Genomic DNA, 576,716 nt, shown 5'->3' on the forward strand with positions numbered 1-576,716 from the left:
TCATTGAGGTCTGTGGCAAACACATTGCTCTGCAGCTGACTGCAAAATTCTGCACACTTGAAAACGTGGCTGGATAAAATCAAGTTGTATTGTGTAGCACTGTTGCGCCAGTCAATGAAGATTTCTCCAAAATGAGTTAAGGATTGTTTTTTGTAAGAAAAAAGCCCAACTATTTAACTGGGATAGTATTTACCCACAGAGATACAAAGGGAGGAGAAATCCCTGCCTTCTGTCCAAATCAGACAATCTCCTTTGTTGACACTTCCTTTGTTCCTACATTAAACAGATATTTGGCCAGGTACATGAATAGGAAAGGTTTAGAGGGCTTTGGGCCAAATGCAGGCAAATGGGACTAAGTTTGGAAAAGTTGCTGGCATGATTAGGTTGGACCAAAGGGTCTATTTTCATTCTATACGACTCTATGTCTCTGCCTCTTCGCCTGCTCATAATGTTTTATGTCTCTAACATTTTCCAGTTCTGATGGAAGCTCATCAACCTGCAAGTTAATGGTGTTTCTCTCTCCTTAGATGGTGCCAGTATCTCTGGCACTTTATGTTTTACTGAGTATCTCTGGCACTTTATGTTTTAATGGCAAGCCTCTCAGTTATATTAAGTCACAACAAAGAGTAGTTCAAGAAGGTTATAGAGGAAAATAATGAATGGAAATATATCTAGTGCTTGTCACTGACATTCACATTTCATAAATTAATTTTAAAATGTAATTTTCTCAAGAAGAAACCAAAAGCTGGTGATCTACATGTTCTGTTTTTATTTACATAGTGGTATATAACCAGTTAAAACTTTCTGCTTCTCTGTCTCACCAACTTGTGTATTGCTAACATAAATTGACAAAAGATTGATCTGCTGACATTTTCAGCATGACAGGATGAAGCTTCATACCACTTGAATTATGAAAATCCAGAAAGCTTTTCTTCATTCCCAGTACAGTTCAAATGAAGCAAAAAACTATTCTATCTTACATTCTTTTCCAGAATTCCGACTTAACCTCAAAACTTCCCTTGATGCACGTCATCCAAGCAAGAGACATCTTTCTAAAACTGAAAGAACCACGGCTGCTGTAAATCGGAGACAAGCATGGAAATTGCTGGAAAAGCTCAGCAAGTCTGGCAGCATCCAAGGAGAGAAATCAGAGTTAACGTTTTGGGTCTAGTGACCCTTCCTCAGAAACTACCAGAGTAGTTGACAACAACAAAAAGCCAAAATGTAGAATTAGAATTCTTTAAAATTGAATGGACATCTTTTTATTAAATAGTATTGTTATGAGAAATTAGTGATAATTAAGAAACAAGGAGAGTACTGAAAATTGCTGACTGAGTGACTGTTCAAAGAAAAGTTTCATTATTGAGAATCACCCGTGAGTTAGTGACATCCATAAAACAGCATAAAGAGAATAAAACACATTTGACCATATGTTTACTTTTTCATTGTTTCCTTAAAACATATCCATAAACTCATACATGGGAACAGGAGGAGACCATTCAGCCTCTCACACCTGTTCTAGCATTCGCTTAGAGATTAGCTGATATTTATTGCGATTTCATTCACCACCTCACATATCTTGGTGTAACTAATAGCCCTACTCAATTTTACCAATATTTATTCTTTATGAGTACCTTGTAAACTGTTTTGAGACTCAGTTGGGAATAATGAGAACCTCTAGGGATTTAGGCAAGGGCAGTGGGGAGTTGAAGGGGAAGGATGTTTTAGCATTACAGTTGAAGTTAATCCTTCTTGTCCCTTATCCTTCTCCACGAGCATATACATTCCAGATGCCCATCAATGGATAGTCAAGTCACTATATCTACAGGGCAGAGACAGAGCAAGCCTGAGTGCCATATGAAACTAAAGTGATATTAGAAGTATATCATTTAAGGATACATGAAACAAAACATGTGTTAGGATGCAACCAAGTAACAATGGTCAAAGAAGTCATGCCTAGGTCATCTCAATCAAGTAGGAGAAAATGAGGACTGCAGATGCCGGAAATCTCAGAGTTGAGAGTGTGGTGCTGGGAAAGCACAGCAAGTCAGGCAGCATCCAAGGAGCAGGAGAATCGATGTTTTGGGCAAAAGCCCTTCATCAGGAATAGCTTGAGGCAGAGAGATCAGAAAATGGATCAAGGATCTTGAAATTGAATAGCTATCACTCACTGCAGGAACAACACAAGAATGGGAATCATGGATATGTGGTGTGCAGTTTGAGAGAACTTGGGCATAATGAACTGAATATACAGAGCTTGTGTTGGCTATATTCATTGGAAGGAACTTGAAAGAAATAAATGATCAAAATACTGAAAGCATGGTAGTTTCATTAGCAACAAGAGGGAATCAAGGAATTTAACGCTGCTCAGGTGGAAGGATGCAGAGTCTGACATGGACTGGTTTAAGTTAAAAATCACACAATACCAGGTTACAGTCCAACAGGTTTATTTGGAAGTACTAGCTTTCGAAGTGCTGATCCTTGCTGATTTTTAATTTTTTCCACCCCAGTCCAACACCGGCACCTACACATCATGGACTGGTTTCGGTAGACATCTGAATTTATGGTTACGGAGAAGGTCAAACTGTACAATATGAGCTTCAGATAATGAGGCTAGAATAAAACACACATTGAATGTGGTGAAAGATGTACTGAAACTTTGTTTCAGATCCTTAAAATCTAGTGGGTAAACAATCAAGAAGGACAACTCTGGAATCAGAGCTGGCAACAATTCTAGGCATTATTCACAAACATGAAATCTGATCATGTTCATGAGAATGGCGAGTGATAGAATGTAAATACAATACTGAATAGGGTATGTACAATAATGTAGGCAAGGACACATATTGGAGGTGAAATTACTACATTCAGACATATGAAACATAAATCATGAGAGAACAGTAGTCCCATTAGAGGACAATGGAAAATCAACAGTGGACCAATTGAAAATGAAAGTACATAATACTCATAAAATGAAAGAACGCACGTAAAAAGTTTTAGGAATTTTTTTTAAGTAAACAGGGTTTTTCACACAGATAAAAACTCAGAATACTTACAGATCGTCATCCCATCCTGAGGGCTCCCCACCACCCACGTGTGGCTGCCACACTCTGAGCCCACCCTCCAGTTTGTTCCAAACTGTCAACAGCTTTCCTGTGGACCTCAGTTTCGGACCTACTGAATGAAAAAGTGGAAATGGGGCCAGTGACCTGGGATCAAGTGAATGTAGAGGAGCACTGAAAACTCACAACACAGAAGGAAAGCATCCCTGTCTGTACTGGCTGATTAAAAGTTACAGAATACACACCTTTCCAGCTGTTGGTCATTAGTTCCAAAGGTTACAGGACCTCAAGGCCATATCAAGTTGTTTTAAATGGGATGAAGGCTTCTGACTCCACCACCCATTCAGACAAGTTCAGACTTCCACCACACTCTGCAGGAAAAAAAATTCTCACCTTCACTTTAATCCTTTTGCCAAGAATTTCAAATCTGTGTCCCATCGTTATTGACCCCTCTCTTATAAGAAATAACTCTATTCCATCCATTTTAACTAGGCCCCTCATAATTTTATATCTTCCAATCAACCTGTTCAATTGTGTTATTGCACACACAAAAAACAGAAGTTGCTGGAAAAGCTCAGCAGGTCTGGCAGCATCTGTGGAGAGAAATTAGAGTTAACGTTTCGGGTCCCTCTTCTGAGGAAGTGTCACTGGACCTGAAACGTGAACTCTGATTTCTCTTCATAGATGCTGCCAGACCTGCTGAGCTTTTCCAGCAGCTTCTATGTTTGTTTCTGATTTACAACATCCGCAGTTCGTTCATTTTTGTGGACCAGGTGGTCTTGCACTCAGGCCTCCTGGCTCAGACATAGGGACATTACCACGGTATCATGAACTCTCATTCATAATTGTACATACATCATTTAAAACTGCTCATAGCTGCCTCTGTTCCTAAAACAACAATCTTGGACAATCCTTCACTAAAATCCTTCATTCCAGTAAATTTCTGCTGTACCCTTTCTAGTGCAACAACAGAATAGCATTGCTACCTATCACCAGGATTTCTCGAATTACAGAAGTGGTTAGCAGATCATTTGGAGCAATTCACATATGAAGAGATTAAAGGTAACATGTAGTTGTTTGACACTTTCTTATTTAAGAATCTTAAAAAATATTAATTTGAGCCAGGAAATAGAGAAGGCAGTCCAGGGAATTGAAAGGGGTAATTTATAAGGGGTTTGGAAACAAGCCTCGATATAGATTAATCACATCAGTAATAAAAACAAATAAACTGCAGATGCTGTACACCTGAAACAAACACAGATGATGTTGGAGGAACTCAATAGGCCTGGCAGCATCTGTGGGGAGAGAGAAACAGTTATGATCTTATTGGAGGAAGGTTCATAGAACAGGCGTAAACAAGAGTAAATCGGAATCGAAATGTTGTCTTGCATATCTCTCCACTGATAGACCTGCTGAGTTTCTCCAATTCTTTCTGCTTTTATTACAGATCTCTTTGTTATTTTGCCTTGATATACTTGAGGAGATGATGGTGACCAGGACCCAAGACAGAGGGGTATATTAAGTACCTATAACTATGGCCCCAGGGTCTTACTAAGCTCCAGTTAGGGCTGGGGTCGCTGTGCTGGGGTAGAATAGGTCAGGGGTAGCATTGGGGCCCTTCACCTCTGTCCCAGGTGGTGAACCACCTTCTGGAACCCCTGCTGTCCACAGGTACAAGGACCAGGGAAACCAGGCAGCATTTTCTGGATTTTGACCGCACCACAGCGAAGGGAACCGAGATACAGTTCCAGGTCAGGATGGTGTGTGTCTGTGTGGCAATAAGAGGTGTGTGCATTTGGTGGTACCACCTTGGGACGCTTCTACTGCTAGAAGTGTCAGTTCTCGAAATGCCCGCTGTTGTGGCCAGATTGGTTGCAACAGGGTTTGGATTAGAGTAGTGCTGGAAAAGCACCGCAGTTCAGGCAGCATCCCAGGAGCAGGAAAGTCGACGTTTAGAGCAAAAGGCCTTATTCCTGATGAAGGACTTTTGCCCGAAACGTCGATTTTCCTGCTCCTCGGATGCTGCCTGGCCTCCTGCGCTTTTCCAGCACTACTCTAATCTTGACTCTAATCTGCAGTACCCACTTTCGCCTGCTACAGGATTTGCATTACTGGACTATCCCCTCCTTCAGTTGGACTGGCTGGGGATACTATTCACATGTCTGACTGACAACAGTTTTGACTCCACGTGCGCAGGTTTCACTGCTCAGTTCCAAGTTGCTCTAAAACCAATGACACCTTTGCCTGCCTCAGTCCATCCCAGGCCCCTGGCTGCCTGCAGATGGCAGCTGTGCCCTTGTCCTTCCACGGCAGTGTGTCGGCCTCCCACGGTTTGAGGTTATCCACTCAATGTCCATCCGGACTGTCACAGCAGCTCAGAGCACCGCTGGCATCTGATTTCGGAGCCCGTTTCCCAGGCGGTGCTGCCGTTGTGTCTATGTGTTTGGTTTTCGAAATAAGACGGAGGTTCTGCGCCCCTGTTACAGCTTAGACAGAGAGCGCCAAATCGTAGAAAAATGAGTGAGAGGCAGCCAAGAGGCGGGGTCTGCAGCAGACTTTCGGTTTGACAGTAGAGAGAGAGAGAGAGAGAGATCAGGACAAACAGATACCAGAGGTTGGAAGAGTTGACGGCAGGGTTGGGGTGTTTTGGGGGGGAGGGATGGGGGGGGGTTTACAAAAAGGAGGTTCTAAGTTTTGACATTACAGCGCGGCAGTAAGTGGCCCTGCACTCGGAAACCCACCGCGTCCCTGGAAGGCCAACGGCAATACCGCGGGTAAGTACAGAAACATCTAGTGGAGCTTTTGCTTGGCCCAGGGAAATGATACAACCTCGAAGTGAGGAGATTGAGTTTGCCAGGCGCGAGGTGCGGTCTGTCCTCCCTCCCTGCCCCCCTTGGAGATTTCTGTTTCTTGTTGGTGACAACGGAACTTGCTACAGTTTTCCAATCTTGTTACATTGCCCAATTTCCTGAATTGATACTTTGTGTCTCTCTCTCGTGTGTGTGTGTTTTCCTAACTTTCTGTTTGAGTGATAGACACACTAACAAGTGTCACTCGCACTTGTTCGCTGGTTATCGGAAACCGAATGACTTTTTTTTTGTTGTAACCCTCCCAACTTTGTGTTTTTTTTTAAAAGTTGGGAATGATATAGTCCACGCAAAGCTTAAACCCTCCCTCCCGCCGCTCGCATTGGCCCTTGACAGAGGTACACAGGGAGACTCGCTGTGTTGAATTTCTGCCGAGGGCTGCATGTTGACAGTTTTGTGGGAGATTGATGTCAGTGTCTGCTGCTCGTAAAGGTGACAGAAATAAAGCCCCAACATTGTGGGAGGTGGGGGAGAGAGTTCAGAGGAGTGCCTCACCTCTCGATAAAAAGAGCCATTAAAGACTTCTTTCCAGATGCTAGCACAACTGGTGTCTTATTTCAGATTTGCAGCCCTTCATCTATTTTTCCTCTCCCCGCCCCCCCCTCCCCCTCGCTAGCCCATAATGCCAACCATTTGCTTCTTTCTATCTGTTGTGGTTCTGTTCATTTGCCGGAGCAAAGATCACAGAAGCGCTTCACAGGAGGCTCCCAAGCACTGAGGATGCCACCTAGACAGGGGACGAAACGTCTGCAACACAAATTCCCAGCTCGGCGAACAGAACCACAACAACGAGCACCTGAGCTACAAATCTTCGCACAAACTTTCTTTCTGTCTGTTGCCATGGTTAGTTTTAGTTTTATTTCCCCCTGCCCCGGGTCTGTCAGGGATGCCACACTGCCTAAGGCCGGGTTAAACAGCAGTTTATCCAGCTCTTGCTACCTGTCAGACGCAGATTGGTACATTGTCACAGGCTGACCATCGAACTGTTTGGCCAAGTCATGAAGGCACCTTGAGCTGTCACTAAATCCTGGCTCGGGGGCACGAACCTGTAGCTCCCAGCTCAAAGCAGGGCCGCTAGACAAGATGATGTTGGCACTGACTGGTCCATCATTTTATAAACCAGATAATGTGTGATTCTGCTGCTAAAGGGTGAGGATGTATACAGTTGTGATGCCAGTTTGAGGCTGCTGGGGAAAAGAATTGCTCTCAACATCGGTTCTCAACATTATTTAACCCTATTGCAGAGAAATTCTGATCCTTCTTGAGAAAAGAGATTTCTGATGCCAAACGTGTAAATATTAGATTGATTGATGCGTCAACAGTTTTGGATGTATATTACATTGATATAGCACCTTATTCTGCTGAAGTTCTACATGCCAGGATTGTAGATATTGGATGCAGCTCTGCTGGGAGAACACACGCCCTTGGGTTGGGAGGTTTCTGGGTTTGCAGCCCACTCCAGAGATCTGAGTCTGAAAGCAAAAGGCTGACAGTCCTGTGCAGTACTGTCGGGTGCTGCGTTGTTGTAATTGCTGTCTTTCAGGCAATGTGTTAAACTGAGGCCTTGCCTGCTCTCGCAGATGGACACGAAAAGATCTATTGGTGTTAGTTTGAAGAACAGGAGGGGTGTTGTCAGAAATAGGACACAGGACAAAGAATATTCTGCTCAGTGGCAGCAACACAAAAATAAATTAGGAAACTGTTGGATTCTGATGGATGAACAGTAGCTATTTCTTGGATTGATGATTCAAATTGCCTTTGTAATTTGCAAATACTCTCTGAATAACACTAGAAGTTGATTACAAATGTTAAATTTGTCTGATCTCAATAAAAAAAGGTACTGACACCAATGGAAGGCTCCTAGGGTAATATAATCAGGTATCATATAACTAACACTTCATTCAAATCAGAACTAAAACCATAACCCCTTACTAATAGTAAATCATAAATTCATTAAAACTGTTTCATAACTTGGCGGCCTGATGATTGAATTCTTGCATTTATGTTCTCATGCTGATACATCCACGGACTGCTGCATGGAAAAGCACAGCGATTAGTGTTATAGAGGGAAATGGTCGCTGCTGAGTAGTAGTTACTACTTCTTTTCAGCTTAACTGTTACCTGTTGTAGTATCTGTTCAGCTGTTTGGTACTTAATCTCAGTGGGGTCATGCAGTCACCAATTTTGACACAAAATTAAGTTGGTTTTCCAAAATTAAAAAATGGCTCAATTTTCTGCTCATTGACATAAGCACAAATGTAGCGTCTTCCATGAACCAGCATGATGGGACAATAGAATAGAATAGTTTATTTCCTTTTCTTGCAAGCTGAGGTATTGATTGTATTAAAAAGTGATATGTTGGTGTGGTTTTACTGATAATGCTAAAAATGGGTTTATCATTAAATGTAAGCATTTTTAATAAGTGGGCTGGCCTCTACTTGAGAGTAAGCTGATATTAAATTGCTGAAAATTACTTTAAAAACTATACTGAATCATTTAACAGCTTCATTAGTGCATGCCAGTTTCCTAATACATCAATTACTTTAATATTTAAAAACCTGTAAAAGTTGTTTTTGCATTTAAAAGTGCAAGATTAATTTGAAGTTTACTCAAATATTCAGAACTTGAAGCATTAGGTGGAAATTTACCATTGTGCATTATTTATGGTTATACGAATTAGATGCTGAAGTTGGCCATTCCATCCTTTAATCCTGTTGTGCCATTCAATAAGATCATGGTTCATCTGTTAAAATTAAAATTTCCACATTCCCACCTATTCCCATTGCCATTAATTCCATTAATTCCCTTGCCTACCAAGAAAAATCTACCTCTGTATTGAAAATAATTAATGGCTCTGCAGTGATTGTAACAAGGTCAGCCAGGTGGACCTCATAGAATATGAGTTCCCTGGTTGTAGCTGCCAATCTGGTCCTATCAGGGAGCCCTGGCTGATAGATATAAACAGGAACATCATGACATGGGTACGTTGGAGCTGTTAGGCGATAGTCTGGGAGAAAATCAAAAAAAAAAGAAAAAATAAGCAGGAGTTTCCATTGACTCTGAGGGAGCTGGATCAGTGGTGATGGACTCTCCATTTTGAGTTAGGGAGGGGACTGACCTCTGTGCTGTCTTGACTACAGTCAGTGCTTTATTATTACTGTTGTGTTTCCTACTGAGGAGGACAGTTTTCTTTATTCTCTTCCCCCTTGCTTCAGACAGACTTTTTTGATTTTTTGTTCTCCTTATTGTTTATTGTGATTGTTTTTTTCTGGGTTTTCTTTCTGTTTATTAAATAAAACAAAAGAAAAAGATTTTAAAAAAAGAACAGGTATGTCAGATATCCTCTACATTCTGAGAGCTGGCTCTGAGGGAGCTGGATCGGTGTCAAGGACTCTCCTTGTATAAATAAAGGTGACAAGGCACCGGTGTCTGTGGAGTTATTCGAGATTCCATCCCCACCTTCTTCTGAGGCAGAGAGTTCATGAGCTGCTTGACAACAAGAGAGAAAAAAATTTCTGAATGTCTGTTCTAGCAGGGTGTCCCCTAATTTTTAAACAGTGCCCCTTAGTTCTGGACTCACCAACAGGAGGAAACATCCTAACCACATGCACCTTATCATCAACCAAGGAGCCCCTCACACTTCTAAACCTCAATGGAAACAAGCGCAGTCTGTGTAACCGTTCCTCATAAGACAACATATTTCAACTGGGATATAGGTGAGGTCAGCTCCTCGTGCCTTGTTTTTAAAACCAGTGTTCGAGATCACGGGAACTCAATTTAATCTTGACATAACATGTGCTTATGATTCCTCTATTGCTTACCCTGGTTTGGATCATTTCAAACTAATTATCAGACACTCCAGGTGTAACTACAGAGAACAGAACTATTGATCATTTGAGGATGCAAACCACTGTGAGAATGTGTTAATACTTTGTTAAAGCAAGAGGGTTTGGAGGTTGATGTGGTAATAGAAAGGACCTGCATGTAAAACTTAATTTTCTTCAATTTTTCTTGGGATGTGGGCTATGCGGGTAAGGCTGCATGAAGTTCCCGCCCTTAGCTGTGTTGGGAGTTAGTAGTGTGCTTTATTGAATTAGACAGTCCCTGTTGTGATGGCGCTCCCACATTATATTACGCAAGGAAGAAACTTTTATCTAGGAGAATACTTCAAAAATACATGTGCCATAGGTTTCTGAGGGTTGTTTGGTAAGTACATTGCCAGGTTGCTGAAGACCAGGTGGACAGTTATTTGGCAAGCCAGCTGTTTGTGGGTTGAAATATCTGGTAGCAGGCATGCTCAGCTGGGAGAATTCCCACATCTGAAAGTTATAGGTTCAGGCCCCGCTCTCAGACTTGAACACACAACCCAGGCCAGTACTCCAATGCAGCACTGAAAGAATTGTGCACTATCAGTGGTGCAATTTTTTGAATAACCAATGGTGTTTCAGGTATCTTGTAAAAAAAAATGCTGATTTCAAAAAGCAGCACGCTGTAATCCAAATGTTGAGGCTACTATTTATCCCTTATGCAACATCCACAAAGCAGACTGGTCACTAGCTGTTGTGGAATCTTGCCATGTTAAAATAAAATTCCCATCTTACAGCAATGGCTACACTTAAAGTATTTTAATGGCTGTTAAATGCATCAAGGCATTCTGAGGCTGTGAATTTTTTGGTTTACTTTTCCTTTCTGTCCATTATTTGGATAATAAGGAACACAGTTTTTGGCCTTTAGGTTCCTTTAGGTCAAGAAAGAGAATAACCAACTGAATTCCCGCTGACTGCTGCACAGTGATCCTGGTGAAAAGAATGTATGCGGCTGAAAAAAAAATTCAGGTTCAGATGAGAAACCCATGATGAGTAGATAGCCCGCAGCACTCATTATGCAGGTTCACACACCTGCTGAACTACCTTGTGGGCAAAATATAGAATGACTGAACTGTGATTCAATATAAAAATCAATACCTTAAGATAAGACGAGTAAACTGGAAACCTCTTGTTAAATAGGACAGATTCTGTGACTTAGCAACAAAAGCTATACTATGATTAAATTCAAAAGTAAAATAAATATGAGAAAATAAGAATAATTTTGATTAATGACATGTGTGTGTTTATTGCTTGAGTTTTGAAAGGAGTGTCAATCTTTAATGCTTCACCAGAACATTTTAGCATCTGTGACACCCAGGGAAGTGTTCATCATATACATATACACTGAAGTTAAAAATACATTATATTAGCTATGTTACCCTTGCTAAACCAGATCTCAGAAAGCACAAAACCAAATAGGATCTTCGATAGTATATTCATGCCTTTTTTTGCAAACCACACAATATCTGATGCATGTCAATTATCTCACTATATCCTGGCTTCTCCTTTGATGTGGAGTTTGTAATAACAAGTGTTTCGGAGCAGGGATATCTCGAGCTTGAGTGCTCATTCTGTCTGTGTGATGTTGTCCTAAGTTATGACTGAGCAAAAAACAAAAGAAGTTCCTGCTCCCTTCTGCCAATAACTAACCCCATGTTTGGCACAATAGTAATGCAACCCATGCTGAAGTAGCCTGACTTACAAATATAAAGGAAAACACCACAGATGTTGGAGGTCTTAAATAAAACAACAGAAAGTGCTAAAGAACCTCAGCAGGTCTGACAGCATCTGTGGAGGAAAAACAGAGTTAACATTTCGAATCAAATGTGACTTTTCTTGGATAGTCGCCTGACTCACGACCTTGGTTTGACCATGAAAAATATCATTGGATTAGGTTAGGTAAAGGAATGCATCTGTGACCAATGGAATTATATCCCATCAGGAGAAGAGAGCAAAAGGTTGGAATGAAGTAAAACTCTTTCCAGCCACAAACCCACCTGTATTATGAAAATGACACTTACTGATAGCACAGTGATGCTTAAAATAATGTTGATAAAATGCATAAGTTGAATTCAGTGTGACAGTGTACAGCATCTTCTGAAGCCTTCAGTAGGTTGCTGCATTGAAACAAACCCTGGACATGTTTTGTTTGGGAACTCAAACAAAAACATTCTATTTATTTCTTACACAATACACCTAGAAATTAACATTGATATTTAGTCAAATGCTTAGTGCATTTCTAGCATTTTCTTTGTTATTTCAATGGTGTTACAGACATCTTTGTTGAGAGTGAATAACACATGAACACCTTAAGCCGTCAGCCATCATTACTGGCACAATGATCTCCAAGTTGCTTTTTCTAAGTGACGTCTGTAACTTCGATAAGCAGAGTGACCACACCATCTTGAACAATAACGAAAGGGAAGACTTGAGAATAATTTTGCCCAGAAAATGATCCACCTCTCACTTACTTTTCTTTTGCATTCCTTAAAATATTGACAAATCTGGGGTACAATTTGTCAGGCACCTGGCTTCCTGTGGTGCCTGGCTAAAATAGTCATTGTTCTTGTGTAAGTCTTGATAATGACTGTTTCCAAAGTTGGCATTAGAGCCAAGCTAGCTCCTGTCCTGTTCGACATCAATAGACGCATGCTCGCCAGTAACAGCTGCTGTATAAACATGGGTTACTGTCACCTCCTCATAGTTAGTCGAGGCAAGGAATATCAAGACCAATTGCAGTACCTTTTATTGCCACAATCCCCTGGCACACTTTGCTGAACTGGCACAAGCTGGACATCAAACATGGGACATTCCTAATGTGCATCTGCTCCAAACTGAACAGTGCATTTACAAAAAAAGCCATATTGTGTTCCCACTGTTGTCTTATAAGAAGAGTCTATTATAACCAAATCTGAAAACTTACACTTGCCAAAGCCGTTGGTTTAACACTGTTTAATCTGAATAGTTTAATTCATTTAGCAGAATAGTGCATTTCTCGTTCCTTCTTGATTATTATATGCATTTGCAGTTGATTTCTTCCAAATTGTCACATCTTCTTTCTACACAAATGCCTATAAACATTTGTCATAGTATATTTATACTTTCACATTTCATTCCTCTAGTTCCAAATTCAAAAAATATATTATTTTGGATACATTTTTAAAGATAAAGATAAGGGTTTGGAAAAACCAAATAAGAACTGGCTGCATTTTAATTTATTTACAAACTCTCCTCTGATATTATGGTACAGAATTTTAAAAAAAGGTTGGCAATTCACAAATCATGTTACAGACAAATCACATTTAATAAACACATGTTATAGGAGAACTACCTGCATTGTCAATTAAACTAGTCCCACTTGCCTGCATTTGGCCTACATCCCTCTAAACCATTCCTATTCAGATACCCATCCAGATACCTTTTAATTGTCGTAATTGTACCAGTCTCCACCACTTCCTCTGGCAGGTCATTCCATACACGCATCACCCTCTGCATGAAGAAGTTGCCCCTCTCACCTTAAACCTATGCCCTCTAGTTATGGACTCCCCAACCCTGGGAAAAAGACCTTGAATATTCACCCTATCTGTGCCTCTCATGATTTTATAGACTTCTTTAAGATCACCCTTCGGCCTCTGACACTCCAGGGATAACAGCCTCAGCCTATTGGTGTTTTTAAGAAGTAATATTTTTGAGCGAATATCATGATCCTGAATGGGGTAGCACTGTGACTCAGTGGTTAGCACTGCTGCCTCACAGCTCCAGGGACCCAGGTTCGATCCCTGCCTTGGGTAACTGACTGTGTGGAGTTTGCACATTCTCCCCATGTCTGTGTGGTTTCCCTCGGGTGCTCTGGTTTCCTCCCACAATCCAAAGATGTGCAGGTTAGGTGAATTGGTCATGCTAAATTGCCCATAGTCAGGTGTGAATATGGGGAATTGGTCTGGGCAGGCTACTCTTCGAAGGTCGGTATGGGCTTTGGGCCGAAGGGCCTGATTCTATACTGTAGGGAATCTAATCTATTCAGCCTCTTCCTATAGGTCAAACCATCCAACCTCGGCAATGTCCTTGTAAATCTTTTCTGAACCCTTTCGAGTTTCACAACATCTTCCCTGCAGCAGGGAGAGATGAGGGTAATTTTTTTCTCCGAATGTTGTGCAACAATGGAACTCCCTTCCTCAAAAGGTGGTCAAAGCAAGGTCATTGATTATTTTTTGAGATGAAACTAGATAGATTCTTGGTAGGATATATAATGAAAAGTTATCACCAAATAGGGATTTGAAATACAAACAGATCAGCCATGATCTTAATGAAAGTTAAGAAGGATTGAATGGCTAAGTGGCTTACTTTCTGCTCCTATTTCATATACCCATATGGGTAGGAGAGATTATGGACCATTTTAGACAAAGAATGTTTAGTCAAAGGAAATGGGAGAAGAGAAAGACTTGTATTTTTGTAGCTTTGTTTTGTGACCACAGGAAATTCCCAAGTGCTTTACAGTCAATTATATATATTTTAAAAAATGCAGTTACTAATATAATGTAGAAAACACAGCCAATTATTCTTAGGGAGAAAATCCCCACAAATAGCAAGGTGTGTTTTGCGTTGTTGGTTCATTAATTGGCAGGGGCAGTGTGGGTAATACCTCATCTTCAAGGTGGCATCAGGGACTCTTATTTGTATCCACTCAAGATGGCAGATGGAATCTTAGACAAATATTTCATCTGAAAAATAGCACCTCCACCAATGCAGTACCCCCTTGGTGTAGCATCAGAGTGTCAGCCAGATTTGTTGCAGTCAGGCCCTGGAGTAGGATTAGAACTGAAGACCTGCTGATTTTGAGGCAACACATGCCACTAAGTGAGCCACGGCTGACATTTGATTCCACTTGGCTGTGTTAAGTAGGATAGTGGGAGAAGCTTGCAACGTGGTGGATCATTTCTACTCACATTACTTTTACAAACCTGCTGAAGCATTTTGCAAGACATTTAAGCACATATGTCATTCTATCCAGAAGATACTCAGGCACTTAGACTATGCTATTTGTGTTCAAGTAATTTCAGCACTTGGCGTTCCACCGGACAGTCTCGAAGTTAAAACTCCAGTGCTGCTTGCATTTCAAATTCATCAGATTCTTGTTGTATCAATCCTTCAAATTAGGTTAGTTTTACTGGATGAATAACAACGCCATTGCCTGTCTTAACTGTTCTGTTCCCTTTCAGTTTTGCATAGCTACCTTTCAATTGCCTTGGATTGAGTACTTGACATCGATTGCAATCTTACCTTTTGATTTGATCAAGGTAAGACTAACTTCCAGGATGTTTGAAATAGAAATTATAAAGATAGATTAAATAGTAGTTTAACAGAAAAAATACAGAGACCTTAAATGAATTCAAGACTGGCGCAGAGTTCACCCCAAGTACCCATTGAGAGTGAACATTACATAATTAAGCAATGTATGTAAGAATCTCTCAGAAGGCAATAAATCTTGGTTCACTGATAATGTACCATACCATAGAGTCACAGAGCTGTACAGCATGGAAACAGACCTTTCGGTCCAACTCATCCATGGTGCCCAGATACCCTGAATTAATCTAGTCCCATTTGCCAGCATTCAGCCCATTGCCCTCTAAATTCTTCCTACTCTTCCAGATGCCTTTTGAATGTTGTAATTGTACCAGCCTCCACCAATTTCTCTGGTAGCTCATTCCATAAATGGACCACTGCATGAAAAGGTTGGTCTTTAATGCCTGTATTAAATTGTTTCCCTCTCAACCTATGCCCTCTAGTCTTGGATGCCACTTCCCTATCCATGCCCCTCATGATTTTATAAACTTCTATAAGGTCACCCCTCAGCCTCCGATGATCCAGGGAAAACAGCCCTAGCCTGTTCAGCCTCTCACCATAGCTCAAACCCTCTAACCCTAGCAACATCCTTGTAAATCTTTTCTGAACCCTTTCAAGTTTCACAACATCCTTCCTTTAGCAGGGAGACCTGAATTGCACGCAGTATTCCAAAAGTGGCCTATTCAATGTCCTGTAGAGGCCTCAACATGACCTCCCAATGCACTCTCTTCACTCAATGCACCCGATCCTGGTGATTGAGAGAAATTGGCAGGAGGAATAGCTTGATCTTGGACAGCAACATTTGAATAGGAAAATCGAAGGCATCAGTTAAGAAGTTAAGAGGGGCAGATAAGGAATAAAACTGTGTTCAAGGATGCAATCCACCTTTGGTGGTGTGCATGACTAATTTAAGTCCAACATGTCATAATGGTTTATGACACCAGCTGTATCCCAAGCAAGTTTTAAAGTCTTGTAACACGCACTCTGCCACTTGTTGTTTTCTATCATGCAGTTGATGTGTGGACCAGTGACCCTTTCTCAGAACGTTAACTCTGATTTCTCTGCACAGATGCTGCCAGACCTGCTGAGCTTTTCCAGCAACTTCCATTTTTTTGTTTCTGATTTACAGCAGCCGCAGTTCTTTCTGTTTTTATTTAGCAAAAACAAATTTAGTCTTGTTTCTCCCCATATTATTGGAAGGTGCTGCATCAAAGCTCAATCCAGTGTTTATGGCACCATCTTCTGTTTGGATCTCTCTCTTGGGCTTAACGATGAGGACACACAGGCCGTCGGTTAATGTGAACTTTAGCTTGATAGAATGAAATTGTGAATAAGTAACAGTACATAAACAGTCAAGTGAGGTGCAAGTCAAGAGTACCTCCTGTTTCATGGAGTAAGCTGCAGGACCAGATTGGTCAAATAGGTTGGAAGCTCAGGAATAAAACAGTGAGGTCTCCAAAAAAAGTAACATCAACAGATAGCTTTAGGTTCTGTAATGAAATTCTCCCACAGGAGATCACAAGATTACCTTAAAATAAATCTTCAGTAAACAACATTTAAAGTAAACAGGAATTTGGATTTTATGAGCAGCAATCTTTGCTTTTGCCAGCAATGTTTTCATAATTGTAGCCTACTAAACATGTGTTCGGCCAGTCTTGGAGTATGCAAGTTGTGTTTGGGATCCTTACATGGCAAGAGATATAAATGGGATGAAGTGATCCAAAGGTCTACCATATGCCTCTGAACCACATGATGTGGGATACACATCAATGTCAACCTTTATCAAATTGAAATTAGAATCAAGAGTATGGTGCTGGAAAAGCACAGCAGGTCAGGCAGCATCTGAGGAGCAGGATTTCTGATGAAGGGCTTTTGCCCAAAATGTCGAGTCTCCTGCTCCTCGGATGCTGCCTGACCTGCTGTGCTTTCCCAGTGCCACATTCTTGACTCTAATCTCCAGCATCTGCAGTACTCACTTTCGTCAGAAATTGGAATCATTACAGCAAAGATGGGAGAAAGTAGACAGTTCATGTTCTGTAAGATATAAGCTGGGTTCATGGGAAGTAACTGAAAAGAAATAACTGGTGCCGTCCAGCAATGACAAACCATGAGGTATTCATCCACCCAACTGTAAAGACCGTTTATTTCCAAGAGAGTACATCACCAATCTTGCCCATGAAGGAAATAACAAGAAGGAAATTTGCTGCCTGAAATCTTCACTAGTCATCTTTAGATTATTCCTGTCTGGAGGCTTTCATTTTCAGGACTGCTTTCTCAGCTAGTTAGCCAGCTAGCGTGAACCATGTAATTGTTGGCAGGATACAGATATGAGGCTGCAATGCTGGAACAACCAAAACAGAAGAAGCAAAAGCAATGGTAACAAATGCAGTGGACGTCTCACTGAAAATCAGTCAGATATTCTGCTTAAACACCCAAGTTTGGAACAGGCAAAAAATAAAATGAGGAATTGTATTTTGGTAATCGGTGGGGGAGGATGTGAATGGCTACCTTTCTGCTATCCTAAAGACCTCCAGAATCCAACTAATGCTGTTCATCTTTTTGCAATGTGTCCTGTCTCCTGCTTCCAGTGATTATTGGAGTGAGTGATGAGCTAACATACTCTGCTTTCCAAGTCTGAGTGAGAAAATGACTTGTTTTTCACTCTTCTATCCTCTGTTCTTGGGACCCACAACACTTCCCACTGGGGCCATGATGGTCAGTCCATGCCAGCATGGAATAAGTAACTTTGGAATGATGATATCTGGAAGTGAATGCGATGTAAGTTACTCTGTCTCAGCAATATTCAACCCTGAGAACTGAAATCAAGTGGATTACAACAGAGTTTGGATCTTTCAGATTGTCGAAAGAATATGTTGATCTACAGGGAGATATAGCTGTTTGCCAAATCTTTCAGGCAAGTTTCACAATTCAAAGCAAACGTAACATCATTTAAAAAAAAACTTCTCAAAGCATAGAGATAAGAGGTTAGTGGCATTATAAATAAAACAAAATAGACCACAATTTATATAATTGTCCAGATATCAGCTTGACAGAAAATATTACATGCTCAAATGCAGACTAGTTTATTTTAAATCAAACATTTCATGACTGGATGTGCAAGCAGTTAACATTTCAATTGGTGTTGTAAATACTGGAGACCCTGTGCGCAAGGCTGACTCCAATTGTTTACAGATGTTTTGTCCATTGATATATTCTAAGTTGACTCCGGCATACAGGTGAGCCAGTGTAACACATACGTTTGGTCAGATATTGAGATGAATTGTAAAGGTTGAAAAAGTCAGGCTTAAGATAGAACCTTTTCATAAATCCTTTTTGGACTATATGTTGAACTTGGAGGATAGCTAATGGATTATATGGTATCATGTTGTAAAGCTTTGCTCATCGGTTGGCTGGGAATGAAACGATAGCATAAATGGTGATTGATAGAGATTTACTGTGAAAGGACAGATTGAGCATTTGGACTGGGATAAAGAAAGGAAATGAATGGAAAGATGAACCTGCAGAAGAGTGGAAAGCAAGTGCTAGGAAGGTCAAATATACATGAAGAAAGAACAACAAATGATGTCACATGTTTTATCCAAAGAACATCAGGTGATATTATTCTCAACTGTCCTCTGTAAAAATTCTGTTTAAATACTGTACTGTTTGTAACTTCATAACTACTTATTTGACATGATGTAGAGGTGCTGGTGTTGGACTGGGGTGGACAAAGTTAAAAATCACACAACACCAGGTTATAGTCTGATGGGTTTATTTGGAAGTATAAGCTTTCAAAGCACTCTGAAAGCTGATACTTATTTGACATCAGTATTGAAGAATTGAACAATGTAGAACTTTTATTACTTAGAGTATTTAGATCTACTGAAGCAAATTGCATGGAAAGAGTTAAGGTACAGAGAAGCCATTATTGAATGGTGGAGAAAGCTTGAGGCTGAATGGTCCCCTCCTGCCCTATGTTCATTTATAGGGTTTGCCCATTCTGGTACACCCTCACGCAGTTACTAAGCTCTGCAGGAGATTGGTTTTTCCCTTGCACCAGATTGCAATATTTCAATTTGACTAACTTTTATGATATTATTGATTTCTAACTTTTTGGAGGAGGTGGGGTCTAACTGCAACTTGGGAAGTGTCCAGAACACTAAAACACTAATCCGAGCATAGGGATCAGATTCAACAATTGCTTACCCAGGGAAGATTGAATCACCACTGCTGAAAGAATTACTCCAGTCATGGACCCAAGAAAGAAACGTAACATTCTAAAATTAAAAATGGAATTTAAAAAGGATTGAGAAGAATTTAAGAGAATGGATGAATCAACAGCCTGGGTGAACACATTCGTAACTGGAGACAAAAGGATTTGCACTTTGTATGTTTTTGAAGTTCGAAGACCTTATGTTATTTGCGGAAGTTAAAGCATAGTTTTCATGAATTAATGTGTAATGGAGTTACGTGCAACTGAAATGGAATGAGATATTTTCCAAGTTATTCATATTTGATGTGCCTTACAAGAAAATGCAGGTGTTTATTGTTGCTGGTTGGCAATGGCATTAGCTCCAAGGAAGAACTAAATAACATCTGACGGCTAAGTGTACTGTACACTATCTCTGTACACAAATGGCATAGGTTTCATTAGAAGAGGGGCAATGACTTCATACTTTTGAAAGTAGAAGAGTTAGCCTGAACTTTAAAAAAACATGTTTTTCAATGTTGGTTGCGGCATTTAGTATCTGCTGGTGATTATTACCATACGAACTTGTGAAAAATTAGCAGAGATAGACCATTTTGCCCTTTGAGGCTGTTCCTCCATTCTACAAGAGCATGGCTACTCTGTTTGTTGCAAATTCCACATTCCCATAGAATCATAGAATGCCTACCATGCTAAGAGAGGACATTCAGCTCATCAAGCCTACACCAACCCTCCAAAGAGCATCCCACCCACACTCAGCCCCCTACCCTATAACCCCACAGTTACCATACCTAGCCCACCTAGCCTGCACATCTCTGGTGGACACTACAGGACAATTTAGCATTGTCAATCCATCTAACCTACACATCTTTGGACTGTGAGAGGAAACCGGAGCACCCAGAGGAAACTCGAAAGTGTTTGTTTCTCCAGTAATATTTGTAGTTTGTGATAAAGGCGCAACAATAATCATGAGTGAGTTTCATCTCCATTTAAACTAGAAAAAAAGAGATTGGCAGTTGAAGCTTGGATGAACATTCATTGAATGCTCTTGAAATAGTTTCTTATCGCAGCATGCTCTGGGAACTCATTGTTTCAGATTTGGTATTGTGTAATGTGATAGGATTAATTATTGACCTCAGAGTAAAGGTACCCCTCAACAGCATCCTGAATTTTTTAGAATACTTAGAATACGTTTATTCCTAAATTCTAAAAGGAGGACCCATCATCCATCGTAAAAGCAGTCAGGGAAAGCATCAAATTGAGGGAAAATGTAACTTCACAAGGATGAGAAACAGACGATTGGTCAGAATTTGAAGAATGACACAGAATGACGAAAAGCTTAATCTGGATGAAGAAATTAGAGTATGAGGAGAAACAAGCTATGCATGTAAAAATGGATAGCAATATTTTCTATAGGTATTTTTAGAGGTAGCAGGTAAGTAAGTTGAGTGTTAGTCCTCCAGAGAATTACTGATAGATAACAAGGAAATTATAGATTGAATGAATGAATATTTCAGTCTTCCCTTTGCAGGATTTTTTTAAAAATCAGGAGGTGGAGGGGAGAAATTAGAAAAATTATTATCACAAGGAAAGTGGTACCAAACAAACTGATGGAATTGTGAGCTGACAAAGTGCCTGGTTCAGATGGATTTCATCCTAAAATCTTAAAAAAAGGCAGCTAATAAGGTAATAGATGTGTTCCATTAATCTTCCAGAACACTCGCATTTTGGAAAAGGTTCTACCAGATTGAAAAGTAGTAGATAAAATGCCTCTATTCAAGATGAGAGGCATGCAGAAAACAGGAATTTATATGTTGGTTATCTTGACATCTGAAGTGGAGTGGGTGTTAGAATGAATCATTAAAGAGGTTATTGCTGGACACTTTGAAAAACTCAAGATAATCAGTAAGAGTCATCATGGTTTTGTGAAAGGGAAATTAAGTATAACCAATTTATTGGAGTTCTTTTGAGGAATAGCATGCGCTGTGGACAAAGGCAGCCTGTAGGTGTACTGTACTTAGCTTTCCAGGAGGCATTTATTAAGGTGCCACATCAAAGTTTTGGGGAAGATAGATGTAATAACAAGGGGGGGAATCATTTTAAAAGATTAGCTGTCTGGCAGAAAACAGTATGCATGAATGGGTCTGTCTGATTGGCAGGTTGAAATGAATGGACTTCTGTAGGGATTTACTGCTGGGGCCTCAACGTTTACAAATTACATCAATGATTAGACAAGGGAAGTGAAGACATGTGAAATAACTACACAGAGGCTGGTATCCCATCACCAAGTCACCTTTTATTTACATGTGCAGAGTACATAGGCTCTGATCAGCCAGCTCAGAGCCAGTCCCTAGAATCAGGAGACTCTCTGAATCTCCTGTTTATATCTGTCAGCTAGGGTTCCCTAACTGGTCCAGGGTAACAGCCCGAATCATTGATCTCATTGTCAGTGAGATCCACCTGCCCTCATTCCAATCAATGCACCTCATAGCTAAATTCACAGATGACAGCAAGATAGGTCAGAAGACATGAGGTTGCAGACAGATATGGATAGATTGAGTGAGTGAGCAAGAATCTGACTTTTAGAGGAATGTGGGAAAATATGAAGTTGTTCACTTCGGTAGGAAGAATGAAAAAGCAGGTGAAGGAGAATGAGGAAACTAGGTGTGCAAGTGCACGAGTCACACAAAGTTAGTATGCGGGTGCTGCAGGTAATTAAGAGAGCCATGCTCCTCTTCATTACAAGTGGAGTGCCTTGTGAGGCAAACTGAAGTTGGACTTCTCCTCTGGGAGAAATAGTTTCCTCATCATCTCTATCCTAAAAAGGTAACTCCTAATTTTAAAACAGTCCTTCTAGTTCTGGATGGACCCTCAAGAAGAAATTTCCTTTCCAGGTCCGCCTTGTCAAGACCGTACAAAAACTAATATAGTTAAATCATGTCACCCTTTAGTCCAGAAAACCCCAGAGGAACCAAGCCCATCCTGTCCAACCTATCCTCAAAAGACCATCCACTCATTCCAGGTGTCAATCTATTAAACCTTCTCTGAACCACCTTCAATACATTTATATCTTTCTTTAAGTAATGAGAACAAAACTGCAGACAATATTCCAGGATGTGGTACCACCAGTTGTCTGTATAATTGAAGCATAATTTTGTTACTTTCATGTTCAACTCCACATTGTTCTGCAAATGGTGATGGAGGCAAAATCTTTAAATAAACTTAAAGGCAGAAGTCAGTAGATTCTTGCTAGACAAAGTAATCAACGTTTATAGTGGCCCAGTGGCTACCATTGCTGCCTCATAGCATCAGCCCAAGTTCGATTCCAGCCTTGGGTGATTGTCTGTATGGAGTTTGCACATTGTCTATGTGTCAGTGTGGGTTTCCTCCCACAGTCCAAAGATGTGCACACAAATGTCAGCCGTGGTTACCAGAACTACCCTTCCATCTTCACCCAGATTCCTATTCATCTTGCATGTTGTGTATACCTCAATAGTCCATACATCTAATTCTGCAGCCGCATCCCTGTAAAGACCATCAGATCATATTTATTTACTTTAATGTATGTTATCAAATAGTTTGCGTTGTTATGAATGCTGCTCATATTAGATACACAGCCTTTAGTCGGTTCTGTTGTTACCTTTGTAACATCTAGTCTTGATTATTGGTGCATTCCTATGTTTTCTTCCTGTGTCCCTTCCTGCCATTCTCTAATTCTCATCTCACATAATACTATTTTCTTCTCTTACTTTACCCTAATCATTGACATGCTATATCTTTCCATATTTGATCCCTTGCCCCCATTGTTCTGTGTAAAACCCTCTCTACTTTGCTGGTTATGTGGTTCATGGGTACACTGGCCCCAGCATGGTTCAGGTATAGACCATCACAATTGTGCAGCCCCACTATATCCATTACTGATGCCAATGGCTTATGAACTGGAAACCACTTCTTCAACATGGTATTTGAGGCATGTATTCATTGCTTTAATTTTATGAAGCTTATGCCAATTTGAATTGTCAGGCTGAAGGGTATATTTCCTAACCTTCTGAAACATTCGGACATTGAGCATTTCTTATATTCAAACTAGCAGAAATGTGGCCAGAGATTTTTGACTACCTAGATAGAGTCATAACAGCCTTTCCAGGAAAAATTATGATTTAGTAGAAAATCCTTAACGAAGGCTGCTGGATTCAAGAATGGAAAAAATATGGCAGCTGTTAGACACTGGTTATACCTAGTGACATTTATGTGTTCCCAAAACACCAAACAGGAGTTCCATCTAGTGTATTAGACACAGGATAAGCTGTACTGTTACATTAGTGTGCTGAAACAATCTGTATATTTTATTGTCACAGTTTTGAAGAAGTGCCAACAGTTCTCCCTTGTGCCCAGACCAATATCTTTCCTTCGGCCTGCATAACTTAAAAATATTCAGATTATCTGATCATTGGCACATTGTTATTTATGAGAGTTTCTGACGTGTAAAGTGATTGGGGTGTGCCCCGCATTATAACTGTAAGTAAAAACAAAAGTGGTCTCAGTAGCTACAAAGCATTTTGGGATGTCATATGGTCAAGTGAAAGGTACTACATAAATGCAAATCTTCTGTTTATTTTCTTTCATGTTCATTGACATAATAGACATAGGTAAGTCAGTAACTAAACTTGGAAAATAGAAACAACTCATAATGGAGTCATACTGGACTCAAAACGTTAACTCTGTTTTTCTGTCCACAGATGCTGCCAGACCTGCTGAGTTTTTTCAGAATTTTAAGTTTTTCTTTCAGGTTTCCAGTGTCTCCAGTATTTTGCTTTTAATAGAGATAGGCCAGGAGAATTTTGTGAAAAGCTAATGCCTGTGGTCATACCATCAATATCCAAACAGACCACAAGTTGATAACTTTATATGGTTGCTAAGTAATTGAATTGTTGTCCTTTTATAAAACCACAGAATTATTATATGTTAGACCAGTGATCTGAAGAAATCAGATTGTGAACACTGATGTAAAGGCCTAACAATTCAGTTATCATTTTCTTAACCGTCACCTGATATAGTTGTACGTAGGACGGTCCATTTAGCCATTAAAATAGAAATGACACACAATAACACTACACAGTAATACACAATAATACATGAGCAGGGGGGAGATGATGGCATAGTGGTATGATCATGGGATTGTTAATCCAGAGACCCAGATAATGGGGACCCAGGCTCGAATACTACCACGGCAGATTGTGAAATTGAATTCAATTAAAAAAATCTGGAATTAAGAGTCTGATGATAACTATAAATCCATTGGCAATTGTCAAGAAAAACCCATCTGGTTCACTAATGTCCTTTAGGGAAGGAAATTGCCATCCTTACCTGATCTGGCGTATATGTGACTCCAGACCCACAACAATGCAGTTGACTCTTAAATGCAGTTAGGGATGGGTAATAAATTCTGCCTAGCCAGTGACACCCTCATCCTGTAAATGAATTTTAAAAATCTGTATTTTAATAAGCTTCTTTCTTGTATATCCATCTTTCCTTCCCTCCCCCTTCTCCTCGGCCAAGAGCTGGAGCAGTCACAACATATTAGCTATTCCCTCAGGAACATTACTGCCTATATTTTGCATAGTACGTTTAAGCTAATTATCACTGAGCTTGAGCAGGAAGAGGCCTTTGGGATTGTCGAAATTCATAACATAGGAATGGCCATATTTAAAACAACATTGCTCTCTATGGATTCAAAAGTATTCAAATAGCAATAAATAGTTTACAGCAATAAGTGGAATACAGAAGGAAGGGAGAAAAACAAACTGCTGCAAAAAATGCATCAGAGTATACAGAATGGAAACATGAAAGAAAATCATGAGGTGTGAGATCATACATGTAATGTAATTAATTTAGACAATTGTTTATGTTGAAATGGCCGAAAATGTAAACCAACCCAATAAGCAGAACCACTGACAGCTCACTCTGTGCCATACTGCTCTACCGAAGCGTAGGGAAAAGACAGTTTCTGCTGATGCAATATTTGAGGAATTGTCAGTTGCATCCAGTTAAGTTTGAATTGTACAAAAGTGATCTTCTCCAGCTTGAAACTATTGCAGAATCTTTAGTGAGAATCACCTGTGAAGCGCAAGTTTAAACTGAGGCAGCATGGTGGCTCAGTGGTTAGCACTGCTGCCTCACAGCGCCAGGGACCCCAGTTCAATTCTAGCCTTCGGCAACTGTCTGTGTGGAGTTTGCACGTTTTCCCCGTGTCTGCATGGGTTTCCTCCCACTGTCCAAAAGATGTGCAGGTTAGGTGAACTGGCCAAGCTAAAATTGCCCATAGTGTTCAGGGATGTGTAGGTTAGATGCTTTAGTCAGGGTAAACGTCAAATAATAGGGTAGGGGAATGGGTCTGGGTGGGTTACTCTTTAGAGGGTCAGTATAGACTTTGTAGACAAAAGAATAAAGAAATGCAGACTGATTATTTTCAGAAGCCAGGATCAATAGGATTGCAGAGTCTTTGGCATGACTACCTGACATTTGATTTAACTGATTAGCTGCGACTTTGCCCACTGTTGATTTAAGCCCAGTGGGTGGATTCTTGAGGTTGAAGTTCTGATCTGAGTTCTCGCAGCCTTAGAGGCCTGGCAATGCTACCTACTGGGAGAATTGGGGGCTTGAGATGGTGTGGGGTGGGGGGTGGGGGTGCTCCTGAGACAGTCTGGGATCTGTGTGGGAACCTAAAAATGGTAGTTCTCAAAATAAAAAGGATGCAGGCTGGTATGGGCACCAGAAAGAAGATAAAGCCCTCTGAAGAATTGGCTTCAGCCGCAGGCGTGGCCATTCATGCTCGCTGTCTGTTCACTGAGGCATAGAAACTCTGATTCCCTCGCCCCAATTCCCATCCCTCCTAGTGTACCACTCCATGAGCTACTGTTCTTGGCACTCAACACAAGTCCTCTCCCATGGAGTCCTCTGTGTTCCTCCAGTTGGAGATTAGATTCCCTACAGTGTGGAAACAGGCCCTTCAGCTCAACAAGTCCACACCGACCCTCCGTAGAGTAACCCACCCAGACCCATTTCCCAACATTTTCCTCTGACAAATGCACCGAACATTATGGGCAATTTAGCATGGCCAATTCACTCAGCCTGCACATCTTTGGATTGTGGGAGGAAGCTGGAGCACCCGGAGTAAACCCAGAGAATTTGCAAACACTATACTGACAGTCAGCTGAAGCTGGAATCGAACCTGGGTCCCTGGCGCTGTGAGGCAGCAGTGCTAACCACTGGACCAATTGGCCACCAAACACTGGATAAATAACTGGTACGAAACTAACCCTGGCATGATCTTCTGGAGGTACAAATACATCATGCCGCCAATCTCACCCCTTATTTTCAATTTCTCACCCAGACCCACCTTCAGAGCCTCCTCTGTGGTGCTGGTAAGATTCAATCCATTAATGTTGTTTCATTTTTTACAGATACTGCTTGACCCGTTAAATATTTCCAGCATTTCTGTTTTGGTTTGGAACAGACAATCCGCCCACCTTCACTACAAACATATTGTATTACAGAATTCCGATTAATGTCTGAAAGGATAGCTGTGAATCATTTAGTTATAAATAAATGTACTCCTCTGTTTTGTAGGGAGGAAGATGTAAATGACAAGAATTTTTGAATTTTGAAGTATTCCCTTAACAATGTTGTTGCTGTTGAGCAGCAAACAGTTCGTTCAAATTGTCAATATCGAAAAGCTGAAAAACAATGTTGCTCTGGATCTGAAAGAAAAGATAGGATGTTATTTATGCAAATTCTGAGACAGGTGGCAGAATTGTAACATTGCCAGCTACATAATCTTGCACATTAGATGAAATTAAATGTATTATAGTACAATATTTAATTTGTATCTAAGAAAAGGAGCCGGGAGAAATGGAAGCCGAGATCAAACAATGTGTGAAGCAAATAATTAAAGGGAAGGTAACTGAGTCGCAAATGCTATTATCATTATTATGTAATTTTTTTTATATATATATATATATACACAATAGAAAATACAAGAAAGTGAGAATCAAATTAGTCATGAGTTTCTTCCAGTATCCAATTTGAAACATCCTTTATCCAGATCTTTTCTCCCATGCTTGGCAAATCTTATCTCTAGCACGACAAAAATAATTTTCAGCTTGATCCTATCACAGCAAATAGTGCGATTTAAATTCCATTGAATTGTATTGTGATGATAGTTTTATCATCATTTATTGCAAAAATACATCTCATTCATTTGCAACCTTTAGGGAAGGATATTTGTCAGCCTTACAGGTGACTCCAGAACCACAGCACTGTGGCTGACTCTTCGCTACTTTCTGAAATGGCCAGGCAAGCCACTCGGTTCAGTTATAATGAGTAACAAGTGTTGGCCTTGCCAGAGATGCTAACATCCCATGAAAGAATAAAGGAAACAAATAGCAACATATCTATTTCAAAACTCTTGTCCTTCTTTCCAATATGCCATCCCTTGCATCTCCCTATCGTTGTAATCTCCTCCAGCACCACACCTCTCTGAGATATCTGCACTTCTTCAGGCATGACATAATTCTAATCACTCTGCTATTGGCAGCTGTCCCTCTGTCTCAGTGCCTTTCTTTTCTCTTCTAAGATGCTCTTCAGAGTGGAATGCTTTGACCAAGCTTTTTGTTATGTGCCTTAATATTGTCTTGATGTGAGGTTCATTTGATAATGCACCTGTGACACATACTGGGGTGTTCTACCACATTTAAGAGCACTATATAAGTGCAAGTTATTGTTGAAGTTACTGACCGCACAAAAGAATCCCCCACATTTTATTACGTTCTCTTGAGCTGTTAGCATAGCTGTTCACCACATGGTAAAATGAATATAATATGCACTACTCTCACTGTCTTACTGTCAGAATAGAGCCCTGATTGATATGAAAACAAAAGGGAAGAATAATGTTGATAAAAATGGAAGAATATGTTAAGAATTATATTGAGTAATAATGATCCATAGAGGATAGAGCTTGTCACTTAGTCTGTTGCTGATGGGGTTGTTATATGTGCAACTATTAAGTGAAGGTTTTGAGCTGAGATCATATTCCTGGTGTAGCTAAAGACAAGCTAAGAATCTCTGTATGTTTCAACTCTTCTTATCAGCAATAATTGTCTCTTCTATTTAGGAAAGTGAATTGTTCGAACAATTTATTTTCAAAACTCTCGATGTTGTACTGTCTGGTGAATATTGTGACTTGCCTTTCTCTCTCTGTAATTTGATGTTTTGCACAATAGAATCAGTGATCTTTGGTTCAACCACAATTCTGCTTTTTGTAGTTGTCTGCGAAGACATGACATCATCCAGAGGCACTGAAAAGGGAGAGCAACGGAATTCTGTAGATTTGGCTGAATGTCAACTTTGTGAACTTTTTTATATAATGGCTTTCAGCTTCTTTAAGTTACTATTGATTTTTCTTACCTTTTTCACTGTTCTCTTGTATTGATCTATGATTTTGCCTTACAAGACCTCCTTTGGAAATTCACTTGGAAACCAAACAATGCAGCATAGGGACTTTCTACTGTTTTCAATCATCCTGTCATCACCAGCTATTAGTTCTTTGACAGCATTTCCCAAACTTGAAAACTCTGTCACTTTGTTGTAAAAGGTCATACCATGACTGCTTTAGCAAGTCACACACCACCCCGACTCGGATGTATTCTACCCTTGCTTCACCGTTGTTGGGTCAAAACCTTGGAACCCCTTACCATATAATAGCACTTTATGAGTACTTTAGTGCAAGGACTGCAGAAGGTCGAGACGCCAGCTCAACTCCACCTTCTCAGGGATAACAGCCTTACGGACAATGCCCATATCCCAAGAATGGATTAAAACAATTGTACATGCCAATGTTTGGAAAGAAGGAATCATCAGTGACCTAAGATTTGCAGATTTTCCCTCAACTTAGTGGTGACATCGCACTTAGCTTCACTTTGAAACTAAGTGCAGTGTCTCCACTGATAAGCAAACTGAGCATGGATGAGAGGTTGGATCTGAGCCTTTTCTGGTTACCAACAGAAAAGAATTGCATTTCTGTAATAATTATGACACAGTAAAATATCTGAGTGCATTTTAGAGGAACATTAACAGACAGAATTTATTGTTAGATCACACAATGTGCTATTCGGAGAGTGAGCAAAACAGTTTTTAAGGCGCAACGAGAAATGAAACATTTCAGGAAGGAAGTTACACAGCTTAGCTCCTTAGGAAATGAAGGCATGACCACCCATGATAGAGTCATAGAGATGTACAGCATGGAAACAGACCCTTCAATCCAACCTGTCCATGCCGACCAGATATTCCAACCCAATCTAGTCCCACCTGCCAGCACCCAGCCCATATCCCTCCAAACACTTCCTATTCATATACCCCTCCAAATGCCTCTTAAATGTTGTAATTGTACCAGCCTCCACCATATCCTCTGGCAGCTCATTCCATACACGTACCATCCTTTGCGTGAAAAAGTTGCCCTTTAGATCTCTTTTATATCTTTCCACTCTCACCCTAAACCTATGCCCTCTAGTTCTGGTCTTCCCAACCCCAGGGAAAAGACTTTGTCTATTTATCCTATCCATGCCCCTGATAATTTTGTAAACCTCTATAAGGTCACCCCTCAGCCTCCAACACTCCTTTTTGTCATTTACATAAATGCTTTGGATGCGAGCATAAGAGGTACAGTTAGTAAGCTTGCAGATGACACCAAAATTGGAGGTGTAGTGGATAGCGAAGAGGGTTACCTCACATTACAACAGGACCAGATGGGCCAATGGGCTGAGAAGTGGCAGATGGAGTTTAATTCAGATAAATGCGAGGTGCTGCATTTTGGGAAAGCAAATCTTGGCAGGACTTATACACTTAGTGGTAAAGTCCTGGGGAGTGTTGCTGAATAAAGAGAGCTTGGAGTGCAGGTTCATAGCTCCTTGAGAGTGGAGTCGCGGGTAGATAGGATAGTGAAGAAGGCGTTTGGTATGCTTTCCTTTATTGGTCAGAGTATTGAGTACAGAAATTGGGAGGTCATGTTGCGGCTGTACACGACATTGGTTAGGCCACTGTTGGAATATTGCATGCAATTCTGGTCTCCTTCCTATCGGAAAGATGTTGTGAAACTTGAAAGGGTTCAGAAAAGATTTACAAGGATATTGCCAGGGTTAGAGGATTTGAGCTACAAGGATTGGGGGGCTACGGAGCACTGCTGTCCTGTAGATGCATATGCCTGGAGGAGATTGCAAAGATAGGAAGAGAGAAGGCCATGGAGTGATTGGAAAAGAAGAAATTCTTCCATTCAGCAACAAACCCAAACAAACAGACAAAATGCGCCCAGAAACCCATGCCATTCTCCCCTACATCAAAGACATCTCGGAAATGACTGCCAGACAACTCAGATCTCTTGGATCATGATAGTCCACAAACCTACCAACACACTTAAACAGCATCTAATGAACTTAAAAGACCTTGTACAGACAACAAGCAAAACGAATGTCATTTACAAAATACCGTGAAAGAACTGTAACAAACAATATATTGGACAAACAGGCAGAAAACTAACCACCAGGATACATGAACATCAACTAGCCACAAAAAGACATGACCCGCTGTCACTAGTATCCTTACATACAAATGAGGAAGGACACCACTTCGACTAGAACAACACAACCATCCTAGGACAAGCCAGACTGAGACACGCATGAGAATTCCTAGGAGCATGGCATTCCAACCAGAACTCTATCTACAAACACATCGATTTGGACCCCAAGTACCAATCTCTCAGAATAAGAACCAGAAATGACATCACCAAACACCAAAGAAACCTAAACACATAAATAGAAAACGGGACATAACACCAGTGCTTCACTGGAGGCTTACTAATGATGTTACCGAGGATGGTGACGAAAAGACTGAAACCAAACCTTCCAGCTCAGCGAGCAAACCTACATCCAAAACCTCAACCTGAGCTACAAATCTTCTCAAAACTCACTAATTCTTCCTTCAAACTCTGTTCCCTGCCCACCAGCTCCATCCCTCCCTCAGTAAATGTTCGAGGCTGAATCAGATTCTTCATAATCCTTGTGTCATATGATGAAGTTTCAACCACATATCTGCATATTTCCAACCAACTCCTGCATTGTAACATTGATTTCACCCTCGACTCATTTCATCTGATACTGTAACCTCCTTATCAGCGATACCAGGCTGTACATTTTGAAAGATTTGACAAATTAGTTTCACTAATAGGCTGACTGCCTGATTTTGAAATGTTCACTATTTGATTTATTTCTAACCAATCTTCTAGTGGCATGCCAGAGATTTCTGGCAAGCGTGTTTTGCATTCTCTTTATTAACTTGGCTCATAACAGGCCCAATTAATTGATTGGAGGTGCTTTATTTACATTGGCTTGGGTGAATGTTCACAGTAATACAGCACGTTGATGGACATATTAACTTAGAGACTCGAGTTTACTCTGGCTCAATTTGAAGGGAGCAAGTTAATGGATTCAACTGTGCTGACAGATGCAAGATCTGGAAAGGGTGTTCATGTCCTTGAGAAAAATGAACAGAAATCAAAAATAAATGTTGCAGTTAATCATAATTATTTATTGTTTTTCTTCCTAAAGAGCGGACTCTTGAAGGTTGGAATAGAAAAAGCTTAAAACTGTAATTTCACATTTTCATCTGTGGCTGACCTACGCCAATGGAGGGTCGTTTATCACACTGTGAGCTTATGCTATGTAAATACTTGACAAGGGTATGGAAACTTGCAGAATTTGGCTTTGGCGGTTCACTCTGCTGGCCTCTGCACTCCACAGTGCTGTCACTGGGCTCACGCTGCAGAGGGCCAATGGTATTGTTATATAATACGGTTATGCAAGAGCTCGAGCATTTAATGCTCCAGCTCATTCAAATGTTCAAGGTCACCAGTGGCTACAAAGTAAGCACCGTGCTGAATGAAGCAGTTCATTGGACGATGTGGGGAAACACGTTTGGAGTGGTGCTTTTACAACCAGCGCTGGGATTCAGAGCAAGCAGCGATTTCTGCAATGTTTGTACACCATCTGACCACTTTCTTATCTTCTGCAGCTGGCGACGTGAGGATATGGGTCAGAAATGCATCCAGGTTTAAAAGCCTCCTGTTATCACGTTAGTTTTTACAACAACAGCTTGTGGAAAATGATGTTCTACATAGTCTCAGACCGCAGCTTCCTTCTGCCCGTGAAAAACTCATTAGTCTGGCAGTGTTTCACCTCAGAGATTTGTGGAAAATCTGCAGGTTATCAAGGCATTCAGTTCAATCTTACCGCACAGTAACTGGTTCCCCTATTTGGTTCAATAGGGATGTGCAGAGGGCGAGTTCTTAGTTAATTTAGTGAAAAATGTCGAAACAAGCTTTAGACCGCTGCTAACCTTTGTTTCCCTCAAATAAGAAATCCAATCTGTTTTTTCCTTGTCTCAAACAGGGGCCTCGCGTTCTGCTCCAATTCCAGATACTTGGCAAAAGTATTCTCTCCCCTTGCCCAGTGTTGCATTTCCATTCAACTGCTGTACGTCTCCGCCAGTATCCTGGACCACACATAAACCGGACTGTGGACGAGCTTGTTTTTACCTGTTAAAATACTATAAATGATTTTACAAGCAGAGGTGCTCAGTAACTCCACACATCATCGCCACTCGCTGTCAGAAAGTGGGGACAGTGTGCATTGCTGGTGTTGAGGTACTCCAAAGGACCCTGTTGGTTTTCTCTTCTGGGAATATTTTCCAGCCAATTCTACCCCCATGTCCTTACATAGCCCCCTCCCCTTTTCTTCTGAAGGTTAACAGCTAGATCGTGAATTGGCAGTATGTGTGGTTTAACTTTTCATTTAAAAAAAATTATTAAACAATACAGTTGACAAAACAATTAACATTAACAGCTGTAGACAGAGAAACAGCAAGTTATAAGGGAGAGGAGTGGCAAAGCCAGGCCCCAAACTCTACCGTTCAACCAATTTTCAGGGAAATGAGGACAGGCCCGGAATCCCACTTTCCGTCATCACAAAACAGTAACTATAACAATTACATATAAGACAGTCTAATTACATTTTAAAAACAGTGCATCGATTCCTGACCCCACCCCACCCCCCCCCGCCCCCAGCAACCCAACAAGCCATCTGTCCCTCCCACCTTCCAGCCACTCTAAGGCAGCCCACCCTGACACACCTTCCAGCTCTCGGACCACCCTCACACACCTTCCGCCTCTCAGTCCACCCTGACACACCTTCCAGCTCTCAGTCCACCCTGACACACCTTCCGGCTCTCTCCATCCTGACACACCTTCCGGCTCTCAGACCACCCTGACACACCTTCCGGCTCTCGGACCACCCTGACACACCTTCCGGCTCTCGGACCACCCTGACACACCTTTCGGCCATCTCTAGGACAGCTTGTCCTGTTTCCCCAAACCCGCCAGGATGACAGCGATCAGGAAGGCCAATGGGTTTCATTGGAAGTTTCACCTTCGTTAATCTACTTTATTGAATTTCTGACTCATAGGCATGGATTACACGACCACTTAAGCATCCAATAGGGAAGGCAGTAGCCTAATGGTATAATCACTAGATTATTAATCCAGAGACTCAGATAATGTTTTGGAGATGCAGCTTTGAATCCTGCCATGTCAGATGGTGGCATTTGAACTTAAGGAAAGAATATCTGGATTTAAGAGTTTAATGATGACCAGCAAACCATTGTCAATTGTCACAGCATTCAGTTCAATATTACACCACAGAACAGTAACTGGTTTCCCCATTTGGCTCCAACCCATGTTTGGTAGGGAAAGAAATTACTGTCCTTACCCAGTCTAGTCTACACATGACTCCAGATCCACAGCATTGTGGCTGACTTTGGGTCATTTGGGCTGGGCATTAAATGCAGGTCCACATCTGAGAATGAATAAAAAAAAATTGCAGAAGTTGTCAAAGGCTCCTCGTGGATCTCTGACTTCTATTACCTGGAAGGACAAGCAGCAGATGCACAGGACCACCATCACCTAAAAGTTCCCCTCCACCCATTCACATCCTGATTGGCTGCAGTCCTGTTGCTCCATTATCACTGGGTCAAAAGCTTGGAACCTCTCACATGATTGTGGGTATATGCACAACACCTGGATTGCAGCAGTTCAAGAAGACAACACCCTACCACCTTCTCCAGGGGAATTTGGGATGGGCCCACATTATGTAAAAAACTAAAACTTCTCTCCCTTCAGACTGCAAACTTCCAATCATGTCGTTTTACATGTCCACTTAACTCTTGCCCTCACATTTCTGTCCTCAGTCTCCTACACTACTCCAGTGAAACTCAACATAAACTGGAGTATCTCTTCTCCTCTGCAGATGCTTCCAGATTTGACCACTTTCAGATTCTAACTTCCAAACCCCCTCACCTTACCCTTCTTTTACATTTGTGTATCTTTCTTCAGTTTTGCTTTAGGACGGAAACTGTTGGTGATAATTCTGCTTTTCCAATACACACCATCTCTAGATCCATCCCCTGTATTTTATCCCATTACCATTTCCTTTAGCCTTGCACCATCATCCTTTTTAATCAATTAATTTTGAGAACTCACCCGCAGTGTTTATAAGGACCAGGTATTAGGGACGGAACTTAATTATGGCATTGGGGGCTGTGATAATGAAGCTAAAATGTCAGGCAACTTTGGACCCTTCACCGCCTGCCCCCAAACCAAGCTATATTGGAATGTCATCTGGGGCAGGATGTTGTGATGTTTCTGCCCATTGGCACTGGATGGCAACTCCATGAGGTACAGAGTGCCAGATCAGGAAGGTCTTTCCAAGTCTGCAGGAACCCTGTCCAGCAGAGAGCCAATCTGCCGATGGTAAATTGTCTGCAGTAGAAATAGATTCTTAACTGACCTCTTGCATGGTTCAGTCAGCCTCTGGGGGTGAGAGGTGTAGTTCCATCTCCATCTTCATAACTTGTGGAAAGCCATTGAAGCAAAAAGGCATCTTGCCACAGCATTTTATCACCCCCCTCCCCCCCCCCCCCGCCCACTGCTTCCACTACCACCACAGTACTTTGAATCTATTCCCCGAGGGAGCAAAACCCAGCCCTAGGAGACAGTACCAACATTCCCTGCAAGTACAATCAACCTTCCAAGCTTGAACAGCCTGTTTTGTCAGTGAAAAAAAATTAATTAGGATGTCATGAAATACAATGATCCCCAGTTCCAGAAGCTCTCTACCTGTACATTTTCACCTTAGATTTAAAGTGAAAAACTCAAGGAGTTGCTTATCAGAAACAGCACTTTGGGTGGAACACGAGTTTCATGTTTATTTTCATATGTTCTGGCTCAAAGAAGTTGATTTTCAAAAAATACCTTTCTAACTTCTCGTTTTAAATTGCTGACCTATAGCGTAGTGTAGACTCATGATAACCTGAATTTCAGGGTGAGTTTCAAAACCCATTCACAAGGCAAAATTTTGAAAGTCTATGTTTAATGTATATTTTAAAGATTTAAAATTTTGCACAGCTTAACCAGTTGAACACTAAAGATTAATTCAGGTCTTGGTTTAGGCAGCCCAGTTGTTACTGCATTGTGGCAAATTACTTACATTTAAATTTAATTTCTCACAGTAAATAATTAAATGTGATCAAATATCAGTCCAAGATAAGAGGACACGTCCACTATTCTCTGATCTGTTCTTCCATACCTTTTTGAGAAAATGCCAGTGGGAAAGAAAAAAATAGAAGTTGAAGTGAAATGCTAAGAATATGGAAGACATTTAGCAGAAGGGCAAAGAAATCCATATTTACTTTGGAGAAGGACATGGAAGCTCGGGAACTTGGAAAAATAAATAGTGATTTCTAGAAAAGTGTCCACATTACAGAAGAGGTGCTGGATGTCTTAAAATGCAAAAAGGTAGATAAATCCCTGGGACCTGATCAGGTGTATCCAAGAACTTTGTGGAAAGCGAGGAAAGAGATTGCTGGGCCCCTTACTGAGATATTTGTATCATTGATAGCCACCAGTGACGTACTGTAAGACTGGAGGGTGGCTCACGTGATGCCATTATTTAAGAGAGATGGTAAGGAAAAGCCAGGGAACTATAAAACAGTAAGCCTGACATCAGTGATGGTAAATTGTTGGAGGAGATCCTGAGAGATAGGATTTACACAAATTTGGAAATGCAAGGAATGATTAGGGATAGTCAATGTGGTTTTGTGTGTGGGAAGTTGTGTCTCACTAACTTGAGATTTTTGACAAAGTGACAAAGAAAATTGATGAAGGCAGATTGGTAGATTTGTCTATATGGACCTCAGTGAAACGTTCAGCAAAGTCCCACATGGTAGACTGGTTAGCAAGGTAAGATCACATGGAATCCAGGGCGAGCTTTCCAATTGGATACAAAATTGGCTCGAAGGTGGAAGATAAAGGGTGGTGCTGGAGGGTTTCTTTTCCAGACTGGAAGTCTGTAACCAGTGGTGTCTACAGGATTGGTGCTGGATCTGCTGCTTTTCATCATTTATATAAATATTCTGAAAGTGAATATAGGAGGTATTGTTAGTAAGTCTGCAGATGACACTGAAATTGGTGTTATAATGGATAGTGGTCAGATGGACCAATGAGCTGAGAAGTGGCAGATGAAGTTTCATTTCGGTAAATGTGAGGTGCTGCATTGTGGTAAAGTAAATCAGGGCAGGACTTACCCAGTTAATAGAAGGGCCCTAATTTGAATAGCCAAGGTCTTTTTCCCAGGGTAGAGGAGTCCAAAACAAGAGGGGATGGGTTTATGGTCAGAGGGGAAAAATTTAAGAGGGACCAACTTTTTGACACACAGGGTGGTGCATGTATGGACTGAGCTGTCAGAGAAAGTGTGGAGGCTGGTACAATTACAACATTTAAAAGGCACCTAGATGTGTACATGGATAAGAAAGGTATAGCAGGATATGGACCAAACACAGGCAAATGTGATCAGTTCAGATTAGGAAACGTGGTTGGCATGGATGAGTTGGGCTGAAAGGCTTTTTTCCATGGTATATGACTCTATGACTTGTGCCGGTCATGTTGGCCAGATTCTAAGTTATTGCAGTCAAAATAAGACTTGAAGGCAGAGGTGTAACTACTAAAGAGATGTGAAGGACAAATAGAAGGGGTTGCATCTCCTCTCTTGCCCTTGGGTGCTCTGTAAAGGACTGAGGCATTGATGCTACAACCTTCTTGTTTAATTTTTCTCAAATATACTAATTGTTTTTGAATAATAACTCATTCTGTCAAGGTATCGCAAGCTGAGAGTTTAAAGGGTATATGAGAGTGTTACTCGCTCAGATAACTTCGATAGGTAAAGTGTCCATGTGCAAGTTGACCTTTCAGTTCTCAAAGCCAGAAGCATTGAACTTAGGAGCACTAAATTCCAACCGTTGATATTCTCTCCAGGCATAGAGTTTTGCAAAGGGTATGAACAGTTTCACAGGGTGTGGGTGCTGCTGGCAACGCCAGTGTTTGTCGCCCAAATTGAATTACCTTTTGAATGGAGTGGCTCCCTTGGCCATTTCAGAGGACAGGCGAAAGTGGGTACTGCAGATGCTGGAGATTTGAGTCAAGATTAGAGTGGTGCTGGAAAAGCACAGCAGGTCAGGCAGCATTCGAGGAGCAGGAAAATCGACATTTCGGGCAAAAACCCTTCATCAGGAATGAGGGGTTGAAGAGCTTGAGGGCAGAAGAGATGACCTGGGGGTTGCAGTGAGAGAGAGACTCACTGAGATCCTTGAGAGAGAGGAGAACTTCTTCAAGGTAGGCATCCTTGGAAGATGATTTGCAGTAAGGTTAAAATCAACTAGGAGAAAGTGGGTACTGCAGATGCTGGAGATTTGAGTCAAGATTAGAGTGGTGCTGGAAAAGCACAGCAGGTCAGGCAGCATCCAAGGAAAATTGACATTTCGGGCAAAAGCCCTTCATCAGGAATGAGCCAGTTAAGAGTTAACCACATTGCTGTGAGTCTGGAGTCACAATTCGACCAGTCAGCTAAGGACACCAGACTTATTTCCTGAACAGGCATTGCAGGAGAGAATTATATATTTTTGTCTGGTTTTAGTGTCAGCCTCACTAAGTGATAGCACACTGAGATCTGAATCAGAATGCTGTTTGTTCAAGCCTTAGTCCAGAAACCTGAACACTTCACAATTCAGTGCAGTGATGAGGGGGAGTGCTGCGCAGTTGGAGATGCTGTGGAGGAGACATTAAACCAAGGTTCTGCCTGCCCTCTTATATGGATATAAAAGATCACAAGAACTGTTTGGAGAACAGCAATGCAGATCTTTCCAGACTCTAGACCAATGTCTAGAAGAATATAAAACAGACCCCACCACCAAGGATATATTTCCCTCCCCTCCCCTATCAGCATTCCGGAAAGACCACTCCCTCCGCGACTCCCTCGTCAGGTCCACACCCCCCACCAACCCAATCTCCACTCCCGGCACCTTCCCCTGCAACTGCAAGAAATGCAAAACTTGCGCCCACACCTCCCCCCCATTTCCCTCCAAGGCCCCAAGGGATCCTTCCATATCTGTCACAAATTCACCTGCAACCTCACACATATCGTTTACTGCATCTGCTGCACCCGATGTGGCCTCGTCTACATTGGGGAGACAGGCCGCCTACTTGCGGAACGTTTCAGAGAACACCTCTGGGACACCCGCACCAACCAAACCAACTGCCCCGTGGCTGAACACTTTAACTCCCCCTCCCACTCCGCCAAGGACATGCAGGTCCTTGGCCTCCTCCATCGCCAGACCAGGGCAACACAATACCTGGAGGAAGAGCGCCTCATCTTCCGCCTAGGAACCCTCCAACCACAAGGGATGAATGCAGATTTCTCCAGCTTCCTCATTTCCCCTCCCCCCACCTTATCTCAGTCCCAACCCTCGGACTCAGCACCGCCTTCTTGACCTGCAATCTTCTTCCTGACCTCTCCGCCCCCACCCCCACCCCTTCTCCGGCCTATCACCCTCACCTTAACCTCCTTCCACCTATCGCATTCCCAACGCCCCTCCCCCAACTCCCTCCTCCCTACCTTTTATCTTAGCCTGCTTGGCACACCCTCCTCATTCCTGAAGAAGGGCTAATGCCCGAAACATCGATTCTCCTGCACCTTGATGCTGCCTGACCTGCTGCGCTTTTCCAGCAACACATTTTTCAGCTCTGATCTCCAGCATCTGCAGTCCTCACTTTCTCCTAGTGTGGAAATAGATAATTTGGTCCATCACAATACAAAAATTGAACTCCTGCTCTTGGTGTTCCTCAGCATTGCAAACCAATGCATTGCTGGCGCTTTGAGGGCAGCGTGCGGTCCGGCTGAGAGTCCGGGCGTGCATAAAGGATCTCACAGGCAGAGCCATTCTCACCACCAGCCAAGCCATGTCTTGATGCTTGTTGGAAAGTTCTGGCGATGAGGCATTCTGCCAAATGGCTCGATAGGATCCGCCCTCTCCTTTTACCGAAGGGTCTCAAGGACACTACGTGCTGACCACTTTCTGATGGACTTGTGGTCAAAGGTGTTTTTCTTTATAAACTTCTCCACGAAGGACAGGTGATATAGAATGGTCCAACTACTCGGCATCCTTCGCAACACCGGGGACAGGTAGAACCTCAGTACATAGTGACACTTGGTGTTTGCGTACCGGGGATCCACGCACAGCTTGATGCAGCCACACACAAAGGTGACCATCAGGGTGAGGGTGGCATTGGATGTATTTTTTTCCCCGTTGCCCAGATCTTTGTACAGCGAGTCCCTTCGGACCCGGTCCATCTTTGACCTCCATATAAACTGGAAGATGGCCTGGGTGACTGCAGCGGCACAGGTTCTGGGAATAGGCCAGACTTGTGCCATGTATAATAGCAATGACAGTGCCTCACACTTGATGACCAGGTTTTTTCCCACGATGGAGAGCGACCGTAGCTTCCATCTGCCCAGTTTCTGCCTCACTTTGCTGATACGCTCCTCCCAAGACTTGGTGCACACCCCAGCCCCCCCAAACCAAATACCCAGCACCTTCAGGATTGGTTGGCCCAGTTCCCGAAGAGCATGGCCTCACTTTTGCCTCGGTTTACCTTGGCCCCCGAGGCCGGTTCGAACTGGTCACATATGCACATGAGTCTGTGCACGGACAGCGAATCCAAGCAGAAAACGGCAATGTCATCCATGTACAGGGAGGCCTTAGCCTCCAGGCCCCTGCTGCCAGGAATAGTCACCCCTCTCAGGCTCGCATCCTTCCTGATGGACTCGGTAAATGGCTCTATGCAGCACACAAACAAGGCAGGAGAGAGAGGGCAGCCCTGCCTGACTCCAGATCTGACTGGGAAGCTATCTGATTCCCATCCATTAATTGAGACTGCACTGACAATGTTGATGTAGAGCAATCTGATCCAATTGCAGATTCCCTCCCCAAAGTCCATTCTGGAGAGAACATCTCTCATATACCTGTGTGATATCCTGTCAAAGGCTTTCTCCTGGTCCAGGCTGATCAGGCTAGTGTCCAACCCTCTGTCCTACACGTAGGCGATCATATCCCTGAGGAGTGCGAGACTCTCAGCGATCTTCCTGCCTGCAACAGCACAGGTTTGGTCAGGGTGAATCACCGACCCCAGAGCAGACCTGACCCGGTTGGCGATTACCTTTGACAGAATTTTTAATCCGCATTCACCAGTGAGATTGGTCTCCAATTTTTGAGTTCCTCCCTCTCCCCCTTCTGCTTGTAGATGAGGGTGATGATGCCTTTCCTCATGGATTCACTCATGGTACCTGCCCGAAGCATAGATCTGTCCAATAGGTTAGAATTAAGCATACAGTCCAGGAAGGTCAGAGGTCAGTTCACACAATGGAGAGAAGTCACTGTCACTTGTTTTCCCTTTGTTACTTAGAATTAAATGCAAAACTTGGTGATTCTGGAGAGATATTTAATTTAAATTTTAATAGACCGAACAAATTGTCAAGGGTTGGCAGATTTCAGGCAATGAATTTGTAACTACTGGATAATTTGCAAATATCGGAGGTCACCAATGATTTTTTTTTCCCATTTGTGGTAAACTGTTCCCGATGATGTGGCTAATTCTGCTTCATGGCTCACCCACTCTGGCACCATACTTTATTCTGCCATTAAAAACTGACACATTTCTGCACTGTGCCATTAGAGAAAGCTGTAGCAAGAGAAATCCCCTTCAGTGCAATGGACAAGTGCCAGAAAAAAAATATTTTGAAGAATTTGTACGGCTGGGAGTCTTAATAGCATCTTGAAGAAAATGCAGAGATAGATACCAATTTCTATTTCTAGGAGATGTGGAGGTGCCGGTGGACTGGGGTGGACAAGGTCAGAAGGGAAAAAGTGAGGACTGCAGATCCTAGAGATCAGAGCTGAATATGTGTTGCTGGAAAAGCGCAGCAGGTCAGGCAGCATCCAAGGAGCAGGAGAATCGACGTTTTGGGCATGAGCCCTTCTTCAGGGCATGCCTGAAGAAGGGCTCATGCCCGAAACGTCGATTCTCCTGCTATTCCTGAAGAAGGGCTCATGCCCGAAACGTCGATTCTCCTGTTCCTTGGATGTTTCCAGACCTGCTGCGCTTTTCCAGCAACACATTTTCAGCTCTGATCTCCAACATCTGCAGTCCTCACTTTCTCCTAGAAGATTTTAACCTACTGCGAATCCTCTTCCAAGGAAGCCTTCCTTGAAGAAGCTCTCTTCCTCCCTCTACAAAGGATTCCTGAAGAAGGGCTCATGCCCGAAACGTCGATTCTCCTACTCCTTGGATGCTGCCTGACCTGCTGCACTTTTCCAGCAACACATTTTCAGCTGTGGACAAGGTCAGAAGCCATACGACGTCAGGTTATAGTCCAACAGGCTTATTTGAAATCGCAAGCTTTTGGAGCGCTGCTCCCTCATCAGGTGAACTGAAGAAAAGCATACTGGCAGAGAATTTCTGGGCAGAAAGATCAGTGGGCAGACCCGGCCCCCAACGCCTCATCTTCACCATGGATATCCAACCCCTCTACACCTCCATCCACCATGACCATGGCCTCCAAGCCCTCCGTTTTTTCCTCTCCCGACGTTCCCAACAGTACCCTTCCACCGACACTCTCATTTGTCTGGCCGAACTGATCCTCACCCTTAACAATTTCTCCTTCGAAACCTCCCACTTCCTCCAGACCAAAGGGGTAGCCATGGGCACCCGTATGGGCCCCAGCTATGCCTGTCTCTTTGTTGGCTACGTAGAACAGTCGATCTTCCGTAATTACACCGGCACCACTCCCCACCTCTTCCTCCGCTACATTGATGACTGCATTGGCACCACCTCGTGCTCCCGCGAGGAGGTTGAGCAATTCATCAACCTCACCAACACATTCCACCCTGACCTTAAATTTACCTGGACCATCTCTGACACCTCCCTCCTCTTCGTGGACCTCTCCATCTCCATTAATGATGACTGACTTGACACCGACATCTTTTACAAACCCACCGACTCCCACAGCTACCTGAATTACACCTCTTCCCACCCTACCTCCTGCAAAAATGCCATCCTGTATTCCCAATTCGTCCACCTCTGCCATATCTGCTCCCAGGAGGAGCGGTTCCACCATAGAACACACCAGATGGCCTCCTTCTTTAGAGATCGCAATTTCTCTTCCCACGTGGTTAAAGATTCCCTCCAACGCATCTCGTCTACATCCCGCACCTCCGCCCTCAGACCACTCCAACCGTAACAAGGACAGGACGCCCCTGGTGCTCACCTTCCACCCTACCAACCTTCGCATTAACCAAATCATCCGCCGACATTTCTGCCACCTCCAAACGGACCCCACCACCAGGGATATATTTCCCTCCCCACCCCTTTCCGCCTTCCGCAAAGACCGTTCCCTCTGTGACTACCTGGTCAGGTCCACGCCCCCTTACAACCCACCCTCCCATCCTGCACTTCCCCTGCCACCGCAGGAATTGCAAAACCTGCGCCCACACCTCCTCCCTCACCTCCATCCAAGGCCCTAAAGGAGCCTTCCACATCCATCAAAGTTTTACCTGCACATCCACCAATATCATTTATTGTATCCGTTGCTCCTGATGTGGTCTCCTCTACATTGGGGAGACTGGATGCCTCCTAGCAGAGCGCTTTAGGGAACATCTCCGGGACACCCGCACCAATCAACCACACCGCCCTGTGGCCCAACATTTCAACTCCCCCTCCCACTCTGCCGAGGACATGGAGGTCCTGGGCCTCCTTCACCGCCGCTCCCTCACCACCAGACGCCTGGAGGAAGAACGCCTCATCTTCCGCCTTGGAACACTTCAACCCCAGGGCATCAATGCGGACTTCAACAGCTTCCTCATTTCCCCTTCGCCCCACCTCACCCCAGTTCCAAACTTCCAGCTCAGCACTGTCCCCATGACCTGTCCTACCTACCTATCTTTTTTTCCACCTATCCACTCCACCCTCCCCCCCCAACCTATCACCTTCATCCCCCCCCCCACTCACCTATTGTACTTTATTCTACTTTCTCCCCACCCCCACCCTCCTCTCACTTATCTCTCCACCCTTCAGGCTCTCTGCCTGTATTCCTGATGAAGAGCTTTTGCCCGAAATGTCGATTTTACTCCTCCTCGGATGCTGCCTGAACTGCTGTGCTTTTCCAGCACCTCTCTAATCTAGACTCTGGTTTCCAGCATCTGCAGTCATTGTTTTTACCCAGATAGATCAAAAGTTCATACAAATGGTGTGAGTGGAGTCGATAGGCTGGATAATACGTCTCTGCAGGTGATCAAAATTGTCAGATGGTGTGAGTAAAGTGTCAATAGCTGAACAGTAAGTGAAGGGGATGACCTATAATCCAATTCATTGAGGCAAAGAGTTAATTACAACAAAATAAAAAATAAGATGCTGCCAGAGGCGAACCAAACGGCTGGAATAAGGTAGAACAGTCACATGCCAAGGTAACAAGTAATCCGAACTAGTACAATCTAATTAAGATAGAGTGATCATTATAAGTTATCAAGATGACAGTGTTAAAACATGATAATAAGGAAGATTTTATAAATACAGAACAGCATGATGGGGTTACACGTAGCACGACATGAACCCAAGATCACGGTTGTGGCTGTGCTCATGAGTATGGAACATGGCTATTAGTTTCTGCTCAGCCATCCTGCATTGTTGTGCATCTCAAGAACCACCTTGGCGGATGCTTACCTGAAAATCAGAGGTTGAATGTCCTTGACCACTGCAGTGTTTCCAACTGGGAGGGAAGATTCATGTCTGGTGATTGTTGGTTGGTGCTATAGTGTCTGCATGGTCTTGCCAATGTACCATGCCTCAGGGCATTCTTGCCTGTAGCCTACGAGGTAGACAACATTGGCTGAGTGGCATGAGTATCTGCTATGTACGTACTGGGTGGTGTTCCCCTGTGTGATGGTGGTATCCATGTCGATGATTTGACATGTCTTCCAGAGGTTGCTGTGGGAGGGTAATGTGGTGTTGTAGTCGATGTTGTCTTGAAGGCTGGATAGTTTGCTGTGAACAATGATCTCTTGAGGGTTTGGTCATTGTTTGACAGTGAGAAGTGGGGACATAGGGATGATCTGGGATGAGATGTTCATTGTCATCAGTGACATGTCGAAGGTTGTGAAGAACATGGCATTGGTTCTCCACTCCGGGGAAATACTGGGCGACAAAGGGTACTGTATTGGCCGTGTCCTGTGTCTGTCTTCTGAGGAGGTCCTTGCAGTTTTTTGCTATGGCTCTTCGGAATTGGTGATTGATGAGTTGAGCATTGTATTCGTTTCTTATGAGGACGTCTTTCAGCAACTTTCGGTGTTTGTCGCATTTCTCCTCATCTGAGCAGATCCTGTGTATACGCCAGGCTTGTCCATAAGGATGCTTTAACATGTTTAGGGTGGAAGCTAGACAAATGCAGCATCATGAGATTATCCGTGGGCTTGCAGTAGAGTGAGGTATTGATGTGTCCGTTCTTGATGGAGTTGCGTGTGTCCAAGAATAAGACTGATTCTGAAGAGTAGTCCATGGTAAGTCCATGGTGCGACGATACGTGTTGCTATCGTTGCATCGTTGTTTCAGTGATTCCTTGCCAGGAGTCCAAAGGAAGAAAATGTCATCGATGTATCTGGTATATAATGTTGGTTAGAGGTTCTGTACAGCAAAGAAATCTTGGTCAAACGTGTGCATGAAAAGTTTGGTATATTGGGGTGCAGATTTGGTCCCCATGGCTGTTCTGTGTATCCCCATGAAGAATTGGTTGTCAAAGGTGAAAACATTATGGCTGAGGATGAAGCAGATGAGTTGGAGGATGATGCCTGGAGATTGGCGGTTGTTAGTATTCAGTACTGAGGCTGTTGCAGTGATGCCGTCATTGTGGAGGATGCTGGTGCAGAGTGCCAAAACATCCATTGTGACGAGGAATGTTCTCGGTTCGACTGGTCCGTGGGGGCTGAGTTTCTGTAAGAAATCTGTAGTGTCACAACAAAAGCTGGGGTTCCTTGTACAATTGGTTTCAAGATGCCCTCGGTATAGAGAGAGGTCCTCACACACTGTCCCATTGCCTGATATAGTGGGACATCCTGGTGTGTTGGCTTTATGTATCTTTGGAAGGCAGTAGAAGTCTCCTAGGCGAGAAGTACGCAGGATGAGAATGCATGGGATACTCTGAAGGACTGCTCAGTCTATTGAGTTGACAGGTGTGTTATTTGGTCAGATCGGCAGGTATCTGTCTGGTGTGTCCCTGGTTGTTCAGTTGTCGGTATGCCTCTTTGCAGCAGTCCATTCTATTCTGTGTGACAGTGGCGGTGGCGACGAGAGAAAAGCATGCCACCAAAGAAATTCACTCACAACTGTCATCTTTGACATGGGGTAAACATTTCTGGCATCATTCTGTGATTTAGGAAGCTTGACCCATCCATCCCACTCCTCTCAGGTCTGAAGAAGAGTCATAGCGGACTTGAAACATCTGTTTCTCTCTTCACTGCCAGACCTGCTGAGTTTCTCTAGTGTTCTCGGTATTCTTCCTCTTCCTCACCTTCTTTCGCCATTGTCCTGCAATGTTTTTCTCTCCATATCCCTTTTCATTGACTTTTTTGGCAGTGCATTCCAGCTTCTAAACTGCCTGCAGAAGAATAGCTTCCCTCATGTCATCTTTGCTCCTTTTGCCAATCACCTTATATTGGTGTTCTCTGGTTCTTGGCCCTTCTGCCAAATGAAACAATTTCTAGAGCTCTCTCAATTTTTATCACATCTATTAAATTTCCACTCAACCTTTTCTAATCCAGGGAGAACAATCCTAGCTTCTCCAATCCACCTAAAGTTACTGAGGTCCTTCATCCCTGGAAGCATTCCAGTAAATTTCTTTTGCACTCGTCCGAAAGCTTCCACATCCTTCCTGAAATGTGATGTCCAGAATGGGACATGTCAGAAATAGCACCACGGACATGAGGGATAATTTTGCAAAGTTCAAGTGCTAGTGTGAAGCAAGTACAAATTGGGAAAACAGGAAACAGTGTTGTTGCTCTGTCCCACCTGGCCCTACAATTGTAACTGAAGCCTCACAAAGTAACAATACTTCAACACTCTATTCTTATTGCCTCTCTTATTGCTGTTACACCAACTGAATGTCCTTGTCTCAATGAGATCCTCATAACATTACTAAATCTGGATTGAAGGATATCGCAAAATGGTCATCTGATTAGATTACCAACAGAATGGAACCAGGCCCTTTGGCCCAACAAGTCCACACCGACCCATTTCCCTCTGACTAATGCATCTAACACAAGGGGCAATTTAGCACGGCCAATTCACTTGACCTGCACATCTTTGGACTGTGGGAGGAAACCCACACAGACACTGGGAGAATGTGCAAACTCCACACAGACAGTCACACGAGGCTGGAATTGAATCCAGATCCCTGGCACTGTGAGGCAGCAGTGCTAACCACTGAGCCACTGTGTCTTCTGGGTGATGTACAAAAAATCTAGAATATTTTACAAATAGAATATCTACTGCAAAGAAATTCACAACCACTGTCCCACCCGTTAGTCCTGAAAGCCCTTCTTTTGAAGCATAGGTCAAAATGTGGGAAGCTGGCACACGTCTTACTCATTAGCCAATCCAGTTGGCATGAACAATTGGTGCAATTAAGATAGTAACATCAGCCAACATACTTGGCATGATCCTAAGAGCTACATGGTTAGCGTTCAGAATTAGGAGCAGGTGGGTATTAACAGATTTGTAATATGTATGCAAATATGAAGATGCTTCTCAAGCACCTAAGTGCATTGATCTAATTCTATTCAGGATACCTTAACCTGAGTGGCTTCTGTTGGTTATGATTAATCCATTCTGTTGTGTGGTTGAGATCTTAAGCTGCTTCCATGTTTATTAATTAGACAGTAATTGTTTATTTTCCTTCCTTTTGCTGACTCATAAAACAATCCATATTTTCCTTTGAATAATGAAGATTAACATACTCAAAAACAATTCTGCTATTTGATTTTCTTAATGTATTTGTGGTGAACATTAAGAAATATTTGAGCTGGGTCTGCCTGCACATCTTCAGACATTCAGGACACACTTTGTAATTATCGCAATTTGCCTATAATATGAAGAAGGGCTTATGCCCGAAACGTCGATTCTCCTGTTCCTTGGATGCTGCCTGACCTGCTGCGCTTTTCCAGCAACACATTTTCAGCTCTGATCTCCAGCATCTGCAGACCTCACTTTCTCCTATAATATGACCAGTGTTTTATTTGCAAGGGTATTTAGGATATGTACACTTTAATGGCACTATCAAGTGTTGGCTTGTTTCCTGTTTAAGTCCCAAATATCCAGTTTACACTGCCAGCTGATGACAATTGGCAAACCCACACAGGTGATATGTTGTCTATTGTTGTTTTATATTTGTTTGACTGTGAACTCCAGCGTCCACAGCCAGATAACATTCCACTCTTCCCAAATCAAGCCAAATTCCTCAATCACAGATTCATACAGTGCAGAAAAGACCCTTCAGCCCATCAGGTCTGCACTGACATACTTACCACGAAGGGTGCACTAATCCCAATTTGCTGCAATTGTCCCAATCATTCCTCTGTTTTAAAACATCAAAAAAAAACACACAAAATCTCATTGACACAGGAGACTAGAGGAAGTAAGTTTGAATTGTCACTCCAAAGTTAAATAAACATTATCTTTTATAGAAGCTGTTTAATTTTACCCCTCACTATGTTACCCACAATGACAGTGCTGGTGTTTACCCTTCAGTGGTAGGTTGATTGTTACTTGCTGAATGTCGGTAATTTTTGAATGATCTTGGGGAGAGAGCTAAATTAGTAATTGTAAGGGCTATTAATGTATTCAGGCAGTGGATATTCAACAGATACTCCCCTATGCTATATATATATTGGAGCAGACTGGAACTGTGCCTTGCATTAAGTTGTTCATGTTTCTCTGCAAATAAAAAAGTGTGTAAAGGGTAGGCTCCAGTTCTCTCCTTCACTGCTTGGTTCCCTGAAATAGAACAAAATGGGCCCTATAAATGACTGAGTAATGTCAAGAATATCACACTTTAAAGGTAGCCATGACTTGCAGGTGCCGGTGTTGGACTGGGGTGGGCAAAGTTAAAAATCACACAACACCAGGTTATAGCCCAGCAGGTTTATTTGGAAGCCCTAGTTTTTGGAGCGCTGCTCCTTCATTAGGTGGTTGTCCGAAAGCTAGTGCTTCCAATAAACCTGTTGGATTATAACCTGGTGTTGTGTGATTTTTAACACTTTAAAGGGACCTACACGTGTTCCCACAGCAGAAGTAAACTCCATTGTTTATTACAATCTGCACCTCACTGGCTCAATGCTAAATCAGGCCAAGCCTCAATATTGGATACACTTTGGGCTCACCATTCTCCCAGTGCATGGGGTCATAATTTCTTGGCTGTAGCGTGTTACAGTGCTGCTGATGTAATGCAATGCATTTTGTAACTTACTACAAGCAATGGCACTGGAGATCTGCCAGTTGGGTGAAAATCTTGAACAGCAATCTCTTATGGATCATCGTTTCTATTAAATGCATTTCTAGTTATATTTATAATACTTATTTGAGTATGATCAGATAGCACCACAATTAAGTTGCAACATTTTGGTAACTCATTTTTTTGAGTTTAGCTCCAGCTGGTTATTTCAGTAGGTAGTACATTTCAAAGGTAGGTGTAGTGAGTGTAATGAGGTCAGCTAGGTGGACCTCATAGTTCCAACAGAGCTGCTAGTGGGGAACAAACTTAAATGTGATCTTCCTGGACCTGAGGGTGAGGGTAAAGTGGTATCAGGAACACCAATGCCAACAGAAGACTTCTGTAAGCGCTTTACCTCAGGGGATGATGATTAATGTAAGAACAACAGGAATGGTCCTCCATGGATAAGAGATATGGTCGTTGCAAGGTCAAGTCCAATGATGTATAAAATTTGGTTCGGTGCATTGGTCCTGAAGAAGCACGTGGACCGTATGAAAGCTGCAAACTTCCATGGTGTGGGAGCAAAACATGTCCAGCACCTTGACTGCCTTCCAGAATTCCGGAACTGTGGGCTCTCCCTCTCTGTCAAGCGTTGAAGATACCTCGGAATCTGAGATGGACACATCTGAGTGTCACCACCTTGATGCCTTTGCTGCCTGAAGAAGAGAATGAATTTCTTCTGTGTCGCTCCAGGCGCAAGAGATGAGATACTGTGCATTACACACCGCCCGTATCAGAAGCAGTGTTGGAGGAGCCTGACCCGATGCTAAAACATCCCGGGAGAAGCTACAAAAAAAAAGAACTGGCCTATGTCCTTGGATTCAGAGAGAGAGGGATGTTGTGATTGCAACAAGATCAGTCAGGGAGACTTCATAGAATATGAGTTCCCTGATTGGGGTTGTTAATCTAGTCCAATCAGGGAGCCCTGGCTGATAGGTATAAACAGGAGTGTCAGAGGTTCTGTTCACTCTGACAGCTGGCTCTGAGGGAGATGTATTAGTGTCAAGGACTCTCCGTGTGGAAATAAAGGGTGACTTGGTGACAGGATACTGGCCCCTGTGGAATTCCTTCTGTCAGATGTGGCTCTCTGCACACACTTAGGAAATAACCTGCTTCATATCAAATCTCCAAAGACTTTTGAAGGTTGTACTAGTCTGTCTTAATACTGATTGAAAACAATGCTTTCTGATTAAATGAAAAGTCTGAGCTCTGAAAGGCAGAGCTAAGTTTTTTTTTATAGAGGCTGCACACCATGGCTCGAGAGAATGGGGGAGTTCCTCATACTGAGGGACTTGCATTTTGGTGCAGGTATATTTAATCAGCCTATTCAGACATGCCATGACACAACTCTAGAGCAGGTGGCACTTGAATTCATATCCTTTTCTTTAAAGGTAGGGACTCTACTACTGCACCATAAAAACTTCTCCATTTTGGTGCATGCACTGTCTGATTGCTTATCTGACAAATTTTAGATCTGAGAATTCTAAATTTTATTGCGTAAACTTTTAATTGAAATCTCTGGTGGCAATGCATTATCTGCCAATAGTTTCCTTTGGACAAAGGATGTGTTTGTTTCTTTACAGAGAAAAAGCACTGAGATTACTGCCATCTTTCTTTCTTTAATCTTCTTCTGCAAGGCTGTGTCTCCCTTACATCAGCCTTTAGTTTCACCCATGCATGGAACAAACTCTTTGACAGTTCATGAACAATATGAAGTTGTTGCATCAACAAATTTTTATTTTGCTAAACACTAAAATTGCATTAGACTTTTTCAGATATTTCTATCCACTTGACTTATCCCTTTTGCAATCTGTGTGAGAATTGAGACTGCTTGAATATAAGAATATTTTGGAATATTGTGTGCATTTCTGGTCTCCTTCCTATCAGAAGGATGTTATGAAACTTGAAAGGGTTCAGAAAAGATTTACAAGGATGTTGCCAGGGTTGGAAGATTTGAGCCAAAGGGAGAGGTTGAACAGGCTGGGGCTGTTTTCCCTGGAGTGGCAGAGGCTGAGGGGTGACCTTATAGAGGTTTATAAAATCATGAGGGGCATGGATAGGATAAAAAGAAGTCTCTTCCCTGGGGTGGGGGAGTCTAGAACTAGAGGGCATAGGTTTAGGGTGAGAGGGGAAATTTATAAAAGAGACCTAAGGGGCAACTTTTTCACGCAGAGGGTGGTACATGTATGGAATGAGCTGCCAGAGGAAGTGGCGGAGGCTGGTATAATTGCAACATTTAAAAGGCATCTGGATGGGTATATGAATAGGAAGGGTTTAGAGGGATCTGGGCCGGGTGCTGGCAGGTGGGACTAGATTGGGTTGGGATATCTGGTTGGCATGGACACGTTGGATGGAAGGGTCTGTTTATGTGTTGTACATCTCTATGACTCTATAAATGTTCCTGAATTGAAAAGCAACTTTACTATAGGGGTAGCTTTTCTAATTATGCAACAGTGAAGAGAAATTTGTGCAGGAATTAAAATTTAGAGCTGAATAATTTTGTATTGAAAATCGGAGTGTAATCCTTCAGGCAAACTTTTACGGAATAATTATTGAAAACCTCAATGCATCTTTAAAAGCTGTCTTGTCACCCGTGGTCAGGAAATCTCACAATTGTCAGCTGGCATTCAGGCGGGAACACACAAAGTAGATTTATGATCAGCAGGAGAGTTTGAGATTGGGGAGCGAGAGCAAATTATGTTGCTTTATGCTACGCTGCTTTGTGAATGATGCTCTGTAACTAGAAATACAGCAGCAAAAACAGAAATTGCTAGAGAAGACTACTATATCAGAGCTTTGTCACCAGACCCAGAACGTTAACTCTGATATCTCTCCACGGATGTTGCCAGCCCTCCTGAGCTTTTCCAGCAATTCCAGATTTTTTTTCTGATTTAAGGCAACTGTAGTTCCTTTAGTTTTAGAAATACAGCAGGTTCCCCTGTGCTGGAGGCTCCTAATGTCAGCACACTGCTCTTGGAGAAGGCTGAGTTTGACCACTGCCAGGTAGCACCTTTTGTAGAGTCTGGTGGAGGAGGGCTGTAGCTCCTCACTGTTTCTCTATTGAGCCATGTCCATGTCTTCTCTCTCTGGAACCACATTCAGGGAAATACTTTGTTTCTTTTTACTCACTTTTGTGACAGCTTCCACCGATCCCTTCATCTCATCTAAACAGAGGTCCACTTCAGAACATCCTTACAAACTGCAGTCTGTGAGGTGGGCGATAGTGACAGAGTATTTGAAGGGGCTTTGGACTTGCGCAGGCAATGGGTCCACATGTATCAGGAGGCATACAACTGCGGTCACTGGCCCTCACAATATGACATATTGCCCATGCTGCCTGCCATATTGGACCATATTTCACCTGCTTTGTCTCACCCAGAAAGTTGGTGCTGAACACTCCCATTTCTATGCTACTGAGCTGTCAGAAACTGTGGATGTTATTTGAACTCATTCAGGACCTTGCCACATGCACATGTAAGATCTGGTTCATCTTCTTTGAACCGACCTCAGTTCATAGTTTCAGACATTTGGTACCCAGTACCTTTTCTCAAAGGAAGGAGCCCGAATGTGAATAAGACAAAATGGTATAATCTGCCTGGAAAGCACGTAAGACAACACTTTTCACTGTTCATCAGGACATATGACAACAATAATTCAAATCGACCAGTGATCCTCCACTGACCTCAGACATAGATTACAAGCTGCAATACCCCACCCCCATATCGAAATATAAAATGTACGTGTTTCCATTGGTGGATGTAGTCAGTTTTGTTAACAACAAAACTTGATCCCTTGCACAATAACCCGTTCTCAACAAAGATCTCTCTGTTTTTGTTTCTACTCTAATTATTGTGCTGTTACACAAAGCCACTCGCTTAAAAGAACAAAGGAGTACATGTTTTCTTTTTGTGCTGTCTTATAGCATTCCTGTCACTGTGTCACACCAACATCTGCTTAAGCTGCTGTCTGCAATGTTGGAATCTTGCAATTACTTCTGAAGGGTCACGGAGGAGTACAAGTTGCAAAGACTTGACAGATTCCTTGAGGACAGGATTTGAACCCAGGTCCCCTGAACGCTACGAGGATCTCTGGATTAATAGTCTAACAATAATACTCCTAGACATTTGCATGCACATGAAGAATGATGCTGAATTTCTGCAGACAACCAAAATTGAGAAGGGCACTCTGAAGTTCCTCCTGTTTGACAGAGTTGAAGGCCTTTGTGAGGTCAAAGAAGACCATGTATCGAGGTTGCCGTTGCACCCTGCACTTTCCCTGAAGTTATCTTGCTGTGAAGATCATGCCCACTGAGTGAATTGTGTGGAATCTGCATTGTGACCCTGGTATGAGCTCTTTCATCACTGAAAGGAAGTGACATGAAGAGGAATTTTCACAATGAGCGTTCCTGTAGCAGACAGCCAGGATACCCCTGTAGTTATTGGTTTTCCCTCTATCCTTGAAGATGGCAACAATTACAGGAGTTGGAAGATCCCTTAGCACACTCTCCTCTTTCCAGATGAGAAGGGAGAGGCTGTTGATGCCATGTTTGCAAGAGTGCTTCTCCAGCTTATTTTAGTGTCTCAGAGGAGATTCCATCAGTGCTTACAGGGTCTCATGTGTTCTCAGCTTTCAGCTGACCTTTTCAGCCTCATGTTGGACTGTGGCTGTGCTGAGATGGTGACGGGTTGCAGGCTGTGCGATATGGTTGAGGGCACTCACAATGAGGGCAGAGTCTCAGTTGAGAAAGTGGTCCTGCCAATGAGCACTCACCATCTCTCTGTCCTTGATGAGCTCCACTTCATTCTTAGCTCTCAGTGGGGTTGATTCCTGTGGTACTTTGTTGTAGATGATCTTGACTCAGCTGAAGAATTTGCATGTGTCATGGCAGTTGGCTATTTTATGTATTTCCGGCACTCACTATCTGTTCTCGTACACAATTAACACAGTTTAATTAAAACATCATTAATTAGAACAAAATGAAACAATCAAATTAATTGCAAGGAATCCTAGAGTTAAAGAAAAAGGAATCTTACTATTTACCATCCCAAAGACAAAATAGAAATACAATTTCAACATACACAAATAGAGTGAATTAATTTACAGGGAAGGGCTGAGGTGAACATCTATACAGATAGGAGGGCACAGCAGTTCCATGTTAAAATTGTTAGTGTCCTTGAGTTGTGAGAATGGTCTGAATTCTAACTATTTAGGTGTTGTCTTGTTTCTTCAGCAGTGGCAAGTTTTGCAGATCTTGAGTTCCCAGTGAATGCTAGTTCTTCCAAGTTGCTTTTCCACCAGGTGCTAACCTTTAAGGGTAAAGAGAAGAACTTTTGGTACCCTCACCCATTTCAGCCCATGTTATTTTCCTTTCTTCATTTCGCTCCTGAAAAATGGTATGTGTTCCAGTTCTTGCTCCATTGTTGTTTTCAAACCCAATACTCCAGAGTAATCTTTCCTCTCTCAATAAGTGAAGTTTTCATGCAATATGAACAAAATAAGAAAGTTGAATATTTGTAACCAAGACTGATTACCATCATACTCCAGATGTGGCTTAACCACCACTCTGTATAACAATTGCAAAATCTTCTGTTTCTATATTGCATTCCCTTGTAATACTGTAAATGCCATTTATTTTCCGAAGAAATTGCTTTACCTGAATGTCAACCTTCTGTGAACTGCAACGAGGAGGCATCATGGTTAGACTGTAGATTAGAGTGGTGTTGGAAAAGCACAGCAGGTCAGACAGCATCCAAGGAGAGATCTCTCCACCCCGGAGGCTCCCTGCCTCATTCCTGATGAAGGGCCTTTGCCCAAAACGTCAATTTTCCTGCTCCTTGGATGCTGCCTGACCTGCTGTGCTTTTCCAACACCACTCTAATCCAGATTCTGATCTCCAGTGTCTGCAGTCCTCACTTTCACTTATTATGGTTAGACTGTCAACCTAGAGACCCAGATAATGCCTAGGGACCCAAGTTTGAATCCCACCACAGCAATGGTGAAATTTCAATTCAGTGAAAATATCTGGAATTAGGAATCTAATGATGACCATGAGTCGATTGTTGGGAAAAAAATTCTGGTTCATTCATGTCCTTTAGGGAAGGAAGCTGCTGTCCTTACCTGGTCTGGCCGACATGTGACTCCAGACCCACAGCAATGTGGTTGACTTTTAACTGCCCGATGGGCAATACATGCTGACTGGTCAGTAACATGCTCATCCTGTGAATGAATAAACAAAAATACCCAGACACCTGAACCCTCTGTACCTCAGAGTTACGTAATTTCTCTGTAATTAAATAATATGTTGCTTTTGTATAATTTCTAGCAAAACTGAGAAGTCCACATTTTCCCACATCATACTTCATTGCCAAACTTTCACCTGCTCACTTATCCTATCTATGTTCCTCTGCAAGCTCTCCATTTCCTCTTCATAATTTACTTACCTAGCTAGCTTTCTGTCATCAGCAAATTTAGCACCATACGTTCAGTCACTCATCCAAGTTGTTGATGTAACTTGTGAGTAATATAAATAAACAAAAGTCCAAGCTGATCCCTTGGGACTTAATCATCGTGTTTTACAAACCTGAAAATTGCCCACTTATGTCTACTTTTGTTTCCTGTCAGCTAACAATTCACCTCGCCATGCCAATATGTTAGCTCCAATGTCACGAGCTCTTAATTTGCATAGTAACCACAATGTGGCAACTAATCAAACGCCTTGTGAAAATCTGGTTTTCCATTGTCTTTGCTGGTGGTTACTTACTCGAAGAATTCAAATAAATTAGACAAACATGATTTCCTTATCACAAGAACACACTGATGTTACATGACTATGTTGAGATGTTCTAAGTGTCTCACAATAATTTTTGTGAAAATAGATTCCAGCAATTTCTTGATAGATAGAGTCATGGAGATGTACAGCATGGAAGCTGACCCTTTCGTCCAACTCGTCCATGCTGACCAGATATCCTAAATTAATCTAGTCCCGTTTGCCAGCATTTGGCCCATATCCCTCCAAATCTTGCTTATTCATGTACCCATCCAGATGCGTTTTAAATGTTGTAATTGTACCAGCCTCCCCCACTTCCTTTGGTAGCTCATTCCTAGCATGCATCATCCTCTACGTGAAATAGTTGCCCCTTAAGTCCCTTTTATATCTTTCCCCTTTCACCTTAAATGTATGCCCTCTAGTTTTGGACTACCCCACCTCAGGGAAAAAAACCTTGCCTATTTAGCCTATCCATGCCCTTCATGATTTTGTAAACCACTATAAGGTCATCCCTCAGCCTTTGACGCTCCAAGGGAAAATAGCCCCTATTCAGCCACTCTCTGTAGCTCAAACCCTCTAACCCTGGCAACATCCTTGTAAATCTTTGTTAAGATAACTGACCTGTGGGTTTCCTGCTTTCTGCCTCCTTCCTTTTTTGAGTTATATTTGCTATCTTCCAAGTTAACGGGATCTTTCCAGAATCAAGGAAATTTTGTAAGATTAAAATCAATGCATCTGCTATTTCTTCTTTGGAAACTGTACAATGAAGATGTGAGTGAATTCCTAGGTGAATAGGCTAATGACAAGCCTTATAATTCCAATGGTGACCAGTTGAAATTGGTTACTGATGTCTCCAAAGAGATAAAAAGGCATTGGAGGATACGCTGAGAAGAGGGAAAGTGAATGAATGGACAGAGTGGATGTTTTGGAGTGAGCTACTGTGTTGGTGAATGAAGCTGCAGCCATCTGCAATTTGACAAGATGTCAAGCATGGCATCTGGGGAAAGGATGAATTTGACCATGCTGGTGAGCCATGCATTTTGTTTCTGATTGTAAGGGTCAATTGGATTGGACAAAATGGCTTTTCGTCCAGATTGACAAAATTGGTTTCTTGAAAAATCATGATGCCAGGTGCTGAATTGTGATGACATAAATAAAATTTATAATCCCAACTGTCATCATAAAATACACAATAATTAAAATAAAGTACATATTATTATAAGGAGTGAACAATATATAAATAATCAATCTCAATTTTAAAACAGAGTAGAAATGAAATTTCAGCTTCAATCTGCATTTTGTTTTAATGTCCATAAATCAAATGTTGTCAGGTTAAGTTTGTTAAATTCTCAATCATTTGCTTACTATTTATGACTTTTATCCACTAGGGGATTGGGTTGTCTCTTAGATTAAGTAGATACTTGTAGAATTTAAAATTTGTATTTTTTTTAAAACTTGCATTTTATAGCCTTCATACCCACAATGCCCCAAAGCTCCATGAAGTACTGGCGAAGCACAGCCTCTCTTGTAATGCAAAAACTGCAACAACGAATTTAATCAGAACAAGTTTCCATAAACATGAAACATAACAAAGAGCTGATAATGTATTCTCTATTCATGTTGTTAGACATAACTAATGCAAATGCGACTAGATTAATTTAGAATACGTGGCATGGATGAGTTGGACTGTAGGGCCTGTTTCCGTGCTGTACATCTCTATGACTCTAAGACATGAGGCATAACACTGCTTACCACCGACCTACCCCCATCCCAATTTCTGCGTTTTAGATTCTAAAACTATCTAAAACTTCACAGTTCATTTGGTAATCTACCTCTTACTAAAGTTCAGTTAAATCTATTAAGGTTACATCTAATAGTGCAAACTATTAATTGTCAACTTTAGCATGTTCGAAGTCTCATCTCTCGAAGACGGCTGTTGATGCATTGCAGTACCTTCTGCACTTTGATGCAGGTCCCACTGACAGTGAAGCATTAACGCGCACTTTCAGTGAATATTTTGCTATTATCCAGACTCACAGTTCCATTTGTTCAATTGTATGTAACTTCTGCTTTGGAGGTGAACAGCCTGCAGTTCCATTAACTCGGTACGAGCATTATCAAGACTGACCAAAGGGTCACTGCCTGTCACGCAGAACTGCTGGTATCAGCAGCACTCCATGCCGGCAGTGAAATGGCATTGAGTGCTTTTTCAAATCTGTCCTGTGTAACTCTTTTGTGAGATTAGTGCACTGCCTTCACGCAGTGCAGTGAGTGAATCATGTATGGTGTGCAGAAATTGGAGGTGTCTGTGGTGTACCACGAAGGAAGGGGTGGGGTCATATCACTGGCAGAACCTGTGGCACTAGCTCAGAATTGCTTCATGTTCAATGAACATTCTCTTCTCTGACATGTTCAGGAGTATCGACATTCTCTGACAACAATTCACCTTAAGGCAAGTTTTGAACTGAGTGGCAATTGATTATCTGATTATTTGATGCTGGTGAGGACACTGTTGTTGCCATGATCCACACAGATAGCAGCATAGCCGCGGTGATCCAGCTGATTTGCCTGGTGAGGTGTCAGCATAATTTTAAATCCAGTTTGCGGGAAACTCCGGCGACCTTTTCCCCTTTGCCACACGTTACACTAGCCTGAGCAAAATGATCATTGTTCTTAAGAAGCACTCCAGTTTTGATTCTTCTAAAAAACCGTATTGAGTAAAAAAAGAGAGCTAAAGAACTTTGAATTTTAATATAATCTGTCACGATCTCAGAATATCCGACAGCACCTTGCACCATTTAAGTAGTTTTCGTTGTAGTAATTTTGGTAATATAGTGAACAATTTACACCGAGTATAATCCGTCTAAAATGTGGACACATAACAGGAATTTGTTTCTTTTTTTTTCCTGAGTCACGACTTTTTCATGAAAAGTCAATAATTAAAATACATGAGCCAGCTAGATCCCTGATCGGTGACGGAAAAGGTAAATAGTTGTTTAAGAAATCGCTTGTACTTTTACATATCGATATGACGCTTGGAAAATGTAACTCTTGAGGTGTCAGCACCTAGCAAATGTACAACATTATGGCAATATGTTTAGGTTCAAGATTCCTGATAAAGACTTTGCAGAAGTAAAAATACCTGGAACAGAATTGGTGACTTAGCTTCAAGACCATAGGGCCAAAACATTTCAAAGTCTCCCAGTTGCATTCTTGATTTGCAGTCACCTCATTGAGGAAGACAGTCAGGAAACTTTGTGCTGATTTCTCTTTTCAGTGCTCATAACATTCAGTCAAGTGTTAGCCACACTGCTGTTTACCTGCTCTTTATCAGTCTAATATTCTTAGTATTGTTGTACTGCTAAAGAACTTTCACAGAGTCTGTTCTGTGGGCAGGAAATGCATTAACTTTATTAAATAATATGTGTTTGAGCCTTTTGCCGCTAGGCTACAGGAGAAAGCAAGATCACATGACATTGCTTCATTTCTTGTGATGACCGATATCATGTCTCATTAGCATGGATCATAGCATTGACCTATAATGCTGGGAGAGTCAGATGGTACTAAAATAGAGAATAATAAGTTAATAGGGGGCATCGAGTATGGGAGAAAATAATGAAGTCTAAATCAGGCTTACATTTCATGTATGTGAATGCACGGAGAACAGTTAAAAAGACCAGGGAGCTACAGGCGCAGATTTCCTTGCAGGATCATGATGTTGTGACAATAGTGGAAACCTGGTTTAAGGAAGGGGAGGTCTGGTATTCGTTGTTATGAGGTGTACAGAAAGCAATAGGAAAGAGTCAAAAAAAGGAGTGATGGCTTTTTTGGTTAAGCAGTAAAAGAATGTTTCAGAGGATTCAAGGACTGAAACAATTTAGCTATAGCTAAGGAAAAAGAAGGATGGAATTACATTGCCCAGTGTAATCTGTAGACCACAGACTAGTGGGAAGGACGTCAAAGAACATATCTGCACGAAAATTACAAAGAGGTGTAAAGATCATAGAATAGTTAAAATGGGGCTCTTCAATAATTCACATATAGACTGAGCTAAATGGTGGTGTGTGGGAGAGGAAGGGATTCTTAGACTGTGTTCAGAACAACTTCCTGCAGCAGGATGTGTCCATTTCAACAAGAAAGGGAGTACTGTAGAACTGGTTTCTGGGAATGAGGTGGGTCAATTAGATCAATGACAATGGAAAAACAGCAACCATTTTACATTAAAAATTATGGTGGTGGGAGAACATCGCATTGGCCAGTCTAGAATAAAATGTACAATCAACTAGTAGCAAGAGGAGACTTCAATGGAGCAAGAACAACGCTGGACCGGAGACACTGGAACCAAAGATTGTAAAATGGAACAGTCGCTGAGCAATCGACTCCCTTCAAGGAGGAGATCTTTTGGGCTCAGTCATGGTAGATTCCCTCAAAAGGCAAAGGTGGGATGAACAAATGCTTGCAAGCTTGTTGGGTTGTATATACAATTGGGAACCAAGCTAAATACAAATGTTTCAGAGGAAAGTGATAAAGGCAAATGCGAGAAACAAAGGGGCTTTATACAAAAAAAAGGTTGGTAGCCAACATTATTAGAAGTCCCAAAGCTCATTGACAGTAAAAGATGGTAATGGAGGTAATTAGGGGTCAAAGAGGTAAGGAAAGAGGCATGACTAATTGGCCACACTATAGGAAGGATGTGTACACACTGGAGAGAATGCAGAAGAGTTTTACAACACTGGTTTCAGGGAACTAACTTCAGTTTGAGTTACAAAGATAGGTTGGAATTGGGACTGTTCGTTAGGGAGGTGAAGGCTAAGACGAGATTTTATACAAGTTTTCAAAATCGTGAGGGTACTGCACAGAGCAAACAGGGAGAAACACTCATTAGAAGAATGAGAGCCCGAGAGCATAGTTTTAAAGTGTTTTTCAAAAGAAGCAAATCAGAATAAACTTCTTCACACAATGAGAAGTTAGGGTATGGGATGCACTGCCTGGGATATATTGAGGGGGTCAGTTTCAAATGGGACATTCAAGAGCAAACCAAGTGATTATTTAAACAGAAACATGTGTGAGGTAATGGGGAAAAGACATGATATTGGCACCAAGTTAAAATGTTAAGAGAGCTGGTACAGACAGAATGGGCCAATTCTTCTACATTGTAACAATTCTGTGATTTTGCGATTGTGTAAACCTCTTATAATACAAAACAAGGGCTCTGGTAATGTTCTTGGCAAACTACAGTTTGCCTGCACCTCTGAAAGGAGAGCTGCACTGATCATAAGGAAGCTGCTGCTGACTCTGTGGGAATTAACAGGAAAAGTAAACACACTACTTCCGAGAAAGGAGAGGTCTTCTACGTTGCTGGATACAAGATTGGAGACAATATTCCAGGAAGTTGAAAGTAGAAGATCAGTTGTGCTTTGGAGGTCCAGGAGGACTTAAAGGGATTCCCTGAGAAAGGAATATGGGAAAGATGGCAGTTCACGGCAGTGTTGAAAGATAGATAAGGGTAGTCAAGGTCAATGGATGCATTTTCAGATGGCATCCCCTACCCTTTGTGCCACCAATGTCTCACTTACATAAATTATTTGAATGTGAATATAGAGAAAATGGTTAGTATGTTTGCAAACAACACCGAAATTGGAGGTCTAGTTGACAGTGAAGAAAATTACCTCAAAGTACACCAAGACCTTGATCAGATAGGCCAATGGGCCGAGGAGTGGCAAATGAAGTTTAATTTAGATAAATATGAGGTGCTACATTTGGAAAGGCAAATTAGGGCAGGACTTTTACACTTAGTGGTAAGGTATTGGGACTGTTGCGGAACAAAGAGACCTTGGAGTGCAGGTTCATAGTTGCTTAAAAGTGGAGTCCCAGGTAGATAGGATAGCGAAGAAGGCGTTTAGTTTGCCTGCCTTTATTGGTCAGTGCATTGAGTATAGGAGTTGAGAGGTCATGTTGTGGCTGTATAGGACATTGGTTAGGCCACTTTTGGAATACTGCATTCAGGTCTGGTCTCCCTGTTTTAGGAAAGATGTTGTGAAACTTGAAAGGTTTTGAGCTATAGGGTAAGGCTGAATAGGCTGGGGCTATTTTCCCTGGAGCGTCGGACGCTGACGGGTGACCTTATAGAGGTTTATAAAATGATGAGGGGCATGGGTGGAGTGAATAGCAAGGTCTTTTCCCTGGGATAGGGGAGTCCAAAACTAGAGGGCAGACGTTGAAGATTAGAGGGAAAAGATTTAAAAGGAACCTTTTCACTTTTTCATGTAGAGAGTGGGGCATATGATTAGATTAGATTCCCTACAGTGTGGAAACGCCCTTCGGCCCAACAAGTCCACACCGACCCATTTCCCTCTGACTAATGCACCTAACATGATGGGCAATTTGGCATTGCCAATTACCCTGACTGAGCTTCCAGAGGAAGTGGTGGAGGCTGGTACAATTACAAAATTTAAAAGACATCTGGATTGGTATATGAATAGGAAGGGTTTAAAGAGATATGGGCCAAATGCTGGCAAATGAGACTAGATTAATTTCGGGTATCTGGTCAGCTTGGAAAAGTTGGATCGAAGGGTCTGTTTTTGTGCTGTATATCTCTATGACTCTAAAATCTTGTTGAGTGTATCACCGCTAAACTGTCAGCTAGTAACAGCATCTAACAGTCAGGGCTTAGGCTCAACACTCAAAGAGTCAGAGCCTATTCCATGCATGCACCACCCTCTGCATGAAAAAGTTACTCCTTAGGTCCTTTTTAAATCTTTACCCTCTCACTGTAAACCTGTACCCTCTAGTTCTGGACTCCCCTAACCCAAGGAAAAGACCTTGTCTGTTTACCCTATCCATGCCCCTCATGATTTTATAAACCTCTATAAGGTCACCCCTCAGTCTCTGACGGTCCATGGAAAACAGCCCCTGCCTACTCAACCTCTCTCTATACTTCAAACCCTCCAACCCTGGCAACATTCTATCTCACCCTTACATCTGACAGAGGAAACATTGAAAGCTATCTTAACATATGATCCAATTATTAGATACTAACTGTGTTTCAACTGAGGGACTGTTGCACTGTCTGAAGTGCCACCTCTTGGAAACAATGTTAAACTGAGGCTCCACCAGTTTAGATTTACATTATTACATGGTTCTGCTTCAAAGAAGTAGAGAGGAGTTGAGTGTGGTGTTCCAAGGGGACATTTAACCTTCAGTTACCAAAGAGACCTTGGAGTGCAGGTCCATAGCTCCTTGAAAGTGGAGTCGCAGGTAGATAGGATAGTGAAGGAGGTGTTTGGTATGCTTTCCTTTATTGGTCAGAGTATTGAGTACAGGAGTTGGGAGGTCATGTTGCGGCTGTACGGGACATTGGTTATGCCACTGTTGGAATATTGCGTGCAATTCTGGTCTCCTTCCTATCGGAAAGATGTTGTGAAACTTGAAAGGGTTCAGAAAAGATTTACAAGGATGTTGCCAGGGTTGGAGGATTTGAGCTATCGGGAGAGGCTGATCAGGCTGAGGCTGTTTTCCCTGGAGTGTCGGAGACTGAGGGGTGACCTTATAGAGGTTTACAAAATTATGAGGGGCATGGATAGGGTAAATACACAAAGTCTTTTCCCTGGGGCCGGGGAGTCCAGAACTGGAGGGCATAGGTTTAGGGTGAGAGTGGAAAGATATAAAAGATATGGGGCAACTTTTTCACACAGAGGGTGGTACGGGTATGGAATGAGCTGCCAGAGGAAGTGGTGGAGGCTGGTACAATTGCAACATTTACGAGGCATTTGGATGGGTATATGAATAGGAAGGGTTTGGAGAGATATGGGCTGGGTGCTGGCAGGTGGGACTAGATTGGGTTGGGATATCTGGTCGGCATGGACAGGTTGGACCAAAGGGTCTGTTTCTGTGCTGTACATCTCGATGACTCTATGGTAATCGTCACATTGCTGTTTTTGGAAGCTTGCTGTGTTTGAATTTGCTGCTGCGTTGCTAGTATGATAATAGTGTCTACACTGCAAAAGAACATCATTGGGAGTGAAATATTTTTGGTACACCTCAGTGGCACAAAGAGCACCTTGTAAGTGTCTTGTCCCTTTCAGATGAAGAACGATGGGAGTCATTCAGATTCAAGCCAGCTGGTGAGGCAGAAATGAGAACTTCGTTCTTTTTCGATGAAGTTTATTAACTACTCAGTCTAACAGCTCCTTCCACACCCTGTGCCATCTGTGTACCTCTTTATATAAACACTATAAGTAAATAAATTAATACATTAATCAACTGATTAATTTATAGTCTGTATATAAAGGGGTTTTATATAAAATTAATTAACCCCAATCACTTAACTACTTACTTTAGTAGCAATGGAATGCTCCGACTATCTTGTGACATGTAGAGATATGTTATGTGGTAAGTTGTGTTGATTCTGTCAACCAGCAGCAATCATATTAAATTTGCAAAAAATGCAGGGTGCTGTTAGCTGCTGATTGATGGCATTCTTTGTTCTACAATTCAAGCCAGCTAGTTCCATTGAAAACCCCTGTAAGCTCGGTTTTGCAAATGGTAATTGCTTATTTGCTTACATGTTCTGGTCCAAGAAAGCAATGAATGACTTTGCATTTAATAACATTTATTACAAGGGCATTCTATTTGTCTCACTGTAAATAGTCCAGCCATTGCAACAGCAACCCTTTACCAAGGAAAAATAATTGACTGACTGCAAATTAATACACTTTTAGTGAAAGTAATTCCTTTTCCAATTTACCATTGTGCATTTTCATGCCCTCCCCACTCTACCTCCATGTCACCCACCTCTATCTCTAAACAGGAAACCATCCTCCCTTTGCCCTCGAGAATACACTATCAAATTCCTCTGCCGTGCTATATTTTTAAACAACTTAAACTAACTCAGCCATTTGGTTACTTTGTAACTTAGGTAATAGAATCCATGCAGGCATGATGGGCTGAATGGCATCCTTCTACACCATAACAATTCAGTGAATTCTGTGAACGTATTGCGTATTCGCTGCTCAATATCTGATTCCTCTGTTCCTAGGTGTAGTATCTTGGGCCGCTGATGAATGTACAAAGATAATTGTTAGGAAACAAATCCACCGAGCCCACCCCAACCTACAGCATTGTGGCTGAAAGTTTCCTGCTTCCACAGACAAACTGCCTGGAAACTTGACCAGTGCTGGTAGGTTCCAAATTACCCTGCATCCTTTCTTGAGCCTCCCTTTCTTTGGAAACGAACCAACACATGTCTACCTGATTAATTGTTCAGTCACTAATATCCTCAACGGAATTTCTAATCCTATGATTCTGTGAGATAAATTGCTTCAGGTCTTTGCAGAAACAGGCCGCAGCTTCTCTGGTTCTGCTTCCGATCCCAATAACACACACACCGATGAAGAGATTGTACATTTAAAATATCCTTTCACCGTTTTAGCCAGATTCTGTAGATGGAATCCAGAATTGTTCGTCACAGGCAAACTCAGCATCAGTGCTTCGGGATCGCCCCATTATTAAAGAAATAATTGTATTTGTTTGGGGGCTTAGATTATCGCAAAGAACTTTTACACCAAACTGAGCACTTTCAGAGTGTAAACTGTTGCAGGCATATCAGCCTCTTAGTGTACAGCAAAATCCCACAACCAGTGATGGAATAATGATGGTACAGTTTAGGGAATGTAGATTGAGGCATAAAAGGTGGCCAGGGCTCTGATCGAAACAGTGACTTGGGATCTTTCATATTCTCCTAAAGGGATCCCCAGTTGAAAGTTCCATGTTAAAGATTGCACCTCTGGCTTTGCAGCACTCCTACAGTACAACACAGATGTGTTGCCCAATGTTTACACTTCAGCTCTGGAAGTGAGACTTGAACCCACAACTTTCCGACTCAGAGACTGAACTTCTATCGTGTAGTGATTGGAATGAGGTCAGCCAGGTGGATATCAGAATATGAGTTCCCTGATGAGGGCTGTTAGTCTTGTCCAATCAGGGAGTCCCGGCTAACAGATATGGGCAGCACGGTGGTTAGCACTGCTGCCTCACAGAGCCAGGGACCCAGGTTCAATTCCAACCTCGGGTGACTGTCTGTGTGGAGTTTGCACATCCTCCCCGGGTGCTCCGGTTTCCTCCCACAATCTAAAGTTGTGCAGGTCAAGTGAATTGGTCATGCTACACTGTCCGTAGTGTTAGATGCATTAGTCAGAGGGAAATGGGTCTGGGGTGGGTTACTCTCCAGAAGGTCGGTGTGGACTTGGTGGGCCAGAGGGCCTATTTCTACACTGTAGGGAATCTAATCTAATATAAACAGGAGTGTCAAGGGTTCTGCTCACTCGAGGAACCAGCTCTAAGCTAGCTGGGTCCATGTCATGTAAATAAAGGGTGACTTAGTGACGGGCTACCAGCCGTAATGCAATTATTTCAGCCACTAGCTGATAATGTGGCATCTATTGTCTGAATTCATTCAGTCTCAACACTGGTATTAAAATATTGGGCTTGCATTGCAACAGAGCATTTGTCAAATGCTCAGCCTCTCCTTTAAAGTTGAAAGACACCAAGAAGACAAGACCTAATGCAAAAATCATCTTTGCTATCTTATGCACTGAAACATTTCACATTCTATGCAAACATGTTTCTTTTTTCCACCGTTGGCCGTGAACTAAATGCCTTACAATTTTTCTCAAAGAAGATTTGGAATGGATTTCAGAGTGGGGTATTGGATTCAGTTCAGGAATCTTTTGGGAGAAAGAACATTGATTTTTGTGGGGAGGCTGGTGAGCTAAATGGCCCACATTGCCTCTCTGACCCGAAATTTATTACTTTGAGATAAAGCATAGCACTTGAGTCTGATCAGTCTTTTATCCCGGTTCATGACACACACTGGCCCAGAGTTTCAGGATCATCCATGAATGGGTTTTTGGGGCAAAGTGCAAGGGCCAAATCTTATTATTTTGGCTAAGTATCTGTTTTGTCAAGTATATTGTAGGTTTTATTTTGTCATGCAGCGTAGCAAGATCTCATGCCATATCTTACCCAAGCTCACCTTGTTAACTACTAATGTTGCCCCTTGGCTTCCTTCTCATCCAATTCTAGCCCCACCTTACCAAGTGTCATTTCTGCAACAACTCACCACTGCCAATATATCCTGGGATTGATCAACATCCCTGGCTTGGCTGCCATCTTTAAAACACTGTCAGTCCAGTCCCTGACATGGAAGACCAGTTTTGTGGGCACAGACGTGAAAACCCTCATGGACTGGGTGATACCAAGTGGGATGTTACATAGGAGATGCAGCGAAGTTGCTCCTGACATCAAGACAGGGCCCGCCCGATTTACGCCCAAGTTTGCCACAAAATGCGCCGTTACCTTTGTCACTCAGACCCTTATAAGATTATGTCATAAGCATCTTGTGCAGGGTGAGTGACGTCCAAGGTGCTCTTGGTATTAGAACTTGGGCATTGTTGTCAAAATCTAGGCTGGCATGGGGCTGTAGGAGTGACCTAAAGAGTTGGACAGTTTGAGGCCAGTAGACTGTGAAGGAGCAGGCTAGGTCAAAAGAGTCCTTTAATGTTAAGGTGGGATGAAGCCTACTGCTCCTTGTGGCTCTTCATTTTGCTACACCACTTATATTCGTCAGCAGGCTGGTTTCCCTCAGTGTAATCCATAACAGCACTGATATTCTAAGATAAATTGCTCTTGGAGCGGGTCTTTCCAAGTAAGGATTCGGCCCTTTATTTGCAGTCTTGGAGAGTGTAAACACGCGTCAAGTATGAGTAGAAGTCATCTGTTGTTGTCTTTATTCACGCTTCCCATCCGCTATTTTGGTGTCACGAGAAATGAGTACCCTGGAATGAAGTTTCTGCATTGCTGTTATTCCAAGGGAAGTGCTTGAAACAGAATCTATATCCACATTGGTCTGACTTCAACTTGTTCAAAGAACACTAAGAACAAAGAAAATTACAGCAGACCCTCCAAGCTTGCACTGATCCAGATGCTCTATCTAAACCTGTCTGTATCCCTCTGCTCCCTGCCCATTCTTTTGTCTGTCTAGATAAGTCTTAAACGACGCTATCGTGCCTGCCTCTACCACCTCCGCTGGCAACGCGTTCCAGGCACCCCATCAGTAGGTAACTTATTTTTGAAGGAACCAGGGCCCACTGGACAACCATTATCTGTTTTTCTGTCCTGGTCCTGTAGAATCAAAACAGGTCAGATCTCATTTATTTATGACTTCTCATGAAGATTCTTAAAAACATATGGCTGTGCAAAGTATTCAAATTTGACTTTTTAACAAAAAAAATGTTATGGGATCTGAGCATTGTTGATGAGGCCAGCATTTATTGTCTATTACCAGTTGCCCTTCAGAAAGTGGGAGGTGACCTGCCTTCTTGAACCACCGTAGTCCACGTAGTGTACATACACCCATTATACCATGAGAGAGAGTTTCAGCATTTTAACCCAGTGATACTGAAGAAATGATGACATGTTTCCAAGTCAGAATGGTTTGCAAGAGGACTTGCAAGTGGTGCCATGCATGTGCTTCTAATGTTCTTTTAGGAGGTAGAGGTCTTAGATTTGGACGATGATGTAGATGGTATCTAAGTGAGTTGCCACAGTCTGGCTTGCGCTAGTAGATATTGCGACCACTGTAAAGGTAAAGTAACCATAGTCCTTCAGGACCATAATGTGCCCTCTCATTACATATACATATATTAGAGAGAGAGAGAGAGAGAGAGAGAGAGACATTTTGTGGTGGTTTAACCTGAGGGTCATCACACCTCAGGTGAGGGGAGTGATTGAGAGGGAGCATCCTTCACAGCAACACTAACAGTGTGAAAATTGAACCCACACTGTTGGCTTCACTCTGCATCACAAACTGACCATTCAGCCAACTGAGTTAACCAACCCCCATCTATCCTGGATGGTGTCAAGCTCCTTGAGTGTTATAGGAGCTGCTGTCATCCAGGCAAGTGGAGAGTAATATTCCATCACACTCCTAATTTGTTTTTTGGATGGTGGCCAGGCTTCAAAGATTCCAGAGTGACATACCTACTACCAGAGTGAATTCCCAGCCTTTGACCTACTCTTGAAGACACAGAATTTAAATGGCTCGACCAGTTAATTTTCTGCCCACAGTAACACCCAAAATGTTGATGGTCAGGGATTCAACAAATGGTAATGCCAAAACATATTTGTGTTCCTGGTTTATTGATGTCGGCACTACAGACAAATTTTACCAATGTTCATATGATTAGTGCTAGTTAAAGCAGACAATTCAAGCAGAAATGTTTCTGTATACCTGGAGATGGTCATTGCCTGGCACTTGCATGATGTGAATGTTATTTGTTGCTTATCAACCAAAGCTCGAATGTTGTCTCGGTCTTGGATGTGGACAAGGACTACCCTATTATCTGAGGGGTTGCAAGTGGTTAACACTGGGCGGTCATCAATGAAGATCCTTACTTGTGACCTTACAAAGGAGGCAAACTCGCTGAAGAAGCACTGGGCCTTGGACACTACCCTGAGGAACTCCTGCAGGGACACCTTGTGCTTGGTCTGATTCCAACCAGTGGAGAGCTCCCTCCCCACCCCACTATCCCCCTGATTTTCATCTGTCACCTGTACATGCTAGATTGTACGGATTCAACCAGGAACGGCAAATTCTGTTGGTCTGGCTGTCTACAAAACCAATAGAAGATGTGGTTTCATTTTCCCTCACATTCCAGCCAGCAGCTTATTTACGGAATGTTTTGGTTTTGAGGTTTCGGTTGAATGACCTGAAACTTCTCGAATGTTTGCTGCAGCCTTTTGTAGGACTGGAGAGATTTACCACAGATATGAAGGCTTAGGCTTTCATTAGTTGTATAGGAAGTCAAAATCAGAATTTGGGATCGGGAGATCCTAGTCATCCCTGAGGCAGAAATGGTGCATTGACAGCAGTGTTTACACATACTCCTCTGGGCTTCCAGCACAGTTTGACTTTGTACAGTTTGTGAGTGTACCCCATTATCCACCTGTGTGTGAGATCATTATGAAGAAATGGTTTTCCTGTATCACTATACTTACTGTGAAGGCTTTTACAACCTCATGTGGTCATAATAAATCTAAATGGAGATCCAAAGGCACTTTCAACAAAGTAATGCCACTGGAGCAACCCTGAGTAATTTCTTGGCTCGCATTGTTTTGTCGCATATTGATGCAGTATGTCATGAGTTTTAAATAAACATGTGCCACATACAGCTCTCCACTTAAAACATTGGAACGGATGAGGTCGTTTGTCCCCTCAAACCTATTCTACGAGATTTTGTATCCTTCTTGTATTCGCCCACCTTGGCTCCATACCTGTCAATGCAGTTGACTGGCAGTAGCACAGTTAAAATTTCTCCACTGAGCTGGTATTTACTGCATTTTGTGAGAGTGAGCTACATGTTTAGCATGTGGAAAACATACTTCCCAAAATAACTCATTTGTTATCCACCCAGTCATTGCAATTGTTCCAACTCCTACGTCTCCTTCTACCTGGAGCATAGGCCTTCCAAGTTCACTCAAGGCTTTCTATTTTTGCAAGCTGGTGTGTTGTACTTTATCTATGTCTGATTAATGTCCCAGAAATACAGAGATGTCACTAGTTGTAGGTCCACAACAAGTTTATTTACAGTGCTTGAAAAGATCTCAGTGACCGAAGAATTCCAAATGCATGTTCACAACTTCTTAGGGCTTTCCAGAGTTTCCATTGACTTTTTCTCTCAGAGGTTACACTTAGGCTTAACCAATCAAGCAAGGTAAACAAAGATCAATCAGTAGACTAACATATTCAAACACAGAATAATTGAACCATTGAACACAACACAAGTCTTCTTCTGTTACCCTGGCTGCTTTAATCCCAACACTGTTGAAATGTTGTTCACCAGATCCAGGAAGTGAGCTTGCAGTTTACATTTAATTATTTAGAGGTGACTTCCAGCCATCAGTTGTTCAGGAGCAAGTGTCCCATAAGGTAAATGAATACCCGTCGCTTGTTAATTGGGCCCCTGTGAAAAGCCATCTTCTGTAACTTGAAAGTATTTGAGTTGACCTCATTGAAGTTCATGGTGTTTTGGTTGAGGCTGGCACACAGGTCATTGACAACCCCATGGCTGGCATGTCAAGAGGCTATGCTCATGGAGGTCATAGAGTCTTACAGCATGGAAACAGACCCTTCATCTAACTCGTCCATGTCAAACAAAACCCCCAACTAGACTAGTCGCATCTGCCTGCTCCTGTCCCATTTCCCTCCAAACCTTTCCTACTTTTCACCTCACCTTCTGCTGTGGCTTGTTCGGCCACAGTGGATGGTTTTGCTTTTGCTGACAGCCCCGTTGGTGTGTGCCAGCAATCAGACATGATGGTTCAGTTTGCCGTCGATCTTTCGGTTTCGGTTGCCGTGGGCACCAGGAGCCCACAGGCCGGATGTGAAAACTGCATGAAGTCCAACCACAATGCCAGCTCTGTGAAGCTCTGCACTCCCAAATGGGTTCACTTTCCTTCGCTGAGTTTCATACCAGGAATTTGGGATGCAGCGCAGCCAAAATGGTTGACAGATTGATTGCCACATCGGCTCCGTTCGCCCTGTGCCGATTCCAGCTGTCTGCTGGCCGCTGGAAACAGAGGAGGTGCATGAGCTTTAAAAGGCAACAGCAGTCACACTGCTGCTCTGCAGTAAGCTATCCATTTCATACATAATATATGTATAATGTAAGTGAACAATTCTACTCAATCCACACACATATTGAGCCCAGATTACTGTTTTTGAGACTCTTGACTAAACAGGCACAAGATAGATGGAGTTTCCAGTGTCTGCAGAAAAGAATCCAAGAAATCTTAATGCGGAACAGGATCCTAGTGAGGGTGGAGTGTTGACAACCACAGTGTCTGCTCTTTGACATTACTCAATTCAAGGAACATTCTTATATAATTTGCTGCTAGTCAATCCCTTGCAGTTAGGCAACAATTAATTCCTCTTTGCCAACTGGGCGGTTACTGCGCTAGTCTTGCCTGCAGTGACACAACGCGATAATGCCGGAGTTACGTCCATTTATTTTGGGGGTAATTTGGGATGCAGGACCAGCTCGCCTCTTTGCAGAGAGGTGGGTGGGTGGGTGGGTAGGTGAACCGGAGCCAGCCTTGCGGAGATAATAGTATGATCCACGTCATTGTTTAAGGGGCACACTGTGCTGAGGCTCACTTCCAATTTGAAGCCAGTGTGGACCAGTTACGTGGAGGAGCAGGCCATTTCTCCCGTCAGTCCTGCTGTGGCATTTCATCCAATTGCGGCTGATCCCATTGAGGCCTCGATTTTACTGTTTGCCCTTTTTCACCTGTGAGTGCCTTGTTAATCCCTGTATAACTGTACCTTGGGGCTCCTGTGGCATGGTGGTAGTGTCCCTAACTCTAAGCCAGGAGGCCTGGGTTCAAGTCCCAGCTGTTCCAGAGGTGTGTGATGACATCTCTGAACAGGTTGGTTAATTTTAAAAATATCCTACGACCCTGCCTCCACTGCATTTTGGGTGAGAATATTGCACCATCTAATAACCTTCTCTCTTCACTTCTTAAATGGGAGGCCTCTATTTTTAATCTGTTCCAGATTTTCCAACACAAGACACCATTTCCTCAGCGTCCACCCTGTCGTGTCTTTCCAGGGTTTCTATATTTCAATACCATCTTGCCTCATTCTTGTAAGCTCCAATGGTTGCAGGTGGAATCAGTCCAATCTCTTCTCACTAGAGAACTCTTTCTTCCTGTTCACCATGACCAACTATTTGTTTACAAATTTCCATATGGCACCTCAGAATCCAGAGCAAGATCACTGATAGAGTGCTGATGTCGATAATTACCAGGAGTCACTCGTAAATTCACAACTTAAATGCTCCCCCTGACACCCCCTTCCCCTTTATCAATATGTTCTCAATCCTTCTGAATGCAATCTTGCCCTTCTGTCATCGATTGCTGTCCCTGTACAGCCCCCTGTCCTCACTCATTTCTGTCTGCAAAAGAAGTGTTTAAAAAAATATCCTGCACGCATGTTCCATATAGGCAAACATTTGGTGAATGCTGTGTGTGTGCTCATTCACATACACAGAAAGCGTTAAGAGACTGGCCTCTTACCTCCCGAGACCTGGATTTTTATCCAGCCCAGTTGGTGGGATGAGAGACTCCTTTATCTGTCTGTTGACTTTAAGGGTCCTACCTGAAACAGAGTTGAACAGTCTCAGCTTAGTTCAGCCCAGTCCTTGATAGGTGTGGCACTAATTTAGCTCTAATAGTGTTTGCACCTTCTCATGAACAGAACATGACTCCGACCCTGAACCTCTTGCCTGCTGAACTGCAGCGGAATTGCAATTAATCCAAACTAGCAAACACTTACCATGGATTGACTGAAGGAGGACTCGTTTCCTTAGAGCAGTGAAGGCTAAGAGAGATTTGGAAAATGGTATTTAAAATCCTGCGTGGTTTAGATCCAATAAAGGGTGAGATACTGTTTCCAATGACCTGAAGGCACAGATTTTAGACAATTATGACAAGAGGAAGGACTATGAAATATACACAGTGAGACAAGGGGGTGGAAACGTTCATAAGTGGTCTTCCAATGGAGATTGGATAAATATTAGAAAGAAAAGATTCCAGGGAAATGGGGAAAGGGCTGGAGGAGTGGGATTGATTTCATTGCACTTCACGCTTGATGGATTAAGTGGGCTCCTTCTGTGCTGTGTCAGTCTTTTTTCTTCCAATAGATTAGCGCCGGCAATGTCAAGTTATTGATTATGTACCCTTGCCAATGCCACAACAAAATATATATAGCTTTAAACCTTTATTGACTCTTTTGCCTGGGAATATAAAATGTTTCCTTCAGACCCACAGAATCACATCTCTCAGTACCTTCACCCACTGAAAACTGGAAAGGGACTGCACGCATTTAGTCTTGGTGCATAGTTGAACTGCATTTAAGTCAGATGTAAATCAATAACGTAAATGCACCAGTAATAAACTGAGGAAAAAACAGTTTGGACCAGTACTCTCTGATACATAACTATTATTATAGTCAGTCCTATTGGTCTACTGTTGGTACTGACCTATTACAGTAGTACTGATACTATAACCAGTATTACTGGAAATCAATACTGGTTTACTGGTCGTCTTCTGGTGGAATAATCATTAAAATGATTAAGAGCTTCAATACAGGAATTGCTTTCTCTGGTAGAAGAATGTTGCAAATTGGATGAGCACTTGAAATGTCAAAAACACTCAAGGCTATGGGCCAAGTGCCGGAGGTGGTACTAATGTAGATTGGTCAGTACAGACTCAATGGGCTGAAGGGCTTCTTCTGTTCTGTATGACTCAGCTGTAGAGCAAGAGAGCCCAATCTCAGTATTAGAGTTGGACCATTGGGGAATAAAATCAGGAAGCACTTTTTCATTTCCAGGGCTGTTGAAATCTGGAAATTTTCATAAGGCTGGGTGAAGTGACATTTTCAATAATGAGAGTGACCGATTTTAGTTAAATACGGATATCAAAGTACTGCAACAATGATGGGTTGAAATGGAGATTAGCCATGGTGTAATTAAATGGAAGAACATGCTCGACAGATTAGATTAGATTAGATTACTTTACCAAGCATTGATTTCTAAAAACTTAACTCAGCAAACTATTGGTTCTATGAGTTCAAAAAAAATACTCCGTACTTTGAAGTAGATATCAGCAGAGAAAATTCCAAGTGCTACAAATCTGAAGCAAGAATACGATTTTCTGGAGATAGACATTAATGACTAGGAAGAGAAAACATTGGCTCTAATTTTAGGTGCATTTTTTTTTAATTCACTTGTGGCAGGTGAGCATCCCATTCGTAGTTGCCCTGATGAAGGTGGGGGGTGAGCTGCCTTCTTGAACCACTGCAGTCCATGTGTGACAGGTAGACCCACAATGCCATTATGAAGGAAACTCCGGGATTTTGGCTCAACGATAATGAAGGAATGGCAATATATTTCCTAGTCAGTTTGGTGAGGTGCTTGGAGGGGAACTTGCATGTGGTGTGTTCCCACATATCTGCTGCCCTTGTTCTCCTAGATGTAAGTGGTTGTAGGTTTGAAAGGTGTCGTCTGAGGATCTTTGCTGAATTTCTGCAGTGTATCATGGAGATAGTACTCGCTGCTACTACTGAATGTCGGTGATGGAAGGAATGGATGCTTGTGGATGTGGTGCCAATCAAGCGGGCTGTTAGGCCCTGGATGATGTCAAGCTTCTTGACTGTTGTTGGAGCTGCATCCACCCAGGCAACTGGGGAGTATTCCATCACACTCCTGACTTGCGCCTTGTGTACAGTGGATAGGCTTTGGAGTGTCCGGGGTAATTTAGCAACTAAAACACAAACTTATATTAACAGACAGACATTGCCAGAATTTGTCAAGTTTATTTCAGAAGGACTATATGTTATTCACATGAGGGTGAAAATACGTGCAAAATCTAATGATATGTCTCCAAGCTCATTCATCTCAAAATCTCACGATACCACACCTCAGTGCAACAGCACTTTGTACTTATCTTTACAATGCCATCAATGATAAGTCCAAATACTTCTGCAAGAGGTGACTGTTGAGCCTTATTGTGGGAGAAATAGACAAGGCCACTTGGTTGTGGAGATTAGTTTTGAGAATGCTTTTAAAGGTGATGAGGGAATGAGGAAGATGCAAAGATTAGCGAAGGAGCTTAAAGTAGGAGTTGAAAATGCTTTCCCACTCTCAGTGGAGAAAGGACAGTGAGTTGCGTGAAATGTATTTGAGATCAAAATCAGAGCACTAGAGAACAGGGAAGGTAATGTAAGGCACTTGGACAAAGATATTGCTGTCATCACATTGAATTGCCAAGGAGACTGCACGGAAGAAGACTGCTTGGTGGTCTCGAGAACTACGGTCATGGACGGAGGGATATTTGTACACGATGCGAGAAAGGTAAATCCTTCTACATAAGTGCTGTGATATTTTCACAGATCTATTTGCAGAATCAGGTTCAACTGATGTAATCAAAATGCGTTGATAATGTACCCTCTTCGTGGTAATGCAGATCAAAAGGATAGCTGGACTGAAGCCAGTATAAGTCTGTTTGAGAACATAAAAAGGCATTTTTGTTAACACAGAGTAGGGGAAGGGGCATTAAAGCTGCAGCAAACAAACATTTCCTGTGACATAGGTTTAAACCTGGATTGCTTCTGATGTTGGTTTGTAAATTATTGTACATCAGTCTCTAAATTTATTTGCTCTGCTAATCAGTTTAAAAAGTACTGCAATTCCCTAGGATGAGGAGGAGGCAGATTTCAAGACTAGGGGGCATATTTTTAAGGTGAGAGGAGAGGGATTTAAAAAAGATACGAGGGGCAAATTTATTTTACACAGACAGTGGTTCACATATAGAATGAACTTCCTGAGGAAGTGGTGGATGTGAGTACAATTACAACTTTTAAAAGACCTTTGGGTCTGTACACAAACAGGAAAGTTTTGGAGGGAGATGGGCCAGGACTAGTGGGACTAGTTTAATTTGGGATTATGTTTGGCACGGACTAGTTGGACCAAAGGGTCTGTTTCTGTGCTGTATGACTCTATGTCTGTAAAATTAAATATCCTATATTTGACCGGTGAGAGTAATAAAATGTACTGTAGTTAATCCTTTGTGCGGTAAACTCAGTGCAGCGATTGTAACAAGGTGAGCCAAGTGGACCTCCTAGATTGTGTGCTCCCTGATTGTGCTGTTAATTTGGTCCAATCAGGGAGCCCTGGCTGAGTGATATTAACAGGCGTGTCAGAGGTTCTCTACTCTGAGAGCTGGCTCTGAGGGATCTGGAGCAGTAACTCCACATGTAAATAAACGGTGACTAGTGACCAGATACTGGCTTCAGTGGAATTACTTCACTGAGAACTAATAAAATGGAGTATACATTCAATGCCAGGATAATACTTTGTATTAAAATCTCATATTTGGATGTGAAGTCTATGCAATATGAGAAAATGGGAAGCAGTTTTGTCTATTGGGATTTTGCAACTGGATCGGAATTTTCCTTCAGCTATTTGTTTGCCTAGACTCCACTGTAATGCAAACAAGAATTGTATTCAGTTTACGTCTTTGCTCTTCAGATTCTGTTCTCATTTTAAACTAATGTTGCCTTCCCTTCTTAGGGATTCTGATTCCTTTCCCTCTTCCTTCACATCTCCTAGTATCTTATGTTCTGCTGTAGAGGCAAGTCAGGCAGCATTTGAGTAATGGACACAAAGTTGCTCCTTGTATTCTGCACTGATTGGTACAAGCTTGGTAGTCACCCGACAGAGAGGCCACATTCTAGTCTGGATGGGAAATGAAACATTTCACACCAGTGCAGCATGGGGCACTGTTCTGGGGTTGGAGCTGAGGTAATTATTAGGGTGGAGCTCGGAGGACATCATTCCAACTATTCTGACGTACCTCAACACTGATTCGGCACCATATCTGCCTTACCTTCAGCATAAGTCTCAGGAAAGGTGATAAAATACACACCAGCAACATCTTGTATTTACTGCACCATATTTTAAATGTAAAATTCTGTTCAAATAACTCATTAGAAATAATTAATAGGAAAATGATGGTGAATAGACCATCTTCAAATCAAAATGTGATTGTTTGACTTATAAAACACTGCACAATTTTTAGAGTAGAAATTAATCTCATTAAGACATATTTATCAGGATGTCAGTTCAATGCAAGGCCCATCATTTTAGCTGTAAGATGACCTGTGGCTAACCTGGTTCTATGGTGGTGATCACATGGCCCTTTCTTTCTGACTTTGGTATTCTTGAAAGGGTTAGTCTAGTTGGTTGGTGGTGCAGAGTGATGCCAACAATATGGAGGTTGTTGCAAAGAATTCTCTTTCACAACCCTTGCCTGAAGCATGATACCTCTCAGTTTTAAGCCAGTATCAGTTGCCTTTCTCTCATGGGAGAGTAATCCTATAATGGAAATGAGTTGCTGGAAAAGCGCAGCAGGTCAGGCAGCATCTAGGGAACAGGAGAATCGACGTTTCAGGCATTAGCCCTTCTTCTAATGCCCGAAACGTCGATTCTCCTGTTCCCTAGATGCTGCCTGACCTGCTGCGCTTTTCCAGCAACACATTTCCATCTCTGATCTCCAGCATCTGCAGACCTCACTTTCTCCCCAGAGTAATCCTATAGTCTGGTAAGATTATAGCGACTTTCCCTTGAATGAATATTAAATGGCACTTATTCAACCCCTTGGACAAATAAATCAACTTATGACCTCAGGATTCTTCAGCAGACCCCTGTGGCTGCCAAGCAAAGGTCAGTTTATGATTTTTTTTTAGTTTTGGAAGTGCCATCCAATGGAGGGAGAAGATGGAGGACTCCTCCCCTGATTCTCCCTGTGATCGCACTTCAACGACACTGCTACGGCACACCCCCTCCCCCTGCCCAATATCCCTCCTGCTTGCTGTGGTCAACTCCTACTCCCCTCCTGGGACTTATCAACACATCAATGAGAGTGAGGTAAGCTCTCATGGTGAGGTAAATGTGAGGTAAATCGATGTGAGGTAAATAGGCTTGCAGTGCTGAAAACACACTAATTATTCTGATTAACTCATGGCCTAATTCCAGTAGAAACGTGGACCACTTAACTTGGGCAGGTACTACCTTTTATGAAAAGCATTTTGTCCTAAAAGCTATTGTGGGACAGTGCAGTATTCCTACCTCTATGCAAAAGTGAGGAATGCAGATGCTGGATATTTGAGTCGAGAGTGTGGTGCTGGAAGAGCACAGCAGGGCAGGCAGCATCTGAGGAGCAGGAGAGTCGACGTTTCAGGTAAAAGCCCTTCATCAGCACTTTGCCCGAAACATCAATTCTCCTGCTCCTCGGATGCTGCCCTGACCTGCTGTGCTTTTCCAGCACGACACTCTCAACTTCCTACCTCTCGGTCAGGAAACCCACTTCTTCCAGAGGCATGTCATAAAAAGTCTGAGCAGGTTAATTAAAAGTATCTTCCCACAGTCTAATCCCTATACCTTTGTTCTTCGTGTCCTTAAAGGACTTTTGGAATTGTATGTCAGTCACTGTGCTTAATAATTATTGCACTATTGGGATCAATAAAGGGTAATGAATTAAGGGTTCCAGACAAGCAAAGTATTGTGTAACATAGAAGTGGATGACTTTATTACTGTGTATTGTCCACTGGTATCAGTAACAACTGTAGGAAGTTGTGTTTACCTTGGCACCAATATACTGAGCAATATCACTCAATAACCCAAATAAAATGTGACCCTGGTCCATGTAAGGAGATAATCAGACAGATTTGGTCTTTGTTTTCAGGACCAAAGGAGGAAGAGCTCTAGAGGGTGGAGACAATTGGGAGAGAATCCCATAACTTAAAACCCTAGGCAGTTGAAGATCGGATGGCAAGTTTTGAGGCCAATTTTGGTTGAAAATCGTTAATGACCAAGAGGCCAGAATTCAGGAGCACAGAAGTCTTGAGTCTTGCCCATCTAACAACAGCTACAGAAATTGTTGAAAAATGAATACTCTTGTTGGTCACGTAATCTGACTATGACCCTAAATTTCCGCCAGATCCTCTCAACCTCCTCCCTTAGTTCCAGGGGAGATCCACAGATATCTCCCCTAATTAAAAGTACATGAAAGGCCATCGTTAGACATTTCACCATTTTTAGTGTTTGTTTGTGTGTGTGTCCTTCTCCTGCTGAACACCCTAAGAATCCCAGAGTATATTTATTTTCAGATAGATCAATAAAATTCATGGGAGTTGCTGTTAGATTGTGAGAAGTAATCTGAAGGACCGATCTGAACCGCACAGGAAATCAATGAGGCTTTGTCCAGGGCCAAGGAACTATGTAATGAAGTAAAAGTATCGAACAGGAGAGAAGAAAAAAATTGCCAGAGCTGCAGCTCCCACTAGGAAAAAGACAAGATTGAAAGAAAAGTGGCCCTGAACTTTCTTCCATCAGTTTTACTGGCAGTAAGGTTCACATCTCCAGTATTATTAGACCAAACTTATGGTGCAACACAGAAAGGATTATTCCCTTTCTCCTTGTGTCATGCATTGCCAAGGCCCGAGTGTATTTCCACTGAACAATGTATGTCATTAGGAAGTTCTTTTCTGCATTGTTCTCATCCCCTTGGCAATGAAAGGTTATTGTACATTTCGTGCCTATTGTTGCTGTGTAATTCAATGTTGGGGTGAATCCAAAGCTATCTTCACTCATAAGGCTTTAGGTGTGGTTCATACTTTTGGCCTGTTCTTATGTGAGGAATAAGCTCCCAATAGCATATCTGCAGATGTCCCAGGATGCAAGGTGTAATTTTGAATTTTGAAAGAAAATGCATACTTTTTCAATGCTATCAGATACCTGATGTACAGTGAATATTTATGTAATAGGGCGTGTTCTATGCAGTACATTTTACTGGCAGAGACCTACAAAGCAGCTGCAATTAAATTAGTAACTTCATTGCAACCAGGACTTTTTTTTATATACAGAATTTCTACTTATTCTTAAAAACTGCAATTCAAATGTCTCATGCCTGAAAAACCTACATAAATCTGTTTGAATGTACAAACAAGACCAAGAATATAAAGCTAAATATTGTCAAGATTGCTACCTTGTGGCTTCTTTCTAGTCACCTGATCAGGTGTACCCTAGAGCACTGTGGGAAGCTAGAGAAGTGATTGCTGAGCCCCTTGCTGAGATATTTGTACCATTGATAGTCACAGCTGAGGTGCCGGAAGTCTGAAGGTTGGCTAATGTGATGCCACAATTTAAGAAAGGTAGTAAGGACAAGCCAGGGAATTATAGACTGGTGAGCCAGTCGGTGGTGGGCAAGTTGTTAGAAGGATTCCTGAGGGACAGAATTTACATGTATTTGGAAAGGCAAGAACTGATTAGGGATAGTCAGCATGGCTTGGTGAGTGGGAAATCATGTCTCACAAAATTGATTGAGTTTTTTGAAGAAGTAACAAAGAGGGTTGATGAGGGCAGAGCAGTGGACATGATCGATATGGACTTCAGTAAGGTGTTCAACAAGGTTCCCCATGGTAGACTGGTTAGCAAGGTATGATCACATGGAATACAGGGAGAACTAGCTGTTTGGATACAGAACTAACTCGAAGGTGGAAGACAGAGTGTGGTGATGGAAGGTTGCTTTCAGACTGGAGGCCTGTGACCAGTGATGTGCCACAAGGATCGGTGCAGGGTCCACTGCTTTTCATCATTTATATAAATGGTTTGGATGTGAACATTGGAGGTATGGTTACTAGGTTTGCAGATGACACCAAAATTGGAGGTGTAGTGGACAGCGAAAAAGGTTATCGCAGAGTACAACAGGATCTTGATCAGATGGGCTAGTGGGCTGAAGAGTGGCAGATAGAGTTTAATTTAGATAAATGTGAGGTGCTGCATTTTGGGAAAGCAAATTTTAGCAGGACTTATACACTGAATGGTAAGGTCCTAGGGAGTGTTGCTGAACAAAGAGACCTTGGAGTGCAGGTTCATAGCTCCTTGAAAGTAGAGTCACAGGTAGATAGGATAGTAAAGAAAGCGTTTGGTATGCTTTCCTTTATTGGTCAGAGTATTGAGTTTAGGAGTTGGGAGGTCATGTTGCGGCTGTACAGGACATTGGTTAGGCCACTATTGGAATACTGCGTGCAATTCTGGTCTCCTTCCTGTCGGAAGGATGTGATGAAACTTGAAAGGGTTCTGAAAAGATTTTACAAGGATGTTGCCAGGGTTGGAGGATTTGAGCTACAGGGAGAGGCTGAACAGGCTGAGGCTGTTGTCATTGGTGCTTTGGAGGCTGAGTAGTGACATTACAGAGGTTTACATAAATCATGAGGGGCATGTATAGGATAAATAGACAAGTTCTTTTCCCTAGGATGGGGGAGTCCAGAACCAGAGGGCATAGGTTTAGGGTGAGAGGGGAAAGATTTAAAAGGGACCGAAGGGGCAATTTTTTCACCCAGAAGGTGGTGTGTGTATGGAATGAGCTGCCAGAGGATGTGGTGGAGGCTGGTACAATCACAACACTTAAAAGGCATCTAGATGGGTATCTGAATATGAAGGGCTTACAGGGATATGGGCCAAATGCTGGCAAATGGGACTAGATTAGTTTCGGAATCTGGTCGGCATGGATGAGTTGACTGACAGGTCTGTTTCTGTGCTGTATATCTCTATGATCTATGTCTCTATAATTGGTAGCTACTTCTTCCTGCATTGCAAAGATTACATCTGGGCTCAATATTATTCAATGAATATAACTTCCTTGAAATCTGTTTGTGTCATCGCAGCATGTCATTCGAGGTAAAAGCTTCCTGAGTTGTAGTCCTGCTCCACAAAAAAGTCCTTGATTTTCCATAGGAAGTGTAACTGCTCCTTTCTTGATCTAAGTTTTCACAGAGATGTTGTGGTGAGCAGAACCAAGCGACAGAAATCTTGCCTCTGTTTCAAGCATGTTCAATATTTAGCTGCCTCTATTTAAGAAAGGTAGTAAGGAAAAGCCAGGGGATCATAAACGGGTGAGTCTGACATCAGTGGTGGGCAAGTTGTTGGAAGGATTCCTGAGGAACAGGATTTACATGTATTTAGAAAGAGAAGGACTGATTATGGATAGTCAGCGTGGCTTGGTATGTGGGAAATCATGTCTCAGAAACTTGATTAGGTTTTTTGAAGAAGTAACGATGATGATTGATGAGGGCAAACCAGTGGATGTGATCTATATGGACTTCAGTGAGGTGTTGACAAGGTTCCTCACACAAGAGGGAAAACCAAACTCAGCAGGGCTAGTTCAACATATTGTTGAGTTTAAGCAAACCTTGTCTTTCTTGTTGAGAGTTCCTCAACCTACAGCAAAGGAGTCACAAACTGATGGGGTACGCGTAAATGCTCATGAAGAGGAAGTAAGGTCCGTCACTGTCAGTGGTGTCATGTTCTGAATGTTTCTTTTTAAATCCCCTGCTCTTTAAACATGAGAAAAACAGCTGAAACTGTCAGTGAGAGTTTTTTTAAAAGATCTTAAAGACAGCTGGCCGAAAATAACCAAAAAACATTGCCATCTGGTCCTGCAGTTTCAATAGAGTTCTTTTTGTGACACTTCCCTTAGGACTACTTTTACGCAATTATGAATTCTTGGCTGTCATCTCAGCAGACGTTTCTGAGTTCACAGTTTGATCAACGGTTTAAAGAGATGATTAAAAACAAATTGCCTTTGATATGCATCTGAACAAAAGTTTGAGATATTAAAAACTTTAAATGCATTTTTTGAATGGTAGTCTTTCATTCTCAAGAATGTACGAGTGAGAGATGAAGTATATTGTTGAAAGTTTATTTATTTTCATCGCCACATGGCCCTTGGGGTACACGTATGGTGAATACAGAATGAGTGCCAAGAAGAAGACTGTGGGAGCTGGTAGGGAAAATGAGTTGGCATGGAAAACAGTGTTGAAGTTTTGGCAGAGACCTAGACAACCAAAGTGGGCTTACGAATCAGAGGGGCATGGGAGGACTCCCCCACCTCGCCCCAACACCTTGGCAATCATGGATCTGCTTCTTGTGTTGGAAAGCTGTTCTCAATCCAAACCCCAACTCTGAAAAAGTGAATTGGATCTAATGGGACCTTTTAAACTGAGATGGTAAGCTCATGTTGGGAAATTACCTGACTCTGCAATGTTCTCAGAAGCCAAACCCTAACAGTTGTGGCCACAGTTTACTTTCAAAAGTCTTTCTAGGGTCTCCGTTTTGAGGGGCCTTCTCAGTCTCCCAACTATATAACCCCCACCTAATCCAAGGGATGGGGTTTCCAGGCTGTCCAGAGAATCAGACCCTCCTATTGGTACTTTGGTCTGTGTAGCCCGCCTGCCATTCTTAATTGGACAAGGCACCCAGAGGCAGGCTGCTAATAGGCCATAGGTTTATGTGGGAGGGCAGTTTCTATAAACCATGGAGTCGATTCTAGTCCTAATGATCCTGATTCAGGTTTAAAACCTCAGGCTGTAAGATTCTGCCCAAAACCTCTGTTATCACAGTAATGTCCATCCATATACATAGACAAGTAAGTACACATATAAATGCCTTTTCAGGTTGTCCCATGAGAGAGTGTCCCTACCACTGAGATGGAGCCCTTGAACATCTTTTGAACTTCTCTGTATGTTCATGTCTCATTTGCCCTGGAGGTATGTCATAACAGATTGATTAGAAAATTAGTTACATATTTATGTAGTTTATTTAAGTATTTAAAGTAATATATAAATGCATTATTGCTGGGGAGCCTGTGGGCTGGAGTGCAAAATTATTTTAACTTATTCACATCCAATTAAAATTTTTGCTTTCATTAACAGTTTTTCCTTTTTCTTAAGACCTTGTTCAATATATAAATTGCTTATTTTATTTGTACTGCTCAAAAATGTATAAACGCATCTTACTCTTTAATGGCTACTCTAATGATGACTGTGTAACCATTGTCAATTGTAGGAAAAGCCCATCTGGATCACTTTAAGGAAAGAAATTAGCCATCTTTACCTGGTTGGGCCTACATGTGATTCCAGACCCACAGCAATACGGTTGGCTCTTAACTGCCCTCTGAACCAGCTTAGAGAGCCAACAGTTCAAAGGCAACTCACGATGTGACAAATGCTGGCTTTGCTAGTGATGCCCACATCCCATAAAAGCATACAAATTTTCAATTATTATTATTTATTACAGCAACAAATTGTGCATTATAATGTATTAGATTTAATGTGGAAATGGTTGAAAGACATAGCATAGAAATGTCTTCCGAAGCAACAATAGGATTGACTAATTCCTTTATTCAGAATATGAGCTTGAGGATAGTCTTAGAGGATCATTTGGAGGCTTTAAGAAGGGGATTTATGGAAAGAATTCTAGAGCCTGAGACCAGGGCCGCTCAAAGCTTGCGAACCAGTGGTGGGCTGAAAGTGGGGAATGAACAAAAGACAGGAAGAGAAAGTTCATTGTGTGCGTAGTAGAAAAAGGAGGAAGTTATCAAGATGAGGAAAAGAAGAGGCAACGGAGGAATTTACACATAATGGTGCGAATTTTAGTTTAGAGATATTAAGGGACTAATGGCCAGTATATCTCAGTCAGAAAGACAGGACGAGCATGTGAAACTCAGTGTGAGTTCAGATATAGGCAGCAGATTATTGGATAAGTTGAGGGTTACAATGAATAGAATAGAGGGAGGAATGTTGGCTCGGAGGTGACAGCAGTCAATGGTTTGAGGGTAACGCTAATGGCAATGGTGGGTGGTGCTACTGAAGCAGTGGAAAGGAAATGGGGTTGGAAGCTCAGTTTATGGTCAACGGTGGAAGTTGAAAACGGATTTGTTCAGTTTGAGGTAGTGGCTGGGAAGAAAGATGCAAGAGTACGATTGTTTCTGGCGAGAACCAAAGGTAAAGACTTTGCTCTCCCCAGCATTTCATTGCATGGGCACATTAGAAAGATAGCCAGGCTGATTCTGCTTTTGTGTACGAAGAAAGTTCCGTTCAGTCCATCCCAATGTTTTTCTCAAGATATTGCAGATGATGTCCGATCACCAGAAAGCGGCCTATGTGGGGAGGTGGTAACTTTGTGGTAATGTCACTGGACTAGCAATCCAGAACGCCAGATCAATGTTCTGGGGAACAAACACAGTGAACACTGGAGAAGATCAGCAGGTCTGGCAACAGCTGTGGAAAGAGAAACAATGTCAATGTTTCGAGTATGGTATGACACTTCATAACTGAGGACTGCAGAAGACTTACATTCGATTCAAAACATTAACTCTGTTTCTCTTTCCACAGATGGTGGAGTTTCTCTGTTGAGTTTCTCCAACATTCTCTGTGTCTGTTTCAGATTTCCAGCATCTGCAGTATTTTGCCTTTATCCAGCATTTTGGGGATGTGTGATTGAATTCCACAATAGCAGGGGGTCAAATTAGAATTCAACAAAATCTCAAATACAGAATTGGCCTAATGGCAACTATGCCACTACTGTTGATTGTCGTTAAAACCTATCGGTTTCACTAATGTCCGTTAGGGAAGGAAATCTGCTGTCCTTACCTGGTCTGGCCTACATGTGGCTTCAGACCCACAGTAATGTGGTTGTCTATTATGCTGGACAAGCCAGTGACATCCACATCCCATGAGCAAAGATTTAACAGCTTGTGTTAAGTATTATGGTGTGAACATCTTTTGCTGGTCTCTTCCTACCAGAGGAATACATGAATAAGTCCTGATTCGGAGATGCCAGTGTTGGACTGGGGTGTACAAAGTTAAAAATCACACAACCCCAGGTTATAGTCCAACAGGTTTAATTGGAAGCACACTGATTGGAAGCATCACCTGATGAAGGAGTGTCGCTCCGAAAGCTAGTGTGCTTCCAATTAAACCTGTTGTTGTGTGATTTTTAACCATGAATAAGTCCAGCAGAGATTGAAAGAAAGTCACCCTGGTCATGCTCACTATTTGGGCTGCTTCAGGAGGAAATAATTAACAGGAGTGATAATTAAGGGAAGGGATAGTTCGGGTCATTAGGGAGGTTGAATCATGAAAGAGAAGCACAAAACAGTGCATGAATCCATGCAAGATTAAATTAATTTATATGAGAAGGAATTTACATGAGTAGTAACTAAGGGGAGGAACAGCCAAAGAAATGAAACAGCGTGAAGGCCTATATGAGAATGATATAGAAATATTAATAAAAGAACGAATGAGGTCACAAACAGTACAAGAGAATTTAAGGAAATCTGAAAGATAATTGAGAAAGGAAAATTGTGTAACTGTACTGGAGGTTCAGAACAGAGTTTAGACAGCACAGAAGAGCAACATCTGGCTGACTGAATAAACATTGAGCAGACTTGTTGGCATTCTCCACATCCTCCAGCTGTGACCCACTTTACTTTAGCAAGTGATTCTCCTCTGATTGGTTGAAATCTTCCTGGCAAAGCACCTCAGGTCACAAAAAGACCTCACCCCTATGTACATGGTGAACGCTGCAAGCTGTATCTTTGCAGGAGAGCATCCGTTCTCTTGTACCACGATTGAGAATTTTGGGGAATCCCACAATAACTTGGCCTCTGGTTGAACCTTTGCTTTGGGGCATGAAATAGGAGCCAGGTCTGCTCCAGGTGCCCCTGGCAGTGTGGTGAAGCTGGCACGCTTTTGCTATTTTGACTCAGATTAGGGCAGACGATGGCCTAGTGGTAATATTACGAGACCGTTAATCCAGAAAACATGCTAATGTCTGGGCACCTGAGTTCGAATCCTGCCATGGCAGATGGTGGAATTTGAATTCATTCAAAATCTGGAATCAAGAAGCCAATGATGACCGTGAATCCATTGTTGATTGCCAGGAAAATCTCATCTGGCTCACACTAATGTCCTTTAAGGAAGGTAATTATCATCCTTACCTGGTCTGGCCTATATGTGCCATGTGGTTGAATCCTAAACTGCCCTGTGGGCAATAAATGCTGATTTAGCCAGAGACGCCTTCAACCCATGAATGGATTTTTTAAAATGCCTACTTAATTAGAATGGGGACTAATTCTGAAATCTGGATGGACAATCTGAGGCCATACCCCATTGGAAGAAAAGCAGACTATTGAAAAGCTTTCACATAAAGCTGCCTCTCCCCACTCTGTTCAAGGCAGGTCTCTCACTGCCCCTGTGCCCAGTCAGGCATGGAGTTGTATAGACCTGTCAGGGGTATTGCCAGCTCTGCCTTGCTGTGTGATGCAGGCCTGCCATCACATCAGAAAACTAGATGCCCATAACACCGATCTTCAGCCCTCCTGCCACTAACACTAATCTTGCCAGTGCAAGGAACGGGGAGTCAGCAAATCAGAATATCAGCCCATGCTGATATTTGTGGTCTTGGCACAACCTGGAAATACTACTCTGCATTTACGTAGCCCCTTATGGGGGCTGAACCAGAGCTGTGACAAATAACTGACAAATTGGAGAGCAGACCCACTCAGGGAGACATTCACCCTCCTGCTTCAGCATGGCATCTGCTATGATGGGCCTAAGCTGGTATACTGTACTTGTGGACTTAAGGATAGGGGTGGGCCCCAGTCACGGGATTCAGGTCAGACAAATGCTATGGACCATTAATGATCTCCAGTACTGTTGCCTGATATAATGCTTTAAAGATTGGCTCAATTATTCAGCCTGGAATGTAGTGACTTTAAAATGGACATGGGTCTTTACAAAGCTGGGTTGTTAATGCTGTGTAGTACGTATCAAGAGTTTGTGATTCCATTTCTACTTGTCTCTGAGCTCCTCTGGATGTTGTCAAAACTTAAGAATGTCAATGACCATCAGTATGGTTTCTGAATAGTTGAAAGCAGGAGAGATGATGTCTTAGAAGTGATACGATGATCTTATTGTTGAATCTAGTTTAAGAATTGTGATGGTTAATTGAAAATATCATGCTGACCCCTTTGGCATTTTCACCTTGCCAAAGAGCTCAAACCCTGTCAGAGTATTTATATTTACTGTGAGAGTAAATAGTGATGTTGGCGGTGGAGCAGTTTGTGAATGGTTCCACACGCCTCCTCTATCAACACTCTGTTGGCAGGAAGATTTTTGCAAGAGTTGCTCATTTTATTTCTGATTTACTTTCAGTGCCAAGAGGCTCTGACAGTTGGCAAGTTGTTGATTTTTGTATCTGTCTTGCTGGGTGTAATTGTTGAACAAAACTGAAAAAAAAACAAGACTGATACAAATTTAGGTTAGAAGACCAGAAAGAATGCTAAAATTTCATCTGAACCAATAGGAATGCTGAAGTATTTAAAGTGTATCGAATTTTTAGCTTCACTAGAGATGTTCGTTATTTTAAACACAAGTAAGGATTTGAATGCTAATGCATATTCAAACAGCCTTATTTAAAAGCAAAATAAATTAGTCCAAATATTTCTGTTATTACATATGGTTTTATTTTATTTTAAAAGCTGTTTTCTATGATTTTTACCTCGCTATCTGATGTCTTGACAATTGTAGTCTTTGGCCACATATATAATCCTAGGATAACTGAGCATTCTCTGGTTGGGGAACACCAGACTTTTATGGTTTGTGTGGGATTAATGAGTTTGCAGGAGCACAGGATGTGCTGCTAATCTGTAAAGTCATAGCTTGTCAGGAAAATCAAAGGAATGCAAAAGACAGTAGACTTGGCAATTACCAGTTAGCGGCACAGTGGTTAGCACTGTTGCCAAACATCGCCAGGGACCTGGATTCAATTCCACCCTCAGCCAACTGTCTGTGTTGTGTTTGCACGTTCTAACCTGTGTCTGCGTGGGTTTCCTCCAGGTACTCCAGTTTGCTCCCACAATCCAAAGATGTGCGGGTGAGATATGCTAAATTGTTCACCCTTTCCAGGGATGTCCAAGCTAGGGTAATAGGCAGAGAGGAGGGGGTGGGTCAAGGTGGGATGCGCTTTGGAGGGTTGGTGTGGGTGTGATGGGCTAAATGGCCTGCTTCACACTGTAGGGATTCCGTGATTAGTTAGTTATTGTTACTTTTTCAATTTCAGTGTGCTCTGGCTGAAATGTTCGTCGGATTTGGCGTCTTGTTAAAAAGGAAGGGGACATGTGCTCTAGTGATCTGGGGACAGTGCAATGGTCCATTCTTTCCGACCATTTATTTTCTGTTGCTGGCTTTGCAATTTTGAAACTCAATTCAACTGAAAGCAAAACGATCATCTTCAACTCTCACACTTCATAAAGAGGCACCATAGACAAGGGCCTTTCAAACAGACACTTTACTGTGAATGGTTTCAATTCAGGCCCTCTATTGCGAGCAAAAGTTGTCTTTGAAATGGGAAATGCCAGAAAAATACAGCAGTCAGATCGTAAAAGGGAAAAGAAAAACTAACATTACAGGTGGAAGCTGCATGAGCAAGCCTGTGAAATCTTTTTATTACACCCAGACTTTTCTATAAAAGATTTTGTGCTCTTAAATCTGCTGAGAAATGTCACAAGGTCTTTATTAAAATGAGAATAATTTTGGTGATATTCAAATCTTACGTTTCAAGGGGGAGCTTTTATTTCATTTATTCTTTGCTTCTGTAATTCTGGCATTAACCTACTTTATTGGTAGTCAGTATTGAGCAAAGCCAGTTACATAACCGTTGTTTCTATGCCAGACTATAATCTAGGAGATTCTCATTTGGTACAATTTGCTGTTGGGATTAGTTGATTCAAGAATTGTAACCTTGACTAATAGCTCAGTAATTGCAAGCTTGTGAGATGCGCTTTACTGAAGGTTTCCAGAAAAAAAAACACTCATGAGGAATGGCTGCATTAAGTTAGAATGTATTTGTGACAGAAGTTTTACCACTCAAAATCCCAGCTACAATTTCAGTGGGTGGAATTTTCCACTGCCTTGAGCAGCCTGGGCAGTGGTGAGAAAGTTGGGAAAACATCGCAAAGAGAGCAAAATCAAATTCTCAATGTCGAGAAAATAAATGTCTGAACTTCTCCTTTGGGGTTCAAAGGTAGCTCTGTATCTCACGGAGGGCAGCACAGTGGCATGGTGATTAGCGCTGCTGCCTCACAGCGCCAGGGACCCGGGTTCAATTCCACTCTTGGGTAACTGTCTGTGTGGAGTTTGCACATTCTCCCCGTATCTGTGTGGGTTTCCTCCGGCTGCTCAGGTTCCCTCCCACAGTCCAACGATGTGCAGGTTAGGTTGGTTAGTCATGGGAAATGCAGAGTTACAGGGAGGGGGAATGCTCTTTGAAGGGTCGGTGTGGACTTGATGGGCTTAAGGGCCTGCTTTCACATTGTAGAGATTCCATGATTCTCAGTATGTTGACTGCCTTATTTCCAGGCATCTGCATCTCATTATGAGCTTAACTTGCCGCATGCATCTCCTCTTTCCCTGAGAAAGTGGATGGTGCCAATTCTGTGAATCTCTTTGTGGGCACCTCCAACCCGCCAGCCTCAACACACTATTGTGGCTACTTCTAGACCAACTCACCTCCTATCTCAAGTCTTCAGGACTTTACTTTTGAGTGCAGGGGCTTGCTTGTTTCTGTTACTTTACCCGCAAGGATACAGGTGTATCTCGTGGTTTTGATTTGATTTGATTCATTATTGTTACATGTACCTAGGTACAGTGACAAGTTTTGTTTAGTGTGCAGCACAAACAGATCATCCCCTGCAAAGTACATTCGGGTGATAGAACAGAGCGAGGAATACAATGTTACGGCTGCAGAGAATGAGCGAGATCAACATAAAATTTAAAATTTGAGAGGTACATTCAGAAGTCTAATAACGGCAGGGAAGAAGGTGTTCTTGGATTCTTTGGCACGTGTGTTTAAGCTTTTGTATTTTCTGCCAGGTGGAAGAGGTTGGAAGAGATTATAACCGGGCTGGGATGGGTCTTTGATGGTGTTGGCTGCCTTTCTGATGCAGCAGGAAGTATTGGGTACATGTTATGACTGTTAACTTACTTTCTTACCATTCACTCATTTTGTTCTTATTGGAGACTGCCACTCTCTATGGCAAGCACTGCTTTGTAGCACTGCGGGAGAGATCGCAGCTTATCACAGTTTGGAGGAATACTGAGTCATGGAGCTGTTTGGCACCATGTTATGTCTACACCACACCTCCAGCATGTGCCAGCAGCTTATGTAGCAAACACAGTGCATGTGTTTCAACCAAATGGCCATGTGTGAAGATCAAAGGGAAGCAGTCCTTAGTTGAGTCAAGTCTGGCTATGGTCAGTCGGGAAGCTACCACAGTCAGTCAAAGGGTTCATCCAAATCCAGTCCACCTAGTTGGTCACAGTCAGTTCAGGTGCAACCAGTCAGGGATTACGGGCAGGTTAGTCGGGATCCGGTGGAGAAATCAGTGTGGGAGTTGAGGGGAGGGATGTTGTTGGCCAGATCTTCCTGTAATGAGACAAAGAGGGGGATTGAGTGTGTTGGAAGTGGATGAGAGAAGTATGAGAGGACGGCATGGTGGCTCAGTGGTTAGCACTGCTGCCTCACAGCGCCAGGTACCTGGGTTCGATTCCAGCCTTGGGCGACTGTCAGTGTAGAGTTTGCACATTCTCCCCATGTCTGCGGGTGCTCTGGTTTCCTTCCAAAATCAAAGATGCACAGGTTAGGTGAATTGGCCATGCTAAATTACCCATAGTATTCAGGGATGTGTAGGTTGCAGGTATTAGTCAGGGGTAATGTAGAGTAATAGGGGAATAGGTCTGGGTGGATTACTTGTCGGTGTGGACTTGTTGGGCCAAAGGCCTGTTTCCACACTGGTAGATATTCTATGATTAGTATTGATGCATTAACAGGATTGACAGCAGGGGAGGTAAGGTATCCCCAAGGAGTGAAAAGGAAGTGGAAAGGGCAGAAAGAGTTGGTACTTTGGGAGGATGAGATGGACATGATGCTGGAATAATGAGAGTTGCAATCAATGAGCCTTGGAGAGATGAGTGGGGACTGGCAGAGTTAGAATGAATGGTAGCCCTGTGAGCTTGATGTAGGCAGAGAGAAAGTGGTGGCACGTATCCTTGCAGAGTGCAGAAGGTTATTAAACAGCTGTGTGCTGCGTGTCACCCTTCAGCTCAGCAATTCTGTTCTCCGTCCCGCAAAGAATTCCATCACTTCCTCCCAAACAGCATTTCTTAACCAAGTGATTGACAGCTTCTGCGCACCGCACTCCTTCTTTCTGCGTCATTTCTGATGCATTACTATGCATCATGTTGCTTCCAATGATGAGGTATCCATTATGCAGTATGTTCTCATATTTATACAAGTGTGTTAACATTCTAAAGAAAAGTATGTGAATTTTTTTTAACTCATTCACTTGATATGAATGTCACTGGCTGGGCCAACATTTACAGTACTGCTGATTCCTAATTGCCCAGAGGGCATTTAAGAGTCAACCATGTTGCTGTAGGAGTCACATGAAGGCCAGACTGGGTAAGGATGGCTGTTTCCTTGCCTAAAGGATGTTGGTGAGTTGGGGAGAGTAAGGCTCCAACAATAGTTCACCATTATCAACAGACTCTTAATTCCATCACCTGCCATGGCAGGATCCAAACCTGGTCCCCAAAACATTACCAGGTCTCTGGATAAATATTCCAGCAACACTACCACGAGGCTATCGCCTGGCCTTGTTTTCGGTTATGGCAATCCACATCGTTAGAACACAATTGGGGTGTTAATTCTAAAATTGGACTGTCTTAGAGTGTACAATATTTTAATGTTTGCTTGACGCGGAAATATAATTGCCCAGTTTAGGCATGACACCCACGCATCCCTCAGTGAGCCTAGTTGTAGAAATAGACTGTATGTATTTTCAATTAATTTGATAGCTCGTGGCGGCATCACTTCATGAGCATGTGACTTTTAACTTGTCAGTGTTGCTCCAAGCAATGCCATGCTAGCCCAAGAAGAATATTCCAACTGACAATCTGTCTGGAATTCAGATCTGAACTCTATTTTGCTGTGTGTGTGTTTTATTTTGCACTTTAGGTTTCTTGCACCTTGGGAAAGCAGGGAGACAGTATGTGTTTTGTACCACATGCTGAGAAGTGAGTGGACAGCAGATTGTCTAAATGTAATTTGATGCTAAATTTCCTATTTATTGCTGATGAGACTAACTCAACCTGTTTGTTAAAGTTTGTAATCTGGATCACATTTGTCATTTTTATTCCTGAACAATTACTCGAAGAACCCAATGTCTTGAGCAGTCTGTCGCCTCTGGGATATTGAGACAACTTTCAGGCTGTAGTGGATAGTGTTCAGTGTTGCGTGCATCTCTCTACAAGAAGGAAGGGATTTATACTGAGACCTCAACCATGGAAGTTGCTATGTATGGGTTTGGCTTGTCCAGAACCTGTTTAGTGAGGACCACCCTGCCTGTTTATATGTGGTTCAAAGCCTGCCATTTCACAGATGGGATCTGATACAAAGGGCTGGTTAATGACTTTCTGCTGTTCTTATTTCCTTGATCCAAAGGAATCTCTGCTGGTAGGTCTTGCTCAGGAAGGCCACACCAAATGGGACACCCAGGTGGAAGGCAAGGCAGTAGGTGAGTTCAGCAGGTCACTATGAAGTGGAGAACTGAGGTGCAGCATGGGTAGGGTGTCTATCAACTTCTGAGTTTTTGTGGTTATTGGTTTGCTCGCCAGGCTGATGGGTTGTCATGCCAACATTTTGTCACCATTGCAACGTGACATCATCAGTGCTACTTTAATGAAGCACTGTTGTTCTACTCTGCTTGGTATTTCTATGATCCGGTCTGTTAAGGTGGGTGCTGTCATTTCCGGTTTTTCTCTGCAATGGTTTGTACTTGTGGTCTATTTCTACATGCTTATTGATGGTATTCCAGGCTGAAACCCTGGCCTGTAGGAGTTCCTGTGCATGTCTCTGGTTAGCTTGTCCTCAGATGGTTATGTTGCCCGAGTCAAAGTGGGGGGTCCTCTTTGCCTGCATGTATTGAGATGAGGGAGAGTTGGTTATGCCGTGCTACTGCTAGTTGGTGTTCGTGTATCCAGATTGCTCATGTTCTGCCAGTCTCCAGCAATGTATATGGCTGTTGTTACACGACATTTTGTATGTTGTGTTGATTCTGGGTTTCTGTCAGGCACCGAGGTGCTGGGGAATGATGTTTGCAAGATTAGGAAACCAGGAGAAGGAAGGGGGGAGGGGGGTGGTGTTGATTGGACAGTTCCAGTTTTTAGTCAAGATTAGAGTAGTGCTGGAAAAGCACAGCAGGTCAGGCAGCATCCAAGGTGCAGGAAAATCGACGTTTCGGGCAAAAGCCCTTCATTAGGAAGTCAGGTTTCTAGTTGAAGGGCTCCTGCCCGAAATGTCGATTTTCCTGCTCCTCGGATACTGCCTGACCTGCTGTGCTTTTCCAGCACCACTCTAATCTTGACTCTAATCTCAAGCATCTGCAGTCCTTACTTTTGCCTGTTCTACTTTTTATACATGTTGCTGCATTCAATAGAGTGTCCTTACAATGTGTGTGTGTGATGATCTTTACCAGAAATGTATGTGGTTCTCTTCAGTGCGGAATGGCAGGGCAAGGTCTGTAGCACTGTCAAGCAGACCCAAAAAGTTTAGTTAAGTTTTATATTAACAACGGTTCATGCAGCTTCAGCAGAGTGTATAAAAAAATTAAGAGGTGCTTGTGTTCAACACATAGGATCTGAAGGAGGCCATTCAGCCCATCGAGCCTGCTCTGCCATTCATTGAGATCACGGTTGATCCGATTGTCCTTAACACCACTTCTCCCCATATTCCTTGATCCCTTACTGATTAAAAATTTATTTCAGACTTTTCACATTCTCAGGAATTCCCACATGCATTGCAAGTAATGAATGATTATAAAAGTCCATGCCATCATTTTAATGGAGGAAAATAAGACAACCAATTGAAACATAGCAAGGTCCCATAATAGGCAAATAACTCTGATGATCGATCTTCAGTAATGTTAGTTGGGAGAAGTGTTGTGGCCTGGTGAGCAGAAGAACGCCAGTTGGAATGGAGTCCAGCCGCCAAATGTAACCTTTAGGGCAGTAACATCACCTAACGGCAAGTAACCTGATGAATAGGCTTTGACATGAAGTGTATATGTATTACCCTCTTCGACAAACATATTTTCAAATCAAGACAAGATTCCTTCTGAAAATCTCCCTGTTCAGTCATAATGAAAGATTGTGCACATGAACCTATTTGGCAATATGGTGACCAAACATTGTTAGGCAGGTTTCAGACTGGAATGTCCTGCTGCATTGATTTACAGATGTGGTGTCAGGGTGTGAAAGTGGTTCTACCTGTAAATGACTGTTAATCAGAAGTACTCACATCAGTGTGCACCTGGTAGATGTTCCTGTTGTCCCACTGCCTGTGTTTTTACATGTCAGACCATGTCCATATCCCCTGTTAGGAATGTGAGCTTTAATATATTCAAAAAATGAAATAAGAAAAGACAGAGGGCCATTGATCTGCAGAGTAAGATAGCTTGGTCTGTACCCCTTCTGATTGTTCCTGAGCTGTTTAGCATTGGGATCTGTTCATCTGTTACAGAGTCAAGGAGATGTACAACATGGAAACAGACCCTTTGGTTCAACTTGTCCATGCCGACCAGATATCCTAAATTAATATTGCATACAATTCTGGTCTCCTTCCTATCGCAAAGATGTTGTGAAACTTGAAAGGGTTCAGAAAAGATTTACAAGGATGTTGCCAGGGTTGGAGGATTTGAGCTATAGGGAGAGGCTGAACAGGCTGGGGCTTTTTTCCTTGCAGCGTCGGAGGCTGAGGGGTGACCTTATAGAGGTTTACAAAATTATGAGGGGCATGGATATGATAAATTGACAAAGTCATTTCCCTGGGTTCGGGAAGTTCAGAACTAGAGGCCATAGGTTAAGGGTGAGAAGGGAAACATATAAAAGAGATGTAAGGGGCAACTTTTTCACACAGAGGGTGTATGGAATGAGCTGCCAGAGGAAGTCGTGGAGGCTGGTACAATTGCAACATTTAAAATTCATCTGGATGGGTATATGAATAGGAAGGGTTTGGAAGGATATGGGCTGGGTGCTGGCAGATGGGACTAGATTGGGTTGGGATATCTGGTCGGCATGGACGGGTTGGATCGAAGGGTCTGTTTCCGTGCTGTACATCTTTATGACTATGACTCTAATCCAGTCCCGTTTGCCAGCACTTTCTATTCATATACCCATCCAGATGCCTTTTAAATGTTGTAATTGTACCAGCCTCCACCACTTCCCCTGGCAGCTCATTCCATACACATACCACCCTCTGTGTGAAAACGTTGTCCCTTAGGTCCCTTTTGCATCTTTCCCCTCTCACCCTAAACCTATGCCCTCTAGTTCTGGATGCCCGCGCAAAGTAGATATTTTGCATTTAAACACAAAAGAAGCCTTGAGGCATTTTGTTATGTGGTTTAAGTAAAGTCACAGTTATTAGGAAAGGCAGAGTAAGTATATCCATTGGTCAGTTGACACCTGAATGAATGCAACAGTAGTGCAAGAGAAAACAGGAGAGTTCCAATGGTGATGATTCACAATCCTTTGAGGATCACCTCTACAGTTGGCAATGCCCCAAGAAGAATATTCTAATCCAGAATCTCACCTACTTTCTATTGTTCTGGACTGTTGTTATATTTTGAAGAATTTACCAGCTGTTCACCTTTTCATTTTAGTCTCGACACACCTTGAGAAACAAGCCAGTGGAGGGCAAAGTGGGGCTAGCACAGGCTTCTGCTCCTGATACCTCTGGTGGGGGAAAGAGCAAGTATTCCAAGAGATATCCGTCTTATTGATTTATTCACTCTTTAACATTGATCAAACTTACTGAGTCTGTCTGTAAGAGTTTGTAAACTGGATCATCATTCTTCTTCTTTCCATTGATTTGTGCCTCTTGCTCCTGGTGCAGGTCACTGAACTATTGAACATTCGGCTGTGAAATGAATGCATGGACAATGCAGAGTTTGTTCAAATCCCTCCATGACCTTTCCCACTGTAACTGCTTCAAAAATTGCAGCTCTCCCAAAACTCTGTGCTCCTCCAATGATGGCTTCTTGTACATTCCCAGATTTTAGCTGCCATATCATTGGTGGCTATGCTTTCGGGTGCATAGACACTGAGTTGTGGAATTTCCTCTCTAATCCTCTTTTCCCCTCCTTTAAGATGTTGTGTAAAACCTAATTCTTTCGGTCATCCACTCTAATATCTCATTATCTGACTCAGAAGTAATCATTGTCAAGAGCGTGTTGCTGAGAAAGCACAGCAGGTCAGGCAGCATCCAAGGAGCAGGAGAATCGATGTTTCAGACATAAGCCCTTCGTCAGGGATGAGGCTCATTCCTGATGAAGGGCTTATGCCTGAAACGGCAATTCTCCTGCTCCTTGGATGCTGCCTGACCTGCTGTGCTTTCCTAGCAATACACTCTCAACTCTGATCTCCAGCATATGCAGTCCTCACTTTCTCCTCAGAGGTAAACATTAGCTGCTAACCTATCTACAACACACTTTAGGACACCTTATTATGTTAGACCACAGTTGAAATGATAACTGTTCAAGTCTGAAGTCACATTAATGTTTTTGTTCAATTGCATCTTTTTTTTGCTTAGTTGGTGTGATACTTGCTATGAATCTGCCTCCAACCATTAATGTAATGCTTACATTAACTTAAGGAAGCAAATGTAGATAGTGCGGTAATGAAGAATCCAACAGACATTTTCTACAATTACTATCGTGTACAATAATTACATTCCTTGGGCATAGAAGTGTCTGAGCTAATATTAAGCTATTCAGTTACTGACAGAGGAGCATGTCATGCTTCCAGAGATTAAAGATATGGTGCAATTTGTGAACTTTATATCGTCAGGTCACATGCAACAATACCATGACAATATCTTATAGACTTTCTTTATTCATTCATGGGATGTGGGCCTTGCTGGCTAGGCCAGTACTCATTGTTCATCCCTAAAGAGCTCAGAAGGGAGTTAAGATTCAATCATATTGCTTTGGGTCAGGAGTCACATGTAGTCTAGACCAAGTAAGGATAGTAGTTTCCGTCCCTCAAGGCCATGAGTGAACAGGATTTACTGACAACCGACTCGTGGTCATCATTAGACATTTTATTCCAGAAATTTATTGGATTTAAATTCCACCACCTGCCATGGTGGGATTGAATCCAGATCCCAAAGCACTACCTGGGTCTTTGGATTAACATCCCAGTGATATTACCACTAGGCCATCAAGTTCCCTCTTGAAGGCATCTCTTGAAAGTACACTGACATACTGACTGTGAAACATAATGCGTCAGCTCTTGTCACAACTGTCCATCTCTCAGCATTTGATGTGCAGACGTTTGTGCAATGTTTGTGGCGTGGCATTAAATCTTGGAGATCTCATCCTAGAAAGTTCTTATAGTCAGCAATAAAAACCAGAAAGTGCAAAGGAAACTTGGAAGGTTTGGAAAAATCTGTATTGATAAAAACAGAATTAATGTTTTGAGTTTAATCTGACCCTTCATCAGCACCATTCGTTGGAATACAACCCTCTTCCACTTGATCAAATTCTCCTTTAACTTGCTCAGTCTCCTTCAAATAAAATCTGTTCCTATGAATACCTCACCCTAGTTGTGTCTGTCCTTTCGTAGGGTCAATGGATCATTCCCACATCCAGTCCTACTCAGGGCTTGTCTCAAATTTCCTTTTGGTACGTCAATGAAGGCAAAAAAAGAGTTACGAAGAACAGTCATATCGGACTCAAACCGTTAACTCTGTTTCTCTTTCCACAGATGTGGAGGTGCCACTGTTGGACAAGGCCAAAAATCACATAACATCAGGTTATAGTCCAACAGGTTTATTTGACATCAAAAGCTTTCGAAACCTTGCTCCTTCTTCAGGTGCTAGTGAGACCTGAGGAAAGAGCGGGGCTCTGAAAACTTGTGTTTGATGCTGACAGGCCTGCTGAGTTTCTCCAACACGTTTACTTTTACTTCAGATCTCCCAGCATCCACAGTGCTTTGCTTTGATTTGCTTACAGTCAGCATATTTAATGAGTTTTGTATTTTAAGTCACTGGCACCCTTTCCTAGAGCTGACCACGTTATCGTTGGTGTTATAAACCAGTATGGTGTTTCTGCAGTATGGTCATGGACTGGTAAGGGGCAGTGCATTTGATTACAAGGTTACCTTTCTTGTCCTTTCTGATTGGCTGTGGGAAAGCATAAATGAAGCATATTAATTCTGTTTCATCATTCCAAACACTTACTATTTGAACGACAATGAGTACTGTTTTTACCTTACTGGTAAAAGGAGTATACGAGTGTAGCAGGATTATTTTTCCAACAAATGTGTGCCATCTGTGAACAAAAAACAAAGAATTGTGTCAATGGGCTGAGGAATAGCAGATTAATTTGGATAAATGTGAACTATTGCATTTGGTAAAACAAACAAGGGCAGGACTTATACAGTTAATGGCAGGGCCCTGGGTAGCATTGTCGAACAGAGAGACCTCGGGATTCAGATACATAGTTCTTTGAAAGTTGCATCACAGGTAGGTGGAGTGGTTAAGAAGGCATTTAGCATGCTTATCTTCATTGCTCCGACCATAGACAATAGGAGTTGGGAAGTCATATTGAGGTTATACAGGACATTGGTGAGACTTCTTCGGGAGTTCTGTATATCGATCTCTTTGCCTGTTGTAGGAAGGATATTATTAAATTGGAGTAGATTCAGAAATGATTCACCAAGATATTGCTGGGACTGAAGGGTTTGAGTGATAAGGATAGGTTGAGACTTCTTTCACTGGAGCATAGGAGTTGAGGGACAACTTTTTCGCACAGAGGGTGGTTCATGTGTGGAATGAATTGCCAGAGGAAGTGGTGAATACAGGTAGAGTTAAAACATTTAAAAGACATTTGGACAGGAACATGAATATGAAGGTTTTGGAGGGATAGGAGCTGAAGGCAGGCAAGTGGGACTAGTTGAGTTTAGATTAGATTACTTACAGTGTGGAAACAGGCTCTTTGGGCTAACATGTTCACACCGACCCTCCGAAGAGCAACCCACCCAGACCCATTCCTCTACATTTACCCTCTCACCTAACCACGGGCAATTTAGCATGGCCAATTCACCTAACCTGCACATCTTTGGACTGTGGGAGGAAACCGGAACACCCGGAGGAAACCCATACAGACACGGGGAGAATGTGCAAACTCCACACAGACAGTCGCCTGAGGCCAGAATTGAACCTGGGTCTCTGGCGCCGTGAGGCAGCAGTGCTAACCACTATGCCACCATGCCGCCCAAAATTTGGGAAATTTGGTTGGCATGGACGAGCTGGGTCTGTTTCCAAGCTGTATGACTCTATAACTGCAGATGCTGGACTTCTGAAACAAAAGCGTAAAACGTTGGGGAAGCTCGATAGGTTTGGTAGCTGCTGCAGAGAGAAAGCAGATTTAATGTTTTGGGTCCAGTGACCATTCTTCAGACACAGCACCAGCCGTGTTTCAGTTGGTAGCACACTTGCTTTTGGCCTTCCCAGTCAAGTTGAAATTCAAGACCCTAGGATTAAAATCGAGGTTGGTATTCCAGTGCAGTACTGAGGGAGTGCTGCATTGCTGGTGGTGCTACCTTTCCGAAGGGTGTTTATCAACAGAAACCTCTCCACTGGATGTAAGAGCTCAGTTTCAAACAAGAGCAAAGGTGTTGCTGATGGCCAATGTTTAGCCCACAATACCACAGAGACAGATTCACACTGAGACCTTGCTATGTGCAAATTAGCTCCTTTGCTTTCTAAATGGAAACAGTACCTCCAGTTCAAAATGCTTCATTGGCTGTGAAATGCTTTGTTGTAAGACATGCGCTATATAAAGGCAAGAATTTTCTTTTATGTTGCAAAGTACAGGAGCAGGGGTTAAAAGAAAATTGGGGCCCATCCATCTTACCGACAGTTATGAAAGAGTTGCTCACCAGGTAACAAGGGAAAGGGATCTCATACACCACCATAACCACTAAAGTAGCAGCTGAGACAGAGATGGAGACCACCCATTTTCACTTCTCCCCTATTACAGTCATAGAAATGTACAGCATGGAAATAGACCCTTCAGTCCATCTTGTTCATGCTGACCAGATATCTTAAATTAATCTAGTCCCACTTGCCAGCACTTGGCCCATATCCTTCTAAACCCTTCCTATTCATATGCCCATCCAGATGCCTTTTAACTGTTTTAATTGTACCAGCCTCCACCAATTGCTGTGGCAGCTCATTCCATACACGCACTGTCCTCTGCATGAAAAAGTTGCACCTTAGGTCCCTTTTAAATCTTTCTCCTCTCACCTTAAACCTATGCCCTCTAGTTCTGGACTCCCCCACCCCAGGAAAAAGACCTTGTCTATTTATCCTAATCATGCCCCTCATCATTTTATAAATCTCTATGAACTCACCCCCTCCAGGAAAAACAGTCCCAGCCTTTTCAGCCTCTCCCGATAGCTCAAACCCTCCAACCCTGACAACATGCTTGTAAATATTTTCTGAATCCGTTCAATTTCACAACATCCTTCCAAAAGGAAGGAGACCAGAATTGCATGCAGTGTTCCAAAAGTGACTTAACCAATGCATTGAGTGAAGAGAGCTAGCAATGGCCCATTACTACAGGAACTATAAAGAACTGGGTGGCCTTGAGAAGAATCTCAGCTTCCACTTGACAGAATGCCGTTACAAACCTGTAATTTGGGCTGAGTGACTACACAGATTCTTTTATTGAATGCTTTCAACCCAGAATAGCCTAATGGTTAATTAAGTGGCCTGCACTGCAGGAAGTCAGCAATTGTTAGCATTTACCAGCAATTAAGTCTTCAATTTGGCAGGCCTTTAATTACAAGATGATTGAGCTCCATGCTTAATATTCACTGGTCGACCATTTCCCAGGTCAGTTGTATCAGAGCTGGCTGCAACACTGAGTCAGGTCTCAGATTCCTGAGCCCCAATCAATTCACAACAGTTTTGCTTTATTATTTTCCATTCAGAATGTGACTTATGAATTTTCATCCTGCATTGAATTTTCTGTTTGAAATGAGTTCAATTTGACCTGCCCTAACAAATTCTAAGAATTGCTAGCATAATTTAAACACTCAACATGGAGCGATCATAATGAATTATGTTACATGTCCCAGCATGATGTACAATAACAATGTCAATTGATGCTACTTTCAATTGTCAATCCATGCTCTTCTTAATGGTTGAGTGTCTCAATGTTGCTACCCTTTGAACAGCATTGTTGTGGCTATGAAGCCCCCATATGTCATTGCCAGCTCAGTGGTAGCATGGATGCCTCTTCAATTGAAGGATGGTTGGTTTAAGAATGTAACATTGACTTCTTTTTCCCACTTTGACCCCGATTATGAGGCTTGAGGGTTGTCATGATCCCTAAGTGAGTAGGGGGGGAATAAAACCTGCAAGACGGTGGGGTGCTTTTTAAGTTGGAAGTCTCCCTGTGGATGTGGGATGTGGTTATTATTACTCAGTCAGAGATCCATGGAGAAAGTGAGCACTGCAGATGCTGGAAGGTCAGATTTGACAGATGTGGCACTGGAAAAGCACAGCAGGTCAGGCAGCATCTAAAGAGCAGGAGAGTCGACGTTTCGGGCATAAGCCCTTCATCAGGGATGTACTGATGTTGAGCTTATGCCTGAAACGTCGATTCTCCTGTTCCTCGGATACTGCCTGACCTGGTGTGTTTTCCAGCACCACACTTTCTAAGTCAGAGATCTGTCAAAGTTTTTGACAGTCGCGACCCCAAATCCACCTGGTTCACTTCAGGGAAGGAAATCTGCCATCCTTACCTGGTCTGGCCTACATGTAACTCCACACTGACAGCACTGTGGTTAATTCTTAACTGCCCTCCAAATGCCACTCAGGGCAATAAGGATGAGCAAAGCCAACACCCTCAGAAAGAGTGAAGGACAAGAAATGACAATACAAACCATTTGGAATGGAAACAATTCAACCTGGTTTCCTGCTTCATATTGCAGACTTGTCAAGTGGTCAACGCCACGCAGTTCTTTTTAGTTCACACAGTAATGGCCCAATGCTCACTCTCTCCACTCCATAAGGATGTGGGATTGGAACAGAATTGGGATCTGCAGTAATGTCCTGCCGCTGACAGGGTGGTCTGTCAGTATTAAAAGCTCGAAATTATCTTATTGGCAGATTTACTAACTTTCAAGCTGTTAGTGGTATAGTGATTGTTTTGTTTGGTCGCTACATGTTCCTCAGCACTATTATTACACTCTGTAACTGAAATATGCAAAAGTTTGAAAGGGCTTGACAGAGGAGATGTTGAGAAGTTTGATTCTCTTGGCTGGAGAATCTAGAATAAGGTGGGGGGGGGGGGGGGGCAAAGTGTCAGAATGTGGATCAATTATTTCGAAAGATGAGGAAAGCTTCTACACTCAAAAGGTTATGAATCTTTGGAATTCCCTCTCCCTAAGATGTTGGGGATTTCCCTTGTTGACTGTATTGATGTTGGATTGGGGTGCAAAAGTCTGTAAGGGTTAATACTGAGTAGTATTAACCTTAAGGGCTACCTGCTGAGTTAATATCACATGGACTTGTGGACAGAACTGTGGAGGATCTGGAAACAGAGAATCCCAACATTCAGGTCTTCCTCAATGTCTGTTGAATCAATGTAGCATGTAACTAGTTGCTGCCATGCACTAAACTGCTTATTTTTCAATACAAGCACCTCTTTAAGGACTGTTGTGGTGCAGTGGTAGTGTTCCTACCTCTGAGCCAGGAGGCCTGGGTTCAAGTCCCACCTGCTCTGGAGGTAACATTGCTGAGCAGGTCGATTAGAGGAAAAAAAGACCCAAGAGAGCTTTGCTTCATGAGGCCAGCCAATGCTTTTCCTCAGCCTCACGAAAGCAAGATGGATCCACAGTTCCCTGTATCTAGGTAACTGCAATCCCAGCACGAGGTAAGGTACAGGCTCCACTTGGCCACACTGTTAACAACTGAAAGCTGAAAGCTGGTCGCTCAGGGAATCGAGGGGAATACAGAGTGAGGGGCAAAGTGTAGTTGACACACATGGTGAGCCATGATTTTGTTGAGTGATGAATCAGACCCAAGGGGCCATCCGACCTATTCCTGCTCCTACTCCGTGCACAGAAAACCCAGTCTCACTTTCCCTCTCTCCACTGGAGGTTATGGCAAGTCTTCAGGAACCCCCAACCATTCTTTTCCGGTGGAGATCATGATTTCTTTGCAGTGTAGTCTTCCCACAAGAGATATCGATCCATTTTGTCAAAGACAGGATAGGTGCAAAATGATTTAAACTACATTGACGGGGCGAGTAAGGAGTTGCAGCATAATTTCTGAGAGCTCTGCTTGGTTGTGAAGGAAAGCTACAACTCAGCAGGTGTCAGAACCAAATTTGTTGCCAAATGGGGAATTGTGATGGGAGGGCTGATTTGGCAGCGTACTTGGAACTTACTCAGTCAAAGTCCCTCATCCCGAGCTGTGCTTGCAGCTGTCTGGCAGCTGCAGCAGTTCAATTCCAGCTCTTATGAGCGAGGGCTTTTGAAGCTTTTTCCGTGTATCATGACTGACTGCTCCTGCAGACGTGAAACCAAAGGACTGCAGAGGCTGGAAATCAGAAACAAAAATGGAAATAGCTGGGAAAGCTCAGCAGGTCTGGCAGCATCAGTGGAGAGAAAGCAGAGTTAACATTTCGGGTCCAGTGACCCTTCTCCAGAACTGATTGTCGCTTGGAAAAGTTGAGGTATCTGCTGAAGGGGAGGGGGTGGAGTAAACAAAAGATGGAGGTGATGCCTAGAGAGAGAGAGAACAGTTGGACAGATGGGGGATGAAGGGTGACTTTGGGGAATCAATAGCTGCTAAGGGTCATTAGCTACCTTTCCACCACCTCTAGCAGAATGCCACCACTAGATATATATACCCCGCCCCTTCATTGTCAACCCTCTGCAGGGACCTCTCCCTCCAGGACATCCTGGTCCACTCCTTCTCCGAGTGCCCCCACAGCCCCTTCCACTGCAATCGCAGTTGGTGTAACACCCCTCCCTTTGCTTCATCCCTCCTGACTATCTGAGACCCCAGACACACCTTCCAGGTGAAGCAGCGATTCATGTGCACTTCACTCAATCTAATCTACTGCTCCCCTCTACACTGGGGAGATGAAATGCAGACTGGACAACCATTTTGCGGAACACCTATGTTCCATCGCAAAAATAACCCTGAGCTTTCCGCTGCCTGCCAATTTAACATACCGCCACGTTCCCTGGCCAAGACCTGTCTCAGGCTTGCTGCAATGTTCCAGTGAAGCTCAGTGCATGCTGGAAGAACAATACCTCATTTTCCACTTGGGGACCCTGCAGCCTTCAGGACTCCAGATCGAGTTCAATAATTGTAGAGCCTGAGCACCTTCATTCTTGTCTCTACCCCAACCCCCACACTCCAGGCCTTGTCTCCAGGGCTGTGACCACACAACACATTGACAGTCACCAATGGTCCCGATTAGCAGTTCTTGATTCTCCCAGGCTGACATTTACCCATTCCTTTGTCTGTCTATTCTCTCTCTCTGGGCTCCATCTCCACTTGCCATTTACTCCTCCACCCACCCCTCCTTCAGCACATGTACCAACCTTTTCCGAGCTACAGTCAGTTCTGAAGAAGAGTCACTGGACCTGAAATGTTAACTCTGCTTTTTCCCTCCCCAACCACGACCGATTTAATGGCCAATCAAAACCCAGTAAAGGGCCTCAACCAGGAGTGGCCGCATGTGGGTCTGCTGATGCGCAGCCGTCCCAGACGCTTTGGGCTGGGAGGGGTCGCGGGACCATCAGTGCCTGATCGCTGGTGTGAATCTGACATTCCCAAATCTTTTCCCTCTGCGAGTCCACTTCAAAGCTTGAAAGCTGACACCACTCCTCAGCGTGGAGTGAGGGAGTGAGAGGGAAGCACTATGAATGTAATAACTCTGTCTGAGTTCCTTGGGGTCTATAGCTGCCTCAGAGTTCACAACCCCAAAGTTTCAGCTCGAGACTCCATTTGGGGCCATGACCCTCAGTCTGGGAATGTCTTGCACATACTAAGATTCACCCCCACCCCTGCAAACCGCATGCAAAGTTCCTCAGTACACGAAAAGAAATTGCTGGAGAAACTCAGAAGGTCTGACAGCATCTGTGTTGAGAGAAACAGAAGTAATATTTTGAGTCCAGTATTCTGAAGAAGTCACACAGAGTCACACTGCAGTCCATGTACTATAGGAAGACCCATAATGCTGTTAGGGAGGGAATTCCAGGATCTTGACTTAGTGACAGTGAAGGAACAGTGATATATTTTCAAGGACAGGATGGTGAGTGGCTTGGAGAAGAACATGCAGCTGGTGGCACTATTATACATCTGTCCTTCTAGATCGAAGAGATCATGGGCTTCTTGAACTGCAACATTTCAGGGCAGCAGCCCAGGGCCAACTAAGGTGGGCAATATATATTGGTCCAGTCAGGGATGCCTTGATCCCATAAATGAATAAAAATGTAGCTAGTTTGCCCATAATTTTGGACCATGAAAGGGAATTGAAATTTTCATTGGACAGTGTTTCAGATTATTGGTATGTGTTTGACAAGTTTTCCCTTAGACAAATAGAAGCCGTATCGTGGATGGGAGCTGTCATGAAAAAGGAAACTTTCTTTCAGTTTATTAATTTGAACAAGTCTAAGAGGTTGTATTAATCCTTACACTTTGAAAGTCGTCAGTGGAGGGCAAATTAAGAGCTTTTCAGTACTCCCCCAATGTTCTAAATTATTTTTCATTCTGAATTTGGATCCAGACAATCTGTGGCTGGGATTTTGCTTCTGAAGCCTCTGTTAGAAAATGGAGCAGATTGGCACTGAGTTAACCTCCTTCATTCTTCACAAAGATTCAGTATGTTGTTGTGCTGAAGGAACACCGATAGTAATGAAGGAGAAAGTGTTCTTTCTCTGCGAAAGGAAAGTGAGACATGTTCTATATTTTGAATGAGAGAATTGCTCGTTTCTAGGCAACGCATTTTGTGGCTTCATAAATATCAATGTGTGCAGGGACAGATGCGCGTACAAATGTGCTTTTAAATTCTTTATTTTTTTTATTGCAGGAGGTTGCTTCCGAAAGAAGAAGGAAGGCTCGGAATATCTGAAGGTTTGCAGTCAGAAGGTATGTTTGTGTTTGAATGCAGTCTGCTTTTGTTCTTCTGAAAGAACGGGGAATGGGAAAAAGCAATTCAGCAACCAAGCCTGCACTTTTCAAAGAATGTGCATAACCCATTTTAATCCAAGCAAATGATCTATTGAGTGGAGGTCGGTCAAATTTCTGCTGATGCTGACGCTCTTGACGAGCTGTAAATGAAAGAAAAAATCAGCTTTGTTACTTTTTTGATTCACCATGGTTTCAATCCAAATAATTTAAATTGAGTTCAGCTTCCAAAGTCTGATCTGACATTTTCAATGTCAAGCCATTGTTACTTTAGAATTGAGGTCTGGTGGTGCATTGGTAGTGCCTCTGCCTTTGGGCTAGAAGCTCTGGGTTCAAGTCCTACGACAGGACTTGCTGACCATTGAAGGTGCCTTTGTAATGTGGCCAAACAGATGGGTTGCCAGCTTGTAAATCCCTCCGATACACTTTGATGGTGGGTGGTAAGAACGCCATAGTTTCCGGGGTACTGCAGTTTTTTCCTAGGGGTACTTTGCTCATAAGCATGGACCAATCTCATGAATGTCTGTGGCCCAACCTTTTGAAATGAAGACAAGAGAAAAGGCAAACTTTGAGATTGCCCGGGGATGATAGCATCCTGCTTTGCTGTTGTACCAGTTATTCCCTGGTTTTCCTTTAATGTGTGAGCCTAGAGACATTGTGCAATGAGTGGGGAATATTGCCTTCATTGCTCAATCCTTTGAGTATAGGAGTTGGGAAATCATGTTGAGGTTATACAGGACATTGGTGAGGCCTCTTCTGGAATACTGTGTCCAGTTCTGGTCGCCCTGTTATAGGAAGCATATTATTAAGCCGGAGAGGGTTCAGAAGAGATTTAGCAGGATGTTGCTGGGTGTGGAAGATTTGAGTTATAAAGAAAGCTGGATAGTCTGGGGCTTCTTTTCACTGGAGTGAAAGTGGTTAAGGGGTGACTTTATAAATCATGAGGGGTATAGATGGATTTAATGATAGGTGCCTTTTCACTAGAATGGGGGATTTCAAGAGTAGGGGGCATATTTTTAAGGTGAGAGGAGAGAGATTTAAAAAAGACATGAGGGGCAATTTTATTTACATAGAGGGTGGTTCGCATGTGGAATGACTTCCTGAGGAAGTGATGGATGCAGGCACAGTTACAACATTTAAACTTAGATAAGTACATGAATAGAAAAGTTTTGGAGCGACATGAGACAGGAGCAGGCAGGTGGAACTAGTTTAGTTTCGGACTATTTTCGGCTTGGACTGGTTGGATCGAAGGGTCTGTTTCTGTGCTACATGACTCTGTGACTGTATGACAATTGAATGGGAGACCTTATCTCATCCTACACACCGACCTTGGTGAGAATGGGGCCTTGATAATTATACAGTTCCAGATTAGATTCCATTCTCAGCTATTCAGAACTTTAACACTACTAATTGGTGGTGGTTGAGTCACTGTTTGGACATTAGTGGACAAATGAACAAATATGGTATCAAAGAGAACTCGTTTTCATCTTTCAGGGCATAACCAAAAAACTCAAGTAGATAATCTTAATAGTATTGAAACTATTTTAATTTCTAATTAAATGGACACTGATGCCACTGTCTGTGATACAAATGTAGAAATTTAGAAAACAGCTTGAACGTATAAAGAAAATAGTCATTTAAAATAAAATTAAAATATAGGGATTGCTGTACACCCTATTCATGTCTTTTGGAATGGAATCACAACATGTTCGGGACTGTAGGGTCCCACACTGTTGAAAGGTAAGAATGTTAACTTTGGGAATCACTGCATTGCTTTGAGTGTGATTCAAGCAACATTTTATCAGTTTAGTACAGTAAGGATGTGCAATGTGACTTCATTTAATAGTATGCAACTCCAAAGCTTGCTCTAGGACATTTTAAGACTTTGTGAAGTGTTTAACATTTAATTTGATTCGACTACTTTGGGATGTGAGGACAGTTTTTAAAAAATCCTGTATGAAAAGTCTGTGTGAATAATGTGTTGTCTATCAAGTCTGAAAACAGTAAAACAGGAGAAGAGGTAGTGGTGATTAAATGACCCAGGGCTTGGCTTTTAAACAAACCTTTTCTTGATAGCTAATTATAAAGCGGCTTTGTCTGAAATGCGGGATTCAGCTGCTTGTTTTGCTTTTTGGCTGGAAGATGCTTTGGATACAGAAGACACCCCTCTCCTCTTTCCTTCCCCTCCTCTCCACCCCATCACCACTCTCATCTCCCAAATAAACCCTAGAGTGACACAAGGTCATTAAGGTAATATATTTCAAAGTCATCCCCAAGAGACAAATTTATTCTGAAAGACATGCTCTTTTCTCAGAATTTTGATTCAGCAAATAGTGTATTAAGGCGATAGAACTTTACTAATAAGGAAAATAATTGAGTGCAGTTTAAGGTGGTGTCACTGGATATGGTACATACTTTAGTGAATCCTAGTTAATCTGATGAGAGTGTGACAGGGCAGATTTAATTTGCTTGACCAAAATATTACTGTGTTTGTGTTCTCAACAATTCAAACTTTTTTTTGGGATGAGAGTGCCGTCTTTTCTATTATGCTGCTTCTGAAACTTAAAATTCCCCTTTTCCCTACCTACCTTTTAAAATAATTACATAGGACATTGGTTACTGTATGATTTTCTATTTATTCAAAGCATACTAAGTCGAATTGCTTTCAGTTAGATTTTTCTTTTAAGTAAATTATTACTGTGGCTGATCTTTAGAACCACTGTAACTCATGGACTCTCACACTCCTGGTTTAACAGGGTGGGGATTTGGTCAGATATCAGTTGGATATATAGGGCTCTTTCCACAGCCTATATTGCCTTGCAGACATAATGCACAACACAGTGAAATTACCTGGAAAAAGCCAGGGCTTTGGATATTTTAGTGAAATAGAAGGTGCTATCCCTCCCTACTTTCAGGCCTTCACACAAAATCAGCATTCACCCGTGAAAAATGCCCATTTGCAGTGAGTGTCCAGCAGTTGCTAGGCAGCTGTGGGAGGTATGACAATCTTTTTCCATCACTTTAAAACAGGGGAGTCTCGGCTCGAAAGGATGCTTTGTGAGTGCTTCTGTGAAATACTGTTTCTGGCACCACCAATTGGTGAAAGGGTTTTGTGCTTGCAAGCTCCGATGGTCGGTTTCTTTCTGGGGAATTTGCTCTTGCACTCTCTCCAGTGTAAGGAGACAACTGAGATTGCTCCAAAGGAAATCTGAGACCATCACTATCACCTTGCCAACCAAATCGTCAGGGAGATGTCAGCTTTACCCAAAGAAACATTTCCCTATTAGGTAAGATTATCCAAATAAATACATTTACAAAACAGCACCTTTCAGGATGACAGGACTTCCCAAAGTACTTACCAGCCACTAATGTACTTTGAATGTATAATGGCTATTCTGTTGTATGTAAAGAAATGCAGCAAGACCTGGAGAACATCCTGAGAAGTGGCAAATAAAATTTTTACCATACAGGCAATGATCAAATCAGGCAAGACAGACTTTAGCTATCTCCAATTGGCTATCATTGGCATTACCATCACTGAATTCCCCTACTATTAATATCCTGCATGTTAAAATTGTCCAGAAGCTGAACTGGACATGCCATATATGATGTAGCAACAAGAGCAGCTCAGAGGCTGGGAATAATGCGGCGAGTAACACACCTCCTGTCTCCCCAAAGTTTGTCAAACATCTCCAAGGCACCAGTCAGGAATGTGCTGGAATAATTCCCACTTGGCCAGAATAACCATTGCTCCAACAACAGTCAATAAGCTCATACCGTCCAAGACAACTCAGTCCACTTAATTCACTTTCTTCACCATGGATAAACTGTGGCAGCAGTGTGCACTGTTTGCAAGATGCATTGCCGTAATGCAAAAAGGTTCCTCCAACAGGACTTTCCGGACTCACAACCTCTATTACCTAGAAGGACAAGAGCAGCAGATATAGTGAAACAATGACCAGTAATATGCATAAGGATCCTGGGATCTGGTACCTCTCGTCTAATCGAGCAAATACCATCACAGGTCACCCTTACTTCCTACCAGTTCCAGTTACCAACCCAATTGGCTCCACTGGATCAACTTTATTGAATGAGCCTTTCTAGCAACTTCAGTTTTTGTTTTAGATTTATATAGCATGTTTAAAAGTAAGGTATCAGGGTGCTTCGCAGAACTGCTATGAAGCAAAATTCATCACCAAGTCAATAAAATGAGATTAGTCAGTCCGATCATTAAAAGCATGTTCAAAAGAGGTGGTTTTAGTCATTGCCTTAAAAGAAGAAAATAAGTTATGATTTAGATTAGATTCCCTACGGTGTGGAAACAGGCCCTTCGGCCCAACCAGTCCACAGCAACCCTCCGAAGAGTAACCCACCCAGACCCATTTCCCTCTGACTAATGCACCTAACACTATGGGCAGTTTAGAATGGCCAGTCCACCTAACCTGCACATCTTTGGACTGTGGGAGGAAACCAGAGCACCCGGAGGAAATCCACGCAGACACGGGGACAATGTGCAAACTCCACACAGTCACCCGAGGCTGGAATGGAACCCGGGTCCCTAGCGCTGTGAAGCAGCAGTGCCAACCACTGAGCCACCGTGCTGCCCAATTAGGAAGGAAATCCCATAATTTGGGAATTGGGACTTATGTAGCTGAAGACTCAGTTGCCTATGACGGAATAATTAAAGCGGAGGTTCAGAAGTAGAGGAGATTCTCAGAGGGTTGTAGGCCGGGAGAAGACTTTAGAAACAGTGAGGAATGAGACCATGGAAGGGTTTAGAAATGAGGATTAGAACTTTAAAATCCAAATATTAAAATCAAGAATATACTGTATTTTATTTACTCTGGCTAATTTTATGTGTGAACCTAGCTGTTTTGTTGCTGAATTTTGAGGTGTGAGGAGGCCGGATTTTATAGTCAGTAAAGCAGTCAGCTTCACTGTGCCCCATCTCTGGTGGAGGGCCTCTTCCTTGGAACAGCTCATTGTGTCTGAATCCCATGCCAAAACTGAGCTGAGCTGTGGCTAAGGGTGGAACAGTCAACTCAATAGTACTATTCAGCTGCAGAGAAAATATTCAAGATTGTTGTTCCCTGTAGCCACCAGCTGAGGTACACAGGGGTTTTGATCAATGTGGCTTGAACTAGAATGCGACCTTATTCTTCAGTTCTTAGTGAGGAACTAAAAGCAAACAATGCACTACATCAGACTGTACGCCTCGGCTACTTAGGTAGATAATGTGTACATGGGTTATACATATAAATAGTCTTAATTTCTGACACAATAAAAGGTGTCAGATTGTGTGTCTAATCTAAGAGTATCTAATATATAATCCAATTGATTGTGAACATTCATCCGTGAACAAACAACTAAAAATACTAATTATCAAGTCATTATTGCATGGCTGCATACAGATTGACTCTGGTGTTTCCTATATAGCACTTCAAGACCACTTAAGTGATTGAAAAAGCACAAAGGGATGTCCTAAGCCTTCAAGTGCTGTTAGATAGATGAAAACCTTTCCCACTTCAACACAACATTTCATTCAGAATTAGCATTTATGCACCAATTTGGGAAAAATGCTTATGTTCAAATTCTGAAAATTTCAATGAGCTGCAACGTGATACAAATTAACACAAATTCAAATAGCCACAACTCCTAAAGACAAGGCAACTTAAGGCTGTAGTTTTCACAATGTACAGGCCAATAAATTTATGGATGTGTCTGGTCAGGCACATGTTTTTTCACTTCAGCACAATCCCTGAATGAAAGTTTTAGGGATCTTACTCATCAAAGTGAAGTTTCTGGAAAAAAGTCACCAAAGAACAAATCTTACCAAATGAAGAAAAGCAATTACAGGAAGTCCCGGGGTTACAAACGAGTTCCGTTTTTAAGTCTGTTTGTAAATCGAATTTGTATGTAAGTCGGAACAGTTACGTGTGATTCACATCTATCATCAATTAGTCAAATGTTTGTCTTCATATATAATATATATATTTTACCCATAACATCTTAAATATAATAATAATAAGTGTAACTACAGTACAGTATTTATAATTGAGAGAGAGAATGTGTGTCTGTATAGGTATAAAAAGAATTAAAGAAACATTTCTTAAACTGTTTAGATAGAAAAGATAATGATTAAAGGTTAACACTTGCTCTTGTTCCAATTGATGTCTTGCATACCGGAAGGAGCCTGAAGTAATAATTAAGATGACTTTATTAATTGGATGATGGGCCCAGTGCTGGAGAGGATGGGCCTGCTGCTGGAGAGTCAGGGTCTGATTCGGCTGCTGGAGAGTGGGACAAACTGCTGAAACTGTTCAGCGTTTTGCGCAAAGTGATCCGCCCATTCTTTAGTACGAACCATTGTATGTGACTTCATTTTTTAAAAATAATAGGCTTTACGGACGTCAGTTTGTAAGTCACCCGTTCATAACACAGGGAAAGCCTGGGTTGATATTGTTGTGTTTTAGGTTCAAAGTTCATATTTTGTCTTCTTTAATCAATCATGTGAAAGTGATTCGGAGATGCCGGTGTTGGACTGGGGTGTACAAAGTTAAAAATCACACAACACCAGGTTATAGTCCAACAGGTTTAATTGGAAGCACACGAGCTTTCGGATCGACACTCCCTCATCAGGTGATAGTGGAGGGCTCGATCGTAACACAGAATTTATAGCAAATTTTGCTATAAATTCTGTGTTACGATCGAGCCCTCCACTATCATCTGATGAAGGAGTGTCACTCCAAAAGCTAGTGTGCTTCCAATTAAACCTGTTGGACTATAACCTGGTGTTGTGTGATTTTTAACCATGTGAAAGTGGTTCACCTGATTACAGATCATTTGGACACTTCTGATCATGTTATGTAATTTAAATATTTTAGATTTATTCCATATATGTCAAGTAAAATTCTTTATTAAAGAAACTTGCAAAAGAAATACCTCAGGTTGGTCCGAAATACTGTTCAGTCACCAAAGCACTTGTGTTGTATCATCACTGTTTTTAGCCGTATCCCCTGAACATCATTGTTTTTAAATACCATTGTTGTTCACAATCTCTTCAAAATCTTGCTTTCTCTTATGACATGTGTTCCAGCCACTTGATTGCAAATGTCCTTGTTAATATTTCAATACATTGCTTCCTGGACCAGGTTTTATTTTAAGTTTCTCTTTATTCAGTTTCATGGAAAGGTTTACTCTTTGGCAATCTGAGACTGCATTCCTCTAAGTGTGAGATTAGACAACAATTGGAATACAAACATGGAGCTTCATTTGCTGGTGTGGTAAAATACCTCCAAAGTGATTTGTACCTCTATCATTGCTCATTCAAATGCAGATTCCATAACTGACCTGTCCATTTTTGCAATCCTATTGTAAATGTATTCTGCTTTAATTTAATGGTTGTGTGGTGAGCCCTAATTTTGAACAGTATTGCTATTGATCATGCAGAATTTGCTGAAGATGGCTATCTTATTATAATACTACAGGTTGCAAACGAATTAGTATTTATATCGACAGATCAAAATTTTGAGGTATCAATGAATTGCAAATTAGAGAAGTTTGGTGTTCTTATGGTTGACCTTATAATATTCCATTCTTGTGATTAATTGCATTTTGAAAGAATGAAATTCCTCCATGTTTGACATAGGCACAGGAATTTTCACAAGGGACATTTCTTGTGATAAATGCATTTCGAACGCACCCTACGTTTTAGCACTTCTACCTTCTTACTTAGAATTTTTTGAGGAGAAATTAATTAAATATGATGAGTACTTCTGGGCATTCCGCTCTGAGCACAGCCAGGACACATCAGCCAAAATGTGGAAAGAAGCCTGTTACAATAACAGTTCGAGCTTTGTAGCTTTTGAATCCTCAGATCAGTAGAGTCAGCATGAAATGGCATGCATTCCTATAGAAATCGAAGAGCAGTGTTTCTGTGTTGACTTCCTCTCTAATCTAAGCCTCTTCTCAAACTCCTGATGGAGTACTTAATCATTAACCTGTCATTCTTTCCAATCTTTGTTCTAAATCGTTCATGGATTGAGGGCTTCAGTGGCTGGAGCAGCATATATCACCAATGCCTAATTGCCCTTGAGAGGTGATGGTCAACCAGCGTCTTGAACCACATTAGTCTGTTGGTGTAGCTAGACCCACAGTGTTGTTGACAAGGGAATTCCTGGATTTTGGCCCCATCACAGTGAAGGAATAGAGTTGTATTTCCAAGTCAAGGTGGTTGGTAACTTGCAGCTGATGGTGTTTGCATGTATCTGCTACCCTTGTCCTTTGAGATAGATTATACAGCACGGAAACAGACCCTTTGATCCAACCAGTCCACACCGACATGTTCTCAAACTAAACCAATCCCACTTGCCTGCATTTGCCACGTATTTTTCCAAACCTTTCCTATTCATGTACTTATCCAAATGTACTTTAAATGTTGTAACTCTACCCGCATTCATCAATTCCTCTGGCAGTTCATTCCACACATGAACCACTCTGTATAAAAAAGTTGCCTCTCACTTTCTTTTTGAAATTTTCTCCTCTCACCGTAAAAACGTGCCCCTCTAGTTTTGAACTCCCCCAACCTTGGGAAAGCATCCTTGCTATTCACCTTATCTATGCTCTTCATGATTTTATAAACTTCTATAAAGCCACTTCTCAACCTTGTATGTTCCCAGCCAATCCAGCTTATTTTTATAATGCAAACTCTCCATTCTCAGCAATCTTTACTGAACCCTCTCCAATTGAATAATATCCTTCCTATAACCGAGTAACCAGAACTGCCCACAGTACTGCAGAGGAGGTCTCATCAATGGCCCAAACAACCCCAACATGACATTCCAACTCCTGCACTCAAAGGCTTGAATAATGAAGGCAACGTGCAAAATGCCTTCTTAACCACCTTGTCTACCTGTGATGCAAATTTCAAAGAATTATGTACTTGAACCCCTGGTCTCTCTGTTCGACAACACTACCCAGGGCCCTACCGTTAAACTGTATAAGTCCCATCCTTGTTTGTTTTACCAAAATGCAGTACCTCACATTTATCCAAATTAAACTCCATTTGCTACTCCTCAGCCCATTGACTCAATTGAGCAAGATCTCTTTGTAACCTTAGATAACCTAACTGTGGGGCCTCCATTTGCAATGGCTCTCACCCTTTCACTTAACTGAGACTTGCTGACAAGCAAGACAAGCTTCATGGCTTTGTGTCTGCACTAAAGGGTAAAGCAATGTGGTAGTACCATGAGCCTCATACCTCTGACAAAGAGCAAAAAAAAAGCAGGGCAAAGCAGGGATGCTTTGAGCTTCTAGGTTGTCTCAGAGGGAGTGAGCGCGATGACAGTGAGTGAGGAGCCTGGAGCTACAGCTTGGTCCAGTCCATGAGCTGGGAGTGTGTCCCTGAGCACATATTATAATGTATTACAGTGGTATTGCAATAAGAGTTACCAGGGCAGCCTGAGGTACAGCTCTGAAGTGGACTGGAGACATTCTATGAGGGTTCATAGAGGCTGGCACATGTCAAAGGCCAATGTCCTGGGAGATGGAGCCAGTGCCCATTGTTGTCTAGTGCTTCCTTAAAGCAAGTTAGACAACTCCAACTCGAACGTTGTGAATACATTTGCCCAGGGGTGTCATAATAGCAAAACAGTCAAATCACCACAGACACAAGCCAACACCAATGCAAAACAGTCCCAACTTTACTAGGAAACAAGTTGCAGTAGTTTTTACTATCAAAAAAAATTACTTCTAATCCTATTCAGCCCCTTCAGCTTCAATATTTCCCAAGTCTCTTGTAGATTTGCACAGCCACACTCTCTCCATCCCTGTGGGACGGCAAAGCCCCTTTCTCTCCTCTCTCTCTTTGGATGCCCAGTGGGTGTCTTCCTTTTGCCGTGCCGATCTCCTCAGAAGGTCCAAGAGGGTCAAAGTGATTGTCGTGATTGTGGGTTTAAAATACGCTAAGAGTATCTTGGTGATGTGCTTGGTGAAATCTAGTCCTGTGTCTCTTCAATATCAGAATGCAGACAAATTGATGTGAATATCTCCAGAGATAAGTCTCAAAGCAGCATAACCTGCTGTGCTGTGGCTTTGAGGAAAGACTGTTGTTTTGAATAAAAGAAAGCTTGCGTTTAAATTTTGCATCTTTCATTACATCCCAAAGAACTTCTAACAAATAACAATGAGATAAATAGCCACAATAGTCTCTTGGCATTGCTAACTGAGAGATAAATGATGGTCAGTGTCTCAGGAAATCACCACTTTTCTTCTGTGAAGAATATCATATTTTACTTACATTGAGGGTGCAGAGAGGGCTTTGATTTAATATCTCATCCAAAGATTTGATTTGATTTACTATTGTCCCATGTACCAAGATACAATGTTGTTTTGTGTGGCCTTACATAAGCTCATCAGGGTAATGGAACAGAATGCAGAATATAGTGTTACAGCTATAGAGAAGGTGAAAAGAAAGATCAACTCTAATATATAAGAGGTTCAGTCATAAGTCTGAGCACAGTGGGGGAAGAAGCTGTTCTCAAAGCACAGCACTCCCATCAATGCAGCCCTCCCTCTGCCCAATAGCAAGACGCTGGCCTCGATTATGTGTACAGATTTCTGGAGTGAGGTTTGAACCCACAACCTCGTGATTCAGAGCTGGAAGTGTTAGCACTGGACAACAGCTGACATCCTAGATCGGCTGTCTTCAGTCAGCTGTAATGCGAAAAAGTTTGAAGATTCCAACAAGTTTGAAACTGATTTGATCCGGCCTTTAATGATTGGCTATGTGCCAGGCTACAGCAGCGGAGAAAATGTTGTGCACCCACACAATCCAAGGCAAAATCTTCAATCCAGAGGATCTATCAAAAAACTCAAAGAACTGCTGATGCTGGGAAGCAGAAATAAAACCGGACATATCGAGTTTGCAATTGAATGCAAAGTGGGCAAAGAATTTACTGACACCTGAAAACTCAGTAACTACTGATAAACATTTTCTTCTAAGTTATTTGCAGACCATAGCCATTGACCTCTTGTTTTTCTCTTTCTATTTTCAGAGAGGGCAGCTATTCATAACTTTGCCACTCATGCCTCCTCCAGATGCTTTTTTTTGTTTCTTTACTTGTTCTTTTACCACTCCCTTTGGCCTTACACCAATTAGTCTTTCATTATCTCATCTCTCCCAGCTTCTATCTTGTAATAGATTTTTTTTTAGATTACTTACAGTCTGGAAACAGGCCCTTCGGCCCAACAAGTCCACACCGACCCTCCGAAGAGCAACCCACCCAGAACCATTCCCCTACATTTACCCCTTCACCTAACACTACGGGCAATTTAGCATGGGCAATTCACCTAACCTGCACATCTTTGGACTATGGGAGGAAACCGGAGCACCCGGAGGAAACCCACGCAGACAGGGGGAGAATGTGCAAACTCCACACAGACAGTTGCCTGAGGCGGGAATTGAACCTGGGTCTCTGGCGCTGTGAGGCAGCAGTGCTAACCACTGTGCCACCGTGCCGCCCTTTTGTTACTTTTTCCTCAGTTTTCACCCATCACCAACACCCCATTTTCCATCAATTGTTCCAAAATCCATGACGTTTCTGACTTTGCCACAGTTCTGATGAATGATAATTGTCCTGAAACATCAATTCTCTCTCTCTCTCACCTCGGGTGCTGGCAGAACTACTGGGTATCGTTTGGCAACACAGATTGTTGCCAACAGTGTGGGTTCAATTCCCACACTGACTGAGGTGACCATGAAGGACTCTCCTTCTCTCATGTGACCCTCAGGTTAAACCATCAGGTCATCTCCGTCTAGTGAGAGAGCAACCCCATTGAGCTATGGTGATGTTACCTTTATTTCTGGATATTTATTTTGTTTCTTCATTTGTCCCTTTGGCACTCCCTTTGGCCTTACACCAACTATGTGGTTGTCATTAAATCTCTCCTAGCTTCCGTCTTATCGTAAACCTTCCCTTTTTATTCTTCTTTCCAGCTGGCACCCATCTGCTCGCCACAACCAGTTGCTCAAAATCCATTACATTCCAACTTTTCCACAATGCTAATGAACAATAATCACCTGAAACATTGATTATCTTTTCCTCGCACAAAACGCTGCCAGACCTATTGTGTGTCTTTGGTATTTTCTGTTCTTACCTCAGATATCAGGCACATGCTGTGCTGTTGTAGATAATCAGTTGACATCATAAACTATCGTGGAAAGGTTGATCAGTTCATGATCATTAAAAAGCACGTCAGTAACTCACTGGAAAATGCAGATCATTCGGAAGAATTTTGTAGCATAATGTAACATTTATTCATCCCCATAAAGGATTCTTCCTTTTTTCAGGAACTAAGGTGGTATTTACAGACCCTGAGTTTATGATGTAAAAACTCTAATATTGACAAAGTGTTTCTATTACATACTGTGATGTAGAAATTGTAAGGTAAGTTAACATAGCAAATGTAACTCTTCTCTGCAAATGACTTTTGATCAAGATTGGAATACCTCAATATTTCTATTCATCCAGTCCAAGCAGTAACTTGCCACACTTAATTTAACAAGGAACTCTTAATGAGTATTCTGTTACCACAAATTGGCAGCAAAGTGAAGCTTGATGCATCATCTCCTGCAGTGTGTTTGCATCACTGAAATACTGTACACATTCAGTAAAACTGATAGCCCACCCTTTTATTGGTTTAAAGCTTTGGAGAGTTTCTTAGAAAATGAACCCCAGGTCAGAATGATCAGAGTGGGGTTGTTCAATAAAGTTGGAACACTTACATATTCTTGAGCAACATGTTTTGTTATCTACTTACAATTGGATCCAGTGGTAGAATAATATCAGGTCTAACAAGTTTAGTGGAATTATTTCTTCTCATGACTACTTCTCAAGGTATTTGTAGGGGAAATGTTGGCATTTTGTCCTTGAACAGCTTTTAAACTTAATGCACTACCCTTATGTTTGTCGAGGATGGTTCCAGATGAGAGTTGTTAGAATGTGTCTTTTCTTTTTGTTGTGCGTCATCTCACTCTTCAATTGTCTCTTTTCTCAGCCTTTTCGGTCCATCCTTATAGTCATAACTTCTCAGGTCTGGATCCATCCTTGACAAACATAAGGGTAGCGCATTAAGTTTAAAAGCCATTCAAGGACAAAACGCCAACATTTCCTCTACAATTGCCTTTCAAAATAGTCATTAGAAGAAATAGTTCCACTAAACTTGTTAGCTCTGATTTTATTCTTCATACTGTATATCCTAAAAGTGTAATACCCTGTTGAGTAATGTAAAGATCACTTTACATTCAAATGAGGAAGGACATCACTTTGACTGAGACATCACATCCATCCTAGGACAAGACAAACAGAGACACGCACGAGGATTCCTAGAAGCATGGTACTCCAACCGGAACTCTATCAACAAACGCATTGACATGGATCCCATTTACCATCCCCTGAGACAAAGAACAGGAAATGGACATCCCCATAGGAATTGACATCACCAACCCAAGAAAACCTAAGCACATAAATAAAAAGTGGGCCATACCACCAGTGCTTCACCGGAGGCTCACTGATGATGTTGTCTAGTGTGGTGATGAAACGTCTGAAAACAAACCTTCCAGCTTAGTGAGCAAACTTACATCCAAATCTTCTCAAAAGTGGGAGAATGTTCCTAAAGTGATTATCACAACTGAATTTCACTAACTATTGTGAATGATTGCTGGAATATTACCACAACTTGCTGTTATTTGTGAAAGGCATATTTTGCTCTGTCTAAATGTTGACCATCTAAAACAGTGTTCATGGTTGACTCACTTTCCAACTATGTCTGTTTGAGCTACAAATGATTTCATCTCCCAGGGGCTCCTCTCATGATATAGAAGCCAATAAGGGATTGACACGGAACCCAGAGAACTGGCAGTGCACATATATCATGTCTCCGATAATAATTATGCAATTTTGCATTACTCAGCAAGGTATTACACTTTCAGGGTAGAGGGTATGAAGCAGAATAAAAAGAAAAGACACATTCTAACCACTCTCATGGATTTCGGATAAATGGTGCCTAGTTTTGGAACCACCCCCAAATGTAGCATTTTCTCCAAGTTTAACTTTACCAGATTCTTTCATATTTTTAAAAGATCTCTAATATGTCACTCCTCAAACCTCTCTTTTCCCAGCTTGTTCAGTCCATCCTTATAATCATAACTCCTCAGATCTGGAACTATCCTTGACAAACATAAGGGTAGTGCATTAATTTTAAAAGTTGTTCAAATGCTTTTCAAAATAGTCATTAGAAGAAATAATTCCACTAAACTTGTTGGATCTCTTCTTATTCCAATTGCCTGCCATTTCAACACACGACTGTGTTCCCTGGCCAACATTTCAGTCTCAGCCTGCTGCAGTGCACCACAGAGACTCAAGTAGAAGACCAGCATCTCATTTTCCACTTGGAGACCCTGCAACCTTCAGGACTCAATAACAAGTTCAGTAATTTTAGAATCTGAACACCGTCCATGTCCTTTACACAACCCCTACCCCAGGCCCTACCATCACATGGGCTGCTTTCAGCACAGCCAACCTATTTTCACCTACTATGGTCCCTGTTATCACCATTCCACCGCCCCCCCCCCCCTCCCGGCTTACCATTATCCAAGCTTTTGTCTGCTTTACTGTCTTTCTCCTTCTCTGGGCTCTATCTCCATCTCCACAATCACTCATTGTCATCACATATCCACCACCTTTTCCTAGTCACTATCAGTTCTGAAGAAGGGTCACTGGACTAGAAACATTAACTCTGCTTCCTTTACACAGATGCTGCCAGACCTGCTGAGTTTCTCCAACAATTTCTGTTTTTGTGTCACGTTTATCATTGTTAGTGCTTGAGGCCATCAGCGAGCAAACCTACACCCTAAACCTCAACCTGAGCTACAAACCTTGCGAAAACCTATGGGCGCAACACGCTACAACTGGCCCGAAGATGGGAAAGGAATGCCATCCGAGAGAGTTCCACCTGCGATCAACTGTACTTCCTGCATGAATGTTTAAGAAAACAGGTACTGCCAAAATGTCTCCAATATAAACCGCCAATAAAAACACCTCAAGCCAGAAATTTAACAGAACAAAACGGCCGCAGAATGCTCCGAGAACTAATCAATGACGCCCACCACAGACTCCGAAAATACAACCGGGAAATTGCGCGCCAAAAACTGTTATTCAAACAAACAACAAATCAAGAATGGACAGACGCGGTAGAACGAGCCATAAACACCAAACAACGACAAACACAGCGAAAGGAAATCGGGACCTGAAGAAAAAACTGGACAAGCTCACAAACAAAGACAAAACCGATAACACAGGGGCATGGATAAAGAACTTATCAGACTGGACCCTATCAGACACAGAAGAAGCGGTACTAGTCAAAGGATTAAATTTCATTTACCGAGACGCTGACAAGAAGGATTTCCTAGAGGCATTAGAAACCACATTGAAGGACAACAATCTCACAGAAGAAACACAACAAACGATCAGACAGACAGTTGCACCTACTCTGAGCCGAAAGAGGGAAGGAAACAAACTGAACACATAAGAAAAGAAAGCCCTGGAAAACCTCAAAAAAGACAAAAACATCGTTATATTACCTGCAGGCAAAGGTCGGCTCACAGTCATCCTGAACAGATGGGACTACATCGAGAAAGCCAATGCAGACACCAACACCTACCAACAGGTGGCGCTAGACCCGACCCCACAATTAGGAAACAAAATTACATATCTCCTAAGAAAATTACACAATTCCGGACAATTAAACAAGACGGAATTCCAGAAAATGAAACCCGACGGGACCAACATCCCACAATTCTACGGACTACCAAAAATCCATAAACCAGGAGCCCCCCTCAGACCTATAGTCTCACTCCCTGGAACACCAACTTACAGACTGGCCAAAGAACTACACGCAAGACTGAAGTACCTAGTAGAAGAGTCACAGCACTCCATCCACTTCACCCAGGAATTCCTAAAAATCATCAAAAACACCAAAATAGAGGAAGACGATGCAATGATCTCATTCGACTTAACACCACTGTTCACCTCCATCAACATCGACCTGGCAAAGGAAACACTCGCCACACTTTTAGAACAGACCATCACACACACACCCCAACCACCATCAATCACATTACCAACGAAAACATCATGAAGCTAGTGGACCTGTGCCTCACCACCCACTTCACTTTCAACAACATAGTCTACAAACAAACCAACGGCACACCCATGGAATCTCCGCTATCAGGATTCATAGCAGAAGCGGTAATGCAAACACTAGAGCAAACAGCCCTACCAACCATCAAACCAAAAATCTGGGTCCGCCAAGTAGATGACACCTTTGTCATCACAAAACGAAACAAGATAGAGACATTTAACATCATCAACAACACCCTCACAGGCATAAAGTTCACCAAGGAGGAAGAAACCGACAACAAACTCGCATTCCTGGACGTCACAGTCGAAAGAAAGGACAACGGAGAACTACAAACCTGCGTATACAGAAAACCGACAAACACTGACCAAATACGCAACTACACCAGCAACCATCCCAACACACACAAACAAAGCTGTATCAGAACACTATTCCAATGAGCCACCACACACTGCAGCACAGACGAACTTCGAAAAACAGAGGAGAACCACCTATACAACGTATTCAAGAAGAACGGATACTCAAAAAATACAGTGCGCAGATTCCTCAAAAACAAACCATGACAAGCTGACCAAACGCAGCCAGAAACCCTAACCACCTTACCATATATCAAAGAAGTTTCAGAAATGACAGCCAGACTACTGAGACCCCTCGGAATCCTAGTAGCACACAAACCCACCGACACTCTCAAACAAAAACTAACAAACTTAAAAGACCCAGTACATCCCATGGACAAAACCAACGTCATCTATAAAATTCCACGCAAGGACTGCCACAAACACTACATAGGACAAACAGGAAGAAAGTTAGCCACCGGGATACATGAACACCAGCTAGCCACAAAAAGACACGACCCCCTCTTCCTCATAGCCCTACACACGGATGAAAAAAAACCACCATTTCGCCTGGGACAACACATCTATCCTGGGACAGGCTAAGCAAAGACATGCCAGAGAATTCCTAGAGGCCTGGCACTCCAACTACAACGCCATAAACAAGCACATAGATCTAGATGCCATCTATCAACCCCTCAGAAAATGAACAGGAAATGACATCACCACAAACCCCAGGAACCCCATCCAGGAGAAAGGTATAAATAGAAAGCATGAGACAACAGCTTCGCTTCACTTGGAGGTCGCCACTGATGATGTTACCTAGCCAGGTAATGAAACATCTGGATATCAAACCTACAGCTCAGCGAGTAAACGTACACCCTAAAGCCATCTATGTAGCCATAACATCCCTGGCGTTCCTCTGGTTTCTTTTATTCATTCGTAGGATATGTGCATCACTGACTGCGTCAGCATTTATGGCCCATCCCTTGTCGCCCTTGAGAAGGTGGGGCTGAGCAGCCTTCTTGAACCACTGCAGTCCATGAGCTGTAGGTTGACCCACAATGCCATTATGGAGGGAATTCAAGGACTTTGACTGAGTAACATCGAAGGAATGGCAATATATTTCAAAGTCAGGATGGTGAGTGTTTTGGAGGTGGTGGTGTTCCCATGTATCTGCTGCCCTTGATGGACGTGGTCATGGGTTTGGAAGATACTGTCTAAGGATCTTTGGTGAATGTCTGCAGTGTATCTTGCAGGTGGTACACATTGCTGCGACTGAGTGTCAGTGGTGAAAGGAGTGGATGCTTGTGGATGTGGTGCCAGACAAGTGACTGCTTTGTCCTGAATGGTGTCAAGCTTCTTGAGTGCTGTTAGAGCTGCACCCACCCAGGTAAGTGGGAAGTATTCCATCACACTCCTGACTCGTGCCTTGGACAGGCTGAGATGTTTGATAGACCTTGAAACCTGCTGAAATGGATTACAATGCTTGCCTATACAAGGGCCAGACAATTGCAATGTTTTCTCAAGGGAAACAGCCTGCGACGCAGAAGTTTCAGCAGGTTTGTTTTTAAGATGTCCTTTGCATTGAACTCCTTGATACCATTTCTCCTGAGTCAGCTCCTTATAGAAGATCTGCTGGAGGAATCAGTAATCATCCATGGGAGAATCATGGAGTACCCATCACAATTGAATTTTCTGAGCAGTGGTCCCCATGCTGTTGACCCCAGCTGGATGGGAAACCCCTTGTTTGTGATTCTGTCCTGCCATTGAATTCTCATGAAGCATCTCATGGAAGTGTTCCAGACCCTGACGTCTGCACCATACAGCAGGGTAGTAAGGCCAACAGCTTGATTTTAGTAATCAGTGCCTCAAACCAAGGTTTTATTTCTTGGCCAAAACCAGGCGTTACATTGTGAAAGGCATTCAACACTGAAAGAGTCTGTCGGTGCTTAGAATGAGACATTGCATATTTTTGAACCCAGGCTTTGATTTCACCAGTAAAAAATGTTCTGTTTGGATTAAAGTGGAAGGAAAAGAACTTGTTTGCCCATTTGGCAAGCAGAGTGTGGAAGGGTGATGGTTTATATAAAGCAGGTAACAAAACAGAGTTTGCTCTTCCTATGCCAGATGAATGATGTTTAACTTCCTTATGGGGTTGGCCAGGGCAAGGAGACCCTTCCTTCACTTGTTATTTTTATTGCTTCTCTTCCCATGGGGAAGAGCCTGCCGACCATTCAAGTGCTTTCTCATGAAGGCATGAAGGGAATACAGGACTTCAGTGAGTGGAGAATGGGGAATGTGGATCTGCACCTTGCCTTGATCTGTTTCAGCTCCAACTCAGTCCTTTGGTTACTTCATTGCTTGTGTTTTCTGCTTCCCTTGTGTTAGATGACACACTCGTTTGTGAATTTTTCTGTTCGCAAGGTAAAGGCTGACAGTGTTAAGAAATGAAACACTTCCACACCGAGCACCTGGTGTCAGCAGTAAGGTCAACACAGTTTTGAACAGAGACTTAAGCTCATCCCATTACACCTTTGCAATGCACTTCTACCCCCAAACTCAACCTTGTGTGACATTTTTACTTTTAATAAAGCAAACGCTGTTGTCAGGTTAGTCACATATTTTTTTTCTTGGTTGGGAGTCTGTGTTCAGTTTCTTATTTGTTTGGAGCAGAGTGAAACCGCAGAGATCCAGTGATTAAGAACACTCACATTCAGCCGCAAACTAATTTTTTTTAAGTCCAGTTGTTTCCATTTTAAACTGCTCATCCTGTTTCCAAATCCTTCCACAGCCCTTGCCTTTCCTGGGTCTCGGAGCTTCTCCAGCACTACAACAATCTGTGATCACTGTGCTCCTCCATTTCGGGCCTCTTGGCATATCTCCAGTTGTAATCTCTCCATCACTGACGGCTGTGCCTTCAGCTGGCATGGAATTAAGCTCTGAATTTGATCCGTTCTGCACCCCTGATCTACCATAGATGCAGTAATGAACTTTTTACCTTCAGCAATACTTATGTTAGCTCCCAAACATAAAAACTACACATGGTAACATAGAACTGAAAGACTCAATACATTTTCCTTGCGCTTTCCTGGTATCTATATCTACATTATAATCACAGGCACAGTATTGAACAATTTGGTTACGAACAATAGCGTGTTTCCCTCAGTGTGTCATGCTGCAGGTGACCCCAGTAAGATGAAAGCTGAGACCTTGGTACCATTAGGTCACATGCTATGATACGATTATGGTATCTTAAAGGTATATTGCATATTGATTCTGAGACATAACATGATAGATTCACTCCGTAAATCTCTTATTCCTTCTACTTCTGCTTCCATACTTTAAACCTCCCTCTTCAACCAAGCTTTGGTTATCTTCCCAAATACCTTCTTATGTGGCCTGTAAATTCCTTGTAATGTTTTATAACAGTATTTATATATATGCAAAAAAAACAAACATTGTGGATGCTGGCAATGACTGTGGAGAATGAAACAGAGTTAAACTTTTAAGTCCTTTATGACTCTGCTTTGGAACGGGCCCTTCTGGGGCAACAACTTCACAATAAATCACCTGACAACATCTGTTTGGTCTGTCTTAATACAACACTTGAGCACAATATCCAAAATCACACTAAAACCCATTCCCCTTCAGCGCTGAGCTCACTGATCTATGTTAGCTTCCAACTAAGTGACACCTGAATTTTAAAGCTCTTCTCCTTGTTTTAACATGATTTTCGCTTCCCCGGTCCCCAACGCCTTATCTTCACCATGGACATCCAGTCCCTGTACACCTCCATCCCCCATCACGAAGGACTCAAAGCCCTCCGCTTCTTCCTTTCCCGCCGTACCAACCAGTACCCTTCCACTGACACCCTCCTTCGACTGACTGAATTGGTCCTCACCCTGAACAACTTCTCTTTCCAATCCTCCCACTTCCTCCAAACGAAAAGAGTAGCCATGGGCACCCGCATGGGTCCCAGCTATGCCTGCCTCTTCGTAGGATATGTGGAACAGTCCATCTTCCGCAACTACACTGGCCCCACCCCCCACCTTTTCCTCCGCTACATCGATGACTGTATCGGCGCCGCCTCGTGCTCCCACGAGGAGGTTGAACAGTTCATCCACTTCACCAACACCTTCCACTCCAACCTCAAATTCACCTGGACAGTCTCAGATTCCTCCCTCCCCTTCCTCGACCTTTCTATTTCTATCTCAGGCGACCGAATCAACACGGACATCTACTACAAACCGACCGACTCCCACAGCTCCTGGACTACACCTCCTCCCACCCTGCCCCCTGTAAAAACGCCATCCCATTCTCCCAATTCCTTCGTCTCCGCCGCATCTGCTCCCAGGAGGACCAGTTCCAAAAACGTACAACCCAGATGGCCTCCTTCTTCAAGGACCGCAATTTCCCCCCCGACGTGGTCGACGATGCCCTCCACCGCATCTCTTCCACTTCCCGCTCCTCCGCCCTTGAGCCCCGCCCCTCCAACCGCCACCAGGACAGAACCCCATTGGTCCTCACCTACCACCCCACCAATCTCCATGTACAGCGTATCATCCGCCGTCATTTCCGCCACCTCCAAACAGACCCCACCACCAAGGATATATTTCTCTCCCCTCCCCTATCAGCGTTCCATAAAGACCACTCCCTCCGTGACTCCCTCGTCAGACCCACCCCCCCCACCAACCCAACCTCCACTCCCGGCACCTTCCCCTGCAACCGCAGGAGGTGCAAGACTTGCGCCCACACCTCCCCCCTCACCTCCCTCCAAGGCCCCAAAGGAAACTTCCATATCCACCACAAATTCACCTGTACCTCCACACACATCATCTATTGCATCCGCTGCACCCGATGTGGCCTCCTCTATATTGGGGAGACAGGCCGCCTACTTACGGAGCGTTTCAGAGAACACCTCTGGGACACCCGGACCAACCAACCCAACCGCCCTGTGGCTCAACACTTCATCTCCCCCTCCCACTCCACCAAGGATATGCAGGTCTTTGGACTCCTCCATCGCCTGACCACAACAACACGACAGTTGGAGGAAGAGCGCTTCATCTTCTGCCTAGGAACCCTCCAACCACAAGGGATGAACTCGGATTTCACCAGTTTCCTCATTTCCCCTCCCCCCACCTTGTCTCAGTCAAATCCCTCGAACTCAGCACCAATCTTCTTCCTGACCTCTCCGCGCGCACCCCACTCTGACCTATCACCCTCACCTTGACCTCTTTCCACCTATCGCATTTCCAACGCCCCTCCCCCAAGTCCCTCCTCCCTACCTTTTATCTTAGCCTGCTGGACACACTTTCCTCATTCCTGAAGAAGGGCTTATGCCCGAAACGTCGATTCTCCTATTCCCTGGATGCTGCCTGACCTGCTGCGCTGTTCCAGCAACACATTTTCAGCTCTGATCTCCAGCATCTGCAGACCTCACTTTCTCCTTGTTTTAACAGGCCTGTAACTCCCCCAGTCCTACACCTCTACAAGACCTCTGTGCTTGTCCAGTTCCGATCATTGTATGTCCCTGATTATAATCATTCCGTCATTGATGACTGTTCCTCCAGTTGCTTTGACCCTAAATTCTGGAATTCCTCCCTAACCTTCTACCACTCATTCATTAAGATGCTAGTTAGGGCTGACACTTTGGCCACACTATTGGCTGCCCGTGTTAATGTCTCTTCATGGGGTCATGACGCAAATAGTCTTGTTTGCACATGATGTCAACATAAATAAAAACAAAATGATATACAGCTCTTTGAATTTTATTTCCTCCCAACCAAAAGGAAATATTGACCAAATACTTATATTTCATGAAGACTGTGTTTAATTAAAGGGCTGTTTGGCAAGCCTTTTGTTACTAGTAAAAAAACACATTAACGTAATTGCATAGTTATGGGGCCTGTTATGTCAAAGTGACATTATTGTATTCCGCTGTGGTTCGAGTACTGTGACTTTGCGCAATTTATACAAATTGATTGGGTTTACTGCAATAAGGAAAAATGTCTCTGATGCCAGATCAAGAACTACGCTGAGCTGAAACCCAAGAGCTTCCATATGACACCACAACATGAACATAAGTCCTGTTTTAAATCCAGGAATACTTTACTGTTAACCTATTTACTCCAAGGACTCAGAGTCTGGCCCTCAAACCCAGGAAACTCAGTCCTGTTTGTGCCTATATTTCTGTAGTAAGTTCATCCAGTTTGAAAATTGCTAGACTTTAAGTTTTGCAACAGGGATACTTCCTGCACATTGGCGAATGCTTCTTGAAATCCATAGTTTATGCAGCGTTCTAGCGTAGCAACAGGCCATTTAATTTAACTGATCCATATTGCTGTTTATGTTCCACATGAACCTCCTGCCATCCTACTTATTCTAAATGTAATAATATATTTCTTCTATTGTTTTCTCACTCATGTTGTTATTTAGATTTCCTTTAACCATAGAAAATAGGAGCAGAAGGCCATTCAGCCCTTCAATCCGGCTTCACCATTCAATAAGATCACGGCTGATCATCCAACTCTGTTCCCTTTCTCTCCCAATACCCTTTGCTCTCTCTCCATCCCCAAGAACTATGTCTAACTCCTTCTTGAGACCTTCAGCCTTTTGGCCTCGACTGCTTTCCACACGCTCTGGGTGAAGAAATTCTCCTCATCTCAGTTGTAAATGGCTCACCCCCATTTACTGTGACCCCCCTGGTTCTGGACTTCCCAGCCATGAGGAACATCCTTCCTCATTTACACTGTCTGCTCCTGTTAGAATTTTATAGATTTCTATGAGATTCCCCATCATTCTTCTAATCTTCAACAAATATAGTCCAAACAGATCCAGTCTTCCTTCATATATCAGTCTTGCCATTCCGTGAACCAGTCTGATAAGCCTCCATTGCATTCCTTCCATAGCCCCAACATCCATCCTCAGATAAGGAGACCAAAAATGCACACAATACTCTGTCGTTCACCTCAATCACTCCTTGGTATGTAATATTTTCAAACTAATCTGTCCATAAAATATTTTCTCCTGCATTCCTTTTTTGGATTTGACTATCCAGTCATCAGTGTAACTGTTACTTTTTAAAAGCCATATCAGTGGAAATGTCTTCTTTAAGCCTGTAATACTACTGAATGCCTTCATAGTTTTAGAGATGTCTCTTAGATGACTGCTCAGCCTGCTCATTTTTGGAGGAGGGGTGGTGATTACAGTTCAGTCAGTGAGTTCAAATTGCTGTACCAACATGCACTCCTCTGTGCATATTGGATTCTGGAACTATAGGGAGTGATTTCCGCAGCTCTGATTTTTATTTCCCATCAGATAGTTGACTAGGAAACTCCCCCACTCTCCCCACCAGTCATTGATGTGGATTGGAAGGATTTTCAGGATGACATTTAACCTCTTTGGCTGTTTCATGAGTGCACCTTCTTAGACCATCAAATTCTCAAGTGGGGCTTGAATCTCTGGCTCAGATACACGCACAATATCGACTGCACCACAAGATGGAGGAGTCAATCCCAATCTGAAAGTCTTTTCTAATTGTTACAAAGTCTTAACTGTGCTTTCAGTCTAGTAATTATTTTTTGCACATCCTACAGGCACTTTTATATCCCCTATGTAATCAGGAAATCAGATCTATGGACGGTACTCCAAGGGAGGAGTTCATACAAGTCCCCAAATTTATTATGATTTCAGTTGGGATACCACAAATTGTCAAGGTCTTGAGTGAGGAGGGATGAATTAAATCCCCTTCTTTATTTACCCGCTGTCTTGTTTGGTCACAACAAAGTTAATTTAGAAAGGATTCCTTCCCTTGTGAATGACCCCCTTCCAGACCAAATAAATGTATGTTTAAAAAGTTAGCCAGACCTTCTTGAGTTAATGAAAGATTTAGTTTATCAGTCTATTTGTTTTTATTTTAGCTTATTGGCTTATTAATGCAACAAACACAAGAATAAATAATATGTGATACACATACAATAGAAACTAGGGGTGAGTCCAAAAAATAGAAGTTTATAAAGATATACACACAGGTGTCTAACTCTGTGAGATTAGTCAATGGAATATTGCAGCTGTTGTATTGATTAGGCAAGCAATTGATTTTGTGTGGCTTAGTTTTGAGGAATAACAGTCCTGTTTTATTTTTACTGTAGTTTCACTTGCTTTAATTCCACTTGCATTCCAGCCAAAAGTGAGAGTTCCTTTTTTTTAACCTGCAGTGCCCATCATAACCCATCTTTTCAGTCTTTAGTATACCCAGACCAGAGTTGGAACTAGTACTTAAACCCTATTCTGGTGTATTCTTGAAATAGCCCAGACTGAAATACGTTCCCCCATTAGGTTAATAGTCTGAGGTGTACACAGAAGATTACAATGTAGCCTGTGGTGCACTTCTCCCTTTGCAGTCCTTCCTTCTCTTGGAAGCTTCCTTGACACTGATATGGTGTGACATTCAGGATCTCCCTTCAGACTGAGGATAATCCTGCCTTCCAGATACTCACTGAATTACATTGCTCAGAATTTACATTCAGTTGTTTATCGGATTTTTTTTAATATATAAAAGAGCGTGTTTTTTTTAAAGGTTCCATAGCGAATTCGGAGTTATGATTGTTGTCCTGACCTTGAATAGTATACTGTTTCAATCCAGTTCAGTTATGTAGGTGCCCTGGAAGCTGCCTCATACATATCAATGAGCTATGTGAAAGCAAAGGCATGGACATTTAGAGTTATAGAGTCGTTGAGATACACAGCACAGAAACAGACCCTTTGGTCCAACCCGTCCATGCCGACCAGATATCCCAACCCAATCTAGTCTCACCTGCCAGCACCTGTCCCTCCAAACCCTTCCTATTCATATACCCATCCAAATGCCTTTTAAATGTTGCAAATGTACCAGCCTCCACCACTTCCTCTGGCAGCTCATTCCATACACACACCACCCTCTGTGTGAAAAGGTTGCCACTTGGATCTCTTTTATATCATTCCCCTCTCACCTTAAACCTATGCCCTCTAGTTCTGGACTTCTATTCGACAGGAGCAAACTTTATAAATACTTGCAACATAAAGCAACAGACAGGTTCCTGGTGAAGGCTGAGTCTCTATGGATGTTTGGGAGTTGAAGCTTTGTTGGATATATCTTAATGATCAATAATTAAACACAGTGAGGCAGCCTTCATTCTAAAACCATGGGCCCTAGTTAGCTCACAAGACTTCTGTGGCAAGGTAGAACTACTGATACATTCCAGAAGAAATCTCCTTGCTTAACAAACCCTACCCATTATTTATGAAAGAGTTGTCTTTTAAAGAAATCTCAGATATAATAAGCTGACTACCTCACGGTGGTATAATTTTCCTTTACATGCATTTTCCATTTTACCGCATTCTAAATCACTGTTGTTGTAGGTTGGCATATAGTACTTGTTTACTTTGGCTCTGTTCTTGTTAAAAGTCAACTTGTAATGATGCCAGAAGTGAAATGCGCCCAAACATCCTCAAATAAAACAATATACAACTGCCCATATTAAGATGCACTCACTTTTTTTCTGATGTGAGCTCTCAATCCTTCAGAAAGTGGCGATGCTAGTATCCAGAGGGACCTGGGCTTCCAAGAGCAAGTGACACAAGGTCAATGTGTGTCTGCGTGCGTGAGTGTGTCTGCGTGCGTGAGTGTGTCTGCGTGCGTGAGTGTATGTATCTGCGTGCGCGAGTGTGTGTGTGTCTGCATGCATGAGTGTGTGTGTTTGCGTGCGTGAGTGTGTCTGCGTGCGTGTGTGTGCACACGTTTGTGTTTGTGTGTATGCGTGTGCGCGCGCATATGTGTGTGTGCGCGCATATATGTGTGTCTGTGTGTATGCTTGTGTGTGAGTGTGTGTGTGTATGTGTGTGTTCATGTATATGTGTGTGTGCACGTGTGTGTATCTGTGTGAGTATACACGTGTGTGTGTCTGTGTGTGTGTTCCACTTTGATCAAGGAGGCCACGAGGCTCAAAGAGTCAGAGTTTTTAACAGCATGGAAAGAGGACTTTCAGCCCTTTCTGTCCACACTGGTCATCAACCATCCGCCTGTCTGAATCCCATTTGCCTGATACACTTCAGCATTTCAAGTGCTCATCTAAATAGTTCATAAATGTCTTCAATATTCCTGCCTCTACTACCCTTTAAGACAGTGAGTTCTAGATACCCACAACACTCTGAGTGATTTTTTTTTCGTCAATTCACTTCCTTAAAATTATGTCCCTTGTTATTGACCCCTATACTGAAGGAGACAAGCTCACCCCCACCCCCCATCTACCTTTTTTAATATCCCACAGAACTTAGTACACTTCAATCAGGTCCTGATTCAGCCTTCTCTGTTCTAAGGAAAACAACCCCAGCCTCTCATCTCTCTTCATAGCTGAATCGCTCCAGTCCAGCCAACATCCTGGTGAAACTCTTCTGCACCCTCTCTCATGCAATCACATCCTTCCTACAATGTGGTGACCAGAACAGCACACAGTACCTCAACTGTGGCTTAATGTTAAATTCAGCTCCAACAATCTCTTCATCTCATCACAAAAAACTCTCCAGTCTTACAGTTTATCATCAGCATATGTTGGAAGGATTTGAAGGTTGATGGTCAACCTGTTTCACCACATTACCAGCACACCATCCTTGGTCATCAAGTCCTGGGATGGTCCTTGAATCCACAGTTTCTGGAGTTGAATTCCACACACTGTGTCACAAGACAACATGAACGTTGGAAAGCAAATGATAACTTAGTCTTTACCACAAAAGGATTAGTTGTTTACGAGTGAATAAATCTTAATGCAATTGCAAGCAGCCTTGATGAGACTACATCTAGAGTAATGTGCACAATTTTGGTTTCACTGTCCAAGGAAAATGAGGAAAGAGTGCAGGAGAGGTTGGCTGGATGAATTCTTGGAATGAGAAAAGGTTGAGAAGTTTGAAACTATATTCCCTGAAATTTCGGAGAATGGAAGATGATCTCATTTGTACATACAAAAAAAAAACATTTAAAGGGAGTTATTGTGTAGATGCTGGAAAAATGTTTCTGTTGGGCTGCAGAGCATGGACAACATGAGGATCTCAGAATATTAGGTTGGCCATTTAGGACTGAGGTAAGGAGACACCTCTTCACTTGGAGAGGTGTCATTCTTTGGAATTCCATATCCCATAAAGAGTTGTTAAAGATCTTCAAAATAGATAGATTGATAGATTTCTGGAATCTACAAATGATGAAGAAATACAGAGATCAAAACTTGAATATTGCTGTACAGCACGGTATGCTGTCAGAGCCTTTTGCCAGCACAATTGCAATTATACCAAATTTCAAATGATTTCAGTTCTGATATCAACATCCACTACAACCAATGCAAAAGCTGAGGTTAGGTGCCCAGCATACACTGGGCCAGCAAACAAATTCACCCCCAAAATCCCCAACTCCCTCATGAATACTCACTCGCCAGGGTGAGCAACCAGAGAAAAATCACAAGTCAGCCTATCAGTAACAAATGTGGGAGAGAATTAATGTGCGATTGGAGGAGCGGTGAGCAGTGAGGGAAGGAAGTCTTGGCAGAGACGGAGTTGCCGAAGAAGGTCTTGGAGCTGGAGGCCAGGCCTGGGCTGAAAGGTATCCGCTTGTTTGTGAAGAGTCAAAGAGTGTGGAACTGGAGAAGCACAGCTGGTCAGGCAGCATCCAAGGAGCAGGAGAGTCAACGTTTCGAGCATAAGCTCTTCATGAAGAATGTGGGGGTGAGCCCAAGGGGGCTGAGAGATAAATGGGAGAGCAGTGGGTCTGGGGGAATGGTAGCTGGGAATGCAATAGGTAGATGAAGGTGATGGGGGGGGATGATAGTAATAGGTCGGAGTGGATCTGAAATAAGGTGGGAGGAAGAGAGATCAAGAAACTGGTGGAATTAACATTGATCTCGTGTGGTTGGAGAGTCCTAAAGCAGAGAATGAGGCCTTCTTCCTCCAGGCGTCAGGTGGTTAGAATTTGGCGGTGGAGGAAGCCCAATAGTTGCATGTCCTTGGTGGAGTGGGAGGGAGTTGAAGTGGTCAGCCACAGGGTGGCGGGGTGTTTTAGTGCCTGCGTGCTGGAGATGTTCTCTGAAACGTTCCACAAGTTGGCGTCTCTCACCCCAGTGTAGAGGAGGCCACATTGAGAGCAACAGACACATTAGATGAGGTGTTTACATGTGCAGGAAAATCTCTGCCAGATGTAAAAGGATCCTTTGAGACTTGGACAGAGATGGGGCGGTTGGGCTCAGGCTTTTGCACCCCTTGCGGTGGCAGGGGAAGGTGCTGGGAGTGGAGGGTGGGTTGTTGGGGGTGTGGAACTAACAAGGGAGTCCCGGAGGGAATAGACTCTCTGGAACACTGATAGGGGTGGGGCAGGGAATATATCCTTGTGGTAGGGTCTGATTGGAGATGGCAGAATGGTGGAGAATGATGCGTTGTATCGGAGGTTGGTGGAAGTTTCCATCCTTGTTGCGATTGGAGGGGTGGGGTTAAAGGGTGGAGGTGTGGGAAGTGGAGGAGATGCACTCGCCAAGGGCTAGCTGCCTTTTCACTGCGGCCGTGGCTGGGAATCAGCTGCCTTTTCTGCTAAAGGCAACCGTCTGTAGGGTCTGGGGAGGCTGGGTTTGGAGGAGGGAGGAAGGGAGGTGGGGGTGTCACAGAGGTGGGGGTGGGTGCAAAGAGGGTGAGGCTGCAAGGAGGTAAGAAAGAAAGAGGGCAAGTCTGCAAGGGGACGTGAGAGAGAGGGTGAAGTCTGCAAAGTGGTGTGGAAGAGACAGCAAGGCTGCAAAGAGTCAACAAAACGAAATGTGCCAAGTCAAGAACACTCAGCTAACTTTCAGCCAGGAAAGCCTGAAATCACTGAAGTACTGAGCTACAATAAACTGGTTTATTACTATGGGACAAGAACATGCCAACTGATCAAACATTCTATTTGATCAAGAGGCCCACATAATGAATGTAAAAGCATGCAATAAGTAATAGAAAGGTAATACAAGGAATTATATAGATCTGTTTACTTTATTTATAGCATAAATCACTTAAGTAATAATGCAATTTTACCTGAAATAACACTTACCAGCAGAGAGCCTTCTCACTCGCACTTTCAACTACTTGAAGATCACGATAGAATGACTCAAAATTGAATTGACTGTCGATATTTCATGTAACCATTCGATTGAACAAGTATATTTTCATTGAGCTAAATAAATTTTAAAAACTATAATAATTGGACAGAATAATACTGTAAACTCCGTAGTAGTGAAGGTGAATAATTTTTGCGGATTTATTGAGGATGCTGGTACATTAAGGCGCCGGTTAAAGCAAAGTTTGCTGTACTTACAAATGAATGTGAAATCTCTACCGTCAGGCAACAAATGCTCTGGAGCTTTTGTATGGATAGCTGCAAAAGGTACAACTGTGATGGACACTGTCATGTGGATGTGGATGTAGGTTTGCTTGCTGAGCTGGAACGTTTATTTTAGAATGTAGAACATAGAACAATACAGCGCAGAACAGGCCCTTCGGCCCTCGATGTAGCACCGACCTGTGAACTATTCTCAGCTCGTCCCCAACACTATCCCAAAATTATCCATGTGCTTATCTAAGGATTGTTTAAATCTCCCTAATGTGGCTGGGTTGACTACATTAGCAGGTAGTGCATTCCACACCCTTATCACTCTCTGCGTAAAGAACCTGCCTCTGACATCTGTCCTAAATCTATCACCCTTCAATTTGTAGTTATGCCCCCTCTTACGCATTGACGTCATCATCCTAGGACGGTTTCAGGCGGTTTGTCACCACACTAGGTAACATCATCAGTCAGCCTTCAGATGAAGCCCATGTCTGTGTTATGTCTTGAGTTAAATCTGAAATTGAGATCTGAGATGCAATAAGTAACTGCCTGTATTTATGAAGACATGGCAGAAATACATTAACTGCAATCTCACTGATGATAGCTTCGCCCAGAAATCTGCGCCAGTTATTTGGAAACAAAATGCATCTGCTTCTTAATTATGCTTGTGATCTTGAGAAAATTTAAATACTGTGGAGTACAGAATATCAGTGCTTTTCTTAAGTGTTGTGGCATTAAATCAATTGATTATTGTCAGTGCCCTGAAGGCAACCTGCACATCAAACGTTGGAGCTGAAGAAATATGAGCCCGAGAGCTTGCTTTGCCAGTCAGTAACGCCACTGCTGTTCTGATGTGGCCTTAGCTCCACCTTCCTCCCTGTTTGCTGCCCATAACCCTGAACTCCCCCATCAGTCAAAAATCTAACTAACTTTAGCCTTGAATATATTCAGTAAACTAGATTTCACTGCTTCCTAAGAAAGAGAATTGCAAACACTACAGTGCTCTGAGAGGAGAAATTCACCGCCGTCTCTGTCTGGGATGGGAGATCCTTAATAAAGGAATAAATCCCTTATTTTGAACTGAGTCACCTAGTTCTATATTTCCCCAAAGGAAGCAAATTCTCAACATCCACCTTCGAGCACCTTCAGAATCTGATGTGTTTCAATAAGTTCGCCTCTCATTCCTCAAAACTCCAAAGGGTATAGGTCCAACATGCTCAACAATACTTCAGAATTCAAGCCCCTCATCAGAGCAATGGAGTGAACCTCCTCAGAACTGCTTTCAATGCAAATATATCAGTCTTTTTATTACATAACGTGACTAAAGTTATAGATTGTACTGTAGGTGTGGGCCTCACCCATGTCTTGCACAGTTGTCACCAGATTTTTATGTGCCACCCTCCATGTGACAAAGACCAGTGCTCCTTTTGCCTTGCAGTATGGCACTGCCAACTGTTGTAAGAGCCACTGAAGGCTGCTTCCGGGTGTCCTGTTTGACAGAAAACGGCCCCGTGTTAAAGTTCGTGCTGGACAAAAACAGCTGCCTGGCGTGTTCTTGCTGCTGCACTGCAGTTTCAACACTCAGTACATTAAGTGGTGCTTAGTCTATATCTGGTTCCCCATCACAGTGACCTAATTGGCATTGTTCTTCACACTCAATTGGATTACTTCCATATCCTCTTGTGATGGGACAGGACTGTTTATAAAGAGCCTTGATCTGTGGTCAAGAGCCGTTCTGTTTATACAATTACTTGCAAAAGCTTCCCCTTAGATTGTTTTTATTTAAAACTGTATTTGTAGTCATGTTAAGTAGTTCCAAGTATTATCTTCCCACATTTACTTGAGTTTATTTAAACATAGTTAAAAATCACACAACACCAGGTTATAGTCCAACAGGTTTATTTGGAAGCACTAGCTTTCGGATCGCTGCTCCTTCATCAGGTGGTTGTGGAGTATAAGTTCGTAACACTTTTGCCATAAATTCTGTGCCTTATACTCCACAATCATTGATGAAGGAGCAGCACTCCAAAGGCTAGTGCTTCCAAATAAACCTGTCGGACTATAACCTGGTGTTGTGTGAGTTTTAACTTTGTCCATCCCAGTCCAACACCGGCACCTCCAAATTATTTAATCATGACATTGAAGAAATATGAACTAAAAGATTAGGGAGTAGACATTCAGTGGCAATACATGGCAGCAACTTGTCCTCCTGTTACACACCATGTCTGTTCTGAACTGTTACCATGAATCTGAACCCAAGAAACAGGTGAAGTTGGGGACAGTGGAGGTTAAAATTTCAAAAATCTGGATGAGTTGCCAAATGGATGAGGAAGCACATGATCCATTAGCTTGCAGAGGACAAATTGGCCAATTAAAAATTAAAGTGTTTCTCATATTAACCTGAGGGAGTTGGCGGTGGTGGAGGGGATACTTAGTAAATCCACAGCCCCACACCCTCTAAACATCAGCATATTGTCCTCCTGATCACTGCTCTCCCCACAACCAGCTTACCGCACAGAACCTGATTTGGGAGTAAAAATAGAGCCCTTCATCCTGTATCCCTGGTGTTGTACTGTGCTACTGACCTTGCTTTCTCAGTTTAAGAACTGATGATGGAAAAAAATGGTTGTGGGCATTCTGGTTTCCTTTTGTATATGTGCCAGGCTCCTATATCCTGCTCATCTGCCGGTCTGGATGGATAAACTTAAAGCCAATGCCCATGAGCCCTGAGCTGTGCTGGGTGTTCAGGCAGCATTTCTGACTGTACGGCTCCACTGGATGCACAGAATTGTATTAAAGCAAGATGCACAAACTAAGTGAGCTCATGCGTAAATAATAAGAGCCAAATGTCGCAGGATTACCAAAGCATGAATTTTGGATGACTCCACTCTGGGAAATTTGGAGAATTGGATGTCTGTAGTGGTTCATATTTTCGACAGATAGTTCGGCAGTAGAACACAACTTATGAAGTCATGCTATCTCCCACTTCCATCATACCATCAGGAGCATTCAGGATACATGCCTAATATCCAGGGACTTCAGTTCACTCTTAGACCAATTGTTGGATGTTAATTAGCATGAAGCAAGTGGACAATTTCACTGCAATTTAGATCAGAGTGGTGCTGGAAAAACACAGCAGGTCAGGCAGCATCCACATGCACGGGGGCAGGGAAGGTTACTCAGCTCAGACCCTAACCTTTCTGCATTGATGGTCAAACTGATTATTAGACTTGAAAGTGAAGGACCATGTCTTTGTGAAACTGTCCCAAAAACAACTTTATATCTCGACAGGTGGTGCCACTATACTTATTTTAAAGAGATGATTAAGGAACTGGAGGGAAAAACAAAGCAACCTACAAATACGCATTTGATTCATCAGTTAATTTAAAGCCTTCAATGTAATTATTTTGGAAGAAACTAATTAATTGCAGTGGATCCTTTTCTCTTCCTGGCATGGCTTACTCTGGTTTTAACTTAAAAGTCTTTTGCTTGAGAGCTGGTATTGGGTGCATTGACTCAGATGTAGCGACCAGCCTGAGGCTTGCTGTGAGCAGGATTAGGCCCTTCAGCCCCTCAAGCTTGCCTGCCCCTCGATAAGATCATGACTGACCTGATTATGGCAACTGCTTTCCTATTTTTTTCCTATACCCTTAGATTCGTTGATGAAGCAATCCTAGGTAACTCAATAGTGTTCGCGATTTTGAATATCATGAAAAGCAGCATTTCAAAATGAACATGGTACTTCTTCACAACAAGCTAAACATGCAAATCAAGCTATAGAAAAGGGAAGATTGATTGTGCCCTAATCAGAGATTTTGGGTGTAATTTTAACATGAATCAGAAACGGTGAAGCCTTTGGATTGTATGGAAAGTTCATTTTAGCTTTGCACAATCGTCTGGCATGACAGCGATGGGCTGAATAGCTGCATATGTGAGATAATTACTTTAGTATTTTACTTTCCAATTGGGAGTAAAGTAAAGTGAGTTGGAGAGTTAATATTGCACGTGATCCCTGCAGCTTTCTGACCAGTCAGTTGGGTTACAGTTGCACCTACCGTCTCTGCTCCATTAGAAATTCCTGCAACTCGTGTTATCGTTTCCCAGAATGTATCATTGCTCCTGGGATTGTAATTGCCTTGTACATAGAATCCCTGCAGTGTGGAAGCAGGCCATTTGGCCCATCAAACTCACACTAACACAACAGCATTCTACCCATGCCCACCCTATAACCCTGCATTTCCCATGGCTAATCCAGGTAGCCTGCACATCCCTGGACACTGTGGGCAACTTACCATGGCCAATCCACCTAATCTGCACATCTTTGGACTGTGGGAGGAAACCAGAGCACCTGGAGGGAACTCACGCAGACACAGGGAGAATATGCAAACTCGGCAGAGACAGTCACCTAAGGATGGAGTCAAACACAGGTCCCAATGCTGAGAGGCAACAGTGCAAACCACTGAACTACCATACTGCCCCAGTGACATTGTTTGCTGACTGTCAACACACAAATGAATAACTAAAAGACTAGAGGATTTAAAGAAAAAGCACGTGGTACGTGAAAGCAGCAATGGGTGCACGCAGCAGGGAGTTTGCTAAGGACGAGGTCAGGAGGTTTGTAAAGAGGTAATCCTTGTTTTATTGAAATCAAGAATTGCTCTGTCTCCAGCCATTGCCAGAGTCCTTTAAAAATGGCAGGTGCGACCCGAATCTAGGATTCCCATTCCCTTTCCTAGCAATTTTTGCCAACATGGGAGAAAGATAAGTAAGGAGCCAATAGCTGGGTAATGCAATTGGGGATGGGATAGGCAAATGAAAGCCCTACTAACACCTGGCAATTTTTCACAGGGTAAGTCCAATTTCTCAACGTCACACGGTTCATGGTCACTCAAAGATGTTGTGAACATAGTAGAATTGGGAAATGACCACAACGAATACCATTGAGAAGGACAAGGGCCGCAGGTACATGGGAACACCTGAGTGAGTGAGGCCCCTTTCGGACATAGTTGACCATGGGTTGCATCCTCGTTGTTCTAACTTTCTATTTCCCTGAAGCACGTCACTTGTGACTGAAGAGACCAATGCTGGAGTGACAAACCTGGTCACAGAGGTCACATCTGTCTGTGGTCGTTGATGTGCTGGAGCTGCTGCACTCCTTCCTTCGTGCCCATTTGTCTGCTGCAGTGCTCCTCGGCTTCATTTCCCCTGTTTTGAGGTGTTGGTTCAGGTTCCTTCTCCATTGCGTGTGGTCAGCTGCAAGCTTTTCCCAGGACTCCGTAACGATATCAAGCACCTTCAAGTCCCTCATGCAGACGTCCTTGTAGCGCAGCTGGGGACACCCAGTGGGTCTCTTCCTGGAAACGAGCTCTTCATAGAGGATATCCTTTGGGATGTGGTCATCCTTCACACGGAGTCTCCACTGTCTGAGCAGAGTGTACATGTGGGAAGTCCCGAGTGAGATAGGGCCGCCGCATTGGACACTCTGTCTTACCAGGATATGCCCAGGGTAGGGTGGATAGTTCTCATGTGGAAGGTGTTCAGTCTTCTGTCCTCTCTAGCATTTGTAGTCCACGTTTCAGTGTGCTTGTGACACAGACGTTGTTGACTGACATTTTTGTATTCTGACAAATGACTGACTGACATTTGGAACACCGCCGACTGCAAGTTCCCCTTCAAGCCCTGGCTTGGAAATATATCGCCATTCCTTCAGTGTCGCTGGGGCAAAATCCTGGAATTCCCTCCCTAATGGCTTTGGAGGTCTACCTAAAGCAAATGGACTGTAGCAGTTCAAGAAGGCAGCTCACCCCCATCTTCTCAAGGGGGCATCTCGGGACGGGGAATGAACGGTGGCCCAGCCAGTGAAGTCCAGATTCCTTTGGCGACACTATGTTTTAAATGTCTTGCTGTTACTCATGTCCTCTTCCTGGTCTCCAGCCCATTTCCATGTCCCTGATGCTCCTTTGTGGCTCCCTGCACCCTTTGTGCCCACTCACCCAGCATGGAGAATCAATGAGCACATACCAACAAAGGCAAGTCTTGGAGTGCACTTTTAAAAAACCATTCTGAAAAACTCCTCAGAAACTGCTCTTCTTCCAACTGGATAGAAATGTCAGGCAGAACCATTAATAGTCGAGAGTGTGGCGCTGGAAAAGCGCAGCAGGTCAGGCAGCATCAGAGGAGCAGGAGAATCGACGCTTCGGGCATAGGCCCTTCATCAGGAAATGCCCGATACGTTGATTCTCCTGCTCCTCGGATGCTGCCTGACCTACTGTGCTTTTCCAGCACCACACTCTCGACTCTGATCTCCAGCATCTGCAATCCTCACTTTCTCCAGAGCCATTAATAGTTAGAATAAAAGACTTTACATCTTTTAACTCTTCTCAATCTAGTCCAAATAAATATACAGAAAATATCAAAGAAAGAGCAACTTTTTATAACCTCTTAAAAGTATCAATCAGTCAAAGCAGAAATATGAAGGTAGCATTAGCAGTGTGTGGGGAAGGTGAGGACTAGACTGTCAAACAACTTTTACTACAACTGGAGAAAGTTCTAGAAGCAGGCCGTTCAATCAGCAGGCCTCAGTGACCTAATCTGAACTGCTTCTGACTTCCATGGGCTCAAATTGATCAGGCTTTCACAACCCCAACCTTACTACAGCACTCCCCTGCAGCAGAATTAGAGTGTGCAGGTACTATTTGAATGAGGATGGGTCTGCCGAGTTGGGGGATTTCCTGACTTGAACTTCCAATCTCAGTGGGGAAAACCCACCCTTGAATGTCTGATTAAGGAGGTTGATCCGGTGGTGGTGGTGGTGGTGGTGGGTGGGTGGAGGTAAATAGGGATGGGACCTGAAGAACTAGATGTGCAAGGCATTGAGCACACTTGCAGTCCTCAGTACTTTGAGTATAGGAGTTGGGAAGTCATGTTGAGGTTGTACAGGATATTGGTGAGGCATCTTCTGGAATATAGTGCCCAGTTCTGGTCACCCAGTTATAGGAAGGATATTATTAAGTTGGAGAGGGTTCAGAAGAGATTTACCAGAATGCTACCAGGTCGGGAAGGTTTGAGTTAGAAAGAAAGGCTGAATAAGCTGGGACCTTTTTTCACTGGAGCATAGGAGATCAAGAGTTGACCTTATAGAAGTTTATAAAATTATGTGGGGTATACATAGGGTTAATTGTAATTGTCTTTTCCCTAGGATGGGAGAATTTCAAGACTAGGTGACACTTTTTTAAGGTAAGAAGAGAGAGATTTAAAAAAGATCGTGAGGGGCAAATTTTTTACACAAAGGGTGATTCGCCTCTGGGACAAACTTCCAGAGGAAGTGATGGATGTGGGTACAATTACAATGTTCAAAAGACATTTGGATAAGTACATGAATAGGAAAGGTTTGTAGGGATATGGGCCAGGAGCAGGCAGGTGGGACTCGATTAGTTTGGAATTTTGTTTTTCATGGACTAGTTGGACCAAAGGCTCTGTTTCTGTGTTGTATGCCTCGATAACTGTAAGTGAAGAATAACAGAATTGGAGGACCATTGGACATAAGCTAGAGGAGGTGGCAGAGATGGTCTCAGTGGAGTTTAAATTGTTCCAGATTTGTCCAATGAATGATATTATAAATTAGAATGAGAAAGCCTCCATCCACAGCAGTGAGATTCAATTGGCCAAATTCTCACGTCTAAACTGAAATGTTCAAGTCCCTGACCAGAGACCTCAGCATAAGAATCTAGCCTGATATTCCAGTGCAGTGCTGAGTGAGCTACCGTCTTGAGACGAAGTTAAAAATCACGCAATACCAGGTTATAGTCCAACAGGTTTAATTAGAAGCTCTAGCTTTCGAGGTGCTGCTCCTTCATCAGGTGGTTGATGAAGAAACAGCGCTCCGAAAGCTAGTGTGCTTCCAATTAAACCTGTTGGACTATAACCCGGTGTTATGTTGTGTGATTTTCAACTTTGTCCACCCCACCCCATCTCCAAATCATATCTTCAGATGAGACATTGAGTTCAGACTGTCATCAAATTCCTCAGATGAATGTAGAAACAATCCAGTGGCAATGTTTCAAAGAAAGACATGGGAGTGTGGCCAGTGTCCTGGCAAATATTTATCTCTCAATCAACATAACTAAGTGAACAGATTATCTGATCATTATCACTGTTTTAGGAGCTTGCTGGGTACAATTGGCTACCTGCAACAGTGTCTACATTTCAATGAGTGCCAATTTTGCTGTAAATTACTTCAGAATATGCTGAAGCTGTGAAAGATGCCTCAATAATGCACAGCTTTCTTTCTTCTTCAGGGATGGTTATTTCATAACTTACGACTATTTTTTGCTAAATACCGTTCAGCTTTAACTGCTGAGTGTCATGCGAGCATTTAATAATTCCTGTGAATTGAGTTGAATTGAATTGAATGATTTATTATCTCGTGTACTTTGCCATGAAAAAAAACAGTAACACACAGTGAAAAGTTTTTCCAATATCACCATGATCCAGCGCCATTTTAAATAATTTAAAAATAAGGAAAAAAGGTAGGAAGAAAGAGCTTAAAGAGAGTATGTGAAGCAAGGATAAGATAGCCAAGTAAAGGGAAAAGTCAAGTTAACATTGCCTGCCTTCTCAATTGCTTAAATCACTCCTGAAAAGGTGGCGTATTTTCAGAGAATGTTAATAACATATTCAGAAATGCTGGCATGTGCAGAGCTTGGCTGTTGGGAGTTTCAGTGTTGCTTCCTGTGATCAGGCAGCTCCAACATTGGCGTGGCTAGAGCTGAACTTGTTCCCAGCCACTAACGTATCTGTAAAGCTCCCATAAAATGGCAAGTACCTGAAAGTTAATGATTTCTGAGTTATACCAAGAGCCAACAATCATGTGCCATCACTGTAACGCATGCAACACGATGGAACATTGGGTATCTCAGCTGATGTCTTTAAACTGCACACAGCCACTGTTACTGATAACAGCATGGCTGACAGTACAAACCAAACCAAAGATTTGTTCTATGATGGATTCAAGCAATTAAATGGGTCTTACTGGGGTAGTTTGGACAAAAATGATGACAGAATTTAAAGAATTGTGAAATTGTAACTTTTTAGTTGTTTCTTCTAGTTGCTTACAGTGAAATGGGATTGAACCTTAAATTCCAGAAAGGTGTGATTTAGTACTGTTTCAGAGATTGAAATGCCAAGTGTTTGGAATAGGAAATGAACCTGCTGACTGCCAATTATGATGGAGGCAGAGGAAGGAACAGATGATCAACCCACTCCCACCAAGGGTTCGGTCATTTAAACAATAAATGCTGAATCCAAGAGGCAAGTGCTATTACAGCACTACTTGTGGGCCAGGAGCAAGCAGGTATCCTTCCTCCAATGCCAGCAATATGCAACAAACCACCAGTCCTCTGTGCACAGTCTGCTCCCACTACCCCAACCACCAATATAACCTTTACTGAAACATGGGACTCTCCCCTGTGATTCAGACCCCCAGAACACGACTGCACCTTTTCCTCCATGTTCTAGACAACCCACTTTCTGGATGCAACCTCTCCCAACAAACCCTTGTTTCATCCCATTAGCTCTTAGAAACATCTGCCTAGTAAATCAGTTCCAAGAAGTTGCCAGCCAGTAAGGGTCTGTTGTATAATTTACATCTCTGCTCAATGCAGACATGACACCAGTTTCTGTGCGTATATGGACTTTTTTTTTAGGTTTGATAAGATTCCCTAGTGTGGAAACAGGCCCTTCAGCCCAACCAGTCCACACCAACTCTCCGAAGAGTAACCCACTCGGTCCCATTTCCCTTTGACTAATGCACCTAACACTACGGGCAATTTAGCATGGCCAATTCACCTGACCCGCACATCTTTGTGACTGTGGGAGGAAACCGGAGCACCCAGAGGAAACCCACGTAGACACAGGGAGAATGTGCAAACTCCACACAGACAGTCACCCAAGGCTGGAATTGAACCTGGGACCCTGGTGCTGTGAGGCAGCAGTGCTAACCACTGAGCCACCGTGCCGCCCTGAGAAAGTAACTGAAGGGATGAAGCGCCAGGTAGCACCCGTAGTTGACTGGACACGAAGACTACTGAGCTAAAGCCTGCTCTAAAATGTCCAGTCCATGCTTCCAACGCCTGATAGATAGTTTCTAAACAAACTGTTCAACAATGCTATGATACACCTCTGGAGCAGGTGGGATTTGAACCCAGGCCTTCTGGCTGAGGAAGGGACAGTACCACTACACCACAAGCTCGGCCCATCATCTTATTGGTATAACTAATGAAGCACAGGGAGAATCAACAGCAAAGACTTACATCATCCAGCACAGAAGAATTGTACTTTACATCCTTTTCTTGTAATACTGAGGAACACAGTTAATATTAAATCATCTCAAATAACATACACAAACACTTTGAGTTATTTCTTACACTTTAGGTTTTCATTATCTCAAAGTGGGCTGGGACCACAGTCAAAGTAAGCTTCACGCAGCCATTCAGTGACATGTTGCAGGGCTTTTGGGACAACACTTGTCCAGCCCTGCCCAACAAAAAGCTCGTCACCTTCCCACCACCTTTCTCTCAGTACTCCTTGCACTGAATTTGACTCTGGATTAAAATCCAGTGCATAAACCTTGCCTCAATATGTATCACAAATAACCGTGGAAGGATCATCCGAATCGCAGCACAGATTTTGGATGTATCACTGTGTGCTGTATAAGGAAATGTGGAACTCTCCCCCTCAAAAGGCGGTGGTCGGTGGTTCAGCTGGAGATTTCAAGCCTGAGGCCGGTAGATGGGGTAAAAGGGATGAAAAGATATAGAGCAAGTACTATAATATTGAGCTGTGCAGATCAGCCGTTGACTGATGGAAGCAGGCCCAAATGGTGAGCTGTTTTTTCTTGTTACTATGAAGAACTTACCTGTCAGAATATTTTATAGGCTGCACTTTTCCACTGTGAGAAAATCTGGATTTAATCAGCAGTGGGGACCATTACTGGAACGAATGGCTTGCATCTTTAATCCATCCATCTGTGCTGAGCTGTATAGCTCCCCCCCTCTTTCTGGCAAGAATTCAGTGACAAAGAACTGAAGTCAAAAATGTGAGTTTATGAAGTATGCAATAATGAAATTGGATTCTGCCACATAATATCACTCTTACTAATAGAAGCTGTGTGGAAAATGATTATTTTTTGTACAGTTATCAATTATAAAGTTACCGATTTATGCTGGATCAATTCCTTTCTCAGAGATAAAAGCAAAACAATGCAGGAGATCTGAAGTAAAAACAGAAAGTGCTGGAGAAACTCAACAGGGCATGCAGCATCTATGGAGAGAGAAACAAGAGTGAAAGTTTGAAGTCCAATGTGATTCTTCTTCAGAATTGCCCCTTCGTTTCGAAGGAAGGTCATCACTGAACTTGAAAAGTTAACTCCATCTCACTCTCCACAGATACTGTTGGGATTCTCCAGTACTTTCTGCTTGTATTGTTTAGTCTGAACGTTCACCGTGCTATGGAAGGCGGGAGAGGTTTTATTTTCAAACTGCGATTTTGCCTGAGTCTTGTGAATCTTAGGTTTATCTCGGTCAGTTCCTTCATCTCTAAAATTAAAACCATGAAAGTTGCCTTTGCACTGCAGGTCTTGGCGTACATCATCGACACTGACAATCCAGTGCAGTAACAAGCAAAGCGAGACTTACATTTATATAGCACCCATCAGATGTCTCAAAGTGGTTTACAATACTTTGAAAAAATGGCCATTGTGGTACTGCAGGAAACACAGCAGCCCCAATTTGCACGTAGTAAATTCCCACAAATGGCAATGACAAACACCAGATAAATTGTTTTCAAGAAAGCGATGGGAAAAAAATCATTGGCCTGGACACTATGGATAATATAGAGATTTATAAGATCATGAGGGGCATGGATAGGGTGAATAGCCAAGGTCTTTTCCCCGGGGTGGGGGAGTCCAAAGCTAAAGGCACAGGTTTAAGGTGAGAGGGGAAAGACTTAAAAGGGACCTAAGAGGCAACGTTTTTACACAGAGGGTGGTATGTGTATAGACTGAAGTGCCAGAGGAAGTAGTGGAGGCTGGTATAGTTACAACATTTAAAAGGCATCTTGATGAATATATGAATCAAAAGGGTTCTAGAGGGATATGGGCCAAATGCTGGCAAATGGGACTAGATTAACTTAGGATCTCTAGTTGGCATGAATGAGTTGGACCAATTGGTCTGTTTCTATGCTGTACAGATCTATGACTCTATGCTCTATAACTCACTTGTTCTTCAGATTAGTGGCACAGACTCTTTTTGCAGCAGAGGAAGTTTGGTGCTAATGGATTAGTAATCCAGAGACCTGGGGATTCATGTTCTAACCCCACCATTGCAGCTGGTGAAAATGCAATTTCAATTCATAAAGCTGAAACTGAAACCAGTCTCAGTAATTGAGATGGTGAAACATCATCGATTGTCATAAAAATCTATCTGATTCACCGATGTCCTTTAGGGAAGGAGATCTGTCTGTTTACTGGGGGTTCTGCAATGTGACTCCCAGCTCCACAGCAATATGCTCAACTATCAAATACCCTCAGAAATGACCTAGCAAGCTAGTTGGTTCAAGGGCTATCAGTTCTGGGCAACAAATATGTAACCTCGGCTTCATGTCTTTCTTCAAAAGACAGCACCTTTGACAGTGTAGCACTTGCTCAGTGGAGTATTGGCATTGATGATATTGTTGTGCTCAATTCCTGGAGCAAGACTTGAACCACAACATACTGACTCAGACAAGAGCATAACCAACTGAGCCACAATGGACACTAGCCTTATTGTTTAGAGTCTTTTGGATGAGTCACGTAACCAAGATCCTGTTGGTCACTTCAGACACTTTGAAGGAGAGAGGAGCTTTCTCCTTGTGTCTTGGCCACCATCCTTCCTAAACCAACATCAACTGAAATTTGATTAATCATTTATCGCCCTGCTGTTTGTAAGTTTTGCTGGAGTGCATGGCAACTGTTCCATTTGCCTTTACAACAATAGTCCTCACATTTCCAAGTAATTGTGGAGCCCTTGGAGTTGTTTGCAAAAAACATGACATAGCATGACATTTCAGAGAGACATGATAAAGCACCACTCAAAAATTCAAGTCTGCCTTTTCCCATACTGGACTCATTATCTTTTGATGATGATTGACCTGTCTCCTAGTATTCTTCTATCCTCCAGAACAAGAATACATGTATTTGTTAGAGGCTTTCTTCATAATTTAGCCACCAAAGACAGGAGACATCCTTGCCACAATTATCTGGTGTCTCGTTATTCTTTGGAGGTAGGGCTATGAAATGTTAACAAGTTATATAGCACCTTTAATGTAATGAACCATCCCAAAGCGTTTCACAGTTGCATCATAAAACAACAAGACACCGAACCACACAAGGGGATGTATTAAATCAGAAGAGGTCTGCGTACATATAGATAGGGCGGTTAAACAGGTGTTTAGCACGCTTGCCTTCATTGCTCAGTCCTTTGAGTATAGGAGTTGGGACGTCATGTGGAGGTTATACAGGACATTGGTGAAGCCTCTTCTGGAATATTGTGTCCACTTCTCGTCACCCAGTTTTAGGAAGGATATTATTAAGCTAGAGAGGTTTCAGAAGAGAATTAGCAGGATGTTGCCTCATATGGAAAATTAGAGTTATGAAAAGAGGCTGGGAAAGCTGGGACCTTTTTCACTGGAGCCCATGGGCACAATGACAATGTTTAAAAAGACATTTGGATAAGCACATGAATAGGAAAGGTTAGGAGGGATATAGGTCAGGAGCAGGCAGATAAGACTAGTTTAGCTTGGGATTATGGTCGGCATGGACTGGTTGGACCAAAAGCTCTGTTTCCATGCTGTGTGAATCTCTGACTGTATGACCAAAGACATGTTCAAGGAGGTTGGTTTTAAGGAGCTTGAGATAGAAGAGGGGGAGATGTTTGAGTCAGGAATCCCAGAGCTTGAAGGCTAGGCAACTGAAAGCACAGCCACCAATGTGCAATTAAAATCAGTGATGGTCAAGAAGCTGCAATTACAGAAGCACAGATATCTTACAGGGTTATGGGACTGAAGGAGATCACAAGAATAAGGAGGAGCAATGTCATGGAGGTATTGGGAAACAGGGATGAGAATTTTAAGATCAAGACATTGCTTGACCAAATTGTGTCAGCAAGCGCCAGAATGACAGTTGAAGTGGACCTGTGCGTTAGGACAGAACTTTGGATGAGTTCAAGTTTCTGGAGTTTAGAAAGTGAAAGACCAGCCAGGAATGCACTGTAATACTCAAGTCTGGAGGGAAAGAAAGTATGAATGAGGGATCTCGTGAAGTTAATCCTTTAATCTAGACAATGTCCATTTTACTTGCATTGACTTCCAGTCCAATACCTTTCAGCTAAATCATATTACAATATTTACTTTACTGACAACTGCTCGTCACTTATGAATGCTTTCAACGACCAATGATCATTCCCAGAATCTTTCCTTCTTTCTATTAAGCATGGCTTCAAGTTCTGTGAGTATTACTCATTACTTACTCTCATTGATAAGCATCCACTTTACCTCAACTGCTTCTTCACAACTGAACCAAGTCTTTCCGAATACAACAGGAGATTGAATAAAGATTTGTCATCTCATCAGCCCACATGTCAAATTATAATACATACACTGCCTATATACTTTATATCATCATTAAATTTCATAATATTGCATTAGGAACACCATGTCCCATGTTACCCACAAATATTTTGATAGGAATTGCTGAGTCATTGGTAGTAGGCCTATTTCTTAAGTAGTTTTACAAGTGTGTGGTTGAAAACTCTTTTCATATTAGACAGGATAAGCATTGGCAGACTCTCTTCCCCTGTAATGTGCCAGTGAATCCATTGGGTTTTTTTCATAACTGTCAAAATCGTATTTTGCCTAAAAGCTTACGCTTTACCATATTTAACAAAAAACAACTGGATGCTGGAAATCAGAAACAAAAATTGATATTGCTGGGAAAATTCAGCAGGTCTGGCACCATCTGTGGAGAGAAAGCAGAGTTAATGTTTCAGGTGCAGTGACCCTTCTTTAGACTCCTAAACTCTGCTTTCTCTCCACAGACACTGCCAGACCTACTGAGTCTTCCCACCAATTTCTGTTTTTGTAACTCACTATGTTACTTCAGTTCAGTCTTAGAGTTTGGCAGATTGTGATTTGAATTCGCATCAAGAACCCAAAACTGCTACCCTGGCACATCCTTTACATCATTATTATTACTGTTGTAAAATGCTATCATGCACCTTTGTTAATGTAGTGTCAGGCTAAGACGCCTGTGGTTAATTAAACTTGCACCTTAATTTTTTATTTCTGAATATGGAAATATTGTTATAATCCTGAAATCCTCAGGCAGTATTGCAGTGGTTATGAAGTTTTGAAAAATATCGATTACATTATAAGTAATTTCCTGGAATTCTTTGAGGATTCTGAAATGTGTTCTCTCTGACTCTGGTTAATATTTAATCTTCCCAATTCTACCCAACTTCATCATACTGCAGTACCTGTTTTATTCTGCCCCTGTGAGGCACTTTAGTTTTTTTTGTATCAGACATGGTATTATAACTGTGGTTTGCTCTGTGTGCTGTTTACAAATAGAAGTACATTTATAAAGCACATTTAACACAGTAAAATATTCCAAGGCACTTTTCAAAACAAAATCTGTCAATGAGATATTAGGGCAGATGATCAAAAGCTTGGCTAAAGAGTTGGATCTTAAGGAATGTCTTAGAGGAGAGAGAGGTAGTGGAGTGGTTTGCAGGGTGAAATTCAGACCTGAAGCCCTCAGTAATGGAAAGCATGGACACCAGTGATGAAATTATTGCAATCAACAATGTCCAAGAAAGGAGGAGAACAGATACCTCAGATTTGTATGGTTGGAAGTTCCAACAATAGGGAGAGATGGGTCGTTTGAAAACAAAAATACTAATTTTGATATCAAAGCATTGCTTAACTGGGAGCAATGTAGATCAGTGGGAATGGGAGTGATGGGTGCACGGGACTTGATGAACGCTAGAATATGGGCAGTAGACATCAAGAAAGACGGGAGGCTGTCCAGGAGTGCTCTGCAAGAATCAAATTCAGAGATAGCCAAAGATGGATGAGGGTTTCAGTAGCAGATGAGCTACTGCATTAAAGATGTTGTGTGATTATGAAGATGGAAATGGATGGAATCAGTGATACCATTGGTATGTAGTTGGTGGCTCACCATGGAGTCTGATTTTTTTTAAAAATTCATTTACAGGATGAGGGCATCACAACTAGGCCAGCATTTATTGCCCATCCCATAGAGCAATTAAGAGTCAACCACATAGCTGTGGGTCTGGAATTACATGTCAGCCAGACCAGGTAAGGATGGCAGTTTCCTTCACTAGAGGACATTATTGAACAAGATGGATTTTTCCCAACCATTTTCCAACAGTTTCATGGTCACCATTAGGTTTTTAAGTCCAGATTTTTTTTGTGAATTCAAACTCCACCATCTGCAGTGGTGGGATTTGAACCCAGAACATTGCCTGGGTTTCCTGATTAGCAGTCCAGCAATAATACCACTACACCATCGCCTCCCATACCACATAAACTTTGCCAACAATCTTCCAATGGTGGCTAGTAAGAAGGATGGGTTGAGTGACCAGAAGGCTATAAGACATAGGAGCAGAAATCACGCCATTCAGCCCATCGACTTCGCAATTAAACCTGTTGGACTATAACCTGGTGTTGTGTGATTTTTAACAATGATCTCCAGGTTCTTCTCTCGGCCCCAGTCACAGGGAAAGCGCAAAATCTGTACTAAAAGGGGTTCTGATATATTGTATGTGAAAGCTGGCATCCAATACTTATATAGCAGGACAATTAATCTCAACAAAAGGGGATAGAATTTTTCCTGCTCCACACTGTCACATACCCATAAATTAGCAGCAATATTGTTTTCAAAATGATTTGCAAGACACTTTGAGCCATCACCAGGGCACATGAATAAGAACTGTATGAAAGCTGATACTTGGGGGCATGCATTTATGGTGAGAGAGGGAAAGTTCAAAGGAGATATGTGAGGGGCAAATTTTTTACCCAGAGGGTGGTCAGAGTCTGGAACATGGTGCCAGGCGGGGTGGTGGTGGAGGCAGATACGATAAGACCATTTAAGAGACTTTTAGAGAAGCGCCTGAATATGCAAGGAATGGAGGAATATGGGCCAAGGGCAGGCAGAAGGGATTAGTTTAATTTGGCGCCATGTTCAGCACAGCATCAAGAGGACCTGTTCCCGTGCTATGTCCTTTTATGAAGAGTCTACTGAAGAAAACTCAGGTCTATTTTACTGTCCCTCCTCTCTTTGTGCTCCAGCCGTGGCTCAATTGGGTGTGGTGGAGTTTGAAGGTTGTTGGTTTAAAGCCTCGAGTAGCAAAGATCCAGTTTAATGCTCCGGTGCACTCACTGAGGGAATTGCCGTTGTAGGTTTTGGTGTTTGCAGAACACACCAACATAACAATCCCCTGATGCTACTCTGAAGACCTGCAGGATAGTTAGCTTGTGGTTCCCGGCCAACATTTATCCATCAATCAACATCAAACAGAAACAAAGCAGATCATCTCGTCAAAAAAAAACAGAACGGTTCCGAAGATGGGTGATCGGACCTGAAACACTTAGCTCTGCTTTCTAACCACAGATGCTGCCAGACCGTTTTCCCAGTAATTTGTGTTTCTGATTTCCAGTATCCCGCAGTTGTTTGGGGGTTTTCTTTCAGGTTATTGTCACACGGCTGTTTGTGGGAGTTTGCTGTTCATGCAAATTGGCTGCCACGCTTCCTCCAAAGATAGTGAATGCAGTTCATTGGTAAATGTGCAAGGCACAAAAATGCTTTTGGATAAATGCAGTGTCGTCACAGCGAGGAATAGCCAATGGTGTCAAAATCCAGCCCAGGGCGACTTGGACAGACTTAGAATGGTTAGTGAGACTGTGAGGTGATGATGTGTCCCGAAACTGTAGCGCAAAGTCCCATGGAGCAAAAGCAGCTTAATCTATCTCCAAACCAGGCTGCTTCGAATACACCCGTCCTATTCACAAGAAGCATATTATCTTTTCTGACTGTGCAAGGCCTGATTTAATGCTGAACAATGAGACTTTGTGAAAATTGACTGTCACAAGGTTTAAGCGTCAATCTGGCAGCAATGTTGTTATTGAATTTCCATGTCAGGGGGGCACATGAATCAAGGGAGTTGTTGATAGGAGGCTGAGATGTGGCTTAAATTCCTTGTGGAATTGCGCCTGACTTGGGGAACTGGAATTTGTAACACCAAATTGACAGCTATCAGATTTCCCGGTCATTTCTGTGAAACCCTTCTCTGTTCACCCCTTTCGTTTGGCAAACTCTCATGTAAATTCGTCAGAAATGTGAAAAGCAGGAGAGATGGAAGACTCTTCCATCGCTTAGCGTCCCTCGAATAAAAAGTAGAAAGAAAAGGAGATGCCAGAGACAGCTGCGAATTAGATCTCACAACTCCCCTTTGAAACATTCGCACATTATTCCAAAACGTTGAGCACATTTCTTACACTTCCCGACACAGGTCAGCTCTTACTTGTTACTAAGTGGTGACTGATGGAAAATTTGCAAATTAGAAGCTGGGCTGAAAATCGCACTTCAGCTACTAGTTTTGAATCGATTGAAAAATAAATAGGCTGGGGGTAGTCAGTCATTAACACAGCTTCCCCGTCATTCATGCAAACAGCTGGAGGCGGGTGAAAATTGCTCCAATGTTCTTCAGAGAATTTATTCTGTTGTTGGTAATTTGAAGCCTTTTCAAGCGGATTGTCCATCTTTAGGCATGTGGACGCTCATGTTTTTGTATGTGCATGCGTCTGCAAATCAACAGCCTATTTTACATCTCTGCCAGTGGCATTAGTGGAAATAGTAGTGGGGAGAGATTTAATAGAACCCTACAGTGCAGAAAGAAGCCATTTGGCCCATCGAGTTTGCACTGACCCTCCAAAGAGCATCCCACCCCCTACCCTATCTCCGTAACCCCGCATTTACCATGGCAAACCCACCTGGCCTGCACATCGCTGGACACGACAGGACAATTCCACCTCATATCACATCTTTTGATTTGATTTATTATTGTTACATGTACCTAAGTACACTGCAGTATAAGCAGATCATAACAGACAAAGATCATAGGGTGATTAAACAGAGCAGGAAATACAAACTTATGGCTGCACAGGAAGTGTACAAAAAGCAAGATCAACATTAAATTAAAAATCACACAACTCCAGGTTATAGTCCAACAGGTTTAATTGGAAGCACTAGCTTTCTAAGCGCTGCTCCTTTATCAGGTGGTTGTGGAGAATAAGATTGTAAGACACAGAATTTTTAGCAAAAGTTAACAGTGTGATGTAACTGAACTTATACATTGAAAAATATCTTTAAGTCACTCATCTGTTAGAATGACAATGTTAGTTTCACTTCTTTCATATGTAAATCTCCATATCAAGATCAACATTAGATCTGAAATTTGAGAGGTCCATTCAACAGTCTAACAACAGCGGGGACGAAGCTGTTCTTGAACCCGTTGGTATGTTTGTTTAAGCTGTTGTATCTTCTGCCCGCTGGAAGAGATTGTAACCGGGGTGAGAGGGATCTTTAAAGATGTTGTGTTTCCGAGGTAGCGAGAAGTGAAGATGGAGTCAGTGGATGGGCGGTTGGCTTGCGTGATGGTCGGGGCATCATGGTCCTCATTTCTCAATGTCCTGGGCAGAGCAGTTGCTGTATCAAGCCATGGGTGCATCCAGAGCTGAAAATGTGTTGCTGGAAAAGCGCAGCAAGTCAGGCAGCATCCAAGGAACAGGAGAATCGACGTTTCGGGCATAAGTCCTTCTTCAGGAATCCATGGATTCAGGAATCCATGGGTGCATCCAGTCAGATTGCTGTCTACTGTGCATCTATCAAATTTTGAGAGGGTCCTTTTGGACACGCTGAATATCTTTAGCCTCCTAAGGAAGGAGAGGTGTTTTGTGCCCTCTTGATGCAGATCAATGTGGGTGGTCCTGGTCAGATTGTTGGTGATCGTCACTCCAAGGAATGTATCACTCTCCACCATCTCCATTAATGTAGATAAGGGTACATCCTCCCCCTTGCTTCCTGATGTTGATAATCAGCTCTCTAGCTTTGCTGACATTGAGGGAGAGATTGTTATCTTTGGACTGTGAGAGGAAACCAGAGCACCTGGTGAACACCCATGTAGACACAGGGAGAACAAGCAAACTCCACACAGACAGACACTCTCCCAAGGCTGGATTCGAACCCCGGTCCCTGACACTATGAGGCAGCACTGCTAACTACTGAGCCACAGCACCACACAAAGTAACAATATATGTCTCACAAACCCTCATTTTACACAATCACCACAGAGTCAAGACCTATGATTCCTGAAGAAGGGCTTATGCCCGAAACATCGATTCTCCTGTTCCTTGGATGCTGCCTGACCTGCTGCGCTTTTCCAGCAACACATTTTCAGCATAATCAAGACCTATCCTACATTTAATGAAAATTGAAAGAATGGTGGATGCTGTAAATCAGAAACAAAAACACAAATTACTAGGCGGCACGGTAGCACAGTGGTTAGCACTGTTGCCTCACAGTGCCAGAGACCTGGGTTCAATTCCCGCCTCAGGCGACTCTCTGTGTGGAGTTTGCACATTCTCCCAGTGTCTGCGTGGGTTTCCTCTGGGTGCTCCAGTTTCCTCCCACAATCCAAAAATGTGCAGGTTAGGTGAATTGGCCATGCTAAATTGTCCGTAGTGTTAGGTGAAGGGGTAAATGTAGGGGAATGGGTCTGGGTGGGTTGCGCTTCGGCGGGTCAGTGTGGACTTGTTGGGCCGAAGGTCCTGTTTCCACACTGTAAGTAATCTAATCTAAAAAATTGTTGGGAAAGCTCAGCAGGTCTAGCAGCACCTGTGGAGAGAAATCAGAGTTAATGTTTCAGGTCAAGTAAGCCTTCCTCAGAACATATCCTGCATTATCTGTGTCCATGTCTGTTAGTATCTGCATCCATTTGGACACACATAGGTGTACATGCATTTCTGGCTGAGAGTGCATGTGTGCATATTTTGTCTATACACTCGTGTGGGTGCACATGTGTCTACATCTGAGTGCAATTGCCTGTGTCCCTTTGTTGTTTTACATTGAAATACTGGCCACTTGATGTTCAACAGCAGGTAGGCAGGGCAGCAGTCCCAACCATTCCGATTGTAACTCTTCCAAACTCCTGGATATTCTCTCTGATGGCTTTTGAAAGAGGAAACTAGTTTTCCTGACCTTCTGCTGATTGTGGCTCTGCTGAGTGACCACCTGATTTTGCTTTGTACTCATTGACTGGTGGATCTGATGCTAGCAGGATTCACTTCAACCCAAAGGGGACTTTGGGTCAAGTGCAGATCTATGCTATGTGTGACTGTGTGTGTTTTGGCTAGATGCGTCATACTGCTCAGGGAGTGAACTGCACCAGGAAAGAGGACTCAGTCTGTACAAGGGTGGCTGATGAACATTCATCTTGTGACAGCAGAGCCCGATAAACCTGAGATAACCAGGTGACTGCTGTCCAAGTGAGCTTGTCCCTTTGAAGAATAAAATGTGAATTGTCTTGCATTCTATTAACATAATTCCATGATCAAACAGTTTGAAATTTTCATCTTGTATATAATGTGATTCCATAGGCTGTGTGAAATAACTGCACAGAGGCCAGTATCCTGATATCGACTCACCCTTTACTCAAACGTGGAGAGTTCTTGACTCTGATCCAGCTGTCAGAGTGAACAGAACCTCTGACACTCCTGTTTATATCTGTTAAATCTGATTGGACCAGATAACAGCCTCAATCAGGGAACTCATACTCTTTGAGGTCCACCTGACTGACCTCATTCCAATCACTACATCTCTCTCCCTCTGAGTCTAAGGACAAAGGCTGTTTTTTTTTTGTAGCTCCTCCCGGGGTGTTTTAGCACCGGGTCATGTTCCTCCAACGCTGCCTCTGATACGGGCGGTGTGTAATGCACAATAGCTCACCTCTTGTGCCCAGAGCATCTTGGAAGAAATTCAGTATCTTTTTCAGGCAACAAAGGCATTGAGCCTGCGATACCCACCATGCCCATCTCAGTTTCTAAGGTATCTTCAATGCTTGACAGAGAGGGAGAGCCCCTGGGTTCTGGAACAGTCAGAAAGGCTGTCGAGGGGCAGCTGGTGTTTTGTTCCCACACCGTTTGTGAGTTTGTAGATTTTGTGTGGTCCATGTACTTGTTCTGAACATTTACCCAAACTTTATTCATCCCTGGACCTGACCTTGCGTCGACCGTGCCTCTGATCCATGCAGGGCCATTCCCGTGATTTGTGCACCAAATTTCATCCCTTGAAGTAAATTATCTCTCTCGCTTAACTGAGCCTTGCATCCGACATTGCCCTTCCTGATGCCATTTCACCCTCCCCCCCCACCCCAGCTGCAGGACGATCAGATTTAACTCGGTGTGGTGCCTTTCCCCATTTACAACGCTGCTGGAGCTATCCCTGTAGTTGCATGAGGGGTGGTCCTCCAAGAAAGTCGGAACTGGGACAGTTTGGTATCTAGTGAAGATTTAAGCTGCTTCTTTAAGAGTGTCTTCAAAATTTGCACTGCTCTTTCTGCCACACCATTGGATAATGGATGGTATGGTCCTGTCCTTATATGATGAATGCCATTAAACTTTAGGAAATACTCAAATTCGTTGCTGGTAAACAATGGCATGTTATCTATGACCAACACACAGGAGTCTATGTATTTCAACAGATGCACCCAGTTTTTCTATTGTTGTCCCTGTATTTGACAAATGAACTCTATGCAATTCCAACCATGTTGACTGGGTGCTACAGTGACGAGGAACATTGTGCCCATGGAAGGACCTGCACAGTCAATGTGTAACCGAGTCCAGAGTTTACCTGGCTATGCCAATAAATGTGGGGAGCTGCTGCTGGTAATTGTTGTCCTTGTTGGCACTCTGATCACTGTCTCACCAACACTGTTATTTCTGCATCCAGTCCTGGCCACCAGACATAACTTGTCGCCAACATCTTCATTTTGGACACCCCTGGATGATCCTGGTGAAGTTCAGCCAGTATCAGGTGGTGGCTTTGCTCAGAGCACTCACTCTTGCTCCCCATAATTACCCTTTAGGTTCTCCCATTACCACTAGCTGTTTCAACTTTGCCTGGACCAGATCTTTCTGCATCTAAAGTCTGATATTGTCAGCTGCAGTGGGTCCAGAAAATTTAAAATGGATTCTCCCAGTAGCGATACCACCAGCTCTATACATCTGCATTTGCTACTTGTCCTCCTGAATGGGTTCCAACTTGTAAATATACACACTTAGTGTTAGAGCCCACCACTGAATTCATCCTGAAGCTATGGACAACACAGACCTGTTCTCTTTAAGTCAACCTAGCTTGGGTTTGTTGTCTGTTATTATTACAAACTTACATCCGTAAAGGTGTTGGTGGAACATCCTGACTCCAAATATGACCTCAAAACCTTCCTCCCTCATCTGGGCATATTTATGTTCTGCATTCGCCAAGCCCTGGATGCATACACTATTAGGCATTCCTCACCATAGGGCCATTTATCAGCTAATACTACCCCAGTACTGTACAGAGAGGCATCGCATGTCAAAACCAGATCTCACTCGGGATCATAGTATGCAAACACCTTCGAGGATGACAGCTGTTTCTTCACTTCCCTGAAAGCTATGGTTTGGCTACAAGACCATTCCCAAGGCTGGCCTTTTTCTTAAAGAGTTGATTTAAAGGTGCTAGGATGGATGCCAGGTTATGTATGAACTTTCCATAACAATTCACCAGCCCAAGGAGAGACCTAAGCTCCAGTATTGATGTGGGGGCCGGGGCACCTTTGATCATCCTAATTTTATATTTCAATGGGTGTAACCCAGTCGTGTCAACTTTGTAGCCCAAACAGGTCACTTGGAGTGCCCGGTACTCACATTTTTCCCTCCTAAGGCATGCACCCACCTGGGAGAAACATCAAAGGACTATATCCAAATTCTCTAAGCTCCTTATTATTAGCACATCATCTAGATAAAAGGTGTGCCCACCTGCAATTCACAACTGCCTGTTCTGAGATTTTGAATGACTTTTTAATAGCTTGAGAATGGGAGTTGGATGAAAGATTCCAACCTGAAACGTCACCTCCCCTTCTCCTCTGATGCTGCTTGACCTCTGTGCTTTTTCCAGCTCCCTTCTGTATCCACTCTGACTCTCCAGCATCTGCATTTCTCACCATCTCCAATAGCTTGAGAATGCCAGGTTTAACGAAGTACCCCAGACGCCCATTTGTAAACCAGATTCTGGAACATCAACTCTATGAAATGTTTTTTGGTGAGGATTTTACTTTGGTTTGACGATGTGTTCTTCAGTCTGAGATTGAGACCTAATGGACTATGCAGCTGGACTCAGGCTGGTGCATACCTGACACTACTGATTAATGTGAACATCACAGCCACATAAATAATTCAGAGTGCAGGCCTGAAGTCAATAGCTTTCTCTTCCTACCTTGTATTGGAAGCCAATAAGCTCAGTTGGCTTGATTGCTGGTATGTGGTTCAGAATAGTGCCAATAGAATGGGTTTGATTCCTATTCTGGCTGAAGTAGAGTTACACTTGCCTCCTCACCCTGGCTCTCAACCAAGAATGGCCAACCACCACTGACAAAAATCAGCAGACAATGAGCCAAGGACTTGCTGTTAGGCAGAAGGCACGTGAGAGAATGAACCACTTATAGCATTTATCATTCACTTCATCCTTTTACATTTGCTGCTTCTATACTTTGAATGTAAGGAGAAGTCAACTTGCCCATTACTTGTTAAAAGCTTCTTTCTGCCAAGTCAAGTCAGTTTTGTAATACTTAATTCAATTAGTTTAAGCGAATTAATTTTGAGTAATGCAAACATCATTGAACCTACAGAAATTCTAAATCATTCAGATGACTTACTCCTGTATCTGTGATCCATGTGACCAAAGTCAGGCCATGAGGCAAATTGAATTTATAAGAAATGCCAAATTACCTCTTGTTGCTTCTGCCTATAGCACAATTAAGAATGGTTTGTTAACATTTATGTCAAACTTAGCTATAACTCATTATTGTAACAAATGTTCTGTCCCTCCAGTGAGCAGTGCCTTGAAGTGTTAGTTAATAACTAGATTTTATCAATTGAAAATCTTATTAAATTAACATTTTCATGACTGTGGCTAGTTCCATCAATTTTGAACTGTCTATATTTGAAGCAGTGCATTGCTATTGTATTCAACCATGATAGTGTTCAAGTGTTTATTACTCGGTTATATGTGCCTGATAACCCTTCTGGGCTGGTCTTTAGTTATAATACAGTTTACTGTGGGGGTCAGGTGTGTGGAGCTGTAGTTTGGATTTAGTTTAAATAGGAAGCATGTAGGAGATGGTTTTACTGTTTAATTTTGATGCCTAATTTGAGGTGGTTGCCTGTGGATCTGAATTTCTTAGAATCCCTACAGTGTGTAATCAAATCCACATCAACCCGAGCTGCAGGTACAGTTAACATTTAAAAGACATTTGGATTGGTGCATGATAAGGGAAGGTTTAGAGGGATATGGGCCAAATGCAGGCAAGTAGGACTATTTTAGTTTGGAAAAATTGGTCGCCACGGACAAGTTGGACCAAATGGTCTGTTTCCATGCTGTATGACTTTACAACTGTAAATGGTTCCCTGGGGTAGACCTTGTAGAATGTTCTCCATCGTCTGCTGCAAAGTTGTACAGGCCAATGATACCCCAAATGGCAGTCACGTATATTGGTACGACTCTTTATGGGTATGAAGTGTAGCATACTTCCGGGAATTCTCATCTAACCGCAACTGCAAGTAAGCAGGGATCATGTCTAGCTTTATGACGGACAGCCTCTGTCAGTTTTGTGTGTAAATCCTCTATGTGAGGGATTGGGTATTTATCCAGCTAGGAAAAGCAGTTCGCCATTTGTTTAAAATCCCCACAAAGGTGAACTGACCTCATCAAGCTTCACAATCAGTACAACTAGTGCTGCCCATTCTATGAACTGAACTGTTTTGATGATTCCTTCGCTTTCCAGCCTTGCAATTTCTGCCCCTACTTTTGCCCGTAAGGCAAATCGCACTGGCCTTGCAAAATCATGCAACTGCTTCCTGGTCAACATGCAAAGTGGTCTTGGCTCCTTTGATAGTCCTTAGACCTTCCTGAAAAACTTCCAGGTATTTAATCAGGGCTTTACTCAGGCAGCCATTTTCTAATCAAAAGATATTGAGCCAATCTAGGCGAATCTTTGTCAACTAATTTTGTCCCATTGAGCTTGGGCCCAAGTCTTTTACTGCAATCACTGGAAACTGACACAGCAGCTCTCATAAGGTACAGAATGCATACAGTGTTGAAACAGACCCTTCAGCCCAAGAAGTCCACATTGACCCTCCAAAGACCCATTCTCCTACGGCTCTACATTTACTCCAGACTAATACACCTAACCTATATACCCTGAACACTACAGGCAAATTTTTAACATGGTCAATTCATCTAACCTACACAACTTTGGATTCCGGGAGGAAGCCCAAGTGGATACAGGGAGGACGTGCAAACTACACGCAGACAGTAGTCGCCTGAGGCGGGAATTGAACCCAGCTCCCTGGCACTATGAGGCAATAGTGCTAACCACTGAGCTACCATGCCACCCTGAAGAGATTGGAACCGAAGTTGCACCCTTAATCTGTGAAGGATCCCCAGGATCCAAGATCTTGTGCAAACTTAAGAGTTTGAGTCTAGCCCGAATTTTGTTAAAGACTGTTCTTGCAATTATTGAAATGGCCACGCCAGTATCAACTGCACTCGAGCAATGTGACCCATTTATTTTGATTGATTCTGATTTGGATGTTGCTAAGCAATTTAACTGGTCCAAACCACACAAAGGTGGATTTTCCTGGAGAGAGGCAGTTGTCTTACTGAATTCAGGCCCAGTGGGACTCATTTGCTGTCAAGAGTCCACATACCAGCAGCAACTACAATGGCTTGCTGGCTCAGATCCTGAAGAAAATTTTAACGAATTCGTCAAGGCTTGGCTTGGGGTTTTGCTGTGAGCTGACCTAGAGTCCTTGTGCTCAGGATATATCCTGAGTAAGATGATGCAATTGCCTTCACTCAATGTTGTTCCCCAAATTCAGTCGGATTGGCGAGGGTGTCCACTTTGACCGGGATTAGCCTGCAACCCGTATGCTCCAATTGCTGCATTTTTGTTTGATAAAGCCGGTTGTAGTGCCTGTTGGAAGTACATTTAGGCTTTACCTAGTAAGCGCTTTTCCATGGTTACGTCATTAATCCCACATACCAAACAATCTCTCAGCATCTCATTAAGAGTTCAACCAAAGTAACTGCCTCTGCTAATCATCTTAACTGAATCAAAAATCCTGATACAGATTCCCCAGGTTCTCAAATTGCTGAGTAAAACTGATAGTGTCTCAGAATTGGAAGAGGCTTGGGGTCATAATATTCCTTAACTGAATCCATCAGGTTTGAGCATCTGGTGCCTCAGAGAAAGTTGGGCTCCTAATAACCAAAAACGCTGCGGGTCCACAATCTGCCAGGAGAATTACTCTTTGCTTTTCATCCGCCTCAATGTCATTTGACCAGAAAAAATAATGCATTCCTTTCACGTTCTGGACACAGTCTTTGACAGTACAAGTCAAGCTTCCCAAATAGCGGCATGATGCCAGAAATACTTACTCCAACTCAAACCGACTGTTGGACACGAATGTCTTCAGGAGCATGTTTCCTCTTGTTGCCACTGAAATAACTCCACAGAGGCTGGTATCCCAACACCAAGTCACCCAAATATTAACACATGGAGAATCCTGGACACTGCTCCAACTTTCTTCAGAGCCAGCTATCGAGAGTGAACAGAAGCTCAGACACTCCTGTTTCTATCTGTCAGCCAGGGCTGGCTCCCCGATTGGATTAGATTAACAGCACCAATCAGGGGACCCATATTCTGTGAGGTCCACCTGGCTGACCTCGTTACAATCACGACAATGTATTAATGTAAAAAAAAACTCAAGCTTCTAACATAGAAAGAAACCTTATAAGAAGTGACATTTCTGTATACCTCAGATACCTGGACATGAAATAAATATCTGTGGAAGAAAAGAGAGTCCTTTGAAATGCAAATACTAAGACTTGTCCTTAAAATTTGACACACAGGCCATGAGACAATTGTAGCGGTGCTTGGCATTTTGGAAGAAAAATAACGCTTAAAGCATGACAGCAGACAAAAGAATGTTAGTAACAAATGCAGAGACTCCCAAAGAAATTCAATAGGTCTGTCAGCATCTGTGGGGAGAGAAACAGGGATAACATTTCAAGTCCACTATGATCCTATCACAGAGTTGTAGAGATGTACAGCACAGAAACAGACCCTTCGGTCCAACTTATCCATGCGGACCAAATATCCTAAATTAATTTAGTCCCATTTGCCAGCACTTGGTCCATATCCCTCCAAGCCCTTTCTATTCATTTACCCATCCAGATGCCTTTTAAATGTTGTAATTGCAGTAGCCTCCATCGCTTCCTCTGGCAGCTCATTTCATACACGTACCACCCTCTGCGTGAAAAAGTTGCCCCTTAGGTCTCTTTTATCTCTTCCCCCTCTCACCCTAAACCTATGCCCATCTAGTTCCCCCACCCCAGGAAAAAGACCTTGTCTATTTACTCCATCCATGAGACTCCTCTTTAATTCTGTTTCCTGTCCATAGATGCTGTCAGACCTGCTGAGTTACTCCAGCCTCTCGGCTTTTGTTTTAGATTTCCAACAAACACGGTCTTGTGCTTTTATTCGAGAATGTCAGTATTGTGGCCGTTTGATCGGAGCTGAAAGGCTACAGAGATCTCTTACGGAGGCCAATCGAGGGTGGGGGCAACAGAAAGAGCTGTCCTAAGGCCACTTGGATAACAGATGTCACAGAGTGATTGCTGACGAGCTACAGTAGGTGTGAGTGGATGGTGCAGGACAGAGAGTCTCCTGGCAGGAATGTGCACAAACAGCAGCTTGATGATTAAGTCTGACGATGTCTTGACTCTGAGCTCAAAAACTGCATGAATTTATGTAAAACTCTGTTATCTCACTTTTTAGATTAGAATCAATCTAAACATCAGGTCATAGACAGAGAACACAGGGGGCTAACACCTTCAACATATTGTCTAGCTATCACCATTGTTAACAGCTGACCCGAGAATGCAACTTTTTTTAAAAAAAAGGGTTTTGTGATTTACACATGAAAGAAGTGAAACTATCACTGTATTCTAACAGATGAAAGGCTTAACAGACAATCAATTTTTCAATGTATAATTTCAGTTACATCACACTGTAAATTTTTGCTATAAATTCTGTGTTACGATCTAGCCCTCCACAATCACCTGATGAAGGAGCGTCGCTCCGAAAGCTAGTGTGCTTCCAATTACACCTGTTGGACTATAACCTGGTGTTGTGTGATTTTTACCTTTGATTTGGATTGTAAGTGTACCTTGTAATACACATAGGAACCTAACCAGAACAACAGGTTGTGCCTCTTTTCCCTTTTTTTTCTGTCTTCTTCCTCCTCACACTACACTGGCTTGGAGTCCTATGTCTAAACTGAGGAGATTCTAATCTCCTGATTATGTTTTTTTTTTCCTTTTTCTTAGCACCCATGGTGGTGTGTGTGTGTGTGTGTGTGCAGGTGTGAGACACAGTGAAAGACAACAGGTGTACAAATCTTTATTCAATTTCGATCGCCAGGAAGAAAGGAAACACCCGAGTGGTCAGTGACAAGCAGTGCCCTTCTCACCAAAGGGCAATGCTGCGTGATCAAAAAAGTGAAGGGGAGGGCAGGGATTAAATCAAAATAGAGTAGGAGGGGGAGTTTGTGCCTTTTATGTAACAAACCATCTCAAGGCACTTCATGCAAATGATTATCCAACAATATTTGATAGTGAGGCTATAAGTTAACTAAATGAAATGACACGAAGGTTGGAGGAAGAGCGAGACCATGGCAACACGACGGCTGGAGGAAGAGCGCCTCATCTCCTGCCTGGGAACCCTCCAACCACAAGGGATGAACTCAGATTTCTCCAGTTTCCTCATTTCCCCTCCCCCCACCTTGTCTCAGTCAAATCCCTCGAACTCAGCACCGCCTTTCTAACCTGCAATCATCTTCCTGACCTCTCCGCCCCACCCCACTCCGGCCTATCACCCTCACCTTGACCTCCCTCCACCTATCGCATTTCCAAAGCCCCTCCCCCAAGTCCCTCCTCCCTACCTTTTATCTTAGCCTGCTGGACACACTTTCCTCATTCCTGAAGAAGGGCTTATGCCCGAAACGTCGATTCTCCTGTTCCTTGGATGCTGCCTGACCTGCTGCGCTTTTCCAGCAACACATTTTCAGCTCTGATCTCCAGCATCTGCAGCCCTCACTTTCTCCTAAATGAAATGAAGAACAAATACATTGGAATAAATGAATAATATGCTAATTAAGAATTAGTAAAACAATCATTAAAACAATTTAAGTGTGGATGGCAAAACAACAAAGCAGACCAAAGAAAAACAAAAGTTGCCTTGATCAACAGGAAATTTGCATTGAGGTGAAGCAGAAACATTTGTAGTGAATTAACCTATAAATAGCTGATAAGATCTTCATCATGTTGTGTAGTAATAGTGGATTTTCTATCACTTTGCTGATGGTGAATAGGAGTATATGTACTTAGAATGGAATCATTAAAGAATATGACATACAATACAAGATCCCCATAGGATTGTTTGTGGTGAATTTCAACTTTCACTAACAGTATTATGTAATTGGGACTGTTAAATTAGGTTAATAAGTGTGAACACGTGCAGAAACTGAGTACTATACAGTAGACAAAACTTTGTATTGTTGATGTATATGACAATTTTTGGAATGTACTGTTTTAGAACAGGAATGCTTTTAGAAAGGAACTGTGCTGAAGAATGAATTACCCAAAGTAGTTGTGACTATCATAGAAGGGATCTTCACTGAGGTTCAGGATCACCTGTTGCAATTCATTTCTTTACAGGTAAAAGTCTTTAAAGTATCTTATTAGATTAGATAAAAAAACATTTTATTGTTGTGTGTACCTTAGTACAAGAGAAGAGGAGTTCAATGGAAAGTGTACAGAGTCTCTCTGACACCATCGAAGAATACAAATGTTCGAATTAAAAACAAGAACAAAAACTAAAGAAACAGAAAGAAAAGGAAATGGCACTTTTTTTGAATCTGTAACCTTTTATCAGAACCGATGATATGTGATGTGATGAAAAGACGCAGACCTGAAACATTAACTTTATTTCTCTCTTCACAAATGCCATCAGACCTGCTGAGTATTTCCATCATTTTCTGTTTTTTTTATTCCTATCTGTAGTTTTGTCAAAAACACACAGTCTATCTCCATGTTAATGTCAGCCAAAGAGGCCCCTTCACACTGAGAATCTCAGTGGCTCCACTAGTGCACTGCAAGACCTCAGGATGGGCTTTTGCCCGAAACGTCGATTTCCCTGCTCCTCGGATGCTGCCTGAACTGCTGTGCTTTTCCAGCACCACTCTAATCTAGAATCTGGTTTCCAGCATCTGCAGTCGTTGTTTTTACCTCAGGATCTCTGCCTAATTCCAGAACTGTGCCCAGTCATGGAGTAAGCTAATAGAATACTAGAATTATAATTCCTACAGTGTGGAAACAGGCTCTTTGGCCTAACAAGTCCACACCAACCCTCCGAAGAGTAACCCACCCAGACCCATTCCCCTACATTTACCCCAGACTAATAATCTAACATTATGAGCAAATGAGCATGGCCAATTCACCTAAGCTGCACAGCTTTGGACTGCGAGAGGAAACTCACACAAGCATAGGGAGAACATGCAAACTCCGCACAGACAGTCGCCCAAGGCTGGAATCAAACCCAGGTCCCTGGTGCTAACCACTGAGCCATGTGCCACCCCATTCTGATTTATTGCAAGAGGAATTGAATTCAAAAGTGAGGAGCTTATATTTGTTATACAGGGCATTGGTGAAACTATAACTGGAGCACTATGAACAGCATTGCTCACCTATACACGAAAGGATGCAAGTGTGTTGATAGCAGTTCAGATAAGGTTCACCAGACTAAAGCCTGCAATCAGTGGGTTTTCTCATAAAGAATGATTAGACAGGCTTCTATCATAGATAAACAGGAGGCTGGAAGAGCACAGAAAGTCAGGTAGCATCAGATTGTCAACATTTCCTCAGCCTTCTATCTGCTGGAGTTTAAAAGACCAAAAGGTGACTTGATTGTAACATGCAAGATTCTGAGAGGTATTGACAGGAGAGATATGGGGAAACTGCTAGGGTGGCATAGTGGCTCAGTGGTTAGCACTGCTGTCTCACAGTGCTAGGGTCCTGGGTTCAGTTTCACCCTTGGGTAACTGTGTGGAGTTTGCACATTCTCCCTGTGTCTTTGTGGGCTTCCTCCCAGAGTCCAAAGATGTGTGGGTGAGGTAGATTGGCCTTGCACATAGTGTCCAGGGATGTGTAGGATAGGTGGATTAGCTGTGGGAAATACTGGGTTACAAGGATGGGATGTGTCAGGTGGTTTGCCTTACAGAGGGTTGGTGTGGGCTTGGTAAGCCAAGTGGCTTGCTTTCACACTAGGGATTCTACAGATCCACTTTCATGGGAGAATCTAGAAATAGGGATCACTGTTTGAAAATAGGAGTTCACTAATTTATAACAGAGATGGGGAAAGTATTTTTTCTCACAAAGTTTGGACTCTTTTCATGTAAAAGTAATGGAAGATTTTGAATGTTTTTAAGGCAGAGGTAGATAGGTTGTCATTAAGTGGGGGCATGAAAGGTTATTGGGTGAGGTGAGAATGTGGATTTGAGGTTACAATCCAATTGGCCATTAACCTACGCCTGCTCCTTAAGTGTCTCACAAAGTCACAAAAATATGACGGCTCAGAAGGAGGCCATTCAGGTCATCGTGTCTGTACTGGCTCTTCAAGTGAGCATCATTACCTGATGCCAGTCTTCCACTTTTCCTTCAGTATCCTTGCAGATTATTTGTATCCAAGTAATCATCTATCGGTCCTTGAATGTTTCTGTTGAACCTGCCTCCACCACAATTCCAAGAGTGTATGAGGGGTTATTAAGGCGAGACACAAAAAAGGATGATCGAATTATACATTTTAAGGAGGGTCTTAAAGAAGGAGAGAGCTGGAGAGATTTAGAAGGAGAAAGTGAGGATTTCTCCATTTCCTGATGCTGCATGGCTTGCTGTCTTCTTCCAGCCTCCTGCCTGTCTAGTCTGAAATGATTAAGCAAGTTATTCAGGGATACCACACCCTACGAAAAACATAGAATAAAATTGGGTGGACTTTCTGTCATCCAGCTAGGTACTAGCCATAACAAAGGCACACCTATGGAACACCCACACCAACCAATCCAACCACCCCGCGGCTCAACACTTCAACTCCCCCTCCCACTCCACCAAGGACATGCAGGTCCTTGGACTCCTCCATCGCCAGACCATAGCAACACGACGGTTGGAGGAAGAGCACCTCATCTTCCGCCTAGGAACCCTCCAACCACAAGGGATGAACTCAGATTTCTCCAGTTTCCTCATTTCTCCTCCCCCCACCTTGTCTCAGTCCGAACCCTCGAACTCAGCACCACCTTCCTAACCTGCAATCTTCTTCCTGACCTCTCCGCCCCCCCCCCCCCCCCCCCCCCCCCACTCCGGCCTATCACCCTCACCTTAACCTCCTTCCACCTATCGCATTTCCAACGCCCTTCCCCCAAGTCCCTCCTCCCTAGCTTTTATCTCAGCCTGCTGGGCACACTTTCCTCATTCCTGAAGAAGGGCTCATGCCCAAAACATTGATTCTCCTGTTCCCTGGATGCTGCCTGACCTGCTGCCCTTTTCCAACAACACATTTTCAGCTCTGATCTCAGCATCTGCAGTCCTCACTTTCTTCCATAACAAAGTAACACCCAGCCCAGTCAACATTGCAATATTCTTTTCATTAACATCTCACCACTTTGCAGGGAAAAGCAAGCAGCTTGATTGGCAGCCAACCCATCATCTTAAATGCTCACTGCCCCCATTAACAACTCTTAGTCTCCATCTACAAGGTGTGCTGTAGCAATCTTCTAAGTCTTCTTCAACAGTGCCTTTCAAAAAACTAGCTCTGCTACCTAGAACAACACCAATATGCATATCAGAACGTTACCAGCTTCATCTCTGAATCATAGATTACACATTATCTTGATTTGGAAATACACTGATGTTCCTTCATAATTGCTGTATCAAAAGTTTGTGACTCCCTACCCAACAGAAATGTGGCTAGACCTGCACCACATGAACTGTTCAGAAAGGTGGCTTAGCACAACCTTCTCAAGGACAATTAGAAGTAGGCAGTGAATGTTCACATCCTATAAATAAATGAAACAAAAATGTTGCCATTGTAATATCTGTCACACGTTCCCTCCAGGATCTTATTAAGTATTGACATCCACACATCCATTAACCATTGAATCTTACTTTTGTAAATGGAGAGCTACACAGAGTTGGAAATAGTTACTCAGATAACTATTAAGGGTCAGTAGTTAACTTAATGTCTGTAAATGTGGTCTCTTGGAGCAGTTTAATAGTAGCTAGTAACTATAGCAAGAATTGGACAGTGATAGCTCCAAGTAGTCACAGTTCTAATTTTCCATCCGTGAACCTTCTGAGTTTATTGTATGAGTCTGTTTCCTAAAGCAGACTTTAGTCATTCATTGAAATATAAACTGGTGTCTCTTTTAAAGTTGTATTCAGGCTTGGAGGGGGAAGGGGGGAAATGGACTGACATGGTTTGATTTAACTTGTGTGATTTATATATATTAAGATCAGTTCTTCCTGAATGATGACCTAATTCAGTACGTTTCTGAGAGTGAGAGATTGTGAACTCCTGGAGTTGGAAAACCTATTGTACTGGAGTGGTTTACAACAAGGAGAGTAAACAGTGAAGACTATTAGTTTGCATTTTGGTTCAGAATAATCAAGGACTAATTTTAGCTTAGAAAAAACAGAAGAGTAAACTTTTAGGCAGTTGTTGGAGGAAACCTAACTTGGGTCAGAAGCAAAACCAGTCTCTTTCCTAGAAAAGAATGTAAGATAGTTCAAGGAAAGATGGAAACATTCCTGATGAAGGGCTTTTTCCCAAAACATTGATTTTCCTGCTCTTCGGTTGCTGCCTGACCTGCTGTGCTTTTCCAGCACCACTCTAATCTAGACTCTGATTTCTAGCATCTGCAGTCCTCACTTTTGCCTAGTTCAAGGAAAGGGCTATTATCTCAGTTGGAAAAATTCACCATGCACAACTTCCAGGCCTCCAGTATTTGGCTAAAAATATTCAGATTAAAAGAAGCTGAGAAAGTCGAAGCTCTCTGTTTTGTGAGTATTCTTGAAAGAAGACTTGACAGTTTACAACACAGAACTGATAGAATCAGTTAATTTAAACTTGATATTTGGTGTAGAGTTATGATTTCTCTAGATTTGAATTGCTATAAAGTGATGGTGTTGGGAATAGATTGAACTATGTGTTGCTGAATGTTTTAAGACTTTCCTAACTCTGATGTATGTCCAAACAGCTTTTTTTTTCTGCTTTTGTCTTTCATATAATAAACTTGTGTCATAAACTCTGTTCTGAGAGAAACTCTGCAGCCTCGTGTGACCATGTTTCAGTGAATGACTACCACTTTAACCTAACTTTCTTTAAAATCAGCGATCAGGTCATATTCCAATCTTGAATCTGATTTGTCCAGTAGTAACAGAAGCTGGGATCAAAATATTTGACAAATCCTGAGGAAGCCTTGGTGCATTGCGTGGCATACTCATCAATCTTTCAGAAAAATGTTAATAGTATATCATGAATTTTGGGGGAAAAATGGGAGATTAAAACCTGTCATCCAGCATAATGATAGTGTTGATGGAGCTATAGAAGAGTTTTGCTAATGCTGAATGAATAAGAAAGGCCAAGGAGTTAGATTTATATTAATGCGCCTGGAGGCAGGTTTCCGACTGCATGAAGATGCATCTGGTATCACGTTCCCACAGCTTCCCTTGCCTAGCTTTAGGGATTTCATGCTGGTTGGCAATGTAAACATTTGAAAAGATATTTGGCATGCCTTTGGAGCTTTAGACTGACTCGCTCATAACACTGGACGAGTTAGCATTTTGAGATTAGTGAAAATAAATGCCTTTAAACACTTGACATCTGGAAAGGATCAAACGAGTTTGAACAACTCAAATTTAGATTAGAAAATGTGAGCCTCATCCTTCAAAAGTAATGAGAAAGCACAGCATTGAAGAACTTGCCTTTGAACATGTTCTAAACCATTATTAACATAAACATGATAGGTAATTGAAAACTGTTCATATGTATCAGCCTGTTTTATCAGATTCCTGTTAAGCTGATGCCAGTTTGTTTTATTTCTCTAAGAAGAAAATAATATGTTGTTCCTTTCAAAGTGATCAACTGAGCCTACTTTCCCCGAAAAAGCACCTGAATAAGTCTCTCATTGGAGGGATTTGTTGTATAACGCAGTACTCATTCTGAAGGAGTTAATGGTCATGTTGCTTTGGCTCTACCCATTCTACTGATGTCACACAATGTGTAGGTGGAGACAGAGGCTTTACTCAAACTTTCGGAGGGAATAGATGTTGTTTACTAGAGTGAAACCAGGAATGAAGGATTTACAATACAAAGTAAGATTAAAGAAATTGGGCTTTTTCTCCTTGTAGCAGAGAAAATTAAGATGTGACCTTATTGAGGTATTCAAAACCAGTGAAGGGATTCCATGGTGGGCATCCAAAAGCTTCGTGAGGTAAAGTGTAAGGTCCCTCAGGGAAAAGATAATAACTTTATGAACATTGGTGTAAAGACCAGAAAGGGAAGACATGGGAGTTTTTTTTAATCACTCATGGGGCATGTGCATTGCTGGCTCTGAAGGATTTATTGCCCATCCTTAGTTACTCTTGAGATGGTGATGGTGAGCTGCCTTCTTGAACCTCTGCAGTTCATATGCTGTAGGGTAGACCCACAAGGCCATTAGGGAGGGAATTCCAGGATTTTATCCCAACAACAATAAAGGAATGGCAAAATATCTGGGCGGCACGGTGGGTGGGCGGCACGGTGGCACAGTGGTTAGCACTGCTGCCTCACAGCGCCTGAGACCCGGGTTCAATTCCCGCCTCAGGCGACTGACTGTGTGGAGTATGCACGTTCTCCCCGTGTCTGCGTGGGTTTCCTCCGGGTGCTCCGGTTTCCTCCCACAGTCCAAAAGATGTGCAGGGTCAGGTGAATTGGCCATGCTAAATTGCCCGTAGTGTTAGGTAAGGGGTAAATTTAGGGGTATGGGTGGGTTTCGCTTCGGCGGGTCAGTGTGGACTTGTTGGGCCGTAGGGCCTGTTTCCACACTGTAATATAATCTAATCTCCAAGTCAGGATGGTAATGGCTAGGATTGGAACTTGCAGGTTCCTATGTATCTGCTGCCCTCATCCTCCTTAAATGGTAGAGATTGTTAAGCACATTGAGAAGAAATAGAAAAGGAGATAATCCTTACTCATGGGTTTTCAAGTTCAAAGAAGGTCCGTACAGAACACAAGATTGGACTTCAGAGAGGCAATAGTTCTTTACACACAGGATTGCCTCAAAATCAAACAATAGGTGCAGAAGTTACATAAAGTTGCAGAGTTATGGAACAGGAGGACATTGCAAGCACAAACACCATAACATAGTAAAGCTATCTCTTTTAGAAAAGATAGCTAAGGTATCATCACAACCATCTGTAAAGCACAGGTCAGGAGTATGATAGAATACTCATTTGCTTGGATGAGTGCAGCTCTTAACAATATTCAAGATATTTAACACCATCCAGGACAAAGCAGCCCCTTTGATTGGCATCTCATCCACTGGCTTCAATGTTCACTCCCTTCAATATCGGCGTACAGGAGTCATCTGTAAAAGTACTAAGGATCACCTGAAGAACCTTCAGAGACCACCGTTAGTGGATAGTCCAGTTTTGCCACATAATGGGATAACGTCTAATGTTGGATGCTACTTTCTTAGTTTTGCAAGCACAAAGCAGATGGGGCTAGTTTTGTTTGGGAAACCTGGTCAGCATGGACGAGTTGGACTGAAGCATCTGCTTCCGTGATGTGTGCCTCTATAACTCAGAAACTATTGCTATTGTTTTTCTTTTTTTTTCTTTTTTTTTCTTTTTTTTAGTACTACCACCTAAGTGCAGTAGTGCTTATTTTTTCCCCAGCACCCATGGTGTGTGTGTGCAGGTGTGAGACACAGTGAAAGACACAAAGTGCACGAATCTTTATTCAGTTTCCACCACCAGGAAGATAGGAAAACACCCGGGTGGCCAGTGACAAACACTGCCCTTCACATCAAAGGGCAGACTATTGCTATTGTTAGCTGTAAAATAGAACAGAAGCTGTCCCAGCCAACATTTCATGAACAATTTTCTGATTGGTGCAAACTTTTACAGTCTGCAATCAAATCCCAAAGGAAGAATTGCTTTTCCTTCATCTGTGTACACTTCCGCCCACCCTGCACTTCACACATTTGCTGGAAAAAAGTATAATCTTTCAACCATTGATGGAGCTTTCATTTGTTTTTGTAAGCCAGTGCGTATAATATTTGCAGGTGGCATGGTGGCTCAGTGGTTAGCACTGCTGCCTCATTGTGCTAGGGACCCAGGTTCAATTCCAGCCTCGGGCGACTGTCTGGGTAGAATTTGGCACATTCTCCCTGTGTCTGCATGGGTTTCCTCCGGGTGCTCTGGTTTCGTCCTACAGCCCAAAGTTGTGTAGGTTAGGTGAATTGGCCATGCTAAAAAATTGCCCATAGTGTTCAGGCATGTGTAGGTTAGGTGTATTAGTCTGGGGTAAATGTAGAGCAGTAGGGGAATGGGTCTGGGTGGGTTACTCTTAGGAGGGTCAGTGTGGATTTGTTGGGCAGAAGTTTCCAGGATTCTGTGATATTCAGTGACTCATCAGGACAGGGTTTGCACAAAGGCAGTATGTCTTAAAGCATCTGTATTTACTCTGAGTGTTTGATGGGGAAGTCAATGGAGCCAGAGCTGAGGAGAATTACCCTCACTCCTCCCCAACCCTTGCAATGCCAACTCCTTCAGTCAGGCACTGAGTTCCTGAACATGATGGACAGCCTCTTGAAATATCACAAGGAGCCTCAAAGAGGTTTGCTTTACTTTGGGCTCCCTGTATTTGAGCAGGTCTCCCAACTGCAATTGGGTTGATACCAACGACAGTGAGATGATACTGTAAAATGACCATTACTTAAGCATTTCTGATGTTGGTAGAACAGGAAGGCCAACAAGAGCTATCTGACCTGAACCCAGCCACCGCCCCCCCCCCACCCCCTGAGCCTCCACTGCTTCAGACATAAGCAGGGCACAGGTGGGAAGGTAACATAGTCCTTACCTAGCACTCTCTGCCCAAATCCACCACAACCAACTAGCAACAAGCTTTTCTTTGTTTCAAAAATATACCTTATTCATAACAAACTTTATATATACATAGTCATGAACACAGTTCCATTCTGTACAGTGGCATATCAAGGAAACAAACAAACATTGGAGCTAGACTCTATCCAAACAATCCAAAGACATCTCTTTCACATATGAGACTATATTTACATAGATTTGAGGCACCAGGAGAATCCAATAACTGAACAGGCCCCCATTTAACTTCAGCAGAAAGACCTCAGACAGTGGTCTTTCCAAACTGCGCCTTGGCGGCAGCTGCCCCAAGCTTTAGTGCGTCCCTCAGCACATCATCCCAACTAACACCAAGCATGCCTCAAAGCAGGACACTAAAAATAAAAGGGCATCCAGGGAGAAACCCACCCCACAGTTGCCCTGTCTACCTGATGTTGGACCTTGGGTCTCAGTTAGTCGAAATTGGCACTCCTTTGGCATCATTTGATAGTCTGTCTGTGAATAGGATTATTCAAGTAGGCCTCGAGAGACAGGGACAGGACAGTAATTAGTAGAAAAGGGCCAATTGAGAGAATAGGAAACAGTCTCCCAGAGAGATGCCAAGAAAGAATAGCTGTACTTTGAGGTGGAACCAGACATGTATTTACATATTTACCTCTTTTAGTGACAGCCTTAAGTAGTCATTTTAAGGATTAGTGGTTAAGCATCTGGTACAGGTTCACGCCCACTGCCATCGAGAATATAGAATTTGGACTCTGCAACTCTGAAGGCGGGCAGAATGTAATGTACTCTGCAGGGGAGTGTGTAGCAGGGGGCTCTTTTGATCAGGAATTAGGTGGTAGTTGAGGTCCTTGCCATTTTCCCACTTCTGCTGCAATGAAGTCTAGTGCCAGAAAGCTCATGGATTACTTACTTAAAGTGTGGAAACAGGCCCTTTGGCCCAACAAGTCCTCACCGACCCTCCGAAGAGCAAACCATTCCACTACATTTACCCCTTCACCTAATACCACAGGCAATTTAACATGGCCAATTCACCTAACCTGCAAATTTTTGGACTGTGGGAGGAAACCCACACAGACACGGGCGAATGTGCAAACTCCACACAGACAGTTGCCTGAGGTGGGAATTGAACCCAGGTCTCTGGTACTGTGAGGCAGCAGTGCTAACCACTTTGCCACCGTGCCGCTCATGGAAAACCATCCTGCCCCAGCGCATGTTGAGGCCTTTAAGTGGACAACAAATGCCCACCATTGATGGTACTCGTCTACAGGGGGCCGTGAGAACTTGTCATGCAGGGCCATATTTTCATGAATGCAGCCAGCTAGGCTACGCTGAGGGCAGCCTACATTTACAAAGGGGTTATCAAACAAAGATTAGGCATTTTGTTTTTGCCTTTACCAATATGGTGGGCAATACCTCTGACACAGAACAGAGGGACAATTGTTATTGGACCCAATAAATGGACATGATGTTGAGGCATTAGAATTCTCTGCCATTCTGAAAAGAAAGGGGTATTTTTGACTGAGATGATTTTAGCTCCTTTAATTCCACCACAGCCCATACAGAATTAACAAAGCATATTTCTCCTCATTTTTTTCACAAATACCCTAAGTAATTATATGGTTTGCCTGGTGCTTGAGAGAGGAGCCAATACATTCTTTGCAAATACAAGCGTTTAATGTAATTTATTCAACCACATTCAAGCAATTAACACAGTTCTTCCTTCAGTTAACACAAGGGGACTAGTGCAGTTTAAAAACTGGCTGGCATGGATGAGTTGGGCCGAAGGGCCTGTTTCTGTGCTGCAAGACTCTGTATGTCTAATCTGCTTTCTCCCACCATTTTAAACTTCTTTGCAAATTTATTTGTGCAGCAGATCTGTGTGTGGCTCCGACAGCCAGCGTGAAATATCCTAAAGTGCTTGTCAAACCAAATTTCACACTGACCCGCGGAGGGAGCTTTTAAATTAGTGAGCACAAGGTTGATCAAAGAGGTAGATTTTAAAAATAAAGATTTGCATTTATGTAATGTTTTCCAGAACTAGTGCTATTTCAAAGTGTTTTTCTGCCAATTAAGTACTTTCAAAGAGTCATTGATGTAATCTAGGAAAGACAACAGCCAGTTTGAGTACAGCAAGCTCTGTCAAACAGCACTTTCCAAACTGATGCACCACCACCTGAAGGGAAAGGGAAACAGGTACATGGGACAGCAGAGCTTGCTAGCTTTCCTCTGTTGAGATATGTCTCATGGTTAGTATGCCTTTAAGAGACATACGTATGATGTCATCACATGAGGGTATGGGGGTCAGATGATCTCATACTCCATCATATCACCAATCACTTGAAGCATGACATTGACATGGAACCATGCTTGTAGCCTATTAGTTTAATATTAGCCCATACACTTATGTACTGTGAAATATTTGTATATAATAGGTGGTTGTAATGAATGTCTGTTCAATTCTTCAGTATCGTGATGTCCACACCCAGTTACTAATGTTGAGATATCTTAAGCATTGCCACATCAAGTAATGCACCCTGTTAGAGGCAAATTCACACAACCCTCCAGGTTATACATCATTCTGGCGAAAATATATCGGCTACTCCGTCATGGTCACAGGCTGCAGCACTTTAAGAAGACACTTGATCAAGAGTAATGAGGGACTGGCAATCAATGTTAGCCTTGCCAGCAATGCCAATGTCCCATGAATAATTTTTTTTAATGTATGTATAGAGTCTGCGATTCCTGCTTGGCTAGAGATACCTCTGTCAATGTCAGCCTGTTGATCTATATGACACTATAGCTGCAATTTTAAAGATCCAATTCTCGTTTTGAAGTCGAGAGAGGGCAAGCCTGTTGATCTATATGACACTATAGCTGCAATTTTAAAGATCCAATTCTCGTTTTGAAGTCGAGAGAGGGCAAGATAAAATTTGCAATTGTTATGCAAGGTGTTAGAATCCCTGCAGTGTGGAAGCAGGCCATTTAGTCTCTGAAGAACATCCCACCAAGACCCACCCTATAATCCTGCATTCCCTTAGTTTGCACACTTTAGCATGACTAATTAGACTGCGGGTGTAAACCAGAGCACATGGAGGAAACCCAGACAGACAATTGCCTGAGGCTGGAATTGAACCCACGTCCCTGGCACTGTGAGGTCGTAGTGCTAAACACTGTGCCATGTTGATATTGTTGCCTTCATGCTGGCATAGTGGTAATGTTGTTAGGCTAGCAATCCAGTCAATCAGGCTGATGCTCTGGACATGAGTTCAAATTCCATCCTGACAGCTGAATGCATTTACGTTGTGTTGATAAATCCTGAATTATAGTTTTATTACGATTGATCATTTAAAGTCCCTCTGATTTATTCATGCCCTTCAGCGAATGAAATCTGCCATTTATATTTGGCCGACATGTGACTTGAGTTCCACATAATGTGTTGGTGACACATGTTTTCTAACTGTGGTAATACTGCTGCAGCAAATCATCAACACCACATAGACTGCAGTGGTTGAAGGCAAAGTAGCTCTCCAGCACCTCCTCGAGGGCTGTTAATAGTGGCCTTACCAGTGAGACAGCCCTCCCAAGAACAAACAAAAAAAACTGTATATATCATGTGAATGCTCCCTCTGCAATCCTAGTAGGTGACCAAAACTCAAAGGGACCAGAGGATTATCACTGCTGATCTTGAGCTCTCCCATCGGAGAACATTTGGACTTCAGAAATGTTAAGTTTTCCCCAAAGTTATGAGGTACTGAAGCAGAAAACTCTCCCATGCTGCCCATCGAAATTGCAAATTTTAGCGAGAGAGTGGGGTTACAAAATTGATTACAAAATTGACATTCCGCTTTAAAAGGGCACTAACTCAATTTCCAGGAAACAAGCTTTGAATTGTCTCTGTATTAGACTTCATTATTAGTTCTGTATTGTCAACAATAAACTAAAATCAGAATAAAGTGGTTCTTGTGACCATTATAGTGAATACTATATCAACTTGAGTATTCACATCAAATGCTGCTCAGATCAGTGACACCCACATGCATTGAAAGAATCTTTTGCAATTGTTAAAAAAAAAATTGTGAATGAGTTGCAGTTTTATTTTCTTTGGCACCGTTCACAACATTATCTGAGTCTCTCAATGTAATTGCTCTTTTACAATTCTATCTGATTATCCATTATTCTCCATATTGCCTCCAGACAATGAAGTGAACGATGTAAAATGTTTTAGTACAATAATGAAGCCATCAAGAGTTTACATTAACTGGCAAATATGGCATGAATGATACAGTTGGATTAGACACAGACATGTACCTCTGAAATGTGTTTGCAAATCCAGTAAAGGTTGACTGGAGGTCTTTACACTGTTCATAAAGATCTTCCATGTAACAAGTTTGGGTAGTTTCAATCCCATTAGAAGGCTCGAGTGGATCACTGGCCTACTCCTGCTCCTAATTTGTATGTTAAATGGTATGTCCTATAGCACCAGATTGGACTGACCTTGCCAGTAAATGGATAAACTAATGAAAGAGACTAAAAGCAGTTTCTTGAGACCACCACCTTCCCCAGTGCTAATGTATCCCAAAAACTACAAAACTCACCAACAGGAAACACGCCACTACATTTCAAAGCTAGAATCAGAGACAGGGGACTTATCCTTTTAATTGGGTGAATGTGCCTCTTTGCCTCATGAAGTATGTACTTGGTTTTACGATTTCAATAGGAATAACATACCGTGGAAATCAGCCCCCATAGACAGTGCTTTAAGTGTAATTTTAAAATAAATGTATGAAATGCTGAATTAAAAGGGCATGAGTCCCTACCTGACTGTAAATCTAGCTGAAGTAAGTTAAATGTATAAGGCTATGGGGATCATTTGGTAGAGTAAGATTAGCTACTCTTTCAGAGAGATAGCATGGACACGTTGGGCCAAAGAGTCTCCTTATGCGCTGCACCCATTCTGTGATTCCACTTTAGCCACCATGTTTATTGCATTTCTCTGTGCTCCTCAGTCTTTATGACTTGATCTGACAAAAAGAAGTGGGTAACTAATTGAAGTTGAAGTTATTAGTATTCTGCAGTCTTACCTTCCACTTCATAAGGTATTGGTGATCTCTTCAAGTCCTACTCAACCTCTCAAGAAATCACAAATGTGCCATCAGGCATTTGAATAAAATTTTAAAAACTATGTATGCTGGTAATCTGGAACAAAATTGGAAATTTTAGGAGAAACTCGGCAGGTCTTGTAGCATTAATGGAGAGAAAGCAGAGTTAATGTTTCGGACTTCTAAAGGATGGTCACTTTTTTTTCCCACTGTTTTCACTGTTTTCTCTCCAATAATGCTGCCAGACCTGGTGACTTTCTCCAGCAATTTCTGTTTTTGTACCAGAAATCCGACATGTTTAACAGACCTGTTGAATCTCCATCTAGGGAAAATATGGCCTATTTTCATTTGTTATTAAGAGTCAATGGGACTTACAGAATACTGAACTGTCTGGACAGACTGGATGTTGGGAAAATGTTTCCATCGGCAGGAGAGAGTAGAACCTGAGGGCGCAACCTTAGAGTAAAGGGAAGATCCTTTAGAACGAGGACAAGGAGAAACTTCTTCAGCCAGAGAGCAGTGAATCTGTGGAATTCATTGCCAGAGTCATTGAGTATATTTAAAATAGAGATTTTTTAATTGTTCTTGATTGTCAAGGAGATCAAAGGTTATGGCAAGAAAAATGGGCAGGAGAATGGGGTTGAAGAAAACTTATTGAATGGCGAAGCAGACTGAATGGGCTGAATGGCCTACTTTCTGCTCCTTTGTCTTGTGGTCTTATGGGACATTGACAGTCTTGCTCTTTGTGATGTGATTGGGTCTTGCATGTTGCTGATGCCTTGCCCAAGGATGTTGGAGATGGACTGACGTTAAGTCACAGACACAGCAGCTAGCTTTTCATGCTCAGCACGGACAACGTGAGTCATGCAAGTATTTCCAGATGCAACACCAGCCTCTCCTTAAGTACGTTATGCAGCCAAAGGCTCCATCTCTTGGATTTTTGCCTGTCAGTGAAAATCCGGCCAACTGAATACGCACAGTATTGGAATTGGAATTGTGATTGTCCAAATTGCAGTAATCTTGGAAGTGGAGCCAGATGCTTCTCCATCCCCTGTGATTTGAAGATATGTAGCCACAGCATCCGTTCCCCTTTGTGATGACAAAACCAGAAATACGAAGCATATCAGTAAGTATCTGAAAGGAGAGCAATCCCTTTGGTTTGAACCACGAGATAAGTTCTGAATAAGATGTGCAATCTAAAGGGAATATGAATTGGCGATAGGGTACAGCGCTGGTTACAAAGGCCCAACGACATCTCTTCTTCCTCAGGCAGCTGAGGAAATTTGGCATGACGGCCCAAATACCCTTGCCAGCTTTTATAGACATTCTGTCTGGATGTATCGCTACCTGGTATGGCAACTGTACCATTCAAGATCGGAGATGGTTACTGAGAATGGCAAACTGCACCCGGACAATCACAAAGTCCAACCTCCCATCTATAGAATCCATCTACCAGGCCCGCTGTCAAGGAAAGCATTCTCAAAGATTCATCCCCACCTGGCAATGTTTTCCTACAACCTCTACCATCAGGGAGAAGGTACAGAAGCCTGAACACACATACCAGCCGGTTTCACAACAGTTTCTACCCTCCTGGTGTTAGAATACTGAATAGACGCACAAACTCTTAACATTCGCCTGTAACTGTGTTTTTGTTTTTGCCACTGTTTACCTCTTATTTACTTATCTATGCTACTTAACTCTGTGGTCTGTCTGCATTGCTCGCAAGACAAAGCTTTTCACTGTGCCCCAGTACACATGACAATAAATTCAATTCAATTCAATTCAATACTGTAGCACTGAGTATTTCTGGGAGCCCAGAAATAGATTCTTTACAATGAGTTTCCAAGTTATCCATCCACTTAGTGAGCAAATATATAGAAGGGTAGATCAAAATCTGAGCCTTACTTTACCTAAGATTTGGAGATGCCAGTTTTGGACTGGGGTGTACAAAGTTAAAAATCACACAACACCAGGTTATAGTCCACTTGAGAGTGGAATTTTTTAAAAATCATTTTGCGATTTACTTATGAAAGAACTGAAACCAACGTGGTCATTCTAAACGATAAGACACTTAATAAACAATCCATGTCTTTTTCAATATATAATTTCAGTTACATCACACTGTAAACCTTTGCTATAAATTCTATGTCTTACAATTTTATTCTCCCCAACCACCTGATGAAGGAGCAGTGCTCCGAAAGCTAGTGCTTCCAAATAAACCAATTGGACTATAATCTGGTGGTGTCATTTTTTACTTTGCCTAATCATCAAGAAACATGTTTCCTCTAATACATATTTTTAAGATAGAGTTATAGGTTTACACCATTGAAAGGGGTCTGTTAGCCCATCATATCCAAGCCAATCATCAAGCACCTATCTGCTCCAGTCCCATTTCCCAACACTTGGTCTATAGCCTTGTATAATATAGCACTTCAAGCGATCATCTAAATACTTCTGAAATGTGATGGTTCCTGCCTCTCCCACCCTTTCGGACAGTGAGTTCCAGATTCCCACCACCCTTGGGTGAAAACGTTTTTTTCCCCCTAAATCCTCTCTAAACCTTAACAGTCAGCCTTATTTTCTTTCACCCCATGGTTAGTCTGAAACATTCCAATAAAAGCACCGAAGATGAATCTTTATCTTGTGGATTCAACATGACTAAAGCACAAATATTTCACAGCTGCTGTCATTGGAAGCTGAGCAATCAGGCGGCTTTGTTGGACCTTCTCCAGGAAAGATGTTGTTAAACTTGAGAGGGTGAAGAAGATATTTACAAGGATGTTGGCGGGCATAGGGGTTTTGAGCTGAATAGGGAGAGGCTGAACAGGTTTGGGCTTTTTCACTGGAGCATCTGAGACTGAGGGATGACCTTATAGAGGTTTATAAAATCATGAATTGGGGGAGGTGAGTAAAATTACAACATTTAAAAGGCACCTGGGTGGGTAAATGAATAGGAGGGGTTTTGAGGGGTATGGGCAAAATGCTGGCAAATGTGACAAGGTCAGATTGGGATGTCTGGTCAGCATGGATGAGTTGGACCAAAGTGTCTGTTTATGTGGTATATAACTCTATGATTCTTTAACTGTATGAATGCCACTAATTAGCCTCATAAAATATTCCCTTCTCAGGGAGTGCCCCTTGTAGATGATGTTAATTGTACAGTAAAGTATATTTCACGACAAATTTCAACTGTCCGTTTAGTGTTAAATATGACAACAAAGTGGCTCAACTCCTGATTTCCCCAAAGCCTGTCCTTCGTACAAAGGTACAAGTCAGGAATGTGATGGAGTATTCTCCACTCACCTGGATGAGTATCGCTTCGTGAGAAAGTCAACATCATCTGGGAAAAAGCAACCCACTTGATTGCCATTCCAAACACCTTAACTGTTAACTCTGTTCGCTGCTTGAGTGAAACATCCTGAAACCGCTCTCTGAACAGCACCATATGGACTGCAGGTTCAAGGTGGTGGCACAGCACCATTTTCTCAATCCAAGCAACAATTGCTGGAGAAACACAACAGATCTGGCAGCATTTGTGGAGAGAAAGCAGAGTCAATGTTTTGGGTCCAGTGATGCTTCTTTAGAACTGATTGTAGCTTGGAAAAGGTTGGTATAAATGCTGAAGATGGGAGTCGTGGGGTTGGTGCAATAGACAAGTAAGCGATAGGTGGAAACAGAGCCCAGAAGGAGAGAAAGACAGGGGCAAATGACTGCAGATGCTGGAATCTGTACTGAAACATTAAATACTAGAGATCACAACGGGTCTGTCAGCATCCCTGGAGAGAGAGCAAGCTAATGTTTTGAGTCTAGATTACTCTTCATCAGAACTGTCTGACCCACTGTGATCTTCAGCATTTGTTGTTTACTGGAGAGAATGACAGTTAGGCAGACAAAGGAATGGATATTGGTAAGTCAAGTATGGAGAAAAGCTGCTAAAGGGAACCATCAGTGGGTGAAAAATGTGCTGAAAGCAGCTAATGGAATGACAGGGGTGTGGGAGTGGGTAAAGGACGTGGAAGAAGGTATTCAGGCTCTAAAGTTATATTTGTCACCTTCTTACGGCAGTTAGGAATGGGCAACAAGTACTGGATGCACCAGTGATGTCCGCATCCCACAAAATGGTCAGAAACAATATCAGTATGGACATGTTGTCTCAAATGGCCTGTTCCAGAGCTGTGAATACTCAGTAATTCTATGTCCTGGAGGTAACTTGTGGATTATTGTGATAATGTTTCTTTTGTATCTTTGAAGCCACCTGATGAAGTCTCAGAAGTGACCAGTGTGTAACAGAAATGCTGTACAGCGAAGACCAACACCCATTTGTGAAGAGGAACAATAAAACAACAAAACTGAAAAAGACACACACATGTTTAAAAACAAATTCCTAACTACAACAGAAAGTGAATGGAAAGAAAATGAGAAAGAACAGCACAGATAGAAAGGAAGAAGAAAGAAGATTACTTTCTATTTAGAAGGAATAAACTGAAGAGATTTCAGGAGCCTTAAATCCCACTCTTTATTAAACAAGTTTGCTTTTCAGTCTTTGCGCTGAATGGTTGCCAAAGTGCTTGTTCGAACAAAAAGTTTCACAAGTTAGCAGCTGCCAAATGGAAGAGAGTAACTGAATAGTTGTTATGTAAGTAAAGTAATGTTTAGTTTTCCAATAAATCCGGTTCAGCTGATTTGCCATTTGGCCTAGATTTTAGAAACTAAAGGCCCCCAAAATGAGCATTATTTCAAACTTAATTTTTTTTTGCTCTGTTACACATGATCAGTAACTATAGATCCATTCATCCATATTATTATTATTTCTATTAACATATTGCTATTGTGGCCATCTTTAGTCTGATATGGGACGTTTGCAGTTCTTAAGACCTCAGTTATGGTTCTGGCTCTTTCATATGCCAGGCTAGCTCATGTTGGTTGAGTATAGGTGAGGGTTTTTAGCTCGGTTTTATGATTGCAGGTTGTTCCTCCCACATCACACATGCTGTCATTAGGGAATATAAATTAGGGAATATAAAGTAAAGTCTGGAGGCCACAATTAGAAATGCATGATAGTTAGGATAAGTGATTTATTGCCACTAATATATCTGCGCAGGCACAGGCATTTCCATTGCTTCCAAAGCCTTTCATGCAAGACTGCGATACACTAAGTGGGATTTGTCCCACCATGTTATGCTGCATGAAATGATTTGTAGGTATTGAAAAACGTGTCACATTGCTGAACCAGCATAACGTGGTAGGCTGCAGTTTACTGTGTAGCATTCTTGTCTATGAATCTGGTTCACAATCCTACTGCAGGACTTGAAAACAAAAGGTTGTACTGAAAGAGTTGTTGGTATTCCCTTGGAAATCAAGATGATATCTGTCAGGTTAGTTGGGTTTATGGATGATTGATGAGGCTGACTTCAGATTATTTTCCGCAGAGGGAGCATGTTGTTGGTTGGGGAAATGGAATCTACAACCCTGTGTTGGTTTCCTCCTTCCTCTAAGACTCCCATTCCATCTCATGGTCAAGTCACTGAGCTTCAAAGTGCTTTGTGCCTTGGTGGATCAGGAGTTACCATGCTGAGCGGTTGGAAACTTCCTCCGCCCAGCCAGGGGTGTCACTGTCTCCATGTATTAGGATAGCATATCCCTTCGCCTTTTCCTTTGGGTATCCACTGAGCTTTGGCCAACAGACAGCTGAGAGAAGAGAACTTGCTGAGAGAGATGATTTCTGGGCATCTGTACACAATGGCTCATCCATCTGAATTGGTTCTTCAGGAACAGGGCTACAGTGCTGGTACATGCATCTTTATAATAGATGCTTACAATGGTCAGGCCAATCTCTCATTTGGTCTCTGGAATTAGACAGGGGCACCACTGAGGGATTGCTGCACCTTCAGAGGTGCTGTCACTTGGATAAGGTGTTAGTGTCCTGTGACGTGGATGTGAAAGCTCCTGTGCCGATGTTTGAATCAACATCACAGGAACACATTATCTTCCCATCACCAAAGTGCCATTGGTAGTTATGAAAGTTGCCATTTAAATACAAACTTTTCTTTTTTTAGAATGAAGACGTGACAAAAATTATGTATTCTTTTTTCTCAGAGTTAGCTCGATTTTTGCTATTTTAATTCTGTCACAATAAACAGCTACAGAAACCATAATGCAACATCATAGCAATTGGGTAGCCAGCATTTGGCAATTTGGATAAAGGAGGAGTCGTCAGTTTCAATTCAAACATGCAAAGACTCTGTTTTTCAGATAACAGCAATAAGCATCGCTATTTATATTTCTCAGGCTCAAGACACCTCACAGCCGATTAGTCAACCTCAGTGTGGGAAAGCACAGGTGCCAATCTCACTCACTTATTCTCTCACACACACACACACGGACGCACACACACACAAAACGAGATGAGTAACTGATAAAATAACAACTGTTTCAGAGATGTTGGTTGAGGCGTAGATATTGGGTGAACATGATTTGAGGGAGTCGTTGGACTGGGATGGACAAAGTTTAAAATCACACAACACCACGTTATAGTCCAAACTGACAAAATCACACAACCTAACAAAGGAGCAGTGGTCTGAAAGCTTCTACTTCGATATAAACCTGTTGGACTATAACCTGGTGTTGTGTGATTTTTACCTTAATGGGGTGAACACGTTGGTGCCTCCTTCTGTCATGGCAGAGAATCTTCTTTGTTCACATCCTCGGCAGGCAGGAATGTGGGAGCCATGGGAGTTCAGTGCTCCGTGTACTGCTCTGGAATGCCAGCTGAGATCTCCTGGATCAGTCTTGGAGAGGGGCTTGTGCTCACAATCTTCCAGTTTAATTTAAGATGAACGATGAACCAATGGCAGCATGAAGAAAGGCGTTTTTTAATAGCAGGTGATTAGGATCTGAAACCCACCGCCTGAGAATACAGTGGAGGTAGATTCCACCATGGTTTTTAAATGAGGATCAGATAAATGCCTGAAGTGAATTAGGGGTTCAGTGGATGAGCGGGTCTAGCTGAGTTACTCTTACAGAGAGTTAGATTAGATTAGATTAGATTACTTTACAGTATGGAAACAGGCCCTTCGGCCCAACAAGTCCACACCGCCCTGCTGAAGCGCAACCCACCCATACCCCTACATTTACCCCTTCACCTAACACTACGGGCAATTTAGCATGGCCAATTCACCTGACCTGCACATCTTTGGACTGTGGGAGGAAACTGGAGCACCCGGAGGAAACCCACGCAGACACAGAGAGAACGTGCAAACTCCACACAGTCAGTCACCTGAGGCGGGAATTGAACCCGGGTCTCTGGCACTGTGAGGCAGCAGTGCTAACCACTGTGCCACCGTGCCATCCAATAAACACAGCACTAAACACAGTGGGCTGTCTGTCTGGCCTCCTATGCTTTAACTGTTCTGTGAATCTGTGATGTGGCACCTCCAAATCATTTCTGTGTGGAGTTATCACTGAATTGAGATTGCTGCTTTGCATCAGGTATGGGGCATCATGGTGGCTCAGTGGTTAGCACTGCTGCCTCGCAGCGCCAGGGACCCAGCTTTGATTCCATCTTTGGGCAATTGTCTATGTGGACAAAGTTAAAAATCACACAACCTGATGAAGGCGCTGCACTCTGAAAGTTTGTATTTCCAAATAAATCTGTTGGACCATAACCTGGTGTTGTGTGATTTTTTAACTTTATCCACCCCAGTCTGATATTAGCACCTCCAAATCATTTCTGTGTGGAGTTAGCACATTCTCCCTGTTTCCACCAAGTGCTCCAATTTCCTCCCAAGTCCAAAGATATACAGACTAGGCAGATTAGCCATGGGAAGTGCGGGGTTACAGGGATAGGTTAGTGGGATGGATCTGGATGGGATGCTCTTCAGAGGGTCAGTGTGGACTCAACGGGCTGAATGGTCTGCTTCCAAACTGTAGGATTCTATAATGACGTGACTTGTTGGCATCTTTTTGAGTTCTACATCCTATTTATTTAAAATCTTGCTCGCTCCAGATGTTGTTTTTGAAGGAATTTATTTGATGACCTTTCCCAAACACTATAACATTTGTGGTTTTCGAAAGGACAAAAAAAATTGCCTGCAACTTTTTTTTAATAAATCTGTCTGAAATCTCTGAATATTGCTCATTAACTAGCAATTTCTGCACTTGGTGAGAAGATAAAAAGAATGAGCTATAGATAAAACACAATTAATTAAGCATTGATGCTAAGCAAATTATTCATTGTTTTTCTAGTTTGGAAACTACAGTTAAATTTATATTGGGTGTTGCTGGTGTGATGCACTTACACAATATATTTATTTTAATTTCAAAAATATACTTTGTTCATTAAAAAATACTTTTGTCACAAATAATCACAAATGAAGTTCGGTTCTGTGCAGTGGCATGTCAAGGAAACAAACAAACATTGAGGTTTGACTCAATCGAAACAAACCAAACTCACTTCTTACACATACAAGGCAATATTGATACATTCAGGCATTCAGGGTACTGAGAGGGTCTGATAACTGAACGGGCCCTCAGTTAACTTCAGCACGAAGACCTCAGACAGTGGTCTTTCCCCATGGCGTCATGGCAACAGCTGCCTCAAGCTTTAGTGCTGACGCAATAACTATGTTTGACAGAAGAAGCCAATCACTGTATCAGATCCGTGCCTCCATCAAGTCCTAAGATAAACTGCTGGGAAGCTTGGGTTTAGTTCCAGTGGCAGCTTTTCACTTATCGCAGGAATGCTATAAACTTGCCATGATATCAAGCAAGCAGGTGCCAATTGAGATGTCCTGATGTTGTGAAAGGTGCAACATAGATGCACATCAGTTCCTTTAAGTCAGAATAAAGGGGCAGGTCATTTTAGGATTCAAGTGAGGAGCAACTTCTTCACTTGAAGGATGGTGAATCTTTGGAATTTTATACCTCAGATGTTTCAGCTGTTGAGTATGTTCACAATTGATATCGTAGATGTCTACACGTTTGAAAATATCAAGGGATATGGGAATACAGAGGAACCTTGATTATCAAAAGGACACGGGTATGGAGTATTTCGTTCGGTTAATCGAATTCCAGGTAATCAAATGCCGGAAAATATAGTTTAGCCGAGCATTGGGACCTTGCGATCTTGCCGGATAATCCGATATTCGGATAATCGAATGCCGAATAATTGATGTTACTCTGTAGTTAGCACCCAACCTAAATCGACTGTCAGAAAGCTGCTTCATCTATAATGGTTCACACAGTCAATCCGAAACATGGGCTCAACGGGTTTCATTTCATGCCATTTTTGAAGCCAGAAAAAATAACTCAAGTACTCTGTAGGTTACTACTCATGAAAATATTTCATTTTCAATCAATTATCTCTAGCTATCAGTAAACTTCACTCTGTGGAGAAGTGTGCTATACAGATTTCTGATTATTACAGAGGCACATATGTTGGTAACTGCATGAGCACATGTTCTCCTTTGACAAGAGTATAATGCCCTGTGTATAAGTCTGACCATTTAACTTGTCTCCATTATAAGACAGCAGCAGCTGCTTAAGCAATCCCATTCAACATTTCCTGTCAATGCCACATTCCTTGTCATTTTATTCTCCTTTACCTGTATTCCTGAAGGAGGTGACTCTGCTCTGGGCCCTTAGGCACCAAGTATCCTCTAACTCATTCAGCTTGCTCCATCTCACCTCACCTGCTGCGGAAACCCTCAGTTGTGCCTTTGTCTCTTCTAAATGTAACTATTTCAACACACTCTTGGGTGATCTGTTGCAGTCTAGCCCACCTATACAATGCACTCAATCTTCCTTAGAAGTATCTTCCAAATCCGCTATCTCTAATACTTAGGAGGAGGATGCCAGGAGATACACGGGAATGCCTCCAGGTTTAGTCATTAGTGTTACAAGAATGTCCTAAGATGCATCACAAAAGCATTATGAAACAGAATGTGCTGCCAAGTCTCATAGGGAGCTATTAGTGCAGTGGTGTTAACATAAAGGTGCAATCCCGTGGTGGTAGTGCAACATTGCTACTGGGTCACCAAGGGGTTGGGGGAGGGGAGTGGAGGGGCCAAGCACAAATGTGAAACTGTCTGCTCCACTTTTACTTGTGATGAGGGTGGGGTTTGGGGCGACACGGTGACTCGACGGTTAGCAATGCTGCCTCACAGAGGGTTCAATTCCAGCCTCAGGTGACTATCTGTGTGGAGTTATCACATTCTCCCCGTGTCTGTGTGGGTTTCCACCCACAGCCCAAATGTGAACAGGTCCCAGGTGGGTTGGCCATGCTAAATTGCCTGCAGTGTTCAGGGATATTCAAGCCAGGTGGACTGGCCATGGCAGCAGCAGCAGCAGGGTCTGGGTGAGATGCTCTTTGGAATGTCATGGGCTGAATGGCCTCTTTCTGCACTGTACTGATTCTATGGTGTCTGGAAGGCGAGGAGATTCCAGGATGCTCAGCTACCTTGGAGCGAGCAAGCCCCAGTTTCTGCTGTGCTCCAGCATGAGGTCAGATTTGGGCTCCACAGTCACTCTACATGGGTTTAATGTTGTTGAGAAGCTGCCACATGCTCAATGCCAGGTAGTGGGCATGCGTTCAAATATCAGGGAAGCAAAGGGCATACATGGTGGCAGCTCAGCACCACCTTCTCAAGGACAACCAGGGATGGGTGAGACATGCTGGTTCAGCCAGTGATGCCCACGTCTCCTGAATAAGTAATAAACAAAAAGGATCTACAGCTCCTTTCACATGATCTAACTTCTTCAGAGGATCCACGTAAAGAATCCCACACGTGCACACACTCGCATAGATCGAGACGACCAAAAACAAACCAAATCAGCTAATCCGTATTCTGACATTCCTCTCAATCTACCACAGAGTATTCTGCCAAACCACAATGCTGTGTGATTTGCAATATGTGAGAAATGAACTAGAGCATTGTTGGTCAGTAAAGGATTTTGCTGGTATGTACGAGAGGCAATTCTCTTATTTGTATTCCGCCGGCGTGAGCTGTACCATTGCCAATAGCCAATTGCCTGTTGCCAGAAGGAAATGTGGAGTTGGAAATGCCTGTTTTATCCTGTAATTAGTCACTCAACACTGCCACTGGCTTCAAATCCCACATAATGAACCCCGTCTTATACTTTCAGAACAGACATATTCTCATTGTTTCCCAAATGTGTAAAGCATATCCACAACCGAGGTTGCTTATTTGTTGGGCTGGGAATTGCTGTTCCTCTCTTTCTTTCTTTTCATTTTTGTCACGTTGAAGATGTAAGATTCAAAGTGGAGCTTGCCGCATTTTATTGCCAATGTTCGACCGAGCCAATTGCCTGGGTTATACCCGTTGCTTGCACAGCGACCCTTAAAGAAATCTTGCCGCCACTTCACTGTGACATGTTCTTCCTTCAGTGTCGAGCCCATGTTTTTACCAGGAGAGGGGTAACACAGCCCATGGTTAATTATTTGAAGGTCTTTCCCTCCTAAACCTCTGGCTCCACTTTAGACCACGCTCCTGATCTTGGACTACCTGGTGGTCAAAGGGGCTTTGAGATGTGAAGGGGAAATTGTGGGTGTAATGAGGAACTTCCTTTTGTCTTTCTGCTAGGTCAGGCATGGGCGATTGTCAACAGAATGGACACAGTCTTGCTTCCATGGTCTTATCTTGGCCTTGGAGAAGGAGCTTCATAAGCCTATCTGAACCTTTAAGACCCTCTACATCCAATATCGATTTCATAGCTTTCCACTGTTACTGTTCCATGATGTGGGGGGCAGGGGGATGGATTGGTGTTCACCATTATCTTCAACTCAAAAATCTATCATCATTGGGTCAAAATTCTGGAACTTCCTACCAAACAACACTGTGGGTCACATCCTCACGATAACTTAAAGTTTTATAAAAAAGGTGATATGTCAGCTCAGACAATGTATTAAAGGTGTGAGGTTAGAGTCTGTCTGTAACCCAATCTTGAGTCAGGCTGGTTCTGTTTCCAAATTGGGAATTTATAAAATGTTATATGGATTGACTGCCAGCAAGTTGTGTGCTTTTATCTCAAGAATGTGACTTAAAAGAAACATATTAATGAACCGAAATCTACAACCCATCCTAAAAGAGGAAGGACTTAACAGCAATCTAGGTTTGTTCAATATATTGTTTTAATTGCATGACACTGCAATCTTTTGCTATAAATTCTGTGTCTCACAAACCAGCCTCACTTGTTACCTGAAGAAGGAGCGTCGCTCCGATAGCTAGTGCTTCCAAATAAACCTGTTGAACTATAACCTGATTTTTTAACTTTGTCCACCCCAGTCCAACACTGGCACGTCCATATCATCGTTGTCAATAAAGGTGATTCCCCCATGGGTTGCTGTCCGATGTTCCATTCCACATAGGAGTTTTCTTGGTGGTGGGGTGGAGAGTGGGTGATCAAGGCATAGCTGACAGTGTGGATATGGTACCCCTTATAGGTGCCTCAAAAAGCACAGCAAGACTACAACGGACATCTACTCCGGTGTTTTAGCAAGCACTGAGGGTTGCAAATGGGCACATCCAGATCCTCAACCTCAGCTACAAATCTTTTCAAAAACTCACTGGCAGTAATTGCTGTTCTGGTCCTCTGCCTCCAATGCCTGTTGCAGCTTTAATATCGGCTGACAGCTGCTATTGGGGAATGCTGTTTGCAGCTTTTGAGAAATTTAAAGGAATATTTTGGCATCGGGCATTCCAGCCTCCAGACGTGCTACAACAGTATGAGCTCCAAGTATTGTTGTGCTCTGATATGACATTAAGCTACCTGAGAGTGTGTCCCTTGGCATTACGCCTAGGAACCCTCCAACCACAAGGGATGAACTCAGATTTCTCCAGTTTCCTCATTTCCCCTCCCCTCACCTTGTCTCAGTCCCAACCCTCGAACTCAGCACCACCTTTCTAACCTGCAATCTTCTTCCTGACCTCTCCGCCCCCACCCCCACTCCGGCCTATCACCTTCACCTTATCACCCTCACCTTAACCTCGTTCCACCTATCGCATTTCCAACGCCCCTCCCCCAAGTCCCTCCTCCCTACCTTTTATCTTAGCCTGCTTGGCACACTTTCCTCATTCCTGAAGAAGGGCTCATGCCCGAAACATCAGTTCTCCTGCTGCTTGGATGCTGCCTGACCTGCTGCGCTTTTCCAGCAACACATTTTCAGCTCTGATCTCCAGCATCTGCAGTCCTCACTTTCTCCCTTGGCATTACCTCTATTGCAGGGAATCCTTCCTCCTTCAGTGACACATGGACTGTCTCCCTCTTTCCCACCTCTCATCCATACGGCACTAACCATGGTCTTTGTCATCAATACCTGGCCCATTAGGTTACTGACGGTGCTGGAATACAATTCTGCTGCTGCTGCTGGCCCACGGGGCCTCATGAGTTGCTAGCTCTGTACAAAATCTATTCCATTCAGCACAGCAGTGGTGCCATCCAGTATATTGGAGAGTACCCTCAATGTAAAGACAGGACTCACTCCCAGCCAGGACCGTGCAGTGGGCGCTAAGACCAAGGCTGTCATTGACAGATGGATCTGTGACAGAAAGACTGATGAGAAAATAAGGTCAAGTAGATTATTACACTGACTGCCGTAGGCCCAGTCCTTCAGGACTCAGCTGCAGTTAATCAGAAATGATGCTACTAACCATTCTTGGTGATAGACATTGAAGTCCCTCACCCAGAGTATATTTTATGTCCTTGCCACCCTCAGTACTTCCTCCAATTAGTATTCAACATGGAGGCATTCTGATTCCTCAGCTGAGATGATGGGGGCAGTACATGGTGATCAGCAGGAGTTTTCCTTGCCTGTGTTTGGCCTATTGCTATGAGACTTCATAGGGTCAGGAATCAATGGTGAAGATTCCAGGGCCAACAACCTCCCATCTCTGTGCCTCTGTCTTTGGAGGGGCCAACCTGCCAAGGGATACTGGTAGTTGTGCCTGGGATACTGTCTGCAAGGTATGACTCTGTCAGTATGCCTATGTCAGGCTGTTGTTTGACTGGTCTGTGAGATAGCTGTCCCAGTTTTGACACAAGTCTCCAAATGTTAATAAGGACCAATCTTGCATTTTTTGATAAAAACTTTGGGAATAGTGTGGCTTATCCCAGTGAGAAGTGACAATGTACACAACCGACAATAAAACAGGGACTGTACACATCCAACACAGCCACCTGGCACACAAGTGACCCCTCAAAACCTCACCTGGCTGCAGTCATGGAAACCGTGACCAAACCTTGGAGCACAGGTTAACATCTTGCATCTGATTCAGGTTTGAAGGCAAGATCCTGGAGTTACGTTTGCTCTCCACCTGGGCATTGGACAGCTTAAGGAATTTGATGTTAAGACTGTGACAGCTTCTGCTTCTAAAGCTATGGAAAGGTGATGATCATGGACTGAGAGGGTCTACTCAGTGGTTAGATGAAAAGGACATGGAGAGACTGAAGGTTTCACGTACAGAGGTTCCCGCAAGATGTAGGCCCCTGTATATAAAATCAAGTGAGAGATAGAAATAGAGAAACGGACTGATAATAAGAGATAGATACAGAAACAGAGACAAATATTTGTAATTTTGCATTGATTTTTTCCCAGTTGCACAGTCACGGTATTAGCCTATCACACACCATTTTCTACCTTCAGGCCAGAGATCAGCGAAACCCATATCTCCAATGCTGTGCTGCCCAAGCAGTTGACTAGTAAATGTAGGGTCTGCTCAAAATATTTCCAGACAGTTTGTGTTACTGGACTCTGGATTTCTGGACTGGGGAAGTGGCATTAAAAGTGGAACTCCTATTCAAATCAAAATAAGCAGAGTTTGACCAAATAAATAAGGGCTAGTATTTCCAATTCCGGTAATACAGCCTCCTGCATTACGAAAGCCTCTTTTTTCTACTTATTGTTTTTGAGCTTCAAATTTCGTTCATATGCTTGCATTTATAATAGCAAGCCCGAAACCTCTCTGTACAGACTGTCCCTGGCAGCTTTCCAAACAAACACTGTCTTCTCCACAATTAAGATTCTGCAGACACTGGCAACGTGAAACAGCCCAAAATATTACTTCAGAAAGATCGTAGAATTGGTGCAGTTTTTCTTAATATTCCCTGGATGTGTTTTGAAAATTCTAATGTTGAACCAGATGGTATTCCTTAAGTACATCAAAGATTACAGTACAATTTTAAGAAAAGGCCTTCATGGTTGAAAACCACTAACTGATAGTTTAAGGTGGTCTTAGGCGGGGAATACAGACTTGTGAATGCATGCTCACCACAGTTATCTGTTGCCTAGAGACAAACCCTAGAGACAACTGCTGCTTATCCAGTCTATGAAAGAAAATCTCTTGGCCGTTGACATAGGGCTGTGTGAGCCGAGTGTTTACAGTACTGGCCAAGCGACCCACGAGGCCGAGAGTTCAAATCCCACACATCGCAAGTTGGTGAAATCAAATTTATTAAAATTATTGGTTTGTGGGCTGTGCAGGTCTGGGAGCATCTGTGAAGAGAGAGAAATAGTTAATGTTACAGGTCAGGTATGACTCTTCTTCAGAAGTGAATGTGGGAATGTTGGGACCTAAAATCCACAGAAGAGTCATATTGGACTCAAAACATTAACTCTGTTTCTGTTTTCACAGATACTGCCAGACCTGATGAGTTTCTCCAGCACTTTCTGTATTTATTTCAGATCTCCAGCATCCGCAGTACCTTACTTTTATTATACATTCGGGAAAGAACCCACCTGATTAATTAATGCTCTTCAGGGATGAAACCTGTTGCACTCACATGATTTGACAGCATGCTACGTGGTGATGTTCACAGAGATGGGAAGTAAATGTGGCCTTCTCAGTGTTAGCTCCTTTCACAGGATCCAGGAAAAAAGCAACAGTGATATGTTGGGGAGAGGTGGAAGGTGAAAGAGACAGCTTTATGAACTCTCCTTTAAAGGAGAGCATAAGACTATAATTCTTCCTTCTTAGTCAATGCAAGTCTGTTGATGTCAGCTGCGATTTAGTTGGTAGGACAGTCACTCAAGAGGATATGGTTTCAAATCCTTCTCCAGAACCTGAATGCTGAATGCTAGATTAACACTCTACCGCATTACTGATGAAATTCTGCATTACTGAGAGAATTCTGCATTATGGAGGGAGTTCTGCATTACTGAGGGAATGCTGCATTACTGAGAGAGTTCTGCATAACTGAGGAAGGTGCTGTCTGTTGGACAGGATGTTGAAGCAAGGGCCAGTTTGGAGCTGTCAACATTTTGGAATAGTGTTCAGTCTGCTGGGCTTCCAGTTCTGTGTGTATGCAGGTAAAATAGGAAGAGATACAAGATTTTTTTTACACCTGAGAAACGGCAGCTACACGGGGTGAACCTGAATAATGGGTTAGTACAAAACTGCAAAAGTAAAGCACTCAATGGGAAATTTCTGGAACAGCTTCCAACCTCTGTACAAGGATGCATACCTGCCACCTTCTGGTTAAACTTATATTGCAAAATAAAATGAGGTGATCTGGAAAGAGATAGTCCTTGCAACAGTTCTGCACTTTCATTTTTGCCCTTATCCTCAGTTACACCATCCTGTAAGGACAGAGAGTCACTGCCTCTAATAACTGGTGTGATGAGGCAGGGAATGTGCAGATTGTGTAATGTTGAGTAGATTTATCCTGACATGCTTAGCAAGCAGAGTTTACTATTGAAGACAAGCTTTCCTGCAGGGCATCTCAAACTTGTGTTTGTGTTTTGTTAGCTCAATGAGAGGGATCACTCACCTGATCACTGAATTAACAGAAGTACACCTTGTGGTATGAACTCTCTGCTCCAGCTGCGTGAAAGATCTTCAGATTAACATTTTTAACACAAATTCCTCAACACACCCAAGAACTAAATGTTCCAGGCGTGTAAAACTTTGGGACACAGCAATTAGCAATGGAACTGGAGTGAGTCATAAAGTAGATCACACACTGACAATACGTTGTGCCATAAACTGATAAACTGAAAGACTTCGGTGCCTCTATCTGTGTTTCCTCTGTGCAATCAATGCATTTGTCTTTACTCCTTTTAGCTCTGTTGCTGCTTGCTGTATCTTTCCCAAGTTTAGTGTTTGATTTCCAGTATCTCTGTATTCTGACATCCTCTACTTCGCAATGTGCTGATATAATTTGTTCTTGACAAGTGAACAACAACATTCTCTCACTCAGTTTTTCTCTTTCTGTTTTTCTTCCTTTCCCTGTTGTCCATCCACAACCATCACCTTCGTACCCTCCTGGTCATCGGGTTTCCATTCAAAACTCTTCGCAAGTTTTGAGAAGACTTGTAGCTCAGGTTGAGGCTCTTGATGTAGGTTTGCTCGCGAAGCTGGAAGGTTCATTTTCAGACGTTTCGTCACCATACCAGGTAACATCTTCAGTGAGCGTCCAGACGCTCACTGAAGGTGTTACCTAGTATGGTGACAAAATGTCTGAAAATGAACCTTGCAGCTCAGCGAGCAAACCTCCATCCATTCAAAACTCTTCTCACAGGCAGTCTGCCCTCCCAATTTTGGTCTAACCTTTCAACACTGGTCAGAATTCTCAATCTTGTTTTCAGTCCCTCGCCCCACCGTTTCTCAGTCACATCCTCCAAACCTCTCCACAAGCTGAACACATATTCAAACTAAAGATACACGCAAGCTTACAGGTGTACCCAACCTTCTATTACTTACCGAGTGAAAGAAATATACGTCTGAATAACTCAGAAAAATAACAGAGTTTTCTTTCAAAATGATTTAAGAGGTTCCAAGTATCTAAAATATGTTAAAATGAGAATTTCTAAATATGACCTCGGTTGAACCAACTGGATTCCTGCCAGTTAACTGAAATGTTTATAGCTTTTTTTTAGAAGACTTTTTTCTTCTCCAATACTATTTTCTTTCCCCCAAACTGTCTTTGATTGCTTGGTGGTCATGAAAGCAGCTCTAGAAAAACAGTCAAGTCCGGCTAATCTGTGCACTTGGCTGTTGATGCCAGTGCTCTGAGAAACCTGAAGCAGTTGGATCTGGACAATGGCCAGGGAGAGGCACAGGGTGGGTAACACACTGACGTGACACGAGGAACTGCACATAAGTTGCAATTGCTCATTCCTAGACGGCTCGGAGGAGATCAGAGCCTTTCCCTTCCAAATAGTTCCCCACCACTCACACTGCGGCTTATCAGGTGACCCCCCCAGTCTGTGCTAGATTCAGAAAACAAGAGACAAGCAGCGAGAGGCCCCCATCTTTCGCTCAGACGTGCTGGATCACACGAAGCCACGGTGAAATGCAGTTTATTTGATCTTTCTAAACTAATGCGACATGCCATTGAAGCTTTTAGTCTTACCCTGGTCAGGACAGAAAATCGCCAGAATACCAAACCTCCAAGGTTTGGAGGAGCCTGTGTTGGGCTGGGTGGACAAAGTTAAAAATTCCACAACACCAGGTTGCAGTCCAACAGGTTTATTCGGAAACACTAGCTTTTGGAGCACTCGTCCTTCATCAGATAGCTGTTCTTGTTGTCAAGAATAACCACCCGATGAAGGAGCAGCACTCTGAAAGTTGGTACTTCCAAATAAACCTGTTGGACTATAACCTGGAGTTGTGTGATTTTTAACTTTGTAAATCTCCAAGGGAACACCAATTTATGCCACATGAAGAAAGAGGGCTGATTGGTCGGCAAGTAGACCCTGACTTGTCAAGGCATTTCCACAGATGAATGAAAGAACAGAAACTTGAATAGAGTGTCTCTTCCTTGAGGTTCTGTGTGACCAGGCGACTATTAGTTTACTTCATAAGTTTCCCTTTTGAGTTAGTTGATGTCAAATGAGACATGAAAGAGGCACTGCTGTCATCTCTGGAGTTGTTAGTAAAGCAAGGTTGAAAAGATCAGACACAGCTCCTACTCCTGACCGTTGACTTTCTCATGAACAGAGCCAGGTTGATTCAGAGGGTTGATGTCTTGTTCCCCTCCACCACACTATTCTCTCCATGAAGGTAGGCTCTGGCACAGCTTAGGCTCACACATGGCTATTTGACATGAATTGGAGGAGACCTTTTGGTATCTGTGAATCTGTAAACCAGCCAAAGTTAGGAGAGAAGAAAATGAAAAGAAACCTTGCCTCTCCCACTCAGGTATTCAAACAATTCAAACATTTACAGTAGCAGCAGTGTGCACCATGTACAATATACTCTGCAGCAACTCACCCAGGCTCCTTCAGCAGCACCTTCCAAACCCACAACCTCTGCCATCAAGAAGGATAAGAGCAGCAGATGCATGGAAACACTACTCCTTGTAATTTAAGTTTTCTTCCTTCAGCATTGCTGGGTTAACATTCTGGATGTCCCTTGGAGTATCTGCACCCAATGATTCAAGAAGGCCAGTGCACTACCACCTTCTCAAGGGCAATTAGACATGGACAATAAACCCTGCCCTTCCCAACGATGTTCTCATCCAATGAATTAATGAAATAACAAATCTGATGAGATTCCAACTGCTGTAGTTTTCAAAATGCGTCGAAATGAGATTAAGACATCAATGAGAACATGTCAAAACTCCTAGTTGGCTGTGAAGTGTGTTGAGATGCCTCAAGGTTATAAAAGACAAGATCGTTTCCTAGTTTCCATAAAGTGTTGGGTGCTGTCTACTGTTGGTGATGTAAATGTGGAAAATCAGCCAGAAATGGGATACTGTCGCAACATGAACACAGTGGCTTGGATTTTACCTGGAGATGAACTAAGCCACCCATGCACCAGAGTTAAAGATTTTACTGCAATAAAACCAGGCTGCTGTGCAGGGAGAACCCCCAAAGGAAGAGGTGGCAAGGGAAGGCACAGCTTCAGTCACTCAAGTGCGCAACTTCCGCCCTGAGGCACTGGATATTCTGCCCTAGACAGCTGGCAGTCAACCAGCAGTATGCCACCTCCAACCTGTGCCACCCTCATCTCCATTCACCTCAGTCATTTACCGCATTGACAGTGCCCGCTACCCCCCACTTTGGAGACTCTCATGCCCACATCCTCAGGTCAGACCTTGTCTTTAACTGGGTGACCCGCTCAAAGACAGCTTCTTTATTTGGTCTCCTCTGGGACCATCGCACCAAAGGTTCTCGAGATTGATCCCCAAAGAGGAGAGGTCTGTCTTATGAAGAGGGGCCTGTACACTCTGGAATTTAGAAGAACGAGGGAAGATCAAATTGAGGTATTCAAGATGATAGAAGGTGTGGATTAAGTAGATGTGGAGCGGAAGCTTCCTCTTGTGGGGCATTCTAGGACAAGAGATCATAGTCTCAGGATAAGGGGCAGCAAATTTAAACAGAGTTTAGGAGCAACTACTTCTCCCAAAGGGGTATGAATCTGTGGAATTCACTACCCCAAAGTGTGGTGGATGCTGGGACAGTGAGTAAATTTAAAGAGGAGTTAGACAGATTTTTAATTGGGAATGGGTTGAAGGGATATGGGGAGAAGGGAGGAAAATGGGGGTGAGGAGCATATCAGCCACAATCGAATGGCAGAGCAGACTCGATGGGCCTACATCTTATGGACTTCTGAACAAAGCTCCCACCATATGCACATCTAGATTCAAGATTCAGGCAAATCAACTCAATATTGGGTTTTAATTCTTGAACAGGAAACTCAGTCCATGTCTAATAAAGAGAAACCCGACCAGTCTGACAGCACTTGTGCAGAGAGAAACGGAGGTAACATTCCGAGTTCCAGTATGATATTTTCTGAACTCCTTTGGCAGAGTCTATGGATTTGAACTGTTAACTCGGTTTCTCTCTCCACAGGTGCTGCCAGACCTTCTGAATTTCTCCAGCATTTCTGTGTTTTTTATTTTAGATTTCCAATATTATGTATTTATTTCAACCCTGTGTGTTTGTTTGTGTGAATGTGTCTGTGTGTGTTTTTCTGTGTGAATATGTATGTATGTGTTTATGTACTTAGAGAGATTGTGGTGTAGTGGTAATGTCACTAGGCTAGTGCTTTTGTGGTAATGTTCTGGGAATGTGGGTTCAAATCTCATTTTAGCAGTTGATGGGATTTAAATGCTGAATAAAGCCTGCAGCTGAACAATATTCTCGGTGATAGTGAAGCTATTGTCAATTGTTGCAAAAATCCATTTAGTTCACCGTGTAAAGGATAGAAGTCTGCTCTCCTTACCTGGTCTGGAGAGAAATAAAACTGCTGATGCTGGAATCCAAAGTAGACAGACAGGAGGTTGGAAGAACTGAAGAAGGGTTATACCCAAAATGTCGACTTCTCCACCTCCCAGCGCTGCTTGGCTTGCTGTGTTCTTCCAGCCTCCTGCCTGTCTGCTTTGCATATGCCTCCAGGTAAGTATGTGGTGACTCTTACCTGAAATGACCTAGTGAGCCACTGCATTCAAGGGTCATTAGGGATGTGTAACAAATGACACTTACACCAGTCATCTCACATCCCATCAAAGGATTCATGTTAGAAATGTCAATTGTTTGTGTGTATTTATGTTTGTATAAGATTAGATTAGATTAGATTCCTTACAGTGTGGACACAGGCCCTTCAGCCCAACAAGTCCACACTGACCCTCTGAAGAGAAACCCACCCAGGCCCATTCCCATACATTCATCCCTGACTAATGCACCTAACACTACTGGCAATTTAGCATGGCCAATTCACCTAACCTGCACATCTTTGGACTGTCGGAGGAAACCGGAGCACCCAGAGGAAACCCACACAGACACAGGAAGAACGTGCAAACTCCACACAAAAAGTCACTCAAGGCTGGAATCAAACCTGGGTCCTTGGTGCTGTGAGGCAGCAGTGCAAACTGCTGCGCTACCGTCCAACCCCGGCATGATATATATGTACATGTGTATGTGATTGCTTCTATGTGTTTTTCATTACTCGTTCACTGGATGAGGGCATCGCTGGTTGGGCCAGCATTTATTACCCAACCCAAACTGCCCAGAGCACACTTAAGAGTCAAACACATTGCTATGGGTCTGGAGTCACGTGTAGGCCCGACAAGGTAGGGATGTCAGTTTCCTTCACTAAAGGGCATTAGTGAACCAGTTGGGTTTTTCCCCAATAATCAATTCACAGTCACCATTCCATTCTTTTTTATTAAGTTCAATTTCAAATCTGCCATGGTAGGATTTGAGCCCCAGAACATCATATGGGTATCTGGATTAATAGTCCAGCAATAATGCCATTAGGCCACGTGTTTATACATCAGAGTTCATCTCAGTGCATCTTTGCTGGTATCTAATCTGTGGGACCATAGAGTGTATTGAAGTGATTTTATGTCGCCTTATTTTTAATGTTTCTTGTGCAGAATTTTGCTGTGTGTTTTCTGCATGCAAAGCGAGTATGGTCAGCTGGAAAATACTTATTTTAAAACAGAGAAACATATGTCATTCTAAAATTCAGGACATTCAATGCTGGATTCAGAAATGAGTCTGAGTTTAAAACTGGAATTGCTTCAGCAGAAATCACAGTTGGTAAGAATGGCAATACTGCGTTTGCTTTTTTCACAATGTGAGCTTTACCAAATGACTTGCAGAGCTAGTTAGACATGCTCTGAGATTTGTTGAGATTCTGAGTATTTGCTGGAGCTGACGGTGATGAAAAGGGAAGTGCAAGGACCAAAGGGAATGTGGTCCCCATAAGCAGAAATATCCCTGTCCAAGCCACAACATCCAGCATGGGTTTGTCAACATGCATCCATACTGAACACTGTGCGGTGATCCAATGGAACAGGTTTGAGAGGCTGAATGGTCTACCTCCATTCCTGCAGAGTCATACAGCACAGAAACAGAAACTTCAGCCCAACCAGTCCATGTCAAAAATAATCGTAAACTAAACTAGACACACCTGCCCGCTCCTAGCCCATATCCCTCCAAACCTTTCCTATTCATGTACTTACATAAATGTCTTTTAGATGTTGTAACTGTGCCCACATCAGGAAGTTCATCCCATGCGTGAATCACCCTCAGTGTGAAACATTTGCCCCAATATCTCTTATAAATCTCTCTCCTCTCACCTTAAAAATATGCCCCCTAGTCCTGAAATCGCCCACCCTATGGAAAAGGTACCTACCATTAGCCCTATCTCTACCCGTCAAGATTTTACAAACCTCTACAAGGCCACCTCTTAGCCTCCTATGCTCCCATGAAAGAAGTCCCAGTCTATCCAGCCTTTCTTTATAACTCAAATCTTCCCAGTAACATCCTGTTAAATCTCTTCTGAACCCTCTCCAGTTTAATAAAACCCTTCCTCTCACTGGGCAATCAGAACTGAACACAGTTTCCAGAAGAGGCCTCACCAATATCCTATCCAGTCTCCACATGACTTCCCGGCTCCTATACTCAAAAAACTGAATAATGATGGCCTTTTTAACCACCCTGCCTATATGTGACACAAACTTCAAAGAATCGTGTACCTGAAATCCTAGGTCCCTCTGTTCTACAACATGACCCAAGATCCTACCCTACCACAGCTCTGCTAACAGGCCATGCAGCAAAAAAGATTAAATAATACTCCTTTAGAGATCTCAGGGTGGATTTTCATTCACCAGGAGTTCTGCACTGTGCCCAGTATTATGCCTAGTCATTTTAAAAATGTAGGCCAATGAATTTGCTATGTCTCCAAGTCCTCTAGTTCTGCACAAGGGATTCCTCAAGGTAAAACGTTTCCAGTAAAACTTCGGTTAAGCTTCTCAAGACTGGGATAAGGGACGTCACACACGGGCAGAGATTGGAGAACCTGAGGCCATCCTCCTTGGAGAGAGATTTGATGGAGGTGTTCAGGATGACTGGAGAACTGAGGGAGAGAAGCTGACCGCAACATTGCTATATCTGCTCATCATAAACAACTCAGAGTTGATCTGTTTAACCTTATTTTATATTATCTTCTGGTATCGCCTCTTATTTCTAATCTGTGTGTAGAGGTCTTGAGTTACTATTTCTTCTCACATGTCATAATTAATAAACTCACACTTCTGTTGATTCAAAAAAGTCTGGCTAAATCAGAGACAAAAAGAGAAATTGCTGGAAAAGCTCAGCAGGTCTGGCAGCATCCATGGAGAGAAATCAGAGTTAATGTTTCAGGTCAAGTCTGATTTCTCTCCACAGGTATTGCCAGATTGGCTGAGCTTTTCCAGCAATCTCTATTTTTGTCTCTGATTTACAGCACCTTCGGTTCTTTCGTTTTTTTTAATTTACTGGTTAAATTGGCTCCTTTTTAAAGCATAAATTAATCTGGGTCTGAGAGAAAGGAAGGTATTCTTTTTAAATGGACCTCACTGCAACCAGTTAAGAGACTAGCTGATTAAAAACATTCCTCAACTGGGCACTTAACAGTTTAGGGGAACACAGTTGGGAATGTAGTAAATGGGTGAATCTTTCCAGAGCTGTGGTTCTTGAAGAGGTAATATAAGTAGCTGAATAGCTGTCCAGGAATTTGTCCTGAATTGACATCTGCTTTTAATTAGAGGCACTGAGTAAAAGGTAAAAGTACAATGGTTGCTTTACAACACTGGAGGAGAAAGTGAGGACTGCAGATGCTGGAGATCAGAGCTGAAAATGTGTTGCTGGAAAAGCGCAGCAGGTCAGGCAGCATCCAAGGAGCAGGAGAATCGCCGTTTCGGGCATAAGCCTGAAGAAGGGCTTATGCCCGAAACATCGATTCTCCTGCTCCTTGGATGCTGCCTGACCTGCTGCGCTTGTCCAGCAACACATTTTCAGCTCTGGTAGGTCACTCTGCCAGCCTGAGGCACAAACCATATTGACTATGGACTAGCTAAGACTTATAGAGAGGCTCTGGTTTTTGGTGGTTGTTCAGGCAGAGAGGAGGGGGGTATCAGCAGGCAGCTCTTATGCTGAGGTAATGGATGCGGGAGGGGGGCGCGACTGTTATTGGGAGATGAACCTGAGGTTTTATGGGGGGGAAGGTTAGGGCTCCTAACTAGTCAGGGCCTAATTTTGAGTCCAAATAAAAGACTCCTCTTCTGCACCTTCACAAATAAAATCTGTAAGCTTCCTGAACTCCACCTTGCCCCCGTCACACCTCCCCCCGTCTCTCAGTATTATCCATAATCTACAACGTCACAATCCTCCATTGAGAAATGGATGTTGATTGGTTAGTTTTGAAACTGAAATCCATCTGAGCCTGTCAAAAAAACCAACATATGAAGCGAAGCATTTATAATCAACAAATGGCTAGCACGGGCATTATGGGCTGAAAGGGCTTTTTTCAGTATTGTCTCTTTATGTGATGATTCATGATATTAATGGACAGATCAGGCAGTCCACGTTTCTCACAGCATAGCTTGTTTTTCAAGGTGCATTTATAGTATTGGGTCGCTACCCTGCTCCCATTGTCCTGTTGTTCTGTTAATTTCAGCATTAAATAGGCACTTGGAAACACGGAGGCACGTTTGGCAGTGCAGCACATTGCACAATCATGAAGGAGATCTTGTCTGAGAGTTGGTGTTCCATTCCTGTTACTCTAGGGTAAAAAAAAATGAAAGATGTATGAGCCCTAGACCAACCACTCATTCCCCCTTATTGACATTAATTATAATCTGTGGTACATGCGAATATTTTGTGTCCATGTAATGTGGATTTTTCATTGAACTGACTGAGGTTATTTTTAACTTTATCCTTGAAGCAACTCATTCTTTATACTATGGACCTGACTGCTGTTGCTGCTGTTCTGTGCAAACACTTTGTAATACCATCTCTATCTGTGATGTACAAATTGATTTAACTTTTATTGTGAAGTCTAAATGGCCATGATCAGGACAAGGCCACACCTGTTGGATTTAGAAATGTTCCCTTCTTACAGTGAAGTTCTACTGAGAAGGTTAAATAATTGAGTGGAGTTCACATTAAATGGTCTGAGGGAGGAAGAGTTTGATGTGTCTGTTGTCATCTCAATGTTCCTTATATGTGTTTAGATTAGATTAGATTTGCCACAGTGTGGAAACAGGCCCTTTGGCCCAACCAGACCGACCCTTCAAAGAGTAACCCACCCAGACCTATTTACCTCTGACTAATGCACCTAACACTGTGGGATATTTAGCATGGCCAATTTACCTAACCTGAACATCTTTGGACTGCGGGAGGAAACTGGAGCACCCAGAGGAAACCCATGCAGACACAGGGAGAATGTGCAAACTCCACACAGACAGTCACAGAAGGCTGGAATCGAATCTGGGACCCTGGTGCTGTGAGGCAGCAGTACTAACCACTGAGCCACTGTGCCGCCCAATGCTTTTAAATGGAGGATTGGTCACAGCCTGGAAGCTAGGTTCCTGTGGTGTGCTTCAGCTCAGGTTTAATAGCACATCAGTTGCATTATGAAGGTGAGAGTAGGTCTTGAACGCAGATCTTCCATTTAAGTTTGGCCATCATTGGGCTCAGCCGGATTCTCATATGTAAAAGTGTCAATTCAAAGGAGAGTTATCCTTGAGCTTCGGTTAGCTATAACACAGTGGTAATGCCATCAATGCATCACCAACTTACACTCTCAGGTCAGGGAGACTTAAGAGTTTTTCAGATGAGGAAGAGGCTCAGTGATATTTGAGACAAACGAGATGAATTTGATAGCAGCGCAAAAATCATCAAACAGAAATGACAGCAGCTAAAGGCTTTGCTTGACTTCTCTTTCCCCATCAATGATTAATGTTAATATATTGTACGAGACAGTTGCTGTGTATATAGATTCCCATGGCTTCATAATTCTATCCCCCAAATGTTAATGTGCAGGAGCATGACACTTTCCATCTCGTCAAATGGTCCCACAATAGCGTTCGTGCTGTGTGATCGCTCATTATCATGGAACAATTGTGCCTCCCTTTGCTGCTGTGTGACAAAACCTGATGGGAAATGAACCAGGTGCAGTTTGTGGTAGATGACAGGAGTTAAGAAATCAGCCTCATAGTCCCCGTGCCTTTGCCAGCCTCTGGCATATGGGTTGGTATAGGTACACCTGGGAAATGAAAGGCATCGACTGAAAACCTTAGAAACCTTACACCCTGCTCCTTCCTTCTCCTCCGACACACGCACCCAAAAAAAGGGGGCACTTTGTTTCCAGTTTTGAAATGGCCAGAGCATCGGGCAACTTGCATCAGCCCAATTATTCTCATGACATTGTAATGTGAATTGTGGGAAGGGTCCTACCCCTGTAAGGCAAATGTATTACAGCAGGTTGAGAAATCCTGTGAATTCAGACTCCAGAACCTCAATGCTTACACTCATAGAACCCCTGCAGTGTGGGAGCAGGCATTTGGCCCATCAGGTTTACACCAATCCTCCAAAGAGCATCTCGCCCAAACCTAGCACCCCCATCCTCATACCTCCATATTTCCCATGGTTAATCCACCTAGCCTGCCTGGACCTTATGGACAATTTAGCACAGCAAATTCACCTAACCTGCACATCTTTGGACTGTGGGAGGAGACTAGAGCACCCAGAGGAAACCCACGCAGACACAGGTAGAATGTGCAAACTTCACACAGATAGTTGCCCGAGGCTGGAACTGAACCTGGGTCCCTGGCGCTGTGAGGTAGCAGTGCTAACCACTTTATTGCATTAGACTAAATGGAGATTGATTTGTAAGTTGTGTCATCTTCATGTGAATTTTTGTGGCCAGTATTTTGTGATCAGGATTTTGTAAGTGTGCATGGAGAGAAGTGGAAAAAGGAGAAATCAGCATCTGAGGCCACTGACTCCTCTTATTGGATAAGGTTCCTTTTGTTTGATACATAATCCAATGCAGCAGTATGACCAACCTTTAGAACTATTTATGTGATATCACAGCATCCACATGTCTCTTCATTTATCGAAAAGCAAAATACCAAGGATGCTGGGAATCTGAAATAAAAACAGGAAATGTTGGAGAAACTCAGTAGGTCTGGCAGCATCTGTGCAAAGAGAAACAGAGTTCACATTTCAAATCCAAAGACTATTCTTCAGAATCGAAGACTCTTCAAAGAACATTAACTCTGCTTCTTTTTCCACATATACTGCCCGTCCTGCTCAGTTTCTCTAACATTTTCTGCTCTTATCTCTTCAGTCAATCCATGGGTAGGACAGTTGACTCAGATGGAATGGAACAAAAACTAACTCAGTCTTTGTGCTTTATGATTACTCAGTGCTCTGACTTTAGTTAATTTTGTGATTTTGAAAATGGGGTGAGGTTTTCTTAAACTTGACACGTTGCTTGATTAGGAGCCAGTGTAGATTAACAAGTCTGGGGTGATAGATGTCCAGGACTTGGACAGAATCCGTGTTTGGGATGACCTGAGATTTATTGGGAAGAGAATGTAGCAGGCTAGTCGGGAGGCCGTTGGAATCGTGAAGTCTGGAGATCACAAAGGCACAGCCGAGAGTGTCAGCAGCAGGTGCAGTGAGGCAAAAATGGATTCAAACGATATTGTGGAAGTCTTCATGACAGTGCCAGTATGTAGTGAGAAACCCACTTTGGGATCAAAAAGAGCACTGAGGTTACAGATAGTCTAGTTTAGAGTCATAGAGATGTACAGCACGGAAGCAAGCCCTTTGGTCCAACTTTTCTATGCTGACCAGAAATCCTAACTTAATCTAGTCCCATTTGCCAGCACTTGGCCCATATCCCTCTAAAACTTTCCTATTCATATACCCATCCAGATGCCTTTTAAACATTGTAATTCTACCAGTCTTCACCATTTCCTTTGGCAGTCCATTCCATGCACACACCACCCTTTACATGAAAGAGTTGCCCCTTAGGTCCCTTTTAAATCTTTCCCCTCTCATCTTAAACCTACGCCCTCTAGTTCTGGATTCCCCCACCCCAGGGAAAAGACCTTGTCTATTTACACTATCCATGCCCCTCACATAGTTGCCAAGGAGATGGGTGGAGTCAGTAACTTGGGATTGCAACCAGTAGCAATGGCAAAAACAATGACTGCAGATGCTGGAAACCAGATTCTGGATTTGAGTGGTGCTGGAAAAGCACAGCAGGTCAGGCAGCACCCAAGGAGCAGGAAAATCGATGTTTCGGGCAAAAGCCCTTCATCAGGAATACAGGCAGAGTGCCTGAAGGGTGGAGAGATAAATGAGAGGTAGGTGGGGGTGGGGAGGAAGTAGCATAGAGTACAATAGGTGAGTGGGGGTGGGGATGAAGGTGATAGGTCAGGGAGGAGGGTGGGGGAAGGTAGCAAAGAGTACAATGGGTGAATGGGGGTGGGGATGAAGGTGATAGGTCAGAGAGGAGGGTGGAGTGGATAGGTGATGGTCAGAGAATGTCAAGCATCAACAGAACAGTATGAGATATAACCATTGGGATGAAAAATGGTGGAGGTGGCGGAAGTTGAGATAATTTGAAGTTAAGAGAATTGTTCGCCATCAATGGTGTTCTCTCTACAACCAGAATTTAACATGTTGGTAACAGTCTCTGTTTTGCTGTCCTTCTGAAGGATTTCATTGCTCGCCATTCCGACTGGGCTGAGTCAGCAGGTGGGAATTCTGTCACAAGACTGAGACACAAGAGTGGTCGGTCACAGTGAGAAGAATGTGCGTGGCCGCTTGGCTGTGGATACCCACCCCTTTTGAGACATTTTGAATGGAAGAGCCCTGAATGGAACACACATCCAGCGAGCTCCCAGCTCTTTTGAAGGAGGATGTAGACAGGTAAGACATTTGAATTTTAAGCAAAATAATAAAACAATCTTTTCCTTTGATTGGTAGAGTGGAAATAGTATGCCAGAATTAGGCCAGACCTCAGAGACAACAAGAATGGATGTAGTGTTGAGTTTCATTGGGAGATGGTAGTATAGTTTCAACATTATTAACCAAGTAATACAGAGGCCCAGACTACCATTTTGGAGACGTGTTCGAATCCTATCACAGTAGTTGGTGGAAATTAAATTCAATTTTGATTTCTTTTTATTATTGTCACGTGTACCTAAGTACAGTGAAAAGTTTTGGTTTTGCGAGCAATACAGATCATAACATACAAGGGCATAAAGATCATAGAGTGCTTACACAGAGCAAGGCATAGAAGGTTATGCACAAAAGGAGGTGCACAAAAGCAAGATCAACATTAGATTTGAAATTTGAGAGGTCTATTACCAGCGGGGAAAAAGCTGTCCTTGAATCTGTTGGTACGTGTGTTTAAGCTTTTGTATCTTCAGCCTGATGGAAGAAGTTGGGAGGGGTCTTTGATGATGTTGGCTGCCTTTCCGCAGCAACAAGAAATGTAGATGGTGTCCATGGATGGGAGGTTGGCTTGTGTGATGGTCTAGGTCATTCAATGGATTAATTTAGAATATAAAACTAATCTCAGTTATGGTGACCACATTCTCATCAGTTGGAAAACAAATCCATTTGCTTCACTAATGTAATTTCGAAAGGAAAACTCCTGTCCTTAGCTGGTCTGGTCTGTGGATGTCTCCAAACCTGCAGCAACGTTGCTGAACTCTAAAATGTTGAGCAGGGCCCCTCAGATTAAGGTAAATTAGGGATGGGCAACAAATGGCTAGCTTTGGTTGCCGGGATGATAATTCAATAGTTCCAGCAATATCCACATCCTATAGAAGAATAAAATAGAAGACAAACATGGAGGGTCCAGGAATCAGAGTGAATAAGAGAAAGGATATTGATAAACCCTACTGATACTTCATGTACTGTCCACATTGGTAAGATCATTCTAACCTTTTCTATCTATCATACTGATGATGTGCCCCCCTCATATATCTTTCTTCTTCCAATGCCCCTCCTCCATGTCTCTGCAATCTCTAACGTTCTCTTCTTCACTCAGAAACCTGTTCATTGTCTTCAGAATCCAGCCTGGCCCTTAGCTCCCCAATCCCAGCTACACTTATAGAGCTGGATCAGCCTAAATTGTCAAGAATCCCTATTTGACATGATGCTATCAGTAATGTCCAGTGTCACTTACCAGCCAGTAGCAACGAACCACAAGCTTTCAGTATTGTTGACTTGTTTTCCTCATCGAAATGTTCAAAGTGCAAAGGGTTTTGAGTAACATGGGGAGAATTATATCAGTTACAGGGAATAGTGGTGCAGACATCCACCAGAATGCAATGCATTTGTGGTGTAACATCTGAAAATGTTATGAGCAAGCAGCATAAATATTTTGTGATGGGTAAGGAAGAGGTCACTGTTTTGTTAACGTGAGTGTTGGAACATGTGTTTGCACAAAAATTTTGCTCATGAAACTTTGTGTAAACACAACTTGGAAACTACAATTTTTACTGGCGTTTCTTGCTCAAGGATAATGGATGTAATATTGATTGTGCCATATACAGGGGAACCTCGATTATCTGCATGAGATGGGCGGGCACTATTTCATTCAGATAATTGATTATTCGGTTAATCAATTCAATGCCTTTTCAAACCCCGTCCAACATCACCCCCAGCCCCTGTCCAAAATCGCCCCCCCCCCCCCCCGCACCCATCCAACACCGCCCTCCACACCTGTTCAACACCGCCCCCCCGCACCCATCCAACACCGCCCCCCCGCCCCTGTCCAACACCGCTCCCCACCCCCGTCCAACACCGCTCCCCACCCCTGCCCCTGTCCAACATCACTCCCACCCCCAAACCACATCCAACGCCGCCCCCTGCCCCCAAACCCCGTCCAACACCACCTCCCTGCCCCCAAACCCTGTCCAACACCACCCCCAAACCCCACCCAACACCGCCCCCTGCCCCCAAACCCCATCCAACACCGTCCCCCGCCCCCAAACCCCATCCAACACTGCCCCCGCCCCTAAACCCCATCCAACACCGCCCCCTGCCCCCAAACCCCATCCAACACCGTCCCCCGCCCCCAAACCCCATCCAACACTGCCCCCGCCCCTAAACCCCATCCAACACCGCCCCCTGCCCCCAAACCCCATCCAACACTGCCCCGCCCCCAAACCCCGTCCAACACCACCCCCTGCCCCCAAACCCCATCCAACACCGCCCCGCCCCCAAACCCCATCCAACACTGCCCCCGCCCCTAAACCCCATCCAACACCGCCCCCTGCCCCCAAACCCCATCCAACACTGCCCCGCCCCCAAACCCCATCCAACACCGCCCCCTGCCCCCAAACCCCATCCAACACCGCCCCCGCCCCCAGACCCCATCCAACACTGCCCCGCCCCCAAACCCCGTCCAACACTGCCCCGCCCCCAAACCCCGTCCAACACTGCCCCCCTGACCCCAACCCCCATCCAATGCTGCCCCCTTCAGCCAAACCTCGTCCAACACCACCCCCTGCCCCCAAACCCTGTCCAACACCGCCCCGTCCCTGTCCAACACCGCTCCCCCGCACCCAAACCCCTTCCAACACTGCCCCCACCCCCTGACCCCATCCAACACCGCCCCAACCCCAAACCCCCGTCCAACACCGCCCCCCAGCCCCCAAACCCCCTGTCCAACACCGCCCCCCCGACCCCAAACCCCATCCAACACCGCCCCCTGCCCCCAAACCCCGTCCAACACCGCCCCCGACCCTGACCCCATCCAACACCGCCCCCCGCCCCCGACCACATCCAACACCGCCCCCCAGCCCCCAAACCCCTGTCCAACACCGCCCCCGCCCCGGACCCCATCCAACACCGCACCCTGCCCCCAACCCCGTCCAACACCCCTCCCCACCTCCAAACCCCCGTCCAACACTGCCCCCGCCCCCAAACCCTGTCCAACACCGCCCCCGCCCCCGACCCCATCCAACACCGCCCCCCAGCCCCCAAACCCCGTCCAACACTGCCCCCCCGACGCCGTCCAACACCGCCCCCCCGCCCCGACCCCGTCCAACACCGCCCCGCCTCCTGACCCCGTCCAACACCGCCCCCCCACCCCCGTCCCCGTCCAACACTGCCCCCCGCCCCGACCCCGTCCAACACCGCCCACAGCCCCAAACCCCCGTCCAACACCGCCCTCGCCCCCCGACCCCGTCCAACACCGCCCCCCGCCCCAAACCCTGTCCAACACCGCCCCCTGCCCCCAAACCCCATCCAACACTGCCCCGCCCCCAAATCCCGTCCAACGCTGCCCCCACCCCCAAACCCCGTTCAACGCTGCCCCCCTGCCCCAAACCCCGTCCAATGCTGCCCCTGCCCTCAAACCCTGTCCAACACCACCCTGACCCCATCCAACACCGCCCCCGCCCCCAAACCCCCGTCCAACACCGCCCCCGCCCCCAACCCCGTCCAACACCGCCCCCACCCCCAAACCCCCGTCCAACACCGCCCTCACCCCCGATCCCATCCAACACCGCCCCCCGCCCCAAACCCTGTCCAACACCGCCCCCTGCCCCCAAACCCCATCCAACACTGCCCCGCCCCCAAATCCCGTCCAACGCTGCCCCCACCCCCAAACCCCGTTCAACGCTGCCCCCCTGCCCCAAACCCCGTCCAATGCTGCCCCTGCCCTCAAACCCTGTCCAACACCACCCTGACCCCATCCTACACCGCCCCCGCCCCCAAACCCCCGTCCAACACCGCCCCCGCCCCCAACCCCGTCCAACACCGCCCCCACCCCCAAACCCCCGTCCAACACCGCCCTCACCCCCGATCCCATCCAACACCGCCCCCGCCCCAAACCCTGTCCAACACCACCCCCTGCCCCCAAACCCCATCCAACACTGCCCCCACCCCCAAACCCCGTCCAACGCTGCCCCCACCCCCAAACCCCGTTCAACGCTGCCACCTTGCCCCAAACCCCGTCCAATGCTGCCCCTGCCCCCAAACCCTGTCCAACACTGCCCCTGCCCCCAAACCCCATCCAACACTGCCTCCGACCCAAACCCCATCCAACGCCGACCCTGCCCCCAAACCCTGTCCAACGCTGCCACCGCCCCCAAACCCCGTTCAATACCGCCCCCCCCCAAACCCCGTCCAACACCGCCCCCGCCCTTAAACCCCGTTCAACACCGTCCCTGCCCCCAAATGCCGTTCAACACCGCCCTCCGCCCCCAAAAGCCATCCAACACCATCCCTGCCCCCAAACCCCATCCAACACCGCCCACTGCCCCCAAACCCCGTTCAACATCGCCCCCCCACCCCCAAACCCCATCAAACACCACCCCCGCCCCCAAACCCCATTCAACACCACCCCCCAACCCCATCCAACACTACTCCCACCCCCAAACCTCATCCAACACTGCCCCCGCCCCCAGACCCATCCAGCGCCACCACCCCGCCCCCAAACCCCCTCCAACACCGGCCCCCCCGCCCGCCCCCAGACCGATCCAACACCGCCCCCTGCCCGCACCCCACCTGCCCTCAACCACCTGTCTGCCCCCCCTCCCTTCCCCTGCGCGCCACCACCCCCTCTCTGGGGCAGCTGGAGTGGACACCCACAGCAAGACTGCTGCTGCTACAGCCTTTTGGGGGTCAGTCTCCAAATAGCGCACACGTATGCACACACACACACACACACACACACACACACACACACACACACACACACACACACACACACACACACACACACACACACACACACACACATAGACACACACACGCATGCAACTTTTTACTGCAATTTATTGACAGATTCCACGTTTGCCCTGCTCAGGACAATGTTGGAGACATTATCTGGGGGGTTTAGGGTACATCCTTGTGTAGAACTCCAGGGAAAGTGTGAGGGGAGAGAGAGAGAGAGAGGGTGAGAGGTCAGTCATTTAGAGTCCAGGGCTGTTCTCGGCAGCACTTTTAATCACTGTAAACAAAAGACGCGATCGGTGTTGGTCACTCACCTTTGATGTAATGTTTCTGTCAGGACTTTGAGATCTCCTTCGGATAATCCGCTGTTCCGATAATTGATATTCGGATAATTGAGGTTCCTCTGTACTTTAGCATCACAAGGCGCACCGAGCATGTTACTGCGTTCCATTTGATGTAGTGATGATCCATTCTTTCCCCAGTAAAATAACTTGAACCGAAGCAGCTTCATCTTGTCAATAACTGGGAGAAGTTATTTTCCACATTTTTATACACAATTGTCTCAAAATTAGGCTGGAGGATATCGGAACGTCTACTCCCAATGTAAAAATGGCCAAATTCATAAAATTGTGCAGGCGGCGTTGTACACGTGATATCACACCAGCACAAGATTAAAGTTTAAGCTAATTGTAAAATGGAGGAAAACTCTGCAACAATTATAAACAGCCTCTAAATGTATTTACAAGTTGTACTTCTGCTGACTGTAAAATAGCCTCTGAGTTAAAGTTTAATGTTGTAATACCCCTATGTAGAGATTTAAAAATCATCAGAAGCTTTTGGGCGGCACGGTGGCACAGTGGTTAGCACTGCTGCCTCACAGCGCCAGAGACCCGGGTTCAATTCCCGCCTCAGGTGATTGACTGTGTGGAGTTTGCATGTTCTCCCCGTGTCTGCGTGGGTTTCCTCCGGGTGCTCCGGTTTCCTCCCACAGTCCAAAGATGTGCAGGTCAGGTGAATTGACCATGCTAAATTGTCCGTAGTGTTAGGTAAGGGATAAATGTAGGGGTATGGGTGGGTTGCGCTTCGGCGGGTCGGTGTGGACTTGTTGGGCCGAAGGGCCTGTTTCCACACTGTAAGTAATCTAATCTAATCTTCAGATTGCAAAGAAACGTACCAATTGTGTTTTCCAGATTTTAAAACTACATTAAAATTTAATGCAAGAAGTCTTTGCAGTCTTGTGACTTGTTTACCGCTTGCAATGAATTTTGACACAACAGACTTGTTGGTCCTTTTTGCCACATTCAGTTAGGTGCTACTCTTACCTTTCACAATTGCAGAGTGCAGAGCTCCACTTGGCAGTGTTCTTGCCAGTAAATGCAGCTCTACAATATCACATTCTTGCTGTGTCATTGTGCTGCTTGAAGGCACTTTGGGCCCTTTTGTTACAGTGATGGTCCGACATAAAGGCAAGTTGTTGCAGACACGTTGATGTACTGGCAGTGCGCTGTTCTCCCTCAGCTCCACCAGCGTATGACCCAGGAAGAGGGGGCTGTTGCGTAAAGCTAAATCATAGGGCACTATGATAACTCACTGGGTTTAACAAGTGCAAAGCTTAGCTTTCCAGATTCATTGTATCCTGTGTTTAGTTAGTTGATCTCAGCCTTTGAAAGAGAGAGAAAGAAAGAAAAGTGCATTTGTATAGTAACTGTCACAACCTCGGAATACCCTAAATCCACTGAAATAACATTTCTTTTTGAAAATGTAAATCTTATTATGTAAGCATATCTGGTGGACAAAATTAGGCACAATAAGATATCAATGAAGTAAATGTCCAGCTCATCTATTTTGGTGGTGTCGGTTGAGGGTTGAATGTTGGTTCGGAACAGATTTGTTTCTCTTTGGGTTCTTTCACGACCACCTGAGGGACAGTGCCTTTAGAAATGCAGCACTCCCTCAATACTGCCCTATAGTTTTGACCTGGAGTGGTTGCTCGCTAGATTTCAATTGAAACCCATGATCGCCAGTGTTGGGGATGAGGGAAATGTGGTGCAGATTTTGGCAGAGAACAGCATTAAGCAACAATGTCATGCCTCAAATGTAGCTTGCATATTTTAAGACTTCAGCAGTGGTAGTGCCCATCTTTTCACACATTACCCCAGAATCCAAGGAAGAATTCCATGCTCAGCCATGACTAATGACAAAACCAAAAAATGCTCAGTGGTGTTGGCAGAAAAGGTGGAATCACAAGGTACAAAGTCTGCTTATAGCCAGAGGACCCTTTGGGAAGTAGGTTGTCTTTCCTTTAAATACATATGGGGAAGGAAACAGGAAACAACCTCATGGAATCTTTTCTCCAGTCATATTGGTTATTGGAATTGAAAATGCAAGGCACCCTATGGGCAACCGAAGAGGAAAGTGTAGGAGCTTGGAGAAATAAACAGACGACCTGCTTCCGGGAAATAACTGTGATCGCTCAAGACTAGGACCTAACTAATGGCTGCTCAGACAAGGTGCCCCTCATGCAGTGTCGCCCTTTGAACCACAGTGACAAGGAGTTAATACTTTCATCACGAGAAGCTACAGGAAAAAACTATTAGTAAATGTTAGTACCAGGTCTGAAGGCCAACTTATAACTTATCGGTTAGTTTTCCAAATTCCAAATCCCATTGTGACTGCACACACGTGGCTGGAAAGACTCAACTTGTCAAGCTGTTTTCAATTGTACGAATGATTCTTCCAAGGGAACTTCATGAGCTGGACCGTTTCATTGGGTCTGAGTTCACTTGAGGTGAACCTTTCTTTGCTCTTAGGTAGTTCTGCAGAATTGGGATGACTTGCTTCTATTCTGGTTTGATGGATTCAGGGAAGGCTGATAAATCCAATGCATGAAGTACAGACTCTGCCGCACATCGGGTTCCCCTCCAACTTACTCACACCATCCTGACTTGGAAACATATCACTATTCTTTTCCTGACACTGGGTCAAAATCCTGGAGCTCTCTCTGTAAGAGCAGCCTGAGAGTCCCTACATCCCAAGAACTGCTGTAGTTCAAGAAGACAGGTCCCCGCCACCTTCTCCAGAAGAATTCGGGGTAGGCAATAAATGGCAAGTAACCCGAAACGTTATCTCTGATTTCTTTCCACAGATGCTACCAGACTCGCTGAGCTTTTCCAGCAATTTCTGTTTTTGTTTCTGCTTTACAGCATCTGCAGTTCTTTTAGTTTTTATTGGGTTAAAGTATGTTTCTTTATCATGGAATACAGAAGGTGTCAGTCCCTTAATATTCAGGGAGTGGACCACAGCGGTTGGTGGGGGGGGGTATCTAGCACTGATTTGAGGTCCCCTCTCCAAGACGGGTTTGTCCTGGGGGCTGTTCAGAGAGAAACAAATACAGAGCCAATCAAGTAACATCGAGGTTCCATCTTATGGTATTGCAGTCAGCACAGTCCCATTGCTGTTAAAAAGAAAAACTGGTACATTAACACTTTTCACAACCACTGGACTTAATCTCTTCAGAAGTGTGCTCACTATTTTAATGTGGGAAACACAGCAGCCAATTTCTCACTATAGACTTCCACTAAAGCAATGTGACAATGAGCAGAGAATCTCCACGTCAATGACCGAGGAATAAAAATCAGCCAGGACACGGAGCTAACACTCTCCTTAGAAATCGTGCCATGGAATCTTTTAAATCCAGCACGAGATGGGGGTAGATTGGATCATCCCAAAACACCGCATCAATGCACCGTGTCCTCAGTTACTACACTCAGTGTCAGTCCTGAGCTTTAGGGATATGTCCCGGAGTGGGCCTCGTACCCAGAGCTTTGTCAGTCAAAGATGAGAGGACTCCCAGCTGAAGCACAGCTGTTCCCCTGGAATCTTTGCTGCTTAATGTTTTTGAAGCTAAGTCGTGTAATCCTAAAGCTTTATTAATGGATATTCCGTTAGCACAGTGTGATTTAATTGTTCTTGTAGTGAATGCTTTCAAAGCAGATACATGTTCTCGAGAAATGAAGGCAACAGAATATTCATTAAATTCCTGAAATAATGAAAGTGAGGTGAATTGAAAATCTCAAATTGTCATTTCTTTGCAACTGAAGGTTGACTAATTGACAAAATTGATTAATTTACAGATAAATTACAGGTATATTTTAAATCTTTAAAGCTGCTTGGGAGCATTTCTAGTTTCAGATGAAAGGTTGAACCGTCGCTTTACATTGACAGACCATGCATTAAATACCTGGATTGATTGACTAGGAGCAAAATGAGAAATGAAAATGGGGACAAACAAAAACAGGAAGTGCTGGAGAAACTCAGCAGGTCTGGCAGAGAGAAACAAAGTTAATGTTTCACATGAGATATGACCCTTCATCAGAATTGAGGAACTGGAATCCAAACATTAACTCCTGCAATTTCAGGTTTTTGTTTGTTTCATTTTCCCAGCATCCACACCCAAGTTTTCATTTTACTGTAATGAAAATTGGGAGTAATGCGAAATGGATGGATTGTCACAATTATCTATTACTGCCTGAAGTTAAAACTGTCTACTCCTTTCCCAATGATTGAGGGGTAGGGAATTGCTTATGTGCTGTCCCCCAATGTCTTTGCATCATGTTTCATAGAGTTTTCATAGAATCCCTACAGTCCGGAAACAGGCCATTTGGCCCAACAAGTCCACACCAACCCTGTGAAGAGTAATGTACACAGACCAACCCCCCACCATATAACTCTACATTTACCCCTGAACACCTAACCTACACATCCCTGAACACTATGGGCAATTCACCAAACCTGCACATCTTTGGATTGTGGGAGGAAACCGGAGCACTCAGAGAAAACCCCCCCAGACACAGGAAGAATGTGCAAACTCCACACTGACAGTTGCCCGAGGCTGAAATCAAACCCGGGTCCCTGACACTGTGAGGCAGCAGCGCTAACCACTGAGACACCGTGTGTTACTTATTGGCATTTCACTGTTCAGAGAATCTGCAGTGCACCCAACGGCCCATCAAGTCCACACCGACCTTCTGAAGAGCATCCCACCCAGACCTCACTGACCTACCCTATCCCTGTCACCCTGCATTTCCCATGGCTAACCCCCCTAGCCTACACTATGGGCAATTTAGCATGGCCAATCCAGCTAACCTGCACATCACTGGATTGTGGGAGGAAACCGGAGCACCCGGAGGAAACTCACGCAGAGACAGGGAGAACATACAAAATCCACACAGACAGTCGCTCGAGGATGGAATCAAACACAGTCCCTGGTATATTGCTAAACACTGAACCACTGTGTCACCCTCATGTGAGCTTTACCCAGCTGCTAGCCTGCAATCTCATAAGTCTTGCCATGTTGCTGAAAAGAGAAATACATTGTTGAATCTTTCCGTCTGGTACACACCACGGCTAGCATGAGAATGTCAGCAGTTTACACTACAGGAGAAAAGGATGCTGATTGGTCGGCAGTTCAACTCTGATTGGCTTAAGTATTGCTATGAGGAAGCAAAGGGAAACTATAGCTATAGCGAACTGGCTGGAAGCTTGGACAGCCAAAGCATTTTGCATTGCAACACCTCAGCCAGGGTCAATTTATTAACCAATCAGCTTTAGTCTCTCCCATGGTATAAATTGTTGTGACCATTTGAAATTTAGCTTTCGTGCATTTGTCCTGATGAATATAAGATGAAAAACTCCAGCAACATGTCTCCCTGCTCAGCAATGTCAAAATCTTTCAACATTTCCATAATATAAGGTTAAGATTGAAAGCTCTGTTTGTTTGGCTTGCATGGAGACCATGGACCAAATGGCCTCTTTCTATGATGTAAATCTTCCCAGTGATAAGTTTACATGCACATATTCCAGCAGGCATTATTGGACAGCGATCCGACCTGGGAACTCCAGGACAATTGCTATGAAGCTGAACGTAAGTGTAAGCAAATGCTTGGCAGGTGAAGTATGAGGTTATCAACTTTGGTAGCAAAAACAGAAAGGTAGATTGTTAAATGCATTGTGATAGATTGGGAAAGTGGTAAGTGCAACAAGACCTGGCTGTCCTTATATAGCAGTCACTGAAAGTAAGCAAACAGATGCAGCAGTGAAGAGGGCAAGTCATACCTTGGCCTTTATAGCGAGAGGGTTCAAGCACAGGAGCAGGGATATCTTGCTACAATTGTACAGGACCTCTTGTACCAGAGCATTGTGATCAGTTTGGGTCTCCTTATCAGAGGAAGGATATTCTGGCAATGGAGGGAGTGCAGTAAAGGTTTACCGGACTGGTTCCTGGGATGGCAGAATTGACATATAAAAGGAGATGGGTTAGGATTGTTGTCACTGGAGTTTCGACAAATGAGGAGGGAAGAGGGGACATTACATAGACACCTATAAAATTGTAACAGGACTAAACGCAGGAAGCAATGACTGGGAAGTCCAGAACCAGGGGTCACAGTCCCAGGATATGGGCTAAGTCACTTAGAACTGCGTTGAGGAGATATTTCTTCACCCAGAGAGTGGTGTTCCTGTGGAAATTCTCTACCACAGAGTGTGGTTGAGGCCAAAATGAGTGTTTTCAAGGAGCCACATATAGGTCTTGGGGATCAGGAGGTTCGGAAAGAAGGCAGAAACAGGACACTGAGTTGGATGATCAGCTACGATCGTTTTGAGCAGATTCGAAAGGCTGAATGGCTTATTCCTGCTCCTGTTTTCCTTTTATTCAGCTTTACAGTTGAAAGCTACTCATTTAAAACAGACTGCCGAGCAATTCAAGGAACTTGTTGTTCTGTCTGGTTCATTGTCACATGGAGAGTGCACCTTCATACTGAGCAGCCACATTTCCTTTTTATTGCTAAAAGCTTGGAAACACTTTACAAAATAGCATCACTCTATTTATTCTGTCCTTGCAGATAATGTGAGAGCAGTTCTGAGAGAAAAGGATCTGTAATTACTCCTTCTACATTGTCATCTCAAAAAGACAGCACTCTGTTGATGTTTGTCAATAGCATGAATTTTTCTGAAGCCCAATTTGTCATTTCCCTTGTTAAAAAAAATCACCTTGATTCTTCTGCAATTTCCCCTACCCACCCCTGCAACTCAGCTGCATTCAAATTGTTTGGGACATCTTGTCAGTCTACAATATAAAAACTGACAGGTTCAGTAGATGGAGAATATATTTAGACTCTGGCTTCATCTGCACTATTTTTTAAATTCAAACCTCTGTGAGCAGGAAGGTGTGTCTGCTTGTACATAGCGTCCCCACCAGATCTATCCCTCAATCAACAGCATCTAGTCATTATTATATCGTTGTCTATTGAAGCTCACTGTAAACCTGTCACATTTCCTACAAGATGGAAACATTGGGATGCAAGTAGGCCATTCAGCCCCTCTAACTTGTTCTGTCTTTCAATGTAATCATGGCTAGTCTGTGCCCCAACTCCATATACAGTGGAAACTCTATTATCCGAACGAGATGGGCGGGCACTATTTCGTTCGGATAATCGATTATTCGGAAAATCGTTTAAAAGCCTTTCGTCTCGGGCTCGGAGTTTTAAAGCCTGCTTCCCGTTCAGGAGACTGCAGCAGCATGTATTGCGCGACACCCCGCCCCCAACACTGCCCCCCCCCCCGTCCACCCACCCCCATCCTACCCAACCTTGATCCCCATCCACCCCCACCCCCAAACCCAGTCCAACCCCGCACCCCCCAACCCGGTCCAAACCCACCCCCAACCCGGTTTCTATCAGGACCTCGAGATCTCCTTCGGATAATCTGATTTTCGGATAATTGATATTCGGATAATCGAGGTTCCCTTGTACCTGCTTTTAGAACATATCCCATTATGCCTTTGGTTAACAAAGCATTATGACAATAGACAATAGACAATAGGTGCAGGAGTAGGCCATTCAGCCCTTCAAGCCTGCACTGCCATTCAATATAATCATGGCTGATCATTCCTAATCAGTATCCTGTTCCTGCCTTATCTCCATAACCCTTGATTCCACTATCTTTGAGAGCTCTATCCAACTCCTTCTTAAATGAATCCAGAGAGTGGGCCTCCACTGCCCCCTGTGGCAGAGCATTCCACACAGCCACCACTCTCTGGGTGAAGAAGTTTCTCCTGAGCTCTGTCCTAAATGGTCTACCCCGTATTTTTAAGCTGTGTCCTCTGGTTCGGCACTCACCCATCAGTGGAAATATGTTTCCTACTGCCAGAGTGTCCAATCCTTTCATAATCTTATACGTCTCAATCAGATCCCCTCTCAATCTTCGAAACTCAAGGGTGTACAAGCCCAGTCGCTTCAGTCTTTCAGTGTAAGGTAATCCTGCCATTCCAGGAATTGACCTCGTGAACCTACGCTGCACTCCCTCAATAGCCAGAATGTCTTTTCTCAAATTTGGAGACCAGAACTGCACACAGTACTCCAGGGTGTGGTCTCACCAGGGCCCTGTACAGCTGCAGAAGCACCTCTTTGCTTCTATACTCAATTCCTCTTGTTATGAAGGCCAGCATGCTATTAGCCTTCTTCACTACCTGCTGTACCTGCATGCTTGCCTTCATTGACTGGTGTACAAGAACACCCAGATCCCTCTGTACTGCCCCTTTACATAAATTGATTCCATTGAGGTAGTAGTCTGCCTTCCTGTTCTTGCTACCAAAGTGGATAACCATACATTTATCCACATTAAACTGCATCTGCCATGCATCTGCCCACTCACCTAACTTGTCCAGGTCACCCTGTAATCTCCTAACATCCTCATCACATTTCACCCTGCCACCCAGCTTTGTATCATCGGCAAATTTGCTAATGTTATTGCTGATACCATCTTCTATATCATTAACATATATTGTAAAAAGCTGTGGTCCCAGCACGGATCCCTGCGGTACCCCACTGGTCACTGCCTGCCATTCCAAAATGGAGCCGTTTATCACTACCCTTTGTTTCCTATTAGCCAACCAATTCTCAATCCAATCTAGTACTTTGCCCCCAATACCATGCACCCTAATTTTACTCACTAACCTCCTGTGTGGGACTTTATCAAAAGCTTTCTGAAAGTCCAGGTACACTACATCTACTGGATTTCCCTCGTCCAACTTCATAGTTACATCCTCAAAAAATTCAAGAAGATTAGTCAAGCATGATTTCCCCTTCATAAATCCATGCTGACTCTGTCCTATCCTGTTACTACTATCCAGATGTGCAGTAATTTCATCCTTTATAATAGACTCCAGCATCTTTCCCACCACTGAGGTCAGACTAACTGGTCTATAATTACCTGCTTTCTCTCGCCCACCCTTCTTAAAAAGTGGTATAACATTTGCCACCCTCCAATCCTCAGGAACCGACCCCGAATCTATTGAACTCTGGAAAATAATCACCAACGCATCCACGATTTCCCGAGCCACCTCCTTCAGTACCCTGGGATGCAGACCATCAGGCCCCGGAGACTTATCAACCTTCAGACCTAACAGCTTCTCCAACACCAAATCCTGGCAAATATAAATTCCCTTAAGTTCAGGTCCTTCAGCCACTGTTACCTCAGGGAGATTGCTTGTGTCTTCCCAAGTGAACACAGATCTGAAGTACCCATTTAATTCCTCTGCCATTTCTTTGTTCCTAGTAATATATTCCCCTGTTTCTGTCTTCAAGGGCCCAATTTTTGTCCTAACCATTTTTTTGCCTTGCACATACCTAAAAAAGCTTTTACTATCCTCCTTAATATTCTTGGCCAGTTTACCTTCGTACCTCATTTTTCCTCTGTGTATTTCCTTCTTAGTAATCCTCTGTTGCTCTTTAAAAGCTTCCCAGTCCTCAGTTTTCCCACTTATCTTTGCTATGTTATACTTTTTCTCTTTTAACTTTATATGTTTCTTTACTTCCCTCGTCAGCCACGGCTGACCATATCTCCTCCTGGGATTTTTCTTCCTTTTAGGAATGAACTGATCCTGCAACTTCTGCATTATACACAGAAATATCCGCCATTGTTCCTCCACGGTCATCCCTGCTAAGGTATTGCACCATTGAACTTTGGCCAGCTCCTCCCTCATAGCTCCATAGTTCCCTTTATTCAACAGAAGTACTGTCACTTCCGACTGTACCCTCTCCCTCTCAAATTGCAGATTGAAGCTTATTGTATTATGGTCACTACTTCCCAATGGCTCCTTCACTTCGAGGTCTCTGACCAATTCTGGTTCGTTACACAATACCAGATCCAGAATTGCCTTCTCCCTGGTCGGCTCCAGCACCAGCTGCTCTAAGAATCCATCTCTGAGGCACTCCACAAAGTCTCTTTCTTGTGGCCCAATACCATCCTGATTCTCCCAGTCTACCTGCATGTTAAAATCCCCCATAACAACTGTAGTGACATCTTTGCGACAGGCCAATTTCAGCTCCTGATTTAACTTACATCCGACATCCAGACTACTGTTTGAGGGCCTGTAGATGACTCCCAAGAGGGTCTTTTTACCCTTGGTATTTCGAAGCTCTATCCACACTGACTCTACATTCCCTGACTCTAGGTCCCCCCGCGCAAGGGACTGAATATCATCCCTTACTAACAAGGCCACCCCACCCCCTCTGCCCATCAGTCTGTCCTTACGATAGCACGTGTAGCCTTGAATATTCATTTCGCAGGCCCTGTCCACTTGAAGCCACGTCTCAGTTATCCCCACAATATCGTATCTGCCAATTTCCAAAAGAGCCTCAAGCTCATCCATCTTATGTCTAATGCTTCGTGCATTCATGTATAGTATTTTTAATTTGTTACTGCTCTCACCCTTCCCATCAACCCTTATTTCACTCAACCTTACAGCATGATGCTTTTCCGGGTTTTCTGCCTCATTAATACAGTTGTCTTTCTTGACTTCTCTTGTTCTAACTTTCCCTTCAATTTCCTTTTTAAACATCCAGCTTGTCCCCTCCCCCCCCGCTACTTAGTTTAAATCTAGCGGTGTTGCAGTAGAAAACCTGCCTGCCAGAATACTGGTCCCTAACCTATTAAGGTGCAAGCCGTCTCTCTTGTAGAATTTATGTTTACCACAAAATATACCCCAGTGATCCAAGAACTTGAATCCTTGCTTCCTGCACCAGTTCCCCAACCACACGTTCAAGTCCATTATCTCCCTGTTTCTGGCCACACTAGCCCGAGGAACTGGAAGCAAACCGAAGATAACCACCTTGGACGTCCTGCTTTTCAGCCTTCTTCCTAGTTCTCCGAAGTCCCGCTGTAGTATGTTCCTCCTCTTCTTCCCGACATCATTTGTGCCGACATGTACCACCACCTCTGGCTCTTCACCCTCATCCTTGAGGATTTCCTGCACTCTGTCCGCGATGTCTTTCACTCTAGCACCAGGAAAGCAACACACCATCCTTAAATCCCGTCTGCTGCCACAAAAACCCCGGTCAGTTCCTCTCACGATGGAGTCCCCTATTACCACAGCTCTGTGCGATGTCCGACTCTTCCGCTCTGCCTCTGCGCCAACTTTTGATTGACAAACTTGGCCGCCTTGCGAACTGGCAGTGTCATCAGTCTCTGCTTCCAAAAGCTTCAACTTGTTCGCTGAAGGTCTTGTCCAGAAAGATCTCGTTCTCTCAGATGAGCCTAAGGTCTTCGAGTTCTTTCATCAGCGCTGCAATATGCTCGGTCAATTGCTGAATGTGCACACACTTTCCACACATATACGAGCCAGACACACCAGAGTCGTTGACCTCCCACATCAAGCACGTAGCGCACTGAACCAGCTGGGCAGTCATGTCTTCACCCTCTTCAACTGTGGTGTAATCACTTCACTCAACCTCCTTGTCAAAGAGACCTGAGCTGAACACACCCACTCTTATAGTAATCACTTACCTTCCCGACCGGCTTTGCGCTCCGTCTGAACTTCCGCCCAGCTCCCGCCGCTCTATGTCAGATTTAAAATTAACAACTAATCCTGCATCAACGCTGTTTGTGGGCAAGAGTCCCAAATATCTATCACCTTTTGTATGTAGAAATACTTCCTAATTTCTCTCCTGAACGGTCTGACACTAACTCTCAGACTGTGCCCCTAGTTCTAGAATCCCCAGCCAGTGGAAATAATGACTCTGCCTTCTGCCTAGATTATGAAAGGTGCTTTCAAAATGTAAGTCTTCCTTTTTAATTTGATGCTTAGAATGGGCCGGTTATCTATTTTGTAAGTGTTCATTTCCCCCAACTGCCAGATTGTTTGCATGATTAAAATGTGGAACTCATTACTGTTGAGCCTGTATTAGATTAGATTAGATTAGATTACTATTCTCTGGGAGTTTAGAAGAGTTGGATGTAGATCCGGAAGATTACACTAGATTCCCCACAGTGTGAAAACTAGCCCTTCGGCCCAACAAATCCACACCAACCCTCTGAAGAGTAACCCACCCAGACCCATTCCCCTACCCTATATTTACCCTTGACTAATGCACCTCACACTGCAGGCAATATAGAATGATCAATTCACCTGGCCTGCACATCTTTGGATTGTGGGAGGAAACCGGAGCACCTGGAGGAAACCCACGCAGACACGAGGAAAATGTACAAACTCTACACAGACGCCCAAGGCAGGAATCAAACCTGGGTCCCTGGTGCTGTGAGGCAGTCGTGCTAACTGCTGAGCCACCATGCCACACCTAAAGCCATATTAATTTTTTCACAGAAGACCATCCAGGATAGAAGATGAGAAGCTTGTTTCACTGATTGGATAGTTGGAAACCAGATTCAAATTTTCAGTATAAGGGGGCTAGCTATCTAGGACGGTGATGAAAACTTTCTACACTCAGAGAGTTGTGAATCATTACAATTCTGTGCCCCACAGACCTGTGCAGGCTCAGTCATTGAGTCTCTCCAAGGCTGAGTTGATAGATTCTAGGGCGCTAAGGCATATGGAGGCAAAGGGGAGGTCATGCAGAAAATCACCCATGATTTTATTGAATGTTCGAGTAAGCTTGAACACACAACATGAATTAGGAGCAGAATTAGAAGATTCACTCAAATGTTGCCTGGGATGGAAGACTTCAGCAATGAAGAATGGCTGGATAAACTCGGGTTGTTTTCTTTGGAACAGAGAAGATTGAGGGGAGACCTGGTAGAGTTGAATAAGATTATGAGGGGCATAGACAGAGAGGATAGAAAGCAGCTGTTCCCCTTTGTTAAAGAGTCAGTAACTGAGGGCAGGACATAATTTTATCTGAAACCCAGGAGGTTTAGAGAGGAATTAAGGAAAAGGGTGGTGGAAATCTGGAAAGCTCTGCCTAGGAGTGCAGTAAGACAGGAAACCTGACAACCCTTAAAAAGTAACATTCAAGACGATGGGCTAAGTGTTGGAAAGTGGGATTGGTATGACTAGGTTAGTGCAGATTCAATGGGCCAAAGGACCTCTTCTGTGCTGTGCTGCTCTGAAAAAGAAGGTAAGTTGTCAGCTGTACATGCAGCACTTGTTTATTTTGTGCTGACATTCTTACCACAAATAGTATTTGAGGTGAATCATTTAGGTGCATTTAAGAGGAATTTATATAATTACAAGAGAAAGAAAGGATTAGATGATTATTTGAATGGATCATACAACAGTGAGGCTTGCTTGGAGCATAAACACTTTTCCTTTCAGTGTACTGTCTGGCCTGGTTTTGTACTGTACATTCTGTCGTGATTGTAATGAGATTAGCCAAGTGGACATCATGGAATATGAGTTCCCTGATTGGGGCTGTTAACCTGGTCCGATCAGGGAGCCCTGTCTGACAGATATAAACAGGAGTGTCAGAGGTTTTGTTCACTCTGAGAGCTAGCTCATGTAAACAAAGGGTGACTTGAAAACAGGATTCTAGCCTCTGGGGAGTTATTTCACATTCCATGTAATAGCAATGCCATTTCTCAGAAAACATATTTACAGGAATCAATATCACACATTGAAAGATATGTTTGTGTGTATCAGGATACCACTTCAACAGATAACAATGCATCATCATCATCATCATCATCAGTCATATTTGCTTGGTGGCCATGCCTTCAGCTGCCAAAGCCCCGAGCTCTGGAATTTGCTCCTTACAGTTTTGTACATCCCATTCCACTTTGAGGTTCTTCTTAAACGTCTTCCATCAAGCTTCTGTTCAAATGCCTTCACATGTGGCTCAGTGTCACACCTTGATTCATGAGGGTGAGGTGGGGGGAAAGGTGTCAGCTTCTAAAAGCCACACTCCGGCCCTTGCCTCCGATCCCCCAAGACCTGCGTCCTGTGATAAGAAATTTAAAATGGCTTCTTGTCGCTCGACCTCCATAGAGTAGGGCCCTGGTTGGCAGACATTGATGGGGAGGTAGGAACAGAGTTCTGCAGCAAGTGTTGTTGTGCTCAGAGCTTAAAATGCCCTGGTTTCAGCTCAGGAACCCGTTGGTGCACCCCATCTCCCCCCACTATCTTTCAAGGCATTGTCATAGCCAGGGGAATGGGTGGGGTTTGGATGAGGACATCAAGCAATCTGGTGGCTAGAGTGGGAGCAGGGTGTGGAATGGGAAGGAATTAAAGCCACGGCTGCCTCTTCTTAATTCCAATCTTTGGGCACAGAGGTCTCTGATGAGTGGTTCTCCCCCATCCAGGGACGCTGTTGGCAATCCCACATCCTGCCACACCATTCAGTGGGATCACGACTGGATATTTACATAATTTTCACTTTCCAGTCCAATTGCCCTATCTCTTCACTGCTTCAGTGTACAGAAATCTATCTGACTTTGAATATCCTCATTGACTCCATAACCATGCACTGCCCTCTAGGGTAGCGAGTGTGAAAGTTTCAGAACTCTCTAGGTAAAGAAACATCTCCTTAACTCAGTTCAAAATGGTTGGTCCCTTATCTGGAGATGATGACTTCCTAATTTTAGGTTCTCCAGCAAAAGGGAATAGAGTCATACAGTCATAGAGGTGTACAGCACAGAAACAGACCTTTCCGTCCAACTCGACAACACCGACCAGATATCGTCAATAAATCGAGTCCCATTTGTCAGCACTTGGTCCATATCCCTCAAAACCCTTCCTATTCATATACCCATCCAGATGCCTTTTCAATGTTGTAATTGTACCAGCCTCCACCGTTTCCTCTGGCAGCTCATTTCATAAACGTATTTGTGTGAAAAGGTTACCCCTTAGGTCCCTTTTAAATCTTTCCCCTCTCACCCTAAACCTATAGTTTTGGAATGCCCACCCTGGGGAAAAGTCCTTGTCTATTTACCCTAATCAAGCCCCTCTTGATTATAAAAACCTCTATAAGGTCACCCAGCAGCCTCCAATGCTCCAGGGAAAATAGCCCCAGTCTATTCAGCCTCTCCCTATAGCTTAACCCACCAACCTTGGCAAAACCCTTGTAAATCCTTTCTGAACCCTTTTAAGTTTCACAACATCCTACCTATTGCACGGAGAGCAGAACTGCACACAAGTATTCTAATAGTGGCCTAACCAGTGTCTTGTTCAGCTACAACATGACCTCCCAACTCCTATATTCAATACACTGACCAACAGAGGCAATCGTCCCAAACACCTTCTCCACTATCCTATCTACTGTGACTCCACTTTCAAGAAACGATGAACCTGAACTCCAAGGTCTCTTTGTTCAGCAACACTCCCCAGGACCTTACCATTAAGTGTATATATCCTGCCCTGATTTGACTTTCCAAAATGCAGCACCTAACATTTATCTAAATTAAACTCCATCTGCTGCTCCTCCGCCCATTGGCCCATCTGATCAAGATCCTGTTGTAATCTGAGATAACCTTCTTTGCTGTCCACTACACCTCCAATTTTGGTGTAATCTGCAAACTTACTAACTATATCTCCTATGTTCACAAGAGTACAGCCTTTCAATATCTACCTTCCCAAAGGGTTATACCTCCTCTGTATGTGTAATACTTTACATTAAGATCACTTGTCATTTTTAGAAATACCTGTACCCATTTTATTCAAATTCTCAATTGTCCTCTGCTCTGTAATGCCTCCTCTGATAACACAGCAGCAACTGGGACTTCACTAAATGGGAGACTACATGATAATGAGCTCATGATTATAGTCACTTGGCAGTACAGGTTTTTTGTCAAGGTTTTTTGTCTTGAATTCATCAGGACAAAATTGCAAGAATACCAAATCTGAAACTGAACAACAATTTATAATCCATGATAGCGAGCCTAATGCTGGAACATGAAACTGGTGTAGACTTAGTGCAGCTTTGACAGTACAGATGTGATGGTTCAAAGAGCCTCTGTACTATATGATTCTAGAATGCTGATTGGTTGACACCCTCTTCTCAGTCAGTATAAATTATTATTAATCTTAAGATTTGGTGTTTTTGTAATTGTGTCTTGATGAGTGCAAGACTAAAACCTTTGACAGAAAATCTCTTTTCACAGCAAAAGCTGTGCAGAGCCAGGATGTAGCACAGTGTGTCTGCATAGCAAGGTCGTAATGATGAAATTACACATGTTTAAAGCTGCAAAATAGACAGTGAAGTGGGCTTAAAATGGAAATTGAAAAACAGCAGGGAACACAGGGCATCTCAAAATTACCATTGGAGAATAAAATGGGTACAGGTATTTCCACACTTTATAAAAATGGGAGGTGCTGTCAATGTAAAGTATAACATTTTCAGAGGAGGTAGACAGCGAAAGATTTTTTTTAGCCCTTGCTGGAGCACCAAAACTTAAAACTTCCAGCCTCACGTTCGTCAAGGTGAAGGCCAGTGCAGTCTGGAGCCAGGGCCCAGTGTGGACTGGAAGCTAGGGCCCAGCGTGCTCTGTCATTCTGAACTTTTATTTCTGCAATGGTGGACATTTTATTTCTCTATTGTCTAAGATCTTGTAGCTAAAGAAGCTGTAACTAGGTACCTTTGGACCTAAATCAGTGCTGTAAGTGGTAATGTATAACTGTTTCACTATACTCATTGAGTATATGTGACAATAAAGGCTAATTCTAATTCCAATAACCCTTTTATTCAACCCTTCCTCTTGGTTCTATTGTTCCCCAACTTCACATTCCTGGTTAACCTCCCCTTACTGTTTCTGATTCCTAATCGTTATCTGATCCTGCCTTTTGTGATGCTCCTTGAGAGAGTTTGAATTTGCATCAAAAAGCACAGCATTGTTAGACAAAGCTTAGACAGAAAACCTGAAAGTATCAATGATTTCCAAATCTACAAAGCTAGTTTTAATTGAGGCCTTTCTCCTCTGCATACAGAAAGGCATTCACCAACAGAGTGACCTCCCTTGCCAGGTTCTGCTGGGAGAGATGTTCAGATCTGCTGATTTGATAGGGTAACTATTCAGTAACAACATCTGTCAGAGTGTCAGTGAGGGAAATGACGAGGCCACGGGACAGGAAATCTCTGACAATCAGCAGTCACTGTAAGTTTAAGCTGTGCACCCCTCAGTGCTGGTCACAGACTGACTCTCTGGCGACCCAGTGTGGGAGAAAGGATAGACTGTCCTATTTTACAAGTTTCACGGTGTCAGCCTGGCCAGAGTGGAAATTGTCCTGAATCGTTAATCAGAGGCTTTCTTACTGCAGGACACTGCAGTACTGAAACAAATCATTCAGCTGAAGTGAGAGAGGGGAGGGTGGGACTACATCAATGGTAGCTTCCAGTTCGAGGATTTAGACAGGCTTTGATCATGACTAACAGCTGAGGTTCCGACGGTACATGAAGAGGTGGGATTACACTTGGAGGCGGTCCCTCCAGCCGTTGACTTATATGGAATTGTGCCTGCATTTACAAAAACAGGGAAAATAAGTTACTGACAGGCCTGTGAAGTGAGAGGGACTATGTTTTGACTTTAATACTTTCCCAGTGTTGACCGCAGTGCTGTCAGGAGTCGGTGTAAACAACACGCGAAGAGCCAATGTTGGCTGGTTATCAAGGAGGCTGCATTGAATTATTCCAGTAAGTAAACGGAATCCAGTCAGGATGCTGTGTTTGTTGGCTGTGCCACGTATAGAAATATGTCTGAGCTTCGCCACCCCCAACACCCCCTTGTATTTTGTTTGTTTTATATCAAGAGTGCAGAAATAGCAGGGGGACTTTGCCAAAAACAAAATGTTGATCCAAAGTTTGAAAAAGAAAATATTCTGTTTTGAGTCGAACAGCCATTTGAAGAGGGCTTTTCGTTTTGGTTTTAACCTATTTTGACTGGCTAACAGATTGCCTTGTTATTTATCTGATTGCTACTCAGGGACCTTTTACATAAACTGGATAGGTGCCTACCCCAACAACTACACTTCAAAACCATTTATTATGTGTGATGTGCTGCGCAGTGTTTCTGAGAGATGTGAAGAGATAACTTCATATGTGTATTTCTTTTCTGTCCCTTTCAGAGTACTGAGCGTTTACATGAAGTTTATAATCTGTCTGCTGATTTTTAATGACACCCCCCGACACTGACTACTGATCCCTGACCTCCAGGGTTTTACTTGTAATATGCCAGCTGTGGCTCAGTTGTTGGTACTATCTGTTTTGAATTATAAAGTCTTCAGATCCTACTCAGAATTTGAGTGCATAAATGTTAGCTAACACTTCAATGCAGTATCGAAGGGCAGAGTGCTATTTTAAAACTGAGGCTCCATCCACCGATTGATGTAAAAGACCACATGGGTATCATTTAGAAGAAGGTCATTGGTGTTATCTCCAGCGTCCTGGCCAATATTTATCCCTCAGTCAACATTCAGAATGAACAGATTATGTGGTCGTCACCACACCGTTGTCTGATGGAGCTTGTCATGTGCATGTTGTGGCCACATCTCCTACATTACAGCAGTGACTACACCTCAAAAGAAAGTTAGCTTAGCTGACTGGACAGTTGGTATGTGATTCAGAGTGATGACAAATGCACAGTTTCAGCTGACGTCACCATAAAGTCCTACCTTCTCAACCTCAGCCCTCACCTGAAGAGTGGTGACCATCAGATTAAACCACCGCCAATCATCTCTCTCTAATTGGCACTATGGTTACTTTCCTCTTATATCCCAAGAAATATTGGCTGTAAAACAGTTGCATACAATTTGTGCTCATGGAATGCACTATATAAATGCAAGTGTTGCTTTTCAGGTAGATCTGAGATTAACAAATGAATTTCAACCGAACTCAGTGGGAAGCATTACAACTTGATCAGGACATGAAGATGGTCATATATTACTTGGAAAATAAGAATCTAAATTGGAGAGAGATCCGAATGGATCTGGTAATAATGAAAATACAAAGTATTAAGAGTTGTGCCTTGAGTTATTAACATCCAAAAAAATACAAACAAACCCCGAGGGTTTATTAATAGATTGCATTGAAGTGTAGTTCAGCTAAAGCTATATTGAACCTTGGTTAGACCACAGTTGGACTACTAGGTATAGGACTGGTTACAATTTTCTGATAAGGTACATAGAGATAGTGGAGAGAGTGTGATAAAAGATTCTCAGGATGATACTGGAATTGTGAGATTATATCCATCATGGGTCGCCTCATGCCTTGGAAAAAGAAGATTGAGGGGTGACTGAATTCAGGTCTTTAAAATTCTGAAACGTTTTACAAAAGTTGGTGAGCAAAATATATGGACGGTCACCAACAAGATCAAACAGAAGAAACTGCTTTGCCCAGAGTGCGATGCAAATGTGGAACCATAGCACCTTAGGGCAGTTGAAGTGAATAGTATGAAAAGAGATGAAATATGTATATGGCAGAAATGGCAATAGGGTAACACTGATTGAGTTAGACATGGAAGATGGGAGGAGGCTTAAGAATATGCACACCAGAAGGAACTAGATGAGCTGAATTGCTTATTCATAATATTAATATTAATTATTATATAATATATCTTAATATATAATATCTTAATATATAATTTAAAATCTATAACTTAATTCAGAACTGACTATTATTATTAAATGATAGACACAGAAACCCTAATACATATTATTGTTATGCCAAAGTAGATAATGTTATGAGCCAAGTGCTGGAAAATGAAATTCCAATAATTAGGCGGTTGGTTTTGAGCAGCACAGACTTGGTGGACTAAATGGTCTTTTTTCTCTGTTGTAGACCTCTATGATTCTGTAGTTTGCTGTAATTCCACACATTCTGAAGTTAAATCTTCTGATCATGCAACATAGGTGCTTGGAATGGACGATGTGCGGGATTATGGATCAGTGACACTTGTTGGCCTTGGGTTTTTTTATTGACTATAGCAGCCGCACAGCCAGAAGATCTTGTGGGCAACTTCATTCCAGTGAGGGAAGAAGCTGCAGTCCATAGCTTTGATTTTCAAGCTGGTATCTCTTTTCCAGATCCTTGGAAGGGATCCTTGCAGGGGAGAAAGATTTCTGACCATCAGCCAGCAGATAGCAAAATCTCTCCGTATTTGTAACACCTGGATCTCCATTTTAAATCCAACCCCAGACAGAAATAGAAGTCAGTGGTAAGGGGCTGAAATTAAGATCTCGATTAAAATGATGCATCCAGACACGTGAACAGGGAATAGAGGGAACAATAGTTTGGAATGACATCAGGGTCAGCAGAGACATGATGGACCGAAGGGCCTACTGTATCTGTCCAATGTTCAATGACATAGTATATATTCCAGTCCTGAAAAATTACACTAAAATTGACCAGGGCTTTTTAAAAGTTCAAAACATACAACATAATACTAATGACGAGTGAGGAAAGTCTCACTGGTCAAAGGAGATCGAAGTAAGCTTTAAAAAAGTCTTTCTCTATGAATTGGGTGGGTCTAGAAAGAAGGGTGTGCTCCCTAACCAGAATCCTCCAGGAATTCTTAGAACGCCTGGCTACCCCTCAGCCATTTAAAACAGAATTCCCAGCCAGGGCTGCTGCCTCCCATTGTCTGTGAGGGATCCTTAATGCATTTTAAACTCAGATCACAAAGGGTGATCAATGTTTGGAATGATCTATTAGGTAGAGGTGAGCAGTAATAGGGCTTGCTTAATTGGAAGCAAGACTGTGAAAACTCATCAAAAAATGAAGAGGATGTGGGTCTGGCAGCATCTGCAGAGGAGACCTGCTGAATTTCTCCAACACTTTCTGATTTGATTTACATGAAAACACTTCCCTGTCTTCAAATCTTACCATGGACTCACCCCTTCACTATCTCTGAAATCCTCTCCATCCCCAGATCCGTCCTAGATGTCATCTTCTGGCTCTCGCACATGCCCGACTTTTAATACTCCATCAATGGTAGCTACACCTTCCCCTGAGTCCGTAGGTTCCTGATTCTGTTTTTACAATCTCTCCTCCTCTCTCACAGTTCATCCACTTTTAACATGCTCTGTGAAGCATCTAGCTTTGATCAAACATTTATTCATCCGTGCCAGGATCTTCTTCTCTGACTTGCCATCAAATTTTCTTTGATAATGCTCTGGTGAAATGCTTTGGCACTACATAAATGCAGGTCTGTGAAACTTACAGCACAAGAGGTGACTGTTCTGTTTCTGTTGATCCCTTGCAAGAGCAGTCCTGTTCGGTCCCACACCCCCACTTACTCTGCCTGTGACCCAGTAAGTTCCTCAACATCAACTTGCTGTCCAACTCCCTTTTAATATTATTCATCAATCAATTTCCACAATCGGTTTCCAGGTATTGTTGAGATTTAGTCAATTGTCAGTTCTCCTCCATCACTGCTTGCATAATGAGAGTGATGGACTCTGTTCAAGTATGTCTAATTGTAAGGATGTCACACTGACTACGGCTGAAGGAGAAAGTGACGACTGCAGATACTGGAGAAGTCAGAGTCAAAACGTGTGGCACTGGACATTCCTGGTGAAGGGCTTATGCTGGAAATATCGACTCTCTTGCTCCTCGGATGCTCCCTGACCTTCTGTGCTTTTCCAGCACCACCCTCTCGAGTCTGACTAAGGCTAAACCCAGACTGTGGAATGTGATTCTAGTGCATTGTGGGTCCCAACATGCCAGCTCCTTTCACATGATCCCAAAACTGAGGATGATCCACAATATCTGATTAGCTGGACAGTGGTAGTCGCTGACTGGAACAGGGTCTGTTTTTGCCATTTATCACAGACCACTGAGGGTTGCCAATCGTAGCTGATTCCTGATGAAGGGCTTTTGCCCAAAACATTGATTTTCCTTGGATGCTGCCTGACCTGCTGTTCTTTTCCAGCGCAACTCTAATCTTGACTCTAATCTCCAGCATCTGCAGTACCTACTTTCACCTAATCATCGCTAATGCCCCGAACTCACTAAGGGACAAGAGAATGTGGTCAGCTCCAAGGATAGCATGGTGGCTCAGTGATTAGCATTGCTGGCTCACAGCGCCAGGGACCTGGATTCAATTCCAACTTCAGGTGACTGTCTATGTGGAATTTGCACATTCTCCCATGTCTGTTTGGGTTGCTTCCTGGTGCTCTGGTTTCCTTCCACAGTCCAAAGATGTGCAGGTTAAGTGGATACACTATGGGAAATGTATGGGGATAAGGTTGGGGGGGGGGGATGGGTCTGAGTAGGATGCTCTTCAGAGGGTCAGTATGGACTTGATGAGCCAAACTGCCTGCTTCCACACTGGGGATTCTATGAGAATGAGTTGCTGACTTCTGAGAGAACCAGATAGAGTGACTTGTCTGATATGCAGAATCTTTCACACAGGACTGCATATAGATCAATAACAAATGCAGATAGTGCTGAGAAAGAGGCTTTTTAAAAAATAATAAAAAGGTCACCAGAGGAAGTGGTGGAGGCTGGTACAATTGAAACACTTAAAAGGCACCTGGATGGGTATATGAATAGGAAGGGTTTGGAGGGATATGGGCCGGGTGATGGTAGGTGGGACTAGATTGGGTTGGGATATCTGGTCGGCATGGACAGGTTGGACCGAAGGGTCTGTTTCTGTGCTGTACATCTCTATGACTATGACTCTATCAGGTAAGATCATGCAATTGTCAAAAGCACAAATCCAATAAATGTAAATTGTCTGCCTGGCAACAAGAGCATTTCTAATAATCCAGCCTTGTTCCATTTCTCTTTACTTTTTAAATAGCCTTTTTATTTTACAATTTCCTTGAACAGGAATAAAAATAACAATTAAATCACTGAGCTGGCTTACATTTTAAGTCCTACACCAGAATCTAATCTGTCAGAACACAAAATTGTAAACCCGCCAAATGCGGCTTGTAGCCAAACACTCAAACACTTAGCTAATATTAGGACAACATTTGCTTGTCTTGTGATTATGGAGACATTGGTGGTAAGTTTTGGCTATGGTTTCGTATTCTGGTTAACCACAAACGGGGAACACTGGAGGCACAACGATGTTACAAGTCAGTTACTAACGTGAAAAAATTAAAGTGTTGAGATAACCATGGAACTGTTCAGATCTTGTTCCGTCTTGTGCCAGGACATTATCAAGAGGAATTGTACAAACGCTTAATAAAACTGTCCCTCCACTAGCTCAAAATAACCAGATTAAAGCTTCCATGAAATTAATGAAAAGATGAATACAATAGAGATATGTTAAGACCTTACAATAACATCAGTCATTTCCAGCTTTTTTTTGTATTTTAACAGAGACTGTATTTAAAAGTGCCTAATTGGCTGTAAAACATTTTGGGATATCTTGAGGTGCTATGTGAATGCAAACCTTTACTTATGAGCTTTCAGTACCTCAAGTGACCTCCTTCTGTAATGGGTTACACATTGGAATGCCGTGACTGTTGTTGCAAAACTAACAATAAAACACACAAAGCTAATAAAAACTCAAAGAACTGTGGATGCTGTAAATCAGAAATAAAAACAGAAATTACTGGGAAAGCTCAGCAGGTCTGGCAGCATCGGTGGAGAGAAATCAGAGTTAACGTTTTGGTCCAGTGACCCTCACAACTGAAGTAAATTGTTTGGCCGAAACCCTAATAGCTACTGGTGAGAGATTATTTATTTGTAATTTGTCTCTGTTAGCACAAATACTTTTAAACTTAGGGATAGACCAACTAGGCTGAACTGCCCACTCACGTCTGAATCTATTCACTCCACGTACACTGTTTTATTTTAACATTATTGATTACTGCTCTTTCTCCTCCATTATGTTCATAGTTTACGCTGAATACTCCCCCCACAACAGACTGCAACAGCTCAAGAAGGCAAATCACCACCGCCTTCTCAAGGGCAATTAGGGACAGGTAAGATATGTTAGTCTAACCAGAGAGTCCACATTCCATGAAAACATAAACTAAATTGGATATAGGAACGTAGGAGTAGGAGGAGGCCATTCAGCCTGGTCTGTCAATGCAATGAGATTGTGGCTAATCTGTGGTCTAACTCCATATACCCGCCTTTGGCCTATACTCCTTAATACCTTTGCTTAATAAAAATTTAACTATCTCAGATTTAAAATTAACAATTCATCCAGTAACCACTGCTGTTTGTGGAAGAGAGTTCCAAACCTCTACCACCCTTCGTGTGTAGAAGTGCTTCCTAACATCTAGGGCGCCACTTCCACATTTGGCGTGGCACAGTGGCTCAGTGGTTGGCACTGCTGCTTCACAGCGTCAGGGACCCGGGTTTGATTCCACCCCTGGGCGACTGTCTGTGTCGAGTTTGCACATTCTCCCCGTATCTGCGTGGGTTTCTTTCGGGTGCTCCGGTTTCCTCCCACAATCCAAAGATGTACAGGTCAGGTAAATTGGCCATGTTAAATTGTCTAGAGTGTTCAGAGATGTGCAGGTTAGGTGCATTAGTCAAGGGTAAATGTAGGACAATAGGTTAGGGTCATGGATCTGGGTGGGTTATTCTTTGGAGGGCCAGTATGGACTTGTTGTGCCGAAGGGCCTGTAGGGATTCTATGATCCCTCTGTAGGTCTAGCCCTAATTTCCCAGACTATGCCCCTTAGTTCTAGAATCCCTAACCTGTAGAAATAGTTTATCCATCCTGACCTTCTCCTGTAAATATTTTAAAGACCTTGGTTAGATCACCCCTTAACTGTCTAAACCCATGAGATATAGTGTCGATGTAATTTGTATCTTGGGATAGTGGAGAGGCGTGGAGTGGGAATGCATGCCGGGGAGAGTGAGGGGAGTGGGTATGGAGCCTGGATTAGTGGTGCTGGAAGAGCACAGCAGTTCAGGCAGCATCCAAGGAGCAACGAAATCGACGTTTTGGGCAAAAGCCCTTAATCAGGAATAAAGGCAGTGAGTCTGAAGCGTGGAGAGATAAGTGAGAGGAGGGTGGGGGTGGAGAAAAAGTAGCATAGAGTACAATGGGTGAGTGGTGGAGGGGATGAAGGTGGTAGGTCAGGGAGGAGAGGGTGGAGTGGATAGGTGGAAAAGGAGATAGGCAGATAGGACAAGTGCGGACAAGTCATGAGGACAGTGCTGAGCTGGAAGTTTGGAACTAGGGTGAGGTGGGGGAAGGGGAAATGAGGAAACTGTTGAAGTCCACATTGATGCCCTGGGGTTGAAGTGTTCCGAGGCGGAAGATGAGGCGTTCTTTCACCAGGAGGGAGCGGCGGTGAAGGAGGCCCAGGACCTCCGTGTCCTCGGCAGAGTGGGAGGGGGAGTTGAAATGTTGGGCTGCAGGGTGGTGTGGTTGATTGGTGCGGGTGTCCCGGAGATGTTCCCTAAAGCGCTCTGCTAGGAGGGCCCAGTCTCCCCAATGTAGAGGAGACTGCATCGGGAGCAACGGATATAATAAATGATATTAGTGGATGTGCAAGTAAAACTTTGATGGATGTGGAAGGCTCCTTTAGGGTCTTGGATAGAGGTGAGGCAGGAGGTGTGGGCGCAGGTTTTACAGTTCCTGCGGTGGCAGGGGAAAGTGCCAGGATGGGAGGGTGGGTTGTAGGGGGGCGTGGACCAGGTAGTCACGGAGGGAACGGTCTTTGCGGAAGGCGGAAAGGGGTGGGGAGGGAAATATATCCCTGGTGGTGGGGTCTTTTTGGAGGTGGCGGAAATGTCGGCGGATGATTTGGTTTATGCGAAGGTTGGTAGGGTGGAAGGTGAGCACCAGGGGCGTTCTGTCCTTGTTACGGTTGGAGGGGTGGGGTCTGAGGGCAGAGGTGCGGGATGTGGACGAGATGCGTTGGAGGGCATCTTTAACCACGTGGGAAGGGATATTGCGGTCTCTAAAGAAGGAGGCCATCTGGTGTGTTCTGTGGTGAAACTGGTCCTCCTGGGAGCAGATACGGCGGAGGCGGAGGAATTGGGAATATGGGATGGCATTTTTGCAAGAGGTAGGGTGGGAAGAGGTGTAATCCAGGTAGCTGTGGGAGTCGGTGGGTTTGTAAAAATTGTCAGTGTCAAGTCGGTCGTCATTAATGGAGATGGAGAAGTCCAGGAATGGGAGGGAGGTGTCAGAGATGGTCCAGGTAAATTTAAGGTCAGGGCTTGCCTATCTCCTTTTCCACCTATCCACTCCACCCTCCCCTCCCCCGACCTATCACCTTCATCCCCTCCCCCACTCACCTATTGTACTCTATGCTACTTTCTCCCCACCCCCACCCTCCTCTAGCTTATCTCTCCACGCTTCAGGCTCTCTGCCTTTATTCCTGATGAAGAGCTTTTGCCCGAAACGTCGATTTCGAAGCTCCTTGGATGCTGCCTGAACTGCTGTGCTCTTCCAGCACCACTAATCCTGAATCTGGTTTCCAGCATCTGCAGTCATTGTTTTTACCTCGTGGGTATGGAGCCGTCCAGTGTTATTTCTTTAGTTGAGCTAAAGATCATGGGAAGTCTGCTGCTCAGGAGAGGGTGCTGCTGCTGTGCATTACTGGACTCGCCTGCTGTGTCAGTGCATTGATCATAACCTTTTATTTAAATCGTTAAACTTCCACAGTACTAGTAAGTCTTTCGTCCACCAATTGAGGTCATTGCTTGTCATTGATGTGAATGCTAACTGGCATTGCAGTGTACCGTGAGGCTTTCAATCTGTGCACCAGAAGTAAACTGTTCTGATGTTAATGGTCATTTGCTTTGCATGAGTGTGACAATGTAATCAGCCTGAATGAAAATGCCACCCGTCAGCCCTTCCTGAGCTGGTCTGGATAGTAATAAGCGCTGAATTTGGCCTAACTTCTTTCTCAACCCATCCCAACTGCATTCCTACTTATGGATGACCAGAAACAAAAGGATAGATTAACACGGACAGAACTGCGGGTGCTGAACATCTGACTTCTATGAATGAACGAAACAATGCAAAGGGTCAGGTTCCAAGAATTGTGTCAAGATGACGTGAGAAGTGGTGAACCAAGCTGTCAACAATAGTAAACATGAGACCTAAAATTGAGCAGCTGCCAAATTATGGTGTTGTACAAGGAACAGTCAACAGCTAGAACAATCAATTTGAATGGCTGAAGAGAACGGGTAATTAATAAATGAATAGTTCTCTTCTTGGAGAATAAACAAGAGCTGAGCATTGGAAAACAAATATAGCCACACATGAACTCCTACTGTACTGATTACAGGGAATTCTTTAAGAACTTTAGCAAATCATTTTAAATCTCACCCTGCTGAAATCATGGGAGTGTGACTATACATAATGTATATGCAGTATTTCACGATACCGATAAGCAGGACCTCCTTGGGGTTTGATGCCAATTACCTGACCAGAAATGTAACCCTTTGTTGGCTGAATCATCAACAGTTCTTGATGATAAAAAGGAATATGGAGAGCTGGAGATCAGAAATAAAAAGTGGCGTGCGTAACAAGAAAAAAAATTATTCACCCTTGATCGAAGGTCACTATGAAGGAAGGCAGTATTCCCTCAAAGCTGCACAGGTGCATAGCCATGCATCAATCTGGGATGTTCTCCCCAGGAAACAAACAGGCTCTAGCCAAACAGTGTTACCTTTAAGATCCACATGTACAATAATGCAGCAGTCCTGACGGAACAGTGTGGTACAGTGCAGCAAAAAACAAAGAGAACTTCAAGGGAACTTTGCCCAAGGCAATCTTGTGAAGGCGCATAAAATATTAAGTGCTGCATAAAAGATGAAGTCCAGAGCTTTACTTTGGCATAAACTGTGTGCCTCAATGGTTTATGGTGAAGTGCAAACTTAAAGTGAAATCTCAGGGCATTCATTACTCAGAGATTTCTTTCGGAAATAGCTGCAGCATCCTAGGTCATTGAGAACAGCAAGATGTTTTCGAGCTCAACAAAGATCGAAGAGGATGAATGAAACCAGCAAGTAAGAGTTTGATAAAGAGCGTGGAGCCTTTCTCTTTCCCCTTCCTCTCAGTATTCGGCAAAACTAAATTACATGATGGACAATAAGTGTGCACAAATTAACCAAATTAACCAGGTCCCTGACTGGTCATAAAATATGTTGGGTTAGACATGTATACTTCTTCAATGGGATGCAGAACAAAAAGAGGCCATTCAATCCACCCACTGTGCTGACTCCTTGATAGAACTAGGCAAAAGTGAGTAATACAGATGCTAGAGATTAGAGTCAAGTGTGTGGTGCTGGAAAAGCGCAGCCGGTCAGGCAGCATCCGAGGAGCAGATAACTCCACGTATCTGGCAAAAGCCCTTCATCAGGAATGACCATTCCTGATGAAGGGCTTTTGCTTGAAACGTTGAATTTCCTGCTCCTCGGATGCTGCCTGACCTGCTGTGCTTTTCCAGCATCACACTCTTGACTCCTTGATAGAACTTCCTCTAAACCCCTATCCACAGAGACCATTCCCTCCGCGACACATTCATTAGGTCCACAACCCCTACCAACCCACCCTCCACTGCCAGCACCTTCCCTTTCTGCTGCAAGAGGTGTCAAACCTGCGCCCACACTTCCACCTCACCTCCATCCAGAGCCCCAAAAGATCCTTCCATATCCGGCAGAGATTTTCCTGCACATCTCGACACCTCATCCACTGCGTCGGTTGCTGTCGATGTGGTCTCCTCTATATTGGAAAGACAGGATGCCAACTCGCAGAACATCTCTGGAATACACACACCAATCATCCCCACCGCCCTGTGGCCGACCACTTCAACTCCCCCTCCCACTCTGCCAAGGAAATGAAAGTTCTGAGCCTCCTCCACTGCCAAATTCTACCTACCTGACGCCCGGAGGAAGAACGCCTCATCTTCCGCCTTGGGACCCTCCAACCACACAACATCAATGTTGATTTCACAGTTTCCTCATCTCCCCTGCCCCCATCTCATCCCAGATCCAATCTTTCAACTCAGCACTGTCCCACCTGCCCATCTTCCTTCCCACCTCTCCACTCCACCCTCCACTCTGACCTATCACCATCATTCCCTTACCTTCATCTACCTATCACCTTCCAAGCTATCTTACCCTCCAGCCCCACCCCACCCTCTTATTTATCTCTCAGCCCCGTCCCCCCTCCCCCCACATTCTTGACTTACACCTGGCTTACACCTGAAATGTCGACTCTCCTGTTCCTCGAATGCTGCCTGACCTGCTGTGCTTTTCCAGCACCACACTTTTCAACTCCTTTATAGAACTACTCAATGATTGTCTCTGCAAAACCCTGCAATGTTATTTTCCCTTCAGATATCTATGGAATGGCATTTAGAAGCCTACAATTTAGTCAGCCTCTGACACCCCTTCAGGCAGCGCATTCCAGCTCAGTACTACTCGCTTTGTAATGTTTCTGCGTGTTTGACATTTTTTGTCAAAACACCTTAAATCCAGGAGGTTCTCTGGTTCACAATTATGCTCCCAACTCAGTCTGTGCAATCCCTCAAAATATCGAGTACTTCTGTCAAATCTAATCCACCAGCACTTTTCCTTTTACTCTCCTGTGGGATTTGTTTTTTCCCTTTAATCTTTCATGGGATGTGGGCATCACAAGCAGAACCAGCATTTTTTCTTTGCCCATCGCTAATCACCTTTAATTTGCTTGGCCATTTCAAAGGGCCTAGTTTTGAGTCACTCCATTTTGCTGAAGGCCTGGACTCACACACAGGCCAGACCCGATAAAAGATGACAGATACCTCCTTCCTAAGGGAGTGAACTTTTTAATGACAAGCAATGATAGTTGTAGCTGGTCACATGACGATTTCTGAGGGTCGAACCCTTCTCCCACCCCCACCCCAATTCTCATGTCAACATGCCCGTGGATGACATAATTTGAAACCATGTTTTCACATGAATACTGATGACACCCAGCTCCACCACACTTTTCCTCTCTTACCTGCTTCCTTCGCTGTTGCTAAATTGTCAGACCACTTCTCTGACATCCACTCCTGGGTGAGCAGAAATTTCTTTCAAGTAAATGTTAGGAAAGCTGAAACCAATATCTTCTGTCCCCTTCATGAATCTTGTTGCTTAGTTACTGGATCCATCCTCTCTCCCTGGCAACTGTGTGAGGTTGAACCATAGAACACAGAACATTACAGCGCAGTACATGCCCTGCGGCCCTCGATGTTGCGCCGACCAGTCATACCAATCTGAAGCCCCTCTAACCTACACTATTCCATGTACGTCCATATGTTTGTCCAATGACGACTCAAATGCACTTAAAGTTGGCGAATCTACTACCGTAGGTAAAAACAATGACTGCAGATGCTGGAAACCAGATTCTGGATCAGTGGTGCTGGAAGAGCACAGCAATTCAGGCAGCATCCGAGGACAGGCAAAATCGACGTTTCGGGCAAAAGCCCTTCATCAGGAATAAAGGCAGAGAGCCTGAAGCGTGGAGAGATAAGCTAGAGGAGGGTGGGGGTGGGGAGAGAGTGGCATAGAGTACAATAGGTCAGTGGGGAAGGAGATGAAGGTGATAGGTCAGGGAGGAGAGGGTGGAGTGGATAGGTGGAAAAGGAGCTGGGCAGGTCGGACAAGTCCGGACAGGTCAGGGGATCGAGTTGCTGGAGGTTAGAAGCTAGGATGAGGTGGGGGAAGGGGAAATGAGGAAACTGTTGAAATCCACATTGATGCCCTGGGGTTGAAGTGTTCCGAGGCGGAAGATGAGGCGTTCTTCCTCCAGGCGTCTGGTGGTGAGGGAGTGGCGGTGGAGGAGGCCCAGCACCTCCATATCCTCGGCAGAGTGGGAGGGGGAGTTGAAATGTTGAGCAACTGGGCGATTTGGTTGATTGGTGTGGGTGTCTCGGAGATGTTCCCAAAAGCGCTCTGCTAGGAGGCGCCCAGTCTCCCCAATGTAGAGGAGACCGCATCGGGAGCAACGGATACAATAGATGATATTAGTGGATGTGCAGGTAAAACTTTGATGGATGTGGAAAGCTCCTTTGGGGCCTTGGATAGAGGTGAGGGAGGAGGTGTGGGCGCAGGTTTTACAGTTCCTGCGGTGGCAGGGGAAAGTGCCAGGATGGGAGGGTGGGTCGTAGGGGGGCGTGGACCTGACCAGGTAGTCACGGAGGGAACGGTCTTTGCGGAAGGCGGAGAGGGGTGGGGAGGGAAATATATCCCTGGTGGTGGGGTCTGTTTGGAGGTGGCGGAAATGTCGGCGGATGATTTGGTTTATGCGAAGGTTGGTAGGGTGGAAGGTGAGCACCAGGGGCGTTCTGTCCTTGTTACGGTTGGAGGGGTTGGGTCTGAGGGCGGAGGTGCGGGATGTGGATGAGATGCGTTGGAGGGCATCTTTAACCACGTGGGAAGGGAAATTGCGGTCTCTAAAGAAGGAGGCCATCTGGTGTGTTCTATGGTGGAACCGCTCCTCCTGGGAGCAGATACGGCGGAGGCGGAGGAATTGGGAATACGGGATGGCATTTTTGCAAGAGGTAGGGTGGGAAGAGGTGTAATCCAGGTAGCTGTGGGAGTCGGTGGGTTTGTAGAAGATGTCAGTGTCAAGTCGGTCGTCACTGATGGAGATGGAGAGGTCCAGGAAGGGGAGGGAGGTGTCAGAGATGGTCCAGGTAAATTTAAGGTCAGGGTGGAATGTGTTGGTGAAGTTGATGAATTGCTCAACCTCCTCGCGGGAGCACGAGGTGGCGCCAATGCAGTCATCAATGAAGCGGAGGAAGAGGTGGGGAGTGGTGCCGGTGTAATTACGGAAGATCAACTGCTCTACGTAGCCAACAAAGAGACAGGCATAGTTGGGGCCCATACGTGTACCCATGGCTACCCCTTTGGTCTGGAGGAAGTGGGAGGATTCAAAGGAGAAATTGTTAAGGGTGAGGAGAATCTACTACCGTTGCAGGCAAAGCATTCCATACCCTTACTACTCTCTGAGTAAAGAAACTACTTCTGACATCTGTCCTATATCTATCACCCCTCAATTTAAAGCTATGCCCCCTTATGCTCGCCGTCACCATACTTGGAAAAAGGCTCTCTCTGTCCACCCTATCTAACCCTCAGATTATCTTATATGTCTCTATTAAGTTACCTCTCAACCTTCTTCTCTCCAATGAAAACAGCCTCAAATCCTTCAGCCTTTCCTCGTAAGACCTTCCCTCCATACTAGGCAACATCCTAGTAAATCTCCTCTGCACCCTTTTCAAAGCTTCCACATCCTTCTTATAATGCGGTGACCAGAACTGTACACAATACTCCAAGTGCACCCGCACCAGAGTTTTGTACAGCTGTAGCATAACCTCATGGTTCCAGAACTCGATCGCTCTATTAATAAAATTTAAAACACTGTATGCCTTCTTAACAACTCTGGCAACTTTCAAGGATCTGTGTACCTGGACACCGAGATTTCTCTGCTCATCTACACTACCAAGAATCTTACCATTAGCCCAGTACTCTGCATTCCGGTTACTCCAACCAAAGTGAATCACCTCACACTTGTCCGCATTAAACTCCATTTGCCACCTCTCAGCCCAGCTTTGCAGCTTATCTATGTCTCTCTGTAACCTACAACATCCTTCGTCACTATCCACAACTCCACCGACCTTAGTGTCGTCTGCAAATTTACTAACCCACCCTTCTACTCCCTCATCTAGGTCGTTTATGAAAATGACGAACAGCAGTGGACCCAACACCAACCCTTGCAGTACACCACTAGTAACTGGACTCCAGGATGAACATTTCCCATCAACCACCACCCTCTGTCTTCTTTCAGCAAGCCAATTACTGATCCAAACTGCTATATCTGCCACAATCCCATTCCCCCACATTTTGTACAATAGCCTACTGTGGGGAACCTTATCGAACGCCTTGCTGAAATCCATATACACCACATCAACCGGTTTACTCTCATCTACCTGTTTGGTCACCTTCTCAAAGAACTCAATGTTTGTGAGGCACGACCTACCCTTCACAAAACTGTGCTGACTATCCCTAATCAAATTATTCTTTTCTAGATGATTATAAATCCTATCTCTTATAACCTTTTCCAACACTTTGCCAACAACTGAAGTAAGGCTCACTGGGCTATAATTACCAGGGTTGTCTCTACTTCCCTTCTTGAACAGGGGAACCATACTTGCTATCCTCCAGTCTTCTGGCAGTATTCCTGTAGACAATGACGATTTAAAGATCAATGCCAAAGGCTCGGCAATCTCCTCCCTGGCTTCCCAGCGGATTCTAGGATAAATCCCATCTGGCCCATGGGACTTCTCTATTTTCACACTCTGCAGGATTTCTAATACCTCCTCTTTGTGACCCTCAATCACACCTCGTCTAGTAGCCTGTATCTCAGTAATCTCTTCGACAACATTGTCGTTTTCTAGAGTGAATACTGTCAAAAAATATTCATTTAGTGCTTCCCCTATCTCCTCTGACTCCACACACAACCTCCCACTACTATCCTTGATTGGCCCTAATCTTACTCTCGTCATTCTTTTATTCCTTAAATACCTATAGAAAGCCTTAGGGTTTACCCTGATCCTATCCACCAACAACTTCTCATGTCTCCTCCTGGCTCTTCTGAGCTCTCTCTTTAGGTCTTTCCTGGCTACCTTGTAACCCTCAAGCGTCCTAACTGAGCCTTCACATCTCATCCTAACATAAGCCTTCTTCTTCCTCTTGACCAGAGATTCCACTTCCTTCGTAAACCATGGCTCCCGCGCTATACAGCTTCCTTCCTGCCTGACAGATATATACTTATCTAGGACACACAATAGCTTTTCCTTGAATAAGCTCCACCTTTCTAATGTGTTTATCCCCTACAGTTTCCTTCCCCATCCTATGCTTCCAAATCTTGCCTAATCTCATCGTAATTGCCTTTCCCCCAGCTGTAACTCTTGCTCAATGGTATACACCTATCCCTTTCTATCACTAAAGTAAACATAACAGAATTGTGATCGCTATCACCAAAGTGCTCGCCTACTTCCAAGCCTAACACCTGGCCGGCCTCATTACCCAGTACCAAATCTAATGTGGCTTCACCCCTTGTTGTCCTGTCTACATACTGTGTCAGGAAGCCCTCCTGCACACACTGGACAAAAACTGACCCATCTATAGTACTTGTACTATAGTGTTCCCAGTCATTATTTGGAAAGTTGAAGTCCCCCATGACAACTACCCAGTCTCTCTCACTCCTATCGAGAATCATCTTTGCTATCCTTTCCTCTACATCTCTGGAACTATTCGGAGGCCTATAGAAAACTCCCAACAGGGTGGCCTCTCCTTTCCTGTTTCTAACTTCAACCCATACTACCTCAGTTGACGAGTCCCCAAACATCCTTTCTGCAACTGCAATGCTGTCCTTGACCAACAATAGCACACCTCCCCCTCTTTTACCATCTTCTCTGTTCTTACTGAAACATCTAAATCCTGGAACCTGCAACAACCATTCCTGTCCCTGCTCTATCCATGTCTCCGAAATGACCACAACATCGAAGTCCCAGGTACAAACCCATTCTGCAAGTTCAACCAGATTGAGCACAACCTCACCGATGTACTCCTACTAGATATTCACAACTTCACTGAGATCATCCATGTCTATCTCCACCATATCACCAGATTCAGCCTGGCCACTACTGAAACTCTTATCCTTGCCTTTGTCACCAGAATTAACGATACATTATAGCACCCTAATCTGGTCTAATACCCAAGGGTCCAGCGGTGGGACTGATGTGATTGGGACGGTAGGCTGCTGTGCCCAGGCTTGGTCCTAGAGACATACGACATCCTGTGCTCCCAGAGGTTATCTGTTCCAGCAAAAGTCCAGTCCCAAAACTGCCAGAAGTTCAACCTGTATCTCAACACACTCCTGATCAGTCTCCCATTTTCCACCCTCCTACCTTTCACTCTCCTTCATTGTACCATCATGCCAAAACTCTGCTGCCTGTATATAAATTCACATCAAGTCCCATTCACACCTCCCCCATTGCGCCCTCTGACCTTGTTGACCTATTGTGACTCCTGATGCCTTGTTTTTAAAATCCTCATGCGTTCTTATCTGTCCCTGTCTCTCTAACCTCTGCATCTCTGATTTTATAATATGGAGGAGCTGGTGTTGGACTGGGGTGGACAAAGTTAAAAATCACTCAGCACCAGTTTATAGTCCAACAGATTTATTTGGAAGTACAAGCTTTTGGAGCGCTGCTCCTTCGTCAGGTAGCTAGCTTGTAATTCCAAATAAACCTGTTGGATTATAACTTGATGTTGTGCAATTTTTAACTGACTTTAGTCACTCCACCACCGTGTCTCCAGATGTCCCAAGCTCTGAGATTTCTTCCTACATCTCTTCATCTCTCTACCTCACTTTCCCACTTAAACACGCTCCTTAAAACAGAGCTCTTTGACCAGTTCCAGGTTTTCTATCCTAACATCTCCCAGAGGTCTGTGTTTAGGATTCCTTGTTGCACTAGCCAATGGGATGGTCAGACACTGGGAGTAAGGAGCATGGCACAGAATGTGAAAGCATTTGGGCTTGTGTGAGATTGACTTGTGATTGTGTACTGCTACTGATACACTAATTAAACCTGGTGATAAAGCCATCTGCTTTCTGGAGATCAGCATCATGATACTGGATTGCAATTGAACCTGACTGCAGCTCCAGTGTTTATTTTGGGAAGTGGCTAGGCTCGGCACATGTTAAATTCTCCCAGAACTCGAGACGTTAATGTGTTTGAGATGTGGAAGTGTGGCTAGCATTGCACAATGTGCAGTGACGTGAGACCGTTGAATCACATACACAAGTTATTTACCAACTGTGTCCTTAATTATCTTAGCTTATGTCATGCCCTGGTAAATAGAAAGCGTTACCAAAGCCAATTTGCAATGATTCTCGCTCAACACTCTCACATCAAGACTCATGACTGAATCATACTATTGTATGGTTGAAAATGGAGTCAAGCCAGCTTGCACACAAGCTCCAATCTCAGTTTGTTCCAGCTCCTTTCACTGTTGATTTTTCCATCTCCTGTCTGCGCCCCTGCTGGCCTGGACTTCCATCCACAGCCTCAGGCTACTCTGGTACCTCACAATCATCTCAAATGTTACACGATCACTTGCTGCTCAACCACATGGAGCATCACTACATGGCGGGGATATTCTAGGCCTTATGCCAGCTCCCCTCTCCCCCCCAGGCTAGCACGGCAGAAGGGAAAGGCCAACTGTGTGACTTGTAAGAGCTAAGAGCTTGAGAGAGTTCAGAGGATTTTAAATTGATGCAAAATTATAATCTTTTTTACCATTGATTATACAAACAATCGACAATAGCTTACTACTAATGTGCAAGTAATCCTTTATCTTATATTCTGAAGTTCAGCAAATTAAGTTAATCTAAATTATGAGCAGAGCACAGGTTCAAACCAGTGAAAAGCAAATTTTATATTGAGGATTGATGTCAAGTAATCTTCCCACAGTAAGTGATCAAGCCTGAATCTAATCCAAACCCCCTTCTTCTCTTCATCTCCTTGGGAAAGCAGCCAACATAATCAAAGACCCCTTCCACCTCGGTTAGACTCTCTTCTAACCTTTTCTGCTGGGCAGAACATGCAAAATCTTAAATACACAGATTCAAAAGAACAGCTTTTTTTCCCCGCTCTTATTAGACTCCTGAAGGGACCTGTCAAATTTTAAATGTCATGTTGATCTCGCTTTTTTAGCACCTTCTCTACAGCTGTAACATTGGATTCCTTCCTCTGTTCTTTTATCCTAAAGCACTTTGTATGGGATGTCCTGCCTGTTCTGCACACAAAACAAAACTTTTCACTCTACCTAGATACATGTGACAATAATAAATCAAATCAAATCAAATCAAATCACCTTCCCAATAAACAAGTTGACTTTTAGGAAGATTTGACCTTAATATCACGAAGGTGAGAGGTCAGTGGTCAGTCTAACCCATTAAAGCAGATTGTTGCTCCTTTAAGGCTTCAGTATATCAGTGAAGTGAGTCACAGCAGAGCAAAATATACATGCAGTTACTCCCTACAATCTGATGTTAGCTGATGGGGGCAGGAAAACAAAAATTGGGTTTGATGTCCTCAGGTGCAGAGGGCACTTGCTCCTGATCACTCTCAAGTGATTGCAGTTGAAAGTTCCTCTGTGCAGATGTCAGATGAAGTTAAATATTCGGCTTAACTGCGTTGTCTCTGAATGGCCTCTCGGCACTTGACTTTTTAAAGTCACACATGAAGATCAACAACATTGGCACTTTCCTGGAGCGCAGTTGTCTGTAGAATATGACTGCAATATGTCCCAGTCCTTGGGAACAAAATAACAGTGGGACTGGATCATTATATTTGTCTTCCAGGTTTGAATGAGTAACACGATTACAATCCCAGGCCCTGAAATATTTACCTGCCAATCTGACAATTTTCTCTCAGCTTCATCAATTCATTTTAAAATGCAGAATTACAGCAACTGTGTTGTGCACTCTTATCTGATGGTAGAATTTCAGTGTCTTAGGCTCCAGTCTCTTGATCAAATCTCAAACTTATTTTACAGATTAGTACAACATGTAAAACTTTTTAGATTACTTACAGTGTGGAAACAGGCCCTTCAGCCCAACAAGTCCACACCGACACTCTGAAGTGCAACCCACCCAGACACATTCCCCTACATTTACCCCTTCGCCTAACACTACGGGCAATTTAGCATGGCCAATTCACCTAACCTGCACATTTTTAGACTGTGGGAGGAAACCCACGCAGACACGGGGAGAATTTGCAAACTCTACACAGCCAGTTGCCTGAGGCGGGAATTGAACCCGGGTCTCTGGCGCTGTGAGGCAGCAGTGCTGACCACTGCGCCACCGTGCCGCCCACTCTTAAGCCCACTGAGCTCTCGCCACTGGGAGGCAACATTCATTATGTTATCTTTGACCAGCCAACAATTACAAAACATGAAAGAAAACATTGTTGGATGCAATTCTGTGAGATTGGGGAAATGTGTCGAATAATCCTGAGTGCGCCAAAAGCAAGACTAACAACAAATTTAAAGTCAGTACATACTCGTGTCAGAGTCAGATTTTTTAGACTATGTTTTAAGGTTAAATTTATGGGGTCGCCTTTTACATGGATGCTCCTGTTGAGGGGCTGAAATACGTGCCTATCAAAATTCATACTATATCATTAGAAGCCCAGTTGATCTCTAAACAAATAAAGTAAAACACACAATGAATTACAGTAATTACCAGATAAAAAGAATAGAAAATAAAATGAATGAGTAATTATGCCATGCGCCTTTTCGTTATTTTTTTCATGTTATTCTCTCTATTATACAATAAAACATACCTTGAAACAGCAATGAGGGCAACTGAGGGCTACCCTGGAATCCCGGACCAGAGCGGGATGACCAGCAGAATGGAAAGGGACGGCCGGCAGACCGGAGTCCCAGAATGGAGCAAGCCAGTCGGTATATCAGAATCCCAGAACAGAGCCAGACGGCCGGAATATCAGAATCCCAGAACAGAGCCAGACGGCCGGAATATCAGAATCCCAGAACAGAGCCGGACAGCCGGAAGTCCAGAGTCCCAGAATGGAGCAGGACGGCTGGAAGAGTGGAAACCCAGAGCAGAGCAGAACAACTGTACAAAAAGTGAATACTAATTATATTAATTATAGTGCTTGCTCAGTAATGATATTAAGAAATCCAAAGTCTAACATTGGACTGAATTATGTGAAGAACTACGGTCGACTTTAACACAGGATATATGGAAATTTCCAGATGTTTTGGCAAAAAATAGGGGTTCGACTTTTACATGAGATCGACTTTTACTCGAGCATATACGGTAATCAAGAGAGCTCACAACGTTGATCATTTATACCTTGTAGAAATGATGTACATTCATTCATAAGGATCCATTCTCTGCAATCTAAAGAACTACGTGCAAATCTTGAATCGTCCTGGAGTTTGAGGATCTCTAGTTCATTATTGCCTTTCTGCTCACCAGTGTATCCGTCCTTGTTCCCTTGCAGCCTCATTGTTTCAGATTGGTTGAAATCTGATTGGTAGCATTCAGTGAAAGATAAATAACATCAGCACCATGTGCCTTTCAGAAATATTCGCATTTGGTTTAGCAAAATTGAATCCTGATTGGAAGATTCAAAATATTGATATTATTAGATTCCCTAAAATGTGGAAACAGGCCCTTCAGCCCGACAAGTCCACACTGATCTTCCAAACAATAATCCACCCAGGGCCCATTTCTTTCTAAATGATGCACCTAACACTATGGGCGATTTAGCATGGCCAATTCATCTTACCCACATATCTTTGGACTCTGGGAAGAAACCCATGCACACACAGGGAGAATGTGCAAACTCCACACAGACAGTTGCCCAAGGGTGGAATCAAACCTGGGTCCCTGCACTGTGAGGCAATAGTGCTAACCACTGAGCCACTGACTTAATGCCCTGTTGGCCTTTCATACCACCTATCTGACTAAGTTTTACTCAATCTAAAATTGAAATTGAGTTTACATGCCAAGGAGGGGAGAATATTAAACAACAAACAGAAATTACTGGAGAAACTCATCAGGTCTGGCAGCATCTGTGAGGAGAAACATTTTGAGTCTGATGAGAATGATACTTCATAAATCACTGGACTCACAGTGTTAACTCTGCTTCTCTCTCCACAGATGCAACCAGACCTGCTGAGATTCTCTTGAAATTTCTGTTTTTGTTTCAGATTTCCAGTATCAGTGTTTCTTTGTCTCATTTGAGGAGAGGATATGGGTTGAATGGACTTGTTGACCAATAGTTGAACTCAAACACCTATAACAAAAATGCAGCACCCAGACCCAGAGTCTCTCGCAAGATTTTGGCTTTGAGTTTATTCACAAACTGTTGGATCACATCTCATTGTGTAAAACCTGTAAGTGTAGTGTATCCTCGGATCATCATGTAACTTTAAGATAGTGGTTGGGCGATGTCATTCTAACATATGTTCAGCCTTTTCTCCATTCAGTTCACAATAACTATTTCTAAATTAAAACAGAAAGTTCTGGTGAACCTCAGCAAATCTAATAGCTTCTGAAGAAAAGTCATATCGGATTCGAAACATTAGCTCTGTTGCTGTCTCCACAGATGCTACCAGACCTGCTGAGTTTCTCTCCAGAATCTGCATTATTTTGCTTTTATTTTAGTTAGCTCTAAATGTTTCTTTTCAGTTTAACGATACAACAACATCAAAGTGTAGAACCATTAGGATTACAGTGCAGGACTGGAGGCAGCTTGTGCACCTTTAATATTCCCAGTCTCCTGTTGAGAAGATTAGATTCCCTACAGTATGCAAACAGGCCCTTCGGCCCAACAAGTCCACACCGACCCTCCGAAGAGTAACCCACCCAGATCCATTTACCTCTGACTAATGCACTTAACACTATGGACAATTTAGCACGGTCAATTCACCTAACCGGCACATCTTTTGGACTGTGGAAGGAAACCGGAGCACCCAGAGGAAACCCGCGCAGACACGGGGAGAATGTGCAAACTCCACACAGACAGATTGGAATCAAACCTGGGACCCTGGTGCTGTGAGGCAGCAGTGCCAACCACTGAGCTGCTGTGCCGCTGAAGCAGGGAATATCATCCTGAATCCAGGCAAAGGGCTCCTTCTGCATTTGCCATTCAGTGAAGGACATTAGGTGGGTTCCCAAAGCAGGAAGCAAAATATGAAGGCATACAGAACTAGACAGCCAATCAGGAGAGTTGGGCACTTCTGCAGTGGGTAGGGAAGCACCTCAAATAATGGAGGCATCATCGGAGCCCTGAGAACAGAAATGCCCACAGCTGTTAGGGCCAGACATGGCCATGGCCCAGGAAGCGGCCCCCTGTAGCTTCAGAATGAGACCAATGAGTGGTGGAGACCTGTGGCTCTCTCTGGCTCCCTGCTGAGGGGACCTTGTCTCCTAATTGCTGTGAGCCTTCAGACTCAGTGTGGGCAGAGAGGGGAGCAACTCAGTGGTATCTGCACCTTTGCCCTGATAGCTTCTTCATTGCCCCAGATTGGTTACCTGCCCCCTACTGGTTCACAACAGTGTCTGCAATTCAAAAATTACTCACTGGTTGTAAATCACTCTGGGACATTCCAGTATCATGAAGAGGGCTTAATAAATGCAAGTCTTTCTCTCTGTCCCTGATCGACTGCAAATAACTACTTTTAGGCCACCTTTTTTCTAAGTGGTTGCCAAATTCCCTAAAGATAAACGTGACTTAAACAGCAATGCTCACACAGCATTGTTGGGGGGGGGGGGGTGCGCGCCTTCCACAGGATTACCATGACACAGGCTTCTGTCTCACTTGGCTCAGCTAATGAAGCCAATGGGAGAGAGGGTTCACTGGGTCAATGCTGGGGCTATGCCTCCTGATTTAGTGTAAGCTGAGGTGAGGCTGGTGTGCTTCAACTCTGGGAGGAACCCAGGGGCATCTGCACGTTGGCACCAGTGACTTCTTTATTGACCTGAACTGGTTAGCTCCTTAGCAATGGGAGCCAAGCATCTCTTTCTTCAGAGTACATCCTGGTTGGTAAATTCCACACAGTCACATGAACAAGGAACAAGAGTTGGCCATTCAGCCCTTCGGACCTGCTCTGTCATTCAATAAGATCATGGCTGATCTAATTTTAATCTCCACTATACATTCCTACATATCCCTGATAATCCTCCAACCCTTCGGTAATCAAGATTCTATCTACCTCTCCCTTAAAAATACTTAAAAATTCTACTTCCACTGCCTTTTGAGAAAGGCAATTCCAAAAACTCAACCCTCTGAGGGAAATAAATTTTCTTCATCTCTGTTTTAAAAGCCCCATGCCCCCAGCAATTTTACAAACTTTGATACCTGGTTATATGTTCTCCTAATGTCCTTTCAACAGGTGGCACAGTGGTTAGCACTGCTACCTCACAGCGCCAAAGACCCGGATTCGATTCCCACCTCAGGCGACCGACTGAGTGGAGTTTGCACATTCTCCCTGTGTCTGCGTGGGTTTCTTCCAGTTTTCTCCCACAGTTCAAAAATGTGCAGGTTAGGTGAATTGGCTCTGCTAAATTGCCCGTAGTGTTAGGTGAAGGGGTAAATGAGTCTGGGTGGGTTGCACTTCGGCGAGTCGGTGTGGACTTGTTGGGCTGAAGGGCCTGTTTCCACACTGTAAGCAATCTAATCCACACAGTCAATTCCCCTCAGGATCGTATATGTTTCTATTAAGTCACCTCTGACTCTTCTAAACTCCAGAGGATACAGGCCTTGCCTGTCTAGCCTATTCTCATAAGGCAACCCTGCCATTTCAGATATTAATGTAGTAAACCTTGGCTGAACTGTGTCCAATGCATGAGCATCCTTCTGTAAGAATGGTGATGACCAGTACTCCAGAGGCAGTCTCACCAAAACGCCTTATCAATGAAGCATAACCTACCTCCTCTTGCATTCCATTCCCCTCGCGATAGACCACAATGGTCTATTAACTTGTGCAAGTATTTTTACATAAAGTAGCATACAACAACAACTGCCCTCCCAAGAGATCTGTATCCCTATATCCCCTTGCTCATTCCGGATTTCATTTATTCCATCGTCAGTAACCGTGCCCTCCACTGCCTGAGCCAGATCCTGCTGAATTCTCTCTTCAAACCTCTCCATCTGCCTCCCCCTTTATGGCGCTGCAAACACCTACTTCTTTGTCTTGGCTTTCACTCAGCTGGACTGATCTCTCCTTGCGAGGCTCAGTGTCATTTTCTGCCTTAGGATGCTGTTGTGCAGCTCCTCAGGATGTTTTACTGTATTAAAAGAGGCTAGATAAATACAAGTTGTTGTTGCTGTACAGGCATGGACCAATTACACCACGCTCCCTGCAGCTATTAATACACAAAGGGCTGTGATGCCCACAGCTTTAAACCTCTGTGTCCAGAGGTTAGTAATTGATACGAAATGCTCAGCAGTTGTGTAGTAAGGAACAAAATAAGGATCACACCTATTGGGATTGAGAGTGGTTATTTAGTGCTGTCTAATTTAATACATTGCTTCTGGCATGCGCTGTACAGCATCTGTGAGTCAAAAGCAAATAATAATAAACAGAACACCATATCTACACTCCTGGCAGGGAGCTCCACTCATGCGGAGCAAACACTGGGAACTCAGCAGCCCACAGTTTTCCAGTTGTGTGGAGCCAAACACCAGGGGTAGATACTAATAAAACTACCCTTTGTACCACCAGATACTATATTAAGTATGTGGTAAAGCGCAAAGAGTCCCCATGTAAATGGGGTCCCACCGTGCTTTCAGAACGTAAATAGGAAACTTGATACGGTTTTCCTTTTGACGACAAAAGATTTAACATTTGGACAGTTCTCAACATATTTAAGCTTCTGAAGGAGACAAGAAACCACAGATTTAAATAAAGCTGTGGAAGGAGAGCACTGATATCAAAGACAAGCCAACCAGAGTCTTGGGACTATTCCAGCTGCATACTTCAGACAATTAAGCCCCCAGCACTTGTATAACGAATGAACAAAATCTTAGGGAATTGTTGTCCTCTGTACAATATTTAAGTTTCTATCTCTGTACCCTGCAGGACAATCTGAGTCTTTTAAATGTCACTGCAGCTTCTATCCAATTCGAACATCTTAGTTTTATCCTTCAGTCTCGTGTCTCAGTCAGATGTTACCTTGTTTTTAATTGATACAATATAAACCATTTCTTTGATTATGTTTCACGTATCAGCTTTGACTTAACAGACCTCCCATGTCTTGAGACACAAGGCAGGCAGAGTTCACGGCTGTGTCTGTTTCCCTTGGCTCACTTTGTTTCCCCTGGAACAGGTCACTGCAGAAGCCAAAGGCTAAAAAGCTAAGGCCATTAATGGCCATGAGACTTTCTCTGCTCTTACTGCCTGCCTACTTGGGTGCATTATGAGCTCTTCAGCTGCCAGGTCCGGGAGTAGAACCCAGGATCTCCTGGCTCAGAGGAGGGACCCTCCCACTCCAATATAGCATGATTTGATGCCACACTGAGTTTGAGTTCAAGAGCACCTAGATGAAGAGAGTGAAATGTCAAGAAATTTATTTGGGCATAGACTTCCAAGAAATGATAATCTTTGGACATTATTAGTGAATACTTATACACAGTAATCATAGATATAACAGGCTCTAATGAGTTACAATAGGTAATGACTATGTTTTTCATGTGTTTGTGTCCATGTGCTCTCAAGACTCTCTGCAGTTCTAATCTAGTGTAGTACACTCTGGGATAGTGTTCTGTTCTAACTCCGCCCACACTGTGCTGTTTACACTCAGTGATGTGCAGCTCTGTGGTATCATCACAATTATGCTCCAGGGTCTTCAAGCCCTCACACAATACCAACTGCACCACAAGACCCTCCCTTCTGATATCTACTGCTGTATAAGAAAGAAATAATTTGGGCATTTTGTCTTACTTGAACTTGCCAAACCTAAGTTCAACATCTTCAGCTAAAATTAAATAATCTCATCTCATCCATAGTTTCCAGTGTGTTTAAGAGCTAGCTCACTGATTTTTTTTATTATTCTTTCCCCAAGTGGAAACTGGAACAATTACTTTGACCTGTTGATGTATCTTAAAATACTGAGTTCCAGAATTATGCATGTTCTCTTCAAACTCTTTCAGGATAGAGTTGAGGAGCCAAAAGAGAAAATGCTGGAGAATCTCAGGAGGTCTGGCAGCATCTACAAGGAGAGAGTTGAGGAGGACTTTTTCTTTTAGACTGTTGTATGACTTTGGAATTCTCTGCTTCAGAAGCAGAAGGAGATGGAATCACTGAATTTTTTTTTCGACTGAAGTGGATAGATTTTTATGAGACAGGAAATCAGTGGTTATCGAGAGTAGGTGGGAATGTGGAATATGGAACACAAACAGATTAGACATGATCTTATTAAATGAGGAAGCAGATCAAGGGACCAAATGGTTTACATTTGCACCATTTCATATGTTTATGGCCACCTCATACACCCTAATAAAGGCAAGGTGGGTGGATTTGCACAGACTTCTTCCAATGGTGAAATAAAACCTTTCATTCTGTAATTCATTGTTGTCAAGGTTTGAACTGTGTTGTTGCACACGCCTAACGTGGGACTGACTTGAGACAGTTGCTGGAATTGTAAGGAGAGCTCTCAGGTTTGACAACAGCATTAATTTGCTGATCTGGTGTGGCAGTACAGTGAAACTCAGGGCATGCTTGAACTGTCCAACATGAACCTGAGGTTTGGAATAACTGTGGATTGATGGTGACATCTGTCTCAGTTCTGGACTTACAGTGACAGCACTGACGTGAGGGACAGGGAAAGGGCCTGACACCTGTCATTCAGAGGATGGGAGTGTGTGGCACATGTCAGATGGACAGCAGAGCAATCCTGTCTATTAGTGCAAGCGTTCCAACGGATTTAAGAGGGTGAATGAATTCATTTCTTCACCCAGTTGTTGCAGCAAAGTTTACTCTTTGAAAAAGAGAAGTGACATTACTAATTTATCAGATTGCATAAAGCCCAGAAACAGAATTGTGCCAGCCAGGTTCCTTAATTAACAAATAAAGAACTACTTTATTGCAATCAAAACTCAAAACTGAAGCGAAGATAGAAAGATTATTCACAAAAGGGGCTAATAGAGTCATAGACTTATAAAGTATGGAACCAGACCCATCGGTCCAACTTGTCCATGCTGACCAGATATCCTAAACTAATTGAGTCCCATTTGTCAGCACTTGACCCATATCCCTCTAAACCCTTCCTATTCATGTCCGCATTCAGATGCCTTTTAAATGCTGTAATTGTACCAGCCTCCACCACTTCCTCTGGCAGGTCATTCCATACACGTACCACCCTCTGCGTGAAAGTGTTGTCCCTTAGGTCCCTTTTAAATCTTTCCCCTCTCACCCTAAGCCTATGCCCCTCTAGTTTTGGATTTTCCTCCCCGGGATAAAAAGACACAAGCTATCCAGGGTCTAGATTAGAGTGGTGCTGGAAAAGCACAGCTGGTCAGGCAGCATCCAAGGAGCAGGAAAATCGACGTTTCGGGCAAAGGCCTTCATCAGGAATGAAGGCAGGGAGCTCCAGGGTGGAGAGATAAATGGGAGGGGGGTGGGGCTGGGGAGAAGGTAGCCAAGAGTACACTAGGTGGATGGAGGTGGGGATGAAGGTGATAGATCAGAGAGGAGGGTGGAGCGGATGGGGGGAAGGAAGATTGGCAGGTAGGACAGGTCATGAGGATGGTGCTGAGCTGGAAGGTTGGAACTGAGGTAAGGTGGGGGAAGGGGAAATGAGGAAACTGGTGAAATCCACATTGATGCCCTGGGTTTGAAGTGTTCCGAGGCGGAAGATGAGGCATTCTTCCCCCAGGCGTCGGGTGGTGAGGGAGTGACGGTGAAGGAGGCCCAGGACCTGCATGTCCTTGGCAGAGTAGGAGGGGGTTTTTGAAATGTTGGGCTACAGGGCGGTGGGGTTGATTGGTGCGGGTGTCTCGGAGATGTTCCCTAAAGTGCTCTGCGAGAAGGCATCTAGTCTCCCCAATGTAAAAGAGGCCGCATCGGGAGCAACGGATACAATAAATGATATTGGTAGATGTGCAGATGAAACTTTGATGGATGTGGAAGGCTCCTTTAGGGCCTTGAATGGAGGTGAGGGAGGAGGTGTGGGTGCAGGTTTTGCAATTCCTGCGGTGGCAGGGGAGGGTGCCAGGAAGAGAGGGTGGGTTGTTGGGGGGGGCGTGTACTTGACCAGGTAGTCACGGAGGGAACAGTCTTTGTGGAAAGGGGTGGGGAGGGAAATATATCCCTGGTGGTGGGGCCTGTTTTTATGTGGCGGAAATGTCGATGGATGATGTGGTTTATGCGAAGGTTGGTAGGGTGGAAGGTGAGGACCGGGGAGTTCTGTCCTTGTTATGGTTGGAGGGGTGAGGTTTGAGGGCGGAGGTGCGGAACATGGATGAGATGCATTGGAGGGCATCTTCAACCACGCGGGAAGGGAAATTGCAGTCTTTAAAGAAAGAGACCATCTGGTATGTGCTGTGGTGGAACTGGTCCTCCTGGGAGCAGATATGGTAGAGGCGTAGGGATTGGGAATACGGGATAGCATTTTTGCAGGAAGTAGGGTGGGAAGAGGTATAATCCAGGTAGCTGTGGGAGTCGGTGGGTTTGTAAAAAATGTCAGTGTCAAGTCGGTTGTCATTGATGGAGATGGAAGGTCCAGGAAGGGGAGGGAGGTGGCAGAGATGGTCCAGGTGAATTTAAGGTTGGGCTGGAATGTGTTGGTGAAGTTGATGAATTGCTCAACCTCCTCGTGGGAGCTTGAGGTGGCACCAATGCAGCCATCAATGTAGCAGAGGAAGAGGTGGGGAGTGGTGCCGGTGTAATTACGGAAGTTGCCCATTAGAGCCCTTTATATCTTTCCTCACTCACATTAACCTTATACCATGTAGTTTTGGTCTTGCTTACCCTGGGGAAAAGACTTTGGCTATTCACCCTATCCATGACCCTCGTGATTTTATAAACCTTTATAAGATCGCCTGTGAGCTTCTGATGCTCCAGGGAACACAGCCCCAACCTATTCACCATATCCCTATCGCTCAAACTCTCCAGAACCAACAACATCCTGGTTCATCTTTTCTGTATGCTCTCAAGTTTAACAACATCTTTCTGATTGCAGGGAGACCTCCAGGCAAGTTATTTCTCTGACTGTCTGTGTTCGGCTATGATAGCTTTATTAAACCCACAAACTGGTTCATGTGATGATAATTGTAAACTCAATGACTCCTGTGAAGCAGCCTGTATTCTTTGCAAATGCAATATTGTTTTCTTCCAGCAGCTAGTTTCCTTTGCTTTATAAAATATCCTTTCTAGAAAAACTCAAGATATGTTCAGTCAATGATATTCAAAATTAATATTTAAGATAACATATCTTCATAACAGCTGGTTGCGATTCTGTGTAAGATTTCAGTAAACATTTAATCTAATGTTTTGTCAATGGTTCATAGATGTGCATATGTGCATCTCCATATCTCATTGTTTCAACCTTTAAAAATATGTCAAAGTTCAAATTAATGTCACCAAATGGAGCTTTCACACTTCTACTTAATTTTTTTTTAGTTTAAAAAAGCTCAAAATAGGTTGCAGAAAGACACTCTGCTCTCCCTTTCTGACATATTAGTAATTAGATTGGGTATATTCTTCAGCTACCCGCATAACGCACAATGATTACATCATTATTTATTGGATTTTCTAAGTCAAGAAAGCAAAATGCTAATCAGAAACTGGTCAAAAGTTTGCTCTTGTAAGTTAACTCATCGCAATGATGAAAGAATGTTCTCAGCTTAAAGCTCTTAGTGATCTTTATAGAATGCAAAGCAAAGCTAGAAATTTGGAAAATTAATCAACCATTTTCTTGAATATTCTAAAAAAGCAAAATTCAAAAGAAAACTTTACCTGAATAAAGGGACATGAAGCTTGACCAGCTTTTCCTCAATTTTGAGAAACAATTGAGCAAAGAACGCTTTGAGTTAACGAATATTCAATTTTTGCCCCTGAATTAGCGGTACATTTGGGAAATTAAGTGAGTTAACATTCTCGGACCTCACAATGTAAATTCAATCTCTTAGTACCACAGCCAAGGCCAAGAGTAATCAACTTCAAACCTTAAAACCTCAAGATCTAAGAGTTAAAGGCATTTGGAGTGATTTATGGCAGAAAGGTGATTAGAGCGCCACCCATTGGGTAAATGTTGTATTTCTGCACACAAACAAGGTCAAGCATCGATATATTGTGATAGAGTGGATTCTTGTGGTGTGGCGATAGTGTCTGAATCAGGTACATCTGGATTCAAATCCCACCTTATCCAGACATATGTATTGGTATCCCAGAACAGGTTGATTAAACACTATCTACAAAATAGTTCAGTTTTGTGTGATTTAAAATCAGGCATGAAAATAGCAACTTCAAATGGAAAAAGATATAACCAGAAGTAATGCTTTGTTATACAAAATGTGATATTTGTGAATAGATATAGACATGTTACAACTGTAATGCCACACCTAGACTGCTGTGTACAGTTTTGGTCACCTTACAGAAGAAGAGATCTTTTCACTGGAAGCCATTCCGAGTGGACTCGCTGTCTGACCCCTACAATGAGGCTTTGTTATAAAATGAAAGGTTGAGCAGGTTGGGCCTCTACCCATTGGTGTTTGGAAGAATGAGCAACTTATTGAAACCTGTACAATTCTGAGAAGGCTCAACTGAGAGATGATTGGAGGATATTTCATAGACAGTTATGACTCCAGCCAGTGTCATAGAGTCATACAGCACAGAAACAGACCCTTCAGTTTGACCAGTCCATGCCAACCATAATCCCAAACTAGACTAGTCCCACCTGCTTGCACTTGGCCCATATTCCTCCAAACATTTCTTATTCATGCACTTACCATAAAAGAATCAAACATGAATGAAATGAAAAGTCTTATACTTCTGAAATGTAATAACTGTAAGAAATGTAGAATTAAATCTAGAAATAAGCTCAATCTGAGGAACAGCTGCAAGATCCACGCTACTCTGAGTCCACCATTTAGGTAGCTTTCCCTTTAATTCCCAGGGAGTTTACTTTTGTTTGAGCTCCTTAAAGCCCCATTTGGTGTCAAGAGTCACCTCTGGAATTCAACTCTTTTGTCCATGTTTAAGCAAGACTGTCATCAGGAAGAAGGGCTTATGCCCGAAACGTCATTTCTCCTGTTCCCTGGATGCTGCCTGACCTGCTGCGCTTTTCCAGCAACACATTTCCAGCTCTGATCTCCAGCATCTGCAGACCTCACTTTCTCCTCAAAGGGTTGATTGACCCTGGCAGACCCAAACTAAACATTGGTGATTAGATTATTGCTAACCAAGTGCTGCCTGATTGAACTGCTGAAGGTCCCTTCAACACTTTACTGATGATCAAGAGTAGACTGATGGAACAGTGACTGGACAAGTTGGATTTGTCTTGCTTTTTGTGTATATCGTATACCGAGGCAATTTTCCTCATTATCGGGCAGATGCCAGCGACGTAGCTATACTGGCACAGCTTACAGTCATAGAGCATGGAAACAGACCATTCGGTCCAACCCGTCCACACCGATCAGACATCCTAATCTGACTTGGTCCCACCTGCCAGCATCTGGCCCACATCCCTCCAAACCTGGCACACTGCGTCCCCCACACCCCCCTACTCATATATCCCTCCAGATGCCCTTCAAATGCTGCAATTGTACCCGGCTCCACCACCCTCTCCGACAGCCGGCTCCACACAAGCATCATGCTTCGCGTGAAAACGTTACCCCTCAGGTCCCCTTCAAATCTCTCCCCTCTCATCCCAAACCTATCCCCCCTAGCCCTGGACCCCTCTCTTGGGGGAATCTCGAACTGGGGATGCAGTTTAATATTGAGCGGGAGATGAGGAGGAATGACTTACTTTCAAGGGTTATATAGCCCAGTGAACCATAGAGCCTGGTTGAATATATTCGAGGCTGAACTAGACAGATGTTTGTTTGAAAAGAGATCAAGAGTTCTGGAAGAGCAGGCAGGAAAGTGGAGTTAAGGCCACAAGGTAGTTGTCTTATTCAAAAAAACAAAAATGGTGGGAAAATCTCAGTGGGTCTGGCAGCACCTCTGGAGAGAAATCAGAGTTAATGCTTCTTAACACTAGGAACAGTTCATAAGAAAGGTCACTGGACATGAAACGTTAACTCCGATTTCTCTCCACAGATGCTACCAGACCTGCTGAGATTTTCCAGCAATTTCTGTTTGTGTTGTCATAGTCTTATTGTTTGGAGGAGTGTGTTTAACGGGTGGCTGACAGTATTTATTATATTTGTCTGACATTTAGAATCCCTCAAATGGTTGGCATGTATGGGTGTGTTGAAGTATAGTAATTGGGGAGACTGGATTGTGTGAGTTTGGAATTGTAAAGTGGGGGCAGCAGGGCGTTGATAGCCCTGAACTGAAACAAATGCTGGAGATCACAACGGGTCAGGCAGCATCCATGGAGAGAGAGCAAGCTAATGTTTCGAGTCAAGATGTCTCTTCATCAGAGTTTGTGAAGAGTCATCTAGACTTGAGATGTTAGCTTGCTCTCTCTCTCTCTCTCTAAAGATCCACTGTGATCTTTAGCACTTGTTGTTTTCAGTACAGATTCCAGCATCTGCAGTAATTGGCTTCTATGTTGGTACTAGGAGGAGGTGAGGCCTGCAGATGCTGGAGATCAGAGTCGAAAAGTGTGGCACTGCAAAAGCACAGCAGATCAGGCAGCATCCGAGGAGCAGAAGAGTCAACTTTTCGGGCATCAACCTTTCATCAGGAATGTGGAGATTATGCCTGAAACATCAACTCTCCTGCTCCTCAGATGCTGCCTGACCTGCTGTGCTTTTCCAACGCCATCCTTTTTGACTAAATTGCCCATGGTCTTGGTATTTTGGACAAGGCAGAACTTCTGACGGATAGCACAAGGAGATGGGATTAAGCCTGCTGGGAGAATATTTAGAACCAGCTGTACTGAAGGGGTTAGGTGCCTGAAAAGGTTAACAGCGAGAAAGGTAATGAAATTAAAATGCTAAACTTTAGAGATTGTCAGAGCACTTAAAGAAATGGCAGTTCACAAGGTGCCCTATGTTTGTTTAATAAAATCAGAATAGGAGAGTTGGAGCTATAAAACAACAGGTGGCTTTACTTTGCTAAATAGCTGGAGACATGAAGTCTGCAATGTTTGAAGGAAGTGCAGTCCAGAGAGATATTTTATTTTGACAAATAGAGATAAATTAGTTTAAAGTCATTCAATTAATCCCATTTATCTCTCCAGATCAAAAAATATATAAATGTAGGATATGTAGTGATTGTAATGGGATCAGTCAAGTAGATCTCATAGAATATTGGGGCTGTTGATCTGGTCCAATCAGGGAGCCCTAGCTGACAGATATAAACAGAAGTGTCCGAGGTTCTGTTCTCTCTGAGAGTTGACACTCAGGGAGCTGGAGCCGTGTCCAGGACTCCCCATGTGCAGATAATGGGTGACTTGGTGATGGGATACTGGCCTCTGTGGAGTTACTTCAGGACACTTAACATGAAGGTTGGTTTGGGAACAGTCCAGAACAGGCTCTGTTCTCATGCTGGTGGGTACAGCATAGATAGGTTTTCTGATTTTGATTTGTTGGGTGATTGCTGGAAACATTATTTGCAGTTTGGTTCTCTTGTATTTTACAGCTCGAGCAAACGCAAATGACAGTTAGATAATCCTGCACTGCGAGCAGAGTAAAATACTAATCATGTGAGATGCAGTCATAAGATAGTCTCAGTTTGAATCTTGTGATGGAACCAAAGCTGGAGATTTGCTTAATTTGAAACTAATGGGAGAATCTACAGTGCTCTGCCATTCCTGGTGCCGATCTGTTGGAAGTAATAGAGAAGTACTCAGAACATGGGGCTGGAGTATCCACAATGGTAAATGTGAGGTTGACCTCTGAGAATAGCTGGACCTGTCACAGGGAGTAATCATAACATTATGATTGAAGGGTCTAGTAAGAGACTTCTGTGGGGAAGAAGAAGGTAAACATGAGTGTATAATATAAGCAGTTACAAAACATATTGTTAATTTCATTGTGCTTGTTTTGTTTAAGTGCCTTATATAATCAACGTTGAGTTTTTGCTAGAAAAAGGTGAAATCTTGTGGCATAAGATTTGGTTGATTAAAATGTTTTATTTTGATTTTTAAATATGACTGCATCGTAACAACAGTGACACAGATTGGTTTTGAAATCCTCTTTCATGTTTTCCAATCCTTCCATGTTCCCATGCCTCCCTGTTCTCTCCTTCAACTCCTTGAATCTCTGAGACCACTCTCCAATTCTGGCCTTTTCCAGTCATTGGTTCTAGTTGCTCCACCATTGGAAGCCCTGCCTTCAGTTGCCTAGGCCTGAGCTCTGGATTAGCCTCTCTAAACCCTCGATCCACCTACCCTTCTCTCTCTTTTTTAAGAGTCTTCTAACTTAATATTACCTTCTGTCAAATTTTCTTTGATACTGCTGCATTTTTAAAAGTTGATTCATTAGATGTGGGCATTGGTGGATATGCCAGCATTAATGGCCCTTGAACTTGGGAGTTTGCTGGACACCTCATGGGCTAGTTAAGTACCAACCACATTGCTGTGGTTCTGTGTCTGCTGTGGGTGGTATGGTGGCTCAGTGGTTAGCACTACTGCCTCACAGGGCCAGGGGACCCAGGTTCAATTCCAGCCTCAGGCTGGGTTTCCTACGGGTGCTCCGGTTTCCCCCCATAGTCCAAAGATATATAGGTCAGGTGAATTGGCCATGCTAAATTGCCCATGGTGTTAGGTGCATTAGTCATGGGTAAATATAGGATAGGGGATTGAGTCTGGATGGGTTACTCTTCGGAGGTTGGTGTGGACTTGTTGGACCGAAGGGCCTGTTTCCATGCTGTCGGGAATCCAATCTAATCTAGAGTCACGCGTAGGCCAGACCGGGAAAGGAAGGCAGATTTTATTCCCTGAATGCAAGGGTGAACCAGACAAGTTTTTCACAACAATTGTAATCATGGTAACATGGTTGCCATTGGACTAGCTTTTAATTCCAGATTTTTACTGAACTCAAATTTCGATCTGCTATGGTAGCATGTGAGCCCATTTCCCCAGAACGTTGGCCCTATAGTTTGTTTTATTTATTCACTCATGGGACATGAGTGTCACTGGCCAGCCTAGCATTTATTGCCTGTGCCTTGTTGTACCTTTGAGAAGGTGGGAGGGAGCTGTTTCTGGAACCGCTGCCGTTCACCTGCTCTAAATAGACACACAATGCCCAGATTGATAGTCGAGTGACATTACCACTAAACTATTAGCAAATGTGCCTTGGATCATTTAACGGTGCTTTATTTATACACAGTATTGTTGTATCGAAAGGAATGCTGTGTAGCTGGATGGTAACTCACCATGTGCTCAGCTGCCAGAACAGAGCCTGTGTGTTGGTGTGTGATCAAACTTCTCACTTATGAGTTGGCTCTGTCGTCCAGCCCACTGGCCATAATGTGACAGAAAACGGAATGACTCTCAAATAGTTCATACTGCAGTCACATTACAGCCACCGCTCACAATATATACAGAGGAAGATTTTGTTCTAATGAGCCTCTGGAATGCCAGTGATTTTCCTGCCATCAGTTTATTACTGCAGGACATTTGAAACCTTAATAAGCTTTGGGGAAAATTTACTACAGCCGATGAATGAGCAAGGCAGTGAACCAGAAAACACAAATCTATTTATACTGTAACTCTGACCAATCCTCGAGGGACTTTGTGACCATTCAAAGTGATTCATGCGAAAGTTCATCCAGTGCACTGTAATTAGATGATACATAAAAGACTTACACTAAGCTTGTCAATGTGCTTGCACTGTGTGAGTACAAAATTCTTTGCACAAGTGCAGAAAAAAGCTTTTATATCCAGCAGCTGTCCACAATTAATTGCATCAACCACAAAAAAAACTTCATTAACCTGTTCAGAATCTGTGGGCGTAGATCAATGAATTAACTTCCTTTTCTCAACTCATTTCCTGAACCCACTGACTTGTGTGTGTGTGTGTGTGTGAGAGAGAGATAGGGTAGAGTTCCTATAGTTACCAGCTGTCCTCAGAACCAGAGAATACCTACAGTGCAGAAAGAGGCCTTTAGCCCATCAAGTCTGCACTGACCTTCCGAAGAGCATCCCACCCCAAAGAGTATTGGCACCCACAACTCCAGCCTCCAAGATTGCGTTGGTCAGCTACAATTTGCCTACTCTCACAATTGGTTCACAGCAGACATCATTTCCCCTGGCCCTACACTCATCACTGGAACGTCTGGATGACAAGGACATCTAAATTGGTCTCTAGTTATTGACTTTCGCTCCACTTTCAACACCATAATTGCAACAAAACACATCTCCAAACTCCAAGGACTCTGCTCCATGCTCTGCGACTGGACCCTCAACCTCCTGACCTGCAGACCCCAATCAGTAAGGATAGGCGACCACACCTCCTCCATCATAATCCTCAACACCGAGTGTCCTGCAAGTGAATCAAGTGCCCATTTTCACACAATGCCACTGAGTGGCAGTCTGGGTGGGATTCTCAGAGGACCTTTTCATTGTTTTCTGTTCTCTCTTAAACCTGGGCTGGTTGAGATCAGGCCCTCCTGCCCAGACCAGGAAGGGTTAGCTCAGCAGGCTGCAGACAAAGCCTGAGGAGCTCTGTGGACTGGATGACTCACTATCCTGCTGGATGATGTATTGACTCAGGCACTGGGAGGGATATCATGCTTTAAGTTGTTGCCAGGAGCAAATTATGTCATGGCTAAAGAAAAGGTGCTTCAAACTTTGGTTGAAAAATCACATTCAGTCCATGATTCATAGAGTCATAGAGATGTACAGCACGGAAACAGACCCTTCGGTCCAACCCATCCATGCTGACCAGATATCCCAACCCAATCTAGTCCCACCTGCCAGCATCCAGCCTATAACCCTCCATACCCTTCCTATTCATATACCCATCCAAATGCCTTTTAAATGTTGCAATTGTACCAGCCTCCACCATTTCCTCTGGCAGCTCATTCCCTAGACATACCACCTTCTGCATGAAAAAATTGCCCCTTAGGTCTCTTTTATATCTTTCCCCTCTCACCCTAAATCTATGCCCTCTAGTTCTGGACTCCCCGACCCCAGGGAAAAGACTTTGCCTATTTATCCTATCCATGCCCCTCATGATTTTATAAATCTCTATAAGGTCATCCCTCAGCTTCTGACGCTCCACGGAAAACAGCCCCAGCCTGTTCAGCCTTTCCCTATAGCTCAAATCCTCCAACCCTGGCAACATCCTTGTAAATCTTTTCTGAACCCTTTCAAGTTTCACAACATCTTTCCGATAGGAAGGAGACCAGAATTGCATGCAATATTGCAGCAGTGGCCACTGTCAATGTAACCCACGAACTTCAGGAATTCCATCTCTCCGGGACCTTAGTTCTGCTAATATTTCGGATTAATACAGTGAGAAAACACAGTGTTAAAAGAAAACCATCCAGATAGAAATGAACATACTGGCACCTCCATTTTGACATATAAAAGACATCTCATACCAGTATGTGTCACTTGCAAGTTTTGTTGGGTTTTTTTTTGTAAGTTGTCATGACTACTGTCTTGTATTTAAATTTAGTAGAGCCTTGTGATTTGGGAGGGAGTTCTTAATGACATCACTTAATTAATGAACATATCCTAAACTAGAATTTTTTTAATCCACTTAGAGGACGGCACAGTGGCTCAGTGGTTAGCACTGCTGCCTCACAGCGTCAGAGACCTGGGTTCAATTCCCGCCTCAGGCAACTCTCTGTGTGGAGTTTGCACATTCTCTCCGTGTCTGCCTGGGTTTCCTCCGGGTGCTCCGGTTTCCTCCCACAGTCCAAAAATGTGCAGGTTAGGTGAATTGGCCATGATAAATTGCCCGTAGTGTTAGGTGAAGGGGTAAATGATCTGGGTGGGTTGCGGGTCGGTGTGAACTAGTTGGGCCGAAGGGCCTGTTTCCACACTGTAAGTAATCTTAAGGGCATCATTGGCTGGCCAGCATTTATCACCCATCCCTAGTTGCCCTAGAGAAGGTGGTGGTGAGCAACTAGGTATAGGCAATAAATGCTGGCCAGTAAATAAAGTGAAGGAAAAAATACTCAAGTCTGTGGACTTTTTATTTGTTCATGATAGACATGCATCACTGGTTAGGCCAACATTCATTGCCCATTGGGCAGTTAAGAGTTAATCATATTGTTTGGAGTCACATATAGGCCAGACCATATAAGAAAGGCAGATTTTCCCCTCCCTGAATGGACATTAGTGACCAAGATAGGGTTTTACGACAATCAGAAGTGGTAATATGGTTGCCATTAGGCCAGCCTTTCCTTCCAGAATTTTCTGGGGCTTTTTTGTATTGAATTAGAATTTCACCGTCCGCCATGGTCTGATTCAAACTCATGTTCCCAAGAGAAAGTGAGGACTGCAGATGCTGGCGATCAGAGTCAAGAGTGTGTGGTGTTAGAAAAACACAGCTGGTCAGGCAGCATCCGAGGAGCAGGAGAATCGACGTTTCAGGCATTTGCTGATGAAGAGCTTATACCCGAAACATCAATTCTCCTGCTGCCTGACCTGCTGTGCCTTTCAAGCACCACACTCTCGACTCATGTTCCCATGATATTGACCTGAGGTTCTGAATTAGTAATGTTGTCCTGACACTGTCCCATTCATCTCTAAAGCTAAAACTTTCCTTCCAGTGAATCTCAGAGGCTCAGTTGGTAGCAATGATTTGGTTGAACCAGAGGGGCCCAGGTTGGGATCCCATTCTGTGGGTGGTATTTAATGGCAACCGGAGAAACATCAACAGTCCTACATCCTCCCTTCTTGGGAAGACCCACCCAAGAAAGTGACCTTGCTGAGTGGCATGGGCACAATTTCCTGGGATCAAGGAACCTCAGGGAATGGACTTCATTGATAGGCACCACAACTGGAGAGATCATTACTTCACCCTGAATTGGTGTTCAGGGATATGGGGAAAAGGCAGGAGATTGGCATGAGGTAATAGAACTCGTGCAGACATGATGGGCTGAGTGTAACTGTAACAATTCAGTGATTCTGGCAAACAGTCAAATCCTACTAACACTATCCCATCATGTGATTGGTCTTTTGACTATGGCTGAGTTCCCTGGACAGAAGAGTAACCCATATCCTGACCCTTTTTCTTCTTTCCCCCTTCGGTTCCAGACTTCCTTTGACCTTCTGGCCCTGAGCTTGAGACACAGAAAGGCTTCGTCCTCCCAGTATGTGCACACTGTCACTTGAAGTGGGTAGGTTGTCCACCAGCTAATGACCGGCAGGGCTAGATTGGGCTGAATCCCCACAGTAACCCTCTGCCCCATCCCTGCTGTGGTGGTTAGGAGGAGGGCTGGGGAGTACAGTGAATGACTCATAACAAACTGGAAGGAAATGAAAGAGGCTGGAGTCCTATAATCCTACCGAGGTATGTGCTGGCAATGGCAAACCGAGGATTTACTTTGCATAAGGCAGCAGCTAAGAATGGATCAATGTTCCAGAATTCTCTGCATGTGGATTAAGGCTCTCTGAGTTTACTCTGGATCACAAACAATTCTCAGGCACTGCAAGCGAAAGGATGTTTGCTTTCAAAAGGAATTCTCTCTGTGTTGTTGAGGACAGCCTGTTCTGCAAAGGAGGGAGCTCTATTTTAGTAGATATCACTCTATTTCCGACCGACTCCCACAGCTACCTGGACTACACCTCCTCCCATCCTGCCCCCTGTAAAAACGCCATCCCATTCTCCCAATTCCTTCGACTCCGCCACATCTGCTCCCAGGAGGACCAGTTCCAAAAACGCACAACCCAGATGGCCTCCTTCTTCAAGGACCGCAATTTCCCCCCCGACGTGGTCGACGATGCTCTCCACCGCATCTCTTCCACTTCCCGCTCCTCCGCCCTTGAACCCCGCCCCTCCAACCGCCACCAGGACAGAACCTCACTGGTCCTCACCTACCACCCCACCAATCTTCATGTACAGCGCACCATCCGCCGTCATTTCCGCTACCTCCAAACGGACCCCACCACCAAGGATATATTTCCCTCCCCTCCCCTATCAGCATTCCGTAAAGACCACTCCCTCCGCGACTCCCTCGTCAGATCCACACCCCCCACCAACCCAACCTCCACTCCCGGCACCTTCCCCTGCAACCGCAGGAGGTGCAAGACTTGCGCCCACACCTCCCCCCTCACCTCCCTCCAAGGCCCCAAAGGAAACTTCCATATCCGCCACAGATTCACCTGCACCTCCACACATATCATCTATTGCATCCTCTGCACCCGATGTGGCCTCCTCTATATTGGGGAGACAGGCCGGCTACTTGCGGAGCGTTTCAGAGAACACCTCTGGGACACCCGGACCAACCAACCCAACCACCCTGTAGCTCAACATTTCAATTCCCCCTCCCACTCCACCAAGGATATGCTGGTCTTTGCTCTCCTCCATCGTCAGACCACAACAAAACGACGGCTGGAGGAAGAACACCTCATCTTCCGGCTAGGAACCCTCCAACCACAAGGGATGAACTCGGATTTCACCAGTTTCCTCATTTCCCCTCCCCCCACCCTGTCTCAGTCAAATCCATCAAATTCAGCACCGCCTTCCTAACCTGAGATCTTCTTCCCGACCTCTCCGCCCCCACCCCAGTCTGACCTATCACCCTCACCTTGACCTCTTTCCACCTATCACATTTCCGACGCCCCTCTCCCAAGTCCCTCCTCCCTACCTTTTATCTGAGCCCGCTGGACAAACTTTCCCCATTCTTGAAGAAGGGCTTATGCCCGAAACGTCGATTCTCCTGTTCCCTGGATGCTGCCTGACCTGCTGCGCTTTTCCAGCAACACATTTCCATCACTCTATTTACAGTAAGACTGGAGAAAGAAGAGCGGGCTTGTTAGGTCGCTTCGGATTCCAAGATGGCGGCAGGGTGACACAGCTGTGTGTGGGCTCTTGCCCGGAGCTCATCCACTCCCATCCGCTTTCTTCCTTTTTTTCATTTTATTTCTCCTCTTTGTCTTTCATTTATTGTTTCTTCGGCATGTTAGTCAGCGGCATTGGCGCGCCATCGAGAGCAGGCAGCAGCCAAAGACCACAGCAGCAAGGACGCCCTTATTCAGGGGCGGCAGTGTCAAAGCTCCTCCGGTAATCAGAGGTGGCAGCAGTGGCAGCCAACCCTTCAAGATGGCAGCATCAGCAAAGCAACATCTCGGAGGAGAGTGGCCAGAGTAGGACTCTTGGCGCAGCGGCAGCCTGGCCTGGCAGTGGAACCAGGGACTCCTGGTTGCAGTCGGCCCAGAGCGGGGACTTCTGGTTGCAATAGGCCCAGAGCAGGGATTCCTGTTTGCAATAGGCCCAGAGCAGGGATTCCTGTTTGCAATAGACCCAGAACAGGGACACCTGGTTGCAATAGGCCCAGAGCAGGGATTCCTGTTTGCAATAGACCCAGAACAGGGATTCCTGGTTGCAGTAGGCCCAGAACGGGGACACCTGGTTGCAATAGGCCCAGAAGGGGGACTCTTGGTTGCAGTAGACCCAGAACAGGGATTCCTGGTTGCAGTAGGCCCAGAACAGGGACACCTGGTTGCAATAGGCCCAGAAGGGGGACTCCTGGTTGCAGTAGGCCCAGAGCAGGGATTCCTGGTTGCAATAGACCCAGAATGGGGACACCTGGTTGCAATAGGCCTAGAACGGAGACACCTGGTTGCAATAGACCCAGAACAGGGACACCTGGTAATGGGGATTCCTGGTTGCAATAGGCCCAGAACGGGGACTCCTGGTTGCAGTAGGCCCAGAGCAGGGACTACTGGTTACAGTCAGCCCAGAGCAGGGATTCCTGTTTGCAATAGACCCAGAACAGGGACACCTGGTTGCAATAGGCCCAGAACGGGGACTTCTGGTTGCAATAGGCCCAGAGCAGGGATTCCTGGTTGCAGTAGGCCCAGAATGGGGACACCTGGTTGCAATAGGCCCAGAGGGGGACTCCTGGTTGCAATAGACCCAGAACAGGGACTCCTGGTTGCAGTAGGCCCAGAGCAGGGACTCCTGGTTGCAGTCAGCCCAGAGCGGGGACTCCTGGTTGCAATAGGCCCAGAGGGGGACTCCTGGTTGCAATAGGCCCAGAAGGGGGACTCCTGGTTGCAATAGACCCAGAACAGGGACTCCTGGTTGCAGTAGGCCCAGAGCAGGGACTCCTGGTTGCAGTCAGCCCAGAGCGGGGACTCCTGGTTGCAGTCAGCCCAGAGCGGGCTCTCCTAGCATGATCGAAGCAGCAACGGAGCCAGAGGCTTCTGGTTGCACTCCTGGTATGCCTGGAGCAGGGATTTCTGGTTGTTGGTGAGGCAATGGCAGTGTGAGGCTGGGGACTCCTGCTTGTGGAGCGAATGTGAGTTCAACAGGGACTTGGCGGCGGTGAGATAGTGCCGAAGAAAGGCAACTCTTACGTTGGTGGGTGCAGAGTATTGGGCAGCGAGGTGATGGAGGAGGGGGTGACGGTACAGGTGTTGCTGGTGAGCTGGCTCAGGACTCATGGTGGGGGCCAAGATGGACCCTCTATTAGTTAATCTGTTTACTCTTTACACTCTTAAACTTCAAAGTGGCATTGGACTGTGACAACAGTTGAAGCTTTTCACTGTATTTTACTGTCTTATTCATAGTAAAATGCAAGTGATAATAAATCATTCAAAAAGATTGTTGGGAGGATTCCAACGGGGGCAGTCCTTCATTGGCGGAAAAATAGCACTGGGCCGCTGTCCAAGAATGACAGCAGTCGGATTGTATTTATCCATGTGGAAGCATCTCCTCCAATCTGCACGCTGGCCTCCGGTTCTAACCCCGTCTTGGGGACCTTTACCAATATCTGCTGGAGCCCCGGTCTCTCACACTCGCTTTCTCGGTCTTGTGTTGCAAGCTCATGGAGGAAACAGGCAGATTGACTAATTTCAGGTTGGAGCCAGAATGAGAGGTTTTTTGTTTGCTCTGTGCTCTCCTTTGCTGGCCCTAGCGCCAGGAATGCCAAAGACTATCGATCCTCTCAGAGTGTCTCATCTCAGCTCATCTCATCATCTCAGCATGGTGATGGGAGGAATAGCTTCCTCATCTTGTGAATTTGAGACTCCCAGCAATTGTGGAATCGCATTAGTGCCATTGTTGTCTAACTGTCCCTAGCAGAGTTCATGGTGGTCAATTGCACAGCTATATACACTCAAGAGATGTGAATTCTAAGTGTTTGAAGCATTGCCAGAATTTGAAATACTAGCAGGGAGTACATATTAGATATAAATTCTTCTCTGCCTGTTGTCACAGTGTACTAAGTTTTACTGGTCATTGAATCGACTGGGGAGTATTGGTCCAGAGAAAGGCAGGGGTATTAGTCCAGGGAAAGGCAGGGGTATTAGTCCAGGGAAAGGCAGGGATATTAGTCCAGGGAAAGGCAGGGTATTAGTCCAGGGAAAGGCAGGGATATTGGTCCAGGGAAAGGCAGGGGTATTGGTCCAGGGAAAGGCAGGGGTATTGGTCCAGGGAAAGGCAGGGGTATTAGTCCAGGGAAAGGCAGGGGAATTAGTCCAGGGAAAGGCAGGGATATTAGTCCAGGGAAAGGCAGGGATATTGGTCCAGGGAAAGGCAGGGTATTAGTCCAGGGAAAGGCAGGGGTATTAGTCCAGGGAAAGGCAGGGATATTAGTCCAGGGAAAGGCAGGGGTATTAGTCCAGGGAAAGGCAGGGGTATTAGTCCAGGGAAAGACAGGGGAATTAGTCCAGGGAAAGGCAGGGGTATTAGTCCAGGGAAAGGAAGGAATATTAGTCCAGGGAAAGGCAGGGGTATTAGTCCAGGGAAAGGCAGGGATATTAGTCCAGGGCAAGGCAGGGGTATTAGTCCAGGGAAAGGCAGGGATATTAGTCCAGGGAAAGGCAGGGATATTAGTCCAGGGAAAGGCAGGGGTATTAGTCCAGGGAAAGGCAGGGGTATTAGTCCAGGGAAAGGCAGGGATATTAGTCCAGGGAAAGGCAGGGGAATTCGTCCAGGGAAAGGCAGGGGTATTGGTCCAGGGAAAGGCAGGGATATTAGTCCAGGGAAAGGCAGGGATATTAGTCCAGGGAAAGGCAGGGGAATTCGTCCAGGGAAAGACAGGGGTATTGGTCCAGGGAAAGGCAGGGGTATTGGTCCAGGGAAAGGCAGGGGTATTAGTCCAGGGAAAGGCAGGGGAATTAGTCCAGGGAAAGGCAGGGATATTAGTCCAGGGAAAGGCAGGCATATTGTTCTGGGGAAAGGCAGGGATATTGGTCCAGGGAAAGGCAGGGATATTGGTCCAGGGAAAGGCAGGGTATTAGTCCAGGGAAAGGCAGGGGTATTAGTCCAGGGAAAGGCAGGGATATTAGTCCAGGGAAAGGCAGGGTATTAGTCCAGGGAAAGGCAGGGGTATTGGTCCAGGGAAAGGCAGGGATATTAGTCCAGGGAAAGGCAGGGGTATTAGTCCAGGGAAAGGCAGGGATATTAGTCCAGGGAAAGGCAGGGATATTAGTCCAGGGAAAGGCAGGGGTATTAGTCCAGGGAAAGGCAGGGGTATTAGTCCAGGGAAAGACAGGGGAATTAGTCCAGGGAAAGGCAGGGGTATTAGTCCAGGGAAAGGAAGGGATATTAGTCCAGGGAAAGGCAGGGGTATTAGTCCAGGGAAAGGCAGGGATATTAGTCCAGGGCAAGGCAGGGGTATTAGTCCAGGGAAAGGCAGGAGTATTAGTCCAGGGAAAGGCAGGGATATTAGTCCAGGGAAAGGCAGGGGTATTAGTCCAGGGAAAGGCAGGGATATTAGTCCAGGGAAAGGCAGGGGAATTCGTCCAGGGAAAGGCAGGGGTATTGGTCCAGGGAAAGGCAGGGATATTAGTCCAGGGAAAGGCAGGGATATTAGTCCAGGGAAAGGCAGGGGAATTCATCCAGGGAAAGGCAGGGGTATTGGACCAGGGAAAGGCAGGGGTATTGGTCCAGGGAAAGGCAGGGGTATTAGTCCAGGGAAAGGCAGGGATATTAGTCCTGGGAAAGGCAGGGGTATTAGTCCAGGGAAAGGCAGGGGTATTGGTCCAGGGAAAGGCAGGGGAATTAGTCCAGGGAAATGCAGCGGAATTAGTCCAGGAAAGGTGGAGATATTGTTCTGGGGAAAGGCAGGGGTATTGGTCCAGGGAAAGGCAGGGTTATTGGTTCAGGGAAAGGCAGGGTTATTGGTTCAGAGAAAGGCAGGGGTATTGGTCCAGGGAAAGGCAGGGATATTAGTCCAGGGAAAGGCAGGGGTATTAGTCCAGGGAAAGGCAGGGATATTAGTCCAGGGAAAGGCAGGGGAATTCGTCCAGGGAAAGGCAGGGATATTAGTCCAGGGAAAGGCAGGGATATTAGTCCAGGGAAAGGCAGGGGAATTCGTCCAGGGAAAGGCAGGGGTATTAGTCCAGGGAAAGGAAGGAATATTAGTCCAGGGAAAGGCAGGGGTATTAGTCCAGGGAAAGGCAGGGATATTAGTCCAGGGCAAGGCAGGGGTATTAGTCCAGGGAAAGGCAGGGGAATTAGTCCAGGGAAAGGCAGGGATATTAGTCCAGGGAAAGGCAGGGGTATTATTCCAGGGAAAGGCAGGGGTATTAGTCCAGGGAAAGGCAGGGATATTAGTCCAGGGAAAGGCAGGGGAATTCGTCCAGGGAAAGGCAGGGGTATTGGTCCAGGGAAAGGCAGGGATATTAGTCCAGGGAAAGGCAGGGATATTAGTCCAGGGAAAGGCAGGGGAATTCGTCCAGGGAAAGACAGGGGTATTGGTCCAGGGAAAGGCAGGGGTATTGGTCCAGGGAAAGGCAGGGGTATTAGTCCAGGGAAAGGCAGGGATATTAGTCCAGGGAAAGGCAGGAGTATTAGTCCAGGGAAAGGCAGGGGTATTGGTCCAGGGAAAGGCAGGGTTATTGGTTCAGGGAAAGGCAGGGTTATTGGTTCAGAGAAAGGCAGGGGTATTGGTCCAGGAAAGGCGGGGATATTGTTCCAGGGAAAGGCAGGGCTATTAGTCCAGGGAAAGGCAGGGTATTAGTCCAGGGAAAGGCAGGGATATTGGTCCGGGAAAGGCAGGGGTATTAGTCCAGGGAAAGGCAGGGATATTAGTCCAGGGAAAGGCAGGGGAATTCGTCCAGGGAAAGGCAGGGGTATTGGTCCAGGGAAAGGCAGGGATATTAGTCCAGGGAAAGGCAGGGATATTAGTCAAGGGAAAGGCAGGGGAATTCGTCCAGGGAAAGACAGGGGTATTGGTCCAGGGAAAGGCAGGGATATTGGTCCAGGGAAAGGCAGGGTATTAGTCCAGGGAAAGGCAGGGGTATTAGTCCAGGGAAAGGCAGGGATATTAGTCCAGGGAAAGTCAGGGGTATTAGTCCAGGGAAAGGCAGGGGTATTAGTCCAGGGAAAGACAGGGGAATTAGTCCAGGGAAAGGCAGGGGTATTAGTCCAGGGAAAGGAAGGGATATTAGTCCAGGGAAAGGCAGGGATATTAGTCCAGGGAAAGGCAGGGGTATTAGTCCAGGGAAAGGCAGGGATATTAGTCCAGGGCAAGGCAGGGGTATTAGTCCAGGGAAAGGCAGGGGTATTAGTCCAGGGAAAGGCAGGGATATTAGTCCAGGGAAAGGCAGGGGTATTAGTCCAGGGAAAGGCAGGGATATTAGTCCAGGGAAAGGCAGGGGAATTCGTCCAGGGAAAGGCAGGGGTATTGGTCCAGGGAAAGGCAGGGATATTAGTCCAGGGAAAGGCAGGGATATTAGTCCAGGGAAAGGCAGGGGAATTCATCCAGGGAAAGGCAGGGGTATTGGACCAGGGAAAGGCAGGGGTATTGGTCCAGGGAAAGGCAGGGGTATTAGTCCAGGGAAAGGCAGGGATATTTGTCCTGGGAAAGGCAGGGGTATTAGTCCAGGGAAAGGCAGGGGTATTGGTCCAGGGAAAGGCAGGGGAATTAGTCCAGGGAAATGCAGCGGAATTAGTCCAGGAAAGGTGGAGATATTGTTCTGGGGAAAGGCAGGGGTATTGGTCCAGGGAAAGGCAGGGTTATTGGTTCAGGGAAAGGCAGGGTTATTGGTTCAGAGAAAGGCAGGGGTATTGGTCCAGGGAAAGGCAGGGATATTAGTCCAGGGAAAGGCAGGGGTATTAGTCCAGGGAAAGGCAGGGGTATTAGTCCAGGGAAAGGCAGGGATATTATTCCAGGGAAAGGCAGGGGAATTCGTCCAGGGAAAGGCAGGGATATTAGTCCAGGGAAAGGCAGGGGAATTCGTCCAGGGAAAGGCAGGGGTATTAGTCCAGGGAAAGGAAGGAATATTAGTCCAGGGAAAGGCAGGGGTATTAGTCCAGGGAAAGGCAGTGATATTAGTCCAGGGCAAGGCAGGGGTATTAGTCCAGGGAAAGGCAGGGGAATTAGTCCAGGGAAAGGCAGGGATATTAGTCCAGGGAAAGGCAGGGATATTAGTCCAGGGAAAGGCAGGGGAATTCGTCCAGGGAAAGACAGGGGTATTGGTCCAGGGAAAGGCAGGGGTATTGGTCCAGGGAAAGGCAGGGGTATTAGTCCAGGGAAAGGCAGGGGAATTAGTCCAGGGTAAGGCAGGGATATTAGTCCAGGGAAAGGCAGGCATATTGTTCTGGGGAAAGGCAGGGATATTGGTCCAGGGAAAGGCAGGGATATTGGTCCAGGGAAAGGCAGGGTATTAGTCCAGGAAAAGGCAGGGGTATTAGTCCAGGGAAAGGCAGGGATATTAGTCCAGGGAAAGGCAGGGTATTAGTCCAGGGAAAGGCAGGGGTATTAGTCCAGGGAAAGGCAGGGATATTAGTCCAGGGAAAGGCAGGGGTATTAGTCCAGGGAAAGGCAGGGATATTAGTCCAGGGAAAGGCAGGGGTATTAGTCCAGGGAAAGGCAGGGGTATTAGTCCAGGGAAAGGCAGGGATATTATTCCAGGGAAAGGCAGGGGAATTCGTCCAGGGAAAGGCAGGGATATTAGTCCAGGGAAAGGCAGGGGAATTCGTCCAGGGAAAGGCAGGGGTATTAGTCCAGGGAAAGGAAGGAATATTAGTCCAGGGAAAGGCAGGGGTATTAGTCCAGGGAAAGGCAGTGATATTAGTCCAGGGCAAGGCAGGTGTATTAGTCCAGGGAAAGGCAGGGGAATTAGTCCAGGGAAAGGCAGGGATATTAGTCCAGGGAAAGGCAGGGATATTAGTCCAGGGAAAGGCAGGGGAATTCGTCCAGGGAAAGACAGGGGTATTGGTCCAGGGAAAGGCAGGGGTATTGGTCCAGGGAAAGGCAGGGGTATTAGTCCAGGGAAAGGCAGGGGAATTAGTCCAGGGAAAGGCAGGGATATTAGTCCAGGGAAAGGCAGGCATATTGTTCTGGGGAAAGGCAGGGATATTGGTCCAGGGAAAGGCAGGGTATTAGTCCAGGGAAAGGCAGGGGTATTAGTCCAGGGAAAGGCAGGGATATTAGTCCAGGGAAAGGCAGGGTATTAGTCCAGGGAAAGGCAGGGGTATTAGTCCAGGGAAAGGCAGGGATATTAGTCCAGGGAAAGGCAGGGGTATTAGTCCAGGGAAAGGCAGGGATATTAGTCCAGGGAAAGGCAGGGATATTAGTCCAGGGAAAGGCAGGGGTATTAGTCCAGGGAAAGGCAGGGGTATTAGTCCAGGGAAAGACAGGGGAATTAGTCCAGGGAAAGGCAGGGGTATTAGTCCAGGGAAAGGAAGGGATATTAGTCCAGGGAAAGGCAGGGGTATTAGTCCAGGGAAAGGCAGGGATATTAGTCCAGGGCAAGGCAGGGGTATTAGTCCAGGGAAAGGCAGGAGTATTAGTCCAGGGAAAGGCAGGGATATTAGTCCAGGGAAAGGCAGGGGTATTAGTCCAGGGAAAGGCAGGGATATTAGTCCAGGGAAAGGCAGGGGAATTCGTCCAGGGAAAGGCAGGGGTATTGGTCCAGGGAAAGGCAGGGATATTAGTCCAGGGAAAGGCAGGGATATTAGTCCAGGGAAAGGCAGGGGAATTCATCCAGGGAAAGGCAGGGGTATTGGACCAGGGAAAGGCAGGGGTATTGGTCCAGGGAAAGGCAGGGGTATTAGTCCAGGGAAAGGCAGGGATATTAGTCCAGGGAAAGGCAGGGGTATTAGTCCAGGGAAAGGCAGGGGTATTGGTCCAGGGAAAGGCAGGGGAATTAGTCCAGGGAAATGCAGCAGAATTAGTCCAGGAAAGGTGAAGATATTGTTCTGGGGAAAGGCAGGGGTATTGGTCCAGGGAAAGGCAGGGTTATTGGTTCAGGGAAAGGCAGGGTTATTGGTTCAGAGAAAGGCAGGGGTATTGGTCCAGGGAAAGGCAGGGATATTAGTCCAGGGAAAGGCAGGGGTATTAGTCCAGGGAAAGGCAGGGGTATTAGTCCAGGGAAAGGCAGGGATATTAGTCCAGGGAAAGGCAGGGGAATTCGTCCAGGGAAAGGCAGGGATATTAGTCCAGGGAAAGGCAGGGATATTAGTCCAGGGAAAGGCAGGGGAATTCGTCCAGGGAAAGGCAGGGGTATTAGTCCAGGGAAAGGAAGGAATATTAGTCCAGGGAAAGGCAGGGGTATTAGTCCAGGGAAAGGCAGGGATATTAGTCCAGGGAAAGGCAGGGGTATTAGTCCAGGGAAAGGCAGGGGAATTAGTCCAGGGAAAGGCAGGGATATTAGTCCAGGGAAAGGCAGGGGTATTATTCCAGGAAAGGTGGAGATATTGTTCTGGGGAAAGGCAGGGGTATTGGTCCAGGGAAAGGCAGGGTTATTGGTTCAGGGAAAGGCAGGGTTATTGGTTCAGAGAAAGGCAGGGGTATTGGTCCAGGGAAAGGCAGGGATATTAGTCCAGGGAAAGGCAGGGGTATTAGTCCAGGGAAAGGCAGGGGTATTAGTCCAGGGAAAGGCAGGGATATTAGTCCAGGGAAAGGCAGGGGAATTCGTCCAGGGAAAGGCAGGGATATTAGTCCAGGGAAAGGCAGGGATATTAGTCCAGGGAAAGGCAGGGGAATTCGTCCAGGGAAAGGCAGGGGTATTAGTCCAGGGAAAGGAAGGAATATTAGTCCAGGGAAAGGCAGGGGTATTAGTCCAGGGAAAGGCAGGGATATTAGTCCAGGGAAAGGCAGGGGTATTAGTCCAGGGAAAGGCAGGGGAATTAGTCCAGGGAAAGGCAGGGATATTAGTCCAGGGAAAGGCAGGGGTATTATTCCAGGGAAAGGCAGGGGTATTAGTCCAGGGAAAGGCAGGGATATTAGTCCAGGGAAAGGCAGGGGAATTCGTCCAGGGAAAGGCAGGGGTATTGGTCCAGGGAAAGGCAGGGATATTAGTCCAGGGAAAGGCAGGGATATTAGTCCAGGGAAAGGCAGGGGAATCCGTCCAGGGAAAGACAGGGGTATTGGTCCAGGGAAAGGCAGGGGTATTGGTCCAGGGAAAGGCAGGGGTATTAGTCCAGGGAAAGGCAGGGATATTAGTCCAGGGAAAGGCAGGAGTATTAGTCCAGGGAAAGGCAGGGGTATTGGTCCAGGGAAAGGCAGGGTTATTGGTTCAGGGAAAGGCAGGGTTATTGGTTCAGAGAAAGGCAGGGGTATTGGTCCAGGAAAGGCGGGGATATTGTTCCAGGGAAAGGCAGGGCTATTAGTCCAGGGAAAGGCAGGGTATTAGTCCAGGGAAAGGCAGGGATATTGGTCCGGGAAAGGCAGGGGTATTAGTCCAGGGAAAGGCAGGGATATTAGTCCAGGGAAAGGCAGGGGAATTCGTCCAGGGAAAGGCAGGGGTATTGGTCCAGGGAAAGGCAGGGATATTAGTCCAGGGAAAGGCAGGGATATTAGTCCAGGGAAAGGCAGGGGAATTCGTCCAGGGAAAGACAGGGGTATTGGTCCAGGGAAAGGCAGGGATATTGGTCCAGGGAAAGGCAGGGTATTAGTCCAGGGAAAGGCAGGGGTATTAGTCCAGGGAAAGGCAGGGATATTAGTCCAGGGAAAGGCAGGGGTATTAGTCCAGGGAAAGGCAGGGGTATTAGTCCAGGGAAAGACAGGGGAATTAGTCCAGGGAAAGGCAGGGGTATTAGTCCAGGGAAAGGAAGGGATATTAGTCCAGGGAAAGGCAGGGATATTAGTCCAGGGAAAGGCAGGGGTATTAGTCCAGGGAAAGGCAGGGATATTAGTCCAGGGCAAGGCAGGGTTTTTAGTCCAGGGAAAGGCAGGGGTATTAGTCCAGGGAAAGGCAGGGATATTAGTCCAGGGAAAGGCAGGGGTATTAGTCCAGGGAAAGGCAGGGATATTAGTCCAGGGAAAGGCAGGGGAATTCGTCCAGGGAAAGGCAGGGGTATTGGTCCAGGGAAAGGCAGGGATATTAGTCCAGGGAAAGGCAGGGATATTTGTCCAGGGAAAGGCAGGGGAATTGATCCAGGGAAAGGCAGGGGTATTGGACCAGGGAAAGGCAGGGGTATTGGTCCAGGGAAAGGCAGGGGTTTTAGTCCAGGGAAAGGCAGGGATATTTGTCCAGGGAAAGGCAGGGGTATTGGTCCAGGGAAAGGCAGGGGAATTAGTCCAGGGAAATGCAGCGGAATTAGTCCAGGAAAGGTGGAGATATTGTTCTGGGGAAAGGCAGGGGTATTGGTCCAGGGAAAGGCAGGGTTATTGGTTCAGGGAAAGGCAGGGTTATTGGTTCAGAGAAAGGCAGGGGTATTGGTCCAGGGAAAGGCAGGGATATTAGTCCAGGGAAAGGCAGGGGTATTAGTCCAGGGAAAGGCAGGGGTATTAGTCCAGGGAAAGGCAGGGATATTATTCCAGGGAAAGGCAGGGGAATTCGTCCAGGGAAAGGCAGGGATATTAGTCCAGGGAAAGGCAGGGGAATTCGTCCAGGGAAAGGCAGGGGTATTAGTCCAGGGAAAGGAAGGAATATTAGTCCAGGGAAAGGCAGGGGTATTAGTCCAGGGAAAGGCAGTGATATTAGTCCAGGGCAAGGCAGGGGTATTAGTCCAGGGAAAGGCAGGGGAATTAGTCCAGGGAAAGGCAGGGATATTAGTCCAGGGAAAGGCAGGGGTATTATTCCAGGGAAAGGCAGGGGTATTAGTCCAGGGAAAGGCAGGGATATTAGTCCAGGGAAAGGCAGGGGAATTCGTCCAGGGAAAGGCAGGGGTATTGGTCCAGGGAAAGGCAGGGATATTAGTCCAGGGAAAGGCAGGGATATTAGTCCAGGGAAAGGCAGGGGAATTCGTCCAGGGAAAGACAGGGGTATTGGTCCAGGGAAAGGCAGGGGTATTGGTCCAGGGTAAGGCAGGGGTATTAGTCCAGGGAAAGGCAGGGATATTAGTCCACGGAAAGGCAGGAGTATTAGTCCAGGGAAAGGCAGGGTTATTGGTTCAGGGAAAGGCAGGGTTATTGGTTCTGAGAAAGGCAGGGGTATTGGTCCAGGAAAGGCGGGGATATTGTTCCAGGGAAAGGCAGGGCTATTAGTCCAGGGAAAGGCAGGGTATTAGTCCAGGGAAAGGCAGGGATATTGGTCCATGGAAAGGCAGGGGTATTGGTCCAGGGAAAGGCAGGGGTATTAGTCCAGGGAAAGGCAGGGGTATTAGTCCAGGGAAAGGCAGGGATATTAGTCCAGGGAAAGGCAGGGGTATTAGTCCAGGGAAAGGCAGGGGTATTAGTCCAGGGAAAGACAGGGGAATTAGTCCAGGGAAAGGCAGGGGTATTAGTCCAGGGAAAGGAAGGGATATTAGTCCAGGGAAAGGCAGGGGTATTAGTCCAGGGAAAGGCAGGGATATTAGTCCAGGGAAAGGCAGGGGTATTAGTCCAGGGAAAGGCAGGGGTATTAGTCCAGGGAAAGACAGGGGAATTAGTCCAGGGAAAGGCAGGGGTATTAGTCCAGGGAAAGGAAGGGATATTAGTCCAGGGAAAGGCAGGGGTATTAGTCCAGGGAAAGGCAGGGATATTAGTCCAGGGCAAGGCAGGGGTATTAGTCCAGGGAAAGGCAGGGGTATTAGTCCAGGGAAAGGCAGGGATATTAGTCCAGGGAAAGGCAGGGTTATTAGTCCAGGGAAAGGCAGGGATATTAGTCCAGGGAAAGGCAGGGGAATTCGTCCAGGGAAAGGCAGGGGTATTGGTCCAGGGAAAGGCAGGGATATTAGTCCAGGGAAAGGCAGGGATATTAGTCCAGGAAAAGGCAGGGATATTAGTCCAGGGAAAGGCAGGGATATTAGTCCAGGGAAAGGCAGGGGAATTCATCCAGGGAAAGGCAGGGGTATTGGACCAGGGAAAGGCAGAGGTATTGGTCCAGGGAAAGGCAGGGGTATTAGTCCAGGGAAAGGCAGGGATATTAGTCCTGGGAAAGGCAGGGGTATTAGTCCAGGGAAAGGCAGGGGTATTGGTCCAGGGAAAGGCAGGGGAATTAGTCCAGGGAAATGCAGCGGAATTAGTCCAGGAAAGGTGGAGATATTGTTCTGGGGAAAGGCAGGGGTATTGGTCCAGGGAAAGGCAGGGTTATTGGTTCAGGGAAAGGCAGGGTTATTGGTTCAGAGAAAGGCAGGGGTATTGGTCCAGGGAAAGGCAGGGATATTAGTCCAGGGAAAGGCAGGGGTATTAGTCCAGGGAAAGGCAGAGATATTAGTCCAGGGAAAGGCAGGGGAATTCGTCCAGGGAGAGGCAGGGATATTAGTCCAGGGAAAGGCAGGGATATTAGTCCAGGGAAAGGCAGGGGAATTCGTCCAGGGAAAGGCAGGGGTATTGGTCCAGGGAAAGGCAGAAGTATTAGTCCAGGGAAAGGCAGGGGTATTAGTCCAGGGAAAGGCAGGGGTATTAGTCCAGGGAAAGGCAGGGGAATTAGTCCAGGGAAATGCAGCAGAATTAGTCCAGGAAAGGCGGGGATATTGTTCTGGGGAAAGGCAGGGGTATTGGTCCAGGGAAAGGCAGGGTTATTGGTTCAGGGAAAGGCAGGGTTATTGGTTCAGAGAAAGGCAGGGGTATTGGTCCAGGAAAGGCGGGGATATTGTTCCAGGGAAAGGCAGGGCTATTAGTCCAGGGAAAGGCAGGGTTATTGGTTCAGAGAAAGGCAGGGGTATTGGTCTAGGGAATGGCAGGGTTATTGGTCCAGTGAAAGGCAGGGGTATTGGTCCAGAGAAAGGCCGGGGTATTGGTCCAGAGAAAGGCACTCTAATACACACATACACACGGACACCCACACACACCCTTACAGACACACGCACTCCCACACTCACACATGCAGCCCCTCACAGACGTGAGACACTCTGCACTCACTACACACACACATACACTCTCACACTTACAAACCCCAACCCAGACAGACAGACAGACACACAGACAGACAAAGACCCACATGCACACATATATTTTGTGGGGTGAATTTGTACTTGTAGGGTTACATTGTACTTTGCTCAAAAACTGTATGCATTTATGTAAAACTCCGTTATCTCACTTTTTAGATTAGAATCAATCTAAACATCATGGCATAGACAGAGAACACAGGGGGCCAACACCTTCAACATATTGTCTAGCTATCACCATTGTTAACTTTGCAACTTTTTTTAAAAAAGGTTTTGTGATTTACACATGAAAGAAGTGAAACTATCACTGTATTCTAACAGATGAAAGACTTAACAGACAATCAATTTTTCAATGTATAATTTCAGTTACATCACACTGTAAATTTTTGCTATAAATTCTGTGTTAGGATTGAGCCCTCCACTATCACCTGATGAAGGAGCGTCGCTCCGAAAGCTAGTGTACTTCCAATTAAACCTGTTGGACTATAACCTGGTGTTGTGTGATTTTTAACTTTATCCTGTTCGACCTCATGTGACTCTCCAGTGCGGCCATGATTGTAGCTCCTGAGACGTTTACGCATAACCATCGACTCCTGGCTAATTAGTTCCTAGCTCTTTATAGACTGTACAGTATATAACATATAGCCCATACTCCACAGTCAATAATGTACAATAAAGTGTTGTTGATGTTCGAATGTAGGTAGCAATAGAGGCAACTTGTGCACAAACTATAATGCAATAATGTTTTTACAATGTTCATTGAGGAATAAGTATTGACCAGGATACAAAGGATAACTCCCCTCTCCTTTCACGTTACACCATGGGATCTTTTATGTCTATCTGAGACAGCAAATGGGACCTTAGCTCAATATCTCATCTGAAGGACAACAGCTGCATCAGCGCAGCACTCCATCAGGTCTCAAGTTGCTGGGGTAGGACTTAACCACACAATTCTCTGACTTAGACATGTTGTGGGGAAAATCACCAGCCTCAGAGTCAGAGTCGGGGTTCAATAACAGAGTTTATTGTACAAGCTCCAGAGAGAGAGAAACACCAACAGCACAGTGGTCAGCTGTGAGTCTTCTCTCAACCCAGAGAACATGTCAAGACACCTTTATACATTTTGTAATACAATAGGTCAGTGATGAGGTTATTCTCTTTGTAACATAATTGTTTATTGCCAACATTGCAGAATTGTTGATGGTTTCGATGCAATCATTGTCAGTCCCAGCGCAGCGTTTGTTAATTTCAGTGTAGTCGTTGTCAGTTTCAATGTCTGGACAGAAGTCCATGGCTGTAGTAATGGGGCGCTAATCGCTCTTCCTGAAAGGGGCGATTACTGCAGCCCTGGCTATTAACCCTTTGTATTGAGTCTGTATCAAGCTGTTAGCATTTCTATCAAAGGTGTTAGCTGGACCCAGACACTTTGGTGGACAGTATATGCTACTCAAGTGTATTCTCTCCCCCACCCACCTTAAACTAATCAACTAGGTTGTGACTGCATTGTGCTGGCATTCTAGCGGCCCCAGGCAGTGTCTGTGTTTGCTCTGCTGTCTCTCTCCATATTGTGGCCTGGCAGACATTGTGTATGTTAAGTGGCCAACTTATGACTCAGCGGCCATCTTGTGTGTCCATGTGCTTGTTGTCACCCTGCCCCGTGCCATCTCCCACTTCAGACATTAAGTGTATTACACAGTCGATATCATTCTGGGCACTTGCACCATTGTGTTGAGTACAAGAAAATCAAACAGAGTTCATCACAGACTGAAAATCTAACTGATTTACCAGGAGCAGTTACCACCAGTTTCAGAGATGATAGCACACTAAAATGTTTGAAAAGAGTGTTCCTTCGTCGTAAAACAACCAGAATTAATCATTTGAGTCACATTGTTTTAGTGTCCAGTGAAATACCATTGTTATTAAGTAGGCAGTCAGTGAAGAAAGCACAGATGAAACAAAATATGAAAAGAAAATAAGAAAAGAATTGTGGATAAAGTCAAGGAAAAGTGGACAGGCATCAGATTTGGATTACAAACAAAATTTCTCACTGATAATTGATGGTGGGGTTTGCTAACAATTAATTTAGAAGTACGTGTGTAAATATGAACATAATAGTGGTAAATATGGCAGCACAAAATCCTTTTAATAATGGGTTATGTGAGAGGATGCTGGAAAAGCACCTCGGATGTTGCCTGAACTGCTGTGCTTTTCCAGCACCACTAATCCAGAATCTGGTTTCCAGCATCTGCAGTCATTGTTTTTACCTTATGTGAGAGGAGCCATTCAGTAATAGACAAAATGGCTCATAAAACTTTGACAGTTCAGCCAAACTGCAAATTATTGTCTTTGCTAGTGTCGGCTGTCCATGCTAAGATGGTTGGAGAATATAGACCATACCAGTCATTTTTTGGTAGGAAAAGGTCCAACAGTAATAAGTGATCAGCCTCCAGTTTGGGAAGGGGCAACAATTAGTGCTACGGTTATGAAGTATTTGAATGCACTGCATGTACACAGAAAAATTTGCATCAGAATTGAAGTGTCAGAAAGAACCAGTGAGGCTTAAGATGTAAGGTAAGATCAGGACAAACCGTTTGTTCTGATGAAGAGTCACCAAACTCAAAACATTAGCTTTACTTTCTCCCCATTAATGCTGACAGATCAACTGAGTTCCCCAGCAATTTCAGATCTCCACCCATCGCAGTTCCTTGTTTCATTTCAATCAGAGACAGCTAGTTTATTACAAAAGAGAATGTCTTATAGAATGGAAAGGCCCAGGGAATGTTATTGGGAAAGACAGAAAATTAATGATTGTTTAGCATGAGAACCAGACTAGTTGGATTAGGAATTTACAGATTCTGAAGGGATTGTAGAAAATAGGAAGGAGCCAGGGACTTTTCTGACCCAAATGTTGCTCACCTATGAGAATCAAATTGTTGCAATTGTCTGATGAAGGACAAATCAATTCCAATGTTTAATGTGAGGCCATTAGTCTCAATGGACAACTGGCAGAAGTGGATAAAAGCAAATTACTGCGGATGCTGGAATCTGAAACCAAAAGAGAAAATGCTGGAAAATCTCAGCAGGTCTGGCAGCATCTGTAAGGAGAGAAAAGAGCTGACATTTTGAGTCTAACTGACCCTTTGTCAAAGCTAAAAAAAGGGGAGAAATAGGGAGGTATTTATACTGGGCTGAGAGAAGGTGAGTCATGGCTCCAGAAGCAAAGGTAGCAATAAAGAGGTGATAATGACAGTGCATGGAGAGATTATAGGGGGATTAGGAGCTGTGAGTGACCAAGGCTGAAGCCAGTGCTATGTGACAAAATATGTGGGGGATGGGTGAGGCAGAGGCAAAATGGAAAACGGGGGAGAAGGGTAGCAAAGGGGAAAGTGGAGAGGAAAAAGGTGATGAGAGAGTGGGGAACAAGAGAAATGAGGTACAGAACAGTGAAAAAAAATATTAAAAAGATAAATAAAATAAATGAAATAAAATTATCTGAAGTTGTTGTCACGTGTATTTTACTACAAAATACAGTAGAAACTGTTGTATAGTGTCATCACTCTCCACTGCCATCTTAACACACAGAAAAATAAACTAAAATGTAGAATATAAAGGCAGAAGAATAAAGAGATAAAGATAAAGTGTTTGACTTTACAGTCCTTCTAGTTAAATGCTCCACCGTGGGCCTGGTGGCCAGGCGCATGTCTCTTCACTGCTCTGCCCCACTGGAACATAAGTTGCCACTCTTCAGTGCCATCTCGCCTGCATCGATGACCTCGCCACTATGGGTCCTTGATAGACCTCACCAATGGAGATGCCACCAATGCCACTGGGTGCCACACCTGCCCAAACTCAGTCTGGGAGCAAACATGCTCTTGAAGGAGATAAAAACCATTGAAAGAAGTCCTATTAATACGAGGGGGAAGTCAAACAGTAGCAATTTGGAAAGAGTTAGAAACGGTAGTTTAACAAGGACAGAACGTAGAACATAGAACATTACAGTGCAGTACAGGCCCTTCGGTCATATCAATCTGAAGCCCATCTAACCTACACTATTCCATGTACGTCCATATGTATGTCCAATGACGACTTAAATGTACTTAAAGTTGGTGAATCTACTACTGTTGCAGGCAAAGCATTCCATACCCTTACTACTCTCTGAGTAAAGAAACTACCTCTGACATCTGTCCTATATCTATCACCCCTCAATTTAAAGCTATGCCCCCTCGTACTCGCCGTCACCATTCTTGGAAAAAGGCTCTCCCTGTCCACCCTATATAACCCTCTGATTATCTTACATGTCTCTATTAAGTCACCTCTTAACCTTCTTCTCTCTAACGAAAACAGCCTCAGGTCCCTCAGCCTTTCCTCGTAAGACCTTCCCTCCATACCAGGCAACATCCTAGTAAATCTCCTCTGCATCCTTTCCAAAGCTTCCATATCCTTCTTATAATGCGGTGACCAGAACTGTACACAATACTCCCAAGTGCAGCCGCACCAGAGTTTTGTACAGCTGTAGCATAACCTCATGATTACGGAACTCGATCCCTCTATTAATAAAAGCTAAAACACTGTATGCCTTCTTAACAACCCTGTCAACCTGGGTGGCAACTTTCAAGGATCTGTGTACCTGGACACCAAGATCTCTCTGCTCATCTACACTACCAGGATTCTTACCATTAGCCCAGTACTTTGCATTCTGGTTACTCCGACCAAAGTGAATCACCTCACACTTGTCCACATTAAACTCCATTTGCCACCTCTCAGCCCAGCTCTGCAGCCTATCTATGTCTCTCTGTAACCTACAACATCCTTCGTCACTATCCACAACTCCACCGAACTTAATGTCGTCTGCAAATTTACTAACCCACCCTTCTACGCCCTCATCCAGGTCGTTTGTAAAAATGATGAACAGGAATGGACCCAACACCGACCCTTGCAGTACACCACTAGTAATTGGACTCCAGGATGAACATTTCCCATCAACCACCACCCTCTGTCTTCTTTCAGCAAGCCAATTACTGATCCAAACTGCTATGTCTACCACAATCCCATTCCTTCACATTTTGTACAATAGCCTACTGTGGGGAATCTTATCGAACGCCTTGCTGAAATCCATATACACCACATCAACCGGTTTACTCTCATCTACATGTTTGGTCACCTTCTCAAAGAACTCAATAAGGTTTGTGAGGCACGACCTACCCTTCACAAAACTGTGCTGACTATCCCTAATCAAATTATTCTTTTCTAGATGAACCACATTTGCTATCCTCCAGTCTTCTGGCACTATTCCTGTAGACAATGACGATGTAAAGATCAATGCCAAAGGCTCGGCAATCTCCTCCCTGGCTTCCCAGAGGATCCTAGGATAAATCCCATCCGGCCCATGGGACTTCTCTATTTTCACACTCTGCAGGATTTCTAATACCTCCTCCTTGTGACCCTCAATCACACCTAGTCTAGTAGCCTGTATCTCAGTATTCTCCTCGACAACATTGTCGTTTTCTAGAGTGAATACTGTCAAAAAATATTCATTTCATGATTCCCCTATCTCCTCCGACTCCACACACAACCTCCCACTACTATCCTTGATTGGCCCTAATCTTACTCTCGTCATTCTTTTATTCCTTATATACCTATAGAAAGCCTTAGGGTTTACCCTGATCCTATCCGCCAACAACTTCTCATGTCTCCTCCTGGCTCTTCTGAGCTCTCTCTTTAGGTCTTTCCTGGCTACCTTGTAACCCTCAAGCGCCCTAACTGAGCCTTCACATCTCATCCTAACATAAGCCTTCTTCTTCCTCTTGACCAGAGATTCCACTTCCTTCATAAACCACGGCTCCCGCGCTCTACAGCTTCCTTCCTGTCTGACAGGTACATACTTATCTAGGACACACAATAGCTTTTCCTTGAATAAGCTCCACATTTCTAATGTGTTTATCCCCTACAGTTTCCTTCCCCATCCTATGCTTCCAAATCTTGCCTAATCACATCGTAATTGCCTTTCCCCCAGCTGTAACTCTTGCCCAGTGGTATACATCTATCCCTTTCTATCACTAAAGTAAACATAACAGAATTGTGATCGCTATCACCAAAGTGCTCACCTACTTCCAAGTCTAAACCTGGCCGGCCTCATTACCCAGTACCAAATCTAATGTGGCTTCGCCAGGCTCATTACCCAGTACCAAATCTAATGTGTCAGGAAGCCCTCCTGCACACACTGGACAAAAACTGACCCATCTATAGTACTCGTACTATAGTGTTCCCAATCAATATTTGGAAAGTTGAAGTCCCCCATGACAACTACCCAGTCTCTCTCACTCCTATCGAGAATCATCTTTGCTATCCTTTCCTCTACATCTCTGGAACTATTCGGAGGCCTATAGAAAACTCCCAACAGGGTGGCCTCTCCTTTCCTGTTTCTAACTTCAGCCCATACTACCTCAGTTGATGAGTCCCCAAACATCCTTTCTGCAACTGTAATACTGTCCTTGACCAACAATGCCACATCTCCCCCTCTTTTACCATCTTCTCTGTTCCTACTGAAACATCTAAATCCTGGAACCTGCAACCACCATTCCTGTCCCTCCTCTATCCATGTCTCCGAAATGACCACAACATCGAAGTCCCAGGTACCAACCCATGCTGCAAGTTAGCCCACCTTATTCCGGATTCTTCTGGCATTGAAGTAGACACACTTCAAACCAACTTCTTGCTTGCCGGTGCTATCTTGCGTCCTGAAACAGAAAGATAGTAAAAACCGGGAATACCACTAGGAGCCCAGAAATTCTTAATCGCCATGAATAAACCAGAAACAAGTTAAAAGATGTGACAAAAAAACAAGAAGAATAAACCTGGAGAGAATTTGAGGTGTCCACAGAGGTGCCAGGGAGGGGATAACCTGCCGTATCACATAGGTCGAAAAGTGTAGTGCTGGAAAAAACACAACAGGTCAGGCAACATCCGAGGAGCAGGAGAGTTGACCTTTCAGGCATAAATCCTTCATCCTTTCCAACGCCATACTTTTCGAGTTTGATTCCACAGCACCTGCAGTCCTAACTTTCTCCTAGTATCACATTGGCAAATATGCACAGAGAAGATATGAAAATGTGTTGCTGGAAAAGCGCAGCAGGTCAGGCAGCATCCAGGGAACAGGAGAATCGACGTTTCGGGCATAAGCCCTTCTTCAGGAATGCCCAAAACGTCGATTCTCCTGTTCCCTGGATGCTGCCTGACCTGCTGCGCTTTTCCAGCAACACATTTTCAGCTCTGATCTCCAGCATCTGCAGTCCTTACTTTCTCCACAGAGAAGGTATGTCCTGGTGAGAATTATAAGGCAAAAACAGGGTCAATGGCATGAGGTTTTGAAGAAAAACTGGAGAACCAAGTTATGAGCAGATTCATCTACAACAGGAACAGAAGTTTTGAAGATGCTTATGCTCTTATCAGCACGGGGGGTGTTGATAAATTGATCTCACACATTTTAGCAAGTAGCTCAGCTCAAGATGGCAGGGTTTCTTTACCCTCCAAAGGAGGCACCAAATGCAGTGAGGACTCCCTGGAGATTAAATAATTGTGAATGTAATGTGAATGATGCCTTTATAGTTTAGCACTTCTCAGTAAGGTATGTCTTATTAAAATCAGGCTGTCTAAAAACAGACCCTGCTATATTTTACTGGCACCATAAGGATTAGCTTGCAGGCATCTTTATGATGCACATAAGATTTTTTTAAGAAGTGGCAACAATGAATATGAAAACGTTGTCATAAATAGACTTAAAGCAGAATTCCCAGTTGGAGGTCAGGTGTCTGAGGCTTTAAAGTCCATTGGATTATAAATCAGGCAGAGTGGATCAACTTTTCATCAGCAAGCTTACCTGAAGTATGTTCATCCCATTGCTTTTGGTCAAAATAAGGCCTCACAAAATATGCAGCAGTTTGGAAACTGAAATGGAAAAATGTCAAAATCTAATAGGCTGGGCACCCAAGCTAATAACTGTTTTGAAGTAGAGTTGAGTGCAACTGTGAAAAATCCCAAGAAGGAAAATAGTATTCAGGTAAACAAAGAATTAAAATAATTAAGATTGGGACAATGTGCTTTGAAGTTTCCATCTTGAGAGTTGTCAGGAACTTGGTGTTTTTAGTGATGGTTTTTATTGGAAATCTCTGTGATGGGTTCTCAATTAACTTGGGAGGTTGAAAAGAGCAGAAAAGTAGTAAATGGCTCTGAGTGAGGTGAGGCATGTTTGTTGGCTAAAAGAGTAGAAAAATGGGAATATAACACATTGTCACCTTGTCCTGTTTCATAATTATTACTATATGTTGATAGAGTCATACAGTCATAGAGTCACAGAGAGGTACAGCACGGAAACAGACCCTTAGGTCCAACCTGTCCATGCCGACCAGATATCCCAACCCAATGTAGTCCTGCCTGCCAGAACCCAGCCCATATCCCTCTAAATCCTTCTTATTCATATACCTATCCAGATGCCTTTTAAATGTTGCAAAAGTACCAGCTTCTACCGCTTCCTCAGCCAGCTCATTCCACACATGTACCGCCATATATGTAAAAAAGTTGCCCCTTAGGTCTGTTTTATATCTTTCCCCTCTCACCCTAAATACATGTCCTCTAGTTTTGGACTCCCTCACCCCAGGGAAGAGACTTTATCTATTTATCCTATCCATGCCCCTCATGATTTTATAAACCTCTATAAGGTCACACCTCAGCCTCTGACACTCTAGGGAAAACAGCCCCAGCCTATTCAACCTCTCTCTATGGCTCAAATCTTCCAACCCTGGCAATGTCTTTGTAAATCTTTTCATCCTTCCATGATGTAAAAATAATTTTTTTTTTAATCACTCACAGGATGTGAGTGTTGCTGGCTAGGCAAGCATTTATTGCTTTCTCATCTTATAACCTTATTTAGCTTTTTGGGCAGCACCGTGGCTCAGTGGTTAGCACTCTCCTTCACAGTACCAGGAATCCGGGTTCGATTCCAGCAACTATCGGGCAACTGTCTGCATGGAGTTTGCACATGTGTCTGCGTTGGTTTCCTCCAGGTGCTACAATTTCCTCCCACAGTCCAAAGATGTGCAGGTTAAGTGAATTAGCTGTGCTAAATTTTCTGTGGTACCCAGAGGAGTGGAGGCTAGATTGATTGGCCATGGTAGATGTGGGGTCCCGGTGCTAGGTTAGAGGGCTGGGTGGGCTGCTCTTTGGACAGCCAGTGTGCACCCAATGGGCCGAATAGAATTCCTCCCACAGTCCAAAGATGTGCATGTTAGGCGAATTGGCCATGCTAAACTGCCCGTAGTGTTCAGGGATGTGTAGGTTAGGTGCATTATTCAGAGGAAATGTAAAGTAATAGGGAAGGGGAATGGGCCTGGATGGGATGCTCTTTGGAGGGTCAGTGTGGACTTGTTTGGCCAAATGGCCTGTTTCCACACTGTAGGGATTCTATGATCTAATATGGTTTGAAGGAATGTCTGAGACTTAATGGAATGAGGGAACAGGTAATAGATTTATTAATGAAAGGATAATTGGGTGTGAATTGGTTGTATAAAAATGGGAAGCTAATAATTAGTGAGATTAGTTTTATGGAATCTGGTTTAGTGAAATAAAGTTCTCACTAAAAACATGGACTGGGAGGCTGGTTAAGTACAGTTGTCACATGGTATATAACAGTGACTGACATGGATCTCTGACTGACCTATAACAGCTATGCTCCTGCTGTAACAGACCCCAGCTCTGAAGCTCCACTCCCCAACGCCCAGAGTGTCACTACTCTAGCCGATCATTTAATGTCCACTGCTTTGGCAACCAAGTGCTTGAGAACAGTAAGCTTACACTGTCCAGGCTGTATCCAGTCACTTAATGATATTTGGAAGAAAATTTCCAAATGAACCCTTTATGGAGGAAGGTTCAAACAGGTCGTGAGTACTTGCACTGGGTTGTAAGAAAATGAGAGGTGATCTTATTGAAGTGTATAAAATTATGAGGGGATTTGACAGAATGGACACTGAGGACATCTTTCCTTGTGAAAGAATCTCGAATGGCTCCACCAACAGGGCACGATTCAAAATAAGGGGTCTCCTTATTTCAGAAGGAGATGAGGAGGATTTTCTTTGCTGAGGGGATCGTCAGCTTTTTGGGATTCTCTCCTCAGCGAGTGATGGAGACTGCATCATTGACTATATTCACAGCTGAGTTAGACCGTTCAACGAGGGAGTCAACAAGGGGTTTGGAACGCAGACAGGAAAGTGGAGTTAAAGCCACATCAGATCACACACATTGATTGTCAGGGCAGGCTCAAGGTGGCAAGTGGCTTACACTTGCTGCTATTTCTCCCTTTCTTAATTGGACCTAATGCTTGTTTGAGGCACAGGCCCTGAATTCTGATTACAGCACTTTTACATACACAACGTATGACAAGGCAAAGCTCCAATATTGTCCAAGCAAAAGTATCTAACTCAGATTGAAATGGAAAATGCTGGAGTAAAAGAATCATACAAATTTTTCTGTTTCCACAGCAACTAAAAGTGCCTTGTTCCGCCACATGCTGAAGGGATTACAGAATATTTTGCATTAATAGCTCACTTCCCTCTGTTGCTCAAGCAAGTGCATAACCCCCTTTCTTCATTTGACCTTTTGGCTCACAATCAGAGACTGTAACTGTGTTCTAATCCGATGTGACACCGTTCGTTTTTAATCTTGTCGGCAGCGGAAACCACAAAGTGTATCTCTCCCACAAGCAAACTCCGTGACTCCGTTTTTAAGATAAACTTGAGAACAGAGGTTTATTCCTGTTGACGATTGTACAAAAAAAGTGAAGTGATGCAATTGTCGAGGTGGTTGGTCAGTCAGAAGGTGAAAGTACATTCCAATTTTTTTTGGGGGGGATTGATTGTCTGTAGACTCAGAAATTGGAAGAGAGTGATGAAAGAATGGATTGAGTAACAGAATACTTCAGAACCGATTCAACCTTGAAAATTACATTGATTAAATCATATTGATTTTGGAGATTTCTCTTTCTTTTAGTCATTACTTCAGTATTATCAAGTGTTTGAAAATATTACAGCAATTCACTTCTCTCCTTCATTGTACTTTCCTACCATTTATACTAAGGGGGAAAAGAATGTTGGTTAGTTGGCTAGATATTTGGCATTAGAAACACAAAAGTTTAGACATTTTGATACAGAAAACGAGTTAATGCCCTTTATCTCTTCATTCCCCATTTAACCCACACCCCCATTTCAACCTCTCTCCTTTCTCCAATGGATAGCACGCTCACTTCCGAGTTGGAAGCTTCTGGGTCCATGTTCCACTCCCACAACTTGTGCAGAAAATCCAGACTGAAAATCCACAAAACCACAAGACATAAGAGCAGAAGTCAGCCATTCAATGCTAACTTGAACAGTGCTGTAACAAGGGAGTCCTGTACTGTTGGACAAGCTGTCTTCCATAAAAATATTACCATGAGGTACCATCGACCCTCTTGGCTGGCTACAGAAGAAGAGAGTTCTACCCAGCACCTTGCTGACTCATAGCCTGAATGTCACAAACATTGTCAAAGTTTTTCATGTTGTACCCATCAGGGCTAACACAAGAATGCCCAATTTCAAATCATCACAACAACATATACAACAGGGGAAAGGGATGCCAATTGGGTTGGCAATATCTTTGGCATTCTTGTGCTTGTAATGCCAAGTATATTACCAACCAATAAGCATGCGTTTCCCAGAGTATTAATTGGTATGATCATTTGAAATTGGGCATTCTCGTGTTTGCTCTGATCATTGCAACACAAAAAGCTTCAGCAACATGTCTCTGTTTTTCACAGTTCAAACTCTATAACAAATCCCTCAATCAGCATCGCTGAAAGAAATGGATTATCTTAGCCATCATCTTATTGCTGTTGTTAGGGGCTTGCTATGGTGTTTTGCTAATATTGCAACAGGGACTCAACTTGAAACATCTGCTATAAGGTACTCCAGAATAACCTGAAGTTGGAAAGATGCTAAATCTCTGATTTAAGAAGCATTCCTAATAAAGGTGGGGGCAGAAGCAATCCACATCAAACTTATCTGCTAACAGGAATCTCCCATTCTTACCACTTGCTGTTGATGTATTAAAAAGGTCTACAGGTCAATAGTCAATCTATTTGGCTAATTTCCACTTACAAAGTATTGAGCTATAGAGCACGGAAACAAACCCTTCGGTCCAACTCGTCCATGCTGACCAGATACCCTAAATAAATTGAGTCTCATTTGTCAGCATTTGGCCCATATCCCTCTGAACCCTTCCTGTCCATATGCCCATCCATATGCCTTTTAAATGTTGTAATTGAACCAGCCTCCACCACTTCCTCTGGCAGCTCATTCCATACACACACCACCCTCTGCATAAACAAGTTACTCCTAAATCCCTTTTAAATCTTTTTCCTCTGACCTTAAACCTATGCTGTCTAGTTTTGGACTCCCCCACCCTGGGGAAAACACCTTGACTATTCACCCTATCCATGCCCCTCATTATTTTATAAAACTCCAAAAGGTCACCTCTCAGCCTTTGACACTCCAGGTAAAATAGCCCCAGCTTATTCAGCCTCTGTCTATAGCTCAAATTCTCTAACCCTGGCAACATCTTTGTCAAGAGGAGAAAGTGAAGTCTGCAGATGCTGGAGATCAGAGCTGGAAATGTGTTGCTGGAAAAGCGCAGCAGGCCAGGCAGCATCCAGGGAACAGGAGAATCGACGCTTCGGGCATCAGCCCTTCTTCAGGAAGGGCTTTGTCAAGCTTTCCTGAACCCTTACATGTTGAAAAACATCCTTATATAGCAGGGATACCAGAATTGCACGCAATATTCCAAGCATGGCCGAACCAATGTCCTGTACAGCTGCATCATGACCTCCCAATTCTTGTACTCAATTCTCTGACCGATAAAGGAAAGCAGGCCAAATGCCGCCTTCACTATCCTTTCTACCGGCGACTCCACTTTCAAGTAACTATAAACCTGCACTCCAAGGTCTCTGTTCAGCAACACTCCCTCAGACCTTACCATTAAGTGTATAAGTCCTGTCCTGAATTGCTTTTCCAAAATGCAACACCTCACATTTATCTAAATTAAACTCCATCTGCCACTCATTGGCCCATCTGATCAAAACCCCATTGTAATCTGAGGTAACCTACTTCACTGTCCACTATACCTCCAATTTTGGTGTCATCTGCAAACTTACTAACGCATTCCTCCTACGTTCACATCCAAATCATTTATAAAATGACAAAAAGCAGTGGACACAACACCGATCCTTGTGGCACACCGCTGGTCACAGACCTCCAGTCTGAAAAGCAACCCTCGACCACCACTTTCTACCTCCAAGCCAGTTCTGTATCCAAATGGCTAGTTCTCCCTGTATTCAATGTGATCTAACCTTCCTAACCAGTCTACCTTGAGGAACCTTGTCAAACACCTCACTGAAGTCCACAAGATCACATCCACCAGTCTGCCCTCATCAATCCTCTTTGTTACTTTTTCAAAAAACTAAATCAAATTAGTGAGACACAATTCCCCATTCACAAAGTCATGTTGACCATCCCTAATCAGTCCTTGGCTTTCCAAATACATGTAAATTCTGTCCCTCAGGGTTTCCTCCAACAATTTACCCACCATCAACATCAGGCTTACTCTGTAGTTCCCTGGCTTTTCCTTACCACCTTTCTTAAATAGAGGCAGCACATTAGCCAGCCTCCAGTCTTCCAACACCTCACATCTGCTTTTTGATGAAACAAATATTTCAGCAAGGGGCCCTATCATGGAGATCAAGTGGGGGTGGCACAGTAGCTCAGTGGTTAGCACTGCTGCCACACAGCACCAGGGACCCAGGTTCGATTCCAACTTCAGGCGACTGTCTGTGTGGAGTTTGCACAATCTCCCCGTGACTGCGTGGGTTTCCTCCGGGTGCTCCAGTTTCCTCCCACAGTCCAAAGATGTGCAGGTTAGGTGAATTGGCCATGCTAAATTGCCCATACTGTTCAGGGATGTGTAGGTTAGGTGCATTAGTCAGGGGAAATGAGGGGTGGGGGAGTGGGTCTGGGTGGGTTGCTCTTCGCAAGGTCAGTGTGGACTTGTTGAGCTGAAGGGCCTGTTTCCACACTGTAGGGATTCTAATTCTGAGGTCCCAGAGTGAGACTCAAATCTCCTTTCTAGCTCGGAGGCAGGGGCTGTTATGTACCACAAGACCTCTTCTCATATCTAGGTCATATCTAGGTCTAGTTCCTCAGTTTCTCATGGGAGCTTTATGGCTTTCTCATCCACTTACCATTGCTATTTGTTGACTATTTGTTGACTGATTCACTTCTACTCTAATCTTCCCTCTCTGTGAGTGACTATCTCAGCTCAGCTCAGTCACTTCAATGAGAAGATTATCCTCAAAGTGGAGTTGACTGAGCACCCATGGGTACCCGACGGGTTCTGAGACAGGAGATACCTGAAGTGCTAGGCCTCATGGCACCCAGAGAGAGCTGGAAGGAATACACTGGACTGAAGAGCAGGGTACGCTATTTGCCCCTGCAAATTTGCTTTGCCCTTTGGTAAGGCCAAGGCTGATATGTTTGTGGTGTCAGCTTCATTTTCCTTTGATCTATCCCTTCCCAAACATCCTTGACTCCTATGTCTACTAAACATCTGTCTCACTTAGCCCCCATTGCTTTCAGGGGAAGAAAGTTTCACAGGCAACTAAGCATCTGAGAGAAAACATTCCTCCTCATCTCTAACTCAAAAAGATCCCTTGGCCTGAAACTGTGCCCCCTTGTTTCAGTCTCCTGCACAAGAGAATACATTCTATTGTTTTTCAGATAAGAAGAGCAAAATAGTACACCGTACTCCAGATGTGGTCTTACCAAGACCTTGTACAGCTACACTAAAACTTCCCGACTTATATAAAACAGAAATTGCCAGAGAAACTCAGCAGGTCTGGCAGCATCTCGGGAGAGAGAAACAATCAGTGTTATGAGTCTGGTATACCTCTTATCCTTTCAACAGAGCAGACGTATTTTCTCTTTCTCACACCAAGCATTTTCACCTATTTCACATGCTTAACGTTCCTTTATTTCTGCATTCACAGTATCTTACGTTTGCTTTTATTTACCACTTTTACGTTCACTTCACTTTCCCTTGCAATGAACAGTAACATTCCACACTCCTTCCTAATCACATTATCTGGAGACTAATGTTTTGAGAATCACCCTGGGGATCCCTTCAGATCTTATTTAGTAGAGTTTTGACGTGGATCACTGAAATGGGATTGTAACTTTTTCCAGATCTTTTCCTTTTGCTGTCAATAACTCCTCCAGGTAACTTTAAGGAATGCTATGTCCACATCATCAGATGGTCAAGCAAATTGATTTATCTTGTCACAGTCAAATTTTAAAATGCATGGTTTGCATTTTAATTTTTTTAGCTCAAATTTGGAAACATCCAATCCAAAACCAAAGAGAGAATAATCGTTGTGCCAATATGAGCTACTCATTGGGTGGTAAACTCAAGACCAAACCCCAAATGTTATTCATTCCTTTCACTAATCTCAAATTACAGCTAGAATAAACAGTTACAATGTGCAAACAATCAACGTTACACATTATCGTTACCAGGAATAGCCTACCATTTGCAATTTCCTCCTATTTTGCTTTCATTGGTGTTATTCCAGCCAAACTGCAAGGATACATTCCCTCATTCAAAATTAGAAGAAACAAGATTGAAATCTAGAAACTGTTATGAGTAAGGGGGCAGGAAGAGTTCATGACAAATCGACTTAAAAATAAAGTGAGGCTTGTCTTGCACCTAGGCCTCACTTTATTGAGAGATTCCTAAATCAAGGGCCCAGCTTTAACTCATTCACTTTCACACTGTGAACATTGACTTAATGATGTGAAATGAGTTAAAATCGGGCCCTGAACTTTCTCTCCTTTCTTTCTTTTTTTCCTTCCTTCCAAGGAACTGTGCGATTATAAAATGTAAAAACAGTCTTAGCGAGTTTTGAGAAGATTTGTGGATCAGGTTGAGGTTCTGGATGTAGGTTTGCTCGCTGAGCTAGAAGGTTCTTTTCCAGATGTTTCGTCACCCTAGTAGGTAACATCTTCAGTGGGCCTCCGTTCGAAGCACTGCTGATGATTTCTACTTTTTGTTTAAATGTTTGGGTCTCTTTGGGTTGGTGATGCCATTTCCTGTGGTGATATCATTTCCTGTGATGATGTCATTTCCTGTTCTTTTTCTCAGGCGGTAGTAGATAGGGTCTAACTCGATGTGTTTGTTGGTAGAGTTCCGGTTGGAATACCATGCTTCTAGGAGTTCTCATGCATGTCTCTGTTTGGCTTGTCCGAGGATGGATGTGTTGTCCCAGTGCAAGTGGTGTCCTTCCCTATCTGTAATAGGTTTCATTCATTTCCAGAAGCTTCTTCTGGCCATTGGCTTCTTGAGTGGGACTTACAATGAAAGTTTACAGCTGGATTCAGTGATGTTACTTGCTGCACCACCAGATCTCCCCTTCAAAGTGAAGTCTCTTATAACATCAAAATCTTGGCAACCAATTTGTGCAGAGCGAATTGCCACAACCATACATTCAATCATGGTTTAAGGATAAATATAGGACAGGTCTCCAGGTAGAATTCCCCTGCACTTCCTTAGGATATGCCAATGGAGTCACTTATGGACTCGTGAGAGGGCAGTCAGGACACCCATTTAATCTGATTCAAAAGACACGTCCCTCAGGACTGAGGAACGGAATATTGCACCCCTTTCATGGCGGGCTGATGAGGATATGATTTTTAATCAGGTGGGAATTTGGCAAACGAGCACCCTCTCATCTTCCAGTCACCATTCCATGGCTGTCCATGATGAGAATTTGTGCATTTAGCTTTGCCATTCAGGCTCCTGGGGCAGGGGGCAGTGTGAGGGTGGGGGGAGGACGTTAATGATCATTCCCTGATGAAAGGACCCAGCATCGGGGCATGGGGCTGTGGGTGTTCTTTCTGCTTACCCCCTGAATCACTCACCCGCGACCCAGGATGCAGAAACCAACACCAGGCCTCAAGTCATTGCAGCACCAGTCACCATCTCCGCTGTGGCACCGTTACATATACAGGAGGGACCAGCCTGTGATTAGCCAGCAGCTTTCAGTAGGTGGTACTTTCTCAAGGTGTGCAGCTGGAAGCCAAGATTCTCATGGCCTCTGGAATTCCACTTTTATGAGTAGAATTCACAACCAGTTAGTCACTGAGCCAAAACGCACACATGCACACACACACACACACACACCACCCCAACAAAATAGGCATTAAAGAGTGCCTTAAGGTAGAAGAAGCTCTTGGGGTGGCATGGTGGCTCAGTGGTTAGCACTGCTGCCTCACAGCACCAGGCACCCAGGTTTAATTTCAGACTGTGTGGAGTTTGCGCATTCTCCCTGTGTCTGTGTGCGTTTCCTCTGATGCTCTGGTTTCCTCCAACAATCCAAAGATGTGTAGGTGAGGTGGCTTGGCCATGCTAAATTCTCCATTGTGTGCAGGGTAAGCCATGGGTATATGCAGGGTTATAGGGATAAGATAGGGCTTGGGTCTGCATGGGATGCTCTTCAGAGAGGTGGTATGGGCTGAAAGGTCTGCTTCCACACTGTAAGGATTCCATGATCTGACAGGGTCTCAGATGGAACCTAATGATTCTCAGTACAGCACCATTCATCATAATAGGGGAGAGAGTGATTTAAGTATTCTGTGCTCATTTATGTTTCAACAATTCATCCATTTTGTAATGCTGATCTGGGAGAACCGGATTGATTAGCGTAATACACATATTCTTTTTTATAAAATTGCATGTTTTTATGCTATGTCATTCAGAATGGGTTTGTGACACAGGTGTAAGGAAAATCTCTGAATCTGATTCCTGACATGTATTATTGGCACAATGTTATCGTGAGAGAGGCCACCCTGTGTAAAACTAAAAGCTTTGTTCAAAATCATGATTGGCTTTTAATTTTGTTGTTTACCATACCTAAACTAAAAATCTACATGAAGATTGGATGTGTAATACCAACCTCCACTTCTCGTGTCGGTGGGCAGCACTTTACTGAGGGAGTCAAAGTTGCTATGGCAACAAGCAGTATTTTTTTCCATGCATGTTGCAGCCTATTCTATGGATAGCAGTGTTGGAGACTCCAGTTTATCTCCATCGTCTGACTGAACAGGAATCCTTCCCCACTTTTTAACACTACCATTGTCCCACATTGGAAAGGTTTGCAGTTTGATCCTTGACCTATCCTGAGAATACTCAACAATCAAGTCTGGGGATAGGACTCAAATGCAAAGCTCCTGGCTCAGAGGCAAAAGCACTACTCACTGTGTCACAAGGTCTCCCTTCTATTTGTTTTGCCACCTTTAAACATCCCAATGTACTATCCAGATTTATCCAGTTGAGCACGATGAGCATCAATCGTAAGCAGACCCACATAATCAAACACAGAACAATTTAACACTATACCCCAGATTCAGTTAAATATTTCTGATTAAGTATATCTTTCTGTTGGTGACCTCCAACTCCCACTTGAAGATTGCAGGTTTAATGTAGACATGTAGACCTGAGACTAGGAGCAAGTATGTATGGGGGGGCGTGGTGGGTGGAGGAAGTTGTTATAACACACAAGTTGTATTTGTTATTAGCAACTCCAATATACTTGTTCATGGCTGTAGACTTGCCTGTCCTCGGATGCTGCCTGAATTGCTGTGCTCTTCCAGCACCACTGATCCAGAATCTGGTTTCCAGCATCTGCAGTCATTGTTTTTACCTTAGTTCATGCATGCCAATTGTTATTGTGTGTACTGGACACTACATATATGAATTGCAGGGCCCTGATCTTTGTAATCAGAAAGAATGTGTCCACCCACTGCATCTGTTTCAACTCAACAAAGAAAGTAACAGCCACCCTGTGGTTTATTTTTCAGGACAATGCTTTAACCAAAACCTGTCTTGCTTAAAATTAAATTAAAATAGGCAATTAACCGTCAGTTATCATTAAATGGTTAATTCTCCATGGGAATACCTCTACCAATCAGAATCCTTTTACCAACAAATCAGATCTCTCCTTTCATACAGTATACATATTGTTTTTTTCTTTTCCTTTGGTATTTCTTACGAATTGTCCGAACAGATGCAACTCAGATACCTTTGACAAAATGTGTCTTTTTCAGCAAAACTCAGGCTCCGTACAAAGAATTGACCATTTATTTTTATTTGAGAGTGTGGTGCTGGAAAAGCACAGCTGGTCAGGCAGCATCTGAGGAGCAGGAGTAGAGACTTTTCAGGCATAAGCCCTTCATCTTGAATTCCTGATGAAGGGCTTATGCCCAAAACATGGATTCTCCTGCTCCTCGGATACTGCCTGACCGGCTGTGCTTTTCCAGCACCACACTCTCGACTCTGATCTCCAGGATCTGCAGTCCTCACTTTCTCCTATTTAATTTTATTGCCTTTCCCTGCGAAGTAGATGATGGATTTCTGAATCGTTATCAGCCTATCCTTCCGAAAAAATCAAGACTTAAGTTATAGCAGAAAGAAAAAATACTGACAAAAACTGTTTAAGTAAGCATTATTAAGGAGCAAAAATATATTTACAGTGTTTTGAGATTTTTTCCAAATTATACTATTCCTTTAAATCTAATGAGTATTTTTTTAAACACTGAATTGAATGATTAACAGATAGCATGTTAGAACACCTCACTCCCTGACTTGTATATCATGGTTGAAGTATTCTTCCAGCATCTACAGACATGGCACTAACAGAGTTCTAAGCCAATATATTCAAATCAACATTCAATAATTTTCTGGCTAATATTCCTGCAGTGACCTTTAAGATTTCCCTCCCAAAGTTAGGTGCATTTCTTCTTGATCTGAAAATAAGGACTTTTATGTTTGCTCAACTCAAAAAGATCATTTCCCTGTCGACTTCAGGCAAAGACTGTCAGAACGAATCAAATGAGTAATTTGTCCATGGTCGCCAGTGTGCACAATGTGTGGAGAGAGGAAAGTAACGGGATTAAACAGTGGAAAGCTGCCCAGCAGCAGGGATTTGTAATTAAAACTGAATTTTAATAAAGCTATGAAGAAGATAAGAGGTTTATCTCCTAAAGGGTTGAAGAAATGAACCATGAACTTACAATAAGTAAATTGAGCATAGTAGTTAGATTTTACTTTTATTTTCTGAAGTCACTTCTTAAAGAGGAATCATCAGTGTATCTTCTCCCCTTAATTTGTTGTATGGTTGAGTGGGGTTTCCAACTCCAGATGGACATATTCCTGGAGCTTTGATCACAAAACCTTATTAGATGACGAGTTTGCTGTCATAGTTTGCCTAGTGATGGTTGGGACCTGGGAACTGAGTGACCTTGCTGCAGTTAAATGGAAAACGTTTGCTGAGTCTGGGGACTGCATGCACAGGTGAAAGAGATACTCAAACACAATGACACTGTAGTCCAGCCACAGCTAAAATCATAAAATCGCTGGTGTGAAACCTCCTTTCACTGCACTTCCCTTTTTGCCTCTTAACTCAAGACTTCAATTATAGGAGAAAGGAAAAGTACTGACAACAATTATTTAAATAAGGAGCAAAAATATATTAACAGGCTTTGAGATTTCTCTAAATTATACTATACCTTTAAATCCAGTGAGTTATTTTTTAAAACACTGATTTAAATGATCAACATGTAGAGAGCATGTTTGAACATCTCACTCCCTGACTTGTGAAACCAGCAATAGCAATTTATTTTTATTGATGTGATGCTAAACCTGATTGTTATTCGCAGCTCTGTATAGATAGAGTCATACAGCATAGTAACAGACCCTTCGGTCCAACTTGTCCACGCTGGCCAGAGATCCCATTCTGACCCAGTCCCATTTGTCAGCATTTGGCCCATGTCCCTCCAAGCCCTTCCTATTCATGTACACATCCAGATGTCTTTTAAATATTGCAATTGTACCAGCCTCTACCTCTTCCTGTGGCAGCTCATTCCATACACACCACTCTCTCTGCAAAAATGTTATCCCTCAGGGTAATCTTTCCCATCTCACCTTAAATCTGTGCCCTCTAGTTTTGGACACCTCCATCCTAGGAAAAGGCCTTGGCTATTTACTCTATCCATGCCCCTCATGATTTTAGAAAACTCAATAAGGTCTCCCCCCAGGGCAAATACCCTCGCCAACTTTCATAGGTGCGCCGTCGAGAGCATTCTGTCTGGATGTATCACTACCTAGTATGGCGGCTGCACCATTCAAGATCGGAGACAGTTACAGAGAGTGGTGAACTCAGCCCAGACAATCACAAAGGCCTAACCTCCCGTCTATAGAATCCATCTACCAGGCCCACTGTCAAAGAAAGGCCGCCAGCATTCTCAAAGATCCGTCTCACCCTGGCAATGTTTTTCTACAATCTCTACCATCGGGGAGAAGGTACAGAAGCCAGAACACACGCACCAGCCGGTTTTGAAACAGTTTCTACCCTACTGTTGCTAGAATACTGAATGGACTCTCAAACTCAACATTTGCTTGTACCTGTGTTTTTGTTTTTGCCGCTGTTTACCTATTATTTCCTTATCTATGCTACTTAACTCTGTGATCTGCCTGTATTGCTGCAAGACAAAGGTTTTCACTGTGCCTCAGTACACGTGACAATAAATTCAATTCAATTCAGCCTCCGATGCTCCAGGGAAAACAGCCCCAGCCTATTCAGCCTCCCCCTATAGCTCAAATCCTCCAGTCCCGGCAACATCCTTGTAAATCTTTTCTGTACCCTCTCAGGTTCAACAGCATCCTTCCTATAGAAGGGCAACCAGAATTGTACACGGTATTCTAAAAGTGGCCTCACCAATTTTACTCACCACATTTTTTATTTATTTGATCATTATCAATGGTGGACATCGGAGTGCATCTGGGAAATTAACAAACAGTGAAATTCACAACTAATCTTGGAGGAACTGTTGGGCGAAGTTCACAACACAGAATCAGATAAGTTAATTGTAGTTTAAGTCTGTCCAAGAGAAAGGCTGCAGTAGTGAGTATAGCGGATTCTTTCTTGATTATATGTTTTTGGAGATAAGTCTCTTCATTAAACTTAAAATATAAGCCATAGCTATTAATTTAACCTGGGCAGTGTTTGTAGAGGAATAAGATGGTGTTATTTTCTGGGTCTGTAGATTGTGAAGGAGCAAAAATGGCCTTTGCAGTGATATGTACTTCTTGTCAGATGTGGGAGTTTAAAGAGAGTTTAAGGGTTACTGCGGATTATATCTGCCATAAATGCTGTTGGATGCGAATCTTATCAGATCGAGTGGATCGGTTGGAGAGACAGATAGAAGCGATGAGGAATTTGCAACAGCAACAGTATGTGATGGATGGCAGTTATAGGAAGGGGGGAAAGTCTCAGATACAGTCACATAGATGGGTTAACTCCAGGAAGGGTAAGAGAGGTAGGCAGCTAGTGCAGGAATCTTTTGTGGATATACCCATTTCAAACAGGTATGCTGTTTTGGAAAATGTAGGGGGTGATGGATTCCCAGGGGAACGTAGCACGAACAGCCAAGTTTCTGGTATTGAGACTGGCTCTAATGCAACGAGGGGTATGTCAGCTTCCAAGAGATCAATTGTGTTAGGGGATTCTGTAGTCCAAGGTACAGACAGATGTTTCTGTGGCCAGCAGAGAAAAAGCAGAATGGTGTGTTGCTTCCCTGGTCAAGGATCAAGGATGTCTCAGAGAGGATGCAGAATGTTCTCACTGGGGAGAGGGACCAGCAGGAGGTCATTGTACACATTGGAACCAACGACATAGAAAGGGAAAAAGTTGAGACTCTGAAGGGAGATTACAGAGAGTTAGGCAGAAATTTAAGGGTAATAATATCTGGATTACCCCCAGTGCTACGAGCTAGTGAGGGCAGGAATAGGAGGATAGAGCAGATTGAATGCATGGCTGATGAGCTGGTGTATGGGGGAAGGATTCACATTTTTGGATCATTGGAATCTCTTTTGGGGTAGAAGTGACCTGTACAAGAAGGACGGATTGCACCTAAATTGGAAGGGGACTAATATACTGGCAGGGAAATTTGCTAGAACTGCTTGGGAGGATTTAAATAGTAAGGTGGGGGCGTGGAACCCAGGGAGATAGTGAGGAAAGAGATCGATCTGAGACGGGTACAGCTGAGAACCTAAGTGAGTCAAACAGTCAGGGCAGGCAGGGACAAGGTAGGACTAATAAATTAAACTGCATTTATTTCAATGCAAGGGGCCTAACAGGAAAGGCAAATGAATTCAGGGCATGGTTAGGAACATAGGACTCGGATATCATAGCAATTACGGAAACATGGCTCAGGGATGGGCAGGACTGGCAGCTTAATGTTCCAGGATACAAATGCTACTGGAAGGATAGAAAGGGAGGGAAGAGAGGAGGGGGATAAGGGATAGCATTACAGCTGTGCTGAGGGAGGATATTCCCGGAAATACATCCAGGGAAGTTATTTGGGTGGAACTGAGAAATAAGAAAGGGATGATCACCTTATTGGGATTGTATTCCCAATAGTCAGAGGGAAATTGAGAAACAAACTTGTAAGGAGATTTCAGCTATCTGTAAGAATAGTAGGATATTATGGTAGAGGATTTTAACTTTCCAAACATCGACGGGGACTGCCATAATGTTAAAGGTTTAGATGGAGAGGAATTTCTTAAGTGTGTACAAGACAATCTTCTGATTCAGTATGTGGATGTACCTACTAGAGAAGGTGCAAATCTTAACCTACTCTTGGGAAATAAGGCAGGGCAGGTGACTGAGGTGTCAGTGGGGGAACACTTTGAGGCCAGCGACCATAATTCTATTTGTTTTAAAATAGTGATGGAAAAGGATAGACCAAATCTAAAAGTTGAAGTTCTAAATTGGAGAAAGGCCAATTTTGATGATATTAGGCAAGAACTTTCGAAAGCTGATTGGAGGCAGATGTTCGCAGGTAAAGGGAAGGCTGGAAAATGGGAAGCCTTCAGAAATGAGATAACAAGAATCCAGAGAAAGTATATTCCTGTCAGGGTGAAAGGAAAGGCTGGTAGGTATATGGAATGCTGGATGACTAAAGAAATTGAGGGTTTGGTTAAGAAAAAGAAGGAAGCATATGTCAGGTAGAGACAGGATAGATCGAGTGAATCCTTAGAAGAGTATAAAGAAAGTAGGAGTACACTTCAGAGGGAAATCAGGAGGGCAAAAAGGGGACATGAGATAGCTTTGGCAAATAGAATGAAGGAGAATCCAAAGGGTTTTTACAAATATATTAAGGACAAAAGGGTAACTAGGGAGAGAATAGGACCCCTCAGAGATCAGCAAGGCAGCCTTTTTGTACAGCCACAGAAAATGGGGAGATACTAAATGAATATTTTGCATCAGTATTTACTGTGAAAAAGGATATGGAAGATATAAACAGTAGGGAAATAGATTGTGATAACTTGCAAAATGTCCAGATTACAGAGGAGGTAGTGCTGGATGTCTTGAAACGGTTAAAGGTGGATAAATCCCCAAGACCTGATCAGGTATACCCGAGAACTCTGTGGGAAGCTAGAGAAGTGATTGCTGGGCCTCTTGCTGAAATATTTGTATCATCGATAGTTACAGGTGAGGTGCCAGAAGACTGGAGGTTGGCAAACGTGGTGCCACTGTTTAAGAAGGGCGGTAAAGACAAGCTAGGGAACTATAGACCGGTGAGCCTGACCTCGGTGGTGGGCAAGTTGTTGGAGGGAATCCTGAGGGACAGGATGTACATGTATTTGGAAAGGCAAGGACTGGTTGGGGATAGTCAACATGGCTTTGTGTGTGGGAAATCATGTCTCACAAACTTGATTGAGTTTTTTGAAGAAGTAACAAAGAAGATTGATGAGGGTAGAGCAGTAGATGTGATCTATATGGATTTCAGTAAGGCCTTCGACAAGGTTCCCCATGGGAGACTGATTAGCAAGGTTAGATCTCACGGAATACAGGGAGAACTAGCCATTTGAATACAGAACTGGCTCAAAGGTAGAAGACAGAGGGTGGTGGTGGAGGGTTGTTTTTCAGACTAGAGGCCTGTGACCAGTGGAGTGCCACAAGGATGTGTGCTGGGCCCTCTGCTTTTTGTCATTTACATAAATGATTTGGATGCGAGCATAACAGGTACAGTTAGTAAGTTTGCAGATTATACCAAAATTGGAGGTGTCCTGGACAGCAAAGAGGGTTACCTCAGATTACAACAAGATCTGGACTGGATGGGCCAATGGGCTGAGAAGTGGCAGATGGAGTTTAATTCAGATAAATGCAAGGTGCTGCATTTTGGGAAAGCAAATCTTAGCAGGACATATACACTTAATGGTAAGGTCCTAGAGAGTGTTTCTGAACAAAGAGACCTTGGAGCGCAGGTTCATAGCTCCTTGAAAGTGGAGTCGCCAGGTAGATAGGATAGTGAAGAAGGCGTTTGGTATGCTTTCCTTTATTGGTCAGAGTATTGAGTACAGGAGTTGGGAGGTCATGTTGCGGCTGTATAGGACATTGGTTAGGCCACTGTTGGAATATTGCATGCAATTCTGGTCTCCTTCCTATCGGAAAGATGTTGTGAAACTTGAAAGGGTTCAGAAAAGATTTACAAGGATGATGCCAGGGTTGGAGGATCTGAGCTACAGGGTGAGGCTAAACAGGCTGGGGCTGTTTTCTCTGGAGCGTCGGAGGTTGAGGGGTGACCTTATAGAGGTTTACAAAATTATGAGGGGCATGGATAGGATAAATAGACAAAGTCTTTTCCCTGGGGTCGGTGAGTCCAGAACTAGAGGGCATAGGTTTAGGGTGACAGGGGAAAGACATAAAAGAGACCTAAGGGGCAACCTTTTCATGTAGAGGGTAGTACGTGTATGGAATGAGCTGCCAGAGGAAGTGGTGGAGGCTGGTACAATTGCAACATTTAAAAGGCATTTGGATGGGTATATGAATAGGAAGGATTTGGAGGGATATGGGCCGGGTGCCGGCAGGTGAGACTAGATTAGGTTAGGATATCTGATCGGCATGGACGGGTTGAACCGAAGGGTCTGTTTCCATGCTGTACATCTCTATGACTCTATGACTCTATGACCAACACCCATTACCGTGTCTACTTGGGATGGCAAACCCTGACCCAGCTTATCGTAATAGGATATTTCCCCATGGCTGTATCAGGTGACACCATGTGATTCATGTCCTCTTCCGATGCAGCTTCTGTCAAGGAATCATAGAATGAAACTGGCCCACGTGAGGTCATTTGGCCCATCACAGCCCTAGTGGACAATCAAAAGAGTTACTCCATTGCTCTCCTTGTCCCAATAGCCCCAGAACTATGACCGAGAGCCATTGACTTTCACAGAAGAACTCTTGGTTTGAAAATCCTGAATCAGGCAAGTGCCAATAAAAAGCCCAAATTATTTGCAATTGAATGTGATTTTTTAAAAATTAATTAATGCAATATGGGTGTGTTGGCCATCCCCCACTACTCCAGAGGACAGTTAAGAGTCAGCTACATTGCTGTGGGTCTGGAAACATGGACCAGGTCAAACCAGGTCAGGACAGCAGTTTCCTTCCCTAAAAGACATTAGTAAACCAGATGGGTTTTTCCAAACAACCAACAATGGTTTCACAATTATCATTAGATTCTGAGTTCCAGATTTTATTTTATTGAACTCAAATTGCACCATCCGCCATGCCATGATTTGAATAGCGTTACCTGTGTTTCTGCATTAATAGTCAAGGATTAACACCATTCGGACATCACCTTCTCGTTTAGTCAATGTGCATCAATACTACTCATTACTAACAGTCAGAATCTCAAGTTTATAATCACAAAACAGTAATAAAAATCTAAGAGATTGAAACAACAAAATCGGAATTTTGCTCATGTTATTTTGATGAATGTGTCGTCCGGACTATGTGTGAGGTTTGCCCAGAATGGTGCATTTGTGGCAATGCCAATCAGCAGCAACTGGTAGCTGGGGTAGTTTGCTGCCACCATGTTCGTTTCTTGACTGAGTCTAAGACCCTAATTGTTTTAGAGAGGTGCGAGGACTGAGTTGTGTTAAACTCTCGTTTTTCCATTGCAGATGGCCTAATGGAAAGAGAAGACGGAAGAACAGTCAATCCTCAATGAAATCCACCAGCATGTCAGGTACCGTCACTGCTAAGTTTCAGAAAGGAAGAGTAAACTGTGCAGGGTGGGCTATAGAGTCACAGAGTTCCTGGATGGACTAAGACAGTAGCATTGCTATTGCCAGGGATGACTAAGAGTAGTCGAGTCTTGTGAAAGAAAGCAATTCCCTTTGAAAGTGACCTCATAACATAAATCAACCAACCTAATGGGACGGCTCGGAAGCTCAGTGGTTAGCATTGCCGTCTCACAGCGCCAGGGACCCAGGTTTGATTCCAGCCTCGGTCTGTTTGGAGTTTGCACATTCTCCCCATGTCTATGTGGGTTTCCTCAGGGTACTCCGGTTTCCTCCCACAGTCCAAAGATGTGCAGGTCAGGTGAATTGGCCATGCTAAATTGCACATAGTGTTCAGGGATGTGTAGGTTAGGTGCATTAGTCAGGGGCAAATGTTGGGAATGGGTTTGGGTGGGATACTCTTAGGAGGGTTGGTGCAGACTTGTTGGGCTGAAGGGCCTGTTTCCACACTGTAGGGATTCTAATTCAGGCATGCAATGTTCATTCTTGGAATATGAGGAGTGATAGCAGGACCAGTATTTACTGCCCATCCCTAATTGCCCCAGAAAAGATTGTAGTGAGCTACCTTCATGACCCACTGCAGACCATGTGGTGTTGATATATGTAGAGTGCTGTTATGGAGAGTATTCCAGAGTTTTGACCCAGTGAGAGGTCACAGATATGTCAGGTGTTTTCAAAGGAGCCTGGGTAAGTAGCTGTAGTGCATCTTGTAGATGGGATACACTGCTGCCATTGTGCATCAATGGTGGTGAGGGAGTGAATGTTGAAGGTGATGGATAGGGTGCTTGTCAATTGGGTTTTATTGCCTTAGCTTGTGTTGAGCTTACTGAGGGTTTTTGGAGCTGCACATATCCAGGCAGGTGGGATGTATTCCATCTCATTCCTGACTTGCGCCTTGTAGACAATGGACAAGCTTTGGAAAGTCGGAAGTGAATAACTTCCTGCAGAATTCCGAGTCAGTGACCTGCTCTTCTGTCACAGTATTTGTGTAGCTGGCTCAGTTATGATCCTGGTTCATAACTTTGATGGAAGTTACAAATGAACAGCTTGGATACTTCCAACAAAATCTCAAATGGAAAGGAAATCCTCAAGAGAGACATTCAGCCAAGGTCTGGTCAGGTGGATCCTGCAGCATATTAAGTGTTATAGTGCAGAAAGAGGCCATTTGGCCCATCATACCTGCATCGGTTCATTAAATAAGCACCATTACCGAGTGCCAATCTCCCACTTTTCTCCCAAAAACGTTTTTTTACCCAAATACTCATCCAGTGCCCTCTGGGCATGGCTGAACTGAACCTGCCTCCACCACACTCCGAGGTAGAACATTCTGTAGCCTGATAACTCGCTGAACAAGGGTAGTTACATACTATCAGTTTCCTTAACAATATTCCTCTCTCACCAGACGAACTGAAAAATGACTTCATTGCTCTTTACTGGGTCTTGTCGTTTGTAAGTTTGTTGTTGTATTTGCCCATAGCTTGTCACTACACTTGAAAGCAATCCATTGTACACAAAGTCTCCATGGAGATTCTTGAGCGATATAATAATGTCCACTAAAATCGCAAAACATCCTTTTCACATTTTAGGGCTTTCAACCCAGGAAAATAACATATAACCCCTCCAACCCGTTCAACCATTCAATGAGATTGTGTCTAACTCCATTTACCTGCCTTTGCCCTGTATCCCTGACAAACGTTGGAAAGCAAGAGTCTTTCAATTTTGATGTTAAAATTAACAATGATCTAGCATCAATAACTATTTTCAAAAGAGAGCTCCAAACATCTTCCCTTTTTTTGTGTGGAAGGGTTTCCAAAATTCACTCCTAAAATGTTTATCTTTAATTTTTAGACTTGGCCCCTGGAATCAAGGGTAATGAGGATGATCAGATCAGTCATGATCTCAGTGAATGGTGACGCAGACTTGATGGGCCAAATGGCTGACTTCTGCTCCTTCATATAATGGTCTTAATCACACACTCTGCAGCCAATGGAACTTTTTCCCCATCTACTCAACTGTTCCCCTTAATATTTGGAAAGCTTCGATCATATTACCCTTCTAATACCAGGAAATACTACCCTAGATTGTGTGATCTCTTATCCTGACTTAACAAATACCATTGTAGCCAAGAGTGTGGCGCTGGAAAAGCACAGCAGGTCAGGCAGCATCCGAGGAGCAGGAGAATTGACGTTTCGGGCAAAAGCCCTTCATCAGAAATACCATTGTAGGCACTGACAAAACTTACAGTCGGGAAAATATCGAGTGCTGTTTTAATTAAGGATCGGGTTTTATTTGCAGACTGAACCCATTGGATCCTTTCAATGAATCCATTATATTGTGAATGAGAAACCTGAGTCAAAAGCTCTCTCAAGCGTAAACTAGCCTGAGAAATAATCTGAAGTTTCTAAAGAGCTCATATTAAGATTAGATTAGATTAGATTAGATTACATTACATTACAGTGTAGAAACAGGCCCTTCGGCCCAACAAGTCCACACCGACCCGCCGAAGCGAAACCCACCCATACCCCTACATTTACCCCTTACCTAACACTACGGGCAATTTAGCATGGCCAATTCACCTGACCCTGCACATCTTTGGACTGTGGGAGGAAACCGGAGCACCCGGAGGAAACCCACGCAGACACGGGGAGAATGTGCAAACTCCACACAGTCAGTCGCCTGAGGCGGGAATTGAACCCGGGTCTCAGGCGCTGTGAGGCAGCAGTGCTAACCACTGTGCCACCGTGCCGCCCATAAACCTCACCGAATATCAACCTCACCGAAAAAAAGTTCCCACTTGTCAATGGCAAGGTCTGTACTGTATGCTACAGACATTTATGATTTCTGTTTGAAATATCCTTCTTGACTTTCTTTTCCCTCTCAGCTACTGAAAAGACTTGATGATTTGCATTATATTGTGATTTAAAAGAGTCTTTCCTGTACTTATGCCTCATGGTTTCAGTTGCTACTTCCGTTGATGTTGTCCTCCTTATTTCCAGTGGGTCCTTATCCAACCCCACTGTGATTTAATGTAGTCTGTTCCAGATATCCATTCATCCAATTCTCTGGGATAGTTTGAATAGGAAGAGAGGAACAACATATGTTGGCAATAACATCAAATGGAACTTGAAAACAGATTTACAATGAGGAACCTACAAGGTGTGTGAGGAGGTTTTTCCATTAAACCAAGAGTGATTCAGAAATAGTCAATTTTCTGTCTCTTCCACCTTAACAAATGAAAGCCAGTCTGGATCTCTTTATTATTAATCAAGGAGGTCACAGAAAGGGTTGAAGGGGGTAGTATGGTCGATGTTTTGTGTCTGTCCCTTCAAAAGGCATTTAATACATTACACGTAGTTTCTCACCAAACTGAAACCCATGAAATTAAAGTTCCACTGGGTTTTGTTGGGAGATGGTATTGAAGTAGTAATATTACTGGTTTAGTAATCCAGTTGGACCAGGCTAAATCTTTTAGGTACATGCATTCAAATCCCACCATGGTAGCTCTTGGAATTGAATAAGGACGGGAAGGAAATCAGATCTGCCATGTATTAAACTGGTGGAGTGACAGATGGCAATGATTATTGGTCAATGTTTTAGCACTCAGGAAGAAAATACAGGCATATCCCAAATCTAGCTGTCTGAAAACCTAAATTTTCCAAGAAATAACATGTTTTAATCTTGGTTAATCAGTGATGATTTACCTGTTTACAGTAATCCACACACGTTCTGATGCAGATGACCACATGTAATATTGCTACCAGACACGAAAGAGACTCCAGGGCCTGTGCCTCAAACAGTCACAACTGTACTTACATCTCCCAATAAAAGGCCAAATCCCTATTGTATACTGTGCCCTCTCTGTATGCATCCGAGGCACAGGGGAGTCGAAGTTTTGGGCATAAGTCCTTCATCATTCCTGATGCTGCCCGACCTGCTGTGTTTTTCCAATGCCACACGTTTTGACTCTGATCTCCCGCATCTTTAGTCCTCATTTTCTCTCCCTCTCTGTATGCAATTGATTTGTTCTGAATGCAGTCGTCAAGGGCAACATGCAATTTGAGTAACAGTCTTTAAAGGTTCTTCTTTTGCCCTGATGTATGGTCACTGCACTCAAAATATTAGCACTGTTTCTCTAACTACAAATGCTGCAGACCTGCTGAGTTTCTCCAGCACTTTATATTTTTGTTTCAAATTTACAGCACCTGCAGTTGTTTTATTTTACATTTTCAAGGGACCACTACCAGCATCGAGCAGAAAAGGTAAACATGTACATTTGTGCAGAAAGTGAAGGGGTGCTTTAAAAATATGGGCTCCACTTAGCTACCAATTGCCCAATTTCTGGTCACTACCCTCCCTTCCTGGTCACTCACCTGCATTTTCTAGACCACTCCAACTTTCAACACCTGCCCAAAAGACAGTGACCTGAAATTTTCCAAAGGCCTTTACCAAGCTCCTAAGTGGGTATAAGCAGTTTGCTAGTTTGATGTCAGATCAGATAACAGATCCCATGTCCAAAATAAAGGAAGTTCCAAACTCCAGCCCAAAAGTGCTGGATGTTGGATATCAGACCTTGATACAGTGGTACCCAGTGGGGACGAGTGTTCAACTGACAATGTTCTGGATGGACATAGAAAACCTGGACTTGAGTATATGGGGAATTGCTTCAAAATTTGAAAGTTACAAGAAACTTGGAAACGTATCAAACAATCAGGCAACAATTAACAGATTTCAATCTGAATTCTCACCTTAGAGTCAGGAAACTGGAGACAGGACTATTTTTGGTATCCTGCCCACTGCCAAGGTGAAGTGGTCAGTGTTTGGGATTTTGACCACGCTAACCTCTTCAGTGGCAAGAAGATAGGTTCCCAGTCCAATTGGGGGCGGCAGACGGACTCCTGAAGCAGAAAGACCAATCAGAAGCCCTCTCTTCTACCTTTGTAAAATGGTAACCAAAATGGGAAAAACAGCCAGGTCGCCCAATGGAGGTTGTCTCTATAAAGGCACCAGGCTGGCGCAGAGGGATATGTAGGGCATGAAGAGCTGGCGCCATCTCCTCCTGCGTATTCAGTCTTTTCTGTTTATTCTCTGATGGGATCTGGGCGTCACTGGCTGTCGGCATTTATTATTCATCTTCTGTTGTCTTTGATGAAGTCGGGGTGTGCTGCCTTCTTGAACAGCTGCAGTCCACCTGCCATTAGGGTGGGAGTTCCAGGATTTTGACCCAGCAACGGTGAAGGAACTGCAACATATTTCTAAGTCAAGATGGTGAGGAGCATGGAGGGAAGCTTGCAGGTGGTTCTGTTCCCATGAATCTACTGCCCTTAACTTTCTAGATGGAAGTGGTCATTGGTTTGGAAGGTGCTGTTTAAGGAATTTTGGTGTATTACTGCAGTGCATCTTGTGGACAGCACACACTGCTGCCACTGAGTGTCAGTGGTGGAGGGAGTGGATGCTTGTGGATGTGGTGCTAATCAAGTGGGCTGCTTTGTCCTGGATAGTGTTAATCTTCTTGAGTGTTGTTGGAGCTGCACCCATCCACGCAAGTGGGGAGTATTCCATCACACTCCTGACTTGTACTTTGTAGATGATGGACAGGCTTTGTGTAGTCAGGAGGTGAGTTAATTGCCCCCATTGATGCTGACCTCAGACCTCATGAGGCCCAAGAATTCTGCAGCAAGAGGACAGTGGTGCAATGTACAAATACACAGACAATGAACTTTAATGCAGTGAGGTACAAAGTGATTCATATCAGTGGGAAAAGTGAGGAGAGACAATGATACAATTTTAAATAGGATGTAAAAACACGCAAAACCAGCTTTCCCTTTGAACAGGTGCTTTGGTGAGCTCTTGAACGAAAAATAAACAGCTCAGGGGAACTGATTAAATTGAAGTCACCTGAAGGTTGATGGCACTCCTTATCTCTTGGTCAGAAGGGTGTGATGAGTCCTACAGCAAAGCGTAAGCATGCCATCCAAACTGCCACCAGTGAATTCATTGCCACAGAGGGCTGTGGAGGCCAGGTCATTGAGTATATTCAAGACAGAGATCAATAGGTTCTTGAGCATCAGTGGGATCAGGGGTTAATTGAGAAAGTGGGAGAATGGGGTTGAGAAATTTATCAGCCATGATTGAATGGCAGAGCAGACTCAATGGGCTGAATGGCCTAAATTCAGCTCCTATGTCTTAAGGTCTTAGGTTCTTACAACACTGAGGGAGTGCAGCATTTTCAGAGGTGTCATATTCCAGCTGGGATGTTAAATTGGATCCTCATCTATCTGCCTGGGTGGACACCACTGTAAAAGTAGAGAGTTTCCACAGGTCGAAATGCTATCCCTTTACCCAGTGCCACCAAATAAATGACCTGATTGTTTATTTACATTTCATGGGGCCTTGTTACTTGCGATTGAACTGCATGATCTGCATGCACAACATTCGTAGACCCAACCTTTGTTAGTTGCTTCATCAATAACCTTCCCTCCATTATAAGGTCAGAATTTTTGCCACTGATTGCACAATGTTCAGCATCATTTGTGACTCCTCAGATAGTAAAGCAGTCCATGTCAAAATGCAGTTGGACCTGGACATTATCCAGGTTTGGGCTAACAAGTGACAAGTAACATTAATGCCACACAAATGCCAGGCAATGACCATCTCCAGTCTTCACAACTCCACAAGAATCCACTGCGAGATGCAGAAGAGAAGAGGAAGCTGAGAGAGGCCATTGAAGATATCCGGTGAGGAAAGATGGCAAGAATTTCACATAAAATACATATTTCAAATTATCTATGTAGGTGTGCAAAACATTGAATTAAAATCAAAATTACTCACATTAATTTTGCATTCATCTTAAACCTATTTAGACATTTTTTTATATTAAAATAAATTCTGAAAATATTATTTTTAAAATGTAGATGTTTAAGATGGATTACTGCCTCACTATGTTACACTATTGGGACACAAAGGTTAGGAAGGTTACAGATGGAAACATTGGCTTGTTCTTGGGGGACTGATGAGGGAACAGAAATGCTGGCCTCGAGTGACCCTGGATGAGATGGTGCAAAAATCCTACAACGTTCCTGCTTCTTATGATAAAGCACTGACCTCTGCTGGAGACAGCATTGCAAGGTGCTGGGATCTATCCAGGAAACAGCAGCTGCCATCTAGCCTCAGACCTGAAGCATTAATACCTGGGCAAGATACCAGACAGCTGCCAACAGTGTGGAAACTATATACAAGGAGAGAAGGGGTGCATAAAGAATATCCATACCTATCACCCCCCCCCCCCCCGCCGTTTTTATATTTCGATCAGCTTTTGTTTAACATTCTAAGTATAACTTTTTAACATTCTAAGTATAATTGTGTTCAATCCTCAAAAAGCAGTGACTAGTCAGTGTCACTGATGACCCCAGCTGATTCATGCTGCTAAGGTCAAGTCCAATAGATACTGTATTCAATATTGAGTGAGACAGTGTCATGTCAATTTTAATACAATTGTGATCAGGTGCAACTAGTGATTAAACTGTCTCATGTAAAATTTTGGTTCTGGATTTTCCACTCATTTGTGGCAAATTCAGTATCATCAGTGCCATTTCAATATGATTACCAGTAGGGCAAGGGTGTGAAGAACCCAAAAGGAAGTCACATTTCAATATGCACTGAGAATATTTTGCATCCAGAGCAGACATGAACCTGTGACTGGTGTTGCATCCGTTGGTTAACCCAGTCAAAGCAACCACAGAGGTTTGATGTCCATCTTGGGATTCCCAGTGCCTTTCTAGAAATCGGTCAAAAGTTCTCTTGAACTGATAAATGTCACCAAGTTGCTCATTCCTATTATAAATAGATGGCACTCGCTTCCCGTATAATGTTGGTCCGCACAGTGTGTGTGGTGAGATCCAAAATGTGTAATAATCAAGGATGACTCATTTCTATTTTTATGTCTCAACTTAGTGTGAAAGTACTTTTGGAGGTCCTCGGGGAATTACAAAGGCTGCAATTATATTCACTGTTATTATTCAAAACTAAATTTAAGGGTTTATTTCTCTGGATGCGTAAACGAACTGTAACTGTTTCATTGAGTAACTTCTGCCCACTGGCTTGCAGGATTAGTCTTGAAATCACACCAGAAATCTCCCAGCTTCAGTCCATAGTCTTTGCTAAATGAACTGGGGAGATGATGGCCTAGTGACACATTGTTAATCCAGAGAACAGGTTCAAATCCTGCTGAGGCAGATGGTGAAATTTGAATTGTTTTTTTCTATAAATCCAGAATTAAGAGTCTAATGATGGCCCTGAATCCATTGTCAATTTTTGGAAAAACCTATCTGGGAAAGAAACTGCCATCCTTAACCTGGTCTGGCCTACATGTGACTCCAGACTGACAGCAATGTGGCTGATTTTTAACTGCCCTGTGGGCAATTAGGGATGGGCAATAAATGCTGGCCTAGCCAGCGATACCCTCATATCATGAATGAATTAAATGAAGCTCATCCTGGTCAGTGTGTCTCTTTATGAATTTAGCCACATTATGTGACATTGCCGGTAAAACAGAATGCATTACCCTTCGCTCGTTGTCCTTAAGACGGATTTGCAGAGGCCAGCTTTTTGGCTTGTTCAGCTGTTTCAAAGGGTGGTTAAGAGTCAGCCACATTACTGTGGGTCTGGAGTCACGTGTAAACTAGACCGAGTAGGGACAGCAGATTTCCTTCGCTAAAGAATGTGAGTGAACCATACGGGTTTCTTACAATGATCATGTAGTTTCATGGGTCAACCTGAATAATGAAAGCTTTCCATCCTAGCGTTTTAGTTAATTAAAGGAATTTAAACTCCCCAGCTGCCATGACTGGATCTACAGTCATATCACCACATCATCAATCTGGGCCACGGGGTTACTAACAAAAGCAGAAGTTGCTGGAAAAGCTCAGCAGGTCTGGCAGCATCTGTGAAGAGAAATCAAAGTTAACATTTCGGGTCCGCTAAGCCTTCCTCGGTACTGGATCCGCAGTTGTTTTGGTTTCCACTAGATTGCCAGATCAGTAACGTAATGCCATTACCATATACAGTCATAGAGTCAACAGGCCCCTTCGGTCCAACCCGTCCATGCCAACCAGATATCCCAACGCAGTCTAGTCCGACCTGCCAGCACCCAGCCCATATCCCTCCAAACCCTTCCTATTCATATATCCATCCAAGTGCCTCTTAAATGTTGCAATTGTACCAGCCTCCACCACTTCCTCCAGCAGCTCATTCCATACATGTACCACCCTGTACATGAAAAAGTTGCCCCTTAGGTCTTTTTTATATCTTTCCCCTCGCACCCTAAACCTGTGCCCTCTAGTTTTGGACTCCCCCCCCCCCTCCACCCCGGGAAAAGACATTGTCTATTTACTCTATCCATGTTTTCTCCGGGTGTTCCGGTTTCCTCCCACAGTCCAAAGATGTGCAGGTCATGTGAATTGGCCATGCTAAATTGCCCATAGTCTGGATTAGTGGTGCTGGAAGAGCACAGCAGTTCAGGCAGCATCCAAGGAGCTTCAAAATCAACGTTTCGGGCAAAAGCCCTTCATCAGGAATAAAGGCAGTGAGCCTGAAGCGTGGACAGATAAGCTAGAGGAGGGTGGGGGTGGGGAGAAAGTAGCATAGAGTACAATAGGTGAGTGGGGGAGGGGATGAAGGTGATAGGTCAGGGAGGAGAGGGTGGAGTGGATAGGTGGAAAAGGAGATAGGCAGGTAGGACAAGTCATGGGGACAGTGCTGAGCTGGAAGTTTGGAATTAGGGTGAGGTGGGGGAAGGGGAAATGAGGAAACTGTTGAAGTCCACATTGATGCCCTGGGGTTGAAGTGTTCCAAGGCGGAAGATGAGGCGTTCTTCCTCCAAACATCTGGTGGTGAGGGAGTGACGGTGAAGGAGGCCCAGGACCTGCATGTCCTCGGCAGAGTGGGAGAGGATTTTGAAATGTTGGGCCACGGGGCGGTGGGGTTGATTGGTGCGGGTGTCTCGGAGATGTTCCCTAAAGTGCTCTGCGAGAAGGCATCTAGTCTCCCCAATGTAAAAGAGGCCGCGTCGGGAGAAACGGATACAATAAATGATATTGGTAGATGTGCAAGTAAAACTTTGATGGATGTGGAAGGCTCCTTTAGGGCCTTGGATAGAGGTGAGGGAGGAGGTGTGGGCGCAGGTTTTACAGTTCCTGCGGTGGCAGGGGAAAGTGCATCCTGGCACTTGTCCTACCTGCCTATCTCCTTTTCCACCTATCCACTCCACCCTCTCCTCCCTAACCTATCCTCTTCATCCCCTCCCCCACTCACCCATTGTACTCTATGCTACTTTCTCCCCACCCCCCCACCCTCCTCTAGCTTATCTCTCCACGCTCCAGGCTCACTGCCTTTATTCCTGATGAAGGGCTTTTGCCCGAAACGTCATTTCCGAAGCTCCTTGGATGCTGCCTGAACTGCTGTGCTCTTCCAGCACCACTAATCCAGAATCTGGTTTCCAGCATCTACAGTCATTGTTTTTACCTAAATTGCCCATAGTGTTAGATGCATTAGTCAGAGGGAAATGGGTCGGGGTGGGTTACTCTTCAGAGGGTCAGTGTGGACTTGTTGGGCCGAAGGGCCTGTTTCCACACTGTTGGGAATCAAATCTAATCACCATCTAATCATGTCCCTCATGATTTTGTAAACCTCACTCAAGTAAGTGCAATACAGTTGGTGACATTGCTCCCCAGTGAGATCACAGATTGATAGGCGTTTTATGAAGCAGAGGAATGCATTCAGCCCATCCTACCTGTACTGACTCTTCAAATGAGCATCATTACCTTGTGCCTATCTCCTGCTTTCACCCAAAGCATTGCACATTATTTTTATCTAAATAATTGTTCAATGCCATCTTGAATGTGAGGATTGTCACCCATCAATCCTTTTCCTATAATGGGCACAAATGTGGAAGTCTTTGGATTGCAGTCAGTCTGGTCTGTGATACAGTGTGTGCAGTCAGCTTGTACCCTGACACTCAGTGATCAAGGCACTCACATGAAGCTATGACCACGAGAAGCGAAAGAGCAGTGACACATGTGAGAATTTGTCAAGGCACTGCACAAAACATCAAAGGAGAAAAACAGCACGTCAGCTGAGTAGTGACTTCCCTCCTGTCAAAGATCTGGGACTGCCAACATAAAAGGAGTAATTTAATATTCCACAGGCTTGCTTCATTGGTTTTGAAAAGCTTCCTTCGGGGAGATTTAAACGGAAGTCAGGGATTAGGAGAGCTATTTGATCAGTAGGGGCTCACCGCCCCCATTCCATCCTGTAACCATTTCTGAATATTTCCCCTCTAATGCCCACCCTGCTTGATTATTTCCAAACACTGTGAATGATTACTGAGGCTGAGCCAGGAGGCTGTCCTGAGGAATTGTCCAAGGACAATTGACCTTCAACAACAACTCTGCATCGAGTCGATATTTTCCTAATCGACCTGTTCAGAGAAATTATGGCACACCTCTGGAGCAGGTGGGAACATGAAACCCAAACCTCCTAACTTAGAAGTAGGGATACTACCACTGCACCAGGTACAACTCCAGCCACTGAATGGTATCAACTAATTCCTGTTGACTTCCATTTTCCTAGGATTCCTTGGTCCCACACTTAGCCAAGTGCTGTCTTCATATCAAGTTATTCTCATTTCAGTTCAGGGAATGCAGCCCTTATGCCTCTGTTTAAGCTAAGACTGTAGTGTGGTCGTGGGACGATTGATAGTGGTAGAACCCTTAACCACACATCAGTGAGCAAGGATTTGGTGAGTGGAAGTTGCTTCATGCAGCTGTAATGTTGGAGATCTTCATCAGGGCTTTTGCCTGAAACGTTGATTCTCCTGCTCCTCAGATGCCATGCTTTTCCAGCGCCACACTCTCGACCAGAATTTATTGCCCATCCCAGACGGCAGTTAAGAGTCAACTATGTTACTGTGGGTCTGGAGTCACACGTAGGCCAGACCAGGTAAGGACTGCAGTTTCCTTCCTCAGAGGACGCTAGTGAACCTGATGGGTTTTTCCAACAAACGACAATGGATTCCTAGTCATCACAGACTCTTGATTCCAGATATTTATTGAATTCAAATTCTACCATCTGCCATGGCAGGATTCAAGTCCGGGTCCTCAGGACATTACCTGGGTCAAGAGTCTAGCGATAATACCACTCAGCCATTGCCTCCTTGTGAATTTTATGACTCAAGAGGTAAAAGTGTTCCCACTGAGCCACAGATGTAATCTCCATGATGTGCTAGACTGCTTACTTTAGCACAGGACCCATGATAAAGTACAGTATATACAGCTAACTGTGCAGGATATATTGCTGAACCACAAACCCCTCACTCCCTCAGTGAATGCTCCTATTTCCAGCTAATGCCAGCTGTACAAGCTGAACCCAAACTGCATGCCCCTGTATCCTGTAGGATCAATCGGTGAAACTCTTGCTACTGAACTGACCTTACTGATCATGCAGCTGGGTTTAAGTGGTTGTTATCACCGCGATGGGGAGTTTTGTGGTTTCTTGCACACCCAAGCCACCAAGGGCCAGGACAATCAGGGTAGCCCCTTGCTCCTGTCTCAGGGAGTGGGCAAACATGCACCATTGCCCTTTTTACCTGATGGCATCTGATTGCTGTGTTGAGAAATGATCAACTTGCAATGAGAAATCAGCATTAAGGCCCCATCCCTGTATTTGTATAATAGATACTCAGGCTTTAGAAGTAGGGATATCTTACTGTACCTCTACAGAGAGAGGTTTGGTGAGACCACACCAGGAGTGTTGTGTGTCGTTTTGATCTGCCTATCTCCGTACCTAAGAAAGGACACACTTGCCATAGAGGCAATGCAGAAAAGGTTCCCTTGGTTGGTAGAGGGTATGATTTGGAGGAGCTGGTGTTGGACTGGGGTGCACAAAGTTAAAAATCACACAACATTGGGTTATAGTCCAACAGGTTTATTTGGAAGCACTAACTTTCACGGAGCTGCTCAGGTAGTCTGGCAGAATTGTTGTATGAAGAGAGACCAGTTTGACAGGGCCTGTATTGACTAGAGTTTCAGACAATGAGAGGGAATCTGATTCAAACGTATAAATTTCTAACAGGGCTAGACAGACTAGAAACAGGGAGAATGTTTCTAGAATCAGTAGTCACAGTCTCAGGGTATGGTGTAGGCCATCTAGGACTGAGATGAGGAAACATTTCTTCACTGAGAGGGTGGTCAACCTGTAGACGTCTCTACCACAGACAGCTGGAGAGGCTTGGTCACTAAATTATTCAAAAAAGAAACTGATAGATGCTTAGATATTAAAGGCAGTGACGGGTATGAAGAGAAAGCAGGAATATGACATTGAGGCGAGTCAACGTCATGATCACATTGATTGGCAGAGCAGGGCTCGACAGACCGAGTGGCCTACTCCTGCTCCTATTACGATGTCTAATGTTGCTGCAGTGTTGCCTATTGAGATGGAATGGGGCATCCATAACTCCCTTTCGAGTATTAGATTGGAGACCTGGCTGTTCCTGGTCCTTCCTAATTCCACCTAGTCACCTACCACAGGCTTTACAACCTCGTACTTTGCAGGATTTCATCCCATTCACTTGTTGAATTTCTGATCCAATAGCACTTTAATACCATTTTGTTTTGATCAGTCTTGGCTATTACCTTTCATCGTTGTCTACACTCCATTGTCTTAGCAACAGAGGAAAACTAACCTGGAGTTCTAAATGGGTAATGCTCTGTAATATTTCAAGGTTTTCTAGAATTGGCTTCAAGTAAAACATATGTCAAGTCTCCTCACTGACATGGTACTACACCATCTTCACCATCACTTGTACGTATTCTCCATCCAATAACTCACCCCCTTTTCTCATCTAACTCACTGAAAGAGAATACTTTGAGTTTTTTTTAATTGAGGAAGATGAGGTGAACGTGGGGATGACTATATATCACACTGTGATTGGAAGGTTGGTAGCAGTTATGAATGTGAGATCAACGTGTAACCCAACCATTAAATGGATTGTTTTGGAGTTGAGGATGAGGAGGTGGGGGGAAGATGGGGAGGGGTTGCATTGTTGCAGCAGCAAGGACTACAGGTGAAAACAATGAGCTGGAGGCAAATTCTAGATGGTCTCCATCACTGCCTTGTCATTGAATCAAAATTAATGAAATGATCCTTCCATTAGAGGTCGGAATTGTATGTGCCACCCACTCTCCGTCATTTTCATTTGCTCCTGGGGACAGTTCCAGAACAGATTATTTTTCTTTCACCAGTCTCAGTACCTGACTGATGATTGTGGCTTTGCAAGACTGTACCTAACCCAGCTGTATGGAGAACTGCAATCCCCATTGTTTTGGCAGCAAGCTGACATCCTGAATCATTGAAAACATGTAAGAGTCTGTGCTTACCCTTATTTATCTTGCTCTTCCATTTAAGTATTGTCCTTTTTGTGACCCCTTCCAGGTTGTCACTCCATCAGAGAAGTAAATAGGTAGATGTGACCTTATGGCCTTGTAGCCAACTGAATTTATCTGATTTAATACCATGTTTTTCGCTTGCACCTGTTGTTGCATTAATATTAAAATCCCCAAGCAAAGCAAATATTAAAATTACTTGCAGATACAGGACTTGAACTATGGATGGGATTTTCCAGATGGCGTGGTTTAGGAGGAGTTGGGGGGGGGAAATACATAGTCACCAATCACAGCAGCTCAATGACTGTCAAGAAATGTTGATTGGCTGGAGATGAGACCTCCATCCATCACTCAGGCAGGTGTCCTACCTCAGAGAGCTTTGGTCAACCTCATTGGTCAACTTAGCTGTAGGCCCAACAGCGCCAGTGGCAGCAGTGGCCATGACAGGGACTGCAAGCTGTCCCCACTTTCTCCTCTTTCTGAATAGACAGCCCCTAGTGACAAACAAAATCAGAAAAGTTTCATGGAGATTATAACAGAAGCTCATAAATTAAACTAAACTTGCATTGCCAGGGGTATTGATGCATCTCAGCTCTTGTGAGGTCGACCAATCCTAGAGATCGCAAGGTTTGTGAAGGTTTGTAGCTCAGGTTGAGGTTTAGGGTGTAGGTTTGCTCGCTGAGCTGTAGGTTTGATATCCAGACATTTCATTACCTGGCTAGGTAACATCATCAGTGGCGACCTCCAAGTGAAGCAAAGCTGTTGTCTCCTGCTTTCTATTTATATCTTTCTCCTGGATGGGGTTCCTGGGGTTTGTGGTGATGTCATTTCCTGTTCGTTTTCTGAGGGGTTGATAGATGGCATCTAGGTCTATGTGCTTGTTTATGGCGTTGTGGTTGGAGTGCCAGGCCTCTAGAAGTTCTCTGGCATGTCTTTGCTTAGCCTGTCCCAGGATATATGTGTTGTCCCAGTCGAAATGGTGGTTTTTTTTCATCCGTGTGTAGGGCTATGAGGGAGAGGGGGTCGTGTCTTTTTGTGGCTAGCTGGTATTCATGCATCCTGGTGGCTAACTTTCTTCCTGTTTGTCCTACGTAGTGTTTGTGGCAGTCCTTACATAGATGACGTTGGTTTTGTCCATGGGTTGTACTGGGTCTGTTAAGTTTGTTAGTTTTTGTTTGAGAGTGTTGGTGGGTTTGTGTGCTACTAGGATTGTGTGATACTAGCACATAGATCTAGATGCCATCTATCAACCCCTCAGAAAACGAACAGGAAATGACATCACCACAAACCCCAGGAACCCCATCCAGGAGAAAGATACAAATAGAAAGCAGGAGACAACAGCTTTGCTTCACTTGGAGGTCGCCACTGATGATGTTACCTAGCCAGGTAATGAAATGTCTGGATATCAAACCTACAGCTCAGCGAGCAAACCTACACCCTAATCCTAGAGATCTTTATTGTGCTGGTGGACTCTGCATGCTCTGTGTCTCTATGGTCACCTGAGCAGGGGTGTAACCTCAGGAGAGGGGCAAAGAGTCAGGAACTCCCAGGTGTTTATGTCTGAGATCAGATAAATTCAAATTGTGATGGGAGAGGGAAGGCAAGGCAGGAGGGTGAGGTTTGAGTCGAGAGTGTGGTGCTGGAAAAGCACAGCAGGTCAGGCAGCATCCGAGGAGCAGGAGAATCGATGTTTCAGGCAAGAGTTCTTCATCAGGAATGAGGCTGTGAGCCAAGGGGGATAAATGGGAAGGGGGGGCGGGGGGGGGGGGGGGGGGGAGGGGGGGGGGTTGGGGCTGGGGGAAGGAGACTGAGAGTGGGATAGGTAGATGAGGGTGGGGGTGATGGTGATAGGTCAGAGAGGAGAGTGGAGTGGATGAGTGGGAAGGAAGATGGACAGGTAGGACAGGTCATGAGGGCAGTGCCAAGTTGGAAGGTTGGAACTGGGATAAGGTTTGGATGTGACAATGGAGGAGGCCCAGGACCTGCATGTCCTTGGCAGGGTGCAAGGGGGAGTTGAACACTCCGACATCTCCACAGCATTAATATACTTCTTATGGAGTGGGCTGTGTATCTTGTTATGCCATACATGTAAAGTCTGGGACCCTGACATTTTACATAATGTGAGTCTTTAGATGTTGACTGCTGCTTGGTTCTCGGCCACTAACCACTTACTTACAGTGTGGAAACAGGTCCCTTCAGCCCAACCAGTCCACACCAACCCTCCGAAGAGTAACCCACCCAGACCCATTCCCCCTAACTAATGCACCTAACTCTATGGGCAATTTAGCATGATCAATTCACCTGACCTGCACATCTTTGTATTGTGGGAGGAAACCGGAGCACCCGGAGGAAACCCACGCAGACACGGGGAGAATGTGCAAACTCCACATAGACAGTTGCCTGAGGTTGGAATTGAACCCAGGTCCCTGGCACTGTGAGGCAGCAGTGCTAACCACTGATCCACCGTGCCACCCCTTGTGGTGACGATTGATTGGTGCTTCCTGATCAGCACGGAGGAACACCCAAAGTGGCTCAGTGATGATGCAGGTACCTCCCAATATGAAAGCTGTATGCTCAGGTCCTTGAGTCTAGGCTGACAGTGCTGAGGGAATGCCGCACTATTAGAAGTGCAGCCTTTCAAATAAGTGCTTATGCTGAGTCCCTGACTGCCTTCTCATTTGGAAGTCAGAGATTCTGCAGCATTATTTGCTGAAGAGCCAGCAAGTTTTGCCTGGTCAACATTTATCCTTCAACCAATATCACAAAAATCGACTATTTGGTCATTATTTCATTGCTGTTTGTGGGAGTATGATGTGTGCAAATTGGTTGTCACATTTCCTACATAATAACAGTGACATTTTGAAAAGTACTTAATGGAGTCATCGAGTCATGGAAACAGACCCTTCAGTCCAACCAGTCCATGCCAAACATAATCCCAAACTAAACTAGTCCCACCTGCTTGCTCCTGGCCCATACCCCGACAAACCTTTCTTATTCATGTACTTATTCAAATGTCTTTGGCTACAACACATCTTGAGATTATGAAAGGTGCAATATTGAAAGGTACTACCAATAAAATAGAGGAACTTAAGAGCTCAAGTTTGAATTTCTCTCTATAACTCTATGTTGTCTTTGTCTCACTCTCCGTGAGAGATTCCTTCAGTCCATTCTGATTCTTTGTGCCTTTGTGTTTCAGGGTACATTCCCAGCTATCTGGAGAAAGATGAACCCTGCGTAGTTTGCGGTGATAAAGCAACAGGATACCATTACCGCTGCATTACTTGTGAAGGCTGTAAGGTGAGGCTGGAGGCAGATAACCCTACTATACTCAGCTAAACAGATGGTAACATTCAACTTGACTTTAACAGCGTCCAGAGTTTACATTTTTTAATTCACGTTTGCTGTGTTTTCCCTTATTCTACCATGCAAAGAGTTGGCAGTTTCCTCAGTAGCAGGGTGTGCATTTGTCAGTCTTTTTTTTTAAAGACCCACTGTTTACACAATGGATTCAGTTTCTTATTCGGCAACCTCCATTACCTTACATGAGTGAGCATCCTTCATACAGGATTTGTAAACAGTGCCAGCAAAGTAGTTAAACCTTAGAAAGTGTTGCCCTTAGACCATGTCAACCATGGGAGCAGTCCCATCATGGTTATGTCACTGTGAGAGTACTGCTGAGTCAAATAGCACTACAGCAGTTAACTTCAGTTAATTAATCACATCCGGAATAAAGAGCTGATCTCAGTCATTGCAACCATACAATGACTGGATTCTTATAGAAAATAAAAATCCTCCTGGTTTACTGTTGACATTGAAGGAAGATCTGTTGGCCTTACTTGGTATGTTTTATATTAGACTCCAGGCTCATTGCCTAGTAATTATCTTTAAACGGTCCTCTGAAAGGCCTAATCAAGCCTTTTAGGAATCCCATGAGCAATTTTCAAAAGCCTCAATTTTTGAGCAGGTAACCGTGAGACCATGATCACAAGTTACAATTCTGGCTAACTTTATTCCCTCTTTTTTTTATGTGCATGCACGTTGTGGGCATCACTGGCTGGGCCAACACTTATTTCCCATCCCTAATTGCCCTTGAGAAGGTGGTGGTGAGCTACCGTCCTGAGCCCTGCAGCTCATGTATTGTAAGTAAAGCCACCATGCTGTAAGATAGGGAGTTGCAGGCTTTTGATCCAACAACACTGAAGGAACAGCAATATATTTCCAGATCAGGATGATGAGTGGCTTGAGGGGAGACTTGCACCTGATGGTGCTCCTATGCATCTGCTGCTCTCGTCCTTCTAGACAGTCGAAGTCACGGGTTTGGAAAGTGCTACCAAAGAAGACCAAGTGAGTTGCGTCTTACAGGTGGTACATGCTGCTGCCAGTTGGTATTAACAGTTGAAGGAGTGTCATAATCGTAGTATTCCTGAAATCAGATAACTCAACATTAATCAAAGAATTATTGAAATCTTCTGTGTGGTTCAGAGTTCTGGATTAAAGGTGCTGTGTTCAAATCCTACAGTGGGACTTCAAAACAACAACTGGGCTACAGTTTCAAGACCAGCATTAATACTAAAGTATCTAATCTATATCCATACAAAAGGAGTGCTGCATTGTCAGACGTGGTGCCCTCTGAAAAGAACATTTCTGCCTGTACAGCGACATGTAAGAGACCCCATGGCAAAATTTAAACAAAAGCAGGCAATTCCGGTTAATAGTTATTCCTCAACCAACAAATCAGATCATTTAGTCATTCTGCTTGTTTTCAGATGGTGGGATTTTGCTATTTGCACTTATTGTGTCTGCAATTGCAACATACCTTGAAAGTAATTCATGATCTAGAAGGTGAATTTGGAGGTGGCAAAGGTGCTACAGAAATGCATTTGTTCTCTATATTTTTCTCATCGAAAGTGACACATGAAGAGTGGCCAACTTAAATGAGGTAGATTCAGGACAATAGGGAGAGAAATAAACCTATGATCGCTGCTAATTATATGGTATTAGTGAATTATACTTTACAATTTAGAGATAAAGAATGGAACCAATCTCCTTTCTATCACTTCATGCATTTCCAAATGAAATGTAACAAGTGCTGGATGTAGGTCAATACTCCCTCTGATCTTCACAATGCAGTTTCCAAATTTCTTATACCAGACATCTTTGTAACCTTGCTGTGTGAGACTGTTAAATTATGAGCCTTATTGGAACTCATAAGCAATACAACCTAATTCAGACTCACAACTACAATATGATGTTCTGTTAAACCTATTGAGTTAGAGATTAAAAGTTTGGAATGGGTGTTTTATAAATTACAAAGAGATGAACTTTCCAATATCCAGACATGACCATTGATTGCTTTTTCAAAAAGACAGTACACATTCACAGGAGCTGAATGGCCTTCTTTAGTTTGGGTTGGATGCTCTTGACTTTCCAAAGGATGTCGAGTCATAGAAGCCCTACAGTGTGGAAACAGGCCCTTCGGACCAACAAGTCCACACTTACCCTCTGCAGAGTAACCCACCCAGACCCATTCCCTTACCATCCTATATTTACCCCTGACTACTGCACCTAACATACACATATCTGAACACTATGGGCAATTCAACTAACCTGCACATCTTTGGACTGTGAGAGGAAACTGGAGCACTCAGAGGAATCCCTTGCGGACATGGAGAGAATGTTCAAATTCCACAGAGTGGGCAGAGGCTGGAATCGAACCTGGGTCCCTGGCGCTGCGAGGCAGCAGTGCTAACCACTGAGCCACTGTGTACTTTGTGAGCTGACATAATTCCTTCAAGTGGCAACACTGTGTTTTATTAGTAAGGGAGAGAAAGAATTTGAGCAGTTAGAGCAACATTTTACCTGCTGGCTGGTATCAGCTCTAACAATATATGCCACAAATACTCAGAGTTGCATTTGTTACCCAAGTGTGCCATCTGCAGAAGGCAGGTGACACAGCAACAAGAAACAAAACAGTTTCCCAAGGTGCGGCCATCATGAGTAGATGATTGCAAAGCAATCTTGACAAGGACCACCAATGACCACAACATTCCAAATCCAACCTAGAGAAGGTTTGTGACATGGTGGGGCTGCCTAATGAATCTAGATAGGCCTGCTGTCTTTTATTATCCAAAAACACAAACCTTATCTGATTGCATTAATGATCACTGTCTTCCTTTAGTTGGGTGCAAAGTTTCAAAGACTGAGCCTTTTGTGGGAAAAGCATAAAGTGACATCAGTCAGTTTCGTAGGAAAAGCATAAAGTGACAGGCATTTGCTGTGACTGTCCAGACCTCCACTTGGTTAAGACGTTCCAGAATGAACTAGACTTCCAATCTTCATAATGCAGTCCACAGCCTGACTTACAGGAAGACATCAGTCAGTAGCAGCCACACCATGAGGCAGCTTTCAGTAATCTTGAACTGAATTCTCAGATTTACAGCAAACCCAGATTAACCAAACACGACATGAGATGTACAGATCATGGGCACCATTCTCTTAGCTTCCTACTCACATTGGTTGACCCTGAGGCAATGGCCAATGTTGGTCTTCCCCAGCTCCCGGACATGGGCTATGATTCTGAAAATAAAAGTCAAGAGTCACCTTTGTGGTTTATATGTTGCCACAGTTATGTGAAGGACTCTCAGGGCTATGGAATACAGATTCAATGTGACATTCAGAGAAAACATATTCCTCAGAATGCATTACCTCAGGATAAATCTGTGATTTTAATCAATTGAATATTGATTGTTGTAGCTTGGCTAATGTAAGTATAAGTTGCTTCTGTTGCTTTCACAGACCAAAGCTGAGAAATGGTCTTAACTAGTGTTGATAGCGCCAAAGGGCAACAAATTTGGACATGTGGGATATAGGTTGAATGGTATCAACAAGTCAATAGTGACACCATCCCATTTGGAGAATCTATGCCATTAGAGACATGGGAAGGAGTTGGGGCAAGAGAGTGGAGTGAACAGAAATATTAAAGAGAACCCTGACTTCTGAACCAACATTGCATTGATGTTGCTATTGAGGGAGAAGGAATGGCACTACTTAGGCAAGGGAAAAAAGACCAGAAGTCCAGATGTGAAGCCATTCCAATACTTGGCAGATGCCAAAGTTAAAAATCACACAACACCAGGTTATAGTCCAACGGGTTTAATCAGAAGCACACTAGCTTTTGGAGCGCCGCTCCGAAAGCTAGTGTGCTTCCAATTAAACCTGTTGGACTATAGCCTGGTGTTGTGTGATTTTTAACTTTGTACACTCCAGTCCAACACCGGCATCTCCAAATCATGACAGAAGCCAGTCTAGCTACAGGCTGGACTGACCTCGGGTATAAATCTGAATGCCTGGCCACTCTAATCATAACAAATAGTTAGACTCTGCAGTGCTGTTACCACAGTGAGCAATGAACAAAACTACTGGCAGACCTGGAATGCTGTTTTCATCACTTGAGACTTGGAGTTAATTGAAAATGCCAAAACTGAGTTGATGCATTTTGCAGCTAAAAGTGTTAACGGTTATGGAATCAGTGCAGGTGGTTGAAATTAAGGTGCAGGGCTTATCTTTTAGAGAGTCAGTTCATAAATTACAGATATGCAGCCAATCTTTACCAAGTCTTACATTTATTTACAGAGTTAAACACTACAAGCCCATACCTTCTAACGCAATTAACGCACAGTGACAATAAGTGTTTCCTTACATGCGCTCAAGTAAAAGCTCAGTTTGTGCCCACTATCTGTACTTAATCAAACACAACTAATGTAAAATCAAGCTGAGGTTGTACAAGACATTGTTGAGGCCTCTTCTGGAGTACTCTGTGCAATTCTGGTCACCCTTTTACAGGAAGAATATTATTAAACTGGGAGAGGGTTCAGATTACATTACAGTGTGGAAACAGGCCCTTCGGCCCAACAAGTCCACACCGACCCGCCGAAGCGCAATCCACACCTACATTTACCCCTTACCTAACACTAAGGGCAATTTAGCATGGCCAATTCACCTAACCTGCACATCTTTGGACTGTGGGAGGAAACCGGAGCACCCAGAGGAAACCCACGCAGACACGGGGAGAATGTGCAAACTCCACACAGTCAGTCGCCTGAGGCGGGAATTGAACCCGGGTCTCTGGCGCTGTGAGGCAGCAGTGCTAACCACTGTGCCACCATGCCGCCCAGGATGTTGCCAGGAATGGAGGGGTTGAGTTATTAAACTAGGCTGGATAGGCTGGAATATTTTTCACTGGACCATAGGAGGTTGAGGAGTGACCTTATAGGGATTTATAAAATCATGAAGGAGCATAGATAACTTGAATAGTAAAGGTCATTTTCCTAAGGTGTGGGAGTTCAAAGCCAGGGGGCATATATTTAAGGTGAGAGGAGAAAGATTTAAAAAGGACATGAGGGGCAATTTTTTCACACAGAGAGTTCATGTGTGGAGTGGTGGATGCAGGAAGAGTTACAACATTTTACAGGCATTTGGATAAGTTCATGACTGGGAAAGATTTGGAAGGTTTTGGGCCAAGCGCAGACAGGTGGGGCTAGTTTAGTTTGGGATTATGGTCAGCATGGACTGAGGGGTCTGTTTCCATGCTGTATGACTCTATGATTCTATGACTATGACTTTATAACAGCCTTGACTAGCAGAACATACTGAAGAGGCTGAGTACCCTACTCCTCATCCTTTGTTCCGCACAGGCCGAAACAGTGAAGCAATCGGAAAATAAGAATTGGTCTCAGTAGGTGGGAAATGTCTGTGTTATTCCATGCACTGGAATTTGGGATTAGTAAGAACTAACTCAAGAAATTAATGCTGGGTCAACTGTTGGCAAATAGTAAAATCTTAGCGGCCCTAAAAAGAGAGAATTTACCGTATTAAGTTAGTTTTTATATAAATGTTCTTTCTGAGAAGATGTCAGTACAAGTTATTAATGTTGTCATTGTGGGAACATAGAAACAGGAGTAGATATTGTGTTGCTGGTGTTTACACCACAATTAAATCCTGGCTGATCTGTATCTTAGCTCCATCTACCCGCTTTGGTTTCATAACCTTTAAGACCCTTACCTAACAAAAATAATTGAATCATTCAATCTTGCTGCAATTTGCTTTGTGATTAGCACTGAGGAGGGAAGGCTGAACTATAATATAGCAGAATTAATAACACTGGAGAGATTGCAATCGGTCACAGCACAAATTATTTACAGAAAGGAATAGCAAAATGGAAAAGCACAACAGAAGTTATGTAACTCAAATTACAAAACCTAATTATCCTCACAATGACATGCCATCTGATAAACATGATGCTAATTTGTTATGCGCCACACTCAAATGACAGGCTGCTTTTTTTGAACATACTAATGAAACAAGGAATCACAAAGTTTTGATCATCAAAATTAGGGAAAGAACAAAACTAATCTCACGGCATTTCCAGAAACAATTTGGGGAATTTGAATTAACAATTGAACTGGAAACCTGACTTGCGCCATCTGAATCAAACTCTCAGTGGTGCTGATGCATGGCCAATTGTCACTGCAGTAATGGGGTATGGAGCCTTATTAAGCTCATGAAAGTTATCCTCCTCATTCCTCTCACGCCGCCCCCCCCCCCACCAACCAATGATCTCTTGTGTTTACCTCAGTACCCAATCACTACCAAGGATCGTTGTTGCTGGACTATGGGTGAGTTTGAAACCTTGTGGGTGGAATTTCCTTCCGTAAGGGAGCTGAAGTCCAATCTGCACCAATTTAAATTCAGCCTCAGTTTGTTGTTACTGGAGGACAAACTTGTTGAATGTTATTCAGTGCAACATGACCTTCCCTGCTGCTGTTGGGGGTGGCAAGGTGACGTTTCGAATACACCTAAAGTTCGGAGGTTCTGCCTGACCCCGCTGTTGTGAAGGAAAGGACTGGCCTCATGGCTGCAGAATGCTCCAAGTGATTGGGCTGTTTCGTATCACCAGTCCTTCATAGGGAAATTTTCAGACAAAAATACCTTTGACCACAAGTCCATCAGGAAGTGGTCAGCACGTCATATCCTCCAGACCCTGCGGGAAAGGGAGAGGGTGGATCCTGTCACATGGTTTCCTGGCAGACTGTCAAAGCCATTTGGTGGAATGCCTCATCGCCAGAACTTTCCAGCCAGCACCAAGATATCACTTGGCTGGTGGTGAGAAGGACACTAGCTATGAGATCCTTTCTGTATGCCTGGTCAGTCTGTGCCACAGCCGCTGCCCTCGAAGTGGCTGTGGGGTGGGGTAGACACTGTCACACACCTCCTTCTGAAATGTATCTTTGCAAAGGAAGTCTGCAGAATGATGCAGTGGTGTTTGTCAGGGTTCGTCCCAAGCAGCTCCGTGAAGTGGGACTCTATGCTGTACGGTCTGTTCCCCAGGACACACACAGAGTCAAACATCGACTGTGCCTGAAGGTGAAAGACTCTTTTTGATTTGCCTGAAACTTGCTGGCCTTCCAGAACAAGGGGTTAACCTCAAGCGATTATCACAGACCAGCACATTCTAAGGTCTAGGACTACGTGCTGAGAGATGCACTCAAGCCAAGGTGCAGTGGGGAAAGACCACTGACTGAGATCCTCCTGCTGAAGTTAATTGGGGGTCTGTTCAGTTATCAGACCCTCCTAGTGCCTCAAGTGCATGTAAATATAGTAATGTATGTGTAAGAGAGGTCTTTAGCTTTTTGGATAGAGTCAAACACAAATGTTTGTTTGTTCACTTCATATGCTACTGTACAGAACCAAACTGCATTTGTAACCATGTATATGTGCAAAGAGGATTTTTTATGTATATTTTTGAATTTTTTTTAAAAAGTACACCAAAATTCAGGCCCCAGAAACATTTTTTTTATACATTTGGATTCACTCCATGAAAGTGACCAAGAGGCTATCAGATCATTACCACGACCAAAGGGTCCTTCAATGAAAATGCAAATCAGAAGAGCCATCTAAGAGGCTTCTGATTACACTTTTCTCTTCTTCCATTTTTTCAGGGTTTCTTCAGGAGAACAATCCAGAAAAACCTGCACCCCACCTATTCCTGTAAATATGATGGCTGCTGTGTGATTGACAAAATCACTAGGAACCAATGCCAGCTCTGTCGATTCAAGAAATGCACTGCCGTCGGCATGGCGATGGATTGTAAGAGCCGCCTTTCATATTTCTGGCTTCTAGTGTTGTGGACTTGTTGTTTGTACTTTGAGCAAAATGACAATGGGATATATTGAAAGCTTCGTTCAGTGAGTGCGATTTGCTGTGCCAGTTTTGATGAAGAAGCCTTTGCCAAATGCACTTTTTCCCCTTTGTTGGAGTAGTTGACATAGATGCGTTTCACAGGAATCTAGTTAAACACATGAGGATATGCAAGAATAGGCTGATAGGTTTAGCTGGGGAGATGTAGGAGCCTAAAAACTGGTATGGACCGGTTGTGCCACACTGGTGATAATTGTGCAATCTATAATTTCTCTCTCTTCATCTCTCCCTCCGTCTCATGGGTTTTTTATTTCTGCCATCAGTATTGTTACATCTGGAGTTCCTCAGAATGTTCCAGAAAGCTCTTCTACCCTTGCTTCCTCCTTTCTAAAGCCTCTGTCAATTCAAATTAATTTACCACATCTTCGCCAAAGTAATTCATTCTTGCCCAGAATGTCAGAATTGTTAGCCTAATTTTAACTCTGTTTCAGTGGAAGGGTTTGAAGGAGTTAAAATCTCATCCTGTGTTTGTCAGTTTAATTACAGATTTTAAAATCCAAACTTAGAACATAGAACATAGAACAGTAGAGCACAGAACAGGCCCTTCAGCCCACGATGTTGTGCCGACCACTGATCCTCATGTATGCACCCTCAAATTTCTGTGACCATGTGCATGTCCAGTAGTCTCTTAAATGTCCCCAATGACCTTGCTTCCACAACTGCTGCTGGCAACGCATTCCATGCTCTCACAACTCTCTGTGTAAAGAACCCATCTCTGACATCCCCTCTATACTTTCCTCCAACCAGCTTAAAACTATGATCCCTCGTGTTAGTCATTTCTGCCCTGGAAAATAGTGTCTAGCTATCGACTCTATCTATGCCTCTCATTATCTTGTATACCTCAATTAGGTCCCCTCTCCTCCTCCTTTTCTTCAATGAAAAAAGTCCGAACTCAATCAATCTCTCTTCATAAGCCCTCCAGTCCAGGCAGCATCCTGGTAAACCTCCTCTGAACCCTCTCCAAAGCATCTACATCTTTCCTATAATAGGGCGACCAGAACTGGATGCAGTATTCCAAGTGCGGTCTAACCAAAGTTTTATAGAGCTGCAACAAGATCTCACGACTCTTAAACTCAATCCCCCTGTTAATGAAAGCCAAAACACCATATGCTTTCTTAACAACCCTGTCCACTTGAGTGGCCATTTTAAGGGATGTATGTACCTGCACACCAAGATCCCTCTGTTCCTCCACACTGCCAAGAATCCTATCCTTAATCCTGTACTCAGCTTTCAAATTCGACCTTCCAAAATGCATCACCTCGCATTTATTCAGGTTGAACTCCATTTGCCACCTCTCAGCCCATCTCTGCATCCTGTCAATGTCCCGCTGCAGCCTACAACAGCCCTCTATACTGTCAATGACACCTCCAACCTTTATGTCATCTGCAAACTTGCTGACCCATCCTTCAATCCCCTCATCCAAGTCATTAATAAAAATTACAAACAGTAGAGGCCCAAGGACAGAGCCCTGTGGAACACCACTCACCACAGACTTCCAGGCAGAATATTTTCCTTCTACTACCACTCATTTCTTCTGTTGGCCAGCCAATTCTGTATCCAGACAGCTAAGTTCCCCTGTATCCCATTCCTCCTGACCTTCTGAATGAGCCTACCATGGGGAACCTTATTAAATGCCTTGCTGAAGTCTACCATGGGGAACCTTATCAAATGCCTTGCTGTAGTAGACCTGATGCAGTATAAGTTTTCTTTCTCAATTAATACAATTCGCCTAGATTTCTTTCCTGTTTTATTAGTTTTGCTATTGCCCTCCTTTATAGATCTTCAGAAGTTCACTTATCCTTTTGAGTAAAAAGTGAACTATCAGTCAAATAAGGAGCAGGAATTCCCCATGCAGCTACCAAGATGTCTTAGAAACCCCTTCCCTTCCACTGATGTAAAAACTATCACACTCTTAGTTATATTGGCTACAATGATTGCACCATACTCATGTTAACAAATATTAATTCAATAGCCCCAGCACAGATGGTTAGCAGGGCTTTAGTTTGCATTTCCATATATTCTTGAAAGCATCAGGACAGGTAGATAAGGTGGTGAAGAATTATGGGATTATGGGATACTTGCCTTTATTAGTCAAGGCATTGAATACAAGAGGAAGGAGATTATTATAGAGCTGTATATAACATTATTTAGTCCACAACTAGAGTGCTGTGTGCAGTTTTGGTCGCCACACTATAGGAAGGATGTGATTATACTAGAGAGTATCCAGAGGAAATTCACCAGGATGTTGGCAAGGCTGGAAGGTTTTAGCTATGAACAGAGACTGGGGTTATTTTCCTATGAGCAGAGATGGCTGAGGGGGCTGGATCTGACTGATGTGTACAAAGTTCTGTGGGGCAGACATGTTAAGTGGTAGCGAGTTTTAAGAAGATTTGTAGCTCAGGTTGAGGTTCTGATGCTAGCTGAGCTGGAAGGCTCCAGGACAGCGAGCAAACTTACATCCATAGTAGCTGGTGACAAGCCTTTCCCCTTAGCTGAGGGATCAATAACCAGAGAACAGTTTTAAGGTGAGGAGCAGGAGGTTTAGAAGGGATTTGAGGATTTGTTTTTCACCCAGAAGGTTGTGGGTAACTGGAACTCATTGCCTAAAAGCTGTGGAGGAGGGAACCTTCACATCATTTAAGAACTATTTAGATGAGCACTTGAAATGCCACAGCACACAATACCGCAGGGAGAAAGTGGGGACTGCAGATGCTGGAGATCAGAGTCGAGAGTGCGGTGCTGGAAAAGCACAGCAAGTCAGGCAGCATCCGAGGAGCAGGAAAATCAAAGTTTTAGGCATAAGCCCTTCATCAGGAATCCACGACACAACACCACACTCTTGACACAATGCCATAGGCCAACTTCTGGAAAATGGGGATAGAATCAATGGATGTTTGATGGCCAGTGCAGACATGATAAGGGTTTTCTGAGCTGTAAAATTCTATGACTCTACCCACCAAGGAACCAGCACAGAGTTGATGGGCTGAATGTTTTCCTCCTGGCCTGTATCGCCCCATGCAGCACTATATGTCTTTGCCTTGATTTCACTGGCGCCATATGGAAAGGATTAATCATTGACCTGAAGTCTGCTAATGTTTGACTGCTATTACAATTGACTTCTATTTGTGTCCACCCCTTTGTGGGCAGGTAAGAGTTAATTTAAATGCAGTGACCACCAAACCATTGAATTCAATGTGATCTTTAATCAGTGGCCAGTTGAGTCACTGCAGTGATGACATGCCAGTGTGTTCTGCAGAGAACTATCCCGTTAAGACATTGGAATGGAGTTGTGTGGAATGGATTAAATCAGAGATGGATAGAACTCAAGGTTTCATTTGGTGAAATAACCCCTATCTGTATCAGGATTGTAACTTCGACAGGGCAACCAAGTAGTGAATCAGCCACTGGATAAAGGTTCTTGTTGAAACCAAATGAAAGGTAAAGGCAGTCGTCGTTTTGAAATCTGTGAATGTGGAGCTGACCTACGTAATGCAGAATTGTGTAGATTGTCATGTGATAGAGGAAGAATATGGAAAACGTAGGTGTTTTAAATTAGGATTTAGATTGATAAAGTTTGAACAGCTTGCATTCTGACATCAGAACAATTGAGTCTCTCAAATAATCGCGCAGGTTTTTTTGCAAGCACAATGTTTGAAGGGAATGTTAACATACTGTATACTTAATTAACGTGTGACAACTGCTATTCATTATTTACAGACCTTGTTGGTTTGAGGAGTAAATTGTTTGTGCGGGCAGACCAATAGCTTTCAGGGTAAATGTCTCGGTACCAAATCTGTTAAAGTTCAGGCATCTTTGTCATGTTGAGTTCTGTTTTGGGGAATGCAGTGCTTTATTGCTTTAGTCCTTCTCTATTTTTCTCTCTGTGACTGACTGCCAGCTCAAAGTGATGACATTTTTCTTGGCAAGAACATGTCCTTGTCCAACAATTGGGTTGAATTTCAGCCAAAACCAAAACTTAACAGCCAGAAAGTCCTGCTAAATCACCTTCAAAATTAACCCATATTAAACATAAATCAGATATAAGTGTATATACCAGAGAGTAGGGAACATTTGTTCATCTCTTACCTGGAGAGTTCACTGGCCTCCCATGTGGGATGGCGCTGTTTTGAAAGAGAGAAGTCAACTCTTTAACTCAACATATAGTTCGGAACAGAATTAGGCCATTGAGTCTGCTCTGCCATTGATCATGACTGATATGTTTCTCAACCCCATTCTCCTGCCTTCTCCCCACTACCTTAGATGCCCTTTATTAATGGCGATCCTTACTATCTCTGTCTTAAATGCACTCAATGGCTTGGCCTCCACAGCCTTCTGTGGCAAAGAGTTCCCATAGATTCACCACCCTTTGGCTGAAGAAATTCCCTGTCGCCTCAGTTCTAAACCATCATCCCTTCACGCCGAGGCTGTGCCCTTGGTTCCTGCTTGTGGAAACATCTTATCCACATCCACCCCATCTAGGCCTCTCAGTATTCTGTAACTTTCAATGAGGGCTCCCCTTCATCCTTCTAAATTCCATCATGTACAGACCCAGAGTCCTCGAGAATGATAAACATTGTCATCATGGCTACAAAGAGAGGTAAGTTTAGTTTTATTCATTCATGATGTATTGGTGTCACTGGCTGGGCCAACATTTAGTGTCAGTGCCTGATAGCCCTGGAGAAGGTGGTGATGACCTGCCTCATTGAGCCTCTGCAGTCCATGTAGCATTGCTCACAACAGAGTTCCAGTATATTGACAGTGAATTTAGGTTAGATTAGAGCCCCTACAGTGTGGGAACAGGCCCTTTAGCCAACAAGTCCACATCAACCCTCTGAAGAATAACCCACCCAGTCCTATTTTCCCCTGACTAATGCACCTCACCTTATGGGTGGTTTAGTATGGCCAATTCACTTGACCTGCATATCTTTGGATTGTGGGAGAAAACCCACACAGACACGGGGAGAATGTGCCAACTCCACACAGACAGTTGCCCGAGGCTGGAATCGAAACCTGGTCCCTGGTGCTGTGAGGCACAGTGCTAACCACTGAGCCACCGTGCCACCCCGTATCTCCAAGGTCTCCAGTCCCGAGGGTGCAGCCCTGAGGGAACGTGTTCCTGAAGCCATCACAAGGAAAGCTCACACAGAATTGGTGGAGAATGTATGAAAATGAGAAGATCCAACAGGTCAACAGCCTCATTACTCTTTTTAAAAATGCAACATGACTGCTCATCTTCCAGGCTTATGGAAACCAACCTGACACAAAATCACAACATCAGCCTGATAGATGAATATCAAGTAGAGGAAAAGTCTAGTCTCAAAAGAACAATGTACTTTAATGTGTAATTTTAAGGAAGTTCTGAAAGTCTGTGGACCCTCCTCCCCCCCAGCCCACCCCTTTCACTTTGTGGCATGAGCTGTCCTCACACGGTCAACTTGGCCTCACTGCTCAAACAAATCCTTTCTTTTCCAATCTGAGGTAAAGTTTGCAATCTGAACCCTGGACATGGGCCAGCTGTTACTTGGCAGATGTGATCACACCAGTTATTTGCAAAAACAAAATGTGTGAACAGTCTCCAGAACATTCAGTACACAAACATTCCCGCAAGCTGCGCGTATCCTAGTCTGGAAAGGGTTTGGTTTAGATTCGGGTAATGTCCGAATTTAAATCTACTTAAAGTGCACCCATGCATAGTATTAGCATTTTAATCCTCTTTAGATTTGAGCGCAGAGGGACAATGCAAGCTTTTAGACCACTTATAAATTCTTGAAGCAACAGATGAGAGAATCACAACCAGGGCCATTTTGTTCATGTATATCTGTGAGCCAAAACTGACTGCAAAAGATTGGTCACAGGCAAAGAGCTCTTACAAGCATCCACAGAAAGACTGAAAAGTTCAAGTATTTCCATGGGCCCTGAGTGCTGGACTCTACAAGTGAATGTTGTGCTGCAGAGTCTCTCAGTTATAAACATCCCCAAGAATCTGTGCTGTATGCTGTCTCTGAGGAGAGAGAAACAGAATTAACAGTTCAGAGTGTGGCGCTGGAAAAGCACAGCAGGTCAGACAGCAGCCAAGGAGCAGGAGCATCAAGTTGAAGTGCTCTTGCCCGAAACGTGGATTCTCCTGCTGCTCGGATGCCTGCCTGACCGGCTGTGCTTTTCCAGCACCACATTCTTGACTCTGATCTCCAGCATCTGCAAGTCCGCACTTTCTCCGAGAATTAACAGTTGAGGCCAGGGATCAATTAGCAGAACTGGGAAAAGTTGTGGATGTGAACCAGCTTTAAGCAAAGGGCAGAAGCAAAGAAGGAAGGAAATAGAAGATCGATGATAGAATGGAAAACAGGGAGGCTACAGCATGAAGGCTCCTGCATGAAACGTCGACTCTCCTGCTCCTCAGATGCTCCCGGACCTGCTGTGCTTTTTCCAGCACCACACCCTATCTACTCTGAGGAGACAGCAAAGCCAATATCGATCATCCAAAAAAAAAGAGGAGCCCCAATTGTGTATTAGAACACAAATTTAGGGGGAAATTCACCAGTATCTGTGGAAAAAAAGCAGAATTTATGCCCAATGACCCTTCATTTTGTTTCAGATTTCTATCATCCACAGTCCTCTGGCATTTTCACTATTGTATATGATTACTTTAGGTGCTGTGTTGCTTTAAGATATGCTGATGAGAAGTTGGAGGGGAGTTAAAGTGTACAGTAAAGGTTTCTGTTGATGTGTGAAAGGAAGAAAGATTAGCAAGAATAATCTTCGACCCAATGCAAGTGGGGAGTTGAGAATTTACAGTGAAGGACAAGGGCATGGTGGAGAAACTTGCATGGTGGCTCAGTGGTTAGCACTGCTGCCTCGCAGCACCAGGGTCCCAGGTTCGATTCCAGCCTCCAGTGACTGGAGTTTGCACATTCTCCCCGTGTTTGTGTGGGTTTCCTCCAGGTGCTCCGGTTTCCTCCCACAGTCCAAAGATGTGCAGGTTAGGTGAGTTGGCCATGCTAAATTGCCCACAGTGTTAGGTGCATTAGTCAGAGGGAAATGGGTCTGGGTGGGTTACTCTTTGGAGGGTCAGTGTGGACTTGTTGGGCCGAAGGGCCTGTTTCCACACTGTAGGGAATCTAATCTAATTTTGTGTCTGTCCACATGGGAAAATCACCCAGAAATATTAATTAACTGAAGAACTTGTGGAAGGATAAGGGTTGGGCTTTCTTAACCGAAGGGCTAAAAGAAATTAGTATTAGCAAAGAGGAAATATTAGCTGGATTGAGGGTAGATAATTCTCCTGCATCAGACCAAATTCATCCAAGAGATTCAGGGAAGTAGCATTAGATGTTGTGGATGTATAAGTAGTTTTTATTTGTAATTCCTTAGATTCTAAATAGGTTCCTGCTGACTGGAAAATGGCAAATGTAAACCCACTGTTTAAGAAGGGAGGAGAGAGGGAAGTTGGAGAAGGACAGAACTGTTATTTTGACATCGGGGGTAGGGAAAATAAGAGAATCCATTGTAAGCGGGGTGGTAACTGCCCATTGTGAAAACCATGGCAAACTGGACAGATTCAACACGGATTTATGAAAGCTAAATCATGTTCAACAAAGTCATATTAGATCTTTTTGAGGATGCCAGGGTTGGAGGATTTGAGTTATAGGGAGAGGTTGAACAGGCTGGGGCTGTTTTCCCTGGAGAATTGGAGGCTGATGGGTAACCTTATAGAGGTTTATAAAATCATGGGGGGCATGGATAGGGTGAATAGACAAAGTCTCTTCCCTGGGGTGAGGAATCCAGAACTAGAGGGTATAGGTTTAGTGTGAGAGGAGAAAAATTTAAAAGGGACCTCAAGGGTAACTTTTTCATGCCAAGAGTGATATGTGTATGGAATGAGCTGCCAGAGGAATTGGTGGAGGCTGGTACAATTACAACATTTGAAAGGCATCTGGATGGGTACATGAATAAGAAGGGTTTAGCGGGGTATGGGCTAAGTGCTGGCAAATGGGACTAGATTGGGTTGGGATATCTGGTCGGCATGGACAAGTTGGACCAAAGGGTCTGTTTCTGTGCTGTACATCTCTATGACTCTGTCATTTCTAGCATAAACAGCCAATAAAAGAACCAATTGAAATGATACCAAATTTGCTGATGACACTAAACCCAATGGGATCTTAATTTATGAAGAAAATGGAAGGAGCCTTCTAGAGGACTTGGCCAGCAAGTTTCACATCTTTACCACTTTCTCTAGATAAAGAAGTAACTCCTGAATTCCTTCCTTAATTGTTTAATGATGATCTTACAGTGCTGTTTTCTAGTTTTATACAGGACCTTCAGTGTACACAGTACCCCAAGGGTAATCTAACTAATGTTCAGCAGGTCTGGCAGCATCTACAGAGAGAAATCAGAGCTAACATTTTGGGTCCAATGACCTTTCTTCAGAACTCTCTGCAGATGCTGCCTATTGAGCTTTTCCAGCAATTTCTGTTTTTGTTTCTGATGTACAGCATCCGTAATTCGTTTGGTTTTTATTTTGTAACCTAACTAATTTTTGATTAGAACTACCTCCCCTGCTTATTAATTCTGTCCCTCACAAAAGAAATGCTAATTCTGTCTTGCTTTTGTTTGACTTTACTGGCCGATGTCACAATTTTTACTGCTTTAGTCATTTGATATTATAGGACTTTGAATATTTCTGGAAAAAAGAGTCAACGATCAAAGTGTTTCATAAGAAAACAAATTTTTAAAGAAGGAACAAAAATTTGTACTGTGTTATGATCCCAGCTGAGGCAAGTCAGATACCAGATTGAAATCTGGTTTGATAGATCATCTTTTGGTTTTGTTTAATGTAACCAGGTGATTTGTAACTGAAATGCAAGCACACAATGTTACAGATTTGGTTTTAACAATAAAACAGGAGTTTATCCGTCAAAGGAAAAGAAGATGAGATAGAATGAACCAAGCTATTTATATAATACACAATTTGAACAATTTCAAAACATAATAAAGCAAAAGCCTATCAATCCTGACATTAGTTACTTTACAGTACTTAAATACCAGAGAGTTCCCTCATCTATTGCATCTATAGGTTTGATTTAACTTGTTTCTTTCAATTCCTGGTTTGGAGAGCTTGACAGCTTTTTGCTTGCTTTGTAACACAAATTAGTTTAAACTTTCTAAGCTTCAAATAAACCCTTCAGAATTCTAACTAAACACTTATGGTTCTGGAATAATCATACCAAAACACTTACACTCCGGTAAGCTATTGTTCTGAAACAGTTCCTTTCTGCAGAATAAACTGTTCTTACATCTAACCTCAAACAGTCTTCTATGAACTGAAATCAAACCTATGGGTATTTCTCATAAGCAATAAAAGAAATCAATTCCTGATTCTTCTAAACCAAAAGCAAGCTAATGGTTTTAATCTTTTACTCTGTTTAATTGTAAAACTTTCATAATGCAAATAAATCCCCATTATTGCTCCAGGAGATGGTCTCTCTCACACATGCTTGTTTAAAAATCATGACTCCAGAAAGACTGACAAGTGAATCATTAAACCCTGCCCCACCTTATATACGGACCAAAACCCACATGCCACTAGTTCAAAATTCCAACTCTTAAAATAAATGGTAAGAGTATACAGAACAACCTCGGTTATCCGACCATCAATTATCCAAATATCAGATTATGCAACCAAGATCTCAAGGTCCCGTAAAAACGTTATCTGTTATCTGAACAATCAGTTATCTGAACAATCAGTTATCCGAAGAAAATACACCCCACCTATCTCATTTGGATAATCAGGTTGTTCTGTACATAGATCACACAACTGCATGAGAAATATGATGCTGATTTGTTGGCAAGTAAACTCTGATTGTTCAACGCATTTATTTATGTCAAAGAGCAGTCATCCCTAAACTTTTATACAAATCCAAAAACTGACACTTTGAACAGTTGAGACAAACCATAAGACTTGGGTGCTTTCACTCCTTTTATCACCCTATCCCATCATGATTCCCATTTACAAATGATTTGTGAGCTCCTTCCTTCACTCACGGCCACTCAGTCCAGTTTTCTCACTGGTGATTAACTGCTTTGGTATTTTTCCTTCACTTACTGTCGGCGCGGCCTCCCTTGAAATGCCAGACACAAGGACTGACCGTGAGCTGGTTTCTCTTTTTCCATTCCACTGTCTAGTGGTTCTGGATGACGACAAACGCATCGCGAAGAGGAAACTGATCGAGGAGAACCGAGAGAAGCGACGGCGGGAGGAGGTGGTGAAGACCATGCAGAACAAGCCCGAGCCTACTGCCGAGGAGTGGGAGTTGATCAGGGTTGCCACAGATGCGCACATGACAACCAACGCACAGGGCAGCCACTGGAAACAGAAGAGGAAATTTCTGGTAATGTTTAATGATTGAATGAATGTTAAAATTAACACAGCCTTGCAATCCTAATGTTGACACATCCTTGATTTCTTAGGCTCCACCAAATGCAGGAAAATGTGGAGGCCTCAGTGAGGAGCCAGGAGGGGTTAACAGGGATCCTGCGGCTTGAGGGAGCCAAATTTGCTTGGGTCAAGGGTCAGGCAAGGAATAACACTCAGGCCTTAGTTTCTATCCCTGGCCTTGCTCTCTTAGCACCCCCAATTTCCCAGCATGCTCTATGCCCAGGTTCAATGGCTATGGTAGCAGCCCTGTATTTTCTCCAGTCTCAAATACGGGGAATAAAATCCCATGTAACAAATAAGCACAACTCAAGCAGAAACTGCCAGTACATTACTAACCACGAGTGTCCAGATGACGCCAGGAACCACAAAAGGATCAGACTAAAGTTCACTTGAAGGCCAAAGTAAGATGATTAGGTTTTAAAGCAGCTTCAAGCCCCGATTATTTTAAATGCGTTGGGTTCTCCTTAGTCTCTGTGGGAATCGTGCCGCTGTCTGTAATTTTCTGGTTCCAATCCTGCCTCCGATGGGATTTCTGCCAGTGGGAATGTCAGTTTTCTGGAAGGTTAGCAGACTGATGCCGGTTGGTCAGGTTGCACCAGAGGATTCTGTGTGCCCACCTGCTGAAACTATCAAATGCCCCTACTGTGGATTGCGATGCTGTATTTCCCATTGGCAGAGGATAACTGGTGGGTACAGGTTGCTGCACCAAAATAAGGCATCACCACACAGGGACAGGTGAGGCATGACATGTCATGTCATTCCTTTAGAATGGTTTGCATTTGCGTGGCACCTTTCCACAATGCTCAGACTTTCAATAATACGCTATGCTCAGTGGCTTACTTTTGAAGACCACTCAGTGTTGCAATGTCAGGAATGCAGTGGCCAGTTTGCGCACAAGCAGCAACATGATAATGAGTGGGAATGTGCTGCCTGTAAGGGTGAGGGAAGTGAAGATGATTAATGATTTCCAAAGGAAATTGGATAGGCACCTGAAGGAAATAAAGGACAAATGGAGACAGGACTAATGAAATTATTCTACAGAGAGTTAGCATGGATTGAATGAGCCAAATGGCTTCCTTCTAAATGGTATTAATTCTGATACCAAATAATCTGTTTTATTTATACTGATTTATGGAAAAATATTGGCCAGGACACTGGGGTGAACTCAACTATTCTTCTGTAAAAGAATGTCATGGAATCTTTCATCTGAAAGGGCCTGGGATTCACATTCACTTGGAATAGTATGTTTCAATGATGGAACAAATGGCCAACTCCTGCTCCTGAGACAGCATTCCTGCAATACAACATCAGTCGACAAATTTTTAATCCACGTGGTAGTTATTAGCCATCCCTAATTGCCCAGAAGGGAGTTAGGAACCACCCATTTTGCTTTGGGTCTGGAGTCGCATGTAGACGAACCGCTGAGAATGAGACTAGACCTTATTGAAATGAGGAGGATTCTGAGTTTGTTTCCCTTTGTGGGAGAGTCTAGGACCCAGAGGGCATAATCTCAGAATAAGAGGCTGTCCATTTAAAACAGAGATAAGGTGGAAAGGTTTCTCTCAGAGGTTGACAATCTGTGGAATTCTTTGCCAAATGGGTGTATTGTGGCTGGGTCATTCCATGTATTCAAGCCTGAGATAGCCAGGTTTTTAACCAGTAAGAGAATCAAGGGTTATAGGAAGAAGGCCGGGAAGTGGAGGTGAGGATTATCAGGTTAGCCCTAATCTCACTGAACGGCGGGGCAGACTCAGGCCGAATTACTTCTGCTCCTACATCTTATACTCTTCGAGGAATTCCCAAGGTTAGATCAATTAATGACCTTTTGATTCTTCATAGTCTCTTTCATTGTCTGTCACCTGAGAAGGTGTGAAAAATAAGCAAATGACAGATGCAAAATAATTGGGAGTTGGTGGCCATGTGATATTATCACTGGACTATTAATCCAGAGATTTAGGTAATATTCTTGGCACCCTGGTTCCAATCCTGCCACAACAGATGGTAGAATTTGAATTCAATGAAAATAATCTGGAATTCACAGTATTATGATGACCATGAATCCGTTGCCAATTGTTGGGAAACCTTCCTGATTTACTAATGTCCTTTAGCACTGCTGCCTCACAGTGCCAGGGGTCTGGGTTGATTCCAGCCTCAGGCAGCTGTCTGTTGGAATTTGCACCTTCTCCCTGTGTCTGCATGGCTTTCCTCTGGGTTTCCTCCCATAGTTCAAAGATGTGCAGGTGAATTGGCCATGCTGAATTGCCCATAGTGTTCAGGGATGTGTAAGTTAAGTGCGTTGGTCAGGGGTAAATGGAGGATAATAGGATAGGGGATGGGTCAAGGTGGGTTACTCTTCAGAGGGTCAGTGTGGACTTTTTGGGCTGAAGGGCCTGTTTCCATGCTGTAGGGACTCTATGAAACTGTCATCCTTACCTGGTCTGGCCTCCATGTGACTCCAGACCCACAGAAATGTGGTTGACTCCTTACTAGCCTCTGAGCAATTAGGGATGGGTAATAAATGCTGGCCTAGCCAGTGATGCCCTCATTCCCATGAATAAATTAAGAAAAGCTGATCATTTCAATAAGATTTGCAACAGTGCTTCACCATTTTAAAGCTCTAACTGCAGAGCACAAAAACTACCTTCTCACTTCCTGAGACAGATCAATGAGAACACAGAGCAGAAGGTAGAATACTGAGATACAAAACGACAGGAGGCTTTTGCAGGGGGTGCTCCTCCAACCACTGGTCTCTACAATGGTTTCTGGTTTCTGCAAGTTACACTGCTTTATTAAGTTTCTCAAAAAGTCCAAAGGTGCAGAAACTTCTTTCATGTCAGGGGAGATATTTCTGAAGACATCAAAGTCAGGTTTTGCAGTGAGTTAATTTATACTCAGAGAATAGACTCCGAAACCTCTGACAGAGGAGCAGCTCAAATTAAGAGCACAGGAAGTGATCAGGCATTGAAGGATCTGTTCCATTTCAGAGACTGAAGACCACAGACCGGTCCCAAGCTCAACTAACCTCTCACATAACATGATTGAATAATCTAATAGCCCCAATTCCATCTCCAGTTTGTTACAGATTTGAAGCAGATAAGGACTGGAATAAATAAAAACAGTGAATGAACATCCCAGGGAGGCTGGCAGCTTCTCAAATTACAGCATCAATCCTTTCCTACTGGCAAAGTCTCGAATTTCCTTTCTTTAAGCTATGGTAGAGGAAATCGGCTAGCCAATTAACATCCAGGTGCTGATTTAAAATACAGCACTGGTGAACCTGCCCATTTTGCCTTCATCACTGTGTCTGGGGAATGTTCAGTTCCCAAAAACAGTGAAGAGCAAACGGAGAACAAAGATCTGTCTTACTGCATTGCTGCATCACAGCGCTAGGGACCTGACTGTCTGTGTGGAGTTTGCACATTCTTCCCGTATCTGTGTGGGTTTTCTCCAGACGCTCTGGTTTCCTCCCACAGTCCAAAGATGTGGAGGGTTAGGTGGATTGGCTTTGCTAAATTGTCCATAGGGTCCAGGGATGAGCAGGCTGGGTGGATTAAGCAGAGGAAATATGGAAGTATGGGGATGGAGGTGCTTGGTCTGAGTGAGATGCTCTTCGGAGGATTGGTATAAAGCTGGTGGGCCAAATGGCCTCTTCTGTACTGTAGAGATTCTATGAAAGGCAGAATTGATAGCACAGAAACAGGCCATTTGGTCCATCCTGATGATGATGACTCCTTCTGGAATTGCCAATGTTTCCAGACTGCCCAGGAGTGTCCAGAAACTGAAGGTTGACGTCCAAAAACAGCAACTTGGAGAGAAAGCACAGGGTCGCTAAGATAATTAATTTATTTTTCAATTTTTCTTTTTTTATGTTTAGTAGTTATTAAAATATTGGGATGGTTTTTTTTTTCTGTGCAGAGCAGTGGCACTGTTGTGAGACCTCTGTGAATGTGTCCAATCAAAGTTAGGTCACGCTACCCTCACTCCACTTCATCTGCTGCTATCCCCAAATCCTTTCATTCTTCCATACACCCCAACACCACCACCACCTAAAGTTGCATCAATTTCTGAAGCTTCATCTGCAAAACAAATCCTCAAGTTTTTTTTAGTTGCTCTTTGGCAGAAATGTTCTGAGAGAATTTTTGATTGGTTCATAGAGTTCATCGAGTCAAACAGCATGGAAATAGGTCCTTCGACTCAACCTGTCCATGCTGACTAAGTTTCCCAAACTGAACTAGTCCCATTTGCCAATGTTCGGCCCATTTCCCTCCTAGCCACGTACCTATCTTTTAAATGTTGTAATTGTACCCACCTCTACCACTTCCTCTCGCAGCTCGTCTATACACACACCACCCTCTGTGAGAAAAAGTTGCCCCTCAGATCCATTTTAAATCTTACCCCTCTCAAATAAAACATATGTCCTCTAGCTTGTAAGGGGCCATGATACCCTAAGCAAATAAAAAAGGGCCTTACTTTCATTGACTTCAGAGTAAGTTATCACTTGGCTCTTTATTAAGTAGTATAAGGAGCTCTCTGTGAAGGTCTAGTGGTGCACTGACCATAAGATGTGGAAGCAAAAGTAGGCCAGACAGTTTGCTCTGCCGTTCAGTGAGATCATGGTTGATCTGATAATCCTCAACTTAATTTTTCTGCCTCATAATCTTTGATTCCCTTACTTACTTAAAAATCTACCTTGTTCCTTTGTTTTCATCTACAGGGCAGCACAGTGGCTCAGTGGGTAGCACTGCTCCCTCTCAGTCCAGAGACCCAGGTTCGATTCCACCCCTGGGTGACTGTGTGGAGTTTGCACATTCTCCCCGTGTCTGCGTGGGTTTGCTCCGGGTGCTCCAGTTTCCTCCCACAGTCCAAAGATGTGTAGGTCAGGTGGACTGGCCATGCTAAGTTGCCACAGTGTTCAGGAATGTGCAGGCTTGATGGATTAGCCTTGGGAAAGGCAGGGTTACAGGGATAGGTTACAGGGATAGACTCTTTGCAGGGTCAATTTTGACATGATGGACTGAATGGCCTGCTTCCACATTGTAAGGATTATATCTTCAAAAGAACTACTTGGTGAATCACAGTGATACCTTTGAGAGAGTTGTCATGTTGAACCCCACATTATGAGAGACCCAATTTGCATCAATGCACATCGGAATCCTGTAGAGGAACAGGAATTGGTCATTTGTCATTTTCGACCAGTCCCCGGGTGAAATTCCCCAAGTTGTTACAGCTCCAAATGGGATACCCCAAATTGTCAAGCCCCTGGGTGAGGATGGATAAATTGGCTTCCCTTCCTTATTAATCACCTTGGTTAGCTATAATAAGGTTAATTTACACAGGATCCCTTCACTTATGAAGACCTTTCTTCCAGACCAAATGAATTTATTTTTTACAAGTAACCAATTTGACCAGGTTTTCTTGAGTTTATTAATTACTGAAAAAGAGAATAAATAATAACACAATGTAGATACACACAGATTTGAAATGAGAAGTAAATCCAAAACAAAGGTAAAAGTCAAAAAACATTAGGTCCGGGCTTTGTGAGTCATTTGTGAAGAGTAGATAGTGAAATGTTAACAGTTGACCAGTTGGTTTTAGAATTATTGCCTTTGTAGGTTAGTCAAAATCTTTTTGTCCTTCCTTCTTTTGAAGATCATTGCCTGATAGTACTCAGAGCTAGACCATCCTCTTATCCTGTTTCTTTTTGACTGGCTTGCTGGCTTCCAGCCACCAAAGTGAGAGAGTCCTTTCCTTGCACCGCACAGCTGTATATGTGCAGTTATTCGATTGCGACCTTCCCAGCTCAGAAGCACACCTTCTCCCACTAGCACACATAGACTAGGGTTATAAGTTGTGCTGTAATCTTGGAAGGTGAAGCCATAATACACATCTCTCACCCAGACTGCTGTCTTTTTTCCAACATTTTCACAGTATGAAATAACTGCTGTCAGTTTGTATTATATTTTTACCTTTTAAGTCCATCCCTTTGAGACTTCCTTGACACTTTGTCAGGCATGACATTCTAGGATCTCTCTCATGCTTCAGCCAGCCACTAAATTTATACTCATAGTCACCTTGACTGAATCAATCATCTTTTAACAAAAATATATATGAATTAAAATTCGATGTGCCTAGGTCATGACAGTTTAGCCCCTTGAGTGCATTCCAAGAGTTCCAAGCCTCTATGACCCCTTTGATACGCAGAAGTGATTCCTAACTTCATTCATAGAGTCACAAAGATGTACAGCATGGAAACAGACCCTTCGGTCCAACCCGTCCATGCCAACCAGATATCCCCAATCTAGTCCCACCTGCCAGCACCCGGCCCATATCCCTCCAAACCCTTCCTATTCATATACCCATCCAAATGCCTCTTAAATGTTGCAATTGTACCAGCCTTCACCACTTTCTCCAGCAGCTCATTCCATACATGTACCACTCTCTGTGTGAAAAAGTTGCCCCTTTTCTTTTATATCTTTCCCCTCTCACCCTAAACCCATGCCCTCTAGTTCTGGACTCCCCGACCCTAGGGAAAAGACTTTGTCTATTTATCCTATCCATGCCCCTCATAATTTTGTAAACCTCTATAAGGTCACCCCTCAGCCTCCGACGCTCCAGGGAAAACAGCCCCAGCCTGTTCAGCCTCTCCCTGTAGCTCAAATCCTCCAACCCTGGCAAGATCCTTGTAAATCTTTCCTGAACCCTTTCAAGTTTCACAACATCTTTCCGATAGGAAGGAGAACAGAATTGCATGCAATATTCCAACAGTGGCCTAACCAATGTCCTGTACAGCCACAACATGACCTCCCAATTCCTGTACTCAATACTCTGACCAATAAAGGAAAGCATACCAAATGCCTTCTTCACTATCCTGTCCACCTGCGACTCCACTTTCAAGGAGCTATGAACCTGCACTCCAAGGTCTCTTTGTTCAGAAACACTCCCTAGGACCTTAACTCATTTCCCCTTCCCCCACCTCACCCTAGTTCCAAACTCCAGCTCAGCACTGTCCCCATGACTTGTCCAGACTTGCCCTACCTGCCTATCTCCTTTTCCACCTATCCACTCCACTCTCTCCTCCCTGACCTATCACCTTCATCCCCTCCCCCACTCACCCATTGTACTCTATGCTACTTTCTCCACACCCCTACCCTCCTCTAGCTTATCTCTCCACACTTCAGGCTCACTGCCTTTATTCCTGATGAACGGTTTTTGCCCGAAACGTCGATTTGGCTGCTCTTTGGATGCTGCCTGAACTGCTGTGCTCTTCCAGTACCACTAATCCAGAATCTGGTTTTCAGCATCTGCAGTCCTTGTTTTTACCTTACCACTAAGTGTAGAAGTCCTGCTAAGATTTGCTTTCCCAAAATGCAGCACCTTGCATTTATCTGAATTAAACTCCATCTGCCACTTCTCAGCCCATTGCCCATCTGATCAAGATCCCATTGTAATCTGAGGTAACCTTCTTCACTGTCCACTACACCTCCAATTTTGGTGTCATCTGCAAACTTACTAACTGTACCTCTTATGCTAGCATCCAAATCATTTATGTAAATGACAAAAAGTAGAGGGCCCAGCACCGATCCTTGTGGTACTCCACTGGTCAGAGGGCTCTGTCTGAAAAACAACCCTCCACCACCACCCTCTGTCTTCTACCTTTGAGCCAGTTCTGTATCCAAATGGCATGTTCTCCCTCTATTCTGAGATCTAACTTTGCTAATCAGTGTCCCATGAGGGAACCTTGTCGAACGCCTTACTGAAGTCCATACAGATCACATCTACTGCTCTGCCCTCATCAATCTTCTTTGTTACTTCTTCAAAAAACTCAATCAAGTTTGTGAGACATGATTTCCCACGCACAAAGCCATGTTGACTATCCAGAATCAGTCCTTGCCTTTCCAAATACATGTACGTCCTGTCCCTCAGGATTCCCTCCAACAACTTGCCCACCACCCAGGTCAGGCTCACTGGTCCATAGTTCCCGAGCTTGTCTTTACCACCCTTCTTTAAACAGTGGCACCACGTTTACCAACCTCCAGTCTTCCGGCACCTCACCTGTGACCATCGATGACACAAATATCTCAGCAAGAGGCCCATCAATCACTTCTCTAGCTTCCCACAGAGTTCTCAGGTACACCTGATCAGGTCCTGGGGATTTATCCACCTTTAACCGTTTTAAGACATCCAGCACTTTCTCCTCTGTAATCTGGACATTTTGCAAGATGTCACCATCTATTTCCCTACAGTCTATATCTTCCATATCCTTTTCCACAGTAAACACTGATGCAAAATATTCATTTAGTATCTCCCCCATTTTCTATGGCTCCACACAAAGGCCGCCTTGCTGATCTTTGAGGGGCCCTATTCTCTCCCTAGTTACCCTTTTGTCCTTAATATATTTGTAAAAACCCTTTGGATTCTCCTTCATTCTATTTGCCAAATCTATTTCATGTCCCCTTTTTGCCCTCCTGATTTCCCTCTGAAGTGTACTCCTACTTTCTTTATACTCTTGTAAGGATTCACTCGATCTATCCTGTCTATACCTGACATATGCTTCCTTCTTTTTCTTAACCAAACCCTCAATTTCTTTAGTCATCCACTATTCCCTATACCTACCAGCCTTCCCTTTCACCCTGACAGGAATATACTTTCTCTGGATTCTTGTTATCTCATTTCTGAAGGATTCCCATTTTCCAGCCGTCCTTTTACCTGCGAACATCTGCCTCCAATCAGCTTTCGAAAGTTCTTGCCTAATACCGTCAAAATTGGCCTTTCTCCAATTTAGAACTTCAACTTTTAGATCTGGTCTATCCTTTTCCATCACTATTTTAAAACGAATAGAATTATGGTCACTGGCCCCAAAGTACTCCCCCACTGACACCTCAGTCACCTGCCCTGCCTTATTTCCCAAGAGCAGATCAAGTTTTGCACCTTCTCTAGTAGGTACATCCACATACTGAATCAGAAAATTGTCTTGTACACACTTAAGAAATTCCTCTCCATCTAAACCTTTAACACTATGGTAGTCCTAGTCTATGTTTGGAAAGTTAAAATCCCTTACCATAACTACCCTATTATTCTTACAATCTCTGATATCTCCTTACAAGTTTGTTTCTCAATTTCCCTCTGACTATTGGGGGGCTCTATAACACAATCCCAATAAGGTGATCATCCCTTTCTTATTTCTCAGTTCCACCCAAATAACTTCCCTGGATGTATTTCCGGAAATATCCTCCCTCAGCACAGCTGTAATGCTATCCCTTATTAAAAATGCCACTCCCCCTCCTCTCTTGACTCTGACACCCAGTCCCAAATTATTTATTCCTTTGTACTAGATTTCCCAAACCAATGGAAATTGTTTCTCCTCATCTGTCTTTTTGGTTCCCCTTAATATCCCCGAGATCTTCTGTCTTAATCTTTTAAATTCCAAGGAATAGCTATTTGAGGTTATGTAAAATGTACAGACACACACAATATTTCTGTGGTATTTTATCACATGGTGTTTCATCAGCATCTGGCAACTCACTGAAGGCAATGATCAATTCAAAGGTTACAAGAAATCGTCATTAAATGCATACCAATCTGAGAATTTGTTGGTTCTGTTGATTTCTTAACTACCTGTGGAGAGAGTACAACATGGCTGAATGAATTGCTAAGGACAGAACCAAGAAGTGAACAGCAGATATTGTGTAGAAGGGATGGGATATACCCAGGGTTACTACAGGAAGTGAGCAAAGAGATTGCAGTGACTTTGGTGATGATCCTTGCATCCTCCCTGTCCACTGGAGTAGTGCCAGATGATTGGAGGGTGGCAAATGTTATTCCCTTGTTCAAGAAAGGGAATAGGCATACTCCTAGGAATTACAGACCAGTCAGGCTCACATCTGGGGTAGGTAAAGTATTGGGTAGCATTCTGAGAGACCAGATTTGTGATTACTTGGAAAACCATAGATTGATTAGAGCTCGTCAGCATGGCTTTGTGAGGGGCAGTCATTCCTCACAAACCTTATTGAATTATTTGAGGATATGACAAAACACCTTGATGAAGGTAGAGCAGTGGTTGTGGTGTACATGAATTTTAGTAAAGTGTTTGATAAGGTTCCCCATGGTAGGCTCATTCAGAAAGTAAGGAGGCATGGGATACAGGGAGATCTGGCTGTCTGGATACAGAGTTGGCTGGCCCACAGAAAACAGAGGGTGGTGGTTAATGGAAAATATTCAGCCTGGAGTTTGGTGACCAGTAGTGTTCAGCAGGGATCTGTTCTGGGACTTCTGCTGTTTGTGATTTTTATATACCACTTGGATGAGGAAGGGTGGGTTAGTAAGTTTGCCGGTGACATGAAAGTTGGTGGAGTGATGAAAAGCGTGGATGGCTGTTGTAGGTTGCAACAGGACATTGTCAGGATGCAGAGCTGGGTTGATAAGTGGCAGATGGAGTTTAACCTGGAAAAGTGTGAAGCGATTCACTTTGGAAAGTCGAATTTGAATGCAGAATACAGGGTCAAAGGCAGAATTCTTGGCAATGTGGAAGAACAGAGGGATCTTTAGGTCCATGTCCATAGATCTCTCAAAGTTGCCACCCAAGTTGACAGGGTTGTCAAGAAGACATATGGTGTGTTGGCATTCATTAGCAGGGGGATTGAGTTTAAGGGCCGCAAGGTTATACTGCAGCTCTATAGAGCTCTGGTTAGACCACACTTGGAATATTGTGTTCAATTTTGGTTGTTGCATCATCGGGAGGACGTGGAAGCTTTAGAGAGAGTGCAGAGGTGATTTACCAGGATGCTTCCTGGACTGGAGTACATGTCTTATGAAGAAAGGTTGAGGGAGCTAGGGGTTTTCTAATTGGAATGAAGAAGGATGAGAGATGACTTGATAGAGGTGTCTCAAGATGATGAGAGGCATGGATAGAGTGGATAGCCAGAGACATTTTCCTCATGGCGGAAATGTCTATCATGAGAGGGCATAATTTTAAGGTGATTGGAGGAAGGTTTAGGGAAGATGTCAGAAGTAGGTTCTTTACACAGAATGGTGGGTGTGTGGAATGCACTGCCAGCAGTGGTAGTAGAATCAGATACATCAGGGACATTTAAGCAACTCTTGGATAGGCACATGGATAATAGCACAATGAAGGGTATGTAGGTTAGTCTAATCTTAGAGTAGGATAAAAGGCCGGCACAACATCGTGGGCCGAAGGGCCTGTATCGTGCTGTAATGTTCAATGTTCGATGTTCAATAATCTTGAGTCCTCTAAAGTTTCATTTCCATGGAGAACCTCATTTTATCCACCTTATGCCCACAGCCAGAAGACATCGGCCAATCTCCAATGACTTCTACACCAGAAGGAGACAAAGTGGATCTCGAAGCCTTCAGTCAATTCACCAGGATCATCACCCCAGCCATTACCAGAGTTGTGGATTTTGCCAAAAAGCTACCAATGTTCTCGGAGGTATTTTTGTCATTGAAAATGTTCTTGACTTTGTTGGTTGTCAGGAGGGAATACAACTTCTGTTTAGTATTCTAATTCCCAGTCATCCATAAAACACTGTGATTGCCACAATGGAATTTGGTGATATTTCAAAGACAGAATTGCTAGCACTCATGGTTGACTTGCAACTGACAGGGTTTACAGTTTCAGTTTATGCCATTTCTGACAAGCCTGAATTTCCCTCATCAATTTCTTGCACAACGAAGAGAATGGCCACAAATCTTGGAACCTGACAGTGAGTCATTACCTCTGGAAATAATCCGTGACTGAACTGAAAACAATCATTGCAATTCAAGTCCAAAACTCCATTGCAAAGTGCCCCGGAAATTGAAAAAGGTTGGTTGTTGGGGCTTTTTGGCAGCTTACTGCCTCCAACACTCTTCACCCACCCCCAACTGGGAATTTCCTCCTCCCAAACCTCACCGCTGTAGTCAGTTACTATCATCTTGAGTCAATGATTCCCCTCCTTACTCCAGTTGCTGTTGCCTACAGGTCCCATCCCATGGAAGATGACTGCAGATTCCAGGATGTGGCAACAGAAGCCCAGGTATTCCTCAGTGGAAAGGTCCAGGCATTGGAAAGCTCTCCCCTCCCTTCAGCCAGTCCCAGAGCCTGCTTCAGTCATGGGAGATCCTTCCTTTTCACCAATGGGCAATCTATCCTGACCTGTAAAAGTTCCCTCTGACAACCTTTCTGAATCAGTGCCTTATCGAGAGAGGCCATTCCTTCAGAACTGCCCTGAAGTCTTCAGGAATGAGAGATTACATTTTGAGAGAACAGAGGCAGGCAAGCCAGGAGGAAGATCACAGAAGCATTCAGAACTGTGGGCTTTTTGAACATTTCCTTTGAATGCTTTTGGTTTCCAAGTCGATGAGAATACGCAGTCTGCTCTAGCAGCCAAGAATCAGAAAGCCTGCCATCTTTCCAATTGGCTGTGAGAAGGCAGCGGGACGTGTTGAGTGACCAATGGCAGGAGTTTGGGGCGGGGGTAATTGGAGGCAGAAAGTCATGTGGCAGAGCTTCCTGGTCTACGTCCAACCAGAGTTGGCACCTGAGCAGTCGCATCCATGCCAAATACATAATTACCACCAGAAGGTGATGAATTGGGTGAAATGGAGGAGGATCAGAGGGATTAGCCATAGTAAATGAGGGTCTACGGGGTCAGAGCGGGGGCCTGGATAGGATGCTCTTCAGAGGGTCAGTACAGATTCAATAGGCTGAATGGCCTCTTTCTGCAATGTAGGCATTCTATGATTCTAACTGCTGCAGCAAAAACTCAACCCACACTTCAAAGGCAGCAAGTAGTGAACCTGCTCAAACCTTGTGCTAATGGACCTCTTGAACAAGACACAAAGAGATAAGAAATGGCAACATCACATTATTCATGATTTGATAGTGTTTTCATGCGCTACAATGACAGCACTGCTAATTTCATGCCCTCACGGGATATGGACGTCACTGAATAAGCCAGCATCTATTGCCTACCCCTAATTTCCCAGAGGCCATTTTAGAGTCAACTACATTGCTGTGGGTCTAGGAGTCACATGGAGGCCAGACCACAAAAGAATACCAATTGCCTTTCTTAAAGGACGATAGTGAGTCAAAATAGATTGGTTTTCCTGACAATTGACAATGCTTTCTTGGTCATCATTAAATTCTTAATTGCAGATCTTCCTTGGATTCAAATTCCATGATCTGCCATGGCAGGATTGGAACATAGGTCTCCAGAACATCACCTGGGTCTCTGGATTAATAGTCCAGCAATAATAGCACTTCACCATCCACCTCGAAATATTTACATAATTTGTTTAGGAATGTAAGAGGAGAGGAGCTGGAATAAGCTGTTCAGTCCTTCAATCCTATTCCATCATTCAATAGGGTCATGGCTGATCTTTAAGCTTCCCGCATTATTCCCATATCCATACGTTTATCCTTAAATTTAAAAAGCTACTGATGTGGTTTGAATATACTCAATGAATGAACATCCACAGCTCTCTGAGGTAGAAAGCTACACACATTAGTAACCTTATGAGTGAGGTAAGGTCTCCTCATCTCAGTCCTAAATTACTAATCCCTTATTCTGAATCTGACTCGGTAACTTAAGGGGATCATGGTCCCAATTGAGCCAAATCTTTGGCAAATATTATATATTTTAATAAAAATGTCAAAGAAAACTCTTTGGAGAAAATCAATAGTCGCACGTCTGACCGTATTTCTCCCTGTTCCTTTGCATGTGCTCTCTCATCTCAACTGATTTCCTTGCCCTGTTTGGTAGCCTCTCCTCTAGGAGAGAAATGGAGATATAGGACAGAAATAGTGCGCACTCTGACAGGTTTATCTGCCGTAGGGCATCGCCAGATACTCTGCCAGATTGCTTTATAGAGGCCCAGCCAACCATGTGAAAAGTAATGCAATTGGCAATTCACAGATCAATATTCTTCAGTCACTTCAATGAAATGAGATACAGGAACAATAATAGTGCTATGGGTACACACTGCCTTTGTTGCTCACTGTAGCGACCAGGGAGTAGGCATCAGCAATCACCAAATGCATCCTGGCCAAATTTCAAGCCGAACTCATAGAAAGTGAGCAGCTGTGGCTAGTGGATGAGGGCAGCATCAGTTAGGGTGTGGTCTGTCAGCCTGTAGATAGTTACCATCTAGTCTTATCATGTGATGGCGTGTCATTGGGCCCAACGGGCAGCTGGTGTCCCAGTTTAACTCAGCAGAAGAATCTGGAGTGCAGACAAGTCGACATTTCCACAGAAGTGCACACCTGTGAAAAAATGGGGGAGTAAGATGCCCGATCAGGAAAGGCTCCATGTGCAAAGCCACCACTGATTTTTATAGATGACGTTACACTAATAACAGAAGGTAGCCTTCACCCTAGGGCCAAGACAGAAAGACAGCCCTGTTACTGAATGACTACTGTTGAAGCAACTTTTTTATTTTCTTTGTTGTGTTCTGCCTTGTTCAGCTGCCTTGCGAAGACCAGATCATCCTTTTGAAAGGCTGCTGCATGGAGATAATGTCTCTAAGGGCTGCTGTCCGTTATGATGCAGAGAGTGAGACGCTGACACTAAATGGAGAAATGGCCGTCAAGAGAGAGCAACTGAAGAATGGAGGACTAGGGGTCGTCTCAGATGCCATATTTGAGCTGGGCAAATCCTTAGCCGCCTTCAGTCTGGATGACACAGAGGTGGCACTCCTCCAGGCAGTTTTATTGATGTCCTCAGGTAAAACTGCTCACTGTTAAGCATTACTGTAGGATAAGGTGTTTTCTTTTAACTCAGAGTGTTTTATACTGCATTGTCATAACATCAAAATCAACAATAGTTAGACCGCGAGAGTCTAAAGGTAACAAGACAACAGCTGCTCCAGCACAAGATATGCATTATCTTGCAAGTCCGAGCAGATACTCCAAAAGTATATAAGAACTACAAGCAGGAGTGGACTATATAGCTCCCCAGCTCCCCCCACCATTCAGTAAGACCATAGCAGATTTCTGACTCAACTCCATTTTCCCTTCCTATCTTCACACACCTCAATTCTTTTCCTGTCCAATAAACGAACAATCTCAATCTCAGATTTCCCTTCAGAGGGAGGATGACTTGTTTTTGAAGAGATACAAACACAGAGAGCACTGGAGAAACTCAGCAGGTCTGGCAGCATCTGCAAAGAGAGAAACAGAGTTAACATTTTGCATCTTGAATCTTCAGCTCTGAAGAAGAGTTATATTGGACTCAAAACATTAACTCTGTTTCTCTCTCCACAGGTGCCTCAAAAACTGTGGAGTTTCATCAGCAACTTTTGTTTTCGTTTCAGATTTGCGGCCTCCATGTAGTTTGCTTTTATTTGAGTGCACCATCTTCAGTCTCTACCATTTACGAGGCACATGGTGCATGGGGGCGTTGAGTCGATGGGTTGGTTGACGGTTCTCTGATGTCTCAGCTTTTCCTCTCCCTATTCCTGAGCAAACTCCTCAACATGTTTGGAGCTTTCCCAAACGAACATTCCCAGTTTTGCTGTGCCACACGCAAGGGCCTCCCATGAGCTGATGGAGATGGGTGAGCTCTTCACGGAGACTTTGAGGACATCCTTAAAGCTTTTCCACTGTCCTCCTGGTTCTACACAACAACTGAGAATCCACAGTTCCCTGCGTGAAGAATTCCAAAGATTCACAGAACCCCAAGTGAAAGTAAATCTCCTTCCCTAAGCTGTGAATGGCTGATCCCTTCTTCTGAGTCTTTGACCCCTATTTGGAAGCTGTCCTGTCAGCTTCATGCTTCTCAGAGTGCGGCATCAGTGTCGAAATTACTTTTAAGGCCCATACAAGTGGCTAAGCAGAGAAAGTGAGATACACCTTTGTAGTGAGCCTTCTGACTATAATGTATTGAAGGATGTGAACACTCATAGAATCTGGATGCAGGTTTGCTCGCTGAGCTGGAATGTTCATTTTCAGACGTTTCGTCACCATAATAGGTAACATCTTCAGTGAGCCTCTGGATGAAGCACTGGTGGTGTATCCCGCTTTCTATTTATATGTTTGAGTTTCCTTGGGTGCACTGATTTCCCATTTTCGGGCCAGTTTTATCATATTGTGGCATATTTGCATCCAAGGAAATTCAAACATATAAATAGAAAGTGGGCTACACCACCAGTGCTTCATCCAGAGGCTCACTGAAGATGTTACCTAGTATGGTGACAAAATGTCTGAAAACGAACCTTCCAGTTCAGCGAGCAAACCTACATCCAGAACGTCAACCTGAGCTACAAATCTTCTCAAAACTCGCTTATCATAGAATCCCTACAGTGTGGAAATAGTCCTTCGGCCCAACATGTCCACACTGACTCTCCAAAGAGTATCCCACCCAAACCCATTCCCCTAACCTAATAATCTACATTTAACCCTGACTAATGCACCTAACCTACACATCCCGGAGCACCATGGGCAATTTAGCATGGCCAGTTCACCTAACCTACACGCCTTTCAATTGTTACTGAGCCACCATGTCACCCGATAAACAAGCCTCATAAATAACCATAAATGCTTTCATACACACAGCCTCGTGAAGAGAGAATTCACTTCAATAAACCGAGTTGAGACAGGGACAAAAGCAAAGAGCTAGATTTCAATATAGGAGGCAGTGCGGAGGAGTAAAATTGGAGAGGGGTGCCCTACTTTGAGGGTGGGGAACTCAGGTAAAACAACAAACAGACTGCAATCATATAGCACCTTTAAAAAGGAAAGGGTGTTGCAAGGCTTCACAGAAGCATGATCAGGCCAGAGGAAGTCCACTCAAACTTCTTTCTTTCTAACCTCAATGTTGAGGACAGTGGAGCAACAGTAAACCTCCACAGAATAGCAGATAAAACTGAGTGGGAAGAAAACAGGAGCTTGGCATTCATGAAAGATAAGACCAAGGAGACTTGACAAGGTGGGTGCTGAGAGGATGTTTCCCCCCTTATCGGTGGGAATAGAATTAGGAAACATAGTTTAAATATTAAGATGTAAATGAGGAAAACTTTCTCTCTCAGAGAGATGTAAATCTAAATTTTAATTTATTCAGGGGATTGGGGATCCACTGGCTGGGCCAGCATTTATTGCCCATCCCTAATTGCTCCTAAGAGGGTGGTGGTAAGCCATGTCCTTGAACTCCTGCAGTCAGTTTGGTGAAGATGCCCCCAACAAGCTGTGCAGGAGGGAGTTCCAGGATTTTGATCCTGCGACTCTGCATGAACAGTAATATGCATTTGTTTTTACCCAGAGGGTAGCGAAAGAGTCATTGAGTGTTTTTAAGGCAAAAATAGATAAGTTCTTGACTAACGGTTGTTCATTAACAATTGATCAATTAACAATTGTTAATCTTTATGTTAATTGACACTCTTAAGGGAGACAAAGATTATCTGGGCCAAGTGGAGTTGAGGCCAGCTATGATCTTACTGAATGGGGGAGCAGGCTTGATGGGCTGAATGGTCAACTCCCTGTCCATTTCTTACATTTGTACAACATCAAAGGTTGACATTGTTCCTGCCCCAGTTTCAAACAGACAAAAGTAATGAACAGTTTGGAAAACCCCTGATTGACAAGTGACTCTTGTTCTTGCTTCCAGATCGCACAGGACTGACTTGCATTGACAAAATAGAGAAATGCCAAGAGGCTTACCTCCTAGCGTTTGAACACTACATAAACTATCGCAAACACAACATTCCACACTTCTGGCCAAAGCTGCTGATGAAAGTCACAGACCTACGGATGATCGGGGCATGTCATGCCAGCCGCTTCCTTCACATGAAGGTTGAATGTCCCACAGAACTCTTCCCTCCATTATTCCTGGAGGTGTTCGAGGACCAGGAAGTGTAGGCCTGAGCGAAAACTGGCTGAAAAAACAGAACACACACACACACACACACACACACACATAATCACCGGCTAACTGCCTGGCGTCATGTCCATTGTGGATAATTTTGTCTATCTAAACTTGGCCGAATCTCAAAAGAACCATTCCATTAATGCGGGTACCAGGTGCAAATATTTTGCAAGTCATAGTAAAGTGTTCCTTGGTCCTTGTGCTCTTGTCTTGCAAAGGAAGGTCGTGCTGCCTAGCTGTGCGTTGCTGCTTTAACAGCTGATTATATAAAACAGCTAACTCCAAAACAAAATGGCCAACCATCCCATCTTCATTTTTTTTTTACACGCTCAACTTGGTGCAACCTTTTTCCAGTGGTTTATCATTCTGCAGTCAATGTTGTCCTGTCTTTGATCACTGCAGCTCTTGGAAAGCAGTGTTACTTTATGACTGGCAACATTTGTTTATTTACGATCAACAGTTCGAGAGAAAAAGAGAGAGAGATGGAAAGTCAAGGCATGAACTGCCCTACCTCAGCATCGCATGGGAGGATCAGCAGTGTGGGAATTCAAGAATGAAAGGGGATAGAAAATGGCGGAGAGGAATTTCAACGGGAGGCATCTGCTATGCCTAGCAACCGCAGTCAAGTCTGTTTGCCCGCACACCCAGCTGCAATCCACTGCCATTCTCATGGGAGGAGAAGGTGAAGTCTCCTTCCTTCTGAAGCATCTGAGATCCTCCTGATTCCTTCAGCACTGAGGCCTCCTTTGGCCAGGTGACCCCCCCCTCTTTGTGGCACAGACCTCAGTTACCCGCGGAGAGCGAAACCTGCCCGTCGTATGTTTTATTTTTCACAAGGAGCGCGGTCAGAAAGGGCCGCGCAGAAAAGGAGGGGGAGAAAAAGACCAAGAAGTGGCACCTGAGACTACCCAGGCTCACTGGCGACAGGGGATTCAGCTGCACAAAAAAAAACATGGGAGGAAAATTCAGAGAATTTTTATGCATGTGTTAGTACTAACACTTAAAAATGTGTTCATTGTGTTGGGGGTTGGGGCGATGAGGAGGGGGTGGTAGGGAGAGGGTTTTAACCCCTGCATTCTGAGCCTGAGTGGTTTCCTTGGTAGCCCCTTCAGTTAACCCTTTAGTGGCTATTCCACCCCCCCCCCCGTGATTTTTTTTAACCACATTTGCACTTAGCTCTTTCCCATTTCTCCCCTTCCTCAATAACTCAACCAGATAGCCTCAAAACATCTCCATATCTACCTTCTCTGACACTCTACAAAGGTTGTCTTTTGTTGACCGTGTGACGTTAAAGGGCAGTGAAACATCCTGTATTCCTCAGACAGGGGGAATCCACTGCCCCAGAAGCAAGAAAACCACAAACCAGCGATAAGCGACCTTTGACTCTGAAACACGTTTGCATTTACCAAACAACCTCATGTTTAGATGTTCGACCGTAATTTTCAAATCCCACAGAACTGAAGCTGAAAATCTATGTTCACGTTGTTGTATATGTTTTATGAATATCACTTTCGCAATATTCATAAAACATATTCCCTGCTTCTAAATTTCTCCAAAACAATACAGATTATTCCAAGGACACAGGCGGCCAGTTAATCAAATTCCAGATAATCAAATGCCAGGTAACACAGTTTAGCCGAGCATCAGGAACTTGCCATCTTGCCGAATAATCCAATATTTGGATAATCGAATGCCAGATAATCGAGGTTCCTCTGTATACGGCATGTTATACCCAACAGTTAAGGAGGGAAGTTTCTGGTTCTTTATTCACATGGTAAACTTTGTCAGGGTTTGGTGGAGACTCAGCATCTAGATGCCCTAATACAGTATTAACTGATACAACACAGTGGTGTTCCCACGCTACAGGCCACCAGTGCTTTGGGCAACTTTTCTTCTGTATGTTTGTGTCCATAGGATCTGTGCTTTACTGGCCTTTAGCCAGTTTTTAATCCCTCATCGCTCCAACTGAATGACTCGTTCTACCATTTCAGAAAGCAACTAAAGAATCAACTACACATTGCTGTGGTTCTGAGTCACATCTAGTTCAGATCAGGGACACAAGTCAGATTTCCTTCCCGAAACAACCTTCGTAAAACCAAATCTGTTTTGAACAACAATCAACGAGAGTTTTGTAGCTGCATCATGGCAGCACGGTGGCACAGTGGTTAGCACTGCTGCCTCACAGCGCCAGAGACCCAGGTTCAATTCCCGACTCAGGCGACTGACTGTGTGGAGTTTGCACGTTCTCCCTGTGTCTGCGTGGGTTTCCTCCGGGGCTCCGGTTTCCTCCCACAGTCCAAAGATGTGCAGGGCCAGGTGAATTGGCCATACTAAATTGCCTGTAGTGTTAGGTAAGGTGTAAATGTAGGGGTATGGGTGGGCTTCGCTTCGGCGGGTCGGTGTGGACTTGTTGGGCCGAAGGGCCTGTTTCCACACTGTAATGTAATGTAATCTAATCTAATCATTGGGACTAGCTTTTAACTCCAGATTGATTTTATTTAAAAGTTGAGTTGTTTGAATTGAATTTAAATTCCACCCAGCTACCAATCCCTAGAACATCATGGAGTACTAATCCAGTGCCACTCGCATAATCCCACCATCTCTCCCCCTCACATTAATGCTGCTTTTATCATGTTTGAATGTTGTGAGGGGTTTTGAAATGAGTTATTCGAGCACTGGCTCCACACCGCTGAGTTGAAACGCCAAACGTCTGTTCCCAATCAATCAGAACCTGGAAACCTTTGATGCATAAATCATTGATACACACCATGATGACAGTGAGCTGAGTCGGTTTGGGAACAGAAGCTGTTTCAGTTCTGTGTGGTCTGAGAATCAGAGCAACAAGTGATAGGCTTACCTCCTATTGATTGAAGTTTTCTGGTCAAGACAACTCAGGTACACATAGATCCCTCCTAGACTGGACCACCTCAACAGCAATCTTCTATAATAGTAGAAGTCAGGTTTTCTCAAATATCCACATACTACTTGAACACACAACATGAAATATTTAAACCAGGGACTTACTTTCATGATACACTTCATCACTACATGTAAAACCACACATTGCCAAAGAGCTCACATGCTCTGTCGGTATCCTTCAGGAATGCTGCTGCTAACTGATAACCGAATAAGGCCACTCAAGGGTTAACGGTGATATTTGGAAGTAAAGTGAAGGATCTACTCAGGTATATTCAAACTGAATACAATTGTTATAAGTATATATTATTGATAAATATTTCATTTGGAGCTGTAACGAGGTTTTGAACACAGAAACCATGTTTGTTTTTCCCATTATAATGTGAATATGCCCCTCGTATAAATGAGAAAGATTTGCATTTGTATAGCACCTTATCATATTGCTGAGCACTTCGCACAGTTCCTTGATGTAACTGCCTGCTGTTGTCTAAGCAAACCTAGATGCTGTGTTGCCCGTAGTAAGACCCCCGCAGAAAGCAGCAAGGTGAGACTGCTTCCTGTGGTATGAGGGAATATTGTTGGCCAGGGGCCATGAGCTGCAGAACGCCGTCTTATCAGATAGTACTGTGGGTTCTCAAGTGTCGATTCGAACAGGCAGACTGGGCTACGGTTCAGCATTTTAGTCAAACGCACCACTTTTGTCAATTAAGTGCCCTCAATACATGAGCTGAATGTTAGATTAAACTCCTGGCAGGAAATTCTGAACAGCAGTGTGGGTGTCCTGACACCGTGTGGACTGCAGCAGTTCAACAAGACTGGTCTTGACCACCTTCTCAAGGACATTTCAGGATAGGCACTTAATATTGGCCCAGCCAGTGATGCCCACATCCTGTGCAAACAAATTTGAACAAACTCATTCCCACAACCTAGAGACGGAACAATGCTCCATGATAATCACAATGGCATTTTGGAAGTGTTTGGTTTCAGTGAAAGTAATTTGACAACAAGTCCGATACAGCTAGCATTTTGCGTGAACTATTTGTACAGATTCATTTTAACCTTTGGGAGCTGATTTTTTTTTAATCTGTTAAAATATGCAGAAATGTTGCTGCACATAGAAAATCTATAAAGGAAATGACTTTAACTCCTGTAGTCATGATGATTCTAAACAGGCAATGGGAGGCTCCACAATATTTGTAGCATCTGTAAAATTAACTTTATATTTTAGTCCATTCAGTTAGACTTCATAAACTAGTATTCTCAGTACAAGGTTTTATTTGTTGGGAATTTGCGCTATTGCAGTGTAAGTGTGTTGCAAATAGTTAAAAATCACACAACACCAGGTTATAGTCCAACAGATTTATTTGGAAGCTCTAGCGTTTGGAGCAATGCTCCTTCATCAGGTGGTTGTTGGAGCAGCGCTCCGAAAGCTAGTGCTTTCAAATAAATCTGTTGGACTATAACCTGGTGTTGTGTGATTTTTAACTTTGTCCACCCCTGTCCAACATCCAAGTCGTGTTGTAAATAGTACATCGATAGCCTGTCTTGCAGATCATTTATAACCTGAAAGAAGAAAATCAGTTTTAAAATTTCAAACAGAGATCCCTTCACCTTAATCTCGGATCCAATGTAGAGACAAGCTGGCGGTTTTAATTTTTTATCAGTCTGACACTGACACATCTAGTTGGCATTTCCAGGAGTTTTTCCGGCTTTGATTTCCAAGATGATTTCATGATTTTTTTTCCGTGTTTGATTCTGGGTGGATTCAGTGCTTTTGGAATTTGCCTAAAAGTGACTTCCTGAATGACTCTTTCACTGCTCTTTCATAGGGGTGGCGTTGGCTTTTCTACGGGCTATCCTTTATAAAATTAAGTTGTTGTTGTTGCCCAGCTCCACTCCTTAAGCCCCTCATCCTTTAGGATCAGTTTCTCTTGGTGTTATCTACTTCCCCTCAAGGGCCTCATCTTGTTTTTGCTCGACTGATCCAATTTGCCAGGCCCCTTAAACAACAGCCACTAGAATTTTATGAGGGGGCCTAAAAACAGAGAAACACAGCCAAGGCACCTCAACTGAGGCATAATTTGGAATTAAACAGAAGCAACCCCCTGAGTTACCTGTTGAGACTTTCAAATCCTTACCCAACTCCTTTTTAAGTTGCATTGCAGTCTCAGCCCCAATACCCAGCTGTGGTGGTGACCCAGTAATACGATGTGATATATGATTTCTTCTAACTTTTCCCTTATCTCGTGAGTGCCCTGAATCCACACCTAAGACACCAAAAAACAGTCCTTTAATGCCTACCTTTTGAAATATAGAAAATAGGACCAGGAGTATACCCCACTCAGCCTTTCAAGTCTGGTCTGCCATTCAATATTATCGTCATTGATTATCCAACTAGGTGCCCTGTTCCTGCTTTCATCCTAACCTTATGATCCGTTTAGCCCTAAGATCCAGTTCTCATTCCATAACATTCAACACGTTGGCCTCAACTGCTTTCTATGGTAGAAATCCCACAGGTTCTCCACACTCTGGGTAAAGAAATGTCTCCTCATCTCAGTCCTATATGGCCTACCATGTATGCTTAAAGTGTGAGCCCAGTTCTAAGATTCCCCAGTCATCGGAAACATCCTTCTGTGTTGCCCTGCCTAGTCCTGTTAGAATTGCATAGGTTTCCATGAGATCACTCCTCATTCTTCTAAACTCCAGTCCTAATCTTTTCTGTATCCGGCCTGCGTGCCCAGGAATCACTCTGGTAAACCTTTGCTGCACTCCCTCCACAGCTAGAACATCCTTTCTCAGATAAGGAGAGCAAAACTACATGCAGTACTTTAGGTGTGGTTTATTCAGGGCTCTGTACAATTGCAGAAAAAGATCCCTGCTCGTGTATTTGAATCCTCTCCCTATGAAGGTCAACATACCATTTACCCTTTTCACTGCCTGCTTCCCCTGCATGCCTAATTTCATCAACATGGGTACAATATTCATCCAGGCCTCAATGAACCTCCCCCTTTCCCAATTTATTGCCATTCAGACTATAATCTGCCTTCCCGCTTTTGCTACCTGACATTTATTCACATTATATTTCATCTGCCATGTACTCCCCTGCCTTAGTCAGCTTGCCCAGATCAGATGGAAACATCTCCACAGCCTTCTCCCAGCTCACCCTCCCACTCAGTTTTGTATTTGCAATCTTGGAAACATTATATTTCATTCCCTCATCAATACACTGATGCATATTGTGAACGGCTGGGCTCCAAACATAGATCTCTGTGGTACCTCACTGGTCACTGTCTGCCTCAGATAATGACCCATTTCCTCCTATTCTTTGTTTCCTGTCAGCCATCCAGTTCTCTATCCACGTCAGTACTCAACTCCCCAAAATTTCACACATGAGTTTCACATGCTAATCTCTTATGAGGGACCTTATCAAACTCCTTGTCGTAGTCCAAGAAACCCCATCTACTGGTCCCTCCTTACCAATGTTACTGACCACATCTCCAAAAAATTTCCAATAGTTTGTTAAGCATGATGTTCCTTTCGTAACTCCATGCTGATTCTGTCCAATTCTGTCACTGCTTTACAAGCGCCCTGCAATTAAATCTTTTATAGTGGGTGCCAGCATCCTCCCCACCACCAGTGTCAGGATAACCAATCTATAATTCCCTGTTTACTTGCTACTTCCTTTTTTAAATAAGATCGTTCCAGAGCCCATAGAGTCTTGAAAGATGACCAGCAATGAATCCACTATTTCTGGACCCACTTTCTTAGTCCTCTGGAATGTGGATTATCAGGCCTGGGGATTTGTCAGACTTTAACCCCATCAGTTTCACCAACACCATTTCCCTACTAATACTTCCATTTCTCTTTGTCCCGAGACCATGTGATCTCCAACATCTTTTGTGAACCAAACTATGTGTTTAGTTGGTCTCTAATCTCTTTGTTCACCATTCTCACTTTCCCTGTTTCTGATTGTAAAGGACCTACATTTACCTTCACTAATCTTTTACTCCCCACATACCTATAGAAGCTTTTATAGTATGGATGTTCTAAGCAAGCTTGTTCTCATATTCTGCTTTCTCCCCTCTCAATCAATCCCTTTGTCCTCCTTTGCAGAAATCTTCAGGTCTGCTGGTCTTTTTGGTCAATTTGTATGCCCTTTCCTTGGATCTAACACTATCCCTAATTTCCTGTGTTAGCTATGGCCACCCTTCCCATTTTATTTGTGTTCCAATTGTTGTAGTTCCTTCATGAACCGTTGCAATGTTGGCCATTGCCTATTCATTGTCATCCCTTAAGTAGCACTTCCCAATTTAACAAAGACAGCCTTATACTTAACAGTTTCCTCTATTTAGATTCTGGCCTCACTCTCCATTTTAATGAAGAATTCTATCATATTATGGTCACTCTTCCTCAAGGGACTTTGCACTATAAGACTGACAATTATTCCTTTCTCATTATACAATACCCAGTCGAGGATTGCCTACCCTCTAGTTGGTTCTTCAAGGTATTTCATCTAAAGTCTTCAATAGTTCACCAGTTCAGCCTAATCAACCCTTAAATGCGGTCCTGTTCACACAGGGCATATTATTTGTATTAAACAAGGTAAAATGAAAGAAATGATATTCAAACACAACCCAACTATTTTGCAGGAGCAAAGCATGATGTATCGCATCACAGTCCATTATTTGTCAAAGCATGCACCTTTTCTTTCAAGAGCGGCACCAGAAAGTTGATAAGACACACCTTGATTTCAGAAACATGAGTCAGTTTCTTAAAAACTGAGCACACATCGACAATAAGGTTTATTGCTGATATAAATTTGGTCAATACCTACTGAAAAGTCCAAATGTTTCTTTTAAAATTAAATATTTCTGACTCGTCCCCATAATTTATGTTGGCTTATATATCATAGATAGAAGTTCACATTTTGTGGTAATTTTAATTTGCACTTTTGAAGAATTATCTGCCAATAACACTAACTACAATCAGATAACTACCACAGTTTGAAATGTCACCCTTTGTTAAAAGCAATCACAACATTGAATGTAGGAGCAGAGGTACACCTGGTGGTATCTGCTGCAGAGGAAGCATGTTTCTGATTGTGCTGTAAAGCTATTTTATTAAAATAATATTTTTACTTAAAAGGACATCATGTTGAGGTTGTACAGGATGTTGGTGAGGCCTCTTCTGGAATATCGTGTGCAATTCTGGTCACCCTGCTATAGGAAGGATATTACTAAATTGGAGCGGCACGGTGGCTCAGTGGTTAGCACTGCTGCCTCACAGCGCCAGGGACCCGGATTCAATTGCTGCCTTGGGCAACTGTCTGTGTGGAGTTTGCACATTCTCCCCGTGTCTGCGTGGGTTTCCACTGGGTGCTCCGGTTTCTTCCCACAGTCCAAAGATGCGCAGGTTAAGTGAATTGGCCGTGCTAAAGTGTCCATAGTGTTAGGTGTAAGGGAATGGGTCTGGGTGGGTTGCTCTTCAGAGGGTTGATGTGGACTTGTTGGGTCGAAGGGCCTGTTTCCACACTGTAGGGAATCTAATCAGCATATTGCCGGGAATGGTGGGTTTGAAATATAAAAATAGACTGGCAAGACTGGGACTTTTTTCACTGGAACATAGGAGTTTGAGGTTTGACCTTATTGAGGTTCATAAAACAATGAGGAGCATAGATAAGATGAATGACATGGGTCCTTTCCATAAGGTGGCGGAGTTCATAACCAGGGGGCATATTTTTAAGGTGAGAGGAGAAAGTTTTAACAAGGGCATGAGGGGTAACTTCTTTACCCAGAGGGTGGTTCATTTGTGGAATGAAATGCCAGAGGAAGTGGTGGATTCAGGTAGAATTGATTGGAATGGAAATTTATTGTCATGTGTACTTTTACATGAAAAATAGTGTTTTATAAGTCACCCCACCACAGCATTTATATCAATGACAGAAGTCATACATAATGATTTTAAAAAAGTACAATTAAGGCAAAGTTCATTACAGTTCAGTTAACTTCTGCTGGGCTCAGGGAAAGCTGATCAAGAAATAGCCTGAAGACATGACCGGGACGAGACTGTCATGGCCGGGCCACTGGATATTACGCCAGAAATCTCCGCTGAAGAAGACCGCCGTACCGGGCCAAGATCACCCACTGGAACACCTGGACGCCAAAGTCTAAGAAGACCTCCACACAGGGACGAGACCTCCATGTCAGGAGAAGCCTGCCGCACAGGGAGACTGACCTTCTCCTCCTTCAGGCGCTCAGGCCTAGCTGTGGATCTGGACCCTCAGCCTAGCCTGCGGGTCCAGGCCAGGAGAGTCAGTCCGGGACCGGTTCCTCACTTACCAGGAGGCCCTGGGCTGGATGGAGCCATGTCCGGCTTGTCCCGGTACTGTCACTGGACCCTGTAAGGAAAAGAAAATGAAGAATCAAAGAAAAAGAGTAACAACAAAAAGGAGAGAAAGAAAGCCACCAGAATCAGATAAGCCCCGGGCTCAGTATCCCCCAGCAACCCCCCTCTCCCATCCCCACTCTACCACCACCTTGAGAAAATGTTAGATGTTAAAAGAAATTGTTAGGAAGCTCATAGAAAATGTGGTACGTTTGGGACTTTCTTCCACAAACAGTAATAATATTGGATCTGTTGTTAATTTTAAATCTGAGAGAGATACATTTTTGGTTCAGCAAAGGCATTAAAGGACATGGTCCAAAGGCAGGTATAGGGACTTAGGCCACAGATCACTGAATGGTACAGTTACAACATTTAAAAGACATTTCGATGCATCATGAATAGGGAAGGTTTGGTGGGATATGGGCCGAGTGCAGGCAGGTTGGACTAGTTTAGTTTGGGAACATGGTTGGCGTGGACTGGTTAGATCGAAAGGTCTGTTTCCATATTGTGTCACTCAATGACTCCATTAATCCAGCAAACCATCTCATACACACTCCAGGGATCCCTCCTCCATGGTATGAATCCTGAGATCATAACTTTTGAGGTCCCACTTTTTAAGGTGCTTTCCAACTTCCTGAGGGGCAGTTCCTCCAACTGGTATCCAAAGTGGTATACCTGTTTTGTAGGAAATCCTTGCATTGGCTCCCTAATCTCCTTAATCTTCCTGGTGGTCATCATTCCCTCTCTGCCGATATCTGCCTCTCTGTATGTGCTATCCACGATGTTCTCAGCCTTACGGATGTTTCATAGTGTCACCAGCAGTTGCTGCAGCTCCGTAAATTCGGGTTCAAGGAGCTGCAGCTAGAGACACTTCCTGCACACATCCTGGTGCTGAGAACTGGGACTATATCCATCTTCCCACATAGGGCAGGAAGAGCACAACGTGGCTTCGGGCTCTCCTTCCATGACCTACCCACTTAAATAGAATTATTAGATTGTCCTTGAAGTTAAATAATATTAACTACTCCAGGACTGTCTTTCTCTGGAGCTCTGCAGTATTGCCTTCACAAACTGTAAACCCAAAATAAAGATCTTACAAGCTGTAAGTGAACATACTCATCTAATATGCCTCTTTGCGATACTCATTGCAGGTCACTCTTCCCAATCAGTGTTATAGTGATGACTATTTCCTGTAATTTTGGCAATACCTATTGGCTCATTCCTTAGCTTTCCCCCTTCATAATGAAAGCCTCCTAATTTGTCTGAGCTTTCTCATCACTGGAACTTCTAATTCCTGGTACCATTTTAGCCATGCTTTTTTTTTCTGTACTCTTTCCATAACTCCACGCTCTATATGGGGAGTCGATGACTTCACACAAAACCCTCTGTAACCTCACCAATCTCTTGTATATATTCAGTATCAATTGTGTTGTTTCAACGAATGGTGCATTTCTGCCATTAAAGATCTACACACCTGCAGCTTTTAAATGCTCTTCTGGCACTCTGTTACAAATATTGCGTATTTAGTTGGATCCTTTCTAAGAATTTCTAACATATAGAAAGCAGTCAAATTTATAGAGTTCGAGTGCTGTGTAAAAGCTAAGTCACACTGTAAAAGGATACATTCGCTAACAACATTAGGCCCAGTACATTTCCCCATTTATTGCTGCAAGCTTACACTATAGGCCCAGAAAACTCTTCTGGAACAAAACACAGAAATAGATTTGATTACCTACAGTGTGCAAACAGGCCCTTCAGCCCTACCAGTCCACAGTGACCCTCCGAAACGTAACCCACCCAAATCCATCTCCTTCTGACTAATGCACCTAACACTATGGGCAATTTTATATGGACAATTCACCTAACCTGCACATCTTTGGATCACGGGAGGAAACCGGAGCACACCCACGCAAACACAGGGAGAATGTGCAAACTCCACACAGACAGTCACCCAAGTCTGGGATTGAACCTGGGACCCTGTTGCTATGAGGCAGCAGTGCTAACCACCGTGCCACCCCCAAATAGGCAGACAATTGTGGACATGTCGAAAGCATTGGGGGTTTGGGGATGGAAAGAGTAGTTATAAGTTTCAAGAGACCTTTGGCAGCTGGTGGAATAAGCAGATACAGGGCAGATAGAATCCACCACAAAATGTGAACTGATGCCTTTATTTAGGAAGATTGAGAAGAGCCAGGATCTCCCAAATGATCCCATTTTAAAGGAGGTGCAAGAAGAGAATGGCCAGAGGGTCTTGATGCACCAATTCTCAAAAATGACAAAACAGGTTAACAAGACAGTTAGTAAAGCATGGGGAATTCTGGACATTATAAAGTGGAGGTGCATAGCGTGCACAAACCAGGAATTTATGGTAGATCTGTGTAAACCACTATTTCAGCCCCCTTGCTAGAGTGGCCATTCCACACCCAGATGAACATGAAGGTTTTGGAGATTTATTAGGTTGGCTCCAAGGTTGTGGGAATACATTTATGTGGATAAGGCAGCAACATTAATGGTTTTTGAAAGAACTGACAAGGGCTCAAGGACCCAGCTGCTCCACACTGTCGTATGATGCTGTAATTCACCCCCTCCTCCATCAAATATGCAAGCTCCTAATATCAATACAAAAGATAGACATTTGTGTTACTTGTAATATATGGCAAGGTAATATCTTTGTGGGAATCTGTTTTCTTTCCTCCAACTGTGCTAACCACATCTTTACAGATTCCAAATTCCTCACAAGCTGAAGAAACCAGCTTTCAGCAGTGCTGAAGATGGGGAGGAAATCAGAAAATACATTGAACAAGGGCAAGTTATTCATTGAGGCCAAGATTAATTTTATTTTACTTTCACTCCTTACTGCCCGAAACGTTGATTTTCCTCCTCCTCGGATGCTGCCTGACCTGCTGTGCTTTTCCTGCACCACTCTAACCTTGTCACTGCAGTGCTGTCTGCAGGTCACTCTTCCCAGTCTGCCTCAGCTTGTCTCGCCAGTGAATGAAAATTCATCCACCTCATACTGTCACCACTGGCATCTCTCAGTCCTCAATCTGCATGGGAGTGTCAGACTCTATCAGACACAGGCCATTCAGCCCATCGGATCTGCTCCACCATTCAGTGAGATCGTGGCTCATCTGTTAATCCTCAACACCACTTCCCCACCTTTTTCCCTTGATCCCCTTACTGATTAAAAAAGAATCTGTCTATCTCAGCCTTGAATTGACGTTGCCATCTCGCCTCAGCAACCTTCTGCAGTAAAGAATTCCACACATTCACTACTCTCTAAGAGAAGACATTTCTCCTCAGCTATGACTGAAACCCTTATTCTGATTTCCACAGAGCTAGGAAGCAGAATAATTGCAACAACATCTAGAACATTCTGCCATCTTTGAGCAGCAGTTGGAGCGAGAGATGCAATTTAGAATGCACTCCTTGTTAAACTCAATGTGGCCGGGGGGGGGGGGGGGGGGGGGGGGGCGGTAGTGGGAATTGGAGCAAAAGGAACATCCCGACTCCATCACAAGGCATTTGCCTGAGTTAAAGTAAATTGCCAAATCTATTGGCAGTGCTCATGGTTCTTTTGTAAAATTTGTGCCATCTAAACATGAAGGAGAGCCAAGCTGTTAATTGGACAGGTGCTACATTGGTTACAAAATTATGGTTGATGACTCAAAGCTTCATTGCAGCTCCTGAGTTAATGATCAGTCCTCATCCTCTACAATCTCAACTTAGTCTGTTTCTCTGTGTTTTCCAATTGTTTGTTACCAGCTGTCGAGATGCGAATTGTTAGGTGATGTTAACTATTGTAAATCTTTGCTTTAGCTCTGTCCGGATCAAACGTGTATCCTAAACGACCGTAATGTCCCTTTTTTGCAGCTTAGGTCTGAGACGGGGTAGACTTCCACGTTTCATTTCTTAGACAGTGTTTTGAATACCCTGGCGCTTAACATTGTTTGAGAATAAAGCTTCAGAAGCCTGAGCATTCTCGCTAATTAGCTTTAAGCTGTTTCACGAGCAAGGAGGTACTGCAAATAGCTGATATAGGAGAATGCAAACCAGCCTGTGGGATGAATTTTTCACCATCATTTAAATCGGTGAGCAAGCTGACCCAAGCATAAAGTGGGAGCTGATTGTGTCTACCTACTGCTTAATGAAAGCTAGCGAAAATTAGCCAATTCCTTCCATCCCTCATCTGAGTTCCTTTTTCCATCCACCATACGATCAGTTATTTCAATAGATCTGCTACCTTTAGCTGTGATTGGGAGTAGGACTCAGATTCTGAAAGGTAGGTCCTTCATTTGTGAGAATTCATTGGAAACGTTTTACCAGAACGTCCTCACACTATGACAGACGCAAGGAAGACCTGCATTTATTGATCACTTTTCACATCCAGCAGATGTCCCAAAATGCTTTACAACTATTGAAAAGCACTTTGAAAGTGTAGACACTGTTATAATGCAGGAAGCAAGCAGCCATTATGGACATAGCCAGCTCCCACAAACAACAATGTGACAACGACTTGGTAATCGTTACTTTTTGTAATGATATGAGATCCTTTGCATCCACCTGAACAGGCAGATGGTGGCTGAGTTTAAAATCTCCATCTAGGAGCTGCACTTCTGACAGTGCCACACCTTGCTGGAGAACTAGGCTTGATCTTTTGGACTCGAACCATAGAGTAGGAATTGAACCGAAAACTCATGCTCTCTTTAACACGAGAGTGCTACTAACTGTGCCGTGGCTCCCAGGGAGGGGAAAGTTACCTCAATTTTCCAGATTGGCTCCGCAGTTTATATTTCCACAGAGAGCCTGCAAAATGAAATTTAATGTTGGATTCAGAATTGGGTAGGTAGCAGTCCTAAATGTTTGTTCATCGTGCTATTTCCTGTCTGACCAAACTCTGGAGGATGCCTGAATGGATTCCAGTCTCAGTGGGAGCTTTGTAACTCTCAGTGAAGATATCTCAGAGTTTGGTTGGAAAGTTGGTTCTGACACAGGCTGGTATGAAGCTGCTATATCTGCTGCAGTTACAAGTTGAAAGGCTGAAGAAAAGAAGATTCTCCTCCAGCCACTTTGTAATTTCTCTTGCACTAACCGCGTGCCATGTTTATGTGTTGACCAATGGATCGAAGCACTTAGTTTGGTCAGACTCAGTGCAGTGATCTCCCCTGTATCCAGAATGCAGGGACTGGAGGGGAGGGTTTGCTGAATCTATCAGTTGCATTTTAAGTACTTGAGACGGCTGGAAGAGGTCAACTAGTCCCTGCCACAAGATGAATGTGCGATGTAAAAACGCACAGCCATTAATACCAATGTACCTGGCTGCAACGGGTGATTCTCTCCTTATTGATAAGGTCAACCTTGAACTAGTTTTCAAAAAGCATCTGACCCTTTCTTCCCTTCCAATGACAGTAAAGTCCCCATGATCCAGACATTAAGCACCTGGACTTCCCCTTTGGAATCCCGGATTTGCACGAGAATTCCAGACACTTGGGATTTAGCTCCTGGGGTCTTGACTTAACCCAATTCTTGTCAGGAGGTCAGAAGATCCATCACATTGCCCACAGTTTTCTCTTCTGTGTATGCCTGATACCAAGCTGATCGCAGGCTGTGAGAAACAAATACATTCAGATCACTGCTACCTGGCTGACGTGTTCCCCAATCTTCCCAAAGAAGAAAGATTCAAGGTCTCTCGTGCTGTTGTGGAAGAGGGTGAGCTACATATGTCTGGAAATCAAAAGCATTCATCAATAAAAATGACTGTGAAACCGGTAGATTGTTGTCAAATCCAACTCGCTGACCAACGAGATGGCAACCTGGTATCCTTAGCTACTCCGACCTCTGTTTAATTCCCATGCCAACCTGGTCGCCTTTTAGCTGCCTTGAAGAGAGTGGCTAAGCCAACGATATAATTGTGTGGAACCACTACAGAGAATCTGGCAACAGTTCAACAGGAGGGCCAGCATTACCTTCTAAAGGCAGACAGCATGACCCACGTTCCAGAGGAAGCTTTTCTATTGAGAAAGTTGGTATGAACCAGTCAATTCTGGTGTGTCAGAGCCTCAGTCAATAGCCTTCAGAATCTCTTATTGGTTTGTTATAGGCCAGTCCTCCACTCAGAAATTCACACCTTTCATCCGAATGTAGAGGTTTAAATACTTTCTTGTGGTGTAGGCACTAAAATTAATTTATTTATATTTTTGTAAAATGAGCTCTTACAAGTTCTCCCCTTTTCCATGCTAACAGTGGATGGTAGATAAGCTATAAATATTGACAGTTTCGTACAATGTGACCTACTAGTAAAGGTCAGTTTCAGTCTCATCTCAGGCAGTGGGTTATGACCAGCAAAGTGACTAGTGTGTCTGAGGTCTGTATTGACCACCAGCTGAGTCAACTAGTGTATCCCATTAACTGAGATCAGTGCAGCTACAGTTAAAAGGTCCAATGGTTTGCTCACCAATGCCTCTCCTGATTATGTCTCCATCAACGCTGGAAAGGCAAATCAATCCCTTAACCAGTAAAATATGATAGAGGCTGGGGGTATCCCAGCTGTGCCCTCACCAGCCTCACTTTTCCTGATTAGCAAACACAAGAGTGGGAAAGCCCCCAAGCAAAAAATGGAATCTCAGTCTTTTCTGACGTTTTCAACTCTGGTGGCAGAGTTGTGCCACTCTTTTGGAGTTGACACTAAGGGGCTTCTTCACTAAGGGAGCTGTAAGGGGGGGTGGGTAAGGGGTTGAAGGTGGGTGGGGGGGGGCAGTGGTCATAAAGGAACACTGGCAGATTTGTGTCTGTTATTCACTACTGGAGGCTAGGGCAATGTCAACAACACAGATATGGGAAGCACAATGGCAGAAAAAGATGGTTGGAGAAGGGTGGGTGGGGGTTGGGGTGTTGGGGGGGAAGGGGAAGAGAATCGCTTGCACTTTGTAGATTTGAAGGAAAGAATGTGACAAAGTTTTTGCCTTAAGTTGGGGGGGGGGCAAAATCAATGACCCCCCAAGACGTACACAGGAAGTGACCACATCAGTAGATGAGATGACATCACTTTCGAAGCTGGGTTTGCTTGAATGGTGAATAAATCATGACCAAAGAGAGAGAAATTAGATATATTTTTCTGAAAATAGTGTTTTGAGCTGAATGTTTTTTACTAGTGAGCACTAGGTTAGAACAGGAAGTGATGTCATGAAAATGGCCACTGTAGAAAGCACCTTGACTCCTCCACAAGCCAGTGGTGAATGAATGTACCAGAGTTTGATTAAACATGAAGAGCATTTAATTTGAAAAGAAAACTGTATTTTGATCTGATTATGTTATGAATCAAAATGATTACCTTGTCTCTCAACCCCTGTGGACTTTAAACTACATAACTAAAGGAGGGGATATGATAGTATATTTCTCAGTGAATCAGATCAGTAACATTTCATAATCTTGTTATCTTGTATTTTTGAAAAGGATTAACTGTGGGAGTGTTCGTTCTGAGAACGCTAACTGTGACAAGTCTGAGATGTCAAATGATTGGTCAGTGACGGAATAAATGGTGCACTTGGTTTACCCCCAACAGGAACTCCGTGACTTTTTATGGTAAATTGTTCCCATCAGAGATTTCATCTTTCTATCTGCCAAAATGGTTTTTCCACTCCTTCTGAGATCTTAGAACGGAGAATGCAATGAGGGGGACAGATATTTAGAAGGTTTTTTTCCCCTCCCTTTATGACTGCCATGAAAACTTTGAGTCATCTATGTGTCTCGGAGGATGTAGTTCATGTGCAAGGAAACATTGATCCTTTATTTTCCATACAGAGGTGGGAGGGCAATGTTTACTCCTCCTGTGGAGAGAGAGAGCAAGAGAGAGAGGCCTTTTAAGAATTCCTCCTCCAAGGACACTGTGGTGTGGATGTCTAGCTATGCATTTGTCCCCATTGTGAAAATAAGAGTGAACTTTGCTCCACTGAGGCCTCTCCCAGAGTTGATGCCATTACCCTGAAGGTATTCCACTTTGTCAGCTCTTTGGGGTTGAGTAGAAAGTGCCTCTCCTCTGCTTTGGACTTGATTTGCTGATCCCAGGGCCAAAAGGATGTTGTTGGATTAGAGTGCATCAGGTATTCCCTCCAGGAGGTCATGTGCAGCCAACACTGGGCCAACAGGATTCACTTCCTCAATGACTTAGAGGGAAAGGAAGCAAGGGTGGGATGTACATGACCTCCTAGTGTTACAATCTGCTCTGTTTCATGATACGCAACACTCCCGAGAGCACAGCGAAGATTAATGCAGTGCCAGAGAAAACTGACCCAAACCAGTTGTGAGCGTACTTTTGATTCTCCTTTTTTATTCGGTTGGGAGAGGTGAGAAAATTAAAGGAGCACTGGTCCCCAGTCTCCACGTGGAGTTAGTAAACAACTGATGCTATAGTTTAGGTAAAGCTTAATGTCGTCTCACTTTAATCTCGACAAGGATTCACAGAAAAAAAAGCACCTTGCGGCGGGGGGCAGGGGTCCGGAAGCCTCTGCTCTGTGTAAGCTGGCCCTCCCCATACCCAGGCCACTACAGTCGGGCTATCAGCCCAGCACAGCTCCACTCAAAGAGAACACACCACCTTGTTTCCATCATTTCGGAAGCTGGCTTGTGTGTCTGCCACCTAAGAGCCTAGGCCACGTGTTGCTTCTCCTGGCAAGCATTTTATTTTAGGAGCAGGGTCACCAAAGGCCTCAGGCTTCAACAGACCTCATCTATCACAGGAACTATTTCTTCTGGAGATGCTGTTGGATTTATACATGTGCTAATTGCTTATTGCAGGCCCTGTCCAATGAGTCGTTCTTCTATAACTATTGCTCATTAAAATGAGTTTGTGTCCTTTTCCCTTCACTGTGATGTAAATAAGGTAATGAAACTGCTGGGAGGGGAAGGCTGCTATGAGCAGGTTCCCACGATAAAGATTGTGTTGTATGTCAGATAGCTTTGGCTGGGAAACATCACTGAAGCTATTGACAATCACTGAGTGTGTGTAACATGCGATTAAATCTTTGTTTATGGCTAGGATTTTAAAGGAAGATATTTTTATGATTGTTGCTGATCTATTTTACGATATATATTTATGTAATAAACATGTGACAGAAACACTTCTTTTTACGTCTGTGGTCTCAATTCCTCACATGCATATAAAAATACAAATGAGTGGGAGTAGGCAAAAGTGAGGACTGCAGATGCTGGAAACCAGAGTTTAGATCAGTGTGCTGCTGGAAAAGCACAGCAGGTCAAGCAGCATCTGAGGAGCAGGAAAATCGACATTTCAGGCAAAAGCCCTTCATCAGGAATAGAGGCAGGAAGCCTCCAGGGTGGAGAGATAAATGAGAGGAGGGTAGGGCTGGGAAGAAGGTAGCAAAGAGTACAATAGGTGAATGGGGGTGGGGATGGAGATGATAGGTCAGAGGGGAGGGTGGAGCTGAGAGGTGGGAAGGGAGATTGACAGGTAGGACAGGTCATGAGGACAGTGCTGAGCTGGTTGGTGAAGGTTGGAACTGGGGTAAGGTGGGGAGTAGGCCATAGGGCCTTCTCTGTCTTTCAACAGGATCGGATTGTGGCCTCAGCTCCACTTTCCCAGCTGCCTGCAAGAACCTTTGGTCTTCTGGTCAGTGAAGAATTTGCCAACCTCCATCTTAAAAATAGTCAATGACCCCAGCTCCAGTGCTCTCTGGAGAACAGAATTCCAAAGACTCTCACTCTTCTGAGAGAAAGAAAGCAAATCCTCCTCATCTCTCTCTCAAATGGAAAACCTTTCTTTTTGATTTGGTTTGATTTTGATTTATTTATTTGTTGTCATGTGCATTCTGCATCAAAATCCCATGAAAAGTGTTGTATAGTGCCGCCACTCTCCAGCGCCATCTTACAACACGGAAAAATAAACCAAAACACAGAATATAAAGCCAGAAGAATAAATTTTACAGTCCTTCTTGTTAAGTGCTCCCAAGCACGAGTCCCCTTCACCACCACTAGAATGTAAGTCTCCACTCTTTGGCGCCATCTTTCCTTCACTGAAGCCCTTGCCATGATGAGTCCACGCCAATACAGACACCACCGATGCCGCCGGGTTCCGCACCATCTCAAACTCGACTCCGCCAACACCAGGAGTCTACTTCGGTCCCACCTTGCTGATGAAGCTGCTGCCAATGCCCCAGGTCATATACTGGGTCCAAACTTACCGCCGTGAATCTGTGCTTTTCGCGGCAGAGAGCGGCGCGAGCTGGGCGGAAGTTCAGGCGGAGTGCAAAGCCGGTCGGGAAGGTAAGTGATTGCTATTAGAGTGGGTGTGTTCTAAACCCCAGGTCCTACAAAGTAGGGTCTCCCTCCCTCCCTCCTCCTCTAACCTAAATTAAGAGTCCACAGACTTGCCATAAAAAGAGGGTCTAAGGAAGTTTGGATCGAAGAGTGAGGCTCTGCTCAGGAGTCTTTGACAAGGAGGTTGAGTAAAGTGATTACGCCACAGTTGAAGAGGGTGAAGACATGACTGCCCAGCTGGTTCAGTGCGCTACGTGCTTGATGTGGGAGGTCAACGATTCTGGTGTGTCTGGCTCGTATATGTGTGGAAAGTGTGTACACATTCAGCTATTGACCAAGCATATTGCAGCTGATGAAAGAACTCGAGGACCTTAGGCTCATCCGAGAGAACGAGATCTTTCTGGACAAGACCTTCAGCGAGGTTATTACACCAATCATGCCAGAAGAGAGCAGAAGAGAGCAGACAATGAGGAAGGCAGAGAGGAGACAGGTGCAAGAGACCCCGGGAGAAGTACCTGTCAGGAACAAGTTGAAGCTTTTGGAAACAGTAGAGACTGATGACACTGCCAGTTCGCAAGGCGGCCAGGTCTGTCAATTAAAAGTTGGCGCAGAGGCAGAGCAGAAGAGTCGGATATCGCATAGATGTAATAGGGGACTCCAAAGTTTGTGCGAAGATTTGTAGCTCGGGTGCTCGTTGTTGTGGTTCTGTTCGCCGAGCTGGAAGTTTTTGTTGCAAACGTTTCGTCCCCTGGCTAGGCGACATCATCAGTGCTTGGGAGCCTCCTGCGAAGCGCTTCTTTGATGTTTCCTCCGGTGTTTATAGTGGTCTGTCCCTGCCGCTTCCGGTTGTCAGTTTCAGCTGTCCACTGTAGTGGTTGGTATATTGGGTCCAGGTCGATGTGTTTGTTGATGGAGTTTGTGGATGAATGCCATGCCTCTAGGAATTCCCTGGCTGTTCTCTGTCTGGCTCGCCCTATGATAGTATTGTTGTCCCAGTCGAATTCATGTTGCTTGTTGTCTGCGTGTGTGGCTGCTAAGGATAGCTGGTCGTGTCGTTTCGTGGCTAGTTGATGTTCATGTATGCGGATTGTTAGCTGTCTTCCTGTTTGTCCTATATAGTGTTTTGTGCAGTCCTTGCATGGTATTTTGTACACTACATTAGTTTTGCTCATGTTGGGTATCGGGTCCTTCGTTCTGGTGAGTTGTTGTCTGAGCGTGGCTGTTGGTTTGTGTGCCGTTATGAGTCCTAGGGGTCGCAGTAGTCTGGCTGTCAGTTCTGAGATGCTCCTGATGTATGGTAGTGTGGCTAGTCCTTTTGGTTGTGGTATGTCCTCGTTCCGTGGTCTTTCTCTTAGGCATCTGTTGATGAAGTTGCGGGGGTATCCGTTTTTGGCGAATACCTTGTATAGGTGTTCCTCTTCTTCTTTTTGCAGTTCTGGTGTACTGCAGTGTGTTGTGGCCCTTTTGAATTGTGTCCTGATGCAGCTTCGTTTGTGTGTGTTGGGGTGGTTACTTTCACAGTTTAGGACTTGGTCTGTGTGTGTGGCTTTCCTGTATACCCTTGTAGTGAATTCTCCGTTCGGTGTTCTCTGTACCATCACGTCTAGGAATGGGAGTTGGCTATCCTTTTCTTCTTCTCTCATGAATCGGATTCCTGTGAGTGTGGCGTTGATGATCCGGTGTGTTTTTTCTATTTCCGTGTTTTTAATGATTACAAACAGCCAGACTACTGCGACCCCTAGGACTCATAACAGCACACAAACCAACAGCCATGCTCAGACAACTACTCACCAGAACGAAGGACCCGATACCCAACATGAGCAAAACTAATGTAGTGTAAAAATCCCATGCAAGGACTGCACAAAACACTATATAGGACAAACAGGAAGACAGCTAACAATCCGCATACATGAACATCAACTAGCCACGAAACGACACGACCAGCTATCCTTAGTAGCCACACACGCAGACAACAAGCAACATGAATTCGACTGGGACAACACTACTATCATAGGGCAAGCCAGACAGAGGACAGCCAGGGAATTCCTAGAGGCATGGCATTCATCCACAAACTCCATCAACAAACACATCGACCTGGACCCAATATACCAACCACTACAGCGGACAGCTGAAACTGACAACCGGAAGTGGTAGGGACAGACCACTATAAACACCGGAGGAAACATCAAAGAAGCGCTTCGCAGGAGGCTCCCAAGCACTGATGATGTCGCCTAGCCAGGGGACGAAACGTTTGCAACAAAAACTTCCAGCTCGGCGAACAGAACCACAACAACGAGCACCCGAGCTACAAATCTCGCACAAACTTTGAACACTTATGGGCGAGAGACACTGAGACAAGCCAGGAAATGGAAATGCTGCGCTAACCGACTAAGCGCCACATACGAACAACTCCGGTTCCTACACGAATGCCAAAAGAATTGAATCCTTCCACAATGTGTCAGATACAGACCGCCAGTCAACAACCCACAAGCCAGGGAAACAGCCAAGCAGAACGGATTCAGGATGATCCAGTTAATGATCACAGACGCGCACAACCGACTCCACAAATACAAACAAGAAATTGCGCGCCAAAAGTCGTTAATTTCAAAAACCACTAATCGTGAATGGACCCGGACCATAGAACAGGCTGCCACCATAGGACAGAACAGGACAACACACCGCAAAAAAACGGCACTAAAAGAAAAAATGGCCAAACTAACACACAACAAAGAGGACACTACAACACACACCTGGGTTAAAAACCTCTCCCACAGACAGCTCACAGACACAGAAAGAACAATACTGGCCAAGGGACTCAACTACAACCACAGGGACGCCAAGACAGCAGACTTCCTAGCAGCACTAGAATGCACACTCAGGAACAATGGACTGACAGAAGAGACACAACAAACAGTGAGATAAACTGTCGTACCTATGCTAATAAGGAAAAGACAAACACATAACCTCAACACCAAGGAGAGGGAAGCACTGAAATCACTAAGAAACGATAAGAACATAATCATACTACCAGCAGATAAAGGCAGAATGACGGTCATCCTAGATAAATCTGATTACATCCAAAAAGCACAACTACTTGCAGATATCAACACCTACCAAATGAAGGAATTTGACCCCACCCCACAACTCACCAATAGGATAAATAACACACTAAGGAATCTACAAAAAAACGGACAGATAACCAGAGCTGACCTACAAAGAATGAAACCGGAAAGCATCAACACCCCCAGATTCTATGGATTACCTAAAGTACACAAACCAGACATCCCACTCAGACCCATAGTATCACTACCAGGGACACCATCATACAAACTGGCCAAAGAACTACAACAGAAACTGAAACACCTGGTCAGCGGATCCAAACACTCTATACAATCAACACAGGAATTCTTGGACATCATCAGAAATATACACATAGACAAAGAAGAAACCATGATATCATTCGACGTGACGGCACTGTTCACTTCGATTGACAAAACCCTAGCCAGAGAAACAATAGCCAACCTACTGGACATACAGAACAGAAAACAGGATGCTGAACCTATCAACAAAGACGGCATACTTAAACTACTGGACTTGTGCCTCACAACACACTTCACATTCAACAACCAGATATACGAACAAATCAACGGAACACCCATGGGATCACCAATCTCGGGACTCATAGCAGAGGCAGTTATGCAAAGGTTAGAACAAACAGTCCTACCACAAATTCAACACAAACTCTGGGTCAGATATGTCAATGACACGTTTGTAATCATTAAAAACACGGAAATAGAAAAAACACACCGGATCATCAACGCCACACTCACAGGAATCCGATTCACGAGAGAAGAAGAAAAGGACAACCAACTCCCATTCCTAGACGTGATGGTACAGAGAACACCGAACGGAGAATTCACTACAAGGGTATACAGGAAAGCCACACACACAGACCAAGTCCAAAACTATGAAAGTAACCACCCCAACACACACAAACGAAGCTGCATCAGGACACTATTCAAAAGGGCCACAACACACTGCAGTACACCAGAACTGCAAAAAGAAGAAGAGGAACACCTATACAAGGTATTCGCCAAAAACAGATACCCGCACAACTTCATCAACAGATGCCTAAGAGAAAGACCACGGAACGAGGACATACCACAACCAAAAGGACAAGCCACACTACCATACATCAGGAGCATCTCAGAACTGACAGCCAGACTACTGCGACCCCTAGGACTCATAACGGCACACAAACCAACAGCCACGCTCAGAAAACAACTCACCAGAACGAAGGACCCGATACCCAACATGAGCAAAACTAATGTAGTGTACAAAATACCATGCAAGGACTGCACAAAACACTATATAGGACAAACAGGAAGACAGCTAACAATCCGCATACATGAACATCAACTAGCCACGAAATGACACGACCAGCTATCCTTAGTAGCCACACACGCAGACAACAAGCAACATGAATTCGACTGGGACAACACTACTATCATAGGGCAAGCCAGACAGAGAACAGCCAGGGAATTCCTAGAGGCATGGCATTCATCCACAAACTCCATCAACAAACACATCGACCTGGACCCAATATAACCAACCACTACAGCGGACAGCTGAAACTGACAACCGGAAGCAGCAGGGCCAGACCACTATAAACACCGGAGGAAACATCAAAGAAGCGCTTCGCAGGAGGTTCCCAAGCACTGATGATGTCGCCTAGCCAGGGGACGAAACGTTTGCAACAAAAACTTCCCGCTCGGCGAACAGAACCACAACATAGGGGACTCCATCGTGAGAGGAACTGACCGGGGTTTTTGTGGCAGCAGACGGGATTTAAGGATGGTGTGTTGCTTTCCTGGTGCCAGGGTGAAAGACATCGCGGACAGAGTGCAGGAAATCCTCAAGGATGAGAGTGAAGAGCCAGAGGTGGTGGTACATGTCGGCACAAATGATGTCGGGAAGAAGAGGAGGAATATACTACAGCGGGACTTAGGAGAACTAGGAAGAAGGCTGAAAAGCAGGACGTCCAAGGTGGTTATCTCCGGTTTGCTTCCAGTTCCTCGGGCTGGTGTGGCCAGAAACAGGGAGATAATGGACTTGAACGTGTGGCTGGGGAACTGGTGCAGGAAACAAGGATTTAAATTCTTGGATCACTGGGGTATATTTTGTGGTAAGCATAAATTCTACAAGAGAGACGGTTTGCACCTTAATAGATTAGATTCCCCACAGTGTGGAAATAGGCCCTTCGGCCCGACCAGTCCACCCCGACCCTCCGAAGAGTAACCCACCCAGACCCATTTCCCTCTGACTAATGCACCTAAGACTATGGGCAATTTAGCATGGCAATCCACCTGACCTGCACATCTTTGGACTGTGGGAGGAAACTGAAGCACCCAGAGGAAACCCACGCAGACACGGGGAGAATGTGCAAACTCCACACAGACGGTCACCCAAGGCTGGAATCAAACCTGGGACCCTGGTGCTGTGAGGCAGCAGTGCTAACCACTGAGCCACCGTGCCACCCCAAATAGGTTAGGGACCAGCATTCTGGCAGGCAGGTTTTCTACTGCAACACCGCTACATTTAAACTAAGTAGCGGGGGGGGAGGGGACAAACTGGATGTTTAAAAAGGAAATTGAAGGGAAAGTTAGAACAAGAGAAGTCAAGAAAGACAACTGTATCAATGAAGCAGAAAACTCGGAAAGGGATCATGCTGTAAAGTTGAGTGAAATAGGGGTTGATGGGAAGGGTGAGAGCAGTAACAAATTAAAAATACAATACATGAATGCACGAAGCATTAGACATAAGATGGATGAGCTTGAGGCTCTTTTGGAAATTGGCAGATACGATATTGTGGGGATAACTGAGACGTGGCTTCAAGTGGACAGGGCCTGAGAAATGAATATTCAAGGCTACATGTGCTATCGTAAGGACAGACTGACGGGCAGAGGGGGTGGGGTGGCCTTGTTGGTAAGGGAGGATATTCAGTCCCTTGCGAGGGGGGACCTAGAGTCAGGGGATGTAGAGTCAGTGTGGATAGAGCTGCAAAATACTAAGGGTAAAAAGACCATCTCGGGAGTCATTTACAGGCCCCCAAACAGTAGTCTGGATGTCGGATGTAAGTTGAATCAGGAGCTGAAATTGGCCTGTCGCAAAGATGTTACTACAGTTGTTATGGGGGATTTTAACATGCAGGTAGACTGGGAGAATCAGATGGTATTGGACCTCAAGAAAGAGATTTTTTGGAATGCCTCAGAGATGGATTCTTAGAGGAGCTGGTGCTGGAACCGACCAGGGAGAAGGCAATTCTGGATCTGGTATTGTGTAACGAACCAGAATTGGTCAGAGACCTCGAAGTGAAGGGGCCATTGGGAAGTAGTGACCATAATACATTAAGCTTCAATCTGCAATTTGAGAGGGAGAGGGTACAGTCGGAAGTGAGTGTACTTCTGTTGAATAAAGGGAACTATGGAGCTATGAGGGAGGAGCTGGCCAAACTTCAATGGTGCAATACCTTAGCAGGGATGACTGTGGAGGAACAATGGCGGATATTTCTTGTGTATAATGCAGAAGTTGCAGGATCAGTTCATTCCTAAAAGGAAGAAAGATCCCAGGAGGCGGCATGGGCGGCCGTGGCTAATGAGGGAAGTTAAGAAACATATAATGTTAAAAGAGAAAAAGTATAACATAGCAAAGATAAGTGGGAAAACTGAGGACTGGGAAGCTTTTAAAGAGCAACAGAGGATTACTAAGAAGGAAATACGCAGAGAAAAAATGAGGTATGAAGGTAAACTGGCCAATAATATAAAGGAGGATAGTAAAAGCTTTTTTAAGTATGTGCAAGGCAAAAAAAATGGTTAGGACTAAAATTGGGTCCTTGAAGACAGAAACAGGGGAATATATTACGGGAAACAAAGAAATGGCAGAGGAATTAAATGGGTACTTCAGATCTGTGTTCACTGGGGAAGACCCAAGCAATCTCCCTGAGGTAACAGTGGCTGAAGGACCTGAACTTAAGGGAATTTATATTTGCCAGGATTTGGTGTTGGAGAGACTGTTAGGTCTGAAGGTTGATAAGTCTCCGGGGCCTGATGGTCTACATCCCAGGGTACTGAAGGAGGTGGCTCGGGAAATCGTAGATGCGTTGGTGATTATTTTCCAGAGTTCGATAGATTCGGGGTCGGTTCCTGAGGATTGGAGGGTGGCTAATGTTATACCACTTTTTAAGAAAGGTGGGAGAGAGAAAGCAGGAAATTATAGACTAGTTAGTCTGACCTCAGTGGTGGGAAAGATGCTGGAGTCTATTATAAAGGATGAAATTACGGCACATCTGGATAGTAGTAACAGGATAGGACAGAGTCAGCATGGATTTATGAAGGGGAAATCATGCTTGACTAATCTTCTTGAATTTTTTGAGGATGTAACTCTGAAGATGGACGAGGGAGATCCAGTAGATGTAGTGTACCTGGACTTTCAGAAAGCTTTTGATAAAGTCCCACACAGGAGGTTAGTGAGTAAAATTAGGGCGCATGGTATTGGGGGCAAAGTACTAGATTGGATTGAAAATTGGTTGGCTGATAGGAAACAAAGGGTAGTGATAAATGGCAGGCAGTGACCAGTGGGGTACCGCAGGATCCGTGCTGGGACCGCAGCTTTTTACAATATATGTTAATGATATAGAAGATGGTATCAGCAATAACATTAGCAAATTTGCTGATGATACAAAGCTGGGTGGCAGGGTGAAAAGTGATGAGGATGTTAGGAGATTACAGGGTGACCTGGACAAGTTAGGTGAGTGAGCAGATGCAGTTTAATGTGGATAAATGTATGGTTATCCATTTTGGTGGCAAGAACAAGAAGGCAGATTACTACCTCAATGGAATCAATTTAGGTAAAGGGGCAGTACAGAGAGATCTGGGTGTTCTTGTACACCAGTCAATGAAGGCAAGCATGCAGTTACAGCAGGTAGTGAAGAAGGCTAATAGCATGCTGGCCTTCATAACAAGAGGAATTGAGTATAGAAGCAAAGAGGTTCTTCTGCAGCTGTACAGGGCCCTGGTGAGACCACACCTGGAGTACTGTGTGCAGTTCTGGTCTCCAAATTTGAGGAAAGAAATTCTGGCTATTGAGGGAGTGCAGCGTAGGTTCACGAGGTCAATTCCTGGAATGGCAGGATTACCTTACACTGAAAGACTGAAGCGACTGGGCTTGTATACCCTTGAGTTTCGAAGACTGAGAGGGGATCTGATTGAGACATATAAGATTATGAAAGGATTGGACACTCTGGCAGCAGGAAACATGTTTCCGCTGATGGGTGAGTGCCGAACCAGAGGACACAGCTTAAAAATACGGGGTAGACCATTTAGGACAGAGATGAGGAGAAACTTCTTCACCCAGAGAGTGGTGGCTGTGTGGAATGCTCTGCCCCAGAGGGCAGTGGAGGCCCAGTCCCTAGATTCATTTAAGAAAGAGTTGGATAGAGCTCTCAAAGATAGTGGAATCAAGGGTTATGGAGATAAGGCAGGACGAGGATATTGATTAGGAATGATCAGCCATGATCGTATTGAATGGCGGTACAGACTCGATGGGCTGAATGGCCTACTCCTGCACCTGTTGTCTATTGTCTATTGCTTTTATAAACCTGTTAGAGTCCTCTAGTTGTAATCAACTGGGAGAAAGTAAGGACCGCAGATGCTGGAGATCATAGTCAAAGGGTGTGGTGCTGAGAAAACACAGCTTGTCAGGCAGCATGAGAGTCCACACACTGAACAAACACTATCACAATTTAAACCTGAACAGGACAACCAGTACCCACAACAAATCCAAAGCCTCCAGAAATGGTTCTCCTTCCAGATCCTCCACTCTACACTCAAAGCCACGTGCTTCCACCTCCTCTTGCTGCAGTCAGCCCTGCCCCAGCTCAGGCCACACTCTTACAGACCTGCAAAGGACCCCTGCTGTTCTCCATCCTCAGAAGAAACCACACATTGAACGAACATTCCAGATGAAGAGCTTATGCTTGAAACGTCGACTCTCCTGCTCCTGGGAGGCTGCCTGACCGGCTGTGCTTTTCCAGCATCATACTCTTTGACTCCTCTCTAGTTATAGTCTCTCCCACGAGGGGAAACATCCTTTCAGCATCCAACCTGTCCAATCCATAAGACCAGAAGACATAGGGGCAGAAATTAGGCCATTCAGCCCATCAAGTCTGCTCAGCCACTCAATCATGGCCAATAGGTTTCTCATCCCCATTCTCCCACTTTCTCCCGGTAACTCTTGATTCCTTTGACAATCAAGAATCTATCTCTCTCAGTCTTAAATATACTCAATGGCCTGACCTCCATAGACTTCTGTGGCAGTGAATTCCATAAATTGATCACTCTCTGGCTGAAGAGGTTTCTCCTTATCTCAGTTCTAAAAGGTCTTCCCCTTACTTTAGTGCTGCGTCCTCAGATCCTAGTCTCTCCTGCCAATGGAGACAGCTTCCCAACATTCACTCTGTCTAGGCCCTTCAGTATTCTGTAAGCTCCAGTTAGATCCCCCCTCATCCTTCTAAACTCCATTGATTATAGACCCAGAGTCTCAAACATTCCTCATATGTTAAGCTTTTCATTCCTGGGACCATTCTCGTAAACTTCCTCTGAACCCACCCCAGGGTCAATATATCCTTCCTGAGATATGGGGCCCAAAACTGCACACAATACTCCAAATGTAGTCTGACCAGATCCTTATAAAGCCTCAGAAGCATATCTCTGGTTTTATATTCAAGTCCTCTCAAAATAAATGCCAACAGCACAATCCCCTCAAGGTCTTGTGTTTCAATAAGATAGTACTACAGGAAAGAAATGACTTCCATTTATCTAGCAACTTTGGGACATCCCAAAGCACTTTACAATTAATACTTTTGAAATATAGTCACCAATGGAATCTGGTCATCAATTTATGCACAGCAAGTTCCCACAAGCAGCATTCTGACAGTGACCAGGTGATCAGTTATGGTGATTGAATGTTGGCAAGGATGTGCAGGGGAGGTGGATTAACCATGGGAAAGGTAGGATTATGGGGATAGAGTGGGGGTGCTGGGTAAGGGCAGATTGCTCGTTGGAGGATGTGCAGACTCAATAGGCCGAATGGCCTCTTTCTGCAATATAAGGGCCCTATGATTCTAAGGACCCTGGGAATAGAGCCACTGTCTCCTTAACAATTGTGTGTTCTTTCACGTGCAAGCTCAGTATAACTTCACCTCTGAGAGCTGGCAGTTCTCAGAGTGCCAGTCCAAATAATCTGCTCGAGTCTCCAAAGTGAGCCTTGAAACCAAAACGTGCTGAGGCAAGAGCGGCAGCTCATGTATCGAAGGTTCCTCAGCAGATTGAGGGCAGAGTCAGGGCCAGGTGATGTACATTTGGAACCTGCTGCTATGCACCTTCTGGTTTTAAATTATGAAGAAGGTGAACTTGGTTACCATGAAAGTCAATGCTTCAAGCATAAGCTCTTCATCACGTCGACTGTCCTGGTCTCGGATGCTGCCTGACCTGCTGTGCTTTTCCAGCATCACACTTCTTGATTCTGATCTCCAGCATCTGCAGTCCTCACTTTCTCCCAATTTGGTTAACATACCAGGATAATAGTGCCTTTGTACACACAGCTCAACTTCAGGCTGAGAAAGAAAACCAGCAACAAATCTGAACAAGATCAATTGCTGGAAAGCCGACAGTGCACAGATTGTCACTCTCTCCCCGTTTATGTAAAAGTGAATATTTTGTCTTGGCCACTTCATCGAGGAAAATAATATAGGTTCACACAATAACAGCCTGAAAAGGCGATCAAACTGGTCCACCTTCTCGAATCGAATTCTGTCCCTGTCAATATGGGGCAACCTAACGACAGATAGAATGTAGAACAGAATCCACATCCACTGTAGCGGTTCATAGAAGACAGCTCACCACCACCTTCTCAAGGACAACCAGGGAACGGGTGACAAATTCAGCTTTCTCTTCCAGCAAAGCCCACGTGCCATTATCTGGACCCCAGGCAGTCCACAGGGAGTGATGGAAGGCCATCATGCCACCAAGGATGGCAGTTTCCTTCCCTAAAGGACATTAGTGAACCAGATGGGTTTTTCCTGACAGCGTCATCTCTTATTTTCAGGTTTTTATTGAATTCAAAGTCCACCATCTGCCATGACAGGATTCGAACTCTGGGTCTCCAGAGCTTTAGCTGGATTAACAGTCCAGTGATAATACCACTCAGCCACCCATTGACCTCATTCAAAGGCCCTCAATGCCTGCTTAAAGGACCCAGGATTAGTAAGGGGTGCAATTCACCACCCCCACCTCCACTGCCCTTACTGCTAACCTCATTTCCATCCCCTGTGACCCTCACCTCGCAGACTCTTGACCCATCGTCACTCAACTGGGACTCTCAGCCATCTTGTGCCTTGGGTACATGGATAACCAGCAGCAGTCCCTTTCACCCCCAGGGTGTGGCCCATTGCTGCCCAGTTGAGTGCCTGATGGATATTTTATTAAGTGGTTCTTCCTGAACAGAACAGGAGATGGATCTCGCCTGCTGTCCAGTCAGCAGCTGAGACCCCATCTGTCACCCGGTTCAATCCCACTTGTAGTGTTGCACATGACTCTTGGAGCTAAGATTCTGAACCCATTGCCATGTACTTGGAGTTGCTGTAAACTAATTAATGGAGATTGACTTGCCACAAATAGCCAACCTCTCAATTGCTTTTGCATCACAACCCAGGTCCCTGGTGCTGTGAGGCAGCAGTGCTAACCACTGAGCCACCGTGCCAACTCGATGGACCTTCAGTTTTTTATTTCACGGACCAATCCCCTGTGTTGCTTCCAATTAAATATATCCCACTCCTCTCATTTTGCATGAGAAAACATAAATTGTTTTTCCCTTTGAATTTTGGCATTCTTGCATCAGTCCTGATGAGTGCAGGACCAAAACCTTCTACTGCATGCCTCCATCCCTCAATAATACTCAAGTTCTCTCTGACCAAGCAACTCTTCTTTATGTGGCTCAGTGAAATGTTTTATCACAGACCTGTGACGCGTGCAGGGACATTGTGCTAGGTTAAAGGTACGACATAAATGCAAGTTGTTGGGGGCTTGAACCTACAACTTTCCAACTCCTAATTGGAAATATGAGCCGTTACAGTACTACCTGCTGTGTAGACATATTTCAACCTGGAGGCTGATTTGAAACTGAAGTATAACATCAATATCTGGTTTCCTGTTGGTTACTGGGGAGAAACAAAGTTAGTGGTCCTGGTTCGGAAAAAGTCACAGTGGTCTTGAAACATTAACTCTGTTTCTCTTTCCTCAGTTCCCGTCAGACCTGCTAAGTTTCTCCAGCACTTTCTGTTTTTGTTTCAGATATCCAACATTCACACTATTTTATTTTAGTTTAGGCCTTACAGCTATCCTGCGATTTGGGTTAAGCTGATCAGAAATAGCACTCCTTACAAATTGATGATTAAAGTGTAGGCTTCATCTTGACTTGGAATGGTTCCAGACCATGTGCCACTGAGCAATTAAATAGCATCCCGTCAGAGCACTTCAGTGTCACTGTACAAGACACTAGGAGAGGAAAGCATAGCAGAGGAGATTGTTTGGTCATATTTCTTCTATAGACTAAATACATTCAACCTCCTTACCTGTTCCAGATCACCTGAGGAGCTATTTTGTCTCCTCCCTAAAATCTGTCTCACAAAGCTTCAGAATATCTGTATGCTTTTTTTTTGTTTTTTTAATCCATGCTTTATTTTTTTGAAATAAAGGCATTACATTTTCTTTTTCACAGCTTTGCAACACTGCCTGCCAGTGAACTCTGTTTATACTCTCGATCCTTCACTTTTTTTGTGTTTTCCCTTTTCAGTGGCCCCTTGGCTCAGGACCCAGAGCTAATGACTGCCCTGATTGCAGTCCACACTGTTGGAAGTTAAGTACATTTATCCTGAAACATGAACAAACATTGATCAAAGCTAATCCAAGCAGAAATAACAAGCAAAGAATGTTTACTTAAAAATCAAATGCACAAGGCAATATCCAAACCAGGCTTATGATTGGGCAGCACTGAACAATGCAATTACCAATTAAATACACGCAAAGTCCACTCATGTTTGCTTCTCCCCCGGTTTTTGAATTGTTTGCTGATGATGAGCAGTCAGTTTTACCGCAGACATCCTGAGTACATTGTTGCAGTCTGCTTTCCCTTGATCCCTCACTTTGATGGTCAAGATTAGCAAGCAAGCTCCTCAGTAGTCTGGAATCTTTCTGATGCCCTGTTTCCATTCTCGCTGAGAATTCCCAGTTAGGTTTTAGGCAGTACGGTAGACCCTCCCCCCCCCGGACCCACAAGGGATACATTCCAAGTCCTAACGTGGTAGCCTGAAACCGTGGATAGGAGCGAACCCATTCATTTCAGTGGGAAACGTGCCTTCCCGGCAGCTTCCTGGTCCCTGGTTCCAGAAGGTTCCTTAAAATATGCTGGGGCCGCGGTAAACTGTGAGTAACTGAAACCGTGAAAAACGATTCCATGGATACGGGGGTCCCCCTACACTGGACAAGGTCAACATAATCAAGAAGCTGGTAATGAGCCAAAAGGGTTAATATATAGGACCCTCAAAGATTCAGGTTTGCACTCCCTCAAATACAGGCTGGAGTTTTGATACTTTTGTGAGAGCAGTTGGCAGCAGCTGTCTTCGGGTTAAAACAAAAATGACCCAGCAACAGTTCTCGGTTTGATTTTTAAGTCGCAGGTTTGTCACACGGTTGAGAGTGTAGTGGGATCTCAAACCTCCAAAAGCCCGCCGACAAGTCACGTCTCTCTCCATCTCCCTGTGAGAATGAAGAAGAAATAACACTGAAGAATCTAAAAAGATAAAAAAACATAGATCCAGCTGATTGGCCGACGATTTGAGGATTGCCACAATTGATGCAACAGTACAATAAAAGCCAAAGATTGAAATAATTATTTGAATGTAACTTCACTCCATCCACTATCATGTCATCTGCTCATCAACAAACTTTGTTCCTGCTTGTCTATATTTTACACTGGGGAGAGTTGGATTACTTGTTTAAGATTGTCATGACCCTGAGGGGAGGAGTGAGCTGGAATTCAAGCCCCACTATTCCAGGATAAATATGACCAATATCTTCACCAGGAAGGCAAGTTTGCCTGACTGTGACCACTACCTAAGGTAAAATAAATCACACCAGGTTTCATTGATAAATAAGAAGGCGAAACACTTCTTTACTTTAACAAATTTTCCTTTTAATAGGTGGCAAGGATGGCTTGTTAATTATTAAATGCAAACAATCTGCACCACCTTTGAGATAACCTAATCACTGCCCACTACACCACCAATTTTGGTATTATCTGCAAACTTACTAACTTTACCTCCTCTGTTTATATCCAAATCTTTTATGTAAATAACCAAAAAGTGGACCCAGCACCGATCCTTATGACACACCATTGGTAACAGGCCCCCACTCCGAAAAGCAATCCTCCACCACCACCCTCTGTCTTCCTACCTTCAAGCCAATTTTGTGTCTAATTGGCTAGTTCTCCCTGGATTCCATGTGATCTAACCTTGTTAACTACCATGTGGAACCTTGTTGAATGCCTTGTTAAAGCCCATATAGAGAACATCTGCTGCTCTGCCTTCATCAATCTTCTTTATCACCTCTTTAAAATATTCAGTCAAGTTAGTGAGACTTCAGTTCTGGGCCATGACATATTGTTGTGTCAGTCACAGCAATTCTCAGTTTAGTAGCCAGTTAGTTGGACCTGGATCTTGGCTTGTGTCAGAGGTTGTTCTCTTTGTAGAGTCTTTGAATGTTATTTCTTCTTCACTTGCAGAGGGAGAAATGACTTGCCAGTTTGAGGTCCACAGCACTCTTACCTCAGTATCCACAGAATCCCTACATTATGGAAAGAGGCCCTTCAGCCCAACAAGTCCAAACCAACTCTCCAAAGAGCATCCCATCCAGATTCACCAGCCCCCATAACATCCCTGCATTTCCCATGGCCAATCCACCTACATACCCTTGGACATTATGGGCAGTTTAGCATTGCCAATTCACCTAACCTGCAGGTCTTTGGGAGGAAACTCACACTGACATGTGGAGAATGTGCAAACTCCACACAGACAGTCGCCTGAGGCAGGAATTGAACCTGGATCCCTGATGCTATGAGGCAGTAGTGCTAACCACTGAGCCACCATGCCATTCTGCAAGCATCTATGCGCATCAGCCATGATTGAATGGCGGAGTGGACTCGATGGGCCGAATGGCCTTACTTCCACTCCTATGTCTTATGATCTGCGCACCCACTATAAGCGTTAGTTCCTTTGTCTAGCAAGAATCTACTGACCTCTGCCTTTAAATTTATTTAAAGATTTAGCCTCCATCATCATTTGTGGAGTTGAACATGAAAGTAACGATATTATGCTTCAGTTATACAGACAACTGGTGATACCACATCCCGGAATACTGCCTGCAGTTCGATAAGATCAATCCAGAAGCTCTTGCTGGGCAGTGTTTTTTGTCTCAACCCAAAGGCAACTGGTTCCAGCTAGTCTCACAAAAGTAGGAAAATCCAATGCCAGCAGAGTTACATGTGCTTGTATAATAAGTGAACAAAATACCGTTTCACATTTTGTAAACAAAAGTATTAATTCAAACCTCCATTTTCCAGTTTCTATTTCCAGATCAAATATCGAAAGTTTTTACAAGATGATGAAAGGAGTCGATAGTATAAGTCAAGGAAAGCTATTTCCACCATGGTGGAGCCCAGAGCTAAGTGGAATCGTGTTAAAATTAGAGTAATTGAGGTTAAAATTTGACAAATTGATCTTAAATCAGAGTAAGACCCTTCAACAGTGATGTTAAGAAGCAATTCTTTATTCAAATTGCAGTGAAAATCTAGAACTGTCTCCCTCAAAATGCTTTTGAGGCTGAGAGTTAATCAGAAATTCCCAACTAGAGATTGATGGAACTGAGCAAAAGTGAGGACTGCAGATGCTGGAGATTAGAGCCAAGAGTGTAGTGCTGGAAAAGCACACTAGGTCAGGCAGCATCTGAGCAGCAGGAGAATCGACGTTTCAGGCAAGAGCCCTTCATCGGGAACTGAGTTGAGTAAATAGGAGTTTAGATAAAGATCAACTGTAATCCAATTAAATGAGAGAACAGCTCAGCGAGCTGACTAACCGACTCCATTTCCTGAGGCTGCAATTCACAATGAGCAATTTCCTTCCGGAAGTCAGGATGACCCTGGGGATCATGGTGGTGGTGAATAGGTGGAAATTGCCACAGGTGACCTCATGGTGGAACAGTCTGTTTGGTTGTGTGAGGTAGAACTTCCAGACATAAGGAAAAGAACTTGCAATGACTCCAGAGTCATTTGTAAGTGCCATTGGCCATTTTGGGAAGGTGCGGGATAGGTGCACAGTGAGGCTGCACTCTGATTCCAGTGCAGGATGGTGTGGATGGAGGGGATAAGCCATCGCCTAGACCCCTACAATGTGTGGGCTATTGTGGTCTTATCTCTTATGGCTCCTCAGAGAGACTCATGAACCATTGGGCTTCCAAGGAGAACAAAGAAAGCAAAGAAAATTTACAGCCCAGGAACAGGCCCTTCAGCCCTCCAAGCCTGTGCTAATCCAAATCCACTGTCTAAACCTATTGCTCAGTTCCTAAGGATCTGTATCCCTCTGCTCCCCACGTACTCATGCATCTGTCCAGACACACCTTAAATGAATCTACCGTGCCTGTCTCTACTACCTCTGCTGGCAACGCGTTCCAAACACCTACCACCCTCTGTGTGAAGTACTTGCCGTGTATATCCCGCTTAAACTTTTCACCTCTCACCTTGAACACATGACCTCTCGTTATTGAATCCTTCACCCTGGGAAAAAGCTTGTCTCTTTCCACCCTGTCCATACCCTTCATGATTTTGTAGAACTCAATCAGATCCCCCCTTAATTTCCTTTCTCCTAATGAAAACATTCCTAACCTGCTCAATCTCTCTTCATAGCTAGCACATTCCATACCAGGCAACATCCTCGTAAACCTTCTCTGCACCCTCTCCAAAACGTCCACATCCTTTCGGTAACATGGCGACCAGAACTGTACATAGTATTTTAAATGCAGCCGAATCAAAGTCTTGTACAATTTTAACATGACCTGTCAGCTCTTATACTCAATACCCCGTCTGATGAAGGCAAGCATACCATATGCCTTCTTGACCACTCTATCCACCTGAGCAGCCACCTTCAGGGTACAATGGACCTGAATTCCCAGATCTCACTGCATCAATGTTTCCCAAGGCTCTTCCGTTACAGTATAGTTTGCTCTAGAATTAGACCTTCCAAAATGCATCACCTCACATTTGTCTGGATTGAACTCCATCTGCCACTTCTCAGCCCAACTCTCCAGTCTATCTATATTATCCTGTATTCTTTGACAGTCCCCTTACTTTCTGCTACTCCATCAATCTTTGTGTCATTTGCAAACTTGCTGATCATATTAACATTGTCCTCTTCCAGATCATTTATGTATATCACAAACAACAGTGGCCCCCGCACTGACCCCTGTGGAACACCACTGGTCACCTTTCTCCATTTCGAGAAACTCCCTTCAACTACTACTCTCTGTCTCCTGTTGCTCACCTAGCTAGACCACCCTACACACCATGTGACTTCACTTTCTCCATTAGTTTACCATGGGGCACCTTATCAAACACTTTACTAAAGTCCATATGTATGATATCTACAGCCCTTCCTTCATCTATCAACTTGATCACTTCCTCAAAGAAATCTATTCAGTTGGTAAGACACAAACTCCCCCACACAAAACCATGTTGCCTATCATTGATAAGCCCATTCCCTTCCAAATATATATAGATCCTATCCCTCAGTACCTTCTCCAGCAACTTTCCCACCACTGACATCAGGTTCACTGGTCTGTAGTTACCTGGAATATCCCACCACACTTTTTGAACAGGGACAACGTAAGCAACTCTCTGGTCCTCCGGCACTTCACATTGTTTAAGGATGCTACAAAGTTATCTGGCAGGGCCCCAGCTATTTCCTTTCTCGCTTCCCTCAGCAACCTGGGATAGATCCCATCCGGTCCTGAGGATTTGTCCACCTTCAACCCACCAGTTCCTTTGCATTCATTTGCTGTCTGCCTACTCTTACCCTTGGTAATGCTAACTTCATGATCTTGTTCCTTACAATCTCTAGTTTCCATCTCACTGTCTACTAGCCTTCTCTTCTGGTTCCCAGCCCCCTGCCACATTAGTTTAAACCCTCCCCAACAGCAGTAGCAAAAACTTCCCCAAGGACATTAGTTCCAGTCTGGTTCAGTTGTAGACCACCCAATTTGCAATAGTTCCACCTTCCCCAGAACTGGTCCCAATGTCCCACAGATTTGAACCACTCCCTCCTACATCATCCCTCAAGCCACGTGTTTATCCTGCTTATTCTTTCATTTCTACCCTGGCTAGCAAATGACACTGGTAGCAATCCTGAGATCACTACCTTTCAGGTCCTCCTCCTCCTTATCTTCTCTCCTAGCTCCCTGAATTCTGCTTTCAGGACCTCATCTCATTTTTTACTTATATCATTGGTGTCTATATGCACCAAGACAACTGGCTGTTCACCCTCTCCTTTTAGAATGCTCTGCAGCCAATTGGTGACATCCCTGACCCGAGCACCTGGGAGGCTACATACCATCCAGTAGTCTCATTTTCGGTCACAGAACCACCTATCTCCTCCCTTTACAATAGAATCCCCTATGACTATGGCCCTATGAGTCTTTTTCCCGCCTTTCTGAACAGCAGTGCCCATCACGGTGCCATGATCCTGGCAACTGCTGCCCTCCCCCGGTGAGCCATCTCCTCCAATAGTATCCAAAACGGTATACCTGTTTTGGAGGGAGATGACCACAGGGGACACCTGCACTGCCTTCCTACTCTTTCTCTGCCTTTTGGTCACCCCTTCACTATCTCCCTCAGCAACTCTAACCTGCGGTGTGACCAGTTCACTAAACGTGCTATCCACGACCTCCTCAGCATCGCGGATGCTCCACAGTGAGTCCATCTGCACCTCCAGAGCCGTCATGTGGTCGAACAAGAGCTTCAGCTGGACACACTTCTTGCAAGTGTAAGAGTCAGGAACGTCAGTCACGTCCCTGAGCTCCCACATCAAGCAAGAGGCACATGCCATGGGTCTGAGGTCCCCTGCTATTGTAAGCCTTAGCTTTAACTCAACTAACTAAAACCAAACAATGCACTTCAATATATAAAAGAAAAAAAACCTCACCTTACAGTATCCTGTAAGGAGGCAGGAGGGAAATACTACATGTGTAGTATCTTGGGTTTAGCCGCTGCCCAAATATATACTAAGTATATATACTATACCTTCCCGGCAAGCTCCTGGTCTCCTGGTCTCCAACGTCACCTCCGCTCTGTCTCCTGTTGCTCCCGGTTCTTGAATGCAGAATATGTGCTAATGTGGCCTCTTTGTTCTGTATCCCCATGGCTCCTGTTCCTCAGGCTCAAGGGCCTGAATGGTCCAATTCAGCTCCAACTCCATTTGTTTCATATACACTCCATCCAACTCAATGCCACGCATGCCCACTCAAAGCCTGTCCATAGTGCCTCACACTAAGCCAGAGACTAACAATGGTAAGTCTCAAAGGAGAGCCCCTCCCCACCACCCCATTCAGAAATGTTTTTTGAATAAAGAGACAAAGTCAGCTATTCCCTTCACTGGCCAAAGCATATACCCACTGAAGATTGAAACCTGTATTTATGTGGGCTCTCTGCCAAGTGGGCAGAACCCCCCCTTTACCCTCCAGAGCCTTCTGCTGACATCCACAGTTGAGGAGAGAGGTCGACCCGATCTGGAAGAGAAAGTGTTGCCCTGAGAGTCATTGGCATATGTGCCATTGGCTACCAAGTTAAGCCCACAGACATCCGGATATACCCAGTGTCCACTAGAACTGTCTGTATGTCGGGCAATTTGGTGATTTGGTGGGGGGGGGTGGGAGTGAATATCCTGGCTCCCTCTCCCAGAAACTTGCACTTTGCAAGGTTCTGGGAGAGGCACCTCGGGTGACCAGAGTGACGATGAACTCTCACTTTGTTTGTGTTTCAGTTTGAAAGTGGCAAGTCATCATTAACTCAAAGTATCTTTGTGGAACAATAATTGATCATTCTAACACTCCGGTTCCACACACAGAAACACTGAGATTTTCTCACTTGCTGAAGGCCTCTCACCTCCTGTTCTGGTTCCTCTTCCATTCCTGTTCCGCCTTTTGTTATAAGTAACTGGATCTCGGTGCCACCTTTCAGCCGGGTGTTCAACTCCCACTGTTTTGTTGTACATTTCTCACACGCTGCACGATCGGTTTCTGCACAAACCCCATCGGTTTCGGTGATCACGGTGAAGCGACTCAGTCATCTCCCTTCACGGAAATGGAAGGAAAGGAGGACAGCCCATGAGGATGAAGGGGCCCAGTGTGGTTTATCCTGGGGAGTGCAGTGGCATGAGGGCAGATTATGCCTTGGACAGTGAGATTCACCCACACTGCTCCTCGGCACAGCTCCCGTGCCCACATGGTCTCACCAACCCCCAGGGGAGATGGATGATCGGGACTCAGTAAGGGTCGGGACACGGATATTGAAGTCTGAGCTCAGACTTACAGAGGCAAAAGTGAGGACTACAGATGCTGGAGATCAGAGTCAAGGTTAATGTGGTGCTGGAAAAGCACAGCAGATCAGGTCGCATCCGAGGAGCAGGAAAATCGATGTTTCAGGCAGGAGCTCTTCATCAGGAATGTGACTTGCTGTGTTTTTTCAGCACCACTCTAATCTTGACTAAGACTAACAGAGCCTACATACAACAAACAAGGAGCGTGGTTAGGTTCGTCGTCATTAAAGGTAGCATTGGTTGCAAGGGGGCTTTCGGCAGTGGAGGAGTTGAAGCTGATGTGGGCATGGATAAATTTACACAGATGCAGTCTTCAGAGAATACAGCGTCAGCACCTTGGGGTCAAATAGAATGGGATTGACAAAACTGTGAACAATCCAGTTCAGGCTCAGACGCTTAGTAAGGAGGCAGATGGAGTCATTAGCAAAGGAAGGGAATTTGTGACAGGGATGAATGTCAATGGTCTTCAATATTTGATTGAAATTAGTTTCTGCTTATTCAATGCTGGTTAAATAGCAGTCTCGGTTTAAAAGTCCAAAATTGCCCATTTCAGACAAAGACAAAGAGAAATGCTTTCTCTGAGAGAATTGAGAGTCTTTGCAAATCTCTTCCTCAAAAGGCACCAGAAACAGAGCATGTGAATGGTTCAAAGGCAGAGGGTAACTAGATTCTTGATAAATGATAAGCTGATAGGTTATCAGGGTGAAAGGTTATTCGGGGGTGAGAGGTTATCAACAGTAGACAGGAATTTGGAGTGACCTACTGAGCCATGATCATATTGAATGGTGGGGGCCTAGTAACCTACTCCTAATACAGATGTTAGTGTGGTTATTCCGTAAGCAGATCAGGGGATATCACAGTGTGAGCAACAAAGGTCAGACACTGCTCCCCAGTACACACAGAGGATTATGTGAGGAGACTTGGACAAGGTGGAAAATACCTGAAAAACCAGAATCATAGAGACCCTTGGGTCCAACCAGTCCATGCTGACCATAACCCCAAATTAAACTCTTCCCACCTGCCTGCGCTTGGCCCACATCACTCCAAACCTTTCCTTTTCATGAACCTATCCAAATGTCTTTTAAACGTTGTAACTGTGCCCACATTCACCACCTTCTCTGGAGGTTCAGTTCAGTCCACACACAAACTACCATCTGGGTAAAAAAGTTGCCCCTGATGTCTTTTTTGAATCTTTCTCCTCTCAGTTTAAAGATGTGCCCCCTAGTTTTGAAATCCCCAATCTTAGGGAAAAGACCCCTGCCATTCACCTTATCTATGATTTTATAAACCTCTATAAGGTCACCCCTCAGCCTCCTATGCTCCTTCCAGCCTCTCCAGTCTCTCCTTATAAAACAAACTCTCTATTCCCAGCAACATCTTGGAAAAGCTTCTCTAAAGGAGGAGAAAGTGAGGACTGCTGGAGACCAGAGTTGAAACATGTGGTGCTGGAAAAGCGCAGCAGGCCAGGCAGCATCCAAGGAGCAGGAGAATCGACGTTTTGGGCATCAGCCCTTCATCAGGAATGAGGGTGGTGTGCCAAATGGGTTGAGATAAAAGGTGGGGAGGCGGAATTTGCGGGAGGGGTGCTGGAAATATGATAGGTGGAAGGAGGTGAGGGTGAGGGTGATAGGCCGGAGAGGGGGTGGGGGCGGAGGGGTCTGGAAGAAGATTGCAGGTCAAGAAGGCGGTGCTGAATTCGGGGGTTGGGACTGAGATAAGGTGGGGGGAGGGGAAATGAGGAAGCTGGAGAAATCTTCCCTAAACCCTCTCCAGCTTAATAATATCCTTCCTATTAGCGGTGTTGTTAAATTCCCTCCTAGGGAGGTCTTGTGCTGCAGCGGTAGTGTCCCTGATTCTGGGCAAGGAGCTCCAGGTTCATGTCCCACTCCAGGACATGATGGCTAAGGAAGGTGTGCTTATAAGGTGGCCACATGAGTTGAGTATGAACCAGAGAATCCTTTCAACACACAAGGTGGTACCAGCAGGAGAGATTGCAGTTTAGACACGTGACGGGTAAAAAGCTGGAGACTCCGCCATCACTGTCCATAACCCAGCTGACAGCGTGCAGGTAAAGGTGGACTTTGCTTCAGCAACTCACACCCCTGGAGGGGGCTGGAAACTGCTGGGGTACAATTTACCACCAACAATACAGGGATCAACCCCTGATTTGGTCAGGATGAATTTGGACCTTCCTCCTTCACCTTCCCTGGGGGTGGATGGAACATCACTGTGGGTCAGACCTGCCTTTATCAAAGACCTCAAGCAAAAGAAATACGCCCCCATCTGGTCACATTCACCAACTGGAAAAACATGATTCTGAGATGCCGGTGTTGGACTGGGGTGTGATTTTTAACTTTAAATTTATAGCAAAAATTTTGAAAGGCTTAACAGACAATCAATTCTTCAATGTATAATTTCAGTTACATCACACTGCAAATTTTTGCTATAAATTCTGTGTTACGATTGAGCCCTCCACAATCACCTGATGAAGGAGCGTCGCTCCGAAAGCTAGTGTGCTTCCAATTAAACCTGTTGGACTGTAACCTGGTGTTGTGTGATTTTTAACTTTGGAAAAACATGAAAATTCTCATTGAAATACACATACCACAAGAGGGCTCTCTAAGCCCAGATAACAGAATCAGACCAGGTCCTGGACAATTGGAGTTTAAACTCCAGACAAAAAATAGAAATTGTTGGAAAAGCTCAGCAGGTCTGATAGCATCAGTGGAGAGAAGAGAAATCAAAGTTAACATTTTGGGTCCAGCATCCTCAGATTTACAGCATCTGCAGTTCTTGCGGTTTTTATTTAGAGTTTAAACTTGGATCTGATCACAATTTATGATTTGATCTTTTTTTTTCCAAATTTCCTTTTGCATTTCCTCTGAAATTATTATTCTTAAATTATTATTTGCAGCACTTTGGGATATCCCGAGATTATGAACTGTATCATGTAAATAAAAGTTCTTTATAATTAACCCTTTGCAATTAATAATGCTTTATTTTTCTCTGTGCCTCTGGAATCTCACACCAACACTGAACTTTCTGGGCTTGGATTCCTCAGACACAGGTCACCATCTGCAACCTCGCCCCAGGATCCCCTTATATATTCAAAGTCTTAACTGAAAGAGCCAGGAGCCTCATACAAACACATTCACTCACATGATGGAAGGGTTGGGGAATTTTGATCAGCTACAATAGACTGACCATGTTGTCCCCATAACCAACACCAGATTCCCCGAGCAGGTGCTCTACGCCCAGGGGTGGCACGGTGACTCACAGCGTCAGGGACCCGGGTTTGATTCCAGCCTTGGACAACTGTCTGTGTGGAGTTTGCACATTCTCCCTATGTCTGTGTGGGTTTCCTCTGGGTGCTCCGGTTTCCTCCAACAGTCCAAAGATGTGCAGGTTAAGTGAATTGGCCATGCTAAATTGCCCACAGTGTTCAAGGGTGTATGAGTTAGGTGCATTATTCAAGGGTAAATGTAGAGTGGAAGGGGAATGGGTCAGAGGGTGGGTATGCACTTGTATGGGCCAAAAGACCTGATGCCAGGATTCTGTTCTATTCCAGCTCCAAAATGGCAGGAAAGCCCCAGATAGACAGAGGAAGTGCTTCAGGAATACCCTCAAGAACTCAGTAGGGAGGCGTGGCATTCCCACTGGGAATCACTGGCCCACGACCGTCCAAAGAGGTTGAGAAGCAACCAGGAAGACATTGAGCACCTCGAAGAAAAGGTGGAATCCGTGTGCCGCCACACTAATGCCCCACCTACCCCTTCCCTTCTGCCCCCAGTGTAACAGAGCCTGCCATAGCTCCATCAGTCTGTACAGCCACCTACAGACTCACCCTGAGAGTGGGAGAGAGTCAGCTTTATCTGTGAGGGACCACTCAGGAAAATGATGCTGATTTTTTTTTAGATTCCCTACTGTGTTGAAACAGGCCCTTCGGCCCAACCAGTCCACACCGACCCTCCGAAGAGTAACCCATCCAGACCTATTTCCCTCTGACTAATGCACCTAACACTATGGGCAATTTAGCATGTCCAATTCACCTGACCTGCACATCTTTGGACTGTGGGAGGAAACCGGAGCACCCAGAGAGAACATGCAAATTCCACACAGAGAGTCACCTGAGGCTGGAATTGAACCTGGGACTCTGGTGCAGTGAAGCAGCAATGCTAACCACTGAGCCACCGTGCCACCCCTGGGGACAGTATTCAGCAACAGGACGCTGGAAATGTTTTACCTTCCGATTGCGACATATCTGATTCCCAGTTTGGACGAGAACAGCATAGAGCAAGAACCTGGCGGAGTTTTGGTCCAATCTCAGTTACTCCCTGACAAATAGCCCGACTCATCAAAGAGCATCTGTAGCCAATTATAACAATGAAACAGAGTGGCTCTTAGATTGCCAGTGGGGTAAGGCTGAAATCCTTTCCCCTCACACAGTCAGGGGTCTTTGGAACTCTCTTCCTCAAAGTTCAGTGCAAGGTGGGTCTCTGATGATTTTTAAGACAAGTAGATTCCTGCTGAGGGACAAACGGGAGTTTGAAGTTCCAAACAGATAAGACATGATCTTATTGAATGGCACAGCAGACACAAGGGGTTGAATGGCCTACTCTTCTTCAATATTAGGGACACTCAACTCTGCCTGCAGCCAGTGAAACTTGGTAACTCAACAACTCCCATCTAGAGGAAACATATTAACTTTACTATGGGATGCAGGTATATTACTGTCTGGGCCAGCATTTATTGCCCATCCCTTGTTGCTCAGAGGGCAGTTACGAGTCAACCACATTGCTGTGAGTCTGAAGTCACATGTAGGCCAGACCAGGATGGCAGATTTCATCTGTAAAAGGGGCATTAGTGAACTAGACCAGTACTTCCCTTCAACAATGATCCTCAATAAATCAAAAGCGCACCATCTGCCATGGCAATTTTGAACTCCAGGTCCCCAGGGCATGACCTGGATTACTAAGGTCCAGTGATTGTACCACTAGACCATCACCTCCCCTATAGCTTGCTGCTTGCCATTGTGAATTAGTCACTTCTTTTTGGAACAGCCTGCAGCAGATTTCAATTCAAGGGGGCATATTTTTAAGGAAGAGGAGAAAGATTTTAAAAAGACATGGAGGGGGCAACTTTTTCACAGAGAAAGTGGTTTGTGTGTGGAATCAACTTCCAGAGGAAGTGGTGAATGCAGGTACAGTTACAAAGTTTGAAAGACATTTGAATAAGTACATGAATAAGAAATGTTTGGAGGGATATGGGCCAAGTGCAGGCAGGTGGGACTAGTTTAGTTTGGGATAGGGTCGGCATGGACATGCTGTATGACTCCGTGACTCTATGACCACTTGAAGGACCCTCTGAAACCACCAATCACCCACAAACCACACTGGACTAGAAGCCCCAGGTTTAATTTTTCTGAGGTCCCCAAAACCAACTGGAATCTTGCTTCAAGTCTTGGCTGGAGGACTAAATATCTTTCTCGGGACCCATATCCAGCGATTCCTGTTACAATACAGACAATGACTGAGAGCTGCAAACAAACTTGGTTTGGGCTCAGATGCAAGGAACACAAGTCATTTTGGAGGAATTGGATAGCGCATTAAGCCAAGCCCAGCATGCCCTCTAAGGTGGATCCCACACCACTATTTCTGAAACGATCACATGAATGCTCCCCAATATCACATAACTGTCTGGTCTTTGCAACGTTAAGCTTGCTGCTGCAGATTGATTGTTACATTTCCTACATTACACCAGTGACTGTACCTTCAGAAGAGTGGACCCAGCACCAATCCTTTTGGCACTCCACTAGTCACAGGCTCCTAGTCTGAAAAACAACCCTCCATCACCATCCTCTGTCTTCTACCTTTGAGCCAGTTCTGTATCCAGTGAGAGGAGAAAGATTTTAAAAAGACATGGAGGGGGCTTTTTCAATTTATTCTTCAATGGGACATGGGCCATCATTTATTACCCTTCATTAGTTGACCTTGAGAAGGTGGTGGTGAGCTGTCTTCTTGAACCGCTGCAGTCCATGTGCTGTAGGTAAACCCACAATGTCCTTAGGGAGGGAATTCCACAATTTTGACCCAGTAACAGTGAAGAAATAGTGATATATTTCCAAGTTGGGATGGTGAGTGGCTTGGAGGGGGACTTAAACGTGTTGCTGTTCTCATGTATCTGCTGCCCTTGTCCTTCTTGATGAAAGTGGGCATGGGTTTGGAACATGCTGTCTGAGGATCTTTGTGAACTTGGTCTGTGCACTTTGTAGATGGTACTCATTGCTGCTACTGTGCGTCAGTGTTGGAGGGAGCGGATGTTTCTGAATGTGGTACCAAAGAGGTGGACTGCCTTGGCCTGGATGGTGTCGAGCTTCTTGAGTGTTGTTGGAGCTGCCCCCATCCAGGCAGGTGAGGGAGTATTCCATCACACTCCTGACTTGTGTCTTGTGAACAGGCTTTGGGGAGTCAGGAGATGAGTTACTTGCTGCAGGATTCCTAACTTCCAGCCTGCTCGTGTAGCCATAATATTGAAATAGCGAGTCCAGTTCAGTTTCTGGTCAACTGTAACTCCCAGGATGTCGATAGTGGGGGTTTCAGTGTTGTTACCACTGTTGAAAGTCAAGGTCATATCCAGAGGCCATAGAAAGTGCTGTATAGGTCTGATATGAGTCTTTCTTTATTCCTGAAATGATCACTCATATGAACACAAGATAATTTCTGGAATAAAGGAACATTCCCAACGATTGTGACTGCTCCCTCCAACAGATGATATACAATGTACTCCATTTGTGGACTCCCCTTAACATGGTCCTCCTTCCAGCATCCCCGAGAGATTTGGAGCAGGATTGTCATTCCCAGATGTGTATAAAAAGGACAAGAGATGGAAATTCAAGCTGCTAGACAGTGTGGAGTTTTCTCAGCGGAATCCCACGCCTGGGCTATTTGCCCAATCCCATTTCCATCTCTTGATGGATGTTGACTGGACCACCCACCCGACGATCAATGAGCCCCCCCAGTGGAGGAAACAAAGTGCCAGGTAAGACTCTCAGAGGCTGACTGGAATTTTCCAGGTTGGACCCAGACCCCCACCTCCCTCAGAGTGCTGGGATTAGGCCTGAGGCAGTCTCCCAGAATCAGCACTCCCAGTAGCCTTATGTTCTTTCTAAGCCTGTCTGGCCTCAGCTATAGACTGAGGGGAGGGTCTGCTTTTATTTGGGGAGTGGGGGAGGGGTGCTGGGGAGGCTGCAGATTCCATTCTTTTGGAATATAACATTTTTGGGAATTGTGGAAAAAGCGCCTGAAGTTGAGAAAATTCGTCAGGGTTCCCATTCCTGATTTCCATCCAAGTGACTTCTTCCAGAAGTGTGCACAGGCACGTTTCCATGACAACTCATCCTGATTCTCCCATGACGCTATCTCAGCTTCATTAGGACCATTTTGATGTTGCATGTTCCAGAAAGAAGGCAGCATCTTTGAGAGAGAAGAAAGTCAGCAACTCAGAATAGGGAGGCATTGGCCTAGTTGCCAGTCTGTTAATCCAGAGAACAAGGTAACGTTCTCAGAAACCTGCTTTGAATCCTGTCGTAGTAGCAGGTGGTATTTGAATTCAGTAAAAATTGAAGTCTAATGAGGATCCACGCAATTACTGTTGTGACTCTCTACTGCCCTTTATAAAGGGAAGTTAATGGCCTACATGCAATATAGCTGATTCTTAATTGACCTCTGGGTAGTTAGGGGTGGGCAAGGAATGCAGGCCTAGCCAGTGACACTCACATCCTGTTAATGAATCAAAAACAAACAATAACTTGGCACAATCACTGGGAAAACAGACTGAAAACTGTAATGTTCCTTAGAATGTAGCCATATGTTTGAATAACTCCTTCACTCTTACAGCTGTGCACTTGTCGATTGCCCTATTGACTAATCCAACCCATGTATTTATTGATCATTGCTCATTGACACTGAATTCCTGGAAGGTAGTTTGTACAGAAAGGAGGGCTCACAATTAGATCATGACGTTCAAAACTCCTAGGACATCAAAGGGTGCTTTATATCCCGTGAATTCCTTTATAGGGTGAAGTGACGGGGTAGCCAGTGCAAAGGAAAGTGTGCACATAGGTGAGCACCCAAGTCTCTCTTTTCCAAATAAATACCTTACTCATAGAGAATTTGAGGCACAGTGGTAGTGTCCCCAGCTCTGAGCTAAAAGGACTGTAGAGGGGAACCATAAAACACCCAAGGAAATTGAGCTATAATACGTATGCCTTATATAGTAAGTGGATCTGAGGTAATGTCCCTGCCTCTAGGATAGAAGACACAGATTCTGGGCGTGGTAGGACTTGAACTTGTGTCTCTCCTCATCCAGAGGTGTCATAACATCCCTGAACAGGTTGTTTTAAAGCATCCATTCTTTATTTATAAAAATTGTAAGCAATACATTGCAAACCATTTTGACTTTAATATTACAGAACTTGCAATAAAGTTCAACTTGCCAGCATATAGCATATTTCACTCAATATAACTGCAGATGTCAATATTTGCAATTTTTATTCTGAGTCAGTATACAGTCTGAGGACAAAATAGGAGAAAGTGAGGACTGCAGATGCTGGAGATCAGAGTCGAGAGTGTGGTGCTGGAAAAGCACAGCAGGTCAGGCAGCATCCGAGGAGCAGGAGAATCGACGTTTCAGGCATAAGCCCTTCATCAGCAATGAGACTGTGAGCCTGAGGGACTGAGAAATAAAAGGGATGGGGGTGGGGCTGGGATCAATGTGGATTTCACCAGTTTCCTCATTTCCCCTCCCCCCACCTTATCCCGGATCTAACCTTCCAACTCGGCACCACCCTCTTGACCTATCCTACCTAAGCATTTTCCTTCCCACCAATCCGCTCCACCCTCCTTTTCAACCTATCACCATCAGCCCCACTTTCATGCACCTATCACATTCCCAGCTACCTTACCCCCAGCCCCATCCCCTCCCATTTATCTCTCAGCCCCCCGGCCCACAAGCCTCATTCCTGATGAAGGGTTTATGCCCGAAACGTTGATTTTCTTGATCTTCGGATGCTGCCTGACCGTCTGTGCTTTTCCAGCACCATACCCTTGACTCTGAGGACAAATTATTCCAATGAGAAATTACTGGAAGTGCAAAAGCAATGATCTTGTCTCCATGCACCATGTTCAACTCTGAGGTTCCCCAATACATTGTCAATGATCATCACAATTATAGAGTCATAGCAATGTACAGTATGGAAACGACCCTTCGGTCCAACCCGTCCATGCTGACCAGATACCCCAACCCAATCTAGTCCCACCTGCCAGCACCCAGCTCATATCCTTCCAAACCCTTCCTATTCATATACCCATCCAGATGCCTTTTAAATGTTGCAATTGTACCAGCCTCCACCACTTCCTCTGGCAGCTCATTCCATACACATTACCACCCTCTGCGTGAAAAAGTTGCTCCTTAGGTATCTTTCCCCTCTCACCCTAAACCTATGCCCTCTAGTTCTGGACTCCCCGACCCCAGGGAAGAGACTTTGTCTATTTATCCTATCCATGCCCCTCATGATTTTATAAACCTCTATGAGGTCACCCCTCAGCCTCCAACACTCCAGGGAAAACAGCCCCAGCCTGTTCAGCCTCTCCCTGTAGCTCAAATCCTCTAACCCTGGCAACATCCTTGTAAATCTTTTCTGAACCCTTTCAAGTTTCACAACATCTTTCCGATAGGAAGGAGACCAGAATTGTATGCAATATTCCAACAGTGGCCTAACCAATGTCCTGTACAGCCGCAACATGACCTCCCAGCTCCTGTACTCAATAGTCTGACCAATAAAAGGAAAGCATTAAAAAATGCCTTCTTAACTTCGCCTATCTACCTGCGACTCCACTTTCAAGGAGCTATGAACCTGCACTCCAAGGTCTCTTTGTTCAGCAACACTCCCCTTTGCGAGGCACACAGCTCGAGAATTTCCACAGTTTCCAAACCCTCATCACATTGCAGCCAAAAACCCTTCGGCAGTGACCTCTCCTCATTCCAGCGTTGCAGTGGCTGCTTCAAGCTCTGTCTCTCAGCACCCAGCTCTGCACCTGGGAATATGCCAGTCTGCAATACTCCACATTGTAACTCTCAGAGGGTAGAGAAGAACCCAACTTCAGTCAACACAGAGTTTGAGGGAACTTATGCCAAAGTGAACGGTGAGGTCTCACCCTTATCCGGGCAGCAGTCAACGTCTTCCTGATTTGTGTCTTGGACTCTTCATTGGCTGATGCTCCTTATCTACAGAAGCGAGATCAACTAATTAGCTCTCTGATTTTGAATGAGGGCTGGATGACTCAATGGGCTGGATGATCTGTTTCTACACTGTATACAATTCCCAACAGCACTGGAGTGGGAGGTGGGGACTAACCTCCCAACAAAACAATACTTCCCAAAGCACAATGGGCGCCAACTGGGAGACAATTCTAGAGCAAATGGAAACTTTAATCCCAGCTGACACCAGCAGGGGAACCTCAGCCAAAGATGCTTTCCACAATCTGCTTTCTCTCACCGAATCTCCCCTTTCCTTTGTTATGTTGTGTTGCTACCTAAGGCAAGGTGTAGGACAAAAATATTTGGACTTTAGAAAAAATATTTAACATTATGTCTCCAGTTTTGGCCATCTGTCTGTAAAGATGAATGGGGGTATTCAAAATTGATCATTATCACCACAGTTTCCATTAAGGGGTAAACCATGCGGCAAGATGTTAAGACAGAAGTTCAAACAGGCAATTATTCCATTTTGGAAGGAGATGTCAATGGTTTACACACCAAAGAGTATTTTTGAAATTGGTAATGGAAGGCATAACCATGGTGTTATTCCCAATATAGTTAGATGTTGTGGGCTTTTCATGATAAGAAACTAAAATAGGGAAAATAGACCCTTTATACAGATGTTGGGGGAAGCACAGAGGGAAAGGGCAATGAGATTTTCCTCCTCGTTGTCACTCAGCGACGAGCTCAACAGTTCGGGTTCATGATCTTCACTAGTTTTGAAAAAAGGTTACCATTTTGATGAGGTGCAGTGCCAGACACAATTGCCCCACCGAAGGCAATTAAGTTTGAAAGGTGAATTCTGAGAAATGTGCAGAAATCAGATCAACCCAAGACTTCCTCACTCACTGGATAATAGCAATTAACTTGAGAAGCACTATTAACAACACGTGATTCATTGGAAAGGGTGCGAAAAAGCTTTCACAATTTGTAAATACAGAAATATTTATGCTCCTGAAGGGAATGATTCAACCCATGATGTTCTTACTGATCTAAAAAGAGCCATTCCAGCTCTCAGCACTTGCTTTGTGAACCTGTTAGATCACAGCCAGTACCAGGGAGAGGTATTACAGATGCTGGTGCTTCTCCTGTTTCTAGGCTCCTTTTACCTGCCCTCCTCTCCCAGAGCATCCTCCTTCGGATGCCTAGAATTGAGAACCATAGTTACCATGGGGTGGAAATGCTTTAAATAGATTTAGCAAACACTCTCGGCTTTTGCACTCTTTGTGTCAATGGGAAGGTATTAAAAGCCAAAGTTTCAGTACGATACACTGTACAATCGCAGCTTTGTCAGACAAATGCACACAACTTGGTCATTCATGTTACTAAACCAGCTCCATGTCATTGAACCTGGCCCGACACAAGACCCACAAGGCAAAGGTTTTGTTAACTCAAAAATAGCACTTTGCCCTGAGTGCCAAATATTACATTTAAATTTAAAATTTAAATTAATCATACTTACAAATATCTAACATGGAATATGTTTAGGAGAATAAAATACCACGGATGTTAGAAATTGGAAATGACAGAATCACTGGATCGCTAAGGTACAGAAGGAGGCCATTTGGCCCATCATGTTCTATCAATGCTGGGCTGATGAGAAACTTGCAATACAGAGAGTTTAGAATAGGGTAAAGGGAGAGGTAAAAATTAAAAGTGATGTTGATAGATTGTTTTTATGAAGAGAAAATGCTGGAAATACTCAGCAGGTCAAGCAGTGTCAGTGGTGAGAAGACCACACGGCCTTCACTAGGTTTGACAAGGAGTTGTTGGTTTTTACCCACACAGCTGCCTCCACGCACGCTGAGCATTTCCACTGTTTCTGGTTTCTCTTGGCACAAGTAGAAATTGTCCACCCTCCACAAAGAAGCCAAGCTTCTCCTGGGCTTCCCCTTTCTTTAGCAAGAGGCCAGCAGCAGCTGCCTGAGATTGGGTTTGGTATAGCATCCAATGCAACTTTAAAACTGAGCAAAATACTCAATAGATCAATAAAGTCATCATTTGAAACAATGAGTAATTAATAAAGATGACCATTTAAAAAAGTGCTTTATTTTGCCTTTTCTCTTAAGATCTGAAGCTAGAGTGGGTGTTACAGCACAAACACAGCCAGCCCAACAAACTAACTTTCTATCTCTGCATTCTCAACACGGTAAAATTAAAACCTGCAAAGACTCCCAACATTGACCCTAATGGTTCCCAACCTGACATTTGAATTATCCACATTTTGAGCATAACCTCTTCAGAGCTTATGCTGGAAACGTTGATTCTCCTGCTCCTCGGATGCTGCCAGACCTGCTGTGCTTTTCCAGCAACACACTCTTCAACTCGGATCCCCAGCATCTGCAGTCCTCACTTTTTCCCATTTGAATTATCAATCCCAGATTTTGCTGATAATCAATTCCAGATACCTGACTGCATTTTAACAAAAGACTTAGCAATTCATCAACAATACAGTAACTTCAGCAAAGTAAAATTAAACAGCAAAGTCATCTGACTGGTTTATGGTTTAAAACCAAAAACATTTGTTTTCAGCCATTCACACAAAAGACACGCAGACAAACACAATTTAGGAATAAATAAAATAAACTAATAAAACTGGCTAAATCATAGAATAGAATTCCTACAGAGTGGAAACAGGCCTTTTGGTCCATCAAGCCCATACCGACCTTTCAAAGAGGATCTGACCCAGATCTATCCCCCCATAACTCTACATTTCCCATGGCTGACCCACCTAGCCTGCACACCCCTGAACACCATGGGCAATTTAGCATGGCCAATCCATCTAACCTGCACATCTTTAGACTGTGGGAGGAAACCGGAGCACCCGGAGGAAACCCACGCAGACACGGAGAGAATGTGCAAACTCCACACAGACAGCCACCGACGGGTGGAATCGAGCCTGGGTCCCTAGTGCTGTGAGGCAGCAGTATTGAGCCACTTGTTGTCCAAGATTATTTGTGTTTTCACAATGTGCTGTTCTACAGGTATAGATGATGGCTTCTGTGTTGATTTTCTGAAGATGTCGATCAGGTCATCTTTACGGTTCACTCAGATAAATTGCTTTCTATTCTCTGAGCTTCCAAGAGCTGCTTCTGGGAGGTTAGGCAGGGAACTTGCAATTCTTCATGCTGTAGCATCAACAGCCAGACTCCTTCTCACAGTCCAATACTCAATTCAAATTCTGCCCATTCTGTGAAGGACTCCTCCAAATCCCAGTTCTCACTGAAACATCTGCCACCTGCTTGGGCAAGAGGCCATTTCCAGACTTGCTGGAACCAATTTCCAGGGACTGACCTCATTAATAACCCAAAATACAAAGAACCGTGAATGCTGAAGATCTGAAACAAAAACAGAAATCACTGGAGAAACTCAGCAGGTCTCGCAGCATCCGTGGAGCGAAAACAAACTTAATATTTCTGACCCTTCATCCGAACTGGAGACTAGAAACTGGAGTTCTGAAGAAGGGTCACTGGACTCAAAACAATAACTCTGCTCTCTCCCACCAGATGCTGAGTTTATTTATTTGTATTATTAGCCACTTCTATTATTTATTTAAACATAACACTCTATCCCAATGGCAAAGCACCTGCAGAACCATTTGATCAGGAACCAACCTGCTGTTAACTTCCAGCCCTGATCTCCCGAATAAACAAAAGCTTGTTTGTCTGTTTTCCTATTAAGACAAGCTGTTACCCACAGTCCCAAAAGCTATCTTTAGCTCACGGTTCCTAATTCACACTTCCAACCAAAGTTGATAAAAGAATAAAATAAAAATATTGAACAAAATCAGAGAGGGTTCTAATGAGAGTGGTTAAGCTTGTTTGTGAATCTTGGTCACCAAGGAGGAGACAGGATACAGGGCACATTAAGGAAGTAGATATAATAAATGTCAACTTGATGTTCACCTCCAGTTGTGTCACTCTGGGGTGGTCTTATTCAAATAGAGGTTGGGAGCTTCTCAGCCTGTGTTTTCCTCCTCTCCCAGCCCAGTGTAGAGATAGGTTTCTGGCTGAGAGACTCGTACAGAGGAACACCCACTCTTATTCCTTCACACACTCACATTTTCACATGCAGCACACTCATATACATTCATTCTCATTGCCTCGCATGCTCTCACTCTCTCACACACACATAATCAGACACATGTCCATACTCAACACACTCGTAACTCACACACACACTTACTCTCACTCTCACACGTGCACATTTTCAATCACACACATTCTAGCATAGATACTCTCTCGCACGTATACACTCTCACTCTCACACATATGTGCTCACTCGCACTCACACACACTCTTGCACAAACACTGTCTCACACACACACACACACTTATGCACTCACTCAGTCTCTCTCACACACACTCACATACACATTCTCTCACACGCACGTGCTCACTCTCTTCCTCAAAACACTCGCTCTCGCTCCCACACAGTCATATACACACTCACTCTCACCCTTTCACACACTCACTCACATGAACACACTCACTCTCACACACATTTTCATTCTCTCTCACACATTCTCACTCCTTCACATGTTTTCACTCTCAGACACTCATTATCTCATGCACACTCGCCATCTCTCACACACTCGATCTCACACTTTCACATCTACTCACTCTCACACATTCATTCTCATTCACTCACACACTGATTCCCTCATACATTGTCACTCTTTTATACAGACTATTTCCTGTACCACCTGCTCTATATGCTGCTGCTGCTGCTATGTCATATCACTGGATTTCCAAAAGACATTTGACAATGTGCTGCACAAAAGGCTAATAGGTGGACTAATGGCTCATGGAGTCTGAGGTAATACATCTGTATGGATAACGGATTCATTAACAGGCAGGAGTAAAGAGTAGGTAAATGAGGCATTATGAAGTTGGCACACTGGTACTCAAATGTATGAACAAGGAGCAGGAGAAAGCCATTTGACCCTGGACTCATTCTGCTGTTTAATAGGATCCTGGCTAATCTGATTGTAACCTCAACTCTACTTTCCACCAAGCCCTGATAACTTTCCAGCCCCTTACTTACACAATTCTACACCTGTCTGTCTTCAAAATATTCAGAGACTCTGCTTCCACCACTTTTTCAGGAAGACAGTTCCAAGATTCACAGCCCTCTGAGAGCAAGACCTTTCACCTCAAATCTGTTTTAAATGGGTGACGCCTTATTTATATACAGTAAGTAGGGATGTAATGGACTCATGGTACTATCGCTGGTCTGTTAATCAGAGAACTAGGTAATGTTCTTGGAGCTCAGGTTCGAATCCTGCATTGGCAGATGGTGATAAAAATCAGGAGAGCTCAATGATGACCATGAATTGAATTTTGTGGGGGAAAAAACCCATCTGATTCACTCATGTTCTTTAGGGAAAGAGGGTCTCATCCTGACCTAGTCTGGCCTGTAAGCAACTCCAGAGCTACAGAATGTGGTTTGTTCTTAACTGCCTCCCTGGGTGTGTAGAGACGGGCAATAAATGCTGGTCTGGCCGGTGATACACTCATCCCATGGATGATTACAAAATAGCCCCTAGTTCAAGATTCTCTCATTAGAGGAAACATCTGTTCCACTGCTATCCTGTCAAAACCCCTCAGGATCTTACAGACAGGATGGTCGATGGTGTATAATGTGGGGAAGCATGAAGTTATTTGGCCACAAAAATAGAAAAACCAAATAGTTCTAAATGGTGTGAAAATTATATGTGATCAGAGACTTATGTGTGCTCCGACAAAGAACATAAAATGGTCACGTGCAGAACAGCGAGCAATTAGGAAGCCAAATTGCCTGTTACCTTTTATTAGGAGAAAGTGAGGACTGCAGGTGCTGGAGATCAGAGTCGAAGAGTGCAGTGCTGGAAAAGCACAGCAGGCCAGGCAGCATCCAAGGAACAGGAGAATCAACATTTCGGGCAAGAGCCCTCCATCAGGAATTTCGAAGAGATTATGCCCGAAACATCAATTCTCCTGCTCCTTGTATGCTGCTTGACCTGCTATGCTTTTCCAGTGCCACACTTTTCAACTGTTATCTTTTATTGAAAGGGCTTTGAAGTAGAGAAATTAAGAAGTCTTATTATAATTGTACAGGCCTTTAGTGAGAGCATACCCTTGGAGTACTATGAGCAGGTTTGGTCTCCATGTTTAAGGAAGGATATCATTGCATTGGAGATAGGAAGGGTCTTCTCGGCCTTTTCCTGGGTTGAGAGTGTTGTCCCAAACTGAGAGACAGAGCAAATTGAGCCTTTGTACCCTGGGATTTTGATGAATGAGGATTGATCTCGTTGAAGCATATAGGATTGTGAAAGGGATTGACAGGGTCAATATTGATTGTTTTCCCCCGGGCTTGGGAACCTAGAACACCCTACAATAGCCTCAGAGTAAGGGGCCAATCACTTCAGAGTGAATTGAAGGGAAAGTACATCCCTCAAAGGTTGGTGAATCTTCAAAATTCTCTACCCTAGGAGATTGTAAATACTCCATCATGGAATACATTTAAGACTTGGATCGACAGACTTGTAGTTTCTTGGGGAATTAAAGGGTATGAAGAGTGGACAGTCAAAGGGAGTTGAAGCTGACGAACAGTGATGGTCATAATAAACAGCGTAGCAGGTAGATGGGCTGAATGGTCTAGTCCTACACCTATTTTGTGTTCTAGTGTTCTAAGCTCCTAATGCACCATGTTACAGTCTCTCCTATCACCCTGCCCTGTAATCTATGGTCCACACTACTGCTGTATAGCCCAATACCTATGTTTGTGCTACAGAATCTTTGAAGTGTAAGTTTTCTAGATGCCGTTGAGTGCCTCAGTGGGTAATACTCTGGCCTTGGAGGCAGAAGGTTAAGGGCTCGAACCCAGTCCACAGGTAATTGAGTTGATACTGATCAATGATAATGATAATTGCTGCTGTCCAGAGATGCCACTTGTCAAATTGTGAGGTGAAGTGAAAGTCCTACCCTGCCCTGTCAGGAGAGGTAAAGACTCCTGCATCACAACTCAAAGGAGAGCAAGAGTCCTGTCCTGGTCAATTCTTATCCCCTGACCAGCATCCCAACAAAAACCTGACCACGCTGTCTTTAAATTGACTGCTGTGAAACCGACATTGTTTTTAAAAGTGCAGTCACCGCTGTAAGTTACCGTATTGGCTTCTAACCGCTTTGGGAAACCCTGAGGCTGTGAAACGCACTTTATAAATGTGAGTTCTTTTTCTCATGCAGCTGGCTAATGCTAAATATAAAACAAGGACTCACTAAGGCTGGCTGCTGGGAAGATCTATTTTTAGAAATCTTTATGAGTCCTCACAGTTTTATTCATAATGACTGTGTAACAGGAACCCTGGGGCATTGGCGCAAGAAAGGAAACTATTTGTGGCTCAATCTGTGCCTTTTCTTTCTCTGAAGTCAGAATGGTGGATCTTCAGCTGCCTTTGGCTCCCTGTACAGAATCCTCACTGCTCTAGAACATCTACGTTTGTTTAAGGGGAGATGGTTTTCCCTCCAAATCTCTTCCATCTTAGCTGCTGTTTTGAACCCTGCCCTCTGACCTTTCACCTAGGGTTGCCCCAGTTGGAGCCAACGCACAGAGGTGAAGGGATCTCAAATCTGCCTCTGGAGGGCTACAGTTCTCCCAAGTGACTGAAACGCTCAGTGGTGTGATATCCCTTCACTGTTACCACCGTAAAATGACACAGAGATTCATTTTGTTATTTAACTCAGTGCATTCATTCTTTTATTCTGAGAAACTGTTAATGATTTCATCTGAATTCACAATACACATCAATTATTGAACTATATCGAGACAGATGCAGTAAATTTATTTATCGAAAGCAGGTTCTGCCCTGCTGCAGCGGCCACACAAGTTTATGGATTTTTTTTCTGTTAAGAGTTCAAAATACTTCAGTTTTCACGCAGCTCCTCCCCCTGATGCTGCTGGGAGATGGTTCCATGGACACTATCCTTCAGTTGGAGACCCAAAAGGAACCTGGATAGGGAGTGTCAGTCAGTGTTCTGATCTATACCTTGCCGAACATGCTGAGATGCCGTCAAAATTTCTCATCTCGCCCTCATTATGACAGATGCAAGAATGCCAAACTTTAAAGGACTAAAGTCATGTCCAATTTCAGGCTTGGCCCAGTTGGTAGAACTTACATCTGAGCCAATGGTCCGGGTTCAAGACCCACTCCAGGGCGTGAGGGAAATAAAAAGGAAGGCTGGTATTCCAGCACAGTACTCAGGGAGCCCTGCAATGTTGGAGGTGCAATCGCTCACCTGCGACATTTAAGCAAAGCCTCACCTGTGTGTTCAGGTGGGTGTGAGAGATCTCAGGGCACTGTTTTGAGGAGAAGCAGCCAACAACTTGATCATCACGTTCAGATAACAAAGCTGGAGGATTTTACAGATATCAGTCTGTGGCAACAATTTTATCAATTCAACAGAAGTGTGAGGGATAATAGTCCTCTCATGGGAAGAAAATGAACAAAGAACTGCGGAAGCTGGAAATCAGAAACTGCTGGAAAAACTCAGCAGGTCTGGCAGCATCTGTGGACAGAAAGCAGAGTTAATGCTTAGGGCCCAGTGCACCCTTCCTCAGAACTACTCAGACCAGCTTCAGTTCTCGAGTGGATTCTTCTTGGCAACACCATGATCAATCAGAACCTATTTCCCAGCCAATCAGGACTCTTTTCTCACACAACACAAGTAGTTGTTCCCTTAGAAATTTGGCATTCTTGTGTCTATCCTGATGAGTGCATGATGGAAAATCTCAACAGCGTTCTCTTCTTTTCAGCAATGCTTGAGCTTTTCGACTTTTCAAAATATTTAAACTACCCCCAATACTCAACATGTATTTTCCAACAGCGATAGAAACTCTTGATCGCTTTCCTCCTTAAGCCACCCACCTCCTCCACCAGCTTCCCTCACCCAGTTGTAGGCACCTCGGCCAATTGATTCAGCAGACCACGGGTGGGTCTCCTCATCTCTTGAGCTCATGGGTGCGTGGCAGGGATAGGGCGAGTGGAGAATGACAGCTGATCTGTTGAATCTTCAGTAGAGGTCTCAAATACAAGTAAACCACAAAACATGCAGCAATCTCCTCTCAGCCAGCTCCCATCATTTCAACACAGGTTTCAAGGGACGCACGTCACGCCTTGAGTTTGATCAGCTTGCTTGCTTCTTATACAATGTCTGGAGCAGTTTGAGACCCCAGGCTGTTCCACGAAGTGAGGTGAAACATCACTTCTGTTCAACAAAGGAACAAAATGCAACAGATGAGATGGGTGTCAGCTGCTGCCCTCTGGTGCTGAAGCTGAAAATGGGGAACATCACACTCAGGCCGTCAGTCAACTCCTCACCTTTCACCTTCCATCAGAGACCAGCCAAAACTTCAAGAAGAAACAATGTCACCTGCTCTGCTTCAGTTGCTAAATGGGATAAACACGTTTAACGAGAGTATGAGGCTGAGATTTGATATGGGTTCGGACATTGAAATGTAGACGTGTAGTTAGTCAAGGAGGACATTGAGAGAGGCAACAGATCAGAGGGCACTGCAGATCATTGCCTGCTCACTGTTCAGAGTGCACAATTCTTCAACTGCCTTTTAGACAGTACTCCAAAACAACAAGCAGATATCCTCATGGTGAGTTCCACCAACAAGATCATTTTGCAGACATATCCTCAGCCCCAGAGGACATTTAAATCTATTAATTTGTAGAACATTCCTTAGAAGAATATATTACACTTCCTTGACAGCTGAAATATACACATTTTTACAAAATGCAATATGTCACCCAAACGTTCATTGAAATATAAATTAAAAAAAATGCTCTAAAATGTCACAGAGACAAGTCTGGTGTGGCTGCGGTTTGGCCGGAGATTCAGGGATCTATCCGAAAGGCCAGCAATTTCTCCGAGTGCATGTTGTTCAAAGTGCGGAGGTCAGGCAGTTTCAGGAGGAGTTTGGTGAAACGCGATGCCTCATTGGGATAGTTCTTCATTACCAGAGCTCTCAGGACTCGGATGAGAGTCTCCTGAAGCTGCTCCACTGAGCCGATGTTTTCAATTCCTGAACGATCTGGAAGCAGGAGGACAACACGGGATGGTAAAGTCATCGAACAAACAGCTTAAAAACCCGGAAATGATAAATGAATGGCTGAGCTCCCAGTTATTTTTCTTCATAACGGTCTCGTTCCCCTCCACAGACTGGGAGAGGGGTGGGCAATCTAATCTTGCCCCCACCAGACAGCTGCTGGTCATTCAGTAAAACAACACCATCAGGCCTTACTGATGCTACTCCCAGGGCTGGGCACATTCACCATCATGATACTACAGCCCTCACCTGCTCAGTGGGTATGGGGCGGAAGGGTGGGGGGAGTATTCCATCACACTCCCCCCCACTGTTTTTTAAAATTTCTTCATGGGATGTGTGTCACTGGCTAGGCCAGCATTTATTGCCCAGAGATCTGGAAGAATCAACCACATTGCTATGGATCTGGAGTCACGTGTAGGACAGACACCAGGTAAGGATGGCAGATTTCTTTCCCTGAAGGGCAATACTGAAGCAGATAGGTTTTTACAACAATGGTAACCTGGTGATCATTCCATTTGATTCCAGATTTTCATTGAGATCATACTTCACCATCTTCCACGGTGGAATTCCAACCCATATCTGCAGAGAATTAGCCTGGGAGTCTGCATTACTGGCTAAGTGATATTACCACTGTCTCCCCACTTGGGCTTTGAAGGAGTCAGGAGGGAGTCACACATTAGAGTATTCCTAGCTCCTGACTTGCTCTTGTAGCCACTGTGTTTATATGAGGTAAAAACAATGACTGCAGATGCTGGAAACCAGATTCTGGATCAGTGGTGCTGGAAGAGCACAGCAATTCAGGCAGCATCCGACGATCAGCAAAATCGACGTTTCGGGCAAAAGCCCTTCATCGGGAATATTCCTGATGAAGGGCTTTTGCCCGAAACGTCGATTTTGCTGCTCGTCAGATGCTGCCTGAATTGCTGTGCTCTTCCAGCACCACTGTGTTTATATGGCTAGTCCAGTCACTTTCAATGGTAACCCCCAGGATGTTGATAGCAGGAGATTCAGTGATGGTAATACCATTGAATGTCAATGAACAATTGTTAGATTGTTTTACATTGGAAATAGAATTTGTGTAGCACAAATGTTACTTGCCACTTGTCAGCACAAGCCTGGATATTGTCCAGATTTTGCTGCGTTTGAACATGGACTGCTTCAGTATCTGAGGTGTGCTGAACACTGTGCAATCACTGGCGAACATCCCCACTTCTGCTCTTATGACGGAGGGAAGGTCATTGATGAAGCAGCTAAAGATGGTTGGGCCTAGGACACGACCCTGAGGAACTACTGCAGAGATGTCCTGGAGCTTAGATGACTGACCTCCAACAACCACAACCACCTTCTAATGTGTCAGGGGTGTCTCCAACCAGTGGAGAGTTTTCCCCAGATTCCCACTGATTCCAGTTTTGTGAGGGTTCCTTGAGGCCACAAATGTGGCTTTGACGTCGCTATCACCTGATTCAGACCAGTTCAGGTAATTAAGGCGAAGGGGGTTGAGGAACTCTTTAATTTGTTGGGGAGGGTGGAGGACAGGGTGTGGGGGGATTTCCGTAGATTTACCCAGGCTGCAGGCACAGCAGATGAAGGGAGGCAGGTACAGAGCAGGATGCCAGTCACTGGCAACCTAAAGACCCACAGAAGGATGAATGATAAAGGGGAGAGTTGGGTGAGACACCACCACTGATAAGAACAGGTGCCCCTTGATGTGGCGCAGTTGGCAGGGAGAGTGGTTGGGTTAGTGATCATGTACAGGGGCATCAGCCTCCTGGCACTGCAGGGCCGGAAGGTCAGAGGACAAGGTGAACACGGCAGGCAGTCAGGTCTCGGAATTTCTCAGGGGTTCTGTACTCAATTATCTCTGAACTCTCCGCAATGTAAATACTGACACAGGGCCACCCACTCAGGGGGTCACAGGCCATGGGATGACGTGCTGCTGTTCAGGCCTCCGCAGCCGCTAACTGGCTAACAAACACATCACAACGTCAATTACCTGGTTTCCGTGAAAATCCTTTTCACACAGTGAGTAGTTCGGGTCTGGAATACACTGCCTGGAAATGTGGTGGAGGCAGGTTCACTTGGGACATTCAAGAGGGAAATGAATGATTATCTGCATTGAAGTAGTGTGTAGGGATGTGGGAGAAAGCAGGAGAGAGGTAACAGATTCAGTGCAGAAACGACCAGCCAAATGGTTTTCTTATGCACCGTGACAGTTCTGTCATTCTGTGAAACTGGAGGTTAACTTCAATTTCTCCTCCAGGTCAGGCTCGGATGCATACAGCCCATTGTGAGTCGATAACTAGCTCATTCTCTGTGTGTTAAGACATGATGACAGGAACACGGGGCTTCTGGATTTTTTTTCTTGGAAGATTATGAAACTTCAAACCTGCTCACAACAGTCATGTTTTTCTATGCTTCCTGGGTACAGCTGTACACCAGACGTCAGGGAATTTCCCCATCCAGTTGTTGTTTCCAGACACACTGACAAACTTAGTGCTGGCACGGAACTCAGAGGCAAAACATCAGGGCAGGGCTTGCCCACAGGCCCAGGGGGTTTAGCACACCTATGGCGTGCTGCCGAGGTGAACATCTCACATTTGACACTCAGTCTACACTGCTCTCAGCTGAGACACCAAGGAGCCCCAAGCCAGTTTGGCTTCAGGGCCCATACAACAAACAGCACGATTTGTGTTTCAGTTCACTCACGGGATCTCAGGCTTGGTTATGAGTGAGTGGCTTTCTAGGCCATTTCAGAGGGTTTGGAGGGGAGGCGATGGCTTATCGTTTGGCTGTTAACCCAGAGACCCAGGTAATGTCCTGAGGACCCGGGTTTGAACCCTGCCATGGCAGATGCTGGAATCTGGATTCAATACAAATCTGAAATGAAGAGTCTAATGACGGCCACGAATACAATGTCAATTGTGTCCAATGTGCTTTAGGGAAGGAAGCAAACTACACGTGACTTCAGATGCACAACAAAGTGGTTGACTCTTAACTGCCCTCCAAGTTGGGCAATAAATGCTGGCCTGATGCTCTCATCCCTAGAATGAATTTCTTAAAAAGCCAGAGTAGGTAAGGACAGCAGTTCCTTTTCCAAAAGGGCACTGATGATCAAAATTGGTCCTTGTGACAATCATTGAATGGGCATCATTAAATTCCAGATTTTCTTATTGAATCCATTCCCATTCCACCATTTGATGCAGTGGGAATTAGACCCAGGACTTTACTTGAGTCTCTGGATCAATAGTCAAGTGACAAAACCACTAAGCCATTGCCTCCCCTTAGCTCAGCCAACATTGGCCACTCTGCCCTGGGAACCAATGCACTGACCCGGCCCTGTCTGATCAGAAGTGAGTCCTTACCTGCAGAAACCAGTACAACGGCAGTGAAGAGACCCAGCTCTTCCTCACTGAGGTGCAAGGAGCTCAGCTTCTCGCTGAAGTCAAACATAGAGTTGAGCAGGTCTCCCATCCTCATGCCCCGCAGTTCTTCGATGGAGTAGGTGGTTCCACTGATAAAAGTGACAGTCTGTTCCTTCATGTTAAAGAGTGATGCAAATCTCACCATCAGAACCTGATACAAAGAGGGGCAAAGCAATCACAGGGAAAGCTTTTCAGACATGGCCTTCTGGTGCACAGCGCTGAGTAAAAACACAACAAACTGCCCTTCTGATGATTCCACACACTTGAGAATTGATCTGCTTACATGAGGAATTGCTTTGGACCCCTTTACATCAAAACATGTCCTTGTTTAGCCTTCATTTTACTCCTTGATCTTCTGTTTTGTCATTCATCTCCTTTCTGCCGCTCCCCTACCCCCAAAAAAACCCCAACCCTCTGCTTTGGATTAGATTAAATTAGATCCCCTACACTGTGGAAACAGGCCCTTCGGCCCAACAAGTCCACACCGACCCTCTGAAGAGTAACCCACCCAGACCCATTTCCCTCTGAATGTTTAGATTAGACAGAAGGCATTACTCAGGTTTTCCCTCAGCTACTTCTGCACAGGAATGTCTCTTGCCTAGTTCCTGAGTATTGCTAGTCAGGATCCTATGCCCTACAGCATATGTGTTAACATAAGAAACAGGAACCTGTCAGAGCTGCTCTGCTATTCCACACCGCTTCAACTCCACTTTCCTGCCTCTTCCTCATTTCCCTTGATTCCCTGAGAAACTAAAAATTGGGATTATCTCAGCCCTAAATATATTCAACAATGGAGCATCCTCAACTCTGTCAGGTAGAGAATTTCAAAGATCCACAGCTTTGTGAGGGAAGTACTTTCTCCTCATCTCAGTTCTAAATGATCAGCCCCTTACCCTGACACGGTCTCCCCATGTTTTAGATTCCCCTGCTAGTGGAAGCTATCCCAGTGTCTACCCTGTCAAGCCCCTTCCGAATCTGAAATGAAAACAGAAATTGCTGGAAAAGCTCAGCTGGTATGGCAGCATCTGTGGACAGACAGGGTCGCTTGACCTGAAACATTAACTCTGATTTCTCTTCACAGATGCAGCTCGACCTGCTGAGCTTTTCCAGGAATTTCTGCTTTTGTTTCTGATTTCCAGCATCCGCAGTTCTTTCAGTTTCCCTTCAGAATCTTGGTACTCTCCAATGAGATCAATCTTCTCAAAGCCAATATGCTGGAGGTGGGGTGGGGGGAGGCATCAGTCCACATATGGACTAAGTTGTCATAGCAATGATACTGCAAACTGCTGCAAACCAGATCACAGGGATATCTGATTCAGCACCCAAGACACCTGACAGTGTATTTCTGACATCACTTCTGTACTGTGCATGGTTGATATTTATCATAGTAACACTGTTCAGCGTGATTCCAAATTCACCACAGCTTGGAAAATCCCATTACCCAAATGAAATAAAACTCCAGATCAAGCAGACTGCACTGAATAGACTCAAAACTGACCTTGCTCAATTACTGCCATTGTCTTCACTGTTTCTTGAGTGCAGTAAACTAGATTGAGTAGTTGATTAACTTGCGCTTTCCCAATCTATCCTCAAATGTTGGAATCTACCTTACTTCTAGTATCCAACCTTCACAATCACAAGATAGCATTCACCTCAAACATAGATCTTCGAATCCCCAAAACCTACCTCGAAAGTGCCGGCTTTCAGCAGAATGACCTGGTCGTGCTGGGACAGGTCCTTGAAACCCGGAATAAGTTTTGCAAACTCGACCACTTCTTTGACAGCCGGTGTGAAACTCAAGGAAAAGTCCTCCCAGATCTGTTGCACTGACCGAGTGCCATCTACATGCGGCCGAATGTTCATCGGGCAGGCCTACGAGGTGAGAAACAAATGTGACACTTACTTTATCTTGACATTTCCAGCCCATCACTAGGGCTCACTTCTTTGAAGGCTCGCTCAAACAGCCTCAGTGCAAGAGGTTGACCAGCTAATCACAATGCCACTGTCTAGCCAAGACAGGCTTACAACAAAGTGAGCAGGACAGTGAGTATTCTGTTACTCAGAACAGGAATAGTTTCCTTCCACGCTGTATGTCTATTAGTTGGCTGGTTGACTTCGCAAAGCCACTAGGAATATCAGCCACCAATGGGAATTTGCTTTGCGTGTTCAGAAAAGTGAAGCAAGCCCTTGATCTAATGCCAAAACCCTCCAGAGCCAAGTTAAATTATTCATGAATGGCTGTAAAATGGAGGTTATTCTCTCTGAATCATGCTTGAAACTCCTGAAAGGACTGAACAACATGGAGAAATGGAACATTCCAGAAAACATAAGTAACAGAAGAATGTCATTCAGTCCTTACAATCAATGTTTAAGTGATTATGCGAAAATCACTGATCAAAGATTTGTCAAAACAACAAACCGATTAGAACGCATTTCATGAAATTCTCTTAAATCAAAATAATTGCAATTTTAAGCTCTTTTTCTCCTAAAACCACCTTTGTGCTTTAGAAGAATCAATATTCTACCTGACAAGTGTTCAGAGTGTAATTGGACAATTGCTAAAATATAGATTACAGAGGTTCATGAAGAGAACTCACTAACATCTACTCAAGGAAACTAGGGACAGGCAAGAAATACGGGCTCAGCTAGTGATGGACACATCCCATTGGTGAATAAAAAACAACTGATTCCAAGCCTAGGGAACGACTGCACTCAACTGTCATTTATGGCCATCGAGTAATTTCTACAGATTGAGCCAGTGAGAATAAAGAATTTGAGCGAATATGCTAAAAATTACATCTCATTGATCAGAGCTTCTGAAATTAATGGCTTAATATTGCTTTTACATTCATTAAAGGAAGCAACATTTCGACAGCATTGGAATTATGGATTTCCCATTTATTGTCTCTTCAGGAAACACATTAAAAACAAACGGAATTTGTTAAGGGACAGAGGCTTTGAGCTATAGGGAGAGGCTGAACAGGCTGGGACTGTTTTCCCTGGAGCGTCCGAGGCTGAGGGGTGACCTTATAGAGGTTTACAAAATTATGAGGGGCATGGATAGGATAAATAGACAAAGTCTTTTCCCTGGGATCGGGGAGTCCAGAGCTAGAGGGCATAGGATTAGGGTGAGAGGGGAAAGATATAAAAAAAAGACCTAAGGGACAACTTTTTCACGCAGAGGATGGTACGTGTATGGAATGAGCTGCCAGAGGATGTTGTGGAGGCTGGTACAATTGCAACATTTAAGAGGCATTTGGATGGGTATATGAATAGGAAGGGCTTGGAGGGATATGGGCCGGGTGCCGGCAAGTGAGACTAGATTGGGTTGGGATATCTGGTCGGCATGGACGGGTTGGACCGAAGGGTCTGTTTCCATGCTGTACATCTCTATGACTCTATCTCAGATCAAGAGAATCAAATAAGTAAATACAAATTTCAACTTGTGAAAACTTGCAAATAGTAAATTTTCAAAGGTATGAGAATAAGGCAGGGGAAGGGAATGGGTCTGACTAGATTACTCTACAGAGAGCCTGCAAGCACCCAAAGGGCCAAAAGGCTTCTATTTGTGTCAGTATTATTCCATGACTTTGAATTTAATAATTATGGAACAAATTGTAATTATTTTGTCAGAAATAATTAGCTACTGGAAAAGAGAAATAGGATATAATAGTAAAACAAGGCATCTGAGCTGTTTCCAACATGGATGTGAAGTAACTCTTATGACAACATTAGGTTCACTTCTCAAATCCAATATTTCAGGTTAAACTGCCACCAGTAGTCTCTGTAGGACTAGAGCACCATCCAGTGAGACTGATTAGCTCAGTTGGCTGGATAGCCATGTGCTAATACTAACAATGTAGGTTCAATTCCTGCATTGGCTGAGGTTACCATAAGAACTCTCCTACTGAACCTCTCCCCTTGCTTGAGGCATGTTGATCCTCAGATAAACAGTTACCAATTGTATCTTACCCCCTGCCTCTAATTAGAGACTAGCTCAACTTAATTTTTTTTAAAGTATAAATTAAGCTTTTTTTTAAAGCAGAATAGAATTCAGTCTTCCTTTAAAAAGGTTTGTACTTTAGGAAGGTTAACTGAAAGAGACAATATTGAAAGGCTCATTGCAAAAATAGATGTTTTTGGTAAAATGATTAAAGAATTTAGCGCAAATATAAATGGGTAGGTGGATAAGGGTGATCTATAAAGAAAGGATGGGCTGATGGTATACCCTTGTTCCATTAATCTGATTTTAAGAGTTCCTGAGAGGTTTTTAAAATAGGTAATCCTGTTTATATTATCATTGTGGAACTACACATTTCCATTATTTATGAAGGCTGTTTCATCATAGCATACAAGATTGTGTCTCTGTGGAGATGTCAATTTTATGTTCGATATCACCGCTTGGTTTGTCAGTAGAGAGAACCATTTATTATCTATAAACATATGTAATGGGGTTTCTGCTCAAAGAATTATTTTAAATGCCTGCTACGTTTCACAACATCAGAGTATAAGTTGTGCAATGTCATACCAGGATAACACTGTTTGCTCCTTTCCATGGGCAGGTCCTCCCATTGCCAGTCTCTATCTCGTCATTGGCACTATACGAGTTTCTAGTGTGTAATTTGTTTCCATTGATCTGGTTTTGGTAATGTCCACTCATGTGTCCATTAGTGTGACCATTTGAGAAAGAAGATGGGTAGCATATCTTCTTCAGTCCACTGTTATTGGTTTTATGGAAAATGTTGTTCTCCTGATGATAGATGGTGTTCATCCCATTGACATGGTACCCATTCAGACAGCAATTGGCATTGTGGTTCATCAGTTCACTGTTGTGTCGGCAGACAGTGCTTGTCTGCTTTAACTTGTCATGGGCATAAGTGAAGGTCTCCTTATGTGCCCTGGAAATAGAATAGATGACTTCTTCCATTGAGGCTTCAGTGCTGGGACAGTATAACTGCTGTGGGTTGTGTTGTTGCTGGGGATGGAGACTGGGGGATGACCGCTCCTGCTGAGGTGGGTGGACAGGAGCTGCCAGTGGAGGCTGGTGTTGCCAGTTCTGCTGCTGGGGTTGGATATCATTCTGTAGCTCCCCATTCAGCTGGTTGTTCACCATATTATTCATGGCACTCTGCATTTCCGCCAGCATCCGCTGCTTCTCCCTCTTGGGAATGCGCCCAAAACGCACAGCTAGGGGGGAAAACAAGGGAACACATTACCCTTTATCGAGCTTGTCTCTTCACGGTTTATGATATCACTTGGCACTTCTGTTAGCCATGCTGAATCCAGTCAACCCAACAACACACAGCACACAGACTCTCTTCTCGTTCTTAGATGGTGAACTGTACTACCTTCTCGAAACCAAAGAAGTTAATAAGAATCATTCATTACAGCTTAACCTGAGACCACCCGAGTCCACATGTTGGAGCATGCACTTCTCAACTTGCACACAGTCAACACAAGTAAGTGATTTAAATGAAAAGCCAATTGTGGTATTAAAGTTAAGTTTACAAACTGAGGTGCTTGGCATATTCTTGTCAAGGTGTTAGTATCGCACCACTCAGGGCTACAGAGATATCTGGGGCAGGAGGTTCCAACTGTGATGGCAGAATACATTGAAAAGATGGAAAGTTAAGGGGGAAAAGGAGGAAATCAGGGAAATGAAAACTTATCGAATCTACACATTCAGGACTACCATTCAGCATCAAACATGTAAACCCACAACAGGAGAATTACGCGGATACACTCGGAACAGTTTTGAAATACTGCATTCAGTTCTGGTCTCCTTGCTCTCGAAAAGATATTGTGAAACTTGAAAGGGTTCAGAAAAGATTTACAAGGATGTTGCCAGGGTTGTAGGGCTTGAGCTATAGGGAGAGGCTGTTTTCCCTGGAGCGTCGGAGGCTGAGGGGTAACCTCATAGAGGTTTATAAAATCATGAAAGGCATAGATACGGTAAATAGCCAAGGTCTTTTCCCAGGGTAGGGCAGTCCAAAACTAGAGGGCATAGGTTTAAAGTAAGAGGGGAAAGATTTAAAAGCGACCTAAGGGGCATCTTTTTCAGGCAGAGGGTGGTGCGTGTATGGAATGAGCTGCCAGAGGAAGTGGTGGAGGCTGGTACAATTGCAACATTTAAAAGATATTTAGATGGGTATATGAATAGGAAGGGTTTAGAGAGATATGGGCCAAACGCTGGTAAATGGGTATAGATTAATTTAGGATATCTGGCCAGCATGGTCGAGTTGGACTGAAGGGTCTGTTTCCATGCTGTACATCTCAGTAACTTTATCATGAAGAAAACTGTGTCCATCCACACAGAAGGAGAGAGAACTTCTCCCTGGGACAAAACTTATACATATTCCATTAAGAAAGAAAATTAAGCCATGAATTGCAGTTGAATCCGATCACTACTGACCATTTCAACAATGAGGTTAAAAACAAGGACTGCAGATGCTGTAAACCAGAGTCTAGATGAGAGTGGTGCTTGAAAAGCACAGCAGGTCAGGCAGCATCCGAGGAGCAGAAAAATCGACGTTTCGGGCAAAAGCCCTTCATCAGGAGGGCCCTTCATCTTCCTGATGAAGAGCTTTTGCCTGAAACGTCGATTTTTCTGCTCCACAGATGCTGCCTGACCTGCTGTGCTTCTCCAGCACCACTCTAACCTAGACCTCCATTTCAACAATGAGTTTTTATTAGTTCTAAATCTATACCATAGCAGACCTCATTGAAATGTTCTTGTATGGGAGAAACTAAAGAGAAAATAAAACTCATGGGGAAAGAAAAGTTTTATTAACTTTTACATGTCCCAAAGCACCTTACAGCCAATTAAATAAACAATTAAATAAACTCCAAAGAGAAATTCCTATTCTTTGTACATAAACATGTCACCATAGAGTCATTGAGATGTACAGCACAGAAACAGACCCTTTGGTCCAACTCTGCCATGCCAACCAGATATCCCACCTGCCAGCATCCGGCCCATATCCCTCCAAACCCCCCTATTTATAAACCCATCCAAATGCCTTTTAAATGTTGCAATTGTACCAGCCTCCACCACTTCCTCTGGCAGCTCATTCCACACATGCACCACCCTCTGCCTGAAATTTGTACACAGCAAATTTGCAGAATTAGCAATGACACAAATAATCCGATAATTTGTATTCGGTGGGTTTTGGTTGATGGATAAAAGCTGGCCAAACGACTGAGGGAGCTTTCCTACTCTTCTTCTTATAGTACCTTGGGATCATTCAGTCCAAGTTAAGGAACGGAAATGTTTAACACCCCACCTTCAACAGCACCTTCCAAACCTGTGACTTTTACCATCTAGAAGGACAAGGGCAGGAGATGTGTAGAAATACCACCAGCTACAAGTTCCCCTCTAATACCCACACCACACTGCTTGGAATTCTATCACCATTCCCCCACTGTCGCTGGGTCAAAATCTTGGAACTCCTGTTCTAATAGCACACACAGCTGGTGATATTTCCCATGGACTACAGCAGTTCAAGAAGGCCACTGTCTAGCACCTTCTGAAGAGAAATTAAAAATCAGCATTAAATGCTGGCCCAACCAGTGACACCCGATTTTTTTTATTTATTCACAGGATGAGAGCATCATTGCCCAGAGGGCACTTAAGAGTTAACCACATTGCTGTGGGTCTGGAGTCACATGTAGGCCGGATCAGTAAGTTTCCTTCCATAATGGTCATTAGTGAACTAAATGGGTTTTTCCAACAATTGACAATGGATTCATGGTCATCATTAGACTCTCAATTCCAGTTGTTTAAAATTAATTTCAAATTCCAGCATCCACCAAGGTGGGATTCGAATCCAGGTCCCCAGAACATTACCTAGGTCTCTGGATTACAGTCAAGCGATAATAGCACTAGCTGTTATCTCCCCTATATGCATGAACAAATATAAAAAGTCTCAAAGACAGCATCCCTAACAGCATTCCTCAATGTTGCCTTGAAGTCTCAAGCTAAGTTATGAACTCAAGTAGTTCATTGTGGTTCAAGCCCACAGCCTTCTGACTGAAAAACATATTGAAGCCTCGGTCTAGCTAATATGGAATATCAAGGTACATTGCCACTGCTTCATCCAACAATCTCAAGAAGTTAGTAAAGCAACAGTAAATTCCTTAAAATATATGCACTAAACGTAAAACAGGAGGGACAAAAAAGACTCACCATCCCTGGACATGCCAACAGCAAGACACTTCTTGAAGCGACACTGCTGACAACGGTTCCTGTTGATTCGCATGATAGTGCAGTTCTCATTCTTGAGGCACTTCTTGTACTGGATGTTCTGCTGAATACTCCTCCTGAAGAAGCCCTGAAAGGGAGAGATGTCCTGTGTAACACAACCTCCATAAACATTTCTGACTTGCCTGACTCGCCAATCGATACAGAGGCTACTTCTAGAAAGAAGCCACAGTGAAGTGTGAATGCCCAAACTGCAGTTCAGCAATATGGTGTACAACAGCAATGGGAGAGCCAAACCAAGTGGCACTGGTTAAATGGCAGCACAAATTGATTTTAAAGACCATCAAGTATCACAGCAAAAAGCAGCTGTCACTATCAGGGCTATTCATAGAAGATGACTGTAATTTCTGTGCTTGTTTGTAATCACGCAATCAGCCAAATAAAAAAAATCTGGGCAATGCAAATCTTCCAAATGAGTAGAATCTTTACCTAAATTGGCAATGTAATTCACGTTCAACAGTCTGGACTATATCCCTATGATATTTTGTTCTTTTCATTCTCAATCTCTGTATGTAGCTGGGACAACATGAACCATGACTGCAGTCCATCTGTTGCAGGTACGCCTGCTGTGTTGTTAGGAAGGGAGCTCCAGAATGCTGCACTCTTTATGCTCAGCCATTTAGCCTGCCAAAACGCTGACCTGCTCAATCACTACAGTGAAACATTCTACTGCCTTGTACATGAGGTTATTTGAATACGTTATTAACCATCAGACATTTATATAGGCTTTAGTACATGCATATACATTTATGCATATCTACATGTTTGTACTTATGCTGTGTATGTGCCTTAACCCTAATACCTTTCTGAAAACAGTGACTAATGCTGGGGTACAGTTTCAAAACAGAAGCAGATCTCTGACATATTGGCACATTGCCATTCAGTTCCGAAGAAGTTATATTTGACTTAAATGTTAACTCGGTTTCTCTCACCACAGATGTTGCCAGATTTGCTGAGTTTCTCTGGCACGGTTTAATTTTATTTCAGTCCTCCAGCACTCGCATTAGTTTATTTTTGTTTTGCTGTTCTTCTTGTTTGCTGTATTATTTGTGCCCAATTAATCAACTATGGAGGCCATGGACTTGAGAATTTTTCCCTATAGCTCTCTGATTCACAGTCCTCCACTAAGTCACTCCTACAAACATACCTCTTTGACCTGATTTTTTGCCAGCAAACCTAATATTTGGGTCATAATTTGTTTTATAATACTTATCCGAAGCTCTTCAAAAGGCATTACTGCATTAAAGGCGCTATATAAATCTAAGTTGTCATTTAGGGAATCACATGTGACTGACAGGTCCTGGCCTCACTTGACATTTCCACATGGGCACTTCTCACTAGGGTTCCGTGGGCTGTGAGTAGGAAGCAGAAATCTGGCAGATTTTACTTTCAGATTCATGGTCACTGGAACCAAGAAAAGGTAATATCCTCCTCAGCTGAGATGGGATGAAAGCTGGAAATCTCTTTGAATGGTACAGGAGTATCTCACACGATATCTTTGCTAACTAAGCCATTAGGAAGTATATTCTGTCTGGGGAGATAGTGAGAGACTTTTCCCTTTAATAGAGGGCTCAATAAGCTGGGGGCACAGTTTGAGATTAGAGGTTGAGAGGAGACTTCAGCATTATTCACTTTCAACTAGATAATGGTGGATATCTGGAACTCAATGCCTAAAAGGATTGCAGAGGCAGGAATAGATGATTAGACAAACACCTGAAATGACAAAGCTGCAAGATGATGGACCAAGTGCTGGAAAATGTATTTATCTATTTATTTATTTATTCGAATAGATAAATATTTGATGACCAGCACAAGCACAATGGGCCAAAGGGCCTCTTGCATGTTGTAAAAACTCTATGACACTGTGTATCCACACATTGGTATCTGTGTACATGCATGTATTTGTCTGAGTTGCATATGTAGATGCATGCTGGTATGGCACAAGTTACCTTACAACCTTCACAGGCATGCACTCCATAATGGAAACCAGAGGCTACATCACCACACACTTTACACAGCAGAATCATTCCACTGATTTCTGGAAGAAATGAAAACGTGCAGAAGTAATGAGAGATTTATTCAAAACGTAAACTGTTCATTATGCAATCATTTATAGAGAACTCTCCATGTCTGATGTCTGATGGCTTTAAGCAGGGGTCAATGAGAGTACAGGCCCCACAATCAAGATGTGATCTCATTGCCCTGACACAGTATGGAACTTGGCCACTTGGGCTAAGAATGACGGCAAGGAATGAGTCCTTGATTTGTGCTGTTGGCTGACCTCAGGTGGAGTAGCTGTAGGGTCATTACAAAAGGGCACAGTGACTCCCAGGATAAGGAAGCCAGGATTCCTGCTCCCAATTACTACCCAGGGAGCTTGACTGGAAGATGTGGTGAATGCATATCTGCTACCAGGCTGCAGTTCCCACTCCTGTATGGCTAACTGCCCTGCCAATTCCTGTAGTCTGATCTGCGTATTTATGACAGAATACTTGGGCAAGGTGCAGGCCATCAGCATTGGAAAAGCACCCAGCAGAGATGGGGTCGAATTGATAATAAGAGAAGATTTTTGTGGTAAACAATCTACAAAGCAACCTTTGAAGTCTAAATGCAGCCATCAGATAATAAACAAGAATTAATATTTATTCAAGATACTGTCATAGCACTAAGTGCTTTGCCTTCTGTTATGCTTATTAATTCATCTCCTTGATAGTGGGAAAGGACCTCCAGTTAAAATCACGAGGCCCACAGGTGTTTGGAGGACAATTTTCTATATTGTCAAAAGTTGGAATCAACATCTTCATCAGGCATCCCACTGGTAATGATCCCTTGGAATGATGTGTATGTGGATCATTCTGGATGGATCCCAGTATGTTAAACACAACAACATGCTCCGTTCCTGACTTGGATGCTCTTTTCCAGCAGGAAGACAGAAAATGGTGGATCTCCAAAAGGTTCTCCCTGACCCTGGTCCTATTTGGACATTTTTCTATCAGACAAGAGAGTTTTGTAAACTCTTACTTTCGAGAGAGTATTTTCAAATTCAATTTCAGAAGGCTTCATCGAGAGAGACCAAGTGTTTCTGATGAAGGGAATGAGTGCTCAATTCCTCTCTCTTACTTTACGTAACTTACATTTATAAACTAATTAATTGTGTACAACTGCACACCACATAAAAGATGTCTCTAAGCACTTACAAGACTGAGAAGAAATAACTAAAGGAGGGGACAGGATAGAGAGTGGGTGTGGGGCCAGGGAAACTGAAAGCACAGCTTAAGATGTCAGTTTCTTTTAGAGAAAAGGACAACGAGCTAGAAAAACCATCTGGTTTTCAGAGAGCTTCAAATAGCAGAACATAATGATTGAAATGACTATACTTCAACATCTAACTGTCTGAACAAATTAAAAGTCATTTTTAATTGAGAAAATGGAGAGGCCATTCCATTGAATTAGCTCAAACAGAAGGAACAAAAGACACTAGGATTACTTACTGGTAATGCTAGAGCTATTTTTTGTGGTGGAAATGGTGTTCCCATCATCAGTGGAAAGCTTCAGGTTGCTGAACGGCCCAATGGTTGGACAATCCTCTCCGGATCCTGAAGAGTTACTCTTGTAGTGTTTGCCATCCTGGGAGCCAGAACTGTTGGGTGATGGTGGTAATGGGGAACATGATTGAGACACAGACTGGAAACTGCTGTTGGAATTATCACTGTACAACAGTACTGGACTTGAAGAGGTACTGTTTGGTCCAATGTAAGTGATCACTCCACCTGCAATGGGATGATAGGAAGATAAGCATATACAGTAGAGTTATAGAGTAATACAGTCACACAACACGAAAACAGACCCTTCAGTCCAACCAGTCCATGCTGATCATAAAAACTAACCCCATCTGCCTCCAAATATTTCTTAGTCATGTTATACTACTAATATGTAATAACTGAAATAAATCTAGAAGTAAATCTAGAAAAATGCCTGCAATCCCACGAGCAGCTGCAAGATCCATGCTACTCTCAGTAAACCATTTTAGTTTATCAAGTCACACGTTTTTTTCAAAATAATACAATGCTTCTTCAATGGTTCGACTCTACTGGGTTAGGAAATCAGCCAGACTTCAACATCAAAGATGGGTTAACTCCAAGAAAGGTAGGAGAGGTAGGCGGGTAGTACAGGAGTCTTCTGTGGCTATCTCCATTTCAAACAAGTTTGCTGTTTTGGAAAATGTAGAGGGTGATGGACTTTCAGGGGACTGCAGCACAAACAGCCAGATTTCTGGTATCAAGACTGGCTCTAATGGAATGAGGGGTACATTTTGTTCCAAGCAATCAATTGTGATAGGGGACTCTCTAGTCAGGGGCACAGACAGACGTTTCTGCGGCCAGCAGCGAAAAATCAGAATGGTGTATTGCCTCCCTGGTGCCAGGATCAAGGATATCTCAGAGAGGGTGCAGAATGTTCTCAAAGGGGAGAGGGATCAGCAGGAGGTCATTGTACACATTGGTACCAATGACATAGGAAGAGAAAAGGATGAGATTCTGAAGGGAGAATACAGAAAGTTAGGCAGCAATTTAAAAAGGAGGTCCTCGAGGATAGTAATATCTGAATTACTCCCAGTGCTACAAGCTATTGAGGGTAGGAATACATTGGAATCAACATCTTATCAGGTCTCCCACTGGTAATGATCCCTTGAAATGATGTGTACAGTGGATCGATCTGGATGGATCACAGTATGTAAAACACTTAGCAACATGCTCTGGTCCTGCATTTGGATGTTCTTTTCTAGCAGGAACACAGAAAATGATGGATCTCCAACAGGTTCTCCCTGACCCTGGTCCTATCTGGACATTTTACTCTCAGACAAGGGAGGATAGAGCAGACGAAGACATGGCTGAAGAGCTGGTGTATGGGAGAGGGATTCACATTTTTGGATCATTGGAATCTCTTCTGGGGTAGAATTGACCTGTACAAGAAGGATGAATTGCACCTGAATTGGAAAGGGACTAATATACTGGCAGGTAGATTTGCTAGAGCTGCTCAGGAGGATTTAAATTAGTAAGGAGTGCAGTTGGGTCCCAGGGAGATACTGAGGAAAGAGATCAATCTGAGACTGGTACAGTTGAGAAAAGAAGCGAGTCAAACAGTCAGGGCAGGCAGGAACAAAACAAAGAACAAGGTAGGACTGATATATTAAACTGCATCTATTTCAATACAAGAGGTCTAACAGGGAAGGCAGATGAACTCCCTGGTTAGGAACATGGGACTGGGATATCATAGCAATTACAGAAACATGGCTCAGGGATGGGCAGGACTGGCAGCTTAATGTTCCAGGATATAAATGGTATAGGAAGCTCAGAAAGGGAGGCAAGAGAGGAGGGGGAGTGGCATTTTTGATAAGGGATAGCATTACAGCTGTACTGAGGGAGGATATTCCCAGAGAATACATCCAGGGAAGTTAGTTAGATGGAACTGAGAAATATGAAAGGGATGATCACCTTATTGGGATTGTATTATAGACCCCCAAATAGTCAGCAGGAAATTGAGAAACAAATTGTAAGGAGATTTCAGTTACCTGTAAGAATAATAGGGTGGTTATGGTAGGGGATTTTAACCTTCCAAACATCGACTGGGACTGCCATAGTGTTAAGGGTTTAGATGGAGAGGAATTTGTTAAGAGTGTACAAGAAAATTTTCTGATTCAGTATGTGGATGTATCTACTAGAGAAGGTGCAAACCTTGACCTACTCTTGGGAAATAAGGCAGGGCAGGTGACTGAGGTGTCAGTGGGGGAGCACTTTGGGGCCAGTGACCATAATTCTATTCGATTTAAAATAGTGATGGAAAAGGATAGACCAGATGAAGTCCTAAATTGGAGGAAGGCTAATTCTGATGATATTAGGCAAGAACTTTCAAAAGCTGATTGGGCGCAGATGACCGCAGGCAAAGGGATGGCTGGAGAATGGGAAGCCTTCAGAAATAACAAGAGTAAATTCTTGTCAGGGTGAAAGGAAAGGCTGGTAGGTATAGGGAATGCTGGAGGACTAGAGAAATTGAGGGTTTGGTTAAGAAAAAGAAGGAAGCATATGTCAGGTATAGACAGGAGAGTTTGAGTGGATCCTTGAAGGCAGTAGGAGTATACTTAAGAGGGAAATCAGGAGGGGAAAAAGGGGACATGAGATAGCTTTGGCAAATAGAGTTAAAGGACAAAAGGGTAACTAGGGAGCGTATAGGGCCCCTCAAGGATCAGCAAGGCGGCCTTTGTGTGGAGCCGCAGGAGATAGGGGAGATACTAAATGAGTACTTTGCATCAGTGTTCACTGTGGAGAAGGACATGGAAGATATAGAATGTAGGGAAATAGATGGGGACATCTTAAAAAGTATCCAAATTACAGAGGAGGAATTGCTGGATGTCTTGAAACACATAAAGGTGGATAAATCCCCAGGACCTGATCAGGTTTGACCCTAGAACTCTGTGGGAAGCTAGGGAAGTGATGGCTGGGCCGTAACATCAATAGTCACAGGTGAGGTGCCGGAAGACTGGAGGTTGGCTAACATGGTATCATTATTTAAGAAGGTTGGTAAGGACAAGACAGGGAACAACAGACCAGTGAGCCTGATGTTGGTGGTGGGCAAGTTGTTGGAGGGAATCCTGAGGGATAGGATTTACACGTATTTGGAAAGGCAAGGACTGATTAGGGATAGTCAACATGGCTTTGTGTGTGGGAAATCATGTCTCACGAACTTGATTGAGTTTTTTGAAAAAGTAACAAAGAGGATTGATGAGGGCACAGTGGTGGGCGTGATCTATATGGACTTCAGTAAGGCTTTCGGCAAGGTTCCCCATGGGAGACTACAGAGGAAGTAAACATTAAACCAAATGTTAAAGCACTATATCATGGCCAATGTGGGCAAGATATCAGTGAATTGCCCACTGTCAAGGGAAACTATAACCACATAAAACAGTCAACACCATCAATGGAGGAAGAACAAAATTGACAAAACAAAAATTGCAAATCACAAAAATTGACTTCCATTCTTTGAAGGAAGGGCAAGAACAATGAAACTTGCCCCAGGAAAAACAGCACAGAACAAGATTTGGCATGACTGCTTTCTTCTTTGAATGGGAGTGCACTGGCAAACAAATTGAATGTGATATAAATTTTAAAGCTTTTGGTTTGAAGTTAACCCAATCGACAAAGTAACCAAAACCCAACCGACAAATTACCCAAAACTAGTTATTGCTGTCTAAATAGTGTCCTGTTATTAGTCTGTCTAAACCAAAGAAAATGGAGAATCAGCATTGACACAGATGCACAGCAGATACTGGAAGTCTGAAAACAAAAACAGGAAAAACCACAATTATTTTACAGATCAAGTAGCATCAGTGGAGGCCAGAAATCAGTAAATCGACGTTTGAGACCCGACGTGTTTGCCTGCAGATGTTGCCTGATCTGATTTGTGTTTTCTGTGAACAGAGATGGAGTTTTGAGGGCCCCCACATATCACTCTCGGATTCTGATTATTTGGTCATCATTGCAAAATCCCAACCTGAATCCGAACATAAAAGCTCATGCACCCTATTTAGCCGTGCCAAGGCTTACATGTTTACTGTTTCACCATTGGGATTGCTGCCAACTGTTTGAGGCTCATTTGCTGCAAAACAAAAGTGCAGCAAAACACTTTATGGGGCACATCACAAAACTGGGTTTGGCTGCAAACTTGAGTATTTGAGGTTTGTGCAAAGCTCGCTGTTATGCTGCTGAAAACCTCATCCATGCCTTGATTACCTTGCAGCTCAATTACCCACAATGGTCCCCTAGCTGACCTCCGACCTTGCAGTTTTCCTAAACCTGAGCTTACCTAAATTCTACTGCCTATATTCTCATCCCGTTTATCCATTACACTTGTGCTCTGTGACACACATTGGGCCTGGCCTGGAGAGACCTTGAATTTAAAATTCTCCTCAGTGTGTTCATATCCTTCAATGGTCTCACCCCTTCCTATGTCCGCAACCTCCTCCAGCCCTGCATTCTTTTAAGCAGCTCCAGCTAGCAGCTGCTGAAGCCTTTAAGATCTTTAATTCATTTCTTGAAGCACCTCAACATCTCCTTTAAGAGTTTGTTCTAACATCACAATGATGAGATATTTGCGGAATTAGTTTCAATTCTCTCTCTCCCAGAACATCAATAGAGCCTGGGTCATTGAATTCATTCAAGGCTTAGTTTGACAGATTTTTGATAGACAAAGGAGTCTAAAGTTTGGGAGGGGTGGTGCAGGCAGGAATGGAGTTGAAGCTACAGGTATGTTCATATTGAATGGTAGACCAGATTCAGGGCTAGATGGCCTACTCTCAATTGAAATTCTATGCAGAATGACTTTGTAGGCAATGTACCAGAGGGCTATTTGCACACAGGGAATGGTAATTTAGCAGAGGCTTAACATCTACAATGTCACAAGAATCAGAAAAGCCACTCTCACTGCTTCATGTGGCATTTATGTTTTGAGCATCACCTTTATCATTTCCCTCAACTGCTGTTGACATGTTAGTGCAATTTCATTGTTTGTGCTGCGGCTCTAACCTAGTCAGCATAGTATTATTCATGAGATAGATTCATACAGGTCCTTTAGTCCAACTAGTCCATAGCAGCTATATTCCCAAGCTGAATTAGTCCCATTTGCCTGCACTTGCCATATTCCTCTACACCTTTCCTACTCATGTACCTGTCCAAATGTCTTTTAAATGTTGTAACTGTACCTGCACCAACCACTTCCTCCGGCGGTTCATTCCACATACGAACCACCCACTGTGTGGAAAAAATTGCCCCTTAGGTGTCTTTTAAATCTTTCTCCTCTCACTTTCAATTTTTGTGTCAAAATCATTTCTCTAAGAACTATAGCCTTTGGTTTTAATTCAACTTATCTGGATTGAGTCTAGTCAAAGGTGAAATGATGAGGGTGCAGGATAGTTTAGATGGGGTTTTACTGAGGGTGCAGCCAATTCTCTAAGTCATTGACCCCCTTCTCCAGACACATTACTTATTTAACCCACTTTGAATTGCAGTGAGATTGCTATACCTGTACCGGTATATGGGAAGCTGTGGATACAAATCTGAATCTTCTACCAATGTGAATTATTCCAATCACCCCAAAGCATTGCAAAACACATTTTCTTGTACTAGTATTGTCCATGCTTGGGAGATGCTGGCACAATGGTACCATATCTAGAATAGCTATCCAGTGACTCAGCCTAATATCCTGGAGACATAGGTTCAACAATTTGGAAATTGGAATTTGATTTTTAAAAATTCTGTTCTGGGAAGCTGCCCAAATGGTGACCGAGCACAAGTGTTAATTTCCATCCAGTTCACTGATGCCCTTTAAGAAGGGCAGTCTGTGACTCCTAACCCACAGCAATGTGACTCTAAACTGCCTTTTGGGTGGTTAGGGATGGACCACAAATGCTGGCCCAGACAGTGATCTGCACATCTTGGATCTAATAATAAGAAAAAGTGAATTATTTTGTTGCAGACTTTTGTGAATACTTCAATTTAAACATTACATCCTACGCTGGATATGTGCCTAACTTGAAATGTCGGTCAGCTATTTGACCTCAACAGGCATCACCAATTCCATTTAACCGAATCTCCACATAACATGCCTGCCAGTGAGACTCACTACATTTGAATTTCCTTTATTTCCTGCCAAGTCCATAAGGCCAGCAGAAGAAGCAGACCCATCGGCCCATCAAGACTCCTCTGGCAATCAATGAGATGACAAGTCAACATGAATGCTCTTCAAAGGGATTCTCTGATATTGCCTTACCCCTTTGTGTAGTTTGTACCACACCCTACATAGCAATCTATATTGCAGCAACAGTGAAACAGTATTCTATGTTTATAATGGGTGTCTCTTCCCCTTAATTGTACAAAATCCATCAATGTTGGATCACAGGAAAATAGTACAAAATGCTTACGAATGGCTGGGAGGATTATTGTGAGTATTCTCTGCTGACCCCAGACACCCATTTACTGTCTTGTTAGTCAAGAGACCATCTAGCTCTGCCCTAAAAGCATTCAATGAAATTATAATTATAAGGAAGGATCATGGTCCCAAAATTAACTCTGCTTCTCTCTCTTTACATATGCTGCCAGATTTAGATTCCCCTACAGTGTGGAAACGGGCCCTTCGGCCCACACTGATCCTCCAAAGAGCACCCTACCCAGACCCATTTCCTTCTGACTAATCCACATAACACTATGGGCAATTTAGCAGGGCCAACTCACCAGTTATCTTTGTGACTGTGGGAGGAAACCAGAGCAAACCCACGCAGACACGGGGAGAATGTGCAAACTCCACACATACATTGCCCGAGGCTGGAATCGAACCTGGGACCCTGGCTCTATGAGGCAGCAGTGCTAAGTGATCTGTTGAGTTTCTCCATCTGTTGAGTTTCTCTGGTTGGTTAAGTCGTCAATACTTTCTGAGTGTCAATGCCCAGAAATGTACTGGATCTGCAACTGAGTCATGAAATATTAATCAGGGAGCCAATCTGGAGGGAAATGAGCCAGTCACACGGGTCAGGGCTCAGGTACACGTTTGCCCGTGAACGCTGGTGTGACCCAAATGCCGCCCTATGTTTGTTTAATTTCCAGCTTTCCAGGGCTCAGGCAGCACAGGGCGTTTATGTAATAAACAGCAATGCCGCACATTGCCTCGCTCTCCCGGTACCCAGTGAAGAAAGGTTATTCCTGAGTCGAGGATATTAATAGCATTTCTAGGGGTTGAGTCACGGGCTGATCCACGTGTTGGCCGCAAACTCGCGTGTCTCAGCAACGGGACCACCCCCGGCTTCAGAGAAAAATGCATGTTGTTCGGCAAGTGAAAGGAAGATGACTCACTGGAGCTGGGTCCCCTCCCCATTGAGGGAAACATCACCAGCACCATTCACCTGTACCGTTTTGTAAAAACTCTGTAATAGGAAGCTGCGCAAATGGTGACCGAGCACAAAGTGTTGATTTCCGTCCAGTTCACTGATGCCCTTTAAGAAGGGCAGTCTGTGACTCCTAACCCACAGCAATGTGACTCTAAACTGCCTTCTGGGTGGTTAGGGATGGACCACAAATGCTGGCCCAGACAGTGATCTGCACATCCTGGATCTAATAATAACACTGTTCCAGGAAATATACATGTATGGTATTCCAACTAGAAAGAGGGGTGTGGGGCTGAAAAGATGGGCTGTGGAAGGTGGGGGGAGGGGTGGGGAAGGAGTGGGGGGAGGAAGGGGAGGGGAGGGGGAGTGGGGGGAGGAAGGGGAGGGGAGGGGGAGTGGGGGGAGGAAGGGGAGGGGAGGGGGAGTGGGGGGAGGAAGGGGAGGGGGAGTGGGGGGAGGAAGGGGAGGGGAGGGGAGGGGGAGTGGGGGGAGGGAGGGGAGGGGGAGTGGGGGGAGGGAGGGGAGGGGGAGTGGGGGGAGGGAGGGGAGGGGGAGGGAGGGGAGGGGGAGTGGGGGGAGGAAGGGGAGGGGGAGTGGGGGGAGGAAGGGGAGGGGAGGGGGAGTGGGGGGAGGAAGGGGAGGGGAGGGGGAGGAGGGGGAGTGGGGGGAGGAAGGGGAGGGGGAGTGGGGGGAGGAAGGGGAGGGGGAGTGGGGGGGGAGGGGGAGTGGGGGGGGAGGGGGAGTGGGGGGAGGGAGGGGAGGGGGAGTGGGGGGAGGAAGGGGAGGGGAGGGGGAGTGGGGGGAGGAAGGGGAGTGGGGGGAGGAAGGGGAGTGGGGGGAGGAAGGGGAGGGGAGGGGGAGGGGGGGAGGAGGGGGAGAGGAAGGGGAGGGGGGGAGGAGGGGGAGAGGAAGGGGAGGGGGGAGGAAGGGGAGGGGGAGGAAGGGGAGGGGGGCAGGAAGGGGAGGGGGGAGGAAGGGGAGGGGGAGGGAGGGAGATGGGGGGAAGGAGGGGAGGGAAGGAGGGGAGGGGAGGAGGGGAGGAGGGGGGAGGGGAGGGGGAAGGAGGAAGGGGAGGGAGGAGGGATGGGGAAGGGGGAGGGATGGTGAAGGGGGACGGAGGGGGAAGGGGGACGGAGGAGGGAGGGGGAAGGAGGAAGGGAGAAGGGGAGGGAAGGGGAAGGGGAGGGTGGAAGGGGGGCGGGGAGGGTGGAAGGGGGAGGGGAGGAGGGAGGGTGGAAGGGTGAGGGGTGGAAGGGGGGAGGGGTGAGGGGTGGAAGGGGGGAGGGGAGGAAGGAGGGGGGAGGGGAGGAAGGGGGGAGGGGAGGAAGGAGGGGGGAGGGGAGGAAGGAGGGGGGAGGGGAGGAAGGGGTGGAAGGGGAGGGGAGGAGGGAGGGTGGAAGGGGGGAGGGGGGGAGGAAGGGGGAGGGGAGGAAGGGGGGAGGGGAGGAATGGGGGTGGGGAGGGGGGAGGGGAGGGGAGGTGGGGAGGGAGGGGGGAGGGAAGGGGGTGGGGAGGAAGGGGGACATGGGGAGGAGGACCTTTGGGAAGGGGAAGGGGGGGAAGGGGAAGGGGGGGAAGGGAAGCGGGACGGGGGAATGGGGAGAGGGGGAGGGAGGGAATGGGGAGGGGGGAATGGGGAGGGGGAAAGGGGGGAGGGAGGAAGGGGAGGGGAGGAAGGGGGAGGGGAGGAAAGGGGAGGGGAGGAAAGGGGAGGGGAGGAAAGGGGAGGGGAGGAAAGGGGAGGGGGGAAGGGGAGGGGAGGAAAGGGGAGGGGGGAGGGGAAGGGGGAAGGGGAGGGGGGAAGGGGGAGTGAGGAAGGGAAGGGGGGAAGGAGGAAGGGGGAATGGATGGAGGGGGGAAGGAGGGAGGGGGGTTGAATGGGGGGGTGGGGGGAGAAGGGAGGAGGGGGAGAAGGGAGGGGGGAGTAGGGAGGGGGAGAGGAAGGAGAGAGGAGGGGGGAAGGGGGAGAGGAGGAGGGAAGGGGGAGAGGAGGAGGGAAGGGGGGAGGAGGAGGGAAGGGGGGAGGAGGGAAGTGGGAGAGGAGGAAGGAAGGGGGTGGAGGTTGGGAAGGGAAGGAGGGTCGTGGGGGGAGGGGAGGAGGGAAGGGAGGAAGGGGGAAGGGGAGGGTGGAGGGGGTTTGGGGGGAAGGGGTGATGTGGGGGGAAGAGGGTTGAGGGGAAGGGTGGGAGGAAGGGGTTGGGGGAGGAAGGGGGAGCGGAGAATGGGAGGAAGGGGGAGATGGGGAGGGGGAGAAGGGGAGGGGGAGAAGGGGAGGGGGAGAAGGGGAGGGGGAGAGGGGGAGGGGGGGGAGGGGGAGAGGGGGAGGGGGAGAAGGGGGGGAGGGTGAGAAGGGGGGAGGGTGAGAAGGGGGAGGGGGGAAGGGGGAGGGGGAGAAAGGGGGAGGGGGAGGGGGAGAAAGGGGGAGGGGCGGGAGGGGGGGGAAGGGGGAGAGGAGGGGGGAGGGGAGGGGAGGAGATGGGAGGGTGGGAGAGGGGAGAGGGGAGGGGGGAGAGGGGAGGGGGGAGGAGGGGAGGGGGGGAAGAGGGGAGGGGGGAAGAGGGGATGGGGGAAGAGGGGATGGGGGAAGAGGGGATGGGGAAGAGGGGAGGGGGGAGAGGAGAGGGGAGGAGGAGGGGAGGAGGGGGGAGGGGAGGAGGAGAGGGGAGGGGAAGAGGGGAGGAGGAGAGAGGAGGGAGGGAGAGGGGAGGAGGGAGGGGAAGGGAGGAGGGGAGGGGGAAGGGAGGGGTGGAGCAGAGGGGGGTGTAGGGGAGTGGATGGGGAGGCGAAGGGGAGCGAGTGGGTGGGGGATGAGTATTGGTATGGGAAAGGGTTGGCAGTGGGGAGGGAGAAGGAAGGGGGTTGGGAAGGGAAGGAGGGTCGTCGGGTGAAAGTGGTGGGTAGGGGATGGGTGAGGGATGGGAGGCTGCTGGTTAGGGTAGGGAAGTGGGAGGTAGGGAAGGGGAATGGGGAAGTGAGTGGGGAGGTGGGGGGAAGTGAGTGGGGAGGTGGAGGGAAGGGAGATGAGAGTGAGGGGTGGAGTGGTTTGAACGGCCAATGAAGGGATGTGAGGGTGAGGGAAGGAGGTTTGAGAGAAGAAGAGGAAAAGGAAGGGCGGGGGTGAAGAAAGAGGGAACAAGGGTGGGGAGTGAGGGGGTTAAGGAGTACCTTTACCTAACTCTTAATTAACCACCTCCTGAAGACCATGTCCCCAGAAACAGGAATAAAACAGAGGCTGACAAAGATACCGCTGCACAGGGGAAACTATCCGCACCCTTTTTTATAGTTATTCTTCAGTTCTCCCGCCCCTTTGACCTAGTTTTTTTTTAATCTCTATGTCCATTTCGACTCTCCAGCCGGGCTTCAGAAAGTGCTACCATCATCCGACTGGAGTCACCCTACATTCCGCCCAAAGCCCAGTCTCAGGGACGGCCTTCAAATAACAAGAGGTGGTCAGGAGGCACATTGCCCGCCTCCTGACCTGGATTACTGCCGCATGACAGGCTGCCAGTGCTGACAGCAAACACAGTCCAACAACGCGGTTAACTGTGGAGGCGCCGGATGCCGTGAATTGGACAAAACACCCCTCGATAAATATAAACCAAGAGGTCCGAGCTGCTGTGTGCTGCAACATAACAATATTCCCCTCTCCCGCCAGCTTTTAACGCTTCTCGTGACACAGTTGGCAGTGTCTCTACCTCTAGGCCAGAAGGTCTGCATTCAACTCCCACCCGCCCCAGATATATGTCTGAATACATTTAACGCAACAATTTGCTGCGATCTCAGAAATGTTTCCATTCTCACGAACGCCCATGCTGAACACAAAGTCAGGATTCTTCTTTAAGATTGCAAATTGAAATAAAAGTTTTGTTCACACCTCCTCTTCCCCCACTGGAATTCTGGTTTGCAGCGCCAAGTAAAAATTGACGGGGCAGGTTTTCAGGGGAAGTTCATCCAAGCCTGTATCTAATCAGACTGACCCCTCACATTTGCACAGCGCCAGTTGGGGACACAACCGAATCGACTGAATGGAGCTTTGCTCGATCTCAAAGTAAGGCAAATATGACTAACCCTCAATTACACCCTGTGTAATTGAATACTTTTTTTGACGACGAGCAAACTAACTGAAAATTCAATTTCCAACAATGTCCCGAACTAATTTACTTCAAACCACTGGCACGCTGTAGAGAAAATTGCGCTAATTTTCTATATTACACAAATTTAATAACGTTTACTTAATCAAATGCCACACTGTAAACCCAAGTTGCAAATTAAGTGTGCTTGGTGGTTTATCTGACCTTAATTTTGTGAAGGCAGTTTAGCTTTTAAAAGTGCAGCACCTTAGGACGCTTGTGGGGCCGCTGTAGTGTCCCTATCTCTGAGGCAGGAGACCTTGATTCAAGTCCCACCTGCTCCAGAAATGCATAATAGCATCAACAGAAAGTATCGTGTTCAATACTTCTAAACTGCTGTACTATTGGGGGAGGGGTGAATGTGTCACAAAACATGTGGAGGTTGAGAAATGCATCTTCTTGAACCTCTGTCCCTTTCTCTATCGTTGGACCTTACGTCAGCAGCTAAACAGACTGGCTTGTGAGCTCCATGTTTATCTAATAAATATAAAACAAGTAGTGTCCCGTAACCCTACAAGGCTGCTCTCTTATTAGGGAACCAATGGCGTTTTAAACTGACATCTCAGACGAGGGGGAAGAGTCCCTCACGGCGACCTGAAGCGAGTGTGGGGAATTGAACGGTAACCGCTAGGATCACTCTGCGCTGCACACTAACCATCCTGAGGTAATCGACCCCACCCCCCGCCTTGTGGGAAGAGGAGGAGTAACAAACACAAGGTGCACATGGCTAGGAAGCAACATCCATGTGAGTATCTGCAAAATAACTTGCACCTCACTCAGGATGTGACCTACTTTATGAGCTTTGGAAAAATCAACACGGGTTGGTGGGGAGTGGTGTGGGGGGGGGGGGATGCAAGAGACAGGACGAGGTACAGTAAGATCCCAGTAATACTAGAATCGAGCTGTCACCTCCTAAAACACAGAACACTTCAAAATAAGAACTAATCAGAACTATTCGTGGAGGGTAAGACTGACTGCACTAGAATTATATCTCAGTGACACCAACACAGAAACGTCAGTCAACAACACATTTTACTCTCTGAAACGAGAGATATAAAAATGTGAATCCCTATTAATAGCTGATCCCGCCAGCAAAATACAGCCGAGTTATCTCATAAACAGTGGCGGCGACACGTCCTGTAAGGTTTGTACAGATGTCGAGGAATTCTAATCAGAGAGATCTGACTTCAAACACCAGCGAATTGAAAACATTAACGACCAAACTCTAACACAACCGGCTTATGCTAGCGAGTTACACAGCAAGCCCCAATTTAACGGTGTGCTATCAAAACATATCACAGTGACTATGTCAAAATGGTGCTTTAACAAACATATTTTCAATAGGTAGCCTCACTTACTTCAGGAACATAAGTAGCAGGGGTTAAATGGCTCTGACACAGTTTAAAAGTAACACAATGTATCATTTTCTTTTTTTATATAAAAAATGGGTATTTTTCATACCTGTGTTGTTGGAATCCATAACTATCTTCCTTCGGGATTTTTGATCCTTCTACTGTCAACGAACTATTTCCAAGCGGCTTGCAAACTGCTGGACAATTTGCCTGCAGCGTCCTGTTTTGGTTGCTCGATCTTGCGTGTTGGGCAGGAGTTGTTGAGTTGCTGTTTTGAGCCAGGAGTTTCTGCTTGTCAGTGCAGTTTTTGTTTTTGCACAGTTCCTGACGAAGGTGCTAAAATCCTGCCGTAGGGGACAAAATTCCCGCAGCCCAGTTAGCAGCTAAGACAACCTTTACTGTTGACCGGCCCTGTCCAATCTTCCCCTGGTTGGGGTCGGGGGCGGGGGAGGGGTTTTGGGAAGCGAGGGGGGCGGCAAGATAGATTTAGACCACCTCGCCCAGGTCCGGTACTCTGCAGGAATGCAATGTACCGAAGAAAACAGGAGTCTGCCTTCCAGCACACCAAGAGGGTCTTCTTTGCAAATCCCCTCCAACAGGGCAGCCAAGTGCCGGCTGCTGACTGCAAGACATGTACACTGACACAACAGGAAGAGTTACTTACAGCAAAGAGACACACTGCGGTGGAACAGGCCGAACAGCAGATGAAACAAGCTCTCTGATTGGAGGCAGTTATTGTTTCCAATTTTTTGATTGAGACACGGAGATCAGGCAAAGTACAGAAGGCTGTGATTGGCTAACCGTCGAATACTGGCATTTGGTGCTGTTGGAGTAAAGGTAAATAATTCTCAGCTGAATGCCCAACCTGGGTGCTGCTTTCGGATATATTTTAGCGTTAATTTTGGTGAATCCGCACTTGGCATTTCTACACCCCCACCCCATGGTCAGAACAGCACATGTGCTATGCAAAGAGAAAACTTCAGCTGTTCATAGATATTACAAAAATAGTGCAATCAAAACGATTCCATGAACATCTTTTGATCTGAGTCCTACTGCTGTGATTTGAACTCGGAGGGAAAATATCCCACTATTTTTGGTCGGCTCTTCCATCTTTATCAAGATAAATGTTACTCTTTCATGACCTCAGGGCATCACAGCTGCCGCTCTGATGCAAGATCATTGATGTTAAGAAATGGACCTGTAAAGCTGCTGTAAGACTCTGAGGAAAAGGAAGTTGGTACTTATGTGTCAGGAGGAATTCCTCGCTTCAATTCTAAATTAGAGTTAGGAACTAATTGAAGTGATGAGTTAAGAACAATATTCAGTGGGACTGACTACATTGTTCTACAAAGAGCTGGCACAGGCTGGATGGGCTGAATGGCCTTCCTTTGCGATTTTGCAGAAGATTTGTAGCTTAGGTTGTGAATCAGGTTGTAAGTTTGCTCGCTGAGCTGATAAATTTGTTCTCAGACATTTTGTTACCATGCTGGGTAACATTATCTGTGAGCCTTCAATGAACCACTGGTGTTTACCTGTCTTGGTCTGTTGTGGTGTAATAAAAGATTACATTGGACAGATGGGGCAGAAAACTAGCCATCAGGATACATGAGATACCAACTAGCCACCAAAGACATGACCAACTATCATCAGATTCCATGCACATAGACAAAGAGGGACACCAGTTCAACTGGGACAACACACCCATCCTGGGACAGGCTAAACAAAGACATGCGTAGGAATTTCTAGAGGCCTGGCATTCAAACTGGAACTCCATTAACAAAAATATCGATTTGGACCCCATTTACCAACCTCTCAGAAAAATAACCGGAAGTGATATCACCCACCACAAAAGACCAAGACAGATAAACAGCAAGTGGGACAAAACATCACTAAACATCGTTAAACAACAGATACAGCAGTCAGCCTACAGGTCATGAGCTTCATCGGTGGCTCACTGATGATGTTACCTAGCATGGTGATGAAATATCTGAGAACAAATCCACCAGCTCAGCAAGCAAACTTACAACCTGGCCTCCTTCCTTCCCATAATGTTTCTTATGACCACTATCTATGACCAACTCTCAAGACTGCATTTTAAACCCACACAGTTCTGACTCAGTGATAAGAGTGCTGTTGCTCTCACAACATCCAGCAGTGAAATGCTTGTCGTTGTTAGAGAAATACTGCACTTGTTATATTGTTAATGATATGATAGCTTTGCTACGTTGTAGTTACAGACACTTGTTATATTGCCCCTCTGAGGAAATAGCTGATATGCTTGGAAAACCATGTAATGTTGATATGAAAGGGAGCCATTTGTTATTTATACTAAAACTTTTATGAACAAAGCATAAAGCTGCTATTAATTTCAGCAGTGGTCCAATTAATTTATCTCCTTTCTGCTCTGACAAGAAGTCTGGATCTCTTGATCAGGCTTGGCCCAATCCATATTTAGGTCAATGATATCAGCCAGTGACAGACCCACCCAATGCATTATCCTTTGGAAGTTTTCCAAGTCAGTAAAACTGTAGTTAGTCTCCATTAGAATGCCTTACCTAAGAGCAAAACAAATAACTTCTCTCAGGGAGGAGACATGCATTATAATTTGCCATTATCCACTCTCTCCACAGCAATTATAGGTGAGCTGAGAGCTTCATATGAAACTACACTCAGTTACTGGAATAGTGTTCACCCTTAGGAAGTCTCAAAGTGAAACAATCCCGCATTCAATGAGTTTTAGGAAGCTGGGCTTGACTTCCTGCAAAAACCATGGAATAACTGCTGGCAAAGAGTATAACTTTACTAAAAAGAAGAAACTGAATATCTTAGAAAAGACCTGAGCTGTAAAAAACCTGAGAATCATGGTTCAACTTCTGTGAGCTAAACTGTACGCTGGTCGGTCTAGTGTTTTGATCTCTGTTGTGCTTCAGTGTCATTTCAAGTGTTAACGGAGTGTTCAAACACTGCTTCTCGTTAAACAATAGATACAGCAGTCAGCCTACAGGTCATGCACGACTCTGAAGGAGTAAAATCAGAGATTCTCCCATATACATCAATGCCACTATCAATTTATATATCTTCCAAATTGATTTAGCAAGACATTAAAAGGATAGAAACATGCATATGTGTATGAACAGCTTTACTGCCAGACATTTAAATCACTTTGATGGAATTTGATCTCTTACCAAAAAAACATTTCAAGCAATGATGTAGCCAAATATATTTATATGGGCATTGCTCTTACTGACTCCTCACAACTCTACTTGATTTAACACTTATGTTGGTTTAAATATAAAACGTTTGCTGAAGTAGTTTGAAACTACTTTCCTTAATGGTATTATGGGTCTACCTACAGCTTATGGACAGCAGCAGTTCAAGAAGGCAGTTCACCACCACCTTACGGATAACGCGGTGGCTCAGTGGTTAGCACTGCTGCCTCACAGTGCCAGGGACCTGGGTTCAATTCCAGCCTCGGGTGACTGTCTGTGTGGAGTTTACACATTCTCCCTGTGTCTGCGCGGGTTTCCTCCAGGTGCTCCAGTTTCCTCCCATGTTTCAAAGATGTGCAGCTTTGGTGGATGGGCCATGCTAAATTGCCCATAGTGTCTGGGGATGTGCAGGCTAGTTGGATTAGCCTTGGGAAATACAGGGATAGCATGGGTTCAGAGAGTCAGTATGGACATGATGGGCTGAATGGCCTGATTCCACAATGAGGGGATTCTGTGATTCTCAAGGCAACTAGGGTTGGACAATAAATGCTGGCTAACAAGTGATCCCCACATCCCAAAAGTGAATTTTAAAAAATGACTGCAATCATTCTAATTGTTATACATAAAGGAGAGTTTAGACTGACAAGCAAGCACTTGTCTCACAGAGGCATTCTTTCTGCAGTTCATAATCTCAGTCACAATCTCCTTTTCCTCCAGAACCAGTCAGTATGCAAGTTACTGTATTTTAGGGTCAGTGGTGACTAGAAGTGACTGTGAATACAGGATTCAATTGCCTTCTGTAAATTTCAGCCCAGCCAGGTTACCTTCCAGAATGTTCCAGAAACTTTCCAGTTGTTGGTCATGAAAGGAACCATCTGTAAAACACCTGAAGCTATATCCACCCTTCCACTTGGTTATCACATCTTGACTTTGCCATGCACTTAGAGTCATAAAGGTGTAGAGCATGGAAACAGACCCTTCAGTCCAACCTGTCCATGCCGACCAGATATCCCAATGCAATTTAGTCCCACCTGCCAGCACCCAGCCCATATCCCTCCAAACCCTTCCTATTCATATACCCATCCAAATACCTTTTAAGTGTTGCAATTGTACCAGCCACCACCACTTCCTCTGGCAGCTCATTCCATACACATACCACCCTCTGTGTGAAAACGTTACCCCTTAGGTCTCTTTTATATCTTTCCACTCACAGCCTAAACCTGTGCCCTCTAGTTCTGGACTCCCTGACCCCAGGGAAAATACTTTGTTTATTTGTCCTATCCATGCCCTATGTCTCACAAACTTGATTGAGTTTTTTGAAGAAGTAACAAAGAGGATTGAAGAGGACAGAGCGGTAGGTGTGATCTATATGGACTTCAGTACGGCATTTGATAAGGTTCCCCATGGGAGACTGGTTAGCAAAGTTAGATCTCACAGAATACAGGGAGAACTAGCTATTTGGATACAGAACAGACTCAAAGGTAGAAGACAGAGGGTGGTGGTGGAGGGTTGTTTTTCATACTGGAGGCCTGTGACAGTGGAGTGCCACAAGAATTGGTGCTGGGTCCTCTACTTTTTGTCATTAATATAAATGATTTGGATGCGAGCATAAGAGGTGTAGTTAGTAAGTTTGTGGATGACACCAAAATTGGAGGTGTAGTGGACAGCGAAGAAGGTTACCTCAGATTACAACAGGATCTTGACCAGATGGGCCAATGGGCTGAGAAGTGGCAGATGGAGTTTAATTCAGATAAATGCGAGGTGCTGCATTTTGGGAAAGCAAATCTTAGCATGACTCATACACTTAGTGGTAAGGTCCTATGGAGTGTTGCTGAACAAAGAGACCGTGGAGTGCAGTTTCATAGCTCCTTGAGGGTGGAGTCGCAGGTAGATAGGATAGTAAAGAAGGCATTTGGTATGCTTTCCTTTATTGGTCAGAGTATCGAGTACATGATTTGGGAGGTCATGTTGCGGCTGTACAGGACATTGGTTAGGCCACTGTTGGAATATTGCATGCAATTCTGGTCTCCTTCCTATCGGAAAGTTGTTGTGAAACTTGGAAGGGTTCAGAAAAGATTTATAAGGATGTTGCCAGAGTTGGAGGATATGAGCTATAGGGAGAGGCTGAACAGGCTGGGGCTGTTTTCCCTGGAGTGTCAGAGGCTGAGGGGTGATCAATTATTTCAGTGAAATGATAGCTTGACGACAGATCTTTTCTGCATTATGAAAGCTACATTAGTTGGATGGTGTTGCTCTTGATGTCAGCTAATAACCTTATCCATACTGGTAAATTCACACCATAGTACATTTGAACAGTTGCACTGTAGTCTGCATTAACTGGAGTACGTTGATGTTCATGGCAGCACCTTCAGTTATATTCTATCCTGTTCAAAAATAGCATAACATATACAACAATAATTTGTATTTATATGCACCTTAAACTTTCTTAAAGCCTCAGACTGTTATATAGAAGCATAATCAGAAAAAAAATGATAAAGGGTTATAAGGAGAAATGAGTGAAAGCGTAGTGAAAAGAGTGGGTTTTAATGAGGTTCTTAAAAGAAACTGCAAGCCAGAGAAGTTTAGAGAGGGAATTTCCAAAATTTAATAATTCCAATCAAAGACATGGCCATCATAGTGAAGGAAACAATGTTAGACATGGATAATTCAGAGCTTTTCGAGGTTTATTGGGACGGAGAAGGTCACAGGTGGGAGCTGGAGGGATCTGAACACAATAAGATTTTTAATTTGCAGCATGCATGCACTGTTAATCCAAGTAGGTCAGTAAGTAATGGGGTGACTTGAGCGTCGGTTAGGCAGGATTTGCAGAAGATGAAAGGCCATCCAGGAAGAATTGGAATCATTGCTCCAGGGACAGCACACATCCAGGCAAGTGGAGTTCTTTCCATTGCACTCCTGATTTGGGCATTGTGGATGGTGGAAAAGCTGTAGGAAGTCTGCAGGTGAGTCACTTTTGGCCAAATCATAGAATGGTTCAAACACAAAAGATCATTCAACTGAACCTGTGCACATGACTCTGTGAAAGGTAACCCAGGCAATTTGACTTCTCTCCATAACCCTGCAATTGTTTTCTTCAGTTAATTATCCAATTCTCTTTTGAAAGCAATGTTTGAATAGTCATCCAGCTCACTCTCAGATCCTAACCAATTGTCCTGTCAAAACATCATTCCTATTGCCTCCTTTCATTCTTTTGCTATTTAGCTTAAACTAGTGTCCTCTGGTCCTCAAGCCTCCACCAATGGACATAGTTTCTCCATTAGTATCTACTCTATCTTGATCCTTCATGACTTTGATGACTTCTATCAATTCTTCTCAACAGTCCCTTATCCAAGGGCAACAGTTCTTCAAACATTTCACAACCTTACAGCCCTTATTCACAGAATCATTCCTGTAAATCTTTTCGACACATTCTGTAAAGCATTCATAACTTTCTTAAAGTGCACTGGTCAGAATTGGACACAATTTGGTGAGGTCGTCTTTGATGACATTGCCTTTTAATGGCAAGGGGGAGTGGCTGGAATCTGATTACCTGGCTAAGAGGAAGGGGAGGACACAGGAGAGAAAGGCACCGAAGTTGCTAAAGGGGAAAGAAAGAAAGAGCCAAGATGTTAGAGGAACTGGACTTTGATCTGGATCGGCAACCAAAGCACATATATGAATGATCATAGAGTGTATTTGGGTGAAATTGGTATGGCAAAGAGAGATACAGCCTTGTCATAAGAAGCGATTGGGAGGAGCCAGTAAGTGAGCAGCCAAAGTTAGATTTAGCTTGGAGTACTCTGCATTAGGATAGATGTACAGGGACTGAGAGAATGCAGAAACAATTTATGAGCAAGTTTTCAAGGATGAGAGAATTCAGTTATTTGGATAGATTGGTCAGTCTGGGCTGTTTTCCTAATAGAACAGGAGATCTGGAAAAGGTATTCCAAACTGTCAGTCTGGACAGATTAGATAGAAAGAAACTTTTTCTGTTGATGAAAGGGCCAAGATCCAGCAAGGTATAATGAGGGAGAGACTGAAGTGGCAAAGTACCAGTGCATGCACTGCTAGAGGTTTTTGATTGACAATAGGACTACGTGGATAACGGACAATGAGTCAGTGTATGTTGATTCAAAAGTGCAATGGAGTTGCAAAGTGATTAGTAAAATATGCCAATGGATACAATAATACTAGCCGAGGGAATGAAAAATGTCAGTGGCATGGGACATGGTCTCCAGGAAGTGTAAGAAACCGCATATTTTCTTCTTTTGCGACTATAAACTGAACTGGAAGCCAGACTGCTATATAACTGAAATATCAGGGGAGGTTTGCAATTTAGAAATTAAGTGCTGAATATGTTTCGAGCTGTGCAATACAATGCTGCTTTTGGGAGCAGAGAGCTCAAATTCAAGACTGAGAAACACCAAAAGTCTTTTGAGTTACGGATGTTAGGCCTGACAAGACCCACTGCTTGGTTGAGCTGTGGAGTGCTAAAAACTGTAAGTGCCAGGACAACAGAGAGAGGTACACCCAGAGCCAGCAAACAAAAACATCTATTTTTCTCTCTCTCTCTCTCTCTATGTGGGATAAAAATTAGAAAAAAAAACCCAAGAAAGCCTGAAGAAAGAGTTCCAAAGGAATAAAAGATGTAGGTCTACCTGATGGAACCAAAAAATGAACATCACCTTACAGACAACAGAATGTCAGCATTGCTAAAGTCAAAACAACAGAAGAAATTAACTTTCCACCTTGTAGTTGAGACTTTTAATCTTCAGAATTTTGTTTGCCCTGACTATATAGTGTCTTTTCACCCTTTTATTGTTTATTCATTCATGGGGTGGGGGTGTCACTAGCTGGACCAGCATTTATTGCCTATTCCTAATTGCCCAGAGAGCTGTTAAGAGTCAACCACATTGCTATCAGTCTGGAGTCACATGTAGAACAGACTAGATAAGGATTTCCTTCCCTAAAGGACATCAGTGAAACAAATGGGTTTTTCCTGACAATTGGCAATGGCATCATGGTCATTATATGAATGAATCAAACCATTTGTTTTTGTCTGTCTTAATAGCAATTGAGTATATTTGTTTGGGTTTTTGAAGGACTATAAGTTGCATGTTTTCTCTTTTTTTGTTAAAGTCAAACATGTTAAATAGAGTTATATTTTCACACGGACAAAAGCTGGGGTGAATTGCCTTTGTCAGTCAGATAAATTAGTAATTTTGGTGATTTCTTTGGAATTTATACATTTTTACATTTTGGCAAGATTTGTGGAACAATGGAGTGTAATTATTGGTACACTCTTCCCAGTGAAGGTATGAAATTAAGAGAATTTTACTTTAAGACTTCAAGGCACAACAGAGTCATAACAGCCAAATCTCTCAAGATAGTCCAGTAGAGTGTACTGCCTTGGCAATAGAGGATTCCAGGAGTCAAACTTAAACTTGAGCAGAACTCCAAGCATTGAATAACAGCCCTAATAAACCAATGATTTGAAGATGCCAGTGTTGGACTGGGGTGTACAAAGTTAAAAATCACACAACACCAGGTTATAGTCCAACAGGTTTATTTGGAAGCACTAGCTTTCAGAGCACTGCTCCTTCATCCTAATGAAGACAACCATCTGATGAAGGAGAGGCGCTCCGAAAGCTAGTGTTTCCAAATAAACCTGTTGAACTATAACCTGGTGTTGTGTGATTTTTAACCTAATAAACCAAGAACATGCTGATCCTCACGATGAAAAGGGGACTCTGTACAGTCTACTTTAAGTCTGTGTGTTGAACTTTTAGTGAGTGCATTTTAGCCCCACCTTCAAGAGTGAAAGGACTTTAAGCAATGGAAGAGCAGATCATGTTTAACACTGCTTTGAATGGGTTAAGCCCAAGATTAAGGTAAAGGATGAAAGCTAAAATTCAATTGAAAGAGCTGCCAACCCAGGATCCATCTTCAAAGAAACTCATATCAATTTTATAAAAATTTCTGAGACTTCTTTTCGATCACCCCATGGTTTCTGAAAGACTCATTTAAGCTTACATTGATATCAGTAATCTTTCACATAGAACACAGGTGAAAAAATTGCTTTAAATTCATGATTTGGTTATAATAACAAACAGTTACCTTTGCTTAAATAATCCATTTCTGTATTTATTGGTATAATTGTAAAGGGATGGGTAACTTAAGGGTTAAATTCAAAACAAATACATAACTCCTTTGTGGACTGTCTCTCACTCAACCACTTTCAAAGAACTTCAGAATATGTGAATCACAGTCTAGCAAGTACAGGCTTTTGGATTCTGCTCTAAAACACAAAGTTCTTGTTTACATTTATCTACTGTGTTTTTATTTCCAGTAATCTGTTTTGGATCATTACGATTACCATTTATATACCTCAATTAAATAAACTTAATCTACAACAAAATCCCTGAGTGTGTATATGTTTTGTAATGCTGTTTGATCGTATCACATTTCTTCCAGCACCAGTTTCTGCCCAACCCCTTCTTGAAGGTGTGGGCTCCATATTAGGTTCTGTTTTCTGGGGGGGGGGGCAGGCAACCAGTGATACATCCGCGTGGCTACTATTCATGCGTTGGACATAGAGGGGGTACATAAATGTAGAGGTTTACAAAGCTATGAGGGGCACGGATAGGATAAAAAGACAAAGTCTTTTCCCTGGGGTCGGGGAGTCCAGAACTAGAGGGCATAGATTTAGGGTGAGAGGGGAAAGATATAAAAGAGACCTAAGGGGCAACGTTTTCACGCAGAGGGTGGTACATTTATGGAACAAGCTGCCAGAGGAAGTGGTGGAGGCTAGTACAATTGCAACATTTAAGAGGCATTTGGATGGGTATATGGATAGGAAGGGTTTGGAGGGATATGGGCCGGGTGCTGGCAGGTGGGACTAGATTGGGTTGGGATATCTGGTCGGCATGGACGGGTTGGACCGAAGGGTCTGTTTCTATGCTGTACATCTCTATGACTCTATGTAATTTGCGCCGATTAAATGAACTAATTTCTTCAAAGTCAGTGCAGAAACAACAGGCAAATGGGGTCCTTCAATGTTTGATTTCTTGGATTCCAGTTTCAGCACCTAGTTTAAGATACATATGGGGTTAAACTTATCTATGGCAGTAGGTGAAATGGAAGTTAATGGATAGTAAAAATTGCCGCAGTGAACAAGTAGCTGCTATTTTGCTAGAAGTACATTTATGTTGCCGAAGTAGATTCCAGTCTTGTTTCTCCGTACTAATAAAACTAAGTTTTGCCATTGCGGATTTCAAAGCTGAATTAATAATTTGACTGAACATAGGAGTGCCATAGTATGGCAGTACACAGTGCAATCCTGGTAATTCTGTTGTAAAGAGCCTTGGTGAAACAATACCTGGAGTGCTGTGTACAGTTTTGGTTTTAAGGGAGGATGTACTTGCCATAGAGGAAGTGCAACAAAGGTTCATCAGATTAATTTCAGTGATGGTGGGATTATCCTTTGAAGAGAGATTGAGGAGACTGGGCCTCCATTTGCTATAGTTATTAGATGAGAGATGATCTCATTGAAGCATGCAGAATTCTTAGAGGACTTGATGGGATACATACAAGAAGGACATTTCTTTTGATTGGAGAGGCAAGGTGAGTTGTCTAAAACCAGGAGACACACCATAAAAATAACAGGCAGGACATTCAGAAATGAGATTAAGAGGAATTTCTTTACTCAGAGGATGGTGAGTCCTTGGAATTTCCAATCCCAGAGGGCTGTGAAGGCTCAGGTACTGCATATATTTAAAACAGGGATCAATAGATTTCTACATATTAAAGATATCAAGGGTTGTGGGGATGAGGCTCAAAAATGGTATTGAGGTAGAAGATCAGCTATGATCTAGTTGAATGACAGAACAGACATGAGTGGCTGAATGGCCTCCTCCTTCTCCTATTTCTGATGTTCCCCATACTAATAAAAACAGATGGACCCACTCTTAATACAAATCAGGACTACTGTCTGTGTATGGTCCCATTTTACACTACTGCACAGTATATTCCTTTTCAGGTATATGTCATTCTGCAGGTATTAACTGAAGAAATAAATTGAGGATTATCGAGTCAGCCATGCTCTCATTGGATGGCAGGGTAGGCTCGATGGGTTGAGTGGCCTGCTTCTGCTCCTGCATGTCACAAATCTAATGTTATAGAAAAGATCTTTAAACTTTTCAGCAACCTAGAAAGTCCAAACTGTGGTATAGGATTTATAAAATAACTTGCTGTCTACATACTCCGCCTATTTCCTGTTACATTACCATGTGATTGGCAAACCAGCCACCATACAACAGCAGGCTGAGACTAGTTAAGTGTAATCCAACAGTGCTCTGAAGGTGCTTCAGGTTATCCTGTATGCATTCATGGGATGCACAATGAACTTTGAATAGCCCTCAGGATCACTGCTAGATTAGACAACCAATTAACACATTTTTTTCCCCAAAGCAATTCTTATTTTCTCTTTCCAAACCTGGTATCCAAGCATCATGATATAGAATTGTATTGAAAAGAAAAGTCTGAAACAGGACATTTGTCCCTGTTGATATTTATAGGAGCAGTAATTCTAATCCTGTCTGCCTGTCCAGTTTCCATCTTCCTTTATCCCTCTATCCTTAAACTAGTTATCTAAGGTATTGTTGACATGGCTTGAGGTTTTATCACTAATTAGAGTCATAGAGTCATAGAGATGTACAGCATGGAAGCAGACCCTTCGGTCCAACCTGTCCATGCTGACCAGATATCCCAACCCAATCTAATCCCACCTACCAGCACCCGGCCCATATCCCTCCAAACCCTTCCTATCCACATGCCCATCCAAATGCCTCTTAAATGTTGCAATTGTACCATCCTCCACCACTTCCTCTGGCAGCTCATTCCATACATGTACCACCCTCTGTGTGAAAAGATTGCCCATACTCTCATTATCGCACAAACCTCCCTGCTTTATGTTAAAATATAAGAATTAAATCTCTTTTCACTTCCAACAATAAATGCAAGGAATTTATTTGTCACTAAAATTAAGACCATCAGTTTCACTGCATGAAATGTCTTTCATCCAACCCCCTTATCCTCTGAGCCAAATTTCCTCTAAGGTCCCCATGCCTGGAATTTGCATGTTCTATTATCTTTCACCTATCCCCCCAGTAACCCTCTCCAAATTGTTGGCAAGACTTAACTCCTTTGACCCAATTCCCACCTGAAGGGTTGACCACCCACATTCCCTTCCTGGCTTCCATGTCAGTTGACATTATTAATAGTTTTCTCAGCTCAAATACTGTCCCCCTCTGCTATAAATCTGCCAATATCATCTCCCTCTTCAAAACTAAAATAAAACTTTGACCCCATCTCCTGCCAAAGTCTTTAACATTTTGTCCTGAATATCTGCCAAATCTGTGCTAATGTTTCCCAGAACTCCATGTTTGGATCTTTCCATAGAGGTTTCCATCTCCATATGGTATCAGCATCACAAATTAAATTCTATGTGACTGCGACCATGGTAAATTATCCACTCTCATCCTACTTGATCTGATTACAACCTTGGAGATGGTTGACCACAATATTGTCCACTGTTTCTGTCAAGCTCCTTGTATGGGCAGAAATTTCCTCGAACTAAATAGTGGGAAGATAGAAGCTATTGTTTTCAGGTCTTGCTACAAACTCTATTCCCCAGTCCCTGACTCCATCCTTTTCTCTGGCAACTGGCTTATGCTAACTGGGATGTTTGTCACCTTGGTGTCATATTTGATCCTGAGATGAACCATCCAGATATCCATTTCATCATTAAAACCACCCATTTCCTCTTCCAAATCACCACTACTCTGTCCCTGTCTCAGCTCATTTGCTGCAGAAATTTTGTCCATGCCTTTGTTATCTTCAGAATTAACTGTTCTAATAGAGCCATGGCTATCCTCCCACTTTCTACTCTCTATAAACTTGAGGTCACTCTAAACTGTTCTAACTTAAACCAAGTCCCATCACTCCTGCACTCACTCATCAACTCATGATTAAGCAACAACTTGATTTTAAAATTTTTATAGGAGAAAGTGAGGACTACAGATGCTGGAGATCAGAGCTGAAAATGTGTTGCTGGAAAAGCGCAGCAGGTTAGGCAGCATCCAAGGAGCAGGAGAATCGACGTTTCGGGCATGAGCCCTTCTTCAGGACTGATTCCTGAAGAAGGGCTCATGCCCGAAACGTCGATTCTCCTGCTCCTTGGATGCTGCCTAACCTGCTGCGCTTTTCCAGCAACACATTTTTAGCTTTAAAATTTTTATTCTTGTTTTCAAATCCCTCCAGTGCCTTGCCCCTTACTTTCACTGTGACCTACTCCATCCTCTGCCATCAGTTTTGGCATCTTAAACATTCCGATTTTAATCACTTCACCAAGCATTGTATCTTCAGCTGCTGAGGCTGTAAACTCTAGAATTATCTCCTTTAATTCTCTGCCTTTCTCTCCTCCTTTTAGATATATAAAGCCTACCTCTTAGACCAGTCACCTCCCTTAACATCTCTTTCGGTTCCAAATCTTGTTTAACGATTCCTGTAAAACAGTTGGAGTTATTTTACTTTAACTGAATATAAATGCAAGTTGTTGTTGTTTAATAAATATGCCCTGAACGCTGGAAACTGTAGATTTCTATCTACCACATTCTCTTCATAATTTTAACCACTTTCATTAAATCAGCCAGTGAACACTATCTGTTCTAACAAAGAACTCTGAACCTGATGGTGACAGATGATTCTCTGCAGTGGAAGGTTAAGGTTTGGAAGACCACTATCAGGGTCGTGAATCTATAGTTCATGTTTGAAACCCTTGACTGTGGGATGTTTCACATTGAAGTCTGATGGAAATATTTTTTAAAACATATTCATTCATAGGATGTGGTCTTTGCCTGCATTTATTGCCCATCCCCTAAATGCACCAAAATGTTGCTAAATCTATTTGGATGCAGTTCTGGAGGTTTTATCAAATGATCTCCATCTGTCAGTGGTCAGCCTGTGTCTTTGTTTTACCAACAAACCCAGCCATCTTGAAATGATGACGGAATAGCAGTACAGTTTGCGGGATCGTAAGCCCAGCTTGTCTGCTTTTAGCACTTCTGTCTTCTTCAGCTTTTCTTTCCATCTTTTATCTTCATTGTGGGGAAGACGGAACAGTGTCGGTTGGCTGCAAAGGTAGTGGTGCTGCGTGGAGTGAAGATTCCTGACTGTGGTAGGCCCAGAGCCTGGACTTGGGAACTTGGTGGGTCATTGCTACAGTGATTCTTGGCAGGTCGTTGGCTGCTGCAGTGGCAGTCCCCAGAAGAGAACTCCTGGCTGCAGTAGGCCCATAGCATGGACCTGGGGACACGGAGTCTGACTTGGGTTGGGGTTCTTTGGTAGCAACAGTGCTTGAAGCCTGGATTTGGCTGTGGCAGAGGAAGTGCCCAGAGCAAGGATCCCTAGCTGCAGGTTCTTGCAGAGACCTTGCAAAAGCCCTGTATTTGTGGCTGTATACCCCTGGTTTAGATGCATCCAATTATGTAATTTCTCTTTTATTCCTTTTGTGGTCTGGAGCTAGGTGCCTGCGCAGCCTGGGGTAAAAGTACTGTAATTCTGAACTGTTTATTTCTTAAGTTTTCTGTGTGATTCCTATGATTTTGTATTTTTCTAATTTAATCCTAATAATCTGTATTGTACCTAAGATGGCGTCGCAAATGGCAACTTGTAAACTTTCCACTGTAGTCATGTTGAATACATTTTGACAATAAAGCTAATTTTAATTCTAACCTTGCAGTGCACAGCCTTCCCAATAACAATAACAATGTACAGAGGAACCTCAATTGTCCGGCATTCGATGATCCGAATTTTGGATGATCCGAACAAGATCGCAAGGTCCTGATGCTTTGCTAAACTATGTTATCCGGCTTTCGATTGTCCAGCGTTCGATTAACCGAACGAAATACTCCCCTTCCGTGTCCTTCGGATAATCGAGGTTCCTCTGTGTATGTATCCAACACATTTAAAACATCCCAGAATCCTTCACAAGAATATTGTAAAGTAAAAGATGATGCTGGGTTACATTAGAGGATTTTAGAACAAGTGACCAAAAGCTTGGCCAAAGATATAAGGGTTCAGTAGTCTCTGAAAAGAGGAAGCCAAGTAGAGAGGTGAGAAATTGTAGGGAGGGCTTGAGGCCTCAGCAACTGAAAGCCTGGTCACCGATGGTGGAGGGATAGAAACTGAGTGATTCTTAAGAAGCTAGATTTGGAGGAATGCAGAGTGCTGTGGGGCTGGGGGATATTACAGAGATTGGGAGAGGGTTAGGCCATTGAAGAATTTGAAAACACACAAGATTTTCAAAATCAAAACATTGCTTGACCAGGAGACAGTATAGGTAAGCAAGCACTGGGGTGAGAAGGGAATTGGATTTGCTGCAACTTAAGGCATGGGCAACTTAGGGAGGGTGTAATTCAGGAAAGTGGAATGTTTTGGATTAGGTGAGACTAGAGATAACAAAGGCATGAATAATGTTTTCAGCAAGAGAAGAATTGAGACAAGGGGAGAAGTCGGGCGATGTTGTGGAGGTCCAGGCATGAATACAGAAAGTCATCACAGCACAAAAAGGTTGCAGACAGATGGGCTTGATCTCAGACTGTTACTAGGGAGAGGGAAAGAGAAGAACTGGTAGCTTCTGAGAACGAAGTTTGGAGCGGGGACTAAAAGCAATGACTTTGGTCTTCCATACTTCTGTTCATCCAATACAGGGTGTGAGATAAGCATGAAGTCTGATCACCTTTGAAATTTGACATTCTTAAATCTGTCCCGATGACAGCAAGATATAAAGCTTTGAAAGTCTGTCCCTTGTTTCACCAATGCTTAGATTCTCTACTACTCAGTAGCTGAATAAATAAAGTTGGGTTGACACGGCAAGGCAAGTGGAGTATGTAACTGTGATCTTTGATGGTGAGCTAGAGACAGGTATAACCAGAAAGCCATATTCGTACTAAGTGACTGCAGATCAAGCAGCTTTGGTTCAGAGTTCCTGAGCTGGAGTCAGAGCTGCAGACATCCTGGAGAATCATAGTTCAGGTGGGGAGATATACTTGGGCATTACACAGAGGGTGGTTCGTGTGTGGAATAAACCTCCAGAGGAAGTGGTGGATGCAAGTCCAGTTACAATGTTTAAAAGACATTTGGATAAGTACATGAATAGGAAAGATTTGAAGTGATATGGGCCAGGGTCAGACTAGTTTAGCTTGGGATCATGGTCGGCATGGACTGGTTGGGCTGAAGGGTCTGTTTCCGTGCTGTATGACTCTATGACTCTGTTCAGAAACAAAGAAGAAGTTGAAAGAGGTGTTGATGAGCTAGGGTTTAGTGATGAGTGTAGTACCGCGGTAGTGTCCCTGCCTCGAGGCTATAAGTCCCAGGTTCGAGTACCATCTCTACTGGAAATGTATGAACAAATTATGTCAAAATACTTACATATGAAAATGAAGCCATCAGATAATGTTGTCAAGAGGTGGTTTGTGGATGAGGAGTTAGGAGGGGGAGCAAAGATTGATCCAAATGGATAATTCCCACCTTCAATAAAAGCCTTGTTTTGAATCCAGTACAAGAGAATGTGCTCATCAAAAATGAAAAAATAAATTTTTCATGCCCAATGATTTTTTCATCCAGATGAGCAGTGCCGTGGAATTTAATCTTCAATTGCTATAGGCTCAGGGCAGTCCTAAAGGGTGGACAAGTCTAGACTCTGTTTAACCCAATGTTGGATCCACGTTCTCAAGTGTAGCACACAAAAAGCAAAATAATGTGGGCACTGGAAATCTTCAAACAGAAATGGAAAATGTTGAAAATACCCACCAGGTCAGACAGCATCTGTCCAGAGAAGAAAAACAATGTTTGAAAACAATGCACTTTTCCTCAGAACCAGTTCTGATTCCCTCTCTGCAGGTGCTGCCTGAGTGCATTCACAGGATTTATAGTTTTGCAGCAGGCCCTTGGGCTGAACTTAAGCCCAAGCTTCCTAGATTTCCCAAACTAAACTAGTTCCTTTGGCCCATATAGAGTCATAGAGATGTACAGCATGGAAACAGACCCTTCCATCCAACCCATCCATGCCGACCAGGTATCTCAACCCAATCTAGTCCCACCTGCCAGCAACCGGCCCATATCCCTCCAAACCCTTCCTATTCATATACCCAGCCAGATGCCTTTTAAATGTTGCAATTGTACAAGCCTCCACCACTTCCCCTGGTAGCTCATTCGATGCACATACCACCCTCTGCGTGAAAATGTTGCCCCTTAGGTCTCTTTTGTATCTTTCCCCTCTCACCCTAAACCTATGCCCTCTAGTTCTGGACTCCCCGACCCCAGGGAAAAGACTTTGTCTATTTATCCTATTCATGCCCCTCATGATTTTATAAACCTCTAGAAGGTCACCGCTCAGCTTCCGATGCTCCAAGGAAAACAGTCCCAGCCTATTCAATCTCTCCCCATAGCTTAAATCCTCCAACCCTGGCAACATCCTTGTAAATCTTTTCTGAATCCTTTCAAGTTTCACAACATCTTTCCGATATGAAGGAGACTAGAATTGTATGCAATATTCCAACAGTGGCCTAATCAATGTCCTGTAGAGGTGCAACATCACCTCCCAACTCCTGTACGCAATACTCTGACCAACAAAGGAAAGCATACCAAGCGCCTTCTTCAAAATCCTAACTACCTCTGACTCTACTTTCAAGGAGAGACCCTCTAAACCTGTCCTCTCCATGTACCTGTCCAAATATTTCCATTGTAGAAACCTCTTTGCTGAGATCACTCCTAGACCTGTTTAATTATTATCTTATAATTGGGCTGTGAATACACCTATTCCATATCCACATCCACAAAGACATAGGATAAAACGCTGTCTGAAAATTTGACCAATTTAGGGCTAAGTCCTTGAAGCAATAATCTGTTAATACAACGTTGCACTTAATTTTTTTTTGGTGTGAATGTTTGGAGGGGAAAGTGTAAATATTTTGCAGCTCGTATCATGAGGAAAGGCTGCTTGTTTTCCGAGAATGCAAGATTAAAGTTGACGGGATTGCTCCGCAGGCGGTTCCCTGTATACATTGCAAAACGAGGCAGTGTTGATTTCCGCGATAACCAAAAAGGAGTCGTGTGTGTGTCCCCGTGACTGTAGACTGGCACTGCAGCCGCCGGGGGTCTACATGTGTCTGGGCTTGCATAAAGGCGAAAAGGACATGAGGAAACGCTGGTTGCACAAGTCAGTTGTTTGAAAAAAAAACATAGCTCCAGAAAAGTTATCGTCGAGATCGCAATGCGATGTCTCTTAGAAAAAAAAAGTATGTCAATTGTAAAGTACATTGTGGAAGCATCTGGGTTTTACACAGATACTTTTACCAATTGGATTGCACATGCAGAATGTAAATCCATCAATGTGTTGGCATGGGGGGGGGGGGGGGGGGGAAGGTGGAGAATAATCACGTTGCAATGCAGAACACAAGCGTGTGGGCTTGTTAGAAAGAGGCTGATTTAAATGTAGGTCATGCTGCCGGATCCCTGCTCCTGCTAACCTACTGTTGGCGTGACTTGCATAAAAAAGTCTCGTCAACATAGCAGCAACTGGGGCTGATGATAAAAGGCAGTCCAGCCGCTAAACGCTAGGTTTCACTTCCACGGCGAGAGAAAGAAAAAAAAGAAAAACCGCACTCTATAAAGAAATATTTTGCAGCATTCTTAGGCGAGTTGCCCAGTTTTGGGGAGGGGAATAAAAAAGTCTGAGGGAATGCACGAAGGTCAGCATTCTATATTTCAATCGCTTTCTGTGGCTCCCTTTTTTTCGCCTGTGCACACATGTGGCGTCGGTCATTTTTTTTCGTGGGTTTCCTTGAAGAATTTCAACACTGCCCTCAATAATAGCGCCACTCAATGACTTGACATTAGCAAACAAGGGCCTTTTAAGGAAACTTTGTGTGTGAGCGGTGAGTGCTGACCACCCGCCCCCTTCTCCTGTTAAGACATTTTCAGAGGCACAGCCTGAGATCGCTGCTTCACACGTGGCCCCTGCATGTGAGGTGACAGCGCCTTATGCGCCTGTTTTCCCAACAAGTAATTACAACAGCCTGCTGCAAGACGTAGGCGCTCCCAGAATAAAGAAGGCAGTGGGCGTCTGGGCACTGAATCACAGCTGAAATCAAATCGAACAGTTACGTCCTGCTCTTTACGCCCCACTTTCTGAAACCCCTTCATTAAATCAGGTCCCGAAATCTTGCAGTTTTGTGATTTCTTTTTTTTTGTGGGGGGGGGGGGGGGGGGGGAGAAAGAGGTTGTGTATTTGGTAGGATTGTTAAAACCAAAAGAAACTTTGGTACCATTGGCGTGATGATCAAAGTTGCAAATACAGCATTTAAGAGGCACCTGGATAGGCAATATCAATAGGAAGGGTTTAGAAGGATAGGGGCCAAATGCTGGCAAATGGGACTAGATTTATTTAGGATATGTGGACGAGTTGGGTCAGTTTCTGTGCAGAATGACTGTCATGTTTCTATAAACAGAATTATTGATTCGTCCCCGTGGACCTCAGCTGCTTCCCCTGGATTTGTTCTTTTCATATTTTTCTATGCATTTCTGTGCAGTATCGTTAATTTTACCACATAGAATTTATTTCCAAATGACTTCAGTTAAAATTAAAAGTGCTGGAAAGCATAGTGAGCTCCTCTGTTTTTAAGTAACCTAGATTTAAAAGATAGGTTAGTGTGTTGCTAGATGATTAAAAAAATCAAGCCTCCCATTGAAGTATTCTCATAGATCTTCCACCCCATCCTATAATAACTTTGCGTCATCAAGTAATAGGGCCAGCAGTTGACTGTGTTCTTCCCAACAGGCCCCCTTGGTTAGTTAGTAGTCCGCTGTACAATCTACAAAGGTTCGGAGTCAAAATCCAACTCTGAACAGACTTTAAGGGCTATAAAATTTGACTTAAGCTAGAGGCTAGGGTCTGACCCTTTCTGAAACTCACTGAATTGATTTCCTGTACCAGACAGCTGTCCACAAAGAGACGTCAAGTTGAATAGTGCTTCACTCTCATGGATGACCTCATTGATACATATTAAATATTCATAAGATTCAACAGGGTAATTCTGAGAGGATGTTTCTGCTGACCAGAGTTTTTAGGGACAAGGGGTTGTCCATTTAATACTGAGATGAGGAGTTTCTTCAGTGGGATGGTACAACCTTGGAATTCTCAGGCCCAGAAGAGAATAGATGCTCAGTCATGGAGTTCAGCCAAGACAGAAGTTGATTACATTTTTTGGATCCTAGAGGATTTTGGGAATAGGGCCAGAATATGCAATTGAGATATAATAGCAGGTAAGACCTTATTAAATGGCACAGGAGGTTCTAGAGATTGAACTAAGTTGGTGTTGTCCACCACCTATCCCCACACCAGCTGGTAACACAAATGGCTACTCTAGTGACTATGACGCTCACAGAAGAGCAATAACAATCTACAAAGGTTCATTAGATATGATGCGGAGCTGGGCTGAGGAGTGGCAGGTGGAGTTCAACCCTGCCAAGTGTGAGGTTGTCCATTTTGGAAAGACAAATAAGAATGAGGAATACAGGGTTAACGGTAGGGTTCTTAGTGAGGTGGAGGAACAGAGGGATCTTGGGGTCTATGTTCATAGATCTTTGAAAGTTGCCACTCAGGTGGATAGAGCTTGTAAGAAGGCCTATGGTGTATTAGCGTTCATTAGCAGAGGGATTGAATTCAAGAGTCGTGAAGTGATGTTGCAACTGTACAGGACTTTGGTTAGGCCACATTTGGAGTACTGTGTGCATTTCTGGTCGCCTCACTTTAGGAAAGATGTGGAAGCTTTGGAGAGGGTGCAGAGAAGATTTACCAGGATGTTGCCTGGAATGGAGAATAGGTCGTACGAGGATAGGTTGAGAGTGCTAGGCCTTTTCTCGTTGGAACAGCGAAAGATGAGGGGTGACTTGATAGAGGTTTATAACATGATCAGAGGAATAGAGTAGACAGTCAGAAACTTTTTCCCCGGGTACAACAGAGTGTTACAAGGGGACATAAATTTAAGGTGAAGGGTGGAAGGTATAGGGGAGATGGCAGGGGTGGGTTCTTTACCCAGAGAGTGGTGGGGGCATGGAATGCGCTGCCTGTGGGAGTGGTAGAGTCAGAATCTTTGGTGACCTTTAAGCGGCAATTGGATAGGTACATGGATGGGTGCTTAAGCTAGGACAAATGTTCGGCACAACATCGTGGGCCGAAGGGCCTGTTCTGTGCTGTAGTGTTCTATGTTCTAACAAATTAATCAGAAGCAGTGCACCTCAATGATGGCCCTCACCTCAATCAGAAAGTTCTGGGATCATGTGTCACAGCAGGACTCAAAAGAAAGTTATCTAGACTAGTTGCAGTTCAGCAATGATGCATTCCCTCCTGAGATGAGCATGACCACACAGGCAGACAAGATTGCTCATATATTTTTCAGAGCATTTAGCACGACCAATATTCTTCCCTTGATCAACACCAATAAAACTGGCCTGGTAAACTGACCGCTGGTAGACAACTGTTTTGTATAAAATGAACAGTTATGACAGAAATACCAGCTCTGAAACAGTTCGGGATGCTCAGAGAACATACAGTACGCTGTATAAAAACAGAAGATCGCCTTCCTAATTATTACTTTCAGGAAAATAGTGGAAAAGTGCAGGAACTACTGATGATTTCAACTATGTTACCAAGATAACAATAGCTTTTCTTGCAAGCTCACAAGGATATTTAAATGTATTCTACATACTAAACATAAAACAGTTCTGTGCAAATATGAAACAAGTTTACTCGAGGAAAGTAACAGGATTACAGAAGTTACCTGCCATGTTTATTTGTGCATCCACCAAAACATAAGTTACAACATTTAAACTGGAGGCTCTTTTAAAATAGATCTTGAACTAAACAGAAATTTTCCTGGAAGGCTCACCTAAACCCTACCTTTTCAGGAATCGTGTGTTCATAATGTGCAAGGTGATAGTGCTCAGGAGAAAAATAAAAATCTCATTAAGCATCCAGTGATGATGCATCAACCACAGGTTGGGTATAGCAGGAATCTCAATAATTCAAAGCATTCCCTCTTTCAATACAATTTCAGTCTTCTCAGGGAAAGCCACTACCATTAGAAATGTCCATTCCTCTTTTTGAACAATACGGTCTATTGATCCCCACTCTCCCTTTCTTATTGCTGTTGCTTGAGGTTTGTTCATGATTTTACATCTACTGGATTCTTAAACATTTAAAATTAAATTTCACTTTGAAAATTCCCCTCGTGTTCGGGTAGATTCAAATAGATCCAAGCAGTGAAAAAACCCGGTTTTCTGTAGTCTATATTATTCCTTTGTCAGCCAAAAGACCCCTCTGTTTTCTCTCTTGCTGGGCTGAAACTCACCATGGGTTCCAAGTGAAAAGGGCAGCACATCACCCACTGTGAGAACAAAGACATTTACATCTTCTGCTTAACTCAAGTTTCTAGCCCAAGTCCCAGCAAGGAGCAGTGGTCTGTCACAGTGAATTAGCCAACACTGTCTCAGGCTATAAAGGAATGTTGGCAATTTTCAGGTCTGAACAATGGGTTCTGAGAGCTGACAAACAGGATACCATCTCTTTAATGTGTTGTTTTAATCAACTTGTTAGGGCAGGTATTATCTGAAAAAGAAACACAAATAACCAATTCTGAGGAAGTAGAGCTGATTGCAACTTTTTTTTTTTACATAACACAAACTTTTTCTTAAAAAAAAGGTGCGAGATTGCTGTACAAGATCTCAAATCTTTCTGTACACGGTCAAATTTGCAGAATGAACTAAAACAGACCAGAACTCTGTCTGAATTCAACAGACAAATACAGGAAAAATAATTGATTTCACTTCAAGAAGAGAAGCGAAAGTATAAAGGCAAGAGACGAGACTATTCAGTTATTGATACAGTGACGATCAATTATAAACATCAATATAAACACTGAATGAGATCGATCAGGCATGTGGTCCTTAAGAAAACCCACAGAGTATTCTACCAGTTGGTATCCCAAGTGCTGGCTTGCAGTACAATTTGCAACTCGGCAGCATAAAAGTCAACATTTTGTCCAAAGCATCTATTTGCGACATGTTCGATGTGGCGTCTGTTTCTTCTGTATGTCTATCCTGCATCTGCTGCGTTCATCCAACCAGGGTAACTCAAAGTTCCTGCGGAGGAGGAGGAGGATGACAGTTAAGTCCCAGGCTGATTTACTTTGGGATTTTCAAGTGTATTTTTTTTTCTCCTTTCCTTAAAGGAGAGGTATTTATTTTCAAATTGCTCCCAGAACGTGATGCCAACGCCTCTAGAGACAATCACAGATCATCAATACCAGCCCCAAAAAAACATTATTAATGCAGGAGGCAGGAGATGCCTGAACCCAGGTGATTTAATACGAGATGAGGGGGAAAATGTACGGAAACCGTTAATTTGTATATTTTGAACTGCTGGCGATCACAGCAGGTAAGACAGCATTCATGGAGAGAGAGCAAACTAACATTTCAAGTCTCGATGATTCTTCATCAGAGTCATCTATATTCTTTCCAATGGATACTGTATGACCTGCTGAGATCTCCAGCATTTGTTGTTTTCAATACAGATTCCAGCATTTGCAATATGCTCCTACACTGTATATATTGAAAGCATTTTTCATTAACAGTATTCAACTGATGCCTTTTGAATGTTCAACTACATTGTAAAGTAGTAAGAGAAAACAATTGGGATATTTTACATGTTCAAAAGAACTGTTTCTCTGCACAAGACAGATGTAGATAAATGAGGCCAGTTAGACAGTCAACCTGATACATCAAGAAAGATCGCATCCAACTTTTTAAAAGTGATTTGAGACTATTTTTCTACATCCACCGTTCTACTTACCACTCCATTCTGTACATTGATCAAAATGAATGAAGAATTTCCTGGATACATCAGTTTAACTTTACTTTTTTGATTAGTTTGATCTGTTTTGCCAGAGTTTAATTTGTACTATTAATTTGTACTTAGTTTTTGTACTATTTGCAATCTTACATATCTGCAATATTGATTTATTATCTGAATAGCAAACATTTTTTACAGTACTTTCTGTTAATTATGATTCTCCTAAAATGACAGGATTTAATTTCCTGACTCTCCTCTTAAAGAACAAAATAGATTTGGGCTTTCCCAATCCAAGTACAAGCCATTGCAGTCTCATAGCACAGTTTCCCATTAAATGCCATTGTCATTCATAGAAGCCCACAGAGTGGCTAGTGCAAGGACTAGAAACATTTACAATACAGAGGAACCTTGGTTATCCGACATTTGATTATCCAAATTTCGGATTATCCGAACAAGATCGCAAGGGCCTGATGCTTGGCTAAACGATGTTATCCGGCATTCAATTAACTGAGTGAAATACTCTCTGCCTGTGTCCTTTGGATAATTGAGGTTCCCTTGTACAGCACAGTAGGGGGTGTGTTGTTGAGATCAATGTCATGGGGTAGAGAGTGGTGTGTTTTATTCTTAATCTTGATCATAAAAATGCATATTCAATATTTCAAATGTACAAATAACACCACCATCATGCTGGCTACTAAACAAACATTTCCAGCATGTCAATGAGAAACTTACTGTTGTGATAACTTAGGTAGAGGTCTCCCAAAAGCCACGACGGGTAGAAATGGGGTGATTACAAGAGATTCCACTATGAAGTAAGGAGAAAAAAAATTATTATTATTGTGAGAAATTTGGATCCCTCATATAAACTTCAGGTTTTTTGGGGGGTAGGGACCCTTAAGGTTTTGATCCCCAGAACTGGAAGCCAGTGATCCATTTGTAATGTTTTCTCTGTAATGCATCCAAAAATTGATATTATCTATTGCTGCTTGGGATTCGTCGTATTTAAGCCTACCATCGTCGGGTTCAGGAAAAAAGGACAGGATTTCTGGCTCCGATTCCTGAATTCCTTTCTTTTTATACATGCGCAGTTGCAAACGTTGTAGCAGCCTTTGTTCCCTGATCCGCTGAATGTCCCACCTGAAGAAAACAAAATACAGAGGTTACAGATATCATCAGAAGACCACACAATTTTAACGAAAGTAGCTCCACAATGTCCTGCTGACCCGACACTGAAATTTTCCCCACTTACACCGTCGGATAAATTCCACATCACCAGTGCCAGGAAACAACTATAGGCCTTGACAGATACACAATCAGAAAAATTAATAGTAGCTGACTCTATAACTCAGATGTACAGCACGGAAACAGACCTTTCGGTCCAACTTGTCCATGCCGACCAGATATCCCAACCCAATCTAGTCCCACCTGCCAGCACCCGGCCCCATATCCCTCACCTACCTATCCAAAATGTCTTTTAAATGTTGCAATTGTACTAGTCTCCACCACTTCCTCTGGCAGCTCATTCCACACACATACCACCCTCTGTGTGAAAAGGTTGCCCCTTAGGTCTCTTTTATATCTTTCCCCTCTGTCCTGGAGGACAATCCTAGAAAGCTACATTCCATCTAGCAGCAAGACAGATCATTCCTTTAGATTATAGAGCTATCATTAAAATCCAGGCTATAACAGCAGTGCTGAAATACTAATTTAAAAATCTCAAACAATTAAATGGACTAGCCAGATCACGCTCAAATAAAATTAACTCTCACTTTTCCTAGTACATTCTAGATGTTGAACATCAAATTTCTTTGACTTTTTGCAATATTGAAATCTCTAAAATCCACTGAACTATGACGACTAATAGTCGTACAGGTAAATTTTTAAAGATTGAAATTTACAATGTTATATACAAATATTCCAAACATTGTTTTGTTTGGAATGACAAATTGTTCACATGTTGGATTCAAAGTCCCTTTAAGTGTGTGGAAATAACCTTCTCTGGAACCACTTTGATAAGTAGGACATTAGAATTAGGGCTTTCCCTTATCCCCAGTGGACAAGTGTACTAGTTCTCAGCCAAACCTCTAGACTGTGCGTCTCACAATTGGAAAGTATTTCATGTCAGTAGGATAAGAATGTTATCTGCCTGAGAGAAAATAGGCATCACCCTGCCTCTTAAAGCACACCTTCAGTCTTTGAGTGAATACAGCACTTAACACCAGAATGTGCAGACTTGTGCATCCTGCTTTCCCGATTAAAGGTCAGCATGCATGTAGAAATAATGTGGTACTAAAAAAAAAACTTAAGCTCTACAGCTCCAAAAAGTATTTTATTATAATTTTTAAAAAACGTTATGTTTCAAAGTTGCAAGCCACATAATTATATTAACATTTATGGAAAATAGACATTTTCCTGTTTTCTAGATAATGGAATTCACTCCCTAGACTAACCTGAAATCCAAGAAATCTGGTTGAAAATGATGAGGCTTGGACTCTGGTGTACTGCTTCAATACACAGTCAGGTTTGTGACAGATAACAATTAAAAACAGTTCACTGGCATTAGCTAGTCAATCTCTTTAATCTTGCTACATTGCCTGAATGTGAATTACTTCTTCGATTAAGTAAACGTAATTTACTTAAAAGCTGGTCCTAAGATTGGCAATGTTCCTTTTATTACTTAAAGCAAGTTCTCAGGTACAATGTGATGTTAATTACCTTTTCCTTCTTTTCTCATCAAGCTCCAGTTTTGCATGTCGTTTCGCAAAGACACAGTCATCTAAGTTCTAAAATAAACAAAGTTAGTGAACTACTTCACTTTTAAAGCACAACAGTTAATAGTCACAGACTTCCATACAATTCCAATGAACCAGCCTGTTATGATAGCAGTCATGTTGGCTGTGGATAAACTTTTTATGGATATAGCCTGGGTGGTGGGACGGAAGAGAACAAAGTAACAAGAACATCTGCTTGGCATGGAAAGTGTTACTATTAACAATCACTGCTATCCAAACAGACATTTACATGAGGTGATACTAGTTGTTTTTAGCATTTAGTTAAATTTCCATTCACTGCGCGCACACAAATATCACAAGTGTTTCAATTCCAGGACTAACTATAATATTTGATGTTTTATCATTCCCGATTTCTATAGTCAGCTTCACTAGGATAACCACGAGCCAGTAGCCAAATCATTTCTTCTCACATTCAACTCTGAATATTTCAGTCACAGGTTTGATTAGATTACTTAGTGTGGAAACAGGCCCTTTGGCCCAACAAGTCCACACCGACCCTCCGAAGAGCAACCCACCCAGACCCATTCCCCTACATTTACCCCTTCACCTAACACTACAGGCAATTTAGCATAACTATTTCACCTAACCTGCACACATTTTTGGACTGAGAGGGGAAACTGGAGCACCTGGAGGAAACCCACGCAGACACGGGGAGAAAGGCAACGGTCTCTGTGGAGTTTGCACAGAGGCGGGAATTGATCCCGGGTCTCTGGCGCTGTGAGGCAGTAGTGCTAACCGTGCTGCTATGCAGTTTCTCTAAAATATAAGGTTGCAGAGACTCCCAGGCAACAATATTTGGAGATTATTGATTTTCATTTCAATTTCAAAACAAAAATTGAAATGACATTTAGTTAATCTCTCTCAAATTAGATTTCATTACGGAATTTCATCTGAGCATTCCAGTTCTTGACCTCTGTATAGTCACACCTTTGAAGAGATCAGACAAGGATAGACCTGTGGAGAGATACGTTGTTGGACAGCCATCTGGCATTCATAATGAAGCATCAACTTTGGACAGGGAAAGCAGGCACTGTCTGTGCAAATGTACCCCAATGATGGATTCATTGTCTTTTGGAGAAAGGTGAGAACAGTGCATGGCTGTGGGTGAAAGAAACAAAAAAATCATTTGCCACTATAGATGACTATACACAAAGTCATATTTGCAACCAAGGCTTTGAAAACCAAGGAGTTGTCATCTCAGGCATCCTACACCAATGTGGTAGCTCTGCAAAAAAGAACTAACTGTTCTGAAGAATGTTATAATTACTAAATGGATTGGCTGAAAGGCACACAGATTACTGACATTACAGTACTTAATTCCTGGTCAAACATCAGCACGTTTCAGGACTTTATGACACCACAATTCCATTTGCTGTATCTGGTACTATACTTTACGGGAACACTTCAGCTGGTAATGAAGGCAAAGAAAGGCCCATTGCCTGCTGCTGAAAATAACACTAACAAAGTATTGAGTTCAATGTTGGCACCGAAAGGTCATGATCGATGCTTTCAAGTATGAATCAGAGATCTGGAGCACTCCTGCATTATTAGGAACATCTGTTAATTGTTCCTAAAACTGACCTTTTGATCTCCGAAAGCACAATCTGAAAAGTGCACCCAGTAAGATTACCTATGCTTTCCCCTTTTTGTTTAAAATATACAAAGAATGAAGTTTAAATGTATGACATTCATGGAGATACTGAGGACTGCAGAAGAGTCCTGACCCAAAACATCAACTTTCCCGTTTGTGCAATGTTGCCTGACCTGCTGTGCCTTTCCAACTCCACTTCTTAAAATCAACTCTGTATGAAGTTCACTTTTTAACTAAATGGTGTTTTATCTGATATAACTGATCAAGATGATTTGGCGATACAGGTACTTCAAATTAAAAAAAAAGCAGATATCCTTTGATGTCAATACAGGTTTTCTACCATATTGAAGGAAACAATATGATATCTGAAGTACCGACAAAGTTCTTTGTTCAAGTGGAAAGACATGACAAAAGGAAAAATTGAGAGATTGACAAAAATGTTATTCTGCTTCTGAAGAAATTCTACTCATACAAGCTGCTCGCAATGGGATTTCATCCTGGAACAGTTGGATATGGCTGATTCCCTTTGCGTTAGGCAGTGAGGAGATTCCAATGATTTCTGGACAGGGATCACCCAAAGGGTGGCACAGTGGCTAGCACCGCTGCCTTACAGCACCAGGGACTGGGGTTCAATTCTAGCCTCGGGCGACTATCTGTGTGGAGTTTGCACATTCTCCCAGTGTCTGCATGAGCTTCTAATGGGTGCTCCACGTTCCTCCCACAGTCCAAAGCTGTGTAGGTTAGGTGGATTGGTCATGCTAAATTGTCCATAGTGTTCAGGGATTTCTAGGTTAGCTGCATTAGTCAGGGGTAAATGTAAGGGAGCAGGTCTGGGAAGGTTACTCTTTGGAAGGTTGGTATGGACTTGTTGGGCCGAAGGGCCTGTTTCCACACTGCAGGAATTCTATAATTCCCATAAAGCACTGCAGTTCGGTGGAAAAAAAAGAGCTTAATCCTCAACTTCTGAGCAAGCAGCCCCCACGAATATCATATTACAATCAAGGAACAATGAAAAGTGACACCTACTGCTGAAGGACTCTTTATAATCTGTATGCTTGAAGTCTGGGTTAAAACATTAAAATCATCAGGTACACATTTAACAAAGTTTAAAAGGAATGTTACTCCATTTTCACTGGAAAATAAAGTGATATATTCATTTAGCATTTGTCTAGCCAAAGGGAAATGAGACATCCTGAAAGGGACTGCTTTTATTGTTTTTACAACAGCAGACATTTTACCTCAAGGATATTTCTTATGTCATGTTGTAATGTTGTAGCAGCATATCCCTGCCACTAGAGGTTCTCCTAGTTATCCGTGTAACTAGAATTCCTTTACTACCAGGCGACCAATTCTGTTGCATTGCAACATTACACAAGTATCATGGACCTGAACATTGTTCACTGCTAATTTCAGGAATCCACCCAAAACTCCACTTTCATTACATAACATGACTTCAATCTGTGTCAAGTTATGATATCATGCACCATATCAAAATTATGCGATTTCATACATTTCACAGTGAAAATGTACTTTGTATTATGTTGCAAACACTGGAATGAAAGATGAGAAAAACGCCTCAGTGCAGAGTTAAAACCTGTACCAGTGGCAACCAGGTACATTCCCAAGGACACTGCCTGCTTTCCATTCATATGGCCACTGGATAATGGATACATTAAAGACTGCCAACAGTCAGCCTCACCTACCAGAGTCACTAAAATGGTGGAGTGTCTGCATTTAGTCACCTCACTCAGATGGAGCAGCCACCTTTTAATTTTAGATCATTGCATTTATGAAGGAAGATGATGAGACTAAACTTGTGCTATCACAAGCCTAAAAAGAGGTTGCTGTTACCCCTCTTGTCAATAGCAAACTGCCCAACATGCTTAATTAAACATCTTCACTGCTCTTTACATTACGTGGTTCATGGTTGGGGATTAGGAAAGCAGTGAACACCACGGCAGAGGAAATAACTCTGCATGTACTAATGCTCAAAGCTAGGGAGGGAAGTAGCAGAGCTACTCCCAAAGTTACAATCATCAAGAGTACACTGGCCAGTACAACTATGATTATATTTCTGCCAGAAATTAACCTTAAGTTTTTAAGATGTTTCAAAATTGCATTTTTTTCCAAAAAACTCTAATTTTCAATTTAAATCAACAGCTTTTAAGTGAGGAAGTCTTAGAGAGGGGTACTTGTAGTATTCCAATCTATACAAAAACAGAAACAATGCTAACTTGCGCAATTCAGCTGCCCTTTTCCTCCCCTTCAGCACAAAAAACACTGCCTCAGAAAATCCTGACCAGGTGCAATATTTCTGTATTTAGGAAATATCAATTTTTATCCTTTTCCCATTCTCAAAAGGTTACCATACAACCTACATTCCCAAAGAGGTGTTTAGAATGCTGTCGACATTTGCACTTCCTGACTGATCAAAACCATTCATTAAGGGTAGCAGGAAGGTGCAGAATGCAGCAACCCCAGGTACGATGACCAACCAGAACCAGGTCCTGTTTATCTCAGGCAATTCAGCATAGGGCAGCGCTTGAGATAAACTTCGATAATCAGTCATGAAGGAACCAAAAGACAAATCACCAATAGACGCGCCCACATTTTGTTGCTATACCTCAATGATTTCATCAGGTTGCAGGTTTATGAGGGGTTCCGCCGAGTGTTCCTTCCAGGATGGAACTACAAAGAAACAAGATTTAAGGAAACAAAAAAAAAAAGACCAGGTTTAAATGTCTGTTTCTAAACAGTTCACTCCAGGACTTGCAGAAGCTTAACTCTATCAGCACGGCTGATACTTTATAGAATGGGACATTATTCAAACCACAATACTTCCTGCCTTTGATCACACCGCTAAACCGCACAAAGAAACGTGCCCCAGCTCACAAAAATCAGGAATGCTGGTGAGTATGTCATCCTGTGCATCAATTTCACCCACCTCTTACTCTTTCAGCTTACTCAAAGATAGTATTCCAGCATTTTTGTTTCACTAATATAGATTCTAAAACTCAACATATGGCTAAGACCATAAGGACATTGGAGCAGAAACAAGCCATTCGGCCCTTCGAGTGAGCTCAATGATGATCATGGCTAATCTGTTAATGCTCAACTCCACTTTCAGTATCACCTTTGATAACGAAACAAGGTAAGAACGTTCTGCCTCTTTGTTTCCGTGAAACACAGTAAGCTTTCAAACTGAGAAAGGGATCTATCTGTTGGACTCACTCAATCTGCTGGAATTTTATGATTCAAAAATCACACTGGTGGCTGAAGGCTGGGAAACATCACTCTGATTGTGTGCACAAGAACTCTATCTTTTCCAAAGCAGGAAACAGAATTGGGTTCCAGCTTTTACGGCCCCGAAAAGTCAAATTGCTGTGTGAATTGGGTAAATTCTGTATATCTGGGAACAATGCATAAGCAACAGTAATAAAAGCAAATTGCTAGAGAAACTCAGCAACCTTGACAGTATCATTGGAGAGAACGCAGACCTAACGTTTCAAGTCCAATGACTTCAGAGAGTCTGAAGAAGTGTCACTGAACTAAATGTTAACTCTATTTCTCTCTCCATAGATGCAGCTGGACGTGCTAAATTTCTCCAGCAATTCCCGTTTTTGATTCAGAACTTCAGCATTCAGTGTTCTTTATTTTATATACAAGCAACAGCAAATGCTTTTCTACTTTCTGTTGGGATTTGCACTACAGCACTTCCCTCCGCGCCTCCCCAGAAAAATAATGCTACAAACTTTGTAGTTTTAATTTGGCAGCATTACCTCTATGGTGGTTAGTGGATTCGCCAGATCTGCCCACTATTCTCTTGCATTCTATCTGGATGCTTTCTGCATGTGCAAGCAAACTATTTTCTTTTTTAATTGTTTCAGTTCCCCTAACAGCACACAGAATTTTTCCTCCATAGATAACTGAGCAACTCATAGCAACAAAGCTGTAAGCTCAAACCTCCTGAACTGCTGTGCTTTTCCAGCACCACTCTAATCTAGGATCTGGTTTCCAGCATCTGCAGTCCTTGTTTTTACCTAGCTCAAACCTCCAGCTTTGCTGAACATGGATTATCACAGTCAGAACTGAATAGGTTTGGGAGTGAGGGGAAAAGGTAACTTGAAAAAGCTGGGATTGACATTTGTGGTAGCTATCCAGCAACCGCATGCACTAGAGGGGTGAAAGTCAAGGACTGACAGGACTTGTCTCAGCAATACACCATTCAGCCCACTGACAATCACTGCATCCCACTTTTGAATGTGGAGTTCATTTGATGCACAACAGATCATTTGGGAAAGGTACCTACTTGGTGCTCACATCAAAACCTTCAAAGACATGGAGGGGAATGAAAACACAAAGTGAGGTTATACCAACCAACCTTTGACACTTGAGCTAGAATGATGATTTCTGCTTCTTGAAGTACAAGACTAGAATGTTCTATTACAACCTACCAAATTACACAATAAAGATAATGATAGACTGCAAGGCCTTTCTCTATTGCCTTGCATTGTGATAGTTGACATACTTCTATAATATAGTACATGTAGATGAAAGAGATTAACAACCAAATCAAAAAACAAATCTGAACCATATCTCACCATTCTGTTCTGGAATGACTTAGCCAATGCCTAAAAGAAGAGCCACCTACTTCAAAATCTGAATCTTTCCCCTCATTATCAGGTCATTTATTGAAGGTGTTAAGGCCTCTAGATTGCCACGCTCTTTATACTAACTTGCTACAGTTTCTTCCTTCTTTGGTGAAGGTTCTCGTAGTGGAGAGGGTGGCCGGTGGTGCCACCGACACAGGTACATCTCAGTGGTGCAGAGGTATGGCTCCTCTTCTATGTCATTAGAAACAGGCTGATCTTTGCTGGTGGGCAGACCTGGAGTCTTTAATATGGTTGAAGGTTTGTAGACACCCTCAGTCTGAGATTTGGATTTCTCTGGAGTTTCTTTACTTCGCAGTTCCCGTTTTGAGACTTTGTCGGGCAACGGGCTGCTCGACGTCTGTCGCTGCGGAGAAGATTTGACCAGTTTTGTCCGTACTCTTGAAAATTCAGCTGCAAGCTTTTTTACTGGTGCTTTTCTTTCCGTTATTCCTAGTGCAGATTTCCTGAATACAATCAGAATTAGATTGGTTTTATAAAACAGTTACCAAGGTCCATGCTGTACATAAATCCATAAGACAGGACATCGATTTTTTAAGAATGGGTTGCAGGTTTCGGTTCATTAATATCTAAATCCCAGAACTTGTTTTAAGACACATTCTCGAGATAACAAGGTTTTATTTTTAAAAAGTCAGGACGACTAACAAAAACTCCTATTCTGTAATCATAGTTGTGAAGGAGAAAGAAATTTCTATTTGCTTAAAAGTTCGTTATAGCAATTATTTTTTCTTGTCTTATAGTGAGGTTGTGCAGTAAAAAGTGTGCCAATAGATTCAAGAGAGAGCAATGATGCATTTTACTAAATATACAATACACCTCAGGGGTTCCAATGTTTGTGCTGAGGGGAGAAAAGCAAAAGGTGAAAAACCCCAGAACGATAACATGATTTTTACAAATGGCAAATTGAAAGTGTGAATTTGTATCCCCTGTAATGCTTTGCATATTGCAATTTTGGACAAACTGGCAAGAATCCACATTGGTAACAATAATCTATTAGCATTGTTAATGAGATCCCTTACTCCCAACTGCTTGGATCACCTGGTGAAATTCTACACCACTGACCACATGGTGGATTTGACTAAGTGTAAGCTTCACTGTTGAGATACTCTACCTGAAGTAGTAGAGAAATCAACATGAGATTTTTTTCTCTTGACCATTTGTTTATCTTTCCTTAAGATATTATGGCCAGCCAGCACAGGTAAGAGGGAAGAATAGGTACACTAAGTAACAAAGTCAAATGCTAAAAGACTACATGACTTATATTCATGCCTGATTAAAAACTGAGATGTGGCAATTTGAGAGAAAAGTCCACAAATCCACAAAACCCCAAGCACCGTCCTGCCGAGGGGAGGGGAATATTAAATTCTGGTTCCAACAAAGGCTTTTAGATCCAAAAGGTATATTTTCACTTTACCTTCCTATTTGAATTGCTTGTGTTCATTTCAATTGCCTCGCCCATCACAATTGAAATTCTTAGTCACCTTAAAATATTTGGGGAATTCTTCATCCGAAACAGGTAAAAATTACTTTAATGTAAATTTTCTAATCCCAGTCTAAAGCAAGCTGTCTTTATGGAAATTACATCATAAATTACACCTCTGTTGTAGTTAATAAGTGCTGCATTTTTTGCAATACTGAACAGCCAGGAATCAGACATTTTATATTTACATTTGAGTGTTATTTTCTCAATATTGTTACAAGATATTTTCCTTCTTGTAACCCATAATGAGCATTTCACAAATTTGGTGGAGGGGCTGGGGAGGGATACTCCCACTATTTGCTACAAACTACAAATGATCTACTAGCAGCTCCATACTGCTTTGATTGAAACTAAACTAAATTCTGGAGTTTACCCACAAAGTTCAGAGTACCTTTTGTAACCCTTCCCAGAGTGTGTTTCCGTTCTAATGCCCTGTGCCTGAACAAGCGATTGTTCAGGGGTGATTTGTTGATGCTCTGGCTGGATCTTCTCCACATCTGTTGCATTTTTCTCCTCTGTCCCATCCACTGTTTGAACAAATCGGTGCTTGTCCTTTTCATTCTCTTTTTTCACCAGCTGCATCCTCCTTTCCATGCGCTCAAGACGAGCCAGAAGCTGTACACAAAATATCTTTTAAAAATATGATCTGAACTGCCTGGTATTTTAAAACAAGAGCTTCTAATATGACCTGATACCGTCCTTAGGATTGCACACAGTTTATCAAAATCAAGCCTTTACGTGAAGCAGAATTACAGGGCTAAGTGAAGCAACTCGGAGTATATATGTAACTCAACCCCATTACTTTCATATTTTTGGAGAAAGGGCGGCATGGTGGCACAGTGGTTAGCACTGCTGCCTCACAGTGCCAGAGACCTGGGTTCAATTCCCGCCTCGGGCAATTGTCTGTGTGGAGTTTGCACGTTCTCCCAGTGTCTGCGTGGGTTTCCTCCGGGTGCTCCGGTTTCCTCCCACAGTCCAAAGATGTGAAGGTTAGGTGAATTGGCCATGCTAAATTGCCCGTAGTGTTAGGTGAAGGGGTAAATGTAGGGGAATGGTTCTGGGTGGGTTGCTCTTTGGAGGGTCAGTGTGGACTTGTTGGGCCGAAAGGCCTGTTTCCACACTGTAAATAATCTAATCTAAAAAGCTTCTATACAGTATATACAGTTAATACTGAAAGTGCTTATGTAAACATATTAAGCTGAACTTGCACCCTCCCACCAATGGTGTCGCCATTTGGTCTTCACTAACAAAACCATATCTATATAATTGGACTAATTTTCATTATAATTTGGTATATTCATCCATTATGTTTAAGCTTGACAGGAAATTCTGATAATAAGTATCATTTGAATACTCAGCATTTTCTGCTGTGGTCTAGATTTTCAGCGCTTTTTCGTTTTATACTAAACAAACTTAACAGCTAAAGCAGCATTATACAAAGATTAAGATACAAAATGGCTGTTTATCACCTACCCTCTGCTATTGCTTTTCGTGTTAAAGTCAGGATCTTTTTCAGCTTTGTACAACTAGCACACAGCAATCAGCTACAAGTATTGCAATATCTGGCACCACCTGCAATTAGCCATTTCATGGGCATGACAATTGAAAAGTATACAAACCATTTTTAAACACTGGAGTTCTAATATAGACTGAATTTCTACTGCTGGGGACTGCGTTCTTGAGATATTGCAAGTGCAACATACAGCTTTTCATTTGCTCATTTTTAAGCCTTATAGGAAACCAGTATTGCTGGTTCAAATAGAACCTGTAAATATAATGCTGCAGTATATTGTGGTCAGCTTTAGAAAAGTAAATAAATGCAAATTATTACAAAATATTCATCAGGCTATTTCCTTTCACACAGTACACTATTAATCCATGGGGAAAGTGCTCAAGTCCTTAACAAACGCAAGTCCTTCCTCTTCATTCAAAATTTATTTGGAGTTGCCAGTGTTGGATTGGGGTGAACAAAGCTAAAAGAAAAATCACAACACCAGGTTAGTGTCCTACCGGTTTATTTGGAAGCACTGCTCCTTCTTCAGGTGGTTGCAGACAGCCCTTTGAAAGCTAGTGCTTCCAAATAAACTAGTTGGACTATAACCTGGTGTTGTGAGATTTTAAACTTCATCAAAAAGTAAGGCAAATACATTTCATAGGTGATGTTGAACTTTCAACTGATAAATCTTCTAACTGGATTTTTCCAAAAGTGTATGTTCCTACTAACATGCAATACCTATGTGATATTCCTCCTGGAAAGATAAAAAGCACATAACACTTGTTTTCTTTTAATTATCTTGCTAAAGTTTGGTTTTGCATTCAGCAAGTGCAAAGAGATCACACATATTTGATTCGAGGTTCTATTGAGCATTTAAGCCTAAGTTTCAAAATTTGTGGTACTTTTGAGCTATGGTCTGTTCAGAGTCAAAGAGTCTACAGCACAGAAAAAGGCCCTTCAAACCATTGAGCCTGCACCGATCAAAATCAATCACCTGATTATATTCTAATCCCATTTTCCAGCACTTCGCCCATAGTTTTGTAAGTCTTGGCATCACAAGTGTACATCTAAATACTTTTTAAATAATGAGGGTTTCTACCTCTATTACCTTTACAGGCAGAGAGTTCCAGACTCCCAACACACGGTGAAAATAAATTTCTTCACATCTCCTCTAAACTTCCTGCTCCTTTACATTTATGCAGCCAACAAGGGGAAATGTTCCTTCCTGCCTTCTCTGCGTGTGCCCCTTGTATTTCGTAAGAATCAATCATGTCCCCACTCAATCTCCTATGCACCAAGGAAAACAACCCCAGTCTATCCAATCTCTTCATAATTAAAACTTTCTGGCCTACGTGACATCCTGGTAAATCTCCTCTACACTCCCTCCAGTGCAATTACATCCCTCCTATAAACCAATCCAAGAATAGGAATGAGACTCTTTAAGCACACAATCATTGCAAAAAAAGAAAAGCAGGAATAAATGATTTCACCCCATTAAGCAGTGTTGAATTGGAACACAAATTAATATTTAACAACCCTGTTTAGTGTCCATTTTATCTCCTGTCAAATTGATATATAAAAGGGATGTTCAATCATGTAATGTAGGTAGAGGTAATTCACTTTCCCAGCAACATGCACAATCGTGGAGAAAAAATCCTAACAGCCGTATGAATTATGATAATTGCACACTTACTTTAATTCCAATATTCCCGCCTAAAATAGTGTACGCAATATATCTTAACCTCAGTGATTAAAACTTTCTGAAAAAACTGATACTAATACTTGTTCACCACACAATCTCATTATGAATGTGCATTACAATAATAAGTTTCAAACCTACTCAGGCCACTAATGAAAGGCTTCAAGATCAGCCTGAATGCCTTTCCTTTTAGAATCAGAATTACTAAGAATTCTCAGAATTTATTATTAACAATTTAACAAACGCAATGTTCTTTAGTTTTAAAATTTTGCTAAACCAATAGACAACATCCATTACTGATATTTTTGAGCACAAAGCAGATTTCTAAGGAACCGCTTACACAGATCTGCTGGGATCTAATTGAAATGAAACTGAAAATGGTATTAAGACAAGGTTGACATTTGAGAGAAAGGCATGAAGGACCAATATTACACCTTAGAGAGCAATATATTATATATATATGTCAATTTGCTAAAATAAGACTTACTGTCAGTGAACACATTAGCATTGTGATAAATTACACCGCTGACAACACACTGTACTTGTACCCATATTTATTCCTTAGAAATAAATGTAGCCAGGTCTGGTGGACTAAATCACTCCAAATACTCTATTGCAAAATAGGCAATACAACAAAAAAGTGTTCCATGTTTATGGATGACTGGAACACAAATCAATCAGTATTGTTCAATTTTCAAACACAACAGTTGAAGCAACATACTTGTACATATGAGGCATCTCTGTAAATGGCAAAAATACTGAAGAGCACCATGGGCAGTGCTAATTAAGATCTATAGAGAGAAACATATGTGCAGAAATGTAGCATCTGAAGCCGCCCTTTCATCTGGGTCTGAAAGAAAGAAATGGAGCTTTCTTTCCCCCAAAGACTTTAAATTATAGGCCAGGCAGGAAGGCTGAGGTCTGGTGACGTCATTGACGCGCGACGGCCTGACCGTCCAGTTTTGTCGCTCGGCTCACCGGGTGGGACCCCGGGGGAGTGGGAAGTGAGCTTGGGAGGTGTAGTCCTAGCCATGACGTCAGGCAGCAATCACCCAACGTCAGTGTGGGTGACCCAAAGACTACAACTCCCGGCGGGCCCCGCGGCAGCCAGCGCCGGACGCCATTTTACACCCTCTAAGATGGTGGCCCGAAGCCCCGGCACCGAACCGCCCGTCATTGTTATCACCGGGCATTTTAATGCGCCTCCGCCATTTTATTTTCTTTTTTTCCCACCCCCCCCCCCTACTTTTTTCCCCCTCCCCTCCTCACCGTCTCTTTCTCGGCCTTCAGCTCATCGATCTCCCTCTCCTTCAGCTGGAGCTGTTGTTGTTGCTGCTCGATCAGGTCGAGTTGCAGGAGGACGATCTGTTTGAGGCGGGCGCTCTGAGTGGGGCCCGGGCCTTGAGGCTGAGACGACGGCGGCTGCTGGACCTGCTGCTGTTTCTTCAGCTTCCCCCAGTGCAAGACCTCCAGGCCGGACAAAGGCGCGGCGCCATCGCCGGGCCCCCCTCCTCCTCCGCCGCCGCCGCGGCCCACACTGTCCCCGGCGGGGACCAAGGCTGCACCCCCTCGGCCCCAGGCCGCCCCCGCTCCAGCCCCTCGGCTCCCTTTGGCCGCCTTGGCCTCGCCGCCGTTCATCCTGCCTCGGCCGCCTTTGGGAGGAGCCGGGTCGCCGTCGCACCGGAGCGTCTCTCCTCCCGCTTCCCCGCCGCCGAGCTCCTTGGTCGCCACCATCGAGTAATCCGCCGCCGCCCGCTTCTCGGCCTCCGCCATCCCGCCCGGTTGCTTCAGTAAACCCGGCTTCATGGTCATGGCCTGCCGGGGGGCGAGCCGGCTGCCGCCCGCTCCTGGCGGAGGCTCGCTCCCTGCCCGGCGGGCGGCTGCTTTCCTTCGGCGGCCGATCTCCCCTCACAGGAGGCTGGGAAGCCGGGGCGCGGCTCGGATACTGCGGCCCGGCCGCTTGAGTTCAGTGTCTGCTCTTTTATTGTTAATGGGTATCATTCATTCAGCGGTGTCTGTTCTGTGCTGGTTGTGGCCCGGACCCTCCCGGTTTGTTTTGTTTCTCCCCCCCTCCTCCCCTCAATGTCCCCCCTCCCTCCCATCCCCCACCCCAGGACCCGGCACCGCGCAGGCGCCGCCCTGTCCAAGCGTCACCCGCACGCACTGACCACGTGAGAGGAAGTGGCTCTCTATTCATCCTCAATGAGGAACCCTCACACTCGTTCCCAGTCCAGGACAGTGAGGAGCCTTCAGGTTGACTAGGAGATTGCAAGACGCACACTCAATTCCTGTCCAGGAGAGTGGGGAATCCTCACACTCACTTCCCATTCAGGACAGTGAGGAACCCTCACACTGATTACTTGTACAGGAAAGGGGTAGGACTCTCACACTCAATAGTTGCCTAGGAGAGGGGAGGGACCCTCAAATATCACCTGTCCAGGGGAGTCCCACTCACTCCCCATCCAGGACAATGAGAGACCCTCACGTTGACTAGGAGAGTGCAAGACACTCAATCCCTGTCCACAAGAATAGGGGACACTCTCACCATCATTCCCTGTGCAGTACAGTGAGAGACACTCACTCCCTGTCCAGGACAGTGAGGGACCCTACACTCACTCCCCGTCCAGGACAGCAGGGGACCCTCGCATTCACTTCCCGTCCAGGACAGTGAGGGACTCCCACACTCCTTCCCTGTTCAGGACCTCAACCGATCCTCACACTCTGTTCAGTACAGTTAATGACCCTCACACTAACTCCCTATTCAATACAGTGAAGAAGTCTCACACTCACTTTCTGTTCAGTACATTGAAGGACCCTCACACTGACTCTGTCCAGTACAACAAGGGATCCTCACACTTGCTCCCCATCAAGGATTGTGAGGGACCCTCACACTCGCACCCCGTCCAGGACTGCGAGGGACTCTCACACTCACTCCCTGTCCAGGACACTGAGTGACTCTGACACTCACTCCCCATCCAAGAAGGCGAGGGACTCACGCTCTCACCCTGTCCAGGATAGCGAGGGACTCTCTCACTCACTCCCTGTATAGGTCAGTGAAGTGCCTTCATGTTCTCTCATTGTCAAGAACAGGGATGAACCTGCTCACACATTGCCTGACTATCACAATGAGACACATTCACTTCCAGTTTAGAACAGTGAGGGGCCCTATTCACAATACAGTGTCTACAGTAGAGTGTGACACCACTTCCCCAAAACTATGGAGTGGGAGACCCGATAATAAACAATGAGAGATCCATTTCCTGTCTTAGTCTGAGTGAGAGGACACATTCTGTCCCTAACACATTGAGTCATCCCCTGTCTGTGACCTAGTCTTCCCTGTCTGTGACCCAGTCTTTGTGTGATCTATTTTGACTTTTATACTGTGACGCTCAACCATAATGTCCCTGTTAGAGTTTGAAGGTGGCCTATACAGTGTCCCTTCTGCAATATCAAGTTAATCGATGCAGTATCTCTGATGTAGTCTGAAGCTGATATAATCAGTCATTTCCCTTGCTGCATCTCAAGTTGATAGATTCACTCAACGTCCTTGGTGCGGTCTCAGACTAATGTATTCACTTAGTGTCCCTGCTGCAGTTTCAGGTTGTTCTCTACAATGCTCCTGCTATCATATGAGCCTGATCTATTTACTCATTGTCCTTGCTACTGTCTGAAACTGACAGTGTATATTCATAGACTGTCCCCACAGCTGACTTGATCTTATATTTTCTACAAGCATACTGTAATCTTGAGGCTGATATCTTCATTCTGTGATGCAATGCACCATAATAGTCCAAAGCAGCATAATTTATTCACTTTGCTGGGGAAAATATTGAAATTAAAGAAAGCAGAAGTGATTTTGTTATGATATTTGTGGGAATGACATAATCAGGCAAATTTGTCACCTGGAAAATAAATAGTATGTTTCCTTGAAGAGTTCCCTGATTTGCTATTATTATTTTAGCAGAAGTCCAGCTTAGTTGCATGAATAAGGTTCCTTTCAACTTCCACTGCTGATTTATTCACCGTGTCCCTTGTTGCAGTCTGAGGTTGATATATTCACTCTGGGTCCCTACTACAGTATAAGGCTGCCATATGCATTCAGTGTCACTGCTGCTGTCAGAAGCTGAGTCATTCACTCGTTACCCTTGCTGCAGTCTCAAGTTGATGAATTAATTCACTGCCTCCGCTGCTGTCTTAGGCTGATGCATTTGGTCACAGCCCTTTGCTGATTTCTGAAACATGCATTCAGTTCCTGAAGAAGGGCTTATGCCCGAAACGTCGATTCTCCTGTTCCCTGGATGCTGCCTGACCTGCTGCGCTTTTCCAGCAACACATCTCCGGCTCTAATCTCCAGCATCTGCAGACCTCACTTTCTCCTCCATTCAGTTGCTACCTCTACTATAGTCGCCATTGATGCATTGAATTACACTTAGCTCAACTTAGAATAAGTTGCACTTTCAGCTTTCTGTCCAGTTATTTGCTCTCTCCCAACCTTAGAGTTCAATAGGACCTTGAACGGATGGGGCGAAACGTGGCTGATGGAATTAAATTCTGATAAATGTGAGGTGCTGCATTTTGTTAGGGCAAATCAGGGCAGGACTTATACACTTAATGATAAGGTCTTGGGGAGTGTTACTGAACAAGGAGATCTTAGCATGCAGGTTCATAGTTCCTTGAAAGTGGAGTTGCAGGTAGTCAGGGTAGCGAAGAAGGCATATGGTATGCTTGCCTTTATTGGTCTGTTCAATGAGTATTGGAGTTGGGAGGTCATGTTGCAGCTGTACAGGACATTGATGAAGCCACTTTTGGAATCCTACGTTCAATTCTTGTTTCCCTGTATAGGAAAGATTTTGTGAAACTTGAAAAGATTCAAAAAAGATTTACAAGAATGTTGCCAGGATTGAAAGATTTGAGCTCCAGAGAGAATAGGCTGGGGCTATTTTCCCTGGAGCATTGGAGGCTGAGAGGTGACCTTTAGGACATTAGGATGAGTTGGACGGAAGGATCTATTTCCGTGCTGTACATTTTAGATTTTTTTAGATTAGATTAGATTTCTATGATTCTAAAATGTTTAAAGTCTGAGCCAAACCGGTCAGGCAACATCCAAGGGGCAGGAGAATCAGCGTTTCGAGCATAAACCCTTCATCAGAAATGAGGCTTGTGGCCCAAAGGGGCTGAGAGATAAATGGGAGGGGGTAGTGGGGCTGAGGGGAAGCTAACTGGGAATGCAATAGGTAGGTGAAGGTGATACATCGGAGAGGAGGGTGGCGAAGCTAGATGGGCAGGAAGATGGACAGATAGGACAGTTCAAGAGTGCAGTGCTGAGTTGGAAGATTGGATCTGGGATAAGGTGGGGGAGGAGAAATGAGGAAATTGGTGAAATCCACATTTATCCCGTGTCGTTGGAGGGTCCCAAGGCAGAAGATGAGGCTTTCTTTCTCCAGGCTTCGGAATGTTAGGTTACGGCAGTGGAGGAGGCCCAGGACTTGCATGTCCTTGGCAGAGTGGGATGGGAAGTTGAAGTGTTCGGTCCACAGGGCGGTGAGGTTGTTTTAGTGCATGCAGAGATGTTCTCTGAAATATTCCGCAAGTTGGTGTCCTGTCTCCCCAGGGTAGAGGAGACCACATTGGGAGCAATGGACACTGGCATGTGCGGAAGTACAGGTAAATCTCTGTTAGATGTGGAAGGATCCTTTGGGGTATTGGATGGAGGTTTTGCATCGAAGTTCTCCAACCTAACACCTTCATCTACCCATCGCATTCCCAGCTACCTTCCCCCCCAGCCCCATTATCCCCTTCCATTTATCTCTCAGCCCCTTTGGGCCACAAGCCACACTTCTGATGAAGGGCTTGTGCTCAAAATGTTGATTCTCCTGCACCTCAGATATTGCCTGACTGGCTGTGTTTTTCCAGCACCACAGTCTTTGAATCTGATCTCCAGCATCTGCAGTCCTCACATTCTCTTTAAAGTCTGAGCCAGTTTCTACTGCTGGCACTTGGCCCAGGCTTCTCCTAATGCTAAGGTGCAGCTCAGCAACATAATTTACAAACACAAGATTGGTTTCAATGTCCATGGCAATGATTCCTAACTGTTCCCATCTGGCAACATCCTTAATTCCATTACCATAGTTGCTCTGCCATTCCAGGACTGAATTTTGCAACGGTATAATTGAACAGGAATAGTTCAGGAGTGAGGAGGAATACAGCATACGGTGTAGGCTATTCGACCTTTTGAACCTGCTCTGTCATTCAATATGATCTTAGCTGACCATCCAATTCAGTATTCTACTTCTGTTTTCTCCATTCTACAGTAAAAATGTTGACAACAGAACTTTTGAAAACTGTCTCTTTATGGTCATTAGTTCACTTGCCAGAAACGTTATATCACCTCATTTCTAATCATCTCGCACACATTAATTTTGAGTTGCAAAATTAAAAATAGCTACTAGTGATTCAAATGTTTTGGAAAAAGTTGGCAAATGCCTCATTTAACACTTCTCATTTTTGCTCCATCAAGAGAAAGCTGAGATTTAATCATACATGAACTGTGATATGAAAGTATCTGGTCCTACTAAACATCCAATTGTTAGTAATGCAGAATTTCACTGAACCTTGCATGCAAATGGTATAACCTCTCCCTATCTTTGATCTGCAACTCTGTGTCAGCTCTTCTAATTCTTTTGACTGTACCTGATTTAATTGCTCTATTACTGGTGACCATGACTTCAGTTATCAAGGCCATAAATTCCAGAATTCCCTCCTTAAATCTCTCCATGTCTCTACCTCCATCAAGAAGCTCTTCAAAATCTACCTCTATGACTGAGCTTTTGGTCATTTGCCCTCATTTTCTGAAGATGTAATTAGTGGGGCAGAGCTGTTCTGAAGAACTCAAAGTGTTAACTTTGTTTCTCTTTCCACAAATTCTATCAGACCTGCTGAGTTTCTCCAGTCTTTTTGGTTTTTAGTTTAAATACTGAGAGATTGTTGTCTGGCGAATCTAGAATACAGGATAGGGAACAGTCCAGGTCAAGGGCTCAATTGCATAGGACTCAGATGACGAGAAATTTCTTCAATCTGAGGCTATGAATCTTTGGAATTTCCTTCTTCAAAGGGTTGTGGATGATCCATAATTGAATATATTAAAGGCTGGGATTGACAGATTTTACTGGTTGGCAAGATGTTATGAGTGATGTGCCACAGGAATCAGAGCTAGGACCTCTATCTTTTAATAATTTACATATAAAACTTTTGGTTGGAAGTACTCAAAGATATCATTGCTATATTATTTGCTGACACAAGGATAGTTAGGAAAGAAAGTGGTGAAGTGGATATAAGGAGGCTACAAAGGGATACAGATAGGTTGAGTGAGTGACCAAAGATCTAGCAAATGGATCAGCATGCAGAAAAATGTGAAACTGTCCATTTTGGCAGGAAAAAAAAAAGAAAAGAAAGCTCTGAGATGCAGAACAATCTGAATGGCCTATTGCATGAAAGGTTAGTATCTGTGTATGGCAAGTAATTATGGAGATTATAGAATATTATAGTTATATTTGAGGGGAATTTAATTCAAAAGTAGGAAGGTTATTCTTCATTTATATGGAGCATTGGTGAGACCAAAGCTGGAGTACAGTGCGCAGTATTGGTTTCCCTATTTAAAGAAATATCTAAATGTTTTCAAAGTAGTTTAGGGAAGGTTCACTAGAGTAATACCTGAAATGGGTAAGTTATCGTGTAAGAAAAAAATTGAACAGGACATGCTGGAATCCATTAATGGTTAGAAGAGTAAGAAGCAACTTGAGTAAGACATGTAAGATCTTAAGCCTTGACACGAAGTTTCTTAGTGTGGAAGAATTTAGAATCAGGGTCACCCAATTATGGCAGGGATCATGAGTTTTTTTTCTCTCACAAGCTTGTGAGCCTTTGGAACTGTCACCCTGAAAAGCCAGTGGAAGCTGAGCCTTTGAATATTTTTAAGGCAGAGGTGGATAGGTTTTTGGTAAGCAAGGGAATGCAAAGTCATCATCGGTAGGAGGAATGTGTAGTAATCAGATCAGCCATGACCTTGCAGAGCAGGCTTGAGGGGCGGTGAGGCGCATTCCTCGTTCAAATTTTCCTGTGACTGCTCATATTCTGAAAGGAATCAAGGGACATAGGGAGCAGTTGGGAAACTGAAGTTGGAGGTAGAAGATCAGTCATGATTGTACTGAATTGTGGAGCAGGCTTGAGGAGTTTACTCTTGGCTTGCTTCATAAAGAGTCATGAAGATGTACAGCATGGAAACAAACCCTTCGGTCCAACTCGTTGATACCAACCAGATATCCTAAATTAATCGAATGAGGTTAAAAATAATGACTGCAGATGCTGGAAACCAGATTCTGGATTAGTGGTGCTGGAAGAGCACAGCAGTTCAGGCAGCATCCAAGGAGCTTCGAAATCGACGTTTCGGGCAAAAGCCCTTCATCCCATTTGCCAGCATTTGGCCCATATCCCTCTAAACTGTTCGTGCTCATATACCCATCATTCACTTTTCAAATGTTGTAATTGTCCCAGCCTCCACCACTTCCTCTGGCAGCCCGTTCCATCTACACACAACCCTCTGCATAAAACATTTGCCCCTTAGGTCCTTTTTAAATCTTTCCCCTCTCACCCCAAATCTGTGCCCTCTAGTTCTGGACTCCTCCAGGGAAAATACCTTGTCTATTTACCCTATATATCCCACCCTGATTTTATAACCCCCTATAAAGTCACCCCACAGACTCCGGCCCTCCAGGGAAAACAGCCCCAGCCTATTCAGCCTCTCCCCAGTTCAAACCCTCTAGCCCTAGCAACTTCCTTGCAAATCTTTTCTCAACCCTTTCAAGTTTTGCAACATTCTTCCTATGGAGGGAGACCAGAATTACACACAATATTCCAAAAATGGCCTAACCAATGCCCTGTACAGCTGCAACATGACCTATATGTTCTAATCTTGTTATGTATTCAGTATCTCACATTTTATGGAACCTATGAAGCATCTTGGTATATTTTATTATGTTAAAGAGGCTTTATAAGTACAAGTTATAATGCTCCTGTGAAGCAATTTGGTCCATTTTATTAAATCAAAGTCATTGCAAACACTATATTAAACTCATGCTACATGTGCGCAGATGCATAACATCTTTGCACCAGTTAATTTCTTATGATTTTGCCACACAGAATAAGTTCTAGTTAATTAGATCTAATGGTGTTCAACTGTCTGAAATTAACTTGCAGGTAGTTTCAGTTGGTGTCTCTGAAACTACTATTTCCAACAGTGAAAGGGCCAGTTACAGCTCAAAGTGGGTTTCTGGCGGTATGTTGTATCCTGTTCTCATTGTGGAAGTAATAGAATTGTAGACTTGAATGATGCATTTTCTTCTGTCAATAAATTGACTAAACAATGTGAGTGCTAAAAGGCTAAGGGCCCTTTCTGAAAAATTGATTTACTGAATTAATAAAATTCCTGTACTTTTCAGTTTTCAAACACAATTGACTTACTTCTTAAAACGCGTTGCATTTTTTATGTATGTCACACATTCATTACTGGGGCTTCAATCTTTCAGACTATGTACCAAGATGTTCACCACGAGATCAAAGTTCTCAAAATTCCAGAAACTGAAGATCCCTTTATAAAATCTAGTGTATTACTGCATTGAGTTGGCTTTATCTTGGTAAAGCTGTGGAAAATCAACGACTGCTTTTACCAAAATTTGTTAATATTAATGTTTATTTCCTTTTGTTTCCATTGCCACTCCAATCTACAGCACTTTCATAATGGTGATAGTTTTCAGACAATTCATCTTGATGTGGCTGTTAGCATTCAGGTCTTTGAAGAAAAGGCAGTGGGTTCTCATCCTATTCTGGGATTTGACCAGGCTTTCTGGACTTCCATTTCAGTCAGCTCTGGTACCACCACCGGCTGGTCATACAGCAAAATTTGGAGAGAGTTGGGTGCAACAAAGGCACATTTTAACAAAATATTGGAACTGAAAGTCAGACAGAAACCCATGCAGCTGCCCGAAAGTCAGAATTAATTTACTGCTCTGTCAGTTTCTGACACAGGTACAATTACATTATCATCAAATTGCTGGTGGATAATGTGATTAAGCATTTTCTCTGTTAGTATAACTGATTCACACATTTAAACCCTTCTCGTCCCTTGATAGTTATTTTAAGCAACCTGTTCTGACACATTATTACACACCTGTGGAGCAAATGAAACTTGAACCCAGGACTCCTACCGTACATTGCCACTATTCCACAAGACTCTTAAAATATTGTCTAGCCAAACTGTTCAGACACACTTCTGGGGCTGGGGAAATCTTCAACCCAGCCTTCTGGCTGGGAGGTGGGAAAATATCTCAAAATTATCTGAACTCTTTATATCTTCGTCTTAAAAGACCAAAATCTGACTTGGAAAGTGACAATCAAGCTTTTCTCTGATAATCCAATGTAATAAACAGAAGATATTGTAATAATTGTTCAGGATTAAATTTCAATCTGACAAACACCATACCCCAGTTAATAGGTCTTTGATTGCATGGAATCCATAAAACATAAAGGTTAGATTTAAAATTGCTGAAGGTGATGATGGCTGGAAATGTGTTGCTGGAAAAGCGCAGCAGGTCAGGCAGCATCCAGAGAACAGGAGAATCGACGTTTCGGGCATAAGCCCTTCTTCAGGAATAGGGAAAGTTTGTCCAGCAGGCTAAGATAAAAGGTAGGGAGGAGGGACTTGGGGGAGGGGCGTCAGAAATGTGATAGGTGGAAAGAGGTCAAGGTGAGGGTGATAGGTCAGACTGGGGTGGGGGCGGAGAGGTCGGGAAGAAGATCTCAGGTTAGGAAGGCGGTGCTGAATTTGATGGATTTGACTGAGACAGGGTGGGGGGAGGGGAAATGAGGAAACTGGTGAAATCCGAGTTCATCCCTTGTGGTTGGAGGTTTCCTAGCCAGAGCGGAGCGTTTCAGAGAACACCTCTGGGACACCCGGACCAACCAACCCAACCACCCTGTAGCTCAACATTTCAATTCCCCCTCCCACTCCACCAAGGATATGCAGGTCTTTGGACTCCTCCATCGTCAGACCACAACAAAACGACGGTTGGAGGAAGAACGCCTCATCTTCCTGCTAGGAAACCTCCAACCACAAGGGATGAACTCGGATTTCACCAGTTTCCTCATTTCCTCTCCCCCCACCCCAGTCTGACCTATCACCCTCACCTTGACCTCTTTCCACCTATCACATTTCCGACGCCCCTCCCCCAAGTCCCTCCTCCCTACCTTTTATCTTAGCCTGCTGGACAAACTTTCCTCATTCCTGAAGAAGGGCTTATGCCCGAAACGTCGATTCTCCTGTTCCCTGGATGCTGCCTGACCTGCTGCGCTTTTCCAGCAACACATTTCCAGCTCTGATCTCCAGCATCTGCAGACCTCACTTTCTCCTGAAGGTGATGATGTTTTGGTAACTATTTTAGTCCAAACCAAAAGTGTGTCATTACATATCTAAACATGTCAATTACAAATGGATAACATTGTTGTGTTATTTGATGGGATTTTTTCTTATTCTTAGAAGATGCTGCACCTTGAATCCTTTCATGCACAGGTAGAAATGTCATTGTGAGTTGGGTTTGTGTTGTTAAATCACTATTTATCAGTTGCCGGTTCCAACTTAGCAGAAATAAAGTGATTGTAGGAACTGCTCACCCATATTTCCAACCTTGAGCCAAACCAAACCAAAATCTGAACACCAATCTGGTGGTTTCTCCAATTCATGGACAAGGTGATCCTGAATTCATTCATACTATCCTTCAAGCAATATTGTGTCTTATAAAATGTGATTGGCAAATCTTTACGGTATCATTCCCTCAACTGGAAAAGTCTAGAACAAAGAGATTTTGACCACATCACATCAATTGCTAGAAGTTGTTCTCAGAGTGACTTGGGATGACAGTGACAATCTTGCCAATTTGCAACTCTCCGTTCAGGAATTATTGTTTAAAATGATTTTTAAAGACAGGGTTACCCCAGCAACGGTAATTACACTGTTCCATGGCCTTGTATATGTCTTGGTGTCAACCAATTTTATGTCACATTGTTACTCCCCCAGATTTTGTGGGCAGCACGGTGGCACAGTGGTTAGCACTGCTGCTTCACAGCGCTGGAGACCCGGGTTCAATTCCCACCTCAGGTGACTAACTGTGTGGAGTTTGCACGTTCTCCCCGTGTCTGTGTGGGTTTCCTCCGGGTGCTCCGGTTTCCTCCCATCGTCACAAAGATGTGCAGGCCAGGTGAATTGACCTTGCTAAATTGCCTGTAGTGTTAGGTAAGGGGTAAATGTAGGGGTATGGGTGGGTTGCGCTTCAGTGGGTTGGTGTGGACTTGTTGGGCTGAAGGGCCTGTTTCCACACTGTAATGTAATGTAATCTAATCTAAAAAAAAATTTTGAAAACATTTATCAAATCTTCTCTCCAAGAAAACTAAGTTCCACCTTCTCCATCTTTGACCAAAGTGCCTCCTGTAATCAAACCTTTTCTGCATTCACATCTTTCCAAGAGAATGCTGCTTAGAATTGTAAACAACACTCAGCTGCAGTCTCACCAATGATTTGTGTTTCTCCATTGGAACATTCTGTAAAATGATGGGACCTTCGACATCCGATGGATACCACAAAATGGATTGTCTAATTTTATATGTTTCTTCTTTATAATGGTATTGCTTTTCTTTGAGGTGGGGCCCACTTCAGAATCACGGAATCTCTATAGTAGGCCATTCGGTCAATCGATTCCACACATACTCAATCCCTACTCTATCCCTGTAACCCTGCATTTCCCATTGTCAATGCATCTCAACTGCACATCTTTTGACTGTGGGAGGAAACCCATGCAGACACAGGGAGAATGTGCACACAGACGGTCACCCGAATGTGATTCATGCATTTGTTTTGTTCCATGACACTAGGGCAATTCAATAAGTCCTTTTATGAACATTTTTTAAAGGAAAGCTGCACCATCTTTTAGATTGGAAAATAGGAGCCACAGGAGCAACTTTGTTGACTACAATTCCCAGGAGTCTCTAGCCAGCGGGCAGTCTCTCACACACACAATGACGTGAGGCATTCTGGGAGTTGTAGTTTTGACCGCCTGACCACACCCCAGTGTTGTCGGAGCAAATTATGGTTCCCGTATGTGGGAAATCCGGGAATTGTAGTCCCTTCCGGCCCGAAACGGCACTTCCTGCCTACAACCTCCGACATGCACCGCGCCAAGAGACCTTCCGGTTGCCTCCATAGAGGAAGATGGCGGACAGGCGGCGGCGACGCGCCTCTCAGGACACCGATGAGGACGATGAGGATGTGCCCCGGTCGGACGTGGAAGCCGCTCCTTCAGTCGCTTGCATCCTGGATTTATCCGGCGTGCAGGCTCGTGAGGCCGAGTCTGAATGTGTGAGTGTACCTCTAGTCTCTGTGCGGCGGGAAGAGAACAGGGCCTGGAGCTGTGGATCCAACCTGGTCGGTGAAGGAGAGGGCTCCGGCCTGTGGTCGCCCACCGGGCGCTGGGACCGGCCTGTGGTCACCCACCGGGCGCTGGGACCGGCCTGTGGTCACCCACCGGGCGCTGGGACCGGCCTGTGGTCACCCACCGGGCGCTGGGACCGGCCTGTGGTCACCCACCGGGCGCTGGGACCGGCCTGTGGTCACCCAGGTCTCCCTCCTATTGGAAGGATATTGTGAAGCTTGAAAGGGTTCATGAAAGATTTACGAGGATGTTGCCAGAGTTGGAGGATTTGAGCTATAGGGGGGTGCTCAATAGACTGGGGCTGTTTTCCCAGGAGCGACAGAGGCTGTGGGGTGACCTTATAGTGGTTTGTAAAGTCATGGATACCCTGGGGTTGGGAAGCCCAGAACAAGAGGGCATAGGTCTAGGGTGATAGTGGAAAAGTTTAAAAGAGACCTTTTCACGTAGAGGGTGGTCCAAGTGTGGAATTAGCTGCCAGAAGAAGTGGTTCCGGCTAGTACAATTACAACATGTAAAAGGCGTCTGGATGGATATATGAATAAGAAGGGTTTAAAAGGATATGGCCCAAGGGCTGGCAAATGGGACTAGATTAGGTTGGGATATCTGGTCAGCATGGACAAGTTGGACTGAAGGGTCTGTTTCCATGCTGTACATCTCTATGACCTACCAGGATTTGGGTCCGACTTGTGGTCTATCACTAGGGTTAGGGACCAATTTGTGGCTGGTGACCAGGTTTGGTATCAGCCTTTGGTTACTCCCTGGGCTGAGTCCATTCTGCCATCACCTTTGGTAAGTGTGCTTAATTTAATACGCCGTTCAGTATGTCCACCAAGTAGAGTGCGGGCTTGTTAATTTTATAAGTTATTTTGTTGAATTGGTTTTTATTATTACACTGATTGGAAGGTTTCAGGGTGTAAAAGTAATGGAGGTTAATTCAGTCTCTTTATGAAGCTTTTTCTTGTCTGACAAGTGACAACAGCCTTGAGCTCTAAACTGGTGTATGATCCTGAGTTTGGCCTCGATGATTTTTATTATTTGTGTTATAAATTGAGCATTAGGGTTGGATTGGAATTGCTGAAGCTTAGTTTTAGAAGGCAATCAATCCACATTCGGTGCGCACCCATTTCTTTACTCCTCTCTATTGAAATTTGTTTAACGTTGCATGCTACAGAATAGAGTATTTGTGTTCCAAGTTTTGTCAACTTTATACATAGCCTTTTTCTTTGTGGAATATTGACTTGTCAATCTTGGTTGTCCTGTTGGGGTTGAGTTTGACGAAAGCTGATTCTATCTTGGGTCATATTTATCATCAACTTAGCGTGACAATGATAAGGGACTATCTGCAGTTAATTTGGCTCATGGTTACATGAGCTGGTGACTATGGATGAGGTTTGGGGAGCGACTAAATAAAAGATTGAATTGTTATTGACAGCTTAAAATAACTTGTGTGTTTGAGTTTTTAATAGGATGCATTATACAAATATAATGGCAGGTTTTCAAGTTTAAAAGGTTTTTTAACTGAAGAGTTCTGCTAATGCTCTGTCAAATTAGAGTAATAAGATGGTGGTTTTTTTTTGGGTCTGTAAATTGTGAAGAAGCAAAAATAGCCTTTGCAGTGATATGTACTTAGAGTCATAGAGATGTACAGCATGGAAACAGACCCTTCGGTCCAACCTGTCCACGCCGACCAGATATCCCAACCCAATCTAGTCCCACCTGCCAGCACCCGGCCCATATCCCTCCAAACCCTTCCTATTCATATACCCATCCAAATGCCTCTTAAATGTTGTAATTGTACCAGCCTCCACCACATCCTCTGGCAGCTCATTAAGCTCTTAGGTCTCTTTTATATCTTTTCCCTCTCACTCTGTCTGTACCTCGGACTACAGAATCCCCTAACACAATTGATCTCTTGGAAGCCGACGTACCCCTCGTTGCATTAGAGCCAGTCTCAATACCAGAAACTTGGCTGTTCATGCTACGTTCCCCTGAGAATCCATCACCCCTTACATTTTCCAAAACTGCATACCTGTTTGAAATGGGCATATCCACGAAAGACTCCTGCACTAGCTGCCTACCTCTCTTACCCTTCCTGGAGTTAACCCATCCATGTGACTGTATCTGAGACTTTTCCCCCTTCCTATAACTGCCATCCATCACATACTGTTGCTGTTGCAAATTCCTCATTGCTTCTATCTGTCTCTCCAACCGATCCACTCAATCTGATAAGATTAGCATCCAACAGCATTTATGGCAGATATAATCCACAGTAACCCTTAAACTCTCTTTAAACTCCCACATCTAACAAATTAAATTCTAAAATTCTCTTCCTTGTGTATAAATCTCTCTGTGGCCTAACATTGTTTCCTTGTGAAACTTGAAAGGGTTCAGAAAAGATTTACAAAGATGTTGCCAGGGTTGGAGGATTTGAGCTATAGGGAGAGGCTGAACAGGCTGGGGCTGTTTTCCCTGGAGCGTCGGGAGTCTGAGGGGTGACCTTATAGAGGTTTACAAAATTATGAGGGGCATGGATAGGATAAATAGGCAAAGTCTTTTCCCTGGGGTTGGGGAGTCCAGAACTAGAGGGCATAGGTTTAGGGTGAGAGGAGAAAGATATAAAAGAGACCGGAGGGGCAACGTTTTCACCCAGAGGGTGATACGTGTATAGAATGAGCTGCCAGAGGAAGTGGTAGAGGCTGGTACAATTGTAACATTTAAGAGGCATTTGGATGAGTATATGAATAGGAAGGGTTTGGAGGGATATGGGTCGGGTGCTGGCAGGTGGGACTAGATTGGGTTGAGATATCTGGTCGGCATGGACGAGTTGGACCGAAGGGTCTGTTTCCATGCTGTACATATCTATGACTCTAAATGTAAGGGTCGTAGTGAAGGGTTGCTTTTTAGACTGCAGGCCTGTGACCAGTGGTATTCCAGGATCAGTGCTGGGTTGACTACTTTTTGTCATTCATATAAATGATTTGGATGTGAACATATGGTTGGTAAGTTTGCAGATTACACTAAAATTGGAGGTGAAATGAACAGCGAAGGAGGTTACCTAGAGTACAACAGGATCTTGATCCAACAGGCTGAGTGGCAGATGGAGTTTAATTTTGATAAAACGTGAGGTGTTGCATTTTGGAAAGGCAAATCATGGCCGGACTGAGACACTTAATGGTAAGGTCCTCGGGAGTGTTGCTGGACAAAGAGATGTTGGAGCGCAGGTTCATAATTCCTTGAAAGTGGAGTCCCAGTTAGTGAAGAAGGCATTTGGTACGCTTTTCTTTATTGGTCAGAGCATTGAGTATAGGAGTTGGGAGGTCATGTTGCAGCACTACAGGACATTGGTGTGGACAGTTTTGCCGTAATGCATGCAATTCTGGTACCTTTCCTTATTGGAAGGATGTGGTGGAGGCCGGTACAATTACAACATTTAAAAGGCATGAATAGGAAGGGTTTAGAGGGATATGGGTCAAATGATAGCAAATGGGACTTGATTTATATAGGATATCTGGTTGGCATGGATGAGTTGGACCAAAGGGTAAAATCATCTGTATGGTGGGTGGCACAGTGGCTCAGTGGCTAACGCTGCTGCCTCACAGCAGTAGGGATCCAGGTTCGATTCCTGCCTCGGGCAACTGCCTGTATGGAGTTTGCACGCTCTCCCTGTGTCTGCATGGCTTTCCTCTGGGTGCTCCGGTTTCCTCCCACTATCCAAAGATGTGAAGGCCAGTTGCCCCTAGCCTTAGGTGCATTAGTCAGGGGTAAATATAGGGTGGGGGAATGGGTCTGGGTGAGTTGCTCTTCAGAGGGTCGGTTGGACCTTTTTGGGCCGAAGTCTGTTTCCATACTGTAGGGTATCTAATATAATCTAGGAGTTTAATTTGACCTGAAGACTGATTTTATTACACTGCAGCTATACAGAGCTTATGTATAGATCCATACCTTACATATAGCTTTTCGAATGCATTAATTTGCAAAAGTTGATGTACCCACTTTCTGGTTACTTGTGTGTTTTAATGATTGAGAAAGTGTAAATTGGATACAAATATTTTCTGACTAGCTTTGTTTCAATTAATTATTTGAAGCTTGGAAATAGAGTTGCATAATATAATACAAGGTAGAAGAAATAAAGCCAGAATATGTTAAAATGAATTGACATGATCAATTTAAAAGCAAAAAAAATGATATTTTGTTTGGAACCTTTTCGTGTAAACTGACAATGTAAGGCCTGTGCGTCTTTATACAAGACTGACTAAATCCAAGGAAAAAATATAAAGCAGTTAAAGGCATTCAAGCTAACTATAAGGTAACAGCTAATTATTTTCGAGGTTTTTTTTTAAAGCAAGGAGCTAGAAGTCCCGAGAAAAGTCTGGGTGATATGTATAAGGAGAAAGTGAGGTCTGCAGATGCTGGAGATCAGAGCTGGAAATGTGTTGCTGGAAAAGCGCAGCAGGTCAGGCAGCATCCAGGGAACAGGAGAATCGACGTTTCGGGCATAAACCCTTCTTCAGGAATGAGGAAAGTTTGTCCAGCAGGCTAAGATAAAGGTAGGGAGGAGGGACTTGGGGGAGGGGCGTCAGAAATGTGATAGGTGGAAAGAGGTCAAGGTGAGGGTGAAAGGTCAGACAGGGGTGGGGGCGGAGAGGTCGGGAAGAAGATTGCAGGTTAGGAAGGCGGTGCTGAATTCGATGGATTTGACTGAGACAGGGTGGGGGAGGGGAAATGAGGAAACTGGTGAAATCCGATATGTATGTCAATTTAAATCAGCCGTTCATGACTTTTTGCATGCATTAAGTGGTTAGCCCTAAAGAAGTATGAAATGGTTTACTGGGCTTTGGATTTGATGAAGGTTTTCAACCGGAAATAATAATCTTTTTACTTTAATTACTGATGGAGTTGCTGTATATTTCTAGCACTTCCTGTTTCTATTTTCACCCTTTACATTTTAATTCCAGAGTAAAAAGATTACTGATAAATTCAGAAGCATCAATCAATCGATTTCAAAGGATAGTGAAGAAGGCGTTTGGTTTGCTTTCCTTTATTGGTCAGAGTATTGGGTATGGGTGTTGGGAGGTCATGTTACGGCTGTACATGACATTGGTTAGGCCACTGTTGGAATATTGCGCGCAATTCTGGTCTCCTTATCAGAAAGATGTTGTGAAACTTGAAAGGGTTCAGAAAAGATTTACAAGGATGTTGCCAGGGTTGGTGGATCTAAGCTACAGGGAGAGGCTGGGGCTGTTTTCCCTGGAGCGTTGGAAGCTGAGGGGTGACCTTATAGAGGTTTACAAAATTATGAGGGGCATGGATAGGATAAATAGACAAAGTCTTTTCCCTGGGGTCGGGGAGTCCAGAACTAGAGTGCATAGGTTTAGGGTGAGAGGGGAAAGATATAAAAGAGACCTAAGAGGCAACGTTTTCACGCAGAGGGTGGTACGTGTATTTAATGAGCTGCCAGAGGATGTGGTGGAGGCTGGTACAATTGCAACATTTAAGAGGCATTTGACTGGGTATATGAATAGGAAGGTGTTTTAAAAAATTCTCAAGGTCAGGTTCGTAGGAGAGTAGTCTGACACAGAACAAACGACCAAGAGGCGAGTCTGCTAGAATATGAGCATTTTATTCCCCGCAGCGTCGCCACAACCAGGTCTCATACTTACAACGGGTCTGGCTTATACTCACTCTACATGTTACCGGAACTGGGAGCCGTCAGTTCTCGTAGAGCGGTTGCCAACAACCCACGCTCGGCGGTTAAACGTAACCCCGGAGCAGACTCACCGAACTGGAGACTTTTCCAGCTGATATACTCTTTTCCAGATATAAACATTCATGTGAACAGCAGAGCAAGGCTAAAAAACACATTCCATTCTGGTTACATACAGATAAGAAGATTCACACGGGGAGGTGTGTAATAAGATTCACACGGGACTAAGCAACACCTCCATTCCGGTTAGATTCACACATGTATTGGGACATAATTTTTAACCGTTTCACCACAGAAGGGTTTAGAGGGATATGGGCCGGGCGCTGGCAGGTGGGACTAGATTGGGTTGGGATATCTGGTCAGCATGGACGAGTTGGACCGAAGGGTCTATTTCCATGCTGTACATCTCTGACTCTATGACACGAATAACAATAGAAATCATACCGTTGTGGGGGTGAGAGGTCGCTCATGTTTTTAGTTGGTCCAATCTACTGTAAGTTTCGGTTTATGAAAAAATCAGTTTGGTTCTCTGTAAGGTCGGTGGGGGGGAGCGGGATTGGTGGTGGAGAGGGTGAAGCCTGATGATATACTAATGATTAGATAGGTAAGACTTGTAAAGTATTCTGGTATTGAACTTTTTGGTGTTTAACAAATACAAGGGGTAAAATCACCTATCATCAGTGATGTGATTTGAGAATCTGCCTTGTGCCAAGGAAATAAAATAATGTGAGTGACACTGTCTCAAGTCATTAAACTCATGATTTGCTGTTTGTTTGGAAATGGTCATAGCATCTCTCCCTTCCCCCGTCAGTTCAGCTCCCATACTGACTATTTCAGTAGAAGTTTCTGCAGAAACAAGCAACATTGATCCATGCATTTAAAACTGGTATACAGATCACTGATGGTGAGACTTGTTGTTTAATAAGCACTTCTAATTTATGTTACATGTTGCAATGATTTGTTTTTCATGTAATTTGTTGCATCTGAAAAAATGCGAGACGAAGATAACTTGATTTGGACTTGGGACAAATCCAGTTGTTTAGAGAAATGTCTTTTAAAACGTACACGTGGTGATTATATCTAAAGATCTGACATGAGAGTTTAAATGAAAAGACCCAGCAAACAACTGGGCCTGATTAACTTGGCTGATTGACTTGGGTAGAGGGCTGTAAAATCTGCTCTGAGCACGTTATCTCTAATAATGTGTGACAAAAAAGCGTTCTTTGATTTTGTAACATTGTGACATTGTTGCATTTGTTGACATTGATAAACTACTGCTATCCGCTATTGATTGTTTGAAAGTTTCTGTGGACTTTGATGAAGTTTGACTAGGAAGACTTCCATGGCTTTCTCTCAAATCTCCGTGTGTTGAGAAAAAGCTAAGCTGGAAAATTGGAAAGCCATCAGTTTGACAACCAAACCATCTTGCTGATTCCAGTGCCACAAGGAGGAATTTTTAATATGAAATGCACATGAGAGCAGAATTAATAGCCATAACCCCACAAGTGGGAAATGAATTTCATTTAATTGAATTGACTTTAATTGTGCAAGGAGATGTTGAAACAAACTACTCTTCACTGGTCAGTTTCTCTTTGGACATAATTATGTTTTCAGTCTCTGCTGTTTCAGCAGACAGTTCCATTTTAGTTTGGATCAGAGGCTTTTGCAAGTGTTGCTTGTAATACCAAGAGTTTGCTTTGGGATCATCGATGGACATCTTTGAACACTGCACTTCAGGGATATTCCGTAATGGAAGCTCTCCTAATAAATTTAATATTTAGGGGGAAAGCATTCACCGTTTCACCTGCAGTACTTCAGACCAGTTGTAGTCTGCTTTTTTTTAAAACCATTATGATGGAGCACAGACACAGTCAGCAATTCAGCAAGTTTACCCTGACAAAATCTTCCAAACAATCTTAGTTTTGCTATTTGTGAGGTGAATTAATATATATGATTCGTCATGCTCCTTTGAACCTCCTGCTCCAGCAATTTGTAAACATATCAATGAGCTTTGCTCCATTATAACATGTAGGATTAGGAGATGTTAACAATGTGTGATGTACAGTTATGTTGTGCAAGACTGCTGTGCTTTGAAATTTTGACTCTTTCTGGAATCTGTTAAACCTCTTACCACATGGGGTTCAGTCACTTGTTAAATATTTCTATACATATGAGAGATCCAAGATGAACTGGGTTTTGAGAACCACAGGTGCAGGTAATTTGTTTTTTTAAAACTAAAATCCAATACAAAATGTTATTTATGTATTAAAGTCTGTTAATAAGATGATTAAACAAGAGCTTCTTTAAGAAATGTTTTCTGGTAAAAATATTAAGATATAAAGTGTCCCCTCATGCAGCATCTGTGTGGTGAGATAATGATTGTGCCATGTTTTGGAGAGTAAAATATTGTGCTTGGACAGGTTTTACTAAATATTACTAACCTCTGAGCCTTTGACTTCCATTGTCATCATTGTGATAGTATTTTATAATGGTCAAAATATATTTTCTGTGTTAAGGTTCTGGCTGCTCGAATTCTACTGTGTATATTTAATTCAGATTTAAAAATTTAAAATCATTAATTCTGTAAAATATAATTTGCATTGGCTGATTTTAAATCAGTAGTTATCACCTGCCAATGAGAAATTGTAGTCCATTCCAATTAATGTAAGTTTTGACTTTTTTAAAATGAGATTTGGATAATTTGTTTACATATTATGCTTTGAAGTGTGATATGATTCCGTGTCGGAGATGTTTCATGTTGTGTAGAGTTCTATGAAGAATCAGATTTTCAGGTTTGACCCCAGAATTGAATTTGATCTGAATCCCAGAAAGACAATAAGCACAGCAGGGTAGTCTGTTCTGTTGTTTACTGTTGCAGGGGTATAAATTACCTAGAATCAAGTAATCAACTTAGAATCAATTACTGAATACATGAATTCCAAAGTTTGGAAAAGCTTTTGGATAGACTAGTATAGCTGCACAAATTTGGTTTAAATTTTTGCTGTGTCCATTTTCTTGCTATGGTAGGTCTTTTTTCCAAGTTTTGCTAGAATTGCTAATTTATAATGTTCCATGTTGCTCAGTATCTCGGCAGTTGTTAGGTGGTGATGGGGGCAATATACTTTCTTACTCATCTTTGTTACTGGGAGGTATGTATGCATGTTGGTTGACAGCAGTGAAGAATTGGTGGAAAATATGAAACAAGTAATAATTTTGAGTCACAGACCACAGAGCCGATGCATTAAATTTAAATGTGATAAATTAACATAGGATTGATATTAATAAAAGTTTGTTTCTTTCACAGGAGAGTGAAGATGGCATAGAAGGTGATGGTAAGTATAATGGTTGCATGTGAGATTTATTGATTTCATTTAAGGCGCTGCATTCTTGTCCCCTTGTCTCCCAATCCCTAATCAAATGCAATGCAGTTTGTCAATAATTTATCATTTTATGTAGAGGAAAAACGCTCATCTTTTGGCACAGAAGTAGTGTTCCCTGTCTGAGCCAGAAGGTCTGGTTTCAAATCCCACCTGCTGTGCAGATGTGTCATAATATCTCCAAGCAGGTTGATCCAAAATAAATTATAACTGGTCTATCCAAACACAGTCGAAAACATTCTGACTAATGCGGTGGTACCTCATGCAGGGATAATGAAGGTTGTCAGGTAGCTTTATCATGGGAGGTTCTTGCAGCACAACGTGAACCTGTCCTGACCTAATGTGAGCAGCACTTTCTAGCAGAAAGCATTGCTTAGTAATGAGCACTGCGTGCTGCTTTGCTATATCCTATATCCTGTCTCTCTCACTTCCTCCCCCATCCCCACCCGTTACCCTATTCCTCGTCCCATTAATTGCATTGCTCCATATAACAAACCAGGACTTGAATCGGGCCCCTTAGTCCCACAACAGATGGTGAATTAGCCATTGACCAACCAGACAAATCTATCCATTATGTTTTCTTATTAATGATTAGGCTGTTGGGTTAAATTTAAAAAAAATCACTAATTGGCTCTTTGTTTCTAGGTATTGATAGAATGTGTTGTGGTACTTTGATTACAAATTTGCTAATTTTTGTTCTTGTTTTCAGCTGTTGTGCTTTCAGACTATGAAAGTGCTGAAGAGAATGGTTCTCAGAAATCTGTAAGTCCAGCAATTGATAGCTGCATAGTGGGAGGGAAGGCATTGTTCTGTTCTTGTGCTGGTAGTGGGCAGATGGTATTTTGTGAATATTGTGCTGCCAGTGACAAGGGAGGTTCTATTGTTGCGTTGAAGGTACAGTTTTGTCAATTTGTACTGATAATATGAAAGCTACTGTTCTCATTTTCTCTGAGATACACAACCAATTTGCAGGCTTCCTTTAGGCTTCCATTATTTTTGGGTGTTGGCGTGAGCGACTAAAAGTAGAGTCGTCCTGTGGTGCATTCACTCTCTGTGACCTTCCAACAATTGGTTACATTCTGCACATACACTCGTCTCTCCTTTCTCTCTTGACTCTACTCTACAGCTCCTTTTCCTGGACCCTGTTTCGCACCTGAGCTCCTTCCTGTCTTTCTCTCCTTTGGTGAGAAACTGCTTGCTGACCTGGTTTCCTTGAGTCTGCTTTCTTTCTTCTCTTGCTAAGCAGTCCATTTTGTCGGATGTCTCCCAAATAGTCTCTGCTATTGTTTTGGCTTCTTTTGCATCTTTTTGATGAGCTTGTCTGTCTCATCTCTTCAAGTTCGTGTTGGCTTATGTTCGTTCAGCGACTCAGTTGCACTTGCCTCTAACTTTTTTGTAAACAAGATCCAACTTGATTTGCTCTTGATTTGTACTTCATTTGGCAATTCGATATATGGTCGTCAACTTGGATTTCAGTGTTCCCCTCTCTCTCTCTCTCTGTTATACAAATATAACGTCATCAAAAGTTTTTGAATTTTTTTTAGTTTATCTGTGATTTTTGTAGAGTCCAGTTTTCTATGGAAATTTCATTTTCAATATCGACTTGGTCAAGCAGCTTGGTCACAAAGAGGAGGCTTGCCAAAGTGGTATTGATGCTGGACTAGTAACCTGGGGCCTCCAGGCTAAATGCTTTGGGCATATGGTTTTGAAACCCATCATGGCAGATGGTGAAATTTAAATTCCATATCATCTGGAGTTTAAAAAAGCTAGTCTCATGGTGACCATTGTCTTTTTTAAAAAAAAAAATCTAGTTATTTAATACCCTTTAGTGAAATAAATCTGCCATCCTTAGCCAGTCTAATTAGAAATGGGCCTAGCAAGCAATACCTTATCTCATGTAAGAATGGAAAGGAAAGCATATGTTTTTAAGTTGAATATATGTACTAACCAGTGTCACGGATGTCAGAATGGTAGGGTTCAGAATGAGTACTCCCTGGGGGGGGGGGGGGGGAAAGGGCATTATCCTTGAATAAATAAGATGATAGGCAGATGGAATCTGTGACATCGTATCATGACCTGAACTAATGTGTGATGGAAAATTTTACAATGGTTGCATTCTTGAAATCCTCTCCCATGTTGCTGAATGTCTATAACTGTGCAGATGTGAGTGGACATGTGTTCAGACACTGGGGAAGAGGAAAGAAAAGTGCTGATTATTGAGCAGAGCAACCATAAAAACTATGTACTGTATTTCAAATGAGGATCTGATCAGTTGTACATATAGTGTGAATTATTTAGCTATATTGTCTGTAGGTTTCTAATCAGATAAGTTTCTGTTTAAAAAATAATTTAAATGTAAATTGTTGTAGGATTCCTACCATTCCTGTTGCTCCAATTTGATCATTCCTGTTTTGCTGTCTCTTCGACGAGGAATTTGTAGATTGATATTGTCTTAATACAGGCCATGTTTTATAGCGACAACTTTCCTGCTGCTGCAGTGACTGGTTGTTAGATAGCTGGACTCTGATATAACACTCCTCAAAGTTCTGTTGCCAGGTCAATGTTTTGATTCACCCATGAACAGTGATGCGCAGAAGGATAAAGGATTGCCAGTGAGCTGCTAGCACCTGTAAAGTATACCAATGAGAAGAGGAGCAATGGGGGAAGAATAAAGTGTTACAATTTTTTCAGGTTTAAGGAAGGAGGAGAAATATTTGTCCAATGATGGTGTTGAATAAGAATGATATTCATCTGATTATATCACATTATTATTGTACAAGTAACACAGCTTTCAAAGCTTTCTTTGAAGGCAGTTAACCCTCAGAGTTCTTGCAAACTCAAGGTACTCATATCCTTTAGGCATGAATAATTTAATAATTTTTTACGGTTGGGTTATAACTATTGAACAAATGCATTATCCATAAAAGTCCATGTTAATTTAATTGATGCAGTTATCACTATTCAGTTTTATTTAATGGATTTTGCTGTTCTTAGTTTTGATACAACTGTGAAATGGTGAGTTTATCTGCAAATCAAAAAAACTGACGCAGCTTTCCTACAGTGCTGCTGGGACTCTCCATTTTGTCCCAGCATCCTTTTGAGGAAATATCAGAGCATTGGCCTATTTGTCTACTATAATAGTGTAGCACATGAGTTTGAAGGCAGTACTGTTTCTTCTGGTAGCAGTGCTGTCATCCCTCCAGCAGTAGACATTTAATTGTCAGAAGAAAGAAGTAAGCCAGCTCGCATGATGAGGCCCGTGTTTTTTTTAATCTCGAAAGGCCAACTTCAGATACATGCGAAGGTAATGCAGTTAGAAAAAATGGCTATGACATTATGACATGATTAAATCCAGATGTGCAGTTGTATTTATTGTTCCTGTGTTATGGAATAAAGATTTCCACTTAAGTCTTACACAGCTATTGTTTTTCAAAGTGACCCTGCAATGTAAATATATCTATTGGAAAAGGAGTATGTAGATCTATTTCTTATTTTATTTGTCCCCAGGAGTGATAGTGTGGTATTCTTGTGCAAGTGTGATTCCTATCAACTGAAGGTAGCGGCTTATTGGAGTTGATGTTGAGAGGTTTGGAGAGGCCAGTGGACTGTTACTTCAGTTTTTAAAATAAAATGTTCAATTGCTAGGATCATATTAAAAAAAGTTTGATTTCATGTTATTGAAGTCTGTCTTTTTACCAACACTTGACAAATCTTTATCTGCAGGGAGATGAAGAAGAAGTGGAATATAGTGAAGAGGATGTTCAAAAAGAAGAAATAAAATCAAGCAATGAAGGAGATAAAGATGAGTCCTCTAAGGAAGGAAAAGCTGAAGACAAAAGAGAGATTACTGGAGAAAGACAGAGTGGAGATGGACAGGTAACAGGAACCTGTCACTGTTTTTCTGATATAGATGGGGAACAGGTTTACATTTTTAATAAACCTGGTAGAATTAGAGGAAATCATGTACAATGAAACAATGTACCAAGGAAGATTGGAGAGGTGCAGAATGCTGCAATAGTAGAGGATTACAAACACACATTGACAAAATAATTGAAGACTTGTATTTTTATACCTACCATTTCCTTTGTAGACATTTCAAAATATTTCTCAACCAGTGAATTATTTTGTTCTGTTGAATTTTCATGTAGCGAAATACAGCCATCATTTGACCAATTAATTCGTTTCTGCTGGCTTCTCATGAAAGACTAGTGTTTGCAAAAATTTTGGGTGAACTGAGTTGCTGTATGGGATCTTTAACATATGTTACCTAGTACGGTGACGACATGTCGAAAACCAGACCTTCCAGGTCAGCGAGCTAACTCAGACATTTTGTACTGAATTGTTAATCTAGTTTGTATGTTCAGTTCTTGGAATGAAAAATAGACAGGCAGGAGTCTGGAAGAACACAGCAAGCCAGACAGGATCAGGTGGTGGAGAGGTTGATGTTTTGGGTGTAGCCCTTCTTCAGGACACAGGCTGGGGATAGGGGGAACTGCAGATGAAGAGGCTGGTGGGGGCAGTGTGATGAATTGGGGATAGGTAGAGGATACGACCTGGTTGGTAAATGGGAGGAATGAATCCGATAGGTGGTGGAGGAGGGTGAGAGGCTGGGAAGGGAGTCGAGGAATGGGAAGGGAGGTTATTTGAAGTTCGAGAGCTTAGTGTTGAGTCCTCTGGGCTGTAGGCTGTTCAGGTGGAAGATGAGGTGTTGTTCCTCCAATTTGCAGTGTGGTTGGTTGTGGCAGTGGAGGAGGCCAAGGATGGCCATGTCAGAAAAGGAGTGGGAAGGGGAATTGAAATAAGCGGTGACTGGGAGGTCCGGTCAGCCCTTGCAGGCCCGGCTGAGATGGTCATTGAACCATTCCCTAAGTTTTCTCGATAAATTCTCATTCTGACCAGTGTTTTCAAATGAACCTGATGAATGTTATACCTTTGCACAATTAGGATCTCACGTCAAGAAGGAAAAACGGCCTATAAATTTTGTAAAGAAATTTAGAAATGTATTTGAAAAAACAAAATCAGGTACCTCTGGATTGTTACATGAATGCAGGAGTTGTATAGCTGGAAACCTGTCATTAAATTGCTGGACTTAAGCAGCTACAGGGAAGATCCATTTTTAGCATATCTTTGAAAGTAATGTGGAGAAAGTGAGGACTGCAGATGCTGGAGATCAGAGCTGAAAAAGGTGTTGCTGGAAAAGCGCAGCAGGTCAAGCAGCATCCAAGGAGCAGGAGAATCGATGTTTCGGGCATAAGTCTTTCTTCAGGAAAATCCTGAAGAAGGGCTTATGCCCGAAACGTCGATTCTCCTGCTCATTTGATGCTACCTGACCTGCTGCACTTTTCCAGCAACACATTTTTCAGCTTTGAAAGTAATGTGTCTACTTTAGATGAAATGATGATGCAATCATAGCCGTATCTACTGGAGATGTCTAATTCCAGAGTGAAACCCCTGGCTTGATAGAGCATACATTTATTTTTTGCAATTTGGTTATTATGTTGGTCAGGCACTGAATATATTAACAAGAGGTTGTAGCTGTGCATATTAAACAAGACATCAAAGTTTATTACATACAAGAAAAGGTGGGGGTGAAAGACAAAATACAATTTGGAAAGATTTTCTAATAAACAGCCAAAAGAAAGATTTAACACTTTTCCCCAGCTCTATCATTTACAGGTAAGCACCCCAACAAGATTGCTTAAACAATGCATTTTTGACTTTCAAAAACAAGTCACTTTCACAGAATTGAAAACCATGAATCCATTTATTCTTTTTTCAGAATGCAAGTTCCTACATACCATTCTGATGAAGGGTTATGATGTTAATATTGAGAAATAGGAATGCCTTCAGGTGAAAGCTAGCTTTCCCAAAGGTTCAATTGAACCATTGATTCAGGAAGACCCCATTCTAGTCTGTGTGTTGAGTTAGCTTACATCACATGGAGTGCTGCGACTGAATTCACTTATTGAACGGGAAATTGGCTGCGGTTCCTGCTTCTGATCGCTAGGCATTGACTGTTAGTGAAAATGCACATGTGAAAGATCATTAGCCTAGGACAAGATTAGGTGATGATGCTTGAATTATTATTGCCAGTGGACACGTGTTGTCAAACATCATACATAAGTACCCACTAGCATAAGCTATGTGGCCCTATTATCTCCAGGAAATCAGTGGCTTTAAGGGAATAAGATTTTAAAAAATATGTTGGAGACGATAAAAATCCATTTGACCAATTTACAGAAATTGGTTGCAACTATAGACTTCTTAAAGACAGTCTAAAGCTGCTTAGTTGCTATTTTGCAGATTGTTGATTTTTATGCTAAGTCCTTGAGCCTTTCCTCTTTCCTTGCAGGAAAGTGCAGAACCTATTGAAAATAAAATAGGTAAAAAGAACAGACGGCAACTAGATGATGATGAGGATCGAAAAAACCCAGCCTATATCCCACGGAAAGGACTCTTCTTTGAACACGATCTCCGAGGGCACACCGAACCCGAGGAAGTGAGGTTTGTAACCAGTTGTAATCCTGGTTATTACATTTAAGCCTGAGCTTTAAGTAATCCAGAAAAATTAGGGACTTGAAATTACTATTTTAATGTTGAGATACTATAACACTGTGGGATAGGGCCATTCAAGAGGAAAATATGTAAACTCCTGGAACAAAATTTGCAGGATATTCATATCCCTCTTTTGACATCAGCAATCCAGCAATATCTCTTCCAGTAAATATCCATACCGACTCAGGATTAACGTAGAATAAACCATTTCACATAAAATTGATTTTTATTGAGTAAGCTATCATTAGCATCCATTTTAGTAGTGTCCTAATGTAAGAGTATGTCTCAAATGGCTGATAGGTTTAAAATCAATATTAATCCAAAGAAGCAGATACAAGCAGTTTAGTCCAAGAGGTAGGTTATAAGGAGAGTTACAGGGGAAAGGAAGGTGTTTGTGTTTGGGTTTGGGGATTAATAAAGAAATTCCAGGTAATGGATCCAAGACAGTGGAAAGTGGACCAAAGTGAAGGGGATTAATGAAGCCAGCATTGGTGGACTGGCATATTGTGGAATGATAGGGCATGTGAAGGAAGGTAATTTATGAGAATTTTAAGTTGAGGGCTTAGTGAACTAGGAGCCAGTGTAGGAGGTCAACATGAAAGACAATGTTGGGTAAGTGGAAGTTGGTGTTGGATTGGATTTAGGAAGTAAAAATTTGAATGATTTGCTTGAGAGTATGGGAGCTGGTCACAGGGCCTTGGAATATTTGAGATTGGAGATGACCAAGGCACGACTGAAAGCTTCAAGAGCAAATGTGTTGTGGCAGGTGATGTCGCAGAGCTGCACGTAAACTGTCATTATGCTGAAGAGTCAGAAACTCAGTTTAACAGAGCAATGAGGTTGTAAACAGTTGGTTTAATCTGAGAGGATGGTAAGAGAAGGAGCTGAAATCTGTTAAAGGATCTACAGCTTGTGGTGGGGACCAAAGATAATGAGGTCAGTTCCTCCACTATTTATCGTGCACAGCCCACGCTTGATATCAAATGAAGAATAGCAAAATGGAAGGGTCAGGTTGGATATTGTCAAAGTTGTTGGGAAGCAAACCTCCTGCCTTCAGCTAATACCACAAAGGGGAGCATGGAAATGAGGAAGAAGAATGGCCAAGAATAAATTCAGTAATGGAGCTGGCATTTCTGACTTTGAGACCACTCCATTGCTAAGAATATTGACCATGGAGAAGCAGTCACAGTTATATTTGTTATCTTCAGATCGCTCCATAAGCAATTATTCCAAACCTTGTAATTATATTTACGAACAAACAGGTTTTCTATAGCATTTCCCAACTGCTGGATTTCTGAAAGCACTTTATAGCAGGTGAAGTCCTTTTTTTTGTAAATATATTTATTAGCACAAAACATTTTATTGACTTTACAAACATATAAAGTTATTGAAAAATACAACCAATAACAAATACCAGTATAATAAAGAGAAAAAAGTAAAACACAAATTACAACACAACTACTGTCGATTAACTACTAGTCTACCCTATAAAACAAAACCCTAACACTGTGTAAAACAACACCAATAAATAAGTAAATGACTAATAAATCAAAAGAAAACACAAAATACAAAATAGCTATGCTCGCCATAAAGCTCCCAAACCAAAAAAAAGAGCATTGTATATATACCCGTATTAACTCAGGCGTCCCCACTCCAGGGCCCAGGGTTAAACAACGCCCTAGTTAAAATAACTGACAAATCTATATCCAAATAACTCAAGTAGGGCTGCTGTGTCTTATAAACATGGTCGGTTATGTGGTGCACCATGTTTGTGAAAAAAAATCTAGGGGAATGTGCTCCATAATTAATTTCCGCCATCCTAGCAAGCCTAGGGGGTTCTCAGACACCCAATTCAACAGAATATTCTTCCGTGCACAATATGCAACAATATTAAATAGTTTCTTCTCATGCCTGTCTAAAGATGGTAAATTCGGTAGACCTAAGAGGAGAGATCTACTTTAACTTCAGTCCTCAATACCCTCCCGATCTCTCCCACCACAGCGCTGCAATGAACACACAGCCTGTGGCATGTCCAGGAGCAATGGGTAAGAGTACCTACACTTATTCTACATTTGGGGCACACTGAAGATGCCCCTTTTTTTAAAAAAAACTTCGCCAGATGGTCTGGTGCCTGGTGAACCCCGTGCAAAACTTTTAACTGCATAGCGCATGTCCTGTCTTTCGCATGTTCTTCCATATGTCCTCCCATGTTTCAGAAGAGATCTCCACTCCTAGCTCTTGCTCCCAGACCTGTCATAACTGGGTAATGTCCTGCCAGGCCCTGCCACCCAGCAGGCTATAGAAAGCACTAACCGAGAGGGTGCTTGTGGAATGTAGCAACACCCTCTCTGTATCAGGCTTATAGGGCTTAGTGAGAAGCGTAGTCGTCTTCTGGATGAAATCCCTAACCTGAAAAAAACGGAAAAGGTCTCTGCTGGGCACTTGCATTGTAGGAAACACTGCTGTCGGTTACTCAATTGTGAAGCTGTTCTTCTGGAATCTTGAGTCAGGCACAGTTAGTACCAACAGTTACCAACCTTTTTAGTTTTTAAAGTACTTTCTCATACATCTTTATCATGCGTACCAATAAATGGATACGTCTTTCTCATTTGTCTTTGATATCTATCTATCTTGTATTGAAACAAACTGCCCAAATACATTGCCCTTAATGTACCATATTGTTGTATTTAGCTAATGTCAAACAAAGCATGGATTTTGACCAGAGCAATTGATTTTATTAGCATGTTTCTAATTACAAACTCATTGATAAATCAAATTAAACACAGTGCAGATGTTCGCAGTTGTCATGTGCACTCAAATTACTTATTATATCAGCAGCTCAATATATAACAATAGGACAGAAACAAAATAGAAAACGAGGCAGGCTGGTGTTGAGATGCCTTGCTGGAAAATTTGTGCTCACTCTTGCACTCCATGTACTAACCCCTTAAATTGTCATTCCAAAAAATCAAAAAGGGGTAGAGGTGTTCCCACGACTACAGATTCTAGGCATTAGACATTCCTCATTGAAAATATATTAAAGATGCTACCCATTTACCAAGTTCAGCTGGGTTGGCTATGATATTCTAATGCTAATCCAGAGTGCTGCAGTGTTTTGAATACTCAGGGTTTTTCTTAAGGTGACTTCCAGCGATGCTGAATATTTGAAAAAGTTTGCTTTGAAGTTTTGAAGGAGTAATCCAGTGTTTTTCTTTCCCACATATTGACTTTGTTTGCTGCAGGACTTTGAGATCTTCTAAGTCCTACCATGAGTGTAGAATTTAAGATTGAATCTTATAGTGTGTTCATCTCATAGCTCTGGATCATGGTATAAAGGTATTCTAAATTTGTTCTGAAATTCTCAGTGCGTTTGCTCTTCTCATTTTACAGACCCAAAGTCCGCCAGCGGAAGCTCTGGAAAGATGAAGGACGATGGGTGCACGATAAATTCCAGGAGGATGAGCAAGCACCTAAATCCCGAGATGAACTTATTTCCCTGTATGGTTATGATATTCGATCAGACAGAAATCCTGATGAAATAAGGTCACGAAGGATAAGGAAGCCAAGGTTTGAAAAATTTAAAATCACTAAGCTTTCAGTACATTGATGGAATGATACCTATGTAAACTGTGCAGGCCTAATCTCTCTCATATATTGCATATTAACTTTAATTTGAGTATGTGAACAAATTGACATTCTCCAGTCTATCACTTCTTCAAGTCTTCCCTCACAACTACTACTTCAGCCCTCAACCTGTGTCCCTTCCTTACCACCCCCCCCTGCAACTAGAGGCATTTGAGAGATTTGCACCATTGCAAGATTTGGCAAATGGACTGGAAATTTCATAGCGTTTTGGTAGTATAGAATGATGATGTTGAACATCTGTGGTGCTGGGTGGGAGCTCCCTGTTATGGTGTGCTGACAGGCAGTGATATTCGAAAAGATCTGGTGTCGGTGTCTGGTGAGATGAAATGCTTAGGCTTTAACTACATCAGAAAGAAAAGCTGTCATCCATCAGCAATTGTTCCTGGACTCCAGCAAAATCCAGGAGACACATTCTCCAGCCTGGCAACACAGAGAGTTGGTTCTGTAATGTATGAAAGCTGCTGCTGGGAAACTGCTGATTTCTAAGGCATTTGAGAAACTTGTCTGTTAGAGGTACAAACAAATAGATAGCAGAAGGGAATGGTAGAAATGCGAATAGGTGAAAGGCAAAGATTATTTTCTCATTTTAGATGACTTTACAAATAGAAATGATGTGGGAAAATATATTGCCAAGAGTGCAGAATCCTCAGCTAGATGCCCAGAATCCCCTCCTTTTTGTGAATAGAGTTTTCATAGGTAAGTAACTAACTGCATCAAATTATCTAAGACTTTTATTTCTTTTTAGATTAGCTTGCTTAGATTACTTAGTGTGGAAACAGGCCGTTCGGCCCAATAAGTCCATACCGACACACCGAAGCACAACCCACCCATACATTTATCCCTTCACCTAACACTACGGGCAATTTAGTTCACCTGACCTGCACATCTTTGGACTGTGGGAGGAAACCGGAGCACCCGGAGGAAACCCACGCAGACACGGGGAGAATGTGCAAACTCCACACAGTCAGTCGCCTGAGACGGGAATTGAACCCGGGTCTCTGGCACTGTGAGGGAGCAGTGCTAACCACTGTGCCACCGTGTATATGTAAAATCATCTTTGTTTTTGTCAGTTTCTAAGTGTCCAATATGAATTAGAAGAATAGGCCTGCCTGCACAGTTTCGCTGCAAAATATCTTTAATGTTAACTTGCTTCATCTTAACTTTTGGGTGTGTAATTCTGCTTTTTAAAAGGTTTAGAAGTCCTCAAAATAGAGAGCCTGATTGGATGGATGAGCCACCACCACCAAGAACGTACATGCGTAAACTTGGCAGTAGTGTTCCTTCCACAAGAACTTTTAACCGAAGAGTGGGAGGTCCAGAGCGGAGATCTCCAGCGAAGAGCTACTCAAAAAATGCTGCTTATAATGAAGACCGTATTAATATGAAACCAGCTGAAATAAATAACTCAAGAAGTTATCACTCTTCAGGAGAGTTGTCCATCAGTGAAAATAAAATGGATGTGAAGAATGCTGAGCAGAGTCATTTGAGGGAGAATGTGATTGTGACAGACAGCGTGCAGTCTATCAAAAACAATGGTCTAGTAAAAGAAGATGCCGTTGTGCAGAATCAGTCTGTCCCTACTGAGGATGTGCCGCAGGTACAGGAAAAGATGATTGAAAAGAAATCTTATTCTCGTATTCGAAGGACCAGGAATAAGGTGCCCGAGGTAGGAAAGCCAGTGGTGGTGGAGGACAGTTCTGTACCAGCTTTGGTGTCTCCAGCACAGCAGGTTCCTGTTCAATCTGTCCCTCCTCCAGTACCAAAAGCAGGCTCGTGGGAAACTCCGCCTGTAGACCCTACAATGACGGGGCTGGAACGTGAAATGACCCAAATAAATTTATCAGGGAAAAACTGGCCAGCGAGCACTCAACCACAGTATGTACAACCACGAGAACTTCGAGGTAAGTTCTGGTTGACATTTCTGTTTCCTGTTTGACCATTTTCAATGTTATAACTTTCTGTGTATTGTTGGTAGGATGATGGATTCAAACCTAAATCTACAAATAACACGGCAGTGTTGATTAGGAGTGATTGATTGTACTTGATAAAAGTTGGGAAATGCTAAATGCCCCTAAGGTAGTACAATGGCCAAAATTTGGCTTTCTCCAAGTCCCATCTCTTTACCCCTCTAGCATGTTTACCTTTTCTGTGCACTATTATTTTCCAACTCCTTGCCACTCACTAAATTCCATATTGTTTGCTATCCTCAAAACCATCCTTTTTATCTTTCCTGCATCGAGTCATGGCACGTTACTGCTGCCACTCTACTCAGTGGGTCCTCTTAAAGCCTTCACTGTAGTCAGGCATTTGACAGCCTCCCATTTCTGCTGCAACCACCAGTCCCTCAGCACATACATTCAGTTGTGGACTGCGAACTTCAACTGTAGTGGATGAACGAACCTTGTCCTACAAATCTGACTGTAATATAGCCTCACTGTCCAGACCATTTCTTTTCACTGCAGGTTAATCCAGAACTGCGCTTGTCAACAGCAACCTGTCACCATCACTCCTGTCTCTCAGTAATCATTGCCATGTGACGATCTTATAGATATTTGGGTTCAGAGATTCATGGGTCATCCATATCCAACTTAGTTTAATAAGATTTTGGGGGTCAGTTAGCTCAGTTTGCTGCATGGTTGGTTTGTGATGCAGAGTGACACCAACAGAGTGGGTTTAATTCCCACACCAGCTGAGGTAACCACGAAGGACTTTCCTTCTCAACCTCTCCCCTCACCTGAACTGTGGTAACCCTCAGCTTAAAAGCGAGAACAGCCCTCTGGTCTGGTAGTGAGTTGGCAAGTTTACCTTTTTCTTTTAATAAGATATTCCTGAGAAATGCATTTATTTTTAAACATTTGGTGGTCCAATAAACCATTGCAAGTCATTGGAACTGCAGGTCATTAAAATAATCTTTTATTTAACCAAGTTCACTTTGATTTTCTGTCCCTTCCAGTATATAGTCCTAAATGGTTTGTGTTGCACTCCTCGCAACATATTTTTATTAATATTCCAAGGTATTTCTATTATATATAGTATCTAATATTAAATATTCGCTATTTTGTATATTGTGTCCTTCATTCTCTTAGGCAACAGTACAATTAAATGTACTTGTAAAAGATATTTTGTTTATTTGCCAATTCCGTATGGACAGCTTTTTTACAAAACAAATTGTATCGGCAAATGAAATGAGCATCGATGGCTTGCATTCATATTTGCGTCACCTTTCATGATCTTGATGCATCTCAAGGGTCTTCACAGCCATGAAGTTCTTTGAATTGGTTTTACTGTCTCACCATAGGAGTCACAGAAGCTAAATTGCATGCAGCAAAATCCCAAAACAGCAATCTGCTGATCATTGCAAAATATTAAGAGTAGGCGATCCAGTATTCATCAGCAGAAATGCAACCCACTGTTCGATGTTAAGAGAATATGCCACATTGATGGAGGTAAAGAGTGTATACAGCACAGAATGAGAACAATACAGCTCAACATTTTGAGATTATAGAATGGTTTTCCTTATATAAGGGAATAAATGTAAAAGCCTCCCCTATTAGCCTAGCTTGCTGAGCACGGCGCAACATTTTATTAAAGTTCATGTAGGGAAGGGTAATTAAAGATCAGATTTTAAATAAATATGTAAATGTGTCCTTTAGTTTCTACAAGTAATTGGATATTTCAAATGTGATCTTAAGGAATAGCTGTGGTACATTTAATTTTTATTTTGATGTTGATCAAATGTTTCCTCTTAATTGGAGGAATGCAGTCCATGATGTGATTCAACATCAGACTGTGTGTAATTTGGACAAAACTGTGCCAGTGCAGCAAGAGTTCAAAGCTGAAATTTCTCATTGAAAGTGAGTACAGGCTGATAGACCTCAGTAACATGCTCAAAGTTTGTGAGAAGATTTGTAGCTCGGGTGCTCGTTGTTGTGGTTCTGTTCACCGAGCTGGAAATTTTTGTTGCAAACGTTTCGTCCCCTGTCTAGGGGGACATGCTGTTTGTGGGAAATTTAATTGGTGTTGCAGCGATATAAATACCAATCAAAAATAAATGGAACAAAATGGTCTCTAAAACAATCAAGTTCCAAGTCTTTTCGTAAGTAAAGAATGATGGTGACATTTTTAAAATGCTATTTACAAAAATTACAGCTGAAAATCTTTCTTACAGATGATCAATCAGCACGGTATATAACAGGTGGGAATTGACTATTGTGTTTCTTCCAGGAATCCCCAATTCATTACACATTGGGACTGCTCCAACCCAGTATAATCGGGTGGAAGACATGGTAAGTCAAGTAGAGTTTGACTTTAACTTTTTAGGCTATAAGTGATTCTATTTTACTATGGCATTTGAATGACTTGGATACAAAATCATTGTGATTACCCATATATACCCTATATTATCAGCATATGTTTTCCAAGAAGTAACTTGCTCAAGTATTTAAAGCACTGGACTAGCAGATCCTGATATTCTGGGTTCACTGAGCAACAATGGTTGCAATTGAAATAGGTGATGTGAACAATCATTAGAAGCATCCTACATCTGAAAGTTTATGAAAATATAGACTTATGATTTTAACCTGGGCCCATACTTGAGGGGCTGCTTCAATGTTATTACTATTTGTGACTGATAGAAACACCCAGTGCATTTTGCAGCCTGGCCTCACCAGTTTAAGGACAGAAATGTAGTAGATTATCATTCGGAAGTAAGATGTCATACCATGATTAGTGGCTTAATGGAGTATGGGTATGTAGCTTACACCTTTTTTTGTAGAGTTTAACTTAAAATGATTGAATGTGTTACAGGGTAACCAAGGAAGACGGGCGAAGCGTTACTCATCTCAACGACAGCGGCCACTACCAGAAGCACCTCCTCCACCGCCACCCCCTCCTCCTCAACAACCGGCACCAGCACCACCCCCAGCACCAACCCTCGGACCAGCACCAGCTCCTGCCCCTGCACCTATGCACATCGGCCTCATGGAAGGACACTATTATGACCCACGTAGGGGGATTTATTTCTCAATTTTCTATCTGACATGGTCTTCACAACAACACACATTTAAAATTAGTTTAGAATGTTGGGATCACAAAATACCCACTAAGATTATTCTCGTCTGGTTTCTTTTTAAACTTCTCCATTTGTCTAATTAAAAAAAAACCTTTAAATGCATTTATCCTTGGACTACATATTACAGAAATAAGTAATGTTTAGAATTATTCCTAGTATGTATTAATGGATTGGAAGTTGCAGTGTCTGTTTCACAACATTTGATAAACAATAATTACTTTTGTATTTTGACGCATTCCCACTTGCTGTTTGGTGTTTCCATACAGAATCATCAAATAGAAGAAAAGATTGAAAAGCAACCAATTTACATCTTGCAGGGCAAATTATTTTTCTTGGGCAAAACTCGTTGTGTTGTGAATTAATTGAAGGTCGTTACTTAGGCAGCTGTGCAAAAGTCAGCATGAAAAGCAAGTTCCAAAGGATTGTTATATTATGCTAATGTTATATCTTTGCAAAGACTAATTTTGCAGAATTTTATTGTGAATAATTACCCGTAAGCAGTTTTTCAATGCTCTGCTGCCAATGCTGTGACCTATCACCATGATCTAAACTATGATTCCTGTTCACAGTACAATTTCAAGGACCAATATATACCCACAATGAAAGTCCAGCTCCTTTACCACCTCAAGGCATGATTGTACAGCCAGATATGCATCTTCCACATCCAGGTATATTAATTTTTAAAATAAGGATTGTTATGAAGATGTGGGTGTACTGTACTTTTAAGGGAGTTAAAAGTGAGCAGAACTACCTGACAGCACCAAGTGTTCTGAACAAGATACGATATAACCTTTTAGTCCAGCAGCCAGTGTAGCTGGTTGCCTGAAGAAAAAAAAATGCTAATTCAAATTAGGCCAATCAGTTTAAACTACACCCTGAAAAATATCAAACTCCAATCCAGTTTGAATTGAGTATGTTGACATTATTAAAAGCCAATGACGCAGTCTGATGCTTTGGGGGCATAAGACTGGGAAAAATTGAACAATTGGGGGAGAACTGCCAAAAGACCAACAAAGGTAGGCTGCTAGTCAAAACTCTGAGACACACTTGTCTAGAGAAGGAGTTTACACAGAAAAACATCAACACCGACCTGGAGAGCAAATTTACAGAAAAAGATGTAAAGAGAAGATTTGACTGCTAGTTGGTTTTGAAATATGAATTTTTCAGTAAATCTTAATTGGGTTTTCTCGGCCTAGTATTATATAAGGGAAAGTAATAGGTTAGAGGAAGGAGTTGTAAATTGCTGGTAGATAATTATTCTCTGTTAGATTTTAGGAAATAAAGTTAATTTTTACTTTATATAGTGACATTTGGGATAGTTCTTGGCCTCTCAAATTTTTACAGATTACCACACGGGTAAATCTTTCCTGTGTTATTGGTTTAATATAGTGGAGGGGGGGATGGGGGGAGGGGTGTTACTCTGTTGTCATAACAGGATGGACAATTGACTAGTGTCCACTTGTACTCGGTAGGCTGAGGGAGGAAGATCTTAATTGAAAATCCATCCAGATAGATTATATGGTTGGATTCACATTTAATTAGTTGGAGGGAACCTCACTACTGAAACAAAAATAGAAAGAGAAATTCAGCAGGTCTGGCAGCATCTGTGGAGGAAAAGCAGCATCTGGAGTCGGGTGACCCTACTCCAGAACCGATAGCAGTTGGAAAAGGTCGTATTTACGCTGAAGACAAAAGGGGGAAGTCAGCAGATAGGTGATGGAGCCCAGAGAGAGATAGAGAATGAGTGTTTAACAGATGAAGATATGGTAAACCAGGGAAAGAAAGAAAAGCTGATAATGAGACACCATAACTAGATGAAAATGGGTGAGCATTGCTCAAAGCAGCTCGTGTCGTGACAGGTCCTGGGGTATGGGAATTTTTAAAGAACATAGAATAAGGTGTTCAGGTTCTAAAGTTATTGAACTCTATATGGAGTCCTAAGGGCTGAAGGGTCCCAAAACAGAAAGTGAGATTCTGTTCTTCTAACCTGCGCAGAGCCTCACTGAAGCATGACAACAAGCATGAGGCACAAATGTTGGCCATGAAACACAATCATGTGTTAAAGTGGCTTATTTTTGTGGACAAAATATTGGTGTTCTACAATGCAGTTACCCACTCTGGGTTTTTGTCTCCCTAATGTAGAGGCGACCATCTTGTGAGCAGCGAATGTATTAGAGTAGAATTGAGCGAAGTGTAGGTAAATTGCTGCTTCACCTGGAAGGTGTGTCTGGAGGCTTGGATAGTGAAGACGAGGAGGAGGGTAAAATGTGTAAGAAGTGTTGCACCTTCTGTGATTGCATTGAGAGATACTGTGTGGATGTGAATGTTGGGAAGTATTGGGAGTGGGTGATGAGAGGACCTCAAGGATGCCCCAGAGGGAACAGTCCTAACAAAATGCTGACAAACCTCACCTCTGAATTCTTTCATTAATGAATTTTTACCTTTTATCCAAATTTCTCTATATCTATTAATTTATGCTGTTGACCTTTTCTTTTAAGCTTTTAGTTTTTGTGGCAGACCATACTATATAGTTTAATAATGTTTAATATTTATGAATTGTTCCTTGGAGTCTTTGTGGATTATCTTTGGCTTGTTCATCATCTAATTGCTGATCGTTGTCAGTTCCAGGTTTCAATCACCACCAGTCGCCTGGTCACCTCACCAATCCAGGTCTCTATGCTCCACAAGTCCAAATGCCAGCTGGGCAACCACCTCCACCTCAGGTGCTGCCCCCTCCCTTTTTCACACCAGGAATGATGAACTATGGGAACCCCAGTTATCCATACACAGCTGGGGGCCTTCCACCTCATATTTATCCAACCACTCAGGTGAGAATGCCTGCAGGGAATGGTTGGTGTGCCAGAGTTTACAGATCAGAACATATGATCCTTTGATTTATTATGTGGTACGTTTTACTATCAGGGCAAAAACCTGAGTACATGCTTGGAGCCAATTTAACCAAAGCGTTTTGCTTTTTTTTTAAAGTAAGGACAGTAATGTCAGTGCAGTTTTCAGTATTTTTGACAGAATGGAGAGTAAACCAAGCATATGTCATTCTTATGCATTAGTGACTAGTGTATATCCAAAGTAAAATATCTGGATTTAAACCAATTTGTGGGATCTAGTGAGACAGGTTAAAATAATTCTTTTGAGAAAATGTGTGTGTTCCCAAAGCAATGGTAAAAATTAGGTCGCTTAACCTTGCTTGTCTTTTGTATACATTTTCTTTTGTAGAAAATTAGCATAATTGGCACCAATTGATCATAGCCACCGAGGTTGCCTTTGTATTTATTTGCTCTCTACATTGAATCAGTGTCATTTTGAAGCTGCTATCATGCCATGTTTCACCCACCACAAAAAGTGAGTGTCCAGTGAGGCAAAAGCAACTTTGTGAAAAGTAGCAAGACATTTTACATTTGTCACATATCCTGTTTGCCACGGAATTAAGAACGTTTTGGAAATATTAATCATTTGTTGTGTATGGTCAGGCCCAGTCTCAGGTCTTTGGTGGAGTCACGTACTACAACACTGTACAGCAGCAGGCCCTGCCTAAACCATCACCTCCACGGAGACAATCGCAGCCTGTTACTGTTAAACCACCGCCTCCCGAGGTACTTGATTCATCCGTCATCTGGTTTCCATGCAGCTTAGGTACAACACCATCTGAAGCTGCAAAATATCATGTAATACCACGATAACTTGTATAGTTCTATGTATCACAATCTCTACTATTGTCTAGTTAATTTGTTTTCTGAGAATTTTTGTTATTTTCATTTGCTCCCTCTTTGCTGAAGGTTCATTCTTTCACTTCCTGTTCTCTTCTGTGCCATCCCTAGATACCTGTGTTGTTCTTGTCCCACTGTGTCCCTTTCTCTATATTTTTTTCCTCCATTTTGTTTACTCTTTCTCTAGTTTTTATAAATCTATCAGTCAATATGAAAATTATTGTATGGCCTTCTGTTTCAATGTCATTTTAAACAAAACCACAAGAAAAGAAACTTCATTACAATTCAGTATATCAATGCATTTTTTGCACAGATCTGAGAAATCGTGTTTAAGGTTCTCCAGTTTTCTTTTAATACCTGTTAATGAGGTGAATTGTCTTTGGCTTGTCTGGATTTGAAAGTCCAAAATTTAGCCAGTCTATCCATGTGTCTATGTGTGGACTTCAAGCATTGAGGTTTTCTCTGATTACCTCAAAGTAAATAATTTGCTCTCCATTGTTAACCATTCCTGCCATGTGGCCAATAGTCTGGTTAACACTTCCTGTGGTTCCACACTACTTGGATGGAAAATTGGATATCAGTCTCATGTCATGTACGCTGTCCTAAATGTGTTAACAGCTAGAATGTAGTTCTGCAACTGTCTGAAACCACTAAGTAATTCCCTCAAATTTGGAACATTAGCTGTGACTTTTGAGAAGCAGATAGTGAACAGAAACACAGTTGAGTTCTCATGCTGACCTGAGATGTGTTTGTGCAGCTTCCAGCAATAGTCACTCAGCAGTGATCAGAATTAGAAGCCCAGGTTGATTTTCCTTCTCCTGATCCCAAAGATCTTTGTATTGCCTGGGAATGCTCATATTTTTAAGTAATGAAAGATGTTTAAAATTTAATAGGAACACAATTTTGACATTTATTTGCTTTAAAAGTTATCTCTTGTACCAGCTTGTTGAGTTTGATGTTCTACAATTTATTTTTCCAGGACACCCGAAGTGAAAAGTTGAAAGAAAGGAATGAAGCTTAATGACTGGAGAAGTCTTTCTGTGAAGTGAAACAGAGCGGATTACACGTAGAAGTGGACAGAACTGGACTGATAGCCAGAGTCCTCTGTTTGTGGTGCTGAATGTCCTGCTGGCCGAGCAGCTTTGTGAATGTTCACAGCTATTGTTTGACTCCGGCTGCAGAACTTGAGTTCTCGAGGCAGGGCAGTGAGCAATTTGACACCTTCAACATTTGTCCTGCATCTGTCCATGAGTTGTGGTTCTTTCGCCACTGTCTGCTAGCTGTGTGAATGGTAACTGCAGCAAACCAGCTGTTGGTTCCACCAAGGTCTGATTTTGAATGAATCCCATGTGATCAAGTGCAACTTACTAGTTCCTAAAAAGTACAGCAATAACCTCCTGACCACTGAACCTTGACATTGATCAATGTTGACTGATCTGTGGGTCAGTCTGCTCTGGCCTTGTCTTTCTATAACTGATAGTACACATTTTTCAATATATGATCCAATTATTTCTTGAGTCTGGTGTATGGTAATACCTAATATGGGAAGACTGAACTGATTAACTAAATGGGAAAAGAGGAAAGATGTAGCCATATGCATTTTATGTACTGTTTAGGTTTATGCCTGGCTTTAAAGGTGCTCCTGTAGAGTATTAGTTTGGAGAAATTATTTGTCTGTGTCTCATTTTGCTTAATCTTGCTCTTTCTTTTGAAAAAAAAGCTTAATTGGCAAGCTTCACCCAATTCAGGTGCCAAGGCCAGAGGGCCATGTTGCACACCTTCCTACGTGTGTGCTGTAGTGAACGGTCCTTTCATTTCAAAACAGTCAGTAATCAAGGACCTGTTGTGTCCACTAAAAAAACCTTTTGCTTTGTATTAACTTTTGAAAGAAAATGCGTGTTTTCTCATGCTGGAAAATGTGAGGTGCGTGCAAACTGATGAAGTGCAGTTGGCTTATGCTATTTCAAATCGGATTGTATTTCAATTAATACCATCTGCTACCTACTGAGGGAAAGATGACTTTTTTTATCCCAATGGTAATTACAATACCAATCTGAAATCTTGATCTGTTCTATAAATAATGCATTGTGCATTTGCTGTACAGGATAGAGCTGGCATGAGCATGTGACTACACCTCTGTGTCAACTCATCTATATTATAGCATTCATGTTGTATAAGAGCACTTTACTTAGGGATAGCCTTGACCTGTTGGTTTGTGGCAATGTGACCATTGATACAGTAAATAAGCACGAGCAGAGAAACATTTCAGAGAGGGGCAAACCAGGTCCAGGTGTTGGAATTTCCACTGACCAATGATTTTTAGGTCAAGACTGTGAAAATTAATGTAAGCTTAATAAACAGTTGGGGATTATGAGTAGTGAATTGTAGTGTTGCATTATCCATTCTGCCATATGCCATTGCTTCCCAGGAGGCTGCAGAGGCTAAAATTGGATATTGTATCACCACATTTACCAGGCCACAGGCCTATATGTTTCTTTGTGTTTACAAATCTAAACATTGATGCTGTTAACCTGGATTAAGGTGTCTGCTACCCTTGGGGTCTATCTAGTCTGTATCTGTTAGGCTGCTTTTGACAGGTTGTTTATATGTTAACTGCTGACTAATAAGTGTGTAATTATTCCTTATAACAGACATTTTCTAATTTGAAAGAAACGTGTCAAGTATTGCTGAGTGTAAACACTTTCCAAAATGTTGCATTTAAATGTAATAAAGTTTTTTTTTCATTTTTTGCTTTAAAAAGATTGAAATGTATTTGTCATCTTCACATATCACTTGTGTGACTAATCTAGACCCCCAGAACACTGTGATGGCTAGTTTTTAACCTTCTTAGAAATTGAGATTTGTAATCAATATTTTTGTTGCCATTTGGTGGACACTGTTTAATAAAGTGTGAAAAAAAATAAAACTTCTTACACTGAAGCTTGTTTTAGCAAAGCAGAAGTCCAACCTTTTCATGTTTCTTGAGTTAATTCTATGCCTGCAGTTGTTTGCCAGTTAGTTTCTTTTAATTGTAAATGCTGCCAATTACTTCTGTACTGGGCTGTTCAGACAGCTGTAAGAGAGCAATTATAAAAACAGATTGCTGGAACAGCTTAGGTCTGTTAGTGCCTGGGGAGTGAGCAATAGAGTTAATGTTTGGGAGTAACTCCTCAGAAGATGTTGTACCACACTCAATACTAATTCTATTTCTCTGTCCACAGATGATGTCTGTCCTGCTGAGTTTCTCCAGCAACATTTTTTTGCTTAATTTCAGATTTCTAGAATTCTTAATATTTAGATATCTTTCTCCTGGCTGAAGTCGGGTCTGACCCACTGAACCACAATGTCCACTTCAGGGCTGGCAAGGAGGCAGGTCCTGAATCCACCATCTCATACCAGCCAACTGAGCCAACCTCCACTCTCCCCTCACTACCCAAAAAAAGTCAGCATCAGCGTTGCAACATACTGTACATTTTTAATTGCATGTTGTCACCTGCATAGAGATGGTAAAGGCTGTAATTTCTTTCCATGTTGCTTGCCAGGAAAACCACCTAGTCCATTTTGCTTTTGTGTTATAGCAATGAGTGCCTTTGAGTAACTTGTCACTCATTACTCTTCTTGAACCGAGACTATATAGAGAGGCTGAATAGGCTGGGGCTGTTTTCCTTGGAGCATCGGATGCTGAAGCGTAACCTCATAGAGGTTTATAAAATCATGGATATGATAAATAGACAGGTTCTTTTCCCTGGGGTGGGTGAGTCCAGAACTAGAGGGCATAGGTTTAAGTTGAGAGGGGATAGATTTAGAAGGGACCTAAGAGGCAACCTTTTCAGCAGAGGGTGGTCCCTGTATGGAACGAGCTGCCAGAAGAAGTGGAGGAGTCTGGTACAATTACAGCATTTAAAAGGCATCTGGATGGTTACATGAATAGGAAGGATTTTGAGAGATATGGACCAAGTGCTGGCAAATGGGACTAGATTAGGTTAGGATATCTGGGTGGCATGGACAAGTTGGACCGAAGGGTTTGTTTTTGTGCTGTACACCTCTATGACTCTGTCTGACCTCAGGAGCTTGCCACTGTTGCTGAACAGCACCATACAAGTCTTGCCTAAAAAATGCAAGAAACCAGTATTACCTTTACCAGTGGCTCGGTGAATTAAGGTACAGTTTTGTGAGAATTGTACACCAGACCTTGGTTTCTTGCTTTCTGCTGTCGAAGCTGTACATGTCCACAACAGCAGTTGACCAGGGATTAGAATAAAAATCTGCAATCACCTACGTTCAGTGACTTTTGAGTGCCCTCTGCTGGCAATGCAGTCCAGGGCCTGTAGGTCAGCTCCGAAATTAGCTGTGATGCCACCTACTGTGGAATAGTTTACTAATGACGATAGAAACAGGAGGTCACTCAGCCTTCTGAACCTGTACCACCATTCAATTATTGCTGATCTGTATTTACTAACCTTTGATCCCTGTCACGTGATATCCAACAAAGGGAATCATGGTATCATTGACGTCCACAGCACAGAAACAGACTCTTTGGCTTATTGAGCCTGTCCCATTCAAAAGCAACCAGAAAACTATTAGAATCTGTGTGTAGAGTTGTGGAACCACGAAAGAAATGAAGACCCTGGTGGGAGTTATGTACAGCCTTTTAGTAGTAGTCAGGATGTGGGGCAGAAAATAAATCAGGGTATAGAAAATGCATGTAAAAAAGGCACAATTGCAATAATCATGGGGGTCCTTCAAAATACAGATGCACTGGAAAAATCAGGTGGTAGATCCCAAGTAAATGAATACATGGAATGTGTATGAGCTGATTTTTTTGGAACTGTTTATGGTAGAACCCACCAGGGAGCAAGCAATTCTGGATTTAGTAATGTGTAATGACACAGACTTGATTAGAGAGCTTAAGGTGAAGGAATCCCTTGGGGACAGTGACCATAATATGGTAGAATTCTCTGCAGTTTGAGGGGGAGAATCTGGAATCGGATGTAACGGTATTACATTTGAGTGAAAGTAACTACAAAGAAGTGAGGGAGGAGCTGGCTGTAGTTGATTGGAAGGGGAACCTAATGGAAGATGGTGGAGCAGCAATGGCAGGAGTTTCAGTGGGGGAGGCGGTGTAATTTGGGAGGCATAACGGAAGCTAATCCCAAGGAACAGGAAGCCATGGCTGACGGTGGAAGTCAGGGACCAACATAAAGGTGAAAGAATATGAGCTGGTGAAGATTAGTGAGTTCCCTTAAAAAAACAACAGAGGGCAACAAAAAAAGCAATGGGAGTGGGTGGAGCAGGGAAAAGATGAAATATGTGGGTAAGCTAGCTAGTATAAAAGACTGCAAAAGGTTTTTTAGACATGTAAAAGATAAGTGAGAGGCAAGAGTGAACACTAGACCACTGGACATCTAGGCTGGAGAAATTGTGATGGGGAGTAAAGATATGGCGGAGGAACTGAATATGTACATTTATCAGTCTTCACTGAGGAAATTGCCAGTAGCAGATGAGGACTTAACAGTCTGTCACTCTGATGTTAACACATCTTAAAAGATGCAACTGTCATGTTGAAACTGAGTTAAAGTGTGAAATAAAAGCAAGCTGAGACATTACCTATTTACTTGTAGTGCATTCCTCTACAGTGAGATCTCAATAACCTATGCTGGGCTGGAGATGAAGCAGAGTAGTTTCCACCTTGGTCATCTCTGATATATATCAACAGTATTTCCTGATTAGACGCGGTAACCAACAAATCCTGGGGCATGTAAGTCCCATCAGCATATGCTTGTTACTGACCCAATGACCTCTGTGCTAAATTCACCAGGCGCGGGCAACAAAAACAGAAATTGCTGGAGAAATTCAGCAGGTCTATGGAGAGAAAGAGTTAACGTTTCAGGTCCAGCGACCCTGCAGAACTGATTGTGGCTGGGAAAAGGTTGGTGCATCTGCTGGGTGGGGGGAAGGCAGAGTGAACAATAGGTGGAGATGGAGCCATAAAGAGAGCACAGCAATTGAGCAGGAGGAGGAGTGGGTAATGGTGAGCCAGGGAGAAACATGAGCTGATAATGGCAGTGGGGGGAATCCATGAATAACTTCAGGGCCTGAGCACCTTCACACACACCAGGCATCCTGAGAGAGGCTACTTGCACCAATGCTAACTCATTTTCATCCTGTGATGGTCCCTATTAGCAGCTTTTCTTTCTCCCCGATTCACCATTATCCATTTCTTTGCCCAATTGCTGTTCTCTTTCATTGGGTTCCACCCCCACCTCTCATTCACTCCTTCCCCACTCATCTTCAGCGTATACCAACCTTTTTCTAGCCACAATCAGTTCTGAATAAGGGTATCTTGACCTGCACTGTTAACTCTACTTTCTCTCCACTGATGCTGCCAGTATTTCCAGCAATTTCTGTCTTTGTTTTAGATTTCCTGCATCCTCAGTTCTTTTTATGTTCACCTTATGATGACTGCAAACCAAAGCTGTTTGTGGTGAATTAGCCAAAGTCGCAACCTCCTGGATGTCCATGCAGCACCATAAGGACACAAGCAAATGGGATTTAATGGTGACAGCGACTGACGTGACTGTGAGAAAGTCTTTGATATCTATGTCCTCTGCAGGCTGACTGTTCAGAAAAGTAAACAGAAGCTGAAAGCTCAGCTGGTTGAGGAGAAGACAGAGACCAGCTAATCATGCACATTCTCAGTGAACTGCCTCCCCCTGCAGATATTTCAATGAGATTACTTTCCTGAGCCACACAAGGTCATGTTTAACAGAGGGCTGACCGCCACAGCACAAAGGTAAAAACAATGACTGGAAACCAGAGTTTAGATTAGAGTGGTGCTGGAAAAGCACAGCAGTTCAGGCAGCATCCGAGGAGCAGTAAAATTGACGTTTCGGGCAAAAGCCCTTAATCAGGATTACAGGCAGAGTGCCTGAAGGGTGAAGAGATAAATGAGAGGAGGGTGGGGAGAAAGTAGCATAGAGTAAAATAGGTGAGTGGGGGAGGGGATGAAGGTGATAGGTCAGGGGGAGGGTGGAGCATCTTACAAGATGGAAGGTTGCCCCTTTCAAAAAAACAACCTCACAGTTTAGATTGTCCCACAAGAGATGGGGCATGGTGGCTCAGTGGTTAACATTACTGCCTCACAGCACCAGGGATCTGGGTTCGATTTGCAGATTCTCCCAGTGTCTGCGTTAGCTTTCTCTGGGTGCTCTGGTTTCCTCCCACAGTCCAAAGAGTTTCATGTTGATTGGCCATGCTAAATTGCCCATAGTGAGAGGGATGTGCAGTCTAGGTGGATTAGCCATGGGAAATGTGGGGTTGTGGTGAGGGGTAGGATTGGGTGGGATTCTTGTTGGAAGCTCAGTGTGGACTCAATCACCTGATTCCACACTGTAGCAATTCCAAGTAAAAATAGCTTCTCTGGATGTCTACTATAAATATTTTCAATGCTTTAAACACCACATTGGTTCATTCTTTGACACTCAAAAGAGCTTGTTTTTAAATTTAATGTAATCTGACCTCATTAACCAACCCTTTAAACTGAGATATCATTCTAATGATTCTGCAATATATCCTCTTCAGTAATTTAGAATTTAATGCACATTTCTAATTGCCCAGAGGGTAGTTAAGAGTCAACCACATTGCTGTGGGTCTGGGGTCACATATAGACCAGACCTGGTAAGGTTGGCAGTTTCCTCCCTTTAAAGGACATTAGCAAACTAGATGGGTTTTCCTGACAATCGACAATGGATTCGTGGTCATCATTAGACTCTTAATTCCAGATTTTTATTGAATTCAAATTCCACCATCCGTCATGGCAGGAATCAGATCCGGATCCCCAGAATATTACCTGGATCCCTGGATTAACAATGCAGGGACAATACCACTTGGCCATCACCTCCCCTCTTTAGTGAGGGTTTGTATTTAAAAAAAAACACTTGTAGCAAACATGTAGTTAGTTTGTGTATGACACCAATCACACTTAACAATGTAAAAAGAGTAGTCTGCTTTAAAAATAATTGATTGGAAATAAATATGATGCCTCCAATGGGAGGCAGAGTAACAAAAAAGTGCCTGGTAGAGGGTTCACAAGAGATTTACCATGATGTTGCTGGGTATGGAAGGTTTGAGTTGTACTGAAAGGCTGGACAGGCTGGGACTTTTCTCACTGGAGCATAGGAGGTTGAGAGGTGACCTGATAGAAGTTTGTAAAATAATGAAAGGTATAGATAGAATTGATGGTAGTTGTCTTCTCCCTAAGATGGGGTTTTCAAGACCAGGGGGTACATTTTTAGGTGGGAGGAGTGAAATTTAAAAAAGACATGAGGGGCTAACTTTTTTGTGTGGAGGTTTTCGTGTAGAATAAACCTCCTGAGGAAGTGGTAGATGTGGGTATAATTACAACATTTAAAAGATACTTGGATAATTACATGAGTAAGAAAGGTTTAGAGGGATATGGACCAGTAGCAGGCAGGTGGGGCTAGTTTAGTTTGGGATTATGTTCAGCTTGGATTGATTGAATGGAATGATTTGTTTCCGTGCTCTTTGACTGTATGACCCCATGTGTCTCCCAGAACCGTTATTCTGTGCTGTGTTTCTTTATTTTCAGATGCCCCATATAATTAAGCAAGCGTGAGAGTTCTGTTTAGAGACTGGCTTTGCGAAAGTGAGGACTGCGGATGCTGGAGATTAGAGTTGAGAGTGTGGTGCTGGAAAAGCACAGCAGGTCAGGCAGCATCCGAGAAACAGAAGGGTCAACGTTTAGGGCATAAGCCCTTCATCAGGGAATGAAAGCGCTTATGCCCAAAATGTCGATTCTCCTGCTCTTCAGATGCTCCCAGACCTGCTGTGCTTTTCCAGCACCACACTCTCGACTGGAAACTGGTTTTGCCTTTCCCTCTAAGTTTTAAAACAAAATCATGCCACTCACACAACAGAACCAAGTTACATGCTCAAAGTATAGAAATTTGCAGGATTTGTTGTGCAATGACTTGCTCAAGACATTGCGAGCTGCCTCTCTGACAGACATGTCGTTAGCCTTGATGCAATTGATCTGCAGATTCCTTGCCCATGACGAAGAGCCTTTAGTCAGAGTTCACTGTTCAGAACTCCTGTCCCTCACAGGTACAAAATAATCAGAAAATACGGCCAAATGTTTTACAGCAGCTACAAGTTTTATCTAATCGCGAAATAAGCAATAAAGCAATGTATTGAAAATAAAAGCAATCCAAAGTTTGCAGTAGAATATCAAAATAAATATTGCCTACTTTTTTGCAAAGTAACACGTTGTTATTATTGATACAGCTCAGTGGATTTGTGACTTAAAACAGATTCATTCCAGTTAAGACTGAGATGAGAATTATTTTCTCTCTGAAGTCGATGCTCTTTGGAATTCTCTTCCACGGTGGAGGCTGAATCACTGAATAGAATCTTGGCTGAATTAGATCGTTTTGTGATTGACAGTGGAGTCAAGAGTTATGAGGGACAAAGAGGAAAGTGAAGTTGAGGACACAACTAGATCAGCCATAATGGTAGAGTATTGTGAAGCAGGCTTGAGGGCTGAATGGCCTATTCTTCTGAGATCCTGTATTCTCTGGAATTTATCTGAAAAACTAGAGGACATAGGTTTAAGGTGAGAGGGGAAAGATTTAAAATGACCTAAGGGGCAACTTTTTCACACAGAGGGTGGAACATGTATGGAATGAGCTGCCAGAGGAAGTGGTGTAATTATAACATTTAAAAGTCATTTAGATGGGTACACGAATAGGAAGGATATAGATGGATATGGGCCAAATGCTGGCAAATGGGACTAAATTAATTTAGGATATGTGTATAATTTAGGACTAGTTGGACCAATGGGTCTGTTTCCATGCGGTACATCTCTATGACTCTATGTCACTGTCATCCTACTGTACACCTGCTTTGTTCTATACAGACAGGTAGAAGGGAGTGCCATTTTAAGAGATATTAACCAATCATTTTCTATTTGATCCCTTTGAGAGCAGTAACAAATGCACTGTGTGCATACCTTTGTCATTGTATATTGGAGATTTTAAAGTCCTGATGTGGAAGGTTCGCACTGATATTGTATTTCATATCTTGTCAAGTCAAAAGTCCATTGAACAATGAATCCTGAAACTAATGAGTACCACATGTGGTAAACTTAACTGCTCTGTCCAAAAGGGAGTTAGTTAGCACAGTATGATCACTATATGCACAAATCACTTTTCGGATGAGGAAGGAAAGTTGCTCAAGTTTAACTTAGACAGAAACATACAGTAAGACTTGCTATTAGGAGAAAGATAGTCTCTTTTATTAAATTGAATTGAATTATCTTTATTGTCACATGTACTCAGATGAAAACAATGGAACGTTTACAAGTCACCACTCACAGCTTCAAGGTGTCTAGGTACAGATCTTCAGTACACATTCTTAGGGAAAAAAGATGAAAATAAAGAAATAGAAAGTTCAGAACAACAGTCCTTCCGACCCAGTCCACAATGGCACCTAGCCCCCAGACCACGCTGGGCCTTTACACAAGACCACACACGGCCTTGACTCTGGACCGCGCTGGGCCTTGACTTCAGACCACACTGGGCCTTGGCACCAGACAGTGCTGGGCCATGATTCCAGACTGTGCTGAGCCTTGAAACCAGGCCACATTAGGCCTTGACACCAGACCACGCTGGGCCTTTACACCAGACCACACAGGGCCTTGACTCCAGACCATGCTGGGCCTTGACTCCAGACCAAGCTGGGCCTTGACTCCAGACCAAACTGGGCCTTGACACCAGGCCACATTGGGCCTTGACACCAGACCACGCTAGGCGTTGACTCCAGACCACACTGGGCCTTGACTCCAGACCACGCTGGGCCTTGACACCAGACCACGCTGGGCCTTGACACCAGACAGTGCTGGGCCTTGATTCCAGACTGCGCTCGGCCTTGACACCAGGCCACACTGGGCCTGGACACCAGACCACGCAGGGCCTTGACTCCAGACCACACTGGGCCTTGACTCCAGTCCAGGCTGGGCCTTGACTCCAGTCCGTGTTGGGCCTTGATTCCAGTTTGCATTGGGCCTTGACTCCAGACCATGCTGGGTCTTGACTCCAGACCATGCTGGGCCTTGTCTCCAGACCATGCTGGGCCTTGTCTCCAGACCAAACTGGGCCTTGAATCCAGACCACGCTGGGCCTTGACTCCAGTCTGCACTGGGCCTTGATTCCAGTCCGCACGGGGCCTTGACTCCAGACCACACAGGGCCTTGACTCCAGTCCGCACTGGGCCTTGCCTCTAGTCCGCACATGGTCTTGACTCCAGACCACGCTGGGCCTTGACTCCGGGCCATGCTGGGCCTTGCCTCCAGACCACACTGGGTCTTGACTCCAGGCCACACTGGGCCTTGACTCCAGACCAAACTGGGCCTCGACTCCAGACCAAACTGGGCCTTGACTCCAGGCCGCACTGGGCCTTGACTCCAGACCATGCTATGCCTTGACACCAGACCGCGCTGTGCCTTGACTCCAGACCACACTTGGCCTTGACACCAGACCATGATGGGCCTTGACACCATAAAACACTGGGCCTTGACACCAGACCAAGATGGGTCTTGATTCCAGACCACGCTGGGCCTTGAATCCAGACCACGCTTGGCCTTGACACTAGACCACACTGGGCCTTGACTCCAGATCACGCTGGGCCTTGACACCAGACCACACTGGGCCTTGACTCCAGACCACGCTGGGCCTTGACTCCAGACGACACTGGGCCTTGATTCCAGGCCACACTGGGCCTTGACTCCAGACCACGCTGGGCCTTGACTCCAGTCCGCGCTGGGCCTTGACTCCAGTTCGCACTCGGCCTTGTCTCCAGACCACGCTGGGCCTTGACTCTGGGCCATGCTGGGCCTTGACTCCGAACCACGCTGGGCCTTGACACCAGACCGCGCTGGGCCTTGACCCCAGACCACACTGGGCCTTGACTCCAGACCATGCTGGGCCTTGACCCTAGACCGCACTGGGCCTTGACTCCAGTCCTCACTGGGCTTTGATTCCAGACCACACTGGGCCTTGACACCAGACCACGCAGGGCCTTGACTCGAGACCACACTGGGCCTTGACTCCAGTCTGCAGTGGGCCTTGACTCCAGACCACATTGGGCCTTGACTCCAGACCGTGCTGGGGCTTGACTGCAGTCCGCACTAGGTCTTGACTCCAGTCTGCACTTGGCCTTGACTCCAGTCTGCACTGGGACTTGACTCCAGACCACGCTGGGCCTTGACTCCAGTCCACACTGGCCCTTGACACCGGACCTCGCTGGACCTTGACTCCAGACCACGCTGGGCCTTGACTCCAGACCGTGCTGGGCCTTGACTCCAGACCGCGCTGGGTCTTGACTCCAGGCAACACTGTGCCTTGACTCCAGAACACACTGGGCCTTGACTCCAGTCCGCACTGGGCCTTGACATCAGACCACGCTGGGCCTTGACTCCTGACCATGCTGGGCCTTGACTCCAGTCCGCACTGGGCCATGGCTCCATTCTGCATTGGGCCTTGACTCCAGACCACACTGGGCCTTGACTCCAGACCACACTGGGCCTTGACTCCTGACCACGCTGGGACTTTACTCCAGTCTGCGCTGGGCCTTGACTCCAGACAACGCTGGGCCTCGACTCCAGACCTTGCTGGGCCTTGACTCCAGACCACATTGGGCCTTGACTCCAGTCCACACTGGGCCTTGACTCCAGTCCGCACTGGCCTTTGCTCCAGACCACACTGGGACTTGAGTCCAGACCACACTGGGCCTTGACTCCAGACCGCGGGGTGGCCTTGACTCCAGACCACGCTGGGCCTTGACTCCAGACCACACTGGGCCTTGACTCCAGTCCGCACTGGTCCTTGACTCCAGTCCGCACTGGTCCTTGACTCCAGTCCGCACTATGCCTTGACTCCAGACCTTGCTGGGCCTTGACTCCAGTCCGCACTGGGCCTTGACACCAGACCACGCTGGGTCTTGACTCCAGTCCACATTGGGCCTTGACTCCAGACCACACTGGGCCTTGACTCCAGTCCGCACTGGGCCATGGCTGCATTCCGCATTGGGACTTGTCACCAGACCACACTGGGCCTTGACACCAGACCATGCTGGGCCTTGACACCAGACCACACTGGGCCTTGATTCCAGGCCACAGTGGGCCTTGACTCCAGACCACACTGGGCCTTGACTCCAGTCCTCACTGGGCCTTGATTCCAGACCACGCTGGGTCTTGTCTCCAGGCCACACTATGCCTTGACTCCAGTCTACACTGTGCCTTGACTCCAGACCACACTGGGCCTTGACACCAGACCACACAGGGCCTTGACTCGAGACCACACTGGGCCTTGACTCCAGTCTGCAGTGGGCCTTGACTCCAGACCACATTGGGCCTTGACTCCAGACCGTGCTGGGGCTTGACTCCAGTCCGCACTGGGTCTTGACTCCAGTCCGCACTTGGCCTTGACTCCAGTCTGCACTGGGACTTGACTCCAGACCACGCTGGGCCTTGACTCCAGGCCACATTGGCCCTTGACACCAGACCTCGCTGGACCTTGACTCCAGACCACGCTGGGCCTTGACTCCATACCGTGCTGGGCCTTGACTCCAGACCGCGCTGGATCTTGACTCCAGGCAACACTGGGCCTTGACTCCAGACCACACTGGGCCTTGACACCAGACCACGCAGGGCCTTGACTCGAGACCACACTGGGCCTTGACTCCAGTCTGCAGTGGGCCTTGACTCCAGACCACATTGGGCCTTGACTCCAGACCACGCTGGGCCTTGACTCCATACCGTGCTGGGCCTTGACTCCAGACCACGCTGGATCTTGACTCCAGGCAACACTGTGCCTTGACTGCAGAACACACTGGGCCTTGACTCCAGTCCGCCTTAGGCCTTGACTCCAGACCACGTTGGGCCTTGACTCAGGGCCATGCTGGGCCTTGACTCCAGTCTGCAGTGGGTCTTGACTCCAGGCCACACTGGGCCTTGACTCCAGACCACGCTGGGCCTTGACTCCAGACCACGCTGGGCCTTGACTCCAGACCAAACTGGGCCTTGACACCAGGCCACACTGTGCCTTGACACCAGACCACGCTGGGCCTTGACTCCAGACCATGCTGGGTCTTGACTCCAGACCATGCTGGGCCTTGTCTCCAGACCATGCTGGGCCTTGTCTCCAGACCAAACTGGGCCTTGAATCCAGACCACGCTGGGCCTTGACTCCAGTCTGCACTGGGCCTTGATTCCAGTCCGCACGGGGCCTTGACTCCAGACCACACAGGGCCTTGACTCCAGTCCGCACTGGGCCTTGCCTCTAGTCCGCACATGGTCTTGACTCCAGACCACGCTGGGCCTTGACTCCGGGCCATGCTGGGCCTTGACTCCAGACCACACTGGGTCTTGACTCCAGGCCACACTGGGCCTTGACTCCAGACCAAACTGGGCCTCGACTCCAGACCAAACTGGGCCTTGACTCCAGGCCGCACTGGGCCTTGACTCCAGACCATGCTATGCCTTGACACCAGACCGCGCTGTGCCTTGACTCCAGACCACACTTGGCCTTGACACCAGACCATGATGGGCCTTGACACCATAAAATACTTGTCCTTGACACCAGACCAAGATGGGTCTTGATTCCAGACCACGCTGGGCCTTGAATCCAGACCACGCTTGGCCTTGACACTAGACCACGCTGGGCCTTGACACCAGATCACGCTGGGCCTTGACACCAGACCACACTGGGCCTTGACTCCAGACCACGCTGGGCCTTGACTCCAGACGACACTGGGCCTTGATTCCAGGCCACACTGGGCCTTGACTCCAGACCACGCTGGGCCTTGACTCCAGTCCGCGCTGGGCCTTGATTCCAGTTCGCACTCGGCCTTGTCTCCAGACCACGCTGGGCCTTGACTCTGGGCCATGCTGGGCCTTGACTCCGGACCATGCTGGGCCTTGACACCAGACCGCGCTGGGCCTTGACCCCAGACCACACTGGGCCTTGACTCCAGACCATGCTGGGCCTTGACCCTAGACCGCACTGGGCCTTGACTCCAGTCCTCACTGGGCTTTGATTCCAGACCACACTGGGCCTTGACACCAGACCACGCAGGGCCTTGACTCGAGACCACACTGGGCCTTGACTCCAGTCTGCAGTGGGCCTTGACTCCAGACCACATTGGGCCTTGACTCCAGACCGTGCTGGGGCTTGACTGCAGTCCGCACTAGGTCTTGACTCCAGTCCGCACTTGGCCTTGACTCCAGTCTGCACTGGGACTTGACTCCAGACCACGCTGGGCCTTGACTCCAGTCCACACTGGCCCTTGACACCGGACCTCGCTGGACCTTGACTCCAGACCACGCTGGGCCTTGACTCCAGACCGTGCTGGGCCTTGACTCCAGACCGCGCTGGGTCTTGACTCCAGGCAACACTGTGCCTTGACTCCAGAACACACTGGGCCTTGACTCCAGTCCGCACTGGGCCTTGACATCAGACCACGCTGGGCCTTGACTCCTGACCATGCTGGGCCTTGACTCCAGTCCGCACTGGGCCATGGCTCCATTCTGCATTGGGCCTTGACTCCAGACCACACTGGGCCTTGACTCCAGACCACACTGGGCCTTGACTCCTGACCACGCTGGGACTTTACTCCAGTCTGCGCTGGGCCTTGACTCCAGACAACGCTGGGCCTCGACTCCAGACCTTGCTGGGCCTTGACTCCAGACCACATTGGGCCTTGACTCCAGTCCACACTGGGCCTTGACTCCAGTCCGCACTGGCCTTTGCTCCAGACCACACTGGGACTTGAGTCCAGACCACACTGGGCCTTGACTCCAGACCGCAGGGTGGCCTTGACTCCAGACCACGCTGGGCCTTGACTCCAGACCACACTGGGCCTTGACTCCAGTCCGCACTGGTCCTTGACTCCAGTCCGCACTGGTCCTTGACTCCAGTCCGCACTATGCCTTGACTCCAGACCTTGCTGGGCCTTGACTCCAGTCCGCACTGGGCCTTGACACCAGACCACGCTGGGTCTTGACTCCAGTCCACATTGGGCCTTGACTCCAGACCACACTGGGCCTTGATTCCAGTCCGCACTGGGCCATGGCTGCATTCCGCATTGGGACTTGTCACCAGACCACACTGGGCCTTGACACCAGACCATGCTGGGCCTTGACACCAGACCACACTGGGCCTTGATTCCAGGCCACAGTGGGCCTTGACTCCAGACCACACTGGGCCTTGACTCCAGTCCTCACTGGGCCTTGATTCCAGACCACGCTGGGTCTTGTCTCCAGGCCACACTATGCCTTGACTCCAGTCTACACTGTGCCTTGACTCCAGACCACACTGGGCCTTGACACCAGACCACGCAGGGCCTTGACTCGAGACCACACTGGGCCTTGACTCCAGTCGGCAGTGGGCCTTGACTCCAGACCACATTGGGCCTTGACTCCAGACCGTGCTGGGGCTTGACTCCAGTCCGCACTGGGTCTTGACTCCAGTCGCACTTGGCCTTGACTCCAGTCTGCACTGGGACTTGACTCCAGACCACGCTGGGCCTTGACTCCAGGCCACATTGGCCCTTGACACCAGACCTCGCTGGACCTTGACTCCAGACCACGCTGGGCCTTGACTCCATACCGTGCTGGGCCTTGACTCCAGACCGCGCTGGATCTTGACTCCAGGCAACACTGGGCCTTGACTCCAGACCACACTGGGCCTTGACACCAGACCACGCAGGGCCTTGACTCGAGACCACACTGGGCCTTGACTCCAGTCTGCAGTGGGCCTTGACTCCAGACCACATTGGGCCTTGACTCCAGACCACGCTGGGCCTTGACTCCATACCGTGCTGGGCCTTGACTCCAGACCACGCTGGATCTTGACTCCAGGCAACACTGTGCCTTGACTCCAGAACACACTGGGCCTTGACTCCAGTCCGCCTTAGGCCTTGACTCCAGACCACGTTGGGCCTTGACTCAGGGCCATGCTGGGCCTTGACTCCAGTCTGCAGTGGGTCTTGACTCCAGGCCACACTGGGCCTTGATTCCAGACCACGCTGGGCCTTGACTCCAGGCCACACTGTGCCTTGACTCCAGTTCACACTGGGCCTTGACTCCAGACCACACTGGGCCTTGACACCAGACCACGCTGGGCCTTGACTCCAGTCTGCGCTGGGCCTTGACTCCAGTCTGCAGTGGGCCTTGACTCCAGACCACATTGGGCCTTGACTCCAGACCGTGCTGGGGCTTGACTCCAGTCCGCAATGGGTCTTGACTCCAGTCCGCACTGGGCCTTGACTCCAGTCCACACTGGGCCTTGACTCCAGACCACATTGGGCCTTGACTCCAGACCGTGCTGGGGCTTGACTCCAGTCCGCACTGGGTCTTGACTCCAGACCACACTGGGCCTTGACTCCAGACCACGCTGGGCCTTGACTCCAGACCTCGCTGGACCTTGACTCCAGACCACGCTGGGCCTTGACTCCAGACCACACTGGGTCTTGACTCCTGGCCACACTGGGCCTTGACTCCACACCACACTGGGCCTTGACTCCAGTCGACACTGGGCCTTGACTCCAGACCACGCTGGGTCTTGTCTCCAGGCCACACTATGCCTTGACTCCAGTCTACACTGTGCCTTGACTCCAGACCACACTGGGCCTTGACACCAGACCACGCAGGGCCTTGACTCGAGACCACACTGGGCCTTGACTCCAGTCTGCAGTGGGCCTTGACTCCAGACCACATTGGCCCTTGACTCCAGACCGCACTGGGTCTTGACTCCAGTCCGCACTTGGCCTTGACTCCAGTCTGCACTGGGACCTGACTCCAGACCACACTGGGCCTTGACTCCAGGCCACACTGGCCCTTGACACCAGACCTCGCTGGACCTTGACTCCAGACCACGCTGGGCCTTGACTCCATACCGTGCTGGGCCTTGACTCCAGACCGCGCTGGATCTTGACTCCAGGCAACACTGGGCCTTGACTCCAGACCACACTGGGCCTTGACACCAGACCACGCAGGGCCTTGACTCGAGACCACACTGGGCCTTGACTCCAGTCTGCAGTGGGTCTTGACTCCAGACCACATTGGGCCTTGACTCCAGACGGTGCTGGGGCTTGACTCCAGTCCGCACTGGGCCTTGACACCAGACCACGCAGGGCCTTGACTCGAGACCACACTGGGCCTTGACTCCAGTCTGCAGTGGGCCTTGACTCCAGACCACATTGGGCCTTGACTCCAGACCACGCTGGGCCTTGACTCCATACCGTGCTGGGCCTTGACTTCAGACCACGCTGGATCTTGACTCCAGGCAACACTGTGCCTTGACTCCAGAACACACTGGGCCTTGACTCCAGTCCGCCTTAGGCCTTGACTCCAGACCACGTTGGGCCTTGACTCAGGGCCATGCTGGGCCTTGACTCCAGTCTGCAGTGGGTCTTGACTCCAGGCCACACTGGGCCTTGATTCCAGACCACGCTGGGCCTTGACTCCAGGCCACACTGTGCCTTGACTCCAGTTCACACGGGGCCTTGACTCCAGACCACACTGGGCCTTGACACCAGACCACGCTGGGCCTTGACTCCAGTCTGCGCTGGGCCTTGACTCCAGTCTGCAGTGGGCCTTGACACCAGACCACATTGGGCCTTGACTCCAGACCGTGCTGGGGCTTGACTCCAGTCCGCACTGGGCCTTGACTCCAGTCCACACTGGGCCTTGACTCCAGGCCACGCTGGGCCTTGACTCCAGACCGTGCTGGGGCTTGACTCCAGTCCGCACTGGGTCTTGACTCCAGACCACACTGGGCCTTGACTCCAGACCACGCTGGGCCTTGACTCCAGACCTCGCTGGACCTTGACTCCAGACCACGCTGGGCCTTGACTCCATACCGTGCTGGGCCTTGACTCCAGACCGCGCTGGATCTTGACTCCAGGCAACACTGTGCCTTGACTCCAGAACACACTGGGCCTTGACTCCAGTCCGCCTTAGGCCTTGACTCCAGACCACGTTGGGCCTTGACTCAGGGCCATGCTGGGCCTTGACTCCAGTCTGCAGTGGGTCTTGACTCCAGGCCACACTGGGCCTTGATTCCAGACCACGCTGGGCCTTGACTCCAGGCCACACTGTGCCTTGACTCCAGTTCACACTGGGCCTTGACTCCAGACCACACTGGGCCTTGACACCAGACCACGCTGGGCCTTGACTCCAGTCTGCGCTGGGCCTTGATTCCAGTCTGCAGTGGGCCTTGACTCCAGACCACATTGGGCCTTGACTCCAGACCGTGCTGGGGCTTGACTCCAGTCCGCAATGGGTCTTGACTCCAGTCCGCACTGGGCCTTGACTCCAGTCCACACTGGGCCTTGACTCCAGACCACATTGGGCCTTGACTCCAGACCGTGCTGGGGCTTGACTCCAGTCCGCACTGGGTCTTGACTCCAGACCACACTGGGCCTTGACTCCAGTCCACACTGGGCCTTGACTCCAGACCACGTTGGGCCTTGACTCCGGGCCATGCTGGGTCTTGACTCCAGACCACACTGGGTCTTGACTCCTGGCCACACTGGGCCTTGACTCCACACCACACTGGGCCTTGACTCCAGTCCACACTGGGCCTTGACTCCAGTCTGCACTGGGCCTTGACTTCAGAACACGCTGGGCCTTTACTCTAGACCACGCTGTGCCTTGACTCTAGTCTGCAGTGGGCCTTGACTCCAGACCACGCAGGTCCTTGACTCCAGACCGTGCTGGGCCTTGACTCCAGTCCGCACTGGGCCTTGACTCCAGACCACACAGGGCCTTGACTCCAGACCACGCTGGGCCTTGACTCCAGACCACGCTGGGCCTTGACTCCAGTCTGCGCTGGGCCTTGACTCCAGACCACGCTGGGCCTTGACTCCAGGCCACGCTGGGTCTTGACTCTAGATCTTGCTGGGCCTTGATTCCAGACCACACTGGGCCTTGAGTCCTGTCCAGTCAGCAGTGGGCCTTGACTCCTGACCACGCTGGGCCTTGACTCCAGTCCGCACTGGGCCATGGCTCCATTCTGCATTGGCCCTTGACTCCAGACCACACAGGGCCTTGACTCCAGACTGCGCTGGGCCTTGACTCCAGACCACGCTGGGCCTCGACTCCAGACCTTGCTGGCCTTGACTCCAGACCACATTGGGCCTTGACTCCAGTCCGCACTGGCCTTTGCTCCAGACCACACTGGGCCTTGACTCCAGTCCGCACTGGGACTTGACACCAGACTACGCTCGGCCTTGACTCTAAACCACGCTGGGCCTTGACTCCAGACCACACTGGGCCTTGACTCCAGACCGTACTGGGCTTTGACTCCAGACCTTGCTGGGCCTTGACTCCAGACCACGCTGGGCCTTGACTCCAGACCACATTGGGCCTTGACTCCAGTCCACACTGGGCCTTGACTCCAGTCCGCAATGGGCCATGGCTCCATACCGCATTGGGCCTTGACTCCAGACCACACTGGGCCTTGACTCCAGACCGCGCTGGGCCTTGACTCCTGACCACGCTGGGACTTTACTCCAGTCTGCGCTGGGCCTTGACTCAAGACCACGCTGGGCCTTGACTCCAGACCTTGCTGGGCCTTGACTCCAGACCACACTGGGCCTTGACTCCAGTCCGCACTGGGCCTTGACTCCAGTCCGCAGTGGCCTTTGCACCAGACCACATTGGGCCTTGACTCCAGACCATGCTGGGCCTTGAGTCCAGACCGTGCTGGGCCTTGACTCCGGACTGTGCTGGGCCTTGACTCCAGTCCGCACTGGGCCTTGACTCCAGACCAGACTGGGACTTGACTCCAGACCGCGGGAGAACCTTGACCCCAGACCACGCTGGGTCTTGACTCCAGATCACGCTGGGCCTTGACTCCAGGCCACATTGGGCCTTGACACTAGACCAGGCTGGGACTTGACTCCAGACCACGCTGGGCCTTGACTCCAGACCACGCTGGGCCTTCACTCCAGACCACATTGGGCCTTGACTCCAGGCCACACTGGGCCTTGACACCAGACCACGCTGGGCCTTGAATCCAGACTGTGCTGGGGCTTGACACAAGGCTACACTGGGCCTTGACTCCAGACCACGCTGGGCCTTGATTCCAGATTGCGCTGGGCCTTGACACCAGGCAAAACTGGGCCTTGACACCAGACCACGCTGGGCCTTGACACCAGACCACACTGGGCCTTGACTCCAGGCCACACTGTGCCTTGACTCCAGACCACGCTGGGCCTTGAATCCAGACCACGCTGGGCCATGACTCTAGTCTGCACTGGACCTTGACTCCAGACCACGCTGGGCCTTGACTCCTGACCACGCTGGGCCTTGACTCCAGTCCGCACTGGGCCATGGCTCCATTCTGCATTGGGCCTTGACTCCAGACCACACTGGGCCTTGACTCCAGACCGCACTGGGCCTTGACTCCTGACCACGCTGGGACTTTACTCCAGTCTGCGCTGGGTCTTGACTCCAGACCACGCTGGGCCTCGACTCCAGACCTTGCTGGGCCTTGACTCCAGGCCACACTGTGCCTTGACTCCAAACCACGCTGGGCCTTGAATCCAGACCACGCTGGGCCATGACTCTAGTCTGCACTGGACCTTGACTCCAGACCACGCTGGGCCTTGACTCCTGACCACGCTGGGCCTTGACTCCAGTCCGCACTGGGCCATGGCTCCATTCTGCATTGGGCCTTGACTCCAGACCACACTGGGCCTTGACTCCAGACCGCACTGGGCCTTGACTCCTGACCACGCTGGGACTTTACTCCAGTCTGCGCTGGGTCTTGACTCCAGACCACGCTGGGCCTCGACTCCAGACCTTGCTGGGCCTTGACTCCAGACCACATTGGGCCTTGACTCCAGTCCACACTGGGCCTTGAGTCCAGACCACGCTGGGCCTTGACTCCTGACCACTCTGGGACTTTACTCCAGTCTGCGCTGGGCCTTGACTCCAGAACACACTGGGCCTTGACTCCAGACCGCGGGGTGGCCTTGACTCCAGACCACGCTGGGCCTTGACTCCAGACCACACTGGGCCTTGACTCCAGTCCGCACTGGTCCTTGACTCCTGTCCGCACTGGTCCTTGACTCCAGTCCGCACTATGCCTAGACTCCAGACCTTGCTGGGCCTTGACTCCAGTCCGCACTGGGCCTTGACACCAGACCACGCTGGGCCTTGACTCCAGTCCACATTGGGCCTTGACTCCAGACCACACTGGGCCTTGACTCCAGTCCGCACTGGGCCATGGCTGCATTCCGCATTGGGCCTTGTCACCAGACCACACTGGGCCTTGACACCAGACCATGCTGGGCCTTGTCACCAGATCACACTGTGCCTTGATTCCAGGCCACACTGGGCCTTGATTCCAGACCACACTGGGCCTTGACTCCAGTCCACACTGGGCCTTGACACCAGACTACGCTAGGCCTTGACTCTAAACCACGCTGGGCCTTGACTCCAGACCACACTGGGCCTTGTCTCCAGACCGTGCTGGGCTTTGACTCCAGACCTTGCTGGGCCTTGACTCCAGACCACGCTGGGCCTTGACTCCAGACCACATTGGGCCTTGACTCCAGACCGTGCTAGGCCTTGACTCCAGTCCGCAATGGGCCATGGCTCCATACCGCATTGGGCCTTGACTCCAGACCACACTGGGCCTTGACTCCAGACCACGCTGGGCCTTGACTCCTGACCACGCTGGGACTTTACTCCAGTCTGCGCTGGGCCTTGACTCCAGACCACGCTGGGCCTTGACTCCAGACCTTGCTGGGCCTTGACTCCAGACCACACTGGGCCTTGACTCCAGTCCGCACTGGGCCTTGACTCCAGTCCGCAGTGGCCTTTGCACCAGACCACATTGGGCCTTGACTCCAGACCATGCTGGGCCTTGAGTCCAGACCGTGCTGGGCCTTGACTCCGGACTGTGCTGGGCCTTGACTCCAGTCCGCACTGGGCCTTGACTCCAGACCAGACTGGGACTTGACTCCAGACCGCGGGAGAACCTTGACCCCAGACCACGCTGGGTCTTGACTCCAGATCACGCTGGGCCTTGACTCCAGGCCACATTGGGCCTTGACTCCAGACCGTGCTGGGGCTTGACTCCAGTCCGCACTGGGTCTTGACTCCAGACCACACTGGGCCTTGACTCCAGACCACGCTGGGCCTTGACTCCAGACCTCGCTGGACCTTGACTCCAGACCACGCTGGGCCTTGACTCCATACCGTGCTGGGCCTTGACTCCAGACCACGCTGGATCTTGACTCCAGGCAACACTGTGCCTTGACTCCAGAACACACTGGGCCTTGACTCCAGTCCGCCTTAGGCCTTGACTCCAGACCACGTTGGGCCTTGACTCAGGGCCATGCTGGGCCTTGACTCCAGTCTGCAGTGGGTCTTGACTCCAGGCCACACTGGGCCTTGATTCCAGACCACGCTGGGCCTTGACTCCAGGCCACACTGTGCCTTGACTCCAGTTCACACTGTGCCTTGACTCCAGACCACACTGGGCCTTGACACCAGACCACGCAGGGTCTAGACTCGAGACCACACTGGGCCTTGACTCCAGTCTGCAGTGGACCTTGACTCCAGACCACATTGGGCCTTGACTCCAGACCGCACTGGGTCTTGACTCCAGTCCGCACTTGGCCTTGACTCCAGTCTGCACTGGGACTTGACTCCAGACCACGCTGGGCCTTGACTCCAGGCCACACTGGCCCTTGACACCAGACCTCGCTGGACCTTGACTCCAGACCACGCTGGGCCTTGACTCCATACCGTGCTGGGCCTTGACTCCAGACCGCGCTGGATCTTGACTCCAGGCAACACTGGGCCTTGACTCCAGACCACACTGGGCCTTGACTCCAGACCACATTGGGCCTTGACTCCAGACCACGCTGGGCCTTGACTCCATACCGTGCTGGGCCTTGACTTCAGACCACGCTGGATCTTGACTCCAGGCAACACTGTGCCTTGACTCCAGAACACACTGGGCCTTGACTCCAGTCCGCCTTAGGCCTTGACTCCAGACCACGTTGGGCCTTGACTCAGGGCCATGCTGGGCCTTGACTCCAGTCTGCAGTGGGTCTTGACTCCAGGCCACACTGGGCCTTGATTCCAGACCACGCTGGGCCTTGACTCCAGGCCACACTGTGCCTTGACTCCAGTTCACACGGGGCCTTGACTCCAGACCACACTGGGCCTTGACACCAGACCACGCTGGGCCTTGACTCCAGTCTGCGCTGGGCCTTGACTCCAGTCTGCAGTGGGCCTTGACACCAGACCACATTGGGCCTTGACTCCAGACCGTGCTGGGGCTTGACTCCAGTCCGCACTGGGCCTTGACTCCAGTCCACACTGGGCCTTGACTCCAGGCCACGCTGGGCCTTGACTCCAGACCGTGCTGGGGCTTGACTCCAGTCCGCACTGGGTCTTGACTCCAGACCACACTGGGCCTTGACTCCAGACCACGCTGGGCCTTGACTCCAGACCTCGCTGGACCTTGACTCCAGACCACGCTGGGCCTTGACTCCATACCGTGCTGGGCCTTGACTCCAGACCGCGCTGGATCTTGACTCCAGGCAACACTGTGCCTTGACTCCAGAACACACTGGGCCTTGACTCCAGTCCGCCTTAGGCCTTGACTCCAGACCACGTTGGGCCTTGACTCAGGGCCATGCTGGGCCTTGACTCCAGTCTGCAGTGGGTCTTGACTCCAGGCCACACTGGGCCTTGATTCCAGACCACGCTGGGCCTTGACTCCAGGCCACACTGTGCCTTGACTCCAGTTCACACTGGGCCTTGACTCCAGACCACACTGGGCCTTGACACCAGACCACGCTGGGCCTTGACTCCAGTCTGCGCTGGGCCTTGATTCCAGTCTGCAGTGGGCCTTGACTCCAGACCACATTGGGCCTTGACTCCAGACCGTGCTGGGGCTTGACTCCAGTCCGCAATGGGTCTTGACTCCAGTCCGCACTGGGCCTTGACTCCAGTCCACACTGGGCCTTGACTCCAGACCACATTGGGCCTTGACTCCAGACCGTGCTGGGGCTTGACTCCAGTCCGCACTGGGTCTTGACTCCAGACCACACTGGGCCTTGACTCCAGTCCACACTGGGCCTTGACTCCAGACCACGTTGGGCCTTGACTCCGGGCCATGCTGGGTCTTGACTCCAGACCACACTGGGTCTTGACTCCTGGCCACACTGGGCCTTGACTCCACACCACACTGGGCCTTGACTCCAGTCCACACTGGGCCTTGACTCCAGTCTGCACTGGGCCTTGACTTCAGAACACGCTGGGCCTTTACTCTAGACCACGCTGTGCCTTGACTCTAGTCTGCAGTGGGCCTTGACTCCAGACCACGCAGGTCCTTGACTCCAGACCGTGCTGGGCCTTGACTCCAGTCCGCACTGGGCCTTGACTCCAGACCACACAGGGCCTTGACTCCAGACCACGCTGGGCCTTGACTCCAGACCACGCTGGGCCTTGACTCCAGTCTGCGCTGGGCCTTGACTCCAGACCACGCTGGGCCTTGACTCCAGGCCACGCTGGGTCTTGACTCTAGATCTTGCTGGGCCTTGATTCCAGACCACACTGGGCCTTGAGTCCTGTCCAGTCAGCAGTGGGCCTTGACTCCTGACCACGCTGGGCCTTGACTCCAGTCCGCACTGGGCCATGGCTCCATTCTGCATTGGCCCTTGACTCCAGACCACACAGGGCCTTGACTCCAGACTGCGCTGGGCCTTGACTCCAGACCACGCTGGGCCTCGACTCCAGACCTTGCTGGCCTTGACTCCAGACCACATTGGGCCTTGACTCCAGTCCGCACTGGCCTTTGCTCCAGACCACACTGGGCCTTGACTCCAGTCCGCACTGGGACTTGACACCAGACTACGCTCGGCCTTGACTCTAAACCACGCTGGGCCTTGACTCCAGACCACACTGGGCCTTGACTCCAGACCGTACTGGGCTTTGACTCCAGACCTTGCTGGGCCTTGACTCCAGACCACGCTGGGCCTTGACTCCAGACCACATTGGGCCTTGACTCCAGTCCACACTGGGCCTTGACTCCAGTCCGCAATGGGCCATGGCTCCATACCGCATTGGGCCTTGACTCCAGACCACACTGGGCCTTGACTCCAGACCGCGCTGGGCCTTGACTCCTGACCACGCTGGGACTTTACTCCAGTCTGCGCTGGGCCTTGACTCAAGACCACGCTGGGCCTTGACTCCAGACCTTGCTGGGCCTTGACTCCAGACCACACTGGGCCTTGACTCCAGTCCGCACTGGGCCTTGACTCCAGTCCGCAGTGGCCTTTGCACCAGACCACATTGGGCCTTGACTCCAGACCATGCTGGGCCTTGAGTCCAGACCGTGCTGGGCCTTGACTCCGGACTGTGCTGGGCCTTGACTCCAGTCCGCACTGGGCCTTGACTCCAGACCAGACTGGGACTTGACTCCAGACCGCGGGAGAACCTTGACCCCAGACCACGCTGGGTCTTGACTCCAGATCACGCTGGGCCTTGACTCCAGGCCACATTGGGCCTTGACACTAGACCAGGCTGGGACTTGACTCCAGACCACGCTGGGCCTTGACTCCAGACCACGCTGGGCCTTCACTCCAGACCACATTGGGCCTTGACTCCAGGCCACACTGGGCCTTGACACCAGACCACGCTGGGCCTTGAATCCAGACTGTGCTGGGGCTTGACACAAGGCTACACTGGGCCTTGACTCCAGACCACGCTGGGCCTTGATTCCAGATTGCGCTGGGCCTTGACACCAGGCAAAACTGGGCCTTGACACCAGACCACGCTGGGCCTTGACACCAGACCACACTGGGCCTTGACTCCAGGCCACACTGTGCCTTGACTCCAGACCACGCTGGGCCTTGAATCCAGACCACGCTGGGCCATGACTCTAGTCTGCACTGGACCTTGACTCCAGACCACGCTGGGCCTTGACTCCTGACCACGCTGGGCCTTGACTCCAGTCCGCACTGGGCCATGGCTCCATTCTGCATTGGGCCTTGACTCCAGACCACACTGGGCCTTGACTCCAGACCGCACTGGGCCTTGACTCCTGACCACGCTGGGACTTTACTCCAGTCTGCGCTGGGTCTTGACTCCAGACCACGCTGGGCCTCGACTCCAGACCTTGCTGGGCCTTGACTCCAGGCCACACTGTGCCTTGACTCCAAACCACGCTGGGCCTTGAATCCAGACCACGCTGGGCCATGACTCTAGTCTGCACTGGACCTTGACTCCAGACCACGCTGGGCCTTGACTCCTGACCACGCTGGGCCTTGACTCCAGTCCGCACTGGGCCATGGCTCCATTCTGCATTGGGCCTTGACTCCAGACCACACTGGGCCTTGACTCCAGACCGCACTGGGCCTTGACTCCTGACCACGCTGGGACTTTACTCCAGTCTGCGCTGGGTCTTGACTCCAGACCACGCTGGGCCTCGACTCCAGACCTTGCTGGGCCTTGACTCCAGACCACATTGGGCCTTGACTCCAGTCCACACTGGGCCTTGAGTCCAGACCACGCTGGGCCTTGACTCCTGACCACTCTGGGACTTTACTCCAGTCTGCGCTGGGCCTTGACTCCAGAACACACTGGGCCTTGACTCCAGACCGCGGGGTGGCCTTGACTCCAGACCACGCTGGGCCTTGACTCCAGACCACACTGGGCCTTGACTCCAGTCCGCACTGGTCCTTGACTCCTGTCCGCACTGGTCCTTGACTCCAGTCCGCACTATGCCTAGACTCCAGACCTTGCTGGGCCTTGACTCCAGTCCGCACTGGGCCTTGACACCAGACCACGCTGGGCCTTGACTCCAGTCCACATTGGGCCTTGACTCCAGACCACACTGGGCCTTGACTCCAGTCCGCACTGGGCCATGGCTGCATTCCGCATTGGGCCTTGTCACCAGACCACACTGGGCCTTGACACCAGACCATGCTGGGCCTTGTCACCAGATCACACTGTGCCTTGATTCCAGGCCACACTGGGCCTTGATTCCAGACCACACTGGGCCTTGACTCCAGTCCACACTGGGCCTTGACACCAGACTACGCTAGGCCTTGACTCTAAACCACGCTGGGCCTTGACTCCAGACCACACTGGGCCTTGTCTCCAGACCGTGCTGGGCTTTGACTCCAGACCTTGCTGGGCCTTGACTCCAGACCACGCTGGGCCTTGACTCCAGACCACATTGGGCCTTGACTCCAGACCGTGCTAGGCCTTGACTCCAGTCCGCAATGGGCCATGGCTCCATACCGCATTGGGCCTTGACTCCAGACCACACTGGGCCTTGACTCCAGACCACGCTGGGCCTTGACTCCTGACCACGCTGGGACTTTACTCCAGTCTGCGCTGGGCCTTGACTCCAGACCACGCTGGGCCTTGACTCCAGACCTTGCTGGGCCTTGACTCCAGACCACACTGGGCCTTGACTCCAGTCCGCACTGGGCCTTGACTCCAGTCCGCAGTGGCCTTTGCACCAGACCACATTGGGCCTTGACTCCAGACCATGCTGGGCCTTGAGTCCAGACCGTGCTGGGCCTTGACTCCGGACTGTGCTGGGCCTTGACTCCAGTCCGCACTGGGCCTTGACTCCAGACCAGACTGGGACTTGACTCCAGACCGCGGGAGAACCTTGACCCCAGACCACGCTGGGTCTTGACTCCAGATCACGCTGGGCCTTGACTCCAGGCCACATTGGGCCTTGACTCCAGACCGTGCTGGGGCTTGACTCCAGTCCGCACTGGGTCTTGACTCCAGACCACACTGGGCCTTGACTCCAGACCACGCTGGGCCTTGACTCCAGACCTCGCTGGACCTTGACTCCAGACCACGCTGGGCCTTGACTCCATACCGTGCTGGGCCTTGACTCCAGACCACGCTGGATCTTGACTCCAGGCAACACTGTGCCTTGACTCCAGAACACACTGGGCCTTGACTCCAGTCCGCCTTAGGCCTTGACTCCAGACCACGTTGGGCCTTGACTCAGGGCCATGCTGGGCCTTGACTCCAGTCTGCAGTGGGTCTTGACTCCAGGCCACACTGGGCCTTGATTCCAGACCACGCTGGGCCTTGACTCCAGGCCACACTGTGCCTTGACTCCAGTTCACACTGTGCCTTGACTCCAGACCACACTGGGCCTTGACACCAGACCACGCAGGGTCTAGACTCGAGACCACACTGGGCCTTGACTCCAGTCTGCAGTGGACCTTGACTCCAGACCACATTGGGCCTTGACTCCAGACCGCACTGGGTCTTGACTCCAGTCCGCACTTGGCCTTGACTCCAGTCTGCACTGGGACTTGACTCCAGACCACGCTGGGCCTTGACTCCAGGCCACACTGGCCCTTGACACCAGACCTCGCTGGACCTTGACTCCAGACCACGCTGGGCCTTGACTCCATACCGTGCTGGGCCTTGACTCCAGACCGCGCTGGATCTTGACTCCAGGCAACACTGGGCCTTGACTCCAGACCACACTGGGCCTTGACACCAGACCACGCAGGGCCTTGACTCGAGACCACACTGGGCCTTGACTCCAGTCTGCAGTGGGCCTTGACTCCAGACCACATTGGGCCTTGACTCCAGACCGTGCTGGGGCTTGACTCCAGTCCGCACTGGGCCTTGACACCAGACCACGCAGGGCCTTGACTCGAGACCACACTGGGCCTTGACTCCAGTCTGCAGTGGGCCTTGACTCCAGACCACATTGGGCCTTGACTCCAGACCACGCTGGGCCTTGACTCCATACCGTGCTGGGCCTTGACTCCAGACCACGCTGGATCTTGACTCCAGGCAACACTGTGCCTTGATTCCAGAACACACTGGGCCTTGACTCCAGAACACACTGGGCCTTGACTCCAGTCCGCCTTAGGCCTTGACTCCAGACCACGTTGGGCCTTGACTCAGGGCCATGCTGGGCCTTGACTCCAGTCTGCAGTGGGTCTTGACTCCAGGCCACACTGGGCCTTGATTCCAGACCACGCTGGGCCTTGACTCCAGGCCACACTGTGCCTTGACTCCAGTTCACACTGGGCCTTGACTCCAGACCACACTGGGCCTTGACACCAGACCACGCTGGGCCTTGACTCCAGTCTGCGCTGGGCCTTGACTCCAGTCTGCAGTGGGCCTTGACTCCAGACCACATTGGGCCTTGACTCCAGACCGTGCTGGGGCTTGACTCCAGTCGCACTGGGCCTTGACACCAGACCACGCAGGGCCTTGACTCGAGACCACACTGGGCCTTGACTCCAGTCTGCAGTGGGCCTTGACTCCAGACCACATTGGGCCTTGACTCCAGACCACGCTGGGCCTTGACTCCATACCGTGCTGGGCCTTGACTCCAGACCACGCTGGATCTTGACTCCAGGCAACACTGTGCCTTGATTCCAGACCACGCTGGGCCTTGACTCCAGACCTCGCTGGACCTTGACTCCAGACCACGCTGGGCCTTGACTCCATACCGTGCTGGGCCTTGACTCCAGACCGCGCTGGATCTTGACTCCAGGCAACACTGTGCCTTGACTCCAGAACACACTGGGCCTTGACTCCAGTCCGCCTTAGGCCTTGACTCCAGACCACGTTGGGCCTTGACTCAGGGCCATGCTGGGCCTTGACTCCAGTCTGCAGTGGGTCTTGACTCCAGGCCACACTGGGCCTTGATTCCAGACCACGCTGGGCCTTGACTCCAGGCCACACTGTGCCTTGACTCCAGTTCACACTGGGCCTTGACTCCAGACCACACTGGGCCTTGACACCAGACCACGCTGGGCCTTGACTCCAGTCTGCGCTGGGCCTTGATTCCAGTCTGCAGTGGGCCTTGACTCCAGACCACATTGGGCCTTGACTCCAGACCGTGCTGGGGCTTGACTCCAGTCCGCAATGGGTCTTGACTCCAGTCCGCACTGGGCCTTGACTCCAGTCCACACTGGGCCTTGACTCCAGACCACATTGGGCCTTGACTCCAGACCGTGCTGGGGCTTGACTCCAGTCCGCACTGGGTCTTGACTCCAGACCACACTGGGCCTTGACTCCAGTCCACACTGGGCCTTGACTCCAGACCATGTTGGGCCTTGACTCCGGGCCATGCTGGGTCTTGACTCCAGACCACACTGGGTCTTGACTCCTGGCCACACTGGGCCTTGACTCCACACCACACTGGGCCTTGACTCCAGTCCACACTGGGCCTTGACTCCAGTCTGCACTGGGCCTTGACTTCAGAACACGCTGGGCCTTTACTCTAGACCACGCTGTGCCTTGACTCTAGTCTGCAGTGGGCCTTGACTCCAGACCACGCAGGTCCTTGACTCCAGACAGTGCTGGGCCTTGACTCCAGTCCGCACTGGGCCTTGACTCCAGACCACACAGGGCCTTGACTCCAGACCACGCTGGGCCTTGACTCCAGACCACGCTGGGCCTTGACTCCATTCTGCGCTGGGCCTTGACTCCAGACCACGCTGGGCCTTGACTCCAGTCTGCGCTGGGCCTTGACTCTAGACCTTGCTGGGCCTTGATTCCAGACCACACTGGGCCTTGAGTCCTGTCCAGTCAGCAGTGGGCCTTGACTCCTGACCACGCTGGGCCTTGACTCCAGTCCGCACTGGGCCATGGCTCCATTCTGCATTGGCCCTTGACTCCAGACCACACAGGGCCTTGACTCCAGACCGCGCTGGGCCTTGACTCCAGACCATGCTGGGCCTCGACTCCAGACCTTGCTGGGCCTTGACTCCAGACCACATTGGGCCTTGACTCCAGTCCGCACTGGCCTTTGCTCCAGACCACACTGGGCCTTGACTCCAGTCCGCACTGGGCCTTGACACCAGACTACGCTCGGCCTTGACTCTAAACCACGCTGGGCCTTGACTCCAGACCACACTGGGCCTTGACTCCAGACCGTACTGGGCTTTGACTCCAGACCTTGCTGGGCCTTGACTCCAGACCACGCTGGGCCTTGACTCCAGACCACATTGGGCCTTGACTCCAGTCCACACTGGGCCTTGACACCAGACTACGCTAGGCCTTGACTCTAAACCACGCTGGGCCTTGACTCCAGACCACACTGGGCCTTGTCTCCAGACCGTGCTGGGCTTTGACTCCAGACCTTGCTGGGCCTTGACTCCAGACCACGCTGGGTTTGACTCCAGACCACATTGGGCCTTGACTCCAGACCGTGCTAGGCCTTGACTCCAGTCCGCAATGGGCCATGGCTCCATACCGCATTGGGCCTTGACTCCAGACATTGCTGGGCCTTGACTCCAAACCACACAGGGCCTTGACTCCATTCTGCATTTGGCCTTGACTCCAGACCACACTGAGCCTTGACTCCAGACCGCACTGGGCCTTGACTCCTGACCACGCTGGGACTTTACTCCAGTCTGCGCTGGGTCTTGACTCCAGACCACGCTGGGCCTCGACTCCAGACCTTGCTGGGCCTTGAGTCCAGACCACATTGGGCCTTGACTCCAGTCCACACTGGGCCTTGACTCCAGTCCGCACTGGGCCTTGACTCCAGACCACACAGGGCCTTGACTCCAGACCACGCTGGGCCTTGACTCCAGACCACGCTGGGCCTTGACCCCAGTCTGCGCTGGGCCTTGACTCCAGACCACGCTGGGCCTTGACTCCAGTCTGCGCTGGGCCTTGACTCTAGACCTTGCTGGGCCTTGATTCCAGACCACACTGGGCCTTGAGTCCTGTCCAGTCAGCAGTGTGCCTTGACTCCTGACCACGCTGGGCCTTGACTCCAGTCCGCACTGGGCCATGGCTCCATTCTGCATTGGCCCTTGACTCCAGACCACACAGGGCCTTGACTCCAGACTGCGCTGGGCCTTGACTCCAGACCACGCTGGGCCTCGACTCCAGACCTTGCTGGGCCTTGACTCCAGACCACATTGGGCCTTGACTCCAGTCCGCACTGGCGTTTGCTCCAGACCACACTGGGCCTTGACACCAGTCCGCACTGGGCCTTGACACCAGACTACGCTAGGCCTTGACTCTAAACCACGCTGGGCCTTGACTCCAGACCACACTGGGCCTTGACTCCAGACCGTACTGGGCTTTGACTCCAGACCTTGCTGGGCCTTGACTCCAGGCCACGCTGGGCCTTGACTCCAGACCACATTGGGCCTTGACTCCAGTCCACACTGGGCCTTGACACCAGACTACGCTAGGCCTTGACTCTAAACCACGCTAGGCCTTGACTCCAGTCCGCAATGGGCCATGGCTCCATACCGCATTGGGCCTTGACTCCAGACCACACTGGGCCTTGACTCCAGACCGCGCTGGGCCTTGACTCCTGACCACGCTGGGACTTTACTCCAGTCTGCGCTGGGCCTTGACTCCAGACCACGCTGGGCCTTGACTCCAGACCTTGCTGGGCCTTGACTCCAGACCACACTGGGCCTTGACTCCAGTCCGCACTGGGCCTTGACTCCAGTCCGCAGTGGCCTTTGCACCAGACCACATTGGGCCTTGACTCCAGACCATGCTGGGCCTTGACTCCAGACCGTGCTGGGCCTTGACTCCGGACCGTGCTGGGCCTTGACTCCAGTCCGCACTGGGCCTTGACTCCAGACCTGACTGGGACTTGACTCCAGACCGCGGGAGAACCTTGACCCCAGACCACGCTGGGTCTTGACTCCAGATCACGCTGGGCCTTGACTCCAGGCCACATTGGGCCTTGACTCCAGACCGTGCTGGGGCTTGACTCCAGTCCGCACTGGGTCTTGACTCCAGACCACACTGGGCCTTGATTCCAGACCACGCTGGGCCTTGACTCCAGACCTCGCTGGACCTTGACTCCAGACCACGCTGGGCCTTGACTCCATACCGTGCTGGGCCTTGACTCCAGACCACGCTGGATCTTGACTCCAGGCAACACTGTGCCTTGACTCCAGAACACACTGGGCCTTGACTCCAGTCCGCCTTAGGCCTTGACTCCAGACCACGTTGGGCCTTGACTCAGGGCCATGCTGGGCCTTGACTCCAGTCTGCAGTGGGTCTTGACTCCAGGCCACACTGGGCCTTGATTCCAGACCACGCTGGGCCTTGACTCCAGGCCACACTGTGTCTTGACTCCAGATCACACTGGGCCTTGACTCCAGACCACACTGGGCCTTGACACAGACCACGCTGGACCTTGACTCCAGTCTGCAGTGGGCCTTGACTCCAGTCTGCAGTGGGCCTTGACTCCAGACCACATTGGGCCTTGACTCCAGACCGTGCTGGGGCTTGACTCCAGTCCGCAATGGGTCTTGACTCCAGTCCGCACTGGGCCTTGACTCCAGTCCACACTGGGCCTTGACTCCAGACCACATTGGGCCTTGACTCCAGACCGTGCTGGGGCTTGACTCCAGTCCGCACTGGGTCTTGACTCCAGACCACACTGGGCCTTGACTCCAGTCCACACTGGGCCTTGACTCCAGACCACGTTGGGCCTTGACTCCGGGCCATGCTGGGTCTTGACTCCAGACCACACTGGGTCTTGACTCCTGGCCACACTGGGCCTTGACTCCACACCACACTGGGCCTTGACTCCAGTCCACACTGGGCCTTGACTCTAGTCTGCACTGGGCCTTGACTTCAGAACACGCTGGGCCTTTACTCTAGACCACGCTGTGCCTTGACTCTAGTCTGCAGTGGGCCTTGACTCCAGACCACGCAGGTCCTTGACTCCAGACCGTGCTGGGCCTTGACTCCAGTCCGCACTGGGCCTTGACTCCAGACCACACAGGGCCTTGATTCCAGACCACGCTGGGCCTTGACTCCAGTCTGCGCTGGGCCTTGACTCCAGACCACGCTGGGCCTTGACTCCAGGCCACGCTGGGCCTTGACTCTAGACCTTGCTGGGCCTTAATTCCAGACCACACTGGGCCTTGAGTCCTGTCCAGTCAGCAGTGGGCCTTGACTCCTGACCACGCTGGGCCTTGACTCCAGTCCGCACTGGGCCATGGCTCCATTCTGCATTGGCCCTTGACTCCAGACCACACAGGGCCTTGACTCCAGACCGCGCTGGGCCTTGACTCCAGACCACGCTGGGCCTCGACTCCAGACCTTGCTGGGCCTTGACTCCAGACCACATTGGGCCTTGACTCCAGTCCGCACTGGCGTTTGCTCCAGACCACACTGGGCCTTGACACCAGTCCGCAGTGGGCCTTGACACCAGACTACGCTAGGCCTTGACTCTAAACCACGCTGGGCCTTGACTCCAGACCGCACTGGGCCTTGTCTCCAGACCGTACTGGGCTTTGACTCCAGACCTTGCTGGGCCTTGACTCCAGACCACACTGGGCCTTGACTCCAGACCGCACTGGGCCTTGGCTCCTGACCACGCTGGGACTTTACTCCAGTCTGCGCTGGGCCTTGACTCCAGGCCACGCTGGGCCTCGACTCCAGACCTTGCTGGGCCTTGACTCCAGACCACATTGGGCCTTGACTCCAGTCCACACTGGGCCTTGACACCAGACTACGCTAGGCCTTGACTCTAAACCACGCTGGGCCTTGACTCCAGACCACACTGGGCCTTGTCTCCAGACCGTGCTGGGCTTTGACTCCAGACCTTGCTGGGCCTTGACTCCAGACCACGCTGGGCCTTGACTCCAGACCACATTGGGCCTTGACTCCAGACCGTGCTAGGCCTTGACTCCAGTCCGCAATGGGCCATGGCTCCATACCGCATTGGGCCTTGACTCCAGACCACACTGGGCCTTGACTCCAGACCACGCTGGGCCTTGACTCCTGACCACGCTGGGACTTTACTCCAGTCTGCGCTGGGCCTTGACTCCAGACCACGCTGGGCCTTGACTCCAGACCTTGCTGGGCCTTGACTCCAGACCACACTGGGCCTTGACTCCAGACCACATTGGGCCTTGACTCCAGACCGTGCTAGGCCTTGACTCCAGTCCGCAATGGGCCATGGCTCCATACCGCATTGGGCCTTGACTCCAGACCACACTGGGCCTTGACTCCAGACCGCGCTGGGCCTTGACTCCTGACCACGCTGGGACTTTACTCCAGTCTGCGCTGGGCCTTGACTCCAGACCACGCTGGGCCTTGACTCCAGACCTTGCTGGGCCTTGACTCCAGACCACACTGGGCCTTGACTCCAGTCCGCACTGGGCCTTGACTCCAGTCCGCAGTGGCCTTTGCACCAGACCACATTGGGCCTTGACTCCAGACCATGCTGGGCCTTGACTCCAGACCGTGCTGGGCCTTGACTCCGGACCGTGCTGGGCCTTGACTCCAGTCCGCACTGGGCCTTGACTCCAGACCAGACTGGGACTTGACTCCAGACCGCGGGAGAACCTTGACCCCAGACCACGCTGGGTCTTGACTCCAGATCACGCTGGGCCTTGACTCCAGGCCACATTGGGCCTTGACACTAGACCAGGCTGGGACTTGACTCCAGACCACGCTGGGCCTTGACTCCAGACCACGCTGGGCCTTCACTCCAGACCACATTGGGCCTTGACTCCAGGCCACACTGGGCCTTGACACCAGACCACGCTGGGCCTTGAATCCAGACTGTGCTGGGGCTTGACACAAGGCTACACTGGGCCTTGACTCCAGACCACGCTGGGCCTTGATTCCAGATTGCGCTGGGCCTTGACACCAGGCAAAACTGGGCCTTGACACCAGACCACGCTGGGCCTTGACACCAGACCACACTGGGCCTTGACTCCAGGCCACACTGTGCCTTGACTCCAGACCACGCTGGGCCTTGAATCCAGACCACGCTGGGCCATGACTCTAGTCTG

General features: G+C 44.4%; 4 protein-coding genes and 1 long non-coding RNA gene across 12 annotated transcripts; 2 read left to right on the forward strand and 3 right to left on the reverse strand.

Moving 5' to 3' along the window:
* Nucleotides 1–2,436: 2,436 nt before the first annotated feature.
* LOC122539830 (uncharacterized) lies at nucleotides 2,437–5,747 on the reverse strand. 2 transcript variants are annotated; one of them, XR_006309197.2, is made up of 4 exons: nucleotides 5,301–5,747; nucleotides 3,308–3,433; nucleotides 3,057–3,177; nucleotides 2,437–2,613 (listed from the first exon to the last, which is right to left on the reverse strand). It is a non-coding gene; the product is annotated as an uncharacterized LOC122539830 (long non-coding RNA). The 2 variants fall into 2 exon arrangements; XR_006309196.2 differs by having other exon boundaries at nucleotides 3,057–3,174; nucleotides 5,301–5,745.
* LOC122539828 (thyroid hormone receptor alpha) lies at nucleotides 5,737–384,279 on the forward strand. 3 transcript variants are annotated; one of them, XM_043674921.2, is made up of 11 exons: nucleotides 5,773–5,836; nucleotides 15,015–15,092; nucleotides 107,888–107,946; nucleotides 212,128–212,341; nucleotides 317,427–317,491; nucleotides 335,178–335,278; nucleotides 342,979–343,126; nucleotides 353,420–353,625; nucleotides 364,972–365,118; nucleotides 368,134–368,392; nucleotides 371,270–384,279. In XM_043674921.2, the coding sequence occupies exons 4-11, from the start codon at nucleotides 212,289–212,291 to the stop codon at nucleotides 371,518–371,520; spliced, it is 1,230 nt and encodes a 409-aa protein (XP_043530856.1). In that variant the 5' UTR covers nucleotides 5,773–5,836; nucleotides 15,015–15,092; nucleotides 107,888–107,946; nucleotides 212,128–212,288; the 3' UTR covers nucleotides 371,521–384,279. The 3 variants fall into 3 exon arrangements, with proteins under 3 accessions (XP_043530855.1, XP_043530856.1, XP_043530858.1); XM_043674920.2 differs by lacking the exon at nucleotides 15,015–15,092 and having other exon boundaries at nucleotides 5,737–5,836; XM_043674923.2 differs by lacking the exons at nucleotides 5,773–5,836; nucleotides 15,015–15,092; nucleotides 107,888–107,946; nucleotides 212,128–212,341 and adding an exon at nucleotides 234,423–235,020.
* A 45,595-nt stretch (nucleotides 384,280–429,874) lies between these two features.
* Nucleotides 429,875–461,045, reverse strand: nr1d1 (nuclear receptor subfamily 1, group d, member 1). The gene is made up of 8 exons (XM_043674919.2): nucleotides 460,461–461,045; nucleotides 447,434–447,712; nucleotides 445,892–445,980; nucleotides 443,868–444,012; nucleotides 440,211–440,869; nucleotides 437,369–437,554; nucleotides 435,623–435,833; nucleotides 429,875–432,245 (listed from the first exon to the last, which is right to left on the reverse strand). The coding sequence occupies exons 1-8, from the start codon at nucleotides 460,477–460,479 to the stop codon at nucleotides 432,049–432,051; spliced, it is 1,785 nt and encodes a 594-aa protein (XP_043530854.2). The 5' UTR covers nucleotides 460,480–461,045; the 3' UTR covers nucleotides 429,875–432,048.
* Nucleotides 461,046–482,432: 21,387 nt separating this feature from the next.
* Nucleotides 482,433–500,311, reverse strand: LOC122539832 (male-specific lethal 1 homolog). Of its 2 annotated transcripts, none has more exons than XM_043674926.2 (8): nucleotides 499,528–500,311; nucleotides 495,456–495,679; nucleotides 493,651–494,030; nucleotides 491,538–491,602; nucleotides 487,247–487,314; nucleotides 485,544–485,668; nucleotides 485,264–485,336; nucleotides 482,433–483,822 (listed from the first exon to the last, which is right to left on the reverse strand). In XM_043674926.2, exons 1-8 carry the CDS (start codon nucleotides 500,068–500,070, stop codon nucleotides 483,732–483,734), a joined length of 1,569 nt encoding a protein of 522 aa, XP_043530861.2. In that variant the 5' UTR covers nucleotides 500,071–500,311; the 3' UTR covers nucleotides 482,433–483,731. The 2 variants fall into 2 exon arrangements, with proteins under 2 accessions (XP_043530861.2, XP_043530862.2); XM_043674927.2 differs by lacking the exon at nucleotides 499,528–500,311 and adding an exon at nucleotides 498,980–499,149.
* An 11,254-nt stretch (nucleotides 500,312–511,565) lies between these two features.
* Nucleotides 511,566–542,807, forward strand: casc3 (casc3 exon junction complex subunit). 4 transcript variants are annotated; one of them, XM_043674928.2, is made up of 13 exons: nucleotides 511,566–511,717; nucleotides 520,799–520,826; nucleotides 521,581–521,633; nucleotides 524,595–524,747; nucleotides 527,224–527,375; nucleotides 530,817–530,993; nucleotides 532,263–532,972; nucleotides 535,296–535,357; nucleotides 535,878–536,076; nucleotides 536,712–536,810; nucleotides 538,765–538,970; nucleotides 539,631–539,825; nucleotides 540,847–542,807. In XM_043674928.2, the coding sequence occupies exons 1-13, from the start codon at nucleotides 511,571–511,573 to the stop codon at nucleotides 540,886–540,888; spliced, it is 2,223 nt and encodes a 740-aa protein (XP_043530863.2). In that variant the 5' UTR covers nucleotides 511,566–511,570; the 3' UTR covers nucleotides 540,889–542,807. The 4 variants fall into 4 exon arrangements, with proteins under 4 accessions (XP_043530863.2, XP_043530865.2, XP_043530866.2 ...); XM_043674930.2 differs by having other exon boundaries at nucleotides 539,631–539,793; XM_043674931.2 differs by having other exon boundaries at nucleotides 539,631–539,753.
* The last annotated feature ends 33,909 nt before the right edge of the window (nucleotides 542,808–576,716 follow it).

This window comes from Chiloscyllium plagiosum, unplaced genomic scaffold (genome assembly GCF_037043375.1).
Source record: "Chiloscyllium plagiosum isolate Xiang-an unplaced genomic scaffold, Cpla_swu_hap1 HiC_scaffold_32, whole genome shotgun sequence".
NCBI classification, from domain to species: Eukaryota; Metazoa; Chordata; class Chondrichthyes; order Orectolobiformes; family Hemiscylliidae; genus Chiloscyllium; species Chiloscyllium plagiosum.

Excerpts from the sequence above, each read along its gene's own strand:
- LOC122539828 (XM_043674920.2), top strand. The coding sequence starts at position 212,289 with ATGGAACACACATCCAGCGAGCTCCCAGCTCTTTTGAAGGAGGATGTA. Across the intron at positions 317,492-335,177 it reads GAAATCCACCAGCATGTCAG|GGTACATTCCCAGCTATCTG; the intron begins GTACCGTCACTG and ends TTTGTGTTTCAG. Across the intron at positions 368,393-371,269 it reads AGTTTTATTGATGTCCTCAG|ATCGCACAGGACTGACTTGC; the intron begins GTAAAACTGCTC and ends TCTTGCTTCCAG.
- nr1d1 (XM_043674919.2), bottom strand. Across the intron at positions 444,013-445,891 it reads ATGCCTGTGAAGGTTGTAAG|GGCTTCTTCAGGAGGAGTAT; the intron begins GTAACTTGTGCC and ends TCTCCCTTTCAG. Across the intron at positions 437,555-440,210 it reads GAGCAAACAGTGTTATCCTG|GCCTGCCCGATGAACATTCG; the intron begins GTATGACATTGC and ends CTCACCTCGTAG.
- LOC122539832 (XM_043674926.2), bottom strand. The coding sequence starts at position 500,070 with ATGACCATGAAGCCGGGTTTACTGAAGCAACCGGGCGGGATGGCGGAG. Across the intron at positions 495,680-499,527 it reads TGAAGGCCGAGAAAGAGACG|CTTCTGGCTCGTCTTGAGCG; the intron begins GTGAGGAGGGGA and ends TTTTGTGTACAG. Across the intron at positions 494,031-495,455 it reads TCTGGGAAGGGTTACAAAAG|GAAATCTGCACTAGGAATAA; the intron begins GTACTCTGAACT and ends GATTGTATTCAG.
- casc3 (XM_043674928.2), top strand. The coding sequence starts at position 511,571 with ATGGCGGACAGGCGGCGGCGACGCGCCTCTCAGGACACCGATGAGGAC. Across the intron at positions 530,994-532,262 it reads CGAAGGATAAGGAAGCCAAG|GTTTAGAAGTCCTCAAAATA; the intron begins GTTTGAAAAATT and ends GCTTTTTAAAAG. Across the intron at positions 538,971-539,630 it reads ATATTTATCCAACCACTCAG|GCCCAGTCTCAGGTCTTTGG; the intron begins GTGAGAATGCCT and ends GTGTATGGTCAG.